Raw genomic sequence first — 526890 nt, 5'->3', positions numbered from 1 at the left:
TAGTTTCATTATGCAATCTTGCATGAGGAGCTGCCACCGAAACCGCATTATGGTGTTCCAGTGCGGCATTCATACCCCGAAATGTTTCTCGTATGCGATTATAATTCATAATGCATGCGAGCAGGAAAGGCGCGATCGAGACGAGGAGCTCGGCCTCCTCCGTAGCCGTTCTGGTCATTTCTACCGCTTGGCGAGCGGACGCTGTCTCGACATGTGGCGCTATCTCAGATCTTCACCGCCCGCCTGCCGTATTGTGAATTAACAATTAATATATTCTTAGTTTTTTCATTTTAAGGGTTTGATTTCTCTAAAGCCATTCACTTCTTTTTAATCTTTGGAAAAAAAAAGTGCCCGGGGAAGCTGTCTATGTTTTTCCTTCTTTTTTATGGGATGTTAAATAGATGGATTTTTATCGTGGAGTCCCAGGCATTGTTGCGCTTATCACATTGGGTTTCGCCTTAAACTCTGTGCTCTTTCTTCTTCTCAAAGCTGTGGATCCTGCCGATTCACGCTCAGCTGGTGTACAGCGCTGTGACACTCGGGTGCACTCCCTGCGCGGCACCTGTCCATCCTGCCGGCGCACGCTCATATTGCTCTCAGCAGTCGGGGCTGAAAGGGTGCCGCAGGTGACCTCCCGCTTTTCCTCACCGCCCTTGTCCAGAAATGAAATGAAGCAACATAATGAAGAAGCGCATCATCGCAGCAGAGATCAGGCTGAACTCTGTGGCCCAGCGAAAGGGTGCCCTCATCCCGTTCCCCCCTCTCCGAATCTTCGGTCGTCTTCGCTGCCCGGCCGAAGCTGACCCGGATTGCCTGGCGCGGCAGAGCCGAAGCCGCAGGGAGGCGCCGTCCCCCCCGTCCATCAAACACAGCAGCTACCTGCGTCTCCTCCGCTCCATATTTGTTCTCGAAACGCGAAGACTAAGTGGGGATTGTTGACCGAGGTACTTTGGTGCCGCAGTAACTAGAGTAGCTGTGGAGGTAATAGTTGGTTGGGTTGGTATGCGGATGGAAAAAATACAGGAAATGCAAAAAAAAAATCAATATCAAGTTATTTCTGTATTTATATAAATCAGGAGCTTTTCTCCAAAGTAATTGTGGGGTTTGTACACTGAGTTACTTACTATGTTTTTCCTATTTGGACAGCTGGCTGATTTTTACTGTATCGGTTCAGGGTAAGTACCTCGATCAAGGGTACTACAGCAGGAGGTGGGACTCAAACCCAGGACCTTTCAGCAGAAGGTGGCCGCTGTAACCACTGCGCCACCTGCTGTCCCGAGGAGCTTATAAGCAGAGCCACTGTTTGGTTTCCCAGCAACGTCAGTCTTCGTCCAAACTCTCTCATTCAAGTCCCAAAGTGTGTGTCCTGCGATTCTGAGATGGACATCAGCTCCTGACGCTGTTTTCCAGAACATTCCAAAGAGGTTCGGCGATGCTCGGGGATGAGACTTTGGAAGACCTCTGACTCCACGCTGGTGTTTGTGAAGCGATTCTCGAACCTCCGCAGCAGTGTGTGTGATGCTGCTCCCTTCCTGCGGTACGGGACCGGTGCGAGAAACAAGGGTCAAATGGACCACCTAAAATATGCCCATGTTCTTTGACCATCGTATGACCATCGTATGACCATCGTATGACCACGTGGAGCAGTCACTGGACCTAATGGCTCCCATGAGCCTTTGCTGCCTCGGATCCAGTCGCAGGTTTATCAGCTGGAAACAGACCACGTGGACCGATGGCATCCGTTGGCTTTCTTGAAACACAACGCCATCCGAACGGAGGGAAAAGGACGAGAGATGACTCGCCAGAGCCTGATACTTATTCCCGCAGCTCAGGGTTCCAGCTTTTGCTCACGACTCCAGGTTGCGGCCTTAGATGCACCCAGTCTCGGAATGGGAGCCTTGCCATCAACAGCAGCTTCACGAAGGTCACGTCATCTCACCGTTTTTGTTGCTCATACATCTTCAGGCACCATTTGATCTTCTTGAACTCTGTTAACATTTCATGTTGTTTTTGACGCCCATGCATTAAATATCTAATCATCATCTGACACGTCTTTGATTGGAAGCACAGTCAAATGGCGAAAAGCGAAGGCTGCAACTTCTGGGGAGCTGACAAAAGTCTCCCACTTAGGTCCTGGTTTTAGTGCCTCCTGGCAAAAATCAATGCAGCAACCATCAGACTTAAACCACTAAATTAATAAAGGTGCACGTATATATATATATGACAAAAAATATTTGTATATATTACATATGTACAGATCGCAAAGAGGGAAAAACAACATTTCAATTTCAAAATAAAATGAGATTTTTTATGTAATTATTTATGATAACACGTAGTATGTGAACATGATACATGCGCAGAATACAAATTTATACACCAACGACTGAAAACTGAGCTTATTTCAGAGTTTGTTAAGGGAACAAATAGATATGTACAATTAATTGTGCGGAGCGACAGCTTGTTTTATGGAAAATGTCACCTAGAAAAACTGCAACATTTCAGACATGGGACAGTCACGCATCACACCACGTTTACGTCGTATATAAGGTACCAGATCTTCGGTTTTCTAATAAAACTGTTTCTTCATTATTCAGCAGGGTTTGTATTCCTCTCTTAGAAGATTACAATTTATTTTTTTGTTTTACTTGCAAAATTTCGGCACCTTTTGGCTATTGTCTGTCTTCACCAAATTGTGAAACCAGCCCTGCTCCCACTAAGCACACACACACACACACACACACCCACACACCCAGCAGTCAGAGTCTGGGGTGGATCCTGGGTCTCCTGGCGATGCTGACAGTCGACCCGACGGGGCGAAGGCCTCCTGGTGCCCTCCCATCCACGCCACGAACACCATGAATGAGGGAGGGGACTAGAGAGCTGGGGCACCTGCTTGCTCTTCAACTCATCTGTATTCATCTAGATTATTATTATAGCCCATGAGGTGCTATAATTTGCAGCGCTGAGCTCACGAGTTCACCTGGACAACTGCCCAGACAAGGAATTTGTAATTTCCCCAGGACGCAGCCAGAAGAAAAGCTGCCCGCTGAATAAAGAAGCGATAAAGGCTGGTAGGGGGGGGGGGGGACGCTTTACTCCAGGGAACAGCAGCAGACCCCCACCCCGTCACTCTGCGGGTCGCAGGGTCATTTCCGTGACCGTCCCACCACCTGGAGCCCGACGAAAGTCGGGGCAGGCGACGATGATGATGGAGAGCCGCGCAGATCACGAGCGTTTCCGCAGCCTCGAACCCCTTCTGCATCCAGATGGAGGCTCTGTCAAGAGGCCAAGTTCAGGTGTGTCCCCATCGCTAAAGCTGGCAGCCCCCATTACTCTGTGATTGTAAAGTCAAGAGGGGGCGTCAACCGATATCGCATCATTGTGCTGCTGGTGCCAGGCATGGGTTTTGCATTGCCCTGTCGCCCTGGCAACGCAAATTGCCACATGTACGGTTGTTCAGTTCTAGTTCCAGGTGGGTCACGTTCCAGCGACTTTCAGCAGCCTATTCAGGAAGACCGTGAAAAAAGACTCATCCCAATTAAGCCACTTGTCGGATGTGATCGTTCTGACAATGATCGACGATCGGGTGGATAGAAAATAAGGGAATGTGTTTTTCTCTCCAGACGCGGGGGGGGGGGCGTTGCCGCTCGAACTAAACTCTTGGCATCGGTCAAAAGGCTTCAGCAGTCAGGAATTGCATTGCGATGAGCTTCTGTGTTCCAGCATCTTAATTGAGTGCTTATTCAATTAGTCGTCAATCAATCAGGCGGTTCCTCTCGAACGTCTCCCGGCCAATCGGGACGGGAAGTGATGAAAACCAATCGCAGCCCGTAAGCGCAACCCTTGTCTTCCCGAAGGTCGTCGCCCATCACACGCCACCCGGGTGGTCCCAACCAGCGGTCATCTTGCAGAGATCACATATTAAGAAAGTCAGAAATGCAGTTACAAACCCTGTACAGACAAGAGGTCAGGGTACCAACAACAACAAAGAATAATAATAATAATAATAAGTGAGGTAATTACGGATTCCATCATCATACAAATGAAGAGAAGAGACCCAGAGAGAACTTTGCAGTTGAGAAGGACCCTGAGGACCTTTTCATCGACTGTAATATTACACAAGCTGTGTTTGTGCGTTTCTCTCGTGCTTTTTATGGGCAATAGGTGGCAAAGTGGTTAGAGCCGCCCCCTTGCACTCAGAGCAGCCAGGTTCGAATGGGTGCTCCTGCTCTAGTGCCCTTGGGCGAGGTACTTACCCTGAATTGACGGTAAAAATTACCCAGCTGCATAAACGGCTAAATCACTGTTAGCTGCTTCGGAGAAAAGTGTCAGCTAAATGAATAAATTACAATAATTTGGAATGAAAAAGTGTTTATCGTTTTCGGAAAACGGTTCCAATCACGCTGCGTTCCGCGTACTCGACGGGAAATATTCGAGAGCTCGCCGGCTTCCCCCAGCCCTTGTCCTTGAACCCTGGGCCCCGGTCCAAGCCTGCTGAGATCCAGCGTCGTCCGAGAGCCAAAAACAAGGCAGATTCTGTGCTCGGCAAAATACCAGGACACCGGAACGCAGACCACCCCCGGTCATCCGACCTCCACAAGGCCACGGGGGTGCCAGAGCACAGGAGGAAGCCAACAGACTGAGATGGAAAGCGACTCCCCCCCCACCGCCGTTTCCTTCTCTTTCCTCTAAGGTTCATGGAGGGGAGCCTGTCACCATGAGCCAGAGCTGTGATTTCACAGGGTGGGGAGCAACGGTGTGGCAGGAGGGTGTGTATCTTGAAGCAGGAAGTGATAGGGGAATTCAGGCGGGGGGGGGGGGGGGGTGTCATCATAGCAGAGGGGGCTCTGGGACAGTACTCCAGTGGAGGTCTCGGTGTCCATCACTGGCACGATCACTCAATCAGAGCAGACACCTCAATTCCCCGTCCATATTCCCCTCTCCTTCCACTGTGCCCAAATGGGGTGGCGGGGGTGGGACAGGGGGCAATAATCAAAGGGCCTGGGGGGGGATTAGAGTGAATTATCCCCTTATCGTGGGGTCAGGGACAGTAAATTATTTTGTTGGTTATTGCAGTTCGATTCCAGTGGGCCGCAGTGTGGAGGTGAGCGCCGGCAATGATGTTATCTGTCATGTCCCAGTTAGAAGGAAAGGACGGTGGGAGGGTGGCTGCCGGGGGGTGTCTTGCTATTCTTAGATGCAGCAAAGAGATGGTCTCCCACCAGCTCAGAGCGCAGCACCGTGTCAGTATTGCCTTGACGAAATCGCCAGGAAGGTCCGCAGGATCCGTCAAAAGCTGGGGAATATCCTGCGGGGGGTCAATGCGCGGACGCACCTTCAGATCTTCGAGCGCCGATTCGAGCGACGAGCCGTCGGGCCTCGTCCCGACATCAAGGGGAGTGAACTTTTTTAATGGCGTAACTGCGCGTCTCGGTGGGAGGCGGCGATGAATCAGACGTCTGATCGGAAAGCTGCAGAACTTAATGTCAAGGGTGTCAATTTAAAAGCGCGAGTTTGAAAACGTCGACCTTTTTCCGGAGCGTCGTAACCCGTCGCAGAGGCGTTCTGAGAGGCCCCCGTGCGGCCCGCTCCCCCGCAGCAGAGTGTAAACCGGCGCCGGAGACTCTCTGAAGCTGCAATGCTGTCTGGTGTGAATAAAAGGTGCTCCGACACGCAGGTGAAACCTGAGCGCCCGAACAGAGTCACAGGACCGCGCCGCCTAATATGCGCACCCCTCTCGCCCCCCCACGCACCCCAGCTAACGCAAGCCCAGGTGGCGTGAAATAAAACAGTCATTGGCGATACAGCCCCCTTGCCCCCAGAGTTTTTTTCAATGGGACTGGACAAGGGAGGGGGGGGTCACAGTGCCAGAAGCCAAAATCCTGCAGCCCCCCCCCCAGGCAGACCCCAGGTGGGGTGGGGGAACAGAGGGCAGCTGGTTTAATTTTTAAAAATTTCTTTCCGCGCCCTTGCCGACTCGGCCCTCGCAGAGCGTGGGGGGGGCACTTCCATTTCCAACACGACGGGGGGCCGCGGAGATGGGGCTGCGGGGGGGCGGCACAGGGACCTTACTTTCCATTCAGCGGCACGGTGGCGACAGGTAGAAACGCTGGTTAACTCCCTCTCTCATTCGCTACCTTTAAACCCGAGCTACGCACCCCCCCGCAGGGCAATCGAAATCCTTTCTTCATAACCGCTTTCCTTCGCAAGGGTACGAAGGCTCCTTTTAGCCTGTCACACTCTTTTATATATATATATATTTATATTTTTTTAAGCATTTGGTTTCTTTGGTTCTGAATAAATCCAACCAAATGGTTTTCGGGGTTTTGGAGAAACTGCGAGAGAAGAAAGAGCTGGACATGTTCCTGTTCTTCCTTAGTACACAGGTTCTGTAAAAAAACATACATGGTCTCTTACATTAATTTATTTATCAGACACTTTTTTTCAAAGCAACTTCCAACGAACTCTATGTAGTGTTATCAGCCCGCACACCTTATTCACCAAGGTGATTTACACTGCAGGATACACTACTTACAATGGGTCACTCATCCATACATCAGCGCAACACACACATGCTATGGGTGAACCTGAATAGCATGTCTACGGACTGTGGGAGGAAACCAGAGCACCCAGAGGAAACCCACGCAGACATGGGGAAAGCATGCAAACTCAACACAGACTGAGCAGGGATCGAACCCATGTCATCTTGCACCACATAAGTGCTGTGAGACAGCAACAGTACTCGCCCCACACACACACACACACACACACACACACACACACACAGAGTCTGAAACTACTCTTCCCAAGTGGGGCCGCAACGAACAGGGAGCCTAACTCGGCAACACAGGGCACAAGGCTGGAAAGGAGGTGACACACCCAGGACGGGACGCCAGTCCATTGCAAGGCACTCCAAGTAGGACTTGAACCCCAGACCCGCCAGAAAGCACGCCCTGGTCAAACCCGCTGCCTCACCACACCCCCCTGCCCCACACACAGCTTCTGTAAAAAAATATATGGTCTCTCACTAAAATTATATCCGCAACAGCTCCTCATGTTCTGAGCAGGTGCAGCATTCCAAAGATACATTTTTATTTATTTTAATTAGTGCATTATTATTAAACTGCATTTTCTGTGCTTATCTGTTCTCTGAAACGTGTTTGCGCTCGACTGAATGTGACTGTATGCGTTTCCCCTCCATGACCATAGATGGCAGTAAAGAGCAGCCAAAGACAACAGTGAATTACGTGCGGGACCTCCAGAATTCAACTCTCTTCCACTGAGTAACTCTAGGGTATAATTTTAGGGTAAAGTACCTTGCTTGAGGGTACTACAGCTGGAGGTGCGATTTGAACCAACAACCTTTGCATTCAAAAGCAGCAGCTGTAACCCCTACAATGCCAGCTGGCCCCATGCTTGTGGAAAATTCTGGATTTGTGGAAACACCTTTATACTTTCAATTATTTTAAACCGGTTTTAATTTTAATGTGGCTCTCAGTTATTACAATGTAAAAATGAAAATTGTTACAATATATTTTTTATTTATTACAGCTGTGTCAGAGGAGCCTATTCAGTGAATAAACTGAGGGAAATCTGTGTTATTTAGCTTTTATTGATCGTGACAAAGGGTATTTTTTTTCGGCTGTGATCAAGGATGAAAGTAGCTTCGGAGTTACAAACAAAGCGACCTACAAACAGACCGCGGGTCCCGGCTGAGACGCTGCGTAGAAAGTTAAAATGAAAAGAACCCGTCGCTCAGAAAAGGTTCGACTCAGTTTCAACTGATTTATGCGGACGCCTTTCTGCGAGACCATTCACGCTGTACCCCGATCAAGATTATTACTGCTGGAGCAGGCATTCGAACCTGGACCTTCCCATTTCAAGGTGTTTTTCTTCTTATTTATATTTCCTATAAAGCTGCCTCGCTGCACTAAACATACGAATGAGTGCAAAAAGCAGAGCAGACGTGGCATTACTGGTATTGGTCATAACAACTACTGGTATTAGTGATAAACAAAGGAGGGATAAATAAGTAGGTAAAAACCACTTTTTTAAGGTACGATCGATAATCCGATGAGCGTAATAAGCTGGCGCCCAAGACGTGCAGGAAACCAAAGGCACAAATCCTGATTGTGCCTTTTCACATCTGACGGGCACCGGGTCGAAGGAGCCGGGTACGAGCGAGGCGGCGGTGCTCCGTCGCTCGGCACAGCTGGCCGTTTGGCCCCGGGATGATCTCTTGTGGAGAAAGGCATGGAAGGGAGGTGAAGGCCGCACGGGTCTTTCATTTGAGAACGCGGGTCGTTCTTGATGCAGTTGGACAGATATCACCAGCCCTGTCGCAGCCCCCCCCCCCACCCTGCTACTGTTATTTGTTAGCGCCTGCTGTCTGTAACGCGAGATTACGGCAATTAGCAATTAGGGGCTGCGCTCCGGCGCTGGGAATTTATGTTTCTATCTGCACCTCGGAGATACGATAGCGCTGGATGTCATTAGGAAGTTTTATCACCGCTTGGTAATGGAATCCAGGGCAGCTGAGAGATTGTGTCTTTGCTGCCTTTCTGACAGAAGAGCCCCCCCCCCCCATCCCTCCCCCGAGTCCCAGAGAGGCCACTCCCAGCAGCCACCTCTCCCACCACCTCCCTTTACCCAACAAGCTCACCTGCATCTCCTTATAGCAGGTTTGAAAGTGGTGCCGAATATATGGTTAGGGTTAAGGTTGAGGTTTGGGTTAGCGTTAGGGTTAGAGTTAGGATTAAGGTTATGGTTACAGGTGGGGTTAGAGTTAGGGTTAGGGTTAAAGTTACAAGTAGGGTAGGGTTACATTTACAGGTTGGGTTAGAGTTAGGGTTAGGGTTAAGGATAGGATTAAAATTACAAGTAGGGTAGGGTTACAGGTAGGGTTATCGTCAAGGTTAGGGTTAGGACCCAACTAAAAAAGCAGAAGGAGAATGATAATAATCTCCTGTACAGCGTGCACACACACACACACACACACACACACACACACAAAGAGAGCTATTCAGACACATGTACATACACAAGCTCATGTGCATCAACCATAAAGGTGGTGCTGGATCATTCCAGCTCACAAGGTTTACACTGGAGAGGAATAAATTAAGAGATAAATCCATTGGGAGGGAGCCGAGGTCACATCCTGCCAGTGTGTGTTTATGTGTGCGCTAGTGTGTATGTGATATCGCACAGGTGATGAATAACCCAGCATGTTTTGGGCCTGCTGGTGGACGTCTCCCTCCCTTCCCCCGCTGCTCGGGGGCCATAAGGAGTGGGCGAAATTCAATATTTGCTGCCCATCAGTGATGCGGCACACAGGTCCTTGGCAGAGCACATGGGTACACACAGCTGTGATATATGACCATGACGCCGGGATAACGTGGGTTTAGTCCCCTGAAGAGCTGTAAGCCAAGAATTCATAAATTATTCCCGCTCTTTTTTAAAATTAAAGGGACAGGACGAAATAAGCGGGCAATTTTGGTGGCAATTCGTGCTCCTCCACGCCAGGGGAATGAGGGTTCGCTCGGACACACGCCCATAAAGAACAAGCAACGGAGTCATATGCGATACATCAGCTTAGCACTCTGGGGCCACCTGTTTAATACGGCACTTTCATTCCAGAATTTGCTATGCAGTCCCTACCGTAATGATGCGGGACAAACCCGGATCGCCGCATTCGGCCTCTTAATAGGAAATGAGTGCAGCAAACCGAGTCTAGGCTGATCGGATTGACCCGCCAATCGTTTATAAATACGATATTGACGTCCTTTGGACAACGTGGTGCCCTATCCCACCCGCCGGGTAAACGTTGAGGTTAGCGCTCTTCCTGGATCCCCCGAGGGACCCGCGCGGCACGTTTCTGAATTCTGACCGTTAAACTCTTGCCGACCTCGGTGGCACGAGTGTGGTGGTCTCGGGAACTTTAAGCCCGCAGGAGAAAATCCATCTAAGAAAACAAACTGTTCCGTTGGCTTGTGTTAAGAGACTAAGGGACAGAAAAATCAATAATGGCAGCGTCCCAGACAGCAGAATAAAGGAGGCATTACAGCACTGCAGCGACTGCAGGAGCCACAAATTAATAAGGAAATGTTGTTCTGTAAAAATTACCCGCCATGTAGAAGGCCGGTCAGAACAGATTCCGCTGAAAGACGAGGCGAACGAAACAACAGGGGCGTGCGAGATCACCAAGACGTCCGCTGATCACCAAATCCAAGGCCTGCTTCTCCAGAGCTCCATCAGGAAGGTCTCTGGTCCAAAGGCTGGAATGACCATCTGAGTGGTCAAGCAGTGCTGGTCGCTTTGACCCGTCATGGAATTTTGCAGATCCGCCAGTTGGGTTGGGCGAGATCAGGAGGTTATTTCTGAAGTCTCAGTTTCCTGACAGAAAACGGCATAGAGAAAAGAGCCATGTGGGGCAGCATCACCGTGGACATGAGCTTGGAGGAACCCAACAGTGAAAAGTCCAGCCTAAATCTCAGTTAAGACCATTGTCTCCAGGCAGCTGGTACCTTCAGTAATCTAGGTTTTCCAGCAACATGCAGGCTTCAGTTTCACTGCATTTAATCTTCTCCCTGTCCCATGATTCCTCAAGTCAAGGTCTTGAACTTTTGACTTTATTTGCTTTCCACCTTGATTTGCTTAGAAGAACATCTTGAATGGTTGTTCCGGTTTATTGAAACGAGAGAAACAAAATTTCAGGCCAACTGGTGACTGTAAATGGCCTTCGGTGAATGTGTGTGTGCGGGAAAGAGTGTGTGATCACCTAGTGATGGATTGTCACCCCATCCAGGGTGTACCCTGCCCCACACCCTCTACTTTCAGAACAGACACGGCAGCACCATTGACTCTGCCTTGGACAGATCGTTACTGGTTGATGGATGGATGGATGGATGGATGGATGGATGGAAATAAATATGAATCTTCTATTGCTACAACTCTCATCCATCGTTTTAATCAGCCAAACACTGTGACTGGAAAGTCTCAATTAACCACGAAAGGAGGCGATGAAAGATCTTGACCGTAAGAGACACGAAAAAAGTGCATCCACTCGTTTACCGCAGGATGCAGTCGTGACGTCGGGAGTTTTCAACCTCGTTTGCGATAAACGCGCCCCGTGTCCCCTTTCGCTCAGAGACGATGGGAGATGAGAGCCATAATTATCCCGGACGTCGGGGAGCTACTCCTCGGGTCCAGAGCGATGATGCAAAGTGGGACGAGATGCACAAAGGCCCCGGCGTCTGATTGCACGTACAGGCTAGCGGCTAATCGCTACAGCATCAGTTGCGCTAAGTGGGCATTACGGACATTAACGTGTTTGGTATGTAATTACACGCCTGCTTTCAAAGTGATTGTGCGAAAATGCAATCAGGCGCTGGCGATGGCGAAGACGGCAACGGCTCCCGTCCAGAAACCTGCTCTCTACCGCATTAGCAAATGAATCAGACCCTCCCGGCCTTTTCCTATCCCTCGTCCGGAGGGACGACATCATCATCATCATCATCATCATCAGACTAACGTCCATTCAAGGATGTTGCTCTTCCATTAGTCTCTCAAGAGGACTCAGAACAATGGGCAGGACAAGGTGTGTGTGTGTGTGTGTGTGTGTGTGTGAGAGAGTGTGTATGCGCACATGAGGGCAGGGTGTGTGATCCAGCAGGGCTGCTGTCATTATAGATTGGTTTGCGCATCATTTGTCTGTTATAACTGGATTAACTTCTCGCCCATAACAACATCCATCCCTGAGATTCATCACCGTCTGAAGCTGGAGACGCTGTTAAGTCCTGGATCTGCTTACAGCGAAACAGACCCCCCCCTCCCCCGCCACCGCAAACCCCCGTCCTGCCGGGATTCCGCGCAATCGCTGCGCCAAACCACGGGCGCGGTCTCACAGGGGGGTGACCGAGCACACCGGTGCAGAGAGGGCAGAGAGGGAGACGGGGAATGGCAGAGGGTGGGAGGGGCTGGCTGGCAGCACTCCGGCACACCTCTGGAGCCAAAGGTGCCGGGAGGCTGCCGGGACGCTGCCGGGACGCTGCCGGGGCGCCGAGTGCTGCAACCCCGCTCTCGAACGGGCTGGCCGCCAGCCAGACGAAGGCCCGTTTGAAGTCGCTGTTTGATCGTACGTGCAATTTTTTTTTACCCCTAATTAGAAGATAACGGCCTCGGGTCAATAAGCGCCCCCCCAACCCCCGCCCGTCGCATCCCGTTCTCCTCCGCCGACAAAAGGGGCCCGAGGAACGAGCAGCGCACAACAGAGAACACGCAACGCACAACACGCAGAGCCGATAGCAAGAACACGTACCGGTTTGCGAGCAAAAGCGAATATGTGGAAATGTATGTGGCATATAGAGTATTCAATATTCGCATAAATGTTGAATTTTGCAAACAAATGAGTAACGTCATGATTGCCTTCCTGCCAGGGGTGGAAGCAGTTGGGTTCTTGAAGGCGGCAATAAAACATTCTCCGTGTGCAGACTTCAGCAACGCAACGCAACACCAATCTGTCTCGTTTTGTTAATTTTTATTTGTTCGTTGCTCTGATGCCTTTTCTCCAAGGCGACTGACACTGTACATCGAGCCACATCGAACTTTATACAGCAGCAGTGTAATTTTTACTGTATCGCTTCAGCACAAGTACCTCCAACAAGGATGCTGCAGTAGGAGTGGGGAGTTGAACCCAAGTCCCAACTACTGTGTCACCTACTGCCTCAATCCGGTTACAGGTAGGTAGGGTCAGGTAGGATCAGGTAGGGTCAGGTAAGGTCAGGTAGGGTCAGGTAAGGTCAGGTAGGGTCAGGTAAAGTCAGGTTACAGGCAGGGTCTCAATCTACTGCCTCAATCTGTGTAAAACAGCACATTCTTGTAGGAGGAAATTAACAAAAGCAAGTTATTTCCTTCAATAAGGTGATGAAGAATCAGGAAGGCGTTCAGTTAGTCGAAAATATCACAATGATTAAGAACTTGGAGACGGCAGATCGGATCTGGAAAATTCTGTAAATCTGGGAGCTGGTGTACGTTCTGGTGAGACACAGAAACCTGGACCAGAGCACAGGACTGGGCTGAGCTGGACTGGGCTGCGCTGGGCTGGACTCCTCCCTCCAGACAACAACACGGTCCTGACGCCTGGGTTCCGGAGGTGATCTAAGAGCTGGAGGGCAGATGGACCCAAGCAGGAGGCCACAGAGAGCGAGAAGAATGGTAATGTACTTTTATTTATTGCTGGTATGGAGGACAGAGCACCAGAGGCAGCTGAGTGCAATGGACTCTGTAGTCTGCAGACTAGTAATATTCTATCATGAGGTAGCATGGCCAAGTGGGTGTGGTCACAGCCTGTCAACACCCAATCATGATGTAGTATGGCCAGATTGGTGAGGTCACAGACTGTCAACACCCAATCATTATGCAGTATGGCCAAATGGGTGTGGTCACATACCACCAACACCCAATCATGATGCAGTATGGCCAAATTGGTGAGGTCGCAGTTCAGCACCCTCCCTTCATGATGCAGCATAGTCTAAAAGGTGTGGTTATAGGTAACACCCAATGAAGATGCTGAAAAGGTGGGGTCACAAACACTTTGAGATGATGTTACATACATACATAAATACGCAGGTACATTATTCCATGGGAAAGGTGTCCTGATGTGAGGAGACTCTGCTGCCCTGTGAGCTCGTTGTATCGCTGGGTGTGACAGCATGGCAAGCATGTTGTAAACACAGTAACCATGGAGAGAATCGAGCAGAGGATGATCACAAAATATGCTGTACAAGTCTTTATGTTCACGTCTAAATTTAACAGGAGGCCACAGTAAGAAGGTAGTTAAAGGACTGATATACTGCATTTAGAGACGTAAATGCCAGAGTAGAAGCCCTCAACTTGTCTACACCAGGTCCAACACAAAGAGGACCCCTCCCACACGCGTTTGTATATTCATACAAATAGCTTTACATTTGTAGTCTTGTAAAAGGTAGAGCACCAGGTCCAGATGTGGCGTTTTGACTGGTAGACACCCCCAGCACCTGAAGGTTCCCCCCTGGAGCGGCGATCTGAGACCTCAGAGGATCCCTGGCTGATCCATTTAGACCCAGGACCCGGTTTAAACCCGGGGCGAGACAAGGAGCCGAGAGGCAGTAATGAAAAGGGAACGCCTATGCACACAACTCCAGGGGTGTCGGCAAGTATCGAAGTCCACTGCTAAAGTAGAATTGATTTCAGCAGATAGCTCATGAGATCCCTGGCCGCCCCCTTTCCCAGTGGGTGGGGGAGTCGCAGGGAGGATTGTGGGAGTTACACAGCCTCACTCTAGACGCACAGATCTGCTGCAGCAATTCGGAGAGGCACCGATGATATAGGTGAGCCCAGGCACTTAACCTGGTTCTGTCAAACTGGAGTTACAGTAAAATACAGTAGCAGAACCTGGTCACAGCTGCCACTGGTGCTCGTGTGTGTGTGTTTTGGCTAGCGCCTCCGACGCGGAAGCCAAGACAGCCTTCCAAACTGTCAGGACAGTTTTACAAAGGTAAAACTGCGGTTTTCGCCCAGCGGGGATTTTACTTGCGATGCTTTTTCAGTCACATGCTCAAATCCTCTTCGACCAAACATTGCCCTGCGAAGCACTAAGTGGCACTTAAGGGTTCTGGACCATAACCATGGTAACAGCACAGCCCGCAGCATGACCAGAACTGCTCAAAACATGAGTGGCACGCTTTGGCATTCTGGGAAATCTCACAAGGAATAAACATAAAGACCACACTACTTCTAATCCAGTTTATTTTTATTCAGCAAAAGGGCAGAAGAAAGAACAAAAGGTGAAACAAAAGAATAGATACAGAATTGTATTTTTTTTATTTTTTTTACAATGTTAAACTAAAAATGCAGCTCTAATCTAGTGTAGTAAGTACATCTGAAACACAATAGGGTTAAATAGGAGTTTCTTTCAGATACAGGATGATATTTGTTTGTCTTCCTCTTTTTTTAAATTCGGAACTCAACAGAAAACAGCTCTTAAAGTAAAAGCACCTGAAACCTCGGTCTGCCCACCCCCCCCACCCCCACCTGTGTACGTCATAAAATCCCACCCCTTGTTCAAATTTCAAACTAACAAGACTTCTGGAGCGTAGAGACAAGTTGGGGGGGGGGGGGGGTGGCTATGTACAAACTAACAGAGCAGAGAAATGAGAACAAAGGAGGAGTGAGGAAATATTAATACAGAAAGTATGGAAACAAAACAAGGTGCAAGAAGAAATGCAGACTGGGTAGTCATGGTTTAAGTGCTGGGGGGCAGCCATTGCTAACAGCAAAGTTAATGCTGAGTGAGACGGGGGGGGGGGGGGGGTGTTTGAACCCCAGCAGCCAGAGGTGTGTGTGTGTTCTCAGTGACAGACGTGAACTGCGAGGGTCTATTGCGCGATGAGGGGGCCCATCTCCCACCGTGTCAGGGGGTGCGAGCACGAGCAGCGCCACACCTGACCCCAGCCAGGCGGGACCGTCCGACTTGGCGTCGCCGGGTCACAGAAGACTGGTTCTAGGTCTCATTTTGTCATTTTGGCTGGATCAGAAGTGGTCCGGCTGAGCCTCTGACTCAGCATGCATACAGGGCTTCCTCGGGCCCCACCTCTGTCCTGCTTCATCACTCCGCCCATTGCCCCTCCCACATACTGTCCAACTGCGGGAAAACCACTTGTCTTCTTGTCTCAGTTCACCCAAGGGTGAGAGTCATGGAGGCTTTCAGACAAAGCGCGTGTCCCGTCGACGGATGAAGAGCCAGACAGACAAACCGACTCCCGGAGTCCGGCCAGGGGAAACCGGAAGAGGCGGTTTCTCCACTCGCCTTCAGTCCTGAGATGAGCAGCAGACACTCCATGGAGTGCCACCGCACTGTGTGAAGCCAGGACTGCAGTGCAACTGCAAAGGCACTGAGCGCTTGGTGACAGGGTACGACAAGTCACTGGTATGAACAGGCTAGGTGGGAATGTGGGAGGAGCAGCTGGAGGCAGTCCGGGGGAAAGGGGAGGGAGAAAGGGAGGGGACTGGATGCAGTGGGGACGGCCAGTCTGTGTCCCACTCCTTCTCCCTTTCAGAAGGAGTCACGCATGGTACAGGACTAGCCCCGTCCCTCAGACCTGACCACAAAAATCTGTGAAAGACGGCAAGACATACGGCTGATTTGGAATAGGACCGACCATGTACTGGGGTGTCTGGAGGGAAAGGTCAGAGATCAGAAGCAGCCGTGGCAGGAGGGCTGCTGTGGGTTCCAGGCCACCGTAACAGGTGCAAGGTCTGGGCTGTGTTTGGTTGGACATAGCAGGAACCGTGAGCTTCTACCTTCTTCTGCTCTTCCTCTCAACTCCTCTGTGCCGTGGGGATGGTGGTGGTGATGGTGTGTAGGGGGTGTGGCTGGGGGATGGTGGGTGGCAGCCACTCAGGAACACTCCTCTCCAATACGTTGGCAGGACCGACCCACCTTGCGGTCCAGCTTCACCATCTTGAGCACGGCCTCTTCTCGACCGCGGCCCAGGTGGTCAAAGAGGCAGTCGTGCTGCTCAGGCAGGCGGTGCAGCATGCAGAACACATAACCTATGATGGGCGGGAAAGGGGCATTAACAGACATGTTACCAACGTGGGTACACATCCCCAAAGAGAACCCAAGAGTGGATGTTGGTGCTGCAGCCTGTCAAAACTCTGGTTCACTCATGATGTCATATGAAATAGTTTTTTTAAAACCATTAGTGACATCAACAGGCTGTGATTAAAAGGCCAGCTCCACAAACAAGCATCTGTCAAAACGATCACAATTAACAACTCATTAAAAATAAAGACTGACACACTGGTAACATTCCAGCTGTGTGGAAGGGCATTACTGACAATAATATTGTACAATAATCCTGACACTTCTATCACAAACACGCAGACATTTAGATTTATTCACTTATCTGATGCTTTTCTCCATAGCAACTTACAATGTTAAACACCTTTCAATTACCCATTTACACAGTTGGGCTATTTTTTACTGGAACAATTCAAGACAAGTACCTTGCTCAAGGGTAGACCAGCTACAGATTCAAACCTGCGACGTTTGGTAGTTTAAACCAAAGGTCCAAAGGCAGCAGCCCTAACCACTACACTATCAGCTGCACACAGGTGGGGACAAACACACACTGACCGCAGCGACAGGACCCCAGCTCTTGTTGGACCAGCTCTAGTTTGCTCTGGCAGCGGTGGCAACGACGGCGGCTCTTCTGCTTTGGCCCTGCCCGGGGTTCCTCCGACACTGACTCGGTGCCGGGCCGCGCCCGCTTCTGCGGCGACGCCTCGCTCTCCGAGCCCGAGGCTGCCAAGGCAGGTCAAGCAGAGGGTCAGTCAACTGGGACAGACAAAAGCGAGCAACGTTTCATGCATGTGCTGTAACCAGTAGCACACAGACATGAGGAACAGACCAGCACTCATATTTATTGTCACATCTGCTGAAAAGTTTCAACAATCACCACCTTCAATGACATTTCTGAAAACAACCATATTCCTCCTTGTGGCAAGCAGACTAATTTTTTTCCCCCAGACAAAAACATGTGTACAGCTCTGCGATGTGTTTGTATTGTGGCTCAATGGCACAAAGTAAATTAAGTTCAATTTGGAAGTTGAGGGTCTAATTCGCAATAAAGAATACCCTCAAACATCACTACCGACAGCACCTTCATCTCCTTTCCAGCGCGTACATTTTCTTTATTGAAGTTTAAAATAAAAAAAAAAAAAAAAACGGAGGCAATAAAGATTTTCCTGCACAGCCACAGAAGCAGACGGTGGAGGTACATTTAAAATACACAGCCCCCCGTTCAGCTCAAGTTCTCCAAACTCTGCACACACCTGGAAACTAGGGCAGCACTTGCGACAGAAATATTTAGTGTTATTGATTTCAGTGCTGCTACATGCCATTGAGCAGCGCTACGCTTTGCCATGGACGCCCTTTTATAACTGTCCTTCGGCAGCGTAGCTCGATCTCGCTGACTGGACCCAAGGCTGCCCACCCGTGGGTGACATTCTCAGAGATCGCCTTGGAGAAGGAGAAGCTGATCATGTAAGTGTATTTGCTTGTTTACAAGAGGTTGGAAAGCTCACCAAAAAACACTTGGCAATCTGTCCTAACTGCAGAGACCAGGAAGGACGAATCTTGATGTGACAGGACACATCACACCCGTTACATTCCTAATAAGTGGTTTATGCACTAAAAAGGATACGGCTCCGTGTCTGCTGGCTTTTTAGCCACAACAGCAATCTATTCAGATTAACTCCAAGAGGTCAGAGTGTGACTGTGTCAGTTTTGGTGTGTGAGACACGCATGTCTGCCAGCAAACGGCGCTGCGTCGACATACCTGAGTCAAAGGGCCGTTTTGTTGGTGTGCTTAAAGTGCCGCAGGCAGTGTCTGTGCTGGAGACCCCTGGTGGGCCAGGGGACATGGAAGAGGACAAAGGAGACAGGGTTAGAATAGCAACTCAAACTAGGACAACTTGTGACAGTGAAGAAACACAGCTTTGCACTAAATTTTCATCCAAGTTTATGGTCTACACACACATATATATATATATATATATATATATATATATATATATAAAATTACAAAACAAACCATTAATTGCTTGAAGGCTGCACATATTTTACACTGTCTTATGCCATTGCCCAATTCATACTGTAAGGAATAAAGTCCAGACAGCAGCATTTCTCTCCCTCAGAAGAGAGAATATAAGCATTTATCTTTAGTACTTCTAATAAAACAAAGTTTCAGTTCCTGCTCTAATGTCACAGTTAAGGCTTGATTACCAAGGACATCTCAGCACATGACAGTGAAATTAATGAGGCCTTCTTTGATCAAGGAAACAGTTATGACAACACGGCGCTGGGTCAAACCCCGAAAAGGGCACAGCTGTCTTTAGGAAGAAGTTATTGTACTGAGCTGTTTCAGTAAATCAGCAAAAAACAAAACTATAAAATGTAGAAACATAAGAATTGCATGTCTCATCTCTCTGCATAAATAACGCCTGGTAAGCAACAGCAGTTTGAATGGAAAGGTAAGCATGTCCTCTCCAGGCAGAAAATTTCAGGAGCAGCTCATGGTGCTACTGGAGTCAGTGGTGGCTTTGCAGCCGTTATCTGGGCCAGGACGAATATAGCCATGCCAGATGCAGAGCAGCAGCAGAAAATAGCCTGTGCCTGATATCAGGTATGAAATGAGTACTCTTGCTCAGTCACCCAGTGCTTCCAGAACTTCTGTATGTTAGCAAGGACACCAAATGAGCAGAATCGACCGATGGTCCTCGCTTACCCTCCTGTGCCAATGGAGGCATGGGCCCTGTGGCTTCAGGTGACGGCTCTTGGGAGCTGGCAGGCACCGATGAAAGGGACTGGCTACTGCTGCTGCTTGTCTCGCTACAGAAAACTGCCGACTGGCTGCTCCCAGTACTTGGGGTGGGCTCTGGGGGCGTGCAGTCTTCGTGTGGCTGTTTCTTCTGGACATCTGGGAAAGAGAAAAATCAGCACGGGGGAAACAAATAACGTAAAAGGAGTGTTGCACATATCTCTTCCACCATCCCAGGCAAACAGCCGCCCACAGACAGCGCCAGCACTACGGAAGGCGCCATTCTGTGCGTCTCGCACATTTTCAGAAAGAAACACGGCAGCCTGCCTGCAGCCAGTCGCTGGGGAAACGAGACGGACACCGTGCCGAGAGGCTAAATCTCGGTGAGCCTTGAGCACACAAAGATGGTGCTAGCAGAGGACAAGTGCCCCGAGTGACCCTGAAAACATCCGCCACAACAACAACGAAAAGGCTCATCCTCAGTTCTGTCTTACAGGCCTTCGAGACCAAATAGTGGAAATTTCTAAAGCGGAGGTCCTTTCTGCCCACGGCAGCGTGGGTGGTCCGATCCTCAGCCAGCATTTATGATGCACATCCTGTTCCCAGTGACAAACTGGCAGCCGGGCACTTAACTGTATTACAGAGAAGCTGTTGTAATGCGTTTCATTTCACGGTTGCACAGGGTTTCAGAGGCGTGTCCAAGCAGTGTGTTTTAAGAGGAGGTGGGAGATGGACACAATCTGGATTCTTCTGCTCTCAGCGTCTCACACATTCACACACAAACCTGCTGTGCTTCCACTGCATGCAGTGATAACACAGATGGGTTTGGTCCAAAGAACCTGTTTCCTGAAACATGCAGATTAGACTTCTATGCAGTGTGATACTGTGACAATCTGAAGCTAATCTGTTCCATGCAAAATTGTCAAGGCAAGTTCTGCTTTGTGAAACACTGGAAAAAGTCTTGTTTCATTGTAGATGCTTTAGAAAATCCAAAGAACACTGTTCTGTGACCTTAGGAGATCTACCTATATAGTGGTGTAATCAAGAGCAGGAAGACTTACCGGCAAAACACTTGGAGCAAAGATTCATCGTTTTGGTGGAGCTGTTGATGAGAAACAAGCAGAAATCGTTAGAAAACATATACCAAAAAAAAAAAAAAAAAATTACACGGACCCTGCAGGAATCTGCTCAGCGTGTTGGTACTGGTTTGGTCTGTCACACTTTGGGCCGAGAAAGAACACGTTCAACATCTCTGCTTGTGTTTACACAAGACTCGGAACTGAAAACTGACATAATTCAGCTATTTACCACAGGTACACTTCTCATGAGGTGCGAGTAGTATGACTCAGATCTCACGCGCATTCACACATACGCACAATCTCTCACACTACTGCAACCCTGCTGCACATGCTCAGTAAGTCACATGAAAAGTCAAAAGCTGGCAACAAACTGAGAATACTGACATATAACAGCTTTCAACAGAAATTAAAAAGAGTGAGGAGAGAGAGTGAGATGCTGAACCTATCCCTGACAACAAACCAAGGCCCTTTGACTGCCACCACTGTCAGAAAAGATGACAAGTGACAATTTAAGGAGAAATTACCCTCCTGGGACTGGCACTGATCTTAGACATTCTGCTCTAAGCACAAGCTTCTCCACTCCCGCGCCAAAGGCTGTTTCTCTCAGGGGCATAAAGATCTCTTCTCAATGGAGTTTTGACCTTCGTCGAGCTCCTTGCTCTCTGACACACACCACTAGATCCCTACGTCGCTCCACAGTCACTGAACAGTCAGTCATAACCACAGTCTAATGGGAACAGCCACCCACGCCCCACAAAGGCATGCAGTCCCCATAAACCACGGCTATATCAGCAGCAATCACTACTTACCCACAATCAGTGTTTAACGGGTGCTACTGAGGGGGGCAAGCGGAGCGCGCAGCACAGTAGTACATGGCTGAAGGCCTTGTGCACTTCCTTAATGAACCACAAGGGGATGATGGCAGTACTTGTGTGCTAATGAGGGCCCTGACTGGGAGAGTGACAGCCAGGGACAGGCAGTCTGTCAGCACACAGATGGACAAGGAGCGACAGATACGTGTTTTGGGGGGGGGGGGGGACTGAGCTGAAAACAGTTGGGAGTAGGAGAGAAAAGGACAAAAGAGTGAACAGTAAAAACCAGAGCGCCACCTAAGAGACTGTTTTATTGCAACAAAAATCATTCCAAGTATAGAATTTGATCGGTATCAGGCCACAGTCAAAACAATCACCAAATTGTGTCTACATCCAACATATAGTAATCAATCATACAGGTATCATGGAGTGGTTTGTATTACGATTTATGGCAACATACATTTTAATCTAGTTGTGCCTGGGTGCATTCTCACCAAAAAAATCCATAACTGTAGTTTACTCATAACCTGTTTATGCAATAAGAAAATTTTTCCCCAACTCAGGAATTTTTAAAGCACAAATATGGCTTTAATTTTGAAAATTCAACATGTACTTTCAATCATTCTAAATTCCCATAATTTAAAAAAGAGGATTAACATTTCATTAACATTGAAATAACAATCCAACTTGTTACCACACTACTGCATGCTGCAGGTTAAAGCCCAAGAACTGGGATTACTTTTGCTCAACACCGTTTATTTTCAGCTGCACCTGGTAAGATCATTATTTAAAGTCAATCGTTAATACAGAAGCTGTGCAAAGCTGTGGTTCCAATAATCCCCAAGACCAACAAGCAGGTAGGGAAACTGGTTAGTCTTTCAAACCACTTTCCAGCCGGAAAAATCTCACGGCAAAAAAAAAAAAAAAAACAGCAGTCTGGGGGCCATTACAGAGGAAGCTGTGACACCTCCAGTTTTGCAAGATTTCATAAATAATTTATCTGACCAGAAAGAAGCATGTAAAACATTACTGAATGTTGATTTCAGAGTCCATACTGGCCTTCTCAATGCCATCAATACAATTTACTCATTTATCCACAAGAATATCCTGAAGGTTAGAAGGCATCTCCCAGCAAGAAGAGCTGCACTCTGTTTTTGGCCTCACGGAGGTACAAAACAGAGTGCATCGGTTCTTTTGGCATTTTGATAAGTGTCTAAAGCTCTTCATCTGTTGGGGGATGTCTTTCTGTTCATCCTAAGTTTTACTTTGCTTCAGAGGGGACAGGAAAAAAAAGAAGTGTCTGGCAATTTAATAAATGTAATTTAAATGGAGATTCCTTGTAAAAAGAACTGGACTGTAGGAGGTGAGGAGGAAGCCAGGAGATGTAGCAATGGGAGGAGGGAGAACAAGGGTACCACCACCCTCCTCACAAATCATCCCAAGCCAATCAAGCCCGCCGCGCTCCAGGGATAATGAAGTCGGAGCAGGATTAATTTGACATCTCTCGTTAAATGTCATTCGCAATTAAGGCTTATGTGCACGGCAAGAGCTCCAATCAAGACTTCGTACCTACCCAGGTTCACAATTTGGTGGTGGGTGTGTGTGGCGGGGGTGGTGGTGGTGCGCCATGCAGGGCTACCTACGTCGACCCCGGACACACTCGTGGTACAGTGAGAAGCAGGTGGTCTACTGATTCAGTAAAGTGGCCAAAAATGCTGCCCTATGAATACAGGAGGAAGTCAATCAGTTGGACCAGTGCAAAGTACTTGTTTTAAACTGCTTTGGTGAAACCTGCTGCAGATGGAATGTGGAAAAACACAAATTTGACAAGCTTTTCATCATTTTGAAAAGCAGTGTCTACTAAAACTATATGACTGCTCCTCTGCTCACAAAAGACCATCCATGACCCAGGACTTCTGTCAGAGTCCAGGCAAAGCTCAAGGCCAGATATTTTTTTAAAGACCAGATATACGCAAACATTTCTCTGTGGGCAGAAAAGAGTTCCCTGATAAAAACAGAGCAGCTGTAATCTGTAACACTTACACAAACGACCTATGGTGCGTAACAGTCACACACTATTATAACATTTTCGAGAGCTGACAGACCAAAAAGCAGCATATTACTTTCTCTCTGTGGGTGAGCTGCATGTTGTCTCATATTTAGTACTAATTAACTTTAATTGACACGGATTCTGGAGCAGAGAGTAAAAAGCTGAAAGTTCAAACCCAGCCTATTCTACCTTAAAGCAAGGTAATCTACATCATTACTACTTACATAGCACCAATTAAATCTTGTGCAGAAATTAATCAAGGACAATTTCGGCAACTTTGCTGTATTAAACGTAGAACTGTCCATAACAATGGAAATTACGGTTACAAGCTCAAACAAAACACCACCAACTGAAAGGTGGACACCTGGAAAGTTCAGTGCCACCCTCTCATTCATTACTTTAGACAGAGCAGACAATACAATGTCTAAAACAGTGATTCTGCCTCCCAGGACTCAGTCCTGCAGAGCAAGGCAGGAGCTGGAAACCCAAAATGTTATTATGCATATTGTCCAAGGCACAGAGATGTCCAAAATGCATTGGCGACCAGGTCCCCATGACCACCTTGCATCTCAACAGCTTCTTAGCCTTTGGTTGAATGAATGGGGGGGCTTAATCCTCAAAGAAAATTCCCCTTTGCTGCAGAAGCAGCAAACAATATATTATATTATATTTATATATATACACACACACATACATACATACACACACACACACAGACACACAATATAGCGTGGCACAGTGAGTAAGGCTGCTGTCTCATAGCGCCTGGGTGGTGCGAGAGGATGTGGGTTCAATCCATGCTCAGTCTGTGTGAAGTTTGCACATTTTCCCCATGTCTGCATGGGTTTCCTCCCACAGCCTAAAGACATGCTGTTCACGTTCCCAAAAGTGTGTGAGTGACAGAGAGAGTGTGTTCCACTGATGTATGGATGAGTGACCCAGTGTAAGTAGTATATCTAGCAGTGTAAGTCACCTTGGTGAATAGGGTGTGTGGGCTCATAACACTACACAGAGTTCATTGGAAGTCACTTTGGAGAAAAGCATCTGCTAAAAATGTAAATGTAGTGGGGAAAAAAAGAAATAAATCAGCAAGCATATTTACATACAGTTATAACTCCCTTTAAAAAAATGCGCTTTAACATTCTACTGCTCACCTAGCCAGACCCCCTGATACTCCAGTTATGCTGACACGTTTGGCTTTATAGTCTGATGTTAGTCAAGTATGCTAACATGTGCCTTTGTAATGTGGATCACAAAAGATTATGACAATCGCTGCAGGAAGTCAAATATTTCATAAGAAACCTTAGCACGCCTTGTGGTACCACTAATACTATTATCATCTACTCTGTCACTGTATGAAAACAATAAGGTTCTGACCGCACAAAAGAACAACGTGACCAAAGGTCAGTCCTAAACGTGCTGCATTCTGCCACATCAACGGGGAATTGCGCTCCAAGATGTGTGACAGCTGTATTCAATGGTAATTCCACACTATTTAAAAGTTAACAGCACTGTACACAGATGTCTCTAACACAAAGATGATGCAACTAAGACCAACAAAACACTATGCTTGCAAAATACTCTCGCATGTATCTTACACTAGCCTCACTGTACCTTAAGGCTGCAAAATTCATAAACTCCAGACATACGTGTAAGGGCAAAGCGGCCTAAAGTCGATGCACTTCCTGGTGAAAGGAGCCGATTATATTAATCTTAACAGTACACACACGAGCAAACGTGCTCTTTAAACACCCACTCCTCTCAATGTTGATTTTATCTGCACAGACCGGCAAAGTCCCAAATATGCACAAGGCCACAAGTGTAATGTAATCATAGGGCATGGAAGATGTACCTTCCCATACATCATAAATCCTACACGTATCAGCTATCCACCTAAGGTCAGGCCTAGGTCATTTCTAAGGATAGTTGTTTGGCGAATAAATTTAATCCCACCCTCGGTAGCCAGTACTCTATGGACTCATTGCAACCTGAAGGCGACTATGATAGTAGCAAGAACCAAAGCCCAAGGGAGCTTGATCTGGCAAAGACAGATAGAATATTGAATTAGATGAAAAGGTACAAAGAAACTTAACACTAGGAACCACACACCCTGTTTTATGGATACAGAAAACAGGGTGTTCAGTTGCATCCACCTGGGGGTACCTTTGAAAGGGACGTTAGAGCAAATGCGATGGAAATGCAGAAACGACGCTGAAGACATGTCGTTTCAGCAACGATGAGCTGCACAGATCATGGATCATGGACTCTGTCCACCATGCCATGGACCATGGCATGGAATTTTTTTTTTTCTTTTTAAACAATGACGGATACGCGAGTGACAGAAACGAACAAAACATCACTGAATTACTTGGAATAGGAGGAAACTGTGCCCCACCAGGCTCCGAGGTTTTCATAGCCGGTTTTCGCCCATTTACCCCTAGTTTCCACCCCTGAGGTAAACCAACACTCCCCGCCCCCACTGCGGCCTACCTACTCTGCGACCCTCAACAACAATGGGGTTTTTGCTTTCTTTCACCATCTTTTCCAACTACTTTATTTTATATCTTGTGGTTAGATGCTTCTGCAGGAACAGCATCACCTAAAATCACAGTTTTACCCCCAAACCCCAGGCGTCTTACCCCCAGAATCCGCAGGGACACCGGGGCGGTATGCTGGGCGGCTTGCTGCGTTCGCTGCCCGTGTCCCCCATAGCTCCGCTCGGTACGTTCACTCACTCGACACGGGGGATGGGGGTGAGGCCTAATGGCTAATGAGGAGGCTCCTCGCCCAACCGTGGACGAAAAAAATAAAACCGACTTCGATGTCTACTTTTCCCGGTCCGAAAAAAGACGGAGAGCGAAGTGCTGTGCCGACACGAGCGGCCACTTCAACCCGAACCGTCCAAACTGTACAAACGGTGGATGAAGACGGCCGCGGACAGTCCGTCGGTCCGCACCGGGAGCCAAGGCCGATCAGCTGGAGTGTGAGCGCTACCATCCGCATGATAGGGGACATAAGCAGTCAGTTTTAAACTTCAGATAGCTATAAAGTATAAGCACTGCATAAAAGTCGGGAGATTTATGGTATTTTTACTGCGAAACATCTCAAAGTTACTTAACATACTGAATATAATAGCTTTGCGTGTCGTTTCTTTAATGCATGGCGTTTGCTCCCCCCCTTTGGTAAAATGAAATCGCCCATCCGATTGTTTCCGCTCGGGGCTTAGCTTTACAAAGCGAAATCAGGTTACGAAACTAGGTGTTCTTCGGCCGTCATTTTGGCTCAACACATACAGCGACCATGATAGCTTCACGGCATCGATCAAAGACTCAAAATGGCGCCAGTTGCGTCTTAAAGATTAATGAGCGGACTTTTAGGTCCCACTAAAAGTGGAACGCGACTAGTTGACAGTTGTGTGTTGCTGGCCGGGGATGTGATGCATCGGCGAGATTAACTAGCATTGATTGAACATTTAACCCAGGCTCATTATAACTCAGTCATATAAGTATGCCAGCAAAAGTAGCATTAATTGAAAGTATTAGTATAAGAAAGCTACGAAGATAAAACAGTTCAAATGCCTTGAAGGTATGAATGTTGCAATATCTGGTGGAATGTCTAGTTTTGAAAGCCCTTCCAGCTGCTGATGTGATGGCTCTTTCCTCAGACAGCCCCCTGGGAATCCCTTTCCCTTCTCATCCATGAACTCTTATCACCCACGCTCTGCTCATTTATCATCCTTGTCTGTCCAGTGTGTGCTTTTTCCCCCAGTCTGAAGCCAATTTACCCCAGTTAAAGTTTTAAGGACAGGGTCCTGGCAGGGAGTATTTCTATTTTTCAGCCATTTTTAAAATAACTAGACTTTCCCGGCCGGTGGGCTGTAACATAAATCTGTGCTGTCGAGCAGCCCGCTCACCAAATTCCGCTTGATCTTCTCCCAGTCACTCGTATCCAAGTTACACATTATAATTCAAAAAATGTACTGTATATATAAATGATTATGCTGGGTTATGTTAGCACAGTGCACTTATTTTTCCAGGCTAGCAGTGGGGAATTTATTTGAAAGCTGTACTCAGTTTCCTGTTCTTATGCTCCACAATGTTCATTTCACTGTTATAAGAACTTTTATAATTTGGTAAGTATCATTTTGGACCTTGCTTTATGCAGACACTTTTCTCCAAAGGAACTTCCAATGAACTCTATTTAGTGTTATCAACCCACACCTCTTATTCACCAAGGTGATTTACACTGCTAGATACACTACTTACACTGGGTCACTCATCCATACATCGGTGGAACATACTCTCTCTCTTTGTCACTCACACACTATTGTGTGAACAGCATGTCTTTGGACTGTGGGAGGAAACCAGAGCACCCGGAGGAAACCCACACACAGACACGGGGAGAACATGCAAACACCACACAGACTGAGCAGGGATCAAACCCATATCCTCTCACACCACCCAGGTGCTGTGAGACAGCAGTGCTACTCACTGCGCCACCCTTATTAACCTTCTTAAATTATGTGCATTCATGTTGCCAACACTTTACTACAAAGCAACTTACAATATTGTATTACCTAAAGTTATTTGTTTGTACAGGTCAGATATTTTTACTGGAGTAATTTATGATAAGCCCTTTGCTCAAGGTACTATAGCTGGGATACAAACCTTCATCCTTTGAGGTCCATAACCAGCACCTCTATCCCCTATGCTACCAGTTGCCCTCAGACTTGTGTATTTATTTCATTGTAATTCACACCTGTACTGTGTAGTGAAATGTAAGTGAAGGAATATGATTTGTGTAGCCAATGACAAAGAGTGAATTTAATGGCTTTGTCATTTATGGGGTCTACAAATGCATCGATAGAACTGCTCCCAGATATCTGCAGGACATGATCATCCGCTACACCCCATCTAGACTGCTATGCTCTTCCACATCTGCCCACTGGGTGGTTCCACAGACAAGGGGTAGTGTAATGGTTAGACCTGCTGCCTCTGGATCCAAAAGTTGCAGCTTTGATCCCCAGCTGCAGTACCCTGGAGCAAGGTACTTACCCTAAATTACTCCAGTAAAATTACCCACTTGTATAAATGGATAAATAAGTGTAATAACTGTAACCTTAACACTGTAAATTGCTTTGGGAAAAAAGTGTCAGCTAAATGAACTCATGTAAAGCACAAAGGTTCTTGGTGGAGTGACCTCCCCCTCTCACTCAGAACTGCTGAATCTCTGCCCACATTTAAAAAGGGTCTTAAAACTCACCTCCTCCAGACTGACTTTGCCCTTAAGTTCATGTAAGGTATAAATGATCATGCCCCCATAAACCTTTATACAGCTACTCCTGTAATGTAACGTAAATATTTATATAGCTCAAGAAAAAAAATTACTAGGAAGGGGATTAGGAATCGTGGAAATTCAGATAAAGTTTTATGCAGCTACTCGTGTGATGAATGAACATCGGTTCATATGGTGGAAAGTAACTGTACTTTAGAATCATGCGTCTGCATCTAAGTGTCTCTTCCTGCTAATGTAATGAACACAGTGTATTTTCTATGAGATGTACGTTGCTTTGGAGAAAAACATCTGCTAAATGAACGCATGTAACTGTAAATGTAATGGAGACAGCAAATATTGTTTCTCGTGGTGTGTAAAGACAGCTGCTGCGGTTCAGAGTTAGCTTAGCAGCTTAGCGGCGTGGGGCCGCAGGGTACGAGGCTGGAGGTAAGGAGGGGGGATTTGGGCCATCTCCCATCAAAGAGCCTCGGCCCCCCCATCACCAGCTTACCCCAGCCCCAGGCCTCGGGGCCTCTGGAGACTGCGCCGTACAACTTCAAAGACAGCCCCCGCTCCACACACACACACACACACACACACACACACACACACTCACACACGGAGTGCAATAAACACTTAAGGAATTAATGAGACCCTGGATCAAACCAATATAAACAGTGACAAACAACAATCCAGGTGCTGTACACCTGAGGAACCGTGCGCTTATGTTGAATTCATGGTCAGGTGTACAAACCTCCACCCGGGATGCCTATCGATGCGTCCAGCTCAAAGAGCTTTGGATTTTTTTTTTTTTTTTTTTTTTTTTTTTTTTTTGTGTTTCTTACCGTCGTGCAACTTCTCCTTGTTTCTTGCCCTGCGGATCAGTACGAAGAAAGGCATCTCGGTCTCGGAGGAGATTTGATTAATTTAACAGGAAGAGACTGGGGGGGTGCGAACATCTCCCTAATGCACTCATGCGCGATGCAGGAGCTCTGTAGGTGCTGCACTTCTTTGAAACTTTTTAACCAGATCAGTTGGAAAATTGCTTGCTGTCATTCACACGCTGTAATATGTGCGCTTATTGGTAATATCCCCTTATCTCTCAAGGGGAAATGTGTGCAGGGAAGTCTTCCGCAATGTAACAGAGAATTTGAACATCAGCCATCCATGGCTTGAAGAGGACACCTAATACTGTAATAACAAGCAATAACGTTCCGCTAACTATACAGGGATGCATTTTGTGACCTGGGGCATCAACTTCTAAGAACTGTCATCCCATAGGTGAGGTCACCAGAAATGGCAGAACTATGTAATATTATAAACGATCACATCTTCACCCCAATATAACCGATATGTATAGGCTTCCGGTAAAATGTACATTTTAATACGTTCTCTCTGCAGTATAACTACTCGTGCAGTAAGATTACCTGAAACAATTTGTGAGCCTCCGACAGATAAAATTTCATTAGCTCAATGGTGTGTATTGCAGCAGTTTAGTCTGAGAGGGATCCAGCATCACTTATTTTTTAAATGGACCATACAATGCGATTATGTGCCCCAGAGTACATTAAAATAGGAGCCATGTCAATAATATGACTGTAATTATATATGATTTATGAAGACTGGACCTGCGCAGAAATCATTACAATGGATTCCTCGAGAAATCCATAAACATATATGTTTGCCTATTCCTACCCTTAATATCTTCCTCGAAGCCCAGCAGAGAAGGAACTGAGGGTCTCCAAGGAACAATAGCAGTTATGGATTTTTGACAAGACGCAACGCAACCTCCAGCCACAGGTAGAGCATGCCTTCTTGTGGGATGTGTGGACCAGTCCACCGCCTTAGTGGAAGATAATGTTTCTTTCTTTTCACTCCAGCCTTCAGAAGGACTTCTTATGATACTTGATGGAGTCCGACAAAATTATGAGGCCTTCCCAGAAACGGTTTCGTGAATGTCAATCAGAAATAGATTAATGATGCGTTCCAGCAGACATCCATGCATTAGATACAGGCCAGTATGAATCATACTTGAAACTGTGCAGAACAGGGAGAAACATAAAATATCGAACGGGTGAGGACGCTGGGAGTTTTTACATCCTCTGGATGTGCTTTTCATTTATTAAAGCACATGAGCTGTGCACATTTCAGGTACTGTTATGGAACATGTATGAACTCCTTACATACCTGTGTCATGTCAGATTGAGATGCACCAGCCAGGCATCGACATGCACAGGACTTTTCTTCCATCGTTGTTAATCTACTGATCGCAGCCCTAAACAACGAAGAAAGAACTGTACCGATAAAGTGGGGGCTGTGGACTGGGCAGGGCACCTGAGTGCAGGTGAGGCTCCTGCAAGCCCTACAGGTGGGTGATGGCTAATCATACTGTTTGCATGAGATGAGGCAAAAAAACAGGATGAGAGGTGTTGGGGGGGGGTGGTGGGGGTGGCAGAACCTCGGAGGTAATCCTGACGAAAGCGTCTTCCTGGCAAAAGAACGAGAAATGGGGATAGAGGGAAAATTGGAGGGAAAAAAAAAACTGGAACAAAAGAAGAGGAAGAGGAGAGGACAAGTGTGCCAGACAAAGATTCCTGGTGGTCTTTAACATGCATTGTACAAGCGGTAGGTGCCTGTTTCATTCAGATGCACGTTTATGAACTTTAAACATGTTTATATCCATGTAAACAAAGACACTGCGTACGTCAAGTACTACATTTGGCATTTTCCTGTCCTGTCACTAAGATCCCTTTGCGACCGCTATCGAAACAATAATCGGGCTCCTCAGCGAAAAAAGCAATAAGCTTTATTACGCCACTGAATTAGGGTAACAATACAGTGGCTGTGTAAAGAGTCTCTAGCATCTATTATGTTTGCAGAGTGCAGGAACACCACAAAAATCTACTGCATGAATGCGATTAGCTAGAACCGCTATGGAACTAATTCCTAGTTTGTTGAGAGTCACCGGTGTCTCTGATGCCGCTGATCGCTAGCCTTCTCGGCGACTGGTGTTCGAAACTCTGAGATGCGTGTTCACGGAAATTAAAATACGGTATCGGTTTCAGCTTTACTCATGGCAACAGCTCCTGAGATGGTTCAGAAGGCATACAGTAGACTCTGCCACAGGGTATAAAGCTCAAAGCGTTGTGCGGTCAATGGTCACTGACATGTCCCTGAAGCATGAGGGTGGTAAACAGGCCTGTAGAGGGGCCCACGCTCTTTAATGGAAAATCACGACTGTTTTACTCTCATGCAAAATATGGGGTGGTGGCTGAATGAGATCATCTGTCAGCTTCGTTTTACGGGAGCTGGGAAGTTAAGACCCTTGCAGGAAGGAGTCACCATCTCTCGCTATAGTGCCATGCATTGCATTGCGTTGTTTCGTTGCTAAGGAAACTATTTAATCCAAAATCACTTTAAATTTCACCTATCTCAGTGGTACAGCAGCAGTTTCCTTCAAACGATACTAACGCACCGTGCCTTGGTAGGTAGGGTAAGTGTCGTTGAGTCAGATTCAACTCATAGCAACCACTTGTGTGGTTTTCATGGTAAGGAAGGCTTTGGAAGTGGTTTACCATAGCCTTCTTTGCGTAAATATACAAACATTTACATTTATCTGATGCTTTTCTCCAAAACGACCTACAGTGTTAATATATTTCCAATTATTTACCCATTTATACAGTTGGGTAATTCTACTGAAGCAATTTCTGGTATCTTGCTCAAGGGTGCTACAGTCAGAGATGAGAGTCCAATCTGCAACTTTTGGGTCAAAAGGCAGCAGCTCTAACCCCTCTGCTACCAACTGTCCACACACCCTGCCTGAGATTCAAACCCACAACCAAATGTGTGGCTCAGGTAGTGTGTCGCCGTGATAATTTGAAATGTCGTGGTTGGAGTTAAATTTTTCAGTTTACACCAAGGAAAGAGCAAGCAGTAGATGCCACTGAACCTGCCAGTGACAGCTGGGCACCAAGAACCAGGGAGCCACATTGCTCCGATCTCCAGCATCTGGGCCAAGGGGAGAGAAGATATCTCACTGCGGGTCAGCGCAGTGCAACACCTCCTCCTTACAGGATTACGTGCCAGAGCGGCTCTCGTGCGCTCAGAGTAGAGTGGGAACGGCAGTAAAAACCAACACATCAAGGCCGGCCGCCACCCTCGTCGTGTTCTCTCAGCATCTCTGGCTCGGATTCTCGGCAACGACCGATACGTTGTGTCTCGCCTATTAAATCTGCGCTACCCCGGCCAGGAGATTTCCCCTCGGAACGAGGAGATTTGAGACGGGGCCAGAGATGGGACGGCAGGCGGCTTACGTTGGAACAGCCTCTTGGCGGCCTCCCATACCAGGTGCTCCCTCTAGCGGTAGACAGTTTCACTTCGTAACCAGAGCACTCATCCATATTCCTGTACTTTCACTCCGTGGTTGCACAGGAGGGCTACCGCGAGTCTACCTTGATTTACTATTACTTATCTGCTACTACATACTTATCTACCTTGAGCGGCAAATCGTGTAAATCTGCTAATGTGCCTCACCCGACCGATACGGAGGGCACGTGAGCAGATCTGCACAGCTCCCATTCACTCATGGTTCACTGATGTTAGGTCGAGTGACCGGTGCCCAAATTCCATGCGTGAGCAAAGGATTGTGGGAACAAGGAATGAGAAATAGAGAAAAATGCGATGATTGCACAACTGAACCAGGAGGAAGGTCATCCAGAAGGGACCGAGGAGAAATAAGAGGAAGACGTCGCTCAATTGGATGTCTTCTTCGGAGCAGTGTGTTAAACCAGAACCTGCAGCAGGTAAACAAGTTTCTTCTAATCAACTGTCAGGCTACTTTCCTTCCTCCATAAACTGTTCAATATCCACTTTGGTTACCAGGGAAACGTGGGGGGTGAAGGAGAACAATATAAAGAGACAGCCAGGAGAAAAGGATGAAAAAATGTAAAAATAATGTTTCAAAACAGACCAAATAAGTATGCTGTGCAGCAATTTCATCTGGCAGCAGACCAGTCTCAACACGGTATACGATACTAAAATAAGTGAATTGGTTCATTAACAGATGAGAGAGGCTGCACTGAATAACCTGGAGCGTACTGCATGGAGAACTTAAGCAAGAAAAAACCTTTTTTTAATATTGGAAGAAGTAACCCCGCAAAGACGCTCCAAGATATACCCATAAAATAGGAGTATAAAAATGTTAAACATTTAAAAACTGCTGCTTCCTTACGCTGTAATCCCTTCCCATTAGCATTTACCTGGGGTGACACAGCGAGTAGTGCTATCATCTCACAGTGCCTGGGTGGTGGAAGAGGACGTGGGTTTGATCCTCGCTCAGTGTGTGTGGAGTTTGCATGTTCTCCCCATGTCTGCGTGGTTTCCTCCAGGTGCTCTGGTTTCCTCCCACAGTCCACAGACATGCTGTTCAGGTTCCCCCATAGTGTGTGAATGACAGAGAGAGTGTTTGTGTTCCACTGATGTATGGATGAGTTACAAATTGTAAGTAGTGTATATAGCAGTATAAGTTACCTTGGTGAATAAGGCGTGGGTTGAAAACACTACATAGAGTTCATGGGAAGTCGCTTTGGAGAAAACACACACGCTAGCTGAAGCCGCTTGTCCCAAGTAGGGTCGTGGTGAGTCGGAGCCCAACCCGGCAACACGGGGCATAAGGCTGGAGAGGGAGGGTACACACCCAGAATGGGACACCAGTCTGTCACAAGGCACCCCAAGGAGGACTTGAACCCCAGACACACCGGAGAGCAGGACCCAGCCAAACCCGCTGCGCCACCGTGCCTCCTCCTCGTGCTTTGGAGAAAAGCATCTGCTAAATAAATAAATGTAAATGTACTGCGTACTCTTCTATGAGCAAAGGCCCAATGAAACCCTACTGAGACAAACTGCAGCAGGCAAATTCCAGCTAAGGACACACCATGGACTGTGCTGAAAAAGTCAATGGCAGCACAGAGATCTCGCGAGCACAGCGATTAGGAGAGCAGCCAGCAAAGAGAGACCTTGCCGAGAAGACCTCTCGCGGGCTACCGTAACCCATCCGTTGTACAGCTTCTTGTCCAGTGCAGACTTGTGATGATCTGGAGTCTATCTGAAGCACAGGGTGTTAAGCAGGGTACACCGTGGAATCACCAGTGACTCCAGTGAATCACAGGGAAATTATACACTATGCATGAGTCAGAGTGACCAGTTCACCTGAAACACGCCTTTGGACTGTGGGAGAAAACCAGAGCACTTGGAGAAAACCAACGTGAAAACAGGGAGACTGTGCAAACTCAACAGACCGAGCTGGATTCGAACGCACATCTAAACCGACAGCCCGGGAGTTCTGAGGTGCCAGGATTACCTGCTCTGAAGGCAACGCTACGATACAAAGAGAAGACAACAGAAAATCTCAGCAGAAATTTGATAACGTGGACATATTAACACTTTCATCTTTCTTTGTTTTATGTCCTTTCAATTAATTTTATTGTTCCCAAACTTTCACTATCTGTTATCCGGGTAAATAAAATCAGGGCCTTCGAGTGAATAACCGATGCACTCAAGAATTCCTGTTGTCATAAGGAAGGAGGAAATGCCCCCGACGATTCCGCCTACTTCTCTCCACCGCCTCCTAGTGTCTGTTTCAAGGTGCTCAAGGTCGCCTAACTTCATCGCTACGGGAACCGGGACAGGTCGATAATGACTGCATACATGTAACAGAACCCCAGATCCACTTTGTTACTGGCTATTTAGAGCCCCGGGGGAGAGCATCCAGGACAGCAGGATGACTCAGCTCCGAACCTCCTGGTTGCTGCAAACATCAAGAGTTCTTCCTCCTGGGTAACGCTAAGGATGTTGTCGTGGGAGCCATTCCGTACGGTGCCGTACGCCCGGGCATAGCTACGTTCGATCTGGGACTTGTACTAATTCTGGGGAAAAACTGCCGGTTTGATTAGCGCGGTTAGAGACACAGATCAAAGCGGTCCTGTTGACAGCAGAAGCAACGGGCTCGCTGCTGGGCCACGGGCTGCCCGTGATTAGGCTTAATCAGACACGCACGCTATGCCCCGGGCTGGTAAACATCCTTGCGTTTGTCCCAGGCTGCCCCTGCCGCAGGCTCCTTCCTTCATTAGTGGAAAATTAGCACTGATGATGATGAGCGGCATCAACCCAGTTGAAAAAAGAAAAAAAAAAAAAAAAAAAAACTCAATCTTCAACCTTTCCACATCTAGTCTTACCTCTGACCTCACCACAGACTCCGAAAGACCATCAAAACGGGCCTATCTGTCATCTTCAGATCCATCAAAGACCAGCCTGACCACATCCAAGTCTTATGTTAAACAGAGTACAGAACTTAAATGCAATGTGACAGGCATACGAAAACGTATAATTTAATTGTAACGCCATTTGGATCGGCGTGTGCCACGTAGCTCCTGCAATATCGACATGTCATCTCCGTGGGCACGACGGCACCCGTTTCCCTGTATCGATCAAGACGCGATCAGACCCACCCACGTACCGACATCGTCGGCTCGACGCTCAACCGCTGCCCGCATCCGGGGTGGCAATTAAAATTCGGAACCAGACGGGTGTCGGATTTCGCATCTGCTGGCGTAGCGCAGGCCGCTCAGCGGCATCCGTCAGAACATCAGCACAAAAAAAGTCTGTCCTTCTTTTGTTCAATTGTCTTGCGAAGCCCGTCTTCCCTTTACCTCCCTGGGCGTCTCGTTCCAGCATCACCGCCCCCTCCTTTCCCTCCCCCTTTTCGGCTCTTCATCTCCTGTTGCCCCCTTGCTGCCAGCCCCCCGCCCCGAGGTCCCCTGATTACAGCGACGGAGTGACAGTAATTGAAGCGCTCTGAAGCTGGCTGTTTTGTTTTCCCTCTTTAATGAAAGAGGCATTATGGTGTCACTCACAGTTCCCCGCCTGATTGACACGCCAGCTTATTATTTCCCCTTTGAGACTGGGAGTTAAATGCAATCCTCTCTTGTTTGTTGGTTCCCACTCATAAATTAAAGCCGGCGGAACTTCACAGCTTTCGGAGATTAAAGCCAGGACTGCAGATTTGTGGGACAAACGCGCAATTTCTGCAGCAATCTGGGGGGGAAGTTAAAAAGGCTATTCTTCATAGATAAGGATTCTCAAAATTAAATTCGCCACTTGATGACCAGAGAATGCAGTGAGTGACGTTCAGCCCTGGATTAGGCAGTTTCCATTTTCTGCCGCTCAGATAAATGTCACAATCAAAATTTTAAGTAAGCTCATAGATCTCAGGGATGGAGGATTGCTTCCAACCTCTCAGTCATTCTATGACACACTGTACACTTATCATTATCAATAATTTGTGAAGTGCGGGGTTGCAGTGGTCCGGAGTCTATTCTGGAAACATAGGAGGTGAGGCAGGGTACATCCAGTTCACCACAGGGCAATTACACATGCACGCATACACACAAAGGGCAATTTGGAATCACTAATTACATTACTTCATTTAACAGACACCTTTCTCCAAAGCGGCTTCCACTGAACTCTATGTAGTGTTATTAGCCCACACACCTTATTCACCAAGGTAACTTACAGTGCTAGATACACTACTTACACTGGGTCACTCATCCATACATCAGTGGAACACACTCTCTCTCCCTCTCTCTCTCTGTCATTCACACACTATTGGGGAACCTGAACAGCATGTCTTTAGAGTGTGGGAGGAAACCCATGCAGATACTGGGAGAACACGCAGAGTCCACACAGACTGATCTGGGATTGAACCCACATCCTTTCCCACCACACAGGATATGAGACAGCAGTGTAAATCGCTGTGCCACCGTGTTGTGTTAATTCACCTGAACACATTTTCGGAGGGTAGCTGGAAACCATAAAACCTAGAGAGAAGACCCAAATATGAACCCCCAGCCAGGCAACTGTGAGGCACCCGCTAAGACTCCAACACACTAAATTCCACATGATGCACACCTGTAGTGCAGATTTGCATATCATTTGCACACACAGACGGAGGAGCATTAATGACACATGCCCTTTTTATCCCCCAAACCATTGCTTTAATAAAGTGTACAAGTTTGACAGCAGAGGCAGCCAGTGGGGTAGAGTTGAAGGGTGCGGCAGGGCAGGGAATTGGTGCGGTGGGAAGAAACGTCGTTAATCCGCAGCCCCGACCCAAGAAGTTCCATTTGTGGGTTCGTGCTCAGTCTAGTTCAGTGCTCTGTTGTCCACGAACTTGCTTTCCCTGGACTGATGTAAACCAACTGCACTCTGCACTCTACACCATATTAATATAGTTATCTCTGATAGTAACAATAATACTAATTTTAAATCACAGCTAAGTAAATAACATTCGTTAAAGAGCATTCAGTGTTGGAAGGATATCTACCGCAAGAAAAACAAGTTCATCATCCCATGCTGCCCTTTTTGCTCTTTCACACTCCTACAGTTTAAATGCCATGGCAACCTGCAGAACCCTGCAGCATTTGACAGGCCCTTTACCCCAAGAGTGCTGAAGAAAAATTTATGGGGATGAAGGCAGAGCAGAGAGAAGGGTAGGAAACCGAGTAGAGCAGCTGTACCGTTTAAAGGAAGTGAGTAGAATCGTCAGTGAAAGAGGACTCCCGGAAATCACGGGCACAGATAAAGTGACCTCAGGGAGCACAAAACAGCCTGCTAATTTAAAAAAAAAAAAAAACATCACCACAAAACTTGTACTGGAAGGTTTAGGTAGTGTGGAACATTGGTACCAACTCGGACTCTTTCTTGCTTGCTTCACCTGTCGGACAATGCCATGGATTGCCGAAAAACCCTTTTACCTGAACACCAGGCTTCGGGCTCCACTGGAATGAAATGCCTGCTTCCCCCCCACCGCACAAAGTACAGCTCACATTCTGTTCACCGTCTTTAAAGATGACATGGCATGTGTTATTTAATGTTCCGTTTAAAGTGCTGCTGACTGGGAGTAAATCTGTGTTACCAGGTTAAAGGCTTTGCTGGCTCTTCTAAAAGGAATATTATTTTTAAAATGGCATCCTGGGGCAAGAGGGAGGGGCCAAGTCAAAACATTTACTACAGTATGGCTTATATGAAAGCCTTGGATGATGCCTTATCAGACTGGGGAGCAGCCAGTGGGCAGTGTTTTAGTCCATTTCAGCAGAACAATGTGATACTTGAATAAGCGGAAAATGATGCTGAATGACTGTAGATGGCCTAACAACATATCAAATCCAATCCTTCATGCATACGATCAGAAGAAAACGAGTGCAGCCCAACATGGACCAAAGTTTCCCTTCAACACTACAGATTATCTTCACTATCGCCACCTCAATCCATTAAGTCATAAATAAATTTGCGTAGCAGCACAGGGCAGCGCCCCCTAAAGCCCTGGAGGCCTGTGCAAAAGGCAGGGTTTTCATTCTTCACTCGGGGCTAAAGTGCTCGCTTGCTGTGGGCGAGTGCCTCAGTGGTGCGACTGTGAGGAAGACGAAGAGGAGGAGGAGGCTTGGTGGGGTGAGGGCTGCGATTGGGAAAGTGTCTGAGAACGAGGAGGTCTGGGTGGGCGGGGCTGCTGAGGAGCAGAGCTGGGATCAGGTGATCCCTGGCCAGGACTGCCTTCCTTCACCTCCGCATCCAGCTGGGCTGGACACTCAAAGTGGACACAGTGGAACACCTGAAAACGGGACAGATCTCAGGTCAGGGCCAAGTGGATAGGAACCAGAACGGGTGTTAGTTTTAGGCCCGTTCCCCCATCCTCCTCCTCACCTCATTGGCCGTGTTGTGAGTCCCAACAATGCGGATGAAAGAAGCAGGCTGTCTCTCAAATGTGAGAGTCTGCCACGACCTGCAGGAGACAGGGGAACAAGGTGCAACGCTGAGAGAGATTTTGTAACAATGATTGCCGCACAAGAGCTTTTGGTAAGATAGCAACCAGAGAGGGCGCTACAATCACACCTGCATGCCACCTTGGTGCGGTCCACCACCCTCGTCCACTGCTGTTGATTGGTGGACAGCTCAATGTAGTAGCTGTAGCTGCGCTCGTCACAGTCCCACAGTAACAGCCTACCTCCACACACACACACACACACACACACGAAAAGAATGATGTGGTCACTGTTTTGGCAAGTTCAGGACTTATTCCACCTGCCTGTGTATATCTGACAGACCAAATCAGTGGAATTGGAACTCTGCCCAGAAGACACAGCTAACTAGAACAAGGAAAATATTTGCAGATTTTTCCAAAGGCTCTGTGTATGCTGACAACAGAAGCTGGCAGAGAAAATTCCCCAAAATATCCCCTCAGTGAGGAGCCATGAGCAGTGATCTACTTCCAGGAAGATGAGCCCTCGGACCTACCTGAGGGAGCCTATCATGTAGGGTTGGGCTAGCTGGATGACGATGGCCCCAGAGCCCAGTTGGTGGCACGTGTAGCCCGAGTCCCAGTCGTAGTTGCGCGTGTCCCCGTTGAGCAGGGCATTGCGGCTTCGGCTGACACCCTCAATGACACTGGCACAGGCCGTGATGGTGGCCACATTCTCCGTGGGCACTATCCACCACCACGGAGGAAGAAGAAACAGCCAACTCACACCAATGCTCAAGTCAACATCTGTGTGCCTCAGTGATGAGGTGAGCTTCTTACCCAGGAGCCCTTTCTCCAGGGTGTACGGCCGGTGAGTGAACATGCATTCGAAGGCAACCAGATGAAACACTTTATTAACAGTGTTGTGAGTTCCCACGATGCGCACGTACCTGCAAACACACACCAACCAGTCACTCCTAAAATCCCAGCAGCAGCCAAAGGGTAGAATGAATGCTTGAGTCTCTAACTTTACCTGCAAACTCGTGCAGAGAAGTAGAGGTTCTGCCAGGAGCGGCACAGGTACTTGGAATGATCAACCACACGGACCCAGTCAAGCTCATCCATGGATACCTCAATGTAGTAGGAATATGACCTTCGAACAAAACAAATCACACCTAAACCTCTAGACTTTGCTCCAGGCCTTTTGTTGACTGATAAAATAAAAATTACGCTGCTGCTGTACAAATGTGCAAATAAATAAATATCTTAAGAGTACAAATCTAACACTGTAAGCTGCTTTGAAAAAAGGTGTCAAGAATGTGAATGAATAACAATAACATTTTCTATGCTGGATCTGGCCCGGGGTCACACTGGGTGCGTAGCGTACCGACTGTCCCGATCCCACAGGAGAATGCGGATGTGGTTGATGATGGAGGGCTGGCCCAGTTTGACCTGGATGCCAGCACGCCCATCCTCTTCAATGGGGTGCCGGGAGAAGCCGTGGTCCAGGTCGTAGTTCTGTGTGTCTCCGTCCAGCAGCGCCGACTTCAGCTCACCTTTAACCACCTGGGCACCATGCTTCATGGTAGCTATGTTCTCTTCTGGGACTGACCGAGGGAGGAGGTACCCATTTTTTTTTTTATTATTAAGTACACTGAATCTACTTGTAGCCATTTCTGCACTAGCATCGTCAACACACAAAGCTAAACTGAGAAGAATCGATACAGTGTGACTTGGAAGCACTGCATAATAAGTAAACTTTTCCTGAGGAGATGAATTTGTAAGGAGTAAATTGTACCAACATAGTTTGTTGCAACTTCTAAACAATAATCATAAGGTGATATGGCACAAAACCAAGGGAACGGTCTACAGTACAACTAAGCGAGGGATAAACTAAGAATTAGACGTGTGCTAAACCAGCCTGTAGCTAAACAGAGTAGATCACACAGCTTAAGAGTGACTGGAAGAGCTGCTGTGCATGCGGGTGAGAAAGGGAGGGGGAGCAGCGACTCACTGAGCATGCCGCGGTAGTTGAGGTCCATGTCACGGCTCTCGGAACGCATCTTGATGGCGTCCAGCAGGTCATCGGGACTGATGAGGCCAGAGGGTCGCACCACATTCAGCATCTCTGTCAAACTCATGAGGGGCAGACGCACCGCCGCCATCACCTCCTGTGCCTCGGCATCACCGTTGTGCCGGCACCAGCGGGACAGTGCCTGGAAGATCTCCTTCTCGCTGGCAGCGAACGAGTCCCTTCTCACCACCGTTAGTAGTGCCGTCTGTGGACATAACAAGCAGAAGTGGGAAAAAGAATTGATAGTGTTGACTCAAAATTAACAATGGTTCCCATCAATCTTGCCGACACGCCCACAGAGTACGCTCCTCTGGCCCTCCCATCTCTCACCTTCGACAGTGTGAGGAAGCCTTCAGAGGCCAGCACCTCGGGTGCGTGCCGGTCCATGAAGGCACAGCAGGCGGCGCTCAGGCTGTTCAGGCAGTAGAGACTGGCCACATCGAACACCAGGCACACGTTGTGGGTGTGCAGCACGGTCCGCAGAAACTCTGAGATGGAGTCTTCCAGCGGCTGCAGGCCATAGCGATGTGCCAGGCCCAGAAAGTCCAGAAGCACTTCCTCACGGGCTGAGCTGAGGCTGGCCCGGCCCGTGTACAAGTATTGAAGCAGCATGGAGAAGGCCTCTGCCCGTGTTTCCCCTAGGGGCACCTCTGCCTGGGGCTGCGACTCCTTCATACCACCATACAGCAGAGCTCTACATATGAAGGACCAGAAGATCATGCCAGTCAGGTGAAACCAACCAACCAACTTCCAGTAGTTGCATTCCATTCAATCACAAGTTAGCTACATTTTACCATTTGCTCACTGCCAGGAAAAAAGTTTAATTTTGACAGAGGCAAACAAACTGGTTCCACCGTACAAGTTTCTGTCTGTGGAGCCTGTTGGTTTCCAAGGGTAGGATTGGAAATGGGAATTAGCCTGGGGTACAACTAAGCTGTCATCCAGCAGCTGGGAGATTACAAACCAAGTATAAACAGCAGTGCTGGTTTTAAGAGCAAACTGAAGTCCTCCTGCTGCTCAGAACAACCCCCACAGATGCAAAGAAGCTTTGCTTGCTCTGATTAATTGCGGAGGCGAGGTTTCTTCAGCTTGTCTGCACAGTAATACCAAAATGACGAACAGCAGTAGAAATGCTTTGGCGCTACCTGAAGAAGTGGCAGCGGGCTGCCAGGATAACCCTGTGTGCTGGGAAGCGCTTGCCCTCCACAATGAAGGTGACATCACTGTATTCCTCGCCTGGCACAAGTGCACCCAGCTGTTCCGAGAGCAGGTGCACGTGATCGATTTCCGAGACGGAGGTGTGGGGCCGCAGGGGGTGGCTGTTACTCATGGCTGCCAGGGGGTGGGTGGGGGGACACGGTCACATCTGACAGAGGAGGGAGAAAGAGTGACATCACCACTAATCAAGAGTCAGCATTTAAACACCATGTCATTTGTAACCTGGAATCCATGGTAAAATATGCACTGTTTTTCAGAATGGAACAAAGTCATGGTTCCACCTAAACAGAAAACTGTAAATCCAGTAAAACCAGAAATAAAAAAGACCAGACATTTTGTTGAATCATTACGACCTAATTAAATGCATAATACTGCTGATGTGTTTTGGTTAAAAACTGAATGACATGTTTGTCCTTTAATCAGATTAGATGGTAAAATCACCCTAAAGTTAAAGTTACTTTTCCTATAACTGTATGGAATGCTGCATAGGTTTGCCAAACTAACACAGGGTTTCTTGAACAGCCCCACCCAAAATTAGCATAACCACGCCCAGAAAATCCAAACATCCCTAAATTACTATATTCAAATTGGGGATCAAAATTTGGCCACACCCATCAATTCGAAGACCCGCCACCTAGACGGCTTCTCAGGCGCATGCGCAGGAACCGCAGCGTTCACCGCACATCCAGTCTCTATAACTGGATTACGAACATAATATGTTATATATCAGGGGGGAAAAAAAAAAAAAAAACTACAAAAACAGCACACATTACGAGAATAAAGAAACTTGCTCACGAAATAGTTACTACCTATTTCAAGTTCAACTCTGCATTTCTTTTTTTCAAAACAGGAGAATTAATTTTGAAAAACCGGTCATTTCCGGTCCTAAAATTTCGGAGGTACGAATTCACGAGTCAGAATCGTTTAAGGAAACTACTACGTGAAGCGCAAAACAGTGAAGGCGGTCTAAATTATTCTGTACATCGACACGAGCCGAGGCGAACTAGTACCTGGACTGGACGGTGCGAGTGGACGACGGTTCGATCCTCGCTCCGTTTCCATGAAGTACTTGTAATTGTATGTTTCTCCCTCCCTGTGTGTTCGCGTTCGTGCGTTTCGGCTATTTTGACACTTTAAATTGCCGTGTGTGTGAGAAAGAGACTGCAGGGAGTTCCAGCGCAGTTGTGAGGTGTCTGCTAATTAGGCTAATGTGAAGCGGGAACCACCAGTTTTTAAAATAAAAATCTTCTCCAATGATATTTGAGAAACTTTCCTTACGCAGTCCAAACGGACCTCTCCACAAACCGCCGAAATATAAATTTTATGATGTCCTGGTTGGGTGTGTGTTGTCCGTTTTACAAGCTAGCCTGTGTAAAATGCTGTTTAACCGTTTAAAGCGCCGAGATGCACAAGTTGTCCAGCTGCTCGTCTCCCCGGCCAGCGTTGTTTCGATTCACACACATACCAGAGATCCGGCGTCCCCGGCTCCAGCTCTCCTCCTTTACTTCCTCAAAATCGTGTTTTCTTCAAAGCCTTCGGCCAGCGGAAACGCTTATCATACAGTTTATATCGGTGGGAATTACCAAAGATAAAAATATCCCAAACAAAAAGCCAGCTATACAGCTCTTAAACCAAACAGGAATACAAAGACACAACCTGGATGTTGTTTCGTTTCCGCGATCAGGAAACTTTCAGCGCCCCCTCTGGCGAGGAGGACCCAAGGCAACGTTCAGCGCAGCAACTACTGCGGAAGACCCAACCAAGTGTTCAGCGCCCCCTCTGGCGAGGAGGACCAAAAGCAGCGTTGTTACTGTTGCTGCCCTAATATTCATCCAAAACTATGCACAAAATTTGACATTACACAAATATTGTGAATGCTACTAAATAAAATCAGGACAAACACCTCGCTCAGGGCAAAACAGCAGCACACACTGCTTTAAACAATTTTGTCCTAATTGTATAGACTTGGGGACTTTTAATTATGGCATTATTGTAAATCATAATTTGTGCAACTAGATTTTCAGACTGGAGAAAATGTTTTTAAAAAAAAATGGGAAAAAAAAAAACCCCGAGACTGTTATCAACATTGCATGTTTTAAGAATGACAGAGTGGTTCTATCTGCTTACTGTTTGTTTCTCCTTTCTGACTCTGAACACCATACAAATGACCATCAGTTATTTATAAGGTGCCCTCACGTTATTAGTCCCATGTGATGGTCGGACTTGAACTGTGTCCACAAGACCAGCTGAAGGCCCGCGGCTCGGCCTCCGAACGTACACCACATGGCAACTGATGGCACTGCGTCGACGGTTCAACAGCTGGCGCCGCCTGGGGCTGTGGAAGACCCAGAAACCAGGGATCATTTGTTCCGTCTCTAGGAGAGCAGCACACAGTCCGTATTACTTTCCACAGATGGTATCAATCCTGCCAGGAAATTACATCGACCCCACAATTACCACGGTAAACATTAAATGTGTATGGAATTCATATCCTAACTCGTACTAAAGTGAATAGAGATTTTAAACACTATAATTTGTATTATAATTAGAATTATTATAATAACAATTAGTCTTCAAACCTTTTTGGGATTATTTTTTGCATTATTATGGACATATTAATTAGTACTATGTGCAACAAAGGTATGTTATAGTGCAGGATGGACAAAAACACACACACTTTTCTGCAGCTTCAGGGGAATCAAACTTTATGGCTCATTCACACGGAGGACACGTGAAGGGGTGGCACAGCACAGCTCGTAGCCGCAAACGTAAGCAATAATTCAGCAAAATTAAACACAAAGTTATAATAATACTACAGGATCTGGACACTGCAGCTTGTTAACACACATTTACTGACTGAAGGCAAACCTCACACTGTGTGTGTGTGTGTGTGTTCTCCCAACGTGCATCCTCTCCTTTTACACTACTCAATTCAGTTTTTTTTTTTTTTTTTTTTTAATACCACAATGCCCGCAGCGCCATCCCCGCAGCGCCCCCCGAAAAGGAAAATCTATCTAGGATGTGATAGAGAGCATGTTGTTGGGGCTCAGGATCTCGATCCAATAACCATCCGGGTCCTGAATGAATGCCAGACCCTTCATTTTACCTGGAAGGAGAAAGAAAAGAGATGGTGGGGTTGACACAATTTCACCGTCAAATTGACGATCAGAGTTTCCAACTGAACTCAATTTTTTTTTTTGTAGCGATGGATACGTCTCCTTAGACGTCCAACGTGTGACTGTGGTACTTTTATGTTACACAGTACTTTGTGCCATCAAACCCATATCTGCCCCGCAGAGGGGCTTCTAGGAAACACTCGCAGAGCTGCTTCCTCCTAACGGCAACATCATGGCATGAGTGGGGGGTCTAGAGATACAATGGGGCGCGAGAGAGGGACATGGATGAGAGGAGTGGGTTGGTCTGCTCGTACCATCATCCGGTTTCTTGACGAAAGTGACTCCCTGCTCTTTGAAGAGCTTACAGGCAGCGTACACGTCGGGTACGGCAACGCCGATGTGGCCTGGGGGGGAGAATTACATTAAAACTGTAAAGTACACAAAGTAAAATTAATTATCACTTTAAAGAAAATTCTGGTAAGTGGATAAACCGGAGCAGGTAGTATAGTGGTTAGAGCCACTGATCTTGTCTTTAAGAACCCGGGTTTGAATCCCACTCCTGCTGTAGTGTACCTTCGATCGAGGTACTTACCCTGAAGTAATACAGTCAAAATTACCCTGATGCACAAATGGGTAAACCAGTGTAAAGTAACTCAGTGTACAAAGCTGAGGGTGTAAGAGTCACTGGAGAGAAGCATCAGATAATAATAATTGTAAGAACAATATTAGTAATAAAAATAATAATGTTCACATAATATTATTCTGATAATATTCTACTAGTAGTAATAATAGTAACCATAATATTAATTTCAAATATTAATATCAGAAGTTAGTAATATTTAAATCAATTAATAAAAATAGTAAGAATAACAACAACAATTATTATTATTATTATTATTATTATTATTATTATTATTATTATTATTATTAATAGTAGTACTGGATAGAATCCTGGGGAAATCTGAGCACAGCGACACTCACCGAAGCCGCGGGGGTCCGAGTTCCCGTTGTGGTATGATTGGCTGTCATCAGACTCCGTCCCCCAGTTGCTGCAGGACAGGATGTGTCGAAGGAGAGTTACCCACCCGACACTATGCCTCCCTCTCTCTCTCTCACACACACACACACACACACACACACACACAGACAGACACCAGGTAGCGGAACACACTCACTGCGTGAGCTCGATGGTGGCTCGCCGGGAGAAGGTCCAAGCCGTCCTCTCGCCGACGTCGGCCGGGATGTCCTTCTTGTCCTCATAGCCCAGGAAGTAGAGGGAGAAGCGCATGGCGGGAAAGTCGAACTTCTGCAGCAGCCTGGGGGGGCAGCGGGAAACACAGCGTCACCGCGACCTTTGCTCAACCGCGCGACGGGACCACGTGGGGTCTCGCCTCCAACGGCCTCGAGCCTCCTCACTCACGTCATGCCCAGGATGCGCGTGTAGAAGTCCAGGGATTTCACAGGGTCCTTCACCCTCAGCATGGTCTGCTGCATCAGGAAGTCCTGGAGAAAACACACACACACACACAACAGAGACCGTTAAGAGTTTCACCCTAAAAAGCTCCTAGAAGCTGTGTTACTGCCCTGCCCTGTCCCGGGTGCATCCCCTTCTCCTCCCCCCCGCCCTGCGCCCTGTGTTGACGGCTCGGCTCCGGTTCACCGCGACCGCACTCGGCACAAGCGCTTTCAGACTTTTAGTTTCCGAAGAACTTTTCAATGTCCTTTCAACTCAACTGCCCAGGATAGAAAAGTTCACATTGTAATAACATGAACAAGTACCTAAACTCATTTAATAACGTGGTGAAGCATTTAAACTCATAGTATTAACATGGTAAAGTGTCTCAACTTGCTATAAGAACGTGGTGAAGTGAGTAAACTCATGGTATTAACACAGTAAAGTGTCAACTCATACTCATAGTCATACTATTAATGCGATAAGGACTGTGTCTAAACTCATAGTATTAACATGGTAAGGTGTCTAAACTCGTTTTAAGAACATGGGAAACGTGTCTAAGTCATAGTATTAACATCATCATGTGAGGTGATTTTGTGTTAATAACGTGTGGGAAGGTCCTGTCTGTGTCTGTCACCGCGGGGGGGGGGGACTCCAGTGTCCTGCTGCTGCTGCTGGTGCCTAACTTAAGCCTTAAGTTAACTTAAGTTACCACCTGACGTAAATCATGTTCGCCGTCCGTCGTCTTCAGCTGCTTCATCCTCACATTACAAGTCTCGTCCTGTTTACTGTATAACTTAGCACTGCGAACGGAGCCGAACGGAACGGAACCGAGGCCTCGAGTCGAACCCAGGCAGAGCGAGTCAGTCACACCCAACGAACAACTTCACGAACGGCGTAATTCTCTGGACTGCAAACCCGCCTCCCCGCCACAGCTCGTGAACGCGCCTCGTACCTTCGTGATGGGGCTGCCCTCTTTGCACGCCGCCGCCGCGGCTTCGTCGGAGAGGCCCTTCTCGGCCATGTCGGCACCTGGTCACAGGTTCGAGTGCTGCGGTGCGCCTGGCTGACGGGACACGCGCACGCCGTCTGCGCAGACTCCGCTGGGCGCGCGTGCAGGGACGTGACGTCAGCAGTCGGGTTGCTCCCGCCAGAGGGGCGTCATTCCAACAGCAGCCACGCGGCGGCGCCTCGAGGCAACGACTTTGAATCTCGCTGGGAATAATTCAGGAGAGTTAAGAGTCACGGTGAGTTTTATTGGGCAGAGTGCCGATGCGCACAAGGAATTTTCCGCGGTTTTAGGTGCCTCCACAGAATAAATAAATAACGTCTTTACAGAGTATAAATACAAAAAAAGTAAATAAATAGAATAGCAAAAAGTGGTTGGATATTGCACAGGAGACCTGAGGAAGTGTAACTGTTCATGCGAGTGTCACTCGGAGTGATGGCCTGAGGGGAAAAACTTCTTATAACTGGTCGTTCTGACGTGTCTACACATAGAAAACACACCTATTCCACGTACACATGTGTTACATTTAAATATTTCTGTCATTCATTCCAGACCAGTAAAAAGCACTAAACCGGCGCGTACTGGAACTGAAGAGGTGAGATGGAGAGACGACGTATTTAATAAAATGGTCGAGGCCAAAGGTCACCAACCGATTGGATTACCGGCAGGTTTGTATTTACTAGTTATTCTAATAATTATTTTTTTTTTTCCCATTCTTCTAATGTAATGTCTGGTGGTATTTTAGAATAACTATTAAGCTTTCGCTGCTCAGTTATTCTAAAGTACCACCAGATGGCGCCAGTGCGTCGCTGGGAGCCGATTGGATTGAACGCCCCGGTCGGACAGGCTGTAGTTTTATAGGGAACCACAAGAGGGCGGCAGTGGACCGTTTCGCCTGCATCGAGTTTCTTCTTGGAGGTGAAAACAGTATTGAAGTGAATCACTGTAATCAGTTAATTCCCAGACTGGACCCTTGTCGTGTAATTAAAACTGAGCATTTTCACATTTCATGAACACAACACCGTGTTGTGATCGTGAGTAAATATGTCCCTCATTCTCCTGGAGGGTTGATCCAAGCTGTCACATGTGAAAATTAGTGTGACAGCTGCACTATCGCACTCTTCATCTGGGGGAGGAAGGGGGGGACAAGTCCACAAGGATATTATTGTTATTACCGTTATGGTTTCCAATAACATTGACACACAGTGGCTTGGAAAAGTATTCAGCTGTTCTTGCATTACAAATGAAGCAGTCACCTCTCCGTCCAGTCAGCATTTTTATTACAGTTATCACCACATGTCGTTTTGGAGAAAAGTGTCTGCTAAATGAATGAATGTAAATGTCACTGTCCAGCTGAGTGATGAATTTCTTACCAGACCTGTTTTTTTTTTTTTTTAACAGGCCGCGTCACGTTCTGCTGTATTTCTTTGCACTTTGAATCATCCATCATTCCTTCATTTGTAACAAGGTTACCAGGCCCTGAGACGAGCTGCAGCCCCACACCATGACACTCCCACACCACACCGTGTTCCGTCTTATGGTCTCACTGGATGACATCAGAGCTCCTTGTCTCTGGTACTCTTAGATCATTCATACACTTACAGTTCTGCATTTATCCGACAGTCTGAGTAAACAAAGCGCATCAACAGCAGACGAAAAGCTTTAGACAGAGACCCAGGATGAGACACAGCAAAGCACAGCATGTGTCTCACACCACCAGGTGCTTGGTTCACATTCCTCACGTAGCTCCTATAGGAGTGACATTTGGATAGCAAAGACATAAATAATCATAGCAGATGGGATTGAACTCATTAATACACATATGACATACAGTGTATGTATGCAGTCACCTACAGTATATTCATTTAGCTGACGAATAAATGTAATTTAAATATAAATTATTAATGTGATTAATTATAAATACATATTTATGTATGTAGACACAGCATGCGTGTATACACTCTGTATATATGTATACACACACAGTGCAAAAGTATTGCTATAACGAAAAGCTACATTCTATAAAAACGCTATAGATAACATTTAAATGCTGGAGGGACACAACAGCTGTACTGGACTATTTCTGCGTGCGTGTGTTTTCAGAGGGACACGGACAGCCCTGCGGAAACCCGTCTGTTGCCAATGTAACTTTGACCAATTTTATTAGTCCGCACGTCGCTTCTCAAGACCCCCGTCCCCGTCCGGTCGAACGTCACTGTGACGTCACAGCGGGCGCCTAACGGCATGCCTTCGCAATGTGACCGCACGCGCCGCCGAACGTTCCGCAACACCGGATACAATGTAGCGCTCGGCGGACCGGAGCGCGAGCTTGTCGCGCGCCTGCGCGGACGCGGAGGCGCACACACACGCACGCGCTCGCTCTCTCTCTCTCTCTCTCTCTCTCTCTCTCTCTCTCTCTCACATACACACACACACACACACACTGCGGCAGCGCTCACTCAGACAGATGGAGCCGTCGGTGCCTTACGGTCCTGCTCCCTAAATGCGTGTGTTCACGCGGAGCTCGGACACGGAACACAAGTGCCTGGGATCGCGCTCGCGGGTGGGCGGGCGCGTGGGGGGCGGGCACGTGCGGGGGTGTTCCTGATCGCCCTTTGCCGAGCCTCCTTATTCACCCCCACTCACCCACTCCCCCCCTCCACCCCGATGTCGGCAGCCGGCGCGAGGAAGGCGGGCAGGCTCGCGGGCGAGGAGCGCGCGCTGCACAGCCGGTTCCTGTCCTTCATCTACTACCAGGCGATCCGGGACCTGCGGCCCGTGTGGAAGCTGGAGGACATGAGGACCATGGAGACCTTCTACTGGGACAGACAGCACCGCAGGAGGACGTACAGCCCGTCGGAGGCACTGCTGTACGCCGTGGTGCACGACCACCGCGCCTACGTCCAGTACCTGCTGGCCCACTACCTGGAGGAGGCGCTGTCGGTGCCGAGCCGCTCCGTTTGCAGCGACGCCGCCCAGGTGCCCCACTTGGCCATGGCTGTGCGCTACGGCAGGAAGGAGATCCTGGAGATCCTGCTGAGGGCCGTGCGCAAGGTGCCGGTGCTACGCTCTTGTCTTCGGGGCGGGGGGCACTTTAGCCTCGAGGACGGTCGGACCCCGCTGCACCTGGCCTGCGAGCTCCTCCACCTGGACATGATCGCTCTGCTGCTGGGCAGCGGTGCCTCGCCGTACGTCCAGGACCGCGACGGCGTGACGCCCGTGGACCTCTTGCTGAGGAAGCTGAGGGATGCCCACGGCAAGGCCGGCCCAGGGCTCGGCGCCGCTGCCGACAGGAGGCTCTGCCTCCACAACCTGCTGCTGTTCTCTCCGCGGATCCGTGCCGAGACGAGGGACGCCCTGGAGGAGGAGCCCGCCGCCTGGACCGAGGTTCTGGGGCGCGACACCTTCGGCTTCCTGGTGGGCCGGACGCCGGCATCGCTGCTTTTCATCACTATGCAAAGAGTCCTGGAGCTGCTGCCCGGCGAGGAGCTCCAACAGAGCCTGCAGGCCCTGTCCATCCCCTCGTCCCTGAAGACGCTGCCCTTCCTGCACCCCGTCCTCGCCACGGACCACCGCTAGGGCTCAGCAGGCATCAGTGGGGTTCGAACCGTGACCCTCTCATCCTGTGTTTGTCTCCAGGAGTGCATGTGGGAGGACTGTCCTTCCAAGCATGGTAAAATAAAATGTTACCCTAACAGGTACCCTGGCATAGGGACCTCTGTATGCAAATGATACTAATCCTGCAGCTGTCTTTAATTCTATTTAAACTGCTTGTCTCAGCAAGCTCTAGTAATGTTTAAACATAGAGATTTTAACAAGTTTTAACAGATTTTATCTTGTATATATTTTATAAGCTGGAAAAAGGGCAGATTTTGTTTAACAATCTTCTTCCATTATAAACAAAAAAAAAAAAAAGGAAAAAATGCTGCTGGACTGTTTTGCTCATGTGTGGCACTTGGAATCTATGATTTATGCATATTAAAATAAAAAGTACAGCCTTTTCCTGTGTGTCCAGCATCATGCCGACTTGGCGTTTTGCCGCAGCCAGAGGAAACGAGTTTATTTAAAAAAAAAAAAAAAAAAGTCACATGCAGGCCTGTAAATAGTAGGTCAAGACTCCCCCCAGGGGGTCTTTACACAGCCCCATGCTGACATCACGTTTCGGGCTCCCATGGCCCCGTCCCCAATTCATTACAGGGCTGCTCTGGAGCGGAGACTGGGCCTCCTTTCAGGTTGCCTTGGCAACGGTAATCCATTGAAGGTATTTGAAAGAACGGTGCTGTGAAAACATGCAAAGAGTCCACCAGCCGAGGGAAAATGAGTGTAAAAGATACTTTAATACGAGTGTGTGTTCTCCTGCTGGGAAATCATGTTTTCCTCCTTATTTGGCATTCCCTGAACAAGGTGGATGAGGAAAGGGAGGCCTTTGGACCCCAGGGTACTTAACCCTAAATTGCTCCAGTAAAATTACCCAGCTGTATGAATGGGTAAAAAATCGTAAGTCGCTTTGGAGAAAAGCATCATCTAAATGAGGTATTTTGTATTCTGAGTTCCCAGTGATGCAGGACACTTGTGTGTCACTTTCAGGCTGCAACTATGAGCAATTTTTAATAATCCAGTACTCTACCAGCTATCCTCACAATTAATCAAAAAATGAGATAAAAACACTTTCATGTTTCATTAAACAGTTACAGAAAATGTAGAGGAAATGTCATCTCTTAAGCAATTACTGTTTACATTTATTCATTTAGCAGACACCTCTCCAAAGCAACGTAAATCTCAGAAAATACAATTTGTACATTACATTAGGAGAAAGAGAGACATAGTTGTAGATGTGTAATTCTTTAAACTTAGCTTATTTCTTTCCACTTTATGCATCAATGTTCATCGCACGAGTAGGTGCATAAAACTCAGAATAGACTTTTTTTTGGAAAGGTACACAAACATTTACATACGATACAGGAGCAGCAGCTGCATAAAGGGTTATCTGGGGATGAGTATAAAGTTATGGTGCATGAACATTTACACCATAAATAGGCTTGAGAGATCTTGGGCAAAGTAAAAACTCACCTTTTCCAGACTCAAACACTTGAATGTAGACAAGAGTTTCAGCAGTTCTGAGGGAGAGCGGGAGGTCAGTTCACTTTTCCGTGTTTCTCTCAATACAGACCAACATTTTAAGTGGCATGTTTAAATGAAAAAATATAAAGTGCAAAATAAACCTTTTGGCAATTTACGGCATCTTAATGACTCCTGGAGTTTCAAAGAAAACATATTTATTTAAATTCAATCTCCAGTAATATTTCAAATTACTTCAAGGTACAACCAAACACAGGCAAAAAAAACTGCTTTGTGTATTGTCATTGGAGTAGAATGTAGTGCTACTTACATTTCGAAAGTACAACTTCTAATTTTAAGTGCAGTTCAGGAATGATGTACGACTTACAGGAACAGGTGCTCATATATAGATGGGAAGAGTCCTTGAGGCACAATGTATGGAGTGGAAGATTCTAATTAATTGAGGAATCATTTCAGTTGCTCTGCTTTCACTCTTCTGTCCACTTCTTCTCTTACAGGTGCCTCACCTGTTGTGCATCTGTTGAAATGAGGACGCAACGGATCGAGATGTGCGGAGTGTTCTGTTGTGAAAAACGTCTACAAGAGATTGATTTTAAAATTACGATTATTGCCATTTAAAAAAGTCTTCATTGCAGCAGGCGGCATACTGCTTTCAGTGCTTCAGTTCAGAGACCCAGTTTTAAATGCCACTTCCTGACATAGTGCCCTTGATCAAGGCATTTACCCTGAACCGAGACAGTAAAAATTAACCAGGTGTTAAAATGTATAAACCACATAGCATACAAACTTAGTGAGTCACTGAAGAAAAGCATAACAAAACAAACTAGTTCCAGGTTCAAGAATAACTCGAGAAACAGGTACTGAGAATCCTTTTTTATTAGTTTGGTTCTACTACAGAAAACGATGAAACTCACAAGTCACTCCAATGGCGTGGGGCACAAGTGCTTTTACTGGAGCTCACATTCAGGACTCGGCCCCCATGACAACACGGCGAAGGACTTGCAGCTCGGCTCAGGGGCCACACCTGTGTTCACCTGGGAGGAATTCTTTACTTTTTTTTTTTTTTTTTTAATAATAACACAAGGGACAGTTTCAATGTGGACCTTTCTGGACTTCCTTGAGCTCCTCTCCAACGTACAACTGTACAATCCTGAGAACAGTAGAGGGTGGACAATCTATCTCTAGGTGTTAGAGAACTATATCAAGGACCTGACCAGGAGAGGGGTGGGGAGAAACGGGAGGAAATGGCACCCCCCCCCCCCTCAGTAACTGCGACCAAACATCGTGTAGAACTGTGCCGGCTCCTTCCCACACACACACGCCTGGCCGGCCTGCAGGGTCTTCAGGGGTTTGAAGGGGATGCACAGGCTCTTGGCACCCATAGAGGGGGCTCCGGGCTCCAGGTCCTGGTCCCTTTGGGATGGGTAAGGGGGGGGGGGGGCAGTGAACACCACCACCACAAATCAAAACTGCAGAATGATAAACCCCAAGGAATCTGGGAGAATTTACCTGGCCGTGATCTTCTTAATCCAGTCCTCACACTCAATCTTCCCACAGAAGGGGATCTGGACAATCTGCAGATGTCCAAATGAAGGTATTATTAGTCCAGTAGCAAACTAAACAATTTTTTATCTTTAATTTATAACCAGCAGGATTAGCACAGTAACCGATGGTGCAACCCAGCTGATAGCGATAATGAACCAAAAAGGATTCGATAAGGACCCCCCACCCCCAACCTGTTCCTCCCAGACCTCAAGCTCCATCCCCTTCTCCTCATTCACTCACCCTGCCTTGGTCCAGCTCCCTCTGGAACTGCTCCATGGTGTCCGCTGCGACCATGTGTTTCTCCAGGTCGTCTGAGGCCCTGTGGGCGAGAGCGCAAGGCACAGAGACCTTTAAAAACTTTTCTAAAGCCCCTCACTCACAGGCAACGTTTACAGAAGCCTCGTTCCAAACACTTTTTCTTATCTCTGTGTACGTCAATGCTTCACACTTCCAGGAATGGCACACTGTGTGTGCGTGCGTGCGCGTGCGCACACACTTGGTACCTCTTGAACAGGTTGTTCTGGATGTCCTCCAGAAGGTGTGTCAGCCGGCTCTCGACCTCAGCCTCAGGAAGAGTGATCTTCTCGCCTGTGTCCCTCCTCACTGCCACGCACTGCCCCAGCTTCAAGTCCTTGGGCCCCACCTCCAGACGCACCGGGACCCCCTGATGATGGACGAGTGAGTGCGTTCAGCGCAGTTCTATATACACACACACAGTAGGGCAGGGTAGAGGAGCGCGAGGGGCTCACCTTCAGCTCCCAGTGGTTGAACTTCCATCCAGGGGAGTAGTTGTCTCGTAGATCGACCTTCACTCGAATGCTGCTCTTCTGCAGCCTCAAGAGGTACTTGGAGCATTGGGCCAGCAGACCGTCCTTCTCAGCCTCAGGCAGGGAGGCAGTGATGCCACAGGGGATGATGATCACCTGGGAGAAGAAACGTGACGAATGGGCTGAATCATCTCATCGCCACTCTATGTCCCCTGCCGCCCCCTGCAGCCCTCCCGCTCAATGCGTTCCTCACCTGCAGACAGGCCACCCTGGGGGGCAGAACAAGACCCTGGTTATCCCCATGAACCATAGTCAAGACCCCGATGGTGCGAGTGGTAATGCCCCAAGAGTTCTGGTAGGCCAGCTGCTTCTCACCGGGTTTCTTCGGGTCCTCAAACATGATCTCGAACATCTTGGAGAAGTTCTGGCCCAGATGGTGGGAAGTGGCACCCTGTGGGGGACGGAATTAATAAGAAAACACCCATCTTGAGGAATCTCAAACCTTTCCGTTGGTGTTGGGCCAAGTCCTTGCTACTGCTATGCCATTTTCACAGGAGTCAGATGTCCTGAAACTGTAGCCTGTTGTTTTTGGGGTGAGCGCAACCTACAAGCTCTACACCTCTAGAAATGTTGCCAGTCTTCCAAAAGTGGGGAGTTTCAACTTGGCTCTGGGGGACCTACCTGGATGGCTCTTCCACTGGCAGAGATAAAGGCCTCCACCGTGGTGGTGTAATCACCCCCAGCAAACTTCTCCTTCTCAGTCTTGCGGCCCTTCACCACAGGAATGGCCATGAGCTCCTCGTACACACGGGCATACAGGTCCAGGATCTGGAGCACCTTGGGGGGGGGGGGGAAGATATGGGGAAGGCAGCTATTTGTAATGTGTAGGTGCAAAGAGGGTAGTGGAGCTCACATATAATCTTTGACCATTGCTATTACTTAAAGCAGCTAAGAAAACAATCAAGACACAAATGATAACAAAAATATGCAGTAAACAACCCAAACTGCCACATCCACTTCAGCTGACTCAGGTTAAAAAAAAAAAAAAAAAGTACAAACAGGAGTCAGGAAATCTAAAGCTAATGTTTGACAAAGTAGGAGGAGACAACTGCCATTTGGGCTAAAGCTGCCAGGACCTCCATTCTGGCTCAACACCAGAACATCTAATGACACGTGAGAATGTGTGTCTTTACCTCCTCTGCAGCCTCCTCCTTGGTGGCAAAAGCAGTGTGTCCCTCCTGCCACAGGAACTCTCGCGTCCTCAGGAAGGGCTGTGGATGTTTGAACTCCCATCTCTAAGCCAGAAAAAGGGATGTTGATTGTAAGGATTACTAATTAGGAATATGGAATGGAACAGTAAAGAAAAAAAAGGCAATTATAAAAATGTAAATGAATCTGGGAATGTAACACTAACCACAACGTTGCACCACTGGTTGAGTTTTATGGGCAGGTCTCTGTGTGACTGGACCCACTTGGCGTAGGCAGGATACATCACTAGAAGAAGTCGAAGACAGAGAGAGAGCTGAGTAATGAAGCATGCAGGTTCATGTAGACCTTCAGTGTTTGCTGCATGCTGACATTCCAGTGGCTCAGACCAGCTAAATCCGAAGCTGATGGGACTCAAGCCAGAAACGTAACGTGCTACTGGCTGGGTGTGGTACTTTTCCAGGCTCTGGAACAGCCAGTTGAGGAATATGTGCAACCAGCATGGCCTACAGGGGGCAGTGCAAACCTGTCTCACTGGTGGGTCGAACTGCGATGGGTTCGGCTAGCTCGGTTTTCCCAGACCTGGTCACCCACGCCACCTGCAGGGAGGTATACGAAGACTCGACTGATGCATAGCTGGGCACAGTCCTCTGAAACCTGTCCCTCAAAGATTCCGCCCACATTTCAGCATAAGAAGAAAAGCATTGCTCCACTGCAGGTAAGAGCAGTTCACATGCATCCAACTACTCCTACAGTTATTCCAGAGTTTCAAACTGGTAATTTATGACCTTCAGGCTCCCTGTTCCTTCCTGCATTCCCCTGCCCCTCTACCTCGGGTGCGAAGTCTGCGATGTGGGTCTTCTCCTTCTCCAGTGCAGCCTGGGACACGAACATTGGGAAATAGCAGTTCTCCACACCCAGCTTCTTGATCTCTTTGTCAAAGAATTCCTTGATGGCCTCCCAGATGGTGTATGACCAGGGCCGCAGCACGTAGCAGCCGCTCACGTCGTAGTACTCAATCATCTCGGCCTTGGTGATGACCTGGGATCAAGGGGTTAAACCCCAACGTTATGTGGTGGTGGCGAAGGAAGGGGCATTCAGAGAAGCAGGCTAGTAAGACTCAGGATTGTGGACCACTGGTACAAGGACAAAAGAACAACTGACCACTCCACACACACTTCAGCTTGGTGTCATACCTGAGAGTACCACTCAGCCAGATTCTCTTCCTTCTTTACTTCCAGACCCAATCTGAAGCCACAGCAAAAGAGAGCAGGTTAAGTACAGTGATAGTTCTAGCCCACATGATGAACGTAATGGACTTAATCACAATCACGTGATGGACTTATCACAAGCCTTTCACGGTTCACTACCCAAAATCCTCCGCTATGGAAACCCCTCTTACCGTGTCTGTTTCTTAGATCCCTGTCCATCACCTGCTCCTCCGGCCCCCTGACTCGCCTCCTGTCCCTGGGGCTGCTTGTCTGTGCCATGCTGCTTGCGCCCACCTCCTGCTCCGCTCTGCTTCTCAGATTTGTTCTCGCGGTCTTTGCGGCTCTTGTCCTCGCTGCCACCCCCACCTCCCCCAGCGGCCTCCACAGGGTGGTACTCCACACACGTAAGGGCTTTGTACTGTGCTTTGAGTTCCAGAAGCCTTTTCACAGCACTGTCCACTTGGTCCTGAGGTCACAGAGCCAAACATCACATTTGTACCAGCACAATACACTCCATCCACAGTAACGGTTTACACATGACACCTGAGCAGTTAAGACAATCTCACCTTAGGGGCTTTAGATGACTTTAGGGTTCTCACTATCTCCCCTTGCTGAGCAACCTGAGAATATAAGGCCTGAGCCTCCTGGGATGAGCCAGATGTAATGGGAGCCTGGTCTGCTTTGACAGGGGCGGAGTTTGCAGGAGGAGCCGCCCCTGGTTTGTACTCCTGCCCTGTATGCTGTTTGTACTCTGCTTTGAGAGCAAGCAGCTGTTTTACTGCTGCATCTACTTGATCCTGAAGATATAATACAAAGACATGGAGGAAAGAAAGAGGGGGTTATGAAAACATCTGGGATGTGTGGGGATAAAAACAAGAAAAAAGGAAGGAATCTCCCTCACCTTGGGAGCTTTCTCTGCCTTCAACTTCCTGACCACCTCTCCCTGCTCCGCAACACGCTCATACAGCCTTGTGATGGAATCACAGGGGGTCTGTACTGGGGGTGGGCTGAACTGCACAGGGGCCTCCCTGGGAGGAGCCATGCCAGGCTTATATTCCTGCCCTGTCAACTTCTTGAACTCCTCTTTCAAAGCAAGAAGCTGCTTGACTGCAGCATCAATCTGGTCCTGGAATGAAAGATGTCAAAACTAGTAAGGTCAACATCCTAAAATCTGTCAAAGGACACCATTTTTTATGTTTTACACTGAATTTTAAGAAATGTGGAGAAAATATAGAGAAATACAGGCAAATATTAAAAGCTTATCCTGAAATTAGACAAGCAAAAAAAATGTCACACATAACACATTAAATTACAACATGTCAAATTAAAACAGCTCTTCATGCTGCTTCTCACCCTGGGAGCTTTCTCTGCCTTCAGCTTTCTTACTACCTCCCCCTGCTGGGCCACACGCTCATATGGGCAGGAGGTGAAGTCAGAGGAGGGGCTACAAGATGCAGCGGCAGGACCAGGAAGGGCCATGCCTGGTTTGTAATCCTGTCCCGTGAGATCTTTGAACTGAGCCTTCAGGGACAGAAGTTGCTTCACAGCCTCGTCCACCTGTTCCTTGGGAGCCTTGTTGGCCTTCAGGGTGCGAACATTCTCACCCTGTGCCACGATGGCAGAGAACACTGCACCTGCATCTCCGGCGGCAGCGGCACTGGGGGAAGGGCTAGGGGCTGGTTTTGACTTAGCCTGGGAGGTGGTCTCTGCCTTCACCTTAATGCACAACAGGTAAAGAGAGGAACAGCCTCCTGGGTGCCTTGGAGACCAGCTCACCAAACCACACATTTCTAACAGTCACTAAAAAAAACCCAAGGCAGTGAGAACCTTCAAACTTACGGGTTTGGAGACCACCTGGCTCTTGTTCTTTTCCTTGGAGCCAGCAGTGGGCATTTCTTTAGTGTGTCCATCAGGGATATACAGAAGCACACACGGGCTCTCCTTACAGCTATAGGGGCTGTGTTAAGGGGGAAGCACACGTCTTTGTGAAAAAAGACTTAGAAACTATTAAATCACTTCCAGTTTGTGATTTACTCAAGATCAACACCAACTGGCTAGACAACTCTAGCACCAATCCAAAAAATTAAAAATCAAAGCAGACTGCAGGCATCACCCCGGGGAACTGTCACCTGACTGGCTCATAGGGCTGGTCACAAATGTAGAAACCCCGCCTCTGCAGCTGAATGATGTCACCCTTCTTCAAGTCCTTCAGACAGGGATCGCCTATCATTTTCTCCTCCAGCTAAGACCGAAAGGGCAAAAAGAAAAGATTGAACAACTGCAGATCCAGTGTAGTACCAGCAGATCAGGCCTCTCCTCCGATTCCGAAAGTCAAGAATAGATGAAATGTTCATGTTCGGAACGCGTATCCATGGTAGCCTTTCTGGTTCTTACCTTGCTGTTCCTGTTGATGTAGTCCTTGAAGTCGTCGTCCTTGCCTAGCACAGGCTTTGAGATGAGGTGCTGGTAGTTAACGCACACTGTGGGAACGAGGGGCGCGCAGGGTGTGTCTGCCAGCCACGTGATCTTGGTGGTCTTCTTGTAGTCCGTGTTCTCTAGGTTCAGACGGCCCTCCAGAGACGTGATCGTACCGCTGCCGTCTCTATCAGGGAAGAAGAAAAGACGCACCATGGTGTTAATTGGTCTGCGAGGGGGAGGTGGCCTGTGGCATCGGCCGAAATTTTCTAAATTTTTCAAAGGCAACACGTGCAGTGACAATTTCTGTCATTCAAGTATGATGCCTGGGAGATGCATACCTTTGGATCTTCGTGATAATGATGTTGCCCCAGTTGATGAAAGTGACTGTCTCTCCCTCAGAAAAGGTCTCTGCATCGGCTCCCTCTATGAGCACTCGTGGTCCATACCACACAGGTTTCATCCCGACGTCTGGGTTCTACAGGTGGAAGAGGCAGCAGTTGCATGTACAATCCACAACACAGAAAGCCTCTGGACTGTCCTGATTGCTACAGGAAAAGAGTAGCTACAAAGAAGATACCTTGGGGTGTTTGGCTGCTTCCTTCACCTCCTGTTGAGCCTCAGGGATAGACACTGGAACCACTTGAGACTCCAGGAGGGCGGTATATCTGGGGGCCACAGGGTCAATCACCTGGACAGCAAAGTGGAGCAGGGGAAGAAGGAGAAGAGACTTAGGAACAAATGGCAATAGACTCATAATGGCTGAAAAACACAATATACTGATGTTGATCACACAAACCAAGGCGTGGAAACTAGACTGGGTCACACACAGCGGATGTGAGCAGGGCTACAGTTTGCCTCCCAGTGGACCTCCATTATCAGTGTGAATTTAACAGCACCGCAAGAGTAGAAACTGGAACCCTGCTCTTAGATGCTATGGAGCAGGTGGGGGAGGGAGGGATCACAAATGAATAAAAGCAGAAAGAGCGAGAATGTCCCCTAGAGAGTCATACTTTAGTACTTTGTGTGCCACGAAACCCTACCCCGTCCCCCATGGTATTTTAATGTGAACCTGTAAAACTGCCACCATGACAGCTGTGAAACGGTGAGAAATGTCAAGTGAAGCTGAGCCCACCTTAAAATCTCCTACTACTCTCTGTGGTTTTAAAAAAGTAAATAACACTAGTTTTCCAGTGTTTATCAAACTGGGAGGATTAAACTATAAAATGATCCCCCTGTGGTCGTTGTGATCATTACTGTCACACAAGCTGCCGGGAAGACAGGGTTTTACACACACACACACACACACACACACACACACACACACACACACACACACACACACACACAGCACCAGGCAAAATAGAAGGAAACAAGACATGGGGATGCTGGTAGATTCCTCTCCACACAAACCAATGATGTTCAACTTGTTTACCAATATTGTAAAAGTTTAATTTCTTAGGGGGGGACACATTCTAGTCATAGATATAATATTAATGTGGCTGTTTGTTCACATGCCACACTGAACATAAAGATGATACTTTGATTATTTATTTTGGGAGTCCATGGTGGAGGGGAGAGGAGATGGGGAAAATGCGTCGGAGCGGAACGAGGAGGAGGAGGAGGAGTACCTTCACACAGCTAATTGGCAGCTTGGAAACAGAAGAGTGAGATTCGAGTGTTTAATGTCCAACACAGAAGACTGAGATCAAGACAGCTGAGACAAGATGAATACAGCACACTCCCCGGTCCCCCGCTCCCCGCTCCGGAACTACAAGTCACTGCCTGAACTTGGCCCCGGCACCCGGACAGAACCACATCTTAGCAATATCACACAGCCAAATTAAAATGCTAATTCATACAGGCCAGTCAAAAACTGCTGATAAATTGAGTGGAAGGAGGGAATATGAGGCAGAGCAGCAAAATGAGACAAGGAATAAGAGAAACTCTAGACATGGAAGGAATAGCTGAAACCAAGTAAAGATTATAAAAATTCAGAGAACATGAATCTCAGTGGGTGGAGCTTTGGGGGGGGGGGGGGTGACCAATGGGGCTGAAGAACAGGAAATGGACAAAAGAGATGGGCTGGAAGACACACAGTAACCATAAGTGATGGGGGAAGCAGGTTAGGACAAGACAGGTAAAGAGCATAAGATCAATGCCATCATGCATAAACAACAGTGAAGGCCAAAATAAGGTATCTAAAGACATAACTACACCTTTGGGTGACCTCAGATACTGCTATAGCAACATTTCCTTCTAGAGCCCTCAGGCTGGTGTAGGACACCAGGGGATCCAAACATCCACAACTTCCTTTAACTAAAATATCCTAATTAAGGTAAAGCTCTGTCACTCCAGTCCAACATGAATACACAACAGAAATCGAGACACAGGGTACACAGATGCCAGTGAGGACAGCCAACAGTGCAGTGCTTAGAGCTACTGCCTTTGGACCCAAAAGTCACAAGTTCGATCCCCACCTCAGGCTGTGGTACCCTTGAGCAGGGTAGTTACCCTAAACTGCTTCAGTAAAATTAGCCAGCTGTATAAATGGGTAAATAATTGTAAGCTTTTAATAATTCTGACCTTAACATTGTAAGCCGCTTTACTGTAAAAGGGATGACCAGTACCATTCCCTGCTGACAGTGATGAGCAGCGCATCATTTCCTTGCAGGGCACAGCTTTACTCAAAGACACAAACACTCAGAAGCCCAGTAGTGAACATGTCAGCTGAGAGAAAATGTGGCAAGGAGGGATCAGGGCCAGGTGGGCATGCTACAGGTTACACAAGGTTGTCAGGCCAAGGAGGAGGTGCAGAGTTACTGTACAGTTAATCAGTACAGCTCCAGATGGGACAAGTAGGTCACAGGTCACACTCACCTTCTTATTGAATGCCCAGATCTTGTCCCATTCCATATTGACAACAGATCTGGATCCACCCTAGACAATGAAGGGGATGAACAGGGAGACAGAAAACTTGAGTGATTTGAACTTGAAGCCCTTCCAAGAAGCCATTGTAATGCCCAAATTACCAAACTAGCCACTGACCTGTGCCGCAATGAACTGTTTGAGTCCCTCCACCGTCATCCCTCTGCGCAGGACGCCACGGACCGTGGGGAAACGTGGGTCATCCCTGAATGTGTGTGTGTGTGTGTGTGAAGACAAAGAGCCTCTTAAATCAACCAATACATATAAAAGGCACCCTGGTGAGATCACAACCAGGTTTAGTTTTCGTTTCATTTGCCCTGAGACTAAACAACCTCACCAGATGGCCCAGCATCTCCAACACTGGGGAAAAACAAAGGAAAATCAAACTGACAGAGTCTCACCAGCCATCCACCAGGCCCTGCTCCACAAACCAGGTGAGCTTCCTCTTGGAGAGGACCGTGTTGTTGAGGTTCAGCCGAGCATATTCCCACACGTAGGGCCTGCGCAGTCCCAGGGCTTCGATCACCCAGTAGTACTGCTCATCGCGGTCGTGATACTCGGTGGTCCGCAGGGCGTGGGTCACGCCCTCCAGGCTGTCCACGATGGGGCAGGCAAAGTCGTATGTAGGGTATACTCTGCAGGGGAGGGAGGAAGAGGATCACTGTCTAGCGGACCCAGAAATCCACCTGTTTTACACCATCCCTGCAGTGCTCCCTTGGGAGCCATCGCCCCACCCACCATTTGGTTTCTGCAAGCACACTGTGCCTAAAGACTGATAGGAAATAAAGACTGGGGGACAGAGTCAACAACGCTACTGACTTGTACATGTTGCCTGTGCGTGGATGGGGCTTGTTCTTGCATCGGAAAAGGGTGGGGTCGCGCAGGCAGCCGTTGTTGGAGCTCATGTCTATCTTGGCCCTTACGCAGCATGTCTGCCCATACTCTGTTCCTGCTTTCATCTCCTCCCACATCTGCAGGTTCTTCTCCACCGCTGGAGGGAAGAGTGGTAAATGCAGGAGCTCGTGAAACAGGGCCTAGCATGTTGAGAAACCTGTTTCGGGCTGGAGTCGATTGTGTACCAACGCTGAGGGGGAAGGTGGGGCCACGATGTGCCTGGGAGGTTAACCACCATGCTCACAACAACTACAGTCTCTCAAAACTCTGCCTTTGAGCTCACAGCTGTTGCACGGATTAAGAGCATATCCCATGTGGCTCCTCAACTACTACATGGTGGGGATCACGAGTTGTGAGGCATCTGTGCTCACAGTTGTTGCGGTGCCGGGACTCGATCCTCTGGTCGCGCTCCTGCTTCATGGTGTCAGGTGGTGTGTCATCCACATAGGCCTTGCCCTCCTGTAACAGCTGCTCGCCCAGCTTTAGGATGGTGGGGAAGTGGTCGCTGGTGTAAGTGAACTGATCTGGCTTGATCTGCAGCATGGCTACGTCCTCCAGGATGACCTAATGGACACGGGAACACAGGCAGAATGTGGTCAGGGAGACATAACTAGCTTGGACAAATGATTTAGCTTACTGATACAGTGACTCAATATTAGGTTTATATTTTATACTACTCATTCAGACAGCAGAGTAATGTTTACCGTATCAATTTAATATAAGTACCTTGAACAACAGTACCACAGTAGAGAAAAGGACTCAAAATGTATCTTTTGATTACTATGGAGACATTTTTAACATTAGTGGTTCAGAGGAAGTCAGAGAAATCTGCAGTTACTAATGCAGACGGATAGCGGCAAGGTTTTGTACCTTCTCAAAGTCCTCCTTCTCCTTCTCTGGGTTGGTATCGTCAAAGCGCATGATCAGCTTGCCCTTGAAGGTGACCTGGTAGTGCTGGTTCAGAAGTGCTGCTTTGGCATGTCCGATGTGCAAATACCTCAAAGACATTGAAGCAAAAGACGAGACACTAAATCAACCCGATCACCCGCTGCAACCCACAAAGAGCACTGTGTTCCTTCACCTCTGGCCACTTGGCAGTTCTACTCACAAGGGGTCCAAATCACAAAGCCCACAGTTTCTCAGTGTTCCAAACTTCTGTATACTTCCCAGAAATCAGGAAAGGTCTCAAACCCATCTCTATCAGACCCATTTGTCTCCTGATTTGTTGACAGTTATATAAAAGACCCCCATCGGCTATCTACTACATTATCTATGTATTTGCTGCTCGAATATCTCTTCCACAAGTAACTACTTGAGGGATGTGATGGTACGTGAGGATCCAGATGTGCATCCTGTGTGTGCCTACAGCTCTTCATTTGTTGCCGATGCACATTTGTTTACTCTCAGCTCTGTATCACTTTAGGGAAAATCTCATCACTGACTAAATGTCAAATGAATTAAACCCCCCCTCCCTGCCAAGCTTAAATCACAGACATTTTTCTGGAAGACAAGCTGATGATCACAACAAAAAAACCCATCACAGCACTCTGCCGTGCAGGTTTTATTCCCTTCAGTTACTGGATAATTAATTAATGATGAAGTTTTTTTAATTACCCATATAATAAATTCTGCCATGAAACTCACCCACTGGCTTCGGGTGGAAACCGGACGATCACTTTCCCCATCTCGGCACCGGGTAGCTCCACAAACTTCCCCACGTCCTGCTTCTTATCTCTGGGCTGAAGTGGGGATGTGCATTGGAAGAAAGAGTCTTAGCACAGCTGCACTGCATACTGTCAAGGAATTAAGGATGCGACACAGTGGACCTCCTCACCACACTGCTGTTTGGGGCAGTGTTGCCGCTGCACATCTTGCTCCCCACACTGTTGAACGGTGCCTGGGAGCTCAAAAAAGAGAACCAGCGGTGGATGTGAGGGAATGGACCGGATTTGTCCAGGATTGCCGGCCACCCACTACTTCCTGTAAGCAAGAAAAAAAAAAATGTTTTGTGAATTAAAGAGGTCTGACAGAATATCACACGGAACACAGGCCGTGGCACAGGAACAGTCGGTGCTGAAGTACTGCTACCGAGTGAAAAATGCTGACCTTTGAGAGCTGCCCACACGGACAGATCAGCGAGAGTCACGGTGTACCCCACCAGGAAGGTGCGGAGGGCCAAGGCTTTGTCCAGATCCTCCAGGGCAGGGGTCAGGGAAGACTGCCCAGACACACGGCGGTAAGCAAACTCCAACCAGTGGTCCACCTGATGGGTGGGGAAGTGTGTTAGAATAATACTGGGAGAACAAGATGTAAAAACAACAGTAATTCTGGATGTTACACAAATATTACAGTAATACGATGAGTGTGTAGATTCACAAGCCACTCCTACTGATTGTTCATGTTCACAGCTGACTGTTTTCCTACTCACCTCAGCCTGTTCCATGAAGTCGGAGCCATATAACCCCAGGCTGGGCGTTATCCGCGCTAAGTAGCGCAAGATGGAGTTTACATCACAGAACTGTACTGAGCTGGGGGGAAATAAACGAAAGCGAGGAGTTAGGTCACCTTTGTAGATTTTTCTAAATCATAAATGGCCTAAAGATCGCATCTGTGCTGCAGGCATTTAAAAGCCCCTTCCACTACGCCACTAACTCAATTTAAGCACTTGACATCGGTCCACTAATGTTTCATTTAGGAGCTCAGAGCAAGTCTCTCGCGAGCTCTAAAGAAAAATAGACAAGAATGTGCCCTGCCACGTATGCATGGTAATTAAAGGGAAAGGACCAAAAAAAGAAAAGGGGGGAAAAAAAAAAAAAAAGAAGAGGGAACCACCAAAACAGTACGCGCGTGTAACAGCGCACAGCGGCCGGAGTCTTGCGTCCTGCACTCACTCAGAGACACGTAGAGTGGTCTCCTTGCCTTCCTGCACCGAGATCCCAGAGGTATCCTTCACATACTGGGCTGTCAGTAACACCACTGTAAGGGGGGGTGGAGGGACAGAGGGGCAGTAATGTGAGTTGAGTAAATGGTAAGGAAGGCATTTTTTCTCACGTATACATACATATATACACAGACACATACTTGCACATACTACAGGTAATATAATATACAGACACTGGACAGACCGACACACACAGCTGGGCTACTGTTGTAACACATGATGATATATACACACTGTCATGTCAGCAACCATGTTCTCCTCTACTTTCAATTTGCTGCCATTTAAAATGGCCGCATTCTTTAATATGAGCATTTACTCAGCCGCATTAAGCGCACAAGTTAATAGAGCCACAAAAACAACAACAACACCGTGACTCTTTCCCACTTTTCTTTCCGAGCGCTTGCATCAGCCGGCCACTCCCCTGTCGGCCGCGCGGTGGCGCTGGAAAAAGAGCGATTAAATGAAGATGATTTCCACACATGATTCTGCAGCAGGGCAGCGATTCAGCGCAGCACCACGGGTCAGTGGAGTTAAAAAGCAGCTTAATGAAAATGAACAACACGGACTCCATTGCAGAGAGAGCGCCCGTCGCAGGCAGCACGTCGGCGCACGCACTCACTGACTGACTGACTCTGAGGCGGAAACCAACGCAACGCGCAGAGTAATTCAGTAAATAACTCTCTCCCCGCCGCTCGATATCAATATCCACCTTAAATTCAGTCGGTCGAATGATTATTTTGCATGTAAACACGAGCGCTTGTGTGTCTGTTAATTTTTCCATCTCTGGCAGCAGCGCTGCCACGACGGCACTCGTCTCTCGTGCTGCTGGGAGTGAAGAGCCGCCGGAGCTGAACAAAAAAAAAAAAAAAAAAAAAAAAGGCACGACTTAGTTTTTTGCTGGGAAAATTCTCACCCAGAGGCGGGTTCGTTTCGTCCACAGTGAGATTCACGGTCATGCTTCTCCCTGCCGGCTGTTTCGCGGTGGCTCTGGCTCACAAATCCCTGCGGTTCGCCCCCTCCGTCTCTCCTCGAAGATACAGGGCGCGCGCGCACACGAACTCTCTCAAGAGCCACGCAGCAGTGCCGCTTCCGCTTCCGGGCTCCGCCCGAAAGACGCCCCCCCTCACACGCCGACTGCGGATAAAAGGTTCCGCGAGCACATCGAACCGGTAAGGGAAAAAAAAAAAAAAAATCACACAACAAATAAAGGAAAGCGAAAGTGCGCCATTCCTTCAGAAACGAAACAATGTGGCAAGTTCTGTTTTTGCTGATACGAAGTTCCATAAGTGGAAAGGCATTTTGCTAAACACAAAAGGTGAACTGTTAATTTATGCCTAGACCACCTGTAGGACTGTGAAGGAGCTGAATGGGCAAAAGAGCACAGAAAATTCCCAGGCTCAATTCACACATCGTCTGAGCCGCTTGTCCCACAGGGGGTGACGGGGAGCTGGAGCCTAACCTGGCAACACAGGGCGTAAGGCTGGAGGGGGAGGGGACACAAGTCCATCGCAAGGCACCCCAAGCGGGACTCAAACCCCAGACCCACCAGAGAGCAGGACCCAGTCCAACCCACTGCGCCACCGCACCCCCAGGCTCAATTCAATTCAATTCAATTTATTTTTTATAGAGCGCTCTTCTCACGCAGTGACACAGAGCACTTTAGCACAGGCATAAAGCAAGAAAAACAGATACGAACAAAGAAGACAGTCAACTAATGGCTACCAGAATGAAGAACTTATTATTACTTATCTTTCAGGCTCTGAAAGATTTGCAATAAAGTATCCCTAGAAAATGAAAACAATATCCAGAAGTTGTTCCTGGGAGGCACAATGATAGCGCTGGTGTCTCATGACTTCTGGCTGTAGGTTCGAGTTGTGGGTTTCAGTTTCCATGTTCTCCTCGTGTTCACATGGGTTCCAGGTGAAATGGTGACTCTAAATTTCTCTTGTGTGCCTGAGATGCTGCCCTGTGATGGACAGGTGCCCAGTTCATGGTTGCATCCTTCCTTGGTCCCTGTCCTTCTGGGATAGGCTCTAGACTACCACGTCCCTGCTGTGCACAAGCTGTTGATGATAGCAGGAAAGACAAAGCTGTTCTTTGACTGACACGATCATGTTTTGTTTTGGAAAACAGGATGTGTGCGTTTGCCCATTTCGTTCCACCTGGCTGTTTGACATCAGCGGTTTAGATTTGGCCATTTGTTTTGTTTACGCTCAATTTGTGCAATGTGGAGAATTTCAGCGTTCCATACACTTAGTGTTTTACAGGCAGTGCAGGACACAGGTAACAAGAACACAGACTGACTCCTTAAAGGAATCAGCTGTATGAGTACAAAATACCTTTTTTACAATGAGGAATGTTAAGTCTATCATGCCACGTACGAATAAGAGGCATGAAACAAATAGTGATGAAAAAAGGAAAACATTTTTTAAAGTTGGTAACTGAACATTTGTAATGGTGTTCTCTAAGCAAACATTTCCAAAAAAAGTTTCACTTTTACAATACAGTAGGTACATTAACCATTTCTGCCAGTTGTCCCAATCTTGAAAGATAAAATCCAGGATGAGAGCAATTAAATGCTACATACAAAGAAGATTGTAATTAAAAGAACATTCACAGTGTTTGTGTTCTACTCAATACGTATTTATTGAGAAAAGTAGAAAATGAAATTCCCAAATACAGTATAGAACTCCTCAAAAATGTCCGGTATCAAGGCCTTTGGTAGGTCACTGGGGTACCACTTTCCGCAGTTTCACCAAGAAAGCTGGAACAACAGCGCAATATTTTCACATTTAGTGCTCACTTTGACATCACTTGAACAAATTTTTCCAATATGAAATTCAGTTACATTTACTTTTAACACGCTGAAAATCAGCCTTTAAGGTTACACATTTTAATTTCAGTGGTATAGGACCAACATTACATCGCCTCATTGATGAATGTAGTTTTCAACAATAACTATTTTTGGAGTCCTATGATGTAGTCAAAGGCAAACGTAAGTTTTGCTGATAATGGGAGTTCTTGCAAGTCACAAAAGTTTACGTAGTGACAGTCACACACTGAGAAACACAACTGAAAATGGGTGCAATAAACACTTACCGGTGTGGGAAGTCTGATGATGATGAGGTCGGGCTATGTAGGGGAGAGTGCCAAATGGGGCATGGGCTGGCTCAGCCAAGTTTTCTAAAGAAACACACTGTGTTACAACAGTCTAACAGCTTACAAGCAAATAATGATTCATATGACTAAAGAGGTCAACGTATGTGTAATTTCAACAATGAGCAAAAATGAGAAACATTGATTTTAATGCTGTACAGACAAGAGCAGAAGTTTTATAAGCAAGTGGTGTAGCTTGGAAAGGCTGAAATCACCCATTTCCTCATCCTGAGACTGGCATTCCTTCCCCTCTTCATTGTCATCATTTTGTGTGTGTGGCGCCACTCTGGCAGAGGAATTCCCATCTTTCTTGATGGCTAGGGTCACCAGCCAGTCCTTGTGCTGCACCTCGATGATGCGTTCACAGTGGATGGGGAGCCTGGAGACTCGGACCCCCTCCAGCAGATCTATAACTTGCGTCAAACTGTATGTTAAGAAGAAACATTCAGTAAATACTATTTGGAAAATTCCTCACCTCTGTGAAATATGCATTGTGACAGCACCCCCTGGTGATGGATCCAAGGGCATCATAATTTGATAAATATTTGCTCTTAGATCGAGTTTTCGTAACCCCTTCTAGGCCTCCTACCCCTTTAAGAAAAATTCACCTGATGAAAGCTACGGATCCCTTTTAGAAAAATGTCCTTTGACAAGTTCACTGAAAATACTGTATTTGGTTTACTGCACTGAAAATTACCTTCATATGGAACTGTAATACCCTAGTAATACTTTTTGTATAATGTTCAGTTGTAATTAACATGCCTGCCCTTCCACAGAAACCAGGGTAAGAACTCCTGTAAGAGTCGTATAAGAATTACACATTCAGTTTTTTGACCATTTGCCTGTACAACGAGTCTTGACAAGGGTGGCCTGCTCACTTGGCCTGATAAACAGTGCACACACCCCCAGTGTGCAGGTGTGGAAACACTGTGGGCAACACGAGCTGTGGGTTCAACATGTCCAGAGCAACCTGAAACACAAACATGCACAGCTCATACAGGACGGCCATGTTAAACACACACATGTATTTAGGCACAGGCGTGTTCTCCTTACAGAGTTGAAGCTCCGTCCCGAGAGAAGGGTTGTTGCAGCCCGCAGATCAGCATTGTGGAAATGGACATTGTCAGGCCACTCCTCCCCGCGGTGCAGGCTCCACGCTTTGCGCCAATTCTGGTAGTTGCGCACAGCCCGTAGTTGGTGATCCTTCCTGAGCTCCACGCTGAGCACGGTCCCCTTGGAGCCCACTGCAGTAATAGAAAGGTGCTCCTTGAGCACATTGCAACCATGGTTCTGAAACACACACATCCACTAAACCAACAGCAGAGGTAGAGGAAAGTCTGAGAAGGGAAAATTAGCAAGCAAAACTTGAAGTTTATTGAATATTACTAAAGTAGTACAATATGCACATGGCTTTAATAAACAACCCAGTGGAAAAGTGCAGACCTGAAGGTTATCGGTTCATATCTCAAAAGGTGCGTTGCTAAAGTACTGTTAGGCAATTTACTTAATATAACTTATTGTTTATTCATTTAGCTGATGCTTTTCTCCAACGTGACATACACCGAGTTTGCACACTGATTTACCCTTTTATACAACTGGGTAGTTTTCACTTGAGTAATTCAAGTAAGCTAGAGGTTCAAACACTGCAGCTTGAAAAACAAGATGATGGCACTATTCAGAAGCCACCGACTGCACAATTCACTTAAAAATAAATAAAAAATAAATCTGTATAAATTACCTGCTCGAGACAGGAAGAGGGCCATGGCCCCTGAGCCAGACCCCGACTCCAGCACACTGTCCCCCTCAGTGACATCCATCATCATCAGAATGGCACTGGCATCCTGCAAGAGAAAATGCGGTTAACATTTACAGCTGACCACATCAGAGCAGCAGTACTTGTGTGTATGTCCTCCTGAGACCCATTCACTGATTTCTGTGTGCTCTACAGAGGACACGCTACATTCTACGGTACTAAGTGCCTTATAGAGAACATTCTGTGCTTTTAAATGCCAGATATTTGGAGAGGGGATAACTTTCTAGAAATATATCCAAAGTTTTTTTTGATGGGTCTCAGAACGATATAAACAAGTACAGGTTTTGAAGACAAACCGCCTCTGGAGCTTGAGTGAAACTGGCAAACGCGGTGCAGTGAAACGGCATACCTTAGGGTAGGCAATGGTAGGCGCTCTCCTCATCAAAAGGACGTACTCCTCGAGGCTAGGGCGTCTCACGAGGACAGGGGCTCCACCAGAAAATCGCATGACAGTGCCGGAAATATGCCCCATGATAGCCCTGTGGGTAAGAAACCCCCACGGGCTCTGCAGGCACCCCTTCTCCTGGAGCTGGAACATCTTCCGGAACTCCTGCCTGAACCTCCCATGGTACTCAGCCAAAACTAGCTCACCGACACCAAGGGGCTTCTCCCCGGAAACAGTCGGAGAAGGTCCACCTTCAACATATCCCTGCTCTATTGGCGGTGGTGATTTCAGACTTCTCCTCTCCTCCTGACCATTCTCCAGACCCTTAGCTGTGGCGTCTCTCAAATCCCACACCTCCTGGCTCAAGGCTTCCTGTGGTAGAAGACGGCTAATTCTCTCGAGGGGAGACAGGGGACGCCGCTTGGAGCCCAGTCTCACTGGCGCGTGTCCTCCGGGCGGATGCTGCGGACCTGTGAACGGGGATTCTGAAGTCTCCTTGGAAGTCCCATTTCCACCGTGATCCTTATCCCCTGTACTCAAGGTCCTCAAACTCCATGTTCGCACACACGGTACCTGGCACTTCCTCTGCCGCGTACAGGCACCGCACACTCGGCCAAGAGTCCCGCAGAGACGAGCCAGAGGCATTTCCATCCGCACGAATACAAACACCGTATTTCAGAAGAGGACTCTCCAGTTCACAATTACATTATTTAAATAAAAACACACATTTGCTGTTTAATACTTATATTTGCAGACCAAGAGCTGTATAAAACGGTTCTTAGGGCTAGAACACACCCAAAAGCGTGAGCTTCATCCGAGCCATGCAGGAGACAGAGGGGCCTCCCGTGAATTCTATCTGCGACTCTGCCGGGGAACACGCAGTTTTCTGTAACGTCATCATTATGCGACGCGACTCGGCTGACTACAATTTTTCCATACAGGTGGCGCTTACTGTACATTTAACGTGGCCTTATACGCTGGTCCGTCTTAGAGAACCACATTAAAACGTTCAGGTTGTTATTATTAGAATGAGAGTAATAAAGACTCAAGAATTTACTTTAATTGTCTGGATAAATTAATTCGGGCTATATTTTGTGTTCAGCGCCAAGGCTCCAGCCACAATTAGCCAGCTATCCTGACGACACTAATTATTTCAACTCACATTAACATATATAGTTAACAATATACTTGAGTAACGGTGAAAAGTGTATCCCTGTAGTCTCAAACTTAGCTCGAATAAACGCGCAAAAGGCGGTTCTACTCTCTCGGTCCGCCTATGACAAACGCAGCGCTCAGAACGGCTCTCCCCGCTTTACCGACTCGCCAATTAGTGAGCGAGCCCTCGGCCAAGGGGAGATACCGCGCATGCGCTCTGACCTGTGACGGCGACCAACGAGAGAGCGCAGAGAAGCGGGGTTCCTGCTGCGCACGCGCGCCGACCGCTAACACGTGTTCCACGACTGGGGCTCCCTCCCGAACACGCAGACTCGAATTCAGCGCCATGGCGGCCGACGGAGGGTCTTTTTCGCAGTCGCTCCCGTGCGCGTTTTCGCCGAAATCGCGGCAGTACTTGGCCGTGTGCGCGCCGGATGGCCGGCTGCGCGTGTGGGACACGGAGAGCAAGACGCTGCAGCAGGAGTACGTGCCCTCGGCACACTTGAGCGCGACGTGTACGTGTATCAGCTGGGGACCATGCCGGACGGCCGAGGTACGGAGCGCGGCGGAGCCGTCGAGCCCCGTCCTTACCCCCTTCCCCCCCCGCGGCGAGAGGGCCCGCAGCACCGTGGGTGTGTCGGGGCCGGTCAAAGTGGACGAATGTCTAAGTAGTTACTGTGGTATGGCAACAGGTTCGCCTTATTACCCGCTTCGTTTCCATCACGATCATGTGTCGCGATCCTCCATCTGGACGCACATGTCTGACTGCTGCTGCACATGGCCGCCTCCACGTGAACGCGCACCTGGCGCTCGCTGCTTCTTTTTCTCACCTCTCTGCCCGATTTCCACCCGTAATGATGTCGTTTGTAAAGGAAACGTTTTCCTTTCCGAAATGATAACGCCATGGGAAGAAGATGTGCCGTCGTCGTCGTCGTCCTCTCGGGTCTCGTGGTGTTGAACCTGCTGCCCGCCCGGTTCCTTCCTTCGCTCCGCAATTTTCATGATCATCATCATCGTGTCTAAGTTTCAGGGTTATTCTAATTCTTGGTATCTTATTTGAGCCACACGCTGTATATAACCGTTAAAGTTCGCATCCTCTCGGTTACACGGGTCCGACAAACAGCTGAAATCCTGTTTGAGAAGTTTCCCCTCACCCCTAAGTTCATCTGCTCTCCTCCCTATCATCACATGTCTAAATATATAATATAATACATATTTCAGCTCTTTAAAACTCACCATCTTCATAATAGCTGTATTTTTTTACAGTTAATGTAAACATCCATACGTTAAGCACACGGCATTTCTATTATATAAGCTTTATATAAAAAATATAATATGTACACAAAAAAATGTATGTTCTGTATCATATGTATTGAAGTTAAATACCTGATAGAGGAAAACCCAACAAAATATTTTATATTTTGGATAAACCTTTACACAGCTACTCCTGTAATGTAATGTAAATGTATCTCCAAAAAAAAAAAAAAAAAATTTACTAGGAAGGTGGTCAGGAATCATCGATCATCTGATAAAGTTTTACGCGGCTATTCGTGTGATGAACATTGGTTCATATGATGGAAAGAAACAAACTGTACTTAAAAATCACACTCTGTTATTAAGTGTCTCTTCCTGCTAATGTAACGAACACCTTGTATTTTCTATGAGATGTACGTCGCTTTGGAGAAAAGCGTCTGTTAAATGAATGAATGTAAATATATAATATTTTGTTGGGCTTTCCTCTTTCGGGTATTTAACTTCAATCAGGTCAACAGGTGTGGAAACGTGACATGTTTTCCCTTTAGGTGTCTTTACCGCATCCGTATATGACACCTCATTAACGGCAGTCGTGTTGTTTTAGGGTTATTTGCCCAGTTTTTGATCTTTCCCACGGCAGAGTATTTCTTTTATGTGGTTCGTTTGAAATACCTGCTTCCCTTTGCCGCTTTATTCGGTGTTGAATTGGAATACTCACTCTGGCATCCTTGAATTACACACACACACACACACACACATTTTCAGAACCGCTTGTCCCATACGGGGTCACGGGGAACCGGAGCCTACCCGGCAACTCAGGGCGTAAGGCTGGAGGGGGAGGGGACACACCCAGGACGGGACGCCAGTCGGTCGCAAGGCACCCCAAGCGGGACTTGAACCCCAGACCTACTGGAGAGCAGGATTGTGGTCCAACCCACTGCCCCACCGCACCCCCTCACCATCCTTGAATTAATTTTTTTTAAATGTATTTGAGTTATATTTCAAGTAGGTCTCAGGATTGCGCTGCTTTGTAATTGACTGGTCGTTAACGTAAAAAGTTGTTGCAGGAAGCACCGTGTGCTTTTATGCTTGTTGATTTTGGTATTTATTGGGTCAGCGGTGGTGTGTTTTTATGAACGTCACTTCTGTCGGAGCCTTCGCTGTCACTCTTGCCAACTTCGGATAGGTATGTGTTTTGCTGGATGGAAAGGACCCAGGTGAACTCATTCCCGTGTGTGTGAGAACAGGGGGGCCCACAGAGGAAGAAGAGGAAATCGGAGGCTCCGCAGGCCGCGGAGAAGGCGGACCTGCTGGCGATGGGCACGGCCGCCGGCAGCATCATCATCTACAGCGCCATGAAGGGGGAGCTGCACTGCACCCTGGTAAGGCCGCTGGGGGAGAGACGGTTACGATGAGGTGCCTCTGTGCTGTGACATCCCGAGGGGTCCTGGTCCTGCAATGTAGCCATACCTTGTTTGTTCAGTCTCAGCTCATGCAAAGCCCACACAGGCTGAGCTGTATTCAACCCCACATCCCAACACACACAGCCCAGGAGAGGAGGCGCCAGACCAACCTGCTGCGCCACCGTGCTTTTACAGTGCCTTTGTTATCAATATAAATTAACAAAAATTGCTGTTTTACCGTCCTGAATTATGGTCAAAAGTGTTTTCACAGTTTGAAATATAATGTTTCAGGATTGGAACCTGCCGTTTGTTTGTGGGGGGAGCTCTGAATTCTGGGAAACGAGTCCTTGGACGCTCTTGTCTTGCAGGACGGGGGTCACAGCGGACAGGTGAACGCTGTCAGATGGCATCCGGAGGAAGCGCTGCTGTACAGTGGGTCCGAGGACACGTACATCGCCGAGTGGGACCTGAAGACTGGAAAGACCTGCTAGTAAGAGCCACGGGGAGTTCTGGGATAGCAAAGTGTGCTCTTCGTGTGTGAGTGCCGATCTGGACGGCTGACCTGCCGCTCCCTCCCGCAGTAAGTGGAAGGCGGACCACAGCCCTGTGACCAGCCTGTGCGTGAGTCCCGACGGACGCTTCCTGCTCTCTGCTGGACAGACCATCAAGATGTGGGACTTGGACACCAGGGAGGTGTATCGGGTGAGCGCTCGCTTTCACGGTGGCGGATGAGCTCGTGGGGAGGGGGCGCGCTATATGTCCGTGCGTGGACGAAGGTCGCTGCAGGATCTCACGGGCCCCAACTCCTCCGTTCCACAGAAGTTCACAGGTCACGCCACGGCGGTGACGACTCTGCACTTCGCCAGCGCGCGGCCCCCCGACAGCGACGGCCTGTACTTCCTGTCCGGCGCAGCTCACGACAGGCTCCTCAGCGTCTGGTGAGTTGGAGTTGGGTTAAGCTCCCGTCTCGCAACTCGGTCGGCTGATCCCCGACCGCCCGACCCGGCACTTCTAGCCGCGAGTTCGGTCACACACTTGATGTCACAAATACATCATTGGTCTCGCCTTTTTTGTGCAACACTAGGTGATGGTGTCGATGCCCCATCTGCTTGTTGCTAAGTATTTATTTACCTAATTTATTCGCTTAGCTGACGTCTCATTCCAAAGCAGCTTACAGTTCTACTTAGCCCATTGATGCAGTAAAATTTACCCAGCTGTATCATTTCAGGGTAAGTACTTTGCTCAAGGGCACTAGAGCAGTAGGTAGGATTCGAACCGCTGACCTTTGCATTTGAAAACAGCGGTTTTAACCACTGCGCCACCTGCTGCTCTGATAGCTGTAATTACATTGCGCTCATTGGTATATAAATTCTGGTGCCTTATTATCTATATTTACTATATATTTTGTACAGCCTATTTATATTAATGTACTGTTTCAGATGCCTCTTATTGGGCACAGTTCGCACGTGCAACTTTTTTTCTACTTTATTTCACTAGAGTCTTTCTGCTTCACTTGAGCAGCACGTTGTGAAGTTAATTATCAAAGAGGAGTTTTATGGGGTCAGCGTGACCTCTGTACTGAAGGTAAATCCGCTGCGGGTGCTCATCACCGAGGTCGTCTCCCAGGCAGGTGCGGTCTGGGGGGAAGGATAAGAACGCAGTACTGTCCTTCACTCTGACGGACGAACCGAGACACCTGGACATCATTCCGTCCGACGGCAAGGACCAGGTGAGGCCTGTCTGCGGGGGAACCTCGTTGTTTTATGCATTTTGCTCTGCCTCGGGATGTGTTTGCTGTCACCGGTGGCTCACGCCTCCTTCCTCCCATTTCCCCCCCAGGCAGTGCGGCTGGCTGTTGTATGTGAGGACGGACAGCTGCACCTTTTTGAGCACTTTCTCAACGGGTGAGTTAATCCTTCACCTTCGCACCTCGGTACGTTGGTCTTTCGTTTCGGTCCAAACCAACTCTGACCTCTAGGGCGGCGCTCTTCCTTTGTTCTTAGGCCTTGCAAGAAGCCTCTGTCCCCCACCTGCTCGCTGCAGGTGTCGAGCACGGGTGGCCAGTCGGGAAAGGGGGATACGCCGATCCCCGTTCCCTTGCTGGCAGCTGCTTTAGGCTCAGACCCCCAGGGTCTTCTCCTGTCCTACGGCAACCACCTGCAGCCTGTGATAGAGAGAGTGGTGAGTGTGGGGAAGGAGTGGAGTAGGTTTGACTGTGGTGGATTTTTAATTGTGCCTGTGCGCTCGGTGCTGAGGACCCCCACCCCCTTCTGCTGTCCATCAGACTGTGAACGCGGCGGAGAGACACATCTGCCTGGTTCGGGATGTCAGGACCGCTCTGTCCCTCTCCATAGACACGGGCATTTCCAAGGTAACCGTGCACCACCGCCGTGGGTCCGTCACTCTGCAGCGTGGCGAAGAGCAAGAGCTGAGCGTTTGTTGGTCCCATCGGGCCATGCAGCTCTTCCCCAGTTTCCTTCACATTCCATTCATGTTTTTCATCGATTCTTTTTCAACAAAGCCGGTACCATATTTACATTTATTAGCTTTTCTGTGAAGCCATTAGTTAGCCATTTACCCATTTATACAGTCGGGTAATTTTTACAGGAGCAGTTCAAAGCAAATACCTTGATCGGGTACCACGGCTGGAGGTGGGATTCAAACCTGCAGACTCTGAGACGGAAGGCAGCAACTCCAAACACTAGAGCCCCTGAGGTCCCGTTAAATAAATACTGAAGTTCATACATAACCGGGTGTGTTTGAAAACCCCTTCCTGTCAGGTGAAGACCCCCGTAGCGAGCCCCGGCGCCAAAGTGCTCACCCCTGGACTCCCAGGTCATAGTGCCCTCGTGAAAACAGCTCCCGCGAAGCCAGAGAAGAGGAAACAGGACTCCGGTACCAAAGAGGTAAAATACCGACACTCTACCTTTCTCCTGAGTGTACCAGTGGCGTGGATTCTTTTTAACGTTCAAAATATAAATCTTATTGAAATGCTGTTAAATTAATTGGAAGATAAGTCTTTGAAACTTAGTAACTGCGTTATCTTTATTTCCTTCAGCTGTATTGATTCAGTGGTGATATTTTGCTTTTGTGATCAATACCTGAATGTCTCTCTAAAGTCCCCATATGGTGGATCCAGGGGATGAATTTTCTTCTAGAAAAATTAGCAGTTAACTTACATAATTCACATGAATGCTGGAGTTTGGATAGTGGACTTCATGGACGGTGATGGTCAATATTCTCTTAATTCTCTAATTTTGTGTTATGCAGGTGAATGTACTCCTAGCATGTGGTCCTTTCAGTTTTTCTGTTTGCATTTACATTAATTATCTGATGCTTTTCCCAAGAGCGACTTACGTTGCTGATCTGCCTACAATTATTTACCCATTTATACAGCTGGGTCGTTTTTTTTTTTTTTTTTTTCTGGAGCAATTTAGAGTAAGTACCTTGCTCAAGGGTACTAGAGCCAGAGGTGGGATTCGAATGCAGCTGCTTTAACCGCTACTCTGTGAATGCTGTAAGCTGACTTGCTGACAACCAGTGGTCCACCGTCACAGCACTTCTCTCTCCCTGACGTCCAGAGATCGATTGAGGAGCGGCTGGGGGAGATGGAGCTGTCTTCGGGTGGGGGCGAGAAGGGGGACGCCAAAGGGACTCCCTCGCTGCAGACGGACAGTTACGCCGTGCTCCTGGTTCAGGGCCTGGAAAGCAAGGACAACAGCATTCTCAATGTGAGTGCTCACCCCGCCCACCCAGTTCTCCGATATCGATAAGGTAGAACAGCAGCCCAGGGCTCCATCGATTTACCTCATAACAGCGGCGCAGCTCGACAGCGGACGGCACTTGTTGCCACAGGGCAATCGATCGTCTCCAGATGTTGAGATTTCCTCCTCGCACCGCTCCTGGGGATCGTAACTCTTCGCGGGGAGCCTCTGTTGCCCTGACGCCAATATCAGTTAGCGCACAACGCGGCGGGAGGAGTCGGCGCCGGCCCGGTGGAGCACGCGAGGAAAATCCTTCGTAGATCATTTTGAGTTCTCGAAAGAAGCTCCAAGTGTACTCTCACACAGTGCTAATGGCACAAATGGTGGAATTCCAAATTCTTCAGAGAACTTTTGGGTTTATTCCTAATCACTCAACAATTGACATTGAATCGGAGTTTGCGGACGCAGTGCATTTTGTCCATTATTTTGCCAAATGATCCCAAGTTAAAGTCTGATTTTTTTAAAAAATGTGTTTTATCCAGATTTTTGCTGAACAAAACCTCTAAATAAAACAGGACTTGTGAATCGTCAGACTTTTCGTTGATTGCGACTTGATGGTAAAATTGACTGTGGGGTTTTGAATGAATCAAAACTGTTCACATTGTTCCAATAGTGTTGATACGGTAAGAATTTAGTGTTTGTAATGTTCTGTAATTGTTCTGCAAAGTTTGTTCAAACACTATTGAGTTCAGTATTCCAGGGAAGCTCTTTAAATGATCTTCTTTGCATGTGAAAGGGTGAAACATGAACATTTCTGCATGTATTAATGTTCTGTTTGCTGTCCATCTTCAGAAAGTCCTCCAGACCAAGCGAGAGGTGTTGATAAAGAAGACGGTTGCCCGGTTACCCATCCCCGCTGTCCTGCCGCTGGTTGAAGAGGTAAATGCTGGAAAGTGGAACGGACTCACGTTTGCTGACAGGATGTTGGGTTGTCGCAGAACGTGTGCAGATGAAACCTTTCAGACAACAAGAAGCGTGGGGTCGGGAGTGCAGGCGTCGTAGCAACGTGGTTTTGAAGTGTTTGGGAGTTGAGAGCGTTGAAGCACTGCAGTGTGTGTGTGTGTGTGTGTGTGTGTGTGTGTGTGTGTGTGTGTGTTCAGTTGTTTGGGTTGATCAAACCAGAAAGTTTCCCTAACCACCGATCTTCCCATCCCCCCTTCAGCTCACCAAGAGGATGCAAGGACACCCGTACACGTGAGTTCACCGCCGCCCGCCCATCTATCCGTAACCCCATCTGTTTGGACTTCTCTCAATCTTAGTTCTGATTCATTGAGTGTTAAATGCCGCCTCCATACCTTTTTCAGAGCGGTGCTTATGGTGCGATGGCTCAAGGCTGTTCTTGTGGAGCACACGTCCTACCTGTCAACAGTGAGTGCTACAGTTCATCGCTTCGTTTTGCACACTTTTATTTTTGGGTTTCCAGATTCTAACGACACGTGGGATGGTCCTTTGCTGGGGTGTTAAATAAGGGCGCAGGCTCGGGATCCGTGCTGACTGTTTTGGGTCATTATCCTGTTGCAGGTACCAGACTTGGTGTCTCAGCTGGGAGTCTTGTACCACATGATTGAGAGCCGAGTCAAAGTGTTCCACAAGCTCGCCAGGCTTCACGGCAAGTTGTACCTGCTGATGACACAGGTACGTTCAGTCTTGTCCTTCACATCTAGGAAACCTAATGAGCTGGTGGTAAAAACGTACAAAAAATGTTTTTTTTTTTTTTTTTTGTGGATTATATTACACTGTTAACATCTGAAACCAAAAACTACAAGAAGCTGCTTTTTTTTGTCAAGTGAAGAATGTCATTTGCCTGCAGGATGTGCTGCTGTGTTAACTGCATTTATACCTCCCCTCCACCAGGTGGCAGCAGGAGAAACTTCTGGGACAGTCACAGCATTAGACCAAACAGCTAAGCTGGTGTACGAGGAGGGTATGTTCACTGTCTGTATGCAGGAGCTGCTCCTCTCTGTGTACAGGAGAAGGACGGGAAGCCCAGTTTATTCACTGCCCATCTTACAAACCCGCTCCTTTAAAACACACTGCAATTACCCTGAATTTGGGTGGACGGTCGTATTTACCTCATTGTACGCGGTTCACACTCGCACAGCTACAGGCGTGTTACAAAAAGGTGACGCCTGTCTCATTCTCTCTACCTGAGCCCCAGCTGTCAGCCTTTCTTGCTCCTTTTCTTTGGTTTAAAATGCAAAGTCCTTGAACTCTTCCAGATTTGTGCACCTGGGCAGGAACCCTCTGATCACTTTACAAACATGACAAGATTTTGGAAATGCAAATGCATTTATGCAAATTCTAGTCGTCCCCCCCCCCCCCCCCCCATGCTTTGCATGCAAGTGCGGCTCTCGTTGCCAGGCAACCAAACCCAGCAGCCTTGGTCTGAAAGGCCCGTTTCATTCCCCGTGCTTCTGCGTGAACACAGCCGCCCGCAGTGCTCTGGTGCTCATATTTAATGCAAAATTTCTTTTTTTTTTTTTTTTGAACTATATGGAACCACACATCAGAAGTAAAATTTTTTTTTTTTTTTTTTTTTTTATAAAAAAATGCCACAATGCTGCAGGGATCATTGCAGCAGACTGTTGTTGAGCTTGATGAACGTCAGGCTCTCGAAGTCGCCATCAGGGAGCCCGGTGCTGTCGGGGTGCAGGGTCGGAACAGGTGATGCTGGTATACAGAGGTATTGCAGGGCCAGCGAGGAAAGCCGAGGGAACCGCTGAAGGTTCCCCCTCCAGAACACCAGGGGGTCCTGGTGGTATGGAATGCAGGGTTCCTGCAAGTATGTCTCCACCTCTTCGACATGTGGGCTTGGGGCGGAGTGCTGGGGCTCATCCTCAAAGAAAGGAAACAAGCACTTCTTTCTAGGCGGGCACAGCGCTTCTGAGGCAGAAGCGGGCTCCCGGGTGTCTCCGGCCGAGGCACCGGTCATCGAGAGCAGGTCGTCCTTGAGGCGGGAGCTGTGGTCACCCTCGGTCCAACGCAACTTGAGACGTGGGTCCAAAATGGTGGCCCGCAGGTAGGAAGACTTGGCCTCGTACTGCTGGAGCCACTTGTCAGTGGAAATTGTGAGGCCCACCACCATCTTGTGATTGTGCTCTGACTGAGAGCTCAGGTGCTTCCGGATCCCCCAAATTGATGGAATGACTAGGCTGGCTGGGACCACCCGCTCCCCTTGGATGCGGTCTGTGATCTCCTCAAATGGCCTCATGATGTGGAGGAAGTCCTCCAAAATTGCTCTTTCCAAGGCAGTGAGGCTCGGGTTAGTGTGTGTACTTGGGCCCAGCTGGTCGTCTTGGTCACCCAGAATGCTCTTCACAAGCTTCAGCTGCCGGTTCCAGGGGGCACAGCCAGTGGCCTGGCCCTTGAGCTGATCCTCCAGGCGATCTGTTGCCGATCCTGGCATGGCATCCCTAGTGCGGTACGCCATTGCCGAGACCTTAGCGAGAACATCCGCAGTTGCCTTCGGTATGGCCAGAAGCCCATCCCTGACGACCAATTGGAGCGCGTGAGCGAACGAGGGCTCGTACTGGGAAACGTACTGCGTGGTGCTGGAGCTCGAGGTGCTCTCGCCTGTGGGTGCGGGAGCACCCTGGCCTTCCATCTTTACCTCTGGCTCTGCAGCGCTCGCCAACGGTGACTCACCGTGTTGCACAAACCCGGGGAGGCTGGTGTTGCAGGGTGCTGTGTTGTCGCTGACAACGATGGCAATTTTGCTTGGCGTTTTATAAATGGCCAAGATGGTCTCACAGTAGCTAAGGATGTCCTCGGCCGTCTGAAAACCCCGTACACGCTTGCAGGAGAACAACACTGACTTGAGGGTGTAGTCCACAATGAGGTGGCCTTTTGCTGCCATGTAGGTGCACCCCTGCTCCCCTGACCAGACATCCACAGTCAGGCAGATGCTCTGGGCAGCCTTGACCAGGGCCTCCAGCTGCCCGTGGAGCAGGTTGTACTGCTGGCACACCAGCGAGTTGACAAAGTGGTGGCGGCTGGGAACATTGTAGGCGGGCTGCACTTCCTGCATGAAGCTCAGGAAGAAGGGACTCTCAACAATGGAGACGTGCAGCTGCTCCCCAGCTATCAGGTTGACCAGAGCGCGGTCGGCCTGGACCTGGCTGGCATCAGTGCTATGCCACTTCTTGGGTGCCAGCATGCTCTTGGTTGGCATAGGGGCCCAGTGGGTGGTGATGCTAGACACTGGATCCAGGGGTATGGAGGCATGCTTCCGCTAAGAGGAGAGTTCAGAACGTGGAATAGCCAGTAGTATTAGCTTGTTGGCTCTTTGGGTATCTTATACAGCATGCAGCATTTAATAAAACTCAGGATTTTGCAACAAAGTTCAGGCAAGAAGACGACCAATAGAAGGTTTAGGAAGCAGCTGCAGATGTGAAACATTTTAGAACCTCACCTGATCTGATCAAAGCATAGCCAAAGAGTTTAACACTGGGGAACCAAATGAGAGCTCAACCTTACCTTCATATGGTTGAGAAGGTTGGAGGTGGCCTTCCTGTTGAAGCTCATCTCCAGCGGGCAGTACTTGCAGCGTGCCTTGCACACCTCCTCTCCATTGTCTGGGATGTAGAAGTGGTCAAAGACCACGGAGGCTCTGCGCTTTGACATGCTTTCGGTGGCCGGCGAGGCCAGAGCTGTATCGCTGCCGTGTGCGTCGGCTCTTAGCGCTTCGCTGCGTTCTCCCTCCGCTCAGAGTTGACGTCAGTTGATTTCAACGGGCGATGACCGAAAGCGCGGGTCAGGGATCAGCCAATGGCTGCTGAGCTTTGCTCAAGTGCATTCTACCAAGTATAAATGAATCTGGGGTATTCACATGCAAATACACTTTTGCCGTGTCATTCGAATGCAAATCAGTGCACTCGAATGTCTGCCTTGTGTGGCTGCATGTAGTTTCATCTCGCTACTTCATATCTGTGGCTCTGGGTTCGGACGTGTTTGGTTTTGCAGGAAGGCAGTTGTTACGATTGTGTAGACGTCTGAACCGATGTTCCTCTCTGCCACAGAGTCCTCTGAGGAAGAGGAGGCTTCAGGAGATGAGGGGCTTCCTGAGGAAGACTCAGATGTAAGTCACAAATCACAGCAAATCAAATTTTCCATTTTAGTGAGAAGCATTAATGGACAGTGTATTCGAAAGTAAAATGTACCGATGGGTTCTTATTTTGGCAGAACTGGGAGGAAGAAGGCATGGAGGAGACAGCTGATCGAGATGATGAGGAAGAGGAGGATGAAGAAGAGAAGATGAACGTGGAGTCAAAAGTGAACGGAGACTCAGACTTGGATCCAGAAAACGAGAGCGAGGAAGAATGAGGAAAAGGAACAAGCGAAGAGGACTGGAAAGAAAAGGATGGTTGCATTTATTTTGATTTTGTTTTAATGTTTTATACAAAGTGCGGGAAGGCTGCGCCACAGTCGCGCAATGCTTCCCAGCAGGTCGGCGCAAGGGCACCTGGCCCGTGACCTTCGACCTCCCCACCCCCCCTCTGAAAGGTGTGCCGGAGAACAATTTCCCTGACACCTCCTCTCCTCGCAGGCTCTGCTGCGGTGGTACGGTGTACCGCTGCTCTCCAGATTTTATGTGAAATGGCTTTTTTTGATGGGGGGGAGGGGTTTGATTTATAACCACAATGTAAAGAAATCTGTATGTACAGTGAAGTGTCTGTATAGGCCCTCGCGCCCTGGATGCTGCAGGATTAAAGCTGTTCTGTAACCTGTCTCCATGCGAACGGCTGTCTGCGTGTCCTCGCTCTTCTCACGTTGAATCTGCACGCACACCTGTTCCTGACATTTACGCACGAGCAAAAGGTGATGGAAGTACAAGGATTGCAGCTGCGAAGTGGAACGGTCGCTTCGGTGCAGGAATCGATGTTGACTCGCAGAGTGGCAGCCGCGTGCCTTTCCTAAACGTGTGTGTGTATGTGTATGTGTGTGTGTAAGACTAGGGTTTCATCACTGCCTGGAGAAGCTCAATGTCCACAGGTGATGCACAGCTGGAGCCTCTTCCCGCCTGCAGTTTATTAAAATTCTGCATACATATCCAGCACGTGCATTTTTTTTTCTTTTTTTTTTTTTTTTTTTTTTTTACCCCACATATCCTGAAGCAGAGTGATTTTCAGAGCACAGATGGAATTATTATTTCCCCACTCCACACCCGAATTAACGCATAAAACGGCGCTTCTCACAGCTGCAGAGACGTAGTAATAAAACCGGCTCCAGCGTTAACGACTCACCAGGTGCGCAGTTTCCTACTCGGGACAATGTTCACCGAAACCACAAATTCAGTTCACATTAAAATTACAAGAGAAATAAATTTAAAAGGCCGCGCTACTGCAAGTTGAGAGCACGAACAGCTGTACACGGGGCGGCACGAGCGCGCCGGAAAGTGCGCGCCGCACACCGCATCACTCCCGCAGAGTTGGCTCAGCGACGCGGCACCGCCTTCCAGACGTCACGTCTGCGAAACCGGAAACTTCTTTGCAGAGTATTGTGGGATATGTAGTCATCAAACGAAGAGCACATAGCTCATACACACGCACACACTGGCTGAAACCGCTTGTCCCGAGCGGGGTCGAGACGAACCGGGGCCCAACCCGGCAACGAAGGGCGTAATGCTGGAGGGGGAGGGGACACACCCAGGATGGGACGCCAGTCCACCGCATGGCACCCCAAGCAGGACCCTGCCAAACCCACTATGCCAACGCCCCCCTACGCGCCCCCGCGCCCCATAGCTGATACAACATTATAAAAATTAAGAGAAGGTGAAAAATATCAAGCTAAAAATACACCTGAAATTATTTTTTTTGATGCAGAGAAAAATTCATTATTTCAATTTACATTTTGGAGTTTGCATTTTGTCATACAAATCTAGGACTCCGTTATTATTACTTTATTATCATTCTTTTTATAATATCAGAGTAGAGACCGTATATGAAAATTCATAAACTTGCAAAGAAAGCAATCGCAGAATATCCACTGTAAATTAAAAAGCAACTGATATTTCATGTTCAACTACCTGTCTCTATGGGACAATAATGAAATGTAGATTCAAAACTGTGACAAAAGAAAGAACACATTGTGATTTACTATTCTGTTTGCGTACGGATAATCTGAGAGACAAATAAAATTTATGTTTCAGTATACTGTTTTGTGATTGCGTTTCCTCTTTGTATATGTGCTCACTGATGGACAAATGGAAAATGTGCATGTTCCAAAGTCTTTAAAAAGAGTCTCAATGTAATAAAATGTGGAAGAGAAAAAAGCAGTCCTCCGAAGGCTTTGAAGATGAAATATTAAATGACTTTTGCTTTTCAGTTTTCTCTTTGCCCAAATATGTGTGTCCTTGATAACCAAAATTCAAATGCAAATTGGAACACCGAATTTGAGTTTCCTTTACGAGCCACATTTTCTTCATGCATAAAACCACAAATTGCAAAACATTTATTGCATTTTTTCATAATTCCACTTTCCCTAGCCTTGAGTCTACTCTCCCCATTTCCTTGGAAAGAACTAATATTTGCACATTTCATATGTTTGCATTAGATTCAAACATTTTTGGGACACACCTGATTTGATTCAATAGAATAACTTTCGTGCTCTTGGAGGTTTTTTGCCAAAGACATTAAGACAGAATTTTGTGTTAAATTGCAACTGGATTTCACATGGAGCTGAAATAATCATTTTACAGCCATAGTAGGTAAAAACAATTAAACTAAACATGGGACTGTTTCACCGCTTCCTGAGCTGCAAACATTAAACAATATTAAGCAGTAGTTCAGAAGCAAATATAATAAATGTCTGAATCTGAGAATTAAAGTGGTCTCCCGCGATAAAACTGGATAAAGAAAGGCAGGGGAAATCGCATATTATTCTTATTGAAGACCCGTCCAAGCCTTCCTCACATCCGCTAACTCAATGATCAATGCTCAGAGAAGCATGGTTACACTAAGAGGGTTTGACAGACAGAGGGGGGACATTCTTTACAGCTGAAGAAAATGTAATTAGCGAGAGAAAAAGCCCGGCTCAGTGGGACGGAGAGGCCGCTTATGAGCATCGCCCTCTCGCGGACACCTGACAGCTCCGCGTTCGTTCACAGTCTGCTGGAGGCAAGACAGGAGAGCAGGATCATAACTGGAAACCAAGAGGCTGTAAATGCGATACCCAACAACCCTGGTGCGTCTTAAAAGTGAGAATCACTGGCAGAAATATAAAGATTTTAAGAATGCCTTCATTCCGGCATGTTCTTATCCATAACAGTTTTGCCATCATTAATTGTTGTCACCTTAGGGGATTTGAATATCAGCTGAAAGCTGAGAAAATGTGCAATTCTGTGTTTTCATGGCCTTCTTTTTTAGCTGTAGACCCTAAACAGATACGGAGGCCTGCAGGGCAAACAACAAAGCTGTATTTCTAAACGTCGCTTAGTTTTAGCTATGTATAAACACCATTTTGATTTCATTATCCCTGACCTTTAATTAATTATCCCAGGACTTAATTAAAGACTGTAAAATGTAAATACATGAAACTACAGGCGAGTCAAACATTCCTGTTTCCTAGGCAGCTATTTCGCTTTTTTCCCCTCCAAAGTATAATTAACTTTGTTTGCTGAGTAGCAAGGATTTAAAGCTAAATGAAATAAACAGAATTTTGAGTGCACGGACACTCAGCACCCCGAAGCGTGTGGGCGTGCAGACGTGTAGAATTAAGACCCTCGCTGTCACGTCGTTGAGGCTGATGCATTTTGTAGGGATGCATAAGAGTTTGGTTATAATCAAAAATTTGCCATGGGATTTCTCTACATCGGACCCCCCCATTTTCTCATATCTTCTCCTGCACGAATGGACATTGGAATTATACAACATTGTTATTTCAGGGTTGGCTTTATGTTCCACAGTTAATGCCATAGGGGGACCAAACAACTCTCCATGGGTCGATTGCTCTGCAGCAACCCGTAAAGGCAAGCGTTATAACCCTCAAAGCTCACTTCAGTAAGGCTTGAGCTATAGATACTTTGGTCAAGCTGTCGGAAAGTAAATTACGAAATGATTTTTCAGAATCAAATCCCTAATTTTTGAATATGGGTGTATAAATAATAATAACTCCTTGACCCCAAGGAAGAACTTTCCTTCTAATAAACAAGTATATCATCTCTGAAGACGACATGGAAAAGAGTGTATACGGGATTGTGATGCAGCTCCTTCCTGAATGAAGCTTGAGAACAGCTCGTTGCTCCCTGGTTTATTGCCTCCTCACGTGGTGCAGTGCAGGTTTTTTGGTCAGGCCCCCTGAGTCGCTGATAATGGGTGGTGTGCATTGCATTCTGCTGTAAATATAAATAACAGCCCTCAACAGGGCGTGAAAAATGAAGTCTCGGAGCGTTCCGTTGCCTTTTTGCTCCCGGCTTTGAGACGCGTGGGCTGTTTTCTTTGAACCAGAACATGAGCGGGAGCCTTTGATGGACGAGCTCCACGGAGCAGCCACCAGGGGGCACGAGAGCAGACAGTTAGAAACCGCCTTGTCGGCACAATTAAAAATCAGCACTAGGTGTCATTGTTGTCAAAAGGACTAACTTCTCTACGCTGGTTTTCAGGTGTGACACTCCCAACTTCTTGCACTTGTTTGAAGCCACAAAATACTGGTTATGTAACTGTTGTTGGGCGCACGTATTCTCTGCAAGGTGTCTGTTATGCAACGGCACGATTAGCCTGCAATTACCGTTCAAACAAAGCAATCGGAGATTTTGCGTGCCGTCTTGGCTCCGTTTGCCTTCTTTGAGGAGAGTCCTCTGTGAGCGAGACGCTCCAGCGAGCACGACTTGTGCTTTCAACATAAAACAATAGAGCCCTTTGTCGTGTGCCTTTTGCACTTCGAATTTGGGTTTCGGATTTAAAGATTGCGACGGAGGTGCATCAGAAACTGTCGTCTTAATGAGGTTAATTCCGTAAAATGATTCTACTTGCGCTGTGTGAGTCATGTTGCGAAGGACGATGCGTCTTCAAAGGTGTACCTTCGTCGTAAGAAGTATGCGTTTTACGGTATCTGTCAGTCACATAATGCTCGGTGTAGGTGGAGACGAAAGGATGGAGGAAATACGGCTGAGGATTCACTTAATACTCGCCGTCACATCTTCCGATTGTCGGAATTCCCATTGTCCAGAAAACCACCACAGCCAAGGTTGTGACCAGGTTTTATTCATTTATTTTGTACAGGCATATTGAATTAGAGCACTAGGTGCTCGCATGTATTGGAACTGTGGTAAATCAATTTTCCATTTTCTTAAGGCTTCACAGCTATCAGCTGCCAGGCTAACGGCAGCACGAGCCACAAGACAGGAGTCATATATCAAAGCCGTTAGAAAAAAACACGCAAAGCCTCCATCCGCGCTCTCATTAGCCTCGGCAAAATGACTTCTGGATCCGCTGCGGTCGCGTGCCGTCTGGTGGAAGACCCATACAATCGCACTGTATGCCTGTGCCCAACTGGCAACCCTAAAGAGTCCACGGCTCCCTTCAGCAACTAGGACTTCTCGAGAAAGGAGTAATCTCCGGGCTGCGAAAGCAGGATGAGCGTGTAATGACATATCAAAAAGTGCTGTGCTGTTTGACTGTATTTCTACCAGCACTAGGTGAAGGTCCTGCCGCTTTTGAATCGTCAGCATTAGAGAAAATGTGCCCCGAGACTCAATTTCGCCTTATTCATACCATAATAATCCTAGCAGCACACAAATTAGATAATTAAAAATTTGGATTTAAAGGCATTTCACACACACATTGTCTGAAGCCGCTTGTCCCAAGCAGTGTCGGGGCAAACCGGAGCCTAACCTGGCAACACATGGCAAAAGGCTGGAGGGGGAGGGGACACACCCAGGACGGGACGCCAGTGCGTCGCAAGGCACCTCAAGCAGAACTTGAACCCCAGACCCGACAGAGAGCGGGACCCGGCCAAACCCGCTGCGTCACCGCACCCCCCTAAAAGCATTTCCCCCCCCGAAGAATAAAACAAGAAGCACATGGGACATTGCCTTGTGGCAGAAATTCATTAGGGAACCCCAACCCCATCCCTAACCCAAACCCTAAAGAATTTACAGAACGCCTCCTCTGTGGTCACAGTCTGTGTGGCAGGAGGAGGATTTCCAAGGCTAGGTTTATGGGATGTGATGCAGCAAAATGTCCTCCCAACGCCACGCTGGGATCACCAGAATACCCGTGTTGAACCACCAGAAGCCCTGCAGTTGCGAAAAAACGACGGTGCAGTGGTGGAAGGGTGACTGTTGGAAAACTCTCTATCTGGGAAAGGGTACAGGACTTGCCCCTCTCTGGCTGTATCTCAGTTATGATTTTAAACTGAAACTCTGGGATTCTTGCCACGAGGCAACTGAAAAATGCTGTAAATATTTTTAAAACTGTCACATGGCAACTCAAGCACCGCTGCCTCACAGCTTCATGGTTGTGGGTCTGAATCCACCCCCAGCCTTTTAATCCTCGTCGGCATCGGCTTCCTCTCACACGTTGAAGGAACTCTGAACAGTACTTGGTGTACGAGAAGTATGCCGTGAACCAGCATCATGTTGTGTTCCACCGTGCCCTGTCTGCTTATCATGCTTTGAACACTTTGGACATGTCAAAAACCCTCGTGGACCGGACACATCACGAAGACTGGATTCTCCTAAAATTTGGAGGGAAAAGAGGAAGAAGAGGACAACAGTAGCCAATCACAGCTACAATGGACACACGTCTCCCAAACTCGGGGTCAGGACAAATTAGCATCATGTCGGTCCTCCGCTGATGCTCGTCTGTCATGCCTCCAAGGCCTGCCTGAGAACCTGGCGAAACCGAAGACCAAAGTGTTGCAGACAGAAGGAGACTCTCTGAACGTGGAGATCCCCTTGGACCAGTAAGTGGAAGCTGTGCTGATTGATGACCGCAATAAAGAGCGCCTCACAGTCGCAGTGCCCTAATCCTCTGACTAACGCAAAGTGCGGCGCTCTCTTGCCGTCAGTGCTGCATTCTGTATAGGTAATGTGTATGACACTTCGCGTGAATCGCTCCTTTGTCTTCCATCCTCCCCCAACCCAAAATGTAATGGAAAACACAAAAATGTTGCCGTTCTGCACATTATCGGAAGAAGAATACATGCAAACCATTGAAAAAAATAAAATGACGTTGCTCTCGCGGCGCGCGCCAATGAATTGTAACGTGCTTATCCGTAATGGTTCTGACAGGATTAACTGCTCACGATTAAAGTCCCCGGAGGAGTTCTGGGAGGATTCCTCCCACTGGAGTAATTGCTGGTGTTTGCGGGTGAACAGTGATGCATGCTGCAGTGACTCAGGGCGGCCGCCGTCATGTTTATTTTCAGGCGGATCGGCACCTCTGCTGGGGAATTGCTCGGGCCGGGCTGTTGAGAACATCCAGTGTCAACCCTCACGATGAAACAGCATATCTCACACTGCCAGAAGTTTGCTAAGACAAAGCAAATACGACCTAGTCGAGAAGTGCCCATCCTGCGAGCGTTGGCCCTTTGTTAAGCGCCGCTTTGATCTTGACTTGCTCGGAAAAGCTGACTCGAGTTTGTGTGTTTTATCACTGCTGCACTTGCAGACCTCCTGTTACACCACCACGGTTTTCTTATTTTCCCCCCTAGAATACAGATTTGCTCGGCTGTTATGTGAGCGCCAAATGACAGTAATTTAAACTCAGCAGTGCTTACTCGGGTTTTTTCAATTCTTCTCCTACCGTATGGTGTCTGTGGTGCACCATCAAGTTAAAATCCAATCCATCTTGCGAAAGCCTGTAGTCATGATGTTCATTAATTACCAATGGATTATGACCCTTCTACAGGCTGCAAATTACCGAGTAACATCTCCATCACTGTCTCTGTCTGCTGGTTGCCTTGACGCTATATCCTAGGAGACCATTCCTGCCTTCCCCATCGTCCTTCCCCTGCATTCTGCCTGCTGTTCTACATAGCTGCTGCTGATGTAAATGATTTAGGACACACTGACACACAGGAAACTGTTTACTTAAGTCGATAAAGTCTGTGATTCTTTTTCTTTTTTGCTGAGAAATTCCAATTTTATTAGCGACATGCTAATTTTTTTTTTTTTTGTCCATGATATGTAAACAAGTCTATGACTTTAGTACATAGCAATTTTCCTTGAGGACCGATAGATCAAAAATGTCTGAAATCTCACACTTGTGTCAAATCCCTGCATCATTTAGTGGTTTGCACCAGCCACAGCACAGAAACGGCTGAATTATTTATTGGCTCTCAGAGTGAATTTTAAGAAAAGAATGGTGCTGGTTGTCCCGTTTAAAAATACTGTTAATTCCAGGTGGTGGAATGATGGCAAATGATGCTACTGGAGGTGGGTTTGGCATGTATACGAGATAGAGGTTTGAACCCTCGATGTCTTGGTATCGTGTACCCTGGGGGTCTGACGCCAGAGTAATGTGTCCGGGTACCTACCGTTAGACCTTTTCCATTTGGTTTCAGAGACTGCAACATTTGACCACACGGACACCCCGGATCAGTTGACAGAAACCAGCACTTCTGCAAAATTCTCACGTTAATAAAATGTTTTCTCATTTTTGATTGTCTCTCATTCCCCTGTCCTCCTGGTTGGAGCCGAAGCCTTTATGCTTGATCGCCATCCCGCTCTACAGCACCACCCACCTCCAGTGGCTGCCTGGCACTGTGTGATTAATGCCCGCTCCCTCTAATAAACAGAGTGTTTCATCAATCCCTCCTCCACTTCCTGTCTGCAGCCCCTCTGCTCTTATTTCGCTCTCTGAGAGCTGGTCTGTCTGGGTTTGGCCCAGCTCAGTGCAATGAGAGCGGACGAAACCTCCTTCGCTGTGCTATTACTAGATAATATTTATTATTTGTACATTAGGGTTGTTTTTCTTTTTCTCAAAAGGTGTATTAAGTGACCCACTGGACTGCTGCTTTACTTCACATTAATACGACCCCTGAGAGTCCAGTTTCACCGGTGTAATATGTCTTCAGACACTAATGCTGCGCAACATTTTTTTAAAATCTATTTTCTCAGCAGATACTGTTATCCAGGATATTTTTCATATGAGCTGCCAAGCAACCCATGTATAACCTATGTATTACCCACGAGACCCAGTGTACAACCCAGTAAGAGACCTGTCTCTGTGCCAACTTGATTCAATCATCATAAATCAGTCATCTCAACCTCCCTATCTTAACCTCGTCACCCTCACCCCATTTGCTCAGCTCCAGCATCTTAACCCCACTATCCTGATCCCATCATCATTGACCTCATTACTCACCACATCATCTTGACCCGCCACCTTCTTGACCCTCATATCGTGACATGATGACCTTAACCCATGTATCTTGAGCCCATCACTTGATACCTTACGCTATCTTCTCATCCCTACCTATTTTAAACCCACCTCCTTCACCTTATTATCTCAAAGCTCCCCAGTTGTGTTGCCTATTTGTAATTTGCAGATTCTGCATAGACACCTGTGGTTTTAGATGGCTGAAATTCTCAGCCACCTTCAATATAAATAGAAAAAGCAACAAATCTACAATGAAAATATATGTTCTTTTGGATTTGCACCTTGTTTGATATATCTGCCCGGTTTTCTGTTCTCGTACACATTTTAGGAGATTGTTCCAGCATGTCCTGTACCTCAAAGGTGTGTCGCAAGGGATGTGGGGGCGGGAGGGCAGAATGACGGGAAGCGACAATATGTAATAATGAGTAAGAGGCCTTGGTGGGAGTGATCTGTGTCACTCCTCTCTCGCTGATGCCACAGTGCCACTTGGAGCCACAGGTGGCGAGAATTTCAAATGCAAAAGAACAAATTGAGCGGAAATGATACAGAGTGTAATGAGTATAATGTACCGGTTAATTTTCAATTAACTCACAGCGTAACATTAAAAGTTCTAATGACGCAATAAAGGCAAGAATAATAAAACGGAGGAAAACACTATTGTGCTCGAGGCCCATTAAGGGATGGGTTAGGATCCATTTGTGGTGATGTCACTCGAACTCACGATGCCTCCGTAAAGAGAAACTAATTCAGCCTGGGAAGTCATGCAAAGCAATTTGGCCACATTAGCTTAAAATAATATTTTGTGATTACTCACGGGCACCGGGTGCAAATCTATGCTGCGCTGCTGCAAACGCCAGCAGGAGTACGCCCCAACCCCTCCCCCCCTTAGCAGGGATGATTGTGCTTGTCTTTCAAGGGTCTCGTAGTCTCCATCTGTTGTGTTTGCTCGCCGCTGTTAAGCACGCTTGTGCGGAACAAAGCAAGCAAAAGTCACAAACCTTCCCCCGGTTTCCAGCTGTGCGAGTTAGCGTGGGAAAGGCTCACTCCTGGATAGGTATACGAGAGATTTTCCCACCCCCCTCTGGGTGTATGAATTCATTTAGCCTAAATCTGCTCAATTAGTGTTTAATTCTGCATAATACAGCTAATTTGGCTGGTCTGTATTGTATTGTGCTTTGCATATGTTATAGAGTGAAGTGGTCCCTGGCAAGATGGTGAAAGTGGAGAAGAAGAAAAACAAACACCAGCTGAGGTAGTTCTGGCATGAACACCTCGCATGGACATAGATCGCGACAGAATCCGGACTGCAATTTTGGGATGCGTATCTGCCATAGACATAAATCACTGCAAGTGTTGCTCAAGGGTGCGATGCTGGTATGAATACGTCACACGGACAGAGATCTCACGTTGATCAGGATGGTTTGTGGTTCACAGAGGTGTTTTCCCTGTTATTTAATGTTGTCCATTGCTCAACCGAAAAAGACATTGGTATTCAGGTTGAGGTAAAGGCCAGAGTGGAACAGAAAAACATGCCTGTAGGATGTTAAGAGGTTCAGCAAGAGCTACAGTGCTTTTTCAGCCTCGTTATCGTAACGTGACATAAATGTTTATATGTATCTAAAAAAAAAAATTATTACGAGGAAGGTGATTCGGAATCGTGGATATTCTGAAAAAGTTTTACGCAGCTACTCGTGTGACGAACATCGGTTCATACGGCGGAAAGTAAGAAACTAACTGCAATTAAGAATCGCGTGTCTGCATCTAAGTGTCTCTTTCTGCTAATGCAATGAACACGTTGTATTTTCTATGAGATGTTCATCGTTTTCGAGAAAAACGTCTGCTAAATGAATAAATGTACATGTAATTATTATTATTATAACTTATTTAACTTCCTAGATGGCACTTCTGTCCAAAGCAACTTACAGATTTACCCATCTATAGGACTCGCTCTTTTTTCTTGTTATGTACTGCAACTACAGCATTTTCTCTGCCAACGCCGGTGGCTTTCAGGTTTCAAGGCCGTGTCCTTAACCACTCCACTACCTGCTGCATCTTGTGAAGCTGCTATTTTAAATCCCCGTGATTAATCGTTACGCCTAACGTGCGCATGGGGTCCTTGTTAGGGTGTGACGGATCTATTCTGGATTGTTTCTCAAACTCTCCGTCCCTTACACGCTCCACTGCTGCTCTTAGCCGCTCAGCGCTCAGCTGCGGAGACGCCAGTAACCGGGCGCCGCGAGTCTAACCCGACTCCGGAGGAGGCGTGACAGCGCTCCGTCTTCATGAATATGCAATCCAATTAATGAAGAGGGCAAGTTAATTGGGAGCAAAACAGTGGGATCATTAGAAACACAGGCCTGTGGTGTGTTTACCCTGTACTCCCATCTCACGGGAAGGTCTGGGATGAAAGACGACATAAACCACATATTATGGAGGCCTGCTGAGCTGTCTTTGTCACTGACAGAACTTAATTCACACAACCGATGGCTTTCAAGTTGTTATTGCTGTGTTATCTCGTTCTTTTTTTTTTTTTTTAAAAAGTTTGCTCCCGGTAAACAACTTGATCTAATACGTTATTCCTTGCCGATGAAGCGACTTGCCTATGCTCTTTTTTCTTTTGAACCTGTGACTGGAGCCCTGTGATGTCCCGCTGCCGTGCCCCCGGACTAGTGGAAGCAAGTCCTTCTCGTAAGAGCGTGACGCGAGGCAAGTTGGAGGGTTGTTTTTCATTTTCTGTGAAATTTTTCTTAAAAAATAAAAAAAAAAAAAAACACACCCCCACACACAGGCACACACAATTAGCCCACAGGAACATTTTAGTCACTCCACCGTTTGAGCCCAATTAGTTTGTCCCTGAAGCGCTTCTCAGGGCCGGCAGTCCACCGAGGGAGACGGAAGGCTGCGGAGCGGTTAAAAGCCCCGAGGATGAGAAGGAATAGGGAAGCAAGCTGGCAGATCTGCCCTGGGAAGCCACAGTAGGGACAGGATTCTGCCAGGCACTTGGCGGAACGCAGTCGCCTACCCGACCCGACACGTCACATCAAGGCATTCCCTCGCCGGACTTAATCTGAAAGGTGTCGTGATCAGTTTAGTCTTAATTCTGGACCCCAGCTTCCCTGCAGCGCAGCGAGCAAAGAGGAACTCCAACTGCCTGGCTTGGGAGAGTTTGTTGGATGTGCTGGATTTACCAACATATTGACTGCTGTTCTTTGGCCCCACCAGCATCATCTTCACTCATGAGCACAAATTCAGAGCTGAGTTTGTTGCCTAAATATCCCTGCAATTTTGTGAATCGCCAGCTTTGAAGACTTCGCGCACGATTTTCGAAGATGGAGCCTGTCCGAGAGGGCCACGCGGGTGCATGGCCCGAAATCGGCCGGGTCCCGACAGGCAGAGCGTTGAGACGAGGAGAACGGCCGCCCGCCCTGGTCGTCATGCGCTCCTCAGAGGTATTGATTTCTTGACAGGTGCCCGAGTGTGCTGGCCGCTATAAACCCAGCGCCGATGACAGGTTTTCCGAAGCACTTCTCCTTCCTTTTGAGGACAGGCAGGACATCGGTGGGTAAATGAAATGTCAGATAAAACCCTTCAAAAGCACCTTTGGTGCCGTTACACACATCAAGCAGTAAAACAATATCTCCCTCAATCCATTGCCTCTCCCCTTTGTATGCCTGTCCTGGCTGCCAGTTTTTTGACATGTCTTATACGTTATGTCTGCCCAGCGGATATGGAATTTCCCCAGGGGGCTGCTGGAATAGGATGAGAGGATCCTGTTTGACCTTCTGAGGGGAAGTGGGTCATGTCTGCAGAACCTGTCCTCTGCCATGCATTTATTCGGTCTGTCCTCTTGGAGCAGCAGGCAGCACTACCCCGTGGGCTGCCAACACAGTCTCCCTGATCCATTACCGGCCCGATACCTTCCGGCAATGCGGCACGATAATGATGCATCGCACCTGGGTTGGCCGGTGTCTGTACACTTGGAAAGCACTGAACGTTTATCACAGGGCACACCCAGGGCTGGAGCAGGCCTCTCGCAGTGTTGAGCTTTAGCACCACGGAAAGCCAAACAGAGCAGTTATAAGGGCAGCAGGGAGCAGGTAATGTCACTTTCAAGAACATGCTTTCTTGTTTAAGTCCCCAGCTGAGCCTTGCTGCAGTGCCCCCGAGCACGGCGCATAATCCCAGTTGATAGAGTTAAATATCCGGCTCTACGTATGGCTCAAAACTCTAAATAGTCGTGGATTAAAAAATAATAATTAAAATGGAGTGAATTTTTATGAACCCTAAAAATAGCAGATGATGGCACAGCTCTGTGGCTTTGGGGGGGAATGGAAACCCAGTCATGGTTGTGTCAGAAGTGAGGAGGTGTCACACATGATGAGCTTTCCAAGCGCTTCCATTCATTGCTGTTCCCCACGGGTGCACATCTCAGATATCACTGGTGGTAATGCCAGAGGTGATTGTTACACAAGGGTTCATATTGGATAACTCATTCCACAGAAGGGTTTTTATTCGCTGACTCATTCTGAAGAATATTCCTTATTGGCTAACTCATTCCAAAGAATGAATCGTATTGGCTTGCTCATTCCACGGAAAGGTTCTTATTGGCTAACTCATTCCGAAGAAGGAGTTGTATTGGCTATCTCATTCCATGGAAAGTTTCTTATTGGCTAACTCATTCCACAGAAGGGTTCTTATTGGCTAACTCATTCTGAAGAAGGGGTTTTATTAGTTAGCTCATTCCACAGAAGTGTTATTAGCTAGCTATTTGAAAACAGAAGGGTTCTTACTGGACCCCTTCCTGGTGCAGAAGAATTCTTAATGGCTTCCACCTTTCAGCAGAAATGTTGTCATTGGCTAGCACATCCCTCACTGAAGAGTTCTCATTGGCCAGCTTGTTGCATACACAAGGGTTCTTATTGGCTTCTTAATCATCACATAAAAGTTATTATGAGTTGGCTTGTTGGGTTCTTATTGGCAAAAACATTGTTGCAGAGGGGTTCTTATTTGCTGCTTGGTTCTTTACATATGGTTCATTATTAGCCAGTCCATTCTTTCGGGAACAGTTCCTATTAGCTGGGCCATCCCTCATTGAGGGATTTTTATTGGCTAGCTTGTAACCCCAAAGAGAAGCAGTTATTGGTTACCTAATTTCTTATATTCGTATAGGCTAGCTCATTCCTCGTCAAAGTGCGTCATGGGATACGAAAATGAAACTGTAACAAATGCAGAAATGCTGTGGAATATTTTTAAAGCTGGACATGCCTTTTTAAGGCTGAGCTGGGTTCCTTCATTAAAAGCTAAAAAAAAACTGACGTATGAGAAGAACATCTTTTACATCAATTAAGGCTGATGCAACAACCCCTTGTTGGACCACAATACATTTTTCCAGGGAAATGGTCATTTTTCTGCATACGATGGGCAGCATTTCTTGGAGCTTAATGGCCTGAGTATATATTAGAGTATAATTGTTTGGGTTTCTTCTCATCTCAAGAGACCATGATTATGTTCACAAAATAAAAGGTTGCTGGTCTCTCTGGTACAGTAGCTGTAATGAAAGACAATGCAGTCTCTTGACAGGATCTATTTTTATCTTTGCGGTATTTGGTCATGTCTTGGCTCAACCACTGATCTGCTTGGGAAACTCAAGATTGATTCCAATGTATATTTTAACAGTATGATTTGGAACAGATAAATCATCTTGCGTGTATTCTGACACGTTGCCCGTAATAAGATTTTTTCCATTCTGATATTGGAGACACAGTGGGTATGATCTAACTTTCTTCATTACTGCATATGCGGCATCATTGTGGAAAAACTCAGGGCGTAACGTGATGTGCCAAATTCTTTATCATATTCCATTCCTAAGTATCATATATTATTGAAGCAACTCTAGTTTAAACATCCTGCCGCACAACCGTGCATTATAAATTCATTACTGAGGCGAATCATTCAGAAAAGGGGAGCATATCAACGAAGCAGCACCGCTAGGCATTAAATTCATGTCCCACCTGTCCTCCGTTCATCGCCGAAATCAATGAAGTTCGTGATTTGTATGCGTTTTACAATTAAAAGCATTTGTATGGAGAGATTTATTTGGTTACTCGGGTGCCTCGGGCGAGGCTCAGTCCTTACTGAGCGATGAAATATGAAATATGGGGTTACGCATGTCTTTCCCCGGATCACTTATGTAAATATAAACTAAAAGCCTGACTTATGCCTTTTCACAGCTAATCTGTATGGTATGCTTCGTTTTGTGCACAGACTTGCTTCTCAGGACTCTCTGTTTGAGTCCATTGTCACACTCTATATCCAATCCGGTTATGTTTAAAATACCCTTCTCGGGAGAATGGAGAAATAGTCCTGCTTCTTAACAGTTTATGCCAGTCGAAGAGCTTTATAATAGGGGCCCTGGGGGGAACCTGCCGTTATGTGCTTATGTGTATCGCTGCCAAAATGGTTTCAGGGAGAGAATGTGGGAGGAAAGACAGGGTGGTGTCAGCGAGTGAGAGGCAAGGTGGGTTTTTGGATTCTGGAGGTGAAGGTTGCTGGTGGAAGGGGGCTGAAAAGGGAAGGAGAAATAAGTTGTCGGGGGACGGATGAGCGGATCAAAGTGGGAGTCCGGGCTGTCAGATTTTGACAGTTTGCCTGGGCGCCCTGTCGCTAAAACTCGCACGCGTCGACATTAGCGATTCTCTTTCGGTTCGGGCTTTAAGCTGCTCTTCGGCCTCGGAGAAGGGCGAGTCGACAGCGAACGGCGTGACGGTCAGCGTTTTTTCTTTTTTCCCCCCCTGCTGCTCTTCCCTTGCGATTGTCTTCCAGAAGGTTTCCAGATCAATACACCGCCCCACATTCCAAACCTGGCCCCCTGTTCGTTACCAGCCGATTCTCTTGCGTTGACAACAACATTATGCTGTGTCCCGCTCTCTGCCATTTTGGGTGCATGAACCCGTAGCAGAAATTAGATTTTTTTTTAAAAAACTCCTTCATATTTACCCCCCCCCACGCGCCCCCTTCATCGATTTTCTTTCGAGCCAGAGAAATGCGTTGCGGCCTGCCCCTCCCATGTCAGCCTGGCCCGTAGATGAAGCCGTGAGCTGTTGCGCCGCTTTGCCAGCGGCCTGTTGGGCCCGTCTCCGAGCGGGCGAATCGACCATCTGCGGAGCTTATCGGAGCGGCCGAGGAACGTCGCCGTTTCCACGACAGCGAGTTACACAATCGGCCTCTTCGTCCACCTTCACGTTACAGCCTTTGTTATCGCTGCTTGGACCAGGTCCGGTTCTGCCAGTCCGCCAGGGGAGAGTAAAAACTGGCCCTGTTTGATTTTTTTCTGCCTGCCACATTACCCTCCCCTTCCCAACAGCTCAAACGTGCCCTCTTTCAGGTAACCGCGGGCTGGGCTGCTGACCTAATGAGCCAATCAAACTGTTAATCCAGACAGAAACGAGCCTGTAAAGAGGCATTTGCCTCCCCGAGTTTGTTTACCTCTCATGTGGGGACCCAGCCTCTCACGTTAATTAGGTAAATGGTTCCTAATTCTTTCTCAGGAGGCCTCAAGAGTGCGTGGAAGTTTGAAATAAGCAACAGAAACTGCATGTTTAGTCTTTTCTATGGAAAACAAAGGGCAGCAAAGGGTATTTTGCCTTGCGGGAACATTCCCGCAAGGTCTATTTTTGGTGTTTGCTAACCTTACAGGAGAGTTGACCCCACAAGGTAGGGAACGCATATAAACACACACACGCACACACGCACACACACACACACACACACACACACACACACACACACACACACACACACACACACACTCTTTCCCTGCGGCCTTTCTCCCCCCTCCCTTCCCTGGACACGTTACAGCAAGGCAGGATCTCACCTGGCAGCCTGACGGCTCATGATGAATATTTCATGCCCGCGGTGTTGAGATTGCGCCGAGATGCCGATGGGACGAGCGCGAGGGCAGCTGCGCTTGTTTACAGACTAACAAGTCTCCTAATTGATATAGAACAACGGTAAAGCGGTGAGCTCAGAAACCCTGTTCGAACCGCCGGAATCCCGCAGAGGTGGCGTGATGGTTAAGGGGCCGGACTGGTGGCCAGCGGCTGAAGGTTTTGGTCTCCTCAGGTGAGCTGCTGTTGCACTGCTGGACAGGGAGACGACACTTACCTCATACCACGAGTACTTTTCTGCTGTTAGGGGTGTACAGCTGCGTATTAAGTCAATTCAAACTTTCATAGACCTTTTCTGGCATCACAGGTTGATAATTGGGCAGCAGGGACCATGCCGGTTAAAGCTGCTGTCTTACGCTCAGTGGTCCTAGGTTCAAATCCCACATCCTGCTGTAGCACCCTTGAGAAAAGTACTTACAAATGAGTACATTTGTATTTGCTGTACAAATGAGTAAACCAGCTTTGGGACCCAAAGGTCACAGGTTTGAATCCCAGCTGTAGTGCCCCCAAGAAAGGTACTTACCCTAAAGTGATGCAGTAAAATTACCCAGCGGTGTAAATGGGTAAATAGTTGTACGTCACTTTGGAGAAAACTGTCAGCTAAATGGTTAAGTGTAAATACTGTAATGTAAAGCCGTAAAGGTGGTTTGGAGAAAAAAAAAAAAAGAATGAATAGATACATTTATTCATTTGGCAGATGCCTTTACCAAAGAAGTTAAGTCCAGCTCAGAGCAAACAAAGGTGCATTTTACCAACAGGAGCAGAGATGCAGATGAAGGAATGCAAAGCAGAGTCAATTAGTAAAAACAACATCATTGTTTTTGCCGGAGGAAATTCACTAATAGCTGTACATCAGTGAGCGGGAACAAGTTTTTTTTTTTTTTTTTTTTTTAATGTTTTTATCTTTTAAAAACAGAGAAGTAGTGGTTTAGGGAGCAGAGAGAAGATCAAGGGAGAGGTGGGTCTGACAGGAATGTGTTCTGAAAATATTTGGAGGGCTTGGGCAGATAAATTGCAATTTTGGCTACGTAATATTAAAAGAATAACCCTCAGTTACAGAGAGCAAGGGGTATCAAGCTTCCAAATACTGCCGCAATCCCCACAAAGGATGATTTTCACAATTTCAGAAAAATTTCCAAAAGTATTTCCAATTAGTGCCAGTTAAACTTATGACACAACGGCATGAGATTATACAGCTGCAACTGTGTTGGAAACAGGCTTCAGGCTGGATGGAGCCCAGTTTGCGTTTGCCAAAATTATTGAAAGAGTTCAATTTTTTTTTCTTTTAAATTCTTTCATAGGGACACCACCCCTTGTTTCCCTGCCACACGGTGTACATTGCCGTAGCATTTTCTCTTCAAGCCTCCGTGTTCCTGCTCCTTGTTCGCATGGCGAGTCTGTTTTATTCAGCAGCTGCATTATGTTATTTGCTGGAAAGTCTTTAGAATTAATTAAATATGAAGGGAGCGTGCCAGATGCGGGGACTTTTCTTTGTGAATTTTAATGCAGAGCGACTGAAATCACTTCATCTCCTGTGGATAATGACAAGGAATCCGTGGCAAGAGTAAATGTGCTCAGAATCATTTTCATAACAGGAATTCCAGAGCTCTCATTGTAGTTGAACTCCCCCCACCTGCCCCATGATCCCCAGCTCCCCCTGGCCTGTTCATCCCATTCACTCTTTCACAGCAAGAATATAGCTGCGAGATAAAGAGTGACAACGGTGCCCGAACCTCAGTCCATCGAAATCTGGCAACATTTTTTCTCGCTGAAATTTATCAAAGCCTTGCGAAAAGGATGCTTTTTTTTTCTTTTTTTTTTAAAAAAACTCGTCCCTTGTGGTTTCACTGTGAAAAATTACTCAGTGTACCGTGCAGGAACTCGATGTTTTGTTCCTTGGTTGTGACAAAACGCTTTTCGCAGCAGCCTGTTCGGTTATATTGGTACTACTGTAAATATATTGGTCCAGGTATATTATTCTACTGGTCTATTACTCTATTGGTCCAGGTATATTACTCTGCTCTAGATGGCCTGTGGCAGCAGCACCTCTATGAAAAAAAAACAATAGAGCAAGAGCGACTAAATATGCAAATAAATTAGAGGGCTGACTGAACATGTGCTGGCAGAGAATTAATTTGACAGCACTGTCATTCGATGGAGAAATGCGTCTTAAGTTGCTCAATAAAGTGTCAAACAAATCTAAATACTACCTCCAAAATAAAGGTGCCAGGCAAAGCCTTTTAATTTGACAGAAAGTCAATAATTAGCTGCGTTTTTTTGTGTTTTATGCCTCTGTTTTGAAAATGAAGCGAACTCCAGTAATTGTTTATTCCGTTTGATTCCTCAATGGGAAATCCGTTCTAAAGAAACGAAGGTGTTTTGGTTCGAGGGCAGCCGTTGCTAGGTAACCTGAGAGCACACATCCCCAGCTGCGTTGTGCTACGTGATGCCGGGGAATTTGGATCCGCGAGGCGCAGCTCTCTGAAGAGCCAGGACGAGGTCTGGAGCCAGGCGCTGGGCAACAGAAGGAGCGGAGGATGAGCTCAAGGGTCACTTTGTCAGTAGGACCGCATCGTGATGATGGATGTAAGTTTGATCAGCCCCACGCAGGGTGGCTGGTTGGGTGTGAAACAGCGGCAGAGGCCCCCCACACCTGTGCTTTGTTTGAGAAACAAGAACCCCACACACATTCCAGCCTTTCCTCCATCATTGTCAGACATGTTTGCAACTGAGAGCTGTGTGTGCTCCTCATTCGCGGCTTCTGAAGATCGGAGTGACCCTGTATCTTATAAAAACACATACAGACATGCGTCGCTTAACAACAGGGAAACGTTCTGAGAAATGCGTCGTTAGGCAATTTCGTCGTTGTGCGAATATCATAGAGTGCACTTATACGCACCTAGATGGTAGAGCCTCGATCATAGAGCGTACTTACACAAACCTAGATGGTATAGCTTTGATCACCGAGTGTACTTCTACAAACCTAGATGGTATAGCCTCTATGTAGCGAAGAGATGCGGTAAACACAAGATTTATGACGCTGCTGCCGGCGTAACACAACATACTGTTTTACAGTAAACTTTTTTTAGAAGTTGAAAGGGTACATGTACACTGTAAAATAAGGATAAAAAGTACAGTGTAGTAAATACATAAACCAGTAAGACAGGTGTTTATTATCATTATCAAGTACTATGTACTGTACATAACTGTTTGTACTATACTTTTTTACAACTTGCAGCACAGTAGGGTTGTTTACAACAGTACCACCACGAACACTTGAGTAACACGTTGCGCTACGCCAGTTGACAAGAATTTTTCAGCTCCATTACGATCTTATGGGACCACCGTCGTATACGCAGTCAGTCGTTAAGCGGCGCATGACAGTAACTCACAATGTTCAGGTACTTACAATGATTTACCCCGCTGGGTGGAACAACTCGGACCATGTACCTAGCTCAAGGGTATTGCAGCAGGAGGTGCCATTCGAACCTGCAACCTTAAAATGTAAAAGGCAGCAGCTCCAAACCACTACCCGACCTGCTGCCCTCACAGGTTTGGGTGTGGAGAAGAGAAGAGAGACCCTGGTCAGGAAAGATCCTGCAAAGACCACACGTGGATCCTTCTTGGCCTCGTCACGAGGGAACCCGACCGTGGCCTCGCGCCGCTGACCGCTGACAACGCTGCAGCACGAGGTCAAAGAGGACGCCGCCAGGGTCGGCTGCAGGTCCACCTACCCTTCGGAAAGAGCCCCTTCACCTGACCTCCCTCTTTTCATATTTCATTTTTCATCCCAACCGGTTTAATGCAGCGTTTTCGGAGCGCGCGCACTGGCCGCGTTATCAGTGCGTTACAGTTCGCGTGAGAAACACGAAGGCGTTAAAAGAAAGAAAAAACAATAACAGGTTCTTTCTGGAACCTATCGTTTGTCAAAAGGCTGCGAATTAATGTTTCTGGAATAGCTCCTTAATCTAATTAAAAAGATTAAAATGCTCTGTCTGGGGAGATGGATCTCCTAATTGCAGATGGCTTTAAAGAAACAAAGAGTCGTGGAGCGAACCCACTGTCTCCCGCACACTTTTCACACGACACATGGCTCCACGTGAGCTCCTCGTGCCTTTTCACTTCCGTAACTTACCGTCCCGTTCAACATTTAAGCGTCAGCTGTGAGCTTTCGAACCCTTATCCAAGTGATTCGAGCATTTATAACGGTGTTCTCGCCGTGACGCCTTTGCATGCGCGTGCGTTCGTGTACAGCACCACGTCTGTGGGGGTTGGGTGTGGGGGGGGGGGGGCAGCATGATGAGCCAATCAGTCATTGTAATGATTTTGAAAAAAAGGAAAAAAAAATCCTAAACAGATAAACAGAGAAAACAGAAGTGACATCTGGATCCTTCATTCCTTTGTGGCAGCGGATAAACAGTCTTCAAAAGAAATAACAGAAAAGAAATATATATATAAAGGAAGAAAAAGTGCAAAACACAAGCTCCACGGGGGAAAAATCAATCGCGAATTGCGTTGTAAGTGAGTCCTGCAGAGGAGGGGGGGGGTCGAGGGGGGGAATCTGGGGGACTTGGAGCAATAAAGTCAGATGACTCACATTAGGAAAGAAAGATTAGGTGTCAGAAGAGAAGGAAATGGGATTATGAAATTGCCCCGAAGGCAAATGAATAATTTTGACTGTATTGCTTGTTTAAAGATGAATCAACTGCGGAGAGCCAAACAAATTGTGATGTGCGAGCGTGAGGCCAGCGAGGGGCTCATTTTGGGGGTGGAGTCCCCCCATCAGATGCAGGACGACTCAGTGGCGAGGTTGGAGGACACAAACGAATCCCACAGTTTAAATCCTCGCCCCACCCCACCGGAGAGAACCTTCTCCGCCACCGCCGTGGCTCCATGTCCGACCACACGCTCCCTGCATGATAACGAATCCATCTCGACATCTCGACCCGGGCCGCCAGACAGGGGCCTTTTCGCGAGGGGTGGAATCAGCCCGCGCTCCAAATGGAGCATCTGGCTTGCACCACGGAAAGACGAAACCCCCGCTTCAAGCCCTCAAGGCTCAGTTCGAGCAGTCACGCACGTTCATTACCACATATTTACACATCTTCGCAGCCGGAGATGCCCGTCGAGCCGCGCTCTTTGGAGAATGACGTCAAAAGCGTCATTAATGAGCGCTCGGGCAGCGGGGAGTTAATCGGCGCCGGCGCCGGCACCGGCATGCGCGCACACTCACTCATATGCTCGGAGTGGCTTCTGGAAAGTGGAAGCCGTCCACAGCGGGGAAAGGCCTGATCGGTACCGTTGCAAGGCTGAGCCCTTCCCTGGGAGTAGCGCCTCGGCACTTTTTGACACGTCACACTTCACCAGCTCATTATCCCGCGTGTAATTAAAGCTGTAATATAACAATATGTTGGACAAAATGTCTACAAGCCTCGAGGTGTTGATATACCTGGACCCTTGTAACGGCCATTTAGCGCAATCTTTAAACAGCAGCCGCTTATGCATACCCTCTTCCCAGTTTATTAGGTATACTCTGGAAAAAACACGGTTAAGTGACCCAGCCCTCGGTCAATACGGCACGGAACGTAGTGCCGGGGTGATTATGTCCAGCTTATTGGGTTTTGACCCATTACCATTAGGGGTTTCGTCATTATGTTGTTTCCCTGTGCTGTTCATACAAATCGTTCACAGATGGGTCATAAAAAAATCACTGCAGTGTTTCCATGCTGCTCCAAAGCACTAGTTTAGAAAATTATTGCTGTTACTGAATTATGCTATAATCTGGCACTTTTCTACAATGCAACTTTCAATGACAGGCCTTTTGCACTAAGTTACTTACACTGATTTACCCGTTTGTACAGCTGGGTAATTTTCAGTGGATCAATTCAAAGAGAAGACTTTAAACAGAGGTACCACAGCAGGAGCTGGAATTTGAACGCCGAGCCGTTGCTGCAAGGCGCTGACCGCAGCTGCTTCGCCACCCGCTGCATTCATAGTCGGTCATCCCGCTTGGGTTTTAACCCAACATGTGTTCCGACCCAACGTGCTCAAGCATGAGACACAGGTGTTTTTGTGACCAGTGTTTGTCATTTATTTCACACCCCATGCATGGTTTCAAAGTGGTCAGATGGCTCGAGCACCAGGCTGAGCAGGGCAACTTCACACACTCGGTATTCCGAGGCCGGCGATGAAAGGGAACATTAATTCGTGAACTTCCATCCACAGCAAAGACAAAAACGAGCATCTGAAGACCACGAGGTTAAGAAAAGCGACGTTCCGGTCTTTGCTCAAGCGTTCAATCCCTCTTACGGCAGGGGACCCCCACCCTCCATCCATCGCCATGGAGATTCTCAACACCGTTCTCAGCCGTGTCTCCAAACGCATCATGTGCTGCCATCTGAAAGCACCGAAGGCCTGTTTGACACAAAAGCAAGAAGGATAAGAGTTAAAAAACAAAGAGACAATAAAAAGTAGATGTGGCCAGCAGCACTGGTTACAGCTGAGTCACATCTGGTGACGCAGAGGTAATTTAAGCCAAATAAAACTCCGCAATGAAAGTTATTGCTTATTACCAAACCCCAAAGCGCATTCACCCCCCCGCCCCCAACCCGGTGCCACGCTTGAAAGAAAATGTAACCGTTCGTCATGTGGTTTACGGCAATGTGTCCCCGCAAAACTCTTGGCATCGAGGTGCGAGAAGGGCGAGAGGCGCGTGTGCGTGAGCGTCTTTGCTATCGAAGATGTTGTAAACTTCCTTGCTGGTAAATTCCGGGACATGAGGGCAAAAGCGTCGGTAAATGTGGCGTGAATGTTTCGTCAGGGCGGAGACGAGGATGTAAATGCAAACGAGGACGTTTATGGTTTCCAAACGAGGCGCGCAAATAAAAATGCGGCAATTAAACCAAAGAAACAATTTTACGGGTGGAAAGCGGCGGCGAGGAAACCGTGACGGGTTGGCGTGAAAAAGCAATGTCAACACTTGCGGTGGCAACTCGCTGCAGGAACAGCGGGATCTCACAACTGCGGAGAGACCCTTAGAGCTTATAGGAGGTTAAAAGGTGTGTGTGACCCTAACTAATGACTTTGATGAGACAAACAGGGTAAAACAGGGTAAAACAGGGTGAAAAGGACTACATTAGATTGCTGCGAGGACCTGCTGCGCTGGATGTGACCACATAGCCAACCGGACAGTGTTTCCCCAACGGCTCAATGTCTTCTACACACCTTTCTGAAGGAAGACCCCGAATTGAACCTGTCCTTGATTTAATAGTTAGCAGAAGTGGTCGTGTTTCATTACGGTGAAAAGTGGACATGAATCATTAAAAAAGGTGAGAAAATGTTCTATTCATGATGTGGAACATCATACTAGTTGCATTAATTCTGTGTTTCGTGGTATTGCAGCCATCAGCAGAATTAATCTTGAATGTAATGTGCAAGGTCTCCTGAAAAAAAATAAGACAAATAAAAGTAAAGAATCTGGCGATAGCCGCAGCCTGACTATTAAATTTACGACGGAGCTCGAATGCGAACTTTCCTTGCAGACGGAAGCTTCTGGAATCACTACAGCAATAAAACATGCCGCCTTGTCAAATGTGTAGAGACAATCAGCCTAAGGTCCCTAACTTCGGCAACCCAGTTTTTTACGTGCTTCCAATCAAGGTTTAATCCACGGATGGTGTTAGAAGCTGGATGGATCTCCAGTCGTTCTCCAAACCATCACAGACTCAATTCGGCATTGCCCTCGGGCACATAAAAGATGTCTTTCACGACATTTGTTCATTTACTTGACACCTTTCTCCACAGCAACTTACAGTGTGAAGCTACCTGGAGGTATTTACTCATTCATACAGGTGGGCCTTTTTAATCTTCTTTCTGAAGGAATTCATGGTAAGTACCTTACTCAAGGGTTCTACAGTAGGGGGCGGGATTCAAACCTGCAACCATTACACCCGAAGGTGGGAGCTCTAATCACTTTGCTACTTGCTTCCCCCAGTAGAGGTAGATCCAGAGGTAGACGGTGGATGACGAGAAAGGGCTGTTCTCTTGATACCCCTCCTTCTCCAAGGTCTCAAGGGACAGTAATTTTCCTTCTGCGATGAAGTAGAGCTTCGATGGGACTGAACCTCCTTCCCTAGTTCTACCTATGTATCAATAACACCCGATCAGGTCAGAGCACTTTGAGCGCAGCGGCTTCAGCTGCTTTTAAGACGTTAACCACACGTTGTTGAGGAAAACCTCCTGCAGCTGCACCGGATAAATGTTCTCCGTTCCGTAGACTTTACCATTTCTGTGCAGAACCACCCGCTGCTCCTTTGTTTGGCAGCTGGAGGGTCCGAGAGGCTCCCCGTCGCCTCTGGGTTTTACCACCTGGAAGGGCTGTTCAAAGGTCTGATCGTCCAGGTGCGGACGCTTTGTGCTCCTCATCACCCCGCAAGTTCCCACCATCCTCACTTTTCTGCACCTGCATGTCCGAGGCAGCGTAGGAATTCGTTTCACGGCGGGGCGGACTTCCTCGGAGCCGCCCGCGTCGTCAATTTTTAAACATCGCGATAACGGTGTGCAGAAGTGCGAACGAGCGAAGCCATGAATTGCTTATGAGATGCTGGCCTGCAGGAGAACATGATAAGGCGATCAGAAACACTTGCGGGGGGGCTTCTCTCGGCGTAAAGCATGTCAGTGAGCCGCCTGAGATCGCCGGCTGGAAAGCTGAGGCTCGACTCTTCCTTCGTTCAATACGGGCCTAAATATTCAGTGGAGCAAGAAGGAGAAGTCCAAACCCGTGCTCCCAAAGGGTGTTCCATGTTATTTTGGAGTGAAAAATAAATGTCCTATCTTACTTTTATTCATTTTGCTCAGGCTTTTCTCCAAAGCGACTTACAATGTTAAGATACGTATAGTTATTTAGCCATTTATACAGCTTGGTAGTTTTAGCGGAGTAATTTAGTGTAAGTACCTCAAACAGGGGTACTATTGCTGGAGCTGGGATTTGAACCCGGAACCTCCGACTACTACGCTACCAGCTGCCCCCAATTGTGTTTATTCTCATGTGAAATGAATTGAGTTCACTGCCATGATGAGGACCTGTACTACTCCTTCGATTTATTGAAGAGAATTTTCTAGATCTTTGTTTCCCCAGCGTTTTAGAGCGGTGAACGAAATGCGACTTCCCATTCACACCGCTGTCCTTGCACCATGGTAACCGCACAACGAAGGGAGAGGCCTCGCGAGGGTCTCGCCTTTGTCCTGTAAACGCGCTGAGGTTCGACCGCCTTCGGTTCCGCTGTCGGGTTTCGGTCCAGGAGCCGGGCGCCTCGGCGACCACGCGGACAGTCCGCCGCACCGGGCCGTGCAGCTGCAGAAGAGTTCACCAGAGGAGACGAAGACAAATTCCCGCCTCGCGGGGCTGCCGGCGTCACAGGCCGAGAATACAAATGCCCCCGCTGTTTTGGAGGGAGCATAAATAATGCATGCGGTGCACAGGTATAACACGACGGGCGCTCTTCCATCATCGGGCTGCGTCCGCATGCTGCGAGCGAAAGGAAAGCGCCGGAACTTTTGTTCTCCCATGTTCACACATCCATCTTTCCCTGAGGAACGGCGCGCGGGGCGGCGAGCGGCGCGGGTAAATCTCAGCGGCCCCGGATCTGGGCAGGAGCGCGGGATGGAGGGTGCTGATTTATGGGGCTGCGGAGTGTGTCGCGCAGGGAAGGAGTGTGAGGGACTGGGGAGGAGATTTTTTCGTAAGAACGCATCTGACCGCGATCCATCAACTACCCCCTGGACCCAGCTCGGGAACGCTGCGGTGATAAAGTGGACCTTAACAAGTGCAGGAACGCAGCGGAGATCTATAAAGCACGGAATCCACCGTATGGTGCCAAATGGCACACACACACACACACACTCTCAGCATGGTCTCGGTAATGGCTTTGGGTGCTCAAACAATATTACATTCATGACTCTAAAAATAACTCCACAATAATCAATGCGCTCCTTATCGCCGCACCCTCATCCCAGGCCCCGGAATATGAATGAAACAGCTTGTAGTTAATAATAATATTTGAACCACTGAGATGTGAGACAACCTCATTGGGGGAAACTGTGAGCATAAAAGACAATTTCCTTTCTGTGAAAGCTTCTGCGGCTTTTACCGCCTGCTTTCTCAATGAACGCAGGCTCCTCCCGAGCAAACAGACGCCCCGCACTCCACATTATTCTATGAGTGTGTGTGCGCGTACGTGTGTGTGTGTGTGTGTGTGTGTAAAGGCTGCTCTGGACCTGGCCTGCTGCTGTTGTCCTTCACCCAATAATTAAAAGCATACTTACAGTGCGTCTCAGGGGAGCACTTTCTCTGAACCCACCAGGCAGGGCTTAGGAACTCACAAACACACACAAACGTGCGCACACACTCACGCACGCACACTCAATTAATGCAGGACTGCCCTCGAGTTGCTCCTAGTGCCTCCCATCCCAAAATCCTTTCCCAAAGGAGACGTACCAGGGCAACGCCGTAGTGAGCGGAGCAGAGGGCAGTCCACCGAGGTCCAGATAAAGCTCCTGGGAGAAGCACCAGCCGCAGGCGGTGGGCTGCAGGTCTGCTCTCGTCTAAGTACTTCCATACCTCGGGGGGGGGCGGTTGCGGGTGGGGAGGTCAGGTTAGGAGTGGAACGGCAAGTGATTCAGTGCGGTGCGGGCAGGTCAGGCTGAGAGCCTCCCCCACTGCTGAGCGAGATGATCCCTGTCATAATAAGAGGCCCGGGGTCGACCCCGGAGGTCGTGCGGAGACGCCTCATCGAGGAATCGGAGGGAGGAGGAGCTGTTTCAGATCTGGGCCTGGATGACCTGCTCTTATCCACCCTGTTAGACAGACTCACAAATCCTGGAGCACAAAAGCATGAGATAAAAGTACTTCTTTGTCAGGTGAAAAAGAAAAGGGGAAGTAAAGAACAATAAGGAGTCCATGTCAGGGACACTGGCATTACTGTTCACAGCCAGCAACGGATGATGGACTGTCCATATCCATCCATCCATCCATCCATCCATCCTTCTTACAGGAAGCATATATTTTGTTTTTGGTCCCATTTTTCTTCGCCACATAATTTAAAGACAGAAAGAAAGAAAACAAGCGAAACTGCAGACGAAACGCTAAGCAACCATCACCAAGGCACCTGGAGAGACCTGCTTCGGGAGGGCGCTTCTTGCTTTCTGTTGACCACACTGTCCCACTGCACCGTTTATTTGTGTATGAAAACCCACCAGAACATTCGCACACTCGCACAAACGCGCAGCAAACTGGCTCCGCTTCTCTCGAGACGCGACACGACACGGACACGCGATCAATGTTTAACGTTTGTCTCGTGCGCCACCTAGCGGCCAAGCGGTGGAAGCGCGGCTCTGCCGCCCGCTCTGAACGGGCTCGCGTCGACCTACCCGTCTCGGAATATCCATAAAAACGTGATAAAACGGACAGGAGCGCACACCATTACCACGCAGGGATGGAGACTATTAAAAGGCTGAGTGCTGTGAAATAAACCGAGATTGCGAATAATTTCATACAACGGCTCTTATTTATTGCAGGACTTTGAGCTGTGAAAGTGATGGTGAGAAATGTCCGTATGCTTTGAATAATTAGGAGGTTCGGGTGTCGGGCTGCCGTCATCTTCTCCATCTGTGTGTCACGGGGCAAATCTCTGCTTTAACAGCTCCCTGGCGGAGTGCCTGTACGTGACTGGCCCGTTATGCACATTATTTCTCTGCGGGGCTTGGAATTGGAATCAGATTCGGCGTTAATAACCAACTTTGCCCACTTAGCCCTTTGTAATTTCAATACATTATACATGGAGCCCGCTGGGGCGCCGCGTTGCGCACAGTGGAGGAGCTGCGCTCCGGGGATGGGGCTTTGCTTCGAGCTCCTCCACAGCAATTTGTTTTAGAAAAAGAAAAAAATAAGCATTTTAAAGTTTAACGTGGCGAGGGGGGTGTTTAGAAAAGGAAAGAAGAGGGATCCCGGGAGATGAAGAGGGTTTCTTAGCCCCCCATTCCCTAGGGGTCCACAGGGCGGCTGGACGTCGTTCGTGCGCTTGGCAGGACCGTGAGCAGCGCTGCGGTCGGAGAAGAAGCGACGTTCGGTGGTGCGCGCGCACTTCAGCTCTGCCGAAGCGTCTGGATTCACCGGGAGCGGACCGCGAAGAGACCTGCTGCCGCTGTTGCTCGCGCGTCGCGGACTAGGAGCGCGGTTCAGGGGAGCTGTGGCTGCGCAGCGGAGGCATCTCCTTGCTCAGCCGCGCGCGCGCACCGGAAAGAGCCCCACCGCAGGATACCCCCAAAGTTACCCCCTGGAGAAAACGCGCGTTCGGACGTTGAAAGGGATGTAGAAGAGGAGTTCGAAGCGCCGCGTCGTGGCGTGGCGTGGCGTGGGTGGGAGTCAGGGGCTCCTCGGAGGGCCGTTGACAATTGAGAGGCGGGGGGGGTGGGGGGTTCAAAAAGAGCTCAGCGCGCAGGAAGGCGGACGGGGCAGGTGGACTCGACTGCGCGAGGACACAGCTCGGGACTGCGGAGCTCGAGCGCGGGAATAAAAGTTGAACTCCAGCGGTGCGGCGCCGTAATCGCGTGGCCGGCGGCCGCGGATGGAGGTGGCGCGCGCGGGACCCAAGTCGCCGCGGGGTCCGCTCTGCATCGCGCACCGCCGCCGTCAGCATCGTCTCCGAAAGCCCCCGTCATCCCGGCGACTCGCCACTGGCACTGCCTGGATTGTGCGGGCGATGCGCGACGGCGCTCGCGCCCGCTGACAAGCGGACTTGTTGTGTGTTCCGCTGCGGGGGGGTGGGGTGGGGGTTGGGGGGAGCCGCACAGGGGTCCATTGAGAGGAAGGAGTGGGCGAGCATATCAAACAGCATGTGTCAATGAGCGCACCGCTGGGGGCTCGCGGACTGGAAGGGACCGAAGAGAAAAGTGTTGAAAAAAGAAGAAGAAGAAGAAGAAGAAGAACGAGAAGAAAAACAGGGGCTCCGCTTAGGAGGCTCAGCGACGGGGACGCGATCGGCGTCGAGGGGGGGGGGCGTTGTTTGGATAAACGCGCAAAGCGAGGGGAGCGCGCTGGCACCGCCGGGCGCACCGGGGAGACGAGCGCAGCCCGCATGATCGTCGAGCGGGAGCCTGTACCGGACGGTCCGCGCGCGACACAGGCACGAGGACTGGGTGGGTAGACCCTCCTCCGATTTAACACGAAAAAAACGACAGAAAAAAAAGAACGCGCAAAAAATGACCCTCAGCGCGCGGTGCTTGTTCGTCTTATCCGCGGCGCTTCTGCTCGAGCTGCAGTGCGCGGCGCAGAGGGACGCGATCGGGGTGGCTCTGTCTGGCACTGCCACGAGCGCCAGCAGCGCGAGCCTGGACTCCAAGAAGGACTCCAACCAGACCAGCACGTCCCGGCGCAAGAGGAAGAACCTGTCGGTGGACTTCGCCGTCCCCTCCCTGCTGAGGAACTACCTGTCCGAATTCACCAAGCGGCCCCTGCACGGGGACTGCGCGGCTTTCGGCGGCGGGTGCGCGCACACCGTGCGCTCCAGCCTGAGCATGCAGTGCGTCCCCTTGCAGAGGACCGTGTCCAGCTTGCTGGAGACCCGGCTGAGCCCAGTCGACGGCCCCCAGCGCGGAAACGGCTCGGCGGGCGCGCAGCTCCCGTCCCGGACGCGGCGACCGCTCTCCAAGGTGCTGAACCTGGCCCTCACCAAGGACAGCCGGAAGTCCAACCAGGTGGTGGTGGAGATTGGGGAGCAGAACGTGCGGACCGGCTGCGGGGGGCTCTCGGCCGACGGGGACGTTCTGGAGGTGGACCTCACTCCTATTCTGGAATGGTGGTTGGGAGCCGGAGGGGGGCGGCTCAGGGTTCGGCTCATCCCCGAGCGGCGGGCGCAGGTTCCCGGACGGGAGGAGAAGTACTCGGCCGCCATCCGAGCTGCGGACCCGCGCTTCTTCCTCCAGATCGTCTCCCGTGGTGAGAAGCTCATCTTTAACTCTCTTCGGGCTGCTGCTGCTGTATCAGTTTCACTCGTGCTCTAAATTGTTAATGCTGGCTTGGCCAAAGTTTTTCTTCCCCCACTGAAAAAGTAAAAGAAAAACTCCAGAGTGCAAAATGTATGACTGCGATGGCAGTTTAAATCATACAGAGTCTTACTTGCCGCTTGATATTTTGATTGCAGTCGGGATATTTCATGCACGCTTTTGTTTTTCTCCAGTTTTTTTGCGTCGTGCCCTGCGGCGTGTGATAGAACCCATACGCACCTGTTCCTGTAGGGTACGAACCGGTGGGTGGACGGTGGCACCGTGGCCCTGCGTTCACGCTCCAGCTCGCTTAGACCCTGAGAACATATCCGAGACGTGAAGGAGCCGATTAATTATGGGAAGGAATTCAGAAGTGAAAGTGACACGTGGTTGCACGGGTCCGACCGTAAACGTGCTCGCTTCGTGGGTTTCTTGCGCGGCAGCAAAGCAGCAAGACGGCGGCACGGCTGTCGAGCGGCATCTCGGCGTGTGGGAGATACCGATGCTGACTGACACAGGCGGTGTTTTAAAATGCGACGACATGACATGTGCAGCGTGACAGTGCAATGTCACCGTGACACGCAACCCAAAAAGTGTCCTGAGCCTGAAATGTCAATGTTCCTTTGACATTTCACTCTGGGAGTTGATTCAACACCCAGCCCCCACTCTACAGACTCCCAGGACTTTGAGGTACCAGTAGACGGTCTGTTACCACACAAATAACGCTTCCCCTGCAATTTAGCGGCTGTGTACAATGCATAGCAGGGTGGTCTCTTAGCGCAGTCCAACAATCACTTTCACACAACTGCCAATCAATTTTCCTCTTACACCCACTAATAAATAGAGCTGTAAATCAGCTGGCTGGTGTGTAATAGAAGACTTAACTCCAGGGATGCTGATTTATTTGAATAAAGGTGTTTTGTATGAGGGGGCACAAGGGAGAGTAATGGCATATTATTACACTTTCCATCTTCATATAGCGTGGACTGTGATGGGAAGCCACGCAGCTTGTTTACTAGGCATCCTTTTCAGGGGCCTCCTTTGTACGGTCTGGGTGAGCGGGTCTGTCCTGAAGGCCTACCTGGTACCAGCATGTGGGATTTCAGGGGCTTTGATGGAAGGGATGCTGTCCTGCATTTTGATTAAACCCATCTGCCATTGCCTGCCTGTGTTGATTTGGAAGGGTTGCACAATCGGACCAGAACGGTACCAGCAACGGCGCAAACCGACACCGTCATTGGTTGCCTGGCAAAGATCACTGGGGTGGAACTTCGAGCGCCTGCTTATCCAAGTCCTGCATAAGTAGCCGAGGACTTCACCAATGGGAATTTATTACCGGCTTAATAAACCTAATATGCACTTTGAGTTGAATGAAACGTAATTTGTTGATACATAAGTATGAACTTTTAATGTGAATGTGCTGGTAATTGGAGTTATATTGGTATGACTCATCCAGATATGTAATCTGCTGTTTCTCATCAGCGTAATCTTGGCACTGTGTCCTCACCTGGTAATATTAAGGGCCACTTTAAACTGAATTTTGCATTTCAAGCCTTGAGAAAGGGTGCGGTTAAATCGAACATGCGCGGAACTCAATCCCAGAGATACCTCGTACCTCAAATATGAGCCTAAACACAAAAATACACAGTCTAGTATTTGAAAAACAATAACGATCATTTAGCTTGTTATATTTGATAATTATTCAGGCTTTATTAGTGGTTTGCAAAGAGCCAATTAAAAAGTCACGAATTATCATGCACACTTAATTGCATGAGAATCTTTAATCTTTCGAGGAATGCTTAAAATTCCTTGTTCTGCTTTTATTATACTTTAATGATATCCATTTCTAGTCTGCATGCTCTATGGTACTCTGATTTATTTGCTTGCTAGACTTTCTGTGTAGCACTTTCACAGCTTACAGTTTTGCAGCAGCTGAGCGTTCTCTCATCCCAGTTGCTCAGTTTTTATTTATATTTTTGTATTTTTACTCAGGTCTTCATGTTTCGCAATAATCAAGAATCTTTAATTTTAGTTGAGCGTTCACATGGAAGATGATTGTACCCTATGTTTACTTCCCCCCCAGTAGAGCGGCTCCGAGGCACTAAATAGATCTCATTACATGCGTACCAGGACTGTGTCTCGGAGAAAAAAGCCTATTACTGCATGTGAAATGTACTCATCGTCTCCGAGACATCTGCTGCACTTTCTCCTGTGTTTTTCTTCCGCAGAAATTCACTCGCTGTGCACGTTGTGCACATCTTTTTCAACACATATGTCAAATACGACATAAAATAATACAATCTGAGCTTTGCGCCATATAAACCTCAGCTTTATGCAAATTAGTAGATTTTGAAAAATAGAGTAAAACTTACGCAATATTTATTTCTTCCGTATAATAATGTTTATCCTTTATGCACCCACATAATTACCTTTGGTTAATTAACATGCATGAGAATGTACAAATTTGACATAGCAGCATAATATACTACATACAACGGAAGGGCAGGAAAAATTATAGAGAAAACTTCTGTTTTCTTAATTTCAAAATATGGCTCATTACAGCTGAATTTTGCAGTGTGAGAACAGAGAAGCCTCTTTCAACATATGCAGGGAAACTGTCAATCAGGTTCCATTCCATGCAAAATGAAAAGATGCACATAGCTGATCCACTGGAATGAACCGCAGTGGAAATTCAAGATTCAGTAGGTGCCTCCGAGTAATTGCGTTTCCCATCATCCTTGAGTTGTCAATTTTTATGTAAAGATCACACATTTCTGCCATTGTAAGATACGCGCGAGCGAGGAAGAGAGATAATGCAAAATGAATGTTTATTTAAAAGTTTCATTTGTGATTAGACTGTGTGCGCAGAAACGGGTTATTATCCATTTCAGCACTCAAAGCAAAGCACTCCAGCGTCTTCAGATATAATCAGCCATAATCATAATAACACGTAATAATGGAGACTGTGGCAGGTTCAAAGTTCAGCTTGTTGAAAAGCTTTGACTCTATCTTGATTTTCTAATGTCCCGCAATACCTGCGCTAAAACCTCCAAAGAATAGGGAAGGTCAGGAACATAGAGACTTTTCAGTTATGAAGGTCTTCTGAGATCCGTCAGAAATGCATTTATTTTCACGCAGTGAATGTGGGTAAAGTCTACGTGACGTGCAACAGCCTCCTAAATGTGTTTTTTTGCTTGTATACCGAGGATCGCGACTCCAGGCCTTTTGGATTAAATTTAATAAATTATACTTCTTTCATCCAGGCCTCTGTATTGAAGTGTTGAGAATGAGGTGAAGTAGGTAGCGGTAGTAAAGTTCACCATCATTCGCACTCCCGGCGCATGGCTAGATACCATGAGTCACTGGTTAACCCAACACATTGTACTGTTAATAACTTTAATCACATATAAAGCCCAAATTAGCGATTCATATAAAAACCTCCACGAAGGTTGGCAGTGTTAAACATCTTTTCATTTTGCAGTTTTCATCGCGGGAAAAGATCGGCAATTATTTTTTTTGCACGTGAACTTTGCCGCTACCATTAAAGAGTGCAAGTAATGTGGATTACCGCTTTTCAAAATTACCCCAACAACTTAAAAGTACATAATAGAAGATGAATATTAATGAAAAGCAGGAATGCATAATGAGGACTGCTTTCTCTATGCCTGAAAGGTTCTTTTTAGTCTCAGTTTTTTGGACTTTATTGCTGTGCTGCTCAAGTTAAAATAAAGTGCAGCGACACGCACAAGGAGCCTGAACTCCGAACTTCCATGGGCGCTATCGGTGGAAGGAGTAACGCTGTAATGAAGTGCTGACCCATGCCGCTTGGCGCAGGGAAGCGGGATCCTCCATCCGAAAGCGACGTCAGCGGCGGGCCCATACATAAGGCACCCGAGGCTCGCCGGAATCGATGGCCGCTTGACATTTAAAGCTTGTATCAATCTGGCATTAATGGCTAAATCGATGTGCACTGAAATGGACAGAGGGGTTCATTATATGCATATTTCAATAATTGTCGTGACCGAGATGTAAACGATCGCCCCCATCAGGCCGAATCGGCGACTCGTTACGCCCTGAAATGTTAAGATCTATATTTACATTCCCTTGGTTTTGCTTGGTGTTTGATTGTGCAGATTTCCTGTAGTCGGGAAGCAGAGCGCAGATGAAATGTAATGACGCCCCTCGGTTGACTGGAGTTTCATCGATAACCAAGCGCGGTGCCTTAACCACTGACCCAAGGTATGCAGCCAGCCGCCCGGACCGCGGCTGATGATGAAACCTTCTTAATTAACCGAACTAATTGCACCCTCTTCAGTTTCGGGGGCTCGATTAAGAATAACACATTTTTCACTTAAATCTGAAATTCTCGCAGTCGCAGACCCTAATATGTGGCAGAAGACAACGGTTGCGAAGCTGTTGCAGATGCGTCACGCGGCCTGTCCCCAAAATCACTGTGTCAAAAGAGAACACATCTGCAGCAGTGCCAAGAGCCCCAAGTCTTTATGCTCCTCGCTTTCCTTATTCATGGGATGCTGCATCACATGTACTGAGGGGCATTGGAAAATTTTCAACGAGCCGAACTTTGAACCTGCGACAGTCTCTGCCTTATTACGGTGTGTCTTCTTCTCTTGTAATACGTCCGATTCGATTTGAGTGCATTACTTTGAGTGGAGAAATGGATAAAAACGTACAATCCAGTCCCACACTTTCACATGAACTTTAATTTCGCATTTTCTCTCACTTTATTTTCCTCTCTCTCCCTAATTTTGTGTGTGTTCTCCACCGGACATAAGACCGTTGTCTCTGCGTGTGATTGAAATCTTTATATTAACGTAAATAGACACATGTACTGTGCTCCAAGGTTCCGGATGGCTTTTATCCCTTTATGAGGATCAAATAACAAACATTTTGCATAATTCCACAGCTCTAAGTTAAAGACATGACTCATAATAACATGAAAATGGACAACCCAATGATACTATATAGTGCAATTACATTACAGTGTCCAGTGGTGTAGTTCATTACATTTATTTACTTAGCAGATGCTTTTTTCCAAAGCAGCTTCCAGTGAACTCTATGTAGTGTTACCAGCCCACACACCTTCTTCACCACAGTGACTTACACTGGGTCACTCATCCATACCTCAGTGGAACACACACACACACACAATGGGTGAACCTGAACAGAAGGTCTTTTGGACTGTGGGAGGAAACCAGAGCACCCAGAGGAAGCCTACACGCACACACAGGGTGAACATGCAAACTCCCCACAGACTGAGCATGGATTGAACCCACATCCTCCCACGTGCTGTGAGACAGCAGCACTATTTGCTGTGCCGCCCATCATTTCAGGAAATCAAGCTCCAATTTGTCGTTTGTTTTGAACAGAAGTTGGTTCGATTCCCATTTCACCTCCATGTGTTCAGAGTGGCTCCTCTGTTCTCAAATTCTAACATCTATGTGTATTGCTGTTTACATTCATCTGACACTTTTCTCCAAAGTGTCATGGAGTGTTAAGATACTTATGATTATTCCCCCATTTACATAGCTGGGTAACTTTACTGGAGTAGATTAGGGTAAACGCTTTATTCAGGGCTACTAAAGCTGGAGGTGAGACTCAAACCTGCGGCGCTGGGGTCCGAAGGCAACGCTTCTAAACGCTACGCTACCAGCTATCCGGTTCATCTAGAGGGATCCATATGTTATATTATAAATTTTATATCTTTGAAATAAGGAAAACAGGGTAATTTTTCTATGACTCCTACTTTCAACATCACGCTTTACGCCGCTGCTGAAAAATTAGGGCATTTATGCGTGTTAATGCGCCTGAACCGCTGTACCTGGATGCGTGAAGGATTACAGGCGTTGAACACTTTGTGTTTTGCCCTTCGGCGATCGCGCACAGGGAGGGAGCCCGCCTCATCGCCATCTTAGCGGCACTCGAGTCCCTCCGACTCCCTTCTCGCTATCGCTTCACTGGCACACGAGCTGCGACGTGCATTGAGCGTTACTATAAGCGCCGTTCCGCTTGCCTCCCGCCTTCCCTTTGCGTGTGAGTCGGTGCGTTTGCGGCGTGAGGCCTGCGAGTGGCAGCTGCTGTGACAATGTTGACAAAGCTCTGCGGTGAGAGCATCATTAGAATATGCCTTTAGGTTGTACAAGTGCGTAATCGCGGAGCGTTGGGGGACAGATAAATGTGTCACACTCTCTTCGCCCCAAAACGCTTGAGAAATCGGCGTCGGAAGGATGCATAACGTTTGTACGCCGTCCCCCCCCCCCCCTCACCCCGCGTACCCATGCACACTTGTTAACCTGCCTGCATTCAGGGTGCTCGCTACGGAAGAACAATTGGAGATGATCCTGCAACAACCGCTTTGTCAGGGATGTGTTGCGACGCTTCAGCCCGAGGCTTTGCAGAGCCGTCTGCGTTAATTCATCAGCACGCACTTCACCCACCTTGAGAACACACTAATTTCCCCGTCACGGCTCCTGCCGGGATTATACTATAATCTGTTAATCTGTGTGTATTTATGTGTGTGTGCGCTGGGCTTTGCCCTTTCACTTGTTGCTCGTCCCCGCGGCTTTGCCGGGATCCGTTTTTCAGGGTCGACGCCTCGTACGGGAAAGAAGCTTGGATGAGTGGCACCAATTTTTAGAATCAAAGGCAAGGAAGGGATCACAGAAGCAGACAGATGTACTTGTCAGGAGGAGCAGTTGTGTTACGTGTGCATTTTGTGTGTGACGTGTGTCGCCGTGAAGAGAGGCCTACCAAGCGCCACGCGTGGATTGGCTTTCGATTTTCATCCTATGTGACTATTGGCTTTTGTTGGCTCTGTCTACTGTGTTTCATCCTGGACGGGCGTCGTGGATCTGCTGCTGGTGTGGAGTCTGCCTACTGACTGGCTGTTGATGGAAACTCGAGTCACGATTGGACATACGTGTTTCGGTCTACTCGTGGACCGGCTGATGGTATCTCATCCTGCATGTACATTGGCGGGTAAGTGTCACCTGATTGGTTGCTGGTGTGTCATCTTGCATCGGGATTGGCTGTCGGTCTCAGTCTCAGCCTCGAAATGTAGAGGGTGCCAGTCTCATCCCATCAGATGCTCAACAAGTCGAAGTCTCGTCCCGCGTGCCGCGGTGTTGGCCATGAGAATTGAAAGTGTCGGCCTGCCGATGCTTCAGCTCACGGATCACTCCATTACATGTGCTCCCGGATTTGTGATGGTTCGACTGAAGATTTTTGCAGCTTTACATTGGTGAGCTGGTGATAGACATTCAGTAGAAACTGTGCTTTGAATTTTGAATTTAGATTTTTTTCCCGGCTAAGCGATATGCAGTGCGATACTCTCTCACGATGCTGGGCAGCAGCAGCGATCCGCATCTCCCAGTCTGTCGAGCAGAGGTGTGTATTAGGTATATTTAATGCGTGTTCGACTTACGATATTTTCGACTCACGATGGGTTTCGCGGAACGTAACCCCCATCGTAAATCAGGGACCACCTGTATTTTAAAAGAGACCTGAATAATTGAAGAACGTCTAAATCACGCACAGTGTTTGCGTTTTGCCGGGAATAAAGACATCCATCAGCTGTGCTCACTGGTTATCTATTGCAATTAATACTTTCATCACGGAGATGACGTGTGTTACTCAAATCTGAGGAGCTATTGTCTTCTCTTGAGCGAGACGGATCACGCTCCTGGGTGTAGTTATTCCCTCCCAGACATTCGGTGCCGGCATTTCTTTCTCGGCAGCACTTTCTCACGCTGTGTTTGCCAGCTCAGCAAACTGGGGTGTAAGTGGTCAGCTATGTGATGAGCTCTGTACCCCGGGTCAGAGCTGAGCCCTGATCGGTATCCAGCGGATTCTAACCGAGCCAAACTCATTTCACCCGAGTACAGAGCTGGGACGCCTCTGACTGCCAAGGCTGTCCTCGAGCCAAACTAAAGCAGAAGTCGCAAACACCAGCCATCTATCTCTACCACACATCCATTTAGCTTACATGTTTATTTAATTCATGCCCTCGGCTCTAGTGAGGCTGCTGTCCTATTTAAAGGGTGAAGGACAGCTCTCCTGGGTCTAGGCTCTGGAGGAGAGTGAGAGATCCTCAGGCTGTAGAACCTCCTCCAGGCCGCCTGTTTTGCTGAGACCAAGCTGTGACCAGGCCAGTTGATGCTACATTTGTTGATGGGAAGAATGGGAAGGCTTTGTGGTTTTGCCAGTTGCCTGCTTGAATCCAGGGTGACGTGGCTAACTGACACCACCACTGGCCCAGTCAGTTGGAAGCTCGTGAGAAACGGTTCTGGATTTGGTTCCTCCCACTCCAACATTGTTGCCTGACCTTGTGTGTCGTTTTATCGGAGGTTGAAAAGAGGGGGCAAACGGGGAGCTGCAGGCTGAATTGGCTGTCTGACAGGCGATTTATTCAGCTGCTGAACAACGGTGTCGTATAGCTCAGTGGTGCTTTTTTTATACTTATCATTAGTAAAAAAAAAAAAAACGCTGACCCAAAAATGCTGTGGAGATGAATCTACTCGGTATGATCAAATCAAACCAAAGTGGGCACATTTCGGTGAAAACCCGTTTCCCTTCTGGATGACTTTCCCGTTTTAGGGACCTAGCTAATTCTCTTTTGATGTTGCGTTTTGGTTAAAACATGTCAAATCTGAGGTTTGAAAAAACTGTGCAGATGAAGGTGAAAAGTTACAGCTGTGTTGATAAACGAGGTCGGGGTGGAAGGTGAAAGAAGAGGAAAACATGTGTTCAAGAGTGCAAAATTGCGTGCAGCAAACGGGGCACCAGGTGGCGTAGCAGTTAGAGCCGTAACCTTGCAGTTAAAGGACTTCAGTTTGACTCCCAGACCAGCTATACATCCCATAACTGCATGGTGGCACAGTGAGGAGTTCTGCTGTCTCACAGCGCCTGGGTGTTACGAGAGGATGTGGGTTCAAACTCCACTCAGTCTGTGTGGAGTTTGCATGTTCTCCCCGTGTCTGTGAGGGTTTCCTCTGGGTGCTCTGGTTTCCTCCCACAGTCCAGAGACATGCTGTTCAGGTTCCCCCATAGTGTGTGAGTGACAAAGAGTGTGTTCCACCGATGTATGGATGAGTGACCCAGTGTAAGAAGTGTATCTAACAGTATAAGTCACCTTGGTGAAGAAGGTGTGTGGGCTCATAACACTACACAGAGTTCATCGGGAGTCATTTTGGAGAAAAGTCTCTACTAAATGAATGTAACTGAAATATGTACTCTGAACTAATATAGGAAAAATTACCATGCTCTATAAATGGGGAAGTCACTGTAAATAGCTTAGTGTCCAAACCTCACACAGTAAATTCCTCGAAAAAAGATCTCAGATAAGTGAATAAATCAGAACGGAAATCCTCTTCTCAGCGATAGTCCATGTCTGCTAGCAACTTCCTACCATGAGCAACAGAACCTTGAAATACATGGTTTGAGGGGGTTGGAGATCTTCTGCAGCATGCATGAAGAACCTGTCACTTTTAAGACAGGTGGGCGTTTCACAACCAACCGGCACTGTGAAGAAACGGGACGCTGCGAGCAGAGCGAAGCGTGCCGGGGGTTTCGTCGCTGGACTCGAGCTGGTGGGCAGCCAGGTGACGTAACAGTCCAACGCACTCCTTGGCAGCAGTCCCTACTAAAACACAGCAATGAGCTTCATGCTGAACTGCCGGTTTGCCGGAGTTGCAGAACCCCGAGAGCAGCAATGTCCTAGTTGGTGGAGCTGGAACAGCAACCTTCGTTTCCAGGGTACAGAGGGACAGAATTAGACGAGCTAATGAGGATTACGATAAGGTAAAATGTGTAACCAGTGATTTCCATCAAGTTATAGATAATTACTTTTTAATTAGATAGCTCTTGAGGTTCCATTTAGATTCACAGTCTTGGAATTAAAAACAACACAGATAAGCATATCTGAGTGGCGCAAGATGAATTTCATACGAATGCAACTCGCGGTACCCAAGGCTATCGGCGTGCCTTTCGCTGTGGACCTCAGAGAGTTATCGGATCGGCGGCAGTGCGATACGTCAAGGAGGAAATTTGTTTGGGGCTTTTCTTGTAAACATGGCAGTCCATCACAGGGGCATGATGAAGGATGGCTATGGGTGAGGGTAGGGGGTACAGCGGTAATGATCCTGAAACTTCGGGCACTGTTGCTTCTGAGTCTATACATCTCCACTTCACTGCATCTCTAAGTTGCCCTCAATGCGGTCAGTCTTGTCAGCGTGCTCCATTTGATCCGTCACCCATAAGTGGCAGGAAAGTGATCATGTTGTTGGGTATTCTTGGGGTAATGGTGGTGGTGATGGTGGATCTGCTCTGCAACTCCATGTCAGGGGACCCAAAAGAGCAACAGGCTCAAGGACGAAAACACAGATGTGTGTTGGGGCGGCAGATCCCCCATGCCATTTGTCTCTCCCCCCCCGCCGCCCCTCGCAGGCCCCGTATTGAACCTCGTTCAATCAGGCCTGTGATGAATGCGCAGCTCGCTGGAGAAGCAATAAAAAGAACAACAACCAATAGAGGGAGAAGTGAAATTAATGGTCAGTGCAGGGCTTCAGGCTAGCTCTGGCTCTTATTCTGATTAAACAGTGGCTATCGGAGTGGAGAGCCCATTAGAGATTGATCTCCTGGAGTTTATTTCCCCCTGCTAAGGAGTCCGAGCAGCGCGCCACACGCTGGGACCAGCGGCTCGCCGTTGTTTAGCGGCAGCCAGGCTGACAGACAGACTTCGGTGCCCTGGTGCGGTAGGAAGCTGCCCCAAAAACTGAACTCTGCAAGCCACTTGCTCGCTTCTGGGACTGACGATAGGCAAGGGGTGCGAACAATGAAATGAGAGTCAATAAAAAAAAGCAGAATGATCAAGATAAAAGGTTTATCTGAGGAATATGGAAAATGGCTGCTTTAGAAAAAAAGAAGGGGAAAAAAAGAGTACAGCTTTGTCTGGAAGACAGCGACTTGATTTTATTGATGATTTCAGGGATAACAGATGCTCGAGAAGAGAGGTTAGGTGTGGGCACTCTGGGGACACATGCGTGAAGATGAGCTGTAGGACCGGTGACTTTTCCATAACAGAGAAACAGCAGGCCTCTGCAGTCCCCATGGACAACACTGGCTCCCACTTTGCTGGAATAATAATGAGCAGCTGAGATCATGTGACTCGACTGCTTTTTCCAGTTGAGCGCTTCAATCAAGTGCTGCATTATTTATCCAGGACAACTGACAAAGCTTGCCTTTCACTCATTTACGCAGCTCTGTATCGCTGGAGCTACGATCAGATACTTTTTCTCGAGGGCGTTGGAGATAATGGGCCACCCAGAAGTGCCACAAGTCTCGGACCCCTCCTCTTTTGCACTCACCTGAGCGGTAGCGTGTTGTACAGAGTATTTTTGCTTCTCAGTATCGTTTACCTTGACTGTCGTGACACCTGGGAGTAGTTTTATACCTCCAGCTCTTGTAAAAGTGTGCTGGGATCACTTGAACGGTTCGATTCTCATTGAGAAAGCCTATGCGGCTCTGATGGAGAAACACAGGAAGCAATAAAGCTGTTGGCCACCAGCACTGAGAAGGTCACTGACAATAGTGAAAAGAAGGTCACTGAAGAGGTCACCGAGAATATATTTTACGCCATGTCTCCACTAAACCTCCAACTTTGTTGCGCTCTGCCATTTTTCCCTCTTTCCCTGGTTCAGTGTGTGGAAAGTCCCAGCAGCCTTCACTTATTTGGTGAACATCTTGCCCAGTCACCCACAGCCAACCGGAGAGGCTTCAAGGAGCTGGTGCCATAGTGCAATGCATTAGAGACCATCTGTGGTGAGGTTTGCTCATTGATCCAGGGGTGAGTTTTAGAAGACAGGCCTGTCTGAATGCATTTACTCTACTGAAGGGACTTGAAAGGGATCAGTGTCCGCACCTGAGGCTCAGGCTTCTGGGAGGTTGCTTTGACAGAAACATGATTCACTGCATTGGCTGCGTCTGCCCGGACAAAACACACACGTGCTCTCATGCCTGCAGGCTCTTGTCTGGTGAGACAGGTGACTTCTAACCACCTCCAGAAGGTGTTAACCCTGAGGCAGAATTGGTTCTGGCTGGTTTGGAGAAGCAGCGAAGTGGATAGGGTTCCATGGGGGATGCAGAGGGAACCCCACGGCACTATGTAGGAGGGTGAAGTGATGCACGGTGTGGAGTCAGCTGGCCTCAGAGACCCAACTTTCACTGAAGTCCTTTCAAGGGTACCTCTGCACCTGAGCCTTCCTTTGAGCCCGTACCATGGCAGATCTTCTGCAGAGGATGTGCTGGATAACAGTATGATCGATCCAGGCTACATGGCTCGGATCCTCCAAAGCAAACACTTTGAGACGGGTCGGTGGAGGGAGAGTGGAGCTGTAAAGTAATTAACTAATCAAAGTGGGATTTGACTTCAGCGCATTTGCTGCTGCGTTCAGTATGTTCAGACCAACGCGCACAAGCAAAAGACAGGAACGTAAAAGTTGAAAATCGGCGTCTCTAAGACAGAGTATGAGAGCAGCATGCGCAGGCAGCGCCTCCGGCAGTTTCCTTGGATCATTTACCCGTGGTTTGATGAGAAATTTTTAACGGGAGGCCTTCCGAGTTGGTTCTTTCGGATTCAAGTTACAGCTCGACCACAGCTGAAGGTCTTTGGCGGAAATGGCCTCCTGCAGCGCTCTGCCTCTTGGTAAGGACTTGCAGGAGAACAATATTTTCCCCCCCAGGTTAACTAAGGTGGGAGGTGGGTAGGATGCTTGACTAATACCTCCTTGATAAACAAAGACTGCAGAGTAACACGGAACCCATTACCGACCCATTTCCGATTAGGAAAAGGGAAACGAAGAGTGATGCCGTTTGGACTTGCTCGCGTCAACGGCCTAGTTGAGCGATCACATGCAAACGGCAAGCATGAAATCTACAGTCAAAACTGAAAGACCAGTGTTAGCAAGGAGAGAGATTGATGCCTGATTATATAAGAGTTTAATCCGCTGAAGACTTTGTGAATGTGCATATTAAATTAGCCCCACAACAGAGAGCCAATGCAATGCCACCCCCTTCTCTTATGTGAGCCTTCATCTGTATGCGCTACGAATATTCCGCCTTTTTTTTTTTTTTAAAAAGTGTTCACTGCTCATTTAGCCTGGATACCGCTCTGTAATGGGAGTAGCATTAGTTTCCCGGGGAGATTAGGTGACGTACACGGCGGAACACGGTCTAAGGAACACACCGTCTCCTCCTTGACTGGAGGCTCTGCATATTATATTCATAGCTGGCTCTTTACATTTGCTGGGGTACGCCTTACAGAGGAAAGTAATATCCATGTGCCAGATCGTATAAATAATTCCTACACTTGTAGCTGATTTCGCTTAAATGGCATGCTGCTCTTTTTTTTTCCAGATGGGCTTTAAATTCATTTTCGGATCCGGAAAGTATAAAATGCAGACTAGGGCAATGTGGAGGGCTGAAGGGTTTTATGTAGAAAAGGTAGGTGTCTACAAGATTTGTAATGCTGAACTCTTGAGATGTGATCACACGGAGCAGGTGGGCCTGATTTTAAAAAAGAGCTGCTGTTAAATGAACCGTTAATATTACATTAAAAGGCTGATTTACTAAAGGTTTCAGAACATGTAAAGGAGCGAATGCACACAAAAAAGTGCTTTCAACCAGCTGATTTGAATGAGTTGTGGATTTTTGTATAAGCCTATGAATCTCTATTGCCAGAAACGGGATGGAGGGGATTATAAAAGTAATACTGGAATGATGCAAATACATTGCAAATTTTTTGCACAAAAATCTATTGACCATAAGTCCAAAATCCAAAAAAATTTGTAAATTGCAAGTAAACACATGGGGTGAAAACATCAATGCTAATTGTAGTGGCTATTGTTACTGGAGTCACAACTGTAATTACATAGATAGATAGATAGATAGATAGATAGATAATAACTTTATTAATCCTGAAGGAAATTGCATGAGGCAGCATACATACAAGAGCACAGTGACAGAAGACACTGGAACAACACTGGAATAAGTAGGTATCACATTTGGTATATCACATTTATTACCCAAGGCTGCAAATAAAATAATGTGCATATAATAAAAATAGTATGCATATAATAAAAAAAAAATACTAGTGAAAACTCAGTAGTACAATTAGAGGTCAGTAGTACCCCGACAACGAGAGGACTCATTATAGAGCCTAATGGCTGTTGGCAGGAATGACCTCAGGTAGTGCAATTGGACCAGTCTAGGATAATAAGAATTACATTAAAAGCCTGATTTAGCAAAGGTTCCTGTATGTGTAAAGGAGTTAATGCATGAAAAACAGTACTTTTAAATGGGCGATCACCGTGAGTTGTGCATTTTTGTGCCAACATTTTTTGTGGACCTGGCTGGTTTAAACGTGGGGTGGAAGAGAGTAATGAAAGTGCAGCAGCTGGCATAGAAAGGTTTATTTTTTCCATGCTACATGTACAGTATATGTATGAGGCCTGCAGTCTTTTGCATGAGTTAGAAACGCACACTGAAGGAAACCACACTGTCGCTGCAAGGCCGAAGCACCATACCACAGAGCATTTCCGGCCTCCTGGTCATTTGGGCAAACGGCCCTCCGTGCATTTACTCAAGTGATGGCCGCGCATCTGAATGAAATATCACAGAGAACAGACTGGTGCATTGATTTTTCCAGCGGACAGAGTGCATGGCTGATATTACGCATGGCTTTTGCTCTGGTCCGCAGTCTCTCCTGCAAGTCCTTGGTCAGTTCACTGTACCCACGTTCGGCTGAGACCTCACCTCGAACACAGAGCGTGTGTGCAAGAACCAAAAAACTACACACATTCACCGAATGTGATTCTGCAGGACTCATCATAAACGGGCTTGCAAAGTGCCAAGGGTTAGCGAATGATTCATTCATCTTCAGCAATAACGGGATAAGAATAAACATGCACCTCAAATGGTTCACTTTCTCTTACATTTTTTTAATAGGTGAATGACCTGTGCCGTACATTGATATTCAGCTCAGAATCATTGCATTTATGTATAGAGCCTCTCGAACAGCTCCCCTTGGAGGACTTAAAATAACTGCAGAGGGATATGAAATGAGTAGCAAGAGTACCAGCGAAAATTATACAAGTGTGTGGAAAAAATCCGCTAGGTGATGGAGGAGAGGAAATAAAACTCCTAAGGCTGATAGAGGAAGGTAAAAAAATCCTTTGGAGGGCCAGGACCATCTGGCTGCAAATCTTTGCACAAACATGGAAAATAGTAAAATATTTGCTACTGTGTGGGTGGTTTCTTGAGTGGTCATCTGGTTCCCTGGACGTTCCTTATTTGGTCAGCGGTGATCGTCACTGGGCCAGGTAATAGAAATGATGTCAAGCTGGCAAAGTTCACCTCCTGGGGAATTCAGTGGCGGGGGAGCCAGATATAAATACATGTTTACTACACATTATGACAGTTACAGTTTGGGTAATAAACACCCTGGTAGCCTGGACTTCAGCACCAACAGTTTTCTCCAGGGTATGCAGAAGGAAAGATAATGTCCCCTGTGTTTAGATCTGAGTACATTAACTCAAGGGACAGCCCTTTCCTTAGTTTTAGATTATTGCGCTCTTCATGCACCCTCTAATTTATGTCTTTATGACCAGCATTTTACTTATTTGTTCCAGGAATTAAAATAAAACCTGAGCCCTGTGTGTTCTGATGTGCATGTTATAATGACTTCTGTAAAATAAGCAGAAGCTAAAATGTTCATAATAAGCCTTGTACTTTCACAGGTCTACCTGGATGGTGGTGAGCACTATGTTCTATTAATGGTATCAGAGGCATCACTTCATTATCAGTCGTTTTATGTGGTTATGCTGTCTGGTTCTTGTTCCAGTACTGAATTTGTTGTAAGATAATGTGGGTACTAATTTTTTTTAAGGTAAGTAAGAAACTGCCATATTTTAGCAATGTTCTGATACAGAATTCAGAAGCAGAAGAAAGGATGGAGGCATATCGCATATACATTTTTATCTCAAGAAAACAGCTTACTAGGACAACTGCAGTGTCATTTCGGTATATCAATAAATAGATGTGCAATCAGCATCCAAATGAAAATTATGATCATTACTGTGAACCCACCTATTGGTAGCACTATTACAGTTAATTCATTCAGCTGATGCTTTTCTCCAAAGTGTTTTAAAATTATTTACCTGTTCATACACCTGGGTAATTTTTTTACTGGAACAGTTCATGGTCAGTAATTTTATCAAGTATGCTACAGTGGGAGGTGGGATTCTAACCTGGTGCCTTCAAGTGCCGCAGCCACTATGCTACCCGTAATATAACATATACACATATAGAGAACAATATTGGACCCAGTACTGAGCCCTGTGGAACAACCAATATAACCAAAGATATAGTAGTAAATGTTTTCTTTTGCTCATTTTCATTAAGGGTACAGCGCAAACACACTACACATGTTTTAATCTCTGCTAAAGGGCTCACATTTACAAAATGAATGCAGAAGAGCAGACACTTGGCATCCTCAAAAAATCCTTTTCAATATATCGATCGCAGAGCTCTTCCTTACAGACATAACGAGTCCTCAAGGACCGCCGTTGTTTGCAACATTTTTTTAAAACATTGCTAACTGTCACAGGTGCAAGATGACGAGTGCAAGATTGAGGGGGAGGCGGGACCCCGTGAAGAGCCAAATGCAGAAATTGTCACTGAAGATGTTACTTCTCAAGTGCAGCGGTGCACGACCCTTGTTTATGTTGTTAGGACAAATACATTTTTTAACACCTAGCTCAGAAGAGCTCAACAGAGAGCACAATATATTTCTTCTTTTTTCTTCTCAGCTGTATCACTTGCTGATGGCTTTCTTTCTGGAAGACTGAGTTTGGAGCCCTTTTTCTGTTCAGCACTGCACAGGACTGCTGGTGGATCTGCTTGGGCTCTTTCAATACTTTGACTTATTCAGTCCATGACACCCACTAATGCCTCTCTGTAGGGCTGCTGGCATCGAACCAGGAGACTAATGCCCACAGCCAGACCAGACACCACACCCACCAGCTGCTCTAAGTGCCCAGTAATCACATGGTAGTCACACCTCATTCCTTGCATGGATGAGAACAGAGTCCACATTTCACCAGCAAGGTGAAGCAGCGAGACCCGGAGGGCAGGTGTGCGAGTTTGTGTCTTGTTGACCAGCTGCTGATCAATACCAGCAGCAGGTCTGGATTTTAGTGCTCGCAGGCCCTGAGCGCTTCCACACTGAAATGTGTGAAAAGGGGGTAATCGCCAGTTGAATTACACTAATTGAAGCGATGCACCTTAAACTGTCGTGATACTAAATCCTGTGATTGATGAAGAAGCTGAAGAACGAGAATCTCTCAGGAAATACCTAGAAATTTTGGAATTATTCTTTGGAAATTTACTTTTGCAGTTTAAGTTGCATTAAGTTTCTCTTTTTCTTTATTTTCATTTCATCTTGTTTTTACACTTTTTCCCTCCTTCAGAAGCCCTACAAATTTAAAGGCCCTAGGCACGGTGCCTACAGTGCCTAATGGGAAATCGGGAACCGATCCACAGTTGGAACAATATGTGGACCAAAAACTCCTGGAGCTTCCAGATGCATCGGTGAGGCACCTAACGCCTGACGCAGTGTGGCGAGGGGCTGGAGGCTCAGGACATCTGGAGACAGAGGTGCTTTCAGAAATGCACCACAGCACACGCTGAAAAAATAACACCAAGTAAACATTTGGAGGACAGTTCACGTACAGCATTTATACGTAATGCATCTTTTATAATGGGAAATTTGGTGGACAGTGAAAACCTGGCAGGGTTTGGCCAGTTGACTGTGATGGACAACTCCCACTGCCTACCCCTGCATTGCCTCATAGGACTAATGATGACCAGCTGCCTCCACTTGAAGGAACAATCAGTCAGTACATTGAAAGCAGCTGGTCTGAGGAACTACTGGACTGCTTAGGGGAGGTCAGCAGGGAGGAGAATAGCTCCTAGAGATGGCTCTAGGTTGGTGATTCATGGACCATTCTCTGGTGCTTTATTTGGATGACTTTTGAGTCTGATTAGTTATTGTTGGCAAAGAGTGCTGAAGGGGCAATTTTCCCCCGTTCCGGTTTTTGCTTTTGGTTTGAATAAATTTTTAGTTTTTTTTTTTTGGAAAGCCTGCTGTCCTGTATCTGTTTGGCCGGAAAGTAAATGGAAAAAAGTGTTTCATGAAAATTCTTCTCTCTCTTTTATTAAAGGGATGTTAAAATGATGTCTATTTGGGATGTTTTTCTGAAAATATTAAAAATGGAAACTTCTGGAAAACTTAAATTTGTACAGACTCAAACTTGGACTCAAACAGGAAGTCCTAATTATCTGAAGCCATGCCTTCTTGCGTTTTGACTACCGAAAGGATATTGATGCCATTGATTCCAACAACCTGATCCTCAAAGCTGCCAGAGGCATCTCCTCAACTAGGTCACTTTTTCTTTCCCTTCCTTAAAATCTTCCCGACTGAATTCACCTTACTGCGTATATATCTTTCAAATGTTTAGTCACTGTAACTCAAAAGCTTTCTAGTGCACTGCCTCCATCAGAGCCTTGGGTTCTTGAAAGCGGAATTTCATTTCCCTCTGCCCGGATTCTCTCCATCGGCCTGTTTGCATCAAATTGCCGTGAAGGTTCCAAATACTGTCTGCGAACACGTCATTTAATAGTTGTCATTTACCACGGTTACCGTGCGTGTTATCACTCATTGCGTCATCCTTAGTAGGTCACCCACAACTCAAACCCAGTTTGCATGAACATTATAGCCTCATATTTTTCTGCTCATGTAAATTAGAGGCTATTATTGATGCTTTGGGTGAATATGGTCTGAAGAGGGCTGCAGTTTTTTAGCTGTGTGAAAGCAGCAATGCGGCAGAGATAGGGTTGCCCCGAGCGTGGCTGCCAGAACTGCTTCCTGCCCATCCCCCCAGGGGATCGCCATGCATTCCAGGAGCCGAGGGAATGAGTTCCAGAAACCCCCCCCCCCCACCCCCCACCCCTAGCTGGCTGTTCCTTGGAGCCAATTTCCTCCAAGCAAGGGAGCACCCAGGGATAGCGGCTCTGGAATGCCCGGGGGACTGAATCGCAGGCTCCGCATCTTCGGGATGCCAAATTCTGAAAGTGTCAGAGCCAGTGTAAAGTAGGCAGGAGGAAAAGTGTTTTTACTTTCCAGGAGGTGTCCACTGGCACAATTTAGCTCGAGTAGAAACCCATGGAGAAAGAGGGGCGAGGCAAGGGGGCGAGGGGCGGTGGAGCTGGGGGGGGTGTGTGTAAATGAGATGGCCTAGATGTTATTTTGAGAAGCTGGACCATGATCAGTCGCTTTGCGCTTTTGTGACAGTGTGGGACAAGCGTGGTTCGCTTTGGAAAGTAGACACGAGTTATCCGGCTGACCCAAATTTGAGCGAAAACAGGAAAAATAAACGGACGCCATTCCCGTTAGGCCCACATTAGAAAACTTTCCACCGATTTCCTTTTATGCTCTAATAAGGACCTGACGAACGTCCTTAAAGTGCTTCTGGCGTGCATGCGGCTCCCCTTAATGTCGGGCCGCAGCTATGCCAGAGATGCTGCTTTTCGACGCCGGGTACTTAATTTCCACAAAGACATGCAGGCTGAAGCCCAGAGAAATAAAGATTTAACATATCCAATTTGCTTGAAGCATGATACACAGCGAGCAGTGTATGGGCTGGAAGAAAATCCAAACAGGCCCTACGGGAACGTAGCATAGTTTTGGAGAGCAACTTGTGGAGAAAGTGAAAATGTCTGGCAGCGGCAGATCTGCACTCGATATTAAAGCAAAAAAACTGCTGCCCATCTCCAGATAGCAAATCACAGATCCAGGTCTCGTTCTTTTTTTTCCTCCTCCTTCTCTCTCACTTTTGACTAATGGTGGAACCGTATCTCTGCAAGCTGGAAAACCATCAACCAGTGCGCCGTCTGAACCGCAGAGTTAAAAGGTGGAAACGTGAGTTTTTTTGTCTCTTCTCCCGCAAGCTGTTTCAGCTCTTTGAAAACTGTGTTCATTGTAAATCACTGTAATTTGCATTATTTAATTAGCATTTCCAAATGAACATAGTCAGATGTTACTGTATTAGCAAGGATGTAAAGCTGGGCAACTGTAACCCAAAGTCGTTGAATTCATAGTTCACTCTGCATCTTTCTTTTGTGCGGCTTTGATAAATAATACATGACTGTACAATTTAGGCAGAATGAGGACTTGAAAAAAATCGTGTTAGGAATGCAGATAATTTTTGATAGGAGGATTTCTCCACTGGCTTCTTTCTGCTGCCTATATAAAGTAAGAATCTCAAGTTATGACCAACAAGATGGTCAGAGGATCTGCACCCTGACACCAAAAGGACCGCTTCACTCTCTACACCAGTATGAGCCTCCACCTCTGGCCATTTTGTGATCCCACTCACAAGAGGTTCATAATCAGAAACCTGACGGTTCTCAGTTTCGACTCTGATGTGAAGGAATGAGCACCCTTTGTCCCTCAGAGCTGCTGAATCCTTTCTAGAATTTAAGAAGTGTCTCAACTGGTCTCTTTCGGAGCCACTTCTCTCCTGATCTCCTGGCAGCTGCATAAATGAGCCCAACACCACCTGCTACGATTGTCTATGTATTTGCTACTTGAATGTCACCTCTCCACACAGCTATGTGAGGGTTGTGAACCAGCAACATGGTGGTGTTAGACAGACAGGCTGTGCTTTGATATCCTTTATCTGTGTCTACAGCTCTTCGTCTGCTGTTGATGGACTTCTGCTTACTCTGTCCTGTATGTTGGCTTAGAGAAAAACGTCTCATCAACGAATCACTGTAAATGTGATGTAAATCGTGAGCAAGAGGTAAATGATGATGAAGGTGAACAGGATGATATTGACCTTTACAGCAACAGGGGTCGTTGGCTCTGCTTGACTTGCCATTGGAAGTGACATAGGCCAGGCGATCTCAGCAAGGTTGAAATCGAGGGTCAGACTGTAAATGCCGACAGACACGATTAAGGAGCACGGTGACAGCAACATGGGTTGGGGGAGGTGTTGGAGAAGCAGGAACCGGTAATCTGACAGTTCCCCCCAGGGGGCAGGAGGCGGATGCTGCCGTCTGGTCTAATTGCAGGTGAGGGGCTGATTGACGTTGCTCGACAGGGGTTTCCGCACTGCAGCTACATCAGACAGCCCCTCTGCCACCTCCGCCTGCTTCCCCGGAGACAGCGATGTCACGATGGAGGAGATTCAAACCTGCTGAGCTCCGGCATCAACCGAGAGCCAGCAGGCAAGCTTCTGTGTCCTGGATCCGCAATTAATTCGCCGGACGACACGCTTGAGCGATGCGGTTTCGTGCAGACGCAGCACAGACACTGAGACGGCGCGCCACCGACACCAGGAGGGGTCCGCTAATCTTTCGACCACTTGAGAAGTTCATGAGCCAAACAAATCAATCTGCATGTATCTGAAGGAGTCATTATTTATGTATTAATTCTCTCCACCGCTCCTTCGCGTTCGTCTTCGGTGCCGTTTGCGTAGCACGACTGCGTGGGGTCCTGGCGCGAGCCGCAAGACGGAGCCGGTGCCGTCACGAGGAAGTCGAGTGCTGCTTCTTTCGGATGCCACGATGAGGCCTTGCTCCAACACCCACGTCCTACCCGAGCGGTGTCACTGCGAGGTTTACTGCACTTCAGCCTCTTTGTTTTACTTTGCGCAGACAGAAGGGGTCAAAAAGCCTGCTTTGTAAATGAGATTTTAAATTGAAGTAGGACTTTATAAATGGAAGTTTTGTTTTATTTATTTATTTATTTTTTTTTTAAAAATAAATCCCTATTTCTTTATAATTCCAAAGTAAAATGTTTGCCCCGAGTTCAGTATCGAGTCAAATCGTTACACGAAAACAGATGGTTTTTGTACCAGGCACTACTTGCAATTAAAATTTGATAAAATTAAATTACATGTAATTTTACACAATAGACACAGGGAGCATTATAATGAATGATTTCTAATCCATCTGCAGTAAATGGATGTAGATATATGAAAAAGTTCACATCCTTCTAAGAGCGTACACTGAGCTCCACATGGTCAGTAGACCTGCGTTAATCGGAGCTCTTTGATGGGTTTTTCAGCGCTATGGCCCGTGCGTATGAGACTTATTACCGAATCTCATTACATTTGCGGGACTCAAAGGAAAGGCGTTGAACTGGGTGGTCCAGCGGTTTGGGCTCCTGTACTCGAAGCAGGGAATGTGAGTGCAAATTCACTGCTCTGCTGTAAAGTTAATATCATCATGGCTGTATTACTGCTCGGTTCTGTGCGCTAATTAACTATGCCGGTGCATAAAACACGGGTCTGATCAGTTGTCCCATGTGGGAGCGGAGTTTTCCCATTTCCATCGCAGATCCTGTTTTGTGATCCTGTTTCTTTTTTTTTTTTTCGAGGAGATTTAACAACTTTACGCTGCCGTAATTCAGCGAGCTGGCGTAGCGCGGTGCAAAAACAAAGCCGTAAAAACAGGCCGTAAATACAACGTTCCTTATTCTCTGCCAGTTATGAGTGCCATCAAAAAATCCTGGGGCTTTGGGTGTGTGATGTAGTATGAGATCCCAGCAGTGGATGTGTGGGCAGCGGAGTGCTGGAGGGTCCTGTGGGAAACTGCGAGGCCTGGCTTCTCCTTCTGGATCCCACTCAATCCACTTTCATGAAAAGTAACACACAGAAACTGTGACAAATGTGACAAATTTAGCATTTAGTCACTTAGCAGCAATCATGCCCATCTGGAATCTCTAGAACTGGATGATACACATTTTAAATGAATGCGATATTGACAAAAAATAATTACCCTGAAGGAATGACCTTCACTTCATTGGGAAATCTGGCCTTGAAGCCTCAGGCATATCAGACAGACTTTAGTAACGTGGTGGAAGGTGTTATTGGAGATCAACACAGTTGGGTTGCATAGCGACTACAGTAGCAGACTTCAGTGGTACCTTTGATAAAGGTATTTACCTTGAACTAATACAGAAAAAATTGCCCAGCTCTATAAATGGGTAAATCACTGTAAGTAGCTTAGGGTACAAACCAAAGACTCTAAGCTGCCTTGAACAAAGGTGTCAGATAAGCAAATAAATAAAGAATTATCAAAAGACAGCAAAGTTACTATGTGAAGTCTTTGGGGACTCACCTCACATGCTAACCTTTGGATTATGCCGCCATCCTCGACTACAGTGAAAAACTTTTAGTGTAAATCTCATTACGACATCCCATTTTCCTCTCACCGTGACCTCGGACTTATCAATTGACACTTCATTATTTTTTATTATAAGTGCGCGCATACACACTTTGCTGCAAATTGGAATGTCATGAATCTGTTGGTGAGGTCACCCCTGGGACAACGAAGACCGTTCTGCACGGCTAAGGTCGTCGGTCCGCTCGCACCCGCAGAATATCGAATAGCTTCACGTAGGGTCGAGCTGCGTTCGAGGCGCCGGGCGCGGTGTAATGATTACTGTGTGAGGCCACAGCGTGGCAAAATGGGGTCTGGTTCGCAGGTGCCGGATGTTTCCCAGGATGCTCTCCCGATTAGTCGAGCAAAAAACACTGAGTCAAAGGGAAGCGGCTTTGAAGAGGCAAAGTCAGAAAATAACCCTCATAATATTGATTCCTGACAGAATGACCCGTATAATCACTGGGAACATCCCTGCTGGGCCCTCGAGATGAGCTCCCCGGTGACAGATCCCATTAAGATTGCTGCTAAACACTGCAAGTAAGATGCCGCGCTCCTTCAAAGCCATGCCCCCGCCCCCCTACCCCACCAACATCCCATCTTCCCAACCTCCTGCCCGAGCTCTTTGCCACCTCTCCACCAGTCTGGCGACAGCAGGGCCGTGAGCCCTTAGCCCTGGGCGGACTAGCAGTGCTGTTTTGTTCCTCTCACTCCTTTAAGACCCCTCTGAGCTCCAGTAAAGCTCCCCACCCCCCAGCGGCCCCCCCCATTCATAGACTACCACGACTGGCCCTGATTAAAACGGCACAAAGCGGACAATTGGAGAGCATGGTGCCTTCAGGGCATTTTGAAAAAGTTATAAAAACGGAGGAGGAAAAAATAAGTTTCAGTGACGTTGAAGGCGCTGGAGGGAGGCATCATTTATTTAAACATGTAGGGGGCAGCAGGTGGCTGTCAGCTTTGCACCCGAAGGACGCAGATTCGATTCCCATGTTCAGCAGTAGTACCCTCGAGCAAAGTCCTTACCCTAAATTGCTCCAGTTAAAATTGCCCTGCTGTTTAAATGGGTAAATCATCATAAGTAACTTAAGCCTGTATGTCACTTTGCAGAAAAGTGAGGATGAATGAATGAATGTGAATGTAAATGTAGTTCCCCACCCAGAGGAGGCGCTGCCCAGGCAGGAAACTGATCCGCATTCCCACCCTGAGCTGGACATCAAAGTGGATCTTCACAGAAGCGCTCAGGGGATCCGTGTATTGATGGGGAGTTAGAGGGGTCAGCGCTCCGGACAGGCGGAGGACAGTCTTACCCGTGAGGGTGGATATAATGACAATGACATTGTAGAGGTCAAATGGCACCATTTGATTCGAGGAAGAACAGGAAGAATGTTGACCGCTTTTCATCTTTTGGGATAAACCAAGGGACGCCGTGGTTTGATACGCATCGGTCGGGTGCTTTATAGTACCACGGTGGAGCTGAGTGTAGTGAACGTTCAGTAAAAAGGACAGAAAACAGCAAGTGCAGTGCAAAGGTCAACCAGAGATGGAGACTAAGAAAAAATAAAACAGGAAGGCTTTCAAATTTCTTGCTTTCTGACGATGGATGTCTGACTCGAATTCAACAGTTACATCACATTTGAGGCTAAAGGTTATTTTTATTATGAAAATGTCTGCAGAAAATGGATGTTAATGGATTTTGCTCTCTGAAATAATATAATTCATGTCAAAAATGCACGAATCTGTGGCACCTCTGAATATGCATCTTGTTATTGTGTTATACACCCTTGTTCACATCCTTGGCTGACACCGAATGTTGATTTCATTTGAGTTACAGCATCACAGTAAACAAAAAATGGAAAAAAAGACAGAACTGAGAAAACATTGAAATCCTGAAGTGAATGGAAAGAATATGAAAGGCTTTCAAGGAAGGGCTGTGTTGTAGACCTTGTCAGAGAAACAAACCCAACAGGTTTATGCGTAATGTGTGTATCTGGAGGATCTGATAGAAAATCTGTGGGATTGCCTGCTGCTGGACCTACGGTTGAAAGACCTGTTGCACGATCTCCTGGGGGACCTGCTTGATGACTGGGTCCTCCTGGCTGATCTATCTATGGTCTGGAGATTTCAGCGTAAGCAAAGCAGAGGCATGTAGAGGTCCTCTTTAAGAGGAGCTGATCGTCATCACTTTGTCAACATTGCGGACCTTTTGGAGGTCTGGCCGCATCCCCTGTTAGTGGGACTGTCGAGGGACCTGTTGCATAATCTGCTGCTGGACCTGTTTGATGATTTGCCCTCCTGGTTTTTCTGTCTGTGGTTCCCTAAGGAGCCGAGCAGGCCATTTGATTCTCGGCGGATCTGAACCTTAGCAAAGTAGATGCCTGTAGAGCTGCTCTTCAAGAAGATCTGAACTTTGTCACATTGCCAACATTGCAGAAATCCAAGTTAATGAACCTCACCATTCGTATCCAGACCACACTCCATACCCTTTGTTGAATCGGTTTCCCCCCTGTTTCCTGTACGTCAACATGGTAACCTACCTCTACCTTGGACTTTCTAAGGACACCCATCTTATTCCCCCACCCTCGGACTGTCTATATCGAGAGCGTTGGCATTTAACCGCCATGGCCCCAGCAGCCTCTGCACAAGTTCCAGCCAGTATGGACAGCAAAGGGAGCTTAGCTGTGGCCCCCATCCTCCTCCTGAACGTCGGCCAGAGTCTCCTTTCATTTGCTGCATGTCCAGTTCTCAATCCCGTCTGATAAATGTTGTGGTGCATCCGTATGTTAATTTCTGCTGGCTCGGCATGAAAAACCAGCACTCTTTAAGTGTCTACTGGAACGACGCTTCATAACAACACTACAGCTGTCCCCATGCACAAGCACGCTGATAATAAGACCATTCACACTTCATGGTTCATTCAGATTCTTTAAAGAAGGGGGGATGGTAAAAACAGTGATGGGATGAAAAGTCCAGTGCTCAAACCTCATTTACGTATTTTGGATTATGTGGTGTGTAAGAATGGGTTTGGTACACTATTAAATTGCACAGATTTCACACATGGGGGAACTGGTACACACCGAGGGGCGACGGAAATCGCGGCGGTTAAAGAACCGAACCAGAAGGTCACCGCGTCGAATGAAATGGAACCGAAACTCTCTGTGACCCAAGTTAGTGCAAAAAATAAAATCGGTATAAGAGTGTATTGGCCTAGTTACTGCATGAGACCAGGCAACATAGCACATAATGTAGGGGAGAAATCCGCCTTAGCTGCCCCCACCGCACCGCACTTTGATTTGTGAGCCTGGCTTTGAGGGTGCTTGCAGGACCCTGTGTGGCACAGCAGATAGCGTTTATCTTCTGGCCCACCTGGGCCGCCCACCCAGCATCCCCTGCAGTCCTCCCGCCGGCCCGTCCCGTCCCGGAACCAATTCTCCTCACTTCTTGAGGGTCACCGGCAGGATGCCTGCAAGGCACGACACGCAGGGGTCATGTGTGTTCACGGCGGGTCGCTCCAGAGGCCTCACGCGAATGGAAAAAAATCGAGCGGGTGGGGGGTTTGGGGGGAGTTGTTTGCGTTTCTTTTAGGGAAAGGTTTCTGCATTAGGAAATTGTCAATATTTATTTGCCTCCATGTTCCTTCGCTGTCAGGCTCCATTCCAGATGCGAAGCGGAGCGAATAAACAGGGCTGTGAACCTGTCATCTGTGGACGGGCAGCCAAACCACACTGTCAGCGCTGATCCTGCTTAATGCGCGTGAGGACGTCTCTGTCTGTGTGCTTTCCTACCTGGGCGGGTGTGTGTCCGACCGCGAGCGCATTCACGGGGGAGCGTGAAGGCGACGGTTGCTAGTGGCTCCCGGTAGCGAGCGTGTTCCTTCGGCTCTCCTGCTCGCTCCACGTTCATTTCACGCATTGATTTGTCTGAGTTTCGAGATAGATTTCAGACTGGTGAAAATGTCAGTATTTACTTCCCTGAAGGTATCAGGGAGGAAGGAGAGAAGGGAAGGCGGCGCTTGAACGGGGGCCAGCCGTTGTTGCCTTCGCCCTTCATCCTACGGGCTGCCAGGTCCCGTCCTTTGCTGTAAATGGACCTTGAAACAGACAAGATGAAGTGACCACTGCGGTGACCCATGGGGGGTTTTTGCTCCATGAGATATGGGCAGATGAGCTGGGCGGATGAGCTGGACAGCGAACGTGCGTTTTAGCCACGAAGCGTGTGTGCGCGTGTGCATTTTTGATGTGAGTACGGCCACGTAACCGTGTGCGAGAGTTCCTCAATTCTGCGGATGGGAGAGTGCGGCTCCCCTGAGTTAGAGGTGACAAACTGCATTAGAAGGACCGCGAGGCGTCCAGGAAGGAGATGGAATTCCCCTAACAATGTCCCAAAGGGCCTCGCTGCTCCTCCAGCTGCCAGAAAGCGATAGTTTGCTCCTCTTCCAGAGACAAACAAGCCGAGTGTCTATGAATGAGTCACATCAGTGTGAGCTCCAGCCTTCCTCTCTAATGAAGGACAGCTCTCCACGGTCAGTTCATGTCGGTGATGATAATAAACAAGTTGTAGCGATGCTTTATGTCCAAATTTAGAATTGCTAGTCCAATGGAGCCTTTTGCCCGATGCGACAAGGTGTTATTAACCTTCATTTAGCCGATGCCTTTATCCATGGCTACTGTTACTGCCGGATAATCAGTTTTACAGCGATTTACCCATTTGTACAGCTGAGTAATTTTTCCTGTATCAATTCTGGGTGAGTACCTTGATCGGGAGTACTACACCAGGGGGGTGGGATTTGAATTCCAGACCTTTTGCACGTAGGCCAGATCTCCAAACGCTACTCCACTGCAAAAATAATGTGTAAAGGGCACGGTGAACATCCCAGGAATGGACAGCAATACTTCTATTAGACAGCACTCCACTGTAGTCCTTTTGGTCTTCAAACTCATAATTCCAGTAAGAAATGCCTCGAAAACACGCAATGTTATGGTGTTCATTGGCTTGTGGCCTCTACCTTATGGCATGATGAATCTTGCAGAACATATATGAACACGGGTCTAGGAGGTATTAAATACTCAAACCATTGATGTAGAGGTGCCCAATGCACTAGCAAGGATTACAACCCTGGGAGCAGTGACCTTCAGAGGCCTCCCCCATTTGGGACACCTAGTAGAATCCGGGCAGCCAATTCTCAGTTGTAGAAGAAATTAATCAACCGGCAACCTTGTGTTTTAAAGGGAGTGTCTGAAAAGAGCTTGTGGATTCTAGTTCTTTTCTGATTGAGTTTGTGCTGCTGTTTGTTTACTACCTGTGTGCTCCTAACCCTTATTTACCTGTCCCTTGAGTGTTCGCTGCGCATCTGTGTTCCAAGGCTTACCTGTTTTCAAAGTCTTGGTGTCCCCTCATCCTCCAAACCCTCCAGTAACCACATCTCCAAGTTTTTCCATGTCCCTAAGAATCAGCATCTTTTCCTTCTGAAGTCCATATGTCTTCACAGCCCAGGATCTGCACAACCTACCTATGAGACTTTGTACTTGTAAATAGCGCCTGCAAATAAACTCTGCCCTTGAGTTTTCCGTTAACCACATCTGAGTGATCAACACAGAAGACCCGATTAAGAGCAAAGCTACAATGTACAAGGTCTGGTTTTCCAATTCTTTCATGAGCTTGCCATACTTTCTGCATCTTGTCCTCATTCCTTCTCTGTAACACTTGTCTATTCTTGACATTTAAACTCCTTGTAAGCGGTATTAGCTTCACGTTCAGCCTGGGAATCCGTGACAACCCGAGTATTGTTGCTGTCGTTAAGTGCCATTAAGTCGATGTCGACTCCTGCCGATCACACATATATCCCAGCCGTCATCCTCTTTTCAAGAGAATTTCAGACTTCTCATGACATCTCTACAATATTATAACCGCAGTCTAATCATTTGTGCTTCCAGCGAGAGTCCTGGTTCAAGGCTCTTCGTTGGGTTCCCTTTAGCCCTTGGTAAAAACACTTGGTTCAGCCCAAAGCGACTCAGTTCACGCTCTGTTGTAGAAGTTGCTTTGCATGTCATCTGCTCACGTGTTAATTTCACTTCTTCCATCAGGTTGCTTCCCAATGACACCACGCTTTGAGATTTGCTGCCGCCTAGTTATGCATTCCCCATAATGAGGTGCGGGTGCACGGACTCACTGTTTCTGAATTGTTCTGCGGAGCACGTGGCTGCCGCCCGAGTGGGCACGTTGCCATTAGCCTCATTAGCTCAGCTCTCTTTGTGCCGTCTTCCTCCTCTCCCACTGCCAATAAACCTCACACCCACCTTCATAAGCCACTCCGACTCTGCCAGCAGTTACAACATCGGGTTCCCATTCTTTTTCTCGTCGCTTGGTTTTATTTTTGTATTTTTCTTGAAAAATGACAAAGGAGCCGACTGCCTTCTCGACATTTTGCAGGTAGCTAAACTACCAGGTTAATCTTCACAACTGGTCGTTGAGTACAGCAGCATGGCAGCAAGGCTGTGAGACAAACTGTATGTATTTAATAACATGCAGGGGAACAATAACCATGAATTTTATAGTGCCAGTAAACTTGATACACTGTTGATAGCTTTTACCAGGCTTTTCGCGTCATGGATGTGCGCCGTTTTTTAAAAGGACATCGTCTGCGTTTGTTGAAGCAATTCTTGCAAGCCACAATATCAAAACGCGAGATGTGCACGCTCAAGCTACTTTAAAATTTAAGAAATTTTTATCATTAAAAAAGTTTATGCTAGTCCTCCAGCTACAAGGGGGGGTGTGTCAGTCCCTCTAACTCTTTCATTTGGTCATATGCCAGGTGAATATTGAATATGCCAGTTATGCAGCTATATGACTGTCACTTTCCATGTGTTTCTGGTTCTCCGTCTTTTGAATTACGCTCTAGACTGACACGTGTGTCCTTGAAGCCACAAAGAACTGAAATGATAAATTACATAGCAGGTGTTGGGAGATATTAGGCCTAGGTCTATAAGCTGAAATTTTTAAAACGTTTTTTTTTTTTTTTTTTCAATTTAGCAGTCGTGAGATGCATGGATTTGGGAACGTATTTGGAACGCAGGCGTCAGCAACACATGCTTATTTGTTGTTTCCTAATTAGAAACTGAACATCAGAATTCCACGCATGACTTCCTTGTAACCGTGACGAATACTAAAATCGACGGCCGCCTGTCTACCATCCGCTCCGGCCATTGCGGCTGTTCCCCTGTGAGCTACGGCTGCTCCTCTTTCCATGTCCGGCTCTTTGAAATGCTTATCGTCACATTCAGCGGCAGCCGTGTCCTACACGCCTCTCTCCTCGTCAGCTGTGAGCGACCGGGTCGGAGAACCGCATACCTTGAGAGTATCGCAGCGCCGCTCATGGTAATATTAAGCACAGTATTGTTGAGAGCATTTCTGGTATTGATACCGTCCTGGCGCACATGGGATCCTACTCAAACTGCTGGAATGGTGAGGTCCAAGAGATGAGTCACCTGTGTGGTGCTCTTACCCGCTTCCTAGTATATTGTGAACTCCTGAGGCTGAGGATTCACACTTTTTCCCAGTCCTCAAGGACCATTGGGTCAATCGCTTGTGCACCGCCACCTTCCTTCTGCCGGGGAAGTGAGCTGATGGCATTGTGTTCTGACAAGGGCGGGCAGTGATTAAAGGCCAATGATCGATTCCCCAAAGTGCTTACTCTGAAAATGCCGCAACACAACAGAGCGCCAATTTAGATGGTAATAGGAGCAAATCCTTCATGGGCGTTTAAACTCCGAAAAAGTGCATAGGAATTAAAATGGGCAACGTGGCGGGGTTGCGCTTGCCGACGTGAATTCGGCTCGGCAATGACGTGACCCGCATTGTCTGTTGTTTCAACTCATCTCGGTCATAAACAGACAGTCGTGCAGCGATGGCAGCGACGGCAGCGACGGCAGCAACGGCAGCGACTGACGGGTTCCTCGGTAGCGGAGAAGATTAAAAGTGCGTCTTTCATTCTGCGATGTGCTTTCCCCCCGCTCCCCCAACCCAGCATAAGAACACGATGATGGAAGGCATATTTCATAACAGACAGGGGACCCTGCCAAAGCGGACAGCGCTTCCGCGCTCCTCGAAAATAATTGCTCAGGTATACGACCTGAAACAAGGCTCTGACTCATCTCTGTATCGTTTCATTATTGGATTTGAAGAGGCACCCTGTGGCCTTACTCATCCTCACGCTGTCACTTGAGTCAGTTTCCTTATCTCAGCAGGAGGAGGAAATGGGAGGGGTTATGGGGGAAACAAAGTCATGGACCCCACATCTGCCATCCCACCCCTCCCTGATTGTTTTTGGGGTCAGTTCTCTGCACCCTTGTCATTAAATGAAATGTAAAAAAAAAAAAGAAAAAAAAAATCCCACTTTTGATTGAAAAATATTCCCTACAGCCGCAAAGACAGAATGAGGTACCGGTCTGACCGATTTTCCTGATCCGACGTGTTGTTTTCATGCAGCCCTAAAGGGACCCGCTTGGAAGTCTTCAACCTACATAGAAAACCCAGCATGCACGAGGCTATTTTTCACTGTTTATTCACTTCTTCATTCGCTGACTTCCTGTTTCACACGTGCCTGCATTCGCATTGCTTTGTGTTCTCGAATCTTGTTTTCTGAACCCTAATTTCAGTGTTCTGATCTTTGCTTCTCGTTCCTATTAGGTTTGTGCTCCTCGAGCTCCTCGGCCGAGGCTTGGGTTTTGGACCGGATCATTTTGATTCTGGTGTGTTTGTGACCGCGCCAGCGCAAAGCGGAGCAGATGAAGGGTGAGCCGGGGGTGCCTTGATTGACAATGGGAGGTGAATTTCCACATCCGGCGAGAGCATAATGTCGTGCAGCATACAGGGCACCAGTCGTCCCTCCGGTACGCGGTCCTTCAGAACTGATTCCTCTGATTTGCTGCCCCGTTGCCGCGCCGCTTTTGCTAGGACTGTGGAGGATGATGAAAGGTGGAACAGGCCCTGATTGGAGGGTAATTATTTTCACTTCTCTGCTTAGAGCTGCTCCCCCTGTCACCTCCGTTTCCATTCATGATCAAGCACTAGTGAAAAAAGCAGCCCCCGAGTTGAGCAGAAGCTTGTGATTGGTTGGTGATCACATGCATTCTAATAGCGACTTCTTCTGGGCCTGAGGGGAAGAACTGGATAAGATCTTTCCCAGACCACTTGGCTGTTTGCATCTTAGTTTGCAACTTTTGGTTTCAAGGGATGTGCTTTGGACTAAGTTGACCCTCAACTGGAGAAGCGGCTGCTAACAGTGGAGGGATGGACAGTTGGATGGATGGATGTAGGGATGGATGAATGAACACATCTCTAATTGTGACAGAAGAACCTTCTCCTGACTCTCGCACCATGTGAGAAACACAAAGCGGACAGTGGTTTGTCTGCGCCGGCCTTCCGAGGATGCTCTGCTTCGCAACGGTCTGATGCAATTACATGCGCCTGTGATCGCCGTTGTCAATTGAATTAAAATAAAAGGTCAGTAGATTAATTAAATTTCTTAGCTGTTTTTTTAGGCTGGGGAAACTCGATCAGCTCAACATCGAACCATGCGTTTATAAACGGCTGCCCCCAGCTTCTTTTGGGGTTCTCTTTCTGCCCTAATTGATTGTGTTGGGCTGTTGGGCCTGTCCACACTTTCTGTATACACTTGGCAGCCAGAAATGAAAGGTTTAATTTAATTTTATCGTGAGGTTTCGAGAGCTGTTATTCTGCGGAGAGTGATTTGATTGATTGGAAAGGGAATTTCAACAGGCCGTCTCTCCAGGTGATTGTCAGCTGCCAGATGAAAGGCTGCATTGCGGAGCGTGTCTTGCTGGCAGTTGGATTTATGCCTTTCTGGATAAATCTACGAATGGGATACCTGTATCAGGTGGGTCCGTAAGGCAGGGATGAGGGAGGCCATCCTGCATCTCACCTGCTTCCAGAGCCAGGCCACTGTAGATACACTCGACATAACCGGGACTGTTCATAATTCATGTTATCTTTTACCACTATGACAATCAATGAGAGGTTGATAACAGACGTTGCTTAATTTATTTATGGGTTAGATTCTGTAAAAATTAATAAAAAAATAAATGAAAAATGCTTTGCAAAACTTCTCACGTCAATATTTTATCAGCTCTCAGCTACATTAAAATTAAAATGAATTTAAAATATCTCAGAAAATAAAAGTACGTCTCCACAAACTCCTATTCGGTACTGACTGTTGACCTATTCATCCCGTAAGCATTCGTCGTCCTGACATTGCTCACCGACTCTTGAGAACACCAGATGTGAGCTGTAAACGCTGTGGAAGCAAGTTCAGTTACAGTGGTCCCACTTTCCTATTTTGTTTGGATGCTCTAATGAGGTATGTCAACTTAGTGGGTATAATAACATAAATTCATAACGTGAGATGTCAGAGTGCAGTGTGGATGGATGGGTGGTGAACACTAGACACATAGACACATAGATAGAAATATTTTATTGATCCTGCGGGGCAGGATTCAGTTGCATATGGCAGCTCATAGAGAGACATGAGTCCTCAAATGCAATCACTGGGAGGGGTCACCACCCCCCAACCCCTCGCCTGTACCCTAGGTCAGCTATGCACGTACAACACCTTTGGCAGCCACGTCCGTTTTTTTAGCACAGAACAAGAAGAAAAGAGGATCAGCAGAGTTGGCAATGACCGCCAGCTTTTTCAGTCAGTAAATTTGTGAAAACTGTGGCTCCTGGGGGCCAGAATGGCTCAAGGACGATTCCAACGAATCTTAATCATACCATATTAATTCTCCCCGAGATTCCTGCAGCTCTGCGTCTTAATTACTGCCAACGTCTTCTCTTTCTGGAGTAACCAAGTCAGGCAGCTTTCTCAGAATACATTTCTGTGATGGGGAAAACTGAGCCACGAGGATCTGGGCGGGGTTATCGGCAGGGCGTTGTGGGCGGAGTCACAATGCCCGGCTGAGCGGAGAACGGGCGTTTCGCTCAGGTTGATCTTACAAAAACCGGCTCAGGTACTTGCTTCACTACCAAACGCTATTGCTATAATTTCACTATTGTAGAGTGCAAAACCACAAGTGCGTTTGCATGAACGGTGTCGTCTCACCTCAGGTACCCCCGCCCACAGGGCTGTCAAACTCACATTCCCTGGGTAGTTTTGCAGGCAACACGTCCGCCTGCTCCAATTGCGAAGCATATATAGATTAACAGGGAGAAGTTGTAATGAAGGCTATCAACTCGCTGTAAGCAGAGAGGCTGCGTTTTTAATGACGGCTCATCCACGGCGCCGCTGAGCTTTTACGACCGCGCTCTTCTCGGGTCTGTTTCCGAGCGCTTTGAGAGGGGCTCCGTCGCGTAAACATTTATTATGTCTTTTGGAAAAGGCAGTCCACTCTCCAAACAGGATCCAGAATTAGCACCCTTGACGTCAGCACGTCGCTGGCGTAAACGCCACATTTCCTGCTATTCCTGACGCCAGTGCCTTAACCGCTCCCTATGCTGCACCCAGCTGTTTGTTTAGCGGTCAGAGAGCTCAGAACAAGGCTGTCTACGTCTTGGTGTTCTTTGTCACCACCTGTTCGCTTGCTTTGTAGCTACTATTTAGAAAAATCCTTAAAGTGATCTGAGAATGGTGGGGGGGGGGGGGGCGGCCATCGTCCAATAGGAAAAGCCTCTTGCTTACAAATAACCAATCACATTCAAACAATTCAGGTGGGATATCTGGGCCCTGGCATCATGTGAAACCAGTGGCGTGGAGCGTTAGCCACTCCCTCTCACAGTTTTCGCAGTTCTCCACAGTGCACAAAACTTTGAATGTCCTTTGGCATTGTTTTTAGAAACGCGGACGCAATGATTCATGGTACATTACAGCGTAACGGCCCATTAGATTGAATCTCATTAAGCTCTTTCTAATGTGGCTGGTATGAGGAAGGCCAAAGTAACTAACTGTTAACTCCGTCGGGGACGGGTCTCAATAGATAAATTGTGCTCTACTTATTTGAAGCACAATACACTCAGTCGGTCAGAAATTTACAATCACTTATTCAGCAGATGCTTTTCTCCAAAGCGACTTCCAACAAACTCTGTTTAGTGTTATCAGCCCACACACCTTATTCACCAAGGTGACTTACACTGCTAGATACACTACTTACACTGGGTCACTCATCCATACATCAGTGGAACACACACTCTCTCTGTCACTCACACACTTTTGGGAACCTGAACAGCATGTCTTTGGACTGTGGGAGGTAACCAGAGCACTCAGAGGAAACCCACACAGACACCAGGAGAACATGCAAACTCCACATAGACTGAGCGGGGATCGAACCCACGTCCTCTTGCACCGCCCAAGCACTGTGAGACAGCAGCGCTACTCACTCTGCCATCCCATTCCTTATAAAGCCTTACCTTTGCCCCCGAACAAGTTTGTATGGCAGAAATACTTGATTTTTGGTGCACGGTTGGTGGGATCCTGAGGTTTGGACAAGATGACCAGCTTGACCGTTGCATTACATCTGTACGGAAGAGTTTTGATAGCAACTCAAATAAAGGGATGCGACCTCTGATCTTGTGGGGTCGATAACGGAGCAGCCCCTCGTGTTAAGTGTATAAGTGGATACGACCCTCATGTTCTGCCTCCGCATTCCCGACCCTCCATCCTCATAAAGCTGTCCCTTTATTCCTCCTTTACCCCCGAGAGGAGCCGCTGCTCATTTTCACGGGCCCGGTGCCCAGCGAAAAGCAAGCGCTCGACGCGGGATTGAAATCAAATTACTCACACCGGGGAGCTTCGAGCAGGCAGTGGCTGGGACCCTGGGTCCACAGTCGTGATGTTGTTCAGGCTCTGGAAGGGTAGTCTACCGCCCTTCAGTGGTACGCTCAGCTCAGTGTGAATGCGTTGTGGCCACTGCTGCCAAAAAGCAAAACTGCAGTGAAAATAAGCTTCGACGCACTTACAGGATCTTCGAGCCACTTTCTGCTTGTTCCCTGCCGCACTGGCAGTCCTCGCGCCCGACGCCTCCTTTCCTCAGGCTCTTTGTACGTTTGGTCCTCAGTGTCTCTCGGGCCCCGTACGGAAGAACCATCAGGACATTTTTCCATCGGTCTGTCATCTGTGGGTGTTGCTGCTGCTGGTGAGAAGAGTTATTTCCATTTGCTCGTCCTTCTGTCTCTGGTCCTAATTTGCTCCTGAAAACAAATGAAACACCGGAAAAACTGCACAGCAACGTTATTTATTACATTATTTCTTATGCGGAAAAACTTTGTTCCAGTTTGTTCCAACTCCACCCCAAGGTCACCACAAGATCATTGCAGAGTCACCCTATATGATACCTAATTTTGCAAGGAATATTGTGGAACACATTGAGGCAGACTGAAGAGCAGTTAACAACAAATAAACACATAAATAAAATAATTTTTCTGTTTCGTTGAGCAAACTGACCCTGATTGTGCATGGAAAGGCTTGAGGAAGACAAACGCCATATGTCATATTTAAATACAGAAATAATTAGAAGGTTAAAGCGCAGTGGTGCAACACAGAGGGCGCAAATACAAAAATGTGAGCGCGCATACAAGACCACAGAGTGCCAGAACCCCAACGAGTGAGTGGGTACACAGTTCCCATGATGCAGTGCGTCGCACGGTCTGTATCACCCAGCTGCTTGGAGCAATTTCAAAAGCGGTCTTTGTTAATCCTGGATAAATGAAAATCTGGATTTATCTTGACGAAAGACCGGATACTGGAGAGACGAAATAACGAGCGAGGATGATCAATCAATCAATCAATCAATCGATTCATTAATTAGTGACAAATAGTTCCCTCACAAGGAGGATGCGGTGGCACAGTGGGTTTGGCCGGATCCCGCTCTCTGGCGGGTTTGAGGTTTGAGTCCTGCTTGGGGTGCCTTGTGGCGGACTGGCATCCCATCCTGGGTGTGTCCCCTCTCCCTCCAGCCATGCGCCCTGTGTTGCTGGGTTAGGCTCCGGTTCACCGCGACCCTGCTGGGGACAAGCGGTTTCAGACAGTGTGTGTGTGTGTGTGTGTGTGTGTGTGTGTGTGTGTGTGTGTCTGTGAGTTCCCTCACATCTGTAACCTTGCAGTGGGGCAGAGGCTCGGGTGCTTCTCTACGGTTCCCAGCACGCCTTTGCGGATCTTCACAGCTTTGCAGGAAGTGAAAAAACGTCTCGTTCCTCCACCTTTGCCAGTCCTGCTCATTAAGTGGAGTCAGACCGCATGCCAGAGCTCCCCGGTGGAGGGACACGTGGCCTCGCCGAGCTGCAGTTTGAGGGACTGCGAAGGCTGTCTGAGTGCTTGGGAACACGACGGCACCAGCAGGTGATAATTGCCTCCACAAACAGGTGCTTGTTAGGGGGAAACGCCGAAGCCAGGTGTACAGCTGGGGAGGAGGTCGGCCAGGTACGGCTCCCCGGCACGGTGACCGGACGGCGCCAGAAGCGATTAGAGGCAGATGAGAGCCCTGCTCGCGTGGCTGGTGCATGAGCAGAGGACTGCCGCTGAGGATTTACAGTCTTGGCTGCAAGTTTGGTGGTTCTGCAGCCAACAGGTGGCCGCCATCGATTGGAAAGAGGCATCAGCATTAGCCGCTAGCCTGAGTGTCAGCACAGGGGGGCATCTGGTAGTCACAAACCTGTAGGACCGTGACTGCTGTGAATTTACACTTGGTTCAAGCTCAGACTGCAAGGCCTGCTGGGCCCTCAGCCTGGCAATGACAGCCCGACATCCAAATATATCAGCTTGCTTCTGCCAGCCTGTCCAGAACCTGTCTGGAGGGCTTTTGAAGTGTGGCTGCTGTTTTAGTAAATAAGAAAAAAAAAAAAAAAACGACCATCCGCACCGGATAGATCATACATTAATTATCTTGTTAGAACGACAGCAGGTGGCTGAACGTTTCGACAACTGCGGCGTCTGCTGGAATCAGTGAGCCGGGGCAGAGAGCGAGCGCGGAGTGCGCGTAGCAGCCCGTACCGCAGTACGGTGACACGCGGCGAAAGCCTCTTAAGGCAGCGAAAAACTCTACAGGCGAAAAGGGTCTCAACGACTTTCAATACGGCGATTTAAAATCAAGCCCGGGATGCTTACAAAGCAGCTTAGCTTCCCCTCCGAGTTGGGAAAGTGCGCACGCACTTTGAGAAAAATTAACTGCTTTCTGCTGCTTTGTGCTGCCAATCCCTGGGCTTTGTGAAGTATTAGGTGTTGTACAAACAGTTACTTCTGTACGCAAACTGATAATGCACACATCTTTCATCGCTTTCACTTAGGAAATTTAATCCCTTTGCATCACAAACAGAAGCATGGATTCAATTCCAGGATATAGGCGCTTTCTTTAATTACTGTAAAGGCTGAGTTAACGTTTGCTGGGAAAAAGTAGAAAACAAATGAAATCCTGGTTTTATCTAATTTATCTGATGTTACAGTTTGGTAGGTACGTTAGATTAGATACCCCTAAATAACACGACATTTCACTATAGTTATTAGCATTGCCTAGCAACGGTGTTGTGAAGTTCTTTTTTGAGAGGATGAAATTCATAAGGCATTTAAAAAAAAAAAAAAAAAAGAAAAACAGTGTGAGTACATGATGCAAAGATCATTCCAACACAGTGAGTGTGGTCAGCTGGAGTTGAGGCCTTAGGGGATATCCGTTGAAGGAAGGAGGGATTGCATGGCCACGCGTAGTAACAGGAGATGTGATGGAGGGTCACGGGGCGAAAAGGGAGCACGGGGGTTCCATGCGTGACATTTGATGTGATGAATTGAGAGGAGGAATGTGGGGATACTGAACAGGGTGGTGTGCAGTACAGAGACCAGATAGGGTGGAAAGAATACATTGACTATAGCAGGTGGGCAGGGAAGAGCAGAGTAACCATATATAGTGGCAGACAATGTTAATTTCTTGTAAGGAAGGAGAAATGAAGACCAGGGTGAAGATCAGAGAGAAGGTCAAAGTGAAGATAAGGGTAAAACTCGGGTTGAAGGTTGGTGTGAACATCAGGTTGAATATCAAGGCAAAGATCAGAGCTAAGATCAAGGTGAAGATTGGGGTGAATACTGAGGTGAAGATTTGGAAGAAGATCAGTGTGAACACTGGGGTGATCACTGAAACTGAGGTAGGGACGGAGGTGAGGGTGAAGACTCGGTTGCACATCTGAAAGTTCCGAATGAAGATGGGTGTGAAGATTGGGGTGAACACTGGAGTGAAGGTGAAGTCTGGGGTGAAGATTAGGTTGAATATTGCAGTGAAGATTTGGAAGATCAGTGTGAAGATTGTAGTGATCACTGAAATGAAGGTAGGGGTGAAGAGGCAGGTGAAGACTCCCAACATTTGGCTGAATACTGGAGTGAAGGTTGGGATGAAGATGGGATGAGCACTGGACTGAAGGTTAAGACTGAGGTGAAGATAGCGATGCAGATTGCTATGAGTATTGAGGTGAAGACTGGGGTGAAGATTGGGGTGAACATCAGGGTGAAGGCTGAGCTGAACATCTGGTTGAATGCTAGAGTGAAAATCGGGAGGAAGATGGGTGTGAATGCTGAAGTGAAGGTGAAGATCAAGGTGAAGATCAGGGTGAAGGTCAGGGTGAAAATCCCAGTGCACTAAAGGCCATGAAAGGCAAAACCTGAAAAGTAGAAGAGAAAACTTGGACTGCAAAGTGCAACTACTTATTGAGCTCCTTTATCGAACCCTGGAAAGGAGCTCGATACAGAGTTTCACCTTCCAGTCCACAGGTTGTATATTGAATCTTTTGGATAATCAAGAGCTTTTTAAAACAGGCCTTTTCACCATCATGAAAAGCACAATAACATCAATACTAAGAGTCTTGAGCTTAAACATTCGATTGCATTTAGTCTGCTGTGCGCAAATGTTTTTATCTGATTTTCCGCATTGGATTTCCAAATATTTTAATAACTTTTCCGTACCGTGTTATTTTTCCGTTCCGGCTGGGCTATTTATGCAGCGCGAGCTGCAAATACCCTTCCTGGTGCTGTCGCCGCTGTGACTAACAACCACAGCAACCTTGATTTTGTTTTAAGAAACATTGCAGATGTTGGTTTTGAGTGAGGTTGTTATATTTTCTGGTATTTTTAAAGAACTGAGATTTGGGCTCCGCAGCGCCCCCTAGTCGCATTTTAACACCGTCGGCATCCGAACGCAAATGTCGCCTCTGTTTGGAGAAAAGGGCGTTCGTCGCAGATCAGGTTCCACCAGCGGCAGCCTTGTTACCTCCCAGAAACTTTAAAATATCAGACCCATAAATAACAGCTCAGCCGCAACTGATGAAAACAAAGAGCCAATTAAAGTGGAACGCCGACTCCACCCCCCAATCTTTCTTGTTCTCTCCGGCTTTTTTTCGTGCGTAACTAGGCTGAGAAGAGTGGGTTTTTAATGATCGGGAGTCAGAGCAGGGGATATTAGTCACCGGCGCCCGGTGCCGTGAAGCCCCGCCTCCTGCTCCTACACCCCGTTAATAATTCTCCAAAGCAGCTCTCGCAGTGCTTCCAGTTACATTATATACATTTACATTTATCTGATGCTTTTCGCCAAAGCACCTTGCAATGTTAAGTAGAAGGTCGAACCACCACGCTACCGGCTGCCCCTCGTTCTCCTTCCATCTACAACACCGCAGCCATGGAGACAGAAGGTCCTGCAAGGACACCTCATCCTGGAGGATTCCCACGGCCGCAGCCCAAGTTGTACCAACGTCGCCTTTGCGGATCGCCCATCGCGGATCGCCCGTCGCGAATCCTGTTTCCGCTCTGGCTCAGCATCACTGCAACCCCCCGGTCCCCACTGCATGCCCGCTGCTTCTGATGTCTCTCGTCTGGCTGGAGTTCCTCTTCGGGATGATCCTCCACATGAAAGGAAGCGCGTGGCTCCGACGAGCTATTTTCTGAAGCGCGCGGCTCGCCTGCTGCACCGGCGCGTTTGGAAGCGGAGGCGCGGTACCTCTGTTGTGAGGCTAGCGTTTAGCGGCTGGCCTCACGGCATTACAGCCACCTAATTATTCTCAAGTGTGCTGGAGTCCGTTGTGCCTCAGTCCTACTGCCACTCTAATTATAGAATATGCGCAGGATCTGAAATGCCAACAATTATTGCCAAAATAATTAAACTACTTGAGTTTTTCTCTAATATTGGAGAACTGTGTTAAATTAATTTGGAGGAAATTAAATCTTGAGATGATGAGAGGGGTTGGGCTTGAGCCTGGCAGGTGGTCAGTTGTGTCGTTGGGGTTCGGCAGTGTGTGAATCGCCACCCTTTACCTGAAGTAGGAGGGGGCAGAAGGCGGAGCTTGAGTCTGGAAGGGGTGTTACCAAGTGGCCCCGCCCCCGATGACCTCAGGGCGGTTGGATGGATGGATGGATGGATGGATGGATGGATGGATGGTAGCACCTGTGGGCCTCATCAGCGATGCGGGACTGGTTGTTCCTCCTACCAGCTGAGAGGGGAGGGAATGATTAATGGCTCGGCCGGAGCTCAGTTCCATGCGTATCTTCTGCTCGCCAGCGTCGACGAGGCTGAGGCGCGCGCAACTCCCGTTAGCCACGTGCTAACGCAGACCCCCCCGGGGCGTCGGAGAAGTCGCGTGGAATTCTGGATGCTGCTGGCGGAAAGTCCCGCGAGCGGCGTCGCTCCAGAGCGGAGGCGAGGGATTTGGCCCAGCTGTGGGAGCAAGACGAGAGTCGGCGCGATGGAGCCGCCGAGTGCGCCGAGAGAGGCCGGGCGTCTCGTTAATGTGCCCGCGCTCGTGTACTGTGTTGGTGTGTGTGTGTATATGTGTGTGTGCGTGCGTGTGTGTCTGCTGCCTTTTCATTTCTCATTTCCGTTGTGGGATGGAGGTGGGCATGTGTGAATTAATAGGCAAAACGCAGTTATGCTTTAAAACTCTCTGGTGTTTACCATAGTCATTTAAATATACTGCTGCCCTGTGCGTACTAATATAAATAATACATTTACATGTTTTAAAAAGCCCGTTTGTGTACGGCGCACGATGCCCAGGAGTAACGGGAAGGCGAGAAAACCCCACAGGCGCTTCGAGTCCTGTAGGAGGAGAGCGGCGGAGCAGGTGATGAGCTTCGCCGGAGGTTCAGGAACAAGTCCAATTAATTCTTGTGCTCTCGGCTTTTTGGTTTCCCTCCGTACCAGGAGCATGTGACTGAACGCGGCGGTACGTGGGTACACGTGCATAAACACACGCACGCACACACACACACACGCACGCACACACACACACACACACACACACGTACACGGCAGTGCGTAAACAGAACGAGCGACTCTCCCTCCCAGGTCGGTCCCCGCTGTTTTCGCCTCTTTCGAGTTATTTCCCTCCTCAACACTTTGCCGAGGTTATCGCGCTTCGCCCCCACCCCCCTTCCCCCCCCGAGCTTGTCGGCTCTCGTTAACTAAAGTGTCACATTTAATAGATACAGCCAGATTAGTCTGACTTCCTTCTTGCTCGGCGCGCGGCGCAATCATCCCTCTGCCATCTTTACCTTCTCAAACGAGAGACGGATCTCGTGCTTTAGTTCTCATTTTGCAATCGGCCCCCTCGTCTCTCTCTCTCTCTCTCTCCCGTTGTTTGTTTCCAGAAAGATCCGTAGGCCTGCGCTCCTCGCGCATCGTGAGAGAGGAATTGTGGGGGGAATGGATTTTTGCTGCTAACCCTCCTCTCCCCGGAGATCTTGTTTGAGTGGAATATCTAAGGGCGAGCAGAGCGTGACCGCCCGGGATTAGGGCACCGGGAGCGCCCCTGACCCTCCCGCTCCGCGTCCGTATCGCTCCTCCTTCAGCCGACTGTGTCGGAGTCATTACGCCTGGGAGCGGGCAGGTGCCTCTCCAGCCTCCGTGCCAGACTTTTTTTCCTTGTGTTTGGTTTGTAGTTAAGGAAAAGGGGCTGTCGGGGAAGCACAATGGGACGTTGCTGATGAGGGTCGAATCTTTGTCTGAGACATGTGAGTTGGATCCAAATGGGACCCCATGGATCTTACGGAGCAATTATCTCTTTTATAATGATGAGAACTTCCACAGAGCACCTTTTGTGGGGCACTCTCAAGGAGGCTGACTTTTTTTTGGGTTGCTGTTTTTGGACTTGGAGGTTGCAGGTTCAGATCCCACCTCCTGCTCTAGTGCCCTTGAGGGAAGTTCCTACCGTAAGTAGATCTGGTAAAAATTACCTCGCCGTATAAATGGTGAAATCACTGTAAGTAGCTTAATGCTGTAAGTTGTTTTGCGGAAACGAATTAAAAAAAATTACAGTGTAAATACAGGAGAACAATCCATCCTAGTGAAGCTGAGCTGCAGCATCTCAGAGGAAACAATGGGCTTCCTGTTGCTCACTGTTCCAAGATTAAGGCTAATTTATGGCCTACAAGGCAGTCAATGGATCTGTTTTCTGGTACCTACAGAACCTGATCACTCCATACACCCCAGTAGGAGCAGTGTGCTCCTCAACCTGTGGCTGCTTGGTGATTCCACTCACATGGGTCCAAAATTGAACTAAAAATGCCCATTCTTGGTTGTGTTTCGGATCTTGTGGAATGAGCTCCTTCTGTCCCTCAGAGCTGCTGAATTCTTTGTTCAGATTTCAAGAAGGATCATAAAACCCATCTTCTGCAGCCCCATTTCCCTCCTAATCTCCCAGCTGCTCCGTAAATTTGCACCACATCGTACTTGTATTTCCAATCAATTCAATAAATAATCTAAATCCTAAATATTCTGAATACTTGTCTGTATTTGGAATAGCAGCTCCCCAACGATGGACACGAGGTGACTCTCCGACTGTCAACCATTTTTCGAACTCCTTATTATTAGATATGTGTTCTAACGCAAGAGTGTGTCAGGGCAGCGGGTGGCACAGTGGTTAGAGGCATCCCCGTACGACTGAGGTTCGAATCCTCCTTCTGGTGAAGTGTCCTTGATCAAGACACCTGTCCTGAATTGACACACTGAGAATATCCAGCTTTATGAATGGATAAGTCATTATAAAGTTGATTATACATTGTAAGTCACCTTGGCTAAAGGTAAGTAGCACCTGCTAAATAAGGGGTAATAATAATAATAATGTGTTCCAGCGTCAATTTATCTGAAGCCCTGGGAAGGATTTTGGTCCAGGAGCAGGATCTGACATTCAAAAGGTGCCACTTAAAAGTCATAGAGTGACTCTACTGTAATTTTTACCGCCGCAGTGAAATTGTCATTTGTGTAAGTGGGCAAATTGTAAATGTATAAAGTAAACCTTGTAAGCTGCGTGTCATTTTGGGAAAGCACATGCATAATAACAACAATATCATTTATTATTCAACAGTTAGGAGCATTAGCCCGCTGTAGAGGCTCTGGAGGGCTGCTTGGTGCACTTTGGTTTTGGCTCGGAGTCTGCTGGAGGGTTTGCACCTGGTGCAGTCCTCCTCTGGGATGACTTTGACAGAAGATAGAGATGATGGGAGAGCAGGTGGGTGCTGTGATTTTTACAGTGCGTGATGGACAGGTGAGGGTGCCCGATACTCCTCTGCTAAACTTCTTCCAAAACATTTTTTATCTCGCACTTTTCGCCAAAGGTGATTCATAATATCTGCTAAGCTACCCGGAATTCTATACCCCTTTATACAGATTTTACATACATTTTACCACACGAGTCCAGGATAAGTACCTTGATGAAGGGTAATGTATAAGGGGCAGGATTCCAAGTCAAGTCCTTCGATTGCAAAGCGGTGGCTTGAAGCGCTCTGATACCTGCCTAGGCTACTTTCAACAGCTCTATTAATAGCTGTGAAGTGCAAACCATAAATATTATTATGTCATTTTAAACTGTACGTCCGAGACAGAGCAGATGGGACTTTCACTGCAGCTCTGAGTCAAATGTTAACTGTCACATTAACCATCTGAATAAGACACAAAAGCAGATGGATATTTATGGCTGTTATGACATCCTCATCAGTCCCCTACCAACAGCCCCAAGGCAGCTGCTAGCATCATCATTAGCTCTGCTGCCTTTAGGTGTAAAGGTTGTTGGTTTGAATCCCATCTCCTGTTGGAGTGTCCTTGAGGGGGATAGTTACTCTGAATTGATGCAGTAGAACCACCTTATTGTCAGTACTTTAATATCAGAGGTTGCAGTTTTCCAAACTGTCAGCTGGAGATGTAAATGTACCCAAGCGATGGTAATCTCGCTCTCCAAACATGGGCCAGTCCCCCACCTCCCCGCGACGGAGTCTCAGCCTTCTTACCACGAGGGTGACCAGGTGATCAGGTCCTCTTGATGATCAATACATGATCAGCTGGGTAGCTTCAGGATCGCACAGCAGCGTTTCTGTTTCACCGCCGCCGCCGCCGCCGCTTACCGTGGGATTCGAAACCATCTGTCGTCGTAATTGGCAGCTCAGAGCAGCCGCTGTCTGACGAGCTGAAGAAGAAGCAATATATATATACTTATACTGCAATTTTTTTTCTCCCCCCCCCCACCACCACCACCCTGGTTCCTTTGCCAGTTGCCTTATTTATCACCACATAATTGGCATCTCCAAATTGGCACCATCATTAGTATTGTTTTGCTCCCCTGTACAGCTGTTATGAAAAATACAGTGAGGGCGTCCATCGCCCGCGGCTGCAGAGTCCATCGCTTGCGGTTTAATGCTCTTTAAAAAGGCTGGCAGCGGCGTTCGGCCGATGCCGCACATCCGGGGAGACTTGTTAGTGTTGTTAATTAGATAAGGCGGTAAATGTGGGTCGAGCCAAGCCGGTGCGGTTCTTGGCAAGCGGGTTGCATGGGGTCGCCGGACGGCGCTGTCATTAAGAGCGGCGGTCGCTGTAAGAGCGCTGCCAGCGGAGGATGGGTCGCGAGCCCACTATTACTTGCTCGTGGTTTTATCTGCTGCGTTTCGTTGTTTCAGCGGACACTTTTATTCAAAGTGACCTACGCGGCTCGCAATTTCCCAGTTTGCCGAGCGTGACATTTCTGCTGGAATTCAGGAAATTAGAAGGGGTGCCGAGTTTAGCGGGCGAACCGGTGACCTGTGACGAGTTTGAGTCCCTTAATCGCTATGCCACCTGCTGCCTGCTGGGTAGGTCCCCGACCACTTTCCCAAGCGGGCGCCGGTCTCTTCCGCACGCCCTTGCTCATGGAGACGACCACGTGACGGACCCTCAGCCCACCGCCCGCTTGGGTTCGCCAAGGTGTGTGGCCGAGCCTCGCCTTGTACCATTTACTCGCATCGTTTGCACCTCGTTTCTCCCAGGAAAAATCAATGCCGGAATGAAATTATGCCACATAACTGAAACTTGGATGACAATGAGTTTTTTCAAATCCGTATATATGGATCATGAGCTTCACGTCGGCAATTCGGCCGGCCCCGGTCAAGCGGCGTGCCGGAGAGAAGCCCGCTTCTCCACGAGAAGGGGATTATTAACACAGTAAACCTTATTGCCATTAATTAAAACGGGAAAAAGTCCCGACACTGGGGATTTGGCTTCGGCGTCTTCAAAGCGAATCTATAAAGCGCTCCTCAGCAATGGAGCCTCGCTGTTAACGCTCAAACTCGATGCGCTAAAACACTGCACTTGGCCTCACGGATTGCCCTCTCAGCACCATTAAGCTTAGAGGCATCTTGGCAATTGCGCCTTTATAGACTTGACAATATTTTTCTTTCCGAGACAAGCGGGAGGGCCATATTTAATTAAGCGACGCAATGTAATATATTAAGTACAGTAATACAGTATAAACATCTATTAACCTAATTAGTCTGAAATAATCCTTATTTTCTCTGTTTATATAAACACACACACACACACACACACACACACACAGAAGGCTAAGTCACAAAGTATCCCCAGTATTGGAAACCCGGTCAAATACAAATTATTTCATATAATTTTTGACTTGGTAGCATAGTGGTTCGAGTCACACTGTGGACTAGAAGGTCTCTGGCTCGAATCCCTCCTCCTTCTGTTGTACCTTAGAGAAAAGGGACTTACCTTAAATTACTTTGCTGCTGTGTAAATGGATAAATAACTCTAAGTACTTTAACATTGTAAGTCACTGTCAGTTGAACTGATATCTACAGTGCGTCACTGAAACTGTCCCAGTGTCTACGCGTTCTTTTCCCCAGTATTTTTGGGGTTTTACCAGGGTACTATAATAATTTCACACACTCAAAAGACAGAAAAAGGTGAATTGCCTTTAATGTGTGTGAGCCTTTGTCCGCAGTGATGTACAATGTATGAAATTTACACTCATTTGCTCAATACCACAGGGTATTTTACTGCATCTTTTCAGGGTAAATACTGTGGTAAAGGGTATGGCAGCAGGAGCTGGGCTTTGAACCCAGCACCTTCAGATTTCGCAATATCGCACCCCTAACTGCTGCACCACCTGCTGCCTACAGCGGATGACCGACGTACCTTTTCATGAATGGTTTCTCTTGCGGCCTTAAGATGCAAAAGGGTTTGCTTCCCCATACTGATATTTTGTTCAATTCACAGTTAATATGGTGTTAATACTGGTATTAATACTAAAGAAATGGGGGTGACATCATTAGGGTACTTGTGATTAGCCAATCGCAAGAGAGCAGAATGTAGATTATATTTTACGCTTGTAATTCAGCAATTTCTTACAACCCAGATCAAAAGAAAATTAACTTTATTAAAAGTGACTTAAAACATCAGAAAACCCAACATTCATGGCTAATTGATGTTCTAGTGTGTTCCTTTGAAGGGAGAATCTGATTTCTGGTTCCTTCTCATTCTCTCGACACGCTCCCCTTCGCTTTCTCCTCTCCTCTGTGCTGAACGCCAGAGGATGACCGTCAAGTCCTTCCTGTCCTCTCCGGTGTTTCACCCAGTCAAAATTCTGTCATTAAAACAATCATATCTGCTTTTTTTTCATCTATTAATTCATTTATTTGACACTTTTCTCCAAAGAAATGCTAATCTGCCTATAATTATTTACCCATTTAAATAACTGGGTAACTTTACTGGAGCAACTGAGCGTAAGTCCCTTTCGGAAGAATACAACAGCTGAAAGCGGGATTCAAACCTGCAACCTTCTGGGTCCAAAGGCAGCAGCTCTAATTATAACACTACCGACTGCATTCATTCATTCATTCATTCTTTCTTTCTTTCTTTGTCACTCAGTCAATTAAACAATCAATGAAGTTTAATGATTTTCATTCTCGAAAGCAGCTTGTAACATATTTGCAATTACTTTTCCAGAGGGAAATTTAAAAAATAAAATCCCTGAAAATGTTGCTCTCAGATACACCTGTTTATTGCAAATTATGTCTGATATTGCATTTACAACAGCACTTAACTGTCGCACATGTTGTAAAAGGCCAAGTAGGCATCTGCCAAGTTATATAATGGTGGAAAATATGAACAAGTTGGGATTGAGATGTGATTGCCATCCAGCGTGCTGTGCATCTCTCACAAATGTCAGGAGGCTGTTATAGACCGAATGTGACAAACACTTGTGCTCAGTGGATTGACCCAGCAACCCTCTCCAGGGCGGCGCTGAAAGCCAGCTGCAAACAAACGCCGTTCCCACCATCACCCAGGAAACTTAAATGTTAATTACACAAATTGCCGGCAATTGGGTGACGTTTGCTTTTGCACCTACTTCTTGTCAGTCCTCCTATTAAGAAGTATTTCTAGCCAGCAGCTCCAGGCTGTGAGGTGTTTAGTGGTGGGTAGCAGGTTCACCGTGTCGGAGGGCAACTTACTCTGCCAGCTGCTTCCTTCTTCATTACCAGTTTCTGTGCTGTGGGGTTCTCCGTCAGTTTTGGTTTATTTTTATGAAGTCTTCTTCTTACCAAGGGGACAGAGCACTGAACAAAATTCCAGGGGAAGATGTGGTAGAGAAAGATAATCCTTACAGTTCACTGTTAAGGTGAGGAAAAACCAGATGGCAGCTGAGGAGAGGGGGGGAAAAAAAAAAAAATCTCCCTCCCCTAATACATTCCCACCTCACCTTCTGGAAAGAACCAGAAGATTGGTGCTCAGCATCTACTCAGTTTTTGACCCGCAGAGCTGCTGAGGATGTTGGCACTGGTACCATACCTGTCTCCACAAGTAAATATAGTGGGGGACACCTGGTAGTGTAGTGGTTAGAGCTGCTGCCTTTGGACCCAAAGATTGCAGGTTTGAGTCCCATTTCTGAGTAAAGTACCCTTGAGCAAGATACTTACCCTAAACTGTTTTGGTGAAATTATACAGCTGCATAAATATAAGTAGCTTAACATTGAAGCTGGTTTGGAGGAAAAGTAAAATGGGCGTTGGGGGCTACGGCTACTACTTCCCCAGGTGGTCAAAAGCGGGGGTGCATATCCCCTTATTGCATCTGGCCACCTTGAAGAGACCCTAATGTGCACAGGTTGTACCTTGAATGTATCCAAAGAGTCTATTTAAATAAAAAAAAAAAAAAAAAAAATCCATTTGTTATGTAAATAATGCAGAGAAGGTGGAGGTGAGCAAGGCACAAGCGCACAGAGCACCTTGCCAGCGTAGTGACATTTAAAGATGTCGACAAGCCCCCTGTGTGCCTCTGCCTTTGTTCACAAGCTCTGCAGCACTTTTAATGTCTCACGAGCTGCGCTCACGTTGCCTCGCCTGCTAAATTAACACGGAAAACGGTTATGTCCCAATTAACATTAATGAAGAGGTAAACGCGGTAATGTTACACATACAGAAGAGTAAATTAGAATCTGCAGCGGTGGACTGTGTCTTGTGTCAATAAGTGCAATATGTTAATTGAGCTGGACCGCGTTTGGTTTTGCCGGGATTTGGCACGCCGCCGTCCCGCTTTAATTGATGGTAGGAGCGGGTGCCGTCCTTGTAATTTCCGGACTTGTCCGGAGCTGTCAGATCACACCGTGGGTGAGAAATGCGAATTGTCCATTTGCTCCTGTTTCAAGGGTAGCGGGCCCTCGTGATTTTTACTGAAAATAATAACCTGGCACACGATGCGTTGCTTGTGCTCGGCCGTGAAAGGGAAGGGTTCGGACGAGCGACGGTTACCGCGGGGTGGTTTGCCAAGCCCGAACCGCCAGCCACGCCTCGATCGATGGCCTCCCGGGACATCGTCTCCGAGAGGTTGAGGTTCGCCTGGAGTAAATTTACATGCATATTAGCCAGAGCTCCCGATAACGCGAGGAAAATTAGTTTTGATCGATTGTCGGAAAGCAGCGTAATGGTTCAGCACATGGAGCTGAGGGCCGGTGGCTCAAATCCCAAGAGGACCTGCTGTTGTACGTGTGAGGAAGGTCTTTACCAGGCATCACTCAACAGAGCATCTGTGTGCGAATAGAACTGGAGGCTGGTTCGGATGGAAACGTTGTCTCCGTAAGAAAATAATGCAGACCACGCAGACGTGGTGGGGTGGGGTGGGGAGAGCAGGGTTCCTGGCTCAGCGGGCTTTGGGATTCCTGTTTACGCTTTTAAATGTTCAACGTGTTGAGATTTAGGGCCAGAGTCACCTTTGATAAAACGCGTTATCGCGGAGAGCCGAAAGCAAACTTTGCTTTCAAATATTTTAGAACAAACTGCCCGCGTTATTGTTCAAAGTGTTCCCGTCCCATGCGAGCGAATATATTTTTCTCTTGCTGTCGTTATGTTATTTTAGCAAATTTCCTCGCGTTTATTTATTTATTTCTTTTCCAAGCGTAAAAATCAATATTTTTGAGACGTGAAAGGAAAGTTGTTTCTTGGATGCTATTTCAGCAGATGAGGCTGTTTACAGCGAGCTGAAGCTGTGTGGGTTTGGCTGATAATTTTTCTGAGTAATGAGCACCTTCCCGGCGCCAGGTAGCTGCGCCTCTTGTGCCTGTTAAGCGCGTGAAATTGCGAACCCTAAATCAAACCGCAGCCTCGTCCCCAACCGCACCCAGAATCCCATCACAGACGCATAGCGAAATATGACTGCAGGTGCACAGCGCTTCCGTTGGCTCGCGTGGGCTGGATGACCAGCGGGTGCTCTTATAATGGGACGGTGGTGTGGCAGGATAAAAGTTGCGCTCAATCAGCCACTCGTTGCGTACTTTTCTCCAAAGTGACTTCCAGTGAACTCCATGTAGTGTTTTCAGCCCAGACACGTTATTCACCAAGGTGACTTACACTGCTAGATACACTACTTACACTGGGTCTCTCATCCATACATCAGTGGAACACACACACACACACCCTCTCTGTCACTCTCACACTATGGGTGAACCTGAACATCATGTCTTTGGACTGTGGGAGGAAACCAGAGCACCCGGAAGAAACCCACACAGACACAGGGAGAACACGCAAAGTCCGCACTGACTGAGCTGGGGTCGAACCAACATCGTCTCGCACCACCCAGGTGCCGTGAGACAGCAGCGCCACTCGCTGTGCCCCCATGCCATGTACTTATGGGTAGGGTTGTATGTATGCACCGTACCGCATCGCTGAGTCAGCCTGTGCTGTAACATTGCTTTTGTTTTTCCATGGCTGAGAAGCGGAGATGCCATGTGATTTCCTTATCTCTACACACCCTTGGACCATGGGACGTTATATGCGTGAGGAATTTAATGAATTCATACATCTCTCACGCATGCATCGGAGCCAGAATTAGTGCCAGCAGGTGGCGTAGTGTTCGATCCAGTAAAAATTACTCAGCTGTGTACAAAGGTGAATATTTTTAACTATCTTACTGTACAAATCTGAGATTTTGAGTCATTTTAGATACAGGTTTCATGTAAATAATGGTAAAAAATGATAATCCATGTATGGACAGGGTTACCACACCGTACCAGTCTACTCACCAAACTGTGAACTCCACTTTCTTTTTCCTTTTTCCCCCCATGTAGATCGCCACCTCCCGACTTCAGGTTTACGCCACTTATTTGGGTCATAGTACCCGTTTCATTATTCGTCACAGAAGTGACGGACACATCTCTCGTGAATGGGGAGGCCTCTTCAGAAGCACTTCATCAATCCCCTCTAAACCACATTTTCCTCATTAGTCCTCACTTATCATCTTCACCTTAAGGTCAAGCACCTCCGTAATTCGCTTTGCTCCTGTGTCGTGTCCTTAACCGCCTCCCCAGGGAAATCAAGTGGAAATCAAATCGATCGACGATTGATTTGCGCATGAATTTGCTGCCAGGGTTGAATCGCTCCCGCGTTTCGTTCACGATGCATTTATTCCCAGTTTGGTGTTGCAGTGTGCGGGTCGGAGGTCGCCGGGCTGTTGCTCTTGTCCCTGCCTCGTGCTTAGCCCTGCTGTAATATTGAACCACTCAGGAATGGGTTCGTTTGTGCGGTGGAAATTCTTTTTTATTATGATGCATCACAGAATAGCATTACAGAATTGAAATGTGTAGGTAGATTATCAGAAAGGGAGTCATAATGTGAGTTTAGTGAGCGCTGGTGGGATTTAACAAACCTCTGACATATGTGCGTCGCTGCTCGCAACTCCCTGTTTAGGTTAGTGTTGCAGGAGTCCTTGTTACGCCATCATTTGCAGGCTGTTAAAATTAATTAAATCATCCGCATTGTGCTAAAATGGCCTTCGTTTCATTCATTTGGCGCTCGCGCGCGTTCAAAGCAACTTTCATAGCGACTTCAATGCAGAAATTATAAAAGGCGCCATTTGACGATGAAATCAGCTGATGAATGAAGCCAAGTAAATCATTTGATACATTAATGTGTAAATGTAACAGGCTCTTTCCGCGTTAACAAAATGAATCTAATTGCAAACTGGGGATATCTGAAATCTGGCACAACGTGTTAGTCTTTAAATAAGATTTTATTTAAAGAGCGAGCAACAAATTGGGGTTACTGTACGCGGTACCGCGATTTAAAAGCTTTTACGAGGGATCACTGGAGAATGACAACAATAACTGTTCCCTGTGCGCAATATCTGCACTCGTTGGATGTGGCGATCTTTAGCGTTGCCCTGGTTCAAGGACAAAATAATGGGTAATGAGGGTAATTCCTTAGAGCCAATATTTGCATTGTGCAGCACAAAATTAGTCTCATTATAAGCAGTATAGGCTCAAAATTACTGTACTGTGGCACTGAAGAGCACTGTATTTTGGAGGCACCTCAATGACAGCATATAGTACTAGACTTTCCAGATTTCCCAGGTGAGGAAATAGTCATAGGGGGTGGTGCCCTGGCTGCTTCACAACCCCTCTTTCTTGAAATAGACTCGCAGAGAGTAAATCCAGCACGAGGAGAACGGAGCATAAACGAGCGCGCTGGACTCGGGTACGGTGCGGTAATCGCAGCCCTCGAGTTTCACCTCCTCTCCTTTGAACGAGGTTTCCGACCCTTAAACGCACGCCTCGGTCCATCCGTGCACCGATAGTGCTGGCGTCTAGCGAAACGGGAAGCGCCGTCCCGGGGTCAGGGATTGACACGGCCGCTCCATTATCTTCTCGAGCGGATGCTGCAGCACGCCGACGCGCAGGGCTCTCGGAGCTCCCACCGAAGTGATTTCCCCAGGTAGCCCTCCGCCGGCTCCGGAATCGGTGGGATCGGGGCTTGTCCGACAGGGTGTCGACCTGCCAATTCGGCCCTAGTTCTGGAGGAATAAATGACATTATACGGTAATTGTGACCAGTCAGGGACAGCTCTGAAGGCCCGGGGTGTGTCCTCTCATGTCCGGTATCCAGTAGGAATCAATTATGGGATGCGGGCACCTCTGTCCATCCTAAAAACGTTAATCCTGAGTTAGCAAAGCTGCTGGACTGCAAAGGAGAGCAGGAATCCAACGGTGTTCTGGCTCGACAAGGACAGGCAGAGAATTAAAAAAAAAAAAAAAAAAAGAACAAAAAAAATTGGTCGGACGCACTCTGGAATTCAGTGTGAGAAGCACCGAATGTCCGCAGATTGGTTCGGCCCAATTATCCTAATTAATTCGCTGCTCACAAGAGCTTGCAAACTACAGAACATTAACCCCACGTTCGTAAGGCGGAGGACGTCCGGGGTGTTTGCTCTAATTAGACCGTTGCAGACAGGTGCCTGGATTGCGATCAGAGAGGGGAGGATGCGGCTCCCCATTTGATCTCATCCGAAATAGGTTTGGAGTGGGACAGGTTTCATTAGGCGAGGTGGTCGAGGGCTTTCTTTAATTCGAGGCACAGGTGTGCTTACGGTTTTCGGCTTTTTCGGTCGAAATTGCAAGGGGTCGTTTTCGGCACCGTTCGTGAGTCAAGGGTCAGCATGATCGAGCTGCGTTAAAGCCATCGCAGAGCAGCTGAGTGTCAAGGCAAATAGAGGACACGAAGGGTGGACCCCGGTGCAGGATCGTTTGCTCAGAGCCGAAAGATTAGACATGTTCTCGTGGTCGGGGTCGGTCGGTCGGTCTGCGAACTAACAGAGGCGAGGATCCAAAGCTGTGGTCAGGAAATAAGGCGGGCGGTCGTTGTCAAAGAGACGAGGAACGAGGCTGGGGAACGATGAAGGACAGGACTTGGACGAGCAAAGCGACGTAGGTTTGGGAACGCGGAGGGGACGGTTGTCCCGAGTGAGATTCCGCAACCGGGAAGAGGTCGAGAGGTGTCTTATGTAGCCGAGTGCTCCGATTAAAGTAATATCACAGAAAGGTTAAATTGCTCTGAAGAAATGACCCAACTCTTAAATAAATTTCAATCAGCTTTGTGTACAAGTTTAACACTGCAGGACACTTTGCATAAAGGAGTCGAATAAGTAATTGTTAACAACAACAATAATAACAATAATGCTGGTGAGCCATCAGTATGTTCCGTACCCGCTGCGAGGATGCCGAGACGCACGATATTCTTATTTTCCTGCTGCTACTTGTGTTAATTTCATTATTTCAGTGCAATATTTCCTGAAGCCATTATCTGTTCCATCACCTGTACTTCTCCACAAGTGGCTGATAGACCAGACGTCGCACACAATGGGCTCATGCTCTGAATTTATAAAGCAGAAAAGGTGAAATGGATCTTCAGGTATAAACCGTTTGATGGCCCTGCGTCGGAGACGGTTTCGGCAAATGCAGGGAGCCGTTACCCGAGTTGCTCTTTTTTTTTTTTCTTTTTTTTTTTTTTTTGCTGAATCTGTCAAGCTGCCCCCTCCCACACCCTTGCTTGTAAAAACACGTCGGCTACCTGCGGGCGTGCGGAGACGGCAGCGCCCTCGCCGGAATCGGCAGGAGACGGAAGCCGTCTTTGCAGTCGTCTCCGTATTGGGACCCCCGGATCCTTTGAAGTCGCAGAGGTGCGGTGTTGGGTGCGAGCATTTGAGGAGACAAGTCCTCGCTGAGCTCCACGTCGCTGTGGGGTTCTTCCATTCAAGCCTCATTCCTCATTCATTTATTCAGAATAGCGAAGGCGGGGGCCGGTGGTCCTTGCGGACGGGTGCCGGGGCATGCAAAGCATCAATGAATTTGATTACCGGATCAAGCTGTTTTTGTCGACGTCGATTTCCCCAAATCTTGGGCAAATGCCAGACAGGGACTTGACCGACTAGTCGCTTCCCTGCTCGGCGGGACTCTTGGGGGGACTTTTTTCATCTTCCTCCTCCTTCATCTTCTTTTTGGACAGGAAGTTCGCTACCCTCTACCGGGAACGATTCTGCGCACCGGTTCAACCTTAAAGATGGTGGGAAATAAGTAGATGGTACGTTAAATCTCAAGGGTCCCGAGGCGTTCGTCCGAGCGCGCCGCTGTCACGGTCGTCCTTCGCTGACCAGTTGAAGGCTGTTTTGTACAAGGAGAGGAGACGGTAACGATGGCGTAAAATCCATTTGCTGACGCTAAGGACACGGTGCCCTGATGGCGCAGTGCAGTCGAGGCCCGGGGCGAGAACTTTTCAAAGAGCTGACGCACAGGCGGGAAGTGGAGGTGCTCTTTCCCGCCGTAATGAATGACAGCTGTGGCTTCAGAGTCGGCTGGTGCATTTGGGGGCTTGCGGTCCCCATCGGAGGCCAGGCGGCGGCGGTGGTGGCGGCGATGGGGGGGGGAGATCTCAGCAAAGGGAGTCCTTTAGCGTTGTTCGTCCCTCTTGCCTCGCTACGGTAGGCTGTGCCCCCCCACCCGTCTCGGCGATGTTACTTCGAGGGTTTGCTATGTCTGCAATGCAAATTGGGATGTTTTTGGTTAGCTACACGATGGGGAGGAATCCAACTATCGAGCATCTCCTGATTAATTCTTAAATAAAAGGAAAAAAATCCCTAATTACTCCTGTGAAACAAACCGAAGCTCAAGAGATTCATTCTGTTTGGTTTGCCTCTGTTTCCGTGTGGTTTCAGGGAGCAACCATTGTCATGGAACCATCTCGAGATGTTAAAGCTTCCATTCTGACATCAGTCACTCACTTCCACTTGTCATGCATCCATCAGGTCTCATTTCCCTCTTTCCTTAAATGTAAACAACCTACTTATTACACACACACACACACAAAATCCCACATCTTTTCTATTCACTTGGGCTTTTAATGATCGACAATGCTCCCTCTGTCCCTCAGAACTGCTGAATCTCTCTCCACATTCAAGAAGCGTTTCAAAACACATCTTTCGAACTTGCTCCTCTCGATCTTCCAGGCATGCTGTAAACACAACCTTCGCTTTTGCATTTTATATCAACTCTGAATACAGCTATTCACAAAAACTGGTATCATACTAATTGACTGCGCTTCGAGAACCGTGTGACTTCATCTGTATCTCTCCATCTGCTGGTGCTGTGCACTTTTTCACTCCTGGACATCACTTTGGAGAAAAGCATCTACCAAAGGAATAAATGCAAATGCGAACAGTTGCTCGCTGTCCACACAGCTTTTAAAAAAGGGGTAGTAATAGCTGATCGTTTCCTCCTCGACTAAACCCGTACAGCCCTCTTAAATATTCATGTCCTTGCCACTACCTTGTGTTTGGACATGATTACAAGCATTGTCTCAAGCAGTCTCCTTTAAAGCTTGCCTTTTAAATCCCAGGAAACGCATACATGAATAGAAAGAGGTGTGTGAACGGCGCTCACTCGGTCGCTTGGGGGGGGGTATCCTTACACACGTGCGGTCCGGGTGTGGAGACATAGCGCGATGGTGGCCGCGGTGACGTTACAGGCGGTGCTGAACGAAGGGCTGGTCGTAGGGGCTGCGCGCTGTCGTTTTCGATTAACTGTCGCCGTATGCGGATTCCCTGCTTTCCGATGGGCGCGTGTAGGAGGTTCCTTTTAATTGGCGCCGTGTTTCTGCTGCTTCCCCCAGATGCGACACATAAGGTGTTGCCGGCGCGGCGCGGGAAAACGACTGCTCAGATCGTGGAATTTGCTGCTCAATTAACCCAACAGGTGTCAGCAACGGTGGGATCTTAATCAGACATCCGGCTGCCTTGTGCGGCACCGCGAAGGTGGGGGGCAAAGAAAAGCGCGGCGTTCCAATCGGGAGAACCACTCGAGGACTAGTGGCACGGTTTTGGCTCCCTCCCCCCACTTTCAGCCGTAGAAGAGCTGTTCTGATGTGGTGGGCCGACGCCAAGTCATGTTTCTCTGGTCGTCTCCCAATAGCGAGCTGTGTGGTCTCTGGTTGGTAGTTGCTCTCCCCTGGGGGGTTGAGGGCACGTGAAGAATTGGGGTGAAGGGCTAGCGCTCATTTTTCCCGCGATGAAGCCGTGCCGAGGCCAAGGCAGGCGCCAGCCTACTTCTCGCATGACAGCACCCCCCACCGCCACCCGGGATGGGTCCGGACAGCTTCCACATCGCACCCCGCCGGGTACTTCCACTACTCTCCTCCTCCACCACGGCTGCCTCTACGACAGCTCATTGCGGCCTCCGTGGGGTGTTTCGTACGTGTAGCCGCGATGTACACCCCGATCGCAAGTCTGCGTCGCTAAGTCGGGCACGCTCTGCAGACATGTGCTGCTGTTCTTATGAGTAAATCCCTTGATTTAAGTTCCTTGTTTTCCTAACAAAAAAAATCCGGCTTGCGTAGTTTTATTTTCCATTGGCATCGGCTGAAGCATTTCACGATCCAACTGTTAAAAAGAAAAATCAAAACGACAAATTGAACACCCCCCCCCCGCCCCCCCCTTTTTTTTCAAGGCTAAATGACCTGCCCAAAATTTCACGCCACACCGCTAAATATTTATGGAAGCAGTTCTGGTAACGAGTCTTTCATAAATGCGCAGCAGTGGCAGCATCTCTCCTGAGATCCAGACTTTTGGGTCAGAACCCCTGCATTACATAATGCGTACCAACAGATACGCAGATGCGATCGTTGTCTGAGACGGTTATATCGCTGTGGTCATTATTTCTTTATTAGTTATCTTCAGCTTTCGGTGGGCCTTCGCTGGCTCATTACCGAATTGCTATAGCCCGAAGCGACGCACGTCTCCGCTCCCTGGAGGACGCTGGGAGGCGGTAGCGGAGGCCGAGCGCCTCCTCTGCAGCCCCGCATCCACCCCGTGCCTCGAGCTGCTGGATAAGGACAGATGTTGTTCGGCCTTCAGCTCGAGGGTTGATCTTTACCCTGTGGAACTGGAGAGAATTTGACCGCCCGATGGGGAAGTGTAATCTCACAGCGGGTGCGGCGCCAGCGGAGGGCACATCGACGGCCTCCGTGACTCACCGCGCATCGGTTTGATCGTGTTGCTGAAGGTTAGGATGGGAAATTGGTCGTCAAGGGCGAGAAGTAAGTAGAACGAGGGGTTTAGTCACGGCCGGCTCCTGCTGAGAATGTTGGGGTGAGGAGCACTGTAATAGCCTCGGCGGAACCCACTTCCTTGGAACAACATCGCCAAGCAGACCTCTCGGTCCACGTCGTGGGAATGATCCCTTCTTGATAAGCATCTCCATTTTGCTCTGCTATGATTGCTTACCTGTTTTTTTTCTTCCCCTGAAGGCGACTCAGTTTAACAAGGAGCTCTGAATGTATCAAACTGGCGAAGCATCGATCGTCTCCTATGGAGATGACTTCAAGCTTTAATTTAAATATTAAACAAAAATGCTTCTAAAGCGTAATTTGGGAAAACAAATTCAGCCCGTTCAGTAGGAAAGCTTATTTTTCTAGATTAAGATTTCATCTGAAATTTGATGGATGTCTGCTTTCATTTTGAACGAGGGGAGATGAATCTGAGCGATACAGTTTAAAATGTGAAAATAATGAGATTCATGCGATTCGGCTCAATTTATCATTTTGTTAAAAAAAAAAAAAAAAACCTCAGAATCTCTTCTGTTGAATTTTTCTGCCCACAGCAGCCCTCGCACCCTCGTTGGTTACTTGGCATGCTTGCAACGGGTGTCTGACCGTCAGACACAGGGGAGTGTGAGCTGAGAGATGAGAGAAATCACGGCGAGAGGTCAGTGGCGGGCGTTTGTAGAGTCACTTGATGAAAATGGTTTTGTTTCCCGGGCACCCGCAATGTTTGGCAAAGCTGCCTGATGAAGCTGTGGGACGTGCAGATTACCCACAATTCCCGTCAAACGGGCTAAAACGAAAATGCCACTTTTCAGGTGGTGTGTTTCGATGACAATTTTTCCCTGCCGGCTAGTAGAAGAGGAGTCCAGCTGCGCAAACGGTGTCTGGATCTTCACCACAGTTTGGGTGGGCACTGGCGGGGGGGGTCTGCGCATTCTCCTGGGAAAGCTCCAACAGCATCTGCAGCAAGAGCTCAGCCCTCAGCTTCTCCGGCTTCCTCAGCTCCATCAGGACTGCGGAGCGCTGGGAGGCAGCATGCTAGCGTGCTAATGTATCATAAGCTCTGAGGGCAGGAGGGCGAAACGAGGAGGGGAGGCAGGTGGAGGTAAAAGCGACAGGAAGATTGCCCGTGTAGGAGGTCCATGCGGGAGATCATGCATAAGCCTGGAAGACGTGCAGATCGCTTACTAATACATGAAGGCTAAATCGTGTTGGGGTACGACTCTTCCGAATTGGTCGGTATCACTTTGGAATGCTGTTATAATGGTCCGGAGGGAACAGATCGACTTGGAGAACATAAAATAAACAATTACTTTGCCAAACCATCTGCTCAAGCATGTTGAGTGACTGCTACAGCTATCAACACGGATCAGATGGGATGTAGCTGTTGCTTATTCGGTGGAACGTGGGATTTTGGTTCATCACCAAGCCTCGCTCACAGCGCAGAAGCAGCGGTACGAGTGAAAGATGTGCATGTGACAGGTGTGCGAGCGGGGGGCGGAGCCAACTCTGGGAGAGCTCCGTGGACGGGACCAGGCGATGAATATGATGCCTCCCCGGAGCGCCTCCTAAATTCTCAGCCACATGCCGTTTTTCAAAATCTTTCCAGAAGTCCATCGAACATCGCCCAAAAATGAACCAAGCTACATATGAAAATCGGAGGAAAGATCAAACGCAGAGAGGCACGCTGAACCAATCTGTCATTATTAATTATCGACATCATCCATACATACCAGATGTGAGCCTGCGATGAAATAATAACCTACTAAACAACCCCTGATTGCATTAAATAACTAAATTGGGACGTCATCTATATGCTTTGTAATTCAAACGCAGCCGCCGATGTGTTCTTCCTAATGCGGATCCAGCTAATCTGCATCTCTGAAAAGCTACTAAATTATCCACAGTGAAAATGAAGGCACTTAACCGCCAGCCACAGAGTGTATCCGAATGTCAGCATAAGGATCCATTAATGAAACGGTTTAATGATAGTGCCAAAATGTTTTTGTTCTATTCTGGTCTGGAAAAAAAAGGCTTGTGAATATTTCTGAACTTAATGTACTTTCCCAAGTGGGCCAATTAAAGAATGGCACACGCGAAAGGTTTACTCTCCGGGTTACGAGTGTCTCTTTTCCACCGCATCCAGCAAGCGAGGAGTAACCAGCCGCCCCAGTGCTGAGATGGAATGTGTCTGCAATTAAGATTCCGAATTCAAATTAAGCTGGGGCATCACTTCTTAGACTAGATGTCGGAAGCTGGCAAACTGTTTCCAGTGTTCTGCGCACCTCCTGTTCATCCAGTTCCAGAATATCAAGTGCTGTCATTGTGGTACCATAAGGCAGTGGTGATTTGGAAGGTTTTTATTTATTTATTTATTTCTTTCTTTATTTATTTACCCTGGCATTTTCCTCCCTTTTTGGGATTTTGCAGTAGCTCACAATTCCGGCAGTGGATTTATGTAACTCTCATAACTCCTGAATCGTGTGTGATGAAACGTCTGAAAGCTTTTTGTCTTCGCCTCGGAAAGCATCCTAGCTGTAGTCAATCTGGTGTTCCGCAGTGGTCTTGGAGGTATTGGGAGTACAGGGGTGGAAATATAGCTTTGCTTTCTTTCCCGAGGGAAACAAATAAATAAATGGACTGAAATAATGCTATTGAGGCATTGGTGATGGGGATTTTACAGAGCAAGAGCATCGCATCCTTACCGAAAAAATGATGTTCCCATTGAAGATTTTTCATTTGTTTTATTCACTGGGGCAAGAATGTCTACTTGCTTGTAATATACTTTTATTTTAATATTACACGAGGTTTAACAAATAAAACCGCCTTCTTTTAAAAACTGTTTTTATTATATTTTCAGAAATGGTTCATTGTCACATTTTTTGCAATAGTGCAGCTGACGTGGAAACACTACTGTATAAATTATGTGATAATATTTTGTTAAATGAATTATGGTGGTAACATCATGACTTCTTCCAACAAGTTGATAAAATATAAAAGATGAATGGTAGATAACCATATGTGCAGGCAGGCTTGATGAGGGACAGTGTTAATCTGTGTTTACAGTTATGTTTATCCAATATGCATATATTAGTGCTAATGAAATTTGGTAGATTTGTGGAGAAGTAACTGCTACGCTAAACGACTGACGTTCGATAGCCTCTGCACTAATCCAAAAATAACTTCTTGAGAAGTGTATGAATAATAATCATCTCTCCTACAGTGCAGAGATTGTGCACTGCTGAGGGCAGCATAGTTTTTTTAATGCCATTGGAGACTTAAATCTTCTGATATTGAAGTCTATATGTAATGCCAGTGGGGTCTTTAATCCTCTGATACAGATGACTATGTGGCCTGCCATTGGGAACTTAAATCATGTGATATAGATGTCTATGTGAAATGCCTCTGGGAGCATTAAACATCTGATATAGGTATCTATGTTAAATTCTACTGGGATCTTGTATCCTTTGATGTAGATGTCTGTACAAAATGCCAGTTGGGTCTTACATACTCTCATATAGGAGTCTGTATGGAATGCCAAAGGTTCTTAAATCGACTGATAAAAGACGCACATTAAAAATCCAGAAGCATTTTCACAAGACTAACATGTAACTTGATAGATGTATCATTTTAAGAAGACTGATCTGATCTCTGTAGACATAACTGTCAAATATATAATATGTACATGTAATGCATCATTTTTCATGCCACTGTGCAAGTACAGTTTGCTATATTTCCTGTGCAGTGTCTGAAATTATTGGCATATTTCTACAGTCCAGAAGAAATGGAGTCTGAAAGGACCGGGTTAAATTATTCAAGTTTTGAGAAAGTACATTGGAGGCCAGAGATGAGAATGTCTTTACTGATGGAATATATAGCCAGGATTTTCTGACTGTGATTTTGATGAGTTCGCAGCATTTGAAACTGCTTGTAATTTATGAGGTTCAGAGAGACAGAACAACGTTGTGTAGCAATCCTGCCAGCCCTATTAAGATACCTTCTGTTATCGGTGACATGGTTAGGGTTGCTGTGTTCTGTTGGAGAGCTGCAGGTTCGATTCTCACCAGGTGCTGTCACCAGTGGAGTTGCTACATTGGTGTTAGAAGTGTGATATGAACCCATGGTTGGCAACCTATGGGTGGGATGGCTGGTGTTATTTTCCACAAGATGCAACCTTTTCTGTGACATCTGATGCTTATTCAGTCAGTGACTGACAAGACGGGGGGGGGGTGACCATTCTTTCACAGCTGGGGTCAGTGAACTGATCCCAGAGCTCTGGCCTGTTGGCCACATGCTTAAAGTTATTGCCTTTGATTTCAGAAATTGGGGTTTCACTCTCTTCACAGGCTGCCATCAGCAACAGTGCAGATTTTCTTTTTTTTTTTCTGTGCGAACACTATTTTCATCCACATTACAAACTATATGTACCATTCAGAATAATCCATTTATGCTTTTATTCTCTGGTATTTAACTTTATGTCTGCAATAGCCTGCACACACCATATGGCAGACTGCATTAGGACATCGTTTTGCTAACCTTAGTTTACCCACAATAAATGCAGCACAAATTAAATTATCTCACCTCACAGTGCTGACCGAACTGAATCCATAAACCTGTTTCTGAATTCATAACATCAATGCATTTGTTTAACAATGCGCCCCACAAGAAAAATGTGAGGCAAGGCACATCTTTAGGATGCGAGCAAGAAATGTAGGCGCTTATTCCTAGGTGATGCCATGCAACAAACACAGCGAGTTGACCAGTGTTAAAATAATTATGACTAGTGTCATTGGCATATTTTTATCGAGAGGGCTAGTGTTGGAGAAAGGGAGTTGCTACTTACAGGCTCTGTACGCGCGCAGCTTTGTAACTAAGATGTCGATAAATGTGACAGACGTCTGTGAAAGCCCTGTGAGGGGATCAGCTACAAATGCAGACGTCTATCTTTCTCTTAGACGCATGTATCAGATGAATTAAGACCCCGGTGGTTCTCTGTACCTAGCAATGCTACGTTGCTAGCGCTAACAAGCTAATTATCAGACGCCGAAGTCAGGCAGATAAGACGTAGGCGTTCCTGGCCGAACAGAGCCGTGCGGAAGGCAACGTCCTTTTATCTGAGGGCGCGTGACACGGCGGTGTTCTCCGCTCGGCATCGCGACGGGGAACTGTGACACGCGTCTGATGCAGCCGGCTGATTTCTCAAGGGCTTAATCCCATGGACGGCTGAGACAGCTGGGGAGTGTAAACACGTAGGCGTTCCGCGTACCCTTACCAGGACACCGGTGTCCCTATGCACCGGGTGCCTCGCACCCTTCCATGCAGTGACGGTTAATTACAGTTTGGTGATGAAAACCCGCGGTTGCTTTATCTTCCATGGAAAGGGCCTTGGCAAAGGTGCTTTTTAGTATTGAGGATGATGGGGTGTTGAATCAGCCCATTATCGAGATCAGACCGAAGGTGCATCTTGTTTGTGAGCCCCATTGCCTGAGCAAGGGCTTGAATTTTTGCGAATTTACCAGAAACCCACCTTGGACTCTTGTCAGCTTCCTTTAGATGACCTTTGCTTCATGTTGATCTAGTTCAGTTGATATTTGGTCTGTGCACTCAGCCTCTTCCTTCAATGTCTCATTCGCAGTTTATTTTTTTCTCCTGACTAATGTGAACGTGAATCCTTAAAAAGGATTTGAATGGAAATGGCACCTAAATGTATTTATTTGTGGTTTCTGTATTTAATTCTTTTTTTCCCTCACACATCCCGAGGCTGTTTGCATCTGATTTGACCCCACGGTCGACACTGCGTGGGTGTGAGACGAGCCTGTTAATGGTCATTTTTTGAGCTTTTGTCGGGAGACAAGACCGTCCGACCTTCCTGTTACCCTGCGCTCTAAGAGAGCGAGAGAGAGATCTGCATTTGGTTACCAAATGGTTCATTTTGATGAACTCGGCTTGTGTGTATGTTTGTGTTTGTGTGTGTGTGGGGGGTGATATCCCTTGCATCCCCTCTCTCATTCTCCAGTTCACTTTCTCTTCAACCCATAACTCTCATTTCTCCTTGGAGACGGTCCTCACATTCACAAGGGTTCCAAAGACTGCCTCTCCCACCAGACCTCCATCGCAGCCCACCCCAACTCCACTCCAGACCAATAAGTGTGCCTGGGGGTCTTGGGCTTATGGGTCTAGGCAATCTGCCATCAGGGCTCACTGGTCCATCTTACTCATAGGACCATCTCCTCGATCGTTGGCACGATTCAGCAATCACCTCTTCAATCAATGAATGACCTGTCTTCCAGTTTGTTTGTTTACTTTTTATTTATCCATTTTTATATTCTCGTTTTACTGGAGGGATAGTGAGATCTGTGCAGCCCCTCTGAAAGTTCCAGAGCGGCACATGTGCTGAGATCTCCTCCCAAATCTCTCACTTACCACCCATCACCACCCATGAGAGGCGTTGCCCATACTGGCCCTTAGTGGGTAGGTATATCTTTGTTTCTTGTCCATTAAGAGGCTTTTGTCCAGCACCGCCCGGCGGTCATAATGGAATTTAAAAGACATAACGTCTCCTAAGTCCGAATTAATGACTGTTTCACGTTCGTCTTTGACGGTGAGCCACGGAATTGAGATTTTGCCTTGCCCACGGGAGCCGGCGAGAGTTCGTGTTATTCTTAGGCAATACGAGATAATACCACCATGATGACAATTTATCTCTTTGGCATGAGGTGCATTCCACTAAAGTGCCCCCATTAAAATATTCCACTCTGATATCTGATAGTTGGAGAATTTCTTCAGCTGAAACGGGGGCAAATCAACTGCTTGACTGCTGATTAAAAGACAATGTGGAGGACTGGCCTCGTCTGAAGATAACCGATAAAGTTATGTGTCCACAAGCCATGGTTTGTTCAGTGTGCAAGGAATAATTAGGGGTGGAAGAGATCCCTGTGAGCTGAAGGAATGACACAGAGAACGATTTGATCTGAAGGCCAGTCTGAAGCAAATAAATGATCATTATTTGGGCAAAGTCTATTTGGGCTTCATTTTGACCTTTTTTATAATGAAAAAATCCTCAGCATGGTGCTCGATTGCTGGAAGCAGCGTCCTTTGATATGGTGAGCAACCGCTAATGCTGGACAGCAACTTTTGAGAAAATGGTACACGCTCCTGTAAAATGCAATCAGGTAGCTGCATATGCATCTGCTTGCATAACCACAAGCATGGAAGCTGTTGATCGCCATTGTTTAATTGGACATTAGTTGGTTCATTGCTGTTTGTCCCACTCTTGTTTCTCTCACTGTTGTCTGCAGGTGTTCAGATCCACGACTGTTCAGTCTGTTCTCTTTCGGTTCGCTGATGTTGGGTCTCCTGTTGTTGAATTTGCTCTTGTCCATTATGCTGTTGTTTGGTTGAATGTATTTCAGTTTTCTGCCATATAGGCCCTCTGTCCTCCAGTCTGCTGTTTGGTTGACTGTCATTCTATCCACCATTGTTTAGTCCGCTGTTTGGACTTTAGTCATTTGGTCCACTTTAATATGGTTTGGTCTGTTGACATCTGGTAACTGAGCTGTGTGTTCCATGATTGTTTGGTTGGTTGTTGTTCTGTTGTGCAGTTTTTGGTCCATCATTGTTTGGTGTGATTTAATTTGGTCAGTTGTTGTGACTTCCATCATTGTTTGGTCTGCTGCCGTTTGACCTGCAGTCATTTGACCGGCTGTTTTTTGGTCCATCATTGTTTGGTTTGCTGTTGTTTGATCTGGTGTTTTTGGTCTTTTGTTATTTGATGTGCTATTATTTGGTGTGTTTTGTCCATTATTAGCTTTGCTTTCATTCTGTCTGCTCTTGTTTGGTCTGCAGTTTCTGATCCATCATTGGACTGCTGTGGTTCAATCTGCTTTTGTTTTGGTGCAGTATTGTTTCATCTGCTGATTGGCCCATCACTGTTTGGTCTATGTAATTCAATCTGTTATCATTTGGTCTGCTGTTTGCCATCCTTTGGTCTGGTCTTGTTATAAAACTGCAGTGTGAAATCTGCGACTGTTTTAATCAACACTTTCCCGGTGCAGAGCTTTGTTAAAGCTACCCCCCTCCCTCTGTTGCCCTATGTCCCTTCCCACCAGCTCTTGCCATTCTCCTAAACTGTGGCGTCCCTGCAGGAGGGCACGGTAATTACCAGATGTGTGCCAAGCAGCCTGCCAGCCGGCATGAATTATTGAGATGAGAGGGGAGTGGAGGCAGAGCTGGGGACCGGGCTGGCGTGCTGCCGCAACCACCCCCAACCCCCCACAACCCCCCACAGCGTCAGCCTCCTGGTCGAAACAAGGCAAGCAGCCATTCAGCAGTGGCAGTCACCCTACAAAACATGCTGGGTTGCACCTCAGCATGAAGATGTGAAGAGGAGCAGAGCTTCTTGATGGGTGGAGATGGCTGCCTGGGAGTATGTCTAATCATCCGCTTAATTATTAATAATTAGCCCTATTATGGTGGTTGTCTTCACTAGAGTAAGACAGTCCTCATCATAAAAAAAGCTCTATTTAGATGACCTGCAATGTCACTGATGTCCTGATTCAGTCCAACAAGTGTCTAAGATCCAAGCCCTTAGATACCGTCTTTTTTCTGTTTTCTCTCTGACATAAAACAGGCAAACATAAATTTGGAACAATGTAAGAGGTGTTGTTGGAATTTGGTTTAAAGATTCAGTGTTAAAGGTCAACAGAACCCTGAGATCTGCAAGGTTGTGGGTTGATGTGTAATGAGCCCTCACCCTGAAGGAGCTCAGTGTCTGTTTATCCATGAATTTGTACATAATGACCCGAGTATGTGCACCTCATGTGGTAGTCTTGATTACTTGAATTCTGGGTCAGGTGGGAACACACCCTTGACCTGCGCTCTGATTCAGCACCTGTTCCCCTTCGGCTCGTCATCGACTCCCCACCGAAGCTGTGCTCTTGCTGTGCTGTCAAGGCCAACTCTGAACACGAGATCTTCTGCAGAAACCCTTTCGGTTACCGGAACAGCCAGAAATATACAGTATGTGTTTCAATGAAGATTTACTAGAAGGTTTCCTTGGGGGTGTAGCTCTGTCCTTGAGAGGATTTCCAGCCGTGTAATGTTCATCTTGGAAACTGAGCTGCGTTTCACCGCAGCTGCCGGCATCCTTCTGCCTCTTTAGCATCTATCAATTGCAACCCAAGTCGGTACATGAAATAATGGGCAACTTCCTGCTGAACTCGCAGATTAAACATCAGCAGATAGGGAAGAAGTGACAAATGACTGAGGATTCACCTTATGGCACGGGCCGGAAGAGATCCAGTCTCCTGGAAAAATTTTCCCTGGTTAGCCCAAAAGAAACACTGATTTGGGGGCAGTGGGCCTGCATGACTGTGAGTCATCGCCAGGGGGAAATTATGGCATATATTTATCAAACGTCATCAAGAGAAAAACATGCTGTGAGTGTGTGTGTGTTTGTGTGTGTGCACATCTGTTTGAATGTGTTGCTTATCACATTTCTTGGGAAGTGTGTTATTTTCTCAGCGGTGAGAGGCTGAAATTAGCGACTCGTTGCTGTGTTTCCATACGAAACGCTCATCATTTTTGATAATTACAGTATTTACTCGCGTTTGCTTCCCATGCCATCAGACTGCAGCACAAAAAAAAACCTCTCGCTCATTCGCTGAGGTGCAGAACTGACAAGGCTTTCTTCGGCAAGGCCTCTGAAGAGGAAGCCTCGCTTTGAAAGCTTTACAACATCCGAGTTCACGATGGTTATGGTGGTAATGGGACTCTCACGATTCTCGGTCTTTGTGTTCTCCTTCAAGGGCTGCAGTACGATTTGTGCTTCGTGAATCTCCTCGCTGGGTGCTTGCCACTTATTACATGAGCAGAAGATGAAAACTAATCAACAAATTAAATGTCCAAATTCTTTTTGAAATGCAAATGCAAACACGATTAGGGTGCCTCTCTGCGCAGCGTCGGCACATTTGCAACTTTGATTCCGACTTTTCCCACCAGACGTGACAAACAATTAGGCTGCGTGCGCAGAACAAAGGCTACTTTTATTACAATTTAGACAGAGCAGTTGATGCCAGCGCTAGTTTTGTTCCCAATTAACCAGTTGGGCCTTTCCGACGAGTAAGGGCTCCAGTCATGGTTCGGTTCAATTTGGCAAACTATGGCATGAACATGATCTTCGGCTTTGGTCCCTTCGGCAGTTGAAGGCTTTCCATAGTCCCCTCCCCCAAGTTCCAGCCTTTGTAGATGTGCTTGCTCAGTCAACAAATGTTTAACAGAGGCACCAATTGCTTCTTGTTCAGTTTTCAGTGGGACCCATCACTGTGGAGATGCTATGCCACTGCAGGGGTACCAGACCAGTGAGCTTTGCAAAAACAAAGAAACACAACTATGAACTTCCTGGATGTGAGATGTGGAGATGAAAAGACGAGGATGGACTACGGAAGGGAAAAGGCGAGAGCCGCGCTAACACCTCGAGGCCGCCCCTTTGGCAGTGGCGCCCGGCTGGAGCTCTTCTTGGGAGTCTCGCTTTCTCACCAGTTGGAGCTGAGAGCATTCTGACAGCTGCACAGATTTATTGCTCATGGTGGCGAGTGGAGCAGGCCTGCCACAAATTATTTCCAAACAATGGGAAAACAATTCGGCAACTGGATTTGACTGTGGTCTTCGAACAGAGAAATTAGTTGAGACATATAGAAACTTTCAGCATTTTAATTCTGGTCAAGTACATTTTCGGTAGGTAGGATTTTCAGCACAGATCTATTGCAGTTCATGGCAATAAACAAAATATTGAAGTCAATAAATGAATACATTGATATAGAGCTCAATAGTAGCTTTAATACATATTTTAATTAAACATCAAAACGTCGGTCTTATTTGAGACTACAGAGTTGTATATTCCTATCCATGGGGGGAAACTGCTCTTGTACCCTTGAGCTGGTTAATTATCCCGTGCAAATTACCCAGAATTGCTTCACTAATAACCGAGCTGTAATAATCACCGAGGTGTAAAATTGTAAGCTATTTGAATGTTTTCAGACAAGTGTGTCCACCCAGCAAATAAATGCATATCTGTTTATTCATTTGCACATGATTTTCATTTAGCTTTATGAGCGCTATTAGCATTCTGTACAGAACCCCACGTTTTCATCAGTGAGGGTTAAACAATGGTTGTTGTGTAAAGCTGCAACTCCCTGAAGGCTTTTTTGGGTTGAAGGTCACAGTGCTCTGTGCTTCAAACGTCTACCTCAAACGCCTCCTTGAAGCACCTCCTTCAAACATCTCCCTCAAGCGGCTCCTTCGAGCGCCTCTCGTTCACGCTCTCTCATACAGGCACCATTGTTCCTGCACTCCGCTTCTGACTTTACCCGGCACGTTCGCCCCAGAGGTCACGTAAGGTTCCTCTCCTCTTGTTATATAACCAAATGTGCAACCGATGCCGATCTTGTGTTGCTCAAGGTCAGGCTTGACCAGGTGGCTGAGGAGGCCCACATGTTGTGGTCAGAGGTTGAAAACAGAAAGAAGCAGGATGAAGGAGGAGGAAAGAACCCTGCGGGACTCCGTTTTCAGACGGATGGCATGCATCTGTGAAGAGCTCTTAAGAGCGTGGAGTGGATCGGTTCTCGCCGGGTGCCAGCCGGATCGCTCATCTTGCCTGCGGAGAGGGCCTCTGATTGCGTACTCTCTCTTTCTCTCTTTTTTTTTTTGTTTTGTAGTGTCCTGTTATGCAAGCTGCACACTCTCTGAGCATTAGATACAACCGCAATTCCATTTCTCCAGGAGTTTGGCACGGTAAACCAAACATCGGAGCAATCCAGTGAACACTGGTGCAGTCTGGTCTTAATTGACTGTGGCTCATTCATGGGCTCAACAGGGGCGTGAAGCAGAAATCGGCATTATTTGGTATTGTTTGGATGGGGGGGGCGAAAAAATCAGGGACAACAAGAGATAAACAGTTCTGTCTGTACAATGCACTGTCTCTCATAATGGGGCTTCATTCAATTCAAATTAAACCTCCCGTTGTTTTCCAGTCCTCGTTTTCAAATGCGGAACTGAGAAGGGAATGTCGGTTGGGCTAAGGGCTGGAGAGGTGGAGCAGAATGGGGAAGTAGGCGGAGCTCAGTGTGTGGGTGGAGTTAACGGCTGAAGAGGCGCAGCTTAGGGCTCAGACTTCTCCAGAAGGACCAATGGTTCCTCTGCCCTTCTCTGAGTACCGGGGTCCTTTACTGACAAACACAGTTGATGCCAGGTCGATCTTCTCACCAGGAGAACCCCAGTGCATCATCACTCACCCTGATGCGGCACATGGAGTTAAGAGCTGGCTAAGCTGCCCAGGGAACCTCCCGTCTTGCACCCAAGACTGCCAGGTATTAGCCACCTGCTTCACTTCATTGGCTTAGCCCATCTGATGCAGAGCTGGTGATCTTCCAGGGTGGGCTGCGCAGAAGAGTACGATTCCCACTCATCCATAAATTTATTTTGAACCTTTCTGTCCTTAAAAAGGCTGCACATGTACTCAGTGGGGTGCGTTGGATGGGGGCCCCACATCTATTGGAGTTGTCTGTGCAATGGCGCTGAACAGGTATGATCGTGGGGGTCCTCAAGCCATGATGGAGGTCGCCATGGGGGTTGCTCTCTCCCAGCATGCAGGGTTCAACCGTAATAGTCGAGGGGCTGCGTACTGAGCACTGAGTGTACCGCGCACACTGTCTCCATATCTGATGTGCTCTTCGTTCGTGAGCTGACTGATTTTAAGAACTTAACATCTTTGCACCCACATTTGTTATGTGCAAGAATTACTGGCATTGCATCCTCATACACCTCCCCTTCTCACATCGTGTCAGTCATTGGGGTCGGAGATGGTCTTTCATCTGATTGGGGGTTGTCTTTGTGGGGTGGAATCTATCCTTACATCCTGGCCGCATCACCAGCACTGCCAAGACGGGTTTACCATGTCTATGGATCCAAAGCCATGCCCGCAGTAATGGTGACATCGGTCTGGTTCTGCAGGACTTTCTCCCGGTGACCCAATGCTATTTCTTACATGCAAATCAGAGCAGGTTAGAGGAACCAAGCATCCAGTTTCATTCCCCTTCAAACCAAAGTGATGGACCCATGGGGCTAGTGTGGTATTACAGACCATGCCCTGTCGCTCCAGCTGTCCGTCAAAACACAGCCCATCCCTGGACCTGCACACACCTCACCCTAACATGTACATTGTGTTTTATGTACATTATAAAAAAGTTCCTCCCTTACAAGGACATCCGCAGGAAAAAATAGACGGGAAAAAAAAACCACGACACTGTATTTCATTTTTGACTTTTATTAGCCACCTGTTGGCGAGCATACGCATCACTTCTGTATTATTTATGGCAGCTGTGGAGCGGAAGGCCTGTGTTAAAAAGCACGAGGACTGGAAAACAACAGTTCCGCTGGGACGTGGAGGGTGAGACTGGCAGCATCTTTTCCTCTAACACCCCCCCTGCCAAAAAAAACAAACCTGCCGGTGGGCCAAACTCGCAAGGAAAGCGCAAAACAATGCACATATTTTATTGCATCGCCTTTGCTTCTTGACCTTTTGGCGCGAGGAAAAACAACAAGTTGCGGGAGTTTGCTGGAGCAGCACGTTCTGGATGTCCTAATCTTCAACAAGGCATTTGGACAATTAATCATAGCTCGGAACAGATTGCGCAGCGAACGTGGATGATTAATTTGTTTAATTCTGTGTGTTTCTCCATACATTCCTGAAATGCCAGCATGCTCATCAGCACTTTATGATTCTTGGTACGCTCGCCGTTTCCGGACATGCGTTTAGAATTGGCGGCTCAATTCAATTTCAGCTTGTTGGACAAAAAAATAGACCATTGAAAAGCAAACACGATGATTTCAGCATAATACCCCCGGATCTCTGATAGCCTCGACCGAATCTTCGGCTTGACGTTTTTTTCTCATCTCGGTGTTGACTCTAGACCAATAACTTTAACAATGTGTGACAACGAATGAAAAGGACGCGCTCCCAACGTGAACCTGAGCGACAGCGCTGCGGTCTTCATTTGTGAGCTTCACGCAGTTTCACCTGGACCATTGCTGAGTTTATGCACTTTTTTCTTTGTTTTCTGGAGAAAACCGGGGAACAATATCCCCGACAGAATTGGTACACAAAGAAGAAATGGAAACATACTGATCCAGGTAAATACAGCAGAAGGGCAAAAGGTTGCAGGATTCAGTGAAGGTGGTCATGTAGCGCTACCTGAGAAGTTCTCAAAAAGTGAGCAAATTAGCTTTTCTAGCAGAAAAAGAGTTTGATACTTGAATCAAAAAAATCTTTGAGGAAACTTCTGATATGCACCATAGCAATAATCTGCGTTTCCTTAGTGAAGAATAATCAACGTGCAGTCAAACTGCATCAATAACATAATAGGAGTTGTGGTTTAACGGGAATGTAAAGGGGGACAAAACAAACTTTTTGCTAAAGATTTTTCCGAACGGTTGAACGAACACGGTGCCATTAAGCTTGTATCCTATCACACCCGCAGAATAAATGTATTAAAGTGCCTGGAGCAGCCTTGCATTTAAAACACAGCTGAGATGTCAATGGAAATATCCTGTGAAGGCTGGAGTAAAGTAGATTATGTGAATATATTAATTTTTTCTTGCTGTATGCTAAGAGAAATGCGCGCGGGTAGTACATCTACGAAACATCCAGAAGACAAGTCGAGGTCCTGCCCCCATCACCCTCCATCTGTCAAAGGAATGAGAACCGTTTGCTAATACTGTGCACAACATACAGTGATAAACATTTTAAACAATGTTGTTTGTCTTTGGCATTGCTGTAATCCATTATATGTTCACATAGCTACATTTATGACTCAAAGATACAAGTTTTACTATCTCGTTGGCAGCACCGACCACGGAATGCCAATGAGTCCAGTTTCACGGCCCAGTTCTAATGGGTTTGGTTGAAAGTGCGGTGGGATCTAGGTGACTTTGCAAGGGGTGACAGCCTCGTTTGTCTCTGTGATGTGAACCCAAACGCTCCAAATTGGCCATTATCGACCCCCTCCCTCAACCCGACCCTTTCCACCGCATGCGTCGAGAGCTATTGACCTGCCCTCGTCGCCTCACAGATGCATTAAAACTTGGTCCGAACTGAATTTCTCCCTCCCTCCTTCCTCCCCCCTCTCTATTTCAGATTTCTGACGATCAGGAGAATCGACTCCTGGTCACCGACCACTATATGTTCTGTGTGATTATTTTTTTCAGGTTGAGGGTATTGTGGCCCTTTCTTTGGTCTATTGCTTGGAAAGCAGTTGCTCGCATTGCTAGGGGGTCACGGAGTTCACCTAGACAACTGAGACTGGACCCAAGTTCCTGCAGAAAGCGAGCGCCGGACCCCATCGCAGCGCAGCCATCGGCAGTCGAGTCTCCGGGAAAACTTCCTCCTCCGTGTTTACCCTCTGCTCTGAAATCGACATGAATTACACCCTGAAAACGTGTAAGAGTAGAAATGAAAAGCGTGTCGCTGTATCCGCGCATCAGATTTGATGACCCCATATTCATGATGTGTCCACCAAAGGAAATAGTCAATGAATATCAATGTTCACAGGCAGTGTATCTGTTATTTCGGGTGGAACGTAATTTGCGATGCTGTTGAATTAAGTCAGAAATCCAATACGATTTACAAGAAGGTTGACTTAGGCGGACAAAACAAATTGAAATGTGTTTGCAGTCCGTGGTGCGCAGTGGCTGCAGTGCGGTTCCAGTCGGGTTTCACGCACGGGTCAGCTTCGGTCTTTCCTTTCATCTGTCCTAGGATTCGTGCTTTTGTATATTTTGCACGTGTGAGAGAGCCTTCTAGTCTATGGTGGGCGAATGTGATCGATGGTGGGATTCAAAGAGCCTGGTGAGCCGGAGACCATCAGCCCTGCGGTAAAAGTATTTCTTGCTGGACGTTTACTCTGGTGACATTCAAGGAGTGCTCTCTGTCCTCTGGCACAAGCTCTCTGTTCAAACTGCTCAAACACCTAGATGCCATGAGTGCCACCTTTCAGTCAAAGCCTATCCAGACCTGCTGGAGTCCTATTTTTTTCTTTTTTTGCGGGGGGGGGGGGGTGTGCGATCACCATTTACATAAGAAAAGGGAATAAAAAAAGAAACGCAACCACCGACACTGGACAAACCCAAAGGTCTTCACTGATACATGTGTTCAGTTTCTTGATGGGCACTTTGGTGCAAAGGGAGCATAAGGATTGTAGTTAACCTTGGCTTGCTGCTTCTGAGAAAGAGCTTGACAGGACCACCATCACCATCTTATTCCACACTTCTGCTGATCTTCCCTATAGTGAAAATAGATCCTTTGCTGCTCCGCAGGGGAACTGCCTAAGGCTACAGCAGCAGTTAGTGACAAAAACATATACGCATAGTGATGGAACATGTGACAAATAGAGACAGAAAGAACACCAGAGTAACATGGGAGAAATACATCAGTGAATGATAAAACATTCAGAGAGGGTAAAGAGTGCAAGAATGAAATAAATAGTAACATTTATTCATTTAGCGGATGCTTTTCTCCAAAGCGACATCGAATGTTAAGCTACTTACAGCTATTTACCCATTTATACAGCTGGGTAATTTAACTGGAGCAATTTAAGATCAGTACCTTACTCAAGGGTACAGCAGCTGCAGGTGGGATTTGAACCTACAACCTTTAAGTCCAAAAGCAGCAGCTCTGATCACGCAGACATGGAAGCAGTAGTAGTGTCAATTAAGCGATCTGCAACCTGACACACACGAGCAGGTTCGGTGTGTGTGCGTGTGTGTATTCTACTGCGTGTTTGTGTATGTTTGGAGCTAGTGGTGAACAAGCAATGAGATTTCCATCACCATCATCCGCCGCAGTTCCACAGCCCCGCACACAGTTTGGATTACGTCCCGGAGGCTGCTTGCTCCCTCCTCTCTGGGCACCACGGTTGTCGTGCCTCATCTTGCCGCAGATCATGCACATTAGGGGCCCGTGCTCTGGTGGTGACCCCCCCCGCCACCCTCCTTTGCTGCCCTTGATGTCGACGGCCGTCACGAGACGCCCTCCCTGCGGGGACTGCTGGTGAGGGGGAAAGCGGACCTGGCGGTAATTTATGGGCCGTGAGCTGTCGAGGGAACTTGGCAGCTGTCTGCTGAATTGTCCCGCTGATGAGATTCCTGAAATGTACGTCACCTGCTGAGAGATGCTGATGGACACGCGGTGCCCTCCGAACGGACGAAGCGGCGCCTTCGTCTCCATTCCTAAATATTTCAGCCATTACTTCCACCTTTAGCCGCGCCATTAGTCCCGGCACCCGACGTTACGGGTTGCCATTGCCGGTAGGTGTAACAGGAACGGACAGAGGCCGTTGCAGCAGTAATAACAGGTGTTATTTATAAACACCAAGCCACAAAGTGCGGTTGGGCGGCTGGTTATCGTGGCATTAGTCACAGAAACCGGTAAGTGGTGATTATAGTAATACGAAGAGGATGACTAATGTGCTCTTTCCCAGCCTCCCTGGAGACGAGTCGCAAGTGATACGCGGCACCTTTGATGCCCTTAAGCCAAGCGCAGATTACCTTCCCTGGGATTTGTCTGCAGTTGGGGGGAAGAAACCAGTGGAGCTGCGGAGGGGGTGAAAGTGAGGGCAGAATAAAGCCCTTTAGAAAGCAAATTGCAACGGTCGACAAGGCGCGGATCGGGAGCCTTTCCCACGCGGAGCAATCAGAAATTAATTCAGTCGTCAATATCACCTTAATCACCTGGGTGTCAGAGCTTAGATGGCGTTTTCTTCCCCGTACTGTAGCACGACAAAGGAACAGCGGTGCATCGCTGCGGCTTTGTGTCAGGTGCCCGAGAGCTGAGGATGAATGGGCTTCCAGACAGGAGGGATAGGGGGCACTGCAGAGGTTCGGGAAAGACACTGGAAGGGGGTGTTTGTCAGATTGAGCCGTCGGCAACAAGAGGGGATGAAAGACTGGTGTCACTGAGGTTCTTTTGGGACTTTCTGTTTCAAAGCTGAAGGGTAACATCTGGGAAGACGTACCATGCAATAAATATCGCTTGTAGGCAAGTCTCTGCATCTCATCCTTGGAGGAGAGAGAAAGCAGTCCAATGGGGATGAGGGAGATGAAAGGGAGGAATTGTGGGTAGGAGCTGAGAGGCGAGGGCAGATGTGTGAGGGAAGATGTGTGAGGGCTGGAGGAAGAGGAACCTGAAATGCCAAGAAGTAGTGGCCACGCCCATTGGCGAGGACCAGGAAATGAGGAAAAGGAGCATGGCAATGGTCTCGCTCAACTGTGAGGAGCAGGAAGTGGCCACTCCCATCGGCAAGGCGCAGGAAGTGAGGAAAAGAGGCGAGGAAATGGTGTCGTGCCACGATGAGGATCAGGAAGTCGATGGAAAGGAGCAAGGAGGTGACCGCACCCCTCGGCGAGGAGCAGGACGTGGGGAAGCAGTCGAACACTTGAATGAGGTAGACCAACAGAGCTGAAGAGAACCGGGACACATGAGCTTCAGTTGCCGCACGCTGATGCCGGGCTGTTCGGCTCACTCGGAGCGCCCTTGGGTGCCCCTCAACCCGGAGCTTTTAATGGGAAGCACAAGGCAGATGAGGCAAAGAAAAGACAGCGTCTCGCGGCGATGAGGAGTGCTTGAAAGAGCTTTTGTCCTCGCTTTGTCTGTTCGCTGAAAAGCCTCCTCCTTTGTACAATATGCAGCTTCTAATGGGAGCCAAAAGGAGTATCTGTGTCAGTAGATTACGTTTTGATGTTTAATTTGGCGATTTTGTGTTCCGGCATCTGACGGAGGAGAGGTTGACCCCGGTTGTCTGCCTTTTTAAAATTCTGCCGGAGGAGGTTGCGTTCCGCGTGGAGGACGCAGCGTCGACATCTTTGCTCCCGGTGCTCCTGCTGCGGGTGCCGCGGTGCCGAGGCGGCACCAATGCGGTCGGATTGAGCGGTTGGTCCGTTTACGGTCAAAGGAGCGGGACGACTCGGGTGGCAAGTGGTGCGTTTCTGAACACCGAGGCGTCCATTCAGGCCGCGGTTACGTATTTCAATCTCCGAAGCCGGAGCTGTGACAGACTGCCAAATAGCATTTGTATTAACAGCAGTGACACAGTGAGGTCCAAAAATAAGTGTTTTATTATGCTAACGTACACACTGTATAAGAAAGAAGGCAACGGTGATATTGAGTTTCGGCAGCAGTAACGGCATAAAAATTCAGTTTGTTTTATGAAAAACCAGCTTTCCTCACTGTTTACATTTGCAAACAAGGGATATGAAATATTGTGATTCCAGTGTTTTGAAAGTGTTCACCCCCTTACTGGAGTCGTTCATTGTTTTAAAATATAAAATCATATCTATTTAGGATCTTTATTGTTTATCAAAAAACCTATAGTTTCCATTTTTTTAATCAAATGAGGCAGCAGGCACTATAGGGGTTAGGGCAGTCAAAGGACTTGGGTTCAAGCTCCACCTCCTGCTGTGGGGCCCTTAATTAAGGTACTTAATTAAGTGACACGGTAAAAATTGAGCAACAGTGCAAATGAATGCATATTAAACTAGTTGCTTAATGCTGTAAGTTGCTTTGGAAAGAAATGTCATATAACTGAATAAATAATTATCATAAATACTGGAGCGGGGTCTGTCGGTTTATGTAGCGACTAGAACTGCTGACTTGCAATACAAAGTCTTAGGTTCAAATCTCACCTTGTGCTCTTTGAATCCTAAATCCCTGATCAAGGCACTTACTCCGAACTGTAGTAGTGAACATCTGTATACATAGGTAAATCATTGCAAATACCCTAGTATATAAACCTTCGCTGCGGAGAAGAGCACCAGCTGAATGAATAAATAATAGCAGAAATTGCAAGGGTACAAGAACACGTCCGAAGTGTTGGAAATCAACCAAAGTCCATTACAAAAGAAACGGGGAAGGTGGCACCGCTGTAAATGTGTGTAGAACAAGGTGCCCTCGGAAACGAGGCACTTCGACGAGGAGCCGCTAATGAGACGAGCCTCCAGGAAGCGAACAGCAGCTACGTTTCTTAAGTACTTGCTGTCCTTGACATGAGAAACTGTGAGGCTGAAATCACCTGGCGGCTTCATGGGGGGTCCTCGTTGAGGAGGAGGGGAAAAGAGGGGGGGAAGAAAAAACACGCATCGAGCCTCAACTAGAGTTTGTCTGAAGGTAACTGGGAGGAGAAGTGCAGGAAGAGTCCACGGTGTGATGAGAAGACTCGAGAATAAGAAAAGTCAATTTAGTGGAGTGGCTCATGAAGAGCTGGAGCATGAGGCCGGTCGGAGTACGAGGCAAGGGTGGAAAATGCCAAAGTTCTCCGTCCAGCTGCTGTACGGAGAACGGCGGCAAACGAAGCGCCAAGTCGAGCAAAGCCGGTGAAGATGTTCTACAAGAGATGTCGATGACGAACGCACTGGTGCGACGCAGCGTAATTTTATTTAAAATGAGACAGCGGGCTGGGGAGGGGATTGGGTGAATGACAGGTGTGAAGGGGTACCTTATTACCAGTGCAAGGCACTTGTACGTACTTATCTCCGCTGAGAGCGAACAGAAGAGCCCCATCTCAAATTGGTATACCACATCAAATCATCTCAGAAATGTATTTCTCATCTCGGTCTGGGGCGCAAAGCTTTCTTTGGATAGTTATTAATCCATCGTACTGTCATGCAGGTATTTCTGTGCGGTAAAGTCTGTTTCTGCAGCTAGTATTTCAAACGCGGTCCATTTGGTGACCTTATTGAGCCTCCGTCGAGTTGCTAATTCAGGTCACGAGTTAAACAACCTCAGTCTGGCTCCCTCTCTGTCGTTTGACGCTGAGCGTAAATTAACAGCCAGATTATTATTAAATGATTAATTTATCTGACAGCTTTCTTCAAGGTGACTTACAGCGTTAGGTTTGTACACTAAGCTACTTAGTGATTTACTTGTTTTTACTGCAGGGTAATTTCTACTGTATTAATTCAGGGTAAGTACTTTAGTCAAGTCTACTACAGCAGGGGGTGGGATTCAAACCTGAGTCTTCACATTGCAAGGCAACAGTTGTAACCGCTACACCACCTGCTGCCCAGGTGATTTTGAAATAAGTTTGAAATGTATACAGCTGGGTAATTTTTACCATATCAGGTCAGAGTATTTTAACTCAAGGGGGTGCAGTGGCACAGTGGGTTGGACTGCAGTCCTCCTCTCCGGTGGGTCTGGGGTTCGAGTCCCGCTTGGGGTGCCTTGCAACAGACTGGTGTCCCGTCCTGGGTGTGTCCCCTCCCCCTCCGGCCTTACGCCCTGTGTTACCGGGTAGGCTCCGGTTCCCCGTGACCCCGTATGGGACAAGCGGTTCAGAAAGTGTGTGTGTGTGTGTGTATTTTAACTCAATGGCACTACAGGGGATTCAAACCCATGCCCATCAGCTGCCGTGCCAAAGCTGTAACCACTGCGCCACCTGCTGCACGGTGCCCGCATGAGGCAAGATGCTTTACTGGATTTAAATGTGGACAATAGGAGGAGTAACTTTAAACACAGAGCAGCAATGAGTCACTGGGCTGTAATTAATTTTTAAGTAACGCTATGAGTTTCAATAGCCGAGCGACGGCACAATGTGTGTCGCTCGTGTCCTTGAAGTAATAAAAAAGTGCGGCCATTTGCCGCGAGTTAAATCATCAAACTAAAACTTGCAAAGCATGAAAAAACACACCAGCTATTTAACAAAAGCCTTTATGAATTTAGGGAAGCCAAGTTTTTAACTCACCTATGCAAATGTTTCCACTCGGGTGCGAATTTACACTTTTTTCCATACAAAAGCTCGCCAGCGACTCACTGGTTTTTAAAAAATTTAACAAAGTTTAATCATTCAAACAGTTTTCAAACGCTTTCCCTTCACTTTCCAAGTGAAGATGCTGTAATACAATGCAAGCCGCGTTATTCTTGTACAATACAAAGTGTTACTCGCTGACATATGACACAGAGCTGTCACTTAAAGAAGCCTTGCGTTGTCTCGACAAATCTGAAAAGACAAAAAATATAATTAAGGATTTAGATTTAGTCAGATTCCTTTTTGTTTAGCCTCTATAAAGTCGTTTGATGAATGAACTCATGTTTAGTTTCTGTTGATGGAAACAGCCTCTGTTCCTGTATTTCATTTCCAGCCCTCTCTTTTGAAATGTTTTCGCTATGTGCAAACAGTTTCCATCGCTGTCTGTATATTCTCTACTAAATAAGGGCAGTATAATTAGAAAATTAATGAAAATTCATTTAGTGTGTCCTTACAAATATGTCACATTAATTAATGAAATATTAAGCACTGAAATATGGAGAAGCATATTGGGGGGTGAAAATATCAGATTAATAATTGTGATAATTACTAGTTTGCAGATTCTTATTACCTATTTAGGCTGCTGAATGTTTATTGAAATGATTCAGATTACGTAACTGTTTCGGCGGTGAAACAGCGGTTTCTTTTTAACTGCTACGCCACCCGCTGGCAGTCAGATAACCCTCCTGACACTCTCAGCTCTTTTGAGACAAGCCATTCTGCTTCATCAAGGTGTCATGTGATCTTTCTCGAAAGTTTGGTAACTATGGTAAACTCCAACTTATGGTGGGGGCGGGACCCCCCTTTAAAAAACAGGGCTCAGGGCCAAAAAGTTACAGTTTTACAAGTGCTACATGAACACACCCGTTCACGTTCATCTAGCACTTTCTAGTAACGTCCAGGGCGGCGTCCAGATATTCCAGAATTCAGTAGAATTGTCATGCAAATCAAATGTCAGTTTATTTTTTAAATGGTAGAAATTTAAACATTTCACGTCATCCACATGTTCACAGAGGGTGTAGACCGTAGCATTAAAATACATTCATTAGCCAAATATGTAAGCGTGGTCAGTCTATGTACCATAACTTCATCAAGAAAGGACTTTTGGATTGTTTGGGTGTGTGTGTGTGTGTGTCTGTGTGTGTGTGTGTGTGTGTACGTACCCCGGTCCAGTAAGACTGTACCTTACCTCATTTATAGAATAAATGTGTCAAAAGTGTGTCGTTCAGACTGTGCTGATTCTACCAAACATTGAAATGGGTAAAGGAATCCATGAGGCTTGGTTTAATTTTCTTAGTTTGCAGCAAGTAGTTTGGGTCTAGAAGGTCATTAAGATGTGGAGTAACAAATAGACGGTGGTGTTTACTGGTACAGCTGGTACCCTAATGTTTAGAGCTACTCCCTTTGGCCCAGAAGTTCATAGGTTTGATTCTGGCCTCTTTGCTAAAGTGCTCCAGTAAAGTTGACCGCCTGTATAAATGGGTTAATAATCCTTGGTAGATTAACATTTTTGAGAAAAGTGTCAGGTAAATAAATGTAATGTAAATGTCCAATATCAGAGTTTGGGGGAACACCAGGTAGAAGTAAGAGGGTTTTTCAATTGCATGGCGAGAGATTGAGCTTATAACCTGAAATTCTACCATGGTGGGATATCATATTAGAATTGCTGGGACTGATGTTCCAGGTAACTCAGGTGTAACAGTTCATCATCAGCATATGGAGAAATGCGATGGTCCTCTTCATCAGCCCTAATACCAGATATATCTTGATTGTTCCTAATAGCTTCTGCAAAAGGTTTGATCATAAGTGAGAATAGTGGGGGGGGGGGCAGCTTTCCCAGCACTCTCTTCCAACAGAGAAACTGTCTGAGTGAAAGTCATTTGTGTTCACTTGAAAGATTTGAGTTTAACAGCTTCATTAGGTTGGTCAAGTTATGACCCATTTTCAGTCCGTCCAAGACGGCAGATAAGAAACTCCAACCGTTTTCAACTGGTCGTCTTGTAATGAGCAGCATGTGGCTTCCAGGTTTAAGGTATTTTGGGCAACACTGTGGATTTGTGCCTTTTGGAAAAGCTACATTAGTATTGTTTTTATAATAAATTATTATATTTACTCGTTATTTAGCCGGCGCCTTTCTCCAAGGTGAGCAAGACAGTGGATTTCTGCACCCCGTACTTGCGGGAGGGGCTGCTGCATCTCCTCTTCTGCTGCTATCGGGCGCGGATGTCCCGCGGGGCTCTGCTGGCACCGCTCCTCGTGGCGATTGATCCTTTTGGTTGTACCCTTGAGCAAGGTGAAAGGCGGAGAATTGCCGTAGAGCCGAGCGATTACCAAAAGACAGGCGCCTTTCTGCTCTCTTCTTCTGCATCTTATCTGGTCTCCATGAGTTCGTTGGGTGATGCCATCGCTCCTGTCTCCTCTCACACGTCATTCCCATGTCTCCAAGGGAAACCCTAATCACACACAGCTCTCCTCTGACAAACAGTTTCCTGCTCTGGCAGTGCTGCCAATCCACCCCTTGACCCCGCCCCTTTACGGGGATGCACTGAGGTTACACTAACACCCTCTGATAACCAGCGGGGGGGTGGGGGGGGGGGGGGGGGGGCTGACATTTCCAATCTGTCCAAACAAATTGCAACACATGTTTTTTATTAGCCTCTCATTATAGGACAGGTTGAGCATTTAATATTCATATTTTATACGTTAAACAGATAAGATCATGGTTCATTTTAATTACTTTTACACTTGCTGTAGATCTAGAACTTAATAAATTACTCATTAGAAATGAACCTTACAGTTTATTTTCAGTTTGCTAGTTGCATATGAATCATTTGTTAGATATTCATAAGCAGTTAACACTAATAGGTAATGAGGGGGCCGTTTGAGCTAATAGTGGCAGATCATGGGAGGTGGGAGTGTGGGAGAGGTGTGTGTGTGTGTGTGTGTGTGTGTGTGTGTGTGTGTGTTGTGTTGACCGAGGCCTGTGTCACAGAGCAAATTATTGTTGTTTGAATATTCCTGTAACCAAGGAGGACTGTCAAGAAGAAAAAGGCATAATTTCTTCACCTTGACTATTATAACCCAGATTCTCTAGGCTCCTTTCACTTCCTTGCTGTGATGCTCATATATTATAAAAACATTTTGCCCCTCAGATTAGGAAGGGTCTTACCTGAAATAAACACTTTTGGCTCAAAGAGGATTTGTAAAAGCCGATTGGGGGGGGGAAACAATGTTTGTTTGCTTTTACAGTCTCATGAAAGAGCAAATGAGCCAAGCTGACTGTTTATTTCAGATTTTGAGAGGGCTTTTGATGCAGTCAGTTGGGATTACATGATTAAATGTTTACAGTCCTTTTTTTGGCAGAACCCTCGAAAATTGGGTAAAAGTCTTATATAAGAGTCCTATAAGTACCGTGGTAAATAGTGGATGCTTAAACAAATATCTAAAATGTTGAGGGGGGGATGCTATTTTAACTAAAGAAATGTGGGCCAGAGCATTTATTAGAAATATGGTGATCAAAGGTGTGGAAATATTGTGGAGCGGAGTCTCTATAAATCTGAAAAAGACACGACTTCTTCGCATTTAGCCTTTACTTAGTTTTGTCTTAATTCTTTAGCATGAGGTATGGATACATTTTCATACTGTGGTTGAAACTTTATAGAGAAAACGAAGATTTTTGAGAGCAGGGCCCCTAATTTCATCCTGGTCTCACCTTCTGATCTATACATTCATTATTAATCCTCTGAATGGTGTATTGGGAGATTTACATACCAGTCCCCCCCCCCCCCGCCCCCCGTTATATGTTCTTCTATATTTTTGCATGGTAAACAGTTTATGTTTAAAACCCGAGGAAATGTTCCAGTTAAAATCTTTGCAGTCGAAACGATTTGTGGAACACTATTACACGCTTGAATTGATCATAGCTAAAACTGTCCCAATAGCAGAAAAAATGGGTAATCGACATATGGAAATGTAACATTTTAATGTCTGCTCGTCCTTATGCCTAACCGTTATTTAGCGAATCTGTAGAATTTGTTTTTCTCTCCCACCTCCGCATGCCAAGGGTATTAATGGGTTAATCTGTCATGCTGTTTTTATTTTCCTATTCCCTTCTGTGTAAGCACAAACAAATGGCGTCTTCTAAGGGAGAGTTCACGGTTGATCTTGGTTCATGGTTTTCACTTTCATTCGGCTCCAGCCAACTTTTTTTGCCGCGGCCCAGGAATCACACGATATTGCTTTATGACAACCGGCAGCGATTTTCCCGCAGTTATCGAACAATTAGCAGTGTCCCACCTGCCACTCCACACCCTCCGCCGGGGGTGCGCCACTGATGAAACTGTCTCATGATCTCTCTTTTTTTTGGTCCTCCTGGACCGATCGCTCACACTAATGGTGTACTCCTTGTGTACAGTGGCCCGTGGCGCTCGTGGCGTATCGACCGGGGAATGCACAGTCGGCAGGCGGCGGTCAGCGAGCTCACGCAGTGGACGGTGGGGCGTGGGGTTGCTAGTCAATACCGGTTGATGCTGTGACATCAGCGTGTGACCTGCAGACACCCTGCCAGTAGAAATCATTGCAGTGGACCTCCATTCCACACACTTACTTAATAATAATAATAATAATAATAATGAGAAGGCAGGGGATTATTGTTATTCTGTCACTCACTATTGCTTAGCGCTTGTCCAAGTCACGGTTGTGGTGGTCTGGAGCCTATCCCAGAACCAATACAATGGAAGACTACACCAGGCTATGCCCTAGAAGGGAAGTCAGTGTTCTATATTATTATTATTATTATTGTTATTATTATTATTATTATTATCGTTGTTGTTGTTGTTGCTGCTGCTGTTACGTGATTTTGCTCATTTGTATAGCTGAATTTGCTACTACTCAAGAAAAAGCTTAGAAATGCCACATGAGAACCTGTGGGAGTCAACCCAACCACCTTGTGGTTATAAGTCCATGTCCTTAGAGTCACACTACCCACCACCGATCACCCCGAAGTGATCTGAGGTCCAAGGCAGATCTAGACGTTCCGCAGAGGGACATTCGCGGGCTCCGGCTGAGCCCCGCCTCGAGACTCCCGCCCTGTCCAGAAGGCCCACAAGTGGAATGTGCGCAGCGATGTCCGCCGGACAGAGCCCACCGGGGCTCTCCGGCTGGCGGGCAGGGGGTCGAACCATATTGTAGATTTATAGAGCGCCGTTTTCGCTTTTTAAAAGCCGCCACGCATTACATTAACTCTGAAATTATGGAGGAGCGGGCAGGCATATCAGTATATCACATCCAGTTTCATACAGTTCCAGCCGTTATTGATGGATTGTGTTTATAGCCCCGGTCAAAGCGTGGCCTGAATGAAGCAGTGGATGTGGTGTGAGTTGCTTTCGCGCGACATATTGCTCTTAAAGAGGCTGCCCGGTGCCTGGCGTGGGCCTTTACACCACTTCTCCTTTATACCGCTTACTCTTCTTTATCGGGGCAGCTGCTGGATATCGTCTATCAGACCCGACGGTCACGGTTAGTTGATTGGTTTTCCACCCCGCTGCCAAATATAAGGACAGATAATGACACTTTATTGCACTTCAGCCAGGGCCTGCCTTCCTCCAGAAAGATGGAGCGCTGAGAAGATGGCCTGGCTCTCCTTGGCCTGGCCCGGTGTGCCCCCCTGGTATCACACACTTACCTCCCAGAGTGTAGTTAGAGCAATAGATGGCTATTGTCCAGAATTTCTCCGGGCTTACTGGCATTTACTTCTCTTGTTCTGCGCTGGGAATGGTCAAACAAGGTGCTAATTCTGAAGAACACACACACACCCCTCTTATAAGGGGTTCCCGTGCAATGGAAAATGACACGGTGGCACAGCGAGTGGCGCTGCTGCCTCACAGTGCCTGGGTGGTGCAGGAGGATGTGGGTTTGATCCCCACTCAGTCTGTGCGGAGTTTTCATGTTCTCCCTTTGTTTGTGTGGGTTTCCTCCAGGAGCTCTGGTTTCCTCCCACAGTCCAAAGACATGCTGTTCAGGTTCCCCCATAGTGTGTGAGTTACAGAGAGAGAGTGTGTGTTCCACTGATGTATAGATGAGTGACTCAGTGTAAGTAGTGTATCTAGCAGTGTAAGTCACCGCGGTGAATAAGGTGTGTGGGCTGATAACGCTGCATAGAGTTCACCGGAAGTCACTTTGGAGAAGAGTGTCTGATAAATAAATGTAGAAACATGTATGGCTTAAGAAAATATACACCCTTTGTTTGTGCGGCTGCTTTTTGTCCTTTACAGCGGTATTTTTGTCTGTTGGGCAGTTATTTTGTTTCCCCAACAGGTATTTTATTGTTCAACAGTGACTGCCGGCATAAATACCATCTTAATGAAATGCCCTTACCTTTTAGTGTGTGATACCGGGGGGACGTGCTGAGCCAGGCCGAGGAGAGCCGGACAATCTTCTTGCGATCAAATGAAGATCATCTACAGCCAAACGTTCTTTAGGATCACGACGCGGAGCCGCGAACAGCGTGGTGTCCGTTTGCTTTGCAGAGCGAAACGCATGAACTTCATTTCTTTATATCATAACCATCCGTGAGCCAAATGATCATAATGGCTCCTAAAAAGGTTGGAAAAAGGGCAAGTGGCCATGGGAAAGGCTGCGAAGGCAGAGGGATATGTTACATATTTTTCATCTGGGGACCATTTTTACCCCCTAAGAATTAAAGGTAATTTGACCCCCTCGCCAGGGTAATATGGGTAATACGGTGATTTCGCTGTACCAATTAACCCTGTTATAAGAGGGGAGAGGGTACTTTGCAAAGTGTGGTCTTGTGGAAATTGCTGTCTGTTTTTTACACCTTGTTGGAATAATGTTGACGTGTGCAGGAGTTTTCTGGACCGTGCTGTTGTTTGCAGTAATTTGTAGGGATATGTCAGTATCTGTGGTAATTGCTTTTTATAATTGCGCCGTCATCCCTCAGCTCCTTATTCATTTTTATCCGTTTATTATGCCTAAAGAACCCAGAACCGGACTGTCAAATAAAACAAATTGATAAGTAAATTATAAGGAAAAATATAAATAAATTAAAACCCCAAATAATAAATAAATGAATGAAGGATCCAAGGAAACACATTCCGTCGACATAATGGATGAATGTAAGAATCTGTTTCTACTTTGTGCTAATCGGATTCTTCCCTAAATCGTGCAGTTGAAAAGGATAAAGTATTAAAAAGCTTATTGATGTAAGCATGAATTCAGGACAAAAAAATCTGCATAAGGGAAAGGAAATATCCAAAATATGAAGTTATTGTAACTGAGGAACTTAATTTTCTTTGGCTCCATTTTTCTGTTGCAGTAATGAAATGAGTAAATACGGTTACATTCACAGTGTTTAATAGGGTCTAATCCTGGGTTTGTAATTTCATTATTATTTGGATTTCTGAGCAGTTTAGACCTTGGAACATTAACCCTTACAGAACCAGGCTCCTGTTTCCTCTAGTCTACAGTGGTTTTACCGTAGCTGATTGCTACTGTACCATTTTATCACATTATGATAATGCAGTGAATTCCTTGCTCCATCCATCGACCGTTTTTGTGAATCTTATTTTGCAAATTATCATTTTTTTTGATAATAAGAAATATTGGAACATTTTCTCATTACTGAACTGCTGGCCAAATGCGTAATAGTTTGCAACCAAACTCATACCTAAATTGTAATTGTAAAGTTCCTTTTAATGAATTATATTTCCAAACACTATTTATTATGCTGCGCTCTCATAGTACTTTTAGTCTCGGGGGAATGTTATTAAATTTCAATCTCAGCTTTTTTTTCTGTAAAAATTTTTTTTTTATGGGGTAACATGCTTCAAACGGAAACTGAGCTGTGATTATAAAAACTTTTGGTTGTTGTCTGAGAAAATTACTGGCAAAATTAACATTAGCAATTAGTATTAGTGAGACTTTTTAATGCAATCGGTTAATGGACACATTTTAAATTTGTTGATGTTTTAGGACAAAATTATGTAGTCTGAGTTCATGTAGAAGTTGTTATTCTCAGTGTAACTCTGTATGACGAGCAGAAATACTGTAAATCATGGTAACGTCGTTATGTAATTTCAATTTATGTGTTTTGTCAGGTTTTAAGCCTGGAGACGGATGTGACATGAAGGGAATGTGATTGTGCTCCTGTTTCCAGGAATGCAGAGGTCAAAGTAAAAACCCGGGGGGGTTCTGGGTGTTTGGAGCCTGACTCCCAGGACTGAGTAGAATAATGCAACTGCCTGTCTAACTGAAACGAGGGGGTTGGAGACCACCCAGTGGGTACACAAAATTAAGATCTCAAAGCACACTGGTGATCAAGGCTTTTAATCTTAAAAAGCATCATTGACCACCCCCCCCATCCCCCACTCTCCCCATCATTGCTCAGCACTGAGTTACGGGTCCGCTGGAGTGTGGCACGCCACCCGACAGCTGTTCTGATTAGTTAATTGATGGACCGCGGTCTCTTCCGCGCAACTTAAATCACTCCTCTGCGCAATTAGTGAGGCTCATTAGCTGAGACGATCGACACTTTCTCGCCCACGAACTGCGCTCGGGCGGCTGTGCAGCGGCATCGGTGCGGTGCCACGCGAGGATGGAGATCACTGAAGACCACAGTGGACCGTGTGAACGGTCTCCTGCACCGATGCATCCTTTCGTACCTGCAGGAGTTGGAATGCTGAACGGGATTTAATTTGTGGAAAAACACAGGGTCCGGCGGAGCTCCGGGGTTGGGACGACACGGGCTGCTGAGAAGGTGGCTGGCAGCGTGGTGACCATGAATGTTCTGGGTTTCTGCTTCTTCAAGGTCAGCAGGTCGTCAAGGAGAAACAAAATGCCTAAGTTGGCTATTTAACGTGCGGAAAACTCAGCCTCCCACTCCACCAGATGTTCTATTGCGTGCTAAAATTTAATTTTTCTCATTTTAGCCATAAACCTTCACACCTGTTCTGCGAAGCCGTGCAAAAAACTCCGAGCCCTCGTGCCGCTGGCCGACGAAGCAGCGTTTGAAAGTAACCATGAAAAATTAGATGCTATAAGGCACATCTTGTGTCAGGCTTGTCTTTTAGTGTCTCTATGTCTCCGCGTTCAGATGCTGTCATCTCTGTCTGAGGTTATCGTTTGATAGGGAAGAAACGCGCTGACAAATGGTGATTGATTTGGGGGGAGCTCTGTAAACGAATTGCGTCTAACGGCGCCTCGCACCATCTCCCCCTTCACTGCGGGTGTGTGCACTGTGGCTCAGCTTATTCTGACAGCTCCCCCGAGGGCCATTCCAACCACCCCCCCAGCATGTGCCCCAAATAATGGGGGAGGGGGCTCGGCTTTCGAACAGGTGTTAAGATTGCCCACTTACTGCGTCCTCAATTCAACAAAAGGCATCCAGACAGAGCTAATAAGGCCAAATGTGACGATTAGGGAAAAAGCTGCTTGGAGAGAGCTGTTGTGTGTGTACGTCTGTGTGTGTGCGTGCGCGTGCCTCTGTGGGGCACATCTGGCTCCGAGGGAGCGTGAACACACGCCACCTCCATTAATGTGATGTGGACGTTTGAAATATTTCACAAATTTTCGGACTGACACATTGCTGCGGTCTGCAAGCGTGGGCCACATGTTTCTGTCAGGGACATCTCAACTTGGACAGAATCCCAGCAGGCCTCTGGGCCTCTGAACAGGAGCCAGAGGAGCGGTGGCACCAAAATCCCATGTAGTACAAAGCATACAATATATGTACTGGGCAGCAAAAGGCTTAGTGGTTAGAGTTACTGGCTTTCAGTCGAAGGTTCTGGGTTTCAATCCCACCTCCTGCTGTAGTACCCTTGATCAAGGTACTTATCCTCAATTCATATAGTAAAAATGACCAAGCAGTATAAGTGCATAAACAGTCAAAGTGGCCTAGTGTACAAATCTCGACTTGGACAAAGATTTAAAACAAGGTTGATCAATAAATAAATAAATAAATAAATAAATAAATAAATAATAGTCCGAAAACCTACTGGAAGTCTGTGGCCCCGCTGTGTAAAGGCTGTACTGGTGGCAGTAACTTTTACGGCGAACTGCAGTAAAGACCCACTTCTGTGCCACGGCCCCTTGATGAGCATTTAATGACCCTTCACCGCGAAATGGGCAGTCTGTTTATTAGGATGTAATCTACGTCTCCTGCATCAGATCTTAATTAATAAACGATGACGGAAGGGGGTAATGAGCTTCAAGAGCTGGAGTGAGGGGGCTGCAGTGTGGCAGTTATGAAGGCTTTCTTTTCCACTGCCCTCTGCAAGCTGTTTTTAATTCACTGTCTCTTTTCCCTCTCTGGAAGGAACTCGATGAATGAGCAAGGGACCCACGATGGCAATTTAGCAAGCGGTCGGGGCCCCGGCCTCCCAGACGGCACAGCCGACTCAACTGGGGAGATAGGCCGTGATGGGCGTTGGGTAACGGTTGGTTGCTTTACTGTGGCGGCGGCGGCGGCGGTGGCGGCTAACGTATCGCGCAGCCATCTGGCAACGTTTTAAGGTTTATGGACCGGACGAGAGTTTCTGAGCGTTTTATCACTTCAATCCCCCGGCTGCTGCGCTTCAGGTAATTGAATTTACTTCGGGATCATTGCGCCACCAGGATATAAAGCCCACAAACTCTCAGATCACCATGTCAATGTCAAACATTTTCCTTGGCTTACAGCATCTTTGGAGTCAGGGGGTGGATTACTTGTCCCCAACGTGCCCCGAGGTGGGATGTGTGTTTCCAGGGGCAGTTGTGGCTGAACGGGTCCATGATCTGACTGAAGCTTAGCCAAGGAGCGGTGATAGCCTGGGGCGCCCCTGTTGATACAACTCAAGTGGGAACCTGAAGGCCATGATAGCGGAGAGGAGCAGACGGCCTCAGCAGCACAAGACTAGCTGGAAGTGGGCAAAGGTGGTGATGTTTCTGAGGTCACAGAGCTGAGTGATGAGCTCAAACTGTATCAACAGCGTGGAAAAGGAATAAGTTTTGCTTTTATTTTTGCTATTTATCTACCAGAACCACCTGGAACAATGTCGAGTGCTAATGCAGGGGCGACGGTAGCACAGCGGTTAGAGCCATCGCCTTGTTCTCGATGGGCCCAGTTTGAAATCCCCACTCCTACTGCAGTGCCTTTCTGTGAAGGTATTTACTCTGAAATGACACAATATAAATGATATTGATGTATAAATGTGTAAATCATAGTAAATAGTTTAGTATGCAGACCTGACATTGCAAGTTGCACTGGAGGAAGGTGTCAGATAAATAAATTGTTAATATTAATCCAGAAGTGCAGTCTGTGTGCAATAGCCCATCAAAGCAGGCGGTAAACACACATTTCAGGTTTGCTTTGAGTCAGTGATGTGACATTTGCTATTACAACTGAGGGAAAACAAGCGCTGACGTGTAAGACGTCGGTGAAAATTAATGCATTTTAGCGGCCAAGGAAGGGTACCTCACTCTGGGCCAATAGAAGACAAAAGAGAGGAAATCTGTGTCCTGTACTTAGTGGTTGCTTTTATTAAATGCATGTAGCAGAACCCTCATATGCCTCTCAGTATTGCAATTGTTGAAAGTTATAAATATAGCTGTGTTTGTGAAATTTCCACGTTCTATTTCCGTGTTTAGCCTCTTGGAATGACTGAGCGGTTTAGCACTTTTACAGCTTGATATTTATGCCCAGTCCTGTGAGAAGTTCAGAAAGCTCTTATGCTAAATAATTGACCTTATTTTAGATTTACTGTTGTATTTATTATTGCTGAAGCAAACGGCTCAATAATCCCCCTGTGTGTTTATCCATTATGTCTCAGCGCTCGCGAGGAGGCGGTGGTTTGTGACTTGGAGGTCTGAAGTTCAGCTGATAAATGAAATCCTGAGTCGCCATCAAAGGGCTCAGCTCCCCACTCGGATGGGACAAGGGAAGGACTGAAATGGAAAGGCCATTATGCGAGCGTAATGAACAGCTGCATTACCTTGAGAGGGAAAAACAACACTCTTATGTCTTGTCATGTCATGTCAGTACCTCTTCACGATGAGTAGTGGTCTGCCGAACTTCAGGTTCTCCATTTCCAGAAACATTCTACTGAGAGAGAGGTTCCGGGTTCAGTGTGGCACCAGAAAGAACCGGACACGCTCCTCGTGGTCACGGTGTTCACCATTTGTCCCACTGCCTTCTTCTCTGAATTGTCAAATACCGCTTGATCGGTGGCCCCTGTCATAGATGCTTCTATGCTGCTTCAGCGCAAGGCGGTTGGGGATCTATGGGGCGTGGTTCAGTCCAGATGAAACATCTGGACTAAAGTGCTCCTTTGAAGCTCTTATAGTCTCCAACTTATCTTTGGAGGCAATATCATACTTAGGAAGATCCAGTGTGTCATCAGTACTGGCATCCCATCCAAGGTTATACCCTGCTTTGCACCCTGTGCTTCTGGGAAAGGCTCCGGATTATGGCATGTAACTATGTGAGTGGTCACTATGAGTCAAACTGGACTTGATGGACAGAATTTACCCTATCCTTATGTCCCCTTTCCAAGGACTACACCCTCGCCAGCTTGGGAGGAGTTGAACACAGACAGATCTCCTCTGATGTGTGTTGCTGTAACTAATTCTTTACACTCAATGGGCTGTCATCTTCACTGTGTAACGTTAAAGGTTTGGAGGAGAGCGCCAGTCGCACAATTCCACCCTGAAGGTGTCCAGCTGTCCAAATGTGTCAGCCTGAGCAACACGAAAGCGGGAGATTGAGACAAACGAATACAGGCGAGTTCGTGTTCCCAAGGCTTCCTCGCCACAGATGGCCGGTGTGGCCTCTGGGCACCTGGAAATATTCCTAGGGAGATGTCATGTTAATTAGCTCTAAAATGTTAAAATGCCATCGGCTTCCCAGAACGCCAGAGCGTACGACCAGTTCTTCCTCAAAACCCAGTTGTCGGCACTCTCTAAATAGTTACCGTGCATGGGGTACACGTACTACGGTGTGTTGGCGTTTTTCTGGAACAGCGTGTTCTTCTGGTGATGTCTTTATATGGAATGTGGCTTCTGCTCTCCTTTCAGTGAGCAAACAGTGTTTTTCGGCAGAGATCTCTCCAAGTTGTGTGTCCCCGCGCTCCTTTGGCAAGCTAAGAATTGTTGATTTAACCAGGAGCCACAGGAGATACCTGAGTGTGGCAGCGAATCAATGGCTCTTCGAGAGCATGGCCCGTGGGGATGGCTTTCTGCAGTCCCAGTAAATCCAGAGCTTTGCTGCTGTTGTGTTGCCCCAGGTTGATGTGTAACTGTGTGACGTATCTCTGCACAGGTACGGTCCAGTCTGGACGTGGCGCTGGGGTACCTAGAGGCTACTGGAACTTCACCTGGATGGCAGAAGACGAGCTGAGCTTCCCGGTGGAGACCACGCCAGCAGGTAAGTGGCTCGCCATAGGTCAGTGAGGCTCAAAAGAGGGTTTTGGAGTCATTGTCCTACCAGGCGACTTGCTTCCAGTGGGCAAAGATGCAAAAAGCCACCTCTATCCTGGCCTTCCATTGTTTATTTTTATTGTTTAAGTCCAATGGGTTTTGTCATCATCATCATTAATTTAGCAGAACTAATGAGCTGGACTACATGCAGAATTATCAAATATGAAACACTTTTATTTGAATATACATTTTAATAAACAACACAGCTTATGTTGGAAAAGGAATAGTAATTAATAGCGTATATATAAAAAGTTTAAACTTTGTCCGACGCTGATATTACAGAGCAATTCAAAAGTAATGAAACTTCATTCAATTTTTCTTTTTTTTACTTATGGATGTATTAAGTTGTCCTTGGAGCACAGAATAATTTTGCAAGTGGGAATTGTTTGGCACTCAGAGAGAACGCTTGCTACATTTCCTATTTACATGCATTGGTCAGTGAATGTGCACTAAAACGAATAAACATAATGATGACTGCCATCATCATCGTCGTCGTCATTATCATTGCTGTTGCCATTATTACTCTTTGTAGTAAATCAGTAGAACTACAAGTGGTGATCTCTGGGTGAAGTCTGGCGAAGAGGTACAAGAACACCCTGTGCCGTGATTTACGCAACTCATCCTGAAAACACACAACAGAAGCATGCATGATTTTAACAGAAGTGCGATTCGACTTGATGAGGCGTGCAAGTCCATCTATTCCTCGAGGGTTGCAGGGGACACCTTCAGTATCTCTTTAACTGCCAGTATTGAGCTGCTCACTAATGTTTGCATGGACCTGCAGCTCCTCAAATAGGAGCATGCCAAAAGCAACTGTCTTCCCATGCCACAGTGGTGTGTACTTAAGTTTAACAGGTCTGACATTTTCGTGCCTATGCTTTAACACAGCTTATGGTGACTGCGCATCGCAGAAATGACGGCAAAGTTCACCACTGTCAGGTTTTAATGAACCAGACAGGCTGGGTGATTAGGTGCACGGCAGAGAGCCTGTACTCAACAGGGGCACGCGCTGCCGTCCTTGTTGGGCTCCGTGGCCTCAAATCTGGCACCGCTGATAAATGGCAAGTTAAAGTTCATGCATATCAGATTTCTAGAAGAATTATCCCGTGGCACCTGCCTACGAACAAACCCTACGAAGGAACCCTCTTTTACCCGAAGGGTAGAATATGGAAGCTAAATAACTTTGAAAGCAGTTATTTTCAAATATACCACATTTTTCATACTGATAAGACTATTGTTACGTTACATTGATTTTTTCTTTCTATATTCCATCATGCACGAGGGGTCCAGAGGGTAAAGGGTAAACAGTTAGCTGATGAATGTAATACTCAGCTAAGCTGTTTGCCTTTGAGTGCTCAGCGCATGCCTTCGCCGCGCACGCCGAGCACCGCCATTGTGGGATTTGTTTGTGTAAATTGCTAAGTTTCATCTGAGGGAAGCCAGCTCGGGTGTTACCGAGGTACAGTAGCGCTCTGACACATTTCATCTCGCGCATGAATAAAACATTTAGGCTCCCCTTTTAAGCGATTGTATCTCGTTTTATCCCGAGCATAGCTTCTTCAAAGTGCTCCGTGATTGAAGGGAGAGGAAGCCCGTTTCAAGAAGTGACAGAGCAGGAGAACATTATGAAGCACTCCACTGGCACCAAAAAAAAAAAAGGCGGATCACCTGAACTCAAGGTTGCGCTCATTACGCGCTTTCTCCCGTGTTGTTGAGGATGTCTGTTGTCTCTGTAAAGCCTGCACTCAGCCTTAAAGCTGGAGTGTAATTTCCTTTATATGAGTAAGGGTCTGTTGACGGTGACAGTGGTGGCCAAGTTTGTGGGAGTAGGGACTTGTGATGGGAGTTCATTTACGCTCCTTTGAGCCACAGTTTGAACCTATAACACAAGGGTAGGGGAGGACTCGCAGATTAGGATGAGGTGGGGAGATGCACAGAGCAAGAGAAAAGGCTGGCTAGCAAAATCAAAATCGGGGCAGTGCCATAAATGAAGGCTAGATGACGGCATCAGCGCAAACATTCTGAGAAGTGGGGGCCGAGACTTAAGTTATGATTATGATGTTAGTGGGAGAAATGACAAATGCACTTTACGTGGTTAGAAAGAATAACAGTGAGAGGCAGTGTGAGGTGGGTGGGGGTGGAGAAAAGCCTTGCCGATGACTGATGTGCGAGAGATTTGTGCTGATTTGATGAATATCTTGTGTCTTCAGCATCTGCTAAATGTTGTAACGTATTAAATATTGCAACCGAGAGACGGCCAACAGTCCTGGATGGGTAGAAGGTCCATTAGAGTGGTGTTCTTGAATGGTGGTCATGGGCAGTGTTCCTACATAGGCTGGTGATTCATTAGATCTGCTCTCTTCTACAGGAATTAAACCGATGGGGCGCTACTTATCCCATAAGGCAGCACCCTTGACTTGCAATTTCCTCATATCCTCAGCTCATTCTGTGTCGATACAACTTTACAGTGGATGAGTCACCGCACCAGATGCCCCCACCCCAGCCTTCCATGTCGTTCATCACTTGCTGTTCTACCGCAACCCATGTCTTTATTTGTCCAGGACTAATCATCCCCCCACACCCAACATGTGTCATCACACTACAGGAAGTAGGAGGGTAGCCATGAATCCTATCATACCCATAAAAAACCAAGACCAGATGCATTCTTTTCAGCTTCCTGCATCCCCAAAAAGGGAGCTCAATGCACAACACCCGTTAAATGTCTCTCCGCAGCACAGTCGTCTTCCCTTCACATTTTATTCTGTTTTGCCTGCCCTTGTCGCTTTCCCTTCCTCCCGGTCTGTCACATCCCTCTCACGGCCCATCTTTTATCTGTCCGTTCAGCATGTGCGTTTGACAGTGCAGTGTAATCTCTGCAGAGCAACGCTACCCTGCCGAATATTATGGCTGTAAAATAGTTGAATAGATACATAAACAACAGCAGCAACCGCTACCCCAGTGATAATGGCAAACAGAAATATATTTTTTGTTACCAGAAAACCCTACTGGGTCATATTTTTCTCACAGTTTTTTTTCTTTCCTGTGGCAGCAAACTCTTTTCTTGCGATTAATGTCAAAGACTCTCCGCTTTAGCGCATCTCTCTGGTTTGGGGACGTGGTGCATTGAGCTGCTGGGAAAGACACCAGAGCAGTTGGGGTCCAGATTAGCTCTTTTGCCCATCAGCCAAGACATAGGGACAGCTGCATCCACCTTCTGGCCATCAGATAAACTGAGGTGCTTAATCTGCACTGGCCTCATACTGGAGGGTGGGTTGGGGGTAGTAGTCATCCTCATTGACCCTCAGCTTGTGCCCACAACCTGACCCTCAGTCCCCCTAAACCAAGCAGATCTCATGTTTTGTAGATGTGTTCAGGCCTGTCTCTGCTCACCCTACCACATGGTATCATTAATTTGCTCTGGGAGGCACCTTTATTCAGACAACTCCAGTATTACACTCCTAAAGTTCAGCAGGACCAGGTTTTAGCGCAGTTTGATCACAGAGGGCGTGAAAAAGCTTGGAGGTGTTCAAGCTTCCCAGAAATGCAGCTGGGTGTGATTTTAAGAGTCTCTCATCATCCAAACCATGGTTACACACTGCAAACTCTTTTCAATGATGCCTTTATCACATTGCCCTCTCAGACTGGGGGGGGGTGTAAAGGGGGCTGTAATAATTGGCTATTTCAAATGTACAAATTGATAGTCTGTAAGTGCAGTCCGCCGCCTGCTCGCCCCCCGCCCCCCCCCACCTTTTTTTTTTTTAGCAAGCTCTCAAATGGTTTATTGTATAGGCCATTATGTCCAGAAGTTTCCTCTCCCATCATCTTACATTTCTATCCCATTAGTATTCATAGATAGTTTAATTACACCAGGGTCTGTGTGGAAAGATGACTGGAAGGGATAACAGGAGAGTGGGCTCAGAATGGGTTCTGAAAGTACTGCTTATCACAGAATGATCTCATGTCATTTTACACAAACCTTTTGGAGGGGGGGGGGGTGTGAGGAGCTGGTGGATGTAATATCGCCGAGGCTTTTTTTACCAGCCCAGGCGAGTTTGCAACTGTCTGGGGACAGCAATTTCACTGGCACAGTTCACCCTCTTCAGTGTCCGCCTGTTAAATACCCCTCGGCAGGAAAATGAACATCAAAAAACATATTCCAACATCCTGCTCAGTTGAAGCAGGGGCGCCGAAATGACAGTTTCTCACCTGCGGAAAATGTTTGAAGTGACCGCTTTTAACAAGTGCAGTCTCGATGTGGCAGTGGTAGGACCACGTCACCTTCTACCTTCTTGCCAACATCATGTTTGTTCTGGCTCAACTCGACTGGATTCTTTGCTATGACCAATATAATAAACATTATTGTATGTCTCTTGGCCCGAATATTTCCTTGAAACCTCAAAGTAAAAGAAACGGAGAATGTTTAATGTAGCTATTTTATGTTGGCAGTTGTGGAAATCCGAATGAGCTGTCATCTTTAATGATGTAACAGAAGAATCACACTGAGTAATGTTAAAGAGGACATGATTATGTATTCAGGGGCATAAAGATGTCGAATAAATGAGGGGTCTAAATGAGGATAAATGGGCAATGAAATCTCTGTCCCGAGCCATTTCGTAAGTCATCAATTCTTCTCCTTGTTTTCTGAGGAGGCTGCCCCTGAGAAGTACATCACACAGGCCCAGAACTTGGAAGATCTTTTTTCCTCTTGGTTGTTGGTGTGTGTGTGTGGGGGTGCGTGCCATATGGAGTTATGAACATAGGTGGTGTTGAGGAATGTCGAGGGCAAGTGAGATGGTGTTGTAAAAGGATGTGCTGGCACAAGTAAGGAAGTTTCTTGTGTGGGGTGTTTATTCAGGGTTGTGGGGAAGAAGACAGAGAGGGGAACGGGAGGACAGGGAACGGGTAGACCGTGAGGGAGCTTCGTGCGTGGGGTCGTGGACGTCTTGGGGCACTCTGTCATCGGCTCGTCCGTCCGTCCGTCCCTCTCTCTCTCGCTCTCTCTCTCTCTCTCACTGGCGGGTCCAGGGGAAGAAATAGAGGTTGTGATCAGCTCCAGCTGCTGCTGGCCCATCCCCGGCTCCGCCCCCACTTCCGACCACCCTGACATGCTACAGGTGTCAGAAAGGCTGGGAACTTGCAGAAACTTGCTGAATATTTGGTGTTTTTCTGGAAATGTTGTTGCACACACGTACACACATATATGTACAAATATGTATAAGTGCTCATGAGTATGTTTGAAGGGGATGCTAGAAAAAGAGTAGCAGTGTGGGCTCAGTGTCATTCCAAGATGGGTAGATACATCAGGCAGCTCCATGTAGAACAAACGTGTCGGTTTTAAGAAAGACCCAGAATAAGGTGCCCAGTCAGGTGTGGAGATGCTTATTGACCAAAATGGTTTTTGCATTCACCTTGAATGGCTTTCACTGGCTGTGCTGTGAATCAGCCATCAGCAGCACACTATAATCAATGTTCTCACAAAACGGTGTGGTCCTCAACAGTGCTGTTAGCTTCAATGGCATTTAACTCAAGTCTCATTGCGTTCTGGGTTTTTTGACATGGCCATCAAAATGAAATCGAGTTGCGGTCGGTGGAGTAACGGGGTCGAGTGGCATGAAGATTCAACAGAAAACGTCACCTAGTTGAAGGACGAGTCTCCGCCCTAGTGCTAAGCACGATTCTCTTGCTTTTCGTATTCCACACACAATGTGCCTCTTGAAAAAGTTTATTAACAGCTAAGCACTTCAGGTGACGAGCGGTCAGATTTGATGAGTTATGCTTCCGTGCACCATCTCCTCCTTGCTCCAGACTGAGCAGCATCTCCCTCTTCTTCTGCCAGAGTCCCGGTGCCATGGAAACGGTGGGCAGCCGTGCAGGTCGGAATTCAGTTGGAGTGTAGCGTCGTCGCAGGGCCCCCAAGAGGTGGGACTTGAGAGAACACCGGGGGGCACCACACAACACGGCTGGAAAGAAGGTAAGACCAGTAGGGTACCAGGGGTCTGCCTGTCTGTAACCAGGAGAATGGGGGAAAGGTCAACAGCCCCATTTCATGTCATCAAACATGTCTATTTACACTTGCAATCATACACAAATCCCTGTTTACCAAAATATTTTGGTGCCGGAAATCCTTCACAGTGAGAAAATGCATAGAATGAAAACACAGTTCAAATTTTTCAGGTTTGTTTTCTCCTGGATCCTATAATGTCACCCCTAGTTTTTACTTTTTTGGAGAAAAAACCCATCAATTGCTCACATTCCAGCAGCCATCCTACAGTCTTGTGTGTTTTGTCATAAACACAGGTTCTCTAATTACTCATCATTAATCACTCCTAATAAGGCTGATAATTAATCAGTTGTTCACCCCGTCACCCACTCAATAAAACAGCAACAGAGTTATTATTGTTTAATATCATCCAGTTGTTCAGTGGGTTCTCACACCTCCTGTGAAGTATGCAAGGTGACTGCCTGTCGCATGGGGGGCCGGAGTTGAAGTGAGTCATTGCGGAGATGGGGTGAAGGCGGAATGGCAAACTATAACAAGGGTGACAGGATCTCATGCGCTGAAACATCCGTAGGACGGGCGGTGTCTTCGCTCTCTTTCTCTCTAGAGCAGAGTTTCTTCACCTGGGATCCCTGGCTCCCTTGGGGGTACATGGATGGGCTACAGGGGGTTGGTGAAGCGGAGGCTTGTTTTGAAAATAACACTAACCAAATAAAAGTTAAAAGCAAAATGAAAACATTACTGCGTGTCACGCCCCCGGGAACGAGCGGAGCGGCAACACATGCGGTTAATTGAGAACCCCTGGGATATAAGGAGCTCCGAGTCCACACCATGACGCGGATTCTCGCAAACACCTTCGTGGTTTTGCAGCCTCAGCATCTTTGCCTTGCTTGTTCCCTTGCTCCTGGTTTCTGACTCTCGCCCGTTCTCCCTGCCTACTGACTTCGGATTGCCCGTACCGTGACATTCTTGCCTTGCAAGACTTTCACCTGTCCCTGACTTCATTTATGTCCTGTCCTATGAACCTCGCTGAAAGATTAAACCAACCCGCAATTGGGTCCACTACCTACCTGTCTCCAGCCTGCTTGTTTCAAGCATGACACTGCGCTATTACTATCTATGAAATTTTATGTTCATCAGGTGTCGGTTCAATAAATTCAGTACAGTATTTATTTTTTTAAGAGGGAGCCCTACGCTTACGTTAGTTTTCAAAGGGTCTCTTGGAAAAATTCTGTGGATCATTGTCATAAGTAGAAAATCTGTCATACTATGTGGCAAAGCAGCATATTACAAAATTGAAAGCTGGATAGATGGATTGATAGATAAGTCCTTGCTACATAGATGTCTGTTCAGGGATTCATCAGACGGTGTCTTGAATGCGTTGTCTATTACAGTTGTCGTTCATGTATTGTTCTAATACAAGACGAAACGCACACCTTCCCTGATGTTCTATGGTTCATCTGGCACACCAAGAAGGACGTCGTCTAGGGCAAGGGCGGATGAAGGGCTCGTAGTCTCCGCATGATATAGTGTCTTAAGCAGGATCAAACCGCTTTGCTGCCCCCACCGTCGACCGGGTGTCAGCATTCAGCCAGGATAACCGTCAAGCTGTCACGCCCTCACTTTGCTCCTGCCATGCAATCGAACCGTGGTTCTCCTTGACACTGTTTACAGGGCTATGATGGGAAAGAAAATCCAACAGCGTCTGAGCATGCAGAGCCTGCGGAGGGGGCTCGGTTACTCATAGACGGCACTGCGCAAGGCAGGCCCGGTTGCTGGGAAAGAGGGAATTGTGGGATACGTGTCTGCAGGTCAGGTTTTCATCCCATTTTTTTCTCTGTTCCTTGTTTTCACATCACGCCTCTGCAATCAAGGAGCATCTGTGAGTCTGGCAGGTAGTGCCAGATGGGAAGAGAGAAGGACGGGGTGAATGGGAGAATGGTAGCGACAGAGCTGGCAGGGGGAGGTGGGAGAGACGTGCCCATCCTCCAAGCGCTGTGTTTAGGATTCAGTTCACCTGCTGTCCCCCTTTTCCTTCCCCCAACTCAAACGGGCGACACATCGCTAACCGGAGAGACCACGCTACGGCTAAGGCCACATTAATCCCATAAGCGTCCGACTGAATGTTTCATTTATTTCAATTCCAACAAGAGGAAGGGAGTTGGGGGCAAAAAGAGGCGGCCTCATTAGCGAGTCAGCCAGCAGTGTGGATTGTGGAATTACAAGCTCTTCAGGCACAACTCGAGCACTTCAAAGGCAAATCTACAAATTCCGCTCCGACTTCACTTCGCTTACCTTGCTTTTGCTTGCCTGCGAGTCTCTCCTGGCAAATGGGGTATTACTCGAGCTTTGAAGGGATGGTGCAATGAAAAATAAAGAATGAACGGGGAAAAAAACAATAGGGCAAACTGATCAAAGAGTTTGCCTATTAGATCTTGACAAATTACAAATATGTGTTCATATCATTCCGCAGAGGTGCAGCGTTATGGGTTTATTGCAGAGTGTTTCGTAATCTCGCAAAATTGCAGGAGCAGCCATGCATTCTGGGAGGTCTTCTGTGGTCCCAGAGGTGCTGAGGACCGTAATTACAGGCCATTTTCACGGAAGCTCCATAAACCGGAAAAATCGGACATCAACATCGATAATTGTTGCTCTTTTGAAATGAGCGCCCACCTGCCATGGGAAACTGGTGCCCGGGAGGTGCCGTAAGCAAGGAATCCACTTCGTGGGCCTGGTGAGCATCTGATCTCATTCGCGTGACTCTTGTCATGCATGGAGAATGGCACGCCTCGTGGCATAGCTCTGGAATGCTAATCGGTATGCCGTGTTCCACCGCACAAACCACGACTGTGATCCAAATCAGAAACATTGTTCGGACCCCCAGTGAAGCCAAGCAGAGAAGTAGCTAGCAGCTGAAAAAACGGGTTCCTCCACCGAGAGGTCATGGCATCGCTGTATGATTGCATGTCATCTTGTCCCTTTGAGTGCCACACAGGAGACCAGGATAAAACTCCTTAGGAAGAGTTCTGCATCCTGGAGAGACACTGCACACTCTATGGGACGCTTCTAGGCCAAAAGGCTTACTTCTCCTTCTAGCTTGGTGTAACACATGCACTGTGACAGTGACCAGTGGCAAAGCGCCGTCTCCATTTACTGGAGTGCCGGTTTACAATCAACTCTGGGCAGACGTGGAAACGATTGTGGAGAAACCCCAGCTGCCCTTGTTTGCCTCGACTATTGATTTCATTGATTGGAATGCGATAAGGAGTACTCCAGTGGCTGTTGGCTCTTTTTCTTCCTCCAAAACCATCGGGACTCCGTGAGGGTGGGTTACAATGAGTGTGAAATCTCCTACGCTTTTATTGGACCTGTTTTGTAAAATAAATTCAGTCGAAATTACCCGTGTCATTATCTGAAGACCATGGCTCTGTGACAATGCCCGAACGCACGCCCCGTTCCTCCCTATTATCCAAGACTGTTAAATTCCATCATGTGTTTCTGGTCCGTTTTCCAAATTGCAGGGCCGGTTGATTAGAATCATTTATAATTCCGCCCGTATCAACCGTCACGCCTGCCTGATGGCACCGTTTACCAGCCGAAGCAAGTGGTAGCATTTTAATTTGGCTGAAACAATTTTGTGAAGTCATAACCTTAGCAACCTGAAGGACGGCAGGTGCAAAGATTTGCTTGGTTTGGATTTTAGCTTGAAGGGCTGTCTTCTGAAGGGGTCCAAAGTCCAGAAGATTGAATCTTGTTCTAAATGGCAGGAGAGTCAGCGAAACCTCACAATTCAGTCTCGGTTCTCGGTTCTGCACTGCTTTCAGAGCTTTTTTTTGTTTTGTTTAGCCTTCCCAATTACGTTCTGAGCCCATCTTAATTAGCATCCTTGCCATCACTTAAACAAGGTTGTAATTAAGCGTTCAGCACTAATGTCGCTCTTTCTTATGTCCGCAAAAGCAGGCATCTGAATCAATTGGACGGCTCGGAAAGCAAAGTATGGCAATGAACTCCAGAGGGTCACTGATCTGTGTGAACCTTTCCAAGGGGCTAAATAAAACAAATACACATCACTGGCTTTTATGCCATGACTTTGGCTCTGAACTGAGACTGCTGCCTTTTGAGTGGGTATGTGGCCCACGCTTAGTAATTTCTTTCTCACTTTCTCTTTCTCTCTCGGACCACTGTGTGTATTTGTTTTGTTATAATTATTAATCTAACGTCTTTGTCCACGGCAAATTAAAATGTTCTAACAACGATCTACCTGTTCATACAGCATGGAATTTTTTACTGTAGCCTGTCAGTTGAGGGTGAGAACCTCACTCAAGGGTACCACAGCAGGAGGAGGGGTTTGAACACAGGATACTTCCATTAGATGAATGTGTAAGATGTTTTCAAACAGACTAATACGGTGGCGTAAGAGACGAGGCAGGAGACAGGAGATGCAGTCGCCCATTGCTGTGGGATTTTATTCACCCTTAGATAGGGGAGAAGGAAGGAGACGGGAAAGGGGGACCAGGGAACAGGTAGGGAGAGGTTTCGTGCTGGTCAGGGGGACTGGGAGAGTCGGGTCGGTCGGGACGCGGGCGTCATCTCAGGGATCGGGTTCGGATTCGCCTCGTTCTCCTCCTCGGTCTCCTCCTCGGTCTCTTCTCTCTACTGCTGGGCACCGGGTAAGAAATAGGGAGTGAAATCAGTCCCAGCTGTGGCTGCTTTGCCCCCGTCCCCGCCCCCTCCCCGGGCGGCCTCGGCGTGCTACAGGTGGTATTTTACTGGTTATTTTCCCTTGGTTTGTTAACACGGGCACGCTTCTTCTTCCTGCTTCCTGTCACGTTGACAATCTCAACCAATCACAATCCTCGATCAAAATAAACCTGAAATCACATCCGAAATTGCAGATTGAATGCAATTATTCATATTTCTTTATTTGGCTGACCCTTTGGGGGATTACATGTTAATTTTCTTACAGTGATTTACCCATTTATACATCTGGGTAATTTTTACTTTTATCGTATATTTTACAGTATTACTGTGACGTAAAAAAAAAAATACTTTTATTTGTTGACTCAGGCTGTGATTAATGTAAGATAATGTGAAATGAGTGCAATGATACATAAAAGTCTGTGTATTTCCCTACCTTCTGTCATCTGTTCCACAGCCCTCTCCACATCTCACCCCCCTGAGTGACTCCTGAGAATGACTCACTCTAAACACACCATTATTGTTTCTGAGCTTCCATTCAATTTTTCCTGTGGTTCCTGGGCCAGAATCTGCCCATTTCTCTTCATCAGGTCTTATGTCAACTACCTTTCAAGAGAAACCAGTGAAATCGAAGCTCTCCCACTGAGTTGCCGCCTGGGAGTCGTGTGTCCGGGGTTCCACACTTTTCCCATGCGCTGTCGCAGTATGGTCACTCATGGCGATGAAAGCAATCCAGTGCAGCTGTAATTTACAGCGCTGGGGGTCTCATGACTACTCGGTCCTTCTCATTTCTCACTCTCATTTCTGCAGCTACTCTGGCTATTCTTAAGACAAAACAAAGGCGGAGCAGGCGGAGATCATGAAGAACCTGGGGAAATTAGAGGCTTCTACGTACCTGTAAGGTTGTGCAGCTGGTCTTACAGTATGTTGGTGTCTCACCTGAAAAGAGTGGCCCTTCTTAATATATACAGGATTTGTTTTTGTTGCATTGAGTCTCCTGCAACCGTCTGCTGAGATTAAGCATCAGTTAATTTGGATGCAAACTATCCAGAAACAAAGTTTCATTGTTATACCACGCGGATGCACTGTAATATTTAGTAACATAGCGTTATTTAAGCACGGTGGCACAGCAAGTAGTGCTGCTGTCTCACAGCATGTGGGTGGTGCGAGAGGATGTGGGTTCGATTCCCGCTCAGTCTATGTGGAGTTTGCATGTTCTCCCCGTGTCTGTGTGGGTTTCCTTTGGGTGCTCTGGTTTCCTCCCACAGTCCAAAAAACATGCTGTTCAGGTTCACCCATAGTGTGTAAGTGACAGAGAGAGAGTGTTCTACTGATGAATGGATGAGTGACTCATTGTAAGTAGTGTGTCTAGCAGTGTAAGTCACTGCGGTGAATAAGGTGTGTGGGCTGATAATGCTACGTAGAGTTCGCTGGAAGTTGCTTTGGACAAAAGCGTCTGCTAAATAAATAAATGTAAGCAAAACGTCTTTGTTGTTTCAGCCGCAGCTTTGTTTGGAAATGTGCTTCAAAAATCGATCAAGCCCTTGCCATGAGGCTCGATGGGCCCTGCTGCAGTTCCTATTTAGCTAAATAATTAAGAAGCATTACTGAAGACAGGGGGCAATTTGTCATGCTGTAGCGCCAATCCGAAGTGTCGCCGCATTGTGGGTAAGTGGCACCCACCTCCGCTGTCTGTGGGCCGACCTGAGCGCCGTGCACGGGGTGACAATGCGCTAAATAAAGACTACGTGGGAACTTTACGGAAGTTCCCCAGGGGAAGTGAAGCACCCATCACCGCAGAGAGGACCGCGCAGCTGCCACCTTCCTCTGCGGTGGGGGGCTGAGGGAAGTGCATCTGTGTGCTGAAATGCCAGTTTCCCTTGTTGTAAAAATCTCTGTTCTGTAAACACAGCATCTGCCCAGTCTGTCCCCCACCCCACCTTGTCCGATGAAGCCCCCACTACAGGGTGTAAGGAGCCTCTGTACTGTAAAGAGCATCTGTCCAGGGTGTCACTTTTCTCTCTCAACTTGTCTGATGATGTGCCCTGGCAGCGATGCTGATGAGACCGGGGCGTTGACCACCCCCCTCTCCCTCCCCGACCTGTAGGCCTCTGCACAGTTGGTGCCATACGAAGTCTCGTCCCCACGCCTCATTAATGAGCTACAAGCAGCCAGCCAATAAACTCAGGGCAGTGGAGGGAATCGGCCCAACACAAAGCTCATCACTTTTTATGAGCCTGCTGTATGTTTTTCTAATAAATTACCCGCCGCACTACATTAAGTTTTAATTACACCCCTGGTCTTGTAGGGGCCAGCGGTGTGATGACTGAGAAGCCACCGGTGCTCTCCTTCCCTCTGGGAGAAAATAGAATTAATTCCAGGCTTCAAGCTTCCGTCACTTGGTTTGAATACGACCGTTCAGAGGAATAACTGGACACCGTGAAGAAATCGACTGTGACGACGAAGTCAAAAGTGCAATTTTTATTTCCGTTTCTCTTTTCTTTGCAGGGCTTTCTGTTTGTGTTCTGGTATTAGCAGATCGGACTGAGAGTGCGCAGATGTGCAAAGAAGGCGCGACCAGTGTGGTCTGTGCAAGTTTACCGCAGCACCGTACCACTTGATCTAAGACCCACCCTCTGACTAGGCCTGATCCCACCCTCAAGACGTCCCCATGGACAGTCTCAGGAGATGACCCATGAAATTCCCCGCACATCCTGATGGGGGGCGCTATTCCACTGCACAAGTCCTGCGGCGCTCTACAATCTCCTTGCACGCCTGCCTCTTTAATGAGTCGGGCTCTGCGTGAAATCAGCTAAAGCTAATTACAACCCCCTCCCCACCTTCATAAACAAAACCAGGCATGGGGTCAGACTTACGGCTTCATGAGTTTGTTACTTGGAAATAGAAGTTTAAAAAAAAGGGAAACTTGTTATTCGTAATGTTTGTGCTAATGGAATCAAAATGTTGTCTGCTGCCCATCTAATCGAAGAGAACAGGCTACATCTCTGACGTCTGTAGTGTTGGGAGGGCCATCTGTGTGTGTGTTTACGTGGGCAGGAGTGCTCACATTTTCAGAGTTATGGGTGTAATGGAGAAATTTTTTTACAGGAGCAGTTCAGGTTAAGTAGCTTGATCAAGGGTACTACATCAGGAGGGAGATTCGAACCCAGGTCCTTAGAGTGCACTGTGGTAACTTTAACCACTACAGCACCTGCTGCCCTCACTGACTTGACCTTCCTGTTTTTTACATCTTTCCTCCACCCAGTTCCCACAGTCGTTCCCTTTTCCAGCCTCTGGGTCTAAATCCAACCACCCAGGATGCAGCACAGAGGTCCAACCTACAGCGAATATGAAAGGTCCTCGGATATTTTGGGAGAGGTCCGGAGCGGAATGGTCTCCAAGTCTCTGAGTCACCTACATTTACTCTGTCATCTGCGTGTGTTGTCTGCCCTTTTTCACCACGGTGAAACGGCTCCTACTGCCAATGCTTTGTTGTGCGGACACTCGCTCCAAAGCAGGGCTAATTACACGAAATTGGCACCGGGGTTTGCATCACAGGTGAGCAGCTTTTCACTCATTTCAGTTTTTCAAACAAGTCTTTTTTCCTGACCAAAAAAAGAGAAAATGCTATTCTTTCACAAGAGGACGCGTCATTATCAGAACAATACTTCTCAACCTATCAATTAGCCCATCAGACTGCACTCAAGAGCTGTGATTATGCCGTGCTGTGAAAACGATGCCGGGGTCATTGTGCACGTCCTGTTTGATTTGTTTGACTAATCGCGCGGGGGGACCGATTACAATGTACTGCAGTCTTTTAATCCACGTTTAATCCCACCGCCTCTCTGTGGGTGATCCCTGGTGGATCTGCCGTCCTGCTGGTGTTCCGGTCCTTTGTGCCTACGATTAATTGGGTGCTTGTACAACAGCCTCACTCGCAGGTCCCATCTGATTTTAGCTGAGATATGCCTTGAGGCCCCACCCCCTTTGACAACGCCCTAAACAGCATCCCTCCAATTTCCTAACTCTATTGGTGCTTGCCGTTGTCGCTCTTTCCTGACTCCGGGTTCCAGCATTCCTCAGCAGTCCAATGGGTGTTGGTGGGGCGGCGGTGGCGGCGGCGGCAGAGTTGTTGGAGACCCCTCTTGCCCAAGGCTCCTGCGCACGGCTTTGATGTCGTTTCCATCAAAGGAGCACTGCTTGTGCTCCTAAGCCTGGTCTCTGTTCTTGCACTCAACACACGTGTTTTTTCCCTTTCTTCTTCTTCATTGTCTCATTTTTACTGATGCTTTTTATCTCCTGGTGTGTAAATTCCAGGATTAAGATGTTAGATAGACTGCGCTCTAACGTGGAAGCCTGTCCTCTCCGGCCTGCATTGAGGGTTTCTGGTTCCAGCGTTTGGCACTATGTACCCTGTTATTCCCCAAGTCAGTCGTACGGCGCATGGTGGATCGAGACTTTGAAACCAGAGCCCTGCTGGGACTGTGGGGGTGGATACATGGGGGGGTTGCTTACGGTAGTAAGACTCGGCTCATCAGATGGCGGAGGGATCAAACGAACATGTGGGCGGTTGGAGTGACCACGGAGAAGTGAGATCCACCAGACAGTGGATCGTGATGGTGACCACAAGCAGGGTCGACTTATTTTGTCTAAGGGGAAACAGTGTATTACCACAGGAATCCGCAGTGTGGAACTATAAGGGAGAGACGTCAGAAGCCTTTCTCAGATCGTGTCCTCTGTGCCGGGTGCAAGCAACGCAAAGGCCATGTCATCTCTTCACGTCTTCATTGTGTCTCGTACCTTGGCCAGACAGACACAGTATCGACGTCACGTAGAGGTGACCCAAGAAAAATCAATTAATTAATGAACACCGTGGCCCTTGTTTTGACCGGTGCCATCATGGCCCGTCATTAACGTCGCCTAATTGAAAATAAAAACCAATTATCATTGCCACCACCAATGAAATCAGGCAAGGCCTCCCTTCTGACACGCGTCTGAGGAGTATCAGTATCAGTGGTCCAGGTCTCAGCAGGTTAGTGAGGACAAGCAGCAGGTGAAAAATGTTCTGATGTGCACACACAGCGGTAATCTTACACACGCACACACACACACACACTCTCACGCTCACCTTTGGAAGGTGCGTGTGTCAGGCTTTCTAAAGTGAATTATGATAATAGCCTTTAATGTATATGTAGGGCCCTCAGGTGTGCGTGTGCCGGTGTGATTAGGATGTACCACGCTAGGCTGAGCATCGGGGCCACGCCGCTTGCCCGTCATGCTCCAGCACTTCCCGTTTTGCCGAGTCAGCAGCTTATCCCCGCAGCTCACAGCCATTTTCTTTTTTTAAAATTCTTCTTCTTCTGTGCCTCCTTTGGCATTCCCCTTTTTTATTAGGTAGCTAAACATCTAAGCATGGGAGTTTCTTATTAATTCACGCTTTCATGCTAATCCGATAGGCCAGGGCCCCGACGGACTCCTGCGGGAGAACTCTCTGCAAACTGGGAGGGATGTTAGTTACGCCTGACAAAGGCCAGCTGGGTTTTAGAAGGGAGCTGGTGCATGTTGGGAGACAGTCGGAGGAGCTGGAAGAGTGAATAAACATTAAGCTCTTTAAGTAAATTATTGTAGAGAGATTTAGTCTCTTCCATGCAGTCTGTTGCTGTTAAGCGCCCAGTTGATCTTGACTCTTGGTGACCGCACGCAGTACTGGTCTGAGGGTTGAGTCCACTGATGGAAATCAGTTTGTTGGGCATCTGGTATTTGATTAACAAGTCTGATCAGGAAATGGGCCAACGTGACTTTACAGCTCTTCTCCAACAATTCCCAGAGATATACCAAACAGGTATTTTTCTTGTTGGCCATGTGTACTCACCCATTTTACTGTACTGCACATAGAGCTCTGTGTTCCATTTGTGTCCTTAGTGCTGAAAAGGCTGGATCCATTGTCACCGTGGTTGAGTCCATCCATCTGGTTACTGGTCATCCTCTTTTCCTTTGAGAGAATCCATTCTTCTCAAGGTGTGTCCAAAGTACGGTCAGCTCAGCCTTATCATTCGGCTTCCAGTGAATCTGTCTGTTTCCTTTCCTAGTTGTCCATGGTGTCCTTAAGTCTCCTCCAGCACCACAGATCAGAGGAGTCCATGTTTGTCCTGTTCTGCTTTTGCTTCCATGAAGCATTAAAGAAGACAGAATTGCAATCAGTCCTCTAATTTTATGGAAACATCACAGCATTTGAGGATCTATATAAGATCTTTGGTTGCAGCTCTGCCTAATCCTCAGCATGTCCCCTGTGTGCTACATCCCTCGCCACTGATCTTTGATCCCTAGAGGCAGAAGTTGTCAACTGCTTCTAGGTCTTTTCCACCAACTCTACAGTTTCCTACTTTTCCTGCTCTCATGACTTTTGGTTTCCGCACCCTATAAACACCCTGTTTCTGTCAGTAGCTTTCTATCCCACCTTTGACATAGAATCTGGAGTAAATGTACTATACATCTGGCACCATAAAAGTGCATCATTACCTTCATTCAGGCCTTTACACTTGTTTTTATGTACTTTTATGGAAGCTTCTGGGTTTCAAGGGACATGAGGTTACATGAACAAATATTACAATGTTTAATATGCTGGATGAAAACATCGCCCTAGTAATTGTGACACACAGTCACATCTTTTCTCTTCATGTAAAACAAGAAAAATTGTAGTAGTTAAAAGGGCAGGACTGGTTTTGCTTATTTCAAGGTGAGCTCCCACTCTGGGAGGAGTTGTTACTGAGTGCTTCTTTGCTCTACGTTCGAATGCCTGCAAGTGAAATTGGATTGAATAATGATGTTCTGCTCCAGACGCGTTACTTAAGCTCTCTGCGTCGCAAAGAAAGACTTAATTGCATTCCACAATTGTATGCGATTCGTCTGAGGAAATCTTCATTATTCAAATACGGCCGACTTTTATTGTGTTTTACCAGTTTGTATTCTAGTCTTTCATATGTAAACGCTCAGAAGGTACTTTGCGGACGCCCCGTTTCCGCTGCAGTGATTGACCTTATTTGGGGGAGGACTGAATCCGGAAAATTTAAATTTTTAAAACTGTGTAGTGTCCTCCTTTACTTTTAGTGTGCAAAATTAGACAATCTGTAGTCGGTGTAGTATGGCAGACTTCAGTCCACATATTAAGCTACACAGCAGAACAGTCCCTGCTGTGATTTGAATTTGGACCCTCTTGTAACAAGGTGAGTACCTTAGGTATGGTAGGACATACCTCGTTTCTTGGATTACAGTAGGGCTGTATAGTGGTTAGAATTGCAATTGGAAGATCCTAGGTTCAAATTCCCACTCCTGCTGTAGTGCCCTTCATCAAGGTACTTATGCAAAGTAATTGATGCAGTAAAAATTACTCTGCTGTGCAACCGGGTAAATTAGCTTGGTGTACAAATCAAACACTGGAAGGTGGAAGAAGGCATGTGATGAATAGAGTGTGCACATTTTACTGCTTATATAAAATAGTTTTTATCAGTTGACTTAATGTCACTTAATTTTTCACATAAAGACAAAGACTAAGTGGCATTGCCTTCAAGATTATGATCCAACTCATCTGGTTTCCTCTGACGTCAGCGTCGCTGCAAAATAGCTTTGCTGCTAATAAATAACTTTACATCTTCGGCTCTGGGGAAAAATAAGCAGCAGCAAATATCAAAACGTATATATAAATTTGGTCCTTCACCCGCTTTCAGAAAAGTTAGAACTTAATCAGAGAAGTAACTTTTTGTGAAGTTTTTCGTGTTATAATTTAGAGTCCAATAAAACAACAGTTCAGAAGTTCTCCAGATTGTTGATACCGAGGTTCTGTTGACTTATGTGAAGGGAAAAAAAAACTTCTTTTGAAACTCTCATTTTCATGTCTTCGTCTGAGAGCCTGGGGGGTGAAGTAACTGGACTGTGAGGATCACCATCGAGTCCTTTTCGGCTGCTTTGGTCCACAGGCAGTCAGACAACCGATGACCTCAGTTCCAGGCGTGGAGCGCAGGCTTCATTATTTTGGCCGATGCGGTAATTATTATGGAACGACACCCGTTATGCCTAAATTGCATGTCTTCAAACCGGATCGAGCATCATCTGATTCCAGCTCCATCCAGAAGTCTCAGATCTAACTGAAGGATCAAAGCTGAACGATGGCGAAAGCATCAGAGACTGTATCCTTGCAGCGTTTTTACTTTTTTTTTTTTTTTGTCGATTCTTAGCGCAGGCTTTTACCTTATTTTACCTCCGCCGATTCTGTACATTTTGCCCAGATCAGTTTTCTTTTTTCTACTTTGGCTTAAGTAGACTGATTGAGTGACAGGGCTGACTTTGCTTTCCTTGGACTTTCTCTGCCAGGCTTTAATCATCAACTCTGATGCTTAAAGACTGCTCCTCCTACCACCCACCTGGTGTCCTGCAGCACCCCATCCCCAGATCCTAAGGGTATCCACACAAAACACACACAAAATGATGGACCACACATTGGACATAAATAGGAGTAGAGCTTTTGCGATTAAGGTTCCCCATATGTGCGTTCTTCGCTTGGTGGCTCCTTAGTTTGAGTGGAGTTCGGGAGGGGCCGGTGCGGGAGAGGGGAAGAGGGATGGAGGAGAAAGCACAGCCGGCAGGTCCCTGGAATAGGCTTTGTCTCATTTATTTGCCTCATGACTTCATATTGCTTCTGGGGCCTGCAGACCCCCCAACCCCAGCCCACCCGGGCCCCGAGTCCACGTGTGACAGCTATTATGGGAACTGCCGACACGTGGAGCTGCAAAAGGGTCCTGATTGCGGGGCTGGCTGCCGTCTGCGTTTCATTACGCTGCTGCTCCTGTAAGCCAAAATATCATTCATAATGTTGCCATTCAGAATCCATCTGTATTTCCGTGCAGTCAAGCCAAAGACTTCCAGGCAGAGAAAGAGCCCATTTCTCCTCTTCAGGAAATCATTAGCCGAACGACATGTCAGAGCGAGGTAGCAACCCCATCCCTTCAGCGGACATTATCTATAAAAAGCAAGAAAGGAAATGCGCGTAATTGAGTTTAAAAGGGGAACAGAGCTGGAACGATAGGCCGTTGGTCTTTGGGGCTTTCACAGGAGTTTGACACGGACTCTCCTCCTCCTTCTATTATCTCAGCTTCGTTCTGGATTTGGCACGGCACTGCTGCGACGGCTACTGACCATGGTAGCGGCAGTCTGTTAAGAGGGTCACAGGTCACCTACCTTAAAAGCGATATTGAGTAAAAATGATCTGAACTGCTGCTCACAGATGATCGTACGCTCAGAGCTACATCTAAAAAGGAACTGGAGCCATGTCTGAAAAGGAAAAGCTTCATGACAATCACACTTACATCATAATTTCCATGCTTAGTTGTTATTAACTCCTCACTTAGCTTTTAGCTAAAGAATTTAAAGAATTGTACCCATCTATGCAGCGGTGCAGTCTAAAAACTTAAAACAAGGATTCTGCAGCAGCTCTGGAGACTGGACTTCAACTGACATCCTTCAAGTGATAAGTTGATGTTCTTAACCACTCTGCTATTTGTTACTTCTTTTTATAGCTGAATGTTGGCTAGACTGCCGAATGCTCGGCATGATTCAAAGTAGATGAGGAAGATGAACAACGAGAAAGAACAAGCATCAAGGTTGGGGTCTATGAAGCCCGGATTTATCCAGGCGTGTCCCAGATGGAGCAGCCCAACCCAGTCCAATAGCAGGAAGGGTTGCGCTTCAGCATTCGCAGGCATGGTTCAGGCCCTCCACCACCTTTGCTGTTACTGAAAATCATAGAAATCAGTTGCAGAGACGTTCCTTCTTTCAGCACTGGAAATGAATTGGTATTTATTAAACCTCCTGTTGACACAAGATAACTCGGACAGTGCCGGTCTAGCCGCTATGCCCTTGTCGCACCGGAAAGGCTCTGTGTCTCTCGTCTGGATGGCATCCAGGCGGCAAGAGGGAGAGCAACTGGACGCTGTCCAGGAACTGGGAGGGAATCTACGTTCCTGCTGAGCTCTGTTGAGACCCCAAATCATGCTGTACAAGCAGTTCGCTCACCTCTCTCACCCCTGCTGTCATGTGACACTATATAACAGAGATTAAAACTCTCCCGGAGGTAAGAGGATGTGACAGCAACCTCGCTGGCAGCCTCGGTGTAATAAGGAATGACAAAATGATGTAAGAGAGGACAGTCGTGTGTACAGTGGGGTGGGATTTGTCCCTTATTCTGTTACGCCAATGGTGTAAAGAGTTGCTTCAGGGTACGTAGGGAGTGTGGCTGCAAGGATATGTGCTAACCTCTGCTGGACAGACGGCGGCTGTGATTTTTTAGTCACCTCACTCAGATCCGAGTCATTGATCTTAATGCCAGTCTATTTTGAGTGCATGGAGTGCTGTTGGATCCCTGAGTTGTGCGACAGTTCGGGTTGAGCACCCTTCCCTAGCTGGGCTAAGGTGTTTAATGCCTGCAATAGATCATGAATTCAAGTCAGATGGAAAGCCATCATACCACTGTTTTGCAATTTAGAAAATCCCACCCACGGGGACAAATTGCAAAGGAATTGATGCCAACGGAGGCTGTCAATACGGGCACGAGGAAGACAAACTGTGCATTGGCCCTTTGTAAACATCCATGCCTGTTTGCTGGAATCAATGAAGACTGATGGTGAGGCATTCCAGGGTTTGGGCTTTGAACCACCAATTAGTCCCTTCCTCGGCTTGTCGCTAATACACATCTAGAGATCTAATGTGCGCTTTGGCTTAATTCTTTATACAACTGACAAGGGCACCAGCGGAAACGAATGGATCCGAAAGCTGTCCGAACAATGAGCCCGGGGCCGAGCGAAAAACTCCTTCACCACACAACTCTGCGATCTGTTTCCTTCCCAGCCCATTTGCGCGCATGTCCTTGCGAGCGAGCTCCAAGGCCCGAGAGCACAGCTTGTCGTGCTGCGCGCGTCGTGTCTCGTTAGCCACGTCCCGAGGTTCGAGGTGGTGTCAGGCCGATCCAGGGGCTCAGAGGCCTTGTTCCGTGACCCCGCTCATTCGATTTGGCGTACGCTGCAGAGGCTCGTGGCGCCGCTGCTAATCTCATGAGCTCGCATTGCTGCGCATTGCTGCCTAACCTTGTTAGAGCGAGCAAAAAGAGCAGTCGCGTAGGTCGTCAGTGGTCACTCCGGCTCACGCTTATGTGGGGTGTACCACGCGCGTGCACCCGTTTCAGGATTTCGGGTGTGCTGGCGGATACATAACAAAGTATAGTCAGAAATGGCGTGTACCTTATTTCGCGTGTCACTGATTTTATCTTTTCGCATCATGAGATGCTACTATATTTGAGTGCCGTCAATATGTTATGTTTTAGCTGATGAAAAAGGTCCTACATTATAAAAACATCCTTTTTCCCCCAGATCTATTTCTGAGTTTCATTTCCGTTTCTATTTGATTTTAATGATATCAATCTTATGCCACGTCTAAATAATGTTTTTCCATTCCGTTTCATTACCAGATCACTGAGTAAAACTGAACACTTTGTTTCATCTTATTAAGAACATGAATTTTGAATAGTTGAGAAGTTCAATTTTTTAAGCTTTGATTCCTTTGTTCTGACTTGGGCTCTCTTGAGTTCCTCCCCCCTCTGTTATTTCCCAGCGACAGTTATGGAGAGGACTTGGCCTCCATATCCTCACTCCTTCTAAACAAGATTAAAAATCAAGTTTGTTTATTATCAGAGGCAACTTTATTTTTCTAATCAATATGTAAACACCTGTCTCAACAAATTTTTTAAGTACCCACTGCACTTTACTTTGTTCAAGTGGAGTGCTTTTATCTCTCTTTTTTTTTTTTTTTTTTTTTTATTAAATCTGCATTTTTTTGGAGGGAATTGAACCTTCCAACCCTGCAGTATAGTACTTCACAACAAACTCCAGTCTAAATGTTTTAGAGACCATAAATCAGTCAACAAATGCAGCTCCTGGTTTCATTTACAATTTTAACCACAATAATTAAATATTCTGTTAAGTATTTTTAAAAAATTTACCTAAAATCTAAGGCCCCTAAATCTTGTTGTTGACAACAAAACAGTCCGTGCTTGGAGACCGCTTCCGATACTGATGACTCAATCAGCCTGTCTCGTTGTAAATGACGGATGCTCAGCATACGGTTTGCCAAATTAAAGTAATGATTTACATCGGCACACTTGGTGGGCTCCTCGCATGCGACACAAAGGAGAAGCACATTTTAATCAGATGCGAAGGCTTCCATACACTGAGGAGCAAGAGAATGGTTAACACACAATACTTTTCGCGTACGCGATCAGGATGCCGTCGCCATTCCCATCCCTCACCCACCACAGGCAGTCCAATAACTTGTCTTTTAATGCACTGTTATATTTCCTAATCGATGCTGCTACGCATGTCGTATGGATTACAAGTGATGACAAAGCGCGCGCAGAGCTATTGATCCGCCATGGCCTTGCTTGCTCAAGCAAAACAGCTGTAACGAAGTAATGGGAGGACTGTGAAGATGCACCTCAAGTCACACCCAAATACCCAGCAACGACGGACTTGGCTCACGACAGTTGCAGAGTGACAAAAAAAAATCACAGCTAGCTGGCAAAGTGCCAACCGACTCCAGTCAGCTGAGCAGACTGGGCCCTTGAGTACATTGATGGGGAGCCTAATTTGAGAAATAATTACAGAATTAAAAAAAAACAACAAAGTGAGACTTTTATTTATTTATTTATTTATTTATTTATTTATTTATTTATTCATCTCCACGCTTAAGTGGTTGTTAAGCATGGCGGGACTTATTTTTTTCACAGTCACTCGTCAGCAGTGGACGAAAGGGCCTTTGCTGAACCAGCAGATGGTAAACTGTGCGGGTGTAGTATGACATGGGAGACGGGTGATTCGACTTGAGGGTATAGGGAACCGAAGCACCCCTCTCCTCCACCCACACCTGAACCCGTTCAGGCCCCCTGCTGTTTTCGCAGCGGTTCTTCCCAACAACAGACACATCCAAGCCCAGATGTTGTGGCATGCAGCAGGTGGCCACTAAAGCAAAGAGACAGGCGAAGCTAAAATGGCAGCTGTGCCGGTGATTGCGCACGCGTGTACGCGTGTGTCCCGGAGCCTCCACCGCTAGGTCCTGACACTCATCAAAGCTCTGCTTTCGGAGATCTCTCCAGAGCTGCGTGGCTGCAGTCTGGCTCGCTGGACAAACCCCTGTTACAGCACTCTGTGGAACAATGTCGTAGACGTGCTTCCATTCATTTGACATCCTTGTGCTTTTTTAATGATACACCCCCCATGAATCTCAAAGGTACTCTGTTATTCCATTTGTGTCCATTGCGTCCTCTGTTTAGAGTGGCAACTTTGTATTAATGATGGGAAAAGAGAATCGGGCTCAGATTTCCTCTTGGTGGCCTTTTTTTTTCCCCTGTCTAGTCATTGAGGTGCAGCAGGTGATGTAGTGATTAGAACTGTCTCCCTGCAACTGAAGGACCAGGGTTCAAACTCCTACTTCCACTGCAGTACCTTGAGCAAGGTATTTAGCCTGAATTTAAACATTAAAAAGTTCCCTGGTTAAGAAATGCAAATCATTCTATGTTGCGTTCTGAACAAACCTAACATTGCCAGTATCCCTGGACAAGGTGTCAAATGATGATTAATAAAAACACTGACAACCCACATGCGCACACTGAAACCACTTTTCCCAAGTGGGATTGCGGCAAACCGGAGCCGAACCCGTTAACACAGGGTGCTAGGCTGGAAGGGAAGGGACACACCCAAGATGGGACGCCAGTCCGTCACAAGGCACCCCAAGTGGGACTTGAACCCCAGACCCCCCAGAGAGCAGGACCCAGCCAAGCCTGCTGTGCCACCGCATCTCCCTTGCCAAGGGACAACCTGCTTGTTAAAAAAAATAAAAATAAAAAAAACCCACTAAAGTAGTAACACTGATAAAAAGAAAAAATAATAAAGAGTGGTTAATTAAGGATCATATTTTTTACCACTAGTCAACCTTAACAATACTACTGTTATTTAACCGGGACTGTAGGTGCGTCACCTTTCACAATGCCAGTGTTGTCCTGAATTTGTTGCAGAGATTTCATTATTTGCTATTAGAGCTGTAGCTGCGATGTGGTGCAGTCATTAATGAGGGAGGTTTTGTGACTAGAAAGGAAAAGCTTTTCTCCCATCGTGCGACTTTCTCCTTCCCTCGCCGCTGCTTGTTGCCGAACGTTGCGCATTTCCATGGTCTGGGATAGGGAGGGGGGATCAATCAAAGCCCATGTAGTTTCTACAAGTAAACAAACCATTTTTGAAAGAAAGCAACCAAAAAAAAAGTGCGAATGAATTGTAGGGCTCAGAAGCATTACCCTCTTTGTTCTGGCAAGAGACAAATACGTAACAAAAATACTAATGGAAAAGCAAAAAAAAAAAAAAAAATGTTCTGAAAAACATGCTTTTCCTACTTATGTATCTGTGAAGATCTGAACAGCAATGACGTGAAAATGTGCATCACTAAGTATCTTTGTCTTCTCTTTCTGTGTGTATGTGTGCAGATACAGTATAACAACTTGGTAATAGCCATATAATGATCACCTCCAGGGATCTAGACAGCAAAGCAACCCCTCAGCTGGAAACCTTACTGCACTAGCTTGCTTAGTTTACAGCCATCACAGAAGCTCTACATTCCCTTCCGTCCCAGAGAATTCTCTCCGTTACCTCCTATCCTGCCAGGTGTTTCTCTGGGTAGCCGACTTGTTTCCCGTGGATGTACAGTTTTACATTTCATTTCAGAGACGTCGCACCTGTGCTGAAGGACACTACACTGCTGCCTAAAGTGGGGCAGTGTATGCAGACCATGCTGCAGAGGGATATCTAGTGCTCAGACCTGTGACTCCATAGCTATGAACCACCACTCGAGCTGAGCGGCGATGGCCAGAGCTGATGGGTAAGGAGAGGAATAGGAAACATAAGTGCGTGTTGTGAATTGAACAAAAAAGCCAAGAATCTCTGAAGACACTCTTTGATCACCCCTCCTTACTAACTGGTTGTAATTTGTCCTCAAGCACAGTCCCCAGGTAGTTCTGTTTGATTGTCTTTCATTCCCTACCTGCCGTTGTTGATCGTCCCTCAACCGCATTCGAATACTTGTTGCCATCGATCATTTATATTCCCCCCTTTCTCTAGTCGTTCTTGCTCTGCAGTGCTTGCTGCTCAGCGCTTATGGCTTTACATCTGCCTGCAGGGTGTTCTGCCTCAGCCATTTTGACATTCCCCTCCCACCCTTCCTCAAGTGTTCTTCACATGCTGATGCACCATGGCCTTTGGGCTATGCTGCGAACCCTGTTGCCAAGTCCAATCTCCTCTGTGTTGCTCAGCTGGAAGACCTTTGACAGAGAGAGAGGTCTGTGCGCTGCAGAAATGTCAAATTCTGTTTCTCCCCTCTCTGTTGTCAGGGGTCACTCCACTCCCTTTGACAGCCAAACGGAGAAAGGGATCGTGGGTGATTAATATCACCTGGCCAAGCAAGTGAGGCCTCAACTTGACCCCTGGGAGTGTTCTGTTAGGTAACCGATGTTAAGTGACTTTTGCCAGCCCCCGGGCTGACCCATAACCAGCCAGCATACTGTTTATGTTCAGGTTTCTAACCCCTCCACCCTGCTGATTTAATGTATGTAATCCATGTTGACCTGGAAGTTCTTCTTGTCCCTGCTGCCATTCATGTTGTCTAAACATTGGAGGCTTGTCCAAACACATTCCTGGGGGCAGCGATGCACCCAGAAGCCACTCCATATCCACTCCTTGTGACTCGTTGTCATGGTTATCATGGGCTCTTGAGACCACAGGAGGACCGATGTACCCCAAAGACTCCTCCTCATCAGTGCCATCTCCCCTGAATTTCCAGAATCAGCATCCAGGCTGCAACATGCTGCTGCCAGTAGGGGGACAGATTGGGACAAACGCAGCTGTGATAAGCACCTTGATTTTGGAAGCCCTCCAGACATTTTCTCCCCTCAGAATTAGATGTGTTGAGAAGTCCAGTACACTTGAATGCCATTCGGTATCATCGGCGCCCCGAAGCTAATACGCCTGGCAGTGAGTCAATCTACTCCAGGTGTGCCGGAGAAAAGAATATCAATTTTCATTAACGATTAGAATCTCTGAATCATACACACTCTGACATAAATCAACAAAATTAGCTGGCAATGTTAAGAATTCAAAATGGCCACACTGAGACGCATTATGTTATTGTTTCGGTTAGTCCAAAGAGGTGCAAATTTGAACTTGACACGATAAGCCTGTGTCATACTGATAAGTGCGTGGCTCAATGCATTTTCTGTCGATATTACAGAAGGCAGGAAAATGTTATCAGCCTGCACACTTCCGAGTCTGTCCCTGGGCGTTCTCTGCCAATAATTATCTGTACTTATCTAGATTTACACCCGGTGTATTGAGCAGAAGGTATGGGGAGCAGGGCATTTGTCATCCCCCGGCAGTTCCACCGCAATGTGGATTATTTATACGGTATATTTACACAGTGCCGTAGGAGAACAGATTGGAAAATGTGCTGAGGCACAGGGAAGACCCGTGTGCAGGAAATATCCACAGCTGACCTGCACCATGGCGGCATTCTGTTGATTTAACTACTCGTAAACACGTACTACCCTGTACACGTACAGTAGGTCTCTAATCACCAGTGACCGGATGTGTGATTCACATACGGTGTATGATGAAGTCTTCAAGTCGTACAGCAGTCCATGCTGTTGTTGTAAATATAAAGCGAAGTTCAGAAAAAGAAAAAAAAAATTGATGGTGGGATCTCACCTGCTCTGCCTTATTGCATTTCAAAGCTAATGCAGCATTCCTCTTGACTTCCTAATTGACTCAGTGGCTTTCATGTGAGTGGGAGAAGGCAGCGTGAAGAGCAACTCACTCCCATGTGTCTTTTGAAGCTTAATCAGTGCAAAGGTTGATGGTACACGGATGTCCCCGTTGCCTTCGGCTGTGCTGGGTACCCTGTTGCTACGCCCAATCTTCTCCGATCTTCCGCACATTGCTCAGAAAAGAAGTCTTTGAATAAGGTAGAGACTGATTGGGGTGGTGATCCTGCACTTTAAGAATCAAGGATTTTTGAGACCTTTTACACATATGACTACCCTTTGGGATTGGGACAAAGTATGTCATTGGTACAAAGTTACACAGTTGGTACAAATTGCATGGTTGTGCAGTTTCCAGTTTGGGACAAAGTCTTTTTTTTGTGAAACACTTTTGGCTGTTGAGTGATTTGGCTTCTGATTTACAAAAAGGACACAGAAAGAAGGTAACATCTTGCAATTACATTAGAAAACAGAAGTTGGTTTCCCTCTACGGTGTTGCATACTTTAGAGTCAGTCCTGTGATGGAACTAAAGAGAAGGAAAAGTGGGGGATGGGAAAATGATTCCAACCAATTGATGCCTGATCATTCTTGGAACATAGCAAAACCCTCATTGTAAAGTTTCATCTAACAGTCTTTAGCGGCTACCTTACCAAACAATTCACTGGCGCAGGTTTGCCAGCTCCTCTTTCTTCCCTAGCCTTTTCTTCCTCCTTTCTGCATGCCATACTGAGCAGCTTTCTTGCTCTGCTTATGATTGCATTGCTTAAGTCTTTGAAATAATAGATGAAGAGCCTCCGGCGCCGAGAGCATCTCTTGACGTGAGAAGAAAGGCGTCTCTCAGATATCAGCGAAGGCTGCTTCTTTTACCTCCTTCAAAGTTCAGTCGCAGCAGGCCTCTTGAATGCTAGATGGTTAACTGAGGGAACGATGGAGTGGGGGTAGTGGTTGGGGGGAAAAGAGGACAGATTTAGTTTGTGCTAAATTCTCTTGTGAAGTGGGATAGATTTTAAAAATTAGGAGACGAAGAAAGAAGGAAAAGAAGAAATGAAGAAGAAAGAAAAAACTTGTGTCTCACTGAAGACAAAAACATGTTAAAAATATTAAAGGTGTGGATAAGTTTTAAAAATTCACCATCTGAATTCTTTTCACCTGTCCTTAGGGATGCTAAAGCTAGTTTCTTCATTGGCACACTTCAGTAGACCTTGTATGAAACCAACCACAACATATAATACAGCACCAATTTTCAGACCACTGTACAACAATACAGTGTGTACATATACAGGTAGCATATAGCAGATTTGGTTTTCTACCCAGAGTACTAGTCAAAAGCATGAGTATGCCTTGGGATCCTGGGAAGTACTTCCCACAAGTGTTTTATTCTTCGGGAATTGCTGCGGAAGAGCTCAACTTTCTGATCAGACTTAATCGAATGCCTTGTGGAAACAAAGTAGTTTCTACCGAGCGTACTCAAGTCTTTGACTGGTACTGCATGCCTTTAAATGTACCATGTAAAAACTTGGTGGAACCCATGTTCCTCTCTGTGGTAACAGACAGGACGAAAAAGCACATTGACATACGAGTTGCCTCATCTCCAGACTGTGCACTCCCTCCTTTCCTAACAAACAGGGCAGTTACCACGATTGCCCTGTCCCTGAGTCCCAATATAATGATGCTGTAGACACAGTTTTGTGACCCAGTCCTTTCTCAAGATGGCAATGCTGTCACTTTCCAGTTATTAGTGTCTGTCACCTCACTCTAAATGCTGAGTGTCTACTCTGTAATCACAAGACACAGATAACTGGTCAGCTGTGCTGTCTTGCGTCTCCCTGTGCACAACCCTGCTCTCCAGGATCAAGCCTGAAAGGTAAAGATTTATTTTCCGTAAGTCTGAGTCCTGAAATTAAGCCTCTCGTTAGAAACCAATCTTCACCATGCAAGTATGAGTACGGTAAACACAGCGACGAGTAGTGGAAACAAAGAGCTTGGCTCCAGTATAAACCCTTAAATTTCTAATACCTGGTTTCTTTTTCGGTAGTCATGCCTTCTACTGCGCTCATCCAGAATGGGTTCATTTACGTATGACATCGTCCTTGCCACACTAGCCTCAGATCATCAGTCTTTCATTTAGGATTTATACAGTTACTGACTCCCAATTTTTATTTTCACCTGTGTGCTAAGTGATCCTGTTCTATGCATGCTTTTTCTCCAGGATATTACCTAATGGTTTACCATTTTGTTTGAGCTGGCAGTCCTCTGCAAATAGAATGAGAAGTGTAAGAGAAAAAACAGTTTTGGAGAAACAAGAAATGCTTATAATTTGTCTAGTTGCATCTAGTACGTGACAAATTACAATAGTGAGTCAGAGCTGAGCTTTCCCAGGCTGGGTATATATTCCAATTTGGGGATGGCTCCACCCGACTCCATTTTCATCTTCAAGATGTCCATGGGGTTTGGAGCGGCTCTTCCTCCATCTCTCTCTGCGTGATATTAACTCATATAAATGAACATCTCTTTCCATTTGCTGAAAAAATGGTTTGTGCGAGAAATCTTTTGCAGGGGTCTCAAGGAGGCTGCTTGGAAAGGTCTGCCGATCAAACTCTCCAGTAGGGGCTGTAAATTGCAAAAGCCTTTTTTTTACTTGACTTGAAATTTCCTCATCTGATTTATTCATAAGGTCTCTCACCTGGAATTATCAAACAGCGCCTTCCATTTTCTCATGGCTACACTAGGTTTCGTACATATAACTGTGTATTTCGCATTTACGTTACAACTTGTATTTAAGGACATTCAGACACTGAATTAAAAAAAAAAAAAAAAAAAACTTTTTGGTGTTAAAAAAAGGATTGCATGGGTAGAAACCCTTTTAAAGTAAAATATATGTGGTATCAGATTTTTGCCTTGAAGTCTGGCTTGAAGTATATGCATGTTGGCCTGTGTTTACTTACTGCTCCTCAAAGAAGGCCCATTTTACAGTTTTGAATTTACTAACTCTTTGCCAAACCTTTTCTGATATACTGCCGCACCATCTGGGTGAAGGGAGTGGGGTTGAGGGTGTTCTCCTAGAGACAGCCTACACATCTCCCTGATGGCGACAGCCCCTGTGATTGTTGTTTCAATGGGAAAAAATGCATTAAAAACAAACGTGTTTTGAGCTCTGCATGAAGCTCTTGGGCCTGGGGAGAACCCATGTTGTGGTTCGGCAGCAGTGAAGAGGATGACAGCCTCATGCTCAGGGCTAAAAACTGGAAATGGAGATCGACCAGCTTGGACTTAGCAGAAAACAATGATAAAATGCCCCACGGTGTTTCAACGCATGAATCACGTGGTTGTATTATAAACACTAGCTAAAAAAGGGATGTTGCTGTTTTCTTGCTCGCTTGCCAAGAGCAGAAACATTTTGGATAAAGACAACAATAGTTTAACACCATGTGGTTTGTCGCATGGCATTTAATATATGAATGCTTAATGTACATTGCGAATACCAAGTAAATATGGGATTTGTCAATTTAGCCTGCATCCCTTTGGATTGCATGGTGCAACAATGGGATCAGTGGCGCTTGTGATGATATAGTAAATTCTCTGAGTGATGGGCTGGGCTGGGCTGATTAGGAAACGCCTCCATTAATGAAAAAGCACAGGTGGAAAAAAGTCCGCAGAAAAGTGAGTAGCAGTTGATGGAGCGTGAACACAACCTTGACTGTATTTGTGAACAGATCACAGGTCAGGTATCAATGGGGTCTCTGAGATTTAAGACACATACACCACAGCCCTGGTTTTCCCCTGACCTTTGGGAGCTGAGGTCGAGTGGACATAGCTGGGATGCATGTATAAAATGAGCAGTGCCTTCTTGCTCGTGAGACATGCTGAACGCCTTTGAAATCTCAAGATTAGTCTGGTTATTGATGAAATGCCCCGGCGAGTTTTCTCTGCAGGAATGAATTTTCCTCACCACAAATACTGTGACATGCTGGTAAATAATTAAAGTGGGGCCTCAGCAGGAGGGGTAATTAAATTAGTTTTGCTGTTTTGGGCAGATGCCTGTGAGTTCTCTGCAGTGGCACTACGGTTCGCTATTACATCCCTAGTTAATCTGATCATTTACTGGAAATGGCATGGGGATGCGGGATATTGTTGGTTTGGTCCCCAACCTGTTCCCTGCCCCTGCTTCCACCCCACCCATTCTCACTTTATGGGTGTGGGTGTTAAGGAGCCTTGTGCTGTGCTACTGTTCAGTGTTCACTTTGTGCTCGTTGCTTCATGTAAAGCTTGAAGTCTGCTGTTGGAAAATTAAACAGAAATACTATCTGTGTATCAGATAAAGTTAAGACTGCAGTGTGATAATATCATTCTGTGCTTTTTATCACCTTTATAAAGGTACAGTTTCTACAGTTTATTTAGGTTCAGACAAAGGACAATGTCGAACTACAGAACTCTTGCTTCAGTTGTATTTTCATTATTTGAAAATTTAACCCAGAAGGTTACCTTGATCACATTTCGGTTGGTACACAGAACGCTCGTGTACCAATCATTTTCCCGGAATGTTCCACTGAATATTGTGCACAGTTCCAGCAACTGTTAACACACTACAGTTCACCTTATGCATGCTTCTCTTCTCTAGCCTACAAAAAAATCAATGTTGGTGCAACAGGTAGCACTCCATTTGTAGAACTTGGGTTAAAATCCCCTCCCCAGCTGTAATACTACACAGGAAGGTGCATCCCATAAATTGATACAGTAAAAATTACTGAGCCGCATGTATGGGTAATCACTGTAAGCAGCTTAGCATGCAAACATTGTAAGTTCCCTTGAATATAATAACAGAAAAATAACAAATAACATGTTAAGTGCATAAATCGGTGGAGTTCTATTTGTCTGTTTTGAAGAAGAAATACAGAAACGGGCGTAAAATACTGTTTGCCGTTTGAATAGATAAATTGACATGAAACACTTGTGTACTGCGCTGTCAGTTTTAAAATCCATTCTATTTTGCACAGTTCATTGTGCTGTTGTGTTGCTTTCACAGCGGGGGTCTAAGGTCCACTGGGCAGGTATGTGGGGGAAGCCCATGGCTCTCTCGCTCTGCATGATGGGTACTGAGGGGTGCTGATGGGTGGAGCAGCAGCTAGGCGCCTACCCTCACCCTGGGAAATCTCCACTGGGCTGATTGCTGGCAACAGAGTTGCTGACAGCTCGGCAGTAGGCAATACATCACCTCGACAGGGATTGTGAGGCTGCTGTGGGGTCGCATTGTAGAGACTCTAAATGTGTCTTTCCATTTTCCCCTTGAGGGAGGGGAAACACCTAGCGAGAGGCTGAATTTTCCTTCTCTGAGCCCCCAATGCATTATGCCCCCGAAAAACAAAAAACTCCTGAGCTCTCAATACAATAGCATAAATGTGTATCAGAAGCTGACGTATTTTATCAAAGAACAGAAGTCACCAACCTTCATCATGCCAATAAACAGGGTCTGTGGTCTTTTGTTCCAGTCTGCGTCAAACAGTCATTTGCACTTAATTAAGAAAATAGTTTTTTTTTTTTTGTTAATGAAAAAATACAAATTGCAGCTACTTCAATGAGAAAGGAACAGCAGGGTCATTATTCTCATAAAAGTACATGGTAAACTAATTTTTTCCCCAAAAAAGGAATAAAAATGCATAGCAGGATCTAATGAGATACAGGCTGAGGTTGGATCAAAAGCCCACATGCATTGCCCACCAGCAGGAGGAGGGTTCTCCGCTGCTAGCCTAGAACTTTAACCTCAGCCAACTCCTACATATTTTTCCTCTTTATGTCCATTTCCTGTCTAATAGATGATTGTATGCCTGGTACATTGAATATGTTCTGAAAGAGTGGTTCTCGCTGTATCTATAATGCTCTAAGGTCTGTAATAGTGAGACCATCAATAAATCAAAAACATAATGACCAGTCCAGCCATTACATGCTTCTCAGAACCTCCGTACAAATAATGGAGCAGGAGAAACAGCAGTTGTAGAAACATCCCTAATTAACAAATATGGAGCCACTTCTTTTTGGAGTCCATTATACTCTCTCTGTTTCCCCTTCTCCTGGTGCCCTTTGACCTTTCCTGCCATCTCCCCTGATGTGACGTCCTTGCAGGGTGCAGCTATGTATGTCTAAAAAAGTGCCTTGGCCTCTCCCCCCAAGCCCTTGATGCTTAATTCTCCAATGATGCAGCAGCTTGTTCTACTCAGAATGGGCCTGTCTTTAACCCTTAGCTTAGTATTTAGCAGGAAATGTGGGAATCCAGCAAGCAGCTGCTATCACATCACTTCCCTCAGTGCCCCTAACGGATGAGGCTGTCACCTCTGGCCCAGGCAGTGGGACAGCGAGGTGTCACGTTCCTCCCTAATGGAGTCATTACTTGCTTGTCTTCTGCTAATGAAATATAATTGAGAGTTATTTCTGCCTGCCAGGTCTCGGTTGTCGGGAAAAACAGCTCTCCTGTGCTCTCGCATGTGACAGGGGAGTTTCATCCAAGGGTTCTGGTACAGATTTCTTCTCCTTAGACTGCAAGGAAATGCTGGGCTATGCTCTCTCCATTGACTCCCTCAAGGGCACAGAGCTCTTTCTTAGCGGTGCTGCCCATGTTGGCCGGTTCCATGATGTGCAGCCAAAGGAGGGACCCTGCAATTGGCCGCCATCGTCTCGCTTCTGCTAGACAAGGGCCACGATCAAGGGTTGAGACAAGAAGGACTGAGGACCGCTTCCTGAAACTGATTTGCTCCATAGTGTCAGTTTGACTTGTGGTTGAATCGTAGAAGCTACTGGTTCAAAATGTTGATGATGGAGATTTGGGTAAGACCACCAGAGACCACGATTGTGAGTTTCAGAATTTGATCAGAGCCGACAGTGGTTTCTTGTAAAAATGCTTCACCAATATTACCAGTTTCGTTCAAAAAACATAACACCCAAATAAAAACACGCACATACTCACAACCAAAAGTAAGATATTCTACAACCCCAGACAAATAATTGATCAGTCCATAAAATTGCATACCTTAAGCCTGCTTTTTTCCATTTTCCAGGGTTACTCATTTTTTTAGGTTTTCTTTGTCTTAAGTTGGTCTCAGCAGAAGGTCTGATCTAGAAAGGCCAATCTGTTAGTTTTCCCTAATCTCATATTTAAAATACGAGTTACCTATGAACACGTAGCCTACGGTTTGACATAGCCAGTAGCTGAAAGTTACGTGTGATTGACAAACAACTCCAAAAGCGCCACACAACCGTTAGGCTCCTGTTCCTGCTCTCTGTTCTGAATCGACACTCGAGTGAGAACAATTTGCTGTGCTGCCAGCTGGTAGCCTACAAAATAGCGAGAGATGCACAGTCTTAGCAAACTTCAGCCAGGCGAATTGCCTATTGATTTTTGCTGTGAAAAGAAAGAAAGAAATTCGTTTTTTTCCCCTCCTCTGGACTTTTCCCTCCTTGACCTGAAACCTATATTAACCAAACAGGAGGGGGGAGTTTCAGTCCACTGGCACCTTCCAGGGCAAATGCCAACACAGCAGCATAGTCTTCATAAGGAGGCTGGTTAGACAACGCCTGCAGGCGCATCGGTGAACCCCCGAGGTCCCTCGAGCGAAACGCGGTTCCTTTTATAGCACTTTTATAACTTTTACTTTTCTTGGCAACAGCACATGGGTTAATTCCCACCTCCATTGACGTGGTGGGGTATAAGCTCTGTTGCCAAGAGAAGTAAACATTGGGGCATTTGAATGCAGAGTCTAAAATAGAACTTAAATCTTGTATTCTGGCACATTTTGAAAGTACAGTGTGTAAATAATGCAGTTGCCATTGAAGTCATCACATGATACGTTTCCTATCCCATGATGCCCTGCTCACTGCTATAGGTTGGGTCATTATTTTAGCCCACTTGAAATCAGGTAAAAGCTCTTTCCCTTATTGGACAGTAAGCGTTTTCATGCACTGGAGGGTGGGTTTTGTCACTTTTGTCCTGGAAGTCATGATCGACAAAAGCCTAGTTAAGGTTCCTTAAAACTAATAAAATAGTATGAATATTTTTAACACTTTGTATTTTCATATTTTCATCAACATTAAGCTACAATACAACTAAAGTTAAAAATTTTAATTTTAAATTGTTGAAAACAAAAATACATAGTCTCCTCAAACCCCTATTCAAAGCCAACTGCTAACCAATTCATCCCATAACCGTATGCAATGTTCCTCATCTTGTTATCGATCATTGATGCTCAGGAACACTTGAAAACATGGAGTTCAGTTGGGTGAGTTGAATTAAGGTGGTCCCAAAACCCTTCTACTGTCTGGGTGCTCTTTGATTCCATCTATCAGCTTGGTGGGTAAACAGAGGTCATGGATTTTATCGTTGAACATTTGTGACATGATTGAGGAACAAGTACACAAATATTCAAGATCTCTGTTCCCATCACAAACTTGAGGAACTTTCTTTCCTAAGGAAAATAAAAACAGTGACTAATGAACTTTCCAGGCTCAGTAGCTCTTTCATTTCCTGACACAAGTTTAATGGGCATTAATGAACTCAGAACCCTTCCTTGCAGCAGACATGGTGGTGAATCTTTTTGAACTCTCTGATCCTGCTTATCGCAGCAGCATTTTCACTTGTCATGCTTTTTTTTTCCACCAGATGCAAAGATATGGGTTCAAAGTTTTCCAGAAGTTTTTTTTCTGTTTGAGAGTGAGTTTTCAGATGAAACTCTGTGCCGCTATTGTAAAGGCCACCTCTTCCTGGGTTGTTGTTTGGTATTGTCACCTAGCCTCAGTATAGGTCTCGCACCCTTTCCAGCGGGAAAGTTCTCCTGAATCCTATTGTCACACTTCGGTGACTGAGATCAGGTGTTGATGGAGATGAGTCCCAGCGTGATGCCCACCACCATACATAGGGTGTCCCTGTGCCTAAGAACAGTCTTCCACCAAGCACCAAGCACACAGTGTTAGGTTTGTACACTGTTTGTTAAAATGACTTACTCATTTGTACAGCTGTGTAATTTTTACTGTATCATTTCAGGGTAAATACCTTGATCAAGGGTGATACCAGCATGAGGTGGGATAAAAAACCGAGTCCTTCAAATGCAGGCTGATGGTTGTAACCCCTACTTCATCTGATGCCCTTTTTAGGGTTAGGGTGGTGGTGTAGAGGTCAGTATACCTTTAGAGTTGCTGGGTGGTCAGTATTTTTTATTTTTTTAATTTTTATGACACTTTTCTCTGAGGTGACTTACAATGTAAGGTTTGTAAGCAAAGCTTCTTACACTGTTTTACCCTTTCGTACACCTGGGTAATAATTCCTTTATCAGTATGCTTTATCAATTTGGGGCAAGAACTTTGATCAAGAGCGCTACAGTAGGAGGTGGGATGTGATCCCAGGGGGTTTAAATTGCACGGCAACGGCTCTAACCCTAGGCCACCTGCTGCCCTCATTGTGACATTCTTCTCCTCTCAGGAAGCTGTGGTCCCAACAGCGGTCCCTGCTGTTGGGGCCTGTTGTGGCCCTGAATCACCCACAACCCCGCTGTTCCACCTGTGCTGCCGCTGCTGTCGTTCCTCTTCTCGTGGTGCTTTTGTGTCTCCTGTGAAGCACGACAATGCAAACGGATCAAAGAGATCCGGTGTCATGCGCCGCCGTAGAGCCGGAGCGGAGTACAGGTGCTGCGGTGCCCCGGGGCACCCGGGCTCCCCAGTCATGCAGGATTTGGCTATGAGATTTAAGGGAATGTGTAACGAAAAGTTGTGGTGAAAGTAACAAAAATAATAAAATAAAAGAAAGAAATGAAAGGGGGGGAGGGGGATCATGCACCGTCTGTACATCGCCACTCAGTACATCACAGGTAACAATAAACACCTGCGCTGTTACAGGGGCTCGGTGCCCCGCTCTGCAAAGGAACTCTCATGTTTGGTTTCAAAAGCTTCTCTAAACAAAAGCACATTGCCGCAATCAAATCAACGCTCTTTTATACACGTTTTACATGTCATGGGGTATTACTTTAAAATACCCCCTTTTTGTAGCTGATCCTCTGCCAGGCTGTCTGTCACATCCACATCCCACTTTAAAGTGTTTCCGCAGCGCCACGATACAGTCACGTCCCTCGTGCCTTCCTTAATTAAATACATGTATATATATTTCGCAAGCAAACAGTGTTTTGAGGATCCTTCACCCTGAGGAGAGACGCGGCGACAACTGAGTCGTGGGTGTCGGGAACAGAAGCAAAGTGACACATATCATTTATTTTTGTCACCTGTGGATGATGCAAGCTCAGGTATTAGTCTGAGTCTGTGACCCACTCTACCTGTTAGTACATGCAGCCAGAAGTCGATCCAGAATTTATTATGACGATGATTCTTATTCTTATTCTTATTGCTCTGCCAGCTGTTTAAATTATTAGTTAATCAATCTGTTATTAATATCATTATTACTCTGTTAGGCCAAATATAAAAATTTTTAAAAATTAAAACCAAATTCCAAAAAGGACTTTCCATATACTTTGCCATACTTCGCTATACATCCATATTCTTTACATGCACTTCTCAAAAAAAAAATTAAATCAATGTCAAAAAGAGAATAAATACTAACACACACACACACACACATTTTCAGAACCACTTGTCCCATACAGGGCCACAGAGCCAACCCAGTAACACAGGGCATAAGGGGAGGAGACACACCCAGGAAAGGACGCCAATCCATCACAAGGCACCCCAAGCAGGACTCGAACCCCAGACCCACTGGAGAGCAGGACTGCGGTCCAACCCACTGCGCCACCGCACCCCCCCTAAATACTAATACATGTGTTCAGAACTCTTATACAATGATAATAAATGACAATAAATAAATCTACACAGGACCTTGCGACAATTTTAATCTCCCAGTCTCACGATTATTGCATTTTTCAAGCAAGAACGATGTTGACTCACAACATAACACTTTCATTTTACCAAAAGTGCAATATTAGGGCAGTTGTGAAAGCGCTCCTGTGCTGGGCCTGATGGCTCCCATACATTTTTCTTATCATTACTGAACATGGATATTGTGCCGGCTGAGGAGAGGGAACTCGCTAGCGGTAACAACAAAATGTCTGGAAATTGAACACATATTTGCAGTGCCGTTTGGTTCATTCTGCAGCGAAACGCGGCTTCTGATAACACGCCTCTCGTTCTCGAACCAAATCCTTTGGGTCAATCACCGTTTGGCAATGTTGCAAAGCGATTTAGCGTCATAGTGTAATCAGCAATAAGAGACGTGTGAAACCATTAATACTGCAATGCTGTATACTTAAAAAAAAAATGTCTTTATAGAAGGATTTAGGGAAATACACATAATTTTTTTTTTTTATTTTCCTCTGTTTCTCACAGGGATTGTGTTATCACAGCGAACGTATGCACGCAAACATTCAGCCTGATTTGGTATGCTGTCAAATAACCCTGTTGCTCACACTGTAATGGCACATCAAATTTTAAAAGCTTTCTATTACGCAGGGTTTGTATGGCCGTTGAACTTTTTCTCCGGCAAAACGCTTGAGTGTTTGCAGCCGCTGGTAAAGAGGCTCCATTTTGAGTATGGAATAATTACGTGTGACACTTACCTTGGTGCGGGATGCAATTTGCATGCACTGTGCTGAGTTATTAGCAGTCGGGCTAGTTCTCCATCTCCATCTTGTATGTACCTGGGCTTTACAGAATACAAAAATAAAATGCACAGTATTGAATGACCCTTGTTTCATCAAAATGGGTGGCTAGTGGCATCATGGTTTGAGCGGCTGCCTTTGGCTCTGAAGAATGCCGGTTCGATCCCTGCCTCTGGCTGGAGGACACTTGAGCCAGGTGCTTGCCCTGCAATTGCTTCCGTACCTTTGCCTGGGTACCTAGTTGTGGCTCCGCAATGGACTGGTGTCCTGTCCAGGGTATGCTCCCAGCTTGCCGCAACCTCGCTTGGAACAAGCGGTTGCTGAAGTTGGTTGTCTCCTCAGATACTTGACTTGTAGGCCCAAGGAAAGTTGAATTTTAGCCATCGTTTGTCCTTCGGGGGGTAAGATTTACATTTTTCAGAAATTATGATGCACTGTCTTGAGGCAGCAGTTGAGGTAATGGTTAGCGCTCTTGCCTCGTGGTTCAAGAAGAAGAGACTGGGCCCCAACTCCTGCTCTAATGCCCTTGATCAAGGCACTTAACTTGAATTAAAGCAGTAAGAATCAGTAAAACTGGGTAAATCAGTATAAGTATAGCTTAACATTCAAAGTGACTTTGGAGCAAAGTGCCAGTTACATTAAATGGTAGGAATAATGGTTCTCTATTGTTTCAGTTGTGATATTACATTTCCCTTGATGGAGGATTGTGATTGGTTGAGGCTGTCAATGTGACAGGAAGTAGGAAGTGTACCACTGGTTTTCTTATGCATGAAGTGCAACCGTGTTAATGAACCAAACAAATATAGCCAAACTGACCACTGAGGGGTAAAAAAAAACTTGGGGTTTAAGGCACCAAGTGTGAATCTCCACCTGACGCAAGCCATTGTGACGCTTAAATACCTGTCTGGGAAGTAAAATTAGAAAAAAAAATTTGCTTTGTTTACAAACTCATCATTCTACGTTACCTTGAAGAAACATGTCAGATAAATGTATTAAAATTAATAATAACCACAGCACATATTTCAGGTAGCTCAGCAGCAAGGACAGTGGGTGTAGGGTTGAGGTCCTTGAGAAAAGTTAGGAACCTGGAACCTGGCTACAGCCCTAAGAAGAGCAGGTATGAGGGAGGAGGCTGGGGTCTGGGTGATATTTACACAGAACACAGGAGGGTCTGATCCTGTATTTTAGGGTGGGTCGGGACCCTTGCATCCCCCTATGATTTCATTACATGATTCAAATGTTATTTTTGCTCTTATGAGTTCGAGGAAGGGATTCTTCGGTCTCGCCCTGTTCTGCTCTTAAGCCTAAAATCCTCTTTTCAACATCCCGGTGAGAATCCTTGTGGGTGGAGCTGCTCTGAAAACTTTTGGAAATGCTTCTGCTCTCGCCGCCAAATTATCCAGAGCTGCCACACGTCGCTCAGAACTCAGATGTGCAGGAGCGCCTTGATGAAGCCTAAATGGAATGCTTTGATTTGCGGGGACTCTTGTTCGTCTGCTTCCTGCGCAATTTGCGGGGTAAAATGACCACTTTGGGAAAAAAAGGATAATAGAATGTATAATGAGGGGGAGGGGAAAAAAATGCTTCTAAAGGCAACACGTAAGACAAGAGAAGAGGGACTGGTTCACGTTCTCACTCACCGTAACGCCCCTGGCCTTCCCATGTACTTCTTTGTCTTTTTTATTTCCCAGCTCTCTCTGTTTTCATCTGCGGTCGAGTCGGAGACGCTCATGGTGGACTCATTATCTCCACCAGCTTAAAAGCGAATCCGAGATACATGAAGGCGGCATGGTCCCTCTCTGCACGGCGCCGGGATATTCGGGCCACATGCCTCCTTCTTCTGCCCTCATCCGTCCACCTCTCAGCCTCGCACCTCCTTCTTCTGCCCTTCAGTATTTCTCGTAACCCTGCAGACTCTTCTTGTGCGGCATCAAGCCGCTTATCCAATAACCGTACATGCACATTGCAGAATTACATTGTCATGTTTCTTTTTTAAGCTGATGGTCTTCTCCAAAGTGCCTTACAGTGATTTACCTATTTATAAAGCTAAGCAATTTTAATCGTATCAGTGCACCATCATCAAGGGAGGTCGGATTCAAAATTATGTCCTTCAGGTCCAAGGCGGCGCTCTAACCACTGCGCCACCTGCTGCCCTCGTACATAATAGTCAGTTACATAACTGAAACCCTAAGGTGCCAGAAGGGGATAAATTCACTACATGGGGTTGTGCTCAGTCCAGGCGCACTGTGTGGGCTGTCGGTCCGTGTGCCCCACGCACGCATGCACGCATGCACGCACGCATGCACGCATGCACGCACGCACGATATCTAACACAAATGATTTTCAAAAGAACGACACCAGAGCCTTGTACCAGCCTTATGTGTTTAAAGTGTTTTCACTCCAGTTTGTGTCCCTTTGTTGGAACCGTGAAGCTGTGTAGATTTGATTTTTTTGAGACATATGATGCCAAGAATGCAGACAATTACATTCGGGGAATATTTCCAGGTGAGGGAATCAGAACACCATCTGTATTGTAAAACAGATTAATGTTTAGACACTTTTTTCCAAAGCATCTCATAATGTTAAGCTACTTATAATTACTTACCCATTTATACAGCTGGGAAATTTTACCGAAACAGTTTAGTGTAAGTACCTCAATCAAGGGTACTATGGCTGCAGGGGGGATTTGAACCACTGACCTTTAGGTCTGAAGGGAGCAACACCAACCGCCACACTAGCAGATTAGTTTAGCTGCCATAAACCCTTTCGTACACTGCTGTACCTGTTTGGTTATAATGACTAATTTTAATAAGTGCTACCCGGTGCTGCTTCACCACAGCCACGTACCGCAGGACCTCCATAGAATGAGAAGGCTCCTATAAGCTGTATATAATGCAATTTAACAATAATATCAAATTATATGCCTGTGAGTTTTCTGCATGTCTCATTAATCCTGCCATAGTCCTAAATCACAGCATCATAAACCACCCTCAGATTGCATTTCGAGGCATCATCTGGCTGCAGACCTTCCGAAAGTCCGCTTCAGCGGCCTGTCGTGTCGTGGCTTTTATGAATGAAATTTGGTTACTGGGTTTTTCTGGGCTTTTAATGAGCTAGACTTACACATTGACACATTGCTTCATTGCTTCAATCCAAAAAAAAAAAAAAAAAGGAGGTGCAAATGGGATGTATGGAGGCTGAAGTGAGAATAGAGAGTATGAGAATGTTGGTGAGTTTCATGCAACACCCCTGTGCAGCTTTAATTTTGCCAAACCAGTAATTTGTATCATTTGCATTGCGTGGTTTGTCATTTGATCATTTGTCCTCGTCCTTCTTTACTTTCAAATGCACATTTTTATTGGAGAAGGCAAAATATATACAGCTATCCATTTTCTGAATATTATTTATGCAGGTTAGAACTCAGTTTTATTTACATGGTGGTGTTCATGCACTGGGATTTTGCGTGGGTTTTGTTTTTTCTTAATACAAATGTCTTGGCAAGCTGTGTCAATTGCATTTGCTTTGCTAATTTGCAGGCCATGCAAAGTGTTCGCAAGCTCCATTGTTCTGTCACACTTTAAAAATAGACACGTCACATTTTCCCTTTCCGCATCTTGTGTTTCCTCCAGCGAGCCAGCACAAATGCGATTACGCAATTCCAATTACGCTGCGTCCATCACTTACGTTAGGTGAGATGGGAGCCACGGCCTTTCCAGACGACCTAAATGAAGATCATCCAGATATGAAAGTGGAAATTTCAGTTTGGGATGCAAGGTGAAAATAAGGCCTCTTTGATTATGAAGTACCAAGTTTGGTTCCGTACTAGAGCACAAGCGACTATAATGCGATCAAAATTTGGAGGGAAAATATCATGATGGTTTGTCTTCACAGCCTCATATTTCTGCCTGTGCTGTCCACCGCCCATCCATCCCCTTGTGTCTTCTAAATCGCAAAGCCATGCGCCACAGAGGGTCATGTTTTATTTACAGTGACCTCCAGCCTTCAGCGCTATGCCCCCTCCATCTGTCCAGCGTACCGTCTCCATCTTTCAGTCTGATTAATGCACTGCCAAAATCGAGAGAATTAAGCACTCCTTAAAAACCAAAGAAAAGACAAAAGGTGTAACAATGATAACTACATTGCTTAAAACGAAAAGAAAAAAAAAACGTACAAACTCAGAACCAAGTTGTTTATTTCTTTTTTGTTTTTCGGTGTCAATTTCTGTGGGAAAAAAAAGAATGACACAGTAAACCCTGGTTCGCCGTCCTCCGAGTAATGAAAATATGCGTTCCGTTTTGGAGAGAAACTTTCTATTTTTCTAAACTTGGTTTTAGTGCATCCTTTTTTTCCCCCCCATCATCTCTTTTTATTATCAGGCAGATTAAAGCAGATGGATTTTTTTTTCTTTTCGTGTTTTTTTTTTAAGGAAGGGGAGTCTTTGTAGTTTGCGCCCACCCTTGCTTCTCAAAAAACTTCCCGATTGAACAACCTCAATGAGCCTGTAGGAGAGAGGGACTCGAAATCAAAGCCAAAAGACAAAGCTTTGATTCGTCTTCCTTTTTTTTTTTTTTTACTTCCTTTCTTTCCCCAACCAAGGGTATGGCACAGTTTCAGCGGATTTGCTTGCGCTGGGATTCTGTTGTGATTCACACTGTACTGTGAACGACTCATAATTAACCCGTGCCCTGGGTGCGCGCAGCAGGCAGCGTGGAAACCGTAAAACATTTTCACATTCACAGTCGGCGAATTCTGAATTGAAATTCATATTTTTGCCGTCGTGGAGTGTTTCGCCGACACTTGTTTTGAACACACTGTATAGACTATCCAAAGTCTAATTAGAAATACTGTGATCATGCTGTATGAGGGCTGCTGAAGCTCCTGTTCTCGTTGTTCGGTTCATTCATTTGTGGCATACGCCTACTGTTCTCTATCAGAAAAGAATAAAACAAAACCACAGAAATGCATTTCCACCACATTTTGAGCTTCGATCATTCAAACACGATTTCCCATTATTCGTTTTACGTGATCCCTTTATCCGAGGCAACTTGCGGTGTTAGATAATCAATTTTACACAGATTTACCATTATACCAGAAGGGATTCTTCATGTTTGAACGAGGCCAAGTATCTTGAAGGCCTCTGTATCCAGAGCAGGAATTTGAACCTCAAACCTTCATATTGCAAGGCAGCAGTTCCCTGAACCCATCCCTTTCTCTTGTGTGTGCCCTACGCAGGCCAGTTCCTGTCTGTGAACAGCTCCACAATGGGGGGCCCCTGGGTGTCCAGCCCCTGGCTCCGTGGGGGACACTGGCGCTGCAGCCTGGACGTGTCCATCTTCCTGCACCCCCAGCAGAGTGGGCGCTATATGGTGTGGCTCATCGAGAGGGACAAGAAACCCAGAGTTCTTCTCATCACCAATGCACCACGCAGCACAGGGTAAGCAAATGTCACATGACTTGGGGGGAAATGTTACAATGGATCTTTTTGAAAGGAAGCAACCTTCTACACTTCTTGGCTCTCCAGACCCTCCCATATCAATAAGTTTTTGCAGTGTTGCGCTATATGGTGTCCATTAGCTCATCAAGACCTGCTGTCAGCCAATAAGGTGATTCGTTGTCACGCCAACCGAAGACCCATTTTCCACACCACCGGTTCGGTTATTATTTCTGACCAGTCGGCCTGCTGAGAAATATTCTCATTTCATCTCACGATTGCGAGACGGTCTCGTCGGCGGAACAACGTTTTCTTATCTGAGCTGGCTGACCTCAGCAATGGGGTCGAACAAACAGAGAGCCCCACATCCGGCCCGTTTATTCCCAGTTGCCCTTCAGCACGCCGGGTTTACCTTCGAAAAGCAAAATCAAATCCAGCGAGTGCTTTCATGTTACCTGATAAATAATAGTAAAAGTAAACAAGGGCGGGAAGTAAATCAAGTGAACGGAAGGTCAGCTCGTGTTTTGACGGTGAATCCTCTACCCAAGGGTGTACTGGTGTGGGATGCTGTCAAGGTCCGGGGCCTCACTGAAGCGTAGTACCTGCTGCCAGGTGTCACTATGAGCCTCATGTCACTGGCTATGACCAGTGGTGGACTCTGATTTAGATGGCCCCATTGGGACTGCTGATGGTTCCTAATACACCAGTACCAGCAGGCTCTTCCCCCAACCTACCCCGCTTTGAGATGATCCTGTCGGCGACGTGTTGATGGAATGGGACTGCTGATGGAACTGCAGCAAGTGCATAAATTCCACAAAAATAAGTACAAATATTGCAAGCAGCCTTGCAACTGAGCGAGTAGAGGCCCCAGGCCAGTCATAATGTGGAGGAGGGCTCACACATGTCTTTCCAAGGTGATCACTTTGCAGGGGGGAACTGACACCGGCAGCAACCAGGAGCTTTGTATTCTGTTGACTCTCCTCTTCGTTTCATTAGCAGCCCGTTGCTAAAATAACAGGTAATAACAGCATGCTGGGCGCATCGTGGGCGGGGAAAAGTTGTACCATTGTGTTCTGTGTCTACCGCTGTAGCCCGTTTGCTTGAACAGATGCATTTTTAATGCTTGTGTCAGAGTGTGTATTAGTATGTGAGTGGCATATTGGAAAACGGGCTTCTCCCGGTCCTGAAAGACCCCCCCACTTCATCTGCAGTCAGACCCAGCCTCGCCGTCCCGGGCAGCGTATCTTCGAGTCGGGCTCTCTCTCATCCGCCAGGGTTTGCAGCAAAATGCTTGGATCAAACACACTGGAGAACACGGGCTGAGAAGCGCTGCTGTGCGGTGGGTTGAGCACGGAGCCCGCTCTCCGACAGCTGCATCGCGGTAGCCACCGGCACATTATCCGTACTTATTTATTAGTCCTGCTGAGTTAATGTGCCTTCGCGTTTATTTAGCTCCATCCCCATACTCCGCGTCTTCCTCAACGGGGTCCCTGGCACAAAAATTAATTTCGATGATAACGACTGATATCTCCGTGATGCATCTGCAATCATCAGATATGAAAGGAGGCTCAGAACGACTGCGGTGGCGCGCACCCTCGAGTTGCCCTCCGTTCGTCAATCGTTTTGCTCGGCAGCCTATGTCATCTGTTCGGCCCGGGGGGCCTGAGCGACAGGGTAGCGCATGGCATTAATTTACTCCTCGGAAACTCTTCCGTTTGTGCCCTGCCCTGCCACCCGGAATGCATGTGGAATGGAAGGGCGAGAGTGATGTCTCACCAAGAGCGTTGAACATCTGAAGCCTTCGTCTGTCAGAAATAAGACAGGATGTTCTCGTTTTTGAGATCCTGCTGATTATAGCTGGAACATCTGGTGGGGATGAAGGTGGAGCTGTGGAGGGACAGAGTTTGGCCTTGAAAACCTCTCTGCAGCTAAAGAAGCAGGAACTATCTCTCTAAATGGTTGGAGGCATAATGGGAAGTGCTGCACATTTTAAATGTAGTTGCTATTCTTCCAACGTCCTGCTGTAACTGAGGTGTATCTGTAACATCTGACCTCTGACATCACAATTAAATTCGGCGATGTCTCAAAATCCTGGCTCTCTGATAAGCTTTATTTCATGTCAGGCCGGGGTCCACGTATCTGATGACATCAAAACCGCCTCAGATCACACTTTTGTCAGTATGATGATAGGGTCATACCATGGTGAGCTATGTTCCAGGAGGTGGCTTTGGTTGCACCCCATTGACTCTGGCTGACAGGCCGCTGAAAGGGCCTCATTTTCAAAAGAGGATGCCTCAGACAGACTCTGTGATACGTTTTCCCATCTGTCCCATCTTATTAGGGCACAGCCGGATATCGGCTGCACTCCCGTGCATAACTGAGTGAATGTTATATGTGAGATTGGCAGTCTGGTGTGTGATTCCCGCCTACACTGGTGCTGAGCCACAAATGCCAAAATGTCCTCCATCGCAGTTTTGCTCTTGTACACCAGACCTGATCCAAGAGGTCCAGAATATCCTCTTTGACTCTTCCCTAATTCTTCAAACCATATGCTGCCTGCACTCGGGAGTGCTGGACTGAGTAACGGCCTTTATTTGCAAGCATAGGGGGTTGGAATGTGGTCTGGGAAAAAAGGCAACGCAAAAGGCAAATAAAAAACTGGGATTTCTGGTCAGTCTCTTCCTCTCTCCATATCGGTCAGCATCTTCAAACTGTGAAATTGGGGCCTGAAGAGGAAAGCTGGGAGCCATGATGATTACACATTTGTTTACTGTACCTAGATGCCTGTACTGTATGTTAGGGAGGTATGGAAACTAGGCGCAGGTGTTGCTTGGTTGCTTGGTCTGTTTGGCTGTATGGGCATGAACATGGCTGGATGTGGCTAATGTCCCTCAAGTGTTAGATCCTTCTTCAAAATTTCCCCTTCCAGGCTCCAGCATCATATCTTTAGTCCCTGACATCGAAACTGAGCTAGGAGAGCCAAACATTCATCTCCCACACTGTCTTTCTCTGGATCACCCCTGGTTCAGCAGAGTCATGTCCTTCGGCACCAAAATGAACCCCTGACCTGCCCCAAAAAAGCACCCACAGTATTCTTAGAGAGCTCTCCAATCATTACTGTGATGTGCACATCAAGGTCCTCATCAGGAGAGTGAAGCATTCCCTGGGAACTAGTACCTTGTGAATGTGGCTACCTGGAGTAGGTTCCATACCCGCTGGGGTTCCACAGGTGCACCCCCAGCTAGCCGAACCGCTTGCTTTACACACCGAAGATCCCACAACCACCTGGAAGAGCAGAGCAGAGTACATCCTGCTTGACTGCGTACAGCTGACTGCAGTTACACCTCCAACTATTGTCTCTCGACAGGAAATGCTGGCTCATGCATATGCAAAATGTTGACCTGGCTAATTAGCACCCTCCAACCCCCCCCCCACACCTAACACCCCCCACCGCCACCACCGGCACTTTGACTGTTCACTTTGCGCTTTAATTCTGAACATTTACTGGGGTATGGGGTCACAGAACATTTTGATCCCGACTCATTATGTTCAGTCAGGGATGGAAATTTGTCGGGATGATGTAGCAACACAGTGAGGTCAGCGAAGCAATTATCAGGCCGTCGTCGAGGCTTTCACACTTAATAATGTATGACCTCTCAAGTCCACATCCCGTCCCCCAGTTTAAAAAGCTGTCTGTCAACCTGTCAGTGCCATCGTGTTGAATTGCTGCCAGAATGGGCTCAAACTGCACAATGTTTACCTGGTTTTATCTCCACTCCCGAGCACCTCATTCCCCTTTTGGCCTCCTTTTCACCAGTAGTTACCAGTCCTGTTAAGGTTTCTTCAAGCGATTAAAGCGAAAAACCAAGATGTACATGGATATGGAGAACATGTAAGTTAAAATTGTCCTTTTTAGGATAGCACAAGTGAAATTTTGGCCGTGCAAAAGGCAAAGAACTCCGCCATCTTCATTTATTTCACACACATTTGAGGAGGAACTCTCCAGGTTGAGGGACCATTTTCTACTTCCCCTTGTAGAAGACAACCACACCTTTCAATGCATCATATGCCCATGTCGAGCAGACAGATCGTGGGAAGCAGGTGGAGTAGTGCTAAGGGCTGTCAGAAGGCAGTTGGGTTTAAATCCCACTCCTGCTGCAATACCCTTGATCAAGGTACCTCCCTTGAATCGATGCTGTAAAAATTACCCATCTGTTTAAATGTGTAGGTCAACGTAGAGTTGATGATCTCAGTCATCTCGGACAATGGAGTGAGATAAATAAAGAATAATGATAACAATGGAAAGAGTGTAGATCATTGTGAGAGAAGCGTCACATTTTTGCATGCCTTAATTCATATGTACATTCAATTATGGATTAATAATGTTATCTAAATATTTAAACCAATTAGGAAATTCAAGCGCAGCATTCTGTAATTGTCGCGGTAGCTTGTTCTCTTTTCTGACGTCTGCTTTATTTTAACGTTACTGCTTAATATACCGCAGCCACGTGTGACGTAAATATATTTGTTCTGCTCTTCTGATACCTTGAGCATGTACACAGGCGTATTTCAAGACATGAATACTTCTTGACTGCTTTACAACATTTTGGCCTCAATGCACATTTTTCTGCTGTCTGTGTTTATCTGCATGCTTCGGTTCTTATCTTTATTGTGCTCGATTTCTTTCCAAATTCATTACTGTCGCCTTGAAAACAGCCTTTGTTTCCTTGATATATCAGCGTCATTCCTATTAGGGGGCTAAAAATTTATTTTGAAAAATTGATTCCCCCATATCATTTCACCTACAGAAATGTAAAGCAAATTAAAATGTATCTGGGAGTGTTTAACAATGCATTAGAACGTTTGTCTCTATGAAGTGGAACATTAAGCTCAGCAGATGGAGAGGAAAGGAAATTATGATAAGACGAGTGGCAAATAAAATGTCACTATTCTGCTGAAACTCCCATCAATATCACGGAGTTTAAATATGTTTAGTGAGGATAATATGAAATATTCACAAATTCAATAAATCTACACTTCTCGGAAGCCACGGTTTATTTTAAAAGAATGGCCAACAGAAAAGTAATATCCTAATAGAACTTATACATTCATTTCTCCCGCCTCAGGATGCAGGAAATTTGCCTTCAGGCAAATATGATCCACAAAAATCGTATAAGGTTTTTCAGATACTGTCAGGCAGAGCGTGTTATTGAGAGTGAATGTTTGTCTTGTGGTTCGAAAGAAAAGGGTACAAATTACTATGGGCACTAAGTACTCAAGATGCATTATTTTGCCTGTTAGTGGTTATATAAATGGTAGTTATTTTTCACACTATTGTACTCTGATGAGCAGAACAGTCAATAACACCTAACAGGCTGTTTTGGATATGCCTGCGTTTCCTGTACAAAAGCAAGATGTCCATTGGGTGTTTTTTTGTGAGCAGGAGAGCCGAGGACGCAGTGGACGCCTGTGCCTGTATGTCTCACATTACAAACATAAACGGGACCAGAATATGCAAATTGGGTTGTTTATAACTCCAAAGTCACTTTTATCCCCATGTGCCAACCTTTAAAAGCCTAATAATGCAGACATTCCCAGGTTAAGAGCTATAAAAATGTGGGATACAGTCACAATGAAGAAAAAAAGAAATGCTTTGTAAATGCTTGAAAGATTGACTCTAGTTTTTTAATAAACTTTGAACTGCACTAATATTAAAAATAGCTTGAAATGGCCGAAAATAAAAATACTTCCTCTCCACTACGTCTTGTACAGTCCACATTGCCGACTGATTCGTCCCAAAAACTTTTGTGACGTTTCTCATTTTGGTATGATCACTGAAACAGGCTGCAAACGCTTTGGAAGTGAGTTGAGTTAAGATGCTCCCACACTCCTTTTCCATCTGGGAGCTCTTTACTGCCATCTTTCAGCTTGGCGTGTAAATAAAAGTTACCTTTGGTGAAATATAGTCATAAATTCTAGAAAACAGATACAGGCGGTCCCTATTTACCATGGTTCGACCTATGATTTTTCGACTTTACGATGGTGAGCTGGCGATAGACATTCAGTAGAAACCATACTTTGAATTTTGAATTTAGATTTTTTCCAAGGCAAGCGATATCCGGAGCGACACTCTCTCGCGATGCTGGGCAGCGGCAACGATCCGCATCTCCCATTCTGTCACGCAGCGGTGTGTATTAGGTGTATTAAATGCATTTTCGACATACGATATTTTCGACTTGTGGTGGGTTTCATGGAACGTAACCCCATCGTAAATCGGGGACCACCTGTAAATGCGAAAATAAAGTGGAAAATGTGAGCATCTTTATTTCTACCTTTGTGACTTGTCCCGAACTAAAACTTTGGCTTTAGCATTTCACATGCTGTACCATGGCTGCGGGGTTTGCGTTTGGTGCTTTCGGATGCAAAAAAATCATTGGTTGTCATAGTTTGTGGCCTGGAGTCACTGCTGAATATGAATGACAAGAAAGAGAGAATGAATCGATATGTAATCTGACACCGCTGAGCAATGTTTTTTGAAGCGAATGCAGATGCAGTTGGACACTTTAGCACGGGGTGAAGCGAGATGCTCGCTGGAGACCCAGGAGGTTCTTGTCGTCATGGAAATCCAGGGGAAGACAGGCGCAATGTCAATCACGTTCACTTGCTCCTCGCTAATGAAAATCCTCAGATGCTTCTCACATCAAGGTCAGAGTGGAAGGGCAACCATGCTGTGAATGGGCATCATTTCGCAATGCCAGCAAGCTGACCTCGGTGACCTCTGACCTCTTGATTTCACTGGGGCTTCTCCAACATGGTGGCGGGCTGAGATCTGGGACGCCCGCCAGTGGAAGCGCCTCTCACCATCCCCAACTCCTGCTTCCAAGGATTTAAACAATCAACCATCTCTCGCTCTCTCCCTGACCTGGGCGAGCAATCATGACTGATCTGCGGTTAAGAAGCAACCCAAGGACTCTGTGGAGAAAATGGGTCTGAAAAGACCTTCACGGCGCAATTGCCTCCTGTCTCCTCACGTCCAACATTTTAAAGCCCTTTCTGGAAATGCCTTATATAAATGGTACTTTAACTATCCTGTTTACTGTAGTGGAAAGGAGCAAAGCGGAGAGAGTCGGGAAACCATGACATTGTGTAATAAAAGAGAATATACTGCAACGGGACGATGGAGAGCGGAAGTTGTCCTGTGGAATTGCCACACTCGTCTGTATGGATTTCGGCAGCGACGTCCGAGTGCGCGACTGTTCTTCGTGCCTGACAATCGCCGGGTTTTTTCTTTTTTTGGAGACTTTCAACGAGGGCCCTTTTCAGAACTACGGTACAGTGTGGGGTTCATCTGCTAAGCCAAATTGTCAAGGGAAGATTGGTCTGTTTGTCTTGACTTGCAGAGAAACAGGAGGGGCCTTTGAGACATAGTTTGTCCATCTTCAGTCATCCTCCTACTCCAGTACTGCTGCCACTGGGTTCTGAACATGAACGGCACCATCGAAAAGGGGCTTTGCCTCCACTTATGGCTCTGCCTTGTCCTTCCGGCCCTCGTTCCTCACCTCCACCTGCACCACAGTTTCAAGGAAGGTCGAATTCTCAGTCCAGTGAGCATGTTAATAATATGGAAATTCACAGGTCAAGCTGTAAAAATCATGCATACAGTCATAATAAACATAAAAAAAGTATGCAAATACTTATATACTCTAGTATTTTCTATATAAACTTTCACCTACATTAACATTAAAAATAGTGCTTCCTCTCTACAAACACTTGTGTAGTCTTGACTGCCAGCTGATATAATGTGCAACACTTTTCTTTTTGTTATCACTGAAACAGGTTCCCTTTACTGGTTTAGCTGATACTGTTCTGCAAAGTCACCTACAATGTAAACGTATTTTTTACCGATTTATATAGCTGGGTACTTTAAAGGTAAGTACCTTGCTCAAGGGTACTACAGCTGGTGGTGGAGAATAAACCTGCAACCTTTGGCTCTAGAGGCAGCAGCTCTAATCACTACACTACCAGCTGTCCCAGGTTGTAAGCACTGTGGAAGTGAGTTGAGTCAAGACGGTCCCACGTTCCTTTTCTGCCTCTTCACTCTTTACTTCCGTGTTTTGCCCTTCAGTTTCTTGTTTCTTCTGTGGACTGTGTGCGACATGCGGGTTGAGTGTTCTGACAGCAAAAACGGCTAAGGAAGCACACGAGAAGGTCACGGGTTTAGATCCCTGGATCAGGGCAGCCGCTTGTCCCCTGGAGTAATGCACCTGAAGTTGACGTGCCTCAGCCAACATCCAGCATGGGTGTACAAGTGAAGCTTTAGAGTTTCCTGAGATGCATGATGCCTTGGAGGAAATGTGCCGGGCCAACACGCAAATAATGCATTGGGCGTCAGTGGCGATTTGAGGGAGCGAGACGCATCAGAGCCCTCTCCTCACAAGTGCAGTTGAAGTCCTGGGATGATGCAGCTCTTCTGGTTGCCCCTAGCCCACTGCGAGCCCAGACAGCATAGCTGGGGAGTCTGGAACAAGGAGGTGTGGCAACACATATCGATAATTTATCCTCGCATTTGGAAAGGATGCGCACCTCTGTCCATTAACTGAGAATTCAGGGCAAATCACAGTACCGTTTTCCTGTTACATTTACATTTATTCTTTAGCTGACACTTTTCTCCAAAGCGACTTACAATGTTAACGTTACAATCATTTACCCATTTATACAGCTGGGTAATTTTTTTTTTTACTGCAACATTTACATCCCATACCTTCATGAAACGATGTACGGCGTACCTGGATCCATCAGATGGCAAGCCGACAGCTCCAACCACCACTTTCCCTGAAGTCACATACAACTCAGAGTCAACAAAAGTGCAAAAACAGAGGAAGAGCTTTAGACACAAACAACGGAATATCAAAATTCAGTTTGTTTGTGTGACACCACCATGTTGCTGGTTCACATCCCTCAGGTAGCTGCCTATAGAGGTGACATTCAGATATCAAATACACGGACAATCATAGTAGATGGTGTTGGACTCATTTACGGAGCTATCAGAAGATCAGGAGAGAAATGTGTCTGGAAGAAATGGAGCTAAAACCTTTCTTAAATATTGGGAGGGATTCAGCAGCTCTGAGGGACAGAGGGAGCTCGTTCCACAACACTGCAGTCAAGTCTGAGAATCATCTGTTTTTTGATTTGGGACCTTCCCATAGTGGGGCCACCAAGAGGCCAGAGGCGGAGAAGTGTAGGGCTGTCTCTGGTACCTAGGAAGTGATCAGGTCTTGCTGGTATCAAGATGCAGATCTTGGACATTGGACTGCCTTGTAGGTTGTAGCCAAAGTTTGAAATGGTATAGACAGCCACAGCAAATCAATGGAGAGATGATGACGGAAGGATGCCCGGTGTATTACTACTGCATACCACTGTAATACCTGCCAATTGGTAACACCGAAGGGTTCATAGGTACCCAGTTTTCTATCTCCAGCCTGTTCCCACTGAGACTGAGAACTGAAAACCTTTTCCTTAACACAGCAGCTCTGAATAATTGGCACTGAACAGTTACTACGCCTACAGATTGCAAGATGTTCCTGCAGGGGCTTCTTACTTATGTCAGACTATTTTTCATTGTAACCCACGGTGTAAAACGCTCGGGTGTCTCTTTTTTCTGACATTACACTTCACTCCAGATCTTCTCCCATGTGACTTCGCTATCTCGGCAGGGACAGGGATAGAAGGGATGTACTATTTTTGAAATAAGCAAATTAGAGTATTGCTAATAAAAATCATTTATAGCTAAATTTGAAAAAGTAGCCTATGAACTGCCAGATGGTTGATGATGACGTGGATCTATCTATCTATCTATCTATCTATTCTGCTGCTGTGAACAGGTGATCATATTGTGTGTTATGTTCACAGATCGACTCAAATAATTAACCTCGAACAGTAGAAAATTATCTTCCATCTATCTGAGAAAGTGGACCTCGCTCCTCCAGATGGTCATCATACTATGTGCTCAGAATCATACTATTTGCTCAGAATCATAATAATTTCATACCAACATACCGACCTTATTTCTGTAATGCTTTTCATACATATGTACCCAAAATGCTATTCTACCGAATGAAAAATTAAACATCATCTAAAAAAGATTACAAAAACAGATATGTAACATAACAAACATTAAAAGAAATGATCGTGGTAAACTTAAAAACGAAAATAAAAATGTTTAGTAAAATGTAATGAGTTGAACAGAAAGAATCTGCCAACTGTTCTCTAACTTTGGGGCTTGTGTTGAGATTTAACAGCGGAGTCATGATTTGGTTCTGTGTAAGTTTGATTTCATTTCCTTAGATGTAAGTGCCCAGGGGTGTCAGTGAACTCTTATGTATTTCATAAGCAAAGAACGGCTTTGCCCTCCGGGCGTAGAGCTCCACGCAGCGCTGTGATTTCACCAGGCGCTTTCCCATTTAAAATACAATATTAAACAAAAGTTCTTAACAGAATGATTTCCTTATATAAATGGAAATATTTGTCCAACGGATGCGGAAATGATACAGATTCACAGCTAAAAAGAAGGAAACTTGAGAAAAATGAGAGCCATAATTCTGTGGGTGAGTCATTCTTAATGCATTCTTTACATGGCGAGTCCTTCCAGGGGAAAGCTGATTGACACCCACCAGTAGGAACATCTATGGCCCACCGAAGCCACACAATGACTGGCCCATTTCACAAACCGAGAGCAAGTGTGATTTACACGGAACCATTCTCAGACAGGTTATTCAGACGGATGTGGTGTAAGACCAGTAGTATTTACTTAATACAGCACTTAAGTTGCCTAAGCACTTAAGATGGTTCCAGCTTATAGTAAATAGAGCTTCAAATAAAATGTCTGCATTCAACTACATAATTCCACTGCAGAAAGGTTAAGCATTTCTTTAAAAATGTTCAATTATGAGTAGATTTCGTGTTTTATCGTGAGATCTTCATTTGCGCTTGTGTCAACATGACATATTCGATACCCATTAAAACTGACTAGACCTGCTTGAAACCAGACAGACCTTGGCCCAAGAACAGGGAAACTATACTTTTTTGGAGTGGAAGTTGGTCTTATGGACCCATGTTTCAAACTGTGGAATTTTTGGGTCTGACCAGTCAGTATATGAAAGGTGCAGAGAGAACAAGAGCATGAGGTTTCCACTCTCCAGCATGGTGGTGGCAGTGTGATGGTGTGGGGCTACTTTGCTGGTCACAGCGTTTGTAATATTTACCAAGTCCACAGCGATCTCAATCAGCATGGCTATCGAAGCGTATGTCTGAGGTGTTCCATTCCATCACAGAGCTGGGCAGTCCTTCGTTCTTCAGCAAGACACAAACTCACTAATGGACTCTAACTAAGGAACTGGACATCGAATGTTGAAGTATATGGGGAAGAACTAGCTTCCAGTGTGTGTACTCAAACTTTTTGACTGATGCTGTATAACCTATTAGAATATGACACCTGGTTCAACGCTGGTGAAGATCTTCTCCGCACAACTTAATCTTCCATTCTCTGTTGTTGTCTTGCCGTTAAAATCTGACTTGTGGTGAACAATGTCAAGCACATGTACGAATCCCGCTTGTGAGCTTCCAAAGACACTAATTCAGCAGTTTAATATTTCTCTCTCTCTCAAACTCACATTGTCTGAGAAGTTCAAACACAATTCTTTCGGGCTTTGATGGATGAAAGGCTGAGCGTTACCAAGCGCGGTGCTGTATGTTCCCCAGTATGTTCTACGGCAGAACAAATCCAGCAATGGCACTAAATAAGCAGCGGCGTCGCTAAATGGCGTTATAATTACCATAATGTGAATGGGAACAAATGAATGGCCGCAACAGCCGAACGATTAATTACGTTTTCGCTTGCGTTCTTGTGCTACCGGACGCCCCCGATCACCCCCGCCCCACCGCCTCCGCCAGCGGCCCCAAGACAATACGGCGCTCATTAAAGATGGATGCCATTTGCTTCTGTGGACGGAGACATGAAAGCGCTGCCACATCAGAACGCGGGGGGAAGAAGAACACGGCGGACAGCAGCGGCACAAAATAAGGCCTGGTCAATCTCCCAGAGGCCGCGCCGGCTTTCCCCTTCCTTTGTTCGCGAGATCTATCAGGGAGCACGCTATAAAGACGCCGTCTCCATCTTCTGCGTGCGTCCTGGCTGACTGCTACGCGCATTCCTCGACGCACACTTGTTGCACCCCCCGTGCTTCCGGGCACTTTTCCTGGTCCGTATGAATGTGGCATCGATGATGCCGACGCGGTTGAGGCCCGGCGTTGTTTCAAACCCAAGTGAGCGTATTTGCAACGCTCTTTATAGGGCGGCCCTCGGCGAGAGGGGATTTTGCGCTCAGCATGTTGTGTGAAACTGGTGCAAATGTTTCCTCTCTGTTTGTAAATGTCAGGTTTTAGTCAACAGTGTGCTCAAATGACGCGGCGACGCATGACGCCCGCTGGAGTCGAGCAAACTCTCATAATACGATTATGGACAAGAGAAGAGCTGTGTGTGGAGTAGCGCGGCAGCTGCTTACCGTAAGTTCTTTAGTGTTGCGTCGTCATCGTTACAGCACGTGAGGAGGGGTACACGCTGCATGGGTACCGGTCCATCACAGGACAGTCCGCACTCTCGTTCACTCTCTCACACACACACAACAAGCAAATCAAAAAAGTCAAAAAGTCAACACTTCATCTGGGATACATGTCTGCAGATTGTGGGAGGAAACCAGAGCGCCTGGAGGAAACCCCCGCAAAGAGGATGAGAACATTGAAACTCCACACAGACTGAGCCAGACTGGATCCACCATCCAAACCCACCTTTCCGGAGCTGTGAGATGCAAACGGAACCCACTGCACCACCCTGACACTATTCTAATCCTGCGGATATGAGTCTTATGCGGACATTTAGTAAGAAACGATCAGTGCAGACGTGTCACCAGTAAAAGCAGACAAATTGTTATGATTTCTGCTGCAAGAACTGGAATGCACATACAAATATTTCCTCCACGATTCTGTCTTTTACTTTCTCTGGAAATAACTCCACATGTGGCCAAATTACTGTATAATAATTATTATTATGAGACAGCTGGTTAGAGCTGCTGCCTTTGGATCCAAAGATCACGGGTTCGATCTCCACTTCCGGCTGTATTTCCCTTGAGTACTTGCCCTAATTTGCTCCAGTAAAAAATTACCGAGTTGTATACGTAAATGGGTAAATAATCGTAAGTAGCTTAACATTGTAAGTTGCTTTGGAGAAAAGTGTTAGATAAGTGAAAAAATCTAAATTATTCGTATTATTATTATTGCAAACCTTAATTTAGTCCACACTTCTGTCCAAGGACTCTTATAATATTATGGTCATACACTAAGCTACTTAGAATTATTTAACCATTTATATCGCAGGATAATTTTTATTGTATCCGTTCAGCCCTAGCTTGAGGGTACTACAGTCCTGGAGGGGATTCAATCCCAGATCCTTTGAGCGGAAAGCGATGGCTGAGAAAGCTACCCCACCTCCTGCCCCATATTATTATTTGGCAGGCAGTATGAGATGTGTGAACTTTGCCCCCTGCTTATAATCACTAAATCAGGAAAGAAAATGGGACAGAAAAAGCAGAATTGGCCTTCGGATCCGTTTCGAACGAATGCGGTATCTCGTCAGCAGCAGATGAATTATTGTCCCTGTTTTCCGTCCGTAAAAAATATTTAAGCACGTCTGATAAGCCGTGTTGTGCTCTTCCCAGACAGTTACATAAGCGAGGATTGTAGATACTTCTTTTTTTCATCTTCACGCCACCTCCCCCCCACCCCCATCTGCTCGCTCTTCGGCTCGAGTTTTCATTTCGAACTCCTCTGGGCCGAGATGGAGACAGAAATTGTTGTATTTGTATGCAAAGAAATCGCGCCCTAGTTTGGGCAAAGGAGGTGCAGTTGATCACCTTTGGCCAAAAAAAAGGAGGGAGGATTTCTTTAGTGGGAGGCGAACGAAGCAACATGAAAAGGGAGGACCGGGTCCTGTTGCTTTCTTTGCTTTATGTGCACTTTGCATCAAAGCAACTGCTGAGGTGGCCGTTTCGGGCTCCTTTTGTTCCGCCATGTTCCGGATCTTAAGTGCCGGCTCAAATCTGCCTCGTGGTTGGGGCTCTGACAGCTGCCGCTGGACCGACGTACCACCCGGGCTTTCATTCGCTTGCTTTCTCCCTCCAGAAACCCTCTGAGGCCTTGAGGCTGAGCAACATGGAACAACAGGGTGTGCTTATGGGCTTCGTTTTTTTTAACACGGTGTGAAAAGTTTACTTTTTTAGGGCGGCAGCACAGCGAGCAGCGCTGCTGTCTCACAGCGCCCGGGTGGTGTGAGAGGACCCGAGTTCGATCCCCACTCAGTCTGTGTGGAGTTTGCATGTTCTCCCCGTGTCTGCGTGGGTTTCCTCTGGGTGCTCTGGTTTCCTCCCACAGTCCAAAGACCCATAGTGAGAGTATGTTCCGTTGATGTACGGATGAGTATGTGAGTGACAGAGAGAGTGTGTTCCACAACAGCCGGGTGATGCCAGAGGAGAAGGGTTTGATCCCCACTCAATCTGTGTGGAGTGTGCGTGGGTTTCCTCTGGGTGCTCTGGTTTCCTCCCACAGTCCAAAGACCCATAGTGAGAGTATGTTCCGTTGATGTACGGATGAGTATGTGAGTGACAGAGAGAGTGTGTTCCACAACAGCCGGGTGATGCCAGAGGAGAAGGGTTTGATCCCCACTCAATCTGTGTGGAGTGTGCGTGGGTTTCCTCTGGGTGCTCTGGTTTCCTCCCACAGTCCAAAGACATGCTGTTCAGGTTCCCCCATAGTGTGTGAGTGATGGACAGGGAGAGTGTGTGTGTTCCACTGATGTATGGATGAGTGGCCCAGTGTAAGTAGTGTATCTAGCAGTGTAAGTTACCCTGGTGAATAAGGTGTGTGGCCTGATAACACTACATAGAGTTCATTGGAGGTTGCTTAGGAGAAAAGTGTCGCTAAATAAATAGATGTAAATGTAACAAACTGTGCACTTCCACGCTGTAAGAGCTTATTTTGTGCGTTTTATTATTTTTTTTTTACCTTTCTTTGGATCTCAGGTTGAGCCTCTGTGCGTGTCAGGGTGTTTATGCATCACGTGTATTTGTTCGCTGGGATTGGCTCTGTGCTCCCACTGGTGGCTCTTGCTGTGTGTGTCGCTCCTGCGCTACATTTACATTCTCATTCCCAGCCTGCGCTCTGCAAGCGTCATCCTTAGGGAGCCGAAGAGCCGCTGAAAATCGCAGCTGAGTGTAAACCGTGTGACTGGGAGACAAACCCAGTCCTACGTGATCATATGACTGGTAGTGTTTTACGTGCGAGTTAGGAAATGGAAATATAAAATTAATTCAGTGTACATTTGTTGTAATTTATGTACAACTTAATGTACAATGTAAAAGTGATAAATTGTGCATTAAAAATTAGCAGCAGAGTTACAAAATGAATTCAAAATACTAACATTTTTTTACATGTAGGTCACAGTGTCTAACCTTTGTCCATGATGTCATGTGATGCAGAATGTGCAGTAAAAAAGACTTTATTGTAGGTTTTAGGCCGTTATTTAAATATATATATATATAATATACGTTTGTTTGTTTGTTTATTTATTTATTGTACACTTGTAAGCAATGCACATGCACAGAGCGCAGATAGTGGGTTTACAGGTTCGCTTGCAGACAATAATATGTACTTAGAGGCTCGGTCGCTAAAGCGAGCGTTAGTGAACATGGTCCAAAATTTGGCGCAGTTGCTGAAGCGCTTTCGTTCACTGGATATGACGTTAACTGTAATTGACATTTACTGTTGGGAATAATTTACATTTATTCATTAGCTGACGCCTTTCTCCACGCAAACTGATAGCGTTAAGCTACTCGCAATACTTTACGCATTTATACAGCTGGGTAATATTTACTGTGTGAGTAGGGCAGGTACCTCGATCAAAGGTACTACGGCAGGAGGTGGGATTCAGACTCAGCTCCTTCAAGTGCAGGGCAGCAGCGCTAAACACTACGCCCCCTGTTGGCCCTGCTGCCCCCACCCATGCCTGCTAGGTGTGTATTTTTTCTCATGTGCCTTTGCCTTTGCTGCACATGCTCTTACGTCCCTGGCGAAGCTGATCTCCCCCACTTGCCGTCACCCTCCTCACTTTTACAATGTCATTAATCCCATTACAGCGGCCGGTCGGAGTGCTAATCCTGGCGAAGTGTCCCGACTCCAGGCTGCCAGCGCCGGAGAACCTGGGGGAGCTTAGCAGCCAACCCAGGCCTTAATCACTCGCAAACAGGTGGGATTTTCGCGCCCCTCCATCTGGGGGGCTTATCAGCAGGTGCGAGTGAGACACTCGAGGTGGTTAATTAACCCCGCCGACCCCCTGCTGCCATGGCGACCCTGCGGGTGGGAGGGTTTGACGGTCACCCTGAGTGGAAAGGACAGGAGAGCAAGAATCTGGGCGAGCTGAGATGTAAGTTGAGGTGCTCCAGCTTTCACGTTGGCTGCTCTGCAACGGGTGAACAGCCCTCATCTGACTCCTCGTCTTTGGTATGATGTAGTGCCCCCTTGCAGCAACTCGCTTAGCTCAGTTAGGTAACTATGCGCCTCCATCCTGCCCCCATCCCAAAGTGAGGTTAGATGTAGAAGGCAAAGCTATGCTGATCTGCTAAGGCTCCCACGGGTCCACACTCTCCTATTAATAGTAAGATTAAATTAATTTCCTTCAGATCAGAAGATAATGTGAAGTTGTGGTTTTCCTCACCAGGGATCCTCTGGGAGACACTGTTTACAGTTGTTCCAGTGTAATGAGCACCAGGACGTGATTTTCGAGCCCATGTTAGGCACGTTGGCGTTCATGCACACATGCGTGTGTCATGACAAGTGCCCGCCGAGCACCACGGGAGGGTTTTGCGTCAGCCGAAGGGCCCTGACAGCTTTGTAGCCGGATGAAAAGGAATCCCGTTGAGGTTATTATGATCTGTTATCTCCCTGTGCGGGAAAGCGAGGAGATTGCATTAAAACTAATTTGGGTGCAGTATCTTCTGCGCTAGATGAAAGCTGCGGAGCTGCAGAGTCTTGTCAAATGCAATTATCCTCAGCTGGTTGCATGAAGAAGGAGCCTCCCGCTGGCTCACGTGCCTCTTGTCCTAATGCGATGCTGTAGCCGCCCTCCCCCCCGACCCCTGCAACCACTCCAGATCTTCGTGCCGAAGACCCGAGGCCCTTGACTGAAGATGTGTTCTCGGACCTGGAGACCAGAAGCGAACCTTCTCTTTCCAAGGAATGGGTTTTTTTTTTTTCCTTTCACTCGGGATCCTTGATCAATGTGTTTGCCCACACGACCGCCAAACTATTATCGATTGTTGTGCCTCTATTGTCTGTTGTGAGAACCTCCTTCAGATGCACAAACACGGTCTTGACAATCAGTAGACAAATGAACAATGTTCTGAGAGGAGTGCTGACTTAAATAGTTCATTTCTGTACTTTGATTGTGACAATGGGAATTATTTACTACTAATGAGAAATCGAGTTGGACCAACGGGGTGGTTATTGTCTCCCCAAGGCAAAATACCCTCATTATATCTGAACACAGAAAGAAATAATTCTGAAATACTTCACCACTGTTTTTGTTAAATATGGGGAATTGATTCGGCAGCTCAAAGGCGAGTGCTACGGCAGCCGGCCCGTCTGCAATCACACATTCGACTCCAGCATCTGTCGTATCTTCGCTCGCGCTTTTGTATGGTCGGCTTTGAAGAGCACGTATAGGGGAGATCAAACGTGCAACGCTGCCTGTTCTCCTCCACACAATCACAAGTCACAGTGAGAGGTGGAGACACCTGGAAATAATCCACCCCAAAGTTTAAGAATAACAGAAGAAACCTTTTTTCAGTTTTGGGGGAAAAAAAAAAAGTCCCGCAGGTACAGTAATGGGTTTTTAGCCGTTCACAAAACCATTTTGCTTCATCGCAGATAAAAGTGTGCGGAGGAACAATGCCGGATCCGTGTTCAGAATGTTGGAACAAGAAGAGGAATTTGGTCCGCACAGATTCCCGGCGCTTCCTGAAGCTTCTGTCAACGGGTTTCCTTATTCTGGATCGTAACCCTTCCGGCTCTTCATTGCACCAATATTTTTTACTGTATGTTTCTTTAAAGTGCGCATAATTTTCATGACTCATTTGCATATTCATGATGCTATATAGTAATACCTCGCTTCTGTGTTATCGGTGGAGCTGTGGCCAGCAGCTTCTGCCCTAAACGGACACCGTGGCACGGTGAACAGGAACATGTCCTCCTCCAGCCGCAAGGCCAGGCTTGACAGTCTGCTAATGTGAAGTAATTAAAGAGCATATGGCTGAGCAGAGCCCGCCGATGCCGTTATTTCCGCACTTTCAGCAAGTAACTCGGCGACTTATGAGCAGCAGTTACTATAACTAGTGCTTGTTAAGGGCCCTGTGTTTGGAGCTTTATATCATTTAGTTTGATGGTGTTTCATTTTGCACTCCTTTGCTGTCCTGGTTTTAGGCAGCGATGAGGAGGATGATGGCAGCACAAGCGAGCACATGCAAATTTGACCTCTGGAATTAACAGATGGAATTGACTGTCCCCTTGGAAACAAAAAGGCAGTACTATTTTTTTATGACATTGAAAGAAGGGGATTGATTGTTTATTGACATTGATAGATTGGGATTGATTGTTCCTTGGCCATGATTGATTATCTCTTGGCAAAACAGACCAGGACTGGCCATCCCTATGGAACTGACTATCCCTTGGCAACTATTGACTGTCCCTTGGCAACCACAGATCGGGACTGATTAGCCCACACAATTGACAGATCATGAATCATTGTTCCATAGTCAGGGCTGATTCTTCCTTGACAGCAACATGTTTCGATTGATTATCCTTTTGTATAGACACATAGGGATTGATTATTCCTTGACAACACTTTGAGATTGGTTTTCCATGGGCAACAAAAGATCTTGACTGATTATTCACCGGCATTGACGTATTAGGTTCAATAGTCCCATGTCATGGACAGATCGTAATTGAATTTACTTTGGCAATTACATATTGGGATTGATTCTGCCTTGGAATTTACAGAACACGCACTGATTATCTGCCGGCAACAACATGTTGTGATTGATTATCCCTCGACATTGAAAGACTAGGATTTATCTATCCCCCCCGGTATTGACAGCTCAGGACTAATTATTGCTTGGCTTTGACCAACCAGTATTGAGTACTCCTTGGCCAGGACTGGTTGCCCATTGGCATTGATAGATTACAATTATCCCTTGAAATTGGCATGAGTATTGATCAGCCCTTGGCAAAATAGATCAAGCTTGATTGTCCCAGTCAGGAATTTAGAATTGTGAAAGAAGTTCAAGCAAAGCTGACCCCTCAGGCAATGTTTCCATCGATTCAGAGCTGTCATAGAAGAGTGTGTCTCCCACTTCCTGGTGAAGGTGTGTTTACGTTGATGCTGCAACAGGGATGTTGGCCTGCTTCTTCCAGGGCCCTCTCCAATGAACATCCCCCTCTCTGCCTATGAATATTTAATATGAATGCGCTGCCATCGATCGAACTATCTGTAAATATGTCAAAACATATAATCCAGCTCCGAGGTTGAACCTGATGCTTTTGCTGGTGTGTGTGTGTGCGAGGTGGTAGTTTACAAAAAGTGCTGTTAAAATTTGTATGCTACCATGCTAAAGATGTGCAAAGGACTTGCTCAGCTGCACTGATAATTAAATGTTTTTCTTCTGCACTCGATTGCTTCTTCAGTCTCAACATTACGTTTTTTTTAATTATTTATGTGTTTTCAAAAGAACCCTTGCTGTAAACAACTAACTGTGTTTTGTTTTTACCTATTTATACAGATGAATATTTCGGGTTAAAGCCCCTTTCTCAGGGATGGAACTGCAGTTGCCGTTCTGGGATTTGAACCCACATCCCATTGATTAAAAATAGCATCCGCCGACAGACTCAAACGTAGACCTGTGCAAATTACGAGCCAGGTGCAATAATGATATTGCGCTTTGTAGAGGAACCCAAATCTGATGGGGAACGATGTTCAAAGACTCGTTCTGCAGTACAGGAATGTGCGGTATGACGCAATAATGTGACATATTGTAATGTGCACCTCGGTGACGGCGGCGATGCTCCCGCGCTGATGATCACTTGCAACGGCGGTAAGCGTGCCGTCCCTACATGGAGTCCGCGGATGTGAAAAGATGAAGGAGGGCGATTAGGCTGAGAGAGTTTGTCCGGCACACCGGCGTGGCCCAAGTTGATGGCATGGCTGCACACCTATTAAAAACTAAGTTGAATTAAATAAGCCCTGGGAGGAACATCTTCAAAGGATCTGCATGAAGTGCAGGGAAAATCGATCTCGGTGGAGCGAGAGGTGCAGGACGGATCGGTGGTGGGGTGGTACTGGCCGGTAGGTCCGATCGTAATGGCGGTGGCGGTTCCAGTCTCGCTTCAGCAAATGTGTTCTGCACGTCCTCCACTGTCCCCGACTTGCAGAAGCCACTGTGCCTCCTCTCAACTGTCTGTCCCCCTCACCCCCCATCACTGGGCATGGGAAGGTGTGGAGAGGGAAGCATGGGACAGAGTAGCAGTAACATACCGCGGTCAGCCCTGTGAAAACCCTGGTCTTCTGAGGAGATAACACCTGGAGGTTTAAGGATGTGATCATTTTCATGTTAATTATTATTTTGAAGAGTGGGAGGTCAAGTGGATGGATGGATGGATGGATATGACCAAGGTGGTTTTCGAACCTACTTCTTCTGAAGAACTTGCGTGTCCCCAGAGAGTGGAGTCAGATGGCTCGTGTTGGACTAGGGAAAGGCGGCACAATGAATGTATTCATGAAGGAAGGGAAAAAAAAGGGGGGAAAACAAATCAGACCCTCGTGGACGCGACGCGAGAGATTAATATTTCAGTGTTTTTAACAGCGCAAAGGCGCAGGCACTTGTGGAACCCTGACATAACAGACGGGGCAGATGGAGCCAGAGGTGCAAGGGATACGAGGACTGACAGATGGGTGGGTGAGGGGGCCGCAGGCAGCGTGATACCGGCCGAGAGGGGAGCAAAACGGAATAGAAGGGGGACGGGGGCATTACAGAGTGCGACTCACAGGCCTCCCCTTCCGCATTTCTCCCAACCTCTCGTACCCATCCGGTTGCTGGAAACGACCCGCCTCCACACTTAGAGTCTCCGAGGGACGAAGTCACATTTCATCTCTGGTTATACCAAATGTCACATTCCTCTGCATGAAAGGTTTTAAAAAAAAATTAAGTGGGAAATTCTCCATAACACTGTGCTGGGGGGAGACATGACCTGGCCAAAAGGTCAAAGGTCAACTTCAGACACCTGGGTCATGGTCGTCTTCTTATTATTACTATAAATATAATTATGTATTAAATACGATTAAATTTTAAAAGACAAATTAATCAAATATAGTAATATATAATAATCATGTATAATTAAATATATGAACTTTAAATACATAATTATTTTATGTTGTTTATGTGGCAGTTTTGCTAGACACCAGTTTTCGTTTTTAGCTTTTTTTCGAGGAGCAGTTCAGGTCAGGGTCTTTGCTCAAAGGTACTACAGCAGGGTTCTTACCCATGTTTTTACACCCCGTACTTCCAGTTATGCTAAAATCTGCATGAATCAAACTGCTCACGTCCCCATTCAGGTGTCACATTGTAAGTTCTATGAGTCTTTTGTCTCTTTTGTACATGGTGGTGTAAGGAAGCACTATGAGATTCAGTCCCTGAATGGAGCTTGTGGTGTGTGTGTGTTGGGGGGGGGGGGGGTGCATAGGGGGTGGGAGGGGCGGAGCCACGTGTATCTCAAAAACTGCAGAACGGGGCCCGTGCGGCGCTCCATCCGGGATCTTCCCGTGGCCCAATATCTGTGCCCGCTCTGCCCCGCCTGCTCCGTGACGGAAAAAATGAAGGAATTAATAAAGTTCTTTCGTAAGATCTGTTGTGCTCGGAAGCGCCGGAGCGGCCCCGCTCTCGTTCCGAGCGCAGACGCTGCAGAATGTAACGTTATTTACTTCGCCGCATACATTCCCGGGCCATTCATTTTCTGAATTAAACATGCGTAAAAATTCAAATAGTGAATTTAAAATAAGGAAAATTTGGAGGCACAAAGCATCTGAAACAAATAGTAATGAAGAGACTGGTACAGCATGGGAAATCTACTGGATGAAGCACTGCAGGTTGTGGTACACAGGGCCTAAGAGGGAATACGAAAAAAAAACACACAACATTAAAAGGAGCTGGGAACGAATCAGCATTTTCACGATAACTGTAATTTAATTGCCTCTTTGCATATCATTTGCATATTTTATTTGCATAAACGTTTCCTGGTTGGGGAAATTTGAGAAGGTGTGCGAGGGGAGGTGTGGTTCTACCGGTTTATGGGCACTCGCGTTGCTTGACGGAGCTCTTTAACGACAGGGTAGGAGGCCGCAGGCGTCGCTCGTGTCATTTTTCGGCGATCGCTGAGAGGAACGGCGCCCCCTAGAAGACCTTCAGCTAATTGCTGCAACATTGTTCGACTTCCAGGAAGTCCCCAGTCGGTCCAGTTCTCATCCCTGGTGTGTCGCGCATGATTTCCCTCTGCTTCCTAACTAGATGTTAAGCTCAGGTCTGTTTTATTTTTTTACTCTCCTTTTCATCTTTTAAATTGCCTCTGAGCCAAACACTCGGAATGAAAGATATTTGAGATTACAGAGAGTGCTTTACCATGAGATATTTGACTGGAGTTGGACAATATTGTACAATAATACGGGTGAGTATAAATTGGGTACCGCGGTCCTTTAGTGCTTGGGGCGCGTGTCCGGAATCCGAGGCGGGGGCCACTGCGAACGTCATGCCAACTCACCCAATACTCCAGCACTTGATACCAGGGTAATTGTAAAGAAAGCTCAGCACACGGAATACAAAGGCGTAAGTGCGCCTGGTCTCGTCCATATTTTGACAAACAAGGTCAAGGAAGGTACACAGTGTGTTCTCCAGTGTCGTGCCACACCCCCCCCCCCCAACAGGGTTGCGCCGTATCCGGAGCTGGCAACCATGGAGCTGCACCAGGGTGTTCATTAGCACATCATGAGCTCTGATTTATTCACACAAATCTCAGAGTCACACTGCAGTGGAGCAGGGGGCGGGGCTTGGTATGCAAATCGGCGGTGACGATGACCCAGTCCTCAAGTCAGAGGAACTACGGTGGGCAGAACTTGTGTCATAATAAGGACTGACTGTTGGAGAAGCTGTCACAACCAGCAGGTGGCGCACTGCTTAGAGCTGCTGCCTTCTACTCAAAGGACACAGGTTCAAATCCCACCTTCTGACGTCTGATCCCTGATCAAGGCACTTACCCTGAACTGATTAACGGCCCTGGTGTATGGAAGGGTAAATCAACGCAAGCTGCTTTGGAGAAAAGTGTCAAATGAATAAATGTAACGTAAATAAAAACAGAGACTGAAGGGAAGTGTGTCGAGGCGCTGATCTGCTATATGTACCTGTAGACTTATGTACGGGTTTGCGAAGCCAGTTTCCTCTTGCCGCCTCATTAGTCGCATCAGTGGATTCGGAGATGGAAGGAACATGAAGCATAACGACACGTTCTGAAACCGCTTGTGTCTCACTGAGATTGTACAGCCATTCTCTTTTTTTTTTTTTTGTCAGCGATGTGCCTGTAAGCGCTGAAAAGGGTAATTTGATGAAACTGCAATGTCAGTCTGCTCAGGAGGCTCCGGAAAACTCGGAACGAGAGCTGATCTCAGCTGGTCTGAGTTTTGGAGCCCCTTTCAAGAAGGCAGTATGAGATCCCTCTGTCCCTCAGAGCTGCTGAACCCCTACCATCATTCCAGAAGGGTCTCAAAACGCACCTCCGTGAGATCTGTTTCTCTCTCCATCTCCTAAATGCTCCACAGTTAGATGCCTCGCACCATCTGGCACCATCACCCCTGCACTTCCTATCACTTCCATATGCAGCAAAAACGGTGCTATCAGACCAAGTGCGTCTAATGCTCTTAGTCTGCTGCTGATGCACTTTTGCTCACTCTGAGTCGCGCGTCACTTCGGAGACAAGCGTCTGCTGAATGAATAAATGCAGATGTAAACAGAGGCCCCTGCCAAACCAGATGCTCAGTATGTTACCGTTAGCGGTTAATAGGCGTGTTGACGGAGGCAGACAGTGAGCTCTGCTCTTCATCCATCTTCGCTTGACGCCAATTAGATCATCTGGGGTCATGTTTTTTTTTTTCCCTAACATTATTGTTGCTCACGTTCGTCATATTGGCCGTCATCCCCAATCCGCACACACCTGGCACCTCTCCTCATTAGCACCCCCCACCCCGCACGCGCACGCTCTCGAACCATGCACAACCCGATGTCCCATGGGCCTCGGAGCTGGAGCAGCGCCAGGGGTATTATGGTTCATTAACACTGATTGTCTTGTCTGCTTCCCGACACTCGGTCCCTTGGGGGGGTCTCGGCAACACGACCCCCCCCCACCCTGCCGCCCGCAGCCTCTACCCAGCTAAACACCCGTGGCTGGAGGCCCTACACACCATCGCAGCAGGTCCCGGGCCCGTGGGATGGTGTAATGAGTGTCTGACATCGGCGGGTCCGCACTGGGGTGAAGACCCTTCCCTCTCATCTTCCCACAGCTGCTTCACCGGGAAGCGATGCTAGAAATCACGCCCCCACCCCTCTGAAGGAAGCCCCCGTCTTGCCTTTTCTTCTTGTTACTGCTGCTCCTATTGTGCTTGTTTCCATTACCGAATTATTCAGGTCTTTAAACCCCCCCACAATGCTCCTTGTATCCGTGCCATTCCACCGCCATAGTGCGACAGGACCTTGATAAGGTTTTGCACCCAAAGGTACACTGATGACTTTGTGTATGATGCCCGAAGAGGTCAAGCTGTCAGGAAGCCATGGATTTGTTGTGCCGTGTGCCTTTATCGGTCGTGTTCCGCTTTTCGTATTGAAACTTCCGGAAACGACACCCAAGTCGTGTGTGTGTGTGTGTGTGTGTGTGTGTGTGTGTGTGTGTGTGAGACATACTGGTGGCCTCAGTGCAGGTCTGACGTGTGACCTGCTTGCATCACTGCTGCTATCGCCTGTAGGTAAAATACCTGTATGTCCACTGAAGTTCATGAAACATTTTCATTTTCTCATTAATGCATTATAGCTGTGACCGAACTAATGGTGGGGGGGGATGGTCATGTCACTGACTGGTTGACAATGTTTTAATAAATTCGTGACAAATTTTAATTTAACAAAAAATGAGCATTTAGTGTTGCGAATCACTTGAAAAATTGACCAAGATATTTTTAAATACTTTCTTTTAAGACTTGGTAGAAAAATGACAGATGATTTTACTGAGGTGGATGCAAAGAGCACAATTTTGCATTTACAAAAAATATTCAGATGTTATGCGCTAAGAAATGGATGCTTCAAAAAAAAAAAAAAATCATTATTCATTTATTTATTTATTTATTGTAACACTTTGAGTTTTCATTTTGCTGATTACCCTTCTTCTGAAAATTCTGGAAAATATATGAAAAAAGAAAATTGTGATGCACTGCACCGTCCGATCATTAAACGATCCGCTCACAGATATTACTTCTTACTTATTGTAATAAAGGTCACTTCCGCTAACTTTCTTTTAGGCCCCGCAAAGGACCCAATGCAATGACCCCCGTCCCACCGAGCCCCTGCCGATGACACATGTGGCCTTGCGGGGGCGCTGTGACTGTGACCAATGTCACACGAGCCTTGCCGGATTAAACTGTCGAGCTCCGCGTGTAATTGAGAGGCGAGCGAATCGATAACAAGTCGATGGAAATGAGGCTGCCGGTCCGCAGAGCACCTGCTATTACTGTAAATTGTGAGCCCCCTCCCCCGCTGCGCGATTTGATGTGCCGCTCTCTCTGATGTCTTCCTAAACGTCGAGGGAAAAGAGCGTTCGAGGATAAGCCCTTTTAATCCTCGGCCCTTTCCAGTTGCACGTTCAGCGGGAGAGGAGTTCATTTCCCTCCGCGGCCCGGCGTTTCACGGTGGGGGATGGGTGCGGAGGCTGGAAAAATGGCGCGGCGACCGGCGGGATCTCGCTGTTAAAATGCCACGGATGCCCAAGCTCCTCCGGGTAGCGCGTCGTGCCGAGGGAGCCAGATAAAGAGAAAACACCGTAAATCACGCCGATGCGAGATTGCCTTTCGGGGCTTTTGGAGCATCTCACCGCGGGGCGGCCTGTCCCCGCTGCTGTCGCTTCCCGTCTCGAACCGCGTTTTGTCCGTGTTTGATTAACGTCGTGGAGAGATGAATATACGATAGGGCCAAGACGAATGGCTACTTCAGAGGGAGCGTTTCGGAGAAACACAGAGTACGCGATCCGGGGGCTGTGCCCGCCTCTGACATGAGCAAAATCAATGAGCGGCAGGAGCGGGAGAAAAACGTTGGCGCAACGCTTTATTTGTTTGTTTATTGACTTGTTTTCATTTCAGCGCCGCTCTGTTCGCTCTGTGCCAACCCACTCTTTTCCCGTCATGCGGGACAGGCCAGGGAACGCAAGGCTGCGTCCGTGTCCTCGGATACCTGGGACAGCAGGTGGAGTAGCGGCTGCAGAACCCGACTTCGAATCCCTGCTCCTGCTCTGGTACCCTTGAGCGAGGTACCTGCGTTTACGTTTATTCATTTAGCTGATGCTTTTCTCCAGAGTGATTTACCATGTTGAGCTGCTTACAGTTATTTACCCATTTACACACCGGGGTAACTTTACTGGAGCTATTTAGGGTAAGTACCTTGCTGGAGGTGGGATTGGAGCCTTCAACCTTTGGGTCTAAAGGCTGCAGCTCTTACCACTATGTTTCCAGCTGCCCCGTAAAGGCACCCCTCATAAAGATTACCCAGCTGTATAAGGGTAAATCACTGTAAATAGTTAACCATAATAGGTGATGCTGGAGAAAAGCATCAGCTAAATGAATCCCTGCAAGTCCCAAGTTCGTGTTTTATGGAAATGAGGTGCCCAGGTGACCCCCCCACACACACACACACACACCCCAATTCCTTTGTACACCTTTGAGGAACGTACCCTCAATGTTCAACATGCCGTTTACACCTGTCCTCCACCTGGGCTCTTGGACGCTGTCTCAGCCGTCTCTCAGTCCTCATTGGTGGGCGTGCCTTCATCGAGCTGGAGAACATCAGCGGACCCGCGGGCCACACGGTGCGCTCCCTGGTGGCCCACACCGAGGACACACGTCTCTGTAGTTCGGAGGAGAGAGAAAAAAAACAAGAGCTGTGGAAACGAACACCATCGTTCCTGTATTCTCGCACGTGTCCCATTCCGTTGTTTCTCTCACATCGGGTCGCAAATCTGTTTTTAAAAGCCTGTGTTGTAGCTTAATTATGCATCAGATCAGCCGAAGGAGCCTAATTCATTTTTCATACCGTACACAGGTCACGGAACTCATGAGTCTTACGCAACGACACGCCTGCTGAGGACCTTTCGTCCACAGTCTTGATAGGTGCAGATGGTGATGATGAGTGACCTCACAGCAGCTGTTGCTAGTGGCAACCGCCCAGGGAGCCTGTCTTATGATCTCCGTGCACCGTGGGGGTCGGCTGCGCTTTTAATCACTGGCCACACTGAGTTACCTCAGCACCTTCTAGTCTCACCCTGAAGTCCTGATGCTCAGTGATCAGTGGGCGGGGAATTGGATGCTCAGCTGAGGTCCTGGTCCCAAAAAGGGGAGCACCGTCAGGAAGTGGGCGAGGATTTCTCACGGTCGAATTTCATGTGTTCACTTACTCGCAGTCAACACAGACTTACAGATAAAACCTCCGCCGGTCAACATGACTGGCATCTGCACCTAAAATCAGTGTCTGGAAAACTGAAAGCTCGTTCTGTTCACGTTCTGCTTTCCAAACCCAAATATGCACCACCATGTGTGGCCAGTAAATATCCGTGGCAGCATGGTACAATACTGCATCAAAAACAGTGCTCCATAATATTGACTTTATCACAAAAAAACCCCACCTAGGGCAGCAGGGGACATAGTGGTTAGTGCAGCCGCCTTACAATTAAAGGACCCAGGATCAAATCCCACTTCCTGCTGTAGTACCCATGATCAAGGTACTTACCCTGAATTGGTACAGTAAAAACTATGAGGCTGTATACATGGGTAAATCAGTGTAAGTAGCTTATTATTGTCAACTAAATAAATAACCTTCCATTAGTAATTAGGGAAACTGGAAAAGTTCTAGTCCCAACACACAGCTGACCTGCTGAGTCTACTGCGACTCTCTCCCCCGTCGCTTTTCTTCCCCTCAGCAACGAATTGATTAAAATATTTTGCTATGAAAAAGAGAGGCAAACAAACACAAAGGATGCAGAGGCACAGGCTGCTGTCCCTGAGCACCAGCGCTGACTTCTGCCAGTCATGTCGTCCAGCTTGTTGGAGAACGTTTTTTTTTTTCCTGATGCCCACCTGGAGCCTCCTTCCGGCTGTGGTTGCTTGACGCGTCTTTATCAGATTGATTTAAAAACCCAGCAGTCATCATTCTTTAACAGCACCTTGGTTGTGTCTCAAGACGCCGTATGCCATCTTGCCGAAGTGATGTTACGTTCTGTCCTAATTGCCTCTCGTATCGAGGTGTTCTTGTGGATCTCATTTCCCCGATTGACAGAACTCCAGACGTGCTTAAATGACACTCTAATACAGCGATCTTGTGTAATTTTCTTAAAGTTGCCTTGCTCCCTCAAGACGGTCGACATTTTTCCCAATTGCAGTCACCCCCCTCAAGGTGCGTCCAATGCGCCTTAGGCTATACGCCTTGCAGGTGTCGTAACCCATGTGTGTGATTTTTCATGTAACGAAACACTGTAAGATGCCTGGGTGATACGAGAGGATATGGGTTCGATCCCTGCTCAGTCTGCATGGAGTTTGCATGTCCTTCCTGTGTCTGGGAGGGGTTTCCTCCGGGTGCTCTGGTTTCCTCCCACACTTCAAAGACATGCTGTTGAAGTTCACCCATAATGTGTGAGCAATAGAGAGAGTGTGTGTGTGTTCCACTGATGTATGGATGAGTGACCCATAGTAAGTAGAGTATCTAGCAGTGTAAATCACTGCAGAGAATAAGGTGTGTGGGCTGATAACAGTGCATAGAGTTCATTGGGAGTCGCTTGGGAGAAAAGCGTCTGATAAATAAATAAATAAACATACATGCAATAACCCCCCTCTGATTAAATGGCTAACAAACTAAGGGCACGCATATAACGGTTCGGTCTCATCGGTTGAGACAGCAATTAGCGGAATTAGCTGGGAAAGCGGCGCGACGTTGCAGCGTGGTGACGGCACAGGCTGGGCTTGAGGACCCTGATGTCAGTGCTAATGTGCTCCATACAGATCGTGCACGCAAGGTGCAGAGTGTGCGTGGCACAGAGAGCGTCCCGACCAACACAGCCGCTAACCGTTAGCCTGTTATTAAAGGGGGGGACCATGGCACCACGATGTCACATTTGACATCGTCTTCCGCTTTAGCTCATTCAATTGTTCCATCTCAGTTTATGTGCTGCTTATGTATGTTTTGCTGCTTTCCTTTTAAAAAGTGACCTTTGTTCCTTGAGAAATGTTTAAGTTGTGTCTTCCGGGGAATAAACTTGGGCGTATGGGTGCCCTGCATGCTCACGTTCAACGTCCGTAGCTGGAGAATCCTTTTCCGGGAAGCTGCTCAGCCTGGAAGTGCGAAGTGCTGCCTCCTCGTTTCACAAGCGGTCCAGTTCTGAGTTTCTGAAGACGCAAGCATTTTCTAGTTTATTTATTTTTAATTTTATTTTCTTTGATCTTCTTCCTAAAATTCCTGCTTTTGGTAGTGTTAATAGCAACTTGTGTTTCTTCGCCCAACTGGCGGATGGCAGTGCTGAGAACAGAACCAGAACCGGAGCCTTCACATCTCGTTTGAAATTAGAGTGTTTCTAACATGTTTAAAGCTATATCCAAAACTTTTACAGAACGTAGCCTCGAATTACATTGAGTTTTTGCCTGTGAATAAGTCGTCAAAGTAAGAACAAAGTTCCAGACATCAAGTCCTCGTTGTTCTTGTAAGATGAGAAATCAGTGCACTCGTGTTTAAGACGTTTTTACACGACATACTTTTGGGTACTGGATGGAGTATGCAGCTGTAATACATGCTGATTTGTTTTTCATACAGCTGACAGAATAACCTTCCGCACACACTCATTAAGCATTGGGAAAAAATAACGCACAGGCATGCGACTCCTTCCCTCATTATCTTAATATGTTCATTTTGCGTCTACGCTTCACCGACCTACACATCACAACTGTTAATGAGGAAACCTGGAGGGGCCTAGCAAACAGCAGGCCTTCGTCCTCTGGTGTACACTGTCAGGTGGATTCCACACCTACGAGAGTGTGAGTTTCACACACATGCCTAACCCTTCACCACGGAACACCAAGAGCATGAAGACAGGCTAACCTTCAGGCAGCAAGTTCTGGGTTGTGCCAACTCGAGGAAGAAGGGAGGCTAGTGCAGGCGGATCGATGGAAGCCTGATGTGTGCGGCTTTCCATGGCGATTCAGTTCTCTCTTGCACGGCATTCTGGGTAGGTTATTAGCAAGAGGAGATACAGGAGCAGATATCAGTGCTTGGAAGAGGGGAGCCGTCGGTCTGTGGTAATCGAGGGGGTTACTCAACCATGAAGGGCTTCTTACGGAGCACCTCCAAGATGGGGGCCTCTGGGGGGGGTGGCGTCTTCGAATATTCCGAGATGGTGGATTAAATAATAATAGCGAGAGAGAGGGTATAAAGAGAGAGAGAGAAACGAACGGAAAATAGTGTCGTGCCTTTGATCGCCATTAGCAAAGTCTCGCTCATATATTTCAGCATGCTTAAAGGACCTCCTGTAATATCTGATGAAGGGTGTTTCAGGTAATGAGTTATCTCTTTAGAAAGTGTCAGCGAGAGACTCTAAAGCAGGTTTATAACAAAATTCAGATCTTCATTATTAAAGCGTGCTAATCGGTTTTCGGGAAGAGACAAATGTGAGCAGAGGAGCGAGACAAAGACAGAAAGAGAGAGAGGGAGGGATGCTCTGTATGCGCCATCACAAATGGGTAATTCACAGTCTGTGTGTGAGTGGAATCACACTGCCCTCATACCAACCACCTGTTCTAATCTGTTCCTGGAGTCTTTTCAATGCGAGGAGAGAGGAGGAGGGGAGGGAAGCCAGGTGTACCCGCCTCTGGGGAAAGGTCATGTGCGTTTCAGGTAAATCGAATATCACTTACAGAGCGATAACACGGAGCGTTTTGTCTTCTCTAAGCCCCACGGCCCAAGCAAGACAGATGATCTTCGGCAAACGGATCCCGTGTCCTTTAGATGGCTGTGATTGAGAGTCAGTTTGACCGGACCTACGGCGGGGGCCCTGGAGGGCAGTCCGCCCCATTGTTGAGGATGGAGGGAAGGACCTGTGCTCCCAGCCTACAGGAAGGACCCGCCGTCACATGTTGCGTAGAACATTCATTAGTTGAAAGCGAGTCCCAGACTTTTTATTCTTCACCTTAACAGATTAAATAAAATATCAAGGCTGCACCCAGAGTGATTTTTTTTTGTAGTAAGTACTGAAATATGCTGAGTAACAGTAATAAAAAAATCTAAGTACTTAGTTTGCTCATGAATGACCATCCAGTGCTGATTAGCAAGACTGCTAGGCATGCAGTATATAAAGTGAAAAATGTGCAAGAAATACAGATTTACATTTCAATGAATCGTTGAACTTCTTTGCATGTGAGGTGGGGAGGATGAAGAAACTGACATGCTGCATTTTTTAAACATAAAGCACATACATATTTATTCATAGAATAGTTTGTACCGACTCTACTGAAGATAGAGAAAAAAAATACATTTTCTTGGAACGTAATCAAGCTTTCCAATACAAAACAAATAAGACTGGTGTGACTTGTCATATTTATCATTACATCCCTCCAATCCATCTAAAGCACTGGGCTATTTATTCTACAAAGCTTGAAAAAATAATGTGTCATTCTATAAGTGGCCTAGAAGTGAAAATTAATTTCAAGTTTGTAGGCAAATCACAGTTAGAACAAAAAAGAGCTGATATATAAAAAGAAAATCATTGGTCTAGAGTCCCAAGCTGTCCACTTGAATTGTGTTGACTACCTGAAATTTAATCAGTGCCCCCCATCCCCCCCGACGGGACTTAATCGTTCAGAATGTACAGCTGGGCACATGTTGCTGTGAATGATAAAAGGCGCTCTATGGTTCCAAGTGATATTGGTTATGACAGCTGTTCCAGAAACATGGCACGGTACCTTTTAGTTATTAGTGATGCCTTTTGACCTTTACGGTGCACCAGGGAGTTGTCTTTCCTCTCCAGGATCTTCAGAAACAAGTGGATTATTGAGCAAATTCCAAAACCTGACAATGGTCAGAAAAGGCCAGAAATGTTCATGCATTCTTATCATTGGTCTACAGTACAACTTAAATTCCTTCTTTATGTTAATTTATTTTTGTTCTTGTGGCTCAATCACCACAGCCCTCCATTCAGTTCTAACTGTCACCATCTTACCCTTGGCAGGACATTGTTCCCTCTCTTTATCAATAAAATTCCCCCACCAAATAGGTTAAGACCAAGTTCACACACCTTCTCTATCGCCACCAAATACCCCTTGTTGTGTCAAGGTGAACAACAAGGGGTATTTGGTAGCGAAGTCAACAAGCAAAGCATGCTATTATAATTAAGGGAAATTATCTTTTTTAAAATGTATGGGAGTGAGATGCTGATATGGAATATATCCAAGGCTCTTATTTTTTCCAATAGTATATATACGTGCCATTTTTCAACATGACAATCAAGCGTATGAATCTATAAATGGCCCTATATTGCTTGAAAAAAATGAACAGTCACTGAATACACCGTGAATAATCTCAAAATGTCAACTTTTTGTCTTTTTTGTAGCTTTACTGTGCAGCCTCTCTGTGTCATGGCCCCTTTGAACTGAATGTGTCAATGTCACCCCAAGATGTGACAGAAGGCGAGCGAAGGTGCCCTGACCGTTCCTCGCCACAACGTTTCAAAAGTTCTCCCTGTGTTTTTCCCCATCGGACACTGCAGGAATGGGAAGTAGCGGCCAATCTGAGTGCAGCGATAAAGATGTAATAATGCTCTAGTTCACAGTATGCAAATTAGACTTTAACAGAAACAGAAACTGGAAGATTTAGTGATATTTGTTTCAGGGCAGCAGATGGAATAGCTGCCTGGGTTTGAATCCCTGCTTGTGCTGCAGTGCCCTTGGTCAAGGTACTTATCCTTAACAGATACAGTATAAATTACGCGGTTGTATAAACAACCTGAAGAAATACACACACACACACATTTTCGGAACCGCTTGTCCCATACGGGGTCGCGGGGAACCGGAGTCTACCCGGCAACACAGGGCGTAAGGCTGGAGGGGGAGGGGACACACCCAGGACGGGATGCCAGTCCGTCGCAAGGCACCCCAAGCGGGACTCGAACCCCAGACCCACCTGAAGAAATAATTAATAATAAATAACTAGCTTAGTGATCAAACATAACATTGTAAATTGTTTAGGAGGAAGGTGACAGCTAAATGATGATGATGATAGTTATTATAATTATAATAATAATTATTATTATTATTATTAGAAGAAGAAAAACTGTTATAAAATGCTCAAGGGAATGTTAGAGTAGTTGGGATACCTGTGTGGGAGTGTGACACACACAACCAGCTAATCACCATCCCCTGGTCTGATGCACTTCATTTGCTTTTGACAACTTAAAATTTTACCTTAACTGCAGTGGGATTTTTAAATACCCACGTAATTATGTGTGTGTGTGTGCGTGTGAGCGTGTGAGCGTGCGCACGCACTTCCCGCTTTCTCTGTTTAACTTGTCACGTTAAAAAAACGAATGAAAAAAAGAAACAAATGCAGACATGTCCTCAATATTCTACCCTTGATATGAAAGTCATAATATTGCAGGGTAGTGATTACTGTGTCACAATATTCCCGCTGTTCTGCAGGATATGGCTTTGCCTCGCTAATTGGTGTCTCAGTTTTTTCCATGTCACCAAAACATTGACGAATGTGCTTATTTATGCGTGTGGAGTCACCGTGTCCTACTTAAGTGAGCGTCGCTCAGGCTCCCATTCACTCCCCCATACGCAGGAGGTGGGAATAATGGAAGAGTTCCTTTGCTCGGTGGGCACAGCGGCAGAGAGGTACATCGGCGTGCGGAAGCATTCGGACTAAATAAGTTGAGTGAGGTGATGGGAGAGAAAACTGCTTTTATTAAAGGAAAAAAGGGAAACGGGAAAATCTCATAAACCACAGTGCAGCTAGTAAAGCAAAGGAAGATGAACAAGATCGTGATGAAATTCTTACAACTGAGATTTTTCTGGACATTGTGACTTTATAGCATGGAGGAGGGAGGTGGGGGGGGGGGGGGGGCGGTATGAGTAACTCTTGAGTAGTAAACTGCTTGTCTGACTGAGGAGGCATCTCCCCACTCCATAGTCTGTTCAGACCCGGATCATTTGTATTGGAACGGAGTCCTGGGCATCCAGCTTCCCCACTCCTGATCGTCCATACAACCCTACCTCATTCCTGCAGTCCTGATCGTCCATACAACCCTACCTCATTCCTGCAGTCCTGATCGTCCATACAACCCTACCTCATTCCTGCAGTCCTGATCGTCCATACAACCCTACCTCATTCCCCCAGTCTTGACCCTGTACACCCCTCCGGTCCTGCACACCATCACAAGCCCTTTCATTCCTCTAGTCCTGAGAATCTCCTCCCCAGTCCAAGGTGGCCTGCTCTATCTGATCGGCTGCATCGTATGACATTGAATTCCAGAGGCTGCGCCCTGGTGTGAGAGTGTGCTCTCCTGCACTGCCCACCTCCTCCTCCTCCTCCTCCTCCTCCAGCATACTGAGATATCTGATCTCCGGTCCACTCTGACATTTCACAAGGAGGTTGCCGGGGCGTCCTGCAATCCTCCCGATAAATCTCCGTCTTCTTCACCTCTGGCCTCTGGCTTTATGTGAGCTACCTCCTCTCTAGGGCTCCTGGTGCCATGCACTTCCCTGGTCCTTGGGACCGGGCCGTAGGTGCAAGGGTATGACCGTACGCACCCTTAACCCTCGGACCGCATCCACAGACAGTCACTATAAAAGTATTAGTCATCTACCCGTCCTCCCTCGACTCTCAGACTGGCATCGGCCCGTTGGAACAGAATCAAACTTAGTGTAAAGAGGTGGGGTTTGCCGCAGCACCACACCCACGTGGGCCGGTCTTTAAGAGGTGTTTAATAGGTGCATGGCTGGAGGCCGAGTGGCCAGGAAAAAGGCCACGCCCACAGAAGTGAGCCCTAATTAAACTGTTAAGAAGCACAGGATATGCAGCAGCATGAGAGTGGGTCCTTTAATTTCCAACATAATTCACTTTAATCTAGTGTCTTCTGAGTGCCGCGGACCGGAACGCGTGCCTCGTGGTTCGGTTTCGCACGCACGTGTTCGCGAAAACAGACGCCGAACAACTTCTCGGGTTTTGAAGAACGCTCCTCCGCAACCCCGGTACTTGTGGAGCGCGGCGGAATTGAATCTTTGTGCTGCCGCGGTACAAGAGTACATGATGGCCTCCCAGGACAGCTGTGTGATGTTCCCTTTGTCATTCTCAGCCCTCTCAACCTCTCTCTTTGCGCCGAGGACGGCGAAGGAGATGGCGGAGGCACGGAATGAGGATGAAGAGGAGGGGTAACGGGGTGAAGGAAGGCGCTTTGAACATACGGGGGGCGGGGCGCGGTGGAAGGGCAGCGCCTGAAAAAGAACAAGCTGGGTGTTGTTTGTAGTCTGCCGGGTCCTTATGAACTCGCAAAACATTGCATCAGGCTGGCAGACAGTGAAGCCCTCATAATAATCACCCAGAGGAGGAGCTGCCACCAACTTCAGCTTCCTCAAAAGAAAACACGGGCCGCTCGAGCAGCTCTTTGCCGAAACCATCGCCTGCCTCAGCCCGACTCGAGCTGCGTCTCCTGCTGTTTATATCGCTTCTGTTTATAACTCCGAGTTGTTTATAACTGACTTACACTGGACCCTAGAGAGACGCATCCTTCGGGTTGTGCCGGATGCTATCGACGGGGACATCTTCGGTTACTGCTGTCAAGTTAGAAGTTTGAAATATTTACAGTAAATATTATTTCAGCCGATTATTCGTCTCACACGTCTCAAAGTGGCTTACAATACTAGCTTTGTACTCTTGAGCTATTGATGATTTACCAGTTTATACAGCTAAACCAGGGAGAGCTGGAAGCGCAGTGATTAGAGCTACTGCCTTTGGACCCAAAGGTTCCAGGTTTCATTCCCACCTCCAGCTGTAGTACCCATGAGCAAGGTACTTACCCTTAAGCGCTCCAGTGAAATTAACCAGCTGTGTAAATGGGCAAATAATTGTGCTTAACACTGTAAATCGCTTTGGAGAAAAGCGGCAGCTGAATAAATAAAAGTAAATGGATATTTTTACCTCATCCATTCAGGATAAATGCAGTGATCAAGGAGACCGCAGCAAGAGGTGGGATTCAGACCGAGGACCTTTGATTGCTAGAGGAGAGCTGTAACCGCTGCATGACTGTCCATTTTAGGGTTAAGGTGGACACATCCTTCATTGAATGTGTAGTTACTCATTTAGCTGACACTTTCCTCCTAAGTGACATAGTTATTTACGGGTTTGTATAGTATGGTCGTTTTTATTTGATCAATTTAGGATGAGTATCTTCATCAAAGGTACTGCTGCAAAAGTGGGGATTCGAACCCAGAGCTTTCAAGGGCAACACAATGGCGCTAGCCCCTATTCCACCAGCTGCCCCAGCTCACGTTTTAGTTAAATAGCTATAGCGCAAAGGAAGGACTGAGATTAATCACATTGTTTTACCGAGGGCAGGTGAGCGCAGAGCCGGCTGCGGTGCTTAGATCCGAGTCTACGGTTGTATAGATGTAGCAATTTGTAATAATTGTACCGCTTTCGCACGCAGGCTAAAAATTCCGTCGCCGCGCAATAATTTTAGGGATCACGGCCAAACATTTTGCCATTGACTAAAGTTGCAGCTCAACCGTGAGATCAATTGATCTTCCTCTGCCCCCGATTCTTTATCTGAACGGGAGTATTTTTAGTGCTATTAGTATTTATGCCGAGGTCCTATTCTTCTGCCGAAGAGCGTGTCACTCAGCGTGGCCTAGTTCCATTCTATTAAAATCCGGGTGAGAGGAAAAACGACTGGGAAGTGCAGTGTCAGGATGGAGAAGCGCGGGCCTATAATAGCTCACGCTCCCGCCGCACGTGTTCCCGCCAAGCACAGGCGAACGGCGACATCGGAAGAACCCCGTGCGGCGCCGTCTATGGGTGGGAGGCCTTGAGATGCAGAGCAGGACTCCTCTTTCTGCCCTTTGGTAGCTGCCTCCTGCTGCAGCAAATATGTTTGGTGTCCAAAGTGCTCTCACGTTCAAGTCTTCCTTCATGCCCCGTCTTCCTTTAAACACAGATTTTGTGTTATAGGCGCTGGAACCAAGGGCAGCTGGGTGGGTTAGGGTTAGAGTCGCTGGCTTTGGGCTCAAAGGTTGCACGTTCGGATTCTATCTCCAGCTGCAGCACCCTTGAGCAAGGCACTTACCCTGAACTGCTCCAGTAAATTACCCAGCTGTATAAATGGCTAAACAATTGTAAGTAGCTTAACGTTGTAAGTCGCTTTGGAGAAGATTAAATTAATAAATGTGAAGCAAAAAAAACCAATAAATAATAATGGAAGATAGTCTGTTTTAAGTAGATTCATGTCTCCGGAGAAACTTGCATTCCCAGACCCTGTGTGCGACATGGAGGGGGAACAAGTATTAGTGGTGGTTTGACGCCTTAATCTTTCCTTCCTCCCGATGGTTGTTTTCGCTCTCCCTTGATGCAAAGCTACAATCTCCAGGATATTGCCATCGAACCAATACAAACAAAGCGTTTAACGGCACGGAGGGCTGGTGCAGCTCGGGTGGAGAGAAAGTGTCTCATGCTGCAGGTTCGAGGCTCCTCCAGGCGACCTCTTATCGGGGAGCGGTGATCAGATGCTTCGCGGTGAATTTAGGGCGCTCAGCGGCGAGGAAAGTACTGATTTCCAGCCCTTGCATCAGATAAGGCTATTTTTGTGGAGTCAGGGAACGAGCGCGGCGGCCGGTCGCCCAGCCGCTTGACCCCCGAATTCTGAACGGATGCAGCGGGGAAATTAAACGCAAGCAAATGGGACCGTGTGGGAGAAGCTCCCGCACTGAAGGTGGATTGAGGGATGCAACACGAAGCAAGAAAATGAAACTATGTGCATTGGATCTCTGGGGTTTGGGTATGGAAGGTTGTCTTGCGGTTTAACCTCGACTGTGACAGTTTGAAAACAGAGGTAATTCTTCTTCGGAAGAGTGAAATATTGTCAGGAGCACAGCCTGAGAGCGGCTCCCAGGGTTAAATTTATCTTCCCACACCTGCCTCATCATACATAACCTACATACTATGAAAACAGAGAGGACGTCCGGTCCGTCTCACCCGGACCGCCCGCATTCATCACAAGACACATTCGCCCCTTTTCTGGAATGAGATTCAGGGTCGAAGGAAGGAGTTTAAATTATCAAAATGTCGGTTTTCCGCTTTCCTGCTATGCATCTTGTGAAACTGATATTAATTGGCATCAGAGGTACTTGAAGAAATGGTCTGATCTCAAGTTCTCCAAAAACAGGGTAAGCACGTGGGTAAAATAAGTACATAAAAATAGGGTATATAAGGGTAATGGGTATATATGGTAATAAAAATAGGGTAAATCTAGTAATAACTAAATAAAAATTGGGTAACCCTTTATGCTGTGAGGTAATCATTGTTTTCAGGTTGAAAAGGAAAAATTCACATTTATGAGATGCTTTCCTCCAAAGTAACTTACCATCTCAAGGTAAATACAGTTTTTTTACCCATCTACACAGCTGGGTAATTTTACTGGAGCAGTTCAGAGTAAGTTCCTTTGCTGCAACAGTACTGGATGAGACTTGAACCAGCAACCTTTGTATCTAAAGGCTCTAACCACTATGCTTTCAGATTCCAACTGCAGATGTGAGGGAGACGTTCGGGATGTTTAATGCAGGGGCATGTAATTATGATGTAGGGGCATTTATCTTCAGGACAAGAGTGTGTTTCTTTTGCATATTGACTCAAGAGGGTATCCTCGGTGCAGGAGTGCGTGTATTCGTTGCAAGATTGTGCACCTTGAGTCAAGAGTCTCTACTTTTATTGCAGGAGTGTCTGTCTATAGCGCAAGAGTGCGGATGTTTGTTTGCAGAGCCGTGCATCTTGAGTCAAGAGGCTTCGATTTTACTGCAGGAGTGTGTATCTTCAGCACAGGGGTGCATGAAAGCTACTCGAGTGTGTGTTGAGCCGAGGGGAAGAGGCTGTTTTGGCTGAGGAAACAATGAGTGGAAATAAGAGGGGAAAGGTCAGCGTGACAGGAGTGGTTCTTGGGAGCGGGAGGAGGAGGAGGACATTTGTTGGATAGATGCCGCGGAAACCCAATAAAGCACCACAAAGACGCCGACACCTGTGTGTAGGAAACAGCAACCGAGCCTCTGGTCCAAAACAAGCTTCTTGAGAAGATGCGTTATGGAGCGGAGATCTCTGGTGGCCACCGGGAGGGACGCTGGTAATCCCGAATGGACTATGTGTCCATCTGATGAACGTTGTACCAATGGACTGGATCATTCAGAGCTCGTGGGGAGATTTTGAACCTGGGGAAGATGCCGAAATCTGAAATCTAGGTGGATGCCGCACGCTCAGGGCCGTTTCTTTAATGAAAGGAACCTAGGCGATGTAAATCGGAAAGTTGGGGCGTCAAATTTAGTTCCTGAAATCGAAAAATAAATTGTAATCTTCGGGGGGAAAAAAATTTGAAAACCTTCCTCGACGGTGAAGGTACAGTTTTGTGAGACAATTCGAAAGTCACCGCCTCATTCAAACGTCGCAGGACGCATCGCTGCCGTGTGTCTTTGAGATGTCGCAACCGTGTACGAGAGATTTTCGACGAAACTGTCGGTCTACGCGGTAAATAGCGTGATAGTCTCTTTCTTCCCTTAGACTTTAGACTCAAAAACGTTTAATGTTCACTTATTAGTATAAATTTGTGTTCTGTGCATATGTACTGTTTGCATCCCTGTTATTAAAAATGTGACAAATTCACATTTACACTTATTCGTTTAGCCGATGCTTTTCTGCAAAGCGATTTAATATAAAGCTGCTTACAATTATTTACCCATGTATAGAGCAGGGTCATTTTTACTGTAACTAATAAGGGTAAGTACCTTGATCCAGGGTGCTACAGCAAGAGGAGGGATTTGAACCTGCAACCTCTAATTCCAAAGGCAGCAGCTCTAAATAAAATAAATTGAATTTCTATTCTGCTTCCCCCCTCCATGACTTGTATGTCTGTATCTAAAATGTAAAATGTAGTTTTTGTCATTTATATGTGTGTTCATTTAGAGATGGAAGTCTAAGGGATGTTGGATTGATGACTCCTGCCTCCAGCTGGATTTATGCTGGGGAAACGCAACCTGTAGGCTGAGCGAAGGCAGTTAATGATGAACAAGGGGTCAATAAAGGAGGAAATGAGTTTGGGTTCATTGGACGCTCTGGCTTTCGGTTACAATTCGGAAGAATTGTACTGTCAGGCTGGGCATCTGCATGGCGGTGGGAGCAGAACCAGGGTCATGAACCAGGGAGGATTGAACAGATGATGAGAGAAAGAGCTGAAGGTCAAGGAAGAACCTCCAGGAAAGGGGGGGGGAGTGTGGCGGTGTTCTCTGCTGGCCTCTATTTCACTGCTTTTCTTTGTTTGCTTGTTCTCTTCTGTAAAAAAGATGCGTGGAGGAGGTGGGGGGTTGGGGGGGGGTTGTATGAGCAGCGATGGCGGTTGAGGTAAACACAGATTTGGACCTCTGCTGCACCTTTCTGCTGAACACAGGGATTTTTTTGATCATGAAGTGGAGGAGAGCCAGAAGTTTGGGGGGGGGGGGGGGGGGGGGGAGACAAGCCTGTCGGGGGATGGGCAAAGAGAGAGAGAGAAAAAGGGGCAATAGAGCGAGCGAGGAGCGGATGCAGCGCCGACTAGAGGGACCTGCAGAAGGTAGCTGGGATGAGACAGAGCAGATGGGGAGAGATGACGTGGGGGTTGGGGCGGGGGGATGAGAAGATGTACATTTAATAGGTTCATCTCAGTGAATAAGACCTAATTTAGGGGGAATTCATTATTATATACTACAGTGTTTGCTTTGCCTCTGGGATGCTTTTACAAGCAGAGACGGGGCCCCATGCGGTAATTGAATTCTTTGTACAGTTCGCTCTTATAGACGCGATGAGCGGTAGCGCCCCCTCTGCGGGTCGCAGCGACACTGCAACCGGTGGGGCATCGCAGCAACGCCCCTCGGGGGGGGACGAGACGCGAGAAAGTTCACACGGCGTCCTCGATTTACTCGGCTCGGAGCGCTCAAATTATCTCAGCGCCCTTTAATTATTCCATGACTCCGCTTTTAATTTGTGGTTTGCACTTTCTTTCTCGCAGCTCTTTCTTAGAGTCCCCCCCACCGGGTCGTGGAGGAGCCCACCCTCCCCCGGCATCGAAAATGTGCCCCCCCTCACCCACCCGCTGCCCACATCGGTTTGTCATGAGTTCATCTCGCACTTCGTTTTTTTAGCGTGTCGCAGTTACCCTGCTCAAACACCGCGCCGTACCTGAGCTTCAACTTCATCATCCACCTGGCTCCCTCGCATCGTCGAACTCGCCCTGCCGACGCCCACCCCCAGTCACTGAGTCGGGCTGTCGTCGCACCTCTCGGCACGGTGGACCAGACGGATCCGCACGCATCGTAGGTTCTGGGCCAACGATTCGCAGGCCAGAGTCCTGCTGGGACGGACGCTCCCCGTTCGCCCCCACCCCCCCCCCCACCCCTCCAACACCACCTTCTCCACGAATAAAAAGAATCAAAAGGCGACCGGTTAATGCGATCGAACGCGAGCCCCTCGAAATGCAAAACGTGCGAGCGGACAAGTCGAGAAGTTTATTTAACGACACGTCTCTCCAAAAGGAGATAATGAAATGTGACCTCAGCGCTTTCTGCAAGTGGGCTTTCGACGGGCCTGGTGCAGCTTAGCTGCCGGCAGCGTCGACGGGGGTGGGGTGCGTAGGGGGGCACTTTGTGACTGAGATGCACTTCAGCTCCTTTATAATAATAACAATAATAAAAAAAGAATCCTCACCACTTTGTTTGTCTGCGATAAATGGCTGCATGGGATTAAAGGGAGAACTTGAGCTATGGAAAGATCGAGTGACGCGTGTCGAACCTCCATCTCCATGGTACCGGGGCTGCAACCTCACATTGAGTACCATCCAGATTTTCACTGGCCTCTTACGTCCACGTAAGTTATCAATTTAAGGACGTGCGATTCTTATAATTTATTCAGTTATTTGACACCTATACAGTGCTGTACACCGAGCCAGTGCTGTGCACTTGTTATAGTAGGTCATAGGTTTGAGTCCCTGCCCTTGACTGGAACTGTTCTGGCTCTTCTTACAAACACAACTGGATTGGAAAGACTGTTTGTAACTCATTTTGTTTGTACCGTCATAAGTCACAGTCTATCTATCTATCTATCTATCTATCTATCTGCAGTTGTTTATTTTATTGTCTTATTTCTGAGGTAAAGTGACTAAAACATGGATTTGAGATTTATTTATTTATTTATTATTATTCATTTATTTATTTGTCTTTGCCAGCATTATTTGTATTTGTCAACATTACCTGAGTTCTTTCAATTCCATCTTCCAACGCAGATACAAAGGATATAAGAAAATCATAAGACAAACAACTTCATCCAGCAGGGAAATATTGAAGAAAAAGTTGGTGTGTTTCTCACTTGTACCACTTTTACAGCTATAATATCACATTCACAACAGTAATTATAGTGAGAAAAAAATGACGGCGGATAAAAGCGATATGGGTTCCTGCAAAATGAAATGAGGGTCATAATCCACTGTACAGGAGTTATATATTTAATACATTTATTTATTTAATCTGACATTTTCCTTCAAAGAGACTTACTATGTTAAGCTACTTACAGTGATTTACCCTTTTATACAGCACGGTAATTTTCACTGTGTCAGTTCAGAGCCGGTGCCTCCATCAAGGGTACTGCAGCAGGAGATGGGATCCAAACCCGGGTCCTTTGACAGCAAGGAAACTGCGCTGACCACTGCACCCCTTTCTGTTTACATATTGATAGATATAATATAATAATATTATTGTGATAATATATACTGTATAATATACAATGTACATATCTAAATAATATATTGCAATGTGCGGAGGTGCGGTGGTGCAGTGGGTTGGACCGCAGTCCTACTCTCCAGTGGGTCTGGGGTTTGAGTCCCGCTTGGGGTGCCTTGTGACGGACTGGCGTCCCGTTCTGGGTGTGTCCCCTTCCCCCTCCGGCCTTACGCCCTGTGTTGCCGGGTAGGCTCCGGTTCCCCGTGACCCCGTAAGGGACGAGCGGTTCTGAAAATGAGAAATATTGCAATGTAATTTATATAAAACAAGGAGATGGAAAACAGCCCCTTCAGGGAAATAATTTGGTAGTGAAGGGCGCTCTCATCCCCGCACACCAGTCCGCGACGCTCCCCGGACTTGTCCCTTGACAGGCGTCCCCCTCGCCGATCAGCTGCACGGTGCAGCTGGATAATTGAAATTGGACATAATTCAAGTTAAGAAGCGCGAGTTTCTCCTTCCTTTCTCTCATCGCTGTAATTTCACAGCACTGCGGGCCAAAGCGGCGCCGTTTTCGGGACAGAAATGAGGCCGCGGAGTCTCAGCGCTTCTGTTTTCAATCGTCCGCCGGGCCAGGTGAACCGGCATACTTGCGCAGTGTGATTTTAGTGATTTTAATTTAGTGCTTTGCGGTTGCAGTGTGATGAGGGCTGTGTTTTTGTATGTTTCAGTGTGTGTGTGTGTGTGTGTGTGTGTGTGTGTGTGTGTGTGTGTGTGTGTGTGTGTTTGTGTGTGTGTGTGGGGGGGGGGGGGGGAGTCTATCAACCCCTTCTTTCAAACCCTTCTGCGGTTCTCTCTACCTACCTGTTCACCTTCAGCCCTTGCGTTCCCCGTCACGGTTACAGCGCCCGTTCAATCGGTCGCATCACCAGGACTCGGCTGCATTGTTCAAACTGTGGCGTGAGGTTCAAGATCAAACCCTGTTCTGGTACCACACAGGGGGATGAAGCCACAGAGGACGATGGGGGTTGTGGTGGGGGGTGACTTGTACACAGGGAGGTTAGCAAAGGGCTTCGACCCTGACTTTATGTGTTAAAGAGGATAAACCGCGTGGGACCGCCTTAGTCCAACTCGCCTCCACGGTGTTTACAGCTCGCGTCCGGTGTTCCTGAGTGTCCGTCATGGGGTAAATCGCTCAGCCGTCAGCCTTCAGAATTAGCTTGTGGAGACGACGTATCATCCTAAATAGGATTGTGTTAAATATGAGATTTTACTGTTGCTCACAATTTCAAAAAAAAAAAAAAAAAATTAAGAATATTACAAGACAAATTATGCATATTTTAGCTATATTTAACATTTCCACGAAACATAACACACACATAAATTGAGTTATTCTTAGGTTGTTATAATGGGGAAGGATGGTACAGTAATGGTTAGGGTGCCCTGGTTGGACCCAAAGGTTGCAGGTTCAAATCCCACCTTCAACTGTAGTACCCTTGAGTGAGGTATTTATGCTGAATTGTTACAGTAGAATTACCCAGCTGTATAAATGAGTAAATAACTGGAGGTAACTTAACACTGTACGAAAAAGTGTCGGCTAAATATATGTATTAAATTTTTATCAACTGTGACATAGTGGTAAAAGTGACTTTGGAAGTTGAAACGAAATGAGTTATGAACAGACTTTCTGTGCTGCTTCTGTTCATAAATTCCAGGGGGAAAAAAACAGTATTAGTCTGATTTTTTTTCAGTCCATGTCTGCTGTGTTAGAACCAATAAAACCTGTCCTTCCTTGGGACTTTGAGCCGTTCCGGAGTTCGTCGAGGAGCGAGAACGTTGCTGTCTGACGTGTAATTTGACTGTCAGAAATGTGATGCCGGTGACATCCTCTCTCCCCGTCATGTGTAACAGTCCGTAAAATGTTGGGTTTTTTTCCCCACCCACCTGGTTCCCACTCCCTGCCATGCTCATCAGCATTCTACATGTGCATTTGTTCACGTAACAGACACTTTTCTCCAAAGCGACTTCCAATGAACTCTATGTAGTGTTACCAGCCCACACACCCTATTCACTGTGGTGACTTACACTGTGTCACTCATCCATACACACTCTCTCTGTCACTCACACACTATGGGGGAACCTGAACAGCATGTCTTTGGATTGTGGGAGGAAACCAGAGCACCTGAAGGAAACCCACATAGACTCAACACTGACTGAGTGGGGATCGAACCCATGTCCTCTCACACAACCCAGGGGCTGTCAGACGCCAGCAGTACTCACTGTGCCACCCAATGTTTATCCTGAATGAACATTTATTCATTTATTAGACGCTTTTCTCCAAAGTGACGTACATCTCAGAAAATACAATGTGTCCCTTACATTAGGAGAAAGAGAGATTTAGATGCAGACTCGTGATTCTTAAGTGCAGTTTGTTTGTTATTTTCCACCATATGAACCAATGTTCATCACACAAGAACTCTGGGAAAAAAAATCCCATGTGGTCCCAGGGACCAACAGTATAATTGTTACTGCAAAATGAACAGGGTACTGTACCATAGGGCAACAACAGACCAGGTATTGGGGGAACAAAAAAAAAAAGAAGCAAATAATAGCTCACATTTATTTTTTCATCCAACAGCTCTACACACTGCTTACAGTTTTTTACCTATTTATATAGCCGGATAATTTTTATTATCTGTATCGGATAAATATTTATTAATTATTAAAATGTTGATGTTATATATTATATTAATTATTAAAATATTTATTAATTTAGTAATTATTCAAATTCATTAAATGTTCTCAGATATGTACATCACTTTGGGGGAAAAAGCATCTGTTAAATGTAATTGCTTATTGTTAGTAACACAGCAGAAGGACTCGAACCCAGAGCCTTTGGCTACCAGGAGGAAGTTGGTGAAGGACAATACATGCTGTTCCTGCTCTAGTGCCCTTAATCAAGGTACTTACCCACCTGATCGTGGAGGGGATGAAACTGATGCTTATTGGTGTGAAGGTTGCGGGTTCAAATTATACCTGCTGCTGCCGTCTGCTTGAGCAAGACACTTACTGCAAAATTACCCTGCTGTACAAAAGGATGAATCAGAGTAAGACTCTCAGTGTACAAACCCAAAGCTGTCATTCTGGAGACAGGCATGGGAACATGTGTCATACCTTTATACGTGTATATGATTTACACTTTAAGCAGCAGGTTTGTGTGCTTAAAAAGGAAAAAATTCGATGCCATCCATCATGGGGCCCTTCAAAAGACGTGGTGCTACCAGCAGCAGTTAGGGCAGTAAATTGCAAATGAGACGCAGCGACACGATCGATTCCTCTCGCGGCGCTGTTTTTAGGAGTCCGCTTGCTCCATATCCCATTTGTCGATCTAACAACAACAAGAGAAGAAAACGCGTCTTTGTGGAGACGCGGCTTTGAGCGGCACCTTCCGTCGCCCCTCTTTTTGTTTCCACTCGGGTGCGATTTCCATAAAGGCCACGATAAGGCTGGAGCCGAGCGGGATTCCGTTGTTCCCTACGCTTGTGCCCGTTTGCATGTCGATCGCACCCGGGGGGGGGTCATTTTTGCAGTGACATCATTCGGATTCCAGGAGGTCACTCACGGGTGCTCTCTGCAATGGCCTCAGGTACCTGTGACTTGAGGGGTCCGCAGATCAGGGACTCGTGGCAACAACACACACAAATCCAGAAACACACACAATACAATCAGTGTGTTTGAGACACACACCAGGTCCAGACCCCAAGTTCAACAGTGAAGCTGCATTTGTGTTTATTCATTGACGCTATTTACCCCTTTATACAGGTGGGTAATTTTACTAGAGCAACTTAGGGTAAGTACCTTGCTCAAGGGTACTACAGCTGAAGGTGGGATTCGACCCTGTGACCTTGGGGTTCAAAGGCAGGCGCTCTAACTGAAGGGCTTTAAACACAGACACGGACACGTGAGCGTCGGTGCTCAGTCCTTTTGTCCAACACCACCGCTTTCGGCGGCACGTTAGAGTCGCTGCGTATCGAACCGATAGGAAACACGTCGCAGATGATGGGATGGAAGCTCATGCAGCAGTTAGGAGATGAGGAGAGAAGTGGGTCCAAAAGAGATGGGTCCGAGACCCTTCTGGAATGCAGGGAGGGATTCAGCAGTTCCGAGGGACAGAGGGAGCTCATTCCACCACAGCGGAGCCCAAACGGAGAATCTTTGGACTTTCACTTTTGGACGTCGAGGAGGAAGGAGGGGGGCGTTGCCATGGCGTCTGTCCACAAGGTCACCGTCACCACGGCGCCACCGAAGCAGCAGGAGGGAAAGACTCCAGTGTTGAGGTCCTGTTTCAGCCGCCCAGAGAGGGAGCAGCAAGGAGCCCCAAAACAGGACGAGTTTCAAGAAGGACCAACTGAAATCCGTGACCTCACAGATTTCTTGAACCGAGGTCCCCCAACCCCCCATTCCGAGATGGGCAGCTCTGCCCGGTTGCCGTCTGACGGAGAGCAGGCAGCACAGCTCCTATCATGTGGGTAGACGCCGGCGCGTTATTTGATTATGGCCTGACATCTGAGCAACGCTGAAAACACACACACACACACACACACGCACACACGCACACAAACACGCACGCACACCCAAAGGTCAGTGCTTCTGCAGACAGCGCAGCACTGAAATTATGATGAGTTATGAAGCCCTTAATGACTAATATTGTCAGCAGCGCTGTGATTAGCGGTATTAATGGGGGCGGCGGGGGGGGGGGGTTGACCCGCCGGGGCCGAATTGCAGAGAAAATGTAGGCAAAGCACTTAATTCGGGCCTTTTTTCCAGCGCCCGAGAGCGTCTTATCGGATCGGAACCCAGGCATTCGGCAGAGGGCCGCGAATACACTTTCAGCTGATGTTTTGACACACCACACGCTGATGCAGGTTGGTTCGTTGGCCACGGGTGTGTGCCGTGACACTGAAAGCAGCATTTTGAGGTGGGCATGCCAAGCGTGTGTGTGTGTGTGTGTGTGCTGCCAATCGGAGTGTGTTTGGTGCACATAGACGGGGGGCAGTTTGCCAGTCCCTTTATTACCTGGGACTCGGGACCAGCGCCCAGCTGCCCGTTGCACCTCCAGGGTGGCGCCCCCCAGTGCCCCGGTGTGGAACAACACGCAGCAAACAACAAGAACGGGAGCTTTCGCGTGCGGCAGTGCTGTCCTCCAGCGCCTCGAGACCCCAGTCTCTGGACTTCATACGACAAGAAATTATTTTTATTTTAGGGTTAGAAACATACAAAGCGTGAAGTACAGAAAACTAAATTTGAATTTATAAAGAAGTTACATTTTATGCAACTGTGACGACACGTGGGAACATTATATTTGCACGGGTCGGAAATTTATACTTAACGACTGGAAACTAAAAACCGAAAACTAAAGTCACCATCAAGACTGAAGCCTGAAGTCGGTTAAGGGAACACATAGATTTACATTATTTTACTGTGCAGATCCGCAGTTTGCTTCATAGAAAAGAAAAGCTGGAACATTTCAAAGATACGGGGCGGCGATGCGTGATACCATGGCTACAAGATATATGACACGCCTTCCATTTTTAACCAAAATTTCTTCTTTATTATTAAGCAAGGTTTTTTTATTATTTGTATTATAGTAGCAAGTTTTGCCCCCTCCTCCCCCAAGCCCTGCATTCACTGTGCAGCGAGAAACTATGTTTCCTCTGCACTGCTCTCTTATGATCCCTTTTCACTCCCTTTCTTGCGTATCTTCACTGTCATCTGCGTTTGGGGATCAATTTATTGATTTATATTTGTTTATGACATGTATCTGACACGTCCTCTCTTTGTAATATTTTCTAACAATATTACAATTAAACAACTGGGTAATTTTACTGGAGCAATTTAGGGTAAGTACCTTGTCCAAGGGTACTACAGCTGGAGGTGGGATTTGAACCTAAAACCTTTGCATTTTCAAGAAGCAGCTCTAATCAATATGCTGCCAGAGGCCCCCCATACAGCACGTGTGTGTCACCGGCAGTGCGAGTGCGGTGCGGCGCCATATAGGGGCGCTGTGGGTCGTTCCGCCGTGTGGACCCTTCTGCCGACACCGTGTAGAAAAAGCGAAAAGTACCAGACAGCTGTGGCGCTCGGCGGCGCCGGAGACCCGTGGGAATTCAGTGGCGCATATTTCATATTTCAAATACGGTATGTGTTCAAGTCGTTAACCGCACAAAAATTAACAGTTCATAATCCTGCGCTGGAGCTGTTCACTCAAATATTTTGTGGGAAGAAGCGGATTACAAATCATATTCATGAGTGCGCTTTGTTTGTTTAAAATCCTACACCCTCTCCATCTCTCGCTCTCTCTCTCTCTCTCTCTCTCGCGCACACACACACACACACACACACACACACACGCACACAGCATGCCAGATATTCCTGAAGCCACATCCAGGGATCAGGACAGCGGTTAAAGCTGTTATCTTTCAACCTGAAGGATATGGGTTTGAATCCCAATGCTGCTGTAATCACAGTTTTCAACATACTTAACCCTGTATGGACACAGTAAAAATTACCCAGCTCTATAAATGGATAAATCACTGTAAAGCTAATTGTCATACGTTATGTTTGTTCACTGCCTTGGAAAATTGAATAAATAAACGTTAATAATTTCCAGGCATCCAGGTGAACGGGTGCAGGAACCTCCTCAGAGACAGACGGAGAAAGTTTGGCCGTTGCTGTAACGGTGATGCGCTTATATATAAATACATATATATATTTTTTAAGTTACTGTTTGAGATATGGATCAGCTGTGGTATTTGATGCAGATCAGTGTGCAGTTTTTACATATCACAGCGACTGAATGGCTACAATCAGAGCCCCGGGGGGCCACAGCTGGACAGGGCTGCTTTGTCTGGACTCCGATAGGGATCCTACATGTAAATGAGGCCTGGCGGTTCCACACCCACACCCACACCCGCAACACACACACTCGCACACTCGCGCACACACACACGGGCCTCAGGTGGGAAAAAATGCGCTGTCGCTCCGAAACGCACTGATGCCGTGTGCTGCATTAACTCGCAGATGTAATTAGAGGCGGGCGATAGTCTGGCTGCGCCGCGTGTATTATTGCATTTGTTAATTTATCCACAGTTAATTAGCAGACCAAAGTGGAAACGGCGCTAATAACAAGTAAGCAGAACGGCAATGTGCCGCAACGCACCGCACACACGAAATGACATTCAGCTGTCAACAAAAACAGGAGGGGCAGGGCAGGGGGGATTATAGTGCACAGAAGTTACAACAGCGATGAGATGGAAAAATCATGAACATGAAGTGAACATCAGAATTATACATCATCATACACTTGGACAGAGTATTTTTTACAGGGCTGTATAGTATTTTATCAGCCTCTGTAGCACAAATGCTCCTATATGTCACCTCCAGCTGTAGTACCTTTGATCAAGAAACTTACCTTGAATTGACAGAGTAAAAATTACCCTGCTGGATACGTGGATAAATCGTAGTTAACTTAACGCTTCGGAAAAAGGAGTCAGTTAAAGGCATAATCATGGTATTACATCTGCTTTCAGCTGTGATATAGTTACCGTAAGCGAGGACTGTGATTGGTCGAGATGATCAAAGTGATAGGAACCGGGATTAATATGCAGTAGCTGGATTTGTTATGGAAGCATCAGTTTGTCTTTTTCATACGGAAAAACATTGCCGATCAAAAACAAAGAACTCGGTGTGAAAGAATGAGCGCAAAAATGCCATAATTTCGTATAAATTCATAAATTCAAATTCACCTCATTGGACAAACAAAGGGCATATATGTATTTTCATAAACTGTTGTAGCAGTTTTCATTGTTAGGATGTTTTGTTGCATTAGGGATGACTATATATAGTCAAGTATATATATACATGCTCTGTATAGATATTGACTGTAGACGAGCATCAACATGGAAAAAGTATACAGTGATATAGATATTATTCTTTTTTCACTTTATGGGTTATTGAGTGTAGATTGATGAAGGATAAAAATAATTTTAATGATTTTAGAATAAGGCTGCAACATAAAAAACTAAGAGCAAAGGGGTTTGAATACTTTCTGAATGCACTATACATATATATAATTTCCCCATTAAACCTACAAAACTCATATAATAAAATTTAGATTACCATGTTGCTGTTGCTAAATTTATTTTTATTCCAATATGATCTTTAACTATTACTGTTTGACTTATGTGGGCTTTACGGAATTAAAAGCTTTGCGCTTAATATATGAGACTGAAGAAAATATGGCGCATGACTCACGTGAGCATTCGGTAAATGCCAGGATGAACTTTTAGAAGTACCTTTACTGTGTGTCGCTAGAAATTATTGTTAACGTTTGTTCCCTACAGCCTGGGCTTCGCTGGCAAAATAGAGGACAGTGATGCATCAGGGGTTTTTTTTTTGGGGGGGAGCTGGCAGTGCTGAGTGTGATCGGTTGGAGAACCTTCCGGAAGGCCATTAATCCAGCCCTGGAGTTTGGCTCAAATGGATTGCGGCGGCAGTGCGGGTCAAACAAATTAAACACCGGTTGGACGTTCGGTCCTGAAAGTCGAAGATGCTTCGCAGCGGTTCCGCTGAGGTTCTCTCATTTCCTTTTCATTTCTTTTTTTTTTCCTATTCCGTCACGAATGATTTTCCTTCACCTGACGATGGCCGTTCCACCTTCGCAGACACACACACACACACACACACACACACACACACACACACACACCTGTTCAGGTTCAGCGCCGCGGCGGAGATTCGGAGAGACAGGGAGCACACGGTGCCGGTGATGTAACCCGCGAGAGGCGGGCAGGGGACGGAGCGCCACGTCCCGGGGAGAGGCCGCAGGAGAAAGAGGGTTCGAGAGAGAGGGAGAGGAAGAGAGGGAGACGTGGTGGGCGGAGCTACAGTCACATGCGATGGTGGGACGGATTAAGGAACAAACAGGAGCCCAAAGGCAATCCGCGTTAGACGCTATTTGTTTAATAAAATTAGGAGGCCGCCGTCAACTCCGACGCAGGCGCTTGGGGTGCTGGGGGAGGGGGGCGTGGAGGTTAGGCAGCCGGGCGGGTCACGAGCCTTGCCAGACGAGAGCGGAGGCAGACGCACGCACGCACACACGCGCATACACACGCACGCGTTCGCGGAGGGCCCTCCAGCTACACACCCCGAGTCCCGGACGCAGCGGCTGCCGGATGGCGGAAAGGGCCGAGCCGCCCCGCTCCCCCGACGGCACGGAGGGGCGCCCCGTGCTGACCCCCACCGCCTCACCCCGCGGCCCCTGCCGCCCCAGGTACCTGGCTCTCACCTTGCTCTTGCTGCTCTTGTCTCTCCTGGGCAGCTGGGCGGCTCTGCGGCTCACCCTGGGCAACCAGCCGGACCCGTTCAGGATCTGGTCGAGCTACAGCGAGCCGAGCGACAGGGACGCGGGCGCCTTCGAACCCACCTTCGCCACCAACTGCACCCTGGGTAAGACCGGCTTCCGCGGTACTTGACTTACATTTACCGACCTTATTACCGCTGTCATTAATTCATTTGACACTTTTCTTCAAGGCCACTCACAATGTGAGCTTTGTGCATGTGAGCTACTCTCAGTGATGGACCCATTTGTAGAGCAGCGTCCGTTTACTGTATCGCTTCAGGGTAAGCGCCTCGATCGAGGCTACAACTACAGCTAGAACAGGCATTCGAACCCGGGTTCTCCCAATTGCAAGGCAGCATCTCTAACTGCTACGCCAAAATTCCCTCTGATTTACATTGTATGATATGTCTTTGGTTAGCTGTCAGAGAGCAGCTGGTAGACATGACAGTCAGGGTTTCCAGGAGGTGGTCAGGTACGAGATGAGGGTCAGGAATGAGGAAGGAGATGACGGTGAGGTACAAGATGATGGTCAGATATGAGACGATGGTCAAGTACGAGAGGTGCAAAACTATGGTCGGGTATGAGCTGATGGTCAGATACAAGATCACGGTCAGGTATGAGAAATACGAGACTACTGTCAGGTACAAGATGATGGTCAGATATGAGACGATGGTCAAGTACGAGAGGTGCAAAACTATGGTCAGGTATGAGATGATGGTCAGATACAAGATGACGGTCAGGTATGAGATGATCCTCAGATATGAGAAGTATGAGATGATGATCAGGGATGAGATGATGGTCAGGTACGAGAGGTAGGAGACAACGGTCACGTATCGTCCCAGCGGCGCAGATGTCTGCGTGCGTCCACCGCGCGAGGTGACGACGACAGAGCTCCTGAAGGAGGCCTTCGCAAAATCGCGTTCTCTTCGGCTGCCTCCTCGCGAGAAAGACGCCCCGCTGACTTTCATCAAAACGCCTTTTGTTGCCATTTCTGAAAAGATAAATCTCTCTTTTGCCGCACGTAATATTGTGCTCCGGGCTTTGGCGGAGAGGAGAGAAATGACCGACCGCGCCGTAAATTAAGAGCGTCGGCCTCCGCGAGGGCGCGGTGCGACGCGGTGCGGTGTCCAGGGGCCGAGCTCAGCCCGCTCCACCTGGAGCGGAATCGGAGCTTCTTCTGCCCAGCGCAACAAAACACTGGATGCGATTTAGCGAGTTATCAATCTGCGCTCGTGGCGTATCGGTCAAAATCCCGAGTACGGACGGCTTCTTTATTTCCGCAGCTTTCCGTGAATCGTACGTTAAGTACGTAAGGGACACGAGTTACTTCATGAAATTATCGGCACGCAAAGTTAATCGGCGAAAAGATATTGAACCAAAATAAAAAAATTACCTTACTTGACAAAAACTCCCAACCACCCGATTTTTCATTCACGCCGCAGGATTTTAGGCATATTTATTCTTTCCTCTCATACTTCTCCCAGAAGTGTTGGGGTTGTGTGGTGAAGTACTACAGTTACCACACAGCAGGGTAATTTGTATTCCATCAGATCGGAGGAAGTATCCTGATCAGGGAGGAGGGGGGCCTCGAACCCTCGTTCTTCGAGCGGAAGGAGGCGACGTCAACCACTACGCCACCTGCTGGCGGTAAATGAGGGCATTTGTCTTTCGTGTCAGAGATGGGAATGGAAGATGTGGAAAAGGTGACGGGAGCCAAGGTGTGCTCTGCTGCGCTGGCTGGCAGCTGTCAGTGATAAAGGCTGTGTCCGCGAGCGCTGTTCCGCTGCTCTCTCTCTCTCTCTCTTACACACACACACACACACACACACACCGCAACGTTACGCAAACGATCCGCTCTCCGGTCCCTAATTGTTCCGGCGGTGTGACGGCGGGGGCGGGGCCGGGTGCCACGCGGCAAACACCGCGCGCTGTTCCCGCGCAAACCTGTTGACTTTCCGGCGGCACACCACGCGTGCCATTAACGCGCAGCTGCGGAGACGGAATAATAACAATAATAATAAGGAACGCATAATGGCGCGCGCCAGCCTCGCGCTCCCGCCTGCTACGTGCCTCATCTTTCTGCAGAGCTTAATTAGTATTCCTGCTAATTGACGTTGGTTGGTGTTTCTTGCCGCCGTCGCCTTGTTGAAATTACCTGGGCTGGGTGGCTGGGTGGCTGGGTGGCGGGGGGGGGCGGCCTGTTCCCGCCGGTTCAACGACGTTCAGAGCGCCGCACGTGGCCGGCAGGACAGTTTGTGTCACCAGTGGACGCGCCCCCTCCCACCTCACCCCCCCCACAGCGCCTGAGGACGGACACGTCGCCGGTGACGACAGTGAGAACGATGCCGATGGTCTCGCGACCCGTCGCTGTCCTCGCGAGCCTCCGCGCACTGGCCCAGGATAAACCCGCTAATTAAATTAAACCGAAATGGAAATATCGGAAGGGGACGCGGTGGCGCAGTGGGTTGGACCGGGTCCTGCTCTTCAGTGGGTCTGTGGTTCGAGTCCCGCTTGGGGTGCCTTGCGACGGACTGGCGTCCCGTCCTGGGTGTGTCCCCTCCCCCTCCGGCCCTACGCCCTGTGTTGCCGGGTAGGCTCCGGTTCCCCGTGACCCCCTATGGGACGAGCGGTTCTGAAAATGTGTGTGTGGAAATATCGGGCCGCTAATGAAGACACACGCTAAGTGCACCGAGCGCGATTATTTAAGTTTCATGTTCCGTGAGCCTAATTAACACTTGTGTCGAAGGGTCGGCGCGCAGAAACTTTAATTAGAAAGGATTGTGGCGGCACGCGAGATGGACCCCTTGTCGCTTGTGTCACCTGTCACTGAGATAGTTTTCACAGTTACGTTCGATGCTGAGCCCTTGGCTCGGATCCGCTCCGGATCCCCTGTTTATGAACAGACTGTTCGTATCTCATTTTGTTCGTAACTCCGTCCCTCACGGTGTATGAAAGCGTAAACACACAGATGTCTTTAACATGTACTTATGATTCACATTTTTCCTTTGGCTGATACTTTGTTATCTTGGTTTACTCAGTTACACAGCTGGGTAATTTTTACTATATCAGGGCGAGTACCTTGATCAAGAGCGCTGCAGCAGGAGACGGGACTCGAACCCGCATCCTGCCGGTAGCAGGTGACAGCGCTGGTGTGACAACACACCTCCTCCCAGTTTGATTGTTGTTTCAGAGAAGAGAGGAGAAAATTACCCTGGGAGTCATACAGAAACACATGTTGCATCGTAAACAGCGTAAGTGCTTTGATGTGACTGCTTACTGTATCCACTAAAGTATAATTACTGCTAATTCTCTATATTAATTCTTCCTTTTCATACTTCAAAACATAAATATGTAACAAATACGCCCGTCTGCAACGTCTTCTTCCAGACTGATATCAATACTGCTTTGATGTTATTACTAGGAGTTGCACAGCAATAATACGGTGAGGACTTCCGGAAGTCTCTACGGACGCGAGGTCGCGGCCCGTCCCGATATTCGTCCGGTTGCCGCCGGATCGTTCGGCGCGAAGGTTCCGAAGGCGTCTGCTTTATGAGGTTTTCGCTTTCGGAGCGTCGCGATCCTCGGTGGAGTTTGTTGTTTTTGTTTGTTTGCTCCTTAATTTGTTTTGCGACGGTGCGCGCTGTAGCTCAGGAGTGGGAGCACGCGGAACATCCCGGATTCAATTAGCGACGGGCGGGAGGTGAACTTTAAACCCTGCCGGCTCCGCACGGTCTCTCTCTCTCTCGCTCGCCCGCTCGCTCGTCCGCTCTCGCCTTGCCGGAAGCGTATTCCTCCGGGCCTGTCCACAAACAGCTCAGCAACACGTGTTCCCAGGATCCTTTGCTTCGGGTGCTCTATCTACGGTGATGGCCCGCGGCCCTCGGCACTTCCGCCGAGCGAACGCGCGGTCTGGATGAGCCTGCGGGCAACAGCGCCGAAGGAGCCTCCTGTCGAATCGGGAGCAATGGAATTCACGCTCTCGCGTCCCGCGGTAAAAGCCCTTCTCGGAAGGGTGGAACACGCGGCCCTCCGGTGCAGCACGGCTGTAGAGAAGGCGGCGCACGCAGCGCAGGGGGGTGTGTGTCCAGGGGCTCTTTTCAGAGAAATGCGTCTCCGCTATGTCATGAGATCCAGGCCCACGTGTGTCATCCCAGTTGGAACATATGCGAGCATGTGTGGCACGGAGCCGTTAGCCGTGACTCATCGTGTGCCTCACGGCGTCCGATTTTGACTCATCGGCTGCGGTGGCGTCGCAGCGCGGCTCAGGAGCAGCAGTGTCCCGGAAACGTGCCATGATGCAGTGCGACACTGCCCCGCAATTTGTACAGGCGCTCGAAGGGGGGGACCGGCAGCGGGCTGGCTCACGAAACGGAGCCGATATGCAGGGTCCTGCCTGTGGGCCGACGTCTATTGATTCGCTACGAGAGAACAAAATGCCATGACGATGGTGGTGATGATGATGATGATGATGATCCTGTGACCTGATGATGCTGGTAGTGTTGACTGTTACACACAGCACCTTTCTCCCCTCTCTCTCCTGCCTGTCCCACCTTTTCTCAGCTCTGTCTCCCCTGACTGGCAGTTTCACTCACTCACTCACACCCCCTCTCCCTCTCTTCCCCTCCCCCTTCCCCCCTCGGGCACTGCGAGACAGAGATGGATGATGGGAGAGCCCCTCTCTGGCCAATCAAGCATGGCTCGGAGGAGTTAATTGAATTCTTGAACAAGTGCTTCCTGTCCTGAAAGTGGCTCGAGGGGGGGGCCCAGGCAGCGGAGGCGGCTCCGCGGGGCCTTTCGCTCCACGAATCATGACACGACAGGCCTGTCAGGCATGCGGCAGGGTGGCACCGGACACGCTGCCGCTTTCGCGGCACTGAAATCTGGGGCTCTGACTCCGCGAGGTGGGGGGTGGGGCAAACTGCTGAACTCACACTTGCGATGCGTAGTAATGAAAAATTAATTCTGGACTCGCTGATAAGCTGCGCGTCATCAGGGAATTACTAAAGGGGCCCAGCTTGGCACGCAGGCAACGTCACATCCATTTGTGCACCGGGGTGATTTTTACTGTACCAATTCAGGGTAAGTGCCTTGATCGAGGGTGCTGCGGGGGGGGGGGGGGGATTCAAACCCGCATCCTTCAGCGTCAAGATGGTGACTCTAACCACTGCACCGCCTGCTGCCGAGAGTCCCCAATCACAAAGGCGCCGGCCGTTTGGTTTCCGTGGCGACGGGATGCACGTTGTGTGGAAACACTGTAGCGCCGCTCTGCCACAACCAAGGCAGCTGTGTCCATTTTCATGTTTTGCTGTTATTATAAATCACTTTAGTGACTTTTTTTGCACTCAAATGACTTCCTATAGTGATACAAAACAATTTCTTATAAAGACGCTGGCAGTGCATTCATTTGTAGCTCCTCTTTTAATTTTTCATACATATACAGAGATATTACATCCATCCATCTTCCATCTTTTGTCCCGCTTGTTCTAAAAGGGTCGCGGTGGCAGCAGGGAGAGCAGAGAGGCCCAGCCGCCCCTGTCCCCCGCAACTTCCTCCAGCTCAACCTGGGGGACCCCCAGCCATTCCCGGGCCAACTGTGAGATATAATCCCTCCAGCGGGTCCTGGGCCGACCTCGGGGCCTCGTCCCAGTTGGCCGTGCCCGGTATACCTCCAAAGGGAGGCGTCCAGGGGGCATCCTTATCAGATGCCCGAACCACCTCAACTGGCTCCTCTCGATGTGAAGGAGTAGCGGCTCTACTCTGACTTCCTCTCGGACGGCCAAACTCCTCACCCTGTGACGGAGAGTGAGTCCCACCACCCTGTGGAGAAAACTCATTTCGGCCGCTTTTATCCGCAATCTTATTCTTTCGGTCATCACCCAGAGTTGATGACCATAGGTGAGGGTAGGGACGTAGATCGACCGGTAAACGGAGAGCTTCGCCTTACGACTCAGCTCCCCCTTCACCACTACAGTCCGGTACAGCGACCGCATTACTGCTGCCGCTGCTCCCAGTCTGCGGCCGATCTCACGCTCCCTTCTTCCCTCACTCATGAACAAGTATCTTCCTGGATCGGGGCCTTGGCTTGGCGGAAGGGCTTGCGTGATCTAGGGATCTCCAGAGCTATGTCGTCGGGAGCATTATGCTCCTGGTAGGGTCTCTCAAGGCGAACAGGTCTGGAGTGAAGATCCAGACTAACATGATCCAAAAACCTCCTTGAAAAAAGTAAACAAGAGAACGTTTACCCTGCCCGGAATAGGGTCACCGGGACCTACCCCTGGAGCGAGGCCTGGGGGTAGTGTTCCTAGGCCGGGCTCAGCCCAAAAAGGCATTGTGGGGGGGCCATGTGGGCCCACCACCCGCAAGGTCCAGCGTGGGGGTCCGGTGCTATGTATACCTGGCGGCGGGAGGGGGCGGGGCGGCGCATGGCGTCACGGCCCCTCGCGATGAAAAGAGATATTACAATTGGCGTTTATTGCCGTGTTATTCTTTTCGACTCTTGTTTGTTGCATACCCTAAGCCCTTTACGCGGATTTGCCCTTTCATACAGCGCGGTAACTACTACTGTATCAATTCAGGGTAAGTATGCAGACCTTGTGCACGACGGCAGGAGCAGGGGTGAGATCCCGCATCCGTTTATTGGCTCAACCACTACGCCACCTGCTGGCCCAGGCTGGGTACTGCAGGCTTATTCACTATATTTTCAGTTTTTATAATTTTGTTTTGGCAAAAATTCATAAAAAGTAACAGAAAAAGAGAGCCAGGTGTAGCTTCTACGACTTGTCGACTCGCAACACAACGGTGACCCACGGAGAGGAGCCGTGGAAGACAAAGCGGTGGCGACACACCCGCGTCTCTTTAATGGCTCTGAATTTAGATTAATAGAGTCTGATAATGACGTTTATAAATCAAACGTGTGTTTTCCACAAACTAATTTTGTAAATCACTTATGATTTCATAAACCGAGCAAGAAATTGCATTAAGAGTAACACAATAACACTCGCTCTTAATTTAATAGCCGTCCTCGTTAGGTTTGACAGCGCGTCTCCGATGATGGAGATGCATCGCAACTCCGTCCCTGGGCTCATCTCTGTGCCCCCCGCGAACGACGCAGCCAATCAGAAAGCGGCAGCTGAACGGTGGCGATTGCAATTTTTTTTAATGAACGTCCGGACGCTCCGTTTCCGGTCGTCGTGACTTCGTTTGATGTTACTTCCGGGAAAATTCTGACCTTTAAACGGGTAAACGTCTGGGGTGCTGCGTCGCTACGGTGACGATGTTGGTCTTTGGGCTGCTCCATGCTGCCCCCTGCTGGAGGACGTGGGTGAGATTGACGGGACGCTGAGGGATTTTTGTCGGGAGGCGCGACGGATGGGGGGGCTGAAATTTCGCTACTCATCAAGGCAGCGATACCCTCTCCGGCGACTCCAGCCCTCTGCCCCAGACACACACACAAACACACCTCCCCTCCCTACAAAGCAGTTCTTGACTGTGGCGCTACCATGAGAACATCTCTGTCTCCGCACACCCCCCCCTCTCCTCACCGGGCACCCGGCCCCGGTCAATGATCCATCCGCCGCCTCCTAGAGGGACTTACCGACCGTAGAGGCTTCTCCTCCGCTGGTGGGGAACGAGTTCGCAGCATGACTTCAGGATGGGCGGCACAGCATGGTGGGGTGGGGTGGGGTGGAGGTGCAACCCTTCTTGAATAGCAGCACGTGCGGCTGCTAATCAGACCCACAGGGAGGACGAACGCAAGCTTCCTGTCGACATTTAGAGGCGAATTTACCGTGAAAATGTGTACGCGCACACACACACACACACACACTTGTGAATGTGTGCAAAGACACACGTGCTTTCACGGCTCGCATGATGACAAACGCTCTAATTTATTTTTTTTTGGTCCCTCACGACGCCCATTCTTTTACCGCTGCATTGCGAGCGGGATGATTAAAAAGGCCATTAAGGGCCCCGCCGCAGCCCTCCTCCTCCTCCGGCCCGCCGCCGCCACCGCGACACTGGTCTTTTCAACGAGGCGCATTAATTAGAGGCGCCGCCACGGCGCTCATCCCTGCGTCTCCCTCGCCGCGTGACGAGGCGGCCCGCGGTGCTGCGTGGCGCCGGAGGTCGGGGGAAGGCCAGGCCAGGCCAGGCCCGGCTCGGAACGTGCGGACGCGGACTTCCTTGCGCCATTAGCGAAGCGTTAATGCGCGGACGAACGCGTTCCCTCCTTTTTCGCCGCACAATCCAAGGGTAGCAAACGCGGCCCTTTCAGAGAGCGCGGCGCCCGTCCGCACCTTCATATTGTACCTGCACACGGTTCCTCGTCTGCGCAGTTTTAACTACGCGGCTCTGAACTCATCGACCACACACACACACACACACACACCGATGGGCTCCACCACGGTTTTTCTTTGCTGATCTGTCACTAAGTCCTGTTGGCCACTCAATTTCACGCCACTCTGCTCTGTGTGCCCCTCTCACGGAACGTGTTTTTGGGAGCAGCCGTGATCAGGAGTTTTGGAACATTAGCCATTATAGTAGTAGTACCGCTACTAATAATAATAATTAATAATGGGCCTAAAATTTTTCATGCACTTCAAGGCGACTTGCAAAGTAAGCTTTGTGCATTAAACTTTAATGCTTATTTGCCAATTTATACAGCTGGGTAACTTTTGTAATTAGGAGTCTTGAAGAATTAGCTGTTATTGTTGTTATTAATAGCAGAATTTTTCATATTTTTCATCCACATTTGTTCAAGGTGACTTGCAAAGTAAGGCCTGTACACTGAACTATGACGATTTTCACCCGTTTACTGCACAGAATTTTTTTTAGTGATCTGAAGTCTTGGAGAATTATTATTATTATTATTATTATTATTATAATCTTTATTTTCATGATTATTAATAGTATTTTTCATGCATTTCAAGGTGACTCACGAAATAAGATTTGTACACTAAACTATAACACTTATTTACCCATTTAGACAACAGGGTAATTTTTTGTGACCAGTCTTGGAGAAGTAGCGATTAATAATAATAGTAATAATAATAATGTTTTCATTGTTATTCATTTCTCATACATGTTTGTTCAAGGTGACTTACAAAGTAAGGTTTGAGAGCTAAACTATCACACTTATTTACCTATTTATAGAGCAGGGTAGTATTTACTGTATCTGCACAGGGTAAAGACCTTGATGAAGGGCACTAGAACTAGTGTGGGATTCGGAAGGGTAAGTGTGTGGGATAAGGCGGCAGCTCTAACCAGTGCGCCACCTGCTGGCCCCAGCTGTCAATGAAACAGTGTTTATCGTGCGTCCAGCCAGGTGGTAAAAGCCCTTCGCTGTTAGTCTCCGGTATCTCTAAGATCGGACGCCAGCTCTCGAACCGCAGTCCGGATGCCCTTCTCGTCCCTCTAATTAGGTCTGTGGGGTGTCCTCTGTGGTTCTCGCCATCTGGGGGGGCGAGTCTGCAGCCAACGAGCAACAGATTGGCCGAGGTCACCCGGGGTCGTACGCACCGACCGGGGTGTGTTGACCTCTCGCTCCTGACCGAGTACCACGGTCGGCTCCCTTTTGACGCCGCTTTCCACCGCGGTAAACCCCAGAGACACGTGACGCACGAGACGCCCGGTTGTCAGCAATCCGCTACACACCATTCAACACCGTTTCCACAGATATGCAAATTCCTGGTCGCTTCTTAAAACACAGTCAGACGTTATCTCACCGCATGGTCTTTTAGTCCATCTGCACTGTCAGTCCAAGCCTTTGTTCCACCATGACCACCTCCTCCGCCCTCCAGTGCGCAAACGATTCCTATGCAAAAAGGGGCCGTTAGATTGTTTCCCAGCACAGGTTTATGACCCGGGGGGGTTAAGGCTGGACGCCTGTTCACCTGTTTCTCCTGCAAACTGTATCCCGATTTTTTGATCTGCTCAACTGAGAGCACTTAATAAACCCCAGGGGGGGCAAAAATTTACAGCTCCGTCACTCCAGTGGAGTCGACCGTCTCATCTCACCTCTTCTCAGCGTCTGCATGGGAAGTACTATAGGAAAACCAAGTAAACTTGGAAAGAATATTTTTAGTAAATTATGTAAAAGTACATATGGTCAAAGAGACCAATCAAATAAACCGAATAATGGAACACGGCCTGATAGGCATTACTGTTTACCATAATTTACCTGATACTGTCGACCACAGCAACAGACCTTCGAGGTTTGTATATTCATCAGAGCTACTTGCAGTGATTTAGCCATAAATACATCTTATTTGTCTGATGCTTTTATTCAAGACAACTCACTGTGTTTAGCTATTTACAGTGATTTTACCCATTTACTGTACACAGCAGGGGGTGCGGTGGAGCAGTGGGTTGGCCCGGGTCCTGCTCTCCGGTGGATCTGGGGTTCGAGTCCCACTTGGGGTGTCTTGCGATAGACCGACGTCCCGTCCTGGGTGTGTCCCCTCCCCCTCCAGCTTTACGCCCTGAGTTGCTGGGTTAGGCTCCGGCTCCCCGCGACCCCAAATGGGACAAGCGGTTCAGGCAGTGTGTGTGTGTGTACTGTACACAGCTGGGTAATTTTCACTGGAGCAGTTCAGGGTAAGTACCTTGACTGAGGGTCCTACAGCAGGAGGTGGGATTCAAACCTGAGTGTTTCGAAGGCAAGGTGGTGGCGCTAACCACTACGCCACCTGCTGACCACCATCGCCACTCGTTCATGGTTGATTACGACTGCTGGCATTTTAACTGTCCCAGCGAAATCGGTTAAGAGTCTGGGTTCGCTGGACTGTGAGGTATGTGGGATTGTCACTCGATTCGCGATGAGAAGTTCACTTCCGTCCACTGCAGATTCGTCCCCGGCACCAAACATCACCCTCCAGGGGCGCTACGGCTGCCGCCAGGGGCCCGACATCGCCCTGGGACAGATGTGCGACTTCCAGCCTGACTGCCCTCTCGGGGACGACGAGGGAGATGCGTGCAGTGAGTACATGGAGGGCCTCGCGTGTCACAACCGCCGTTATCCACTCATCGGCTGTCTGCCCCCCCCCCCCAACCCCCGCTGGGCTGTATGCAAATAGCCGCAATACGGAATACTGCTAAATCTTTGTTTCCCGGTTAATAGGATTGACCAAGGTACGATACCGAGAGATGAACGTGACAGAGGTCTCTGTAATTAATTTAACTCGCCTTCGACGGTTTTTTCCGCCGCACGTCGGGAGTCTGACTGCTACATTTCCTCTTTAATTAGATGCAGAATAATTAGGCTGCTGTAATCTCTAAAGATAACCTGTATAATTCTGCTTATTTCAGAAATGCGTCTAAATCCCCTGTTCCAATATTAAATATTAACGCAAACGTGACTGAGTGTGTTTGAATGTGCTGTGTATTTACATTTATAGCTAAATGTTTAAATAAATGTGCCTTGACACAGCCTGGATGCGCTGACTCCTCGTGTCAGAAGAGTCAATATCTGGAAATTCATAACTCGACCGTCCTCTTAATTTCCGTGCTCGTCTATTGCCTGCGACTTCAGTTTGTTGCCGAGAGAAGACGTTAGCTATTTACTCAAGCAGCCAATAGGTGGCGGTAAAGAGCACCCAAACAGAGCGGTCGGACCGCCTTCATTCAACCCACTTCCACAGTGTCTTCGGTTTTTTCCTGAGTTGTGTTGAGTGACGACAAGATGAGGAACGTTGCACATTTGTTGCATGAAATGGTCAGTAATAGGAGTCACTGAATAGGAGTTTTTAGAGGCGTGCATTTATTTTCGTGCACTTCAGATTCATTTTATGGCTCGGTGTCGCACAAAGCAAATAAAACAAAACTGAAGTATTTTTAAATATTTATAAGTATATTTAAGATTTTTACAGCCCCTAAACAGCAAACAAATAGGGGGATGTCTATTTGTTGTGATTTGGGGGGGAACATGATTTTCGAGTTATGAACAAAACGAGTTACAAACAGCTTCTTTGTCCCATTTGTGTTTGTAAGTGGAGTCAGTGTATATATTCACTTTATAAAAGTAACATAACTCAGTCATTTCTAAATTTTTTTTTTTTTTTTTTTGCTAGCAGAACAGAGCTTCTTTTAACCGTCTTTGTCACACACCGCCAGTTCTGTCCACCCACCCAGCATGATTCAGGTTATTGTTCCTCTCGGTCTTTATTGTAATCACTAATCTGCTGGGCACCCATACATACAGAACAGGGCAGGGGCAGGGGGGAAGCCTTTACCATGGTAACTGCGAGGCTCTGCGCAGGTATTAGCCTCATATTTGAATCTGAATTTGAATTTGCCTTAAAGGATTTACAGTGGCTTTACCCTGAAAATAGTGTAAAGATCATACTGTATCTTTCCAGGAGCTATTTTTAATGGTACTTGGTATTTTCCAGCCCATCATGGATGTTGAGTATATTTATTGTGTGGGTGTGGATGTAAGTGCCTTCCTTTTGGTTTAAATGTTTGGGCAACAGGCCACCATTCAGTGGTGGAGCTCTCGCTTCAACGTGTCAACTCGACCCTTTTTGTCCGGCGTGTCGGCGGCAGTAACGCTCCCCCCCCCCCCCCCCACATATCACTCTGCTGCCAGAGAAATGATTGCCATTTTCATTGCCAAAGCACTTAACACATAAAAACAGAGGTTAAAAAACACACCGGAGGAAGTGGCTTCTTGCAGCTGTGACCAACTATGAAGATTTCTCCGGAAGGTGATGCGTCTCCTCTCTAAATTGTGTTCCCTTTTCTTTCATTGGGGCAGCACAGCGGGTGGCACCGGTGCCACCCAGCTCCTGTGTTGTGGGTTCGATCCTGGTTCAGTCTTTTTGGAGTGTGCATGTTCTTCCTGTTTTGCATGGGTTTTCTCCAGGTGCTCTGGTTTCCTCCCACAGTCCAAAGACATGTTTCAGGTGGATTGGCAAGTCTACGCTGCCTGTAGCGTGCGTGCGTGTGTGTGTGTGTGTGTGTGTGTGCGCGAGTGCACACGACTGCCTTCTGATGGGCTTGCGTCCTGTGTGATGGTAGACCCTACCTCATGACCTGTGCAGGATAGGCTCTGGACCACCATGACCCTGTACTAGACAAGTGCTTATTGGATGTTGTTTTTTTTTAAATATAGAGGGAGATGGTACTTAGCTCCGTATTCGTGCATCATCCGCTTTTACCCATATTTTACAAATAAAAGAAAATTAGGGGAGAATTTACAGATATTTTCTTGACGATTTTGATATATTTTATGAAGAATTTGACAAATTGCTGACTTTTTTACATCTTAGTTTATTTTTGCTTCAGTATGTATGGTGAATTTAATATAATTTACACACCAAGAGTCAAACATATTTATGAAATGCACAGTCAGCCAATTTCTCCTGGAACTGTATGACGTTCTGTAACTTTGAGCACTTTAAAATATTTGCCGGCAGTTAATGGTGCAAACTGTCATTCTGTACCTGGGGGGTCCAATGTGGGGAGTCCATCCGCAATCGTTATTATGACGGGTTCGAGGGCCACATATAAGAGCACTCAATCATCAGTGTGTGAAGGGGCAAGAAATAAAACTAATTTTACTGTATTTTAATTAGGTGAGCGGGTTCAAGTGTCCCAGCACACACACACGCACACACACACACACACACACAGAGTTTGCTGTGTGTTACAGTGCTGCTGTACACAAAGATGACAGTTTGGTTGTTTGTTTAATTGTTTTGTGCAGCAGGGGCATCGACAGAATGAGCTCCACGACACTTTGGCCCGTGTCGATCGGGAGGCCTTTTGGATCCGTCTCCGAGGGGCGCGCGCCGCCGTCGCTCGATGTGTTTACACTCGTGGGCTTAATGGCCATCATTTCTGCATTCTTCAGCCCAGCGCGCCCCCACGGTGATTTGTTTCTCCTGCCAGACGCTTCACGGATCAATGATCTCCGCAAGACCGAATCAGATTTCATTTGTTTGGTGACCGATTGCGAGCGGCGGTCCCGCTTCCCCGTCGCGGCAGCGAGTGACGGTTGCCGGCGGCGACGCCCGCACCCCTCCCTCCTCAGGCGCCACTGGTTCATGGGGAAGCGTTGCCTCTTGACCTCTGTGACATCGACCGTACGAACGCGTGGCCCAGCAGACACCCCCCCCTCCTCCGGAGCAACAATAAAAGAATTTCATTTTATTTCTGTTCTAACTTCATGACTCAACATGAGCGCAGTGAAAGGGAGGTAAAATATGGTGTGTTTTTGCTTCACCATAATAGAACATTCAAACAGGTAATCGAGGTGTGATTTGGCACCGGAGAGCACAGGTGAACTCTGTCCCTAAACACGGACGTTCTAATGTCTGATTAAAAAAATAAATGCATAAAAAAAAAAAAAAAAATTTTGCCTTCTTTTCTTTTATGGCCAACACTCCTCCTCGAACTGCTGCCCCTGCCTGTTTCCTACCCGCGTCCCTGGGGCCATTAGGAGCCATTTGGCTTTATTGTTTCATGCTTCTGTCTCACTCTGTTGTACTTTTAATGCTGTCATTTCTGCCTCCTGTCACCTCGAGACCCCCCGACCACACACACACACACACACACACACACACACACACACTGTCCCGAGGCTGTTTCACTGTTCATGCCTTCTTCGCTCCACTCTGTCCATCACAGGTGGCTTCATCAACGGCAGCTACTGCTCCTTTGAGAAGGGCGACTGCGGCTGGCGCTCTGTGTCTGGCCGGGGGCCGTCCTGGAAGGTTCTAGAATCAAAGCCTGGGGTCAGCGCTCCTGTGTGCCAGTCTCGAGGTACCGCACTGAAATTAGCCTTCCGTGGGATGGGACGTGCTTGTCTGACACTGTGCTTATACAGGTTTTGTGTGTGTGTGTGTGTGTGTGTGTGTGTGTTTCAGGAGCAGTCATGGCTGTGGGTGGAAGTCATTCCAAAGGACCCCAGGGAGTGCCATTGTTGCGCAGTCCAATGTTCCCCCCACCTCTCAGAAATGCCGTCTGTGAGGTATCTATCTATCTATCTATCTATCTATCTATCTATCTATCTATCTATCTCCTTAATTCAACTCACTTCCACAGTGTTTACAGTTCGTGTCTGGTGTCGGTCAGTGTTTGCGATCAATAACAAAATGAGGAACGTTGTTGGATGAGCGGAGGAGTTTGTGGAAATTGCTTTTAAAAATATTTAGTCACCAGAATTAATTCTTTTTTTTGTTGCGGAAAAAATCTAAAATCCAAAAAGTCCCGTAAAAGTCATTTTGAAAAATTTTTACAGCTGTATTGAATATATTCAGTGTAGCCTGAGAAGAAATTGGCCCATGTCTGTGCTGTTAACCTTGGATTGTGAAAGGTTCTTTTTTTTTTTTGTTTTAAGTGAAATGGGGTAAATGTCTTTGGAGTCATGAACAACACGAGTTGGAAGCAGTGCTTGACACCCAGCCGTGTGTCTAAGTTGAGATGCACAGTAACTGGTGATGTGAAGCATCACGTCAGAGCAGAGCAGGGCAGGTCTGATGGAAATGTCACGTTAAGTGAGGCTTAAGGGGTCACTGGCTTTGTGTTACTTTTTCACCGAACGTGTTCAATCAGGACCAGGAAGTCCAGGTCACTCAGTCCTCTGTGTGCCAAATGGACAGATCTGGACTCACACCAGGGACAGTTTGCTCAGGGTGCCACGACATGGGCCGTACTTAGCTGTGAGTGACCTCTCGCTGCCGAGGGCCGCCAGCACTAAGTTACTTGCACTGATTTGCCGATTTATGGAGCGGAGCAATTTTTATTATATTAATCAGGGTAAATATCTCCATCAAGGCTCTTACAGCTGACTGGGGGGATTCGAACCCAGGGTCTTCCATTTAACTGCTATACCACCTGCTGCCCCATCAAAGCATATATTGCTGTCTTGGGTAAAACCCCAGTCATGAACCTGAATGCGGTACATTCTAGCATTTCTCCAACGGTAATACCATGTAAAACCATGTTAATTTCATACAAATAAATACCCAATGGGTTCAGTTAGGTTAAAACAGTGAATGGCACTGCGGCGCTGCTTCTGCCGAGATTTGAACCGTCACTAAGTTCTGAAGTCATTCCAGGTCCATTATGTTAACTGGCTGCTGCTCAGCACTGGGCTGGACTGCAGTGTGTTTGATCAAAGTAATTATTACCCTAATTGAACTAATTCAGCCTCTTCTCAATACTGCGGCGGTTTGAATAGAGCTGGGAACCATGGGTACCGCGGTAGTTTGGGCCCAGGGTCAAAACTTTTCTCTTAAATTGTCCTCCATCAGAATTCTGTAGGATACACATGATACTGTGTACAGGGGATACTACACTTAATACAGGGTTCCGTTCCAACAACCTTGTCGAAAGTCACAAACCCCCTTAAACTGTGTTATATAAACCATAAGAATATTTACATTTATTCATTTATCTGACACTTTCATCCAAAGCAACTTCCAGTGTTATGATACTGAGTTGCTCATTCATACAGTTGGGTAATTTTACTGGAGTAATTTAGGCTAAGTACCTTGCTCAAGGGTACTGTAGCAGGAAGGGGATTCGAACCTGTGACCTTTGGCTCCAAAAGTTGCAGCTCTGTTTTGCTTTTTTCCCCACTAATGTCACACATTATTTGTATCAAAATAACAACACAAGTGCGGAAATGCAATAAGATAAATCCAGTGCAACTCTATGGTTCCTCTTCTCTGCCTGTTTTAGTTCAACTTTCATTTAGAAATCAGTTTTCTTCTACTTTTGCTTTCCAGCACCACCCGAACACCCACTTTCTCACTCACTGGCCATTTTTAATGAATAGCAACTTAACGGGAGTCACAAAGAATAAGTTTTGCAAACGAAACGCAGTTGCTGATGGACACCAGACGTCGGCCGAGACTCAAACCAAAGCCGTCGATGTTATCGTATTGACGCACAGCTATCGTATCGCTCATCGTTTAGATGTTATGACCAAACATAGAGACGAAAAATAACATAATAAGTTTGCTGGGATGAGTGTTGCAAACTGACGAAAATATGTAGGGCTGGATTTTTGTTGACATTTCTCTTTGTACGATATTTCTCGCGCTCATTTGCATATTCCCTCCTCCCCCAGGTGCGCTTCTGGCTGTGTTCTGGAGGACGCCACAGCGGGGCGCTGTCCCTCTGGGTGGTGGAGAACAGCACGGAGCCTGGAGAGAAGCGCAGTCTGTGGCGCTCGGCCAACGGCATGCAGCCACGGCCGGGTTGGCGACTCGTCACCCTCCCTCTGTACGGCTTGGCGGATTGGTACGGCACCAGCCCGTCGAGCCAAGCCCAGCCCCCTGCCCCCCGCCCCCCGCCGACCGGCCTCCCTGCCTCATAGACCGTCAGCTGCTTTCCAGTCATCCCACAGAAAAGCTCTCAAAACCCCCAAAACTGTAAACACATCAAACCATCAAACGGGCGGAAGACGTCCCGCCGCTCCACTGTATCAGTCTCGCGCTTTTTTCCGAGGCAGAAAATAAATATTCAATACTACTGTTAATTTCCCCAGTTTAATAAATGGCATAATTTATTGCTCTCTCTATAATATGCAAATATACCAGTTAGGTCTACATTTGAGGATAACCCCTCGCTTTTGTGCTGAAAACTTAATGAATCCCACTAGGGAGGGACCCCGCATGTCCTGTAGCACTTCCTTTAAAGGGAGCGGGTGAAATATCATGGCAGTTGGCCACTGTTTACCACACTTTTCTCTAATTAGCCATGCCACTTGATATTTTTCTAGAGGACACTGAGTCTGTTTCATCTGGCAGGGTCTGACTGGGTGGTTATTTCATCTGCCTGTTCATGATTGGGTAGTTATTTCATCTGTCATTCCCTGATTGGGTGTCTCTTTAATCTGCCAGCCCCTGATTGGGTCTCTCATCAGCTCCCTGTTTCTTTGCCATGGGATTCGTTGGTGGCTCAGAGTTAAGTACAATGCCAGGATCCCTCAGCAGTTCTGTTTTGATCCAATTTCTCACTCCTCTGCATAAATGCATAACCGCCTCCATTTTGGTGACAATTTCCTGAACATCCCTCTCACACTTCTAAATTTCTGCGCAGAGGTCCCATCAAAATATTATTATCTTTTATCTAGCTGTCCCACGATTTCTATTTGTAAGCATCCCGTGTAGTTCTTTGCTGTGCCCTGGAAATCCCTGCAGTTTGGAAGCTATAAAGTGGCCTTTCAAAGTACATTGTGGAATCTTGGTAACCATGGCGACTGTAAACTTCAGCCTATCCAAAGTGAGGTCCGGAGCTCAGCTGGGACATGATGATGGATGGTTTGGTTCTGGACTGGCACGCTGTCCACACTGTCCACGCTGACTCCTCTGTCTCCTGGGACAGGTTCTGGCTGCAGTTCAGCACGGAGGAACTCCCGGCTCCTGGGTCGGTGTTGGCCATTGACAACTTCTCCCTCAGCACGGACTGCTTCCTGGCCTGTGAGTATCATACCCATAATCCTTTGGAGCCTGTTTATCATAAACGGTCTGGTGACTTTACCTGTTTTCTCCCCGGAAGTCTTATTACGCTCATCATACGGAGTTTAAAAAAGTGATTTATTGCACAAACACAAGGACGTTTTACTTCCTGTCCTGAGACAATTGGTATTGATTAATATTTAACAAATGAGAAAACCTAAGTTTGGATCTGTTGGTTTGGAGCAAAATAGCGGGGCTCTGATTGGCTCTCACAAAGGGTGGGTGGCCACTGTGGCCTCCGTGATTGGACGGAGCCGGGGGAGAGGCGGAGTCGACGTGGAAATGGCGGTCATCACCCCTGAACCTTCGCTGCCCTGGAGTTGGATGGGCGTCGGTGTCAATAATGCAAATTGGGCAGATTAAAGCAGCTAAACCCGCTTTCTTAAGAAGCTGGCAGTGTGCTTCTGGGGATTGAATAAATCCAAATCTCCTCCTTAAGTTCAGCTGATTTCGCTCGGCTGATTCGGCTCCTGGCTCTGCGAGCTCAGGTCGGCTAAATAATAAATCTGCGCCTCTCAGCCGTAATGAGGGGAGAATTTTAATAAAGCGTCGGAGGCGGAGTAGGAACTGCGTTTAGCATAAAATTGCTCGCTCGTTATAAACAATCGGAGCGAAGTTGCGGAGCGGGTCCTGCAGAGCCGTGACGTCCCCTGAGATGTAAGAACGATCAGAGCATCGCTTTGATCCTGGAGGTAGTGACCTTTGACCTTTCAAGGCCTTCATGCAGATGCAGCTGTTAGGATCCTCGTTGAGCGGGAAGGACTCAGAAGCTCATGCAAAGTTTTCCCAAGTGTCCTCGTCCTCGTGTCTCTCCACCGGCTGCCTGTCGACGTCTATATCAAGTTCACCACTCTGGTTACGAGATGGTCAAAGAATCTGGACCACAACACCTACAGGACCTGATCACTCTCTACACCCCAGCAAGAATGCTGTGCTCCTTCACCTCTGATCACTTGGAGTCCAAAATCAAATCTCCTTTCTTTCTTAGTTTTGTCCCAGATGAGGTGGAATGAATGCTGAGAATGAACCCTCTGTCCTTCAGAGCTGCTGAGTCCTTCCCAGCATTCAAGAAGGGTTTAAAATCCCATCCCTTTCTGACCATCTTCTTAAATTTCATCACACCATGATCACCTCTAGATTTCCTGTCAGTTCTAGATGCAGATTCTCTGTAATGTGTGCCGACAAAAACGGTGGTGTTGGACAAACTGTCTCAAAACATTCTTCAACTATCACATGTCTGTCTCTGAAGCTCTTCATCTGTCGTGAAGTTTATCTGCTCGGAGCTGTACGACGTTGTGGAGAGACGCGAATGGACGTGAATGCAAAGGCAGTTTAGTTTGAGAAGGGACAACGTGTCCGACGAGTCCAGTGGAGATGCTGCTGGAGGACGAAGACATGGAGCTCAGCTGTCCCATGCTCCATGCTCCATGCGACACTACGGCTGGTTTGCCGCACCAGGGCATCCGTGCTCGAGGACTGTTCTTTTTTTTTTTTTTTTAAATTTTGTTTCATTTTTATTTCCTGCATGACAGCCCAATGAAACGCAATCCCCGCGCCGTAAATACCGATCTGGCTGAGCTGCGGTTGCAGGGGGGCCCTCACCAGATAGCACTGTTTCATCCTCCACCTGGGTATCAGTTAGTGGGATTGGCTAGGTGGCATGTCCGTTCCTAATCAATGGAGCGGAATGACAGTACTTTCTGGAAAGCGGAGCATGGCACCCCCACCACCACCCGCCGCAACACAAAGCAACCAGGTGCCGTGGATTCCAGCCGTTGTCGCTCTTTATTTTAACTAAATGTCTTATTTTTATATTGGGACTGGCAACGAGGTTTTACGGGATGTTAAGGTTATTGATTAGTTTTAATTTGCGTGGCACCTCATGCTCTCACCCCCTCCGCAGACACACATACGACGCCCTGTCAAAGTTTATCACCGCACCCTTGATGCCACTTCACACTTCCCACGTGCCCATTGGCTCGAGCGAATCGAGTCCTGCAGGCCCACGGCGCACGGGCGGCAGATGGTGGGGTTGCTGGCGAGGAGGGATCGCACCGTGGTGGCGGGTGTCGATTCGCTCCGGTCGAGGTGCAAGCACTGCGACGCATTCCGGGTCCTGTGTGCGAATGAGGGCCGGAGGTGCCATGTGAGCCTGTTGTCAGAAGTGTGATGGTCAGGATGTTTTCACCGCGGTGGGAGCCGGTCGTGCCGAGGGATCCTTCGCTGTGCCGCGGCACTTTTACGAGTATCGCTCCACGTTCCTGTGCGGGACTGCGCACATGCGTTGGTGAACATATATTGATTTTCATTTATTTATTTAGCTGACACTTTCATCGAAAACACCTTACACTGATTTACACCTTTGTACAGCGGGGTAATTTTTTTACCGTATCTTCTCGTGGTAAGTCCGAGGGGCAGTCAAAGTATCCGCAGTAATTTCTGACCACATCTTTTGACGCTGTGGGTACTTTTGGACTTGTACTTAGATGAAGGATGCTGTAGCAGGGCGTGGGATTCGAACCCGGCTCCTTCGCCAACCAGCGCGCCACCTGCTGCTGCTGCGCTTGTTCATATGTGTAAGTTTGTATGTGATCGCACAGCTCTGTCTTCTCTGTCTGAGAGTGAAGGGTGTGCGGTGTGTGCGTGTGGGAAAGGCTGAAGAGGTGTGTCCGGAGGCTGACAGAGTGCATAAAAAGCCTGAAGCCCCAGGTGAGCTGTGGACTGACAGCCTCCTCGCTCTCCTCACTGATTCCGGACCGCTGGGTCGGGAGGGAGGCTGGTCCTGAATAACAAGTTGTGGCGCACAGCTGTACAGCCGAGGCTCGCCGTGCGTGTGGGGTGGGGATGGTTGGGAGGGTCACGCCGAACCTGCGCAGCATAGGCGACGTTTCCCAAAAGGCCTTTTTTTCCTACTGCGTAATTTTTATTAATAATTCTTACCCCCCCTCCCCAGGGTGGGCTTGTTAGATGCGCAGTGATCCTGGAGACGATGGAACAAACCAGTGCTTTTCACCTTAAACACGGACGGGGGCCGAGTTCCTGTCCTTGGTCGTTTTTCGACCCCCTTCGGCAGGTCCGAGCAGTGGCCCGTGGACCGGCGGTGCCGGGGAGGCCCGGAAGGCACCGTCTGCCCTAACGTCCAGATGTTGACATGGAGGAGCGGGGGATGGGCACCTCTGTCGAGACAACGACGTATCCGTGTGTCGGTCCGCGGGTCGCCGAAGACACGGTGCCGTAAAACAAATATAACAATTATGAAACGTGTGTATTGCGTTTGGACTTCTCTGTCTCCGCGGCTCCCTGGAGACGGACGCATCTGAAAAATGCGCCATTCGCAGCACGGTGACATTTAAGGGCCTTTTCCATTACAGATGTTCTTTTATGAAATATTGATGCCGAGTTTAGCGCTTTATTTCCCCAGGTGCCCTCGCAGACACCTGTTAGCGTTGAACCCGAGCATCACCCTCCTTCCTGCCCAGAGAGAGAAGGACAGACGAACTTCAGTCCTTTATTAGAATAATTTGCATCTATTTATTTATATTGCTACAAAATATGGTAACGTTGTTGTTGTAATGCTTTGCCAATACAAGTATATATCGTCTGTCAGGGCGGAATAAAATAGAGAGAGAGAGAGAGAGAGAAAGGGAGAGAGCGCCCGAATGCAGCGTGTTGCCGTTGATAGTGTCGAATGGATGAGTCTCCCATCGCTGTGTAAATTAAACTGTTATCGCCACCCAACAAGTAGCAGAGGAGGCAAGAAACCCCCGCTGAGCCCAGCAGGTGGCAAGTTCGAATCCCAGAGCTGCGGCCGCTCTAGGGGTTTAAAGGTGTAAGACACATGAACCCCTGAAGTGCGCAGTTGCCCTTTAGGAAGGACAAAGTAACCTGAACTGTTCCGCTTTATTTACTAATCTCCTGTTGCTTTTTCCCCCTCATCCATTTGGATGCGCAGTGACATTTCGAATGCGACCTGTGTTTATCTGCCCGTCCGACAGGGGGCAGCAGCGAGCACCTCCTCACCAGAACGGGAGAGTGACACTGCCTGTTAAATTCGCTTCCACAGTGTTTACAGCTCATGTATTTTCGAGGAATTTCGCACATTTTTAATCGGTCAATCGGTCAACAATTGTTACGGAATAGGAGTGCCCAAGATGATTTTTTTTTATTTTCAATTATTTTTATTTTAATTTTATTGTCTCTCAAAGATAATATCAAAATGCTTTCAACATTACATTTATTTATTTAGCTATCTATGTAAAAGACCTTTTACCAGTTGCAACAAAGGGGTTGAAGGTAACTGGAGTTACAAACAAAGCGAGTTACAAACACTTCCTTTGCCAGTAGTGTTTGTAACTGGAGGAGCCGCTGTTCAACACTGTGAAAGGTTTCTCCTCACCCTGGCAAGCGAATATATATTGTAGTATTACATTATTCAAAATTTTCATACTTGTAAGAACCACCAAGACCAACTGTTCCCTCTTCAGAGAGTTTGTTTGTTTGTTTGTTTGTTTCTTTGGACACGTGTCCTGCATACAGTGGCCCAGCAAACCTTGTGGAGGATAAAAAACCCGAGGCGTGCGCTCATCTGACGTCCCTGGGACACATATTAATGCATTAAACCGCACGCTGCCTAGGTCTTAGTTCCGAATGTGAAAACTTTAAATGAATTTCAAGCTCCAAATAGATCAATATGTTTAATTAAAGCAGTCGGCCGAGATAATGGTATGAAAATGAAAAAGGAACCCCTGCGCGCTGGGGGACACAACTCGTGCATTTTACTAGGCAGACTGCGGCGCGGTCACGCTGGGGATGCTAAACAGTGGCTCTACACTTTGGTGAAGCGTGTGCCATCGACGGGTGGCATCGCTGGCGTCGCGGCAACAACACGGGAAACGAAGAGAGTCGAACTGCCGAAATTGATCAATGGAAATGTAAATTAGCTCGTGGTAAATGGGGTGGCACGGGCAGTAGGCCGAGGTGCGACGGCTGGATGGCAGGGGATGGACCCTCTGGAACTCGAGTGTGTGCTCATCTTGAAACACCCCCCTGCTAAGTGGGCGGAGCCAACACACACTTGCAATCAAAATTCAAACAAAGAAGGGGGTGGCGCAGAATTACCACTACAATGGACCTCCAGCCTGGAGCGTGAAATGTGGTGATTTCCGTGTAATGAAATAAAAGCCAAGGTTACGGGTGGTGGGGGGGGCGTTGAGGAAATTTCTGATCAAGACATCAGAGACGGATCGTCTTCCAAAGCTGCCCGCTGTGAGCATCCAATTATGCACGGCCCCCTTGCAAATTATTTCACAGATATGTACATACTGGGGGCCGATAAATATTGGGAGAGAATAAATTAAATCTCCTATCAAGACTGAGGACTAGTGATTCCGCTCCCCCACACTTTCCCATCAAGCTGCATCCGATCGACATTTTTTTAATTTAATGTTTTTTTTTTTTTTAAATTAATGTTAGCAACGGGAGAGTCACCCGAAATAGCATCATGTTACGAGAATCAGCCGAATACACAAGACAAGGGCAGGAACGGCACCGTTTCTAAAATGTGATTGACCGCCAGTGTCCGACAAGTCCAGCATTCAAAGAGGAGTCCAGGATTCATCTGAATTATCATACGGATTGAGTGTTGATTGTTCTAGCAAAAGACAATCTGTCCCTCAGGTCATATACTATGTGTATAATATGGGGCAGCTGGTAGCGTATTGGTTAGAGCTGCTGCCTTTGTGCCAAAAATTGCTGGTTCTATTCCCACTTCCAGCTGTAGCACCCTTGAGCAAAATACTTACCCTAAATTGCTCCAGTAAAATTACCCAGCTGTATAAATGAGTAAATAATTGCAAGTCACTTTGGAGAAAAGCCTCAGATAAATAAGTTAGTGTAAGGTCATATGTACTGTGTTGCTGGGGTTATGCTCCTGTTTTATTGTAAAACTATATGAGTTCCCATTTAAAACTACAATCTGGAATGCTAACGTAATTAGAAGCAGGAATTGAGGAATTTAATATGTTGAAATGCTCTTAAGCTAAATTGATTCATTTGAAACCCGTTAGGTCCTCTCTTATCTTTGTTTAATTTAGGTTTTTTTAATTCACCAATGATGATTTTTTTAAAAAAAAATTTCTGTGGTCCATTCCTGAATGTTGAATGAAATCGTGGAGCATCTCCTTAAATATGTCTTTGGGTCGAGGGTTACTGGATGTGACCGCAGTCGACCGTGACCCCCGGTCCTGCGTGCCGCCGCTAACAGAGTCCTTCATTACTGTCCTGCAGCCCCGGGCGCCTCTCCCATGCGGCCCTTTGTGATCGCCGAGCATCACGGGAAAAAGCCGAGCTCCTCTTTGAGAGCCGCTCGTCCCCTCGCTCTCACCTGCGTCGCGCTTTTCTTCATGCCGGAGGCTCTGCGGTTAAAGAAGAATCGAGAATTGGTTTATCACCCGTGTGCGGCATGTCTGAGGGCTCCCACTTCGGCATTTCATTTGGCCACATTTCTGCATCCTTTAGCCTCCTCGTCCGGCCTGCACTTTAACCATTTTCCTGTGTGGTCCGCGCCTGGCGTAGCGTGGGGGGCAATGGCAAACTAAATAAATTTGGCTCCCTGTAACAGAGGTCCACCTCACCCTGCAAGTCACCTGTAGAAAAACTAAAAACTTTTTCAATGCACCCCCCCGCCCCCCTCCGGGGTCCCTCCCCAGGCCACTTAAACTACTGTGACCTCGGGCAGGTGAGGTCCCGACAGCCTCATTGCACGGCAACGCTTACTCGGCCCTCGGCTCCAGCGGCTCGGATACAGTGCCAGTCAAAACTTTGAGTACGCTTGCAGGAAGGTTTTTTATTTTGTATATATTTTCATCAGGCATTCAGTTAACGAGCTGAATCATGAAATGTGAGGTCACATCTCCGCAGCTCTTCCTTTCCCAGAACCGTAGGACACTTGTGTGTCCCTTTGCTTCCACTCTCCTGTCCCGTTCCTGCCATACAGGTGTCGCTCATCTGTACTCAAACTTTTGACTGATGCTGTATAATGGGCAGGGCGTTGCACACTATACAGAGTGAACTTGGGAAATCACTAACTGTGTGTTACCGAACAGAGGGAGCCCCACACTACGCACACACACTCATCTGTTCATTTAGGTGCAACTTTTCTCCAAAGCAAATTACACTGATTTACCTGTTTGCAGAACCGGGTGATTTTTACTGTATCGACAGTAATACTGTGTTGAGGGTAAGTACGTTGATCAAGGGTACTAGAAGAGGAGGTGGGACTGGAACCTGGGTCCTTTGAGTCCAAATGCAGTAGCCCTAACCGCCACACCCCTTGCTGTCCAGGTTCACGCTCAGCCCAAGGTGACCAGTAGGTCATTGATCGATGCCCACCCAACTCACTGATGTGAGCTTCTCTTCTCCCCTGCTCTCCTCAGCCAACGGGGAGTTTCCACCGGTTATCAACACGATAAATGTCATGGGGCCCGAAGCAACCACCCAGGACTGGAGACCCACCCCGACAGCCCTGTACCCCCCAACCCTGACCCCTGCTCCCGGAGAAGGTAAGCACTTCGGCCGCCTGCAAAAAACTGAAGGAAACAGGTGTATTGGGCCAGAACGCTGATTAAACAGAACAAATCTGGCAAAAATTAATAGTGCGGTGTGTAAGTAATAATAAAATTAAGGAGTGATGTAAATTATTTAGTACACATCATTATTTAATATTGTAATTGTAAATTTAATGTGTAACTCACCTCCATCACAGAGTGAAGATAATTTAATACTGCAAAATAATCTTCAATATGCAAGGACAGCGCAGTTTCATTATAAACTGCAGTATTAAATTGTGTGTCTCCGTGTGTGTGTATACACACTGTATATATGTGTATACATACACACTAAGTGCATGTACTATGCTATATATTATATAGTATATATCCACTATATACAGTATACACACAATGTATATGTATAGTAGGTTATACATACTGTATATGCTGTATACTATATACAGTATATATACTGTACATATAAACACTTAAAAACTTGTCTATATTGATAAAATAAATAGATGGATTAAAAATAATAGGAACTTATCATCATACATTAAAATTTTATTAAAATTCAAAATAAATGTTGTTTTTAGTTCAGTTACCCCAGCTCTTCTGTGATCTGGGTGCAAATGGAGTAAAACCAGAGTACCGCTTTCCCTGCTGTATTTGTGTATGTTGTATTTCACCCTATAAGAGTAACAGAAAGCCTGGGAAGTCTAAAAATGTTTTAAGCTATTTTTTAAAAATGGAAAATGGGTGTTGGGGCGGTTAAAGGGAAGGTACCGTACCTGTTTCATTACGGTGCTGAAGTGAAGCACTGGGAACGAAGAGCGCCTCCTGCCGGAACCTCGCGGCCCTTCCCCCACCGACGTCCATTCTGGGCTCAGCGGAATTAGTCTTCCAAGTGAATCGATAGAAACAATTTCGGTGAAGAATATATACGGACATGTAAATGTATACAGATGGCTTTGCGTGGCTCTCCATCGATGGCTGTCTCCGCGTTCGCTTTCATACGTCGCCGTCACGACAGACGGGTGTCTCGGCTCGTTCGCGAGACCATCGATATCTCGCGACGCCCACCGAAGAGCGAGCGTAACCGTTTGTCTGAAAAAATTGTGACTGGCATTTCCCGATGCGCGGGCCTCCAGACAGATGGCTCGTTGCATCACTCGCAAATTGATGTTGAATAATTCGCGGTGCCGCCGAAGGAGGGAGAGGCGGCCGCGGGACCCGTAATGTGCCGCTCTACGCTTTCCAGATGATTGAGTTACTCAATATCTTGTTTACATGTAAAACAATCGGCCCGCGTCTGCTGTGTCCTTCCCGCTCGCGTCCGTCGGAATTAATCAGCGATCCGCCATTTATTACCGCGCTCGAGAGTGACTAAAGAGAAACGCACCCACGTTCGGTTAGTGCAAAGCATGGACTGAATATGCATGACGCCCCCACCACCACCTCCCGGACGGCTGAGATTCCCGATCGCGACTCGGAGCGATGGCCCATTAGCCATCCACGGCAGGGAGATGCCTCCTAACTCAAGCACGTCCACCCAAGCGCACTCTGCACGGTCTAATAGGTTTCCCTCGCTACTTTCTTCCTCGGAAGCTTCCGGAAGGCTGTCGATTCAAGGCGCTCGTTGCTCTATTTGCGAAAACGATGGGCCGTTAGAGGCGGCGGATAGTCGGCCTTCTGGGTGTGTGGAAGCGGAACCTGGTGCCGTTATGGTTTTAGGTGGGTGGGTGAAGTTACTCATAACTACTGATACTGATAACCGTTATCAGTATCAGTAGTTACTCATAACTACTGATACTGATAACGGTTACTAGGGTTGTTTTTGTCCATGACCCCCATGTGGTAAATTTCCTCATTTAGTCTGACTGTTGCTTCCCCACCTTCCAGCAAACCCTGTCGACACCTTAATGATCCTTCTGTTTTTCTTCTTCATATTAACACTTTTATCCAATGTGACTTAGTTTTATTTACACATTTATACAGCAGGGTCATTTTTACTGTCGATTAAGGGTAAGTGACTTTGTCAAGAGTGCTGCTGCAGGAGGGGGGATTCAAACCAAGGATCTTTGACTGCGAGAGCAGCTTTAACCACTACTCCACCACTTCCCATTTGTTGGGTTAGGGTGGATGGGTAGTTATTCATGGGTAGTTAGTTATTTACTTATTCATTAATTTATGTGACACTTTCCTCCAAAACAAATTTACAGTATAAGGTTTGTATACAAGTTAGAAGTATTTACCTCTTCAGGGTATTTTTTACTGTACCGGTTCAGTGTAGATACCTTGATCAAGGGACCTACTGCAGGAGCGGGGATCGAAGCTCGGTCCTCAGAGTGCAAGGTGACAAATGATTATAAGCGGCTGTAACTACTACAGCACTTGTTGGGCCATGTTGCGTGTTTGACATAGTAAATAATGGTAAAATAATGCCACAGATTATTTTTAATTTTCTATTATTAATATTACTTTCTCAGCAATCCCACATGTATCATGCTGTGTTTAGGCCTCACTGTGATCTCCTATTTACCGAGTTCACGCTTTTCCACAAAGCGACAAACAACGTTGAGCTTCCTACCTCGATTTACCAATCTATACAACAACTTCATTTTTACAGTATTGATTCAAGGTAAATACCTTGATCAAGGGCACTACAACAGGAGGTGGGATTCGAACCCACGAATTTGAATCCGGTCCTCAGAGTAGAAGATGACGACTGTAAGCACCACACCCCCTGCTGGCCCAGACCATTCGCAAGAATAGGTTAATAAAAGAGCGCGAGCCGTGAACAGAAACCCTGCTGCGCACGCAAGGCCTTTTTTTTTTTTTTTTTGCATGAGCCCGTGTTGCGTGTTCATTAAGCCCGGAACATTCCCTGCCGCTCGCTTCCTTCAGACTGTAATTAACACCAAACAATCCAAGTACGGCTTTAATTTGGGCGTCTGCGGAGCCGAGTTTCCTCGCACAAAGAAAAGTGATTACTCGGAAAAGCTCGATATTTCCAAAAGGGAGCTTTATTCCATTAGGGGACAAAAAGACGTGATGAAACGAAAACGCCGTCCATCCGTTATTGGTAGTTATGATTTCCATTGAAGTGAAATTGAAATAGTTCTTTTTTTTCCCTGATTTTATAAAAGAAGAAAAAATACAGGTACCCTGGAAGCTCAAATGACTGATTGTTCACTTTGCTGGGCAGCACGGTATTTTTCACCGCAAACTGTCTCCGGGTAATAATACCATTTGTCTCCTGCTTTATAAAGAGTTGAATGGCAGAGTGGGCTCGGGATGAATAATAATAAAAAGAAACACGATTAATCCGTTGTTTTCATCAGTTCAGTCACCTTTCTCCTTTCTAGATCTCTCGATCTGTTTCCCTAATGGGAAGGTAATCTTTACCTCTTTGTCTCCCGTCAAACATCCACTTAACCTGTCGAACCCTTAATTGGAAGGAGATGGGAGTTTGTGATGTTTCCGCCCGCAATGCATGCTGGGAGAAGTAATCCACCTGACTTTTTTTTCTCTCTCAAAAATCCTCTTTATTGAATTATTACTTAAAATATGCTGTCTTGTTCACTTTGTATTTGCAAACGTTTGGCGTGATGTGACCCTGTGCTGTGGTTAAAACAAATAGGTCAATAGATACATAAATACATACATACATACATACATACATATACTGTATAGACGCACATCCTCTGGAACCGCTTGTCCCATATGGGATCGCAAGGAGCCGGAGCCTAACCCGGCAGCGCAGGGCACAGGGCCAGAGGGGGAGGGGACACACCCCGGATGGGATGCCAATCCATCGCAAGGCACCCCCAGCGGGACTCGAACCCCAGACCCACAGGAGAGCAGGACCCAGTCAAACCCACTGCGCCACTGCGCCACTGCGCCCCCCTACATATATAGACAGACCAAAAAATTTGTATGTTTAGAAATTCATAACTCAGATCTTTGGAACCCATACATATTTACATAAATGCATAGATAGATAAGTACAGATACCCCTCGACTTACGCAAATAGACCGTTCTTCAACCCCTCACGAAAGTCGAAATGTACGTATGTCGGATTCCCCCTCCGTTACAGAGCCAAGCCTTCTCATTATCTTTGCATTTGTTGCAAACACGGGTACAAAAAAATTACACAGTATAATTCTCTAGTAAATGTCTGACATATTTAATACTGTAATAAGACATAGGCCTAGTCAATTAAATAAATTTTCACATTCCTATAAAGCATACATTTAATTATAAAAACAGACTACTGCATACGGTACGCATGCGGAATTGTACTGTGTGCTTACCTTGTATCTAGTAGTATGCTGGCACACTAGAGGGTGCTGTTGTTGCGTAATTTATCATTTTTCCATCTCAGTTATTGCACCTTGATGTTTCTTCGTTATTATTGCTGTTTTCATGCTAGTTGTTCCTTTCACGTGCTCCTTTATACGTGGAGCATCCTTCACAGTATTCACAGCCGATACGCCTAAATCTGGTTGCCGTGCTGTAGACGATAATCTTTGCCCACCTTCATACTTCCTTATTATTTTCAATTTCACCTCCAAATCGATTGCCGTACGCTTGCGAGACGGTTCTCCTTTCCCTTCAAGTGCACCTTTACCATCAGGCATTGTGAAAAATGAAAACTGTGAAAAATATAGGAAAAAAGCGCTACACTAACGAGAGGAGATGTGTTGGCGGCTCAAAACATGCGGGACCCGAGAAGATGCAGCTTCCTGCCTTGTCTGGTTACGCCGATTTGCGCTTAACGTATTTCAGATGTTTTGCGTAAAATAAAAGCGCTATCCGTAAATAAAGCGTATGCTGGGAATTTTTTACGAAAATCTGGCCTTACGTAAATCAAATTTACATCAGTAGAGGGGTATCTGTACATACTTTTGCACATAGTTACTTCAATACATCCATAGTTACATACATACTGCACATACATATGTACACAAATAAATTAATACTGTAGATAATATCCACTACTAGTTAACAAAAACAACCGCAGAAATGAAAGTCCAAACTTGATGAAATCATAAGAACATCGAACTACATTCCCATTTGTCACACTCCTCTCAGAAATGAGACACCAGTCATACGTCTTTAAAAAGAACCGTGAAGCAGTTGGCAATCGCTCACGTAAAGCGCGGTACGTGAAGAGTCGTTTGGAAGGTATAAACAAAACCTCTTTACTCTGGTGGTGGAATGTAAAACACGGGACACGGAGACCCTTAACTAATTCCTCTGAATTAACGTGTGGCTCCAGGGGGGCTTTAAATACACATTTCCTACCCAAAGTGTGTTCAAACTTTGCAACACGGGGGGTTATGGGGGGATATGGGAGGTCTCCTGGGCGCAGCAGCCAAGCAGGCAGGAGAGAAGGGGGTGTGATTTGTGCTCCTTTATTTGACTCATTCCTTCCACCCTGGGGGGGGCATCTTAATGAAGAAATGGAACCATATTTACAGCACATTATGTGGCAAATGGTGGAGGAGGTGGGGAGGGGCCTGGCGTGTTTCCATTTTTTCTCATTTTTACTCCACTGAGTCACGAGAACATAGTAAAGGGATCTGAACCGTGGGCGGGGCACAAACACGCTGTTTTACTATGTCCATTCGCTGCCAGTCCCGCTGGGTGCAGGACGACTAGAATAAAACTGGCGACTTAATAACAAGGGACTGTGAAGGGGGGGTCTAGTCAATATTTACATCTGTTTATTAATTTAACACTTTTCTTCAAGGCCACTATACTTTAATCATTTATATTTTCATCTTACTGTTCATTTATATCATATTATGCATTTCGTTTCCATTAATTGTTTGTCCTGGAAAGGGTCATGGTGGTCCAGAGCCTATTCCAGAATCACTGGGCATAAGGCTGGGGAATACACTCTGGATGGGACACCATTGCAGGGTACCCCCCGCCCCCACACGTATTTATACATTGAAATTTAACTTCAGTGCTACTTACTTACTTAGTGATCTACCAGTTTACAGAGCTGGGTAATTTTTACTATATCAGCTGAGGCTAAGTACCTTTATCAAGGGTTCTACAGTTGGAGATGGGATTTAATCCTGGTTCCTTCAGGTGCGGTACAGCACTTCTGATCATGGCGCCACCTGCTGTCCATCTAGATGGCATCAACCGCTGGGTGGAGCCAAGCCTGGAACCACTGGGGCGAACATACAGGCATGAATCAGATCCTCGGAGGACAGTGGGTGAGGAGGAGACAGGCTACTGATTTATGTTTAATGATCCAGGTGTGGCCCCCTCCCACTCCAGGTCTGTTATTAGCCACCTCTCCCCCCCCTCCACACCCCCTCAGAGTAACACATTTTCACGGGGGACGCAGATCCCGCGAATGACAGGCCGCAATGTCCATCTTGCAACGAAGACGTGATGAGGATTGCCAACACAAAATCCCCCTCTGTGCTGAATCAGATTGGAACACCGTAGGGGAGGGGCAAGGGGGGGTGTTATTGATCGCTCAAGAAATGACATAATAAAGCAGCAGGATTTACACCGCAAGCTCTGCGGCAAGGGGTCCACTGTTCGAACCCCCCCCCCCCCCACCCACCCATGATAAATGCACCTCATCTGCTTTATGGGCACTTTATCATAAAGGTGTAAATATCGCCAACTTAAGAATCAATTTCCCCCCGGTGCTTTACGGCCCTGGGCTGTTTCTGCACCCCCTCCGGCTCAGTTTGGAACAGATTTACGCGCAGGGTTCAGGGGGCATCCTCCCCCCACCCCCAACAGACAGGGAAAACACACTGCAGATTATAAACCCACAACAGCATCTCCTTCCTGTCTTGCACAAGTTTTCAGAAGCGCTGTTGTCTGACTGACTCAAAGTGTCGATCGCAGGTCATCTACTCTACGCTGACACCGGTGTTAGAGTCATTTCCATGCTTATTTTCGTTGCTTATCGCTTTAAATTTTGCCGTGTCTCCGAGCAAACGCCACTTGTATTTGCCCTCTGAGAGCAGCCAAACGAAACGGGAGTGTGGGACCGTCTTAATTCAGCTCACCTCCACAGTGTTTACAGCTCGTGTCTGATATTCCTCTGTCTGTGATTTATGAGATGAATCGATCAACAATCTGTGCTGAATAGGAGTTTGTGGATACCATGCAATTTAATTTTCAGTAATTTTAATATATGTCAAAGTTCACATGAATATTAAATTAAACATCTGACAAAAACGCTTAGGTATTTTTCACAGCTGTATCACATTATGTATCACATTATACATATATTATGTCTGTATTTTTCACAGCTGTATCACAGACCTTAATCGGGGGATTAATCAAGGCACGTCTTTTTATTAATTTTTTCGTTGCTCATGGTTTTGATGTAAAAGTGCCTATGGAATCGATCGGCTTTGTGGCATAGCCGATAGTATAGAGCTGTTGCCTTTAGATCTAAAAGTTGCAGGTTCAAATCCTCTCCACTGCTGTAGTGTCCTTGATCAGGGTACTTACCCTATTCTGTGCTGGTAAGTGTTACCCAGCTGTATAAATGGGTAAATAACTGTAGGTATAGTTCTGCACTGTAAGTTACTCTGGAGAAAAGTGGAACTGAAGTTATGAACAAAATGAATTATGAACAAAATTCTGGTTCTTGTGTTTTTAAGGAGGGGGTGCGGTGGCGCAGTGGGTTGGACCACAGTCCTACTCTCCAGTGGGTCTGGGGTTCGAATCCCGCTTGGGGTGCCTTGCGGCGGACTGGCGTCCCGTCCTGGGTGTGTCCCCTCCCCCTCCGGCCTTACGCCCTGTGTTGCCGGGTTAGGCTCCGGTTCCCCGTGACCCCGTAAGGGACAAGCGGTTCTGAAAATGTGTGTGTGTGTGTGTGTGTGTGTGTGTGTGTTTTTAAGGTGAGGATCCAGTGTATTTATATAATCATTTCTGTTGTCCTTGTGTATAAGTTCCTGGGTCTTTCTGTGTGTGTCTCCGCAGTCAAGTGGACTTTCCACACATGTGGTGCCACAGGTCCAGAGGGACCCACTCCCATTCAGTGCACCAACTCATACAGCAACACCAACATCAACGTTACCGTGGGAACCAGGGGAGTACTCAAGGGAATACAGATGTGGCGAGTCCCGGAGACAGGGACCTACAGGTATGCCAACGTCTCCCACAAACACACATATACACACACACATACACACACACACTCTCCTAAGTGTCCCTCCACTGGAACCGGAACCTCGACTGCAGGATTTGCGGTTCTCAGGTGAGCAGAACACATCCAAAGCCCCCAAAGCAAAGTGAAATTAGCGAGCAGTCATGCATTTCTGCGCACGTTTTCCTAGAGCTCCGTCCTCCTGGGTGCCCTTGCTCGTCAAATTAAGAGTGTATTGCTTAATTAGTTAATTGACACATTCAGCACAGCGAGGGAATGGATACTGGAGCCGCATTTCTAAAGTCATTAAGTAAACAGCCAAGGTAGCACTTGGCCTGAGCGGCTCTGAAGTATGCGGCGTTAAGAGCGATCCAATACACTCTTGATGACACAGAAATAAAGTTGTGAGTAACTGACAGGTCCATCAATTTCTGGCGCGGCCTATAAATAAGTGGTGGGTTTGGTCGAGCCCAGACTGTTTTTATCTCATCATACATTTCAAGATAGACATTGATTCGCGTCGGCGGCTCTAGCTTGTCGCCCCTATTCAGAGACTGCGGGTCACGCAGTCATTCATAAATGTGCGCATTTCTTAAAGTACCAGTTAAAAGTTTGAGAAAACCACATCCAGGTTTGAGTTTGAGGTCCTTTACTCTCTCCTTCACCACATAGTTCTTACATTGCTTTGAGTAGTTGTTTGGGTCGGTATGTTGTTGAAAAATGAGGCTTTACGCAACCGGTTGTCACCGTGCTGCTGAGGTAAGCTGTGGTAGCCATGCTGGTTGAGATCACTGTGGACTTGATGAAGATCACCAAATCTGTGATGAGCAGAACAGCCCCACATTCATTACACTGCCACCACCACGATGGATAGTGGGAACCACACAGGTAAAAAACATATGCTCATCCCGCTGCGCTCTAATATTGGGCAGCTGAACCAAAATGTGTCACATTTTACCTTATTGGTCTATTAGGCAGACTTCCATTTCTCGAACGTCCAGTTTCTGTGCTACTTGGACCAGGTAAGTCAGGTTTCAACCTGTACTCAGACTTTTGATCACTATTGTGTGTTTGCGTGTGCTTGACCTCATCAGGATTACTGGCTACGGTGCGGCAGGCGGTCGCAGCGTGATGGCCCCCACCCGCTCGCATGGAATCTACATCAGCGGGGACTTCCACCTGCAACGCCATGAGGTCCTCTACATCCTCGTGGGACAGCAAGGAGAGGATGCCTGTCCAAACGTGAGTCTGTTTTTGTCCTCCCCCTATCAGGTTACTCATTATACTCACATTATCTTATCACGCAAACACAGATCTGTAGGTCTACGCCAACACTTCAACATGTCGACGACACTCAGTCACTAACGGAGAGGCAGAAAAAACACTTTTACGCATCGTGTAACTTCTATATATTTAGCTCCATTTCCACGGGAGGGCAAATTTGACGCTCGGCGTTATCTCGCCGGGGTAAATGAGAGCGGCAGCGTGATTCACGAGAGGGCCTACATCAAACACGCGAGGCTGGAATTTGGATCTTTCATGTCCCCTCAGCGGGATGAGTCCTGGATTGAGTGAGTGCCCCTCCCCTGCCCCGTTGCCCCCCGCAGACCAGCTGTGGCACGATGACAGGGGTGTAATTCTCTATGAAATTGCGCTCTGGCAACCCGCCGCCCTGCGGTGCCGACACGCTCCGATTCATCCACCTCCACCCCCGCCGGCTTCATGGAGCAGATTTAGCGGCTGGTTCTACCCGCGAAGTTGTCGGGCCTCAGCTGGAGTCAGACCAAAGTGTGTCCAGGATCGGACTTGGACCTCGATAGCTCTGAACTGGGTCTTCAACCGCTTGACCTCATTCTTGTCGATTTGGGTCTCGGTTTTTCTTAAGTCCTTTTCTTAATTATTCACTGCTCCTGTGACAGCAAAATCGCTGCTTAGATGCCTGTGAAGAACTGAAACATTCAGTGCTATGAATCCACACACGAATTAGATTTTTTTTTTTAATACTTTTAAAAAATCTGTCACAAATGAATTACAGCTGTGAATTAATGGGTATTTTCCTGCTTCCTTCAGCAGTCGAACAAAACCCTCAACAAGGTGTGTCTGGAGCAAACTTTGCTGATTGACAACAGAACTCAAGCTAAGTGGGCAGGAGGAGGTGGCGGAGGGGGCGGAGCCACCTACATTTTCAAGGTGGGCTTTTAAAATTGGACTATAAGATCATTTTAAAAAGTTGTCGGTGCATGTCGCTGCTGCTCATATTTATACTGTCATTGTTGTAGATGCTGAAGGGAGTGCCGGTTCCCCTGCTCATTGCGGCCGGTGGAGGAGGGCGTGGCTACAGCAGCAAATCAGAGAGGCAAGAGGAGATAATGGACAGAGACCCCAGTGTCCCCGGGCGCAATGGGCGGTCAGGAGCTGCAGGTAAGCACGTGCCATGGAGCAAAGCATTCTTATCAATTCTGGGGACAAACCCACATTTGTCCTCAGAACATGCTGGCTCCTCATTTTACGAGCAGTTGCAATAAATTTTTGAAGGTACAGCCATTTTCTTGTGTATTTTTAACTGCATTTTTTTTCCACATACCTATTAAAATTTAGGGGGGGCGCTATGGCGCAATGGGATGGACCTCGTCCTGCTCTCCGGTGGGTCTGGGGTTCAAATCCCGCTTGGGGTGCCTTGCGACGGACTGGTGTCCCATCCTGGGTGTGTCCCCTCCCCCTCCAGCCTTGCGCCCTGTGTTGCCGGGTTAGGCTCTGGCTCCCCGCGACCCCGTATGGGACAAGCAGTTCAGACGATGTGTGTGTGTGTGTGTCTGTATTAGAATTTATGTCTGAGTGAATGTGACCTGCGTTTTGCACACCGAGCCATCGAGCCAATTTTGCACACTTTTGTGGGATAAATGTCAGCACTGATTTGGAGTCTGTGGTCACAACATTTTTTTCCCAGTCATTTTAATTTTTTTATGTTGTTCAAAGCTAATAACTTTAAAATTTGTTCTACAGTCTATACAGTGCTGCTTGAAAGTATGCAAAGTCTCCTTGTGTTCTTTAATTTTACCACGAAATGGGTATTTAATGACAAGCAGTGTTTCTTGTGTGACATAATAGGTGTGTAATGACCAATTCCATATGTTGCTTTAGAGAAAATTTTACGCGTAGTAGAAACACACGAGTGCAGGTGTAAAAATAAGTGAAACCCAAGTTGCATTGGATACACCAAGTAGGTAAGTAGAATCAGGGGTGTAAATCATAATCATTTATTCATTGTGTAAGTTTAAGATTTAACATTTGGATTTTATATATATATTTTTTTAGAAAACAGACCACCCCTAGAGGATTTACGTACTTTCAGGCAGCACTTTATTATTCATTATAGTCATATGAAAGATATTTATAGAACATATGTCTTATAGTTATCGGTTGTGACGTGACTTTGAATTATGAACCAATCAAGTTGCAGACATACTTCCAGTCCCAGTCGTGTTCGTAAGGTGAGGACCCTGTGCTCCCCGTGTATTCTGCCTATTTTACACTACCTGTCACATTCCGTGTCCAAAGTTTCATTAACCCCCTTCCTAGGCAGGGTGACGATCTGTAACCAGCCCTCATATTCGCCCCAGGGTCAGTAAACTTTGAAATTAAAACTGATGGATTTTGACACGTTCGTACGAGCCCAGCTGTGCCTCGGACCCAGGTGGAGTGCGTAAAAAGCTCAGGTGCCGTCACTCCCTCAGATCCGAGGCTGTCGGAGATCCGTGGTGTGTGCCGTCTCAGCGGGACTGCGCCTGAGCGGCTCACATCTCGCACTCCTGTCTCCTTTAATCCACGAGCTTTACCTTCCTCCCGTGTGTTCGCTCCACCTGCCGAACAAGCAGACACGGTGTTCGCCCGATATTCCCGTGTTTAATCTTTCACCTCCCATCAGCCCCGCTGTGAGAGCGATACGGCAAAACGCCCTTCGGCGTGGCCCTCCCGCTCACTTCCTGACAGTGCCGCACGGGAGGGGGTGTTGGTGTGCGGTGGGTGTGGCCTATTAGAGCCAGCTCTGATGCCGGCTCTCTGTGGCGCCGCAGGGAGAAGCTGTGTGCGAATAATCTGCTTCCCACCCTGTGCGCCCCCTACAGGTGGAGGTGGGGGATGGAACGACAGCGCACCCGTGGCCCAGGGAGGCAGGCCGCTCATCCTGGGGGGGCAGGGGGGTGCGGCCTGTGCGTTCGGCTGGCACACGAGAGGGGGTTTCGGCGGCGGGGGCGGAGCCTGTTCCTCCGGCGGTGGAGGAGGCGGGTACCGCGGTAGGTCAAAGGTCAACAGAGACAACTCAATCATGACCGCCGGGCTTCTTACCCAGGATTCCTCACGCTTGTGTGTGTGTGTGTGTGTCAGGCGGAAGCACATCGCAGGAGAACAACCCGAAGCAGGATGGCAAGGACGGCTCCTCCTTCATCAGTCCAGAGGGTGTCATCTTCATCGAACCTCTGAAAGGTAGCATGCGTAATGAGGCGGTGGTGGGGGGGTGGCTGCAGAAACGAAGCCGCCGGCCCCGTGTCCCAGATGTGGCTCAGATTAAAAAAAATGCCACTTCTGACTCAGCGGTGGGCGCCGAGCTGTTGTGCATGTTGAAATGATGTCATTATAGCATTATAACTGGTCAGTCATGAGTGTGTGTGTGTGTGGGTGTGTGTGTGTGTGTGTGTGTGTGTGTGTGTGTGTGTGTGTGTGTGTGTGTGTGGGCGCAAAATGGCTTGGAGAGGAGTTCCTGACCCCTCCCCTTACCACCCCACCCCACCCCACCCCCCTGCAGTGATTGAGACCCACGGGGAGGTGGAGATCTTGCCCGTGCTCAACTGCAGCCACTGTGAGTCGGGCGACTGCCATAAGAGCGACGGCAAGATCGTGTGTTACTGCGAAGAGGATCTCGCCCCTGACGGGGTGTCCTGCATCAACAAAACAGGTAGCTGTCCAGCGACGGGGGAGCTGCGCTCTGGCTGTGGAAAGATCCAGAAAAACTCAGCTGACTGCACGTTAACCTAAGAAAACAGAACATAAAGAGAAAAAACTTGCTACTGTACTTGACATATAATTTATAATATGAATTATTGTAATTATACTATGTGTTATTATTAAGTTTTCTGTAGGCAACACCTTTATCACACATGATTGACAGGTTTGTACTCTAAGCTACTTACACTTATTTAACCATTTCTATAGCTGCGTAATTTTAACTGCATCAGTCAAAGGTAACTTGCTCAAGTGTATGACAGCAAAAGTTGGGATTCGAACCTGGGTCCTTCCAGTGGAAGGTGATGGCTCTAGCGACGATGCCACCTGCTGCCCCTTTTAGAGTGAGAGTGGATATGCAGTCAGTTAATCATAGTTATTTATTATTTTATGTGACATTTTCCTCCAAATTGACTTACTGTTAGGTTTGTACACTAAGCTACTTACTCTGATTTACCCAGTTATACAGCTGGGTAATTTTTACTGAATCAATTCAGGGTAAGTACCTTCATTAAGGGTACTAAAGCAATCATGTGGATTCAAACTCTGCTCCTTCCATTGAACCTTGATGGCTTTAACCACTTCGCCCCCTAGAGTTAAAACAAAGAAAACAGGTGAAGGTTCAAGTTTCACGGAACAAGAGCAACTCACACTGTATTTGGTTTCTATTAATAACTATTTAAAATGTTTTATGTATATATATATATATATATATATATATATATATATATATATATATTTCTCAGTGAATTTAAACCTTCCCTGTTCAGCATATTCATGCTGTTTTGCGTCCGTCTGGATCTGCAAAATTTCTAGTCCGTTTTGAACGATGTGCTAAATTTAAATTACACCATTGTTGGAAAAAAAATTAATTAAGGAGTCTTAATTAAGGTACAGCATGTTCAGTCAGTTTTTGGTTGTTAATCGATGAACAACTCAATTTATATTTATGTCCGGCAATTAGTCCTGCAGCGGGGGACATATAACAGATGTAGAGAGGCGTTCGTCCAGGCCTTTACCGTGAGCCATGTTGACGCCGTGTCCTCGAGTTTTACTGGGCTGTGTTAGTCTTCCCCCGAGCGACGTGGCCGTGGCTCTTGCTGGGGACCTCTTTCTTGTGAGGGTGCGTGATTGTGGCCATCGTGAGGATCCTCGGATCGGCGCGCAAGACGAACCTCGAGTGTAAAGATGGTGCGATAACGGCCATGGAGATCATTGTGGAGTCGATGGAGAGCTCTAACTAACTCTGCGGACCGGGGAGGGAATGTCGTTTAGGAAGGACACCTCTTTGTTTCTGGGGTTCATGTTAGATCAGTCTGCATGCCTGTCTACCTCTGTCGCTCTCTCTCGCTCTCTCACTCACACACACACACACACACACACACACAGGGTATTCTGGATGAAACACTGCTCTCCTAATGCCCTGCCCCTGCAGATGCCGCGATTGTGCCGCCCCAGCTGCACCTCTCCCAGCTGGCTCTGGGCCTGTCCGTGGGGACGTCCGCCCTCATCGCTGCCCTGCTGCTGGCCGTGTCCGGAGTCATGATCAGTGAGTAACGAGCCCCCCCCATCACACACACACACACACACACACACACACACACACACACCAGTCCACATTGATGCTCTCAACGCCCATAGACAAAAATGTCTCGCTTATATATACAAAGACCTACATTTGCTTCTCAGCCTATAATATTTTTCTGTTCTTACCACTTTGCTCTAAGTCGCAAATTTCCTCATACTGGAAATATACTATTTTTTTTTACAAATTATAATTTTAAGCCACACCGTATTGTAAGTACGTGAAGCCTTTGCGTCCCTTAGTTTTACCACAAAATGGTTATCGAATGAGAATCAGTGTTTCTCATGTGACCTAATGTGTGTAAAGACCAATTCCACATGTTGTTTAGAGGAAACCGTGTGTGTAGTAGAAACACACAAGTAGTGCAGGTCTAAAAATAAGTGAAGCACAAGTTATATTGGTTTAATTTAAGTAGGTAAGTAGAATCAAGGGTGTAAAATATAGTCATTTATTTATTGTATGAGTTTAAGATTTAGAATTTAGAGTTTAATTCAGTATTTTGTACAAGAATGATGACCATCCCTGTAAGGTTCACATACTGTTAAGCTGTAAACTGCATAAACACTTAACATGCATGAATGCTAAATTGGATTGTAGGGCTTTTATATTTTTTCAGTATTTTCACTCATTATTCATAATAATGGGTTAAAACTAATATAGGTAGAATAATAATAATACGATACAGTATACAGGGAGCGCAGTGGGTTGGACCGGGTCCTGCTCTCCGGTGGCTCTGGGGTTCGAGTCCCGCTTGGAGTGCCTTGCGACAGACTGGCGTCCTGTCCTAGGTGTGTCCCCTCCCCCTCGAGCCTTACGTCCTTTTTGTCCGGTTAGGCTCCGGCTCCCCACGACCCCGAATGGGACAAGCGGTTCAGAGAATGTGTGTGTGTGTGTGTGTGTGTGTGTGTGTGTGTGTGTGTGTGTGTAGTACAGTATATTTTCAAGGTGCACTATTTTCATATTCATTTCCTGATATATTGACTTTTACAGTTTGTTCAATGGCTTTCTGGCCTGTAACTTGATGCTTATCACAAACAAAAAGTTTTATAAACGAAATGCAGCCGCTGATCCACACCAAACCCCGACTGAGACCCAAACTGTCACGTCTCCCGTGTTACCGTACAACAGACAAGCGCTTGACATTAGACATCACGGCCAAATGTTGGGGCTCAAAAATAATACGCAGTTGTAATGAGGTTAACAGCAAGTGCGGGTCCGTGTGAATCGAGGACCACTTCTATGAATCTCTATGCAAAGACACCCTATCATGTACTCTGTACACACTCTAGCCTGTACACACACTCTCGAGACTCAGAGCCGAACGCGGCGAACTCCCTCTCGATACGTCTCTCTTCCAACTCGCCCGTGTTCTGCCGACGAAGTTGACAGTAGGCTGGCAAGCCCTTATCACGCGCACGCACACGGCCGCTTCACCCTCACCCACGCACCTGTCCGGGGTGTGATTTACAGCGGGGGGAGTGCGCCAGCGCCGCACTGATGGATGAAACGCACCGAAGATGGATTGCCAGTTAACCGCCGTTCGACAGCGCTCATACATTAACACTTTATAAATAAATAAGTCAATATTTAAACTGCTGTGTTTACAGCCGAGGTCAAGGCATCTCAGCAGGCTGCCGAGCCGTCTCTTAATCTGATTATGCTCCCGTGTGTGTGCGCACGTGTGTGTGTGTGTGTGTTGGGGGACAGTGTACAGACGCAAGCACACCGAGCTCCAGTCCATCCAGCTGGAGCTGCAGAGCCCCGACTGCAAGCTGAGCAAACTGAGGGCCTCCACCATCATGACCGACTACAACCCCAACTACTGCTTTGCTGGCAAGACCGCGTCCGTCAGTGACCTCAAGGAGGTCCCCCGGCGGAACATCTCCCTCATCAGGTTGGTGCCCCCGTTCCCTTTGCATACAGTCACGTGTGTACCGACGTCTTGCGCTTACCTGCGCCATATTGTCATGGTTTCCATCTGCTGCCAGTGTTGAAGCAGTAATTCTCGTTGACCTTTTGCAGTCATTGAGGTTCTCAGTGCGGACACAGAGACGTTACGTGCAGTATGTCCTTGCGTATGCCCGCAGGGGTTTGGGTCATGGTGCATTCGGAGAGGTGTACGAAGGCTTGGCTGTGGGAATACCTGGGGAACCAAGCCCCATGCAGGTGGCAGTTAAGGTAAGGTCTCCCCAGGTAAAAGTTGACAGCAGATGGTCAATGACAAGTTTGAACATAGCGGTTCTGGAAATATTAAACTTAGTTGGGTTTTAAACTTCTTGGTTAAAGCCTAGTTGAGTTTGATGGTTCTTGTTTAAAGCCCAATTGAGTTCAATGGCTCTGGGTTAAAGTCCATAAAGTTTGATGATTCTTCATTAAAACCCAGTTGAGTTTAATGGTTTTTGGTTAAAGCCCAATCAAGTTTAATGGTTCTTAATGAAAGCCCAATTGAGTGTAATGGTTCTTAGTTAAAACCCAACTGAGTTTGATGGTTCTTCTTAATTCCTGGTTTTAAATTGTGGCTCTGTCCAAGCATCATCACTGCTATATGACTATGTGCTGGTGATAGGTACTTTTGACTGTCATTCTGATTGTTTTTACAATAAGAGTGTCTTTCAATCTTCATCTCTTCAGACTCTTCCAGAAGTCTGCTCTGAGCAGGATGAGCTGGACTTCCTCATGGAGGCTCTGATTATCAGGTGAGATATACATTTGGTTGCAGGTCCACCTGGCACTCTCAGATCCAAGAACTACTCCAGATGCAGCCTACGGGGCCATAAACAGCTTAAAAAACATGACAATAATGGATTTAGTTGAAATAGTTTGTTTACCTGGGTGGTTCAGTGCACCCCTCAGGACTCAATTGAGTACCGTGCCGTAGATATTGTCCTGTTATCGTCTTAAATGGATATGGTGTTCGATAACAAACTCGATGAATTTCAGCACCTAATTTTAAGGGGACGCCAGTCAAACAGCTCTCTGTGTTGTTAATTTTCCACAGCAAGTTCAACCACCAAAACATCGTCCGTTGCATCGGCGTGAGCCTACAGGCGCTGCCCCGCTTCATCCTGCTGGAGCTCATGGCTGGTGGGGACCTGAAAACCTTCTTGCGAGAGAACCGACCCCGAGTGGTGAGCCCACGATGCGGGCAGAAGTCTCACCTGTGGCCCGACTTTGAATGGCGAAGGGCCTGACCTTTTGACCTCTCCGTCTATCCGTGTAGGACCAGCCCTCCAGTCTCTCCATGGTGGACCTGCTGAACGTGGCCCGGGACATTGCACGGGGCTGCCAGTACCTCGAGGAGAATCAGTTCATCCACAGGTCTGCCCCAACAGATCGCTCTTCTGTGTTACAATGGTAGCAAACAGCAGCCAGGAGCCGTTAGCAGGTTGGCAGCTTCCAGAGAAGCTGCATAAAGCTTCACGTTTGGTCCTCTGTAGGGATTCGGAGCAACGCTGGCTCCTAGAACACTTCCCCCGAACCTGCAGCCAAAGTTTCCCATCCCAAACCTCTGCTCCTGCGGGCCGTCAAGACAAATGAGGTCAATTAAAGCTCATTTCAAGAACAGATGCAATAAAATCATCAATCCACCTAATGATTCTGGGAAGGGGGACGAGTCTTTTAACTCTCCGTCCAATCTTTGTAAAATTGCCGCTTGTGTCCTTGGGCACTCGTAGTTCTAATGGCTGCCCTCCGACACACCGTCTTCTGCAGTGCCAGTCGACTCCTGGAGCCGCTCGTAGAGCCGAGCTGCTTTCAGCTCATAGCAACAAACTGCTGCAGGTCACGACTCCACCCAAACGCCACAAAGTTCGGCCCTGATGAGGTCCGTTTTCCTGCAGGGACATAGCTGCCCGGAACTGCCTGTTGACCTGCAAAGGACCTGGGAGGGTGGCCAAGATCGGAGACTTCGGGATGGCCAGAGACATATACAGGTATGGTGCGGCACGGGGACCAAGAGGCGAAGGCCTCACTTTTGGAGCCTAGATATCCTACCTTTGAAAACTCGACATTCCGAAACCTCGAGATAAACCTGGAAACCTTCGGGCTCGACGCAGCGGCTGAAACTTGAAACAAATCCCGAAACAACATCCGGCGGTTATAAAATATGCATCTGTGCTGCGAGTGAGTCATTTTGGGAATTCGGGGGTGAAAAGGATGCGGTTCAAGATGGAAGGGCAAAAGTGTAGCGGTGGAGTTGCACAGCTCCTCGGGGGCTGTGTCTTATGAGCACGCTCTAATTGCCGATGCAGATTTCCGGCCTCCTGCCGAGAGTCTTCAAACGGCAACCGCGGATGAGTGGAAGAGCGAGCAGGCGGAGCAGGATTAGTCCGACTCCCTCCCAAGGCGGGACACTCTGACCTCGCACCTGCTGTCAGGTGTGTCGCGAAGGCGTCTCCGATTTTGTCACAGGAGCCAAAAATAGTCGCGCATCCGCGAGACACCGTCTCCTTGCCAAGCGTCGCCTTCCAAAGGAGAATCATCCCGGATTACAGTTTCCCAAGCTTTACCGCCAACGTGCATGTTTACCGAAACAGTCCTCGGGGGTTGCGGTGACGCGTGGGGTCAAATCTTCAGCGTTTGAAACGCCAACTTTGTTAGGTCACAGGTTGAACAGGTCGAATGTCTCCGCCTCCTACCTGCTATTCCCACCCACCCTGTCTCGTTGGTGCCAGCCTGCTCTCTGTACCACGTTTACGGTGAACAGATTACCTTAAATCGCCCCCCAACCCCCTGAAGCAACCCAGCATTCTTCTCGAAGATGTCAACCATGATACGAGATGCAGAAGGCCAGTGCAGTGGCTCGTTTTCCAGCAGCGCGAGAGCATAGTTTGCGCTCATTCGCTTATCTCTTTACGACCAGGCTTTCTGACTGCGGGGACCCCACCTCCGCTGCCGCGTCGTCGCCATTGTGCCGTTCCTCCGGAGAGCGCGGGTTCGATAGTGTGGCTTGTGATAACGAACATCGTCCCCGTTATCCTTGCGAGATTCTTACTGGTGCTGGCAAAAGCAGATGTCATTCGGATGTCAGTGTAACACACCGCTGCTGGCTTACAGGGCTCCCACTGAAATTTCTGTGCTCCTTAAATAAGAAATCTCAGTGGAAATCTTTTAATGTAGTCGTATCTGGCGGTGTGTGTTTTCGTGGAGCTGATCGGAACAGGATTCTCGTTTTAAAAAATAAAAAAAAAAAACGTGATGAAGCATCGGTCAGGACCTAATCTGAAAAAGACACCGCTTCCGATAACCCTAAAGAATAAAATCAGAGTCCAGAACAAGCAGCAGGTGATGCTGAGCAGAAAAACAAGGTGAAGCCATATTACGTAAAATGTTAAATGTTAAAAGTCGGAGTTGTGGATGCCTCAAGATAGTAATACAACAGAAGAGAAAGAAAAAATGGTGTTAAAAATGTAACCTGGCTTCTAATTGAGAAGTGTGCCACAGAGTTGCCATGGCAACAGTTTTGAAGCTATGAGGGCACATGATATTATTATTCTGTGCGGTAAACCATCGTGTCCCCTTCAACCGTGCTGTCCTCATGTGGAAGCGTATGGTACTGTTGCGTAAATTTCAGGAACTTTGACTGACGTGTGTGCGTGTGTGTGACTGCAGGGCAAGCTACTACAGGAAAGGAGGTCGAGCTATGCTGCCAGTCAAGTGGATGCCCCCAGAAGCCTTCATGGAGGGTATCTTCACCTCCAAGACTGATACCTGGTGAGTGAAGGTGCATTCCTCAAGGTCCAAGACTCCCAGGTGCTCCAAAGTATTTAAGACCCCTAATAGCTCAGAGGTATTAAAGTCATAATTCAGACCTAAATCACCTAAAGGTGTCCCCAAGTCATTTGAAGGTTTACAAGTCCCTAGTTGCTCAGAAGTATACAAGACCCCTAACTGCCTTAAGGTATAGAGGATTTTAGTCACTCAAACATGAAGATCATATCTTCTGTTCATTCAAAGGTATTCAAGACCCCTAAGTGTTGTAAGTTATGTAAGACCCCAATCACTTGAACGTATAGATTCCTAGTGACTCCGCCAACCCCGGTTCGATGTTGGATGTTCTTTGATTAGGCAGGGTGGTTGTGTGTGAGCTCTTGACCCGTCCATCTGGGACCGGTGGTCACAGAGGTGACGTTTTTGGTGTCTGGGAAGGGGCAAGGAGAGCAGGATGCCTCTCGTACCCCCACCCGTATCACTCTATCCCTCTCTCTCAGGTCCTTCGGAGTGTTGCTTTGGGAGATCTTCTCTCTGGGCTACATGCCTTACCCCAGCCGCAGCAACCAGGAGGTGTTGGAGTTCGTCACCAGCGGAGGCAGGATGGATCCTCCCAAGAACTGCCCAGGGCCGGTGTGAGTGCATCTTCACGAATGAGCAGCCACTCTTCTTACCATAGTATCACTGTTCTTAACACAGTATCTTTGTTCTTACCATAGTATCTCTGCTCTTACCACAGGGTTTTTGCCGCAGTAATTTGCAGTCACTATACGTTTCATTGCCCTGAAAAAATGTAAAAAGTTGTCGGGTCATGTAGTAGAATAAAAATTTGCCCACTTTGCCTCTTAAATACGTCGCTGTAAATATCCACAGAATAAAGAAGCCCCAGACCCAAATATTTGGACTAGATATTTGTTCAGCCATTTAAAGCCATTGAAGCTGATATAAAAAAAGTGGAAGAAACAAAAATCCCAAAAGAAGATGAAATGAAACAATGAGGACGAAACAATGTGCGCGAGAGGTGCAAACACACGCTTCCTTCTTCCTGCGCCTTCTCTGAAGACGAACATGGTTGTGTGTGTGTGTGTGTGTGTGTGTGTGTGTGTGTCCTCCTATAGGTATAGAATAATGACACAGAGCTGGCAGCATCAACCGGAAGACAGACCCAACTTCTCAACCATACTGGAGCGGATTGACTACTGCTTACAGGTACACACACACACATGCACACACATACGCAAACACACTCTATGCAGGTCCCTCTCAGTAACCATCACCATTCCTCCTACCCAGGATCCCGACGTGGTGACGACGCCCCTTCCAGTGGAGTATGGTCCGGTGCAGGAAGAGGAGGAGCGGGTGCCCATGAGACCGGAGGACCCGGCCGCCACGTCGCTCCTGTGTGTTCCGGGCCGGGAGGACGGCCCCTCGACGGTAGAGGGCGCCAGAGAGCAACCCGTCCAGGCCTCTCAGCCGCCCGCTGGGCTCCCTCCCGAGGCTGTGCCTGCCGCGGCCGCACCGCCGCCTTCGCAGCTCCACCTCCAGGCCACGCAGCAGCCGACCCCTGCCGCTGCCCCGACCCCCACCCCCACCCCCACCCCCACTTCCGCTCAGCCCGGAGCAGAGGGGGGGCACGTCAACCTGGGATTCACACAGGGCCAGCCCCTGGAAAAAGAGGGCCGCAACGGGAAGCCCACCAACCTGCTGAACCCCACTTACGGCTCCTGGTTCCTCCAGCAGCAGCAGAGGCGTCAACAGCATCAGCAGCAGCAGCAGCGACAGGTCGGGCCCCGGGTTCAAGGCGAAGGGCAAGAGCACAGCCTCCGGACTGTCGGGGAGGCAGCCAGCCTGCAGCTCCAGCACAAGCAGATGCTCCACCAGCAGCAGCAACAGCAGCAGGCGCTGTGCCGCCCCCTGCTGCCCCCTCCCCCCCCGCCTGGGGCGCCGACCGCCCCGCTCCTCCTCGATTCGGCCGCCCTTCCTTCCATCCCCCTGTTCAGACTGCGCCGTTTCCCCTGCGGGACCATTGGCTACGGGTACCAGGAGCAGGGCCTGCCCCGGGAGTCGCACGCGGCCCAGCCGCCCCCACCGCCCCCGCCCCCTCCCCCACCGCCGCCCGCGCCCCAAAGGCCCGTTTCGCTTGCCCGTGCGGGCATCCCCGAGGACAGTCGCCCGCTGCTCGTCACCATGGGAACGGCCACGTTGCAGGACCCGAGGCTGCCGAAACTCGAGGGGCACAACGCCACTGTGCTTTAACCGTCCCCACGTATCCGTGCTCAAGCCAACACTGTGCCCCACCTTTCTCCGACACTCCTCCCATAATGCCCCTCTTGTGCCCATGTTTATTTTGCCTAACAAGGAGCTCAGCTTCCTGTTTGAAAAAGGAACAAAAAGCAGTTGGGGTCCATAAAACGGACGCCGAAGTGCACCTAACACACACGCACACACACACACACACGTGCAAAAAGGCCACTTGGACAGCTGTCCCACTCCTTCTGTTTGTCGTCTAAACCAGTCATGAACCTTCACACCTCCTCGAATCCAGATTTCAAGTTTATATATGTGTGCGTGTGTATATATGCACGCGCACACACACACACACACACACACACACACACACACACACAAGGATTATCAGCGGACGGACAAAGGGATTCCGGCTACATTTTCAAAATGTGTTTGTTGATGTTTGCTTGCCTGCCTCTTTATTTATTCATTTCTTAATTTATTATTTGGTAGCTCTGTAAATTATTTATGGAAGTGCTTTAAACCGCAGCTCCAACCCCGGTTATTAATTATTTTGTTCGCTCGTGGACTGCTGGCTTTTTAACCGCTGGAGTTTCAATTCCAAACGGACGTTTCCTTGAGAAGCGCATCTCGGGTGACGGACACGCCATAGGTCAGCCAACGCCGGTGTAACGCCATTCGCCATTCGGATCGACACCATTCAGTGCCAATCTTCAGCGGGACACCATTCACCATTCGATGTCTTTTGCCAGTGGAATGGTCCCGGGGCCTTGGGAACCGGGCTGAGACCGACCGCTCTAAGCTTCGGTCCTGTGCAGGTAAAGATGAGGAACGGGGACGCTTACCGACGATGGGAGCGTAGGACTATGTAAGAATTTTGAATCCAAACTGTTTTTTTTTTTTTTTTTTTTGTTTTAAATAAATATTTTTATTTTTAATGTCGTTTAATGTTTTAATGTTGCTGGGGGAGGGATCATTCCCGTGACTGAATTAAATTTGAAATGCGTAATTTTATCTACAAAAATGTGCACTGTGGTCCGAGGTAAGAGGTGCTCCGAGGAGCGAAACCAGTGACTTTCTTCGAATTAACGTGCTAAAGCCGCCACGACGACTTCGTGCTCTTTCATCACCGATGGCGTTTATTATACAAAGAACGGACTGCGCCGGGGGTCTCGCGCCTTGCGTCTCCAGGGGGCGGGGCCATCCACTCTTTAGGCCCAGTTTTTTTCCCTATTTTTACAATACGTTGACTGAAATTTTCACTTGGCTCTCTTGCGCCCCCCGCTGGACTCCACAACCTACGCGGGAACCGGCGGAGCTGGAGTTTATCGACGAAGAAAGAGTTCCATTAAGGATTATGGGGCATCACCGAGTGGATTTACAGGCGTGATAAACGATAAACGCGTCATGATGTGCGGGTGCGAGCGACGCACATGGAGCCGAGTGGCATCTCAATTTCAAGGTGGCTTGAAATTGGAAATTCGGTTTGTTGGTTTTTAACCCCTACCCGGTCTGTCTCATCTGGTCACATTTTGGATTTTATGACGATAAAAAAACTACTCACACAGTTTAATTTAACATGCAGCGACTTGCTCCTTGTAAAAAAAAAAAAAAAAAAAAGAAAGAAATGTAACTGCACTTGTAAAAATGTTGTAATTACAAACTACTGTATTATGATGCTGGTAAACCCTGTAAGCTGACCTTGGATAAAACATCTGCCAAATGAATAAATTCTCACCTATAATTGATGTGGCAGCTTGATTAAAGTGCTCTGAAATGCTTCTCTCTTCTACCCTGCCTGAACTTCGTGTTTACCGTGTTTTACCGTTCCAGCCGTCAAACGCGAGGCTGATTTTCTTATGCTACAAATTGCATCATTTGTTCTCCATGTCCCAACAAGGTCAACATAGACTTGATACAGAAACCTCTTCACTGTGGGCAGCAGGGGGCAGAGTGGTTTGAGCCATCATCTCCTTACTATTGTACACTTGATGGTGGTACTTACCTAGAACTGGTACAGTAAAAACTACCCTGCTCTGTAAATAAGTAGCTTAGTGTAGAAACCTAAAAAGTCACTTTCTGGATAAAAGCCTCAGATAAATAATGGTTAATAATGATTAATTTGTGGATACTGGTAGCAGGGGGGTGCAGTGGGTTAGACCGCAGTCCTACTCTCCGGTGGGTCTGAGGTTCGAGTCCCGCTTGGGGTGCCTTGCGACGGACTGGCGTCCCGTCCTGGGTGTGTCCCCTCCCTCTCCGGCCTTACGCCCTGAGTTGCCGGGTAGGCTCCGGTTCCCCGTGACCCCGTGTGGGACAAGCGGGTCAGAAAGTGTGTGTGTGTGTGGATACTGGTATGGAATGCCTGAGGGAATGCTTGCGTGATTGATTGGAATAATTTTTATGTGACATTTTCATATTTTTCATATTCTTTTCTTCAGTCCATCATAGGTCCAAGTCTGTTAAAAGTGAACAGATTTTTTAAAAAAGACAGTTTAAACACTCTTAAAACCCAGAAAAAAATGATGGCAAAAGAGGGAAGGAAATTAGAATATAAATAAATCTTTAATCATCTCTTATAATACAAATTGGAACACAGCACACTGCTGAAACACAGCACCACTCAAAGAAGCGGGAATGATCACACACACACACACACACACACACACACACACACACACACACACACAGAGCAAGGTTTGCAGACATGTGCAAGAAGCAAAATTGTGGCAGCCGCACCGGTTTTGCGATCAGATACAGGAAAGACAGCTGGGGATCACCAGAATTTTAGTAAAATAAGGCCTCTTTTATTATTTTTATTCATTATTATTATTCTTTTATATACTATTCAGCCACAGTTCACGCTTTTTCTAGAGAGACTTGCCAACATCGCCCTGCCGCCGTCTGACTCTAGTGCAGTTGCGCCAGAGTGGCCCAAGGACTTCGCACCCAGATTGGATGGAGGGGTTGCACGACTCACTTCCCATGATCCTCCAGCGCGAGTTTTCAACAACCACTCCGGCGTCGACATGAGCCCCGATTAACGGCGACCCCACGGTCATCGCCGCGGCAGCCGACGTAGGAGCTCATCGAGGCTTTGACGGGCGTAACCAACGGAGACGAAACAGAAACGCTCCAAAAGCACCGCGATCGCCGCAACAGACGTGTCCAAAAAACCCTCCAAAAATACCTTCGATGTCGTCATTTCGTTCGGTCTTTGGTCAGGCTGGCAGGCGCACGTGGGGCGACCTCGAGGCGACGTTCTCCACATTCCCTCAACATGCTCTGCGCCTCTTCTCTTGTTCGTCTTTGACGGGAAGAGCTCAAGGGTAAAATGTAATTGTTGCTGTGGAGGCTTAAAAGGTTGCAGTCAAAACCAAAAAACCGAAATACTGCCTGCCACGCGGGGGGACCACTGGAGAGATGCTCATTTTTTCTGTGGGAGTAGTTTTACCGCGGTAAAGTACTGTTTTGAACAGATTGCCGTGGAGCCTTAAAGTGCTTTTAAGGAATGGGGGGCGGAGTTGACCTGGCAGTGGGGGGGTTAAGGAACTGCTCCTGCATCTAGTTGCCATTCCTCCCCCCTTGACAGGTCCAGTTAAGCTGAACAACACCTATGGTGCAACATCATGGGCAGCTGCTCGAATAATCAAACAGCTCAGCGCAGAGTGTGTGTGTGTGTGTGTGTGGTGTGTGTGGGGGGGTCAACAGCTCTTTTCAGCCTTGCACAGGTCCACCTGTTTGAGGGACCCAACGGCACAGTCGCAGAGCAAGGTAAACATCATGCCTTGCAAGCCAGAGCTATCATTTTTGTTTTTTTTTGCCGGAGGCTCGCAGCGAGTTAAATCCCCGGTACCGCGGTGTCTCGCCGCACTATTAGCGAACACAATATCTGACACTCTTACTCCTATCAGCGACAAATGCTAATAAAATGTACTTAACAAATTAAATCACTAGTGTGCAGTCGACTGCTACGCTTCGCAAACTCGTCCCCTATTGTGCGACGGGTTAGAAAAATCGGGATTTCTTAGCCCCCCCCCCCCACTCTCAGCTGAGCTCATCCACCAGTTTCGCCCCGTTGATTCCCCGGTAGGTGACCCTGCCGGGCCGCACCAGGACCCCGTGGCCCGGCCGACAGCTGAAGTAGCGGCGCCCCCCGACGGCGCCATCGTTCTTGCCCTTGGGGCCGCGCAGCTCCAGGCCCAACCAGAGCCCCGGCGCAAAGTCGGTCGTGCCCACGTAGCGGACGACCGCCATCTCGTTGGCGCCGCCCAGGAGGACCTGCGTGCCCGGCTGCAGGCGGACGCTGCCGTCCGCGCCTGACGGGCCGGGGGCCCCCCCGGTACCCGTCGTGCTCCACCGGCGCCTCGGCGTGCTCGTCCGTGTCCTGGAAGACACACGGTGGCCCCAGTTTTCAGCGCATTACTGTCCGTCGCAGCTTTCTACCACCTGTCACACACTTCGGTAACACTGCCCTAGCTGTTCGGCAGCAGGTCTCCCACACCGTGTGTGTGTGTGTGTGTGTGTGTGTGTGTGTGAGTGAGTGTGTGAGTGAGTGCGCGCACGCGCTGTGGTCCAAAACTGGGCCCATTATGACTGTTCATAAAGAAATTACCAACCTTATATGATCGTATAATGCAGTTACACTTTTTAACCCTTTCACTCCTAGACACTATCACAGGTCTACCCTTCCTTTTGGAATTTACAGTCATATAAACCCCATTTTACCAGAAATACCACCAGCCATGTCTGTACGCGAGTGCGCGTTTGTGTGGACATTCCTATGGTCGACCACATCTGACTGCACGCAACACATACGTACAAAATTTGAATATGATGCATAAACTTAATTGAAACTGGTGATCGTTAACATTGTGTTTAGACACCGGAGAAGAATCATTTCTCAAAGAAAACCTCCATGCTGTTCCATGTCCGAATCGAGGAAATGCAGTGATGAACGGGCTGTACTCGGGTTTGCGGGGAACCACGTTCTGCGCACGGCAGCAGGGGGTTCGAGCCCAGGAGAGCGTGAGGGTTCGAGGCCGGGACCAAGGCTGCAACACTGGAGGCTGGAACTCAGTTTGGGCCAGGGGTTCTGTCTCTTGGGCAACAGCTGCTTACCTGTTGTCTGGACTCCTGCGGTTTTGCTCCTTTTGCGTGGAGAGGGACGATGAGGTGCTAAAACTTCGTCGGATGCCTGAGAGACACACACACAGAAATTGGGGAAATGACCATTTGGACAGAGTGCAACACACACAGTGTAATATATATAGAAATAGTCAATGCTGATTATTTAATGTATACAATTATTTCTATCATATATACACTGTCTCCTCTTCTTAGGAACACAACTGGGGCCAGAAATCTGTGTGTAACTTCACTGTGACTCCACCGTGACTTTTACCACTAAAATGGAACAAATTAAAGCTTAATCCAACAAACGTCCCTCCGTTTACTCGCAAGTTAGATTCTGTGAAAAATAATAAGGAAATGGTTTTAATAAATATTTCATATGACAAATTATTTTGTAAGACTTTCTATTTCAGTAGTATATTAACTTTGAGCTACATTAAAATTAAAACAATGTAAAAAAAGTTAAGAGTAAAAATTTGTCATCCCCCACAAACTCCTGTTCAGTTCAACTCTTAACACGTTCATCCCATAAAATTTTTGCAATTTTCATCATGTTATTGATCAACACTCTGGATAGGAGCTGTAAACGCTGTGGAATCGAATTGATTACTCCTATTCTGTGTGCACTTTACTGCCATCTAGTGGCCTGGAGGACAAACGCACATCACATTGACTGTGCAACAAAAAAAAAAAAAGCTAAGCAACGAAAACGCAATTATACAATGGCCAGTCAAAAATTATCCTCAGCATTAGAAATTCCAGTCAAATGCAAATTAATGCAGATACTTTTGCCCTTACGGATTAATATAAATAAAGAAAATTGAAAACGTTTGTATGAAAAAAATTGACCATCGGTAACCTGAGAAACCAGTGTATCTGAGGTTCAACAAAAATTTCTGCCGACAGAAAATAAAAACAAAGTCGAACGTGTGAATAAAGAGAGGGATTGTGGGTAAAAATCAATAGCGATATAAGAAATGTGCCGACTGCAGGGGATGAAAAAAAAGACTCACCGTTGAATGATCTGTTGAGTCGGGAGGAGGACAGCTCGGACAGGCAGTCCACGGAGCCGTGGATCCTAGGAGCACGAGGAAGATGTCAGGAACGCGTCAGCACACCCTGCACGACAGCAGCGTTCGGCTCGGGACGGGGACGCCGGCGCCCCCGCCTGGCCGCAGCCTCTCAAGGTGCAACAACAGCCCTAAAATCCAACAATGGCTACAGCCCGGTGGCGGCGGGCAGCTGAGTCACACGGCCTTATCTCCGCGGAGTCAGGGTCACGAGCGCGATTTCCCAATGGTCTCCGAGAGCCGCAGACCAGGAGAGAACGAGCGCAGCGATTTGTATTACACTCCGAGATGAAGAGAACTTTCCAGATGTCCATTAAAGCGATGCGGCCCAAAGGGCTCTTTGTGTCAGTCTGCTCGCCTTGAGGTTAATTAGAAGATCCAAGGAGACCCTTCGCGTATCACAGGGTCATGCGGGAGACTGTTCACAGAGACATGGGAAGAATGGAGAGGTGCAGGGCTGGGCGGGGGGGGGCATTTAGAGGACGCAGGTGGGCTGTTAATGATGAAAAGAATGAAGAGACAAGCAAACGAAGAGGACGGATGGATGGAGTTACACACCATCGCATAGAGCGCTGCCTTCACAGGGGATGGAGACAAAAATGGGCACGAGGGACTAAACCCCCCTGCGGAGCAGTGACCTTGAAAGAACTGACATTTCCATCACTCCACACACATCTGTCCACCTCCGTTTTATTATTTCGCTCAGTTTTCTTTTTGAATTAATCTCTTTGTCTGACACTTTCGCCAGAGTGAATTACAGCATTAAGGTACTTACAGTGATTTAGTCATTTACACCTCTGGGTAATTTTTACTTTATCGGTCCAGGGCAAGTGTATTCAGGAAGGACACTACAGCAGGAGAAGGGATTCGAACCTGGGTCATTTGGGTGGAAGGCAGCAGCTCTAACTGTTACACCACTTCTCCCATCTTCTTCCTAATTCCTTTGTGTTTTAAACACCAATAGGATTTCTGGTAATTTATGAAAAAAGGTTATAGTGACATGGAGGTTATGGCTTAAATGATATCAGAGATTAATCTTTTATTAAAAAAAAAGTCCTGCTTAAGCAATAAAGAAAAATCCCATAAGAAAAGGGACAAATGACGGCTCTTCATTTAGATTTTTCTGCTGATACCGATGAGAATATCGGCAGCGCTACAGTGAGACGGGGGAAGGACAAAGTCCAGACCCACCTCTGCACCCGCGAGGGGGGGGCGAACACACCGTGTTTGGGGGGACAGCTGAAATACTGGATCCCTCCCACAGAGCCATCGTTCTTCCCACTGGGCTTGTCCAGCTCGATGCCCAGCCAGATACCTGAGAGAAGAGGGCAGGAAAAAACATAATGGGTCCGAGATGAGTGCCTTGCCCAAAGTGGTCAAATAAAATATAGTAATGATTTTACATTTATTTTATAATAACAGTAATAGAATTTTGTTGTACCCACGAAGGCACATACTGCTCATGCTTTAGAGAAAACCTCTGTCAGCCACCCCAAAGTGCTGGGTGGGAGTCATGATCTCACCTGGGGCAAAGCTGGTCTTGCCATAGAAGCGCACGATGCCCGTTCGCTGCCCGACGACCAGCACGCGCTCCCCCAGCCGCAGCGGGGGGCCCTCGCACACAGAGCTACTCGCCGAGGGGGTCCGGGTCCTGGGAGGGCCTGCTGGAGGGAGGGGTGACATATGAGCCCCAGTAAACAACCGGTGTCATGCTGAGTCGGTCTTGTCAGCCTCATCAACTCCAGCAGCTGGGAAACTAAGAGGCTTCACTACACAGTAATATTTTGAGTTGTATTATATATGTTAGGGAATAAAAACATTATATTCAAAATTATCAGCATGGTAACGACAAGGAGATGAGAGCGAGGGATACAAATGAGAGAACATTGTTGGAAATATGGACTCTTCTCCATCACCCTCAGAGTGAGGCGGGGTGTTGTACACAGAGAGGGAGCCGTACCAGTTGAGGTGAGGGGGGGTGGGGGTGTATTTTTCGAGTTGGCCGGGGCGCGCTCTTTGCGCGACCGGGCGGGGGGTCGTTGCCGGGGAAATGGCCGAGGCCTGGAGGGGGGGCCGTGTCTGGAGTCCAGAGAGGAGGACGAGGAAGAGCAGCTGAGAGACAGAGCACCTGGAGGTGGGCGAGCAAGGAGGTGGGGGGAGATTTTGAGTCTGGAATCAACACAAAGGAGTGTGTGAGTGCGATCGCTGTACCACACACTACCTGAACACACATGGCACAAGCTTGGTGCCGCAGGTCCTACTGTTGAACCTCTGATTTAAAAAAGATGTAGCGGTACAGTGTCTGCTCGTCCCTCATTTCTGCTCAAGGTATAACCCTCTCGTACCGCGGTGCTCGACTCTGTGTAGTTCGCACATGGAGCACATCACTTGAAAACTCTTCAGCTGAGCTTCGGCCCCGCCCCTTTGCGAGGATCCCAGTCCCACACTCCCAACATGCTCCTGGCGAACCCCTTGCTGGCCCAGCAGCTCATGACTGAAAAAAAGGCGGAAAGGGGTGTGTCGTGGCAGCAGGGCGGATGGGCGAAGCTGTCCACCGGGGGTCTGCTATTGAGGGAGGCGCAGATGCGGAGGTGACGCATCGCTGTCACAGGGGTCTTCGTCAGCTGCGCTCATTTGCATGTTGCGATTTTGCAAGACGGCGTTTGTTCTAATGGACAAATACAAGAGGTCTCCATAGAGACCCAACCGCCAGCTCCGGGTGAAACGCAGGAAGGGCTGCCAGAAAGAGGCACGTTGGAAGAGCTGGCAATGACACTGTCCTCGGCGAATGCCGCCCGCTTCGACCGTGCGGTTTAGTAGTAAGACCGTAACCATGACGGAAGCTCACAGCGGGCGCAGTACCTGTCTCTGCCACCGGGGGGTCGTCGGCGCCGTCCGTGCAGCCTGGAGACGCTGTTGGCTTTACTGGTGCTTTTTTCGTGGTCGTACCGCCTTCGCCCCGAGCGACCGTGAGGGAAACAGAGTCCACACACAGAAAAACACAGCATGAGACCTTTAAATGCATAGTGCATCGTGGAAATTAACATGCTGGATCTCAGGCCAACGGGACGCAAGGTCGCGTCCCGGGCGGAACACGCCGAAGCAACGCAAACATGTCCCGCAGATATGAGCCACAGTGTAAATTATTATTATTATTGTGATTATTTCAGTTGAAGCCTTTGTCCTAAGAAAGAAAAAATTACACGAAAACTGGTACAAGGCAAAAGTGTGAGTTTTGCAAGTCTCGTCTGCAGGCCGACAGCAACGTCATGCAGCAGTGGGTTGTGGGTTCAAGCGGCTGAGAGGAGTAGAAAGGAAACAGACTGAAGCAGGAGCTCACAGGTTGGAGGAGAGCAAGGACCGTGTGACTAGTCCCGATGGTGTGTATGACCAGAAAGAGTGCCCCCAGGTGGGTGGGCACTGCCGAACCCGGCTCCCGCACCCAGGGCCAGACAGCGATGCTCCCCTACCTTTCGGCCCGATTCTGTCCAGAATCCACCTTCAGGAAACCCTGCCTTCAAAAGCGCCCTTCGCATCCCTGTCTAACGCTCCGGGATGAGAGTCCCCGAGGCTGGACACGCCTGCATGCACAGCCCCAGTAGGAAAAGTCATATAACTGGAGGAAACATAAAAACTTACCATGGTAAGTTTGTAAACGCTGCTATATACACTCATTCACCCGTTCATACAGCAGGGTAATTTTTACTGAGTCAGTTGAGGCTAAGTGCCTTGATCAAGGATACCACAGCAGGAGGGGGGGGGGTTCGAACCAAGGACCGTCAATCGCAATGCGAAGACTCCAACCACTACGCCCCCTGCTGGCCACTATTATTACCTATTACGTGGACCAGGTAAACAGGGAGCTTTGAGAAGAGTACAAACTTCCACACGAAAAGGGCACGGTCGTCTCCCACAGTCACGCAGACCAACATGTGAATCCGGTTAAATTAATGTTTTAAACATCAATAATCAGTTTGCGACGCGGGTCAAGGCGGGGAGGGGAGGGCCCCGAGCAGTCGGCGGTACACTAACATGCTAATGCACTGCTGTGCACGACGGGCTCTCTACCCGACACCTGTCACTCCGGCTCTGCCTCACGCCTCTGTCCCGGGGGAGAGGGGCCACGGGAGGTCGCTCCTTAAAGGTCAAGCAAAAGACAAAAACAAGCAACCGTTTCCCCCGGCGGCTTTCAAAGCACCGTTGTGGGCGAGAAAGTGAGAGAGTGGGGAGGGGATGAAAACACGGGGTTTCAGCGGGAGCAGCAGGGGGCGTAGCGGTTAGAGTCATCGCCTTGCATTCGGAAGCTGATCAGTTCTAATCCCTTCTCGTGCTATAGCAGTCTTGATGAAGGTACCTCCCCCGAACTGGTACAGTAAAAATTACCATGCTGTATAAATGGGTAAACCGGTGTAAGTGACTGTGAAAACTGCCTGATAAATGAACACGTAAGAATAAAAACATCATCGCGGACTTTTAGCGTATTATAACAAACATGGAGGAAAATTCTGAAAGCGAAAACACACACACGCAGAGGGAGCTGCTCTCTGCCGGAAACACACTCAAAATCGTGATGGATTACTGAGTGGTCGGTCAGAACGACCGTGCCGAGGTTATTAAAGCCACTTAATTGGACAATCAATCAGCAGCACATCTCATGGAATTCCTGGGAACTTCTGGATGCTTCTCAAGAACGACATTCTGCTCACGTCCGGGTCTCTCGCACGCACGCATACACCGTTTACTACCCTCCTACCCCAAGGCACCATTCCACCAAAGCTCCATTCCACCAAAGCTCGGCCGCGGTTTGACGTCAGACCGACGCGGCACGGGGAGTCTGAGTCACGGGTTCGAATGCTTTCCCCTCAGGCTGTGGGTTCCCTAGCAGCAGCGTGTCTACGCTCTCACACTCTCATACTGGCACGGAGGCCTAAGGTGGGACTGTACCGCGGTACACCGTTACGCACCGTGTCCCACTCGAGAGGGTAGGCCAACCGGAGGGGGGCTTGGCTGACATCATTTCATACTGCTGAGAATATTGCCAAGACTGATGGCCTCCAGAGTGATGGAGGTGGAGGACAATAAGCAATAATTGTGCTCAGCCTTCTTTTCACCACGTTCACTACGTTTAGTCCTTTACCTTCAGTCCTCTCCAAAGCAACCTGCAGTGTGTGTGTGTGTGTGTGTGTGTGTGTGTGTGTGTGTGTGTGTGTGTGTGTGTGTGTGCGCTATTTACTGTGATTTACCCTTTTATGCAGCACGGTAATTTTTACCGCACAAATTCAGGATAAGTAACTTGATCAAGTGTAGTACAGCAGGAGGTGGGATCTGAACCCTGGACCTTTAAGCAGAAGAAAGTTGTAACTACTGCACCCCCTGCTGGCACTAATCATTAAACATTAGAACCATTATTAGCCTTCCTGCCTTATGCAGAGTAGGCTGGACAAAACCATGACTTTCCTCCAGGGTGGTGAGTCTAGTCTCGGGATAATCCTCAGTATGTAGTGTGTGTGTGTGTGTGTGTGTGTGTGTGTGCGCGTGTGTGTGTGTGTGAGCTACAGACTTAAATCTGCAGGAGGGCAAGTGAGTGAGCAAAAGACAGAGAAAAAAGAAAAATCAAAGAGTGAGAGAGAGAGAGAGAGAGAGAGAGAGAGAGAGAGAGAGAGAGAGAGAGAGGGAGGCTGTGTTTCCCTCCATCCCATTTTAATGAGAACTCCCTTCGTTGGTGTGGTCAAGCATGACCTCTGACCCTGCGGACCACAGGAAGCTCCCATTGCTCGTCTGTGGAGCAGCGACAGGTACCTGCGTTGATCTTGGAGGTCACGTGGGACAAGTCGAGGCGGACGGGCCGCACCGGGGTGGACCTCCTCAGGGGGGCGTGTCGGCGCTTCTCCGGTGGCTTGGCGATTTTTGACAGTGGGGCAAAAATCCCTGAGGGAGAAGGAAGAGGAGGAGGAGGAGGAGGATGAGGAGGATGAGGAGCGGAGCAGAGAGACGACAAAGACGACCGAGACGCGGTTCTGCGCTCCGCGGGACAAGCCACGCCTCCAGGAGCCGGCAGTGCGGGTCGGTACCGTGTCTGACCGGGCAGGCGAAGTACTGAACCCCCGCCACGGAGCCATCGTTCTTCCCCTCGGCCTCATCCAGCTCCACCCCGGCCCAGAGGCCGCCAGCAAAGTCCGTGCTGCCGCAGAACCGCAGGGTGCCCACCTACAAACGCACACACACATCAACCAATCAGAAACAGAAAAACTGTGGACTCTTCTTAACATCTGATCCTTCGCGACTGCATTTGCTTCCTGTTATTAAAACTGCCAGCAGGTGGTGCAGCGGTTACAATGGAGTCAAAGGATCCGGGTTCGAATCCCGTTCGAAAGCTCCCGTTTCCCCTGGTAGCAGAGAGAGGAGCCTGACAAAGAATTTTCTATACGGGAGCTGCACACCCCCGATACCGAGACTCCGGGGCCCTTTACTGCAGCATCTAGAGAGAGTAAAAAGCTGAAACGTCTCTGTCCCGCGGGACTCAACAACCTAATAAAAATGGTAAAAAGGAAGCAGGAAAAAACCTAATAAAAGAAGGAAATAAAAAGATGGGGGGGGGGCAGCATGGTCCCGTTCAAACCCGCAAATTCATTGCCAGCAGAGGTTGGGATCAGCCGCTAGGGGTCGATGCGGGGTCAGGGTTCCGATCCAACAAGCCAGAAACCACCAGGGTCATCATCCATTATGCATTATTCCATGTCAAAGGAAGGAGTTTTTTTTCTATTATTTAAATGACAACAGAACAAAATCGGGTTACGTCAACATACTGAGGCAGAACCGGGACCCCAAGAAAAAGCAAACATACAGGTAGAGATAAACAGAAGGCAAAGGTCAAGGTTACACTCCTTAACAAGGATGGCATGCAGGAGTTCCCAGAAATGACCGGAACGATCCAGAACTGTTCCGAAGTTCATCAGGATTTCGATGCAGGTCGAACGTTAACTATCCCGGTTTCCTGTCGACCGCAGAAAGAAAATGAACCGCCTTGCTGAGCGCGTGAGATCAGTCATCCCGCGAGTCTCGTCCGTCCGGGTTACGAGAACTTGACTTTATGAGGAGATTCATTTAAGAGCCGTACTCCGGTCCATGAGGCATTTCTTCAAATTTACAAGGACCGAAATTGGCTTTTGTGCTTTCTGACAGCTGAGCTGAGCGGTGCGGACCAGCGCCACCATGCGGTCGTCTCTCAGTTGCAGTCTGGCCGGTGCCGTTACGATCTCGGCGGTCATGGCCCCGCTTGGACTGTCCAAACCACGTCCACTTGTCCACCGAGTCCCAGTTCCCTCTCATTGTTTTCATTGATTTCTTCTGCCTTCGCTGTTTACATTCTTGCATTTACAGTTGAATTCAGATGTAAAAGCTGAGTATTCTATGTACAGTGCCGCTTGAAAGTATGTGAACCCTATAGTGACGGTCATTATTCTTGTATAAAATCCTGAAATAAACATATAAAACAAATAAGTGACTATTATTTACGCCCCGATTCTACATGCCTACAAGGTTTAACCAATACAACTTGGGCTTCACTTATTTTTACACCTGCATTACTTGTGTGTTTCTACTACACACGATTTCCTCTCAACAACAAATGGAATTGGTCGTTACGCACCTGTTATGTCCCATGAGAAACACCGATTCTCATTCAATAACCATTCTGCGGTAAAACCGAGGGACACAAGGGCTTCACATGCTTTCGAGCTGCATTGTGTGTGTGTTTGTGAAGTGTATGGTGTCAGATGACTATGAAAGAGCTGAAAGAGCACAGATAAAGAGCCATACGGTCATTCAAGATCCAGAGGACAAGATTTTACACACCAGGCGTATATTACAATGGCTGTACACAAAGACCCAGTCCAACTGACCTCTCCATGAAGCCACAGAGAACAAAACCCAGCACTGCCACATAGTGTATCTCCATGACTCGTGGGCCTAATTCAATGAAACAAATAATAATTCTTTATTAATTATATAATAATTATAATAATAATGATGACTACTAGATCATTTATATATAGTCTGTAATAAAGCAGCAATTATTACTAAGCTGCTGTTATATAATTAATTTTGTGGCTTAGGAACACATAAAAAACTTTGTGTCCTTGAGTTCTGGGAATGCACCGTTTCCAGGAACGCATTACCGTGGTAAGGTGGGGGAGGATCGTTGAGTTTACACACACACACGTCGTTGAGTTTACTTTCCATAAATTCATCAAAACAAAATGCGGGCTGTCGGTTAACAGGACTTATTATCGTTATCTTCCTTTTCTTTGCTAGTTCTAGTGCCCCCTCCCCCACTCCGTCCATCCGGGCCGCAGCAGCAACTGTTCAATCAACGTTGAATGCGGTTAAGGGGCTCTCCGCTGTGCCTGTTTGTCTTTATTGCCGCCGTTGTCACAACCCCACTCGAGGAGCGGCTGCACTTGTACAGCCCATCTGCCACACCACCGTGAAGCACCAGGCGCATCCCTCACGTATTTGCATAAATATTTATGGAGGCATGTCTCAGGCCGCTCCCCGGGGGGTCGGTTGGCAGTCAAAGGCAAACAAGTCCCTGCCAACCTGTCCACATGGTGCTTCCGCCGTTACTTGCTGGCCATTGGGGTCTCGGCAGTCAAGAACCTTAAGGTCACTTGCTCGTTGACCCTCGTTGAACTCCGAGCCCCCCTCCCTCCCCGCGACACCCTCTCACCTCAAACCCGAACCCTGGACCCACCTTCTGGCCGGCGATGACCACGCGGTCTCCCAGCCGGATGCCCATGCTGAGCAGCTGCGCTCGGGCCTTCTCGGACAGGAGCCCGGGGGGGCGGGGCGGGGCGGGAGTGCAGGGTTGAGGCAGCACCTCCCGAAGGAGGGAACGCAACTCCTTGGCCTGCGCAGCCGCGTCCGCCATCTCCAGGGGCATGTCCAGGGGCTCGGGCACCACGTCGGCTGGGCACTGACCCTTCTCGTTCTGCGGAGGGACCGGGGATGGGCACGGATAGAGCGGGGTGGGGAAAGGGAGGGGTGGAAACAGAAAATGGGGGTGGGCAAAGAGCCAGAGGCTGCTAACTTCAGCAAAGGTTCCATTCCAAAGATGATCACCTTCAGATGAAGACCGAAATATACCTGTCCTCACCCCACCCCACTCAAATGTTTAAAGACAAGGGCTTGTACCCTAGAGGTTCCAGTACCCCTCCGCCCCGCAGCAGTAAAGCCCAGCTGCCAAAACTGTTGATAAAACCTATAAGCTTATGAACAAAAGAGCCTCCCATCACACACACACACACACACTGCAGTAATAAATGATGTGCGACCCCTGTCTGTACCATGGATTCAACGGAAATGTCCGTCCCTGATCGGGTGGAATTGTTTGGAGGAATCAAAGCGTAGGACACAACTAGTGCTCCACACCGTCCCCCCTCAGTGGACGTGTCCTCCTCATGTAACGCTTGCCCGTCTGAGACACACTCTTTACCCGACGTGAAAGGAAAGAGGCAGAGGGTGCAGGAGGGATCGATACCCTGGGCTCTGAATCACAGGGTCTTGCTGTGTAACCATCTCCTTCTCCTGCTGTTTCCATCCTGACTGGAGACACGGAACAAAAACCCTTTTTTTAATTCATCATCGGGGAGCTTTAATGTTGCCTTGTGGCTTTCATTCATTAATTCGGGAGGGAAGGGGGCAGTTGAATGTCCGCATTCCCAGGCTGAGCGACTCAGCCAGGGCCGATGGAGTGATGCTGCCCTCTGCTGGTCACCTGCGGCACAGCGGCCCACTGTCCAACGGGCACAGGAAACTGGCTCGAACAGCGGCGGACGCTCCGAAACCCCAGTGACCATGATGCCCTGGTGAAGCTCCCCCTCCCATGGGAACGGTGTGTTACACACCACGGTCCACAGAGTCCATAAGTCGGTCACAAAAAGGTACTGGAGACGCCCCAGCTATTAAACAGCTTAGGTATGGCGGGGGGGGGGAATCGGTCAGACGGGCTCACGCATGGCATCGGTGAAACGGATTCACCAGCTAACAGGAAGCCATAGGGGAAATTAAAGGGAACAAACCGCAGTGAAGGACAGCACCCCTGCTGACAAAAAATCAGTCCTCCCCTCCTCCCACAGGTGTAAATAATATCAGTAATTAAAGTGTGTCTCGTGACACCTGGTTTTTAGCATGAGTGCTGCATGCCCCCCCCACCCCCCACCCCCAATAACACGCAAACGCAACCAGCTGCTGCTCCCCACTCCTCACCACACTCTGGGAGAGTAAAATTAGTTTAGGAGATGAATTACTGCAGCTAATTTCCAGAAAGTGCCCAGGGGAGGAAAGCAAATTAGGGGATGAATAAGTGAGCGACGGGCGTCCGTGTGTGACGTCTCCAGCGCGGCACTAGGTGGCGCTCACCAGCGTGTTGGCGAGTGACCCCGTGTATATGTGTGTGTTTGAACAGGTCTGGTGTCTTTTTGTTTGTACTGAATGTCCTTTTTGTTTGCATCTGTGTGTGTGTGTCTGTGTGAGAGATCAACTGCTGGAACTGACAGTTCTCTCTGTCCTACTTTACTGCTGTGCTGGTGTTCCACTTGTCCCCTCCGGAGGCCTCGCTACTCTTTTTTTCTCGCCTCATCTCAGGTATCTGTGCTCCAGTGGGTGGGGTCAAGATGGTGTGGGCGTGGCCTTGTGCAAATGGCACCGCTGGGCCCGATCGCCTTCTGACTAATTAGCACCATCCTCATCGCTTCCCCAGCTACACCCAGATGCCGAAAAGCATTTCCTGTCCACTTACAAACACTCCTAAAAGACAAAAAAAATAAAAGGAAAAAGAACATTCCGGCACTACCTCCATCGCACGTGAGCCCCGACAAGAGGAACACTGGAACACTCCGAAGTGTAACATTTAACTCGTATGTCCTCATACACAACTTCTGCAGGAACTTAGTTGCTATAACTGCATTTCTCCATAACACACCCCCACCCCCAGATACGGGTCTGTCCATGTCTCCGACTGCACGGCGGCACACACCTCTGGCATAGGAATGAGACCTGATGCACTGGCAGAGCAAAGCGGTGATGGTGCTGTACTGACCCCCCAAGACATACCCTGAACGCGGGGTTCGCACCCAGCTCCAGCAGACACTTGACGGCGGCGACACACAGGTTGGAGGCGGCGATGTGAAGGGCGGTGCCAAAGTCAAAGTCGCTGCAGGTGGCGTCCACCTCTGTTAGGGACCATGAGGTTTGCTTAGCAAGGTCTTGACAATGATAGTGTGTGTGTGTGTGTGTGTGTGTGTGTGTGTGTGTGTGTGTGTGTGTGTGTGTGTGTGTGTGTGGTGCTTAACTCACCACCCGGCTGCGCAGCCTGCAGCACTACGCGGATGAGCTGCGGCACGTCGAAGTAGGCTGCGTAGTGCAGAGCGCTCATGTTGGTCCAACGGCTGCGCAGGCTCGGCTCCGCCCCCATAGACAATAGTTGCCGCGCGAAGCATGCCGCTGCCTCCGCATCACCTGTGCACGCGCGCACACAGAGAAACACAAACGTGACGGCTTAGCACGTGCTGCAGGGACAGGAAACACCACCCCACAAAATGATGCTGCCACCGCCAGTCCGGCGGTATCGAGCTGACGGTACTGCTTTTTCATTTTTGCTTATTCACATCCACTGTCTGTTTTTACACAGTTATCTTCAGGATCAATAGAGTGTCCATCCATCCTTCTACTCATTCATCCATCCACTCATTTATCTACCAATTTACTGTCCATCCATCGATCATCAGTCCCTCTGTTGAGCTATGTATCCTTAGATTCATCCATCTACCCATTTATTCTCCCTCCATCCATTTATCCATTCATTAATTCATATATAAATTTATTGTCCAACCATCCAAATATTCATCACCAATCCATTTATCCATTCGTCTATGCATCCACTGAGCAATTCGTCTTTCACCCATCCACTCACTTATCTACCAATTTACTGTCCATCCATCCATGCATCCATGCATCCATCCGAAGTCCTGCATTGCTGCCCAGTGTAGACTCACCAATCCCAGGAGCTCCTGCCTTGCAGCAGTAGTGGAGGAGGCTCATGTCTGTCAGGCCATCGCGGTCATTGACGCCACATCCACGCTTGAGGATCTAGAGAGTTTGAGATCCAGCGCTGCTGTCACTTTCTGCACAATGCAACACTGCCCCACCCACACAGGGGAACACCACGAGTGACCTGTAAAGGGTGACGTGCGGGTTGAATTGCACAAACAATGTGTTGGGGGGGCTTTCCCTCCATTCTGGGAATTCTCAGAGCCTCGGGTTTGACTGAGGAGCCCCACCCGTACCACACCTGACACCAGCACTAATACCGCCATGGTGATTCCGGCTAGACGGGTTCCAGGAGCACCGCAAGCTCGGCTGCCTGTCTCTCGCCATTTTCATTTATCGGAAATGTTACTACGGCAGAGGGATCAATTGGATCATACGACATCCCGAAAAATAGGGAAATATCAGAAGTGCTCATTTCACATAAGAAGGACGGCAGACTTTGTAGGACTGTCGGTTTGAATTGTGACTTTAATGGTTGTTGGTATGTAAAATTCTTTTAAAAAATTATGTCCTTTGGTACTATGAATGTTTATGTGTTTTAACGTGTAACTGAAGACAGAGTGATATTAGATCAGTAACAAGAGGAAAAATTTATTTATATTACAGACGTACAAATAATCGGTTGTGTTTTGAGGTGTTAAAATCTCTTTTAATGGAAGAAAATGGGATTTGAATTAAATTAAACTAATCTTTCTCAAGAGTTCCTGATGGTGGATGCCGTGTGTGTGTGTGTGTGTGTGTGTGTGTGTGAGAGAGCGAGTGAGTCCGGGAGATGGGAAAGGCGGGCTGCCGCCTCGGACCACCAACCTCATTCCCGATGAGGCTGATGTTCCTCTGAACCTGGGGAACCCACTGCCTCAGCACGGCAAACAGCTCCGGCACGGTGGTCCGGGGGTCCGTCAGGATGGCGCGGCACTGCGGCTCGTTTGGGTCGAAGAAGGAGAACTCTGAAAGTAAGTATATTTACATATACACTTTAACAGTTACACAATCATCTATACATGCGCATCCCGAGGCAGCAGGTGGCGTAGCGGTTACAAAGGTCACATTGCTGGATTTTTTTTTCCAAGGTACTTACCGTGATTTGATGCATTATAAATCACATCGCTGTATAAATGGGTAAACTGGGGTAAGGAGATGAACACCGTAAGTCACTTGGGAGAAGAGTGTCAGCTGAACGTATTAATAATAAAGATCTGACATTTATACATAATAAAGTACTGTACATGTGTGCACAGGACATTCCGCTGCCTAGCTCCGTTTAGTTATAAACTTAATGGGCTGTGGTTAAAGAAAAGAGGAGGAGGAAGAAAGCAATAATGATAAAGTCCATTTCCACGTGGAGACGCCAATCTTGGCGGACAATATTACAGCGAGATGCCGACGCTCATATGATGAGTTGAGTCGGAATGAAAACGTTCAGTTATGAGCACTCCGCCGCTGATCACATCCCATCTGGGATAACTGGTTTTTTTGCTGACATAATTACTCGGGGGCACGGGGACGAGAGCAGTGGACGGAAATTGAAGTGAAACGAGGGCAGAACAAACTGCTGGAGCGAATAAAAGCTCAGAAACAGACTGGAAATAATGGGCATCTCAGGATGAACCGCGGGACGGTCGTCACCGGTTTACTTCTCGGGGGATGTGATGACCGCGGCGCTCAGGCCATTACAAGTGCTACTCGAAAGTGCGTGAAGCCCTTGTGTCCCTTAGTTTTACCACAAAATGGTTATTTAATGAGAATCAGTGTCTCTCATGTGATATAATAGGTGTGAAATGACCAATTTCACGTGTGGAATCGGGTGTGTAAATCAAAGTAATTCACTCATTTTATAGGTTTATTTTAATAAACCTTCCATTTAGGTTTTATACGTTTATTTTAATATTTTATATAAGAATTATGAGCGTCCCTGTAAGGTTCACATACTTTCAAGCTGCGCTGTAAATCTTTATTTCCTTCCACTATTACAGGAGAACAGCTACATCTCAGCCACACGAGCTCATTGAAACGGAATGCAGCTCAGTGGAGATTAGGGGGGCAAAACTGCGCAAACAAAAGGCGACTGGTGTGTAGATGTGGAGCGCCGGCGACCCAGGGCCTCCCGGCTGATCCGTCATTAACCCAGATTCCGAGCAAACAGAACAACGGACAGCACCGCCACCAAGTCGTGCTACATTACCCACTATGGGCAGTGGGCACGAGGTGGCACCGCTCAGCTGGACTGACCCCCCCCCCAACTGAATAACTGCATGTTAATGAGGCTTTGACACAGAGCTGCAGTGTAAACACAGTGAAAACATCCATCAAAACATCAATAACAAATTACTTTATCAATTCAATAACCAATTAAGACTGATCTGGAGCCAAAAAGCGGAAAAAAAGCTAAAAACATCCCGAATAAAACACCAGCCTGCTCAGGAAAAAGGGTTTCCTATTATTACTAACAACCACTATTTATCAGACACCTTTCTCCAAAGTGATTAATTCATTCAGATGATGCTTTTCTCCAAAGCAACTTACAATGCTATGGTTACAAATATTTACCCATTTATACAGCTGAATAATTTCACTGGAGCAATTTAGGGTAAATACCTTGCTCAAGGATACTACAGCCAGAGGTGGAAATTGAACCTGTAACGCTTGGGTCAAAGGGCTGCAACTCTAAGTACTACACTACTAACTGTCCCCATTTAAACAGCTGAGTAATTTTTACTGTGTCAATTCAAGGTAAACACCTTGCTCAAGGGTACTACAGTAGGAGGTGGGATGTGAACTCAGGTCCTTGGATTGCAAGGCAACAGGTGTAACCCCTACACCCCCTGCTGTCCCTTTTAGGGTTAGGGTAGATGTGTTGTTAATAGTTTATTTTCTCTGAGGCCACTTACAATATTAGGATTGAACTCTAAACTACTTACAGTGATTTACCCATTTATACAACAGGGTAATTTTTACTGTACCAATTCAGGGTAACAAATGACAAGTGGGAGGCTGGAGCCGTGTCTCTCACTGCTCACCACAGTCCGAGGGCATGGGGGCAGACGCCACGTGGTGGACGACGGGTCTCTCTGGGTCTGTGCTCCAGCGTTTCCCTAGGACAGGGTCCCCCCCCGAGGACTCGGGGACGTCCTCCTTGGTCATGCCCCGCTCAGGTCCTGCAGAGAGACAAGACAGCTGACCATCTAGAAGAACAGAAAAGGTTTGCAGGTGTGAATTCATCCACCATCAATGTTCAAGGTCCTGAAACCATGACCGGACTAATGGGGGGCGGGGAGTCCTGGTGGGATTAACCAGTCATTCCAGCGTATCATATACGTGATTTTTTTTTTTATATGTGATTTTTTCATTTTGAAATTATACCAATTTAGCTATACATAATTAAAATATTTTATTCAGCATGTGTCTAATTGAAGTGCAGCTGTAAGCTTGGAAATAATTTATATATAATTTACATATTACATAAATAACTAATTTATATGGAGTATAATAAATTAATGTAAATTTGGGTTTCATCTCTACATTTAACCAACCACACAACACTTACTAATGTTTATAATGTCAAGTTGGAAAAACAGCGCCGCGTTACCAAATCTAAATTTATAATGAAATATTTTTCATGTTGGGGGTGCGGTGGCGCAGTGGGTTGGACCGGGTCCTGCTCTCCGGTGGGTCTGGGGTTCAAATCCCGCTTGGGGTGCCTTGCGACGGACTGGCGTCCCGTCCTGGGTGTGTTCCCTTCCCCCTCTGGCCTTACACCCTGTGTTGCCGGGTAGGCTCCGGTTCCCCGTGACCCCGTAAGGGACAAGCGGTTCTGAAAATGTCTGTGTGTGTGTGTGTGTGTGTGTGTGTGTGTATTTTTCATGTTATTATTAAAAGTTTTGTACAAGTAAATCACTTGAAACACGGTAATAAATTGAATGACTAAATAAAATCTGTTCAAAATTGCAGTTTTTTTTCCTTCTCTTTAATGTCTTTGATTAACACACAATAGCTACATATGCTTACATAAAAAATCTTAGTGGAATTTACATACGTAGTGAGTCAGCAATCAGCACATGTGGCACAGCAGCACCACACAGTGGCCGGTCTTAAAACATACTGACTGAATCACATAACTTTAGCAAAAAAGAATACAAATGAATGGATAAAACACACACTGTGATGGACTGGCATCCTGTTCAGGGTGTCAATTACTTAGCTTTGCACCCTGTGCTTGTGGAACAGGCCCTGGACCCCAGAAACCCTGACCCTGACAAACCGGTTAAGGACAGTGAGTGAATCAGTGAGCGAAAGATATAATGCATAGCAACGACAGGCTGTACCGAGGAAACACCATGATTCCACCATAGACCCTTTTCTGTACCAGCTAGAGGACATGTGTGGGACACATTTTCATGGTGGGTGTCTCTCCAAGGAGGGCCCATCACAGGGACCCTCAAAGTGTACACGTGTACCTGTCTGGCCGAGCTTGACTGACACACGTGGACCCATTTCAGGAGCCGCGGGGACCTCCAGGTCCGAGACGGGACCCCACCCACTGGGACCTGAACAGCCATCAAGATTTTGCCAGAATGTCAGACGTGCCAGGTGTCCAAAGGGGACACGTCCCCCAATGTCTCTTGTATCGGTTTGATTTCCACCAAATTTCACAGCAAAAATAGGGTACAGAGCCAACAAAGTGAAATATACAAGCGATGAAATTACAGTAACCTGATACCAACCCTGCAAAGGAAGAAAAAAAAAACTACTGCACTTAAAATGCGGTTGAAAAAGAATAACGAGAGAGCAGAGTGGCATCAACAAAGACACAGTGGGACAAACTGCGTGTCCAGTCACACAACCGGGGGGAGACAGCATTTGGTCTTGTTTCTCTCTCTCTCTCTCTCTCTCTCTCTCTCTCTCTCTCTCTCTCTCTCTCTCTCTCTCTCACACACACACACACACACACACACACACACAGATACAGCTGGCAGCCACACTCACTGTCACCCTGGTCCACAGAGTTGTCTCCGTTCTTCTCCATCTATGAGGAGGTGCGTCCCCCTGCCAGTCGAGTCCCTGAGCTGAGACGGGACGCTGCTAAGAGTGTGTCCTTTCCAACCCTGCAGAAGCCACACCTCGATGCGTGAGCCCAAAGCCTCCCACCCAAGTTTCCCGTGACCCCCAGATATCATGGTGAGGTTATTTCTGTCTCGGACACCTCTGGCACGCCGGCGCGCCGGGCCTCCTGCTCGCTTACTGAGATTAACACGACCCGGCCAGGCTCTCCTGGAATATCACACCGCGGTATTCTGCCCTCCCCACACCTCAGATGGCCACTGAGAGACACCCCGGGAGGGAAACACACTGCAGTGAGAGTCAGGGCCGAGGAGGAGAGAAGAACCGCTTCACGTGAGGCATTTACGCCCCAGCGTGCATGGTGGCGCAGTGGGTTTGGCCTGTGCCTACTCTCTAGTAGGTCTGGGGTTTGAGTCCCGCTTGAGGTGCCTTGTGGCAGACTGCTGTCCTGTCCTGGGTGTGTCCCCTCCAGCCTTTTGCCCTGTGTTGCCAGGTTAGGCTCCGACTCACTGCGATCCTGCTCGGGACAAGCAGTTTCAGTCACTGTGTGTGTGTGACTCTACTTACCTACTTGGTGTAACCAATACAACTTGGGCTTCGCCTATTTTTACACCTGCACTACTTGTGTGTTTCTTCTACATGCATGATTTTCTCTAAAGCAACATACAAAATTAGTCGTTACACACCTGTTATGTCACATGAGAAACACTGATTCTCATTCAATAACCACACACACACACACACATTTTCAGAACCGCTTGTCCCTTACGGGGTCACGGGGAACCGGAGCCTACCCGGCAACACAGGGCGTAAGGCCGGAGAGGGAAGGGGACACACCCAGGACGGGACACCAGTCCGCCACAAGGCACCCCAAGCGGGACTTGAACCCCAGACCCACCGGAGAGCAGGACTGCAGTCCAACCCACTGCGCCACCGCACCCCCGCCATTCAATAACCATTTCATGGTAAAAATAAAGGACAAAGGGCTTCACACTTTCAAGCAGCACCAGGGGGCAGTTGGTAGTGTAGTGGTTAGAACTGCTGCCTTTGGACCTAAAGGTTGCAGGTTTAAATCCCAGCTCCAGCTGTAGCACCCTTGAGCAACATAATTACCCTAAGTTACTCCGGTAAAATTACCAAACTGTATAAATGAGTAAATAATTGTAAGTGCCTTAACACTGTAGGCTGGTTTGGAAAGAATGATAGACAAATGTAATTATCAGACAGAAACAAAATGAAATAATGTAAATAGAGACAACAGAAAGGAGCCCAGTAATTAAAAGCACTTAATACAAATTAGAGAGGATGAGGGCAATAACTATGACAGTGGAAGCTCAATCACACCATGGAGCACAACTCAGCAGCACCCCCTGTCCCAGGGTATCTGTTCCAGGCCCCCCTCAAAGTTGCCATTCTGTTCCAGTTTCATCATTTATATCAACTGCGTCTCGAACCCGCCAGGCGGTGCACGCCATCTCCGGGGACAGGAATTATGACGCACAACCTGCATGACACCCGATACGCTCCACCCGTCACAGTGGATCCAGGAGGGCTGTTTGTCAAAGCTGAGCCTCAAACTAGTAACAGAATGTCTCCCTTTATCCCGTCCCGCTCCATGAGTCCCTGTACAAAGACACAGCCACGGCCTTTATTTACATCCTGGGCTGGGCTGACAGACTCATCTTGTTCTGCTTTGAAAACTGTTGAAAACCTCGATGGAGAGGGCTGAGTGCTGTAAGACATCCGGTGTGTGTGTGGGGGGGTGTAGACCACAGTGTGTTTTGCACCTTGTCTAGATGAAGAGAATAAGTAGAGAATTAAATCAATAGAGTATAAAGAGACTAATACAGAGAATAAAGTGGGTTCACGAGGTCAGTGCATGGTGAGATGTATCTGCGATGGTCCTCACCTGATGGGGCTGGGAAAGTCTTTAAAAGTATGTGAAACATATTTAAACTACAAAAACGGTTGAAGCAACAAAGTCCGTGTTTACATACAGGATATCCTGTACTCAGTGCGGGCACATGGCTTACTTTACTTTTGCTTTTTACTGCTGTCATCTTCTGTTGACATCTTGCTGGCTCATGTCTTAGGAGCCACCGATAGCCTGTACCAGGATCTCAACTGACATGGCACCAAGTACGGGTTCCTGAGACGGACCCCTCATCCACATCACGCCCACCTACTCCACGTTGGATCTACAGAGATGACTGAGCAAAAGCGAAAGTGAAACCAGAACAGAAAAACACATAATCATAATTGACATGATCATCACTGCTTGCTTGTGAAATTTACTCACATTTGCTTTTACAGTGATGGCCAACAAAAATTATTTGCGTGTGTGTGCACTGTGGGACGTTGGGGATTATAAAGCGGCCTGGTGCACACTGTTAAGTCCATCAGACCTTTAAAATAATGTGTGTGACATGAGATATGGTATTATGAAAATCACAGCAGGAACATCGATGCTACATGACACTGGTCATCAGCTTGACCGCTGCCTGGGCCAAGGTCAGGTGTGGTAAGTCCTAACCCATCTGTCTAATGAAAACACCTTCCAGCTGAAAAGTCAGCTGTGACAGAGATCTTTTTACTTTTATAATTTTTCTCCCAACAGTTGACACTTTCAGCCTGTAAAACCAACCATCTGTAAGGAAGTGTTCATATGCATCTTAATTGAACGTGGTCGGACCTGCGTGATGTTTGTTTTCCCACATGCACATGAGGAAAAACCAACCACACCCCGAACAAGAAAAAAAAACTCAAATTGTTTGTCTTGAACCAGTTTCAAGGGTATTGCGGGGAAATACATTCAGGGACTGACAATACACTGGTATAACGAGCCCCTTTACATTTCATATGCGGAGTCTGTCACACATCGGATAACAATAATAAGTGCGACCTTTGAAAAGCATTTACAAATAAAATTCCCTATTCATCACCACTGGGTGTATCTGATACATCTAAACAAGGACCAATGAGCTGGTCCCACATCCCTTTGTTAGGAACAAGAACAAAACCGAGCACTGTGCAGCTTCCGACACAATTCGACTTTCATCCTGTACTATTCGAAATAAATAAAATTTTGATTCTTTTAATATTTCTTTTAAACATATTTTAATGCTTCAGGCTTGGATGGGGTCACCGACCGCCCCATAGAGAGATTTTCCCACTAATACCTCCAAATCCCGCCCATGAGACGCGGACATCACAGCGGCCCAATCATAGCTGCGCCTCTGTGACACTCGTGACCCGACCAGCCAATGACAGTGGAGGGAAGGCGGGACCTGCGACAGGCCGCTTTTCAATGGAGAAGTTGAGCGCAACTTAAGAGACCTGTGAGCGTTATGTATTTATGCAGCCTGAGCATGAAAATGCAGTTTAAAACAATATTCGCTTTAATACCAATTACAGATCAACATGAGCACTACACACCGACGTTAAATTATAGCATTGCATGCCATGTGCCGACGTGCTGTTTTAAAAAGCACTGCGAAGATTACATTAAAAACAACAAATTCACAAAATATAAAATAAATATGAACATATGGAGGTCAGTTGGGGCCTCGCAATCATGAACAAACCAGTTAACCACATCCTGCTACTGAGAGCAAGAGAACAGACTCGCGGCAGCGACAACAGCAGTAACGGTTTAAAAACTGCAACGGTGTCAGTCTGTGTGTCAGTCTATTTAAATAACCCAAAAAAAATGCACGGTGGCACGTGGATCTGCAATAAATAATAACAATAATAATGACGACGATGATGATAAGAAATTATATGGCATGGTCGTCGCCTGCGTGTACTGACACACCTCCACAGTCCAGGTCACCTGTTCAGCAATGATCATGTGCGCGAGCCCGTGTCGTACATGACGGTGCGGCTTACAACGAAACGCGCGCGCGCGCGGAGAGGCCGGTGCATCATCATCATCATCATCTGCTCGGTTCCTTCCAGCACGCGACTCTCCGTTACCTGCGCTTTCCAGGCACCGGCAACCTCGGCGGAACGCGCCTCGCCTCGGCGCTCGGGACGTCGGCGACCATAGTGATGCGCGAGAGCGTCGGATGGGGGCGGGGGAGCAGTAGGAGGAGGAGGGTGGAACATTGTCGCCTCCAGCACGCGAGGTGACGTCACGGCGAGCGCAAGCGCGCACCAAGGAGCGGTGTGTGGTGCGCGCGGAGGCTGAGCCGTGACGTCACCGTTCAATAGCACTTTCATTCCGCTTCATTTTGTTTTATTTCATTTATTATTTTATTTTATTTATTCACTTCGATTTTATTTTAATTGTTTTGTGTTTCGTCTTGAAATCCCAGTTCAGTATAGTTGGATAGCTAGAGTACGCTTGTTGTTATTAAAATTCAGATGGTTAACATAATCACTGAAAGCCACAGTGTGTGGCTGCAGCAGTGCTGCAACAAAGAGCACCTTTGCGGAGCGTGCGCCTTGCGAACATGTGTGAACATGTGTGGGATGTGTCTTGAACAGCCTTTTTTGCCGAAAACCAGCTTTTGTATGCTATAATACAAACTAGTGGAATCACAGTGTTATATAAGAGTGTATACAGTAGGCCTACACCAACCCTGGCCTGGGTAAATTGGAAGGTAGAGGGGTGGTGAAGGACCTGGAATAAGTCTCAGGAGGTTTTCTACTAGTGGACACTACACTTGTATTTTATTTTAAAATTTGCAGGATCCATTAATCCATCTGGTCTGTTTAAGGGTTGCACTGGGGTCTTTAAAGACACAGTGCATGAGGCACGGTGCACCTTGGGTGGGAAACATGGAGATCCACACAAACATGAGGAGAACATGCAAAGTTTCCATAGACAGAGCTGGATTCAGCCCAGATTCGAACCCAGGAGCTCTGAGACACCAGCTCTGCCTGCTGGGTCTCACTGTTGCACATATGTAGCGTCAGCTCCTCCAAGTCTGAGCTCATGGTCCTCTTCCAGAAGAGAGTTGGATGCTCTTTCCAGGTATGGGGTTGCCCACTGCCTCAAGTGATGGAGTTCAAGTATCTTGGGGTCTTATTCACAAGTGATGATAAAGGGGACCAGGAGATTGAAAGCCCAGTTGCTCCTGGGTCAGCAGTATTGTGGGCACTTTTCTGCTCTGTGATGGCAAAGAGGGAGCTGAGCTTTAGCGCACAACTCTTGGTTTAATAATTAAGTAATTTTTAACTTGATTGTTCATAAGAAAAGGATCCAGTGCATAAAATGGGGGGGTGTGGTGGCGCAGTGGGTTGGACCTGGTCCTGCTCTTTGGTGGGTCTGGGGTTCGAGTCCCGCTTGGGGTGCCGTGCGACGGACTGGCGTCCCGTCCTGGGTGTGTCCCCTCCCCCTCCGGCCCTATGCCAGTGGGTAGGCTCCGGTTCCCCGCGACCCCGTATGGGACAAGCGGTTCCGAAAATGTGTGTGTGCATAAAATGTTTCAGACACAAGAACAACAAAGACTATAGAGACCAGATAGTTAAAAACAGTTAAGACATTTTTAAATGTCTGGAGGAAACCCAAAAATAATGACTTTGTTACCAGACTGCTTTTGTTTTTCACCCCAGATCCCAGAGTCCAGGTGCTCGCCACCTTGCCCTCCTGGAAAGTTTAAGAAATTTTCTGATGTATCTTGTTGCTACAGCTGCACTCAGTGTGAGGAGGGGACGTACTCTAATGTCTCAGTTTAGCCCATCGTCATCTACAAATCTGGACTGGGCTGGAGGGGAGACACCCAGGACAGGACGTCAGTCCATCGCAAGGCACCCCAAGCAGGACTTGAACCCCAGACTCACCAGAGAGCAGGCACAGGCCGAACCCGCTGTGCCACTGCACCCCCTGACTAAAAACGTAGCTTGATTTAAAAAAAAATTATCTCCTGCAATAGCTGCAGGGTTCTTAATTTTTCTCTTTCTCAAAATATATCAACCAATAAATCACATACCTTTTTTAAACTGAGTTCCATGTTGTGACTTTATTGTAAATCTCAGTCTTCATTCTGCGATCTGCATAAAAATGAACAACTCTGGATTTTAAAATTTTAAAAAGATGTATCTGACAAGTATTAACCTGTGACTTTTTCCAATGCTGCAGATATGCTTAATTGTCTTACTTGCCCCAAAAGTACATGGTCACAGAAAGGTTGGGACTGGTGCACTCCAAAAAATGAGAACTTCTTTGAGTGGAATGAGCCTTATGCCATTGTCTTGCTAACTTTTGTGGGCTTGGGGACCCTGCTGCTGTTCGTGGTCTTCACTATTTTTTTGCTGAACCGGCACAGCCCCATTGTGCAGATTGCAAGAGAGAAACTGTACTACGCCATGATGGCCAGCCTGTTGGTCAGCTTTGGAAGTGTGGTACTCTTCATGGGTGAGCCCAACGTCCACATCTGCCGGGCCCGGCAGACCATGTATGGTCTGAGCTTTACCCTTTGTTTCTCCTGCATCCTGGTGAAGGCACTTCACACGTTTGTTAATTCCAGTTCATTCGATCGCAACCTGAAACCCATCGCCATCATTGTAGTTTTCACGACAGTCCAAGTGCTCATTTGCACCTTCTGGTTGGTGTTTGATTCACCAAGGGTGGAGACCATCCCCTTAGACCAAAACATGATCATCTGGTTGCAGTGCAATGAGGGGCAGGGGGTGGGCTTTGGCATCATGCTCAGTTACATTGGCCTTCTGGCCTTCATCTGCATTTGGGTGGCCTTCAAAGGAAGAAAGGTCCCACATCGGTTCAATGAGACAGGCTACCTCATCTTCAGTATGGTCATCTATCTTTTGGTGTGGATTAGTTTCATCCCAATCTATGTGACTAAGAATGAACACCATTCAGATGTCCAGGCTTCCGCCATCCTGGTCTCCAACTATGGCATTATTTTCAGCCGCTTTTTTCCAAAGTGCTACATGATTCTCTGCAAGAAAATTGCAAAAAGACCAAAGAGCAGAGGAACTCAGTGCACCTCAGACCACAAGGGACATCATACATACTCAGTCATCTGAAATCTGTTTGTCTAGAGACATGAATACCATGTTAGATGTAAGGCACCAGAAACTTCTTACTGTGAAGCATGGTGGTGGCAGGATAATTTTGTGTGGGTGCTTCTCTGGAGCAGGTCTTGAAAGCTTTATTAAGACAAAGGATAAAATGAACTCAGCAAAGTACCTAGAAATCATGATGGCAAACCTGTTGCAGTCTGTTAGAAATCTGCAACTTGGAGAAAGATTTTTTTTACAGCAGGACAACAACCCCAAAGAAAGGCTAACCTGTGATGAAGAACACTCACCTTGCTATAGATTATGATAACCAAGGGTCAGTCAAAATTACACTTAAAATGGTTTGCAAATGTGGATTTACCAGAGTGTATTTCTCATTTACAGAAATGTTTAAACATTTGGTTAAAAAAAAATCATGCAAGTTTAGTGTGAATTACATATAAGGTAAAACCTGAGGAAAATTCCATGCCACTCCTCGTTGAAAAATGGCAGACATATTATACATGAGTCAACCCTCAGGCACTTAGCGGGAGAAAAATGTATTTCATGTGCCATTCAATGCATTTTTTATTTCAGATTTTACACACCCTTTCCTTCTTAGGCATTGTATGTTGGCACGTAATAAATTCATACATGTATATGCTCGCGTTCCGCTTGAATTTTAGACATTTTTAAGGATCACTGCAAACTGGATGATACTGACTTGAGTGTGGCTAAGTGGATGTGTGTTATAAAAACCAATCATTTTATCTAGATTAAAAAAAATATGGGAAACATGTCAAGGTTTTTGAGGTTCGTTAGGAGAACTGACTGCGAAATGAAATAGGATCTTTAACCCACACTCAAGGTGGGGAATGCAAAGGAAACAAAATACTGGTAAATAACCTGTTCTGCTGTTCAAAGATAAAGCCAAAAAAAAAAAACAAACCTGCCAGTAACCTTAAGGTGTTTCTTGTCAGATGCTTTTTAAGGAAATTATGAAGTATGTGGGGGGTGTGGTGGTGCAGTGGGTTGGACCAGGCTGGACTGGGTCCTGCTCTCTGGTGGGTCTGGGGTTCAAGTCCCGCTTGGGGTGCCTTGTGATGGACTGGCATCCCGTCCTGGGTGTGTCTCCTCCTCCTCCAGCCTTATGCCCTGTGTTACCAGGTTGGGCTCCAGCTCCCCATGATCCTGTATGGAACAAGTGGTTCAGATAATGTATATAAAATATGTGACCAGCAGAACAGACACATTATCAAAATACAGTATTTCATGCTCTCAATATACACACACACACACACATCTTCAGAACCGCTCGTCCCATACGGGGTCACGGGGAACCGGAGCCTACCCGGGAACACAGGGGCGTAAGGCCAGAGGGGGAGGGGACACACCCAGGACGGGACGCCAGTCCGTCGCAAGGCACCCCAAGCGGGACTCGAACCCCAGACCCACCGGAGAGCAGGACTGAGGTCCAATCCACTGCGCCACCGCACCCCCTTGCTCTCAATATACTCCTGCAAATTTAATTTGCAACGAAAGCAGCACTTGTCAAATTCCAAGCTGTAATTATGTGCCTGTAGCTTGATACCTGCACATTCTTTCTATTGTTTATGTTCACGCGATACACGTAAGAGCAACACCTCCCTTTCAAAAATTTCCAAGGCACTACGTAAAGTTTTTAAAAAGACAGTGTGGCAAGGCACAAGGTGACATTTGCTACAATCCTCTACCAGTGCCGCTCTCCGGAGGATGCCATGGTGTTTCAGGTGTTTTTCTCTGTGCTGGGAATGTGCTCTCTGCTGGTTCTGGGAACCTGTGAGGTCTGTCAGTCCACATGTGGAGCTCAGGCACCTGGAGACATCCTGCTTGGGGTGCTCAGCTCATGTTACCCTGTAGTGCAGCCCTTGAATGAATGGATTCAACCAGAGAGCTTCAACTGCACAGAGTAAGCAGACCGGAGGGCTGGGACTGGGCTGGGACTCTCAGAATTATGTTTGTGGGTTGTAACTGCAGTAATATGATAAGAAGCAACAGTAAATTAGGACTGTCTAAAAGTAATAAATAATCTAGAGATGCTTAGGAGGCTGAGGGGATTGTAATAGCTAACAGCCGGTATTATAACTAAAGTTACAATCTATATAGGTATTTAAATAGCACTATTTATGGTAAACACAATATACCGCAGTAATTTTCAAGCACTGGTCCAGTGTGCTTATATTTATGACGGTTTTTGTTCCAGCCTTTGTAATTTATAGAGTTGTCTGCTAGCATCTTTGGGTTTTAAACTGGCTGATTTGTTCAATCGAAGGCTCTGTGAGGCATAGCTAAGAAAAGAGCTGCAAAAAAACCCCCAACATATCCAGGTACAGAAGGACCATGATTGCCAACCAGTGATTCATTGCAGGTGGTCTTCGCCTTATGATACATGCAACTTACGACCACCAGGACTTGCGCCAGCCTTCCCGTTGACCTTATTTTAGTATATTATTTTTGAGTCTCGACATTTGGTCATGATGTCTAACGATGACTGTTCCATCTGGTGTATGATAACGTGGGCTTAATGGATTTTTCTTATTGTTTGGGTTGCAGTCAATGTTTTATGTGTAGCTCCTTCATGTTTTTTTTTCCTCAACATTTTTTTATGATTTTCTTCAAGTTACTTTTTGTTTGCAATAGCAGAAATGAGTACACCCCTGTACAATATCACTGAAATGTCAAATGATTCAAAATTGTATCACCTTACAGTCATTGCATTACTTCTAAGTTGAACAGTTGGGTATTTGCTGTTATGTAAAAGTAAAAACTAATAGTTTAGATGTACTATATTAAAATACAGGCCCCACAGTAGGAACTAAATGCAACAAAAGTCATTACACCTTTCATTACTGAGATTCAGATCTTTTATTTTCCATGTCCACCTTTATTTTTGATGACAGACTCAATCCTCCTCAGCATGGAGGGTACTAGTGTTGTACAAATTTCTGGAGAGATGTTCTGCCATTCTTCAGAGATAATTGTACTGTTCTGCCTTTCTCTTTAAAATACCCCAAAGGTGTTCAAGTCAGATGACATACTTGGCCAGGTCATGGTTTTCCCCTTCTCTTTTTTAGAACCTCTTGCTTGATTTTGGCAGTGTGCCTTGGATTGTTATCATACTGGAATACTCCTCTTCTGCTAAGCTTCTGGAGACTCGGAGTCCTCTTGTCAGCTAGTATTTTGCTCTATCCACAGGCATTCATGGTGCCATTTATAAATGTTATCTCCCCAACACCTTTTGCACTCATGCAGCCCCATATCATGACACTCCCACCTCTGCGCTTCAGTGTCGCCACTATGCATTCACTGTGGTAGTCCTGGCCAGGTTCACGCCAAACATGCGGGACCCCATCTGAGCCGAACAAATTTATCTTGGTCTGATCTGACCAAAGAATGTGCTCCCAATATTAATCATGCTCCTTCTCATGTTCTTTAGCAAAGTTTACTCTTGTAGTTTTGTGCTGAAGAGCAAGCAAGGGTTTTTTCCTGGTCGCCGTCCATAAAGGTTGAAGTTATGCAATGTCCATGGCACTGTCTGAGCTGTCACAGAAACTCCGATTTCCACTGATAACCCATTTGACAAGCCTGAAGCACTTGCCTGTCTGTTTTTCAGAACCAGATTGTGCAAGTACCACACTGTCCATGGCGTCATTTTAGGAGGACGACCACTGTGGCTCTGATTAGTGGTACTGCAGCTCATTCTATACCTCCTGATTACCGCTGCAACTGTGTTTAAACTGATTTTTAGATGGTCACCGATCTTCCCGTATCCTCTTCCATCTTTGTGAAGTCTCACAAACACACACACACATTTTCTGAACCGCTTGTCCCACACAGGGTCGCAGGGAACCAAAGCCTACCCGGCAACTCAGGGCGTAAGGCCGGAGGGGGAGGGGACACACCCAGGGCGGGACGCCAGTCCGCCGCAAGGCACCCCAAGCGGGACTCGAACCCCAGACCCACCAGAGAGCAGGACCCGGTCCAACCGACCACAACACCACGCCCCCCTCGTCTCACAATCAGATTTTTCAATTCCTCTGGTAATTCTTTTCCACATGGAGCCATGATGCAGACAGACAGATAGACACAACCCATAGGTCCAAAACTGAGAAACTTCTGGTGTTCACAGGAGAGAAGGATTTAGTCTGTCATCGAAAATAAAGGTGGACATACGAGGAAGTGAAAAAATAAAAGATATGAATCTCAGTAATGAAACGTGTACTGACTTTTGTTGCATTGAGTTCCTACTGTGGGACCTGTATTTTTAACATAGAAAATCTAAACTGTTAATTTTTAATTTTACATAAGAGGAAATACCCTACTTGTCAACTTAGAAATAATGCAATTATTGAGAGGTGATACAATTTTGAATCATTTCATATTTAAGTGATATTGCACAGTGGTATACTCACATCTATTGTATACTGTAGCTGGAGAAAAAGTAAGTGTTCTGGTGCTGTTGGAAAAAAGCAAAAGATAATCAATTTTTTTAAATAAATGTGTAGACAGTCGTAATACAGTAGAAGTCAATTTTCCATTAACAATGAAGTCAGCTTATGGCAGGTTGTCAGAACCTCGTCATAAACTGAGGACTATCTCGATATAGTGGAATATTAATAATGTGTCATATTTTTTATTCTGTAGTTTCAATTTGCTGTCCTTTGTGAGGATGCTGGCTGTCACTCACACCATTGATATGATCAATGACTCCGGATTCCTTCCTGGGGTGCGGCTGGGGTACCTCATCTGTGACACGTGCTCCAATCCCATCAAAGCACTACAAGTTGCAGAGCACCTCCTGTCCACTAACGGCACGCTGGAGGTCCAATGTGACCACACTGAAAGAACGCCGGTCAAGGCTGTAATTGGGTCTCGCTACTCCGAGCTCTCCATCACTGTCGCCAGGCTTCTGGGCCGCTTCATGGTTCCACAGGTACATTATGAAGCATATTCACTTAAGAGAAATGATTTTAAGGGATTGGTCAGTGTCACTGTGTACAAATTCTGTTCTATTGTGTTTTGTTATTATGTGTTATGTTGTTTTTATTGTATTCTCAATGCATTCAGATTAGCACATCAGCCTCTGCAGACATCCTGAGTGATAAGGTGCGGTTCCCGTCTTTCCTGCGTACCATTCCAGGCGATGTGCACCAGACTCGAGCCATTGCCAAGTTCATGTCATCCTTCAGATGGGACTGGGTTGGCGTGGTCTATGGTGATGACGACTATGGCAAGTCTGCCCTGCAGAGCTTCCTGCTGGATGCAAGGGAGGCCAAGGTGTGTGTGGCTTATCAGAAGGTGATGCCCACCTACCTGAACAATGAAAATACAAACCCCAGGATTAAGGAAGTTGCAAAGACGATCCACTCCTCAACAGCTCAGGTCGTGCTGCTCATCCTAAATGAGCAGGTTGTGAGAAAAATTTTTGAAGAAATGATGAAGACCAACACCAGCAGGATCTGGATCGCCAGTGATGCATGGTCTTTGGCCCAGTCCTTAGCCAGCATGCCGGGGATCAACAGGGTGGGGGAAATCTTTGGCTTCAGCTTCATCACAGGGCAGAATCCAGGTTTCAGTGAGTTCCTTCAGAACCTTCAGCCAGGTCCAGGGGCCGTGAACCACTTTATTGAGGAGTACAAAAACCTGAGGTTTGAATGCACTCCAGAGCTACTGCAGTATAATGAGTGCATTGCCAACAACCCTCCATCCCTCTGCACCAGGCCACCCTCCATCACTTTCAAATCTCCACTGGCCTGCAGCATCCCAGACCCCCAGCAAGCTAATGATGACTTCCTGACACAAAGTGTGTATTTAAATGTGACCTATGGAGAGAGACTGGCTGTATGGGCTATAGCTCATTCCTTGAGGAATCTCCTGCAGTGCAATGGGACTCATTGTCCAGGAGAGAAGAATTTTCCTTCATGGAAGGTGATAACACTTATTAATCCTGATGGAATGTGGAAATTACAAAATGAAGGAGGTGTTTTAACTTAACTGTATGTTGTTGAGAAAGGTGCTGGGTTCTTCATCGTGTGTGTTTATGTGTTGATGCATGCAATGCATTTACTACCTATGCGTTGTTTGTGAATTTTTGTGTCTACTTCATTAATGATTTCTAAAAGATATTAGCCTTTATATGTCGCTCTCTTCAGCTTCTGCAGGAAATGAAGAAGATCAAGTTCTCTTTAGACAATCGCCTATTCAGCTTTGACCAGTTTGGAAACTTTGCCAATGGTTATGACTTGATCAACTGGAAACGCCTGGGAGACAGGAGACAGTTCACCGTAGTTGGTGGATATAATCCAAATACAGGAAATGTGGAAGTTGACAAGTCTGAAATTGTCTGGAGTACCCTAAATAATGCGGTATGTGATATACAGTATAAAAACAAAAGTATCCCATCACTAACACAGCAGAGTTGATTTTTTTAACATTTTCTCACGCTTTTCTCCAAAGTCATGGCATTAAGCTAACTACCACTATTATTCAGCTGGATCATTTTACTAGAGCAATTTAAGGTAAGTACCTTGGTCAAGTCTACTACAGCTGGAGGGGAGATTCAAACCTGAAACATTTTGGGTTCAAAAGCTGCAACTCTAACCACTACACCTATTTTTAACCACTTAACAATGTACAATATTTCAGACTATAGAAAAAAGGCTATGAACAGAGAATACAGACTCATAGACAGTTAAAAACAGCTATATATATATATATATTATAATATATTCTGAACATTTGATATGCACATTTTCCAAGTCATTAATTTCTAGTTGTATTATCTTCACTCTCTGGATGTATTTTTTCGAGTTTCCCTGCTTTGCCAATAGATGGTAGTTTGATATTTGAGGAGCCAGTGCGTGTCTTCATTAAAAAGTCTGAACAAACAGAAAAAAAGAGAATGACTAGTTTTTGTTCTTGACCCCAGGTCCCAGAGTCCAGGTGCTCACAGTCATGTCCTCCTGGTACATTTAAGAAAGTTTCAAATATATCTTGTTGCTACAACTGCACCCGTTGCGAGGAGGGAACGTACTCTGATGTCTCAGGTTTGTCGAAGCAGCTCTAAATCCTTTTTATATAGCTTAAAATGAAAGAAAACCAATATTGTCAATAATTATTTAACCCAATACTTGCTCTATTTGCAGACATGCAGAATTGCCTTATTTGTCCCAAGGACATGTGGTCACTGAAAGGTTCGGTGCAGTGCAGTCTGAGAACAGAGACCTTCTTTGGGTGGAATGAGCCTTATGCCATCGTCTTGTTGACCTTTGTGGGCCTGGGGCTCCTGTTGCTGCTGATAGTGTTCGTTGTCTTCATGGCAAGCCGACACAGTCCTGTCGTGAAGGTAGCTGGTGGGAAACTCTGCTATATCATGATGGCTGCCTTGGTGGTCAGCTTTGGAAGTGTGGTCCTCTTCATGGGCAAGCCCAGTGTTCACATTTGCCGGGCTCGTCAGACCATGTATGGCTTGGGTTTCACCCTCTGCGTCTCCTGTATTCTTGTCAAGGCATTTCGCACTTTCCTTGCCTTCCTCTTTAACTTATACAAACAGCAGAAGCTGAAGAAGCTCTACAAGCCCATTGCCATCATTGCTGTTTTCACAACTGCCGAATCATTGATCTGCACCTTTTGGTTGGTGTTTGACTCACCAAAGGTGGAGACCATCACCTCCAATCAAAGCATGAGCATCTTCTTCCAGTGCAATGAGGGATCCGGGGTGGGATTCGGCATCATGCTCAGTTATATTGGACTTCTGGCTTTCGTCTGTTTCCTCCTGGCCTTCAAAGGGAGGAAGGTCCCACATCGGTTTAATGAGACAGGCTACATCATCTTCAGTATGCTCATCTACCTTTTTGTGTGGGTTTGCTTCATCCCAATCTATGTGACCAAAAGCCAACAACGTTCAGCTGTCCAAGCTTCAGCCATCCTGGTCTCCAGCTACGGCATTATTTTCTGCCACTTTCTCCCAAAATGCTACATGATCCTCTGCAAGAAGAAAAAAGACATCTCCCCTGAGGCATACCGGGAGAAAATACGCATCTTTGCCATCACTTCAGGAAATCAAGCACTTTGTCACTTGTCCAAAGACTCCGGAATTGGTGACATGGAGACAGTGGCCACGGCCAGTTCCATGAACATAGAAGTGTCCACGGTGGGGAGAGGTATCAGTCTTAATGACCCATCCCTCTCTCTGAGGAAGAGAGTGAGAAGGTCTTCCATTTAAGAACAGCATAGTTAACCTATAAGGTCTAACCTTATAAGTTCTGTGTATTTAATAGGATATTGAACTTGGACATTCATAAAGATGGAGGATCTCAATAGATACCCACTTTTCTATAGATTTTATTAATATTTCTACAATGTTAATTTGTAATAAAAGTTTGTTCTATGAATGGAACATAAACAATACATTGTTTGATTTTTCTTAGTTGTAATGGTACTGCCTCGTATACTTTTTGAGTGGCGATAGGGAAACTCATAATAACAATAAAAACGTCCATGAGTGCATTTTATAAATTTATGTGCAATCTGTATACAAGTGTGGTAAAATATAGGACAGCTGGTAGTGTACTGGTTAGAGCTGTTGCCTTTGGACCTAAAGGTTGCATGTTTGATCCCCACTTTTGGCTGTAGTACCCTTGAGCAAAGTACTTAACCTCAATTGTTCCAGTAAAATTACCCAGCATTGTAAATAACTGTGACATTGTAAGTTGTGTTGGAGAGAAACAGCAGGTGACTGTGAGAGGTTGTGTTAAATATGATTTGGCTATAACTCACTCCTTCCTTCCTTTTGAGGTACAGTTTGCAGCGTATTGTTATCTTCGGAATTAAAATATTTTATAAAAAATTCAATTCAAGGTAATACAACGAGATACTGTATGAATAGAACATGGATGAGGCTAAGCAACATTGTGAAATAAACCCTCCACACTCAGGTGTGACATTTATGCATTATTATTATGTTAGTGTGGGTGGCGTGGTGGCGCAGTGGGTTGGACCGGGTCCTGCTCTCCAGTGGGTCTGGGGTTCGAGTTTCGCTTGGGGTGCCTTGTGATGGACTGGTGTCCCGTCCTGGGTGTGTCCCCTCCCCCTCCAGCCTTACGCCCTGTGTTGCCGGGTAGGCTCCGGTTCCCCGCGACCCCGTATGGGACAAGCGGTTCAGAAAATGTGTGTGTGTGTGTGTGTGTGTGTGTGTGTGTGTGTGTGTGTGTGTGTGTATTATGTTAGTCCACAGTCTGCGAAGAAGCATTCAAGAAGAATTTCATGATACTTGTGCCTATGACAATAAACTTGAACTTAAATGTCAGCAACAAAAACAAGTAAACAAAACTTATCTAATTTGTTATTATATAATTTATAAATGAGAAACAAGTGGCCAAAAAAAAACTTGGAAACAGTTGTTCAGTCCTTATTTCATAACTTGCCAAAACTGCAGGCAACAGCATTATGATGAACCGTTATTTAATCGACTCCTTTGTCCAACGTGACAAACCGTCAGGAGTAATTGACAATGTTAAGCCACCTGCAACTACTTATACAGGTGGGAAACTTCACTGGAGCAATTTACAGCAAGTAATTTGTTCAAGGATACAACAGCTACAGGTGGGATTTAAACCTGCAACCTGTGGCTCCAAAGGGAACAACTCTAACCACTACACTGCCAGCTGTCACTGACTGGAAAGAAGTCTAAATATTTATTTTAGAGAATTTGTTGATTCAGCTAAGCTTATAATCATTGACACTGCACGAAAACCAGTGTACATAACAACGTAAAGAATTGCGTATATTATATATTGTGTATGTTGTTGCCAGACTCTCGCCTGTGAACTGTACTGTCTTGTCTTGTTTCTGCACTCATTCGTTCTATTTATCTTTTTTACAAATGACACTGTTTTGCATGGTGCAGAGGTCCAAAGAAAAACAAAATTTCGTTCTCCTATATGTGTAACTCACCTATAGGTAGAATTACAATAAAGTTGACTTTGACTTGTATATGGCGGCCTGTTAGGATAAGGTTCGAAGAACAACAATAACAGACATGGAGAGGTTTGCCTGATGGGGATGTGTACCTAAGTGGCACTTTCACAGTCTCTACCTAGAGAAGAGGAGAGAAGTTTGGTCACTTCAAAGCACAGAGGTCTGAAGGAAGGCGTGAAATCATAATAAAACTATTTTAGGGGCTTTGATCCAAAGACTCGTGGAATCCGCTGAAGCCCAAGGTTAGGAATTTGCCACCGTAGTTACGTCGCCGTGTCATGACGAAGGTGTGAAAATTACAGCATTGGCCTCATTAGCTGGAGGGCGATCACCTGCACCTCCCCCACCATCCCTCGTTCCAATGCAACACACACCTTTCCAAATGACTACCAAAAAAACAGCGATGGGCTGTAGGATTTCCACAGAAATCGCAGCGTATGTAGCACGCAAGACTTTTACAGTCAGACACTCCCTCTGACAAACGTCAGCAGTTGGATGAAAAGGACCGGCAAACCGTGACACCTGCTGCACTCCGCCGTTCTGTGGACACCATGCCCTCGCCCTTGCGTGCGTCTGCTCCGGCGCTGTGTTTCCTGCTGGCATCGGTACATTGCCAGGATGCCTGTCAACCTACCTGTGGAGCCCAAGCACCTGGAGACATCCTGATAGGAGTGATCGGCCAGTGCCATGGCGAAGTGGAGTCGCTGAACGAACGGATAAAACCGGAAGGTTTCAACTGCACAGAGTAAGCAGAGCAGAGGTCTATGCCAGGATCGGGATGCCAGACTGTACCGTCTGTGGGTCATAATTGCAGCCATATAATAAACAGCAACAGCAGGTGAAGCAGGGGTAGCAATGGGCTACATAGAAAAACTACACAGAAACTTAATTTACAGAGCTAGCCAGTAGCCACAGTTATAGTCAGCGTAGTACAAATATTAAAATAGCATTGTTTATGGTAAACACAATATAGCCATTTGTCTTAAAATTGTTGTTTTTTTAATTAAAAATTAATTCTATTGGCATTTAGGGTTTTCTCTCAAATACCCGTTTCTTAGAGTGTTTTCTAGAATAAAATGTAGATAATAAATAATCATAATCAATACTCACAAAGTGCTGTTATTTTCAAAAGCGATTGCAGGAAAATCATCTTGAATAAGAGTAAAATATGTCTTCCAAATGGACTGAAGTGTCAAGTTACCGATTATGTGATTCAGTTTCCATATCAGGTCCCACTGAAGGAAAATATGTCTATATCACTTTCTACAAATTATTTCTGCCACACCAATAAAGTTATTTATTATCAATTAGATTCATAAGAATGACCACAAAACATATAAAAGAACACAGTCTGCAAGCTAACTGCCTGGTTACACTTAATGGACTTGCTTCATTCAGTCAGCAGAGCTGATCTGAAACTGGGTTTGAAACTGGGCCAGTGTATTTGTGCAGTTCGCACATTCTCCCTGCGTGTCCGTGAGTTTCCTCCAGATGCTCTGGTTTCCTCCAATAGTCCAGACACGTGTTTTAGACGAATTGGAGGCACTAAATTGCCCTTAGCGTGTGTGTGTGTGTGTGTGTGTGTGCGTGTGTGTGTGTGTGTGTGTGCGTGTGTGTGCGTGTGTGTGTGTGTGTGCGTGTGTGTGTGTGTGTGCGTGTGTGTGTGTGTGTGTGTATGTGTACGTCAGCATGTGATTTCCCTGAAATGGACTGGTGACCCACCCAAAGTGCACATACCTCACCCCCATGCTTCCAGGACAGGCTCTGAACCACCATGATCTTGTTGCCATAATCCACACAAAAATGTTATGAAGTGAAATTACTAACAAGTGATATTATTGTTTTTACAAAGATCCCACTTTCTATTTCCCACTGTTATAAATCTGCACAGTAGCTAGGTGTCACATTGTTGACATTTGTCATTGTTGCCAAAGTAAAAATTTTTTTCCACCCACATTGTTTTCCCTAGTTTTATTTTGCAGTCATTTGTGGAAACCCTAGCTGTCATCCACACCATTGATGTAATCAACGACTCCGGCTTCCTTCCTGGAGTGCGGTTGGGATATCTCATCTGTGACGACTGCTCGTACCCCATCAAAGCATTACAAATCGCGGAGCACCTTGTGTCCACCAATGACACTCTGCACGTTGAATGTAATCCCTTCACCAGCCCTCTGGTCAAGGCTGTGATCGGGGCTCGCTTCTCTGAGGTGTCCATCACTGTGGCCAGGTTCCTAGGACTGTACATGGTTCCAGAGGTTAGTCACAGCTTCCACCCAGGAGCTGTTTGGTATTCGAGATTTGTTCATAACCGCTGTATAGAAATTAGAGCTCTATCTTGTTTGCTTTTGCCATCCATTCAGATTAGCACATCATCATCTGCAGACACTTTAGACGACAAGTTGCGGTTCCCATCTTTCCTCCGTACCATTCCCAATGATGAGCACCAGACTCGAGGAATTGCCAAGTTCATGTCATCCTTCAGCTGGGACTGGGTTGGTGTGGTCTACGGCGATGACGACTATGGCAAGTCTGCCCTGGAGAACTTCTTGTTGAATGCAGAGGACACCAAGGTGTGTGTGGCCTATCAGGAGGTGATGCCGCAGTACCTCAACAACGGAAACACAGACCTCAGGGTGAAAGAGGTCGCAGAAACGATTCGCTCCTACAAAGCTCAGGTCGTGCTGCTTATCTTGAAGGAAGAGCTAGTAATGAAAATTTTTGAAGAAATGATAAAGACCAACACCTCCCGAATCTGGATTGCCAGTGATGCCTGGTCTTTGGCCCAGTCCTTAGCCAACATGCCGGGGATCAACATGGTAGGGGAAATCTTTGGCTTCAGCTTCATCACAGGGCAAAATCCAGGTTTCAGTGAGTTTCTTCAGAACCTGCAGCCAGATCCAGGGGTGGTGAACCACTTTATCGAGGAGTACAAAAACCTGAGGTTTGAATGCACTCCAGAGCTACTGCAGTACAATGAGTGCATTGCCAACAACCCTCCATCCCTCTGCACCAGGCCACCCTCCCTCACTTTCAAATCTCCACTGGCCTGCAGCATCCCAGACCCCCAGCAAGCTAATGATGACTTCCTGATACAAAGTGTGTATTTAAATAGGACCTATGGAGAGAGACTGGCTGTATGGGCTATAGCTCATGCCCTGAGGAATCTCCTGCAGTGCAATGGGACCCTTTGTCAAGGAGACAGAAACATTCATCCTTGGATGGTAAGAAGATATTCAATGAATATGAATGAAAAATTTAGTTCACAGGATGAAGTGAAAGAGTGTAAAACTCTGAAATGATTGCTAAGGTCAAAATATATATTTTTTCAGAGGTTAATTGTATGCGATATTGTTTGTGCACATCATTCCTTCTACTGTTTTGTTGAGGTGTATATATCTGCATTCTCGTCTTGCTATTTTCAGCTCCTGCAAGAGCTTAAAATGGTGAATTTCACATTAAACAATCAACGGTTTTACTTTAACGAAAACGGCAGCTTTATGAACGGCTATGATCTGATTTACTGGGCAAGATCTGGAAACGGCAGAGATTTCCGGGTGATAGGAGGATATGACCCAAAGACAGGAAATATGAAAGTGGACACAAAAGACATCATGTGGCAAAACAAAACGGTCTGAGTTCTTCCGATGTATAAATTTCTCATAAATACGTATTACATACATGACACCTATGGTAACTATTAACAAATGGGTTCTAGTTTGAGAAAAATAAACAATTTCGTTCTCAATCACAGGTCCCAGACTCCAAATGCTCAACGCCATGTCCCCCTGGTACATTTATGAAAATTTACAACGTATCGTGCTGTTATAACTGCACACAGTGTGATATGGGGACCTTCTCTAATGTCTCCAGTAAGTATGCAGTAATTACTAATGATTAATTATGCGTTTCTAGAGATACATGCAATGAAACACATTTCCGTCTTTTTCAAAGGTGAGTAGCATTGAGTTACATTTATTCCATTACTTGTACTTTAATATGTTTCTGGAGAAATTTTACTTTTAAGAAAAGCTTTTGCCATAAATACTTTTTACTTTTAATAAATACATTTGTAATGGGAGAAAAAAAAATAAATAAAAACACTTTTTCTTTAGTACATTGATTTTTTTTCCTATTATCTATTACTGATATCTTCTCACTGTCAGCTATATAAATACATTTTTCAATTAGTTAAAATTATTTCAGCATTTACCATTGCTTGTTGGTTCAGCGATGCTAAATAACAGGTCATAAAGTAAACATTAACAAGGATAACTTGTAAAGCAAAACAACTTCCTGGAATGAATGCCAGTGAAAATGAATAACTTGTGGTTGTCTTACCTTTTCCAGACATGCCCAGCTGCTTGCAGTGTCCTGATGGAACATGGTCATTGAAAGGCTGGAACCAGTGTTACCCAAGAACAGAGACTTTCTTTGGGTGGAATGAGCCTTATGCCATCATCTTGTTGACCTTTGTGGGCCTGGGGTTCCTGCTGCTGCTGATGGTGTTCGTTGTCTTCATGGCAAGCCGACACAGCCCTGTCGTGAACGTAGCTGGTGGGAAACTCTGCTATATCATGATGGCTGCCTTGGTGGTCAGCTTTGGAAGTGTGGTCCTCTTCATGGGAAAGCCCAGTGTTCACATTTGCCGGGCTCGTCAGACCATGTATGGCTTGGGTTTCACCCTCTGCGTCTCCTGTATTCTTGTCAAGGCATTTCGCACTTTCCTTGCCTTCCTCTTCAATTTCAACAGACAATATAAGCTGAAGAAGCTCTACAAACCCTTTTCTATAATTGTCCTCTTCACCACAGTCCAAGTGCTCATCTGCACCTTTTGGTTGGTGTTTGACTCACCAAGGGTGGAGACCATCACCTCCAATCAAAGCATGAGCATCTTCTTCCAGTGCAATGAGGGGTCCGGGGTGGGATTCGGCATCATGCTCAGTTATATTGGACTTCTGGCTTTCGTCTGCTTCCTCCTGGCCTTCAATGGGAGGAAGGTCCCACATCGGTTCAATGAGACAGGCTACATCATCTTCAGTATGCTCATCTACCTTTTTGTGTGGGTTTGCTTCATCCCAATCTATGTGACCAAAAGCCAACAACGTTCAGCTGTCCAAGCTTCAGCCATCCTGGTCTCCAGCTACGGCATTATTTTCTGCCACTTTCTCCCAAAATGCTACATGATCCTCTGCAAGAAGAAAAAAGACATCTCCCCTGAGGCATACCGGGAAAAAGTACGTATCTTCTCCATCACGTCAGCAAATCAAGCACTTTGTCACTTGTCCACAGACTCTGGAATTGGTGACATGAAGACGATGGCCACAACCAGCTCCATGAAGGTAGAAGTGTCCTCGGTAGGTATCAGTCTTAATGACCCATCCCCCTCTGTGAGGAAGAGGCACAGAAGGTCCTCCATTTGAAGACAACACGCTAAGGTCCTCTACTTACAAACCATTCTGTACTTTTTCAAGGTGCCATGAATGTATTCTTTGTCATGTTCTTGAAAACATGTTATAGTCAAATGCCAGTGCAAGACCTTCAGAAAGATACACCATCACAAAAAACTTGAAAGGATCATAGAAGGTTGGTGGATCCAAGTGTAGGTTGTCATTGCCAGCACTCAGGTAGAAATGCAGTAGGTCGCACTGGTGCCTCACAGCTTCAGGGCTGTGAATTGTGACATGGGTTAAAATTCAGATCAGTCAGTGTGGAGATTGCATGGTCTTACCAAGTTTTCATGGGTTACCTCCCACCATTTAAAGATGAGTTTCAGGTGTATTGGTGACTCCAAATTGCATAACAATTTGTAACAATCTAATAATCATGTGTGTGTTACATTTCACTGCTGTATAGATGAATGAATAACTAAAAAGTTTAGTGCAGCACATTTAAGTCACCTTAGACGAAGGTGTCTGTGAAATAAATAAAGGTACAAAAAAGACAAATGCAAAAGGAAACACGGTTTGGGAAAGAACTCCAGGAACACAGGATTCAAGACTAGAAGAAACTCAATCTTGGAAACAACTGCTGAGCACGCAGGTAAGGCCGGCATTGGGTCCTTTTACCAGCAGGACAATTATCCAAAATGATTACAGGTGTGTTGGGAACTCCTCGGTGTTCTAGTGAGGGCGCCTTCTGCAGGGTACTTGTATACATGTCAGGTGTGGATGTGACAATATTGTACCAATGTATGGACATAAATGTTGCAGAAATTAAATAACAACTTTTATGATGTTTTTTCAGTTCTTGAAGAAATTTACACAATAATACAAATCAAGCATGTAATTTGCTCACTGTACACACAAAAGTTTTATAAACTTTGAATTTAAAATGTATTAGATATAGACCAGTTCTGCAGAATCTTTTTATGAACAAATGATCTGTATTTCAGAACTATAAGAATATATGAGGAGTCTTTTCATGATTTTGCTGCATCACTTAGGTACTTAATTTTTTTATGGACAGAATGTCTGTCACCAGGTGAGGATACAGCACTGAGAACAGCAAAAACAGAGTAAAATACACACACGCTCAAGAAACCAAGCTGTTGTAAATATAACGCTGCTCTTGGAGCTTTGATACACATATTCTGGGAAGCATATTAATGTCTCCTGTGCACCTGTTAAGTCACATCCCAAACTGAGTTTTTGACAGAGCTATATAACGTATGTTAATTATTCTTTGTATCTGGCAAGAAAAAGTATTTTGGTATATTAATAGATACCACCACAAACGTGTGGCTGATTCAGAGGTTTAACTTAACTTTCTTCTGATAGACAAGTGACTTCTGACCTGCATCATAATTGCGATCAATACTTGGACACCTTTTGGGGACTTTTTAGAGAGTGCCGTATGACCATTCCTGCCAAATATTGCATGCAACTCCTTGTCCCTGTGCGACATTGTATTGTATCCATATATGCGCATTTTCTCGCTCATGTATGGTGTAAATGTTCATGCACCATAACTTTATGATCATGCCCAGATAAGTCTTTACACAGCTGCTACTCCTGTATTATATGTAAATGTTTGTGTACCTTAAAAAAAAAAAAAAAAAGGAATCAGGAATCATCTATCCTGAGTTTTGTGCACCTACTCATGCGATGCACGTTGGTGCATCTACTGGAAAGAAATAAACTAAGTTTACTTAAGAATCACACATCTAAAACTATGTCTCTCTTTCTCCTAATGTAATGTAGAAATTGTATTTTCTCTGAGATGTACGTCGCTTTGGATAAAAGCGTCTGCTAAATGAATAAATGTAAATGTATACCAATCCTGCCTCTTTGTTGTGGCCCAGTTTTGTTCTGTTAATTTAAAAAAAATAATAATAAAATAGAAAAAGAAAGAAGTAGGCTGTGATGACAGAAAAATTCAGTGAGATGCCAAACTAGATTTCAAACTCAAATGCGTTCCACTTGCAGGTGTGTACATCGCCATGGAAACAATTCAGTGGGCAGAAGCAGGACTTTGGGTACAAAATGTACAAATGTGTTGTGTCTCGCGCTCCGTAAACAGTGGGAAAAATTAGTAGTACAACATACAGCCAATTGTGAGGCAAAAACGCCTACATGGGTGGGAGGCCAATGTCAGTAGGTTGTCCACACAAGGCTCTGATTTACAAACTCAATCCAAAACAGTTTTGGATACAGTGAGACTTGGAGGATTCTGCTTAAAAGGGAACCTGCACTTAAGTTACAAGGTCATTGTCATGTAAGGAGGACATAAGACATACCTTGTTGAATGAGAGCTCTGAACCCCAAGAGGAAATCCTAACAAATAAGCAATGGGCTTTGATCCAGCTGTTCTTTGGGCTGCCAAATTTACCAAACCACTGCCTTCCAATCACACGGGCACGGCTGTTGCTATGTGAGCACGAGGAGTGAAGTCGCAGGCCATTTCCCTGGAGGGCAGCATCACCTGTCAGAAGACTGGTGGCAACACTCACTTGTCTAACACGTTCGACAGTCATAACAAAACGATGGATTCGGGTTTTTCCACATTAGCTGGTTTGCTTTCGCAGGGCTGCCTTCGCTGTGTGCTGAGACACTCCTCTTTATATGATATAAATCTTCCAGCTGAACACAGAGCAGGCAAACTGTTGCATTTACTATATTCCTGTGTGCTGCTCTCCAGAGGACACCATGCTGTATCGGCTGTGTGCGTTTGTTCCGGCGCTGTGTTTGGTGCTGCGACTGGGGGACTTCCAGGATGTCTGTCAGTCTACCTGTGGAGCCCAGGCACCTGGAGACATCCTGATAGGAGTGATCAGCCAGTGCCACGGCGAAGTGGAGTCCCTGAGCAACCGCATAAAACCAGATTGTTTCAACTGCACAGAGTAAGCAGAGCAAAGGGCTGGAACACATGAGAGCCACATGAGAAACAGCAACAGTAGGTTATGACCAAAGAGCTTGTAATGAACTATAATAACAATGTGAACATTAAATACACTATACTAGTTGAAAGTCAATATAATACAAGGATTAACACAAAATTATTTAAGGTAAACATGTGTTACACAGTAAATTATAATAAAATGGTTTTAATTAAAAAAAAAAAATCTTCATCAGATCAGTATTTAACTTTTGCATTTTTAGCAATCTCTCCATAAGAAACTCTTGTAATAAAGTTTTGACTGAAGTTATTACTACTAAATATAATAAGTAGTAAAAGTGGAAAAAAAAGTGAAAATTTTGTCTTTTCACATCACTCTCCATAAACTTCCTTCCTATATAGACCCAAAAGACTGTAATTATTAAACTAAGCAGGAAAAGGATTTTATACAACTTTACACTGTGAATTATAGCAGATTTTTGGGTTTTCAGTTTTTAAACTGAAGCTCCTTACTTCCTTTGTCTGCCAATGAAATTAAAACAAATACAATTAAAGCACAAAAAATGAATGAAAATTAAGGTTAAGCAAAGGAAAACATCTGATATGCATTGTTGGAGTCGGGAAAAACTGAAGGGTCCAGCTGGTAATAGAGTGATTAGAGCTGCTGCAAGTTGCAGGTTCAAATACCCCTTCGGCTGTAGTACATCTAAACTGCTCCAGTAAAGTTACCCAGTTGTATAAATGGATAAATTGTTGGAAGCTTCACATTGTAATTTGTTCTGGAGAAAAACATCAGCTAAAAGAACAGATGAGTGTCTGTATAATGAGTTAAACAGGGAACAGGTAGCTGTATGCACTGATCAGCCAAAACATTAAAACCACTGAGAGGTAAAGTGAATAACGTTGATTATCTCGGTGCAATGGCACCTGTCAAGGGGTGGGATACATTAGGCAGCAAGTGAACAGTCAGTTCTTGAATTTGATGTGTTGGAAGCAGGAAAAATGGGCAAGCGTAAGGATCTGAGTGACTTTGAAAAGGGACAAATTGTGGTGACTAGACCACTGGGTCAGAGCATCTCTAAAACGGCAGGTCTTGTGGGCTGTTCCCAGTAAGCAGTGGTTAGTACCTACCAAAAGTGGTCCAAAGAAGAACAACCGGTGAACCGGCGACAGGGTCATGAGTGCCCAAGGCTCACTGATGCTTGTGGAGAGCGAAGGCATCTGCTCCGATCCCACAGAAGAGCTACTGTAGCACAAATTACCAAAAACCTTAATGCTGGCCATGATAGAAAGGTGTCAGAACACAGAGTACATCGCAGCTTTCTGCGTACGAGGCTGTGTAGCCGCACACCGCCCATGCTAACCCCTGTCCACCACTGAAAGTGCCTACAACGGGCATGTGAGCGTCAGAACTGGACCATGAAACAATAGAAGAAGGTGGCCTGGTCTGATGAATCACGTTTTCTTTTAGATCATGCAGGCAGCTGGGTGCACGTGCATCATTTACCTGGGGAAGAGATGAGAGCAGGATGCACTATAAGAAGAAGGCAAGCTGGGGGAGGCAGCGTGATGCTCTGGCCAATGTTCTGCTGGGAAACCTTGGGTCCTGGCATTTATGTGGATGTTACTTTGACACAGAGCACCTACTTAAAGATAAAGAATAATACTTAGAGAAAAAGAAAGTAGAGCCCAGCAAACGTAGTAGACTTTGCAGAGCATGTACACCCCTTCATGGTAAAGGTATGCCACTGCCATCAGGGAATACCGATGCCATGAAGGGGTGTACGTGGTCTGCAAAGTCTACTACATTTGCTGGGCTCTATCTTTTTCCCTTTCTCTAAATCTGTACACTTTAGTTGAGGTATGTCTCATCTTTAGATATATCACTGGTACCACATTAAATACTTATTTCCATGTTATCTTCCTCAGTTTTATTTTGCAGTCATTTGTGCAAGCCTCAGCTGTCATCTATACAATTGATGTGATCAACGACTCCGGCTTCCTTCCTGGAGTGCGCTTAGGATACATCGTCTGTGACGACTGCTCGTACCCAATCAAAGCACTACAAGTATTGCAGTATCTGTTAAGTGATCCTCTGAATACCGAATGCAGTAACTCCAGCAACCCCCTGGTCAAGGCTGTGGTTGGAGCTCGCTTCTCCGAGGTGTCCATCACTGTGGCAAGGTTTCTAGGACTGTACATGGTTCCAGAGGTTAGTCAAAAGTTCCACCCAGCAGCTGTTTGATATTAGGGCATTCTACACCACTATAAAGGAATTGGTTTTCTTATGTCTGCTTTTTTTATCCAATCAGATTAGCACATCATCTTCTGCAGACATCCTAGACGACAAGCTGCGGTTTCCATCTTTTTTGCGCATCATTCCCAGCGATGTGTACCAGACTCAAGCCATTGCTAAGTTCATGTCATTTTTTGACTGGGACTGGGTCGGTGTGGTCTACGGTGATGATGACTATGGCAGGTCTGCCCTGCAGAGCTTCCTGATGGATGCAGGGAAGGCTAAGGTATGTGTGGCCTATCAGGAGGTGGTACCCCACTACCTGAACAATGCAAACACAGATCAAAGAATCAAAGAAGTTGCAGAGACGATTCGCTCCTCAACAGCTCAGGTTGTACTGGTCATCCTGAAAGAGGAACTAGTAAGGCAGCTTTTTGAAGAAATTATTCGAACCAACTCCTCCCGAATCTGGATCGCCAGTGATGCCTGGTCTTTGGCCCAGCCCTTGACCAGGATACCGGGGATCAACAATGTGGGGGAAATCTTTGGCTTCAGCTTTGCCATAGGGCAAAATCCAGGTTTCAGTGAGTTCCTTCAGAACCTCCAGCCAGGTCCAGGGGCTGTGAACCACTTTATTGAGGAGTACAAAAACCTGAGGTTTGAATGCACTCCAGAGCTACTGCAGTACAATGAGTGCATTGCCAACGACCCTCCATCCCTCTGCACCAGGCCACCCTCCCTCACTTTCAAATCTCCACTGGCCTGCAGCATCCCAGACCCCCAGCAAGCTAATGACGACTTCCTGATACAAAGTGTGTATTTAAATGTGACCTTTGGAGAAAGATTGACTGTATGGGCTATAGCTCATGCCTTGAGGAATCTCCTGCAGTGCAATGGGACTCATTGTCCAGGAGAGAAGAATTTTCCTCCTTGGATGGTAAGAAGATATGGAATGAATATTTACATTTATTCATTTAGCTGACACTTTTCTCCAAAGTGACTTACAATGTTAAGGCATTTACAATTATTTACCTGCTTGTACAGGTGGGTAATTTTTACTGGAGTAATTTAGGGTAAGTTCCTTACTCAAGCGTACTACAGCTAGAGGCATGGCTTAAACATGCAACCTTTGGGTCTAAAGGCAGCAGCTCTATCACTACACTATAAGCCACCCTATGAATATAACTGAAAAATTCAGCTAACAGAAGACAGTGAATGAGAGCAAAACAAATCTATGCCAGATAACATCTAGAACCATTCAGTTGGGAACTGCTTCTCTGTTGTCTGAGGTTACCTGTATGGAGTTGTGTTTAATACATACCATTTGTACATTGTACTATGAATACAACTTCACTGAGGTATATATATATATTGTATTTCCTTTGTCTTTTTGACATCTTGAGCTTCAGAGGAAAATACTTATTAAATTTTAATTAGAGATTTAGGTTAAAGAAACCAAGTCAATGGACATAGAAGATCTGGAAGATGAAACATTTTTTCTTGCTGTTTATGAGATGCATTTTTATAATTACAGTTTTATTGTCTGTTTTCAGCTCCTGCAAGAGCTTAAAATGGTGAATTTCACATTAGACAATCAACAGTTTTACTTTGATGAAAAAGGCAGCTTTGTGAATGGCTATGACCTGATTTACTGGGCAAGATCTGGAAATAATCGAGATCTCCGTGTGGTAGGAAGATATCAACCAAAGACTGGAAATATTACAGTCAACAAAGAAAATATTGTGTGGCAAAATGCAGACAATAAGGTTTGCACATGTAAAAAACACAGTAATGCAATTATTAACCAATATGTTCCAATGTGGAAACGTTAACAAAAAAATTCTTTTCTGACCAGGTTCCAGAGTCTAAATGCTCAACACCATGCCCCGCGGGTAAATTTATGAAAATTTCCAATGTATCTTGCTGCTTCATCTGTACCCCATGCGATGCAGGGACCTTCTCTAATGTCTCGAGTAAGTATGATGTGAAAACCACTCGTGGAAGTCAATTTCGAGGTTTTACAGATATTGGAACAAAGCATATCTTTCTGATTTACATGAAACCATTTTACTTTAACTTTTGCATAAAGGAAAAAAATGCAGCATGATTTTTGGGGGAGGTTCTCCATTTCAGAATTAACTTTTAAACATAGGGAAGAAATAAAACAATTAGATCATGGAATAAATGTCCCTGGTAATCATTTTAACTTCTCTATTGCACCTATCTGAAGATATGGCCAACTGCTTACCATGCCCTAACAACACATGGTCACGGAAAGGCTGGGACCAGTGCACTCTAAAAAACGAGAACTTCTTTGGGTGGAATGAGCCTTATGCCATTGTCTTGCTAACTTTTGTGAGCTTGGGGACCCTGCTGCTGCTCGTGGTCTTCACTATTTTTTTGCTGAACCGGCACAGCCCCATTGTGCAGATTGCAAGAGAGAAACTGTACTACACCATGATGGCCAGCCTGTTGGTCAGCTTTGGAAGTGTGGTACTCTTCATGGGTGAGCCAAACGTCCACATCTGCCGGGCCCGGCAGACCATGTATGGTCTGAGCTTTACCCTTTGTGTCTCCTGCATCCTGGTGAAGGCACTTCACACGTTTGTTAATTCCAGTTCATTCGATCGCAACCTGAAACCCATCGCCATCATTGTAGTTTTCACGACAGTCCAAGTGCTCATTTGCACCTTCTGGTTGGTGTTTGATTCACCAAGGGTGGAGACCATCCCCTTAGACCAAAACATGATCATCTGGTTGCAGTGCAATGAGGGACAGGGGGTGGGCTTTGGCATCATGCTCAGTTACATTGGACTTCTGGCCTTCATCTGCATCTGGGTGGCCTTCAAAGGCAGGAAGGTCCCACATCGGTTCAATGAGACAGGCTACATCATCTTCAGTATGGTCATCTACCTTTTGGTGTGGATCTGTTTCATCCCAATCTATGTGACTAAGAATGAACACCGTTCAGATGTCCAGGCTTCCGCCATTCTAGTCTCCAACTATGGCATTATTTTCAGCCACTTTCTCCCTAAGTGCTACATGATCCTCTGCAAGAAAAATGAGACCACGAGGGACATCATGCCTAATCAGTCATCTGAATTCTCTTCGTCTAGAGACATGAATACGACACCCAGTTCCACATAATCACTACCTTTTAAAATCCCCTCTCCATCTCTCAGAAGAGAAAAACGTCCTTTGAAAGTTCTTCAATTTAAAGACAATATACAGTCTTTTGAAAAAGTGTATATTAAAAGGTATTTCTAATGCTTTTCTTTAATAGTTTTAACTTCAATTTTAAATCACTGATTTTTTTTTTTTTAAATAACTGATATATAGCAATACTGTATCAACTGTATACATAGTACAGGCAGTATGACTATCACGTTTTGTTTAGTTTTTTCTTGTGTTTAAATGTTTATTATGGCTTATTTTTGGACTACCTTCTTTATAACTCATAAGCTATTTCTCTTCTGAAGTTGCCAGTTCTGTGAAATGGGATATGTATAAGATGACAATGTAGTAAGTTTTTCCATTAAGGTTCTCCTCATTTTCCTATTATTTTCACAAAATCTTTTTAGTAGTTAAAAAAATGAGTACGCAAGGTAACAAGAATGTGCCTAAAAAGAGTTCTAGATGGTGAGCATAAAAGAAAAGCCTTAAAGCCTGGCTCTCAGCCCATGATAGGAAAGTAGCCAGGCAGCTACTCTTGTGTGAATATTGCAATTTGTGAAACAGGAATCAAATGAAGAGCTTGTACTTTGTCTGCTGTAGAGCCCTTAGGACACACCACCAGCTACATCTGACAGATTGCCAGCCAAGCATTCACCCTAACAGTATTTTTTTTTTACCTTAATGGTCATCTCCTTCTTTTATCAATGGGAATGGTGTTCATTGCAAATACAGCTAATTTTAATGAACAGGTAAAACAGTGACAAGACACTAGTAGAGCATCAAATACCCCATGATGAAGGAAAACACAGGAAATACCATGTTTGACTCTCCAGGACCCTATCATCCTCACAAACCTTTCAAACCCCCACCTTCTCCTCAACATTTTGGTCAGCCCCACCCTAAAGCCACTTCAGCTGATGAGCAGGTGCTAAGAGCACTGATCTGACATCAGACTCCTAGGATAATGTCCTTTTTGTTGTTACTGAGTGTGTGTTACTATGTCGTGAGATAGCCCAGAGTAAAAGAACATGAAAAGTGTTAAAATAAATAAATATATGTATGTATTCTAAATACATGTCACAAATAAAACAAGTACTTGAATTTTCCACGTGGTAATCTTCAGATATCAGCAGGATTGGTATGGTATCCTCCTCAAAAAATATTTTAAAACAATATCACAGGCCTCCATTTGCTAGTGATGAGTTTTTTGTGAGCTACTGACATTTTATACATGCATTTAAAGAAATAAATAAAACTAACAATGTTTTGTGTGCTTGAGTGCATCTGGCAATTATACAGGTGTCTTCACCCATTTACAGGAGCCTCCTTCCTCAGTGTTTTTTCCCTATGGTCCTATGCACGCTTGAACTTACAGGCTGCAGCAGCAGACTATAAAAAGCAACCTGCAACATACTGCTTACCTTGATAGGCTTAAGTTCTTACGTGTATGTGAGTTTTATTTTCTTTAACGTGACATCTGCGAGCGCTGAGCAGTGCTCTCGAAATCTCCTGTAATCCTTTCAGCTGCCCCATCTCTGCAAGGTAAGACACTGTTTTATAGTATATCAGACTGTAGGCTCTCCTGCTCTTTCAAAAAGAATAAAACTTTTTTTTAAAAAAAAAAAAAGGACATCAGGATTTACTACTTTCTCCAAGGTGAGGGGAAGAAGGGATTTGGAACTGGCTGAGTGTTTTCTGAGGTTCTTTTCAGGCATAATTCCTACCTGTAAAAAGCCCAAGAGTAATTCAGCAAAGGCACCACTCTGGAAACGACAGCGACAGGTGTTTGTTAAGTGCTGCTGCCTTTCTTCTCTGCACCTAACTGTGTCTGGCTTTGCCGCTGTGGAATATTACAATCAGACTTTTTCCCCTTCCGTCTCTTTCATGGTTTGGTTTTTGTGAAAAAAGAAGCCTGGCGACATCAAGATGGGCTGCTCTCCATCCAGGGACCACAGTCTGACAGGAGTGCAGGTTTCCCTCAGGAAAGGCCAAACACTGCTTCCAGGCTCCCATAAGAGTAATGCAGATGCACAGTCAGAAGACGGGACAAGCGGAGGCTCCTCTGATCCAGGGGGGACGGATGGAAAAGGTCAAGAAAGAGAAGCTGGAGGAGGCGGAAGGGAGAGGTCAGTTGCCCAACTTTCCCAGAAACTAACTCTACAGACTCCCTCGCTGTCTGAAGTGACTCTTGAGAATGCGAAACTTGACAAATTATATGCACAAGACATTGAGATATGTATGTCAGCTCACAGCAAAGAAATACTGGGAGATGATGAGGAGGATAAGCAAGAAAAAAGGGGTGGGCGGAAAACCAGGAAGTCTAAAGGAAACAAAGCGATGAAGAAGAGAGATAAGGAAAAAAAATCTGTTGAGCAAAAGTTTGACTTCCCAGAGCCCCTGGTGAAGGCTCACCAGGCTGCCTATGCCTACCTAAATCCCAATATTTCCAAGTATGATGTCCTGCTGACCCTCTTGGACCAAATTACCCAGACCCAGCTTTCCCTGCAACCTATGGCCACCTTCATGGTGTTGCGATATGAAGAAGTGAATCGTGCACTAAGTGACATTGCAGATGAGGGAGAAAAAATGTTGAAGAACAATGGTGAGCACCTGGCCTGGCCATGTCCACTGAAGAACCTTTCAGCCAATGTGATTAAAATAAAAGAGACTGGGTCCACCACTGACTCTCCTCCAGACCTACTACAGCAACTGCTTCAGTATACTACGCAGAGGATGCAGATGGTAAGCCATTCAGTAGGCAGCATAGTAGACTCTGCCCTACAGGAAGCGGTGGACTACTTTGCCTCACTCTCTGAACTGCTTGAGGAGAAGTTGAAAGCCAAGCAGGCGACCGAGGCCCGGCTGACTCGGGTGCTGGCACGTATTGAGTCAGCAGCAGTCCGTAGACCGAGTCCAGATGACTCTGCATTGTACAGTGAGGATAGTGGGATTGGGGCAGACAGTTGGTCACTTGCAGAGTCTGAGCACAGGCGCGAGAGCTTGGACTCCATTGGGACAGTTAGGCCCAGGTGGGGCACCCGTGATTCTGTTGGCACCCCTGCTAAGCGGGCGAGCTCCAGGCGTAAACTGAGAGGCAACATTAGTCCAAGCCTTTCATTAAATTCGGTGGATTCTACATGCACCCTTATTGCCACAGAGTCGCTCCTGGGCTCAGCTTCTCTAGATGAAAGTGACGGAGAAGACAAAAAGAACAAGGAGGGAGATAAGGAGGTAGAGGAACAGGATAAAGATGGCAAGGTGAATGGCAGGGAGCAGGCAAACTCTTTGCCGCTAGACCCGTGTCGCACGCCCCGTCGCCTGCCAATCAAGCGTATTGAGAACCCTCAGAATGTAGAAATGACGCTCAAAATGAAAGATGCCATTAGTGGCCGGATCCGCTTTGTTCCTTCGCATCGCCATGGTCCAAAACCTGAAGAAAAGAACAGTAACGGGAAAGGTTCATCCCACTGGTTGGAAGAAGAGGAACGGCAGTCAAAGCGACCTCAGTCAGCTGCTCCAGCTGCCTCCCCAAGGAGAAGAACAAGGCCAACTCAGACAAAGCAACATCGCTCTCGCTCTGCTGAGTCCCTTCGGACCAAGGCTGAAGACCCCACCCTATTAGAACTGGAGAGGACACAGAAGGATTTAAGTCAGCGCCTTGAGAAAATGACTGCAGGCAGGTCGGTGGAGGCTGACAAGGGGACAATCCACAGACGAGGAGGAACACAGCAGCACCCAAACCCTCAGGGCTGTCAAGGCTCTTCCAAACCAAGAAACCTCAGCACTTCACCCAAGCAGGAAAGGGCACGGTTCAGGAGACACTCATCCGGAGAAAAGGGGGCAAGCACTGAGAAGGAAGAGAGGAAGGAAAAAGAGAATAAAGCAGAGACAGGACCTGTAAGGGTCCTGCCTCCAGAACGCACTCCTCCATCTTTATCAGAGCAGCCTTCACCATCAAACAGGGGTAGGAATTCTGTCAAAAAGCTGATTGACACTTTCAGCCAAGGGGTTGAGGAGAAACGGAATCAACGGTCTGCAAGAGTACTTGGACCTCTCAGAGGTGTCAGAAAATGTGGTATTCCAGTAATACCTGGTTTAGAAAATGGAGAGACTGTCCACGTTGTTAGCAACAGCAACATCCATGAAGGGTTGGGCCTTGGTGTTTCTGACAAAACCGAAGACCTAGATTTGGAAAACTTGCCACCTCCCCCTCCTGAGGTATTAATGGACAATTCATTCGAGACTGCCCAGGAGCCTGCTTCTGTCAACAATGGGGACCGGGCTGGTAGCAAAGGTCGATCCCCACTACTCCAGAGGGCTACAATATCTCAGCGGCTGCGTGCCTCTGTGCAACCTGTAGCAGTACTGCCCAGCCGTGGTAGCTTGCGGTGTGGTCCTCCAGGTTCTTGTTCAGCTTGGCCAGTCCAGCAGGATGACACAATAGAGTCTAAGGGTAGTCAGCTGGGGGTGGAGCCCCAGAGTCAGGAGGCTGTTGTACTCTATGAACAATCAAGGAAGATCATCCACCTTCAGTGCTCCACAGAGTTACCCACAGAGAAAAACCCTGCTGACACCAGGATCAAGAAGGCCTCTACTACCAGGTATGGAGGCGGGGTGAAACAGACAGAAAGCAGCTTGTCTGAGTCAGTATCTTCAACATCCCCCGTGAACATCCCCAGCCAGACTCCTGCTACTCCTCCCATTTCGAGGGCACGCATGCTACCCTCCACTCCTTCCAATGCATCTTCCCAAAACCGTCGACTCCCTAGTCCACCTGTCTTCAAGAGACAACCCACTCCTCCAACCTCAACTAGCCCCTCACCCAGTCGCAAGCTGCCCACACCACCATCCGGACAAAGGACACAGCCAAGCCCCTCACAGCTGCCCAAGACTGGCAGTTCACCCAGCTCACAGTGGAAAGCACCTAGCCCTCCGCTGTCCAAACAAGACGTGACACCAAATACCACCTCATACCCTTTCAAGAATCCTTCACCCCCAGCCTCTCCAAGGGTTCAGAAATGGAGCCGAGATAACACCAGTGAGGGAGCAGTCCCCTTGCCACCTTCTGTTCCGAGAGTGTCTGGCAATGCTCATTCTGTATTCTGCCTTGCTTCTTCCTCTCTGTTTGAAGCCCAGCCTAGGACTATGTCTCAACCCCCACAGGCATGGACTCCAGCTGGGGGCTCTGTGCTCCCACGCCCCTGGGGGGGGGCATGTCGGGGCAGGTTATCAGCGTCTATGCGGAGTCCCCAACCTTTTACCAGACGTAACTATTTGGTTCGGCGACCGAGCCTCAATTTGCCAACCAGGACGGCTGTTGTCTCAATAGCAGAGAGCTGTGGAAGTGAGCCTGCCATCAGTACACAAGGGTGAGTGGGTTTCCTTAGTCCAATGTGATTTCATCAGTATTTTCTAAAGTTGTGAAAAAATTAATTGCATATTATGCACAAGATGTATTTATATGTCTTGGGTTGAAAATATGATGCATTCTGATTCTCTTTTTTCCCATTTAAAAAAAAAAGTAAAAACTAAGGTTAACTTCACTGGGCTTGTAATTTGTCAGAATAATTGCTCAAATGAAGAACAGTAGGAAAAAAAGTAGCATTAATAACCTTGTACTTTGTACCTTGTACTTGTACTATGTTTACAGTAAAGAAATACTAGAGTTGTACTCATTTTGAAAGCATGTTGTATGTGTACTGGTTTGAAATGACAGCTATGTTGCCAAACATATGCAGGAAAGAGGTAAAAAACCTGTTAGGCTGCATTTACTGTAAAACCTTGCTGTGCTTGTACACAAAGATGGCTTGAAATGTGAGCTGGGCGAGTCAGACCACATTTTCTCAGCCTGTTGATAGGGACAGCAACTAAACGAGAAAGAGAAAAATGGCTTTGGGGGAGAACACTTTACATTTCAATGCTCAGCAACCACTGAGAACGATTAACGCATACCACTGGAGTGCAATCGAGATAAAGTAGTTCTAAACAAGAGAACAACAGTAGGAATTCATGCTTTCCTAAATAAAAAAAATTTGTAACGAAATGGGCCCAAGACAGGGGCACGGGAATCGCTGCACATGCATAAGCACAAAATTAAAATAACTTTCATATAAATTTGCAATTTAGGCGAAAGGTGAGAAATTTCAATTGCTTGTTAGCCTGATCTATAGTTTTGCGTTATGTATCTATTTGTGAATGTTGTGTTATAATTAAAGTTATTCTGAGGGCAGCAAGTATCGTTGTCCCCTAGCAATCGAATAACTTGGGCACTGTACCCTTGATCAAGGTACTTACATAGTGAACAAAATCTTAACATGGCATAGCTAACAATTCATGCCAACACAGAAATTTCAAGCTCAATGAATGAATGTAATTTTAATAAGAAAACTTTTACTTTCACCCCCCTGACTCACCCAGAAAGGATAGGGGTTGGAGTACAGTGAAAACTGTATCTTCTCAAAGCAAAAAAAAAAAGAAGAAAACTCCTACCGCTTTTTACCGCGAGTTACCGCTATTTTTCGGCTACCCAGTAACCATCAGGATATTTATACGATCTGAAGAGAAACCAGAGTTCAACTATCAGGATATTAAAGCCTTACACAAAGCGCAGTACAGGACGATAGTGCTAAGATTAATATAAATTAGGCTGCAATGAATGCCAGTATAATGGCTGATAGTTTAGGATGAACGGTGTCATTAATTGATTAAGAACTGTGCAGAGGGGAATTATGGGAAATCCGAGGGGGGCAGACCAGTGTGACCGGCTGTAACCAAGGCAACCAGCTCCTGCACAGGGCCGGTGAAGAATTACTAGAGTAAACGCGGAGGACGTACAGTACTCGCAGCAATCGCCACGCTCATACTCGCGGCTGTGCGCGCGCCGACTGCTCGCGCGGTGGGTGTTGGGCGCGCGTGTGCAAACGACGTGACAAACTAATTTTTAAAACTGTAACCGTGAAAAGGAAAATTCTTCTGTCAGGGATTTTTTTTTCAATAAACCATGGCTTCGACTGTGTGTTAAGAATACAGATCATGGGGTTTCCACAGTAGTCGTGTCCTGTTCCAGTTCATTTGATTGGTGTTTATCACCAGAGACAAACACTACAATAACTCACCTGAACAAGACAAACTTTCAGAGCTTTTGTATATAAACTAGATTTCCAGAAACTCCCTACAAACTGGTTGCATAATTTCATTTGAATCATTCCTCGGTGTTTTTTTTTTTTTTTTTTTTTTTGGTTCCCTTTTATAATCCCGCCTCTTCTCTTCTCATCGATAGGCTGGAAGACGGACCAATCGATGAGGAGCCGCTCTGGGGCAACCAATTGGATTTTAGAACTGCCAATCGCTCCGCCTCTCACCCGGACCTTTGCGTTGTCGGCCAGGCTTTACAACGCGAGTGAAGGGGCCGCGAGACCTGCATTATGGAGGATTATTTTCGGGAGATCATTACTTTTTCTCTCCTTTGCAATTGGAGGGAGTGAAGTGCTGATTATGTGAAAGCTTCCAGAGAAATTTGACGACTATTCTCTTGAAGCCTGAAAGTAATGTCAAAGAAATGAAAATCAACCATGATATACTAGTATGCTATATATACACCTCTTGCATTTGTTTGTGACTAATATTAATTTATTAGACTTTTTTAAAAAAGAGGCCGTGCAAGCACTTAAAAATTCAAGTGAATATTTTAATACTTTTAAAATGCAGATGATAGAAAATTTGTTTACATGATTCAATGGCTTTTAAACAAAGCCATGAGCCTTCTCAAAAAAAAGCTACGGGAAGTCATTGCACGTGGCAAGCCAAATCTCTTGTTATATTTGTGAATATTTCTAAATGTTATAATTGTTCTGCATGCTCTCAGTCACTTCATCAGCAAAACATAGTTTGAATGGGATCTGGCATGCCATGTGATTGTTCACATAAACAGAATCCTGGCTATTTAAACTCCAACAAATAAAGCGGATCAACTCTGGAAATGGCCATGTGACCACAGGCATTCAGTGAAGCACCAGTGATAATTTCAGGCTTTTATTGTTTAACAAGTGAGTTATGAAGTTGAACATTTACTAAACCTTTTCAGACTACAGATTTCAAGATTTGAAATAAATAAACATCGATTTTAACCTCCACAACTCCCACAGCTCCACAGTGAAAGACATTTTTATGGTAATATTTAAAATATTTACAGTATTGTGCATACTGACTGCAATAAATTGTCTTGCAGTCCCAGCACACTCTCCAGTTCACTGGTGAAAGAAGGCTGTGTGGCTGACGTTGCACAGAAAATTCCAGAATAACAATTTTATTATTTCTGAGAACTCAAATACTTCTCAAAAATGACACAAATATTTCCTATCACTGTTTACATTTTTTTTTAACCTCTGGCTGAGTCAATTTAATTAGAGTTTGCATTGCTGACATCAGTCACCACACCTTAAACTGAAACAGATATTTTCCAAAGATGTTTAAATATTTGATTAGATTTTTCACATATTTGGAATTCAATTTCTTGGAATTCAATTTCTGTTTGGTTTTTGGATTTAACTTTTTTTTTTTTTTTTTTTTTTTTTACTTTTTTCCAATAAATGTATGGAAATGAGTTTAATGTTTCGTTTCTTCCAACATGAACAAATTACTTCAGCCAAGTAAACACTTGGTGAATAAAACAGAGCTTATTTCGCTCATGCAAAACCTAGACATTAAGCCATAAAACAATGATATTATAGAAGTCAGCACGAAGGCTTACAATATGTTGATTCTCTTTTGGTTAATAAAAAAGGTAAAAATCAGGAGTATCAGAGGTTCTCAGAAAGCCCAGATGTTTCTATGACTATCAGACCTAGCAGCAGTTACTAAATGTGTTGAAGGTCTGGAACTCATTCTTTCTATTGCATGACGTCCCTATTTGACCCATCTTAAAGCCCATGTCTTCATTCAATCCTGTTTATAAATTATATATATACTGTTTCTGCAATAATGTGAAATGCCACCAAGACTGTGTTGCAGGATCCCTCATCTTGAGACTGTCCAGTGTCCCGACCAAATGTGTTCTAATTTACCCAGCTCTATAAATGGGTAAATAATTGGAGCTAGCTTAACATTGTCATTTGTTTTTGGGGAAAAGTGTCAGCTAAATGAATCAATTCAAAAAAAAAAAAAAAAAAAACAACAGAACCACTCAGGAACTATGATCAGTACATTCAATGCATCACAGGCCTTCTTCAGCTTCAAGTTTTTTTTTTTTTTCTTTCTTAAAGCTGTCACAGGAAAAGGAGAGCCTTGTGTTTACATTTACATTTATTCTTTTAGCAGATGTTTCTCTCCAAAGCCACGTACATCTTATAGAAAATATTATGTGTTTATTACATTAGCAGGAAGAGACACTGCAGACGTGTGATTCTTCAGTGCAGTTTTTTTCCACCATATGAACCAACGTTCATCACACGAGTAGCTGCATAAAACTTTATCAGAATAGCCATGATTCCAAATCACCTTCCTAGTAATAAATATATATACATATTTTTTGAGATACATATAAACATTTACGCTACATTAGAGGAGTAGCTGCATAAAGGTTCATATGGCATGATCTTAAAGTTATGGTGCATGAACATTTACACCTCACATGAACTTAAGAGATCATGGGTGAAGTGAGTCTGGAAGAGGTGAGTTTTAAGACCCTTTTTAAATGTGGACAGAGATTCAGCAGTTCTGAGTGAGAGGGGGAGAGAGATTTACGTTTGTGTTGCTGCTCCCTCTAGTGGTTCTTCAAAACACTGCAGTCAATCAACCTGAAGGGCATCTTTACTCAAGCGTTTACATTTCCCTGTAGGGAATCCTCTTCTGTTTATCATAGTTCTGTTTTCTCTGGAGTTCATTGCCCTGTGAGATGTCCAGTTGTTCACCTCTGGCGTAATACCCTGAGTCCTGCAGGAATCCCAGGTCTCCTTGTGCTGAGACCTCCAGGCCACAAGGGTGGGCATATCTTAGTAGCCACCTGCTTTTCTTAGGCGATAAAAATAATTATAATAATCTTTGTTTAATAATGAAAAATAGTATTTGTATGTGTTGGGAAAAACCTGCTCTGCCTTTTTTAGTTTTGGTCAGAGTTTATTAATCAGTCATTCGTTCAAATGGGATTTTGTCTGCTAGGGCAATGATGCAATTACCCGTTCACATTCGATACGTACTTCCACATCAAAGAGCATTTCAATACACATTTCCAGATAAAACTGACCGATGGAATAATAGACAGTTTCACCATGGTCTCGGGATCCAACAACATACTGTAATATTTCACTTATTGTTTAACGCAAACATGGGCAAGAGGGTTCAGCAGCACGTCGACTTTGTACCTTCAACGCTTTTTTTTTTTAGCTCCGTGTTACTGGTTACTAAGGCTACCTGTTGCGTGTCATACTTTCAAACTGTGCTGTGCTAAGCGCTGGGGGGAAAACGTAGTCAAAGACACTTTACCACAATAAATTAAAATGAATCGAACCAAATGGTTTTCCAAACTCTTCTCGCCTAGGGGCTCCAAGAAAAGCTGTTCCTCAGTTTGAGGCTCGTGTGTTCCCCATTAGTTTAATCCAACACTGGCAATTTTATTTTTGAAATATGCCACAAATATACAGAATTGCATTAGCCATGGATCAAAGGAACCGATATCTTGTAGCTCGCACCAAGGAATCTTTGGGCCAGATTTATCCAATACTATAGGGGAATTTAATACTCGAAGAAATGCCCTTGGGTACAATAAAACATCTGAGGATATTGCTTAACATATGCGATTGTATTTGCATACATTAAATATGAGAAACTGGGATTTCTGGCTTTTTGTGGGTTAGCTTTGATGCATATGTAATTATGCAAATGGCTGTATAGGAAAGTCTTAATAAGATTTATTGAGGCTGGCAGCAAGTATGGGAGGTATCATTGCACAATTATTTAAATAGGAATGAGTCTCAGCTATTATATTTATTATGGTGTACGTTCAGTCCCAGGAAAACGGAAATGTGGAAGAGAGGGAGAACTGTGACAGGTAAAGCAGTTGAGACAAATAAAAAAGTTGGGAAGACAACAAACTGACTGTAATATCGTATCTTCCATGAAGCGAACCGTGACCCACCCCCAGGTCAGGCCCTGTTCCAAAGTATCCGCAGCGTGCCATCTGAAAGGACATAAACCGTGAGATTTACACCTTTGTGGACACATACCCGGAGGGTTGCCAGTTCTAGTCCCAGCTTGAGCCCTGCCATTATAGTGTTCAGCAAGGAAACTGTGTCTCCAGGAAAATGGGCAGCTGTGGGAAAGGTTAAAATCTGTAAGTGATGCTGATCAAAGGCAGCAGCTATGTACTCAACAATGTAATAATAATAATAATAATCACCTTCATTATCATTATCACCATCATCTCTCCCAGCTCATGTTAGTGATCCAACAAAAGCATTCTGTATGATTAATAAGATATCTTCTTGCAAAAACAACCTGATGTGTATTAAATAGTTTTTTGCGGATTATTACTTACGAGACTCATTGTTCACTTTTCCATTCATTCATTAAGCTCTTCAGTTCTTCAGAACAGTGTGCAAAACAACTGAATAACACTGAATTACTGTGTTATTTCATCACTAATTAGGTGATTTGAGTAAGTAAATGATGTTGTTGTGTAATGTAATTCAGGTTACATGCATTTATTTATCTAAAGTGAAAAACAGTCTTAAGGTGCCTTCAGTGATTTATCCATTTATACAGTAGGGTAATTTTACTAGGGGGTGTGGTAACGGGGTGGGTTCGGCCAGTGCCTGCTGTGTGGCGGCTCTGGGGTTCGAGCCCTGCTTGAGGTGCCTTGCGACGTACTGGCGTCCCGTCCTGGGTGTGTTCCCTCGCCCTCCAGCCTTGTACCCTGTGTTGCCGGGTTAGGCTCTGGTTCACTGCGACCCCACTTGGGACAAGCAGTTGTTGACAAGGGGTGGATGGATGGATGGTTGGATGGTGATTTTACTATACAAGTTCAAGGTAAGTACCTTGATCAAGGGTACTATAGTATAAGGTGGAACTCAAAGTTGAAACATCTGCATCCAAAGGTTGTGGTTCTAACCGCTACACCACCTGCTGACTGTACCTATAACACACAGTGTACTTTTTACTTACCCACATTTACTTTTTGACACTAGCAGCAGGGTTCTACCTCTAACTGGAAGGTCGTTCTGCTGCTGCCTATTTCACTCCAAGGTTCAACAGAAGCTTCTGGTAGGATTGTGAAGCCTGTGAGAGACTGGAGTTGCAGAGCAGTTATTGCCTGTTTGATCTCACAGTTATGCTTTCAGGTGAGATTTGAACCTGCAGCTTTTGGATCTATAGGCAGTATCCCTGACCACTATAGTACCAGCTGCCCTGAAACGAGGATGAGGGCCCCCTGCCTGCAAACAAGGTGAATTCTCCCAGACTCTCCTTGGAGGTCTTACAGGTATATAGATGGTGAGTTTTAGATAATTTTGTTTTTTATGTCCTTTCTAACCTCTCAGTGCTAGATCTCACCCCGGTCTCATTGGAAGTCTTCCTCGAGTCCCCAAAAACATGTGGGGCAACGCAGGTTACAGGAGAACCAGTATCGTGCGTCACACCCGGCCAGCAGGAGGGCGCTCACGGGCAGCCACTAGGTGGCGGCCTTTTTCTTCTTCAAGCACCACAGACGACATCGGCTCGCTCTACTTAAGGTCCCCGTTCCCAGATCTCTAATTTGTACATGTAATCAAATAAATTCACATTACAGACACCAGAGCACTCAATGCTCAAAGGCCCCATCCTGGATATCCCACTTCCTGTAGCTGGTAACCTCATTTGTGGGGTCAAAATGTCACGTGCTCTGCACTCTGCTTTAAACTGCGAACCATATTTGTGTGTGTGTGTGAGTGTGTGAGTGTATAGGGGTTCATATTGCGTGACCTCCCAGTCTGCAAGTTGGGGCAAGCCCCTCCCCCCACCCGCAGCATCCCCTCGAGCAGAACGTTCCGGCTTCCGGCATGCGACGTCCCCGACGAGCACCAGGGGGCAGCGCCATCACACACATGTCACACACGTCTCGCGCGCCTCTGTGAGACTGAACGGGATGTAACGAGAAGCACGGCTGAGATTGGCATCGCTGCACTTCGTCCGGGGCGACTTACAAGCATCTCGCCGCCCCTCCATACCTTCTGCATGTATGCAAACGATGGCGCTGGGCGTAAAATGCAGCGACAGAGCTGCTTAAGGCTGGAAGATTCCGGAGTCGAAAGCAAGAAGGCCCGGAATGTGCTCATTTTTCATTCCCTCCTTACAACCTGGGTTACAGGTGGCCCAGTGGTTAGAACCTCCACCATTACACCTGAAGGATACAGGTTTGAATCCTAGCTCCTGTTGTAATACGCTTGAGCAAGGTACTTACCCTGATTTAGTGCAGTAAAATGATCCATACATCAGTCCATTTAGCTCACGCTTTTTTCCAGAGCAACTTACAGTTTTAATCTACTTACAATTATTTACCCATTTATACAGCTGGATCATTTTACCAGAGCAATTTAGGGTAAGTGCCTTTCCCAAAGGCACCACAGCTGGAGGTGGGACTTAAACCTGTGACCTGGTCCAAAGGCAGCAGCTCTAACCACTAAAGTACGTGTATATATATATACACACACACACACACACACACACACACACACACACACACACACACACACACACCATTTGTTTCAAGTGGGGTTGCAGTGAACCAGAGCCTAACACAGCATAGGTTGGAGGGGGAGACATACCCAGGAAGGGATGCTAGCCCATCACAAGGCACCCCAAGCAAGACTCAAACCCCAGACCCACCAGAAAGCAGGACACAACCAAACCCACCACACCACCGCACCACTACACCCCCCACTAAAATACCAGCTATACAAATGGGTGACACCATATAAGAGCTCTAGTGATGAATGAGTAAATGAACAAATAAAAAGTATAAACGGCAGCGTGGTGACGGTTCCTTTGTCTCGGGACCCAGGACTGCGAACTCAACACGTAAAGGGTGACGCGATGTCTCTCGTTCTTTGGAAGAGCTGATAAGTGGCTCACAGGACTCTGAGGAGATTGCCGTCACCCTTACCTGGCTGTACCAACTGCGAGGCGCTGCGACCCCACTGGGTGCCGGCTGTCTACGCCCCAACTGCCGGTGGGTGTGGAACCACATGTCGGAATCCGATGTCCAGGTCTAAACGAGGGGGACAGTTAGCGCCTGGCCAAGGTCCATGAGCGAGCGCCCCTGCGGGGGAGAGATAGCCCGGCCGCGGTGTTCCTGAACGCCTCCGGCTCTCACGGGTTCTTCCGGAAAGGCGGCGAAACCTTATCGAACGGCTCCACTGGTGATGCGGGACAGCGGAGTCCAGCCTTCATGGCCCCGGGGCGAAAGGCTTGTCTGCTGACGCTAAACATCTTGGGAGCACGGACATCCATAAAGGCGGAACGATGTGCTGTGTCCTCAACACCTCGCAGGTTATCATTCAGAGCGCTCCATCAACCACGCCTTGTTTTACCACGATTGCGCCCACTTCTGTAGCTGTCTGTGTGAGGCAGCAGGTGGTGCAGCAGTTAGAATGGTGACTTTCTGCTCAAAGGACCTGGGTTTGAATCCTGCCTCCTGTGGCTCAAGATACCTTCCCTGAATCGATAGAGTGAAAATTAGCCAGCTGCGTGAAAGGGTAAATCACTGTAAGTACCTTGAAATCTGCTTTGGAGAAAAGCTTCAGATGAAAGAATAATAACTCGAGAGTCACCGTGGTGTCAGGTGGAATCGCATGCAGAGGGTGGGCTGACCGTTGAGCGCTCTCCTCACCACGTCTGTTGGAAGATGGCTGTCCCTGGAGTCATGACCCCCTGCACCCTCCAGCCCAACCTTCCCCCCGCATGCACCGCCACCCAATCAGTACTCCCCGTAATCAAGAGCTTGGCGGAAGCACGCATCCAGATTTGTGCATGTCATATGCAAATGAGCACGACTAATTCGAACTAATTATTCCAGCTGTGTATTGAATTATTCACTCCCGCTGGGCATCTAATCACGCCGCAGCTGAAGGAGCAGCAGCTACGCTTTCTCCCCTCCACATCTTGTCAAAGTACGATAATTCGAAGACGAATGGAAAAGGGCACGAGACCGTTTGTAAGGGAAACAACGGGCGCGGTAATTCTGCCACGGCCTGCAGCGTATTGCCCCAGAGCCGAGACGGATGCGGGTGACCCGGGACGTCTGGGGTCGGGGGGGCCGGCGGCGGTCTCACGCCAGGGACGGCCGCGAACACGTGACAAGCGTTCGGCCGTTTCAGCGGGATCCGCGAGCGACTCGTGTTCCTAAGGAAGCGGGGCCTTAATAATCGCCCAGCCTGATTTTTCCCGCTCCATTACAAACTCATCCAGGCAAAAGTTATTGCTCTGAAGTCTAAAAGATGCCTCATCACCAGCATGGTAACGTAGCTTCACCAAGGGGGTGGGGGAAGGGCAACTGCAGAAGCCAAACAGCTCCCCTCAGGGGAAAATCCCTTGCATGGGCATTGCAGTTAGAGCTGCCATCTTGCGCTCTAAGGACCTGGGTTCAAATCCCGCCTCCTGCTGGAATACCCTTGATCAAAGTACTTACCCTGATCTGGCACAGTAAAAACTCCTCAGCTGTATAAATGGGTAAATCGGTGTAAGCAGCTTAAAACTGTAAGTCGCTTTGAAAAAGAGCATCAGATAAATGAATAAATGTCGATGCAGGAGGCGAGATCGCAAACCTGCCCGGTGGAATCTGTGGTCCGTGTCCACGGCACTTATCATCACTCCGGACTGTTCTGGGTCCACACATCCTGAAGGTCACTTTGGACGAATCCCCTCCGGTGGGGGCTGCTTACATAAGCACAGGACAGGAGCTTCAGAAGGGCTTTCTGACTGACAGCGGCTTAATAACGGCACCAAAGCGCCTCACCTGGGAACAGAGAGTCCGCACTGCAGGTGGGAATCTGCTGTGTTGCGTAAGATTATTTAGCTCAACTAATCCAGCGCAAATCCACACCTGTGTACAGGTGAAAGGGTGTGTGTGGTGCCAAACTGAAGATTACCCCTCATAAAGTTCATCTGCTTATCAGATGCATCGCAACGCATCCAGATCAGTGTGTGTGAAGTTTGCATGTTCTCACCGCGTTTCTGTGGATTTCCTCCTGGGCGCTCTGGTTTCCTCCCGCAGTCCACACACACGTGTTTCAGGAGAACTGGTGACTCGACATTGTCCTCGGTGCGTGAACGAGTGTGTGTTACACCCCCCCTGCTGAGCGGATATGTGAATGAGCGCAGGGAGTTCAGTGCAGTGTATGCAACGCTCTAAGTCACCTTGGACAAAGCTGTGAAATATTACTTAGGAATCAGTGCAAGTCACTTTGGAGAGAAGCGTCTACTGAACTGATAAATGTGCATGTAGATATAAATGTGCAATGTAAAAAATAAAGTAATAATCCATATTTTGATGTAAATGTGATGAGGTGTCAAAAAGCAACCAGGGATGTAGGGTGTCTGTCGATTGCAAGTGAGTGCGCGTGTGTGTGTGTGTGTGTGTGTGTGTGTGTGTGCGTGTGTGTGTGTGTGCCCGTCTGCGCGTCTGTGTGAGTATCTCCTGCTTTCCATACGTGCCGCTCCCTCCCTGGTCTCGGCCCTGAGCGGCGGTGACTTTCCGCCTCAACGGGAACCTGTCATAGCAAATAAATAAAGGCAGTTATGGCTCCTTTATGCTGCCAAACGGCATGGCGACGTGGGGGAGGGGCACGCGGCTCCCCGGTTACTGGCCGCACAGCACCAGTCAAGCAGCAACTCAACCTGAAAATGACGTTGGACAGGGAGGACGGGTGCACAGGGTGTGTGGAAAAAGAAGAGAGAAGATCTTAGAGGAACGGGGTAAAGAGGAGGTAATGGTGACCCCATGTCACCTAGACAACACACACACACACACACACACACACATTTTCAGAACCGCTTGTCCCATACGGGGTCGCGGGGAACCGGAGCCTACCCAGTAACACAGGGCGAAGGCCGGAGGGGGAGGGGACACACCCAGGACAGGACGCCAGTCCGCCGCAAGGCACCCCAAGCGGGACTCGAACCCTAGACCCACCGGAGAGCAGGACTGTGGTCCAACCCACTGCGCCCCCGCACCCCCCTGACAACACATATATACATATAAATGTTTATGTTCAACAATTTTATGATAACAAGTGTTTCACAATGGAAAAACCTCTTACGCAGCTACTCGTGTCACGTACATTGGCTCATATGATGGAACATGACAAATTATCTGCATCAAAGTGTCTCTTCTTGCGGATGTAATGAACACATTGTATTTTCTCTGAGATGTACGTCGCTTTGGAGAAAAGCGTCTGCTAAATGAATACATGTAAAAGTATTATTATTATTATTATTATTATTATTATTATTATTATTATTACGACAGCTGTGCTAAGTGTGTGAGGAAAGCAGCTCTAACTTGGTGTCACGGTCTATGTAGGTCCAGATGGGCAAGAGGTGTGTCTGGTGACCTCAACACAGAGGTCCCTAGCTGACCATCTGTGTCCAGCTTCTTTCCAGCTTTTCCAGCGTTTTTTTTTCACAAATTGGACAGTAGCTTCCATGCTATGAGTTTTTTTTTTTTTTTTTCTGAAACGTCCTTTTGGGGAATACGGCTAACCCACATCTGGCAAGGCAGCGGAAACATCTTGGAAAGCAACGAGGAGCGCTGTTCCGGCTGCGGCGCTTTGCTTTTGTGTTTCAGCTCATTAGCGGCGCGTCTGAAACGGGTCTCTCAGCTCAGCCACACACGCATCGCACTTCTTCATACGCACTTCCTTGTGTACGTGGGATGGCGAGTCACGGAACCCCTCTTTGTCTAGCAGGCGAAACCGATGGGTCTCGGTACTCCACCGGAGGAGCTTCAGGCTCCATCCCCGACAGCAGTAAAACCAGTCAGAGTTCATACTGGTGGGGATTTGGGGGAGCACATTCCATTAGTGAGTCTAAATACAATCCCAGTGTGCGTGTGTGTGTCTGTGTGTCTGTGTGTGTGTGCGTGTGTGTGTGTATGGGAATGCGAATGATCGCCCGCATGGATGCGGTGGACAAAATCAATAAAACCAATCAAAAGCTTTCGTGCCCTCGACTGACCTGAAGAAATAGCAGTGTGCTGCAACGTGCCCCCCCCCCCCCCGACTCATCCTCCCCGGTGTCCAGCCTGCAGTGGTGACCACCTGCTGCGTGTGGGCAGCCCTATAGGCCCCTGCCGACCCCCTCCGCTGCACTCAATACGTGGGCCCATTTCCCATTTCAGCCAAGGTGCCCCCCCCCAATGATGTGAGGCCTCCAGCCCTGTCCTTTGGCACCGCTGTGGCTCAGCGAACCCAGGTGCGATTCCTACAAGAGCCATTAAGCTTTCGGAATCCAGTTAATGCGCAGTCAATTGAACGCGTGTCATAGGCTACTCGTCCTTTATTATAATTACCTTCTAATTATTTTTTGGTTTTTCATCAGCGAAATGAAAGAGAGCGACGCTCACACAGAATCCCTGTAGGGATCAAGAGTGGGGCCTGCAGCACCAGGACCTTGGGTTCGAGATGAAAAACATGGAAACAGTTGCTATGATTTTAATCACTAATCATATATAAGGATATAGTACCTGTAGCAATGATTTTCTTTAAAGAAGGAAGTCAGCTTATCATATTAAAAAGAAAACAGATTACATTCGTCACCATATTATGCAAATGTTTATGTAAAAGAATTTTTTTAAATTTAATTTTTCTAAAACTTTAACATAGGTAATGTGGCATTTAATATTTAATAAATAGTAATATTTATAATTTTTATATTAAATATAAAAAGCTACATGTTTTCGGCTGATCTCCCTTCAAACGAATGTTGAACAGTAAATTGACTTCTCACTGCAAAAATATGACACGCCAAGCGTTAGAGCACAGCCATCAATTGACCACATTCGCCCCGAGAACACGAGCCTCACTCCATTTGCATCCATGAATATGCATGAGGCGGTGATATATGTAAATATTATGTAGAGGCGGCGGTAATTAGATCGATGATATGCAGATGGTATTCACTTCAAGCCGAGTTAAGTGATAGAAATCCTTTAACTATAAGTTGAGATGGGCACCCACTGTGCCTGAAGTAATGGATGAAAGCCCAGGAAGCTCCTTCTGCCAGGACGCAACCTCAAACACGTCCTCGAACATGTCCACCGTCACTGTACTCACATGGACCGCTCCAAAACTTGTCCGCAGCTCTAAGAAAAGGGTTCCGGTTGGCCGTGACCCTCTACTTCAAATTCCATCACTCACCTGCTGCACCTTCGCCCTGACCGAGCTTATGGCTGCCATATGGCTGCTCTCGAACTCGTCATTTTCCCTCCCGTAGTTACGCGGGCCGCGTCGGTCAAGCGGTCGCATCCCGACTGAAGCGCTGCCAAAGATAAGACGGGATTCGGATGTTAACGGCCGTCACGGGGCACCGGAAAAGAACGATGCGTGCTCTCGAAAGAGAGGCGGCCTGCCGCAGGCTGCTCGGCAGATGGACCGGTTTCGGTCCTCGCGGCGCGATGGCGGGGTTCCTCTTCCTCGCCCCGCAGCTCAGAGTCTCCATGCTGAGTGACAGAAGGAGTCACCCATGGACCTTCATTCGGGGTTCCTGCTGACAATGCGCTCCCTGGTAATGAGCAATACATCTACCACTTGAGCGAAGGGCTCCATCACATGTCGGCATTAAAAGTCTCCGGTGAACACTGCATCGGGGGGGTGTCACCAAGGGCCTCTGTTCTGTCAGCTGTTTTACAGCAAAGCTTCTTGTTCAGGATCCATGTTGTTCACAGACGTGTTCAAGTGACACGTTTGGCCTGTATGTGAGTCAAGAAGTTCATGCGCGTGTGTGTGTGTGTGTGTGTGTGTGTGTGTGTGTGTGTGTGTGTGTGTGTGTGAAGCCTGGTTTTCTTGATAGTGACTGAACCAAAGCCTTAGAATAATCGCACGGAAACATCCTTTTTAGTCGAATCTGTATCCCAAATCATGGTATGATGTCAAATGGGGCAGTAGGAAGTTGTAGCTGCTACCTTTCACTGGAAGGACGCGGGTTCGAATCCCACCTCCAGCTGTAGTACCGTTGATTAAGGTATTTACCATGAATTGATACAGTAGAAATTACCCTGCTCTTTAAATAGGTAAATCAGTGTGTTAAGATTCTGAGGTTGCTTTCAGGGAGAAGCTAAATAATTAAATTTGTGTCAGAATGTATCTCAGAGTGTGTGTGTGTGTGTACCTATTGCTTCAAGGTGTGTTTGTGTGTGTACATATTTTGCTTGGCCTTCTTTTCTCAAGGCCCACCTGCCCCGGAGGAACCGACGCGAATGCAGAATGCAAGTTAAGCAAGTCTTCTTTATTCGTACGTCGCTATCTGCGTCTCTCCGAGGCTCGTGTCTGATAAAGGGTTTCGCGGCAAACCGGCAACCTTGAATAGCGCAGCCGTTGCTGCAGCTCGTGGCATTTTTCACCAATTAATTTTCAGACAAAACAAGCAAACAAATTACATTTTCGTCACAATCGTGCGGCCATTTCCAGCCCAAGGTTCGCTCGTGGAGGACGGAGACAAGTCCCGCGACATCGGCGGAGCATTTAGAGATGTGGTGCCGATAGAAAGGATGTGAACCCTTGAGTCCCTTACTTTTACCACAAAATGGGGTTATTGAATGAGAATCAGTGTTTCTCATGGGACATAACAGGTGTGTGACAATCAGTTCCATATGTTGCTTTAGAGGAAATCATGCGTGTAGTAGAAACACACAAGTAGTGCAGGTGTAAAAATAAGCGAAGCACAAGTTGTATTGGTTACACCAAGTAGGTAAGTAAAATCAGGGGTCTAAATCACAGCAATTCATTCATTTCATAGATTTATTTTAAGATTTAGATTTTATGAGTTTATTTTAATATGCTATACAAGAATAGTGACCGTCCCTGCAGGACTCACACACTTTCAAGCAGCACTGCAGTTATGGTGGGAAGGAAGTCTAATATTGAGGAATTAAATTAATAAGCATTTACATTAATGTGACCCTTTACTATAAAGAGACTTACAACATTAAGCTTCCCGACACATTTTCACATATTTATACAGCTCAGGAAGTTTTACTACAGCAATTCAAGTTAAGTACCTTGCTCCAGGGTACTACAGCTGTAGGCTGAATTCGAACCTGCAGCCTTCAGGCAGCAGCTCAATCCACCAGACTATATACATATATAAACTGTAAAACAACTCCTACTATTCAGTTTCTTATAACTCCTGGTCCATTTATACACTCAGGTACCATACTGGAGAATTCAGGGTAGGTACCTTGCTCAAGGGTATTAGAGCTAGAGGTGGGATTCAAACCTGTGACCTTTGGGTCCAAAGGCAGAAGCTCTAACCACTACGAACAGCCGAGCATTTGCAGCAGAAGCAGCTGTCGCTCGTTATGTTGAACAGTACAGTAAAGATTACGATGTACGGTGCTCAGAGGAGCCGCCATGACGGCACCTTTCCCGGGTATCGTCCCAATGCTGTTTCCGAAGGGGGGGTGACGCCGCCCCACCCCCGTCACGTGCCGCTCAGCCCGGCAGTCATAAAACCCAGGGTCTGTGTTTACCGGCAAGTGCTTACTTCCTGTGGGAACGTGAACGGACGCTATCATTCTTCATTACCCCAGAGTGCCGCGCCGGCCCCCGCCGCTCCTCCCGCAGAGCCAAAGCTGCGTGCGTTTAAAATAGGCCCTCATTCATATTTCAGCGCCTGCGGATCAACGGAGCGCCGTGCACACGTCTAACGGGGAGGTAATTCGAAGCTGACAAAATCTGTTCTGCCAGTTATTGCTGCGGCGCTGATCATATCCACCTGTTACGCATTTATTCCTAAGAGGATCGTGCTCTTAGTTACGACTCCTACTAGTGGACACTGCAGGTACTGCACATCGCTTTGGAGAAAAGCGTCTGCTAGATTTGCGGGTGGTGCCAATGGGGTATTGGCACGAGTGCTGTGAGCTGTCTCTCGCTCTCCCTACATGTGAACACACACACACACACACACACGCACACACACACGCACACACACACACACGGTCTCATTGCCCAGGATGCGCGATCAGGCCTTCAGGAGAACCGGTGCTGCTGTGTAGATATTTTCAAACCATTTGACTTTAGGGAAAAGAGAGACTTCTCACACATGCGGCAGCTCCGGATCCATTTCCAGCCTAGCTCGGATCCCCGCGGCACTGGTCCGTCATCAGCCCGGCTGCCTTAAACACTGCGAGTGCATCTTTCTGTTTTTAGAATTCTGGGATGACTGCCAGCACCTTCCGCCGAGTCGCGCTTCAAAGTCCGGACGCTATATTTCACATTTGTGCCCAAGCCTCAGGCGAGGAATTACACACCGCAGGCGCCGGCACCTTAACGGACCCCGCTATGCTGTTTACCCTGCAGGGCAACGTCACTCAGCAAGGGAAAGGAACCGCTGTTGGTGCTGCTCTCCTTGGACCTGAAGGTTGTAGGTTCAAGTCTTACTTGAAAATGTAGTACCCTTGAGTGAGGTATTTACCCTAAATTGCTTCAATAAAACTACCCAGCTGTGTAAAGAGGTAAATGATTTAAGTTGCTTTGGCAAAAAAAACATCAGCTGAGCAAATCACTATTAAGTGGTCATGACAGTTAATTGCTGGTGGTTTTCTCAACCATCTTCAAGACATTAGTGCCGTTTCAGCAGGATTTCACTGGACACATATGTGCTTCTGTGAACGATTCTGGTTCTTCCAACACCAGAGCATCTGAAAACTCAGACTCTTCTTGTATGATGGGAGGGATTCAGCAGTCATGAGGGGGGGGGGTGGAGTTTGTTCCACCGCATTGGAATGATGCTCACAGAATGTTCCAACTATGTTGGTACAGTTAAAAAAGAAAGTTAGCAAAACAGAAGGCATTTTATGTAAACATTACCTGGAAATGGGGCTTTGGGCTACACTTAAAGCTAGGCATACGGAGAGGGTTAGGGTTAGGGTTAGAGCTATCATTAGGGTTAAAACTATGGATAACGTTAGGGCTTGGGCTCTGGTTAGGGTTCGGGTCAAAGCTAGAATTATGGTAAGAGTGAGGGTTAAAGAACAGGGCTATGGTTGGGGTTCTGGTTAGGGTTGGGGTAGAGTTAGGGTTCTGGTTAAGGTTAGAGTCAGGGCTACGGTGAGGGTTCGGGTTAAAGCTCAGGTAAGAGTTAACGTTTATTCTTAGGGTTTGGTTCATTTTTCACCAGTGTCAAAATAATGATACATTGCTTTAAGTCTCACCAGAAATCGTTCCGTGCTGCAGTGGGACAAGGTCACGAAGAAGACGTCCACGTTTCATCTCGTCTAACTGTGGCCGTCACCATGACTGGGCGACGTGAACGAGGGCTGATTGACAGACGCTTTGAATACAAAGAAGTACAATTTCCACTATTACACAAATCAGAAAGCCTGAATCGGGGCACCTATACAAATCACCCCACTGTCTGAGAAATTGCTTCATTTGGACTCGGAATTAAATTCTTTCTGCACCAGCAGTCCTATTATGCGGCAATTTTGTGATTTTAAGACATGCGTCACAATGCATTAGACACAGAAAGTGTCGATACAACGGAAAAATGTGTAAAAGCGTATAATATGTGAAAACAAATTACACGGCTCATACGGGTGAGCGGGTCGCGAGATGACGAGATAAAGCAGATTTCATCGTCTGAGGAGGGGCCGAGCACCGCGGGCTCAGAAACGCTCGCACGTCTCGCACCAGATGACACACCTGTGTGTTTTGAGCAGCAATCGAGGTTCGGCACATGCATGGAAGGGGACCGGCTGAGAAGGTCACCTGTAAGGTCAGCGTGGAACATAAGGGAACTGGAGCAGAAGAAAGGCGTACGTATGTGGGAGACCTACAGAAAAGATAACCTTGGTAGGAGAGGCTCTTAAAGGGCCACTAACATATTTAGCTGAAGAAATTTAGGCCTTTGTGGTTCTCGGGCGTCACTTCATACCGTCAGAGGGACTACAGCAATTCATCCTTCTCTTGTAAGAGAACAAGAGAAGATGAGCAGTGAAGCGCGGAGGAACTAAAAAAAATAATAATCTTGTTTATAGAAGAGTGATCCTGGTGTCGATATCTCCTGGGCTCACTGTCTCTGTGACAAAGGAGAAAATGATCAGGGGTGATTTTTTTTTTTTCTTTTGTGCTTGAAGTTTTCGCTCCGGCTCTCGGTGTCGGTTTCATGCAAAAAGTTCAAAGGAAAGCCCCCCCATCCCCCCCGTCCCCCATTAAGCATTAGATGTTAAGCAGTAAATCAATTAAAAAAAAGCTCTATATCCAAATGAGAGGTTTCACCTACTGTCTGCTTTGCCGGAAAGTTGAATTGACAAAATTACAGGCTCTGCTCCGTCGTCATGGCGACAGCTCAAAACAATTGAAAAGCACGGCCCTCCGCTTAATGGCAGAAAATAGCAGAGTAGAAGAGAGACTCCAGGGGTGGTAGGAGAGCGGAGATGTGGGGTTCACCGTTCCCGTTTGTCCAAATAGCCACCTTTCCTGCAGGTGCGTTCCGAGTCCCGTCCCCAGTTGCGTCTCGGCGACCTCGCTTCACGCTACCCCGGCAGCGCTGGCTTCGCGTCCCTCCCGGCTTTACCCTTTTCAGAATCATTTGAAATTATTTTCCATGCTAAACAGGAGTACAAGAAACATTCTCCGCTGAATTGCCTTCACTTTTCTCCAAAGCAACTTACCATGATTTACCCGTTTATACAGCTGGGTACTTTTTAATGGATCGAGGCAGGATAAGTACCTTGATCAAGGGTACCGCAGCTGGAGATGGGATTCAAACCTGGGTCCTTTGAGTCCGAAAGCGGCGGCACTAAACACCGTGGCACCTGCCGGCCCATTAAAACGAAATTATAATTAAAATTTAAAAAACAACTGCGCTTTGTGATGGAGAGCCTCTGGCTTCTCGCACCGTGTATCCGGATGCTGATTGGTGGCGCTCACACTAAAATGTGGCACAAATGCGAGCAGGCGTGGTACCCGCTTGCCCCGAGGCTGCCGGCGGTGGGTGGGAAGGGGTAAAAGAGTGTTTCCGCTGCAGATGCGCTCAGGCCCTCGGCGGGTTCCGAGCGGGCCGCCGTGCGCCATCCCCTCCTGTCGGACCCGGGACAGCTGCTTGGTTTCTCCGTGCCGCCCGTGAACAGATGGACAGCTAGGGGGCGGAGCGGCTCCGGGAGGGGGATGGGAGCTTTATGTTTACCCGCAGTCTGTCCCACAGCGCATCACAGAATTCCTCCTCCGCTCGTGGGCCCGCGGAACATGCGAGCGCAGCGCAGCCTGTTCGCAGTTTACCCAATTAGTGCTTTTCTTTGGAGCACAACAAAGGACGGGGCGGCGCGGAGAGCGGGATCCCGGGTTTGACTCCGCGCTCTGACGTTTCATTAATACGCCGCTCGGCCAACTGCTCCAATGAATGAATAAGCAGGACTCCTAGCGGGCCTGGCAGACAGCATTTAACACGAGAGCCGTTCGAGGGCCCGGTTCCTTCTGCTCCCCGAATGATGAAATGACTCTGCCTGGTGAGAAATTATTCATACAAAGTGCTCCTGAAAGAATCAGCACCCAGAGGTCACGGCTGTTTTGCGCTGCGCCGCGAGGCTCGTCGGCTTAGGTGCCCCGCTCAAGGGTGCAACAGCAGAGCCCTTAGTGAGCTGTGTAACAGGGATGTTTCAAGGGCGGTGATGTGGTGCCAATCAGTCATCAATCGATCAATCAATCCATCAGCAGAGGAAGAGGTATATAGGTACGGCTGTTTTTCTGTGGAAATGTGACTGATTTTGCCTGATTCGTTTTGCCGATCCAATCGATAAGCCTCGGGGGGGGGGGGGGGGGGGGGTCGTCTTAGTGATGCTAATTGGCAATTACCCGTCTGGTTTTGTCCCCCTCTGCGCTGCTGCATTTTCATGGTCTTGCAGCTGCTTCATTGAACAGGCGTGTTTGCATGGATACCTGATGAATCCAAAAGGCCCGTATTCTGCCCACAAGGCCCAGGGGTCAGTTTCCAGGGCAACTGCCTCCTCCACCTGAAGAGCAGTGGTGGTGGATCTATGGATGAATGGATGGAGGAGGGATGGATTTATTGGTGAATTTATGGATGGATAAATGGAAGGGTGGATGGATGGAAGGATAGATGCACTTCCCTGTTCCTACGACCCACGTAATGCTGAATAGAGATGATCTGCAACAGAATTATCATCTTGACTTTCAGCAGCAAATGTGTTCTAAAGCAAGTGGAACAACCATTATGTTTAAATTGGGACAGCAGGCGGCATAGAGACTGGAACTGTCACTTTTCCAGTTATGGCAACTGTGTTCAAATCCCTACTCCGCAGTACTACCATTCTTACCCTGAACCTAGACATAGAAATTACCCTGCTGTATAAATGTCCCTGTGAATAACTGAGTATATAAATCTAACACTGTTTCCTCAAAAAAAGCTTCCGCTCAGTGACATAATAGTATTTTTATTTATTGATCATCCCTTTGAAAGTAACTTTATTTAAATTTACATTTACTGTCTGGTGAAAGAGGAAGCATAATTTTTCGTTAAAACCTCACTTTAGACGTATGTTATATTAACAGAGAATATACACAACACAAATGAGCCCTCATGAATTTATTTTGATGGCATCAGTTCAAATCCCAGCTCTAGCAGCCTTGAGAAAAGTTCTTACCAAAAAATTGTTCCAGTGAACTTACTCAGCTCTATAAATAATTCTAAGTTTCTTAATATTATCATTCACTTGGGAGAAAAGTTTCAGCTAAATGCATAAAAGAAAATATACATGAAAACCATATTTGATGTACACAATTCTGCTCAGATGGTTTACAACAACACTTATGATCTCACTCCTGCTTTGTTATTTATACATATTTTTCTGTATGTAAATAAGAGAGACAGTTAATACCACAGAAAGCAGCAGGATGTGAGAACAGATTGAATGACACTTTGGTAAAACATTATAATTGTACAGAAATCAGTGTTAATTGGCAGAATTTGTTCCAGGTTTGTTCTTATATATGGCCTCACTTGTGATGAATGGTTTGCACCAGAGAATAATTGATGTGAAATACAGTAATTAGATAGATAGATAGATTCCGAGTAAAGCTCAAAAATATGTCGGTATGGTTCTCTGAATAAAATGAACGATCAAAGTAGTTTGATAAAAATAGCAAATCAGAAAAAAAACTTTAGAAGATAATAAAACCCTAAAAAGAAGAGGGAAAGTTTTCCTGTCTCTGATGTTCTCGAACCCAAGAGATCGATGACGTCCACAGCCCATGAAATGATTTTCTGTGCCTCCCACGGGACACTGCACTTGCTCAAGTGTGACCAGGTTCTGCTGCACAGTGGCCTCGAGGACAACGGCTAAGGCTCACCGAGAACAGCCTGAGACGTGTCACCAGGCCCAGCTCATGGGGACCGGAACCGCCCGAGGCCGCGTCCTTCAAAAGTCCCTCCCTTAGAGATTTCTGCATTTTTAATGACCTGCATTTTGATGAGGCGGGAAACACGGAACATGCAATGACATAAAATTAAAATAATGCTTTAAATAGACCTTTAGAAGTGGATTCGCTTCATGCCTTAAACTGACTGTGTTCATTCTTTTACATGGTTGAGTCTTCAAAGATCCAAATATTTTCTGCTTTATTAATTGGCAATATTCTTAAATTCCCTATTTTTTCTGAAATGTATACCTGTTGCAGAGGGAACGAGACCTATGGTTACGCACCCAGCGGGGAGATGGCAGTAAATCACATTCAGACAGGTAGCACCCTGAGACCACCTTAATTCAACTCACTTCCACATTGTTTACAGCTTGTTTCTGGTTCTGGTGATCAGTGAAAAGAAAAGACAGTGTTCCACACATTTATGGGATGAATATGTCTACAAGAAAAGCAACATTTATTTGCAGTCATTTTATATTACATTTAATTATTTAGCAAATACTTTTGTCCAAAGCGACTTCCAATGAACTCTATGTAGTGTTATCAGCCCACACACATTATTCACCATGGTGACTTACACTGCTAGATACACTACTTCCACTGGGTCACTCATCCATACATCAGTGGAACACACTCTCTCTGTCACACACACTATAGGGGAACCTGAACAGCATGTCCTTAGAGTGTGGGAGGAAACCAGAGCACCTGGAGGAAACCCACTCAGACACCAGGAGAACGTGCAAACTCCACACAGAGTGAGTGGGGATCAAACCCACATCCTATCACACCACTGAGGTGCCGTGAGACAACAACGCTATTCGCTGTGCCACCTCTTTAACTTTAAACGTTAAAGTAGCTTGAAGTTACATTTATTAATTTAGGTGACACTTTTTTCCACAGCAACTTACAAAGTTACCTACAATTATTTACCCATTTAAACACCTGGCAATTTTACTGGAGCAATTTAGAGTAAGTACCTTGCTCAAAGGTATTACAGCCAGAGGTGGGATTGAAACCTGCAACCTTGGGGTCCAAAGGCATAAAAAGGTTCTAACCACTACACTACCACCTGTCCTGAAGTAATTTGTTTTGGATCATCTTCCTGAAAGAACACTGGAGCTGGAGTTTGGGATTCAAACCTGCAACCTTTGGGAGAATCATTAGTAAGTTAAAAGAAATATAAAAATCAACATTTTCATCTATTTATTTGTTGAAGCTAAGTGAGATTTTAAAAAAGCGCAGCAAGAAACGTCTATGTTATTAAGTCTTCATTAACAGCGAGCGATTGTGATCGAAATTGAGGAGCCATGTAGGTACAGTACGTGGGTTCCAGCCCCTGCTAATCCATAAACAGGTGTGACTACAATGTGCGCAGAATGATAGGTGTCGTCCATAAACGCTCATCCATAACTCCGATTAACACATTAAAGACAGGGTTACTGTCACTGCGAGATGGTAATTGCAGCGCGGTGGCTGGGTGGGCGAACTCCGTACAGCACGGCACCATTAAGGCTTCATCTACATGCTAATTTATGCGACTACTTATTTGCTGTGATTTATTGTAAGGAGGACAATTAGATGTTCTCCCTGACCACACGACACAACGGGTGGCGCAAACTAAGAGCCATGACTACAGGGTTAAATACACAACTCGCCGCGGAAAGATAATTATTCCCCCGCACGGGCTCCTTCATTGCTGGAAATGAAATATGCGCTGATGAAGTCAAAGGTCTGGACGATCGAGTGGGTTCGGTTCCCGAAGCTTCGGAGGTGTCGGTTGTGCATTTCGTACGCATTACGAGATGGGGATCCATACGCACTGCATGGGTGTGGCCCACAAAGAAAGGCTGCGTGGTCTTGTATATGAGACGTGCACAAAAATTCAATATATTTGTGAAAATATTACACGGTCTTAGAATAAAGGTGAGATGCGTAAATGCAGGTGTGTGAACGTAGTCAGAGAAATAAGTGCCGCTTCACACTCATGAGGTGTAATCGTGTCTGTGAGAAGTGAACGGGATTTAACCAAACACGGCCAGAGTCCCGGTTCGTGGCCCCGGGGCCCAGCCGACTGCGTTCATTGAGGAATGCGGCTGATCATACTTTCATCTCTCAGGATAGCAGTTCTTGTACCCTGGTCTTGGATTTTGACGGGGAAAAATGACTGTTTTAATAATTCAAGGTTTAACAGAGGCCAGCAGGTGGCGTAGTGGTTGGAGTCATTGCTTTGCAGTTGATGGAGCTGAGCTTTAATCCCACCTCCTGCTGTAGCACCCTTCAGCAAGGTACTTGCCCTGAACCGGTGCAGTAAAATTAGCCGGCAATGTAAATGTGTGAATGGCTTAATCATGGTAAATTATAGCAATGATAGTAACTCAAGCAGCTTAGTGTACAAAGCTCATATTAGACAAAAGTTATTAATAATGGCTAATAATATTTTCGCCTGAACAATTGGCACAGGTATAACCTGTACTCTTGCAACGAGTTTTATCTCATTTTATCAATAGAGCTCCTCCGAACCTCGGTGAAGGCAAACATTTTCATAAATTCTATATAGTTATTCATAGAAGAAAAACCTCAGGTATTAATAGAAACAATAGTATTCAAATTATTTCTTGAAAGTATGTGAGACAGTTGTGGCGTCGGTAGTTATACAGTTTTCTTACAGAGAAGCAATCTGGTGGTGTTTTTTTTTGTAGGAAGCACTATAAAGCAGATATTATTCTTCTGGGGAAATAAAAAAGTAATAAAAAAAAAGTCCGGAGCCATGACAGCATACAGCGGCACGTAAAAGGTTTACCGCCATCCTGATGTGGTAAGACAGAAACTCATTGGTGACAAACCCTGTGCCCTGTTTCATTCCCATGGGACACGGCGCTTCTCCATTTGTAGAGTCAGCATCCTGTGGGGTTTCCATAGCAACGGGCTGGTTCCCATTGTAAACGAACGGTCGTACCTTCAGCTAAGGTAGACTTCTCTGCCCTCCAGGTGGACTCCATATCTTTAGACCATGAAATGTCCCTTCTTTGGATGCTTTCTCCAGGACTGCTGGGAATTGTGATAATAATTTTAATTAATTTATTTTGAATAATTTAGAATTTAAACTTTCAGTGAAGCGTTTTTAATAATTCTTTTTAAACGCCCATTTTAAATAAAATTTGAAATAGACTGTTGCCTCCTTAAAACCCCTTCTCATCCATACCCTTTAGTGTGCCTTCTTCTGTCCAAGGGTTGAATATCACGAAAGTGATATTTTATAGCCTATGTTTTTCCCTAGGGGGCGTGGTGGCACAATGGGTTGGACCGGGTCCTGCTCTCTGGTGGGTGGGGGGTTCGAGTCCCGCTTGGGGTGCCCTGCGACGGACTGGTGTCCCGTCCTGGGTGTGTTCCCTCCCCCTCTGGCCTTACGCCCTGTTTTGCTGGGTAGGCTCCGGTTCCCCGTGACCCCGTATGGGACAAGCGGTTCAGGAAGTGTGTGTGTGTTTTTCCCTTACCCAGTAACTACATTAAGTTTTTTTTTTAAAGTTCTCCAACTTCTGAATGTATTTAAAGTGTTTGAGTCATCAGTGGCTCCCAGTGGAGTGGTTGTCCCATCTTCACTGTCTTTTCAGCATGTTACAGTTGGGATTAGAGTCATGGGTTATGGTTAGCTGTTATGGGGTTAAGGTTAGAGCTATGGGTTAGTGTAAAGAGTTAGGGTTAGCTGTTATGGGGCTAGACATAACTATTAGGGGTTACAGGTTAGGGGTATGGTTGCAGTTAAAGCTAGGGCTAGGCCTAGGGTTAGGGTCAGTGTTATGGTTAGGGTTAAGGTTAGGGTTAGGGTTAGGCAGGGTGGTTTCTTTAAGACTTAGCAGAGGAAGAATCGCTTGGATGGTATTACGAAGAGGACTTGTGGACATTTCATCCAGGAAGTTTCAGAAATGAGCAAAAAGAAATCATTTGCAGTCTTCAAAAATGCACTTGGTTTAATCGCATGTTCGATGATACCATACAGTTAACTTTAAGTACTTATGTGTTAATATGTAGCTCAAATACAGAGCATGTTCAAAGAATCAGGTTGAGTTGTTTTGAAGGCTATTGCCTGGCAACCTGAAGGTCCCAGGTTCAAATCCCCGCACCTACTGGGGTACCTTTCTTACCTGATTTGGCAAAAATAGTGCAGCTCTATAAATAGGTAACAAGGTATAAATCTGATTATCTAGCATTTGCCAGTCAACTTACAGCAAGGTGAACAAAGGCTAGAAATGACATTTTTATGCCAAGTTTAAGGAGGTTTTGCAAAATCACTGTTATCTCTGAGTGATAGTTTTGTTTTCACAGTTGGGGTAAAAATGTCTAATTTAGGGTGATCAGTGCGGTTCGCCTTCCTGCCCTTTGGAGCGAGTGAAGTATGTTTCGGGAGGCATCATCTGACAAGCGTCTGGTTTGCGTCTGTCTGGACAGGGGGCACTTTTTTGCGCAGTGAGAAGCGCTGCCAGATCCTTTTGCACAGTCTCAGTGGGACGAGCAGATGGTTGCCGGGACGGATGCCTGACAGACGGGCGCGGCAGGCGTTCGGGAAGGAGTCCACGAACTGACACTGGGCGTCTGCACCGCGAGCCTCCCCTCACACTGACACACACTGTGGTAGAGAGGCAGGAAACACCTGCCAGCCCAGCTAACTTTTCAAATCACACAAGGTTATAATACTATAGTAATAACACAGGCTGCCGAGTTCAGAGACTGCGTTTTGCTATTTATCTTCTCGTGTTTCTCCCCTTGGTTTTCCTCGCATCTACTTATTGATCTCCGTTTTGCCACTATACATATGTGTGTATGTATTGACAGTGGGCTGCAAATCTCCGCCCGATTCCTACCGGACCTGATTGCTTACTACGCCCCAACCAGACTGCTGCACTCCTCCCCTTCCCACACCAGAGGTCCCAAATTCAAAGTCAAAAAGTTATTGGTTCTGGATCCATTGTAGTTTCTTGAACCACAGACTCAGGCTTTCCGCCCTGGCTGGTCATCGTTCATTATGGTTTCCGTTTTTAACGCAGAGGGCCTGCGGAGGAAAGGTGGACATATAGGTACCAACAGTGGGGCATCATGAGTCTCAGATCAATATCCATCAACGGCTCCCCAAAGAAGCCTTTCATGAGTGCATGAGTGAGATGTGTTGCTGTCACCCCGACCTTTGCACGTGTTTCTGTTATTATTTATTAATTTATTATTTTTTATTTGGGGGCGCGGGGGCGCGGTGGCGCAGTGGGTTGGACCATGGTCCTGCTCTCTGGTGGGTCTGGGGTTTGAGTCCTGCTTGGGGTGCCTTGTGATGGACTGGTGTCCTGTCCTGGGTGTGTCCCCTCCCCTTATGCCCTGTGTTACCGGGTAGGCTCTGGTTCCCTGCGACCCTGTATGGGACAAGCGGTTCTGAAAATGTGTGTGTGTGTGTGTATTTTTTATTTAGGTCTTTGGTTGTGAATAACAGTGAGCCAAGAAGGAGCACCGCTTGTTGGCTTTTTTGATTGGTCTTCAATTGCTTTGTGACGAAGACAACGGGAAGAGCTGCATCATGGGAAAACTGAGACCATTGAAGGGACATATTACGTGAATCCGGTGAATTTGTTTCTGTGAGATTTTAATTAAGATTCATCCAAGACTGTTTTTTCCAAGCCAATAGATATTACTTATTTACTCCACTTTTCATTCTCTATGTATTTCAGAGTGTTTGTTACACATCTAGTGATTAGAACAAAAACACAAACAAACAAACAAACAAGCAAATGCCTTTTTTGTCGCTGTTTGATAGTTCCATTAATTGTCCTGTTTTTACAGCGATTGCGAGCTGACAGGACCAGGAGGGTTTCCGTGGCCTGTCTCCATGGCAACAGCCTCCCCACCAGGTTAATAGAAACACACGAGTGAAATGTGAGGCGCTCAATACCCAGAGCAGCAATTAATTTCCACTGGAGATCAAATTGGATGATGTGTTTTTAATCATGGCAATATTGAGAAACATGGAATCAGACAGCGGGCGAAAGGGAGAGCCCACGAAAGTTGCCGTGCGTCAAATAAGCGAGGAGTCATTCAGTGTCGCGACATCACTCATGGGAACCGTGTTGTTGGTCGACCAGAAAGGCCACATTCTGGCATGTGGATCGGACAGACGCTGAAGACCTGGACCTGTAGGTTCTAGTCCAGAGGGGTTGGCCCAGGTGTTTCTTTGGATGGGGTCTTTGAGACATATTTCCTTCTCTAAAACCAACGAGAAGTATAAACACTGTAACACTATAGTAAAGTGCAGGTAAGCACATAGTAGGGCCTGTGGGTAGCATAGTGATTAGTGCTCCTGGCTTTGATCAAAAGACATGGGTTTAAATCCCAGCTCTTGATATAGCATCCTTGAGCAAGGTACCTATGCTGAACTGATGCAGTTAAAGTTACCATGCTGTGGTAAGTGAGTCACTATATTAGTGTAGAACCTTAACATCATGAGAATAAGAACCAGTGAAAAAATGGTTAATAACAAAGTAAGTTACCCACGACTCCATGGAAACAGCATCTCATACACAGCTCAATCACTGCCGGCAAATCAATAAAAAATACATATCTGAGTATCTTTGTGTTGAGATATTAGAAATGCCGTGGGGTCCTTTTCATATCTAAAACCAGCAAACGCACCCTTTTCCCGAAAATGCCAAAGCAGTCATTAGCGCGTTCTTAGGCCGAAACAAAGCGGGAAGGATAGGAGCGGTGCCCATTCAGATCGTACATCACCGATCGAAAAAGTAAAAAAGAAAAGAAAAGCCATAGCTCATTTTTACATCATTAATAACACACGTCTACATTGTTTGAATCCCTCTATGCTTGTGGAGCTCCTGCTGATCTTAACCCCAGTATCACAGGTGTGGTCCATGTCCAGTATTAAAACCCATCCATAAATGTAACTTTGAATGAGGACACAAGGGCTTGATACTGGCCTGGAAAAAAAAGGGAAAAAAAAAGGGAAAAAAAATTAAATAAAAGAAAAACGATTACAAGAGAGATTATTGCCGAGGTGAATTCATTCCCCACCTTCCGGGTGTGACAGCGGTGTAAAGTAAACCTCTCATTGTTCAGAGTGCTAACAAATCGCTGATGCGGGAAAAGTTTTCCTCCCCTCAGTAAGACATAAAGGCAACATTTTTTTTTGTTCTAACACTCACCCGGTTAGGCTCTTATCTGCGACCTTCTGGACAATCGCTACAGGCAGGAAGTCGCATTCCACAAAAAAGAGAAGGACGAAAAACAGGTGTTAGAAGGCAGGAATAAGAGCGAGTACTTTTGTCTCTCGATTTTGCTGCTCTTATCAGGACGCTCCAGTCACAGCACGTAAAACACACCTTAAGATGCTGCTGCTCCTTTTTATAACTTTTGTCTCCCAACCTTGTAACCACCTCCTCTGGCACATGAGCTCCATCATAAAATAAGAAAATCAATGCCTCAGTCAATGTGGGGGACTCGTTGTCCCCGGTAATTACCCTGCCCCCTCCAAAGTTTGCGGTCAAGGTGCTGGAACTGTGGAGAAGTTTCTCTTCCAGTGTGGAAGGAACTTCCCAGCCGCTGGACCATCAGGTCACCACCCACCTCAGTGCGTGAAAGCTAATAAATAATAACAATCTAGCAATCTTTTTCCCATCGTTTCATATTTTATTAGATTCAGGCCCAGTTCTCAGCCTCTACTGTTGACCCCAGTTTTCCCCCTTTTCGTCTCTTTTGTATACTTTTTCAAGATGAAGATACATGTCCTTTAACTTATCTGGTAGTTCTCTCCAAGGTTACTTACAATGTTACAGGTTTACAGGTTTGTACAATAAGTTACTAACACTGATTTGCATATCTATGTAGCAGGGAAAAGAACCTTGAGCAAACGCATTACAGCAGGACCAGGCGTTTGAACACAGGAACCTTTAATTATGAGGTGACATATTTAACCACTGTGCCGCCTACTGGATCCAGCAGATATACACTATTCCCTCTGTCTGTACCAAGTACTGCTGTGGTACTTTGCACTACTACTGTGATGAGCTTTGATTTCACCGTTACTCTTTCTGTTGACACACACAATTATTTCAAAGGTGGTGCTGAGATTGGCTAAATGCTCCGTTGCCTGCAGCCAATAGTAGAGTGTCCTCTTCTATCAGTGAGCTGAGCTGATGAGGCTCGCAACCCATGTAAAATAGTTAAGACTCCTTGTGGGACAATGAATTGGGATATTTTGTCTGTGCCACAGGGGCGTGGTGGCGCAGTGGGTTGGACCGGGTCCTGCTCTCTAGTGGGTCTGGGGTTCGAGTCCCGCTTGGGGTGGCGGACTGGCGTCCCGTCCTGGGTGTGTCCCCTCCGGCCTTGCGCCCTGTGTTGCCGGGTAGGCTCCAGTTCCCTGCGACCCTGTCTGGGACAAGCGGTTCTGAAAATGTGTGTGTCTGTGCCATTTATTTGGATCACATTGAGAAGCAGTGGGAGACCCAGAAAAATACTGAATACATACATATGGGAGAGGAGGGTTCCAGTGCTTTCTCCCCTAATGTGTGTTACTTTGGAGGTGATGGTATTTTGGTGGGTGTGGCTTTTGGGTATGTAAATTAGTTGGACACCCCACCCACCCACTGCTATCACAATTTTGTCTGCCTAGAATGAAGATTAATTTTCATTGCTGGAGAGAAGTATAATCTGACTCATATTTACTTCTGACTGATTTCATGTGTCTCGCACTCCATGTTGGTCCAAATCGAGTCCAAGCAATCTCCAGCTAAAGGTCCATTCGTTGGTCTCCAGTAGGCGCTACTTCGACTTCTGGTGAAGCCGACGGTTCGTCGAGGGAGCCGATCCAACCTGCGGCCAAGGTGGCCGTGCAGTTTGGAAACGATAGAAAAACAGGGCCTACTGGTGGTGTGAATTCCATGCGCTTCCTGTTTATTAACTACCCCGACACACATTCTGCTTGTTCTAACCCTCACTGCCGCCCAGCAAATAAGCCGCCGATAAACTGAGCGTCTCGAAGACGACGCCTGACGTCTTGCGTGATCAAGCGGCTCCCCGGCGACCCAAATGCCAAGGTTAACGAAGATGTTTAATGAACCCAAAGCCAAAATATGATAATGCACAATCTCTTTATGAAATGCATCATTTCTCATGGCGTCTCTTCCGAAACAGGAGAAGATACAGGGAATCGCACACGAGCCTTGCCGCAATGTAATTTGGGGCAGATTTCCCCATTGTGCCAGCGCTGGGCTCAGATTGCTCCAAAAGACATCGTCCCTTCATGGATCACAACGACATTAGGAACCGGGAAGATTAAAGTGGAAACATCCAGGAAAATACGTTACACCGCGGATTCGCTACACTTCCCCCAAAAGTGTACGCAAACGACACATTTACGTGCTCCAGTTGAATGTTAATACATAATTAATACATAATTAATATGTAATTCAGGCACACAAATATGTGCACAAGCTGAAGGGGGCGAATGCACAACAAATCTGGAGAGAGGTCCTTTTAAGCACATCCCAGGCATAATCCATTCAATTAAACAGGAACATGATTTATCCGAGCCATTGATGCTTTATATATTCTCAGTTTTCAGTGGAGAAAGAAGAGCAGAACACTCTTGGAGATGATTTAAAAGGATTATTATTATCATCAGCAGGGGGTGCAGGAAAGAGAGAATGTGGAGGACTGGAGGCCTATAATTACTAAATTCGGGGGAGTCCCATATATTGATTTGTGTAATCATGTACTTTCGTGGGTCTGTGTGTGTGTTTGTGTATATATACTGTATGTGCATTGTGAGCACAAACAGGCATGCTTAACGATGCCTTCCGAGGATGAGGTGTATTACCCAAAGGACTGATCTCCGCCGGACATGCCACTGCCTCGTGCCTTTAATCGCATACTGCATCCTCTCCTCTTCAGGTGTCCATAACAGCTTCTGCCCCCCCAGGACCATCAAGTAAAGACCCAGCATGCTTCAGTGCAGCCAGAGACAATTTGCCCACTATTTTCCCACTGCATATTTAAATTATTAGCATGTCAGTTGAGTTATTTCTGACATTATTGTGACAGGCAGTGCCATGGGTTTGGATGGGGCAAAGAAGGGCACAGAGGCAGCATTCATTTCGAACACCTGCCCAAGGGAAATAACACTCTTGGTCCAAGGACCCCATTTTCTCCAGGACCTGCACATCTAGCCAGTCTTCCCAGCCTGCTTAGTATCCCCAGGTTCTCTCCTCTTTCTCCCCCTGGCAGACACAATCACTCACACACACAGGGAGCCAGAGCCTAACCCGACAACTCAGAGCATAAGGTTGGAGAGGAAGAGGACACACCCAGGACAGGACGCCAGTCCGTCACAAGGCACCCCAAGCAGGACTCAAACCCCAGACCCACCAGAGAGCAGGATCCGGTCCAACCCACTGCGCCACTGTGTCACCATGCCCCCCTCATGCAGACGCAACCATCCGCTTATATTCTTGGTATGTCACCGAACACTAACCAATCACAGTAAAACACATTTCCCGCTCAGAACTGTAACGTGGGTCATTACATTATCTTTAAAAAAAAAAAAAAAAAATCCATCATTTCTTCACTGGAGCTACTCGAAGGCAAAAACTATAATATTGGACTGACTGTTGTGTGAATTATATCTCTGCGGATAAAATGAACTCTGAACTATATCTCTATTCTGATAAAGTTTTATGCAGCTACTCGTGTGATGAACATTAGGTCATATGGTGGAAAGAAACAAACTAACTGCACTTAAAAATCACGCATCTTGCTAATGTAATGAACACATTGCATTTTCTACGAGATGTACGTCGCTTTTGAGGAAAGTACCCGCTAAATGAATAGATGTAACTGTAAATATTAAAGCACACACTGCTAAACGGGTAAATATGAACGGATTAAATAAAAGTGCCGACAGGGACCTTTGGGACTCGCTGCTCTCCGGTCGCTCAGCGACAAACAGAGCGATGACTGACAGTCTGGTGAATTACTTACAGTTTCATTCAATGAGTGATAAATTATCCTTTGATTGGTGCCGCGTCTAAATGAGCTTAAGAATATCAAAGTTATTATAAGTGATTAATTCATGCGAGAGAGGAGGCTTTGAAGTCAACGTCTTAATGGCCGACAGTCCAATTTACAGATGCTTTCATTTTGTGGGCCACACTTCCAGTTGGGCGGAAGGTATTAATGTTTCTGAGCTTGTTGACAGATGCCTTAGTGGGTGTAATGCTTAGGTATGATTTTTTTTTTTTATACAAGAAACAGATGCAGCCTCGAAAGGGCATTAATTAGCGACAGGAGCTGCAAAGGTTCGAAGGAGATATCCGACTCCAGATGTCTCCAGCGTGAGCACAGTTTTGTGTTATTATTGTGTGAGTATTATTATTTATTCAGGTGGCACGGTGGCGCAGTGGATTTGGCTGGGTCCTGCTCTCGGGTGGGTCTGGGGTTCGAGTCCTGCTTGGAGTGCCTTGTGATAGACTGGCGTCCCGTCCTGGGTGTGTCCCCTCCAGCTTGCTGCGACTCTGCATTGGACAAGCGGTTTCAGACAGCATGTGTGTTTATTTATCAGCCACCTTTCTCAGTGTTTCTGCACTCAGCTGCAGAGATTTATCCATCTATACAACAGGAAAATTTTTACTGTATCAGACTAGGGTAAGTACCTTGAAGAAATGTACTGCAGCAGGGATGGGATTCAAATCGTGATCCTTAAATTAAAGGTGAGGGCTTTCACCACTACGCCACCTGCTGCTTCCTGATTTTGCGTTCTGCATAGTTAATGTCACACAGCAGCTGAGGCCTTAAAGTAACTGGGGTGTGGAATACCAAAGCCATGGGAAAACGGAGCAAGACGGAATACAAGGTACAACGTAATCCTTTCTGCGATGTACTGGAGCTTATTAAAGTGCCAGAGTTAACCTTTAATATTTGTGTCACAACACATGATGGAAATGCGTTGCGACAAAATAAAAGAGAGCGAAGCCCATTACAAGTTAATGAGCCGCGTGTTCCAAAAGGGATGGGATTTGAGGTGGTGAAAAAAAGCCATTCATGCACACATATTTTACTTTTGTTCACTAAGCACACACTTTTCTCCAAAGTGACGTCCGACTCAGAGTAAACTAAAGCGCATAAACACCAGTTGAAGAGCTGAGCAGTGTGTCTGACACCACCGAGTAGCTGTACATGGAACGACAGGAAATAAGGTGGTGATGGTGACAGATGGTGTGATGTAGGTTCATGAAGGAGATATGAGATCAAGAGAAAAGTGGCCGTAAAAGAGATGGGATTGAAACCCCTCTTGAATGGAAAGAGGGATTCAGCAGCTCCGAGGGAAAGAGGGTGCTCATTCCAACCAACAGGCTCCACGAGCACACACACACACACGCACCCACACACATGAACGCACAAGCACAACTGAGTAGAAAAATACTGAAATTGCTTGAAAAGTTAAAAAAATGCAAGAAACAAGCAAAGGCAACATGACGGGATTTCATAGAAAATCATTCTGTCAGCTGCAAAAAAAACGAGTTAAATGCCACCCACTCAAAAGAACAAAAGAGGAGCTTTCCGTGATCTTATTTGCATGTTAAACTAGTTTTGGCGCTTGCTTTTGAGGCGCAGCGCCCACACCGACGGTGCGAGGAAAGCGCCGACCATCCAACGAGCCCATTCCGTGCCGTCAATGGCACAGATTTGGCAGTAAGCAGCTTCCTGCGGCCAGCGGTGAGCTCCTCTCCTCTCCTCTCCTCTCCTCACCTGCACTCATTCAGGTGGTTCTGTTGTCTGAGCACCTGGGTGCTGCAGTCGCTCACTCCGTTCTGCACAACTGCTCTGCACAGACATCTGGTGCAGCAGCCAGTTTTTACCCCATGTATGTGATGCAATGCAATACAGGTGCAAAACAGACTCACTCACTCACTCACTCACTAGTCTACATCAGGTTCATCATGGTGTGAATCCTGTTTTGAAAAGATGGGACGTGAGGCCAAGCACAATACACTCTAAAGGGCATGTGATATACATTCAAAACAAACAAGCAAATAAAATAAAATAAAAAAAATATCATAAGTTTTTGCACTCCAGAGTAAAGTCACAACAACAACGCTAGTAATAATAATAATAATAATAATAATAATAATAATAATGGAATAAGATACTGTATACTCTAACACATAATATTAACACATAATAATAATCACTTAACAGTTCAAAATATTTCTTAAATGCTTACATGTAGGAGGGGGTTGTAGTGGGTTGGACTGGGTCCTGCTCTCCGGTGGGTCTGGGGTTCGAATCCTGCTTGGGGTGCCTTGCAATGGCCTGACATCCCGTCCTGGGTGTGACCCCTCCCCCTCCAGCCTTACGCCCTGTGCTGCCGGGTTAGGCTCCGGTTCCCCGGGACCCTGTATGGGTCAAGTGGTTCAGAAAATGTCTGTGTGTGTGTATGTGCGCTTACATGTCTTTTCTTGTTAATGTGACACATTCAGTTGACATGAGAAGTGGAAATAAGCAAAGAAAAAGCAAAGAAAAGAGAAAACTTCATCTCCAGGAGGAACGCTGATGCACCGTGTCCTTCTGAACAAACATTTACCGGTAAAGGTTGAGATTTAGGCCCGGGAAGGTGGTTTCGGATCTTCGTGTTTGGCCGGTGCGCCGACTACCCCTTATGGCCTTAATGATCTGCTTGATAAACAAATTACCCCAGACGGGCAGGAGCAATCCTCCGTTTACTCCAGGCTCTGTAGGGGCGTTTGTCGAAGCTGACGGAGCAGCCTCCTCCTTCTCCTCACTGGGTTTTCAGAACTAGAGCCCATTGTTTGGGATCCCAGCGCACCCAGAGTGCCTCGAACCGCAATTGACTCCTCCTCAAGCTTGGCCGTTCCGAGGGAGGAACCTGCCCAGGTGTGTGACGGATCTCATCAGGTTCAGTCCTGTTTAAAAGATCAGAGGTGTGTTTCCAGTGTGTGAGATGCCCCCCCCCCCCACCATCACCTTGCCTTGTCTTCCTCTTCCTCCTCATTACCACTACTACTCCTTATCGTGCTCTTTCTGCCAGGTGGCCAGGTGTATTACCTTTGACCTTGGTAAGCTGAGCGTCGCTTCCATTATGCTGAACATGTTCTTCCCTAGAAGATCCGCCTTGACAGAAACGCCACTTTCCATCAAGCCACAGCTCACTTTGCCTTTATCGCGAAGGCCGGAATGAATCTGTTCACTGCACCCACTATATGGCATTTCGAGGACGGTGCTAAATCGCTACCAGTTTTATTACGTGTGTTTCAAAACAGCTTTCATATTTAATAGGCGAAATTATACTGTCAACGCAGAACGAGTGTTTCAGTCCTTGGCTCGTTCGGCGGCTGCTGCCAGTCGAGGGTCTTTATTTACCTGCAAATTCAAGACGAAGTGCGCCGAGATAAATTTAGAGGTAGTCGCCGCAATTTCTCCCCCTTCGATATGTGACACAGCAGCTGTCGGAAGGAAAGAGCAAACATTCCAGCTGTCAAGCGTTGTATTTTCAAGGCCTTTTTCACATTATTTTCCTGTAAGTCAGAATTACCCAAAAGTGGACCGTTGAACCTGCTTCGCGGACAACTGGGTCGTCGGAATCAGACGGCTGCTCCCGCGCTCATCTTTCGTTCTACTGCTCACGCGAACGGCCGAAGACGCACACTTTAGTTGTGGCACCGATATGGCTTCGGGTCCCGGGGGCTCCCGTTTAAACAGCTGAGCGTCATGTCGATGAGTTAACCATCCAGACGATTCAGGTTGCGGTACAGAAATCGGTGATAGTCTTTCCCGAGAAGGACGCCGAATTAAAGCGTAAAAATCGAAGCTCTTTAGAAAATTCTGATGGTGCTCTGCAGAAATCTTTCAGGAGACCCTGGGACTTTGCGGCCTCCAGTAAGTACACCTCGGAGCACAGATGTGGGACTTGGAGATGACTTGATCAGATGAATCGGAGTCTTCTGGCGGAAAAGACAAAATATATGGAACTGCTTGGCCTCCCCAGGAGAGGCCTGGGAAGAACAAGTAAATTTGAGGATTTATAGAAACCAACTGACTGAGCAGCAAAGTGAAACACACTAGTAACTTACCTCTTAAGAAGAATTTTACTGATTTGTAAAGAGCATCACAAAGTGCAGAGAGCTGCAGTCTGTCATGTCATCTTTTAGTGACAGTTTGCTGATTTAGTACCTTTCTGGATCTATAGCTAATGACAAGTCTTATCTGCATTTCATTCAGCATATTCCTGGAGCTGGGCAGGGGGTATGGGACCTAGACTAAATATTCTGGTATAACAGTTTTTAAACCCAGCACTTGAAGTCCCTTTGGAGAACAGCTTCGCTTAAATGAATGAATTTAAAAAAAAAAAAAAAAAAAACCTCTCACTCACTTTCACTAACTGCTTGCCCTCTTCGGGGTCACAGCGGTCCAGGGCCTATCCTGGAATTACTGGTACACCCTGCCTGGATAGACTCCAATTGTCCGTGACCTACACTGTTCAGTTGTTTATTGATAATAAACGGATGAATGGATGTTAAAATGATTAGAGAAAATAGCTGATTATTAAACATTAGTACAGACTCCTCCATATTGAGAGGAGCCAGTTCAGGTGGTTCGGGCATCTGGTAAGGATGCCCCCTGGACGCCTCCCTTTGGAGGTATACCCGGCACGGCCAACTGGGAAGAGGCCCCGAGGTCGGCCCAGGACCCGCTGGAAGGATCATATCTCACGGTTGGTCTGGAAACAGCTGGGGATCCCATGGGCTGAGCTAGAGGAAGTTGTGGGGGACAGGGGCGGCTGGGCCTCTCTGCTCTCTCTGTTGCCACTGCGACCCTACTAGCAAGAAAGAAAATGGATGGATGGATGGATGGATGGATGGTACAGACAGCCCTCGACTTACGCAAACAGATGAGTCTTCAACCCCTTACATAAGTCAAAAGTTACGTATGTCAGATTCCCCCACCATTCAGCATCATCACGTGTTTCTTTATAGGTGCAGCATCCTTCACTATTGTATTTATAGTCGATACGACTAAACCTGGTTCCCGTGCTGTAGACAATAATCTTTGTCTACCTTCATACTTCATTATTATTTTCTATTTCAGCTACAAATCGATTGCTGGTCGCTTGTGAGACGGTTCTCATTTCCCTTCAAGTGCTCGTTTACCACCAGGTATTGTGAATAATGAAAATATGCATAAAAAGCACTACGCTAACGAGAGGAGATGCGCTCACGGGTCGAAACACACGGGAACTGGGAAGATGCAGCTTCTTGCTTTGTCTGGTTACTCTGACTTGCCCTTAACGTATTTCAGATGTTTTGCATAAGTGCTATAAATAATAATGTGTATGCCAGGAATTTTTCACGTAAATCCCGATTTATGTAAGTCAGATTTACGGAAGTGGCAGGGTGTCTGTATTACGTAAACTTTATTATAACTTTATTGTTAAACTTCATTCATTCAGCTCATGTTTGGACCTTTATTGTAAAAAAGGACAATACCTTAGGGCTATAAATGGTGATTTAGGGGGGAGGAGTTTGGATGACTAATTTCCACTTTGGACAAAAATCCAGTTTATCGAAAAAAATCATGTCCATGTAGTATGTGAGGCTGCATAAATATTACTTATTACAGAAAATGGTCCCCTCAACATCGTTGAGCCATACAGCCCTGCAATTAATGATTGTCATCATAAGTCTCTAATTAGCTAAAATGAAATCCATGCCCTTCTCATGAATCATCTGAACCATCTGCAATGGACCATTAGTGACTCAACTTTGCTTCCTGAGGGTCTAAAAGCAGCGGTGTTATTTAGCATCACATGCAAAGGACATAAATAGAATATTAATATGGCAGCAGTGTTTAGAATGTAGAGAAGAAAAGGCCCGTTCTTCTCATCCTTGCTCCCAGAAGGCATTTTTATCGTATATACATGTATACTTATATATTTATTTTTTGGAGTATTTTGGGAAACTACTGCTAACTAAGCAAAGTGCTGTATAATATTCTGAGATTCCAGTGAAAGCTGCTGAAATGTGTCGTTTCCATTTTCTCTTCACAGACTAATTTTGCTTTGGTCCTTTCAATCTGGAGTCTAAATAAATGTGAATTTTAATAAAACAGAGGTTCTGCAGAAGCAACGTCTGCTATGAAAACACAAATATGTTCGATTGCAGAACCGACACAATATTCCTGCTGCTCATCGCAAGATTTCACATCGAAGATCTGTCGCTTAATTTTTATCACGTGATGTTCGCCTTGTGCAGCTTTACTTTGTTTCACCTTTAATCGGAGTGAAATGAATTTTTTTGGGGGAATCACGTAGCGATGAGAGAATTACAGCATGAAGTATACGGCAGAATTTGCAATTCATGCAACACGCCAGCCGCGCAGATTCTGAACCTGTACAGAGGTTTTTTAGTGCTTTTGCATTTTTTATTGCATTTTGAAAAGCCTTCTAACTACTATACTTGTGCTGCAAAGTAAATGCATGCGTAAGGGCACAATGCAATGTACGCAGAACTGGAATATTAAAGATTACTCAAAACTGTGGCGCTTGCTTGTCAATTACATTTACACTTACATTTACATTTATTCAAACTCTCCAAAGTTACTTAGAGTGTTAAGGTTCCAATTATCACAAGCTTACAATTATTTACCCATTTAAACAGCTGGGTAATTTTACTGGAGCAATTTAGGGTAAGTACCTTGTGCAAGGGTACTACAGCCAGAAGTGGGAGTCGAACTTGTGACCTTTAGATTCGATTCAGTTCAATTCAATTCAATTCAATTCAATTCAGTGCGGTTCAGATCAGTTCAGTTAATTGTTATAGAGTTCCCCTCTCATCAAAGTGCCAGAGTTCTATGATAGAAAAATACAGTACAGAATAGCAGCAGTTATTGTTCACTGTTTTAATAAAGCAGGTGGCAGCTGAGGAGAGGAAAAAAACAAAACCAAATGTGAAGAAAAAGAGAAAAATAAACCTTTTTGGTCCAAAGCACTTGTGCTGGTATTGTACTGTGGCAACAGGGAACTGTGTGGATATGTCCGGTAGAAAAAGACTCTTGTTTTTGTGTCTAAATGGTACAGAAATGTGCACTGCACCGTGATGTGCCTGGGGAGGAGGTGGCGTTTCCACTTACCGGCCCTGTGATGCGGGTACTTATGGCATCTTGGTGGCCTCTGCTGCTGCGAACTCGTCTCGACTTGGTCCGGATGCCAACGGTCAGTGATGGATGAGGACACATCTCATTGCACTGCGCCTGACTTCTGCTGCCATGTGCTGCGACTCCGTGTCGGACGAGATGCTGAGAACGATACGTGCAAACTGGTGTGCTCGCAATAGCCATTCGCTGCAGCGCGAGGCCTCGTGTGTAAAGTGTACCAGTGTGGTTTCCTGATCAGAAATGTTGTGCACCCCAGTGATCTCATTATGCTGATCAAGTTTAAAAAAAAAAAACACCTGGCTCATGATGCATAAATGGAGCTTTTATTTAAAAAAAAAAAAAAAAATCCTCCACTGAAATCCCTAGCTGTGTTAATGGGTATGATTTAAAAATGTCAACTTTGCAAATTTCTGTGAATAAAAATAAATCTCCTTTGTAACCAAACGATGCATAACAATGATTTTAAAAATTAATTAATAGCTGGCAGTGTATTCATGAGGCCCCGGGTGAATCCGTTCATACTCTGGTGATATTACAAGCTTTGTTTCCCTTAACATCATCCATTAACATGTTTTAAAAAATAAATAGGGAAGGAAATAAAATAGAATTTAAACGACAGAAGTGATGTTCTCACACGTTAACACATTTCGCTTGGCTTCGGCCGGCCGGCGCTCCCACCGGACCCCATGCTCTTACCATTGCAGGGTTATTTATGAAGGGTTTACCCACTTTCTCGCCTATGAAATACTGTTCTTAGGAGAAGGTCAATCAGTCAAATTCCCTTCGCGAGCTCCACATCCCGGGTGATTAAAACCCTCGGATGAGAAATGGCCGCAGCTCCAGCTATCGCTCAGAAACACGAGTGTGTGTCAAGTGCTGGCTGTTTCGCAGAACTTAACCGGCCTGCTTTCTGTGTGAGGGACTGGTCTCATGTGTCTTTCAGAGGGGAAATCTGAGTACATTTACATTTATTTGATTTTTTCTCCAAAGCCACTCACAATGTTAAGTTACTTACAGTTATTTTACCCATTTATACAGCTTGGTAATTTTACTGGAGCAATTCAGGGTAAATACCTTGCTCAAGGGTACCACAGCACTAAGTAAAATCTGATCCTGCAACCTTTGGATGCAAAGGCAGTAGCTGTAACCACTATGCTACCGACTGTAAGTAATGTCCTAAAATGAACCATTCATAAATCACAAATATATTCCTGGAAGGAAAGTGAGCATCAGCTGTATTACCATATTTGGGTAAGGTAAGGTAAGAAGTTGGGAATTCTGGTTGTGTTGCTATGTAGATGTGGTAACACACCAGACAGCATTAATATATCGAGGCATCTACATTTATTCATTTATCTCACACTCTCCTCCAAAACAACTAACAAAGACCTACCTGTTCATACTGCATGGTAATTTTTACTGTATCGATCCAGCGCCTTTCTAAATGGTATTAGGACAGCAGGTGCAATTTGAACCCAAGTCCTCTGAGAGCAAAGGCAGAAGCTCTAACCACTACGCCCCCTGCTGTCTCTTTTCTGTGCAACCATTGTGTTTTTCTCAGTTGCGTCCATGTCCTCACGCGTGTTCAGCAAAGAAACACGGTACAAACGCGGTGCGTGCTGAACAAAGCAGGTAGGGATGAGCGCTGGGCGGTGTAATGCTTCCACTCGAAGGACCCGGGTTTAGATCCCACTTCCTACTATACTATCCCTGATCACAGTGCTTACTCTGAACCGAGACAGTAAAAATTACCCTGTTGTCAAACTGTGTGAATCATTATATGCAGCTTAGTGTGCAAACCTAACATAGGGAATTGCCTGTGGTATTAGCTGATAATAATAAATGGGAGCGGCCCTCGGTGTCGTTGCTCCCTCTGGTCTACGTTTTCGTGTCCTTGAGGCAGAGCGGAGAGCGGCAGCGCTGACAGCCGCCGCGACACAACGAGAACAGCCTTGATCAATGGACATCGCGCCTCGGAGCAGCGTCCCGATTATTAGCGCGCGCAATTACATCGGAGCAACGAGGAGGCCCGGCGATGCTGCGGGAGGCGTCGAAACGCAGGACGCTTTGAGCGCTCGGCCGGGGGTCGACGGCAAAGAGGGGAATTAAAAAAGAAGACACCCGGGGCAATAACATGAAATGGGAATGCGGCGTATGGTCCGCTGATGACCTGTTTATCATTCTCCGCTCATCATCCCTTCATCACCTCTTTATCGGGCTGCGATCATGCTGTATTGCCTCTAAAACTGTCCCCCTGTGACGGGCGAGCGTTCCGGAAGCTTCTCCCACAATCACTCATTTGCTTCACCGGCCAAGGCCGGCTGTGCCGAATTCCCCGGCCTGCTGCCGTTTATCCAATCACGGTCTCCACGGGTGCTGATGAGTGCCTGTTTCCATCAGGGCAGGTGAGAAGGGCGCTGGGGATGAAGCTGCAGGGGGGCGCAGGGGGGCTATTTCCCAAACAGCCAGGCAGTGCCTTTATCACGAGATTGAGACAGTCCCCCCTCCCCTCGCACCCTGCTCATCACAGCCTCCTGTCCAATTGCTCTGTTTCTTTTTCTTTACTAGTTGTATGAACCCAAAATGATGAAGCAGAGGCCAACTGAAATAATAATAATAATAATAATAATAATAATAATAATAATAATAATGGGGGCAGCTGGAATGAGCAGGGCATGGACAAATACGTTATTTTTTGTTTTAAAACCACGACCTCTCTGTTTAAATGAGAACCAGAGCCATCACCTTGCACTCAAAGGGCACAGGTTCAAATCCCCACTTCTGCCGTCGTGCCCTTTCATCAAGGTATTTACCCCGAACTGATACAGTAAACATTACCCTGCTGTATAAACATGCAAGTAGTTTAGTGTACAAACCGAACACTGTCAGTTGCTTTGGAAAAAAGCATGGGGGAATAAATAAAAGCAAACTGAGCAGTGCTTGCAGCAGCTAGAAATGTCGCAGAAGGACAACGTTAAGGAGAAGGATCCGTCCCCTGCGGAGAGGGGCTCCAGCTGCGTGTGTCTGCGCCTTACTGGAAAAAAAAACACACACGTTGAATCTGTCTTCTACTCTCCTCTCGCTCCCTGAGCCAACATTTCGGTGTTTATCAGACGCGGAGTGAGTGATAAACACGCGTTTTATTATAGCGAGGCCAATAATGCGCTCAGAAGCACCACGCTCGAGCCCGGCTGTAATAAATAACAATTTTATTAAGTCATAATAAAAATGCATGTGCGGCGCACAGATAAGTAGCATAACAGAGGAGCAACGCAAAGAAACAGCATTTTCTGGTGTATAATGAGGACTACTTATTCATTTGGAATCGCACAGCTCGCACATTATCCCATCCTGAGACGGCCGTCCCATTAGCTATCGGATTATCGCCCGCCGTTCGGAAACTTCTGCCTTTGGTGATTGCTCAGTCTGGCTCAAATTGTTCCCTCCGTATTTTTCCTTGACTGGTAAATAACCATAATTCATGTGCTTCGACCTGGTTCATACTTATGCATAAGCTCGCTGCGTAGGCCGTCGGTACAAGACAGGTGTTTTCTTCTGGAATTATTAAAGATCGAGTCTGACATTCCGTATGAATATGAACTTTCGAACCGGGCCGGTTTGCGAAAACCGGGAGAAGCAGATGGTTACCGGTCCCCACCCGTGTAACGCTCGGTGTTTGCCGTCCACTTCCTCCGGAAACTTCTGGAAAATGTTGTGTTTTTTTGAGGGGGTGGGCAGTGGGTGAGGCAAGTTTGGGGGGGAGGGGGGGGTTCTCCCCATCTTCCATTCGCTGCCTTCAGGACCCAGGGGAGGCAATTAAGATGCAGCAGGATTCCACCTGAGCTGCCACTAACAAGCTCCTATGAGTCGTCTCGCACCGACAGTCAGAGCGGCGCCCAGCTTGACCCGGTCGTGGGCGTGTTCCTTTTGGGGGAATCAGCTGGGCGAGCCGCATCATTGGACGGGCTCAGCTGACCACTCCCCCGTGACGCTCCAAATTTTCTCAGCTGTCACGCCCCAGGACCTCGTCAAGGTCATATGCAGGGACTGTCATTGCCGGACATGCCGGGAATTTTCCCATCAGCCTCAGGATTACGCACCGTCTAGTAACACGGGCACTTCAGCTCCTTATACCATGAGCATAATGTACTGAAAAAGGTAAAAAAATGATTGAGGTCAAGAACCGATTACAGTGCTAAATTACAAGAACAGAATACGATTTTGATTGAATTTACTGGTGCAGAAACAAATATTGTTTTAATCTGTACTAATGCAGTTAAATGATATGTAATGAATATTAAGTAAGGAGTGTTATTTATTTGAAAACACAATTTATCCAAAGCTGCATTTGTCCTCAAAGCAACATCAGTAACACACAAGTTAAATTAGCATCCTATCTGCATATGGAAATAAACTTTTGCTGCTAATGCTGCACACACCCACCATAGAGAATTCAGTGAGGGATAGGGATGATGGAGCTGGACCTCGTTCACATCTTCAGAGCGGCGCATTCGTTGTACCCTTGAGGAAGGTAATTAACTGTCATTGCATAGGTAAACACCCGGCTGTGTAAATAGAGAAAAGTGTCGGTAAGCTTTAGGGGATTGCTGATTGAGTACGTCTGCCGAGCGTATGAACTGTGGCGTTATTAATATCTTGTGCGTCTGCGAACCATTTTCGTCTCTTGCGAAGGTGCAAAAAATGTGAGAAAATCAAAAGCAACGACGGAAACGATCGTCGGGCACAGGGATGCATCTCGGGGGGGTGCTCAGGTTCGGGCCTGTTTATCAGTTACTTCATCCAACCGATAGGGGGGCCACAGTAAATCAATGCTTAGGAACCAGGTGGTCTAGTCTTTGCAAATGAGGGAGAAGTCCCTATATCGCTGCACTACCCTGAATTGAGGACATTAAATTATTCTCAAGTGACACAGTAAAGACTGCACTTTTTTTTTTTTAATCAGAAACACAAGAAATCAGCTGTAAAGACCGTGGAAGCGAATTCCATTAAGCAGGTCTTCATTAAGACTGCCATGTACAAACAGGTTGACTGGGAGCAGAAGCACTAATACTGGTACACATACGTACACATGACCAACCTTATTTTAGCTGAGATAGTTACATCATGAGCTCATCAAGAAGAGAAAATAACATTTTAATTTCTACTTGTTTTTTATTTAATTATTCATGATACGTGAATAAAAATTTATATTGTAATGATCGAAAATAGACTGAAAGGTAAATTATTTTCAAGACTGAAGTTTATTAAAGTAACAAGTAGATGTAAACTACTGTGTAGACTAACAGTTTTTTTGATAGAAAATGTAACCTACAAAGTTGCAACATTTGAATTTGAAAGTCACAGGATGCGGATATTTACGTAATGTATTTGCATAATTCATCATTCTGAAATAAAACAGTTTATTACTAAGTAAGGTTTTTTTTTAATACGTTTTATCCAAGATTGCATTTATTTTGATTCTAGTTGCAAATTTTGGCGCCTCATGTTCACGTAAGTATAAAATCAGCCCTGCCACTCTGAATAAATGAGTAAATCAGTGTAATTAGTGTACAAACTTCACGCTATAAGACACCCTGGACAAAAGTGTCAGATAAGTGAGGGATATAACTAAGTAAAAATAATGTGATGTTAACAGAATTTTATTTCATATAACTCCGTTTTTAGAGGGAGCTGACAAGCAAACTTTTGACACCATCTTTCAGAAACATATTAAGAAATCAAGTTTTAGTCTCCTTTCATAATCCACTATTGAAGTCCTTTTACGCTGAAAGGGAGAAAACATGAGTGGAGGGAAAAGAACTGGAAGGAGTATAATGTTTGAAGACTGTGGAATATAATAGGATTTCTCAGCCGACGAGCAATTTCACTGACTTTAATTGCATCTCTAATAATCCCGTCGTCTCCTGCAGCCGGGAACAAGCGGCTCCGCCGAGCGAACATCCATCATGCTGCTCCACTGTCCTCAGAACGCCTCCACAGATGTCAGCGGCGGATCCCACCGCAGCATCCATGGGACACGCTATGGCCCGCTGGTGTTACTAAATTAACTACCGGATGGAATCCCCGTCTGCTACCTCAAAAATATAACTCAAGAGAAAGCGTTTCACACCTAGTAGAACGGTTTCTACATGGCCGGCTGATAGATGTGACTAAAGTGCACCCAAACAGAATACAGATGGTCCCTGAGTTACGATGGTCCGAATTATGATTTTTCGACCGTACGATGGTGCAATAGCGATACGCATTCACTAGAAACTGTACTTCAAACTTTGAATTTTTCCTGGGCAAGCGATATGTGGTATGATACTCTCTCGTGATCCTGGGCAACAATCTACATCTCCCAGTGTACACAACCGATACTCTACAGTGTACTGTGTTTCCAGCAGTCTTTCGGATACCCCCCCTCCCGTAACTACGTTGTGTTTTGTGCATCCATCACGTCTACGAAATGCACATCTGTGTCTCCTGCTGCTGGTGAGAAGAAGATGAAGAGAGTTACTCTTGAGGAGAAAGTCAAGATAATTGCCCAGCATGAAGGCGACAAGCCCGTAATGGTCGATGCACGTAAACTTGGGCTTTCACAATCGATGATCTTGATCATCTTAAAAGATACGAAATGATGATTGGTAGGTTAGGTGTATTTAATGCATTTTCGGCTTACGATATTTTCAATTTATGATGGATTTATTGGAACGTAACCCCTTCGTAAGTCAGGGACCATCTGTAGTGGTGTAGGACCTCCGTAACTGAACTCGCTTCCACAGTGTTTACAACTGATTTCTGGTGCTCCAGATTTTTTATTGACGATAGAGGAATTTCTGGCATTTAACACTTTTTGCCAAAGCTACTTGCAATTATTGACCCATCCGTACGGCCAGGTAATTTGACTGGAGCAATTTAAGGTCCGGTAAAAACCTTGATCCTTGTACTACAGCTGGAAGGGGAAATGAAACTGTGCCCTTTGGGTCCAAAATAGCTGCTCTGAGCACAACGCTACCAGCTATACCAGCACTTAACTGCCTCAGCCACATGGACTCTCTGGTTACATCTAGAAATAAATTTGGATCAGGCATCACCATTTCTCACATACCATTATCACCTCAAATGCTGCTAAATTAAATGCAAAAAAGTAGCAAACACTTCACAGCAGTAGCTGTGCACTCAACCACATGTGATTTTTTTCATGAACCGACGACAACTTTGACGTGGGTAACACTGCAAATACACAGCTCGGTTCCATGCAGTTCAATTTATTTTTATGGAGTGCCTTCTCTCAGCGGGCCCAACAAAGTCACTGTGAAACGATCCAATATTAGAGGGTCTGACAAGGAGCATTTTAGTAAACTACAGAATAAGCCAGCTGGCAGCTGAGGAGAAGAAAACAAACAACAACAAGAAGAAAAAAAAAAACACAAGTGCAAGGAAAAGGGGGAAAATAAACCTCTAGTGGTCCAAGTAACAGTGGTGGCCCATCCCACCTGAAGACAGGGGTCCTGCTTGGATGTGTCCAGTACAAAAAGACCAGTTCAGCTGTAAAGACAGCTGTAATCTGGAGACACTAAATTCATTTTGGAGGCCCAGGGTTCTTGGTCCCATCAGTTGTAGCATGTAGTCCTCAGCTCCCAGCAGCATGGTACGCTGGTGGCACCACTGTGGGCCTCGCCCCTGCTCCAAACAATCGAGTCCAAAGTGATGACATGTGACCCTGCGGACCCCAACAGCATCATTATTAACACAGTACCACTTCACAGGTGATCACCGAAGACTCATAAACCCGCAAGCGTTTCAGTGACTCAAGTTGATTGATGCAGCAGAGGTCACAAAAAACCCTTTCCTTTCACTCAAACAGCACTGTGATGTCGATCAATAGTAATATCTTGACCTATGTGCCCTGATCATGTCAGTAACACCAGGCATAAATAGGGATGATTATATTTCATCCCCAGCCCTCACTTTGCTGCTGAATACAATATATCTCAGTTATAATTTCTCCAGACAGGTTGGGGCAATAAGGCAGTGGGCAGGTGTGTCTGGTCATGTGTGGTCTTCTGTAAAACACAAACCTCACTCAAACAGGGTTTTTGCACAAAAAAACATATATATATAATATATTCTACACAAAATTAACTATAAAGACTAAGACTAATCAAAACTATACTGAGGGACATTAATGCTGGAATCACTTCCTCATATGTATGAAACTGGCACCTAAATGCATCAGTAAACCAAGGAAAAATACTGATTGAATTAAAAATATTTGTTGAAACTTGATGTCATTTTGTTGGTCCACAGCTACCAGTAATAAGGGATAATATATTAATGTATTTCCTTCAATGCTTATCTCACTGCTTTATTTGGCAGTGTTAAACTTTTTGTGGTGTGGATCATGCTTAAGACTGAACATAATTTCTGCGGGAGCATGGTACATGCGAGGGAAAAATAATGTAAGCTACCATTGTTGTTCATCTGGTGCCTATATATAACGACTAAGGATCTTGTCAAATACAGTTCACTGCATTAAAAATAATATAAAATTAATTGGAACATTTAACTTATCGTTATACGTCTAAGTCTTGGAGAAAGTTACTGGAAATTAAATGTCGTTTCCAATCCTGTTACGCTTCACGTCCATGTGAAAGAAGCTGAAACTCACACACCGAGACAGGCCTTTCTCAACACCTTCTGCATCTTGTTTCAGGTTGATCAATAACAGCAAAGGTGGGTGATAATTATTTCAAGAATTAAATTAAGCTGGGAGTCTGTCGAGGTTTGTTCTTCGCGTGGGGGTGGATGGGGGGGAGGGGGGGCGGCGCAAAGCTAATTAAACGTCTCGGGCCGAACTTCTCCAATCAGACCAGTAATCCGGGGTCCTACAGTCAATTAGAGGGGGGATTAATTGGTTCGCTGCCATCCTTGCAGCCTTCACGCCGAGCTGAACTCTGAAGGCACCTAAGGCTTCGGAGCAGTTCGCTCCATTGTCAACGGCTGTCTCCCTCGCCGGGTTTGCGGCGAACGCACCGCCGTCAGCCTGTCAGGACACAGCGGAGAAGCGTGAATGTCCGCCTGCGAGACCCTGCCTTCCTCTAGGAGAAAAGAATATAAACACATTGGGTTCTCATCTTACAACTCGTTACGTTACGAGCCGCTACGAGTTACATTATGTTACGAATTTTCCAAGGCAACAACTTTATCCGATTTTTGCATTTCTTCCTAGTTGCATTTTATTCACGTAATTTAAATTTGGAATTTTTAAAAATTCAGTTTGCAGCAAATAGGACACGGCCTGCATTTAAATGCCTGGACATAGCAATAAAATGTACTCAAACAGAATAGGAGTGTGTTGCTGCTGTATGTCAACTCCTTTTCACAGTGATTCGGCAATATTCTGGTAAAGTTTTTGCAGCTACTTGCGTGATGATAGGTCTATCTATCTATCTATCTATCTATCTATCTTTAATTCATTGTAACTTAGAGGGTCAAAGTGACTTTGGAGTTGTGAGCAAATCGAAGGACAAACTACCCCTACAACTGTAATAAAATATATATAAAATAAACTGCATTCGCTGCACATGTGCTGAGCACCTCATAAATCTGACCCCAACAAAGCAACTTTTTTTATCTGTAATGCATTCTCACTCCTCTGTAATACAGAAAATAGACTGTAAGAATACAAATAGGAGAAAAATCTATAAGCGACACGTCGAATGAGAAAGAATCAATCGGAGGGGGGCGTCTGACTGTCAGTCATGTGGCTGCATTAGAGGAGCTAAGATGAGCTTCTAGATGTTCTCATGTAGCAGTGATGAGTGGTGTCCTGTTCTTCATTTCCATTGATCAGCCCAGTTGAGATGCTCCTCTTGTACTGCAGACCAGACTGAGCCCTGATATGCAGCAAGGATGTGGTTGGGAGTGTTTCATCTGAGAAGCTCTTTTCATCTCAATCAACAGCAGGGAATCCGTGCATCTCGACCAGGTTCACGTGAGCCCGGATCCCAAGTGTGTTCTGGATACGTGGCGCTGCAGACAACAGCTCCAGGTCCCTGTCGAAGCTCAGAGGCCTGCCGTGTACCGAAGTGATTTTACATGAGCTACCAGCTCATTCCTCATTGCGCCCTCTTATAATAATTCATACGCTTTCCGTCTTACTTTCTGCTTATTCAAAGACCGCCTGAACTGGGGACAGATGAAAACGTGCAGAAAGACCAACTTATCAAAACATGGGAAAAGTTAACAGCTTCCGATAAGTTGACAGCAGCATTAACTCTGAGCGAGATTGAGGGAGACGTGATGAATCATTGCGGCTTCTACAATGTTTGCAGATTCACCTCTTTCCTTTTACCTGATTTTCTCCTAAAGGGAGACGTGAGCATCAGCCGTGATGGGCTCTCCCGGGAGACCGGCGACATTTCACACGAGAAATTCCCTTCACCGAGGGCCCGACATATCTTCTTCTGCCTCTCTACCTGCACAGCGTTGAACTAGGTGGCTCTGTTCGTTCTCTGCGGATCACTTGGTGTACCTGGGCTACATGTGTTCTGACAATATTTAGAGTTGCTTTAATTTGCATGTCACATCAATGAAGCTTTCTGAAATATAAATCAGCCACACACGAGAATTAGTGTGGAGAACAACACATGCTAAACGAAGTCTGCTCTGAACTAAACAAAAAAAACAAGATTAAGCAATAAAAATATGTTTAAGGATAAAATTCACCCACAAAAACCGAATGGGAGAACTGAGAAAAACATAGTATGTATTTCAATAAAAATGCAATGGTTACATTTTCATTGGCTGTAATTTGTTTTCTTTGTAACTCCAAATCAAAAAGTCACAATGAATAAAGCTGAATAATACAGATGCCTCTCAGTTTCTTTCTGGTTTAAGCGCTGTTAAAAAAAAAAAAAAGTTTTTTAACAAATGTAAGATTTTTATTAATTTGTGAGCAGCTATCTCTTGGTGCTCCTTACTGCCATCTATCAGCTTGGAAGGTCAATACAGTTTGAGTTTGCTCTGCTACAAATACAATTAATTTATCATAATATTAAAGTAAATTAAATATTACAATTGCAATAAATAAACTAAAATATTTGTATCCTTTAAAATTCCCAACATGACTGTTTGTAACATAAGGAGCTACTGTATTTTGCATTTGCTGAAGGAACCAAATTATTGTTACATTTTCCCTTTCAGATCATTTCAAACACTTGTTGCAACTTCTTTTGCTGAACACCTAAAGGACACTTGCGTGACTTCTACATCTGCCTTTAGAGTACAGTAATGAGTTGGACTTGAAGACAGAAAAGCTGTGAAAAATTTGTTGGAGAAGGTCAACTGACTAACGGCCTCCATATCTTCCCATGCAGTCCTACGGTTCTGCACGGTCCACATCCTCTCTGCATTTCATTTTGAACCGGTGAGTGAGTGAAGAGGACCTGACACCGGCGAGGCCATCTGGCAGCGTTAATACTTTAACCGTGTGTGTAATTAATGGTCCCCGCAGCAGAACCAGCATCATGCTGTTCCATTTGTCTTGGGCGCTCGCTCATTGACCGCTCGTTATTAAACAGACTGAGGCGGAGCGCCATTGGGTTCAACCATACGATATTCATCCTTTCATTAATACACGTCAGCTTCACGTCAATGACTCCGTGACTGAATAGATGAAACCTTTGACATTGCAGATGAGCATCGTATGAAAACCTTGAAGTTCTGTACTGACGAGCAGTGGTCGCCCTGCATTCCTACTGTGATGGCTATATAAAATAAAAAATACACTTTTCTGACATCATCCAAGAAGCTTTTGAGAGTTAAGCCAAAGCGGAAGACCCCCTGGGTGGTCAGTTGCTGAATGCTCCAGCCTTCCTGTATTTGTTCATGGAAGATTAAGTCGGTAAGCTGAAGTAAGACGGCTTACTTAGAAAGTAGAGGAAGAGGGGAATTAAATTCTCTGTGATTTCTGCGTTTGTTATTAGGCCTGTGGTGGCACTGTGGTGAAGAGAAGAAAAAGCTAATTACTTTTTTTTGAGCGGACACTTTTAGGCAGCCTTCGGAGGTGAAGGTGAAAACTTTACAAGAGGAGGCATTTTTGCAACTGTCACCAGAAGTGTGGTTAACAAACCACCTTCTGATGGTTTGTGAAACGCACTGATTTCTCTCCCTTGTGCAAGGCAGTAGTTTTGATTTTTTACAACAGAGTTCCTCACCCTCTGCCTTCTTCTTGCTCTAAACAGAAACTGTGTCACTAATAGTTAGATATGTAAGCACATTCACAACCCGCACCCAGTGGTCCTCCATGACCTTGACATAACCGTCACCAGAATTTCTTCAGAATTTTCATTTTCTGCATTGCTTCATTCAACTCTTGGCTGAGTTCCTCAAATGACTGCAAAGGGAGTCTAATATTGAGCATCATACTATATACTTCATGTCAACGGAAGCCCTGGAAAAACAAACTCCAACCCAATAAATGCTGGATCATCTGGAAAAGAGGTATCCTGGTTACCTAACGATGGTGTTACAATGGGATATAAAGAAGACAGCAAAATTCTAAATGCAGCTGTTGTCATGTCAATGTGCTCCATACACACTGAACGATTTTGTCTCCCTTTTGGAACAAGTTTAGTTAATTTCAGTAATTTAGACCGGTTAATTTTCCCCTTAGATCCTTAGATGGAAAATGGGTTTCTTGAGCATGTTCTTCATAATTGTCTGAAAAAATTATTTACTTCTGTTTTTTTTTTTTATAGGAAATAGTCTTTTGGATTATAATTAATAGCCCACAGGCTCAGCCTGATACCCATGAGTCCTCAGATCATAGGGCTGTTGGGGTTGGACATGTGTGAGATGGTGAACTCTGCAAACCTTTGAAGGTCTCATTATAAATGGATTGTGGGGAACACAATGTAGACACTGCAACACCTCAACCCCAAGACAGCACTCATTTCCTTTAATCTCTGTTGGAAAGGCCCTTTCGAACAGAAATAATGAAGCACCAGGGACTGGTGGTCAACCTGAAGAAAGCACCTGAAAGGATAGACTCAGAGAAGCTTTATAAATGACCATGTTCAGACCCTGAAAAGCTAATTCATTCAAAGTTGCATTATTTACAGATTTGCTGTAGCACTGATGTTACCGCACCTCGGAGTTGCAAACAGATGCCTGCAGAACTTTTAAAAAGTGATATAAAACATACACTGACTCCATTTGTTACAAGTTTTGAGTTACAGATTTTGAAGAGATGTTTTTCCAGCTTAATTACCAATTTTTAATGGCATTTTCTTCACCTCTACATTTTCTATCACAAAGTGAAAGAGAGCTGCACTTCCATGCCCAGCCTTTAGCTGGCAGTGAAACACACAAAAACTGTATATTTCCTATTATATTTACATTTATTCATTTAGCAGACGCTTTTCTCCAAAGCGACGTACATCTCAGAGAAAATACAATTTGTACATTACATTAAGAGAAAGAGAGACGTAGATGCAGATGTGATTCTTAAGTAAACTTAATTTCTTTCCACGTTATGCACCGATGTTCATCCCACGCGTAGGTGCACAAAACTCAGGATAGACGATTCCTGATCACCTGCCTACAAATTTTTTTTTTTTTTTTAAAGGTACATTTACATACAATACAGGAGTAGCAGCTGTGTAAAGGGTTATCTGGGCATGATCATAGTTACAGTGCATGAACATTTACACCCACCGTACATGAGCTGGAGAGATATTGGGCAAAGTAAGTCCGGAAAAAGTGAGTTTTCAGACCCTTCTTGAATATAAACAGAGTTTCAGCAGTTCTGAGTGAGAGCGGCAGGTCATTCCACCACAACGAAGCCAGAACCGAGAACTTCCGTGCTTTACCTTTCGTGCGCGGGACCACCAAACGAGCAGATGTAGACAAGCAAAGCTGTCTGGCTGGGGTGTAGCAGTGATCAAGTCTTCGAAATAGCTGGGAGCAGTTCTATTGATGTATATTTGTAGACAATTACCAGGGTCTTGAATTTGATCTGGGCAGCTATAGGAAGCCAGTGCAGAGAAACAAGTAGAGAAGATATGTGGGAACACTTTGGTAAGTCAAACACAACTTGTGCAGCAGCGTTCTGTATCAGCTGCAGAAGTTTGATGGAAGTAGCAGGAAGGCTACACAAGAGAGAGCTGCAGTAGTCCAGACGGGAAGTCACCACGGCCTGGACAGGTAGTTGGGCCGAGCCAACTATTAACCTCCCTCCCTCCCTCTGCAGCTCATGTCTGGTGTTGTGAGTGTCAGTGATCATAGCAAGGTGACAAATATTGCAAAGGTTTACAGGATGAATCAGTCAACAATCTGCCTTCAATGGGACTTTGTGGAGAAGACATATTTTAATTAATTTTAATTTAATTAATTTAATTGGAATGTGGGACCACGGTCCTGCTCTCTGGTGGGTCTGGGGTTCGAGTCCCGCTTGGGGTGCCTTGCGACGGACTGGCGTCCCGTCCTGGGTGTGTCCCCTCCCCCTCCGGCCTTACGCCCTGTGTTACCGGGTAGGCTCCGGTTCCCCGTGACCCCGTATGGGGCAAGCGGTTCTGAAAATGTGTGTGTGTGTAATTGGAATGTCTCTCACACTTAGTAAGAATGGTAAAACAAATTCCATTGTGAGCAGACTTAGCTGAGCGTAAGTAACCAGTGTGTAAGAATTACGCTAAGAGAGCATAGTATAAACTGTGTTGGATGAGGTGTAGAGAAAGGACTCCAATTCAGTGGTGATTGTATATCTATTTACCCATGGAATGGCTGTCCATACTAAAGTAGCTGAGTTCTGGAGACCTTTTAAAAGTCCTGAAAGTGCGAGAGATGAGAGGAACGAGGGATCGGATCGCTGGAGACCTCACCCGGACACCTGGTGCTTGAAGCCCGGGAACAGCACAGTCAGCAAGACTATGGATTCTACAAAGCGCTTCATCACACACTCCATTATGCCTCCTCTTTCTTTCTCTTTTTCTCTCATGCAGAGGAGGTGACAAATTTTAAAGAATCTGATGATCTGCAAGAATAATGCTTTGCGAGTTAAATCCCTGCTAGGCCTGCTTGTACAAAACAAATGTCTGTCACGTCTCTCTGAGTTGTAAAGAAAGCCAGCGTGACGTTCAAAGGCGTCCTGAAGTCCCCCCGCGCCTCCTCTGTGCACGCTTCACGGAAGGTGCTGGAAGGCCGCGGAAGTTTCCGGAAGACCCTAGAGTTTATCACCCCGCCCCCCTGCCAACGCTTGTACCCCTGCTCAGCAGGCTGGCTTCCTAAAAGCTGTATTGAGCCAAAAGTGTCAATAAATCCCACATCCTCTCACCAGGGACCTACGGGATGATGGGTCTCCTGTTGTACGTACGAGTGGCACCCATTGTGATTTCGAGTACTTTTTAACCCACACAGACCAATCTTTCCGCTCGCAGATTTACCACAAGACTTGCAACCTGCCATGTTATTTCCCCTCCTGCCGGGTTCCCGAAACTAGATTAATGTTCCCTTCCACCTACCTGGATGTTACAAGCCATTTAGCTGGACCAGATAGCAGCCATCAATCCACTGCTGTTAGACTCACCTCACTTCTCACCGGCTTATTTCTCCGCTATAATTAAACTGTCAGATACACAAAGGTAAATGTGCTGCTGAAGTGAGGGGTACACAACACTGCCACGGACGCTAAAGTGTCTTTGAATCTAAATTTTTCTTTTTTACCTTGATTTTCCGACTGTGACTTGAGCTGAGCGTCAAGTTCAAAAGTTTGCATACTGCGAAGGTGCTTCACAAACAGGTTTTCCTCTGTTATTTGCAATAACACCAGGGGCTATAATTTAAGCATTAAATGTGTTTATATGTCCTGTCTTCAGATTTGTTTATTAGTGATGAAATGTATTCCAGCAATCTTCTTTTCTTCTTCGCCTCGCAACTAATTTCACAGATGGGCGGATTAAAATAGATCATAAGAAATTACTATTTGCTTGTCGCTGTAAATAAAATCTCGCAAACACTGTCAAAGATGCCGACGTAAATTATGCTATTTCTGAATGACTTCAGCTATACAATTTTAGGCATGCGATTTGTCTCTCGGCTCTAATTTATTATAAGCAACAAAGATGTCTAGAATGAAAAAAATGCAAAATGACAGAGCACTGCTTGGGGAAGAAGCCATTTCTAAGATACTCTGGTTTATCTTTGTAAAGAAAACAATTTTTTTCCCCAAATAATCTGAGACGTGAGACTTTAAAGATCTCTCATGGGACAGCTGTGGTTAAAGCTGCTGCTTTTGGAACTGAAGGTTGCAGGTTCAAATCCCAACTCCAGCTGCAGTGCCATTGAGCAAGGTACTTACCCTAAATTGCACCAGTAAAATTACCCAGCTGTATAAATTGGTAAATAATTGTAAGCAGCTTAAGACTGTAAACTGCTTTTGAGAAAAGTGTTAGATAAATGTTAATGGAATGGATTTTTTATGGAACATACGTTATATGAAACTCGAATTTATTCCTCATGACGAAAAGGTGCAGTCTGGATTAACTCAGTGAGTATACAGCTACCGAGGGGGAAAATTGAGAGATGACAGAAGCGGAGGACAAAGTTTGATTGATGATTCATGGACAGGGTCTGGAGCGATCTTCTGAGATGTGCATCATCATTAGTGAGCTCACCATCATCCTGCGACAGAAACAGACGGATCAATCCTCAAGTTTTGTCCCAACTTTTTCTCACACACCTTCAAACTGTATGATCTTCTCTTTCTATTATTTCACATTTAGTTTACTTCAGTGTCCAAGGCAATGAATAACATTAGGTTTGTACACTATTTACACTGATTTATCCATTTACGCAGCCAGGCAGTTTTTAACCGTATTAAACCAAGGTAGGTCTCTTGATCAAGGATAGTACAGCTGGAGCAAGGGATTTGAACTGATGCCGCTCACCGCTACGCCACCTGTTGCCCCTTTCTTTGAACCTGTTCAGATTTTGTTTGCTGAGGATCTCAGATCTGCTGGTGTGAACTAGATGACATCCTTTGACAATCTTCAGACTGAAAGGCGACCTTGCCCCGCTAAGTACAGGCTCAGAAATATGAGGTCATTATGGTCTGAATTTGAGTTTTTTCTAAAGATCCACTGTCAGCCTTCAGTTATTCATGGTTTATATATAAATGCCCACTAAGCTTCACGCTCCCGCATCCTCTGATTGTACAAACTGACTCAACAACCTCGTTCAGCTGCTGGTGTGAGCTCTCAAGAATACTCTAAGGCCAAATGGAAAGAACACTAACCCTTTGCCCAAATGCATATAGCAGTCCAACACCACGACTCCTGAAATATACATGATATGAACGTATCCGGTATTATTAGTCACCTCAACGCTGTAACACTGTTCTCAGAATGTGCTGTAAATATAATTAGCGAGCTCTTTGAGTTTCCCCATTTCCCCCATCTGGCCTACCGGGAATGCTGCAACTCCCAATCCTCTCTGTGGGGAACAGCCGGGGTGAGCTGGGAGGCCAGCCGGCCCTAATTCTGCTTTAACAGCGAAGGAGATTCAAATTCCTCGGGACGCAACTAGGAGTGACAGAATTTCCCCAACGATGCTTTATAGAGTCTTCCTGAAAAACAAAGTCAGTGGGAGCCAGGAGGCTCCGCCGCGGCTATCGATTAGCTGTCCACGGCTATGAGCTCTGGGCCGAGGAGGATAGGTGTAGGAATGCTGATTCCGGAGTTTTCTGCGCCGTCCGGAAACATGGCCCCCTCCTCTCTCCCCCTTGTGAGAGGTAGACGCAGACCGGCCACATTAGTGGAGGGGGTGTATTTTCTCGGAGCGGCAGTGACCCCCGTACGTGAGAGGCCTGCTGGAACTGCTGCTCCGAGGAGCTCGAGATCCCTGCGGTCGCGCTGGTTCGACGGGCTGGCAGCCCGGCGTTAACCTTTCTCTTGACATTTTTTTTTTAAAGCAGCACACCGAACGTCATCAGCACGCTTAATATTTCAATATTTACGTTATTTTCGGATTAACTTAATTACTTTTCAGGGTTCAAAGCAACATCTGGTGAAGCAGATAAGAGAACTTGTTCTACGACATCAATTTAGAGAACCTTCTGCGTAGCTGTGCGCTTTATAAAAGGCACAAAACCACTTTAACGCACTAGACAACTATATAAGTTTCCTAGAATATGAAGTCTGATCAATCTTTGCTTCCCAAATTGCTGCGCTCCTTAGTTTATTAAGCTTGAAGGCTCTGCACTACACAGCTAATGGATACCTCTGAGTGCTGTAATGTTGTCTTAACGTAATTTGACTGGCAGCTTAGCCTCTTCTTATTGACTTTTTCGTTCTCGTCGGTTTAGCTTCTTCTGATTGATTTTTTTGTTTGTTCTTGTCAGATTTATCGAGAAAAGAAGAAGCTTACAGTGCATCGCCGTGCAACCGAGAAGTCGACGCTAATTCTCGACAGTCGCACTCAAGTGTGTCAGAAAAATGTATTAAAAGGTTAATAAAGACTTTAGAGGCGAGAAGCATCCATTAATCCTGACCAATGTATTTACATTTCTATAAAAACGTAATTAATTAATACTTACTTTGAGCTGCAAGTACCTGATGAGCCGTAATAAGTATTTTGCTTAGATCACTGGGACCGTGAACAAGATGCAGGAAGATTAAAAATGAGGTTTGACACGGAAGGAAACGGGTAAGAAACTGGTGAACATGTTGAAACCTAGATGACGATCGGATCACATGCTGTATTAGGAGCCATGCAGAAGGCCAGATAGTTCCAAAGGGTTCACAAACTTTCCTCACAACTGTAGGTGACGTTCATCATTGCTGAAAGACGAAGCCAAGGTCTTGTGCCGAGGACGCTAGCTGGCGCAGAATACCAAACGAGCCGGTTAGCCCAAACGTGCGTCTCCGGCAGGCTTGTGCAGATAGGCACTACTGTTCAGAATGAAGCATCATGGGTATTTGAGACAACTTCTCTTGGGACTGTTTCCTAAACAGTCATTATCTTCCTGGAGTCTTTGCGACTGCTATTTGAAAGGGAAAAAGAGGTTTAGATGAAGCACAAATGAAGATGTATGCCTGCATGGATTCCATTATATCTCCGGCGCGAGGCCGCCAGTGGAAGGGACCCGTCTCAGACAAATGAACGAAGCACCGCGGCGGCGTGCTAATCTGGATGGATGCCTCGAGCGCGGCCAACGTTTTGCACGTGTCGCACGGTGCTCCAACGTGAAAGACCTCTTTTTAAAAAACAATCTGTCCTCGGCCAGGAAAATTCATTATGTTATGACCGTGCCCGACGCATGGCTCATTCCGCCACCGGTTGCGCTGTTCCCCTCCCGCTCCTCTCATTAAGAGGCGACCTATTTTTAAAGCCCTACCGAAGACCTTCCCGCACACTGCTACCCAACCGAGGCCCGCTGGGATCCCACACTTAGAATAAAACAACGAGCGGAGAAGTAGCACATGCGCTGTCAATCTGTGGCAGCCAAAGGCGCAGCTCCTGTTGGCGCCAATCCTCACACGAGTCGCAGCACAAAAGATCAACCGTTTCTGGGTCTGATCTGATAACGGATGACATTTAACAAAAAAAGAGCTAAAAGCTCAATTATTATTAAGGCTCAAAAACCTTAACAAGCCACATTTCCTTAATGCTGAGAGCAGCTCAGAGTCACTGCTGTCCCAGCTGTACACGTGTGTGTCATGGGGTTTCTCTGGTGTGTGTGTGTGAGATCCAAGTTCAAGAACAGACACTTGGAGTTTTTTCAACTATTTCAAAGATCCTTCTCTGTAAATTCTATTAAATCAGATCTCATGTGGTTTACATTTAGCTGACACTTACAATGTTAAGCTACTAACAATAATTTGCACATTTAAACAGCTGGGTCATTTTTACAGGAGTCGTTTCGGGATAAGTACCTTCCCCAAGGGGACGGCAGTCGTAGGTGAGATTCGAACCGACAAACAACAAGCAAAAGTCAGACCCTCTAGCCACTACATTACAGGTGACACATGTCTAACTTAGTTCTGCTTGAAAAGTTGCTGTTTTTACATCTGAAGGTTATTGGTTCAAATCTCACTACTCCTGTAGTAGCAAGGTACTTACTCTAAATTGCTCTGTAAAATACCTTACCCTACAGGCAGCTACTTGAAGGAGCTGAACCAGCAACATGGTGGTATCAAACACCCATGCATGGATCTAAGCCCTTTGTTGCTGATGTCCTTTTTTTCTATTTTACTGATAGAATTCCAAGACAAGAATTGAAAGGTACAACAGCAGGTGCTCTAACCCAGCAATATACAGGTTTGACAAGCAATTCCTGAACTACCTCTACCCCTAAAGGCAGGTTCTCTCTTCCCCTGGTCCCTTGTGCTGTTTTTTATTCAGGTGTAAAATGTCATAGAACTGAAAGTGCCCAGTAGCAGGCCCCTGTGTGCCACCCCCAATAACCTCTTGCATGCTCCCCCCAACCCCCCCCATTGCTTTTGCGTGACTGTGTGTGCGTGCCCAGAGGGGCCTTCAAAGGGGGACACATTGTCCAAACAAATTATAGGGACACGGTTCTCAACCCCGGCCGTCCGCTCTCATCACCTGGAGCCAAAAGCTGGAGTAGTGGGTTTGTCACAGGCCGCGGCAGAACCTGAGGACAAGGCAGAGTGGTGACTGAGCACGTCGGCCCAATTCCCTGCTCTGGTCACGCACACAACCATTGAGCAAATTTTTTATTCATATGTGTCTACGCAGCTTTGGAGATCACATTCTTCCAGGGTCAGCCAATTGTCCCAGCGTAGGACCAGGAGGACATATGGGATGGATCTAAAGCATGAAATGCTACAAAATGCACAAGTCTGGTTCAGGGGAACAATAGGACAGCGACGGTTTCCTCTTTCTCCCAGGCTACCTTGTCTATTGGGCATTTTGTCCAATTTTCCTTTGTTGATCATTACAAAAAAAGAACTAGATATTTCTATTGCTCAGGTCTGGGACAGTTCTGTGACTCAACATTGCAATGCAGACACAGAATATCCTAAAAGTGCTGAATGGTAAGACAAGTTGCAAAGCTGATGCCGTGTTCTCCTGACTTCATTCTTTAGAAGTTGCTTAGTGAACACACATTTCACTGTGAAAAGCATGCCATATTTGTATGTACAATACAACAGTAGATGTAGTGGATAAAGCTATCATCTTCCACTCAAAGGGCCCTGGTTCAAATCACCTCCCCTGCTGTAGTACCCTTGATAAAGGCACTTACTTGGAATTAATACAGTAAAAATTTCCCATCTGTGCAAATGGGTAAACAGCTAAATGTATTGTTCTCTGAGAAGTATGTCACTGGAGAAAAGCATCTGCTAAATTAATAAATTTAAATGAAAATCAGTGCAAGTCACATAGCCTTGTAATTTGTTCTAGAGAACATTATCAACTAAGAAAATATGTAAATTTTACTGGTTTTCATAGTTAAGGATGCTTATGACAGGAACGACATGAGACATATGGCAGGCAGGCCTGCCAAAAGCACTCAAAATCCTGTCCAAAAATATAGCCAATTGATCTTTTGCTTTTATTCTTGTAATATCCAGGTAAATGGAGAGATTGATCCAAAGGGAAAAGAGAGAAGTGACATTTGGGATAACATGGGGAGCTCAAGAGGGGGGTGCGGTGGCGCAGTGGGTTGGACCGCAGTCCTGCTCTCCGGTGGGTCTGGGGTTCGAGTCCTGCTTGGGGTGCCTTGTGACGGACTGGCGTCCCGTCCTGGGTGTGTCCCCTCCCCCTCTGGCCTTACGCCCTGTGTTGCCGGGTAGGCTCCGGTTCCCCGTGACCCTGTATGGGGCAAGCGGTTCTGAAAATGTGTGTGTGTGTGTGTGTGTGTGTGTGTGTGTAGGGAGCTCAAAGGGGGGAACTTGTACCTTTAAAGATAGAGTAGGTCATAGAAGTCCACACGTAGGCCCAGCTCATAGTTCTGCACTCCATCTATCAACAAGTAATGAAAAATGATGGAGATGCTGACAGTGATGGTTGGGAAGGTTCAGATCACAAACTGTGTAGGTGCTGCCTTGGTGGATTGCACTCTTTTTTTGTCTCTGACTTGAAGCCTTTTAGCACCAAAGCAAAGTTAAATCTCTGGTAGCAAAATGGTAGTTTAGTGACAACTGAGGTCCTGGTGTCTAGAAATTGAGAATGTGCAGTATGTTATTTTACTTTGTTTTGAAAACTGAAACCAAGCTCATATGACCTTGTTTGCTGCATGACAGCCAAATTCGTAGTGCATCCGCTTAACCCAAATGGAATTAATCCGAATTGATGATGTGAAATGATATGAAACCTTCCCTGTTGACGTAATGTAAGAGAACAATTCAAACGGATATCCTTTCACTATTACACCCCCGGTGGCTTCTTTCTTCACCCCAAGCCAAGGTTTTAATCAGTAAACCGATGCCACAATTGCTCGTATTGAACATTAGGAATGTTATCAGAGTTTAGGAGAGCAATTTAAGAGCTGTTTCATGTAGCAGAACTGGTGACAAGATAGAGGAACGGATGCAACCAGAGATACAGCAGCACAAAAGTATTTGTCAAACAGCTGCAATATTCCAAACACTCACTCTGCTCCAAATCTCTCAGCTTTACGCCTCCCCGGCTCAGTGAGACAGCGGAGATTGAATGCAGCAGTAATGTGTACGCAACAAAATTAGTTTGAAAGGAAGATGAGGAAAAGTTCCTCTACCTGCAGGGTACCGCTGGAGGAGAAACTCCCCGAGAGCCATTTACGCTCTCCGTTTTAATTTGACAGATGCAAACATGCATAGCTAAACAAATCCCACATCTCAGAAACTGCATGGTGTTTAGACTTCAGGATTAGCCTTGTCGTTGAGCGGATTTCCAGCCGATTTTGTTTACTGGTCTTGCAACACCTCATTGCTATGCGATTCAGTGCTGCTCACATTTGCTCAGATGCAGAATTCTTAAAGGAAATTTAAGACTACCTGAAAAATTAATATCAAGGTGAAATGTCGAAGGCCCTTTTTTCGCAGAGAAAGGGTAAATATGCAGCTCCAGACTTGCAATTCACAAGCAGCTCTCCAATGGGCCTGGTGTCTGTTAGTTGAGGTTTCCTCTTTCAGATGTTATGCGAATTGTCAGCCAGGCCCAGGGGATGTGAACCATTCCAGGCTGCTTGGACACAGTCCTTTGGAGGCCTACTCCTTCACCGGCTCATTTCCAAGAGACACGGAAAGCAGTACAAGGCAGAGCAGCTGTTTGACTGATTCAAACATCAGCCAGTGATCCAATTCAGTTTTTGTACGGTTTGGAAACAACCTCTTCATTTGACTACTTTTGCTATATGAATCAATACAATCCGGAAGTTCAGAAAAAGTTCATCTGTTAACTGAACATAACTTTTCTGAAGTGTCATTTCTTAGATTTTGATGTTCTAATGAAGGCACAGCCTACCACTATACCATGAGTTGATTCTACGTCTGGAATAAAAGAAAGGGCTGAATGCAAGAAATAACAAATATGCAATAACACCAACTATTAGTATGAACTTATCCTTCATTTTTGGATGCTTTTGCTCTCGTAATCTGTAAGCGAAAGGTAATACAGACAATGTTGGGATATGTTCTGAGAAATGCGTCGTTAGGCGATTTTGTCGTTGTGCGAACATCATACAGTGCACTTATACAGACCTAGATGGTAGAGCCTTGGGCATAGAGTGTACTTATACACACCTAGATGGTACAGCCTCGATCACAGAGTGGACTTATACAAACCTAGATGGTATAGCCTCAATCACAGTGTGTACTTATGCAAACCTAGATGGTATAGCCTTGATGCAGTCAAGAGACGCGGTAAACTTGAGATTTATGACGCTGCTCCCGGCGTAACACAGCATACTGTTTCACAGTAGACTTTTTTACAAGTAAAATAACAATAGAAAGTAGAGTATAGTAAATACATAAACCAGTAACACAGGTGTTTATTATCATTATCAAGTATTATGTACTGTACATAACTGTTTGTACTATACTTTTATACGACTGGCAGTGCAGTAGGTTTGTTTACAGTAGTACCATCACGAACACGTTGCGCTACGATGTTACAACGCCTACGACGTTGCTAGTTGCTAAGAATTTTTAAGATCCATTATAATCTAATGGGTCCACTGTCTTATACACGGTCAGTTGTTAAGTGAAATGCCGTTAAGCGGCGCATGAATGTAGTTTCCTCCTGACAGGCCATAAAATTATTTAGGCTGTTAGTTTATCATCTTCACTGGTAACAGCAAATTAAAGAGAAAAAACATCTCAGTTTCGAGTCCGCTGCTACCCTACTCTACTGCAGCAGCGTGGTTTGTTACAATCGTGCTGTTAAAAAAATCAGTCTTTCTCACCCAGGTGATAGACAGTTGATAAGTAGATAAGTCAATAAAAACCATTGGGGGGGTGGAGGGGCCCTTGAGAGGGTGCACAGATAAGCCCGAGTTCAAAAATTGAAGTTGAGCTCCAGTTAAAAGGGAAAGTAAAAGTTGTCTGAAGTGAAGAACTTCTCCAGAATTCTCATGAATAAGGGGGTCTGTCACGTAAAAACATTATACAAGTCTTATTCTAAAATATGAGGAATAAGCCTGGATTCTTCTATGCTGTGAAAACAGTTTGATGAAACAGATAACAAACTATTTAACACATTCCAATTCCCCTGAACGAATGTAATAAGGGAGCTGTGAAAATCGGGAATCCTATTGTGAAAAAGAAAGACAAAACCCATTGGTATCTCCTATTGTGGTCCAGATAATCGTGGTGCGGAGTTCTGGAGCAAAATCACTGCCTGTTAATCCTCTCATTAAATAATGACCCAATTAATTACCTTACTGTTTCTGTATATACACTATAGTCACGAATGCAGTTCTAATGCACCGTTTCATTTGTATAATCATATTTTATTTGCATTCTGTTATTGCATTTGTTGTTGGCAGTATATGAACATATAGCACTTGTGCCAAGAAAGTAATTTGAATTTGCTTCAGAAACTCCATCAGAGCTACAGGGGTTTGAGTCTGTGCTGGTATGTGTAGTATAGCCAGACAATGATGGCACTTTTAAATCATTTTCGAAGGCGACAGGACAAGGAGATTATTTGGGGATATTTATAATGTAATTCTGAGTGTCATGTTTCAGACTGAAATAACCGTCCACAGACAACTGAAAGTCCAGTCCTTTCAAAGACAAAAGCCTTAATATAAGAAGAATACAAATTATTTTGGAACTGCATCATGTTGCCTCGGAAGACATCTGATTTTCACCTAAAGTTGTCTTAGGTTGATTCTTCTGTTGACGACACTCATCTCAGTCACATCCACTTCATGGCACACGTCCTGAAAGGCAGATTAAATTCCTTTGTATTGCGTTTGCGTTCACATCAAGTTTCTGCTCCCTTCCCCGTGATTTTATAGTTTTAAACAACAGGATACAGGACAAAAACATTAAATAAATGCATAACCTCAATATTTTTCTCAATTATGCAATATGCCATAATGCAATACTAAGATTCAGCACAAGTTGTTTGCTTGCGAAGCAACACATTTGAAAACATGAAATAAATATATCTGTCTTTTTCCGGGTGTCATGTTTTGGCCAGGCGGAAAATGTTTGTGTTGATTTATGTGTTCATCTCTTTCCAAAGCAATAAATAAGTTTGCAAAAAAGGTTCCTGCAATAACTCATCTGTCCTTGCAGGCAGTGAAAATGTCCACATGCAAACACATAAACGCAAGGACTGCCAATAAAACTGTGCAAAAAACACAGTTCAGCCTCTGCCTCAAATAAATGAATGTCTCTCTATCTAGTCCCCTCCACTAGATATTGTAGACATACAGTACCAGTCAAAAGTTTGAGTACACCTGGGTGATCTGGGCAGTACCTCCATGGGATAAGCTAGACAGAACAGTGAAAGCAAAGAATGTGTCCTGCATCTCTGGGAACTGCTACAAAAGAGCTGGGGACACATCAGCTCCTTTCCTGTCCAAATTTATGAACTGAAACCCTTGTGAAAAAGGCTAGTTTCAAGCAAGTGGGCTCAGTGTGAGGTGATGGGTGATAGTTCCTCTTTTTACATTTGAAAGAGAAATTCCTGACTTTAATGTGCATCAAGGTGCATATTTTCTAAAAAAAAAAAAAAAAAGAAAAAAGATTCCAAGTTGGTTGATAGAAAGTCTAATGTCCAGCTTGTCTTTGGAGTTCAGCAACTGCCAGGTGCAGAAATAAAAGGTACCATTTCACAGACCAGTAAACATGGTCCCCCTTACTATTCACTTTAATGTAACATCCAGAAATTTTAATACACATTGATCCTGCCGCTGAAAAGGTAGCTCTTGCTTGTAGAACATCTGTTTTTCATGAAGGAGGGTGACTTTGCACAGAGATCTGGCTGTTTTAGCAAAATGCTTGAAGTCACGATTACGTGTTCCTTTGGAGGTGCGTTTGGGGGGGTGATTCTTTAACCAAAGCCAACAAAATTGCAGTAACAGCTGCACTGATGCCAAGTTCACCTCATTATTATGCCAAACTTCCCCACTGACATCTCTTCATCATGTTGCACACTAACAAGCAAGGAACTTCTAAAGTGCCCAGAGCTATAGTGTCACTTTTGTATCGCATCTTTGGCTGCAGATCCCTCATTAAAATATTGAAGGAACATTTTGATTGGAAAACAGGGATGGGTGGCCTATTCCATAAGCACCTGGGACATCTGAAATCTTTTTTTTTTTTTCATGAGCATCAGACGGATGGCCAGGAGAATGAGCGCGCTCAGTAACAAGGAATTTTCTAATGTGTTTTGTCGCCCCCTTCTGGTGACAAAGTGTCCGCGGGAACACACCACCTACAAACTTAATTACGGTGTCCCCGCAGATCCCCAGCTGAAGGTGCCGGTGAAGGGGAGAGGGTGTGTAGGTGATTCACTGTGTAGATGACTGATACTGGATTTTTGAAAATCCACTTGTCACTGACTGGGTCGGGAAGCAGGCGCTCGTGCTCCTCATTCTGGGTTTGATAGGGGCACGGAGCGTGGACTTTCCGCTAGCTGCTCCACTTGCAGTCTTTAATGACATCTCCGATGACTGTACTGAAGGGATGAAATGGATTTTCCTCCTTAATTGTGTGGATCGAAGTCAATATGCACCTAATTAAACTGGCTTGTAGCTCAATACATCTGGGCGGATTGAGGCCTCATTTGGGCGCGTTGTCAAAGGCTGGGTTTTACATCAGCATATCTCCTCTGCATTTGTTCGTTACAAATAAATGCAAATTTCTTAATCTCTCTCTCCCTCTCTCACAAACACAAGCAAACACACACACTCGGGCAGAACCCCTATAGATGCTTAAAATCCCGTCCATAAGTCCAGGTTGCTGTCCAGCGCTGTGGTCGGAGTTCAATCCCTTATCTCGAGCAGCTCAGAGCACATTCTCATTCATAAATTTGAAATCCGAGTCCTACATTAAAAAGCATTTTTGGTGGAGAGTCCCTGTTGACTGCATGATTTAGTCGAAGACCGTGTTTGATGTGTGTCCAGTCATAAATTTAAATTTCATAAATAAAACAATAACATTCCTCATTATCCATCTTATCGCTACTTTCATAACATGCCCACAGGATTGTTATGGTCTGGACAGTCCTGGAAGGGTAATGACGCTGATAGACATGTCGCCACATAAGTAAACCCCACTTGCCAAAGGCAGGAGTCCAACCATTGATCTGCAAATTAGGGTAAATTGACCTCACCATGAACGGGGACTGACCATTGATCTGTCGGTTAAGATTCATTGACGTCCACTGCATGGTTTTCCTGTAGAGACGACTGGAAAAGAGCGAAGCTGAAGAAAGACAAGAAACAATAGTTTTTATAAACAGGAATGTAGATGCCAGGTTTGTTCTTCTAGAAGGACAATCTGTAACATCTGATCGACATACTGCAACTCCTGATGGAGACACCGTAACCCCTGATGGACACACTGTAATCCCTGATGGACATATTATAACCCCTGATGCACAGATTGTAACCTTTGATGGGCCCAAATAAGAGAAGCTGACAACTGAAGCAAAAAAAAACCCTATTAAAAACATCTAATAAAAATGCCTTCCACCTCCATGTCCTGACCCAGAAACCGCATGCAAATAGCATTCAAAAAACGGTCAGATGTTAAAAAAATAACAGTTTTAGCAAAAATCAAAACAACAAACAATCCCTGGCTGACACCAGCTTCCTGATCCATTACAGTTTAAAAGCGGTGCATAAAATATTCATAAATCACTGCTGCAATCAAATACCACTTCTCCCAAATTACAGAGGCAATCTTTATGCATGGAATTTTTCAGCGGAATTTCTGCGTGCTTCATAATATCAGGCAGCGTGATCCAGGACACGTTCAGCCACATTCATCACCCGATCCAAGGAGACACCGGAAATATACAGCCACCTGTACGACGCGCCATCAACTACAGAGGCCTGGAAAGCGGTGGTTCTTCTTCACGCTGGGGAACGAATGTCCCAGAATTTGTCAGTTCAAAACCGGCTGATGTAATATTCATAAAGCAACTTTGCCACTTGTGCAGTGTCACCTTGGTAACGAGCTGTCGCCCGTGTTACAGACGGATCGTGTTTGCTGACTGTGGAGCCGCCGTGTCTTTATTGGATCGACATCTGAGGTTCTGAGCGAACGCATTGCTCCAGCTCGCCTGCCTTCCGTTACGCCCGCTTTCTCATCAAACTTTAAAACGGACGCCGCCGGTGATGCAAAGAAGCCACCGTGTCGGTTCTTATTCTTCGGCGTTGCGGCACCAGGATAAAAGACTGTACTCTGACATGTATAACAAACACACTGTGCTGAAAATTTTCACCGACTCATAGGGATTACTGGTGTCATAGAGGATGCATGACAAACCACAGGCATGTTTAAAGGATTTGACTCACATGTGACGTACAGTTATTACCTGGATGTACAGTCTGAAGTGCATTTTTTTCTCTTGCGAAGTTAGCATGGTTTCACATAAAAAGCCGCTACATGAACACAAATTAATTATTGCTGACTAAATTATGTTTTCTTCTTTCCAGCCCGTCTCTATTGCACTGCAGCTGTGTCACATTTCAGGTCAAAAGCTGGCAAGGACGTAAATTTATTCATATTTGTTTTGAGCAAACATTTTCATCGTGTTTATAGTACATATGAAATAAGACACCGCCAGCGCTGGTTAAATGCCTTTCATATGGGTGTGTTCTCTTTATCTGTTTCCACTCACATTTTAGGCCTCTTACGTTCATGTCAGTTATTTACCTGGAGCTCTAAATGGACGGAGATGCTCATCAGCAACCTCCAGTCATGAGTTCATTCATTTAGCCAACAATTTTACTGGAGAGTGACTTACAAGGTTAAGCTACTGACAGCTGTAGAGCTGGACAATTTTACTGGAGCAATTTAGGGTAAGTATCTCAAAGGAACTACAGCTAGAGTTGAGATCTGAACCTGCAACCGTTGGGTCCAAAGGCAGCAGGTGTAGCATTACTCTCCCAGCTGACACAAAGCATAAAATCGCTTTCTTACTTTAAAAGCAGAGACAGCATCAATATACACCAAGCAATGCTATGCATGCGGAAAGCACTCGAATAATGTCATCACAGTTCAATGGCTGTCAAAGTGAACAAGATGTGAAGTCACTAATCTGAGTCGTGCCCCGAGTGAAAATGAATACGGACACCCCTCTACTTACGTAAATTTGATTTACGGAAAAAAATTCCCGGCATACACATTATTTACGGATAGCGCTTTTATTTCACGCAAAACATCTGAAATACGGTAAGTACAAGTCGGCTTAACCGAAGAAAGCAGGAAGCTGCATCTTCCCAGTTCCGACTTCCCAGCCGCGAACACATCTCCTCTAATTAGCGTAGTGCTTTTTTCTCATATTTTTTACCCTTTTCGTTATTCACAATACCTGGTGGTAAACGTGCACTTGAAGGAAAACGGGAACCGTCTCGCAAGTGTACGGCAATCGATTTGGAGGTGAAATTGACAATAATAAGGAAGTATGAAGGCGGACAGAGATTAACATCTACAGCACGGGAACCAGGTTTAGCCGTATCGACTGTGAGTACAATAGCGAAGGATGCTGCACGCATAAAGGAGCACGTGAAAGGAACAGATAGCATGAAAACAACAATAATAATGAAGAAACATGAAGGTGCAATAACTGAGATGGAAAATGATTAATATTGTTATGTTGAATGGTGGGGGGGAATGGGGAATCTGACATACATAACTTTTGAAGTTATGTAAGGGGTTGAAGAATGGTCTATTTCCATAAGTCGAGGTATCTGTATCCACGTAGCCAGCTTATACCCAGCACCAGTCTTTCTCCAAGTACAGTGATTCAGCAATTTATGGAGCTGGAAAATTTTTCCTTAAGCAATTCAGGGATAGTACCTTGCTTAAGGGTACTAGAGGAAGAGGGAAGATCGGTCCAAAAGCCCTAGCGGTAATCACCGCCTGCTGCCCCCCTAATTTTGTGTTAATTAGTACATGAGCGCAACTATTTACAACTTTGGTCTATAGCGTTTGAATGAATGGGCTGCTATCCGTCAGCGGCGCTGGAACGAGTAATTCAGACCGCTGTCCTTGGCAATGCCAAAAGTGTACGTTGGCTGCTGTGTGCGGCGCTGTACTTTCTCTTGGCACCACACTGTATGGATTAATCTGCTCCTCATGTGATAGTGATTCTCCAGTGCATCCTGATAAAGAACTACATCAAACCACTTAAGAAATTAAAAGAGGGAGAATAAAACTTTTAGGATTTTTAGTTCTGGCCAGTCTGTGTACTTGTAGACCTCATCCTTAAATAGAAGCTTATAAAATATTGAGTCTTAAAGAAAAGAAGGAAAACTGCAGACAAATCAAATTATAATCGCGTTTTTGACTTTCCAATTTTTCTAAATTGCATCACGGACATTCAAAAGACTTGAGTCTGATTCCCCCCAACGTTATAAATCTCCATGGAAGAAATGTGTTTTTTTCCGAAAAGTCAGTTGAAAAAATAGGAGGATTAAATACCGTGAAATTCTTACTGGCACCATAAAATCTAAAACCCACTATAAGTTAAACAATGAAATTAAATGATTATGCATTGCACGCTTCCCTTACAGAATAAATATCGGTTTGTTCGATGTGACAATAATATTAATGTTAATCATGTTCACAATAAACAGTGCATGAGGTTGATTGTGACCAGGACCCTGTGCTTCTCCAAGCACGTGAGTGATTGTCTTCTTACACAAGATCACTTGTTTTATGTAATGATAGAACCCATAATCCTCCTGCAGTGATAAGTAGACACCTTGAGCTGCTTCTTGGAGGAGATGGGGTGGGCTGGGGTGGTTTGGGGTGGGGAATTAGCAAAGAGTCCCTGATGCAGGAGGGTGGCAGGAGGCTAAGAGGGCGAGGCAAGGTAAGACCAGCGTACAAAGCGACAGATCCGTATGCATGGGAACCTTACCTGAGGACGACTCTAAAACCTGCTTCCATCCACCAGTGAGACGGGGAAGAATCCATATTCCTCCTATTTAATGCAGGAAGCAAGATGCATGAAATGACATACATTTCCTCAAACATGCTTTACTAATATTATTATTGTATATTATGTGGTCTGTGTAGATCAACATTGTAAATATTTGGTGTAACAGAGATTTAATTCACTCTTCAAGGGTAATTTGGTTCTTCATGGATTGGCTTATTTTGAATGAGTCTGTTGGATTCGATCCCACACTCTGTGATTTATTCAGTAACTATATATTTTGTCTGTTTGCAAAAGACCCTGGCAGTGCAGGGCTCCTCCCTGAGCAGGGCTCAACTACCCCAGTTCTCATGAGCCACAGGATATGCAGGTATTTGTTCCAGATGAGCTCCTATTGACTCAAGCTTGACTGGGGTTTTGAACGAATCCATTGGACGGTTTAAACTGAAAACCCTGATGGAGAAGCTGCATATTTCTGTTGCATTCCATGAGACAAATAAAATAAAAACAAATAAAGTGAAAACAAATACGGGATAAAGTGTATTAATACTAAGACTGCCCTCTTTGTCTTGCTGCTGTGTTTGGAAACCATCAGCACACACAGCTTAGCAGAATCACGTGGCAACCAGGGTTACAGCTTTGACTGTACCACATAAGTTTCCCGAAAAAAAAAGTTTTACCTTTTTTTTACAGCTTTTTTGTTTCTCATTTTTTTATTAATCATTTTGAATTTGATTTTGTTTTAAAAGTCTGAAATGTTTTTCACTGGAGTAATTTTGCTCCATCCATTCAAATAATGAATCATTTGTGAGTTTCAGACTAGAGAACTGAAACTGCCCATTGTATATGTGTGTATGTGTGTATATGGGTGTATATGTATGTATGTATGTGTATGTATGTGTGTGTGTGTGTGTGTGTGTGTGTGTGTATGTGTGTGTGTGTGACTACCCTGCAACGGACTTGAATCCCAATCAGGGTGTACACCTCCAAGCATACTGTTCAGTGATTCCAAAAGAGGCTCCAGACCACAATAGTACTGACAAGGACAAGCAGTTAACAAAAGCAAAGGTAAGTGAATACATAAATTTATGCATGTATCTATGCATGTTTTAATATATGGGTGTGCATCCTTTTCAGAAGGTAGCTAAAAAATTAAAAAGAAATATTAGTGCATACTAATTAGACCTGGGTTTAAGGATATTCCCTTCATACCCTTTGCATATCTTCCACAACTACAGTACCATTCAGCCCTAAAGGCTTAACGTTCAGATCTACAGCTTGTCTTGCTCCCCTTTGCTTCATTACAGTCCAGCGTAGTGTAGGACTGCTGGAGGCTGCGGGCCCCATGGAGGGCAGTCGCTCCATGTGTCGTCCTGCTTCTCAGCTTGCGTTGCCCACAGATTATAACTGCACACTGCTGTAGTAAGCACCTTTTTGACAGATTATATGAATTAAAGTCTTATTCTCAGCCAGCAGCCTGTCTCCTTGATTTCTAATAAGGACAGTGCTGAGGTGGGTTTGCAGAGAGTGCTCGATTAGAGCGGTGGGCCAGCATGGAAATCCCACACTCCGACAACGGGAAGTCGGCAAGATCACTTCTGCCTCGCCCCTCCTCCGTACTCTACGCTCTGAGCAGACCACCCTGTTTCAGTGACGTTGTGCTATTTATACTGGGCGAGGGAGTTAAACACGGACACCTTCATCACCTCAGAGAAAGCCTCTGAGCGCTCCCGGATAATTAGCCGCTAAAGACGGCTTAAGATGCAAACAGCAGATTCCTCAGGTTTTGTAATGGACTCGATGGGCCTTTCAGGACTCGAAGATAAGCAGCTGAAGGGGAACGTGGCACGAGCATTGCTCACAACGTGGGCTGATGGCTTCCAGTTCCACTAGAATAAGCTGTCAGTGCTAACTGTGACCTGTATTTCAGCTCTTTGCACAATCACAGTAATGGAAGAGGGCCTCCTCTCTTGACAGAGGTTTCTGTTGACAGCTCATCAATTTCAGGATTAGTCAAGCATCACAATATCACACCTGACCCTGACTGCCACGCTCAACAGTCCAGAGAGATGCATATGATTACAGTGTTCAATGGCATTTGGCAGAAAGGCTTATATTCTAAAACTGGAGCAACACGTTCCACTGTATGTAGAGGAAACAAATTCTCTTTGGTGGCATTTTTTTTCCAAGCACAGTCAAAAATGGACAAAACAAGCAATGACATTAATTTTAACGTAAATATAAAAAGCAGAAACACAATGTTTTAGGAATTTTCATATTTATCACTCCTGTAGCAAAAAGAAGGTTTGACCACAGAAACATATATATTTTTGATACCCTTCATCAGGTCAAATACACTCTTATGTTATAACAGTACAATTGTTCACCTTCTTGTTTTAGTTGAACAGGAAAATAAAAGTACTAATGTACATTTTGATGTGGAGCATTCTCACTCAGTTTTTGTACAAAACGGTCTCAAAGTACATGACGAATCGCCAGAAAGTAACAAACAAAGAAATGGGTGCAAATGAAATGCAGCGAAGCAACAGACAGCCAGGGGAGGACAGTGAGTGTATCGACAGATCAGCATGAGGTCATTTGAGGCTTTCGCATGGTACGTTTAGATCATAAGTAGATGTGTAAGCAGAAAATCATTGCGTTTAAAAGCCTGGGATTTCAGCACACTGCTGTAGTTATATGAATCCTCAGGCGCTGAATTCAATCCGAAGTGCAGCAATATTGAATCCCACTGTCCGATCTTGATGACTACTGTGGAAAAACAAACATACGTCCGAGAAAGGAGTACAAAAATAAAATAATGCCACAAAAATAAAAAATAATGTTATTCTTTGTTGTTTTTATAATCAGTACCTAATTTTTTTTCATCAGAACTACTAGAAATTTTTGTTTGCACTCAGTGAAATTATTTTTCAATGAGAACTTTTAAGAATTTGGAAACCAAGAGACTCAGACACTGAATAATAGCTACCCAGGGACTTGTTTTAACCACTTCAAACTGCACAAGAGAAGGGCTAGCTTCTCTCAGTACTTTAATGAGCACCGAGAACTGAAGATGTTGGCACATTTTCTGAACACTGACTTAAAACAAAACACAAATCAACCCATCAACTGTGGAATATCATTACTGTGTATCTGCATACTAATATTCCATTCCAGAAGAGGAGCTCAGGTCTATGGTTGCTATTCCTTCCCTTGGCAACAGTCGTTGATGGATGGTTTAATCAGCTATGGCCTGTTTGTGTACATGCATCTCCTAGTATGCATTGCAATAACATTTTTTTGATTTTCATTCACATTTAGAAGGACTGCTGAATTCTGCAATGAGACAGAAAACTTGTATGATGAATTGTTTGATAAATAAATAATATCTTATTTTATTCCAACAATCAGTAGATAGACTTAAAGTATTTTTTAGGACAGTGATGCTGGGAATAGTGATAAAGGACAACTTTGGAAAAAAATTAATGTAGAAAATTAACTGAGATAGTAATGGATAGTGCTCACAGACAGAATATTTCAAAATTAATTTTGCACATGGGAAATATTGTACGTCTGTTCATTTCTTGGGTGCTGTTCTTTATTACCTCTGTATCTGCTGTCAGTAGGGATTTCAGCACCCAAACATAAAATGAATATTGAAGTTAAGCACTTAGTTCATCATTACTATTATGAATAAAACTGAAAAATATGCTTCAGTGTGTATGCAGGGAATTGTAGGAGTGAAGGGTAATCAGTAGGGAGAAGAACACAAACCATTCCTGTTTTTTTCTTTTGCAAAAAGCTTACCTCCCAACATATGGTTTATAATAATCTCTAAACAAATGCACATTTTGACCTTTGAAATAAAAAAATAAAAAAGCTGTAATTCATTACACTTAATTCAGTTTCAATTTCTCCCCAAAAGGTGAAGTGTCCTTGGGTAAAGAAAGTCAAAAGTATAGTGAGACATTATCCTTCAAGTCCGTTCAATAATCCCAGCCACGTGCCAGATTGGCAGGCAATTATAATTCCACTCTGAGCTTCCAGAATACATTCTCTCTGTTCAGCCCATGCAGGGGCACGCTTCCAGTGTTTCATTTTTTTATCGGAAATATCCCCTGTAAATTCACAACTACAGCATCTGTCAAATTCATCCATGGGCGTTTCCTCAATACATTCCTTTCTCTCATTCTGTTTTTAAGTTTTTCTATCTGGTGCCCTTCCTGTCCATATCACAGCTCTCTTGACTTCTATCCAGTTGGCTTGTTCGCTCAGCAGCACCTTTGCCATCACAGCTGACCTTGGCAAATCCACAAATGGCCAACAGGACAGTTATTCACAACAGACATACGACAGTATTCACACTGATGAACTTCATGCAGAACATGTGTAAGGAAGCCCCCCTTACCAGCCATACAATTTCTTACCACTCCCTGCCCTGGATTTGGGGCAGTTGTGTGACTCTGCGTGGCTCAAACAGTGCTCTCCATGACCCACTCTGAGCTCTCAAAGGTAGTCTTGCTGCCATCAGCCTCGCTTTCGTCATATTGCAGGAGCATCCCGTTGACAGAGAGGCTCCGTTTAGTCCAGATGTTGCTGATCCTCCTGGGGTATGCACAGCACTGTGCAGCTGCAAAGTCCCCCACATCAAAGGATTGACTTCTCTTGGGCTTGGCCTCAAGAGGCAGCATGAGGAGCCGGCTCAGCCGAGAGTCCGCACGGCCCAGTAGTGGCTCCTTATCGGACAGTGGGGGCCGGCCAGCGGACGTACATCCGGAAGGCCCAGGGTCCCTGCCTTGCCCCCTCAGCTCCAGAGAGGCAAAGGCTCCTAGCAGGTGGTCCAGGTTTGGGCGGGCCTTAGGAGGAGCAGCCTTCCATCTGCTAGGGGCCCCACCACTATTTTCTCCATTCAGGCTGTCCCCATCTGCATCGCCATCACGGCCCCCCAGTGAACTAGAGGAGGAGGACAGGCTGCTCTGCAGTGAGCCACACCTAAACTCCATTAGTTCGTCCCGTACGACCACCTTGGGCTTAGCCTGCAGTGGCACGCCATTGCGTCCGGCTAGTCCACCATTGGTCTGCGAGTAGGTGTCACTGACACTGGGCAGCTTGGCCGCCCGGGAACTGCCGCATACCTTGTAGCGCACCATGAGGATGACAATGAACACCAGAAGGGTGGCAACAATGACTCCGCCGATTACCAGAATCATGGTGCCACCTAGGAAATGGCTATGGAGAGACTGGCACCTGGGGTAGTCATCGCGGGTAGAAAACTGAGCACATCCCACTACATTGGTTGCCGTCAAAGTGGTCGCAGTGTCCTCCCAGATAGCCAAGACACACAGATCGTACTGCGTTCCTGACACAAGGTTGGCGACCAGAAAGGCCTTGCTGGAAGCGGGGATCATCCTGCAGCCAACAGAGAGAAATCAGAGAGCAGCGTTACCTGGGGCGTTGATGGCACAGGGTGAACCTCAGGCAGCCGATTCAGCATCTTCACAAATCATCAAATGTTAATTAACAGACAACAGAGCCACAGGCATCTGAGTTAAAACAACCAAAGTGGCGTATCATCATACTCTTTTGCTGATGCTGTTAGACTCACATGAAACAAAACTTTATGGAAAAGTTGAAATTTGTTCATTTATTTCCTGAACTATTTATCTGTTTTAATCACAGTCAGCAGTGATTTGATTTGGTTTAACAATGTATCTGACCTGAAATTTGCATCACAGAGGTTATGTCTTTTATAAGATATGAGGACAAAAACGGACAGTGCTTGAGCAATGCTGAACTTCAGCCGCCCCAGGGTAATTTCCGAAGTAGTGATACGTAATTTTTCATTTTTCAGGAGCCTAGAAGTCTGGAGTGAAGGACATACGTTGGAAAGCATACATTGCGCACCTGCTTTGACCTTGATATGGAGAGTTGTAATTTGTAACAAAAAGCTATTTACCAAGCAGCAAGGAGACACTGCAATTAGTTCTTGATGGTTCCCAGACAACCTACCCTCTATGACTAAAAGAATGGCTGCCCCTTGTTTCGTTCAGGGGGCGGGCAGGTTTCATGCTTTAGTGAGCTGTAATATAAATGAGATTGGCAAAAATAAAGGGCAAGGGGGCACATGTGACTCTGGCATGTCAGTAAAAACATGTTTCTCAGACCTTTTACTAACAAATAAAGACAATGAACCAGAGACAGACACAAAGAAGCTTAATGCTCTACTTTCATTCCCAAATTTTTCTAGACTTCCACTAGAAAAATGCAGCCGGAGGGTGTGTGGTGTCTACATGAAAGGGAACCCAAGCTGATGAAGAGCAACAAACAAAGCAGTCAAAAGAAACCATACATGGACCATCCAAAGCAAAAAGCAGCTGCCTTGCATTGCCACTCCAACTCAGCAGGAGGTCGCCGTACAGCTTAGGTCGAGCTATAATTATTGTTATCTTCACCACTTCCCCGCAGCCTGATTGAACATGCAACGCTTTCATCCTACAGCTTATAACAAAGTGCATTCTAGCTGTTTTTAAAGGCTGGATGTTTCCTCAGTGCTCTCAGTGCGATCCAGTGTATTACACTGTCATAACCATCTGCCTCACATGAAAAGGTGTTCCACTCGCAGGTGGCACTTTTACAAGGGGGCGCTGCTCCAACATTTGGCTGTGACCAATTTTCAGACTGACCCCTACATGGCACAGGTTTGTTTTGGAAAGCTCTGCCTCCTGTGGGATGGTGCTTCTCCCTGGCCTCCGTCGACACTTTTGCAGGAGGGGTCGGCTTCACTCGCTTGCACCTGGCAAGCGGCTGCAGCAATTTCCGAAAGCCAGAGCCGTAAATCTCAGTCAGCTGTACATTTCTCCCAGGACCGAATTAGGTAACAGCAGCCAGGAGTGGCCTTCTACATTTAATGAAGTCTGAGGGCTTTGTCGGCATGGCCTAAACTATTACTTCCTAAAATAAGAGCAAAATAAAGCAACAAATTAGCTTTTTGCTTGACTTTGCTTGCTTTATGTCTAGACCATCGTAGAGAATGAGACACGTGCAATCAGTGATGAATCATGACATGAGTCAGATTACACTTATGTCCTTAATGGATTATCCTTCTTTTCACCTGAGTCATTCCAGGCAGGCAAAATTGTGAGAGCAGTGGGTGGGGGCATGTCACAGTAATTTCCGTGTTTCAAAGCCACACCCACTGAAATCCCACCTCCTCCACACTAGCAGACATTAGGGGAGAAGGCACTGGAATCCTCCTCTTCTGCATGTATATTTCAATATTTTTCTGGGTCTCCCACTGCTTCTCAATGTGAATTAAAAAATAGCAGAAGCAGAATATCCCAATTCATTGTCCCACATGGAAACCTGAAATAGTATTTATGTCTTTCAGAAAAGAAAGTGGTTAAAAATGCAATTGCATGATAAATAATCTGCCCAAGGGCTCTGTAGCATGAAGGGCTCTGAAGAAATGGGAGTTTTTTGATTTTTGGGGACTTGAGCAATAGAAAGTGACCTGGGAGAGTTGGCAGCACCTGTGAGACGTGATTCTGGGACTAATTATGATCTAAGAATCGAATAATAAATAGAAATAATGACAATAATTATACCACACATTTTATATGAGTTCATAATAGATCTCATAATTTTAAAACCAGAGACGGTGCAAATGTGCATAACTGACGATTATTCGGAAATGTGCATCACTGCCTCAACATACTGACTATGAGAGAGCCAAGGAGGTAAACATGTACTAAAGCTTATACAGCCTGTCATAAAGCATTTGGAACTGTGCTTAATTAATGAGATATTTAAAAGCATTATTATTTAATGCATTATTATTTAATACATATTCATGGGAGCTCTTGATAGACTGTGTTTAAAGCCTATTGCTAATAAATGATTTGACATTCATTCAGAGTCTGTGGGATATTAATTGGGTGGCACTTTATTTAATACACGGGGAGCACAGATGCAGAGAGAAAACTGAACGTAATATGCAAATAATTCCAGTGCCTAGTACCCATTTGGAAGTAATTACAATACATACATTGACTGCTTATTTTGAAACAAATTTATCCAGCATAGATGTTCGTGTTGTAAATCTGAAAGGAGCTGGAATTTCTTTCCAGTGGCACAAGAAAAAGCATAAAAATGTTCAAATTAATATGTTGAAAATACATGACGCTTACTCCAGGCTTCAGACATGCAATACAAATAGACAAGCGCACACAAATACCTCCTTGCCAATGCCTACATTCATTTGAAATGCATTCTCCTTCATATGGGAATGATTCTCACAGGGCTTCCGATACAGCCCAGGACATATTACAACTGTAAGTTAGCAACCGGCAACCAAACGCTGAAGAATGTGCTAGCATTTATTAAACACGCTACGGTCCGGACTACATCTGGCCGTTATTTAACAATGGGAGCGACATTTCAGCCATTACGTTGTGAAGTATAGTTAACGAGGCTCATTGGCATTCAATTTCATGTATTGCGCCCGACAAATAACTTCCTGTAAATGTGTCCCTTAATGCCACTGCTCCTTATTTGCCAGTTCCTGCACAATTCTGGCAGAGCAAGGAGCCCTCATTTCCATATCCCATGTGGCAAATCTCCAGGGCTGTCCTTCATCTCTCTAAACCACACTGGCAGAGACGGCAAGACTCAGGCCGCATTTTGGCGCCTGCCTGCTGTGTATTATCGTTAACTGGCTTGTAACGAGACTCTGCCAAGTGAAGGGCCCCATGTTCAAAGATGTAGATGACTCACACTTAGGGTGCCTGAGAAGGGGTCGCCTTATTTATTTATTTCTGTCCCAAGTCAAGAGCTTCCTCTTGACATTATGTTTGTGTCATGACTTCTGTAGTCGTTTTACCATGGTGAACTGATTTGTTGCTTGAGGAATTATTTCCTCTTGTCCTTAGGGAGACACTCCTCTGCTGTAAAGTGCCAAATGCAGATTTCCATTAGTATGCACTCAGCCATTTTCAAAAGTTGTGAACCTGAGTGATAATACATTCGATCGCAGACAGCGAATTGCCTCATGCATGTGAAAAAACTCTGTAAACATAAACTACACCATATGTGCAGAGGATCTGCAAAAGCAGATTTGCTTAAAGACTGCCGAAGGGTTAATTCCGTCGCAAAATTCTCTGCCATTCTCAGGATTTCAAATGAATAAATCAAGTAAAAGTCATCTGGTAATTGGATTCCCTTGCTGGCTGGTTTCACATTAATTTTAAAACCTCCCTGCACAATGTTAAAATATCTGCTTCATGGATAGTTAATGCCTGTGACAGAATATTCAATGCGATGAATCGCAGAGCAGCGCTCTGTTGGAATACGTTGTGTTACCGTGTGCAGGGAAAGAGGAAATTAGGTAGGGTGGAAGACATAAAAGAGACTGTTTTTCGGTTGTCAGCTGATGAATGAACATATCTTGAGAAGAACGAGAAGAGGCCTTTCTGCCGGCCTCTTTACCTGTAGATCAGGACCTCATCATCAGAGCAGTTGTACTGTAGTTGGTACATCTTCACCCTCGGGGCTGCCTTACTGACGGACCACTTGACCAGAGCGGAGATGGCCGTCACCTCCGAGATGGTCACTGCTCGCTCAGGAGGTGCCTTGGCCTCTCCTTTGCTAGTCTTAGTGGAGCTGGTGATGTCGGAAAGCCGGGACTTAGGCTGGGATGTGCGGCCCGTACCATTGCTGAGGTGGGGCAGCTGGATGATGGAAAGCTCCACAGAGGCTGTGGACTCTCCGGCAGCGTTGGCTGCGATGCAGGTGAAGGTGCCGTAGTCCTTAGTCGTGGTGATCAAGATGTCTAATGTACCATTCTCATAAACCGTCGCCCGGGATGAGTTGCTGATCAACCGGTCATCAGGGGTGACCCAGTGGATGACCGGCATGGGATCTCCAACGGCCTTGCAGCGCAGGCTGGCAGTCTGGCCTTCAAGCACTAGAAGTTTATGGGTATGCTGGGTGATGAGGGGTGGTTCACACACAAACTCCTCCTCCCTGACATACCAGAAGTACCGCCCCTTCAGGTTGGGTGGGGAAGCGCAGGTCTCCATGTCGTCCTCTCGCTCCAGGCGCCGGAGCCACAGCACTTCACAGTTGCAGTGCAGGGGGTTCCCGCCAAAGCTGAGCGAGAGTAGGGGTGTGTAGGGTGTGGCCAATGCCAAGTTGCTCTGGGAACGGGCAAAAATGGGGTCTGGTGGCAGCTTCTGGAGCCGGTTAGATGTAAGGTCAAGACGTGCTAGCTTGTCAAGGTCAGCAAAGGTGCCCTCAGCGATATAGTCAATGAGGTTGTGGTCCAGGCTAAGCTGGTGCAGGTTGATCATCCTTCGAATGGCATCCCAGGGCACACCCCGCAGGTTGTTGTAGGACAGGTCCAAGTCCTCCAGGGTGAGCATCAAGTCATCGAAGGCCTCGTTGGAGATGCGGTTCAGCTGGTTGTTGTTGAGGATGAGGTGCTGCAGGTTGAGCAGGCCCCGCAAGTCGTCAGATCCAATCTCCGTCAGACGATTACTATCCAGGTGCAGTGACCGTAGGGTCTCCAGGTCCGCGAAAGAGAAGGGCTGGATGAAACTGATGGTGTTGCGCGACAGAGTCAGGTCCACCAGGCCCGTCATGTTGGCAAAGTCCTGCTGGGTGATCTTGATGATGTAATTACCACCCAGGCGGAGCTCCACTGTGCGCCGGTCGATGTCCAGCGGGACAAAGAGCAAGCCCTTGGAGGGGCACAGTGTGCCCAGTGACTCGGATAGGTTCTGGCAGACGCAGTACTTGGGGCAGGCACGGGCCATTGTCACGACGGTTCCCAGGAGTAGGAGGCTGCGGAACACTGGGTCCATGGTAGATCACACGCAGGAGCTGCCAGGAGAAGACAGCAGAGAAACATTAACTTCACGTGCACACTTGCTCTGGGGCCACATGTATAGTCACTGGTCAAGTATACCATCATCAGTTACAAAGCTAGGACTGTACAAATGAAGATCAAGGAGAGACATGTCCTCTGTAATTCAACAGCAGCCACCCAAACTGGGTTTAATCCCATGGCAATACTCCATTTGCAGTTCACCTCTTGTTCTTTAGTAAACATCTTTGTACACAAAGTTTTATTTGAACAGACGTCTGAAGGAAAGCCAGTCCTTTTCTTTCACTCATCCACATTGCACTGATCCAGAAAGATACACACTTGCCAAGCTCAGAATTTACTGTTTATTTCTAGTTATATACTAATGTGAATTATGCCTATACTATGTGATTATGCAAATTATAAATAAATTCTAAACTTCTATTCTAATCCTGTTAAAGGTTACGTTGTATAATACAGAATAGAAATGTCATGAATTGATGAGAACTTCCACAGAAAAAGTCCGAAAACAGAAAGTCCACTTAATAAAACATGGAGGGATAGCAGTAAAGCGGTTAGATACTGAAAGGGTACGAGTCCGACCCTTCAACATGATTAGAACCCAGCAGAGCAAGAGAGGAAGGGAGAGAGTCAGGGTGAGAGACCAGGAGTGATGGGGTGTAAGATGTGGTCAAGGATATTTTCACACAGTGTGGTGTTCAGATTTACAATCAACATTACCTTTTTGTCATCATTCCTAATGTTGCTCAAAATTGTCTTTTCATTCTGTATTTCCTTTCTCGGTCATAATTTCCTTTTCACTTCGTGTTTCCATTTTCACTCAAAATTCCATTTTGATGCAACTCTTTCTATTTGCTCAACACTCCTGTTTCAATCAGAATTCCCTTTTTGTCCAACATTCCACTTTTTCTTGCTTCTTTTCGCTATTCACATGCTATTATTCTTTTTGCTCAACATTTCATTTTCCCTCAACCTCAGCTTTTTGAAAAGCTCAACCTTCCCTTTTCGCTCGATATTTTGTTTTCACTCATAACCCCCTTTCATCTCAGTATTCATTTCTTGATCAATATTTCCTCTCTGTTCTACATTTCCTTTTTTGCTCAATGTCCCATTCTTCTCTTCATTCCTTCTCAGTCATCATTTTGCTTCTTATCAAAATTCCCATTTTGTTCTCCATTCTATTTTCTCCTACTAATCCCTTTTTCGTAAATATTCAGTTTTTACTAAAGTTTCGTTTGTTGCAGGCAAAAATTGCAACCCCACCACCTACCTTCTCCTGAAAAGGAAGGATCCCATAAGATGTGCTTGTCACCTCTCTGAGGGCAGTCTGACAGAAGGGGCCACGCGGGTGCAAGTCTCATTTGACAACATCTCCCTGGCATGTTATTGAAACGGATGGCCAAACGCTGCCTAAGCCAACAGCCGCTAATTCCCACAGACGTCCAAATCATTAACTCCAAAGACGTGTGGGCCCAGATCAATTTTTAATCAACTTTCTGAGGTGCGATGCCAAGCAGTGGGCCTCAAAGTAGGTCCACAGCATTGACTGAGGGCCTGACAGAACACAAAGACGCCAACGTTATGGGCATTGTCCATGACTTGTATCCTCCAAAAACCAGAAGAACAAATAGCTGCTGTCAGGGTTATGATTATCCCCCCATCCCTTCACCTACACATACATTCCTCCTAATACACCTACTTACATGACCTTGCCCTATCAACCTGGTTATGAATTATGTTGCATTAAAAAATGTTTCGGCCTCCAAAAGGTGTATTTTATGACTGCCCCGTAACAATGATTAGCAGACCCATGACTTTATTTACTTGGAATCAGAATCGTGACTTTGCATTACTCAAAAGGAATTTCTCTGGCTCTGGAAGGTTTTTCTTGAACAAAATACTATGACTGCATGAGGCATGTAATCAGAGTATACTGAAAAATTACAGGATTCAGATAACATAATCCAAATGACACAAACTCCAGCAATCCATGGGTGCTTAAGTACCTAATTTTACGTCTGTGTTTGCTATTTTGAAGGGAAGTTTTGTTCCAGCCTGAACAACTGAAACAGTTTTTTCCAATACACACACACACACACATTTTCTGAACCGCTTGTCCCATACGGGGTCGCTGGGAACCGGAGCCTAACCCGACAACTCAGGGCGTAAGGCTGGAGGGGGAGGGGACACACCCAGGACGGGACGCCAGTCCGTCGCAAGGCACCCCAAGCGGGACTCGAACCCCAGACCCACCGGAGAGCAGGACCCGGGCCAACCCACTGCGCTACCGCACCCCCCCCTTTTTCCAATATTTTCTGGAAAAAAAAAAAAAAAAAAAAAAAACACTTTGCAGTGGAAAATAACGATCAATTTAGCATAAGGTCATTCATTTGAGGTCAGCTGATTGACGTCTGTTACTTTTGACATATTATCTAATATGTACTTTGGGCTTTGCGGCTACCTTCATATTTCACCTGCACCGCGATTTCAGTGTACCAGTACTTGACATGTCAAGCAGTCACACGGTCACGCAGTCATACGGTCCCATGGTGCTCTCAGTTTCACACTCCCTCACGATGTTCATGGCAGCCCATTCATCTTGAGGAAGATGTGTGAGATTGAGTCCTGCCTCCTTTGAGACCCAGCCAGCACAACACGTTCTCCTGTCAATCTGCCAGGCTGAAAGTCATTTTCATATCAAAATTACATAGTGTGGGCTATTTGGAAATAAGGAGAAGGCTGGAACAAAAAATCCTATATTGAAATTGATCTCTTTCTTTTACAGGCGCATAGACAGACACAGATAGTATATATACATAAATATGTTCAAGATGCTTCTGAATATCTCAGAAATTATTACAATATCATTTCAGTTCTGTATCCTCTTTGGTTCTCAGTTGGTAGTACCATCCGTCTTCATGGTACTGTCAGTTGTGTGCTCACCTAGCAACCCAGGACAAGCTCATCAACTGCAGGTCCAGGTGCTTTGTCACTGATACCCTTGATATCCAGCACATTGCGTGACATCGGCTTCAGTCCAAGACCAAGGTGTCAAAACAACCGACGGCTCCTTGAGACACAGGGTTCATTCATTGTGTGGCCTGGCGCAAAGTCTGGGAGGGGAGACAGAACTGCCAAAGGCTCATCCATGTCCCACCACAGCCTGAATCCAGAACTGCCACAGTTCTGCAAGCCAGCCCATCGGTCTTTCTCTGTCTACCGTGCCGATAAAACAGATGTCAACAAGCCTGACTGCATGATAACTTTGGGAACTTTGTAACAATAAGAGGGGAGGGCGTAAGGCTCAGTGGAAAAAAAATGCAATAAGCAGCGAGTACATAAAAGCCCTTTTATTCGGGATGAAGGCTAGAGTGCAGGGGCCTTGATGAATGGACGAGCGGAGACGTAGATCAGAGTGAAAATGCCTTTCATCTGAGGGTAAAGGAAGGCTCGAGAGACAGCAGGACAGCCGGGGGGGGTGGTTGTTGGAGAAGTGACCTTACCCAGGAGAGCAAAAAGTGGGATTGCAATCACGCGGCATTGAGATGCAGGACAAGCTGGTCCACTGCTCTCTCACTCTATTTATTTGAAACCTAAATAGAGTGTAGGCTTCCATTACCGCCCTTAAGTGGGGAACTGGGTAAGGGCTGGGGGGGGGTCAAATTGGCCAAACCGAAATGGAGGTCTTCACCGGAACATATGTGAGTGGGTGTTTTTCTGCCCGAAAGGTAGGTCCCTTTGCTAAAGAGAGGTCACTATCAGAGCTGCTGTCCGTGTGCTCCCCTGCTACGAATGTGATCACCTGCTATCAAGTTTCTTAGATGCTATCAATCTACTCACCTGCTATCAACGTGCTCACCTGATATCAGCGTGATCACCTGCCACCGCTGTACTTACCTGCTATCACTGTGATCACGCACAGTCCGATCACTTCTTTTCAACGTAATCATGTGCTGTCAGTGTTCCACCTGCTATCAGTCCACCCACATGATATCAGTGTCAGTACACTCACTTACCACAACTAATTGCCTTGCAGGAAACTAAGGTGAGCACCTGAAGGAGTGAAAAATGAAGAGGCAAGGATTTTGCTGCCGTGGACGATCCTCAGGACCGAGCAAACATGGCAAGTAAGATAATGGGGGATGTGACATGATGTGATGAGAGATATTCTCGTACGATAAAATGGGAAAAATAAGAGCACACGGGCTGGCAGAGAAAGAGAGAGGGAGAGTGGTGTTTATTTCCATGACTTTTGTAAGACTGGGTGACTTGCCATGCAAATCAGATTTTTTTTTTTTTTAAAGTTTGAATTGAATTTAAGAGAGACTTTGTGAAAAGACAATAACCTTCAGACTGCAGAATAGCAGCACAGTGGTGCCTCGCACACCACAGCCATCTGCTTGCAAGCGTATTGCTGGCAAGGGCCCGGAGCCCAGGTGGTCCTTGAGTGCGAGATCCCAGATCAACTTGACAGCCAAGCACACCTCAATCAATTGGACGGACATTCTGATCCATATATGTGCATGTCTCAAAGTGAACAAGCGCTGGGGAATAGCCACAACCAAACACCTTCGTTGCACTCTTTCATGGTGACGAGGACACTGGAGACCCATCCGCAAATAATGCGCAAACCTCCATTTTTATACCATTCAGTAAAATGGGATAGCTGGTGAAAAAGTAATAGTATGGAATACTCAGTACATGGGATTTCATCATACAAAATCTTCTCAACCAGCTCGCATTATTATTTTTTCTTTTATTTTTCTTATTATATTTTTTATATTTGTAAATATAAAATATCATATTTACAATATAAATATATTTATATATTATCTAATATAATAATATATAGAATTATTAATTTATTATTTTATGTTTTATTTTATTTATTTATTATTATTACTCTCCGACCTCCTGATATCACAGAGCCACCACCTGCTCGCTGGATCCGATCCCATCGTCACTCCTACAGAACATCTCCCCCCAACTCTCCACTTCATCTCTAAGATCATCAGCTCCTCGTTCTCCTCTGGCTGTTTCCCAGCTGCCTTCAAAACTGCTCTCATTTCACCTCTGTTAAAGAAACCCTCCCTGGATCCCAACTCAGTCAAAAAATACACCATAACTTTATGATCATGCCCAGATAAGCCTTTACACAGCTGCTACTCCTGTATTGTATGTAAATGTTTGTGAACCTTTCAAAAAAAAAAAAATATTGTAGGAAGGTGATCAGGAATCGTCTATCCTGAGTTTTGTGCACCTACTCGTGCGTGAACATTGGTGCATAAAATGAGAAGAAACAAACTAAGTTTACTTAAGAATCACGTCTGCAACTTTTGTCTCTCTTTCTGTAATGTACAAATTGTATTTTCTCTGACATGTATGTCGCTTTGGAGAAAAGCATCTGCTAAATGAATAAATGTAAATGTAATGTATTCATTTAGCTGACACTTTTCTCCTAAACAACTTGCACTGTTAAGCTACTGAAAGTGATTTATGCCATTGGGTAATATTTACCGTATCAACTCAAGGTAAGTTCTTTGATCAAGGGTATTATAGCAGGAGGGGGATTTGAACGCTGGTTCTTTGAGTGCAGAGTGACACCACTAACCACTACACTACCTACTGCCCTCCTACTGAAGTGAGAGTGCAAAACAGTTAATGGGCCACAGCAACAACAGGACAACAGCACATCAGATAGACCTCATCCTGCTTTCTGAGCAACAGTGAAAGACACATGTAAGAGGGAGCTTCAGAGTTCCAGTTGTTTTGGCTTAAAAGGTGCTGCGCTTATTAGGGAAAACTGCAAATGGCATTATCTTTAGGCTCTGCTCCTTGAGCACATTTCCAGAGAGCGTAAAAATGTTTTGCTCATGTCAGTCAAAAGGGAGTTTGCAAGTACACATCTCAGATGGAAAGAGTCGCGAAATCGATGAGTCTGGGAGATGGAGATAGAGGTTAGCAAACTGACAAGCTTAAGCGTGTGGGGCAGGGGTATTGTTGTGCCACCAGGGGACAGACAAATGATTAAATGTAACTTTTCCATCTTACTTTCATGCTTTTTGTCCAAGAGGCAGGGAGGATGAAGCCCTGCGGCACACTAATCTCAGAAAACTGCCAAGGATGGCTTCTCCAGCTTTGACGGTCTTAGGAAGAGCCATGAGGAGCCTTGATGGAGACTTCGAACCTTACTGCCCGACTGCTTTTAAGTGTCTGTGTGACTTGTACTGGCAAAAAAGAAAAGACACTTACTGGCGGACACAGGAATTTCAGATTTTTTACCTCTGCAAGGCCTCCCAGCAAGTTTTAGGATTGTGGAATTGGTAGGGCTGGATAGGAAGCCATTCGGTGTTGGTTTGATTTGTTGTTGGGCTTGAATTGCTTGTTGCTGGTTGGATGGGTTCAACCCAGAGTACCAGCAGCCCTTTGAATCTGCTTCAGTTGTCATTCTCATGGAAAGGGTTAACTGCCTCCAAGAACCACCTGCAGAATCTTGGTCCTTTCAGGATGAACAAAACTTGGGTAAAGAGGTCGAAGGTGGCAGTATGGGTTCGCCACGCCTATCCTTGGAGTTCACTTTAAGAAACGGTACGCCCTTGCAGGAACCAGAGTCTCATCTCTGTGCTGACACAAAGGTTGCGATGAAACGCGACTTCAGCTCAGCCCATGCTGTGAATGTTGTCCACTGCCGATGGGATCATCCATCAACGGTGACAGAGTTTTCATAACAGCCACCCAATGTAAAGGTCAGCTCATTACCCTCCCCTCCCACGGTCTTCGTTTACAGGTCCTGGGTTCTTGTATTAATCACCCTCACGTTCATCGACAAACAGCTCCTCTTCAGGCAGACTTTGATGAATGTGTCTCTCCCACCTGGACACCTTATCTATCTTTGAAGAAACTCTTCCTTACAATAACTATAAGGAGGTGGGGGTAGTTGCATTCTTGGTAGAAGCTCAAATTATTCCTCACCACTGGATGCAAACTCTCTTAAATGAGATTGCTTTTCCATTGTTGGCTTAATTGACCATACTGTTGCCTATTCATGGTATTTTTTAACAACAGGAAGTGGCCCCCTTTTTAATATTTTGCCTTTGTTTTCAAGTATTTAGCAGATTGGATTCCCTTGTAATTTTTTCAGTGATGAAATAATGAGGCACGCTGGGAAAAAAACAGGCAGGGGTAGCAAGATGCCCATGAAGCACTGCATGGGGTAAGGAACTGATGTTAGCAGAGTTACGCTATTGCTTTCACTCATGTCTGGAACGTGGGATGCACAAACGCATGTGATGCATTCTGGGGGATCGGGGCTGCAATTACCTTCCTTGTAACAGTCAATTAAACTTATTAAACACAAAGCAGCAATAAAAAGGAGTTATTCTTCAGATGCCAACTGCCATTGCAGTAATAGTCTCAAATATGGGAATGTTCCACGTAAACTGATAAATATTGTCTTAATCACCGTGGGGTCTAATCGAGGCTAAATGAATGACTTCAAAAAGAAATGTAAGCTCAAAATGAATTCCAACTGAAAGCTATTCCTTTACTCCTTAAATGACTGATCAATACAGGGCTTCCCTATACAGTATGTCACCAATGAGCATCCAAGTCTGTCAGGGATCATTTCTTTTTTCAAGGCGCTGTTCTGAAGTTTTGTTTTATTTATTTATTTACACAGATAAAGCACTTTATGTGCAGAAACACTATGAAATGTAAATGGCTGACTTCTGCTACTAAGATAATGAAATCCTCCTCTTTCATCTAGTCTTCCATCATCAGCTCTTCCATGACCGATTCTGCCATTGTTTTTTCCTTCACTGTTATTCCCCCATCAAACATTAGTCCATTGTCCATTCCATTATTTTTGTCCATCATCCATTCTTCTAACACCAGTTCTTCTGTCTCCTGTTCTTCCAGCTCCACCAGCTCCCAATCTTCAAACACCAATACCTCCACTTCCTATTGCAGCATCACTGATTTTTCCTTTCATTCCCATGCAAATAGGTCCTATTCTGCAGTTTTTTTTTTTTTTAAACCAAACAAATGTAACTACATCTGAGGGCTGCTGTTCGTTGACTTGTGAGCGTTGGGATTTTGTACACAGTCAGGCACATGTCCAGCAAATGTTAATGAGATGGCTTATCCTATTTCACCTGCTAGTGGACAGAAGGACAGATCACACCTCTGTAAAACTATCTGAGAATGCTGAGAAGGTGCCTTTGTGGTCAGCACCCAAATGAATCACAGTCATATCACCACTGCCCACCACCAGAGTCACGACATCCAAAAATTTGTCCTTGAGTTGAATGATTTTTTTTTTTGTTATTATCCTTAATAAGCCTTAAAAATTAGGTGCCCTAAACCTTTTTATTTTGCATATTGATTAGGGTATGAATGAAACAAATCATCAGTATACTGGCTGCTCATCTTCTGAACACAACTGGGACCAGAAGTCTATTGTAAAGCCTCTTTTTGTCCTTAATTCCAGAATCACTTCTCCCTCTAAGTCACGGCCAATGAAAGTTTAATAACACAGATGTCCCTCAATTTATTCACTCATTAAGGCCTGTAAAAAGCGCAGATATACCTTTAATAAGAATTAAAATACACACACACACACACACACACACACACACACACACACACACACACACACACACACATTTTCAGAACCGCTTGTCCCATACGGGGTCACGGGGAACCGGAGCCTACCCGGTGACACAGGGCGTAAGGCCGGAGGGGGAAGGGGGCACACCCAGGACGGGACGCCAGTCCATCGCAAGGCACCCCAAGCGGGACTCGAAACCCAGACCCACCGGAGAGCAGGACTGTGGCCCAACCCACTGCGCCACTGCACCCCCAGAATTAAAATACTTAATGTTTTATTTTCTTTCTCATTCTCAGCCTCACAAAGTCTTCACAGAAAAGCACCTACCGTGCACATCCCTTTCTGCAGTTCCAACGGAGACTCAAAGCTTGTACCCACTACTAGCACCTGTTAGCATTGTTAGCACATATTCGTGCCCAGATGTGTCCCCTCTGGTCCCAACACAGGTAACTGCAAGATCTGCTCTTATCTCAGTCCACCACACTTTCTCCTATGGCTTTCCCCACCCAGGCCCCCAAACCTGAGGTGGAGGTCCCTGCTGAGCGTTTGAAGGGGAGCAGCAGGGGTTGAGAAACTCAAGTCAAATGGGGGAGGGGCGGGAGACCAATAAAATGCCTCAGTCAAGGGGGTCACACTTGAAATTGAGCAAGGGTTTATTACATTGACCCTTTCAAGAGTCAACATAGTTGGCAGAAACCTTAAAGTTATTCACATCTATCACTGTATCACCAAGGAGACAAGATAGGACACCAGGAGGCGACTCTAAAGTTGAGTATTAAAAGACTCATGGAATTAAAAACTAAAATAAATACCATAAAAACACAATAATATTAATAGTCATCAGCATCATCACCATTTAACAGATACCTCTTTCCAAGGTGACCTACAATGGTAGCTTGGGTATACTAAGCTACTTACACTGATTTACCCATTAATATAGCTCGCAAATTTTTACTGTATCAAATCAGAGTAAGTTCCTTGATCAAGGGCACCATAGCAGGGGAGCAAGTCCAAGTATGCCAGGGGACAACCGTTTGCTAGACTCTGGATCTAACCACTGCACCACAAGTTACTTCTGCCAATAACATCATCACATTGATGGTAAGGTTGGTACACGTCATAGTGATTGGGGGGGTCAGGGAGCGACGTGTTCCAGGCTGCACAAAGCGCTTTCGATTATCATTCAAGTGCACTTGAACTTCTTAAAGCTGTATGTCCCTCCAAAATAAAACTTCCCCATTGCCCATTGAGGAAAGTAAAATGATTTGCGAAGAAACAAACTGTCAATTTTGTTCCTGAAAGAGATGCAATATAAACACAGGATGCGAGTCCTGCAGACCAGCTGCGACCAGCGCCTGCGACGCAATTGTCCCCCGCGATTTGAGCATGTCTACCTGTGCGCCGAGACGTGTTTGTGTACCCCCGCAGAACTCACCCGCTTATGCAAACCTGCAGCGTCATTTGCATTTCAGATGCTGAAGCAACGAGTCTAAGAACTGAAGAGAAAGAAAGAAAAAGCAACACAATTCATTTCACACACACACATTTTCAGAACCGCTTGTCCCATATGGGGTCGCGGGGAACCGGAGCCTACCCGGTGACACAGGGCGTAAGGCCGGAGGGGACACACCGAGGACGGGATGCCAGTCCATCGCAAGGCACCCCAAGTGGGACTCGAACCCCAGACCCACCAGAGAGCAGGACTGTGGTCCAACCCACTGCGCTACTGCACCCCCCAATTCATTTCAATTTCCCTGAACTAAATGGTATAGCTTCATGAGGTGTGTTATGAAGGAGGTGAAGGACAGTATCAAGGAACAGTTGATGAGGTCTGACACAGTGAATCCTTTTTCTCTATTCAAGAATTATTGTTTTTAATTTCGATGGACACAAAAATATACATGGATATGTAATAATCATAGAAAGGACTGGCATTCAAATAAATGTTGACCCCTGACTGAATGAAAGATCAATTACATTATGAGTTCATTCCTTGAATACAATAAATACATAAATGTAGCATTTTTTCCTTGCCTGGTATCTGACTGATTTTCTTCTTTTTAATAATCTGATTTAAATGCAGATTTTGACATTTGATAGGAGTGAAATGAGATGTTCGGAGAGCCGTTATTATTGACTTTCTGCTCTGCGTCCAGACCTCTCGGAGGTCATCTGTCCTCACCACTGCCTTCAGCCGCTTCGCATATCGGTGATTTAACCTTTTATGTTTGTTTTCCTCCCATAGTTCTTTTCCTCAAGCAAACATTTCGAAAGATCTTCGATCTCAAGTGACCCGGAGGCCTCATTCACCTGGAGCCGTGTCTGGTCTTTTAGGTCGGGATTTATAAACTGCCAGGACATTCTGTCCTCCTCAAGTGTCAAAATATAAATATGACATTGTAGAAAACTGAAACACAAGGGATTCTGGATAAAGCCTGACTCGTGTCTTTTCCATGTTCTGTAGAAATGTGCTGGAAAAAAATGAATGGGGGTCATAACTCAACCTCTGATTCTTAGCTGTAGAAGCACCCCAGAGAAGCCCACTGTAATAGATTAGAATTGGTAGGAGAGGAGGACAGCTACAGGAACTCAAAACCTCAGCGGTATATTGTTCTCCTAGTTCCCTGGCCTGGGAGTCTTTTGTTTTCCTTTCCTTGGTTACCAGATGCATTTTTTTTACAATAGTATGTACATTACCAGATTCTTTTCTTTATTTTTTTTTTTTTTGCTTTCTTCTTCAGTAGCACTTTTCATGTGTTAACTGTGTGTGCTGTGCCAGATTGTTGAGAATAGCAACATATATATTTGAGTTGTAAAATAACACATTTCTAGCTCCAATGCTGTGGCTCAATGGGTAGCACTGGTATCTGACAACTCCTTGGCTGTCAAGTTGGATATGGGTTTAAGCCTCAATCAGTCTCTTTGGAAATTCTTTCCATGTTCACTTGGCTTTCATCCCTCAGTCTGAAGATATACTTCAGGTACAGTGATGAATCTATGTTGCCCTTACAGTGTGTTAGTGTATGAATGCATATTTTACTGGCCCAGACGTACCCTGCTTCACGCCCAATGTTTCTTCAATAGACTACAGACCACTGTGGTCCTCTGACAGACAAGATGTTGAGGAAAATGGAATAAAATACATTGTTTATTATCATGCTTGACTGATTTGAGTGTTGCAGAATAATATTTCCTACAATTTCCTGGAATGTCATGAAGTGTTATTTTATACCTTTCCAGGCACTTTTTAGCCTTGTACTACCATAACCTGGTAAGTCGCCTTGGACAAAAATGTCAGCTAAATAAATAAATAATATAACAAAACATAACATTAGATGACAAAGAAATGTGTACTGTTACAAATGTGATTTCACTGCTTCGTGTGCACAGGAATATTTTACCTGTTAATAAGTGATGGATGAAGCGCCCGCAAGTCAAGTTCAAGTCAAGTTCAACTGAAAAAACAACTCGCATGGTTTCCAAGGCAAGAGGGGAGGGTAACGTAGCTATTTGTAAGTGCTTTTTTCCATGTGCGTCTGGGGAGTGCAAACATGCAAACTCCACACACCCTTAGCTGGACGTGAAAGCCCATTTGTAAAGAGCTTCGTAAAAGAGCAGTTCAGGTTAAGTACCTTATTCACGGGTACATCTTGCACTGTCATGCTTCACCTTGTAAGTTTTAGCCTCCTTAACCACTTTGCTAGCCACAATTATAGCAATAATCCCGCACAGACTGCTCAGTGGGCACCGAACAATTCGGAATATCTCTCTAATGCTCCGTCTCCTTGCTGCACTCCCCTGGCTCCTCTCGTTTTCTTTTTTGGCTTCTGATTGATCCGAAAGCAGCCAGCGTTTTACGCTCTACTTTTGTTACTTGATAGAGTCCAGCGAACAAATGAAAGAAGAGTAGTTCTTTGTCATGCTAGTTAATTTGGTGCGCGCCAGCCTGTCAAAGACACCTGGGGAGATTAAAACACCTCTCTGGGAGTCTTCCGGGATGGCCAAGGCACTGGATTAGAATAATAACCTAGAGCAAATATCAAAGCAGTAAACATTAAGCAACAGTAAGATACTAAACGTCTATTTGGGGAAGAATTTGGCACCATAGTGCCATTGCTGGTCCACTTTGTATTTTCTAGCAGTTAATGTCCCCCGGTGCTCAGCTGATAGCCAACTGATGATGAACACATAGCTGAAAAGATGATCATACAGTCAGCTAAATCATATAGACAACTAAAACAAAGGTCTACTGAAAAAAAAAAAAAGACTCTGGGCACCTAAAACACGAATGGCATAGTCCAGGATTTGCTCCTACACCCTTCCAGATCACAAGAATGGGACAGTAATGGAATGACTTTCTGGGATGACCTTCACATGCTGTTCACACTGCGTTTCCACCACGTACATGTGCCGGCCTCTCCAACAACTGACCTTTCAACATGACTTGATGCATTTGTGCAAGAGCACAGGAAAAAGGCACCTGCAAGAATGTTCTTCCAACCTGTTGACCCGAGTCTGCGTCACTGCAGGAGCAGAAGTAAAATAATAATGACAACAATAAAAGCCCCTTAGAGTAGCGAATCTTTTAAAATGCACCGCCAATTTATCTTCGACGGATCTTCCGATTCATAAAAACTAAACTCCTCCGCATAAAAAACAGTGACATTTACGGCACTTTTCAGCATCTGAAGCCTTGTCCCCAAGACATTTTTATTTTATACTCAGCCTTAAATCGCTGCTTCAAGTATAATGTATGCCTTTCAAACAAAGGCTCATTTTATGCTAGAATTTCAAAGGAATACAGGAATAAAGGAAAGACGGAAGCACAGGAATACCTGGGTAAACAAGCAGCTATGCACAAAAACAAAGCAGCGCATCCGCAACGCGAGAGTCGAACTCTTCGTTATCCCAGTTCGCTGGGTTTTCGAGGGAAGGCCGATACGCCGCTGAATTAATCCAGAGTCAGTACTTTATTAGACAAATTTGTGGAGTATAAACTTTTGTTGTTTGTGCAGCTTTTCTGTGATCCTTCAAAGGGGAATTTGCATTAGAGGTGGCCTACTTTCCGCACTGTTCAGAAAGCCTGTTCTTCTCTCTCTCTCTCTCTCTCTCTCTCTCTCTCTCTCTTTTTTGATTGGACATTCAATAGGAATTTAAATGGTCGTGTGTGAAATTAATGAGTCGTCCCATGAAATTATGAGCAGAGAGGAGAATTCTCCAGGTAATAAACAGCTCAGATTTTAATGAGGCTCTTTTCTGCAAGCTAGCGTCCTGTGTAAGAGCGAATCAAATCTCCTTGCTGTCCCCAAATGTTGGCGGTTTTACAGCGGGAAGAGGCAAGGTCAGGCTAATTTTAGTTATAAAAGTGAAGCTGTTAAACTGTTTGAGGTACATGATTCATTTTTATAGCATAGTGGACCAATCCAAGATAACACTGTTACTCGGCATTATGTTGTAGCTTGACCATTCTGCTTAATGAAATTAGTTTTGGGATGGGTTCCTCCTCCAGATTTAATACAAATTTTCTCTGAAATCCTGCAAAAGAATATTGGTCTGCAGCAATAAGCCAATAATATTCAACATATCCGCAAAAAGCTAGACGTTTGTCAGTTTGTTGAGTGTTTTTAGCTCTGCTGCTAACATAGCTGCTAGCATAGCTGCTAATTGAGCTGCTAATGCAAGTCCCAGTTTCACAGAGGAGAAAGGGCTCGTATGTACCTGGCGTATAGGTGAGCACACAGGTTCAGCATGGGTTCAAAATTATGGTGTGTGGGTTGTGCATATGTACCTTTTGCAGTTTAATGAGAGTCAAAGTCACACTGAGCAAAAATGCTGTAATATCAGCCCATAGAACTAATAGAAACAAGCTCAGGAGTCAGGAACAAACCCTTTATTTACTGTGTAAATCTTTGCCGTAGCAATCTTAACAGAAGCATCCCCAAACAGTACCCAGTAGTGCCACATTGGACAGTTCCCCAGGTCACTCTCAGGCCCCCTACCGTGCACAACGGGTAGGGGACCACCCCATAACTATCCAGAATCCCCCCCATGACAAACCAAGCATAAACAAACAACGACCAATCAGAACAGAACACCAAACCACGTGCAGAAATAAACACTAACACCAACTATTTAGATTGAACTGTATCGGCTCCCCTCAGCGCCATTGCAATACATGTTCTTCTGTCTAAGAGCGAGTGCACATTAAACACACTTCGCTTCACACGTTCAGTGAGCTCTGATCAGCCCTTCCAGCCCAGAGGCAAAACACTTCCAAACAGATGTTTACCAACGAATGATTTATGACAAACACTGAGGCAGGGGGGGTACCAGTGTTTGAGGAGCTCCTTCTGATCTCAACTACCCTCCCACAGAGATGGACATGCGACTCAAAAGGTCACCCTGTGGCTCCACAAGGGGTTGACCGGAATGAGCTGTAAACATGAGGTTGGGCGTTCGGACGTCACAACATGGATCTACGTTCCCCTGAGCAAAAAGGCAACGTGTGGTCAAATGGTGGCTGGTTTGGCTCCCCTAATAAAACATTATTTACTCCTCAGACTTCAAAAGTCTGTTCATCATCTCTTGGTCCTCATGCCATACTGTTTTACTGAAATCAATCGACTGCTGATCTGAATGTGTTTGAACACCTTGCATACACAAGGACGCTGACAATGATTTCCTCAATCTTTGTTCTGCAGGCACAAATACAAAGTGTCATGTAAACTCTGGCTCAGATTGAGCAGCAGGGAAAGAAAGGGTGTGCAAAGAGGGAGAACACACTAGATACAAGCAAGAACAAAGAGCAGCAAAAAAGAACTGAAAACTGAAAAATAAGAAAGGGAAAATGATAAGATGTTCAAGTCAAACAGACAATATAGTGTAATGGAGTAGGAGTGTTTAGTTATGTGACTGACTCATCATTCCAACGTGGCATGTGTGATTTTCAAAAATCATTTTGACATAATAATTGAAAATAATCCAAATAAAACTTAACATTTAATAATGACATTTTTTTATGTTCAGTTGCAATTGTATGCTTGCAAATCCCTTATAATATTGACTTTTTTCTAACAAATGGTGTTTGACAATGATGGACTATCTCAGAAAGAGGAAGGAGACTGGTGCAAAGAGTACAATTCCCTCCAGTTCTGAATTTCCAAAATATTCTAATGTTCGTCTTGATGTGCTTGAAAGGCACTTGAAAAATTAAAATATTTCTTTATGTATTTATTTTATTTTGGATTTAATTTTGCGGAAGAATCAAGCCCTTTTCTAATTCTGGAAAATATGTGCTAACCATAATATTGCTTTGCACTGGACTGTTCAGTCATTCCAATATCCGAACACCAGAGGTCCAGACCAACACGAATCAACTGTACTACGCATTTAGTCCATGTGCAAACTCCATTTACAGTTTAACAGTCATTTCACAGCTGGCCTCTCATGGTCAGTCGGAATACGAGCGAAACAGGCCTGGAGGACTCGGACAAGCACAAGACCTGCTGTCTTTCCCAGAAGTTCTGAGTCAGTACAATACTCCACGGAGTGCATGGCCTGCTGCACTGACACGCCTGACTGAGGACGATCCACAGCATTTAACAACAGCTGGAAGAGGAACACGGGTTCTGATGCTCCTACCAGCTAGCCGTACCACTGGGCATTGTAGCCGTGTCAACTCCATAACCTTCTCATGCACTGCTGAACTGTAACGGCCGTGCGTTTAGCCATGGGTGAGGCTGTCAGCACCGTGTACTCGTTCATCACACCGTCCTAAATAATGCACTGTGGTATTTTGTAACTATTGTAAGACACTCTGGATGGGAGCTTTTTGCAGATGATAAATAAATAAAACTTCTATTCTCAGAGGAACTCCAGAGCAGGAGATCCTCTTCTGCCCAGAAACAGTGGCAGCCCAAACCTGTTGTCAGAGCCCTAGAATAAAAGGGCTTTTGATATTTGAAAAAGAAAGAAAAAACTCCAAGAAAGTAAATAATTTGTGATTTAATCTCCCAGATGTTTTGTTCTGTTGCCTTCTTGTTTGGATCAGGGGGTCATTTTCATCGTTCCCAATCCTGGAAATTTTGGATTTCCTTCTCTGTGTCCTTGGGGAAATATTTGACCAAAGTGTATCCTAACGCCTTTGAGAAGCATGCCATGTGAAATAAAACCGGATTGATTTATTGACGAAACGTCCAATGTGCGACCGATGAGGCCCCTGTGCTTTCCGCATCATGGAACTCTCCATTAAAAAGGGGCAATGGTTACAAGTTATTTTTAATTCACCGTTAACTTCATCTGGTACCGTTGAGTTTTTTTGCCGTAGAGAGAGCATCTGTACGATTTCAGACGTGCATCTGCTCATGGTTTGATGTAAAATGAATGAAATTATATGGAAGTATAGCCAAAGGGTTGCCAGTTTCCTGTATCAGCAGCGTGTGCGCGTGTGCGCGTGCGTGTGTGCGTGTGCGTGTGTGCGTGTGTGTGTGTGTGAGGCTCATCTTAGGTAGCGGAGTGGGTTTTTTTCGTGAGGCTGTTATGCCAAACAGCTGGTGTTTACTATAGTGCTCAGATACCTCTTTCCCCATCAGTGCTTTCACAGACCCCCAGCAGGCATGAGAGTAAAGGATTATGGGGCATTGTCTCCCGGCACCCACCTCCAGGCTATGCTGCCATCATCAGAGCACTTGCAATCCACGTGTGTTCACACGTGTGCCTTACAAACCAAAGCCCACCAGTCCGTGATACTCCCACTGAGGTATTGTGCCTTATCAAGAAGTGACATAAAACACTTTTCCTAAATCCTGTTGTTAATTTTCCCAGAATATATATACAATATATGGTATATTCTGGGTGTGTGTGCTACTGCTAGGGTACGCATCAAAATAATTTAATCCTGTTAATTGTTTCACATCATCATAGGATTAAAAGCCCATTTGAAAGAATGACAATCGCAAAACAGCATCAGTTAAGTGCTCTGTTGAAGCTACCATTAATTTTCATTAAACATACGATATGCCTCTCACAGAGGAAACAGAGGTCAGAAGGACCACGCTGCACAATGCGGTTCTATTTTTGCTTTTATTTGAGTCAAAGAGAGCTGCGCTTAGGCGTGCGGTCCGTGGTGACGGCTTGTCGTCGCACTATAGATGTTGACAGATGGTTAGGGCACTCGTTTCGTTCTGTCCATATTGTTCAGCCTGAAAGGGCATCTCGTGGACGCTTCGCCGGCCAACTCGCTCCCTATCTTTGATCACTTCCCTTTCATCTTTGCAGGCCACTACGAAATTGCTATGTAGCGCGGTCTTCCACATATATCTTCGATACACCATCTGAAGAAATGTGAGGAAATAAATGAGATCTCCCCCTGCCAATTTCCCCCCTTTTCACTTTCGGAAATGTTAGAGCAGCACTTTCCCATTCGTTCATCTGCAAAGCTGAATATGGAGTGGATATGAACTATGAGACTCTTTAAAAATGTGTGGATACAGACCGTGGTGTGAATGAAATTAAAAATCACAGACCCAAAAGTGTGATTTATTTAAAACGTTCCCTCATGGAGACGATTTCTGTCTGCAGTTCGTCCTGACAAATCAGTTCGTGACCAGGACACAACCTTCAGAGTACTTGCTTTATTCATTATTCAAGGTACTAAATAATTCTTCTTGTATTTGTCTAAGTGAGATATTATTATAGTTATTTATTCCAGTGTTATTAGAGTGCCCTCTGTCACTACTTTGTTGTATGTATTCTGTTGTAGATGCTGTTCAATTTCAATCAAGATTCATCAAGTCCAGCCATCCATCCATTCATCTATCTAGACAAACAGTATAAGTGGAATGGTATAACAGAAACTGTTTTGTGCCCTTTTCATTGACATATCAAACTAACTTCTTAATAATAAGAGAAATACGTTTTCTTTTCGAAAACCTCTAATATTTTATACCAAAGCCGAGTTGCTTTTTCGTGCACCTGAAGGTGACAAATCTGAGGTAGTACCAAAGAACCAACAAAGAGAAGCCTGGAGAGCATACTCCTCACAATACAGGCAAGAAGGTAAATATCCCAATTACACAAGATATTCTTCAAGCATCTTTAGTATATAACATGTATAGAATAAGTATTTTATGGCCTTCATTGCGGTCTTCCCTTCAACTTTCTCATAGCCATATAGCTTCACTCTTGGTGCACACATGATTTTTTGTGTGTTCTGGGATTTTACTCATCTCTAGACTGTCAATGAGTTGATACACCAGGACATCATGACATGTCCCCTTTGGCTACTCTTATGCACCAGCCCTGCTGTGCCATTCCACAGACGTGACTCTACTATCTAGAAGGGTGCTAATGAACCTTTAGCACCTGACGGGTGTACCCATGGGTCACAGCATGATGGCAACAAAAAAGTCCTTCTGTCACCAGTGACACCTGTCATCTTATATACATGTCTAATATCCTGATTATTGCCCACAAGCTAAAGCTTCACATACCAACTAGGTATCGTAGCAGAGGACATTCAGATCCACTGTTTGTAGCCCAGAACAAAACATCCTAAAATATTGAATTTCAGAATTTTTATATACACTGTATAATGTTAAGACCACTGAAGCAGAAAGTTCTCCTTCTCTCCCATAATTCCCGATTCCTCTGTGCTTCCTGAAGAGAAAGCAAGCCTGTGTCCACTTCCACAACCTGGCCTGGCCTCCTTTGGTGGACAGCAGATGTTTAATCATACCCTGCCCTTCGCATCTCGGGTGAGGGCACCAGGGGAGCTTCCTTTCATCCTCTTTTCCAACGAGAGGAGGCATGGAGGGCGATCCTAAAGGGAGAACCTGTAGCTACAGAACCAGTGGTAAATATCACCCCCCTGGTGGCCAAACCTCCAGATTGTGGCCATCCAGCTATGGGCAGCGAGCACAGCTGGTGCTGTGAACGGACGGAAAGTCGGCCATAGAATTGTAACGTTGAAACACTAAAGGGAATCAATATTACCGACAGAAATACCACAATATCACACAGCAGTGGTGTATTTATAAGGCCAAAACATTACTGTGGAAGAACAAAGATTGTCTTTACATATGAGACCAAAACAATACTGTTTATGTGTAAATGAAAACAGAGCAACTTGTTAATCACACGCAAATGACAAGATACATGTGATTTGAAAAATAATCAAAACAAATTATGCTTGATATATGTGAAAGCACTGTACCAGACACCTATAAGACTGCACGTTTCATTTGATCAGTAATGTTCCCTTCTTAAACCCAAATCATGAAGTATTATCTTTTTTCTATACTCTGATGCAACACTGTGACTTTAATAACTGTTTTTCCTACTGTAAATGAAATGGTGTACAGACTATTGGTGGCATGCTGAGATAAAGCCAGTTCTATTTTGTTACATATTAAAGTTTTCTCTAGTTGTCTCAGAAATATGTACTGAAAGCTTTCCTGCTCTTCATACAACAACCATCTTCAAGTGCCCACACACCAGTTTGGCTGTCATTCAGTTAAGGGTGTCAGCCATAAGTGTTATACAGTTTCTGGTGCAAATGATGGGCTTCATTCAGTAATGAGAGCCAGTGATGGGTATCATTCAGTCATGAGTGTAAACAATGAGCATCATTCAGTCACAGGTGACAGTCATGGGTTTCATTCAATCATAGATGACACCAGTGGTTTCTTTCAATCATGATTATCTACAATAGGTATCATTCCATAATGGGTGAAAAAGGTATGTCATTTATCCAATGAGCATCAACAATGGGTGTCCTTCGGGCATAGATGTAAACCAATGGTTGTCTTACAGTCAATGCGCATGACTGAGCCTTCAGGATCAACAGTATGAATCGTTCAGTCATGGGTGACATCCAGTCATGGGTGTCAGCGTTGGGTGTCATTTAGTCATGGGTGTAAATTATGAGTGTTATTCAGACATAGTCTGCCAACATGTGTACAGTCAACAGAGACTTGTCAACAAGCTGAAATGCAATCATTCAAAATTTGTGCTGCTGGGCTTTAGGTTCAGTTCAGTCTAATTGAAAAAAAGTTTACAAAAATATAAAATATATAAAATAAATGACATGTGAGTCAAGTTGGGTGTTGGCCAGTCTCTGAATTGATTAAGGCACTGCTCCAACCTGCCTCATCTCCTTACCTAGATGGTTTGGTGTAGTGCCATAGGGTCCCTCACAGACGAAGGCCGGTCACACGCTGCTGTGTGTTCACACCTCACGACGCGGGGGTGGAGGCACCAGCACCACTCTAGATGAAATGAAGGCAGAAAAGGCAACAAGTCAGTTTCTCACACTGCAAACATACAACAACCTGGCTGACAGACCCCTGTGGATTCCCTTCACGCTCAGATGGGTACCTAAGAGAGGAATACCATTCTTCTGAATGAGGAGGATTGATTGCCCAAGTCGGGGTATTAAGGGGAAAGATGACGGCGGTATCATGCTTGCTTTCAGCGCACCAGTGGCCAGTAATGGAATTACGTTTGCTGTCACCATTTGTGACAGACCCTGCCTTTATCTTCAACTCTTATAGCAGCTCACGTCCAAGGAACAGTGCAACAAATCCCCAGTGATGGCCTGCTGTTGAACCAGACCAAAAGCGATCATGTTTGGCTTTGGAAAGGAAATATTTAAAGATATAATTGAGTTGTATATTTTAGATTTGGTCATAAAATTATGGGTACAACAACGGGCTCCAAGCTCAAACTCTTCTAGATGTCTTTGCTTCTCTTCTCTTTGTCGTTAGTTGCTGTACAGATCAAGCTGGATTGGACTGATCAGAGAGCACAGTGTCTACCCTATGTGGGACCCCCACTGAAGGTCGGTGGGTATCCTTACTTTCACTCTATATTCTAGAGCAGATCTCCTTCTGCGCTTGCGGTCGACTACCAGACGTGGGAGGAATCTTCATTTTCAGCACATTGCGCTTCCAGTTTAAATTGTCAGCAGGACCTTCTGCAACATCCAGAGACACGGCGGGCTTCCTGCTAGAGGCCGAGCAGCCTGTCAACTGCGATGTAAACTCGAGGACTTTCCGTAAAGCATCCTGACATCTCAGTGCCGTCGAGGCAGCGGATCTTCAGCTGCACTCCACTGGGACGTATCAAAGTGCCTCAGTCAAACTGCATCGGGGGCATCGAATTTGCACAAACAACTCGGCATGAAGCAATGTGCAGGTGCCTTTCCCAAGAAACTTAAAAACTGAACACATGGGGAAAAACACAGGATTCAGATATGTGGAAAAGTGACAGACTGCTGACCCTTTCTAAAGAGAGTGATGGGACATGATGCGGAGCTTTTAAATGTTTGAAGGACTATATGTGCAGTACTTTTTTCTAGATGGATCACCGTGTGCTGCTAGGGTGCACAGTCCTGAGAATGTGCTGTGCAAATTATCCGTTGCTTTCGAACCCACAATTAGGAAGAAACGAACAGTTACAAAAGCATTCCGCTGCTGAAAAAGGGTATGATTCGCACAAGAAAATGATGCCTGAAACACTACCGATTACAGTGCCTAGATGAAAAAAGCAGAGTAAACCTGTGGCCGCTCACCTGTGAGCTACAGCAATTTGAATATACGCACGGTGTCTCTGACACTGAGGTCAGGAACCTCGCTGTTCTGTCTCTTGCTGGGATATGTGTGGATGGTAAAAGTGACAGCTAATGACGTGTGATTTATTATAGCAATAGCCATAATGATGTGTTGTTCTGGAACAGCTGCAGGACAATGGAAGTTGAGGAGATATGAAGGACGGATGGTGATTCTTCAGGCCCGGTGACAGACAAAACAGTCCTCCAGTAGTATAATGCACCTAATGAGTCTGCGGGAATTATAGAGCACAGCAACCCAAGCGCCCCACGCTTCCATCCGAATGTCAAAACAAACGTAATTTCCATCGAACATCTAATTCTGTCTTATAATGATATAATTGCTTTAATTGCAGAGCATTAGTATTTAAAAATCCCTTATTACGCTCAGGAGATGTGAGTGGAGGTGGAGGTCACAGGAATTAAGATTTAATGAACAAAAAGTGAAATTCTGTAATGAAATATTACTAAAATAATTCTTTCTCGGAGATACCTGGATTTTAATCCGCTTCTTGCAAAAAAGATTTAATTCCAGGTATAAAACGTAATTTAATAAAGTGACTGCAGTAATGGCTGTGCAGTTTGCTCACTGGATTAATAAATTTCTCATTCATTTATAAATTCATTATTGTTATTACATTTACCTGGAACTTTTTTTTGTAAAGCAACTTACAATGTTAAGTTACTTACTATGATTTACCTGTTTATACACTTGAGCAATTTTTACTGGGGCGTTTTTAGGAGTCCTTGATCAAGGGTATTACAACAAGAAGTAAGATTTGAACCTGCAACCTCTTTTTCTAGAACCAACAGCTCAAAACACCATTATTATTATTATTATTATTATTATTATTATTATAGGAGAAAATCATCTATCAAGAAATGTAAATTTCAATGAAAAATTATGCCAAACATTATGACTAAAATACGTATGATGAAATTATTTTGAGCAGACTTACTGTAAGCTATCAAAAACGGGAGCAATTCTCACAGTGTTTGGTGCCAAGGGTTTGACTGAGCTGTCGGGATTCTGCTGGCGACCTGATAGCATCCCTTGGAGACACCGCACATTTCGACGAAGACGACGGCACACCTGCACAAATGAAACTGAAACGATTGGAAGAATGGAGAAACAATTATGGAGCGCACTCGGTGCTAATCAAAAAAAGAAGCCGTTTTAATTATGATAAAATGTGTACGCTTTCACGTCGAAACAACAGGGGGAAGCGCACACCACCGAAATGGGCGTTCATCGAAAGGCTCCAGCCTTTCCGAGGAGCTGCACAGAGCCGGCGCCAAAAGGGAAACCATGTATTTACTTCTTGTTTTATGCAAATAAGGATTGTTTCTGCACTTGTCTTCAAAAAAGGGAAACAATAAGCCTTGATGGATAAGGGACCATTATTCAGACATATCACTATGATAAGCAGCTGCACCAATCAAAAAGGCGGAGAAGTGTATTTCAGTGTATAATACTGTAAATCGATTTGCCATCGGCACAGCGTCTTATTGTGTACAGTTTGGTTGTTTTAATTCTTTTCTGTTTCAGTTGTTTCTTTGTTCAACTAAATTTTCCATGCTGTTTCAAACGTTTATCTCTGCCCAGAAACTGGTTTCATGGCACCAGCATTGTCGCAATGATATCCTTCTGCAAAACCCCGAAGGCCCATGTTCCCAGCTAAACCTTGAGGAGTACGGCATTGCGGGACAGATCCACAATAGTGGAGTGTCTATTGTTCTTTCAATTAAAGTGGTCTGGAAGAGCAACCCCCGCAAAGAAGCAAACTCCTTTCCCTCCACTCCACCCCTGCCATTGCAAAGCATCAATATGAGGTTTTTGGTGGAAACTACTTGGTAATAAGTGCAGCCCACCCACTCCTTGCCCCACACTCCTCAGCTGATCCCTACCAAAATCTCACCTCTGAAACTCTTCTTTCTGAACACCAGTGCATCCAAAGTCAATGCCTTTGGCCGAGTTCAGAAGACAAGAGTGGAAAGTAGTGGAAACTAAGTAGCAAATGTATTTAAAATAACGGGAGGAGAAAGGATTTCCTGCCCCTCTGGAGATACTAACACTGCGTAGGAGGTGGTGGGGGGGGGAGGGTTTTGAGGGGGGGGTGGCGCCAATGAGTCGATGCGATGGAGTTATTGGGGTCATTTGTTCCGTCGCACTGAGCTCTGGATACAGTGGTGGAAGTCATCGTGATGGAGCAAGGGTGCTCTTATTAGAGCCATGGCCGCTGGCCCTGCACTCAATGACCCCATCCGTAATGTTTGTTATGGCAGCTGCCACTGTGCCGGTGTGGCTTGGGGCCCACTCTTCAGTGCTGTCGAGGAGAAATGCGCTGGATGGGTATTTACAAGCATGATTTTGATGTGTCTGGTGCACATCTATCTATCTATCTATCTATCTATCTATCTATCTATCTATCTATCAGTGTTTTACTGTTTGAGCCTTAGCCAAACAGTAAAAATGAAGGTTGTCTCTTTAAGAAAAAAAAAAAAATTGAATGTATGGAATAAAATGAAATTTGCCAGCCACAAGCACTGACAAAGCAAAATTCCTTCCTACTTCCACAATTTTGTGGTTCATTTCTTTTGAGGTTTTCTCGAGATATTGTTGAAGTCTATTACAACTGGTAAAAATGTATATGTTATTATAATTGTTATCATGTGTAACTGTAATATATAAAATAATGTATAACTCTGACATTAAAATAAGTGGGGCAGCAAGTGGAGTAATAGTCAGAACCACCACCTTTTAGTTGAAGGATCTGGGCTTGAGTTGGAGTTACTGTTACAGTACACTTAATCAAGGCATCTATCCTGAATTAATACAGTAAACATTACACTGCTGGGTGAATAACTGTAAATACCTTACTGTGCAACACTAATACATCACCTTGGAGAAAATCATCAGCTAAATAAATATTGATAATAATGGTAACAATGTAAAATTTGCACGTCATTTGCACAGTACTTGAGAAACTAGGCTGGTACATATGTCCACTGCAAAATAATTATAAATATTTATTTAAAAAGTACGAAGTAATAAATACTAGGGACTGTGGACGCTGCTATTGACTTAGTCCTTACAGCATTTGTGACAGCAGCCCTCATTCCATTTCAATTAGGCCTGAGATTGGCAGAAGATATTAGGATGACAATGAAAGTGTTTAATCATAGATTAGGAAGAGCTATGAGTCTGTAATGGAACGCAGAGTACCCTATCCCCCCCCCACCCTTGTCCCCCCCTTTGGAAACGGTATCTATAATTACAAAACTCCATTATGTGGAGTCAATAATTTATCTCTCTGTTGCGTTCTCCCTTGTAGAATTACACAGTGCCCTTGTGATCAATCTCAAAACACAACAATGGAAGAGCGGTTGAAAGTAATACTTCACATTACAGCATATGAAAGCGACCGCGCGTTTCGCTGCCATTTCGAGAGGATTCCTTTTCATAACTCAGGCAAAAAAAAAGTTGGAAAGAACCAATGTCAAGGCATCGTGTTACTGAGTCAGGAAAGTGTATTGCACAGTTATTGGAAATGGATGCAATGACGTGCGAGTTTCCATGTCATCGACCCTGTGACTTTTAGGGTGGACATTGTCGATCCCGATGGCGGCCTGCAGAGCTACACAGGAGCAATTGCAGATTGGAAGCATCCGATGCAAAATTTCATTAAAAGGGCACCGGGGGAAGGGAGAATTAATTCATTAATAGTAGCATTTTTTTATATTTTTATTATCAATTAATGTCTTTGTCCAGAGTAACATAATGTTGCATATTTACCTGCTTACATTTCATTATCCATTTTGAGGCAGAGTAATATATACTGTCTCTATTCAGAGTAAGTACCTTAATTAAAGGTACAACAGCATGAGATTGGATTAAAACCCAGGACCTTCAAATGCAAGAAATTGGCTCTAACCACTATGCCACCCACTAACATCAGAAGCAGTGTGACAATAAGGGATGGACTACGGTGCACCTGGCACACAGAGCCTTTTCCTGGACCTCCTCCACCATATGGAACGAAGAGAAGGACGCAAGGGCTATGGTCCAGCAGATAAAACATACAGTGGTGAACACAGACAACACAGGAATGGCTCTGTAGCTCCTCTTTTACATTTTTATATATAGGCTGCAATGTGGGGTGGGTATCATACATCAGAGGCCTGGTCCCCTTGACAATGGGAGCAGTTTGAAACCACAGCATGCCCAGCTTCCCGCTGAGATGTGTAATCACATTTTCCACAAGGGCACCACGAGCGCTTCTGGATAAGAGCTTATCGAATTCACACACATTTTATTATTCTTTCCTTGTGGCTAGCCATAGGCATGTCCATTTATCTGCCTTTACAAGTTGAGAGCGGCGCAGGAGAGTGGTAAACACTCGGAGTGTACAACTTAGTTTATTTTTATTTTCTCTCTCCTACAGGGTTACCGTCTTAACCTCGCCGTCCCTAAATTACCGGTGAAGTATTTTGCTCAGCTGTGTGATTGAATTAGCGACACTTCCCTATGGCTTGGAGGCTATGAGGTAGCTGTCATTGCCATGGCTTTACAGGATGTTGAACTATCCACATAACTCTGTGATAATTTTTTTTATTTATTTATTTTTTTAAAAAGATATTCCTGGATGAATGAAGAAGAAGTAAAAGGAGAATAATCAAAGACTTTCATCAACAACTTATTGGAAATACCTTCTTGTTTGACTTCTTGCCTTTCTGTGTCCTCTTTGCTTAAAGTATTACTTATGTCACCTTACGAAACGACAAAGAAATTTTCTTTCGTTACACATTAAACAGCTGCTTCCATGAGTTTACACACACAGTATTCGTACTGATACATTTCTTTCTTTGCTTGACTGGCACTGCATCATCATCATCATCATCATCATCATTCAGACCCCTGCTTTGCAGTAATGGGGGTACTGTTATGGAATGCTCCTCCAATGATGTCATAATTTGACATAAAATTGCGTGAAATTCATCCCACCATACACCAATCAGCCAAAACATTAAAACCACATGCCTAATATTGTGTAGGTCCCCCCTCGTATGGGTCGGATTGAGATCTGAGGAATTTGGAGGCAAAGTCAACACCTTGAATCCTTCGTCATGTTCCTCAAACCATTCCTGAACAATTTTTGCAGTGTGGCAGGGCTACTGCCATCAGGGAATACCGTTGCCTTGAAGGAGTGTACGTGGTCCACAAAAATCTTTAGGTAGGTGGGACGTGTCAAAGTAACATCCACACCCAGGACCCAAGGTTTCCCAGCAAAACACTGGCCAGAGCTTCACCTGTCAGTGGTTTTGCTGTTGTGGCTGGTATTACTCTGTTAGCCT

The 526890-nt window shown here is 46.3% G+C and overlaps 15 protein-coding genes across 26 annotated transcripts; 7 read left to right on the top strand and 8 right to left on the bottom strand.

The window, feature by feature from the left end:
• Positions 1–14770: 14770 nt before the first annotated feature.
• zfand3 (zinc finger, AN1-type domain 3) lies at positions 14771–26293 on the bottom strand. Its single transcript, XM_018753718.2, has 6 exons — positions 25942–26293; positions 20423–20463; positions 19329–19520; positions 18381–18446; positions 17177–17344; positions 14771–16590 (listed from the first exon to the last, which is right to left on the bottom strand). Exons 1-6 carry the CDS (start codon positions 26010–26012, stop codon positions 16436–16438), a joined length of 693 nt encoding a protein of 230 aa, XP_018609234.1. The 5' UTR covers positions 26013–26293; the 3' UTR covers positions 14771–16435.
• An 11322-nt stretch (positions 26294–37615) lies between these two features.
• Positions 37616–44945, bottom strand: btbd9 (BTB (POZ) domain containing 9). 2 transcript variants are annotated; one of them, XM_018731971.2, is made up of 11 exons: positions 44854–44945; positions 42585–42805; positions 41770–42133; positions 41380–41644; positions 40753–40972; positions 40399–40518; positions 40206–40315; positions 39923–40112; positions 39521–39628; positions 39332–39410; positions 37616–39239 (listed from the first exon to the last, which is right to left on the bottom strand). In XM_018731971.2, exons 2-11 carry the CDS (start codon positions 42767–42769, stop codon positions 39030–39032), a joined length of 1851 nt encoding a protein of 616 aa, XP_018587487.1. In that variant the 5' UTR covers positions 42770–42805; positions 44854–44945; the 3' UTR covers positions 37616–39029. The 2 variants fall into 2 exon arrangements, with proteins under 2 accessions (XP_018587487.1, XP_018587478.1); XM_018731962.2 differs by lacking the exon at positions 44854–44945 and adding an exon at positions 44123–44325.
• A 394-nt stretch (positions 44946–45339) lies between these two features.
• On the bottom strand, positions 45340–48333 carry glo1 (glyoxalase 1). Its single transcript, XM_018731983.2, has 6 exons — positions 48182–48333; positions 47194–47276; positions 46949–47089; positions 46755–46822; positions 46088–46177; positions 45340–45763 (listed from the first exon to the last, which is right to left on the bottom strand). The coding sequence occupies exons 1-6, from the start codon at positions 48248–48250 to the stop codon at positions 45672–45674; spliced, it is 543 nt and encodes a 180-aa protein (XP_018587499.1). The 5' UTR covers positions 48251–48333; the 3' UTR covers positions 45340–45671.
• Positions 48334–48346: 13 nt separating this feature from the next.
• Positions 48347–52235, top strand: LOC108940402 (ankyrin repeat domain-containing protein 9). Of its 2 annotated transcripts, none has more exons than XR_003798187.1 (3): positions 48347–48473; positions 48788–48903; positions 49637–49878. XR_003798187.1 is itself a non-coding variant. In XM_018762596.2 (3 exons), exons 2-3 carry the CDS (start codon positions 48861–48863, stop codon positions 51812–51814), a joined length of 945 nt encoding a protein of 314 aa, XP_018618112.2. In that variant the 5' UTR covers positions 48347–48473; positions 48788–48860; the 3' UTR covers positions 51815–52235. The 2 variants fall into 2 exon arrangements, 1 of the variants encoding a protein (XP_018618112.2); XM_018762596.2 differs by lacking the exon at positions 49637–49878 and adding an exon at positions 50913–52235.
• A 1937-nt stretch (positions 52236–54172) lies between these two features.
• On the bottom strand, positions 54173–68326 carry eprs1 (glutamyl-prolyl-tRNA synthetase 1). 2 transcript variants are annotated; one of them, XM_018731939.2, is made up of 34 exons: positions 68135–68326; positions 67172–67256; positions 66709–66808; positions 66387–66543; positions 66115–66260; positions 65925–66019; positions 65151–65277; positions 64652–64844; positions 64206–64377; positions 63788–64021; positions 63507–63591; positions 63339–63398; positions 62090–62110; positions 61039–61149; positions 60800–60936; positions 60438–60645; positions 60173–60285; positions 59883–60000; positions 59397–59759; positions 58945–59169; positions 58610–58840; positions 58235–58509; positions 58029–58080; positions 57664–57873; positions 57359–57431; positions 57041–57120; positions 56820–56921; positions 56308–56463; positions 55880–56077; positions 55609–55782; positions 55363–55523; positions 55100–55178; positions 54824–54888; positions 54173–54727 (listed from the first exon to the last, which is right to left on the bottom strand). In XM_018731939.2, the coding sequence occupies exons 1-34, from the start codon at positions 68175–68177 to the stop codon at positions 54577–54579; spliced, it is 4800 nt and encodes a 1599-aa protein (XP_018587455.2). In that variant the 5' UTR covers positions 68178–68326; the 3' UTR covers positions 54173–54576. The 2 variants fall into 2 exon arrangements, with proteins under 2 accessions (XP_018587455.2, XP_018587464.2); XM_018731948.2 differs by lacking the exon at positions 62090–62110 and having other exon boundaries at positions 54483–54727.
• Positions 68327–69880: 1554 nt separating this feature from the next.
• Positions 69881–73753, bottom strand: trmt61b (tRNA methyltransferase 61B). Its single transcript, XM_018733425.2, has 7 exons — positions 72540–73753; positions 72116–72218; positions 71431–71621; positions 71256–71347; positions 70593–70801; positions 70321–70404; positions 69881–69985 (listed from the first exon to the last, which is right to left on the bottom strand). The coding sequence occupies exons 1-7, from the start codon at positions 73224–73226 to the stop codon at positions 69948–69950; spliced, it is 1404 nt and encodes a 467-aa protein (XP_018588941.2). The 5' UTR covers positions 73227–73753; the 3' UTR covers positions 69881–69947.
• A 28-nt stretch (positions 73754–73781) lies between these two features.
• On the top strand, positions 73782–85887 carry LOC108922977 (WD repeat-containing protein 43-like). Its single transcript, XM_018733397.2, has 18 exons — positions 73782–74283; positions 76232–76366; positions 76756–76877; positions 76969–77089; positions 77207–77325; positions 78014–78116; positions 78227–78291; positions 78391–78568; positions 78672–78758; positions 79168–79293; positions 79969–80118; positions 80944–81030; positions 81314–81345; positions 81456–81519; positions 81673–81786; positions 82006–82075; positions 85170–85228; positions 85333–85887. The coding sequence occupies exons 1-18, from the start codon at positions 73852–73854 to the stop codon at positions 85471–85473; spliced, it is 2205 nt and encodes a 734-aa protein (XP_018588913.2). The 5' UTR covers positions 73782–73851; the 3' UTR covers positions 85474–85887.
• LOC108922979 (zinc finger BED domain-containing protein 4-like) lies at positions 82670–85148 on the bottom strand. The gene is made up of 2 exons (XM_018733412.2): positions 84628–85148; positions 82670–84382 (listed from the first exon to the last, which is right to left on the bottom strand). The coding sequence occupies exons 1-2, from the start codon at positions 84772–84774 to the stop codon at positions 82721–82723; spliced, it is 1809 nt and encodes a 602-aa protein (XP_018588928.2). The 5' UTR covers positions 84775–85148; the 3' UTR covers positions 82670–82720.
• A 29681-nt stretch (positions 85888–115568) lies between the features above and the next one.
• alk (ALK receptor tyrosine kinase) lies at positions 115569–356944 on the top strand. Its single transcript, XM_029258577.1, has 35 exons — positions 115569–116411; positions 210549–210653; positions 216543–216579; positions 226937–226940; positions 234539–234563; positions 245595–245644; positions 247651–247671; positions 251102–251105; positions 255169–255370; positions 308218–308345; positions 319081–319212; positions 322864–322998; positions 323103–323206; positions 325313–325485; positions 326572–326666; positions 334139–334264; positions 342231–342393; positions 343491–343638; positions 344470–344586; positions 344676–344817; positions 346521–346688; positions 346780–346878; positions 347198–347347; positions 348830–348943; positions 350687–350873; positions 351067–351157; positions 351611–351675; positions 351978–352107; positions 352200–352297; positions 352819–352911; positions 354590–354691; positions 355189–355323; positions 355807–355897; positions 355982–356438; positions 356532–356944. Exons 1-35 carry the CDS (start codon positions 115676–115678, stop codon positions 356942–356944), a joined length of 5040 nt encoding a protein of 1679 aa, XP_029114410.1. The 5' UTR covers positions 115569–115675.
• A 3801-nt stretch (positions 356945–360745) lies between these two features.
• LOC108923084 (CAP-Gly domain-containing linker protein 4) lies at positions 360746–384367 on the bottom strand. Of its 8 annotated transcripts, XM_029258402.1 has the most exons (17): positions 380227–380298; positions 379698–379787; positions 378261–378425; positions 376051–376190; positions 375189–375282; positions 374491–374652; positions 374248–374366; positions 371888–372124; positions 369207–369342; positions 368935–369063; positions 365998–366087; positions 365096–365263; positions 364659–364799; positions 364358–364450; positions 363079–363143; positions 362054–362129; positions 360746–361319 (listed from the first exon to the last, which is right to left on the bottom strand). In XM_029258402.1, the coding sequence occupies exons 1-17, from the start codon at positions 380264–380266 to the stop codon at positions 360904–360906; spliced, it is 2361 nt and encodes a 786-aa protein (XP_029114235.1). In that variant the 5' UTR covers positions 380267–380298; the 3' UTR covers positions 360746–360903. The 8 variants fall into 8 exon arrangements, with proteins under 8 accessions (XP_029114235.1, XP_029114237.1, XP_029114236.1 ...); XM_029258404.1 differs by lacking the exons at positions 379698–379787; positions 380227–380298 and adding an exon at positions 384277–384367; XM_029258403.1 differs by lacking the exons at positions 379698–379787; positions 380227–380298 and adding an exon at positions 384277–384367 and having other exon boundaries at positions 378261–378398.
• Positions 384368–388992: 4625 nt separating this feature from the next.
• Positions 388993–395620, top strand: LOC108938592 (G-protein coupled receptor family C group 6 member A-like). The gene is made up of 6 exons (XM_029258624.1): positions 388993–389215; positions 391951–392239; positions 392374–393234; positions 393459–393671; positions 394235–394352; positions 394452–395620. The coding sequence occupies exons 1-6, from the start codon at positions 389025–389027 to the stop codon at positions 395528–395530; spliced, it is 2751 nt and encodes a 916-aa protein (XP_029114457.1). The 5' UTR covers positions 388993–389024; the 3' UTR covers positions 395531–395620.
• Positions 395621–397835: 2215 nt separating this feature from the next.
• On the top strand, positions 397836–402707 carry LOC108940279 (G-protein coupled receptor family C group 6 member A-like). The gene is made up of 6 exons (XM_029258576.1): positions 397836–398029; positions 399254–399542; positions 399648–400508; positions 400710–400916; positions 401039–401156; positions 401635–402707. The coding sequence occupies exons 1-6, from the start codon at positions 397836–397838 to the stop codon at positions 402705–402707; spliced, it is 2742 nt and encodes a 913-aa protein (XP_029114409.1).
• A 2724-nt stretch (positions 402708–405431) lies between these two features.
• On the top strand, positions 405432–412748 carry LOC108940196 (G-protein coupled receptor family C group 6 member A-like). Its single transcript, XM_029258575.1, has 8 exons — positions 405432–405625; positions 407551–407833; positions 407934–408794; positions 409411–409623; positions 409713–409830; positions 410088–410916; positions 412425–412476; positions 412743–412748. Exons 1-8 carry the CDS (start codon positions 405432–405434, stop codon positions 412746–412748), a joined length of 2556 nt encoding a protein of 851 aa, XP_029114408.1.
• A 209-nt stretch (positions 412749–412957) lies between these two features.
• Positions 412958–418434, top strand: pcare1 (photoreceptor cilium actin regulator 1). Its single transcript, XM_018762098.2, has 2 exons — positions 412958–416400; positions 418311–418434. The coding sequence occupies exons 1-2, from the start codon at positions 412958–412960 to the stop codon at positions 418432–418434; spliced, it is 3567 nt and encodes a 1188-aa protein (XP_018617614.2).
• A 74477-nt stretch (positions 418435–492911) lies between these two features.
• On the bottom strand, positions 492912–499313 carry LOC108921247 (leucine-rich repeat and fibronectin type-III domain-containing protein 2). 2 transcript variants are annotated; one of them, XM_029258630.1, is made up of 3 exons: positions 497923–499313; positions 493379–493848; positions 492912–493342 (listed from the first exon to the last, which is right to left on the bottom strand). In XM_029258630.1, the coding sequence occupies exons 1-3, from the start codon at positions 499296–499298 to the stop codon at positions 492912–492914; spliced, it is 2277 nt and encodes a 758-aa protein (XP_029114463.1). In that variant the 5' UTR covers positions 499299–499313. The 2 variants fall into 2 exon arrangements, with proteins under 2 accessions (XP_029114463.1, XP_029114462.1); XM_029258629.1 differs by having other exon boundaries at positions 492912–493848.
• Positions 499314–526890: the final 27577 nt, after the last annotated feature.

The sequence above is a fragment of the Scleropages formosus genome, chromosome 15, assembly GCF_900964775.1.
Source record: "Scleropages formosus chromosome 15, fSclFor1.1, whole genome shotgun sequence".
Taxonomy (NCBI): domain Eukaryota; kingdom Metazoa; phylum Chordata; class Actinopteri; order Osteoglossiformes; family Osteoglossidae; genus Scleropages; species Scleropages formosus.
Note: the sequence above shows the minus strand (reverse complement) of the source record. Positions and strands in the feature narration are given on the sequence as shown.

Bases quoted from the DNA above. Each gene is read 5' to 3' on its own strand.
- zfand3 (XM_018753718.2), bottom strand. From the start codon at position 26,012: ATGGGGGACACGGGCAGCGAACGCAGCAAGCCGCCCAGCATACCGCCC. The intron at 20,464-25,941 runs GTAAGACGCCTG...TCTCATCAACAG, and splicing joins TGTCCCTGCGGATTCTGGGG to CTCCACCAAAACGATGAATC. The intron at 18,447-19,328 runs GTAAGCGAGGAC...CTGGCCCACCAG, and splicing joins GCCTCCATTGGCACAGGAGG to GGGTCTCCAGCACAGACACT.
- btbd9 (XM_018731971.2), bottom strand. From the start codon at position 42,769: ATGAGTAACAGCCACCCCCTGCGGCCCCACACCTCCGTCTCGGAAATC. The intron at 41,645-41,769 runs GTGAGAGATGGG...TTATGTCCACAG, and splicing joins GCTTCCTCACACTGTCGAAG to ACGGCACTACTAACGGTGGT. The intron at 39,240-39,331 runs GTGAGGAGGAGG...TCCCGTTTTCAG, and splicing joins CTCACAACACGGCCAATGAG to GTGTTCCACTGTGTCCACTT.
- glo1 (XM_018731983.2), bottom strand. From the start codon at position 48,250: ATGGCCGAGAAGGGCCTCTCCGACGAAGCCGCGGCGGCGGCGTGCAAA. The intron at 46,178-46,754 runs GTGAGTGTCGCT...TCTCCCCCCCAG, and splicing joins CTCGGACCCCCGCGGCTTCG to GCCACATCGGCGTTGCCGTA. The intron at 45,764-46,087 runs GTACGAGCAGAC...TTCTCCTTCCAG, and splicing joins CGTCAAGAAACCGGATGATG to GTAAAATGAAGGGTCTGGCA.
- LOC108940402 (XM_018762596.2), top strand. From the start codon at position 48,861: ATGGTCGAGGCCAAAGGTCACCAACCGATTGGATTACCGGCAG. The intron at 48,904-50,912 runs GTTTGTATTTAC...CGATGTCGGCAG, and splicing joins ACCGATTGGATTACCGGCAG to CCGGCGCGAGGAAGGCGGGC.
- eprs1 (XM_018731939.2), bottom strand. From the start codon at position 68,177: ATGACCGTGAATCTCACTGTGGACGAAACGAACCCGCCTCTGG. The intron at 66,020-66,114 runs GTGAGGAGGTCC...TCCCCACTTCAG, and splicing joins CTGCCCCAAACAGCAGTGTG to CCCAGAGATAAGAAGCAGGA. The intron at 57,874-58,028 runs GTATGACACCAA...CCTTGATCCCAG, and splicing joins TGGCTGAGTGGTACTCTCAG to GTCATCACCAAGGCCGAGAT.
- trmt61b (XM_018733425.2), bottom strand. From the start codon at position 73,226: ATGGAAATGCCTCTGGCTCGTCTCTGCGGGACTCTTGGCCGAGTGTGC. The intron at 71,622-72,115 runs GTAATTTATACA...CTATTACTGCAG, and splicing joins CCTCTTCCTGTCTCGAGCAG to TGGGCTCCAAGGGGACCGTG. The intron at 70,405-70,592 runs GTGATTTCAGCC...GTGTTTCTTTAG, and splicing joins GTCTCAGGATGAGGAAATGG to AAAACTTGGCTGAGCCAGCC.
- LOC108922977 (XM_018733397.2), top strand. From the start codon at position 73,852: ATGACAAACGCAGCGCTCAGAACGGCTCTCCCCGCTTTACCGACTCGC. The intron at 80,119-80,943 runs GTGAGTGCTCAC...GTCCATCTTCAG, and splicing joins AGGACAACAGCATTCTCAAT to AAAGTCCTCCAGACCAAGCG. The intron at 82,076-85,169 runs GTATGTTCACTG...TCTCTGCCACAG, and splicing joins TAAGCTGGTGTACGAGGAGG to AGTCCTCTGAGGAAGAGGAG.
- LOC108922979 (XM_018733412.2), bottom strand. From the start codon at position 84,774: ATGTCAAAGCGCAGAGCCTCCGTGGTCTTTGACCACTTCTACATCCCA. The intron at 84,383-84,627 runs GTAAGGTTGAGC...CTCTCCTCTTAG, and splicing joins ACCTTCTCAACCATATGAAG to CGGAAGCATGCCTCCATACC.
- alk (XM_029258577.1), top strand. From the start codon at position 115,676: ATGACCCTCAGCGCGCGGTGCTTGTTCGTCTTATCCGCGGCGCTTCTG. The intron at 354,692-355,188 runs GTGAGTGAAGGT...CCTCTCTCTCAG, and splicing joins ACCTCCAAGACTGATACCTG to GTCCTTCGGAGTGTTGCTTT. The intron at 355,898-355,981 runs GTACACACACAC...CCTCCTACCCAG, and splicing joins GGATTGACTACTGCTTACAG to GATCCCGACGTGGTGACGAC.
- LOC108923084 (XM_029258398.1), bottom strand. From the start codon at position 380,040: ATGCCACTCTGCTCTCTCGTTATTCTTTTTCAACCGCATTTTAAGTGC. The intron at 365,264-365,997 runs GTACTGCGCCCG...GCCCACCTCCAG, and splicing joins CCCCCCGGTGGCAGAGACAG to GTGCTCTGTCTCTCAGCTGC. The intron at 364,451-364,658 runs GTGAGATCATGA...CTCTTCTCTCAG, and splicing joins CAAGACCAGCTTTGCCCCAG to GTATCTGGCTGGGCATCGAG.
- LOC108938592 (XM_029258624.1), top strand. From the start codon at position 389,025: ATGGTGTTTCAGGTGTTTTTCTCTGTGCTGGGAATGTGCTCTCTGCTG. The intron at 389,216-391,950 runs GTAAGCAGACCG...TTTATTCTGTAG, and splicing joins GAGAGCTTCAACTGCACAGA to TTTCAATTTGCTGTCCTTTG. The intron at 393,235-393,458 runs GTGATAACACTT...CGCTCTCTTCAG, and splicing joins AGAATTTTCCTTCATGGAAG to CTTCTGCAGGAAATGAAGAA.
- LOC108940279 (XM_029258576.1), top strand. From the start codon at position 397,836: ATGCCCTCGCCCTTGCGTGCGTCTGCTCCGGCGCTGTGTTTCCTGCTG. The intron at 399,543-399,647 runs GTTAGTCACAGC...CCATCCATTCAG, and splicing joins GACTGTACATGGTTCCAGAG to ATTAGCACATCATCATCTGC. The intron at 401,157-401,634 runs GTAAGTATGCAG...TACCTTTTCCAG, and splicing joins GACCTTCTCTAATGTCTCCA to ACATGCCCAGCTGCTTGCAG.
- LOC108940196 (XM_029258575.1), top strand. From the start codon at position 405,432: ATGCTGTATCGGCTGTGTGCGTTTGTTCCGGCGCTGTGTTTGGTGCTG. The intron at 405,626-407,550 runs GTAAGCAGAGCA...TATCTTCCTCAG, and splicing joins GATTGTTTCAACTGCACAGA to TTTTATTTTGCAGTCATTTG. The intron at 407,834-407,933 runs GTTAGTCAAAAG...TTATCCAATCAG, and splicing joins GACTGTACATGGTTCCAGAG to ATTAGCACATCATCTTCTGC.
- pcare1 (XM_018762098.2), top strand. From the start codon at position 412,958: ATGGGCTGCTCTCCATCCAGGGACCACAGTCTGACAGGAGTGCAGGTT. The intron at 416,401-418,310 runs GTGAGTGGGTTT...TCTCATCGATAG, and splicing joins CCTGCCATCAGTACACAAGG to GCTGGAAGACGGACCAATCG.
- LOC108921247 (XM_029258629.1), bottom strand. From the start codon at position 499,298: ATGGACCCAGTGTTCCGCAGCCTCCTACTCCTGGGAACCGTCGTGACA. The intron at 493,849-497,922 runs GTAAAGAGGCCG...TGTTGGCTGCAG, and splicing joins GATGAGGTCCTGATCTACAG to GATGATCCCCGCTTCCAGCA.